We start from the raw sequence: 516350 nt of genomic DNA, 5'->3' as shown, positions 1-516350 counted from the left end.
TTCGTTCAATCATAGTATTAAGTATCATACACAAATGCAGTTTAAAACAATTAGCTGCACCAATTTAAAAACTTTCGCAATTAAAATAACGATGATATTATATTTTTTTTCAATTTTAGAATTTTAATTTTTCTTAAAATATTTTTTTTATTTTAAAAAATTTTTATCATTTAAGTATGTGTTGACTTTATATGCATATATTTGTAAAGGAATTGATTACCTGATTTTTCATGTAGTTATTTTTTTTTAAATTAGATTATGGGAAAGAAACAAAGAAGTGCTTCTACTATAATTATCTACTATAATTAAAAAACATTGTCGAAATATTAATTTGAAAATTAATTAATTAAATTAATTAAATCCCTTTCTTAATTATAGAAACTGTATGCTTACTCTTTTATTACTCATGCTATTATTTTTTTGCTTTATTTTTTTGATATTTATTAATAAGTCGCACAAGTAGAATTTTAAAAAAATATTTGACGGCTTATGGAATCGAAGGTTGTGCATAGTCTGTAAAATAGGAAAAAATAAAATATGAGAAATATATATAAATATAACAGTTTTCTCTCTCACATGCACACTGTAACTGATATAAAGCCCAGAATTTTTATCTGGAGAAAATAAAACAATATCAATGTGTGTCCATTCGTATTTTTTGATGTATTGATCTTTTATATCTGTACGATTTACGGCGCGTATGACTGCCATTATTAAATCGTCGCTAGAATAGAACATTCTCCGATAACTGTAGAGCGTTTTAATGAAAGTTTGGCAAAGAATTGGAAAAGAGAGACTTTTTAATATTAAATGTATTTTATAGTGTATAAGAGGCAACAATTTTTTTGTTTGTGTCTATTAATATGAGAAATATAATTATAATATATTATTATAAATTTACTACTCGTGAGAGATTTTATCAGTTAATTATATCTGATATTACTAATCGAAACTTTAGTAATAATGCTTAAATACAGAATAAATAAACGATAATGCGTGTAATCAAGCTGCCTTATGTATGCGTATAACATTTTTCTTTTCAATTAAATATTGTCTATAAGATATAAATTAAATATCACAAAAAAGCCTTACACGAAAAGGCGAGGTAAATTAAATTTAATCAATATGATAATTAGCTTTTTAGAATAGCATTTTCAATATTAAATAGTAGAATTTATTTAACTGTTAGATTAATAGTAGAACATTTATTTAAGTGTTTAGGACAAAATTCCAGTATGAATATGATAAGGCTGTTTTTGAAATGAATTATATAAGCGTTTATTTCTGTTAATTAACTTTCAAAAAATAATGTACATACACTGATGTAATGCTATTTTTTACCACAAATCTCATAGATTTATCTATAAAGTTTAAGAAATCAAAACTATTGTAAAAAGTATATAAAAATTTCAATTCTCTCATACTATAAGCAAATATTACATCATGATGTATATATACAAGTGAAATATGGAATGCATGGGGAGACTAATTAAACAAACAGTTCTAATTAATCCTGGAATTTCGCCATTGGGAGGGGACCGAAAATAGTATGAGGTAAATTTCTCGAGAATTTATTATAATTTATTACACTGGTGCGTGTCTTCTCTAAATGCGTTGAAATTTAATTTTGCTTTATCCCTAACATTAGTTAGATTTACATCATTTATATCTTGTTTATCCAATTTAGTGTACAATTTAGTAATATAAATAATTTTTAATTAATTTATTGAAAGAAATAAATATTTTAAAAACTAGGTGAGATATATCTAAATTTAAATTATTCTTTTTTTAACTAAAATTTCGTTAAATGTCACCATTTTACAAAGCTTCTAAAAATTTAATTGTATAGGTAACAGAGTAAAAATAATTCTAATATTATAAATGCAATTAAATAAATTTTATTTTCAGTTAAGCAACTAGAAAAGGTTTTCATTAGAAACTAGTGAACCTAATATTATTAGAGACCTAATTTCTACAAGATTTTTAATTGTTTAGAATTCAAAAACAATTCCCTCGATATTGTTTTTAAAGAAAAATTATTAAGAAGAAATAAATATTTATAAAATATACATGAATATTATGAGTATTAATTTGGCTTATAAATCAATTCTAACTACACACACTATATTTAAGTAATGTTGGAAAAGTTAATACGAACTTTTAGGCACTGGTGCACGTGCTATAAACTACCTATCTATTTTTGGCCGAAAAGGATCTGAGTTAAGGTTAAAACTAGTATTTACTGCGGGGATCGGCTTCCAATGAAAAGTGAAAGATATTACGAGAAACGTGCTATAAGAGTACTTTATAGCATGTACGCCAATTTCCAGAAGCTCGTATATCGTATTAGATCGACTTAGAATTTTTTTAAGATCAAGTCAAAAATTATTTTTTATAAATGTATATATTTATACATATATATTCTGTGCAGATGGTTATCAACTGTTTATATACATATCTTCTTTTGTTTATATATTATATTAATTGATTGAAAAAAGACTTGTTAATTTTATCAATAGCTCTTAAAGTCTTAAACTTAATTATCGTAGTTTTCAATTTTCAGATATACTTCTTTAGGATATTACTATGCAACTTCAATGTTGAACAACAACAATTAAAACAACGCATAAAATTTCATCCTCTGAAACTTGCTTTAGCGCAATTTCTCGGTTTGATTAATTCATCGTAAAATTAAATTTTCCAAGTGCTAAATCTCGTATCAAAATAAATAATTTTAGGTGTCGGTCGAAGCTTTAAAAAATGCGGATGATATGACTATTATGAAACAAAGACGGAAAAAATATACTGATGTATTCTGATCACGATAAATAATGCTTCGCAATATTTTGCTCTTCTCGTGCAGTTATATATCACTGCAAAATATGCCCGTGAGCTTGGGTAAGTACAATTCCTGCAGGCTGGCGAATGATTTATAGCCAAATCGTGCAAGTACACAATGGCAGCAGCACTTGCAATAGAGAAAGCTATACCTACATTAAATAAAGCCAGATTGGCTTCACAAGTTTTTATAGAAATAAATTCTATACATAAAAAACAGCTTTTAAAATTTACTTAGTGAATTTTCTTAATAAAATTTTACTTAATAATAGCTATTCAATATTTATTTAATACATTATCCTTAAATTACATTTTAAATTACAAATAAACATTGATATAAATACATGTTAAATATTATAAAAATAATTTAACATACAGAAATATATAGACATAAATTTTTCATCGGTTTTTATGTTATATATATATATATATATATATATATATATATATATATTTATAATTTTTAGTACACTATAAAATAAAAATTTGAGATTTTTCATGCATATATAAAATGCAAATTTTGTAAAATTTATATTTAATATAGTTTCGCATATATGCTTCGCGTTTCATTAAAAATTCAGATATTATGTATTGTAAAGATGATTCAAATTGTAAACCCAATTTATCCATTTTCCTTTTCTGCCGGTTTCTTATGGTAATCGTTGGTATGTGTAAAAGGAAACATTTGTATGTATCCTTGGATCCATACGACATTTCACAATTGCAAAGCTGAGTATATGTAGATTCTTAAGATGGTGCATAAAAGATTGCATATCCAAGACGAATATTTTCGGGAAGAGTTCTTCGAAAAATTCGTATTGAGAAATTCTAATATAAACATTATTTGTGTACTTTTGACACAAAAAGTATTAAAATCTTTAATAATATTGTACAAATTCGAGAATTATGAACAATCTATTTATTTTTGTTAAGAAAAAAATGATCAACATATGTGATTTTCATATAAGGATGTAAAATATAACGCCTTAGAAGTGAAATATCTTGATTTTTTTTTACTTAAATATATAATATTTATGTAAATATCATTGTTTGATAAGGTATTGAATATTCTCTACACATAATTGTAAAAAAAATTAATGTTCGTAATTTCAATTACACTCGTTGTAATTCATTTTAGAGCATATATGCGAAATATGTACGAAATATATCCATATATACGAAAACTATCTCGTTTTGTGAAGTTTCGAATTTGGGAAATGTTTATTACCGCTAACGTTAGTTGTTAAATGAGCCAGTTAGCCGCAACAAAGGGACATGAGAATAAGCTTTACTTTGTGTAACGAATTAAAGGTATGTGTATATCTCAAATGACACACATACACACATACACACGCACAGTTATTTCACAGAACTATCTCTTTGATACATTCGTGGGAAACTGATCATTTCATTATGCTATTACCGATATCGACAAATATCGAAATGCAATTAATCGCCTGTTAATACATATATGCAAATTCTAATAAACGAAGTGCAATCGTGAATACATTACAAATTTTCATAAATAAATTGTAGTTTTTGTTAATACATCATATTCTTAAATTGCAAGATAGATGTAATTAAAAATCGATATAAATAGAATTAATTTATTCTAAAAATGTGATTACATGAGTTTGCGTAAATGTTAATATAAATGTAAGTTTATTCGTGTATTTCGAATATCGCTGCTTTATAATTATTCGTAGTAATATTGTTCAAGTATTTTTAATTAGATTAATCACATACACAAATATTAGTCTTTAATTAAATATTAATCTTCAATTAGTCCTTAATCAAATATTCATTTAATTTCATATTTAATGATAACTGGCTATCATAAACTTAATAATTCAATCACTGTCCAATCAAAATGTCATTAATTTCTGGCAATTCTATCTCTTGATCGTATTTAGATTGTATGGGTTTTTTTGCAATCGATTTTACCGCACTGTACTGAAACAGAAGCAAATATGCTAATGAAGTGAATCCATGTGTAATAAAATGCTGAACATTATGACACTTACAGTTTTATGCATATGATTGTAATCCTTGTTGTAAATTCTCGGTCCGTTTCTACGATAGGCTGGAATTTGCTCGGAGCCATGCAGAATCAGTGTAAATTCTCCAATTGTACCATAATTTTGCATCGGGCCTATCTGCAAACATGCATATATACATCATTAAATACGCGTAACAGATGCAACATGATTGATGCACAATTCACGATTGGCAATATGTAGAAAGGTAATTTGAACCAATCAATATTTACTTAATTAGTTACGTTAAACATGTTTGCAATCTATAGTTCTAAAAATTTGATGGAATTGAGGGAAACACGGTATATACTGTACATATTATATTATGTTTCGAAAAAAGTGGTTTCAAAAATTTGCAATATTTTTATTTATATATATTATTTTTATTTTTATTTATATTATTATATTTTTATTTATTTTATTTATTTATACGAATATATATTGTGGCAGATTATTTATACGAATATATATTATGTCAGATTACTTATGAATTTTTGATGACATAAAAAAGAAATTTTTTTATCTGTATTATCTTTAAATTCAATCTTTCTTGAATTTTTTATTTTTATTACTGTCATTAAAAAAATGCATACACGTGCATATTTTAAGTAACATCTATTTTTTTGTGAAACATTATTATAAAAATAGAAAGTTGTAATGGAAATTTATATATTTTGTGAGAGAAGAGAAAGAGAATAATCAAATATTATATACATATATTGCAATTATATTTATATTTTCATTATTTAATAATATAGTGAGAATATCATTATTTTCTTAAAAGTAATAAAATTAATTTTAAATCGTTAAACAGTTCTTTTACAATATGCATATATATAATAAATCGATAATAGTAGAATTTAATGATAAAATGTTTCCAATGTCTCACTTTGTCAAATATGTACAAGATCCATATTCCTCGCGGGTCTTCGCCCCACGTCGCGACGGACATGAACTTCCACTTTCTAAAACCATCCTTAGATTTATCCCGCTTCCTTGAACTTAAAATCTGGACTAAAGTACCTAAAAAATCAAACACATGGCTTGCATTAATGTGCATGAATGCAAAATAACATGTACAATCTTTTGTTTTTTAATATAATAATATAATAATATAATAATAAATAACATAAAGTAAAATATATATGATACATCGATATATATACATGTGATACACTCTGTTAATATAAAAATGTCAAATTAAATTGATATGTGTAAAGAGTGCATATATACATAGTATATATTTTAGCTTAGATACATAACCAAAACATTATTGGTTCTGCGTAACATGCGTATATTAATCGCAGGTGTGTACGAACATTATCGACTTTTTTCCTGCAAGCATGCGTAGCAAGCATGAAACTTTGAATAATATTATATACATACGACCTAGTTAGTATTAGATTTTGTAAAATAGAACCTTACATTTATCTTTTAAAATAAGTTTTAATATTATATACATACGACCTAGTTAGTATTAGATTTTGTAAAATAAAACTTTACATTTATCTTTTAAAATAAGTTTTATATGCTATAATAAATTACTTTATTGTAATAAATTTTAATGCGAGATTGATAAAAATTTAATGGACATAATTATATAATATTTGTAATATATGTATAACATATAAGAGATATAAAAGTAACATTAGCCAATTTTTCTTTGTAAAAAATTAAAATAGATTTGAAATAAAATTTTCAATAAATTCTCTGACTTTATATATATAAATAGAGAGAGAGAGAAAAAGATCCTCAATGCTTTATTACTTAACAACTACTCTACTACAATGTAGAAAATTCACATAATAAAATAACATAATAAAACTCTAAAATCTTCTCAACATTATTGTATTTCAAATGCATCTGAATAGTTTTGTTTATAGTATTTTATATTTTAATACATTTGGAATTTGTTTTGATATTTTGGTATAAGTAAAAAAAGTATTATCTGTCAATGATAACGTCAATCAACAAACATATACAAAATTAAATAACGCAACCTATTGACTAAAGTAACAATTGCGATCTCCTTGTTCTACTTGACTTTATGTCTGAAATATTTATTTGATATAAAAGCCAAATATTTTCCTATTTCTCTGACATTTATTATATATTAATACCAGAACATTACAAAGCGCGCGCTATGCGTGTATTATTTAGTTCTTTCCTCTATGTAATAAATTCTAAGAAAATATATATAATATATTAAATATAATTAGACATATATATAATATCCTGCTGAATAGATTCAATAGATTATGCGATTTAAAAACAATACTTCAAGTGTTTCACGGATTCTTTTATTATGGATATTTTACATAAAAATATGTGTTATTAAACGCAACAATATTCCATAATTTTTATATTAAATAAATTATGCAATATTAAAATAATAAATATTTTATTTGTTTTCTATCGAATTTTGTCCTTTTCTGAATAAACAGATTACATCGAAGTAGTATCAAATTGAATTTCTATCTATAAATTGGACTAAGAACGTATTCAGGTAGTTAAACGTATTTGCGACAGAAACGTGACTTACAATATTAATGAAGGTATTAATTCTGTTTGAATTATACGTTCATTATTTGCTGTCCTCTCTTAATAGGATTGCATTATCTCAAACTAAGCAATATTTATGATTAATAAGTGAAAAGAACGGAAAAAACACATAAAATTGGATATTTATTTATCAGAAAAAAAGTTTGTAAATTTATTATGAAATATTTTAATCTATCTTTTATATTACTTAGATATTGCACAATTTTCAAAAAAAAATGTATAATACAATTTAATTATTATACTTGATAATATTTATCACATTTTTTACTCCTTTCTTTTCATTTTTTGAATATTATATCTATTCCCTGTTGAGGGCTCTTTTCCCCTTCATAAATTCAAATTCACAGCAGCAAATAGAACTCAATAAATTTGGTTGGCAAGCGGATTTCCATGAATGCAGCTAAACGCATTTGCATTTAGTCTCCGAGAATATTCCCGGAGGCTTCAGCGTCGATATAATTATAGAGTATTTTCCTTGCATGGTATTTTTAAAGATCTCTTAAGTCTCTTAACTAAGGATATAAAATGGCCCATTCCGACCGTTTTCATGGCTATTTCCTTCTCTTTTCGTCTTTTTGTTCCTTTTTGTTCCTTTTACGTCTATAAGATGGATACAAATGAAGATTGGCAGCATTTCCAGGCGTGCATTTAGATGAGACACTAACTGCTCAAGAAACTCTGTGCGACTTTGCACAGCAAAATTTTACTGAAAGTGTTGCTTACATCTTTATTTCTACATTTGCAGAAGATTAGGAACATATACACGAGAAAAATTTTATTTTTTTCGCGTATGTGCGAATCATATTTATCAATAAATACACGTAGGAAGAATTGTGAAAGCTTGATAAATGATTTAAAGGTAAAAATATATATACCAGATGGTGAACGTAGATATATTTCTAGTGCGCCGCGACGAGAGTATTCGAGATTCACCTCAATCTCCACGTGTTCCAAAAAAATAATCTCACTCTCCGATGTCCGACAAACGTTACTGGCATCGAATAGCAGATGCTTCGCATTTCCATAAGCTACTTTGAAGTCATCGGTGCTGCAACGCGAAACACGTATATTCCAACATTTATGCGTGTGCAGAATGTTTATGCGATAAATGAATTTAAAAATAAACGTTCCTCGAAATGTACGAGAATTGTCACATATTTTCAAAATCAATAAGCCACACAAAGTGCATCACTTTGCTTTAATATACTACAATATATAATTGAACTTTACAAAATTTTTCTCTTGCTTGTCAATATGAAATAATTTATTAATTTCTACCTTTATCTCCAAGTACAAATAAATAATAATATTACAAATTGTTTGTTCAACGTTTATATTATAGATTATTATTCATATCCATTCTCTCATGCAATTCATTTGTCCAACAATTCATAAATGTAATTATAAGCGCGCGATTTTGAGTCAACTTACAAATGAGAATAATTATGATAACACTGTAGAGCATGTAAAAAAATAGAAATTAATGAAGCTGCCTTCGTGAGAATTCATAGTCGAATTATGAAAATAATTGCAGACGCGACTCGGAGCGAAGTAAAACACGCAAGGACATAAAACCGGGAGAATCTTCAAAGTGTGTACGCATGCATGTACTTAAATTGCAGCAACTGAAAGGAAATTGTGTAACGAAATTAGCGCGCATTTTCGGTTATTACATACTATGAGCCATTTTCTAGGAAATGATTCTGTACATTCGCATCTTTGGTGATCTAAGTACCAAGAATTTTGCTCTGTTTTCTAGAATGTTGAATAAACTACTCTGTCAAGAACGTACTTTGGAGAAAGTCCTCAACCGTTGAATGCACCGTTTTCTCGCCTTGCCTCGTAACGAGAACTTTTACGACCTTGTTGAATTTAACGATGCATTTCTTATCTCGCGCGTCTTCGAGCATTCGGAAATGCTTCTTTGAAAAAGGAGGTCATAGTGCTCGATTGACATGACGTAGAAAACAGAATCGGGTTAAGCAGAGAGGTTGTGAGTTTTTTAACACGTATGAGACATGTGAGATAAAATATCTAGCATATAAATATGTGTGGATAAATATCATAAATGACAGATGCATGATTGTGTTAATATGTTTAAATAAAAATTTTGTAAACGTATGTGGTTTTGAGCAATTAAAACCTAAAAAAATTATAGATTAGGCATTAATTACTCTAACATGTATAATTGAGTTGAATTGCGCAAGTATATTTTTGTTTTTCTTTTCTGTAAGAAAAAGTATAGATAATTTAAATAATTTTATAATCTACCGTTTATATCTTGATACGATATTTGCATATTGTGCAATTAAACTCCAACGTATTAAATATGCTAATTTACTTACTTGTACATATTAACTACGCAAATAGTCTTCTCCGGTACTGTCTCCCAATTGTAGCTTGCCATTACCAGTGCTTCCCCATTCATAAGGCCAAATCCAAAAGCCGGGTTAAACAAGAATCCAGCTGCATTCTTAAACCATCCTGGATTTTGACTAAAAATTTATGTAACTCCTCTAAAATTTAGAAACTCATCTTGCTCGCGCATAAGAAAGAACTTTTCATAAATATATAAAAACAATAAGGAAGTAACGGTATCAAGGAGGAAGGAAAATTATTCCCTTTACTCTGACATCCTGTCAATTTCTACTTTTTGTCAAAATTTCTAATGGAAATAACATGATATTTGCATTGTTATTGGAATTCTGTAAAATAACAGTCGCGCTAACTGGATTTCTGAAGGAGAATATTATTACATCAAAGATTAAAATTGGTATCTCTCTGTGGAATGAAAATCGATTTTCTCTAAGCTATCAAATGTAATTTATTTGCATGAAATATGATCACAATTAATATTATCGTCAATGCGAACATGATATTTTCTTGTGAAAGCGATTATAATCTCTTCTATAATTTGAGACGATAATAGAAGGTAATTAGTATGGAATATAAATTATGCGGTAAAGTAATAACGAATAGAAGTGACCATCTGTGCGCACGTATTTTAGTACATTTATAATCAAATAACAATTTTTTTCTGCTATAGAAGGAAAGGATAATTTTTTTTCTTTAATAACTATTCAAAAGTTTATTACACACACATTACATATAAATTATATATATATATATATATATATATATATATATATAATTTATATGTATATTATATGTATATTATATATATAATTTATATGTATATTATATATATATATATATATATATATATATATATATATATAATTTTTATTGTGTGTGTGTGTATGTGTAAAGAAAATGATGCCCAGAGATTGAGTAATTGCGTTTTAATTATAACTCAATCGTTTCGTTTCACCGATCTTAATTACTGATATTAATTACAATCGATTGCATTGAGAATTATTTTTAACGGTAAATTGAGAAAAATTGTTTCCTGCGCGTTTCATTCGAATTATAAATTCTACAGCATAAAAAAGTGATGTTGCAATCTATTCTGTTAAAGTGCGAATAAGAATTTAAGCTGACACAATTACAGATACACGTGACCCGAATTGCTATTCGCGAAATACTCACCTGAGAGGACTATACTCCGACGACCAAGCCATCAAATGCTGAACGTCCCTCCACGTTAAATTATTGCTGTAAAAATAAAAGAAGCCGTTAGTACGAACTTTGATTAGAATATCAATAACTTCCTGCTAAAATAACGTCTTTATTTCGAGTCGTGAGTTAATCGAGGCTAAATTGAAACTCAATACACTGTGACCTCTGAAGAGCAAATGTGTATCGAATATTTCACACGCGGTCGTATATTTTAAAATGTAATCAAGGCCAAAAGAAAAATAATGCGAGGAAAAGAATATTTGGGCTTCGAACATATAAGATTTCTAGAAACTATTTTTAGTTTCAAAAATAGATGTCTAAAAAAATTTTTTTCTTAAATAATAAAATTGTAACTTCAGATAAGTTTTTTATTTCGTGATAATATGATCCAATATTCCACAGAATTATATTTTGTTTTGCAAGATTATATTTCTGCAAGATAGTAAGTTATATTTTTACAATAAAAAAGAAAAGAATTATACAAGATGAAAAGATAGCATTAAAGGAATTAACAAGAACGCTAACTTTGATACGAGAAATGCGAAGTTTTAATAAAGATGTTGTAATATAGGTTATTAACAGATACGCGGAAATCTTTCACTAAGTAATTAAGAGAACGCGTTTTTTCTTTTAATGAATATTATTTTAATATATTTTCTTGGCTATATTTTTATTTTCTTATTTATAACTTATATTTATTTTATTTATATTCCTCTCTTGATATTATACCCTAATTATTAAACATTAATTATTATATTACTATTTAACATTAATTATTATATTAATTATTATATTACTTATTATAATTAAGTTTCACACAGTTCAAAGTTAAAGCTTTAATATATTAGAGAGATTATTGTTGCGGAAAAAGGAAAGTTCGAGTTATAGTAAAATAAAGTATCTCTTTTCATCGATTATATAAGTAAAAAATGAATATAAATAGTAGCATAATGGAAGTTAGTGTGTTCTGGTTTCTGAAGGAAAAGTTTCAATAGAAAAAAGTTATTGCTATTTAATGTGTTCGTACTTTACTTGCAGCGCGAGAGCTAGTATTCCGGCGGCTAATGGGGCTGAAGCTGAAGTACCCGTATGGTTGGTCGTACATGTATTCTTTAGATCTGTTGTTACCTGCAAAACGTAAATAAAAGTTATTAAATTATTCGATTTTTTCTTAAGATGAATTCCGTCCTTTCACAGAAGCTAATCGCTCAATTTCAAAAAGACAAAATCAACAATAATTGTGAAATATCGCATTAAATTATACTATAGATTCAAAATTATTTTATTCTGAGCAAAATTTCATAACATTTTAATCATTTATTACACATTTACACACGATTCGAACATTAAAATATTTTTTATTTTTCTAGATAAATTTGATAGAGATACGTGTGCAATTAATTATTTATACAGCGCATATTTTGTAAATATATTACATGTTGAAATTACTAAAACTTTACATAGAATTGTTAAAACTTTTTATTCCATTTCTATTAAATTTAATTAATATAATGCAAAGTATCTAAGGGAACAAGATACAACACTTACTATCTTTTGATCGTAATACGCGCCGCTGCTGTATGTCGTAGCGAGTAGAGCAGGACATCTCTCTCCGTACCAAGGAAGTTTCCCAGTTTGGCTAACTGATCCTACAGCTACGGTGTATATACTTCCAACATATCCGTCGTATCCGCAATCGTCCGAATTGCCACCATTCCCAGAGGCCCATACGTAAATGTTACCTTTGCTGTTACGACCCTGTCAAATATTCGAGCATCAATATTGCCATAAGAAATATCAAGCAAAAAATGATTTATTCACCAGGCAATGAAACTTTCACGTTATATCGGGTTACATAGAAGTGTATATTTGCAAATCATAAAAAATGCATTGTGGGAAGATAAAAGACAGAAAAGAAGGATAAAGAAGAGGAATGTATGAATTATACATATTTAAAAATTCCTACATTTCAGAATGCAAATTATAATTTTGTCAAAAGATGCAACGTTATATGTATATATTATATATGTTATTTTATGTAAAAATTATTCATAATAAAAAATTACTCATAACAATATAAATATGCTATAAAATTAGGTCTTTCTCTCATTTTGAAATTTTTTTTAACTCTTCTCTCTTTCTCTCCCTTCCTTTCTCTCTCTCTCTCTCTCTCTCTCTCTCTCTCTCTCTCTTTCTCTCGCGCGCGCGTTTATATTTAATCTTCGTACGAAATGAGAAAAGAGAACATTTTATAAGAGCGTCTTACTAATATCTCTTTTTACAACCAGAGTCAGTTTTTTTCAACGATAATATTAAAAGTCGACACACTTTTGTGTAATCGTAAAAAATAGATTTACTTCGATAATAAAATCTAAAATCAGGGCGTACAAAGAAAGATTGTGGCATGAATGAATTTCAGTTCAGTTATTTCAGTTACGTTGAGTCATCCTTTATTTTTCTTTCATTCATTTCTTAATTCTCTTTAATTTCGATCAAACTTTCGAGCACAAATTTTACAATCATGAATTTATTAACAAGTAAGAATAAATTTGATCACGAGACATTTGCTTTGCTAAACGTATCTGTGTATTTGTAAATCGTACATAATTTGCAGATAGTTATCGTAAGATATGAAAAAATTTGATAACTGAAATTTTATAGAATATAGTAAATAGAAAAGTCAAAGAAACAAAAAAAGTTTTTATATTGTATGAATTTATTATATGAAAAAGCGATCGTCATGGGCAACATAGTTGAAGTTACATTTTAATTAGGTTTAAATACGCTTAGTCCAGCTAAAGGCTTGTTTAAATATTAAACAGTCTGTTTCATTTTAAAGTCAATTCGCTCAATCCAATTCGATTACAAAGTCTCACAAAGTTCACATTTTCTTTCTCTTTTTTGAAAATTTCTAGAAGGTATCAAAAACTCGGCAAGAATATAATATCGATCTGTGGACTCAATAATATTGATTATAAATCTCATTGTGTATTTGTAAGTTGTTGATTATAAAATGCTGATTATAAGCAATTTATTTTATTTGTTCCAGTTTCCTGAGCTTCAAATCTAAATTATTTTTACAGCTATAAACTCTTTTATTAAGGAGAAGATTTTTATTGAAATATTAAAAGTAAACTTGGTAGCAAACTAACTTTTGTTACACCGCGTTTGAGTGCCTCGACGGCGAGTCTGCGGGGTCCGTCCAAGGTTTCTCCATCGTCAGACGGTCCCCAGGAAGCTGAGTAGATATCGATGAGTTCTTGTTTATAACTTAGAGCTTCGCCTTCTATGCGATCGTTCATTAGGCCGTCGAGGAGCTTGATGCCGCCGATGGATGCCTCGAAGGCAATACCGACACCACATTTTCGGTTATTGGCTTCCATCGCTATCTCGCCAGCACACTTGGTGCCGTGAGCGTTTTTCCCTGAGGAGCAGTTGAATTTCTAATACGTTTGTGAAACAATAATATTCAATCGGGTCAGTAAAGTTCGCCAAGGTTCGCTGGTGCACGAGTAGAAGAATTAAACATGCTCTACAGGGAATACCTGCCAGGAGAGCTCAAGATCTCGCTTACACATTTACTTGGTTTTAAAATTCAGCTTAAATAACTTTCGAACAGTAGTAATATCGATTGATAAAAATACAATTGAACATAGCTATGCAATGAGAAGTCAAGCCACTTAAACATTTACTTTTACTTAGTTAAAACGATATTGTATGTATAATATATATAATACAGGAAGACTGGGGTTGTGTTAAGTAAACGATTATATTTCCTCTCTTTGATTTCGGCGATCATTTAAAACACTAATGTCCAATATTTGAAACCTGTCAATTTTATTTGCCATCGTAAAATTCAGTTCACGAGTAATGAATGCGCTAAGCATTAAAGAAAAAGTGTTTCATATTGAGGGCTTCTGCAGTAGAGGCAAAATCTGTATCTACTAAGGCATATCGTGAATTCTGTAATAAATATGAATCTAAAAAAGTTTCAAGTGAAACTATACTACAGAAGATATGTAAGATTTTCTCCCTGAAATCGTGCCATAATCTAATCTATCCTACACATTATAATCTGAGATTTTTTATTTTTTTATTTTTCAATATTTTTCGCAGGATTATTGATAATTTTCGAATGTAGAGCACTTTGAATTGATCGTACACATGATTTACTCGACCCATCTTATATCGTTCCAACGGATTAAACAATTGATGATGTCAGAGAGTATTTCAAAGAAAATCCAAATTCCTTGATTCGTAAAATTGCTCAGGTCATGAATTTAAGAGAAATTCTCCGAAAGATTGTGAAAATGTCATCAAACTGCATCCTTATAAAATCGTTACACATCAATTGCTAACGACGAAAGCTATGGTAAAACGAATTTAATTTTGCAAAGTGATAAAACTAACATGTTTGAAAATAAGAAACTCGATGAAAAATAGATTATTTTTACACATGAAGCTCATTTTTGGCTCAATGAATATATTAGCAAGTAAAATTATCATTAGTTCATGTGCACAAGCAAATTTTTACCCCTTTTTATAATATATTATTTAAATTATTAAAATATTATATATATAATATTATATAATATTATATAATATTATATAATATTATATTATATTATATAATATTATATAATATTATATAATATTATATATATTATATAATATTATATTATATTATATAATATTATATAATATTATATAATATTATATATATTATATTATATATATTTTTTTCATACATATGGCAATAAAATTGAGAAGTTTCTTCTATAAAATGGCGTTTCATTCATTTTGTTCGACCTACTCATTATGAAGTAATAAACATTTATTTTCGACACATTCCCAATGGTCACCCTGTACATATAGTATAAGAATTAAAAATAAAGGAGTATTAATAAGTTGTTCTCGATCTTTATCATGTTTTTTCGTTTATAAACTTCTTGTAGATAAAAGTTATTTTCATTAAAGAATACTTTTTAAGAATGTTTTAAGTAATAATTGTTAATTTTTATTTTACTTAAACATGTAGCAATCAAAGTGAGGTCATTTACATATTGCATAATTGATCTTAGTTTGTGTACCTATATAAATAACATTTAAATAAAAAAAGATATGGAATAAACATCTGAATGTTTCGATTTTAGAACGAAATAAATGATTATGTTTGATCTGCTTTTATGAGAATTACATTAATATTGACACGTTAACACTTCTCTCTCTCTCTCTCTCTCTCTCTCTCTCTCTCTCTCTCTCTCTCTACGAGTGTATAAATTATTTATTAAATTTTATCGATTGAACTCTTATGTAACTGTTATATTATTCGAATGACCGAGTTACAAATGTCGATCTTATGTTTTAACATTTATGGAATGCAAATGTAAAACAATAGCGATAATAATACAGTCATTGTTATTGTCATTATTTGTTATTATGTCTATATATTAATAAGCTAATAAATATCAATTAATTTAATTTTTTTTCATTTTATTTTTGTTCAGATAATTTTAATTAAAAAATGTATCTGCAATGTAAATGCAGATCTAATTCTTCTGAATTATTGATATTTAAACACTTTAATAAAAAAAATAAAAACATAATATATAATAAAGTAGTATATAAAATATAAAAGCACAAAGTAACATTAAATTGAAAATCAGACATAATAAATTGTTTAAGATTAGAAAAATAAAATAATTTAATTTGCGCAAATTGCATAAAATTTATTTTTCTACATATCAAAGTTATTACGATGGCCTGAAAGTTTCAACGAGAATAAAGTTTTCTGCAGGCGAGTTTTAAACTAATTGTGCGACCCATCGACAGAGTTTATGGTTTAAATGCATTACCAAATGTGCATTTTACTCCTCGATACACCGCAATTTACTCGAGAGTTTAACACGTTTACATCACGTAGTTCCTAGTACCATAGTTTGACCAATATATTGTATCGTAAGTGCCATGTGCGACCGCACAGGAATTATTAAGTCACGTATAAATTATTACGAGCACATTATCGTGAGTTAAAATTATATGTGAATAATTTATATTTATTTTATTAATTGAATGCATAATAAAATATATATAATTAACAAAGAGAATTATTTCTCTAAAGTTATTTCTCTAAATTTCATTATATTATACTAATATTAATACTTTTTTATAGTTTACTATCAATTATTACATTATTATATTATTATAAAAAAGAAAAATTTAATGTAAAGGTATTATCTTACCATTATATCTTGGCAGAGGATCATTGTCGTTTTCATTCACATCGTAACTAATAGCTGCATCCTAAATTTAAATGTTATAATGATAAAATAAATAAAGCTAAGATAAACATATACATATAATGTAATATCTCTTTTTTTTTATTTTGCAGAAGCAACTTACTATTCTCCTCAATGTGTAAATTTTAATAACATTATAAGATTCATATAAACTTCTTCAAAATTTATTTTTATAAATCAAATTTTTTATATATTTGTTTACGTAATACATATAATTGCAATGCAATGCAATGCAATGCAATGCAATGTATATTATATATATTATCATAATATATGTAATATATAGTATAGAATATAATAATAGGTAACACAATACCATAAATATGAAAATGGAATAATGCTCTCTAAAGTCGAAAACAAATCTTTGAGCTACATGGTTCGTCATCTATGAGATGAAAGGAAAACTCGAAGCAAATATTACGTACGTAGTTGCTCCGCAGATCATCATGATTATATTCCAAACCATCGTCGAGAATAGCAAGTCTCACTCCGCGACCAGTTATCCCTAGTCGATAGAGAGGCAGGACGTTTAAGTCGAGCTTCGGCAAAGCCTTTTCGGTCTTCGTACCTTGCTATGGCAATTGATAAAAAAAATTTCAGAATTTTAATAATGTAATGATAACAATAACAACGACGTATCGAAATAATTAATTTTGTTATAATACAAAATAATGTTTTCGAGCTTGATATATTTAAATGTATTGAAATATAATAAATTCGAATTTTTGAAATGTTTATGTGAATTTTGCAATGTAGAATATTTTATGCAAATTATAAATTTTATTTTATAAAATTACATATTTTTGATATAATTAAAATTTTTATATTTGCAGCTTATTTTTATCTTAAAAAGATTTTGTTATCATATTCTGCATAATCTGAGAATAGAACATTATTTAGTGAATAATACTGAGAAAACGTGCAAAGCATTATTACCAGGTACCATTCTTGATCCCAAAGCTCGTCATTAAATATTCTATGGGCAGCATTGTAATTTTCCTCCTGCCTGTTAACGGCATTTGATGCAGCTTCGTATGTGTTTAATTGCAGACGCTTTTCTCTCGTTAAAGGTTTTTCAGAGTCCGGATCGACTAACGAGATGTAATCGCGTTTAAATCGTTTTACAGTTTTTTGTTGATCCGCCCAAATGATCTTTTCTTGACAAAATGGGAATTATGTTAAGAAAATTGCATTTTCTTCGCATATTATTTTGTAATATATGACATGCTATTAATTTTTGTACAGAAATATCTATTAATATCATTTTTATAGGTACAAGAATATATATTGTCATTTTTATGCATGCGCAAGTGATATTTGAAAAAAAGAATTATAAAAATTAATAATTCTGAAGTTCTGCAGTTAGAACGTTATTTAAGATCATAAAATAACGTTCGTGCAAGGTATGAAGGAGTTACCTTGGAATTTGCATTAAGATCCTTCGTTAAGCGAAGATTTCCTCTTTTCTTCTGGCTCGGGTTATCATCCATAAGCCATATATATGTATCATTGAATCCGCGAACCTGAATGAGGAGATCCATTACATGTAAATTTATCAAGAGGACCAGTGATATGCACTGCATATTTAATGAACTTGAGGCCAAATTGAGACTTTATTTAAATTTTTGCTTAAATAAGTATTAAAGCACCAGTCTTCCATTCGTTCTATTATCATTTTATAGCCTTTTCTCTCAATGTTCATCAGCGTAGATTAATATTGAAATATATATTTAGTTTATAAAATTATAAATGTGTCTTGTTTTTCTATTTACATTTTACCAACATTCTTTCATAAATTTTAACTTTTTCTCTCTTTCTTTCTCTCGACATTTTTATTAATTTATACAAGTTGAGAAAGAGATTTATTTAATGCGATATTATATATTGATTATCACAGATAGAATATTATGTATGCTAATCTTTATCTTTCTTTTAGCTAATTAAAATAGAAATAAACATTATATGATAGGTAATAATTGAACAAAATCTACTTATTATTTGAATTAAAAACTATTTATTTTAGATAAAAGACCTATAATAATAAATTAATATAAATTTTAAAATAATATATAATTGTTACATTCAATACTTGAATTAATATATTTGAAATGTTCAGAATGTTGCATCTGAAGAATATGTATCTATTTCATGCACATCGAAGGGTTAAACTACCCTTCATTGACTTAGGGTGAGAGTAAAACTAGACGTCCCGACGTTTGCGCCCTTTGAATGAGTAAAAGGGACGCTGCGATCAGGATAGCATACGAAAGCAGTTGGTGAATCGAGCGATTCTCTTTTAGGGGGAACTATCGAAAGTCTAAATGGGGTATCGCACGTGTGTAACGTTATTATTATCCATGGTGTCACGTGGCCTTCGTTTTTGTATAGCATCCGTACGCGATGTGACGTATCGCATGGCGCAAGCAATATGACAGAGATAGTGCAAGGGGGAATGTAAGAGAGGGGGAGACCACCTGGTAGGAAACTGGGCGTCATTCGTGCAAGGGGACAAACTATATTTTCGTAACATCAGATACATACTGCCTATTTCATGATACTTCCTGTGACTGTCTCTCCTGATAATTATCGATGCATTATTGTTTCTTTTCTGCAACGAGAGACTTTATTAATATATATATACAAATTAATTTTTATAATTAATTTATTGGAGAGAAGTCAAGATTTTAAATATTATAATTTTAATACATGAAATTTATAAAATGTATGTTATTATATACATTTTATATTATTATATACATTTGCAATATAAATACAATTGTGCCTAATTTACTGTTTGTAATTTTTTACTTTAAATAATTTTTGCATTGTATGTTCCATTATTTTTATAATATTATTTATTATGATACAATTTAATATTGAGCTTGTGTTCTACATTTTTCTGAAACATTCCAATATATTTATTATTATTAGACTTTTTGTGGTGACAATTCGAGAGATCAGCTGATCGTCAAATTATTCTCGAACAACATTTTAAATCGTTTAACACATACATATATTTTAATTGCTGATATAAAATAATAGTTTTTTTTATTTCACTTTTCCTGAACTGGATATAACATCAAACACGACCGATATCCACGGCAGAATTCAAAGAAATATTCAGGTCATTGGGATTATAAAACAATAATCGTTTTGTCTGCTATCCTCTTAACCCCATACAACCGTGAGCAAAAATCCTTTAATCCACTATCTATTATATCTGTTGTGCATTCGGTTAGAAGGAATAAATTTGATCGTCAAAATGCTTCGCTGAACGCGCTGATAAACTAGTGAATATCCGGCGGGATACACTTTTCAATACAGCGGCGCATAAATGTTGCACGTTTGCGTATCCGTGATCACGTATGCCATGCACGCTGCGTTAAGCATTTAGGATTCTACATCACGATCCATGGATTGATGGAAAACGTTTCTACTTTTGCAAACTAGGTCTACAAACGCATAGGAATTTGTTATTACATACAAGTAAATAAAATCATTTGTTAGATCTGATGATCTTTTTGTCAAGTAATTAATTAGAAAGAGAAAATGAATAAAATATATTGCAATATATAAAGCTGCATTAATAATAATAATAATATATTAATAATAATATTAATATTTAAAATTATATAATAAGCTTTATCATAATAAGCAATTTATGTTAATTGTGATATTTTTCAATCCCTTTTTCATAATCAATTTGTTCAACTTCGAGTTCATCAAAAAAATTGATTTGAATCTTTTCAATTTGGCTGATTGTCAATGATTTCAGAGATAAAGTAAAGTAACTTCATGTAAGATATATATACGTATGTGTTCTAAGTGGATTTTGAGATAAAAATTTTTATTTTTAAAACAAATAATTAAATTTCAAAGTAACTTCAACTTTGTAGACGTGAAGGGGATTGAAATCTTACGATTTAATGTAATTTTCGCAAACTTCTTCACTAGGATTTTAAAAAAAAAAGAAAAATTTTTAATTGGCACGTTTATGCGAACGCATTTTCAACTCCTTAACAAGTGACAACATCAAGGTCGATGCTTTTAACGCAAACTAGTGCTCGACGGATAGAGCACGTGCTTTTTAAGTGTCACGCGAGTGCTTCTCTTAAATTGCATGTGAAAACGTTTCAAACTCGAATTCGTCGACTACGTGATAATGGTTCTCTTCCCCTTCGGTCGTAATCGGTAAGCACAGCGGTCCAAAAGATGCATACTGGAAGGATTGCACGAACATGTACGTGAGAGAAGCATGAAGAGAAAATCGGAGACCGTCATTACTTTGTAATCAGCGAACGACAGGGCGAATATTACACTTATTGCCGAGTATTACCATGATATTAATCGCAATATTAATCTGATGTACGTGAAATGCAGTAACGTTAGCTAGGAATATGTATACAAGTTTTTATGTGACTTTTTTATATCAAGTAATTCAATATCTCATCCATTTTTGTATGTTTTCATTTATAGAGAATATAATAATTAAAATATGTAAGACATATTTCAGGAATTGTATACGAAATAAATATATGTGTAGTATTCATTTTTAATAAATTTAAAGAGTTGGAATTATTTGTCATAAGGAATAAAAAAAACTTTCTAAAATTTAAAAAGAATCGCGTTAATCAATTTTAATCAGAGATGCAAATAAATAATCGATATTTTTTTATATATTTTGAAGTGAGTTTTATTAATAAAATTTTAATTTAAATTTAATAAAAATTTTATATACTGATATCTTGACATTGATACGATATTTGTCATATGTGTTAATTCTCATCGATATTTTTAAAAAATGATCGAATTTCACAAGAAAAAGTTTTATGTTTTTTATTTGAATAAGTCAATGCTCTATATATATATATAAAAAAAACATTAATATTATTGTTCAAAATCAATTTTTATGCTAATATATTATATTTTATATATACTATATTTTATACTTTAATATATTAATTACATTAGTTCATACAAATATGATTCACACTTGTTTAAATTAAATTTTCAATTTTGCACCGTTGCATTATCACATCCTGTTATCACTCGGCTATTCGCCGAGTAGTAAAGTTTCGCTCAATTGCATCTTGCCCGACTTCCTCGCCATTTAACGATTTCTCGATACAGACTCTCAGAAAAGGATTATGCTATCCTTGCCGCGTTCTGAACATTTCCTATCCAATCGTCTTAAGTTCGCGCCGAGACATTTTGTAACTCGAGCATCATCACCATCAACCGTAATATTTTCCGCGAATGTACGAGTATGCAAAACGTTTCTGCGTAAAAAAAAGGACAGATAGAGATGAGAAATCAGAGCCGGTCATTATTTCGCGATCAACGGGTGATCCGTTTTATCGGTATTCAGATTGCGCCTTCGACTGCTTCGCTTTCGAAGGGACGACGCCTTGTGTTCGGTATAGATACAGGAAAATCTGCGGCAGGTCGCTTATAACCCCCTCCGGGCGAATGGCAAGCGTGGGTGAAGATGAGAGAAGTAGAGAGAGAGAGAGAGGGGGGGGGGGAGAGAGAGAGGGAGAGAGAGAGAGAGAGGCGAAATATTTTCGCAGTCCATTTGTTTTGATCGGATTTCCAACTGTCTCTCGTAATCCCGCACCCGTAAGCTCCCGCAGGCGTCGTCAGTTTCCAATGAAAACCCTAATGTCTCTATCCTTCTCTCCCCTTCATCTGGCAGTGCCCACTATGCAACCCTTGTCGATGTTTCCCGAGCACACCTTCGTTCTCGTCTCTTGGATTCCTGTGAGCATTCTCCGCGTTCTCCATATATTCTATGTATACGTGAGTGTGTGTACGCATTGTGTGTTATGTGCACTTGTACACAATGTCTTGTCTACCGTGTATTCTTTTTAAAATTTTACAAACCATTCCAACGATTCCTACGAAACACATTGAAATTCGTATTTCTTTAACAGAAATATATATTCAAATTCAAATTATTAAAATAAAGAATTTTTAAAAATTGTAATTAAATTTATATATATATATATATAAAGTGAAAAAATATATATACCAATTACCAAAACTTTATTCTACATTTTATTTTGAGTCTAATCTAAGAAATTAATATTTGAACATCATCATATCTTTTATTTATCATAGAATCTTCAGATAAAAAATAACTTTTTACAACAGTTTATACATAAAATTAAATTTATTTTATAAAAATGCAAGCAATCTTGATATCGAGATCAATATCAGTAATTCTTGAATTATAAGATTTAAAGATAAACAAAGAGATACAGGTATAAATAACGAAAAATTTTTTCTTTTTCATTATATTATAAATTATAAATAAATTGTATTTATAGAGAGAATTTTAAGCTTACTTGTCAAGATGTTTAATAGCGAAAATTCAGAAGTTCCGAAAAAAGGTGCGTTCAATCAAAGTTTGTCTAATGAAAAATCGATTACAAGTTCGCTAAAATATCCATACACACATACATACATATGCATATACACACACACACGCACACATACAGTTGAAAGTTTAAAGAAAGTATGAAACTCTGAAAATATGTGAATTTATTATACATATTGTTATGGAGTTCTAAATATATTGTGATAATAAATTTTAAATATCGTTAATTTATGAATATATATTAACATTATTTTAAATAAGACTAGTGATAATTGATATTTTTATCTTTATTTTATATATATATACATATTTATTTATTTATTTATTTAAATTTAATTAAATATATTTCATCTTTGTCAATTATCTTAGTAAATAACAAATTTCATAAATAATGCATTCGAAATATTATATTTAATTAATAATATATATTTGTACTCGTATAATCAAAAAGAGAAAATTTGAAAGATGATCTGTTAATTAATTTTTACAAGATTACTTTAAGGCTTCAAGATTTTAAATTTTGAATCGCATTAGATAATACGTGCAACTTTTTTCTTAATAGCTGAATGTAGTTGTAAGTGGCGGCCCATGACATTCTGGAATATGTGTTACTTGGGATTACACGATGTCTGGTACTTGTGGACTGTAAATTCAATTACATGCATTGAATTCAGCAGATGGTAGAAGTTTCCACCGCTCTGCGTATACAAGTTCACGTGCAAACTAGCAGAACTCACACTTTAGGCAAGTGCTTATGCACGCAACCGTGATGACATATAGCAATAAACGCCTAAACTGACAATAATACTGTAAATTCAGATATACGTTGTGAATAAGCGAGCAGGCCACATTGTTGCCGTAAACTTAATTTTTATATTTGGAAAATAAACTTGCGTGTAACGATTAAATAATTTGTTAAAAGGCGATAAATCTGTAGCTATTAAGATCTTAAATTATTTGAATACATAATACATTTAGATTTCACATGAATTTTTTATTTTTACAAACATATTTCTCTTGATGTAAAATAAACGATTATTTGCGAAACAGTGTTCCAAGTCCCTTTGAACGTGGATTCACCAAATATACAGTAAACGAATGTACACAGTATTAAGACACAGAGTTAGAGTACTTGATATTTACATTTCGAGAAACGCGGTGTCGAAGTTGCATTTCTAGAAACAGTTATTCTCGAGTATATTTATCTATATGTTTTTTTTTAAATAAAAGATATCTTCTTAAGAGTTTTGAATGTTTCGAAGAGTGATGTTAAGAAACTTAAAGAGGCAGGGAAAGTATCAAACATGTAGCAATCTGTATAATAGTTGAATTGCAACGGGCGTGTATAAGCAAGGAGAAATTGCATTAATGCGTTCGACCTTTGAAACTTCATCATCTCGAAGTCGATGTCAAAGTTAAAGTTTTAATTGAAATCAACGCTATAACTAGTATCACGTGAATTTGATCAAAGAGCTCCAACTAGTTTCATACAATCGATCTCATTCGGTTATTTTAAACCAATTAATATTATATTGATTATAGATTCTATCCTCACGTTCGAAACAAATCACATTAGATCTAATAACTATTTATATTGGCAAGAGTAGTTGTGCTATAATAGTATTGAAATAATTATTGACAGATATTCACTTAATAAGCACCTTACGAAAGTTTAGATTTTTTAATTTTTCTAGAAAACTCTTGAAATAAATACATGTATTATATTACGAGCAAAATTGTTATAAATTACTCAGATCTGTAAGAGCCGCTCACGTATCGGAAATTTTATGATTCCAGTTTGGGAGCATTATGAAATTCAATGAGATGCGAACATAAATTTATATGAATCGATTTTGGCAATATTTTTGAAACCTTTAAAATAAACGATTGACATAGTTTTCAGTATTTTCTACATGTATATAACTTTAATGATATTGAAAAGCCATTAAAGTTGTAGAATAATAGGCAAAAAAAATTGAAACGTTATTAAAATGATGTCTAACTAATTATGTCTGAGTGTATCAGATTTTACAACCAAATTGCAACCTGTAACGCGTTGCATAAATTACGTAAAATTAGATTACTGGTGATTTATGGAATGCTATCAAATATTTATTAAGCCCGGAATATCAGCGTGGACGGATTCACCTTGAGATTAAATCTTTTTAGGGAGAAAGAGAGCAAGCTAACAAAGGCAAGCCCTGGATAGCAAATCGCTGTGACATCTGTCAACCGACATAACGGGAAGTTCATTATAGCGTTCAGCAGGGTGCCACGCCATTTATTTCAATTATTGCAAAACGCTGAATCAGCAAAGTACCGTATCGGTAGTTATCGATAATTTACGAACGTCATTAATACCCACGTTGGATAAGTCGTCTAAAAATACCACCATTACATGAACTACGTATATATAGTTCACAAATCGTTTTAACACGGTTTTACTTAACACAGTTCTTTTCTTATTCGAAACATTATGTTGATCGTAATTCTTAGTTTATTAACATTTATATTTTATAGCAGGTAAAGGATATTATAAAAAAAAAATCTTTTAAAGTTTTGGAAAGTATTTATACTGTTATTAGAGACTTACATCAAAATATTGGCAAATTTATAAAATACCAGATAGATACATAAGAATTGTTTTTTTAGAAAATCTATTTCATATAATATATATAATATAAAAGAGAGAAAGAGATTTTTAAGATTAATTACATTTTATTAACAGATAAAATATTTAACGAGTATTTTAATGTATTTTAAATGAAATAGATGTTACTACGACATTTTATTATTCCGATGACGTTATTTCTCTTTCTCTCTTTGTCTCCTTAAACATTCACAGCTGTTATATTTGCCTTCTAAAATAAAGAAACGATTTCTGTCTATCGGCAGGAAAATTAATGTCAGGAAATTCATTCCGTCTATTCCATAACGGATTCTCGATAACCGAATTTCCATTTGCCCTGAAGCCCGAGCTTGATTGAGCAATCTTGGCCCTTTATATAACACAAGATTGTGCGTAAGATGTACGATAATGTGAAGCAAGCGAGGGAAAGGGAAACTTTCAAAATTCCGGTTGATTTATAAGATGATTATTGCCATCTCTGCTCATTGATCGAATGTCACAGAGTTGCGTATGATGTATTCTGACAACTTAATAAATTGCTATATAACTATAATCGCTTTAACACATGAATATAATTACATTGCTAGTTGACGCGATGATATTAACGCTTCTCATAGATATATCTATAAAATGCAATCGATTATATTTAAACAGTAAGTCAGTTCAATATCCTGTCAATAAAGAGCTAATTAAGCGAGGCAATGAGTAAATATACTGCAAACGATATTTACGTAATATAAACAGCACGCATGTAACATTCCATCTTTAATTAAGATTTGCAAAGTAAATTGAAATTCACGCTAGGTCTAAAGGTGTATCAATGAAATATCAGTCGCGATTTATTGTCGTCATCGAAGAACGATGGCCCGATGGGAATTGCCCTTATCTTATTTATGTTCTGCCAAATCGACGATGCCAAGCCTCATACTACACCCCAGGAAACTTGCAATCAGTTCTCTCTGTCACTGTTACGCGCGAAATAGTGAGACTCATGCATTTTACTTTGATAAACGACATCGGATTCGTTTCTCGAGAGATTCAGAATTTTTTTTAATAAGAAATAAATGCAATAAGAGAGAGATGATGTAAATGTCTTATTACACAAATTTGTACGTTATTTTTAATTGTGAGGCACAAATGTAATATTTTCAAAAAATTATTTTTTCAAGAAAAGCTTTATGTGTGATCTTAATTTATGTCGCTATTGTTTTGTATTATAGAATGTGGGCTACGATAAGAGCTGTCTGTGCAGATGCATCAGTTATTATTGCTATAAATTGTATGTTCTTTCGAACGTTCGTTCATATAAATTGAAGTACATCGGATGTTTATAATTAATGTATAATAGTGCAATAAAGTATAATTATAATATACTAATCACAACATCCTGTGTGACTTTCTGCGTATGTAGTTAAGTCTCTTTAAAGTGCACTCGCTTTTCTATTCGGCCTGTTAACATCGCGGCTATTGTAGTCTTGGTTGGTCGTTACGAATGAAGTTAATTATATAAAATAATTGCATGTCATAGAGCTACGACGGTTATACGCGTTTACAAACAGCCTAAGAGCAACCTTACATATCGCGCTCGCTTGCGGATTGCGGTAGACCGCGTGCTCTGCAAAGCAGCTGCAGAACTGCTACACGGATGGTGCTTTCCTCTCGCGTGTACCTTGCAGTTTCTCGGCTGAAAGCATCACGTCTGAAGAGGGAAACGTCGAGATTGAAAAATATGTTTACCGAGAGTATAAACCTCGTGCGCAGAAAACGCACACCGTGATGAAGCGACGCGCGTAATGACAGCTTGACACATCAGAAATCTAATTGTAAGAATATTCATCAGATATCATATTGTAATGAACTTTCTATATTGAAAAAAATTTATATGCTAAATAATAAGTAAATAATAAGTCTCTTATTTTTTTATTTTGTTTCTTTTTTCTTTAAACGTATACTTAGAATTAATTATTATTTTAATATAAATTTAATTGCTTTTTCTCTATAATTATTAAATTAGAAAATAAACAAAGATTACTTAATCTGTAACTGCAACTTTTTGATGAGACTGTAAGTTGATTTATTGCTAGGCTGATTTTGCTTTTACGCTGTTAATCAGAGAAAATATGTGTACAAGTAAACAATCATATCAATCTTCCGTTACAAATGATTTTATTGATTATAGAGTTAATTTAAATGAGTGATCGTTATCTAATTAGATTATATTTGATATAATTATATTATATCTTTTTATAATAGGATAAAGAGACTGTTCTCTAATAATATTAGCAATATTATTAAAAAATGCGTGCTTTTTAAAAAATCTTATTTTTTTCCATTTTGATTGTCGTCGGAAATAATTTTCAAAACGCTATTTTGTGCAGAAGCATCTTTTATCTTTTTTTTTTCTTCAGAAATAGATGACTTGGCGTTTCCGACGCAAACCACGTATCGTGAGACAGATGGAAAGCATCGATTGCACTCGTGCACTCGTGCACTCGTCAAAGCCAAGGGAAAAGATACGATATCGTTCTTTCCGTCGATACTTCCTCCCAAACATGTTGAGGTAAAACTCGTTGTGTAAAGTGCACGATAACTATACATACATATCCACTATTTGTGAATTTAGACGACGTATTTTAGTAACTGCGATTCCGTTTTCGATTTATCGTATACAGAAACGTTAAGATTTATATAAAGATATTTTTAAGACGGTCAAAATTGCAAATGGATTTAATTCGCAAGTTTGAGAATTTTTTATTTCTTTAGCAAGCATTATATTTTGCGAATATTAGATTCTATTTTAAATAAGTATTTATTTGCAACTGTAATTTTTACAAAATTTCTGTAATTTTACGTTTCCAATCATCTTATTGTGTTATAAAATATTATAGTGTGTGATATCATATTAGAACAGGAATTTTTGTTTCTTCTTGCAAAATCTAAAAAATTTTTGATTCGTATGTATCAATTTTAATTGTTATTTTCGGGATCTACGTAAACATTTCGAAATTTAATTATTTGAACTTTGATGGATTATTTCGTATGGACGAAAAAGCAAGATATTTCAAATTATATTATAAATTTGCATGAAAACCATGCTGTGGTATGCTGTTCAGTTAAACGCACGATTAACGAGATACTCCTACGAAAGATTGGGCTTGTATTACTGATTCTCCTCATACGTCTTCCAATATTACGCATCGGAAATTGCGGGGAGCATCCGAAGCGACGGATGAAAATAAGGCGATTGCCTGAGACGGTCTTGTCAAAGGGAAAGAGATACGATATCGGCTCTTATTCGCCGATATATATTTTCTCTGGGGTTCTCACAGCGAGAAAAAGAAAGAGAAAGAAAGGGAAAGAGAGGCGGAAAGAGAAATTCGTTTTGCAAAGCAGCACCGAGCTCTAAGATCCGCGCGAGATGTCTGTGAGCTGCAAAAGCATCGGCGGACGCGAACGGAACGGAATGAACGAACGATCAAATGGTTCGTGTGAGAGGCCTCCGGCTTACAAGGATAATCTCTTTGCAGTCATCCGTATGGCAAAGGAAACGATTTGGTGCAGCCGCCAATCCAACCCTCCCATCAGCTGCTGCCGAAACACGTTTCACGCTTCCCGGTCAGGCTCAGGAGCAAGTTTATATACGTGTACAAAAGTGAATATACCCTTCTTCAAAGACCCTTGGCTGAGACAAAAATTCCTTCACTTCGGCGGCGCGACGGCGAATATCCCTTTTTCTCGAGTTGTATTTGCGAACCGAATGAGACCCACAGGACGAAAACTTTTTGCAGAAATTGGGATACTTTTTACGGCCTTCGCGAAATACCGCCGGTCCACGGGATCGACCTCTTTTCATCCATACGTATTTCCACATCTACGTACATTGCGGTGTGAATATTTATTAACTTTCTTCTGTGGTAAATATTGAAATTATTTGACATAAGAAAACATCCCTCTCGTCATCTTTCTGGTGAACAGAAATGTCTTTGCGAGAAATATTTTTACTGGTAATAAATCTTTACTAGTAAAGATTATCGAATTTATAAAAACTTAGAAAATCTATCTGCAATATAATATGTGTTCATTATGTATTTATTATCACTGTTAATTAAAGAGATTAGTTCTTTTTCATTGAATATTTGCCGAGTTAAGAAATAAGTTTGTGTGCGAAAAATATCGGTATCTTTTTTAACAATATACATAAAGTGAGAGACATTGAGATTGGGATGCAATTAAAAGTTGAATAATTGCTTGATAACTTATTGTTAGGTACTTGTACAACGCCCAATTTTAGTTTAACTTTTTGTTCTCGTCAGAGTATTGTAGTTTAACTTTTATGTTTCTTAGGGAGGAAGGGGCGATAAGAATTTTTTAAAAATAGTTGGACAATCTTTGGAGATAAAAAAAGTTGTTGCTGAATAAAATCATCCACGTGTTTATGCTATATAAGATATTTCGAACATATCTAGGGGCATTTCATGTATAAATTCTTTATATAAATTCTTCTATCTAATTATTCTATTCGATTTTCTTTTAATAAAAATTTAAAGAAATATTTTTTAATATATATATACAATTTCTTAATTTTTAATTTATCATTACAATAATTAAATTTTAAGAGTTTGTAAGACATTCCTTTGAAAGAGATTGAAATAAGATTATTTATTATTAAAGTTAACTAAACTTTAATATCTCTCTTATATAATTGTTTTATATATAAGATAATCAAACAAATTACTAAATATTATATTAAATTAAAAAAGTAATTTATAAAAAAAATTATGTGTGTGTGTGTGTGTATATATAAAATAAATAAATATATGTATATAAATAATATGTATATAAATAAATATATAATATGTATATAAATAAATATGAAAAATAAATGATGAATTAATTATCTACCATTTAAAATTTCGAATCAAATCGAAGGAAATATTTAGCTCCAAGCTGAAAATAATATCTGTAAGGATTTGTATTTATAACTAAATATTTTTTTAATACGTATGTTATAATATAATTTCAAATACTTAGCTTTATTAATGCGACTTAATGCACGCCATATGTCAGGCATCTAACAGAGTATCTTTCTTTCTCGCGAGATAATCTCCGTATAAAATCAATTTATTTTTAAGTGTTCATTAAACAGTGACGCATGCAAAATAATGTATAATTTTTTTCTTCATAAGATGTATACTTATTAGCAAAAGAATATAAAATTAATAACGTCAATTTATAAAGCGAAAATTATTTTGTAATATTGAATAGTTTTTTATTAAATAACTCCATAAATTAATAGTTTAGAGTATCGCAAATATTATGCTTTTAATCGATCTCATATCTCCTTCATGCAAAATAATAATACAGTCCAATATTTTGTTGTAAGATTATATATAAAAATTATATAATAAAATAATTTACCGGGCTATGATATCTGTAACCAGACTGAGCTGCCAATAGCGACGCCACTTGCGGTCCACCATATATCATGACGACCCATTCTTTATGATAATCCCCATCGATATTATCGATCAAATTGGATGCAGTTGTAATGGTGCCAAGGAGTTGCATAATAACTAGTCCGCTCAATCTGTGGAATAAGCAGAGTTTCGAATATTATTACATTTTCTCCCCTTCGTGTTATAACGTGGAGGAAAGAAGATTGCGGTAAACCTTCTTCTGTATAAGCCGATTTCACGAGCAGTTTCGTGAAGACAGATATATTAAAAATATTCGATTGCCGTAGACATAAAAGTATTAAGGACGTACGATTCTTTTATTCTTGCGCGTTTCTTTTATCCTGCCGCGTTTAATTTCCGTTTTTAAAAGAAATTTACTTTCTGGATTAATCATGAAGAGCTTGAAAATGTGATTAATGTGAATTAAAATGTGATTAATGTAAATTAAAAAAGCAATATATTATATGGAATATTTTACTTAAATCTCTCAGTTTTGATAACTTACAGTAAAAATCATCTGTGACACGTGAGAGACATTCACGTTGCACGTTGAGCTGTATCTTATCATTTTTATCACTTGCAATTATTATTGTGTGAGTGCGTGTGTGTGTGTGTTTCGATACAATTTTCAATAAAAAAGATACACTATTTCCACTGGTATTTCACGTGACACGTACCTGACCATCAGGGTAATCTTCTTTTCGTGTGGGGAGGAAAAGCCAATAAATAGCGACGACTTTGCAATTAATTAATACTTTCACCGCACTATACTCTTGAGGGATCGTCGTCCTTTTTCTTATCACTTTCTTCGCGATACTACTCTCACGAGTTCAGACGACTTCGTTCGATTTCTCTGCCGCACGTGTATCGTCTACGCGACTGGAAGAACAACAGGAGCGAAGGTATTCGCCGGCTCTCCGACTATTGGATCGCGAGTGACAAGTGATCGGACAGTGTGCGTGGCAATTAGCCGCGATTGTCTTTTTTGTCTGTCTAAAGGGAGGGAGTTTGTCGTCACCCTGGAGCTCCACACTATGGTAAACGATAATCCGATTGGTGGAGGTTGGAAGGGTAGCGGATTAAACAAACATGACGTAATGGGCACGCGTGGGACGGGGTAAACCGATGATAACGATTTGTAGATGATTCTCGATGATGAAAGCTGCCCAATATGTTTGTACTGATATCGTTTTCCATTGTTGAACGAATAAAATATTATTTTATATCTGGAATACATAAGCGCTTCTGTTTCCTCGATAACGCTTTTCTTTCTATATTTATTTGACTTGGAAAAATTACATGCATATTTAATTTGTTATTTTAACTTAATTTTGTTACACTGCTTAAAATTATCCGTGTGCTGTTTAAGGCATTGTTTTCTATAAAAAATAACTGAAGCAGCGTATGAGAAGATGGATGGATGGATTAGAAAGAAGAGAAGCCGTCTATTACCAAGGCAAGTGTGCGCTGATAATCCGGGCAATAAAGTTCACCGGTCGAGCGACAACAGGTCGTAGCGTAGACGGCAATTAGCCCCATGCTGTTCTCTTTTTATCTGTAGGGAATTTTGCCCTTATTGCTCTGCTCTTATCATTGTTTGACTATGAGGAAAAAAGAGAGAGAGAGAGAGAGAAAGATGAAATTCTTGAATGCACTCTATTAATTAATCTAAATAAAATAATTAAAAAAATTCGATAATAATAATAATTTTTAAAATGCACGACATATTTTAGCATAAAATATCCAAAAAAAAATTATTGCAACGGCCATGTGTCACTCTATTTCATATAAAGCGTATTAAAACTTTAAGTTTTTTTTTCTCTATTTTATTACATATAATATATTTAATATTTTATCACACATAATATTTATATATTATATTACAACAACTATAAATAAAACGCGTTGCACACTCTACTTTTTAGTTTGTAATTTATTTTTCTTGTAAAATTTGGCAATATTGAACTACAATGTGATGCTTGCATAGAATGCATTAATTGTAGTTAATTATTAAATAGCATTGTAATTATCGAAGAGCTTCCGGAGAGCCAATTTTCGACATAACTGGACGTATCTATACGGAATTTAATGAGAATTTGGATCGACACCGTTTGAAACAAGAAGACATTCGTTGTCGAGTCCCTCGAGAGCTCGCGAAGGGAAATGGCGTGCGGCAATTTTGTTGAGGGAATTATTCCGAGCCATTGCCCCACGAAATGGGTTAGTTGCGATGTAATTGAGACGCGAAATAACAGCATCAAACAGATGTTTCACGTCGCGCATGCCGTAATCTGAATCACAATTGTACCGACGTTTATGATGGCAAGAATTAATAGCACTTCGAAATTTAACTTTCGCGCAACTTTTCTTCGATTATTAAATTCAAGATTAATATATTTAATATTCTTGGCGCAAAACTTACTTCCGTACACTCGATTAATTTTTTGCGGCGCTCTTTTAATGAATGGTTGTTTAAGCACAGTATTTAATGCTGATTATTTCCTTTTATCGTTAGATATTTGCGCGGCGATTAGCTTGAATTAATTCTTTGAATTCATATCAGAAGATTATAAGTCAGGCACTTCTGAGTATTTTAAATATTTACCATAAACTTAATATTTAAATGTTTGTGCTACTTTCTATTCGTTATTTTATTATAAAATATAAAATTAAATGTTTAAATGCTTTGTGCTATTTTATATTCGTTATTTTATTATAAATTCTTGCATATAAATTATTTTATTATTTTATTATAAATTCTTTATTTCATTTTATTATAAATTCGTTATTTTATTATAAATTCTTGCAATACTTATACACAAATTCTATTTCAATTAAACGTTATAATTTATTTTCTTTCTCATTTATATTTTAGAAAGTTAAAAAAATTAACTCTGGGAAAGATATATACTATTATTTTTTTCCAAGTTAGAATTTAATTAATAATATAATTAAGGAGAGAAAAAGAAAAACAGCATACAAATTTGATTGAAAATTAAAGTAATAGATTTTTATGTGTATGTTAAAGACAATAACAATGAAAAAATATGAAAAGGCTTTTCTTTTTTCTAGTAATAATATGCGAACCAAAAAATGTGCACTATAATGTACGACCATAATTTCTTAGCAGGAATTAATTAAAATAAGATAGGCATATTTACGATATTACTTGCAATGTAGTTTATTAAAATATTACTTTTCCATCTTCGCGCAAAAAATAAAGGGTTGAGTGTGAAATATGAAGAATTTGTCAAGTGGTAAAAAGCGTCATGAATCGTTTAACGGGAAGCTGTAAATTAATTTGTAAAACAATTTGCCTTTTCAGTAAACGATACTCAGAATCTTACTCAGTTTCGCGCAATCAAGAATTAACATTAAGTCAACGTGAAGTAGGAATACATTTCGCAGACTACGCTCGAAGTAGCGTAACACGTAAGCGCGTTTAGACGCGGATTTACCCTTAAATAAACGGAATTTAACCTTTTGAGAGACGTGTGTCACGTTTAATAGATCTGCGCTTAAACTGGGAACTCGTCGACGACGAGTAACACGTCGGTTCATTGATATCTAAACGCGTTTATTTCCGCTTTCTTGATTTGTTTTATTTTCGCGAAACGATAACTCGACAATTACGAACGACCAGTTAAGTGCCGTTATGCAGTCCCGACTGTACAATTACGTGCATTCTACAGGCGTACCACGAATATGTACTCCCGTATGGATTTAACGTTGATATGGAATTTCACTCGCATATTGCCTGCCCTCGGTTTCTGGAGTTTCTGGTCGTCGCCTCGTGGGAACCTTCCGCATACGATTTAAACTGCACCAAATCCTCGATATAATCCATTTAGGGCCGCCTGCACTAACATCGCTTAGAACTACGTTTCATTAAGTTAATTAGACTATTCTCTTTCTCTGTATTATAGAAAATGCTATTTAAGAAGTGGCGAAATTATTAAGCTGGATTTATCTATTTCACCCAAAATGTCGGTGAAAACAGTCATAAATCGTGTTTAAATAATAAATGTATTAATAAATCTTTCACATATCAAATCAATAATCATTTTCTATAATACATACAAAATAATAAATATATGTGTGTGTATTAATATATTAATAAAATTGTGATTTAATGTGTGTTGAATTGTTATTCACGACTAATTATCAATTAAATTAATTGGTTGAAAAAATCCATGAGAAAATTTAAAATAAAAAATATTATAATATCTTTCACACACTCGAATATGAAACACTAAATATTTTAACATTATACTCTCTGACATTTGCTTCCAATACCGTTCTCTAGCTAATTCCATCGACAATGGCTACCGAGGATTCTCGCGCCTCCGAAATCCCCCTCCCATGAACAAAGCATTTCCTTATTTGAGTAACGAAAACGACCACATTCAAATTCACGTAATTGAAATATAAACGTGGTTGAACAACTGAGAGTCGTTTTACAGTTTTCGGTTGGCGAAGCGACTCCATTTTACCGAAGATAACGCTTATAAATAAATTCGGTCCTTTTTTTCGGTCTTTTTTTTCGATTTCTATCTGTCCCTATCGCAGAGGCAGATGTACACGGGAAAGACAGCCGATAAAAGCCTAAACAGAGAATCGGCGAGCGTCGTAAAATCCATGGGAGAAGGAGACGAGAATATCTGTCGATAAAAGGGACACTCGTTTTGCTTCAGCTCACGTCGAATTTGGCGATAAATCCTTGCTCTTCCCTCTAGTTTTATGCTTCTCTTTCTCTCGTCTCTCACTCTCTTTTTTCTTGCTTCTTACGCAAATTTCCCCTTAAAGAAACAAGAGAATTACGACGGTGTAACTTCTGTTTTTTATTGCAGACTTTTTGGCAAGGACCGCATTTAAAACGGCAACCGGGCCTCTGTTTATACGAAAACTTTGAACGATTGCGGCGAGTAATATATCAGATTAAATCCGTTTCTTTATCAGAAATAATAATCGTTGTTGTATATATATCGGAAATATTTATTTGAATGATTGTTAGAGCAAAATATGATTATTAGAATTGATCTTTTTTCAGTTATATTCTTCTTAATTATCTTTATACATGTTGTAAATATTGGACACGCTGTTGGTTATACCAATAAATTTTACCATTTGTAAATTCAGAATTCCGATATTTCAAATTTTGAATGGATTTGCACCTAATGCATATTTGTATTTAACGTCGACAGTGATCAAAAATAGTTGATACAGCGTTACTATTTGAATTTGTACAATTTATACAGCGCAGTGTATTAACGATACGATCTTACAGATTTGCAATTCAAATCAAAATTTGTTCACACGACAATGACATTTTATCACCCTATATGCGATGTTATAATGTTAATCATGTTGACATTTTGTTATTTTATCATAATATGATAAAATAAAATTTAAACTTTGCACGCTCGACACCTATAGAGGAATTTTGTGATTCGGCAAGCAAAATGTATAACGTGTTCAGTTGCGCATTAGTTTTGTGTTAGTGAGTCCTATACGGAGTCCACGCTCCGACAGTTTTCAGATAATTTCATTACATTAGTTATTGGAAGTTCCTATTTCATTAGGTAACTCTGTATTTTGTGCATTTCCATCCTCATGTCTTCCTCTCCCACTCCGCGTGCGTTTCACTTTTCGTGCATCTATCTATGTATCTTCGATGTATATTGCGAAAGTTTTGCGAGTCATTATTACGAAAGAAACAAAATCGGAATCCATGTTCATGGAACGTGCAGAAGGAAATAAATGTTTTCAAGTATCTTATTGTTAAATTGACACATTTAATGGGGCGCTATAATTCTTCGAGTATACTTTCTGTTTGGAATTTCTCATGACTCTTTACAACTTTGTACAACTTACGCGATAATTTATAAATTGCGAGAAATACAATAATAAAGTTTAAAATCTGATGCTTGTGTTTTTTCTTCGAGTTCTTCATAACGTCATTCATAAATTTTAATTTTCTTTTTACAGAAATACACGTTCTTTTTTTCTCTCTCTTTACGTTGTATCTACTTTTAAAAAGTACTTACAATATTTTTATCGTTTTTTTATACATGTTTGATTGATCATCTATTTTAGAGATTTTCTTTGTGATAATCGTAAATTTAGTTGCAATTTTAGACTGATTATCGTAAATTAGACTAAACAGATAGATATTTAGCTGTTCGAACGACAAACTACTGATGAAACATGCAAAAGATTTTTGATATAGGATCTGCAGATATTGAATTTCAAAAAAAATTCATCTTTAAAGATTTTGAGCTACAAAACCTGTATTCTATTGATACTATAAAAGAATATAGTAATACGAAGCGACGGATTTTGATGCCTGAGAGGCAGCTCCAAATCATCTGTCCTACTTTACTTAGGATTGACGTAGAAACCGTAACTTAGGACACTGTATTATACTCCTTTTGATAAATGTTAACATAAAATTTCAAAGGAATATTTTTGAAATATGAAGATTTTAGAAAATATTTGAAGAAATATCGTTTTTTTTATTTTTTTAGTGCGACATATTTTCTTATGAATAGATATCTTTTGGTTTTCGCAAGCGTTTAATGAACTACATTTGCAAAGCAATTTTATATAATATAAGTTATTTGCAAAAGTAATATCTATTTTGTGTTAAAATTTTACATAATATTATTTTTTTAAGTATGTTGACTCGATCCCTTTAATTCCTTCCCTGTTATTTAATCAATATTAATTATAAAAGATTGCAATTTACAAATATTTTCTATAAATCGATCGACAACCTATCTGAAAAATATTCTAACCATCTTGCAAGTTTGTTTCTGCAAAAATAATGGTAAAAGTAGAAAGAAATATATGTAGGGGAAAGAAGCGAGAGATATGAAGGGAGATAGCGCGAACTAGACGGAAGGAAAGTAGGACCGTTTATTAAGCACTCCGTCGGCTTTCGTCACAAATTCCTCCCGGCCGTCGAAATAGAACGCGAAAGTAAGCGTGGAAAATTGGAAACTTTCCGCGCGATAAAATCGGACTTAATTTTCAATAAATTCACCTTCCACGAAGCGCGGAACGCGCTCGCTCTCGTACGTGGTTCGACGCTAACTGGTTGGTGAGGGGTGCCGGAGGAAAGGTAATTTACTTGGTAATTATAAAGTTACCGGATCCCCCCCTCCCCCCTCTCTCTACCTTCAGCGCGACGCGCGCATAGTTGTGAATATTCAAATGCGATTACATCTATGATCGCATAAATTATTACGGCCGTTTGGCCCTGTCGCCTTCTGCGCGGCACATTTCGGTACTTTCGGTTTAACACTCGTGAAAACTTTAGCGTTTGGACTCTCGCCTTTCTCCTCCTGCGCCTTATAAGCAGCAATAAGACGGCACATGGAAACGTTACCGGGTCGTGATGTGTTTCGTTCCTATCGGAAACTGCACCGCGCGATGAAATTCGCCATCTCTCTCGTAGTTGTTGAGCGTATCGAACGTACGGCCGCCTGTAGCGGAGAAAAAAAAAAGAAGAAATTGGAAAGATCAGTAAGATAAAAACGATATTATATTGATGTGTCAGTCGCCTTTACCGTCACATTTTTATTGCGTGCCTGACGGACGTGAAGTGAGCTGCTGCTGCGAGTCGGATAGGGGTAGGTCGGATAATACCGGAAAAATTTCGGTAGTAAAGAGATGGGCGAGAGGGTGTATCTCAAGTTTCTTGCGCAATAAACCCCCGTGGGTTCCCGGAACGTTTAGTACTTTCGTAAACCCGGCCAAATAGAATTTCTCGACGAAAGTGATGTAGCGTAAACAGAACTAAAATGTACGCATACGCCAGTCGAGAAGCGTAATTGTAAGATTAGCTTTTGAGGAGAGAAGTTTCTTCCCTTCTATTCTTTCCAAAACGTTGCCTTTTTCAAGAATTTTGGATGAAAATATTGAACAAAAATCTTCTCTGCATCTTCTAAGTTCTCCCTGTGTTTTACAAGTTTCTGTTTTTCGGAGCAATAACAGAAGATACGTCGGCGAAATAATAATTTTTATAACTGCGAAACTCTTGTCCGATGTGAAGAATACCTGTCGTGCATTTTGCAGTGCGAGATAAGAATGCGCGCGAAGAGGGAGAGAAGAAAACAAGTAGATATCTACTTGCGTTATCTCTATCGAATAATTAAGAATTGTTTAATTGTTCGCACGGAACTCCTTATCGCGCAGTAGAAAGAAAATTCAACTCATAAATTCTGCGGGCTTGTTTGGCCTTAAGATAAATCCGTACAGTCGCGATCTTATCCCGTATGTTTAATATTTAAAGCTCTTATCTACAATTGGCCTGACGAACAATAATGATATCTAAATGTTTGCTGAACTCGCAGGAAATGTTCCGTCTTTACGTTTCTTACATTTATATGTGAACGAAATTAATATCAATATTAATATTAATCTCTTTCCGCGCTATAGTAGATAAACCTATTCTGTCAAGTTTAAAAGTTTTTATTCATTATTATAAGTATTATAGAATCTACCTTGTAAAATTAAATTTACCAATCATTTTTTTAAATTTATATTAGTAGCGATAAAGTCGTGCTTTTTTTGTCACAATAAATCATTGTAAATTATAATTATTAATAGTCTAGGTTTGTGAGTTATAAAAAATTAATAAATTTATATATTATTTAGAATATTTTTCTTTTGAAGCTAATATGTATTTTTTCTGAATTATGTGACTATCATTATATTTCATAATCATATTGATTTGCCCGTACATTTAATGGATATATTATGACATCGATGGGAACAAGGGTCCTTACTTTCCTCGTCCGATTCTTCATAAAGCAAATTCTTTCTGGATACTATCGAAGAGATTAAACGCCCATAAAGCACACGCGGTCAACGTCGTTGCTTGTATCTAATGGATGGTGTATTTATGATATAGTTTATATAATGTATATTAATATTATGTGTACAAAGTACATATATAAATTACGTATAAAAGAAATTTTTATGAAAATTAAAAAATGCACGATGCAATCAATTTTAGATATTATCATTGTATTTATAATAAAAATAAGAATCAGAATTACTTTAAAATTGCATCTTTCTTATCATTATAAAAGTTATGTCAGTATTTTATCTTTTTAATTGCATTGTATAAATTGCCATTATAGAATAATAAATTCTAAAAATTAATATTAAGATTAGATGATTATATAATTATTAAGAATAAGAAAACTATATTTCTTTTAAAATTAGTTTTTAAAAATGTAAATTATTAAATACAAATTATTGTTCGTTTGAAAAAATTAATCATATAATATAGTTCAATAATCATACAAGATATGTAACGAGAAGCACGTAAATGCCACGATGATTGATTTCGATACGATGGCAAGGTCAGCTTGAGAGGTCGGTGGGTGCTCGCTCCATAAAATGCACCCTTCGCTCGCATTCATGACGGTAAGGGTGGCGGTTCGGTTTCTCTGCGGGCTATTTAGCGCATCTGCCTCCGTCTTCGTGCGGAGCAAAGAGATTACGGGCGAGAGAGAAAGAGAAAAGGAAGGAGAGAGAGAAAGAGAGGGAAAGAGAACTGGTCGAGGAAGCATCGCGAGGGTAGCTCAGTTTCCATCAACTGAGGTAGAAAGCGAAGATTTGTTCTTGCTATGTGAACAACAAGCATACAATTGCCATTGATTGTCCAGTTTTTATTTCCAAGATTTTAATTTGTTTGCTAATTTATCGCCGAATATGCGAAAATTGCTATTGCAAATGTATCTGGAAAAATACATGCATTTATGCAAGAGATAGTTTCTGAATAGGAGAGATTGTTATCAGCAATAATAAAAAGATTTTAATGGAATAAATAATGAAATAAATAATAAAGCAATAAATAAATACAATATATAATAATATATAATAATAATTATATAATATATAACAATATAGATAATAATGAAACAATAAATAAAAACAATAAATAATAAATAGTAAATATCTTAGAGAGATAGAATTTGCTTTCTCGAATGATATGGGGAATATTAATTTTGAATTTTATTTATTTAAATAAAAGTTGCGTTTATAAAACTGAAACGACATCCGGACTAATTATTTTGACTGAATACATACTAATGTTCTCTTCTATCTATTTAATAAAGCTATATATTTCCTAATAATGTTTTTAATAATGTTTAATTACACGTAAGTCCTCATCAAAGTTCTCTGTAACCAACTATTTTTCAGTTACCTCGAGTCAGTTATATTAATGTAAACGGAGAGACATGCGAGTGACCACGAACGCGAATGCGAAACTGGTGTTGCGGTCTGAGTCTGCAGCGATATAATTACCGTATCCGCGAGTCTGTATTCACGTACATATCCTGGAAACGTTCATCTTCCACAAAGCTTAACAGGTCATCAAGTGACTTCGGGTCGCTCTATATCTTCTATAATATGTTATACATGCATAATCTTTATACAGGGTGTCCAGAAACTAACGCTTGATATTTTAAAGGCAGATTCTCTGGCCAATTTAAAAACGATTTTTCCTCAGCGAAAATGTCGAGGGAGATCATTATTTTTTGCATATTCCCAATTTTTGTCATCATGTATCTTTCTAACTAAGCCTTAAATTAAAATTCTATTAAAGTAAACTCTATCTAAAATTAACTAAAGAATGTGATTTTATTAATATTTTATTCCCATAAGCCTTAGCTTGCGAAAAACCCTTTATTTTCAATCGTTTATAACTCGAAAACTATTAGTGCCGCGACATTTTCGCTGAGGAAAAATCGTTTTTAAATTGGCCAGAGAATCTGCCTTTAAAATATCAAGCTAGTTAATTTCGGGACACCCTGTATATACATGTATACTTACGATGAGATTCGTGGATCAAGTTTTATTTCATCAGATTGCGATACGAGAAACATCATTTATAATTCCTCCTCCTATCTCGCATATGCACAAGCACGCGCCTATATCCAGATTTCCCATTCTATGTTCATCAAATGGATATTAAGAGCGATTCCGGAGATGTTCGGAAGCAGGAAATGGAAAAGGAGGTGACCCTTTTAGAGGAGAGATACTATTGTCCCGCGGGCATCGGTGGTAATTGTTCGCTTTTTGCAACCAAGCCTTTTAATAAAGCTACAAATTTATTGAAATACGCCATTGTTGTTGTGTTATACATCGGCATGGTGTTATTGTTATTGTTATGCGAACGTTTCCATGAGTGAAATGCCGTAAGCTCGGATTATCCAGTAATTCACGATCGATGCGCCGCCAAACGAGTGGCAATTTTGCGTAAGTGTGTATATGCGTGCAGTTTGCGAGCAATTTGCATTCGTAATGCTCTCGCTGCTTTTATATCGAGTGTATGCCTGAAATTTATTTTCGAGACGGTGCGCCACGCAGCTGTTTCGATAGTATTCAGATTATCAAATCTCGTTACGAGAAATTACGTCTCTGTAAAATTTGGCTCTTTCGGCTTTAGTTTGCAATATGTTGTTAACTGAATCCAATTGAATATATGGAGAGTCTCATATAATCCTCTCGTATAATCCTAGAACACCTTATAAACTTTAATAAAGAGGAATAAACACTTTCGTATATAAATTATTTCCCAGAATATATATTTGATATTTTATAGTAAATAAAAACGAATAAAATAGATCTGGAAATATTTGGACAATAATTTATACAAATAATTCGTATAAATTAATTGTGAAATAATAAAAGAAATAATTTCAGTGCTTGACTTAGATATGTTTAATCGATTTAACTTCTTGCCCGATATTTTACGTTATATTTTAAATACAATTCACATGCGTATGTTTCAAATGCACGTTTGTTTTATTCATTATTCATTGATTTAATGGACGTTGAGATTGATTTTCCTAGCATCAGTAGGAAGGAGATGCATTTTTTAGGTCCATAGAGAAATAAAAAAATAATATGACTCTTTTCACCGCCTTTCTTTGATGTGGTTCATAAGTTTAATCCTTGTGGGAATTTGAAAACGCGCGTATAAGAGTGAAAAAATGTCGAGAAATATTTGAGAAATGTATAATATATTTTCAAGGCTAATGTTACTGCGTCATCAAATAAAACATTCGGCGTAATAATCGTATGATGATAGCTATAAAACTGTAATAATCCTCCATGTAGAACCGATTAGGTCCCACGTGACTATCTCTCGCGTGTTCCATAAAGGCAAAAAGTGGAATTCAATTCCGGTAGAATGAGATTGAAGAAACGGTTCTGCCACTGGCTACTGCATCAGCTAAAAATCTGCTTTAATTCAGAGATTCGCTCAAGGACTTGTTCAAATTGAGAAGGTAGTTGCTTAAAAAAATAGTCTTTTGATATTCCAGTATCATTATATTTTGCAGTCTTGAAGGTTTTTATAAATTATAAATTCGACTGTTTTTCTATTTCTGTTTTGAACTGCTTATTTTTTGCCTATTATTCATTTTTTATTATTTCTTAAGCTTTCCATTGTTCGTCATGGCAATAAATGTTTGATATAACAGTATAATATTTGTATATGCCTGTTGTTTAATCGACGAATGCCAATTATTGGAGAAAATTTATTTATTGTGCAAAATTCTGATGAATTCTGATGCAGTGAAATTTCTGGCTACCTTTCGGAAACTTTTAGAAAAGTCGCAGAGGTGAGGTTGGACCGGTGATGCTGGTATAAGGTATTAGTGGTACGCCGATTTCCTACGTATTACATTTCAAAATCCCTTAGCATTAGTGTGGTGGTTAGACAAGAGGCTATTTGCGAGAATCCGACTGTAGGATCGACCGGTAGGAAAGGGTTGGCGGGCTTTCAGGGATAGAACGATAGAAGGGCGAATACCCTTGGTAAGCAAAGATGCATTTCGGGTGAACTGAGCGGCAAGAGAGGAACAGGACATGAGAAAGATCGAGGATGGGGCAGCATTTACTTTCGAACACAAGTCTGTTCGGGGATGTTGAAGTGTCCGACGTGGAAATGAAAGCAGATTGCTCGCTCGGAAAGTTTCCTGATAGATGTCACAGTGAGGAGATCTCACAATTATCGGATCGATTAACTTTACTCCTATGCAAAATCCTCTATGCGGATTTTATGTATGCACTTCTTACTCGCAATAATTGAGATCGCATCAAGAGTCATATAAATATTGTTTCTGTTATAACTGACGGGTCCATTAAATTTATACATTTAAAATTAGAAAGAAAAAGGAATTTTATTCATGCATCTGTATATTATTTTACGTACAAAAATATTATTATTTTAAAATTTTCTGTTTTTATTAACGAAATATTGACGTTACATATCGTATATTTTTAGACTGTATAAGAGTCTTTGTAATAATAAAATGCATTAAAAGAAATTTACCATAGATCTAGTTAAAATCCTGTTGAGGTTTTATATGAGTTATAGTATACATTCTGATAAAAAATGATAGTTTATTTCCAGATGGCCTCATTCTCTTCAGAATTGAGGCAGCAAATTTTAAAATCATTACTTCCTACTGTGACGACGTACATTTTTCATCCAAACTACAAAAGAATGGTTTTTTGAGTGAGAAATCAGTTATACTCTGTTATTTATGGAGCGATTTATTTATTAAAAATTACATTTATTTCTTAAATGTAATATGATTATATTGCTTATATATATATATATATATATATATATTAAATTTTTTTAAATATTTTTTTTCACACACAATAGAAGATATAAAATCTTATATTGTGTGTTTATGCTGCGTTCACCTGAAAACATTTTATTTTAAAACATAACGATAACATAACGAATAACACATCGATAACTAAAAGAATTTAATATGAGATTATCTAAAAGAGATAAAATATATATTAAATGCTTTATCTTATCTTTTAATTTTATTCAACGTTAATCTCAAACAATAATTAAAAAATATGAAACTCTTTTTTAATATATTACTATATCTTTTATATATTATTTTGGAATCAATAATGAAAATTTTTATTTTATTTATTTAATTTATTCAGCGATATATATTCTCGATATTCGTGTCATTAAATAAATCGATTGGCGCATTAAGCACAGCTATGATAATTAAAAGGACTGGTATGTAATGTGTAATGTGTCACTCATGCGTATTCATTCATCCGTTGATTATTATATAGTTACACACTAAACGTGAAATTATAACTTGATAAGCTAGCAATATCAGATCCACTATCGATTCATTATTCGTGTTACGTTCGCGCCATACGATTCGTGATCCGAATTCGAGATTCGACAGTTTACAAAATAATATAATTATAATAATCTCACTTTTGATTCAGATGATAATAAATGTTCGTGCGAATAATATAACGTGTAATAATAGTATTATGAAAAAAATCTCGCAAGAAAAAAATATTTACCTTTTAATATATTCCAATGAAAAAATACGATTATTTTAACTTTCTTTCAATCTTTTTCCCCTGATGTACTGCTTGATTTTACGTGTCCTCTGGTGGATTGAATTCGCACTCTCGAGGGAATACAATAGCTAACATAGATTCCTGTCTGATCAATATTTGGAAAAAAACACAATTGTTATTTATATAGAAAAAACTTTTTGCTTCTTTTTATATTTAAGAAATTATATTTAAGAAAAAGGGACGTAATTAATAGAAAAGTATAGTAATATAAAAAAGTAATAAAAGAAGAAATAAGTAGAAAATCTTGATAGTAAGTGTATTGATATAAACTTTGAGAAGATACGAGATAATATTGTGTAATATTTTTTAGAAGAGAAATCTTTCCAATAAAAAAAAAATCAATTTTTTAAATATTATTTTAAAGATTAGTTTTTTTTGCATTATAAATTTTATCACATAATTGCAACGTTGATAAAATAATTCATCAGATTTTTCGTTTACATAATAGCTGTATAAATGCTATTAAACGGTTAATAATTGCCATTAAAACGTTGAAACAAGTCGAAAATATTATTCCTCTTAGGATAAAGTAAGAATGAAGATCGAGTAAGAAGAAATCTTGCCGTTCGACAACAAAATATATGCTGTTTTTTCCCTACAATTGCGGAGATGAAAGCAGTCGCTTGCAGCGTATAATGTAGAACGAAAAGTATCATTTCGTGCCATCTGTGCTGGAGAAAATCGTGAATTCTATGCTGCCGGATCTTTATATCTCCTTCAGACGTCGTCTGCAATGCCTCGCAAAGTTCCACTCCGGGAAACAAACGGTATATCCGTTTAAAGTCCTACCTCATACGTGGAAAATTATTTCTTCAATCTATTTCATTGCGAGACTCTGACATTGTCGCAGACCGCTGAGACATTCGTCGAGATTATTAATATTTCACGAGTCGTATTACGATGGGCAGAAAGAATAAGGATTCTTCTTTCACAGTATTATTTCTCTGAATTAATTGGATTCTGGTATTACATTAACTTTATGAATAATTTTAACGAAGATCCGCGTTAAGCAGTCCTGCTCTCTTGGAACGGATTGTCTAAAATCGCAGCAATTTCTACCAGCGTCTCCGCATTTCAACACGTACCTCCAAGTACATTTTTTACATACTGATTTTTTGAATTTATATTTATAAATTTATAAAATCATATTCTTATAATTCTTATTTATTATAAAATTATATTTTTATATTTTTGACAAATACTGCACGATAAAAAATATCTGCAACATTTCCTGTGTGTATTTGAATGAAAAATATTTTTTATTAAAATATACATATATTTTTTCTTAAAAAAACATGGTAATTTAATATTGTTTGATCATTTTTTAATTAAGAAATAATAATTGAATAATAATTTGAATTAATATTAATAATAACGCTTCTATCTTTTTGCCATAAATTAATATTAATAATTTTTATATTGAATTCGGGCCATATAATTCCTACAAGATTGAATTCATATAATTTCATATTCTTTATTCCTATCATAAAGTCCATTAACGTAAATTTCTTTAAAAAGTAAGTATATTTTAACGTGCATTTTTTTTACTATTTTTTGTTACGTTTTAGCTTATAACGAATACAATCTGATTTTATTGCGGCTACCAATTCGAGACACATTTATAAGTTAAAAAAATGAGTAATAAAAATTTGATACTACATAATAGATATAATAATAGAAATAATTAATGTGTCATAATTTTTAAATTTAATACAAAAATTTGTAAATATCGTTAATTTCGTTGATATAATTTCGTTAATAAAAGATGAAGACTGGAATTGATATACGCGCACATTCAACTACCAGCTGCTAAATTGACTAAATTTGAATACAAATGATAACGGTAATAAAACAATTTCGATAAATGTTGGATTAGTTAAATAATACGGTATTCTAATTTAAATTTCTACTAAACACTTACAACCTCTGCATGTGTCTCGCCCTATTCATTGATATAATTGTCAGTACTTTATTATCCAGTTAAATGAATGCACGCCACACCCTCGCCTCCTCTCCGCGTCTCTTTAAATGTCTCGACATACATCATGGATTTACATTAACTCGGCCTTCGTTACACGCAGTCTTATTTGCGTGAATATTCATCAAGGAGGTTGAAACACGCAGGTTGCGCTCGCGTTAAGAGTAGAGGGTTATAGGACTTGGTTTCTCGACTAAGGGTTACGTGCCTTGAGACGCGCGTTTTCTCTCAGTTCGTGTCCTCAGGAAGAACACGAATAAGAGAACAGGCTTGGAGAGGGATGGGGAAAAGAAAAGAAGAAAACGCAAAAACAAGGCTACACGAATGGTCGTGAATTCAAAAATGAAACAACAGGCACATCCGTCGGCCATTATTTTTCGCGGGGGGGAGGGCGAGTGGGGAAACGGATGCGCGGATCGCTGCAAAATTCTGCCAACAGTCTGTCCCTTTCTGTCTTTTTTCCCTTTTTCGCGCATGTAACGTTCTCTTCTACTCTCATTCCGTTCTCTCTCCCGATTCCTCTTTCGCATCATCTCCCTTGTTCTCTCTTCCTCTCTCTCTTCAATTCACCTCTGTATTTTAAGCTGCCTTCCATTTTCCATTCTACAACCCTCATTTCCATTTTGTTGTCGGGCACAATTTAAATCTCCGTTGAACCGATGACACTCGGCGAGCGGATTCTGCTCGGCACAAGCGTGATCGCGAACGGTTTGGAGCGAGCGAATAATGTTTGCCCGTGCCGAGGAATAATTTAATCAACTTGTGCGTATACCTGATGAGAGAATGAAACGCCGATAATGATAGGATGATATTTATAGCAAAGTTAGAATAATCCGCGAACGCGGTCAGAGTTTCGCAGTGCACGATCATTAAGCTAATTATGTGTTTGGTGGTCAAATATTATTTCCAGAAAACTTGTGTGCTTCGAGTTGACTCTCAGCGAGAAAATCGATTCGCGGTTACAAGTGCGGTTCTTGCCTTTGTAAATCAATCTATTGTCTACGCGCATGTAATTTATAGCAAAACTATATTCGATGATCCATTATTGCCATAATTGGCTATGGAATAATCTATTAACTTGTGATCCATTTCAACTATTACAATATTCTGCATCATTAAAATTAGTCCATTCATTTGTATCAAAAAGAGGTTTTAAATAATAAATATTAAATGCTACATTTTTTTGTGAAACACGATCAATATATATTTATTGGGGCATCAAAAAGCGCGCGCTTTGCACGCGAAATTTAATTCCTTCCTTCTATTATGTAATATATGAAAAAAAAATGTATGAGTATATTATTTATATATACAGATATCTCATGGTACCTCCATATTTTAATAGCGTGTTTTAAAGATAAAATAGAGTAAAAAATTCTAATACAAAAGTATTGCTACAATAGTTTTTGAGTTAATTATAAGAGCAAAATTTGCTAATAATATCGCGTAGAATTCGCGTGCTCAGGGTTGTAATTACATTTGTACGTGTATTGATGTCATCTGTTATTGATTTATTCATGTCAGATGATTTCTACTGTACAGCTCATTTTATTTTATCGTTTCTTATGCACGTGTATATTAATATTAATATTTTGGTGTAATTATTAACATAATTATTATATATTTTACTCTGTTTTAATTATAATATGTAATATAATGTAATGTATAAAAACTATTGTATATACATCATAAATACTACAATATACATACATATACTCCTGTGCGTATATTAACTATAATAATAAATTTTATATTTACTATTAATTATAATAATAATTATAATAATTATTACAAGATACATCTGCCAAGATAAATAAATTGTCAAAATATATGCAATGCGATAGTTACGAAATCAGCGCAGTGAAAGAGCCAATCAACATCACGGAAAAGCGACAACAATGGACTTTAAATGAAATGGAGCCTATTTGTGTATGTGTTTCCAACAAATCCAGACATTTTAATTACGTATAAATTATATATATAAAATATTATATTTATGTTTCACACATAAAAGTATAAACTTAAAAAAAGAAAAAAGTAAATTGTATCATATTGCCTTCACATTCTTCATAAGGTTTTTATATAAGAAGAATAATTCGAAATATTTCGAATTTTGTACAATTTTTCCATCAACGAGAGAGAGAGAGAATGATGTGTTTACCAATTAACAGCGCTCTATTTTTCACATAAATTAAGAAAATCACCTAAAGAAAAGCACCTTTATAGTTGTACTAACTGTCAAATATTAACGCTCTGAAGATTTATAAATACATTAGGTGGAATTCTCTTTCAACTATAGCGCATCTAGAACTTTATCAATTCCAATATCTAACTTAGCAGACATTTTAACCTCGGAGTCATCTTGCGGGTTACCTACCAGCAATCACTAACAAAGTCTTTATGTCCCCTGAAAGGACATTCGAGGTTTGCTAGACTTACGATGTCCCCTCAGAGGGGATATCCGAATGCAAAGGTTAATAACATGTAAAGGTTAATATATTCTTTGTCAAATAACATTTGCAATTGATCTCTTATTTTTTCAGGATTGGCATTTTTTAGATTTACTTTATTGGTTACTAATATTATTATAAGATTTTCTTTTCACACCGAATAATAAATTAGCTATCGTTTGAGCTTGGATATTATCATTTATATCAACCAATAATATGATTCCTTGACCAGCAAGGGGCTAGCAAGTAATGGACCTCTGCTTCAAAGTCCACATGTATAAGTCAATAAGATTTGAAAGCTAATTCTTCCCTCATACGAATAAAACAGTGAAAAATCTGTGTTTTCACAATAATTCCATATTCTTTCTTTCACTTGTAAATTATCTAAAACTTGCTAAAATAAAACGATATACATGATTATGATCATATTTTACCGAATAATTATATTTTTAAAATTTCTTTTTTCTTGTATTAGAAATTCTTTTTTTTCCATCTCTTATCTATATTTCTTTAATTTTCTCTATATTTTTAATATAATTTCTTAGATATTTTTAGATAACTTTAGCTATTTTAGATTTTAATCTTTGATTTTTAAAAATAAATGAAGTACAAAACAAGTAAAGTAATAAAAAAGCGACATCCAAAGGATTGGATCAATTATTTGTTTTTCGTCGTATTGACAAAAAAATAATAAATGATTTTCTTGATTGCGATAATGTATCTCAACTAAATTATCGAGCAGCCAAACTCTTAATCGCATAAATACGTCGCATTATTCTCAACGGTGTTTCATCAAATTAGTGGTATATTCGGCAGATTGAGCTATCTTCTAAGCATTACACAGTTAATAAGATTTATTGGTAGCTTTAAGAAGAAGCAAGAGAGAAAAGGATGGTTCTTATCGTTTCGCCGTGGTTGAAATACTTATTCGATGGAACCGCCTTATCCCGAAGGTTATCGTTAGCGACCCTGTGAGACTTAAACAAAGTTGGCCAAGGTAAGAGGTAGTGAGGGGTTGGTAGAGATTGCAATAGCTGGACGTGGTACTCCTTTATTGAATCATGGATCTAACGATGAGACCAGCCACTAAATCCCAGAACGGATATCGGGTTACTCGTTAGTCGAGCGCTGTTCCGCTAAGATTTATACGATTATCTCTGAATTTCTTGAAAATAATCTCTGAGGCCGACAAAACTGTATTAATGAAAAAATTTGCCAACAATTACGTTCGTGTTTCATATTAATCGCATGAAATAATACGAAAATTAATGTTTATAATTTTATACATCCGGGGAAAAAGGACTTGTTTAGCGAAATTGAAACTATTATATATATTCATTATCTTTCTCTTAAATAAATCTAAAAATAATTTTTCGGTTATTCCGAGTTATTACTGAATAACAGTACAGATTTTTGCAACGGTTGTAAAAGAAAAAGAGATCAAAATTATAGCAGTTTTACGATCAAATTTTATTGAATAATATTATGCAAAAAATACTAAAAAATATTATTAAAAAGATCTCTTTATTTTGAAAATAAATAGTAATCAATTATTTGTAACAAAATTTTAAAGTTTGTGTAAAATTATATTTACATATATGAAGAAGGGAGATAGAGAGAGAGAGGGGGGGGGAGAATGGAATTATATAGATAAAAAGATTAAATATATCTAATAAAAAAATAGATGTAAGTGAGCTTAAATTATTTCATGTTTTCCGACAATTCCGCTGAACTTGAGTTTTATACGCAATGTAATCAAGATTTTCAACTAACTTGCGGAGTGAGCTGAATAATATTTGTTCGACGGAAAATTATGCGCTTGATAGAAATGTAGAATATGATTTTAAAAACTTTATCCATTTTTCTACTATTTTTCGTTCGCATATTTTTGCTATTTGTCTATTTGCTTTTAAAGAGAAAAGAAAATAAACCAGTTAAATAATATTGGAATGAATTTTATAATTGGTAGTTGGTAAGAAGATTTTATTAAATTTTAAACTCTTTTTCTCTGAGAACAGAACGGAAATTATTCTTATGATTCATTTTTAGAAAAACCGAATTGAATAAATATGAACTTTGTCTGTTTGTAATATTTTATATATTTTTCTCTGTCTTCTGTACATGAAGGGTCGATTTTGTGAAAGTTTTATGCATGTAAAACGGTTAAGAATATAAAAATTAAGTTAGCAATTAAAACATTCTGATTAAGCAATTATCTCTCACAATAACGTCTTTTTCTCGCGTTGTGAATTTATTATATATATAATTATGTTTCTCTCTCTCTATAATTTGAAATTAAATCGTAATTTTTAATATCACGAAATATTGCAAATAATTATATAATAATTAAGTGACAATAAAATATTTAGAAAAATAGATTTGGCAAAATTTGCATTTATATTAAATATCAAAGATAATACCAAATTTACATATATTAAGGAATTATGAGGATGGCATTAATATGTTATTAAAAGTTTGGAAGAAAGATTTCTTGAACCATTTATAAACGAGCGAAGAAATAGCTAATAAGTTTTAAAGTTTTTACGTTACAAGCATTCTACTTTATCTATCGTTTCTCACAAAAATAAAATGGCGTATTATATTTTGTGATGCTCTATATGCAAACATTAAGACAGCATTTTGAGTATTAAGTGCACACTTTCAATTTTAAGATAATATATTCTTTGTTGTCGTTTTAATCACAATAAATTGCCACGCGTTGTCAAATGTCATGTGACAAAAAGGATCGATGGAGATTATATATCCTGCATATATTCTTCTTATTACTATTTATTCCATTCAACATGTTAATCCGTGCGCGGTACTTAATTTTGCGAAATGTTCAACGGAATTCAAATAATCACAGGCGCGCTTGAATCCTAAGCAACGCAGCGCATTAAATGGCTTTATATTTTGTACAGTAAATACTCTTCCCAGAGCTAAGCAGCGGGATTAAAAACTACTCACACCGTTGGTTCCACTTTAAAAGTGATTCGGGAAATCACCTTTAAGCGGAGGAAATGAAAAACGTAACGTCTTTCTCTCCACTCAGAGGGGGTAGTATCCCTCTCTTTCTACCGTCACGTTAACCTCCCTTAGAAGGGAACTTTACCGCTATTCACTTTCTCCTCTCTCTGTTCCTCTTTCTCTCTGTCCATTTCATTCCCTCTTACGCCGTCTCTTCACAATCAGGTAGCACGGAGGTAGACGCTCCGAAATGAGGACAATAAAGTCATTCTCATTTACTTCCCGCCATGGTACGCTCCTCTCCATCCCGACCATCCTTGCCGTTCGGTCAATTCCGTCGCGGAAAAACGATACGGCGGGGAAAGCGGCGGGTGGTTGCAAAAAGCGAGAAAAGTGGCGGCGAAGATGGCAGGTGGGGATGGGGCAAGTGTTCGCACTTGGCTTCTTACAGAACTGAAACATAAAGGCGGCGATGTATAGGTGCGTTCGTGAAGAAGGATGGCGGCTCATAAAAATGTAATTAACTTCATATAAGATGAAAGAGGAGCGGTCACGGGCGCGGGAGGGGAAGAGATGGAAGGTGGGTCGGTGGAACTTCGGTCGGGAAGTTTGCACGGCCCAGGAACCACCGGGTGGATGCTGGTGCGGAGGAACAAAGATGGTGGAAGGAATTAAGACGGCCGTGCTCCGACGTTACTTACTGTCCCTCAGGTTCCGCGGACTCTGTCCCGCCATTTCTACGGGAATTATTATTTCCGCTGGAAAATTTTCCCCGGGTGATGAACGAAGTTCCCCGCGCCGTCATCGTCGTCGTATCGCAATCAAACTTTTCGCGATGGGAGAGAAACCGCCTGATCTTCCGCCTTTTTCTTTTTTTTTTCTTTCATTGCTCTTTAGAGTCGCGTGGGAACTTCGGAAATTATTTCGTTCATGCCGCGCAGTTCGCTTTCCGCAACAAAAAAGTACGAACTCACGTATTTGATTAGATTTCTTCTTCTAAATTTTGTCATTGTTTTTTAAAGTAAAATTAATAAAATCGAAATATGTGTAAGAACTCGAGTAATATTGTAATTATAATTAATAATTGGAAAACATATCTAATATCATTTAATTATGCAAAATATCGTTAGTTACAATTATACTTATTACTGCTTATTTTGCAAATTTCCGACGCGTCTTTATAGCGTACGTACGCAAGTGCATGTCGATAATTTCGATCGGTTTCCGACACACAAACGTCAACACTTGGCATCGTTCGCGTCGCCGGAATCCCTTAGGCGGTGGCAAGTCGATCAAATGACGCCTCCGGCTGGTGTTCTCATGCCAGTTGCCATCCACCACCGTGACGAGATTCGATCTTCGTCACGTAGTCGGACCTAGTAACGCGATAACGTCGTGACGGATGAACCTTGTCGTTCCTAACTGTGGCTTCTCGAGAACATATAACTGGCCGACCAACCGTAAGGTACTTGACCTATCCTATGAGGTTACCTTTGAATTTCCTGTTCCGTTAGGTCAAGCACATTTCCAACCCTCTTACGTTATTTGCCGATTGTTTTCTCTGACAGTAGTTTTTATTACATTTTCGACGATAAACGTTTTCTACATTTAAGGGAATACCGCTTTACTAAACAGGAATTTGAGATCAGTTATATGTATATTTTTATCTCTGTACCGCAAATTTCAAAGCTCTGTTATTTTATTAAAAAAAATTGTTATTGTTATATAAACCTTATTTTTTAAATAATAATAATTTTAAATAAGAATAATAAAATTTATATATAAATATATAATAATTTTAAATAATAATAATAAAATAATAATCATTCTTAATTTAGTTAAAGAAACTGATAAACATTCAATAAAAATCAGTTCTATTAATTTTCCTTAATTTTATAGTAATTATATTACACAATTATGTTTTTCTTGTTTCAACTTTGTTCAGAGAATTGTATGTAATTTTACTTTAAATAACGTAAAATAAATTAGCGTATAACTAACCGTATGCATTTCCGTATCGTATAAATGTAGCGCATAACGAATCTTGTCGCATGCAGAATTCACTGGGTGTAAGGGCGAGACAGAACAAGCGAAACAATTCAGTAATCTCAGAGTCGGGCGAAAAAAACTTCTGATTAAGTCGCACATGAGGACGAGGGGGCGTGAAAAAAAACCGGGGATGGCGAGAAGAAATGGCGAGGGTAGAACTGGCGCGATCGCGGAGCGTTACTCTGCTCGGCGGGGGTGTGTTGGAGAACACGGGGGTCAGCGGGGGTGAGTTTCTCGTTTGTTTCGCGCCGGAACAAAGGAATCTCGGATGACAAATGCCAAGTGTGCACGCGGTCAACCGGATCTGTGCGAGCAAAGAACATCGCGGCGCGGGGATAAAAGAGGATGTTGGGAGTCCACCCTACCTTTCATACAAAGAGAAACTGCCCGTGAAAAATAATACTCCCTAGCCCCGCCGACCGCCCCCGATTCCGCGAATTGCAGCTTTTTGCACGACAAAGCGTAGCCGCCGCGAGACTTCGTATAGCGGCACGTATCTAACGGTTAATGAAGCTGGCCACAGCACGCCCTCCATTCAGCAGCTTGCCGCTGATAAGTCTCGGTTAAAGTTGATTGCTTTTAGTGGCGGGTCGCGGAGCGAACAGATTTTAGAACAACCATGTCTGCGACGCGCTCTGTAATCTGCGCTTGACGGTTTCTGCAAGAAATGATGGCTCGAATCGCGGCAAGATAGACGAGCTTTTGTTGAAGGAACCGGTTTATCGCGGTTCCCTTTTATTTTAGAAATAGGTCCTTGAGAGTGATTCAATCGCCGACCTCTTGATTTAATGTAAAATCTAGAATATCGTAGTTTAATATAAAATTTTGAATATAAGAATCGATCGGGAAACAAAGGGAGAAAGTGAGATAATTGATTGCGTGATTAAATTAATTAGTATAAAAGTTCTGATAAGCAATATGACGGTAACAGGATGATCCTGCGCAAAGTTTGAACAATTTATCATTCCTGAGGAGAGATAAGGTCACTCAAGAAGTTCCGCTGATGGAGCGTGTATGCCATTCTTAACTGTCAATGCATAGAAACAGTTACGGTGAAGCGGTGAATAGCGCTGACTTGAGTTACAGTCGGGTATTCGCCATTGACCAGAACAGTCGGGTGTTCCTGATATGTCTCCGTCCGAGCTTGATTACTTTCGGTATAGGGTCACGCTATACCACGAGCCGATTGCGAAGGAGCCCCCGTTCTTGAATGACGCGACAAAGGAAGGAGAGCTGACAAGATTTCAATGCAGCAAAAGATTCAACTTGGCGGACGATTTAATCGGATTGAGGTATTCTCGTGGGATAGTAAAATGATCGGACCGTAATTCAACGAGAGCTCGTCTGCCATTGCATTTCTATCTTATGCTGTTACTTTTACTCTAGAATAATTCTGTTAATAATTGTTGAACCGGAGGTGAGAATCCAAGCACAGTAGTATATTGATTATTATTTATTTATCGATGTACAAGAAATGACATATATTTATTTGATTTCTTTAAATAAATCTTGCAGGAAGCTGCTTTGATATTTTAATTAAAATTGATACCATATATTGATCAGACTAGCGTTGAGCGATAGCTTCAAATTACGGACGATATCCCTGCAATGGCGTCTACGTAACATCCTCTTAACTTCTCGGAACTGGGAGGAACGACTCGCATCAATTCTATGCAGTATTTACATTCCCTCTCGCAGTATTGCTTCCGATACTTATGTCACCTTGAAATTGCGGTCTGGAACCGGGCACTGTTTCAAGAGTGCTGGCCGTGCATGCGGCTTGGAACTGCCGCGATTTGGAACACGCGGCAGCGGACGTAACGACAATATTTTGGTACGATCCAATCTTCTCGAGCACGCTGTAGCGATCAGGTGGATGGAAAATATCACGGTGTATGGAGCGAGACAGTCTACTTTGGCTCTCCTGTACATTTGTGTGTTGGATGGGATGGCAGATATGAAAAAAAAAGACAAAAGGAAATGGAGGACGAAAAATTATTAGTCATTTAGAGAAGTGCATAGAAGAGAGAGCGCCAGAAATATATAAAATGTCATGTAAATACATCAGTGATTGCGAAATGTACTTAAATGAATATATATTTGACGTAAAAGATTGTGATATGCTGGTATTTTTAATAAATTTAGAATAGATCAACCATTTGCATATCATGCAATGTAAGATATAATTATTAATCTGTTAATATTGAAACAATTAATTACATTATATAGCATTTCAATCTTTGTACTTTTGTTATAATAATTATTGAATTATTTAAATTTGTAAATATAACGTAACAACGTTATTTTATAAATTTTAAAATTTTAATATATTTTTCGAAAAATAATGCTATAAATGTATTTCTGTAATTGGCAATTACTGTAATTGAAGATTGAATACGAATCAAATTTATTATATCAATATATATTATTGTTATAAAAATATTATTTATACCAGTGTAAATAATTTTTAGCAGAAAAATGTCGAAAAGACAGACAATAAAAAAGAGAAAGGGGAGTTAAAAATGAAAAGAGAGTATGGGGAGTCCAATTTAAGTACTAACATCTGGTGCAACGGCGGTTTTCCGTTTTACGATGATTTCAGCCGCTTCTTGTGTTTGAAAGTCCAGGTTCAGTTGGCACTTGCCCGGTAAATTCCCTGGGAAAAGTTTGGGGAAAATACTATTCCGTTCACGTTTTACTCACACCCTACGAGCGCCTCATGAAATCCCCTCTCTCCCATCCGACGTCGTACGTTTCATCGATACTTCATTATGATCGCCGCCGCGACATAATATCCGAAACGTGTTGCCTTGTACAAAGAATGCTTTTCTTTCTAACTTTCTCTTCTTGCTATAACTGCGTTGCCAAGGACGCCAAGAAGTCGATAGTTTATCACGTTCAGCTCGGCAATAAGTATCGAAACTCGAAGTTTTTTGAAAAAAATTATCACTGGAATGAGATACAATCTTTCCATCTCATTAAATTTTAATGGCAGATACTTTGAAGAAAATTTTTAAATTAATTTTTCTTCAGTAAAACAATTTTCCTGAATGTATAAAATTAAAATTGTCACGTGAAATTAAATGTGAAATATTTATTTGCTCTTTTGAAACTGATTTGTGAAAAATGTTTTGTCTTTTTTTAATTATCAAATGCATTAATATTTTCATAAATTTTATCGAGGAAATATTGATTTTTTTTTATATATCTACATTTTCAAATATATATTACAACGACAATGTATTAATTAAATTAACAATTGTATAAAAATTTAATCTTGATTTTTACGAAATATTTGGAATAGAGGTAAATTGATACAAAGGATGACTATTTTTTCATCTTACCGTTAGATTGAATGCACTCAATTGCGATTTTCAATCCAATATCCTGTTAAATATTAAAGAATAACATTTGAGGCCAATATTTCAATTTGCATTAATATTACAGACGATTGATCGAGAATGGATTGCGAAAGAATAACGTTTAGAATCCTTAATTGTGCTCTTTAAAGTTTCAACAATTATTATAGATTCAAAAATGCGACTATCTTATGTTAACAGTTATTAAGAAAATATAATGTTGAGAAATCTTTAATTTTATATTTATTATAATTAATATTTTGTTAAAGTTTGAAATGTTTTTACGAAAATTTAACCTTTATTAATATCCAATAGCTCTATGTGTGAAATGATTAGACATATAAACCAAATAATTGTATGACAAGAATAAACTTGAAATAAAAATAACCAAACGAAATAAAATTTAAAAATATATTTTTAAAAATTTCTATGAGAAGAATTAGTCTTACATGTTAAAAACAAAAAATTATTATTATTTTTTATTAATATTAATATAGAATAAAATATTAAATTATAATAATTTAAAATAAAAATAGAATTGTATAATAACAAGTAGAGAAAATTGTTAATGAAAATAAATATTTTTCGATATATAATTTAAAAAGTTATTTCTAAATGTTAATCACAATAAAAAATATTTTATATATATGTATAATTTATTAGAAAATGTTTTATTATAAATATCTTTAATATCTCAAAATAGAATTTCTCTAGAATATTTTATGTGTATTATGTGACACAAATAATGTGAAATGAATTATTATATTATATTGTAAAGAAAGAGAAATAATGTTAAAATTTTAATAAATAATAAATCAAATATTTTTTAATAAATTGCTTATATTATGGTCGATGTTTTGTTGGGTTTTTCTTTTTCTTGTTTACTCTTCGCTGCTATTTTATGACATTCACTCGTAATATTTACTCGCGAAAATAATTAATTACGATTAATTAATTACATGTGCAATAATTAACTACATATACAATTGCGCGGCACTTTGCATATCGTTTCTGATGTTAACAGCACACGATACTATGTAATATTATATGAGAAGGAAAGAGAGAGAGAGAAAGAGAATTGAAATTATAAATTATTCCTTTGTTCCGATTTAGAGTGATAATTATTTTTGGATTAAAAAACAGTGATACACACAAATCGTAAAGTCGAGTGAGTCAAGTGATTCAAATAACGAGGAAAAAGAGGGTGATATATATCAATCTTTTATTAATAATTAATCTAACAATAAGATATAAACTGTAAATATTTCGCATATACATTTATTTTGTAATGTGTTAAATATTCTATGGCGTCAACGATGTTTAGTATTTTCGTGGCATAGAGCGCTGTTGTTTACAATGTGGCTTTAACCTTGTCATTTACAGGGCGAGACTCGAGCGCAAAGGTTATGACGTGAATGCTTCGCGTATTATCGTCATTACGCCTTGAACTATCGTTGGAAGATTATTAGGACATAATAATTGTGATCATTCTTTACAAGTTATAGGTTATTAAACCGTAATTAACGAATTGCCGCGATTAACGATTAGTAAGTGTACCGAAGCGACATTTATTATTAAAGAAAATATTTCGTATATTTCAAATCTTGGGGATTAAAGCGACAGGGAATAGAAATTAAGAATCATTATTTAATTGAAAAAGTGACACATACATATATATTATTTAATTGTAGTGAATTTGATCGTGCAATTTTTGAATGCTGAATGAATAACTCTTTGTGCGGTTGTAGTTTTTGCGTTTGTTTCTCATCGCATAAATATAATAAAATGTGTACGATTAACGGGAGTGCCGTGTAAAGTGTCGCGCGATCGTAATCAACCATGTGTCGCGAATAGGTGTTACAAGAGCTTCATAAAACAACGAAAAAGGATAAACAAAAAAAGAGTAGGAGATCCGGAGCATGAGGCAATGGCAGAGCAACCGTTTGGTAAGCAATTTATAAAGCATTTAATTTATTATTTGTGTTACTTGTGAAATTATTTCTTTATCTCCGCGATCTTCCATTTTATATCATTGATATATACATCTAACATAATGCACTTAAAATATCTTTAAAGGATTTTATTTTAATTATATCCACAAAAAAACTTTTATGGATATGATTTAGCATAAAGTAATTTTTTTATTTTAAATATCTATTTAAAAAATAAATAAAAAAATTTACTGTGCGTGCAATAATTGCACTTTTCATATATTTAAATATTTTTGGGACTGTTTTATACATAATTTGAATATGTTTAGGTGTTACAAATCAACATGTTATGTAATATTGCGCATCTGTGTCGATGAATGCTAACTTATTTTCTTTATTAAACTTAGAAATAATAATTTCATGATTTAACTTTCGAGGCTTGCGAATATTATATATATGAATAAAGAAGGATATATGAAAAATAAATATCATAATAAATATGTATATTACAAAATATATTACAAATTAGAAAAATAAATTTATAAAAATAAAAACAAAATAATACATACACATACATATATTATATAAATTCAATAATTATTTTTTTCTGTTTTGATACAAAATAAAATTCTTTAAAAAATATTTTTTTGCAAAAAAAATAATTACGAATTTTTAAGCGCGCATAAAAATATTTCTTTCCGATAAAAATATGAGTCTGCAATAGGAGTTAATATATATAATATAGATTAAGATATATAGATTAAGAAATAAATAATGTAATGTTTGTGAATTTCACATATCATTCTAAAACAGAACAAAGTAAAGTTTTAATTTAACATGTCCCAAGCTGCGCGAAATTGTACTACGCCGTTTACATGAAGTTACACAGTCATACGTGAAACTATATTATATTATGTGTTGATCGTGTAACATGTTGTACGTTAATATGTAGCAAGTGTTGAACTATATGTGATGAATACAATTGAGACATATTTCCAAGCTAGATTATTATTTATTTTACAAAGTAAGAATATTTAAACACGATTTTGAATCACAAGAGCCTTAATATAGTATAACATACTTTTTTATAATTAATATTAGTTCTCTCTATAATTATCAGTTTTCTATAATCAGTTTTCTCATCGGTTTTCTATAATTAATATTTCCTATAGTATTTGATTACATTTTATTAGCTAATATTAAAACTTATTAATGTTTACTTTTAAATATAGAGGATTATTCCATACAACACTCATATGGGATGATTAAAAATACAATATATGTATTACACATAAATATATTAAATGTATTATTGCTGTATCATCACTTCTTTCACTCGAGATTTTCTTAACAACTTTAAAACTAATCTGTACGAAAATTTGATAGAATTTTCTTGCTTCACATAATTCTATATTATTTAATAGCTAACTTTAAATAAGTTTAATATAAAATAATATAAAAATAATATATAATGTTCAATATATGAAATATAGAGGACATAGTTTCTCAACCTTTCCTGGCATTTTCTGACACTTTGCAAACTATGTCAAAAATTTATAGCAATTCAATGAGGGTCAACGCGAATGCTGTGATCGAGACCACGATTTCCGATTGTGGCGCGGTAATTATTCAGAGTCGACTAATATTTCCAGGCATATCGTATCGTGTGTGTTGCATGGGTGCTATGCTGCGAACGGCACATCGTATCGCGCGACAGCTGCCCTGATAAATTGTTGAAAACGATTTGATTAACTTCTCGCCTATACGTCACGCGTGTCGATCGATGCCTCGCGGTTACGCGGTTTACACATGTCTTTACCTATACATATACGCGTGCACGCTCATGAATATGATCGGTCGATTTACGGTTCGCATCCCCAACGCGAGTATAACCAGGCCGTTGCACGATGGCTGCGTCACGCTTTTACTACATTGTTTAAGAGGCAAACTTATTTTCCATTCTTAAATCTACGCTCGAAATAGCAACTTGGTCATCACGTTTATTGCCGGGATTTGTGATTGGAAACTTGGAGCTTAGCTTGTAGAACGAATACTTAAAATTCGTTAATATTCTTTTTAAATAAGGCTACAGAAATGGTTGGATAAGTCTTCGGAATAAAATGATGAGAATAAAACTATTTGCAAATTGTCTGATTCGTAATCAATTTGTTAAATATTTTTATTTTACACATTAAAATAATTATTTCAATCCAATTATATTCAAATTATTCAGATGTTTGACTACATTAAATTTTTTTAGAGAACAATCAATTTGTCTCTTTTATGTATCGTGTCTTTTTAAAAAAAGTCGCGTGCATTAAAAATAAAAATGGACAAATATTTCGTTACAACAAGGTTTATATTATATGACAATATTATATCAAAAAATATTGCGAAATATAAAAATACCTGGCTTCGTGATATTCCGTGTGAAATGTGTATTTTAAATATTGTTATCGATGTTATTGTTTACATATGTACATTTTGTACAAGTAGGTGCAGAGTCCTATTTATATATAGTTGAGAAAATATATATTATATAATATTCATAGCAAGGTTAATTTATATTAAAAGATTATGGATTAATATATAAATTATATAAACAATATTTTTGAAATTTCCATATTTTTATATTTTCTACAAAATTTTAGAACACGATCTAATTAAAAATTTTAGACAGTAATTAAATATTTTTCATATTAATTTTCAACTCTGTAATAAAGTTACTATGTTAGAGTAATTCTCTAATTACAACGCTCAGCTTATACACACATAACATCAACATCAATCGCATAATAAACAACGTATTCTCTCATTTAATGCACGAAGACCAATTTGCATTCACGATGTCACAAAGTATTGGTCCACGTTGATACCTCCAATGTCGAAAATACAAAAAGTGAAGGAATAATTCACCCCGGCTCGACGTGCACGACACGTCATTGACCGGCATTACGAATTCCGCGTGTCCCGCCTATATTCCGGATGCGTTCCATTTATGAATATATAACGAAGTCTCGAGGAAAACTGAATTGGACGTGTGAAAGCCTTTCGTGCGCGGAGAAAAGGAACGGTTCTCTCTCGTCGAAGCGCACGTGGTATTAGTAGATGCCTGTCAACCGTTTCGCCATCGTTCTTCCTCGCTCTTGGCGCGCACGTTGCGGTTTTGTCATTAGCGCAATTGCGGAATTCACCGGCGAATATTGCGAAATCCCTGGAGCGTTTCTAGTTCAATCATGTCTTTTGAAAAAACGGATGTGCCGATAATATTTTTGCGGATAATCTACTTCAATTTGTGCGTCGTTGTTGATTATTTCGATATAATTATATGTCGAGATGTTAATATAAATCTCGTTTAGTGATGCACGATTGTAACATGAGATTATTGTGAACTTGCTGCAATTTAAAAACAATGGAAATTAATAATTTGATAAAAATGCATTAGAATTTTTTAATTTAGCTTTTTGTATCAGATTTCCGATAGCAATTTTCTATGAAAAGAGAGATATAATTAATATTATTACAGTTGTGTATGATATATTTCTATATTTTATGTTCCTAATGTGATCATGTATTAGCGTTTGGTGAATAACGTTATAGTTTCGTTCAAAGATGTATTTGGACCAATATCAGGCCGGCACTAATTGAAATTCCTCGACAAAATTGTTGAAAGCTATGACCACATCAGAGAGGGAGATGCAATTTTGCTACGTACCCGGTTAAAAGGAACCCACTACATGGAGATGTTGCTGTATCATTAATCATCATATTAATCAAATAAAAATATAAATAAAATTATCGAAATATAGATATCGTACAATTAAAATCTTCACAATAGATGCGCGCGAACGTGTTTCCTTTTTTTATATAAATTTTATTATCACGCAAGTCGTTTTGATTAATTAATAAAAATTAAATCTTATTATTTTCTTTCATCTTCTTTAAAAATTACACTATTAAAATCTAAATAAAACTTGCTATTATATCGATATTTACACTTGCAAGAAGCATAATTTCTAAGGTATATTTTCCACTTAAACTACTTTCCATTTAATTATGATGATTAGTACATAATTGGAACATTTCTCTTAGTCTCTCGCCTTTTGTACTTTATGAGTTTTAGTGACGTCCAATATGCAAGCTCCGGCATAATCTCGCGTGCATAATTACCCGCGTTTTTCGCGTCGAATACCACGGCCGAGCATCTCGTGCTAGGTCGCTTTAATCGCACATATTTTTATAAATTCTGCTTTGATGTCCCGCGAGAGAAGAGGATAGCTTTTTCACGTCACGCTAGAAACCGACCGGGTGGCGAGAAGGTGGCCGGTGGGGTGATCGTCGAGAGGGGAAACACGCGCGCGGAGAAAGGGGGGAGATGGAGGGAAGGGAGAAAAAAAGCGTTTGTGAATACGAGCAGAAAGTGATATAAAATATATCCGTATTTTTTCAAGGGATTCCCGCCGCCGTCACGGCCGGTCCGAATCCTGGATTTCGTTTTGATGAGTTTTCCCGTTCCGCCTACTTCTCCATTTTAGCCCTCCCCGAAAACCCACAGTTCAATCGCAGCCATTGAATACCAATGTAAACGCTTTCGGTTTCTGTGGATTTTTTACTTCTGCGTTTTGCCCTTCCTCGCGACCGCCGTCGCGTCCCTCGGGACGGACTTTCATGGACGCTTTCGAAGCTCCTCTTCGCGAAAGGGACGGAGAGGATGCGATGTGGCTTTTTCGAGGGTGCTTCTTCGATCGCGGGAGAAATTGAGATATTTGTCTCGTACGTTTTCTGTCCCACGGTGCTCTTGAATCGCGCATAAATAGGCAGAAGTCGGCTGCGTTTTAAAGAAAGAAATTTTCGTTCATCTGCCACCCGCAAGTACATCCTTAAAAACATGTGAAATATATGAATATATAAATTATTTATAAACTTAGAGAAAATTAAGATACGAAAAAATAAAAAAAAGAAAATTTTAGTATATACATTAATTTTTTAATTTTTTAATAAACCAACGAAACATCCAATCTTACTATTATAATAAATCACAATATAAAAAGAAAAATTTATATCACAATATAAAATGCCTCTAAAGAATTAAATCTCGTAGTCGCGATGCAGTGAAAGCACAGGTGAAATTTTCAATAGACTATCGCGGCTTGAAATGCAAGTTCTGTCACACGTGTAGAACAACGTGCGTAATAATATTGAGGCAAAATTTCTTCCATTCGCCGCGTAAAGAGACGACCGCTGATTTAATTACCGGCAGTAACATAACGAGAAAGAGCGGTTCAAGGCTACTCGAATCACATTGTTGGCAGATTCATTTGGTTTGAAAGGATTTTATATCGCTCCACGGTTAGGAAGAGGGGAAAAGCGTCGCGCGGAAACGTTTCTACGAAAGAATTACTGAAAGCCGACATTAATATGTAGCAGTGGGAAACGCGGGAGTGACGACTTTTAATGAAAACGCGAGAGACATACGTGCCGCCGCGTAACGGATGCAACCGAGAGATAAAAAATGATGGAAACTGGGAGAGAAGAAAGAAATCCAAATGTTGCGTAATGTGTGTTACACACGAAGGGAGGCGAAGCTGCTCCCATTCAAAAGCGATTCCTCTTTATCTTTTATAAAAGTTTAATTGTTATAGACATGATTTTATTATCATGCAAAAGGTATTTCCGTTTTCTCATTTTTTAAAACTTTTTAAACGATAAAACTGTACTGTGTTCCATTTTTAATCACCCATTTTTTCATTTCGATAAAAAGTTTCACCCCCCTTGAGAACAATTGTTAAACTTTACTTTTTCTGAAAATTTCTATCTATTGGAAATGTATACATTACATATTCTATATCTTTTCCCTCTTCGCATTACAATTATTATTCGCATTTAAGATACAGTTTCACGAGTCGGGTATTGTTAACAACAGACAATAGAAATATTTTTGATGCTTCGATATCTCTCGGCCACGAAAAGGAAAATAATAAATATCCAACCAGCGTCAACGGGTATAGGATATAAAATAGGATATGAATATATTTCACGAGATACAAACGCGGTCGCGTTTCATACCTGGCTCTGAGAAAACTGCGATCCTTCTCAAAATAAACGGATGCAAATGATCGAACCGCACGGTTGCATCTCGCGCGCATAACGTATTCCATTGTTACGCTCGACAAAATAAACATATAGCAGGGGGTTGGTCGCATTTAAGCTCGATATCGTTGCAAGTTGACGCGGTGCAGTTCCTAAGGAAAACACTCGTAGGGACAAGTCACAGAAAGCCACACGAACGTTCGGTTGGAGAGAAGAGCTATCCGTGGATAACAGAGGATACGTGATTTCCACTAAAGAGAGATATAAGATATGACTGGATCGATAGACGGGTAGTTCCGGTCATCCTACCGGAAATCAAGAGCGAGGAGCAAAAAGCGTATGTGCGAAAAAGGGAAGGAGAAACTGCGAAACCTTCTGCAATTCGTGTGAACAGCGTGGTTGACCGATCGATCAATCAGTCGCGGTTCTTCGTGTCGATCGATCAACGAGTGCCAGTCGGTCGACCGCGACGAACGACTCCCTCGCTCGCGGAAATTCGTCGGAATTATAGATTCTCTTCCGTCGCGTTGGCGACCCGCACAGAGGATTATATCGCTCGGATAAGCGCAAAGCGATTTGAAATCAAATATAGAAACGGGCTCTCTAGATCGTCTTTTTCGGTATATCCGTCTTCTATCACCCCCTAGAACGTCATAGCTTTATTCGGGATATAAATAGTAAATATTGTACTAGCGTGATATCACAAAGGAAGATTATACGCGATATGAATTACGGCAGTAATATATGTCATCTCATAATGACTTGTATGAAGCTTATTTATAAATACGACAATTTTTGGAATATTAATTACAAAATATAAGGTATTAAGAATTATTCTAGTTATTTTAGAATCGATCATTAATTATTGAAAATCTTGCAATAGTTATTAATACACAGTAAAAAATTGTGCGTCCATATGTTAAAATTTTCTTTTCTCTTTATCACGTTTTGATTAGTACTTCAATTTAAAATTAATATACAACCTATATGTTATTATTTTTATAACGTTTTCATGTGTTACATTTATGTCAACTTCATAACTTGACACTTTGTATATGTCTCTTAGAAATGGAATATTATTTTGAGTATTTTTAACATAATCATTTTAAACAATCAACATGTCTCAAAATCAGTTTAACATTCTAAGAAAAGTTAAAGTGAATCTTCAAATAATCTTGAACTTTGACGTACAAAAATAATCAAATTTACTAAAATCAAGTTTTTCTATTACAAATAATTTAAGTTAAAATAATTACTATTATATGTTAATGTCCTCAACATTTCTTACGAGCTATTGTAACCATTTTTTCATGTAATTTTTAATTAATTTATGTTATTTTTACATTACACTTAAAGTTACAATAACAAAAATAAATGTAAAGTATTGTGTCAATTATTTAACATTTTTAGTTTGTCAATAAGTAACATACGACGAATGATTTATTCATCTTAAAATTTAGAGTGGACTTTCTGGGACATGTGAAAAATGTTATAATTAACATTTTATTTTTTACTGTGTAACAAGTGTCATCTTAACGAAAAAAAATTGTAAACTGTACAAGTACACTTTTGTGATAACATTTTGCGCTCAGAAGGAAATAGAGGAAGCAGTTCTCTCAAAGAGAGTACATACAAATAGATAACTATAGATGGAGAGAACGTCAATGCCTTTGGAAAAATATGTGACCTATATATCTCGCCGCGCGCATACATATCCCATCGCTCGTAGGTATCAAGCGACATTTGAATAACATCGTAACGTGCCGGGTAGAGCAGCGAGCTTCTAGTTTTGCTATCGCCCTGGTGTCTTACCCTGCCCTCCGTGGCCGCGAATTCGTTCTTTTTCCTCAACCGCTGCGACCCCTTCCGCGATACCCGCGTCCCGATGATGTCGATTTAAAATTCTAATGCCGCAGCACGGGCAACTTTGTTCCTAGCACGGTCATAGACGCGGCTACGGCTACGCGTTGTGGCGTTTCCGAAAATGGGTTACCTTCTCGCATCGCGTTCCCGCTCTCTCTCTCTCTCTCCTTCTCGCCCCCGCAACAAGAGAACATTGAAACCGGAAGTCGCTGACTGGCGCGGAATCAGACTCGGCGGAGTCAAAGGGTTATGAAACACGGCGGAGCCTGGGCTCTTAAATGTCATGCAAACTCGATTTCCCTCGTCCTCGTTTCCGCCGCTGCTGTCTCTCGAAGGTGCTGGCTGAACTTCGTGAGCGGCGAAAGGAAAATTTTAGTCGAGGGCTTTCGCCTTTTTATTACCCGATACCACGCCTCGTTCGAGGTATGGTGTTCCGAGCTGAGACGAAGGAAATTGTCGGTAGAACGGAATAAATATGTATGCTAAGCCCGAAATGGGAGGGTTTCGACCGCGGTTGTCTCTTGGGTGCGATGGTCGGCGCGCGTTGGATTGTCTCGGCGGGTCTATGAGCCTGGAATAGCTATCGATCGACAACTGCTTAGGTTCGACGGCTATTCGCAATTTGTCTCTCGTGAAGGGGGACATGCATACTGTAAGGTATTCGCGCGTCGCGTTGATCGAACTCGAGGTTTATCACGAAAATGTGAATTTCCACGCACGTGCCTTAAACGATCCTTCATCTTTTCCGCTATCATACTCCGTGCCTGAGAAAATCGAGTTGCAGCCCGGCACGACCATAAACTCAATCCCTTTCGCCACTATCTGACTTGACGTCGGCCGGAACTGTAATCTTGATACAATCTTGTAGACGACCATCGCCAAAGGTTACGCGCACGTTCGAGCGGCTGCAACTGCATGCCGAAGTGCATCTCGCCGGTTTCTTTGATCTGAGCTGATACGGTGATCCTTCGGAGCGGGTAACTCTGATTTCATATTCCGTTTGGTTATAGCATAAAAGTATCTCATAGTCGTCGGTAAATATCTTTCTAAGGCATACATTTTTTATCTTAATCAATTAACAATCAATTAAAGAAAGATAAAATAGTTTACAAGAATGTTAAGAAGAATAACAGATATAAATTAAAAAATTAGAAACACGGTTTTACTCTTAATCGCGAATAAAATTGGAAAGCGCTCGTTGCGCAGTTTTAGTAAGTTATTGTAATTTAATGCGCTTTTGATGGAGATATCCCGATGGAATACATAGTCGTGACTAGCCAATTATCGTAATAATAACGGAAGCTATTGAGCACGAGCAACGAAGAGAATCAAGGAAGCCAAAGAGTTAATGGAACAAAAGGAACGCGACCTCTTCTTCTCCCCCTTCATAGACATCCCTTTACTCCCGCAAAGTGAGTTCAACTACCCGAGCATGCCCGAATAACTCGATGATTTAGATGGAAAGATAGCGAAGAGCCCGAGTTTCTTTTTCTACTTTGTTCTAAAACTCGAAGCGACATATCATTCGAGCTGTTTACCGGATCATACCCTATATCGATTGTTCCTGAGAGAACACTCAACTAATCTCGTCTGCATTTCCACATCCTCCGCGTGTTCTATTCGTTCCACATTTTGGGTCGTAAAGGTCGAGAGTGTAACAAGTTCGTTGATGCGAGTTTGCAAGTGCGAAATCACTCCGAATTTCGGGCCCCCTTCGGTCGTGTCGGAACCGAAAAGTGCGGCGATTTCGACACTGGATGTGCGCAGACGTACCGACGAACTGATTATCCAACAATCCACGGGCAAACGGCGAGCAGTTAAGCTCGCACCCTCGTCATTATCTCGCGACGATGGATTCGAACTTGGAAGGATCGCGATGGGAAAAGGTTAAAGCCTCTCCTCCCGGGGATCCCTACTGCCGAGAGATGCGTCCAACTAATTATTCGGACCCCTGACGTCTGCCCTAACTGATGAAATCGCGATAATTAATCATTTACTTTAAGAAGCTGACATCGTCACTTTCTCGTACAAATTCAGTTTGATAATCGTGGCGTTTGAGCGATCTGAGGTGGAAGATCAAATAGATGATAATAACCCGTTGAAAATGCGAATTGAAGAGGAAAGATGAAACAAATAAAAAAATGCGGTAGTAGGCATTTTAAAAATTTCATTATTCGCGCGCGCGCGTTTCAATCAATATAGTTCGATTCAATATCATGATTCGCTCGTCTTACGTTTATTTCGGAATGAGAAATCCGCTACTTTGATAATAGGAAACTTCTGATAAATACGATTCATTCCAAAGTGTTTACCGCGACGAGATTGAAACGCTTCACCGTTGAGCGTATTTACACTCGGGTGATTTTGCCGGATATTTTATATTAAATTCTTCTTCTTGAAACAGCTCCATCTTCAACTATTTACAAAGAACAAATAACTCATTTTCTTATTTGATTTCGTGACTAGATCGTTGGTTTAGGGTTTATCTTTTAATTAATTTTGCGATTGTTTCTATGATTCTTTCAAGCAAGGTGTCAATTATAGTAAATTTCAATTCATATTAAGATATAATCATTTACAATTTAATCATAATCCTAGATTTATAATTTTGTTACTAGTGTCAAAAATATGATAAAATCAAAAGAACTTTTCTCTCTTAATAAATTTTTATCTATATAAATAAGGTATCTTGACTTCAAAATTCGCCCAGTTTCTAAAAGTGTTAAATCTCCCAGTTTTCAAAGTATGTGCTATTTTTCGAATCCGCAAATTGCATTAAAATTATGAGCAGCGAGCCAAAGAGCCGCAAGCTGCATTTAGACGCACATTGGGAATGCGAGGCGAGGACAGCAGTGCGATAAATTTGTTTTCGAGTAGGGGCGATCGACCGGGAAACGGAGCCGCCATAAAAATAAAACAGCGGAAACAAGGAATCATCTTGCGAGATGAAGCTCATATTTTCCGGACGGTGCGCTGGGCTCGATTGTCGCATCTCGTCTTGGATACGTAATGCACTTCGTGAGCTCGAGATGCACGAACTGCGGAGATGCGGCTGTCGATAGCGATGTTGAATTCCGTATTCTTGACACATACGCGCGCGCGCAACAGTAGTAAGAATAACGTCATGACAAACGTAAGACGCGAGCTTGCTTGAATCTCTGTGAAAGTGCACATTCTTCGAGATGCAATATCAACGATATAATCACAATTGCTTGGAACTTATCCCTTTAGATAAAATTATTTATCTATAAAATATTTACATATAAAATTATTTATAAAAATTATTACATTATTTCTGTAGATTAAAATTTAAACATTAAATATATAATAATAATAGTCTAATTACTTAGATTTGTTGAAATGATTTTTGAAATATGTCTGATAATTTTTTATATGATTATTTTCTATATTTAAAATAATATACATGTATTATATATATTTTCTTAATATTTCTTAACCTTTATTACTGAAAATTATAAAGGTGTAACAATTATGAGTTGCATACACAAACCATACTTATATTAAAAATTGGCACCCGAAATTTGTGATTCATCAAACTCCAAAAATAATTAAAAGAAGCCATCTTTTGATACATTTTCTACATCTCCTTAAGAGAGAATCATCTGAAATTAACTTATATTTTAACTTATATATAATTTATACAAAATTCCACATATCATTATTATACAAACATATAATGCGATTATTTCAAGTTAAGTAGTAAGAATTTAAAATAACACCGACAAGAGATAGGCCACGAAAGTACGAGGAGATAGAACAACGCCGGTGGCGAGCGACGAACAAATAAAACAGCAACGTGTGAGGTTTGACGAAAGAAGATGCAAAAAGAAACAGAAAAGGGAGAGAGATCGGCTCGAGGTAAAAAAGAACAGCTCCGACGAAAGCAAGAAGACTGAGCAAGTGAATGTAATTGGCTTGAGCTGGCGCTATCTTGCCAGTCAAGCAGTTTCTCAGCTCGGTCGCTATCAGTGCGAATATAAATTCAGATCCTTTTATTTTACCGCCCATCTCGTTTTCTCTCTTTTCCGCCTCCCGCCCCCGTCCACAGCATCCATTCCGCACCATCGCGCCAACGGACCTGGAATTAACGGCGTTAATTTGTTTTAAGTACGCTCGAGGAAAGTTTTGGCGAAGTCTGGGTATCAATGGTGTTCGTTGACCATCGATATTCTTGAAGACTTATGCCGCTCATGAAAGTCTGATACTACCCTGCGATTTCATTGACGATAAATCGGCATTATGGACTTCATAAAAATTATTTCATTATAAAGTATAAAATATTATACAATGTTAGAGAGGAAAAGAGAGATATTAGAGAGAAGAACAGTGTGAAATAAATCAATCCATAAAAGATTGCAATCTTATTACTATGTATGCTTAATACTTTATATTATGAATATTGCAAGAAAGAATTAAACATGTATATTATTCGCATATTTTGCAGAAAATAAAATGAAAAATATTCATTGAAAAAAATAAAAATTTAGATATTTTCCTGCAGACGATGCAAATTAGAATTTCTTGCATATAAATCTTTTCTTTCCGGATTCAACCTTTTGCTTTTTTTTTTTGTGGATAGCTATCTCGGATTACACTTCATGTCGATTTACATTATTCCAATCTAACAACAATGCCACACGTTGACGAAATTTTGCATACGATAACGAAGTTTGCCGTTCGCGATTTGCCTTGGCATAATATGTAAATACCAAACTCGTTCTGCGACTCGTTCGTTTTATCACGATCCCCATCGCTCCAGGAACTGATGGTCGATCCGAATTGGGATCTTTGCTCGTATTCATTCAGCCTGGCATACGCTTCCACGCGGCGTACATACATTAATGGCATTATCGTGTACGAGGCAAGGAAGTTTGCTCTTTATTCTCGAGTAGTGAATTACCTATCTGGTATTTCAATTGCGGCTAATTGCGCGATGCGTTCGCAGGATGAAGAATGAAGAAGTCGTAATCATTCTCGTCGATATCATACACATGACAAGGTTTCGTTTCTCGCGATAGAAAATTCTATTAAGAACGCAGATTAATTGCTCACCATTCGATCGTATCGCTCGATATTTCGTGAGAACGCGACGAATATAAGCTAACTCACTGCGAGAATCAAATCCGGTTGGCAACCGCGGTTGATGAATACCCCTGCACCCGAAATTCTGTCAGATCGATCAGAGAACCGTCGATTTTGCTCTTCGAGGTTTTACTGCAATATTTTAAGTGAAAACATAAAAATTTCGACAATTTCAAAATTTCGTTGGTTTGTCTATTCTATTCTGTGTGTGTATATCACTTCTAAACTTATTAAATTTATTTTTGCAACATAGTTTTATTTAAGGATATTATTGAGTATTTAAAAAAATGCATTTAGTTGAATAGTTTTATTTAAGAATATTATTGACTGTATTTAAAAAAATGCATTTAGTTGAATTTAGTTAAAATTTAATATTTAGGAAATATTTTATTTAAAAAAATTACTAAAAAGAAATAAATTTATTTTACAGAGACTTGAAAAATCATAATATAATATAATGTTTGTTAAAAGAATTTTATAACCAATCTCGTAATATTAAAAAAATTCTTCTAGATAAAATTTAAATGAAAATAATCATAATAATAACACATTGCAAACAAAAATGTCTTGTTAAAGTATCTGTCTTTTCACTATCGGATATTACATTGCAGCTTAAGTTTATACATATTATTATGCTCAGGTCAGTTTAATTTATTTTTGCCAGTTTATATATTCAAATGCCTTAATTCTTGTACACAACACTAGCAAGAATTTTTAAATATATTTACGTTTAGCAGAACGAAATTTATATAAAATATATTCAACCGAAATCGAAGAGCATACGTTTGGAGCTTGTTTTTAATCGCTGTGTTATACGTGCGTCTCACATTTTCAATTTAAATGTCTGTGATTTTTTCATGAAAAATTTTTATGTGTTTCTCTGGACGTACATGTAATTACGTAAACTGCATATCCGCGACATTAGCGCTCGCACGGACTTTTGCATGTTTCATCGTGGCGCAAAGGTCAGCGTGGTAGCAATAATAGTACCTGGTAATTGCAGTGGGTTCCCGGATTTCACAAAGGTGAACTGGATCTCCGTCTCACTGGAGTGTTCTCTCCAATGTTCCCTTCTCGCGTTGCGCTCCATGGGGGCGCTTCAGCGAGGATATTGCTAAAAATAATATTGTCGCGTTTGTTGTAACAATGTCATAAAAAAACGCAGTGTATATCTCAACTCGGCTCCGATTTTTATAAAGCCTCTATCTAGAGGAATTTGCGAGTTAGCAGTACCCGGGGACAAACTGGCAGTAAAGCCAACCGGCATGATAAAAAAAAAAGAAAAGAAAAGAAGAACGCATTTTGGGTTAAACGCTTCCCCAGGAACAAATTAAGGCGAAGTAGGGTAATCTGCCTAGCGCTGAATATCGAGATTTTTCTAGAATGGGGTAACCATTTAAAGTAAGCTCGCGCGTTACGATACTTTCTGCTTCATCGATCGCGATTTGATCGCGCTAAGAAAGAAGGGTAGCATTTATCGGAAGAATAAAGTTTTCTTATCTTTTTCTCCATTTTCTTAAATGAAGAGGTAATGTATAAGAAGCTTGCACAATAAATTCTCCGAGTAGAATTCTGTTTCACAAATTCAAAATATAATTATTTAGACTTTATTATAACAGACATTTTTCATTAAAAAAGTATGCAATTAAAGTTTCACTCGTACTTAAGGGACGGGAGACTTTTTAGTTTTATTTTGAAGTTAAAATACATGTTATATTAATATTCTTTTAATTTCAGTTGGAGATTAATGTGGAATTTTTGAAAATTAAGCATTTTTTAAAAATTGTAGTGTACATGCGTGAAATTATCCAAAGCTAGTAATTGGTTTTCCTTTCGGAATACTTTTAATAGAGATCACAATTTGTCATTTAAAGATTTATTTGAGATTTGTAGGGCGGAATGAAACTATCTTGACTAGTAATGCAACCAGCAATATCTAATTATTTAGATATCTGGGTACTATTCAGAGCATTACATGGGTAAATCAAATCCGGATGTTCGTCTAATATTCATGCGGTTAGTAAATGGACTGCATTGCGACGACGGATGTAAATTATACGTAGATAGCCAAGAAATTTTTGACTAATGATTTTAAAGTTGAAAAGTTTTTATTAATATTTCTACAAAATTTGTTAATTAAATATTACAAGTCTTTTTTTGCCTCAATACGTATGGATAATTATATTCTTATCTTCATTAGATACTGCGTAATATCCTCGGAGCGTATAATTTGACAATCATTACAATGTAGATGACATACACGGTTTATATCAATGGTATTGTCGGTTCGCGAGTTTAATTTATCCAGGTCCCCTTATGATTGTGGTAAGCTACATATTAGTACACCGAATGTTTACTAACCGCATAGCGGTATTTCATCAGAAAATTTAACGAGCGCATCGAGCCTCGGATGACCTCCTCGAATGAGCGTCCTGCCTGGAAATTCCGTTGCATTCCGCAGTCTCATCTCTTTGATTCGTAAGCGTGCGAAGATAATGCGCGAGACGCCGCCATTAGTTCACGACGCGTAAAACACGCCCGGCTTTTCCGCGTTTACAGTCGATCAATCGCGCACATAAAAGTTTGTCGTCGAGATCGGGTCTGATATCGAGGACGTTGAAATCGCTCGTTAGCCCGCCAAGAAAATGATCGTTTCGACGATATCGACGGCGACGCGCTGGAATAGGAACTCGCGCCAAAGTTTTATACGCGCTGCCACGTCGCCACGAAACGATTTAGCGTCCGTAAATTCGCTTTCCCTTTCTAGGGTATGCCACCCTTCCCCTATGCGGACTACATCGTGGGATAGTAGGATGTGGTGGAGAAAAGTATGGATGAAAAAAGGTCGAGAAAGGAGTATTATCGCGTAAAAACGTTCAATATTCCGCAGACGTATTCGCGTGTTAGGTGACACGTGCGAGGAACGTTGCCGGGACTAGACGGAATTCCGGAGGCGTTGCACCCTCCATCGAGGTAAATTTTAACCAAGATTCCACCGACTTAAAGGGACTTAACGAGCCTGCGGAGATCATATTTTGAATAACGTGGTTTTACGATGAACCGTGAATAGATGAAACTTTAACTATTTTGTTAGATTTAAAATTTGGGAAATTGTTGAATTTCTTCTGTAGCTTAATAAACGCGAAAATGTCAGTAAGAAGTATTTAACCAATATTGGTTTACTACCATTTTTATTATTATTTAATAAAATATATATACGAGACAATGCAAGTATTAAAGAGATAAAATGAAGATCGTAATATTTGGTCAAAAATTGTTAGTGACTTTTTAAATGCATCTCTCTCTTTTTTCTGTAAATATACTTATATGTTTATAAAAAAGTTCAGTTCACTTGATAAGGACCAAAACCCATGGTCGAAACGTTGTGAATTTTTCATCAATAAATATTGCCGGTGTGGTCGATTAAATTACTTTCATTTATAAAAAAGGATAATGAAGTTAAAATAATTATTTTTATATTTATATTTATGATAAATCATTCAAAATTTGTTTTATTTTATTTTATATTATTTACTACTTCAATATTTCGCCGTAAAAAAGAATTTACATATAATATTAATGATCAAGCTATAAATAAGCAGATTGAAAGAAGCGGTTTAGACGTAATTAATATTCTAATCAAGTTATAGTGCTACTATATTTATAATCGTTTAACTATTTCACGAAGCAAGATTTAAAAGGAAATCATGGCATTTTTAATAATATAAGGAATATGAAATGCGGTTCTCTCATGCATACGTAAAATAGATTTGTCCCTCGGAATAACAGACGTCTCGAATACATGGCACGGTTCTAGAATAGCTAACAGACATACCAAGCTGCAACAATATAAATCTCTCTATTTCTTTTCGAGCAATTAATTTAAATATCATAAACGTGACACCGAGATATTATACAAAAAATAACGAGGATATCCAATGCACATTGTTCAATACGATGAATGTTTATGCAGAGCGCGACGCTCGCTCCACACGTCCTTATTTTTCGAAAGCACGTCGCGTATAACGCAGGATATTGCCGTTCTTTATATTTTCAAAAGATGCTGCGCTCTCCGGGATGTACGAGTGTAAAGGGAGAAAACGGTGAACTCTGTATACATACGCGTATTATATTATGCGTAGTCTCTGCAACATGTCGTTTTCGTGCACGTGCATAAGACACCGCTCGTTTCGGTCCTCGCAGGTATTATCGGAGGTTGCAACTTGTGAAAGATTTGTGCGAGAAGAAAATTTATCATCCCTGACGCGGCTCATCGCATTTGCAGCACGCATAATGCGCTCTTCGCATCCGCGTTAAATGTGAACGAAAACTCATAAATTGTTTATACGCGAACTTTCGTCGCGGTAAAAGCTTTGCTTCTGCTTTCAATTCGTTCTTTCTCGCTACTTCATGAACATTCGAGAGGTCGCGAATGAAATGTGTTGTGATAAGATACATACTGTACATAAATGCAATATTTTAAGTACTTTTTAACGTTTTTTAACGTTGTCAAGCTCATTTGGAGAAACATTAATTTTTTTCGGAAACTTCTATGATTTTATTTCTATATAAATCAAACGCAATCGTACATTTATTACATTAAACAATTAATGTAATACTATCGTGGTCAATTATTACATTTAATATTCATGTGCATAAAATAATTTTGATTAATCATAGATATAAATTACAATTTTTAATTGTAATTTATTTATTTATAAGTATTGTTATGGATTAGAATGCCAAAATTTGTGCAAAGAATATTTTAAAATATTTGTAGCTTGCTATACATGTAAAATAGTATAGCAATATAATTGATATAATTGATGTTTTTATGTATCATAATGAGAGAAAGAGAGAGAAATATGTTATTTAATGAGAGTTTGTCAATGAATAGAAATTATTGCTATATTAATTTTATATGATTACTCATAAATGAATTTAATATTAATTATATCTCATGTATACATTTAGTTTAATTCGACGTAAGCTTATTCTAAATAATACATTATAATTAAAACGATACTTTGCATACGCTATTGCATAGTATTCAGTAGCATAAAGGACACATTAGTAAATGAATATGCAAATAAGAAATATATTAAAATAAGCATTTTTTCGAAGTTTGATTGCAAAATATTTTAAATTGGATTATTGTCTTTCGGCATTATTAATTTTTCCCTTTTCTGTTAATCATGAGAGATATTGTATTTTTTATTTTAAATTTTTACTATTGCATCATTTCAATATCAAGCGGTGCATTAAATAAAATAGACAAACGAAATACATAAATAATAATTTTTACACAACTATCGATATTTATTGATATTCGATATTCAGCGACCTTTTTATTGAGATATAAATTGTAAATTAACGAAATTTCAAACAAAATTCCGTTTGCTTTCAAAAATTTATGGTTTTATGCAAATCCCCACTATTCTCCGAAACTGAAAATTTACATATAAACGTAATTCTCGGGAGTATATCTATGTGTTTATAAAGAGAAGATATATTATTCTTCTTGTTCTCTGTAAAGGTGTACTTGAAGCTGTTTATGAAGCAGCAGTAAAATTGAAGCAGCGTAAAACCATCCGAGGCTGCGTTATGATAACGGGAATGAAACATTGACGTTCATCCACTTCGATTCTCTTCTTAATTAAAAGCTAGAAATGGAACTTTTCAATATATAAAACCAGTCGCTATAATTGAATTAAACTAACTCATATTATTGTACGCGTCTCGCAATATTTATTAACTTTACATATTACGATATATTTACCTAGATATTAATTAGATTCTGCAAAACATACATTTTTTATTAATTTCTGATTTACTTTATTTATTTTAAAAGAGTGCATGCAATAAAAGTACATTTATTTGCTTAAAGTACTGTCATACATGCATATGGTTAATAAAGAAATAATGATCCAATTTAAATTTTAGAAAACTACATCGCTTATGCTATATATTTTTATATTATATACTCTTAAATTAATGTTTACAAAAATAAAATGTAATACATATTTTCTCTATAGTATAAATTTTTCTTATAAGAAAATTTAATTGAATTTAATTTTTTTTAATTAAAATTTTTTATTTAATTTATATATAATATATATGATTATATATAAAAAGTTATAAATATCAAAACTGTTTAAGTATAAGTTAGAAAAAGTTTATATTATATTTATATTATATCGCGGTTATATAATATCCCATGTAAAATAATGTGGAATAATTTCGACACGTTATTTTAACAAGAATTTAATTATGATACAAAAGACAAAACTTCGTGCGATCGAAAACTGTCGCGCAGTTTCTCATAATGAGAATTGACATGACCCAGCGAGCTTCGAATTGGGCAAATGCCAGTGTCGGTATTAATTCTTGGCTGTTCTACTCGCATTTGAATTGTCATGTGCTACGATAGTCGAAATGTTGAATCTTGGCGAGTTTCTCAGATAAATTAACACTTTTAAAAACTACGTATGAAAAAGCATGTTGAAAAGAATAAAGATTTAATGTAATTTATTCAATACGTTATTATAGAGCGCACGTTTTAATTTTTAAATTATATATGCTTTGTGCATTTTAAATGTGCATATGAAACATCTTAATGACCTTATTTAGTATTTTCAGACTTTATATATTTTTATAAGTTCTTTAAATCTTATCTGGAACAGATATTTTTATAAAAATAAAGTTCTCATATAAGTAAAAATGTTGAAATGAATTATGAATCGAGTTTTATAAATTGCATATATATACACGTGCGTTTAGTTATATATGTGATATATTTTACATATATCTGTATATAAAATTTAAAAAAATGTGTAATGAAGCAGAATAATGTGTTTGAATTAAATATTATATATGTGTATAATTTATATCAAAATAATAAAAGTGCACTTTTATACTCATATACTTTACTACATCATGATTAAAGATAAATATTCGACCATTTATGTGTGCATCTGTCTTCTCCATTATTAATGAGTAATTTATTGTACAAAATATGAAAGGAAAAAAAGTGTCGTCTCGTATGGAGAGCGATTGCAGAACGTCGCATTGAATTGTATTATACTACGTACCGAGACGCGATTCGTACTCACAAATGGTTTTAATGGCTTACTGTTTGTTTCGTGTGTGACCACAGTTTGTTTGCAACAGAACAATCTGGAAACAATTTACGGGTCGCATATGTACTTTCCGGAAAACTGTCTGCTACGCAGTAATGCACGAACGAATGAACGAATCTCCATTCGCCTCCGGCTTGCCACATTTTGCTCAAGCTATCTGCAAAGTCGATATTAACTATTTCGGCGTATGGGGATAATTTGAGTTTAGTTATTATTAGATACAGTTTTAATAAAGGTACGAGTTTGCAGTGGAAACTATTATCAAAATAATAGTTATTTTTAAATCTACAATTCCATATCATCCAAACAAATATGTAAACTATTTTTTATATAATTTATATTATTTTATATTATGTTATATTATTTTATATAATTTTATATAAATTTTATATAATATTTTATTAGTAAAAAATTTTATTGATGAGATATATAATATGATATTATTATTATATACACGCATATGCACATATGTATATATATATATATATATATATATATATATGTGTGTGTGCCTTTTTCTTTAATATCTTTCTATTTTAATATTTTTCTTAATATTTTATTAATTACATCTCTTTCTCTCTCTCTCTCTCTTTCTCTTCTACATAGTTCCTAAAATCTAATAAATTATTCTAAATTTATTCTAGATTTTTTTATTAATTTGGTTAGGTTAGAAAACTTAACTTGTTAACTTAAAAAACATTTTGCTCTGATTAAACATATCAGCTCTCTGATAAAACATTGGAATTAGACTAAGAGTACATTTAGGCATCGATTACTATTCTCTCACATAGCTGAACGATTTGTATATATACAGATAATCGATTAGTCGGTTTACTGTGCGTGACCCTTCACTGGATTATGTCTGCAATCGATTAACTGGGCAATCGATCGACCACACTCGGTTAACAGATACCGATACATCCTACTACAATTAACCGCTTAGCAGTGTGTTCAAATTACCTAATACTGCTTCGTAGTATCGTATTGACTTCTCCTGCAGTTGAAGTAGCAATCTCACTTCAAGTTGTAGCCTAGGGGGATAATCGATAAAGATCTAAAATAAACTTATGTAACGTAAAGGGGAAGAATTTCGTTCATACTGGAATATAAATGTATAGAGTAGTAAAATGAAAACATTTCGATTATAATAATTTATTTAACGATAATATAATGCATAATATGCGCGGTAAATTAATTTAAAATAAATGTTTGCGATCAGTTATTTTATATTCACAATTGTCCGACCAATATTTACTTGATACAAATTTTTCAAAAGACGAAAAGATCTCGGTTAGTGTATTTCAATGATAAATAAAAGATTAGAAATTTTGTACCTAGTAAATTATTTTTGCTTGTAACGCAACGACAAATCAAATCGAGGATCGCTTAAGAAAAGTTTGAAATAAAATCAATAAAGATTAAATGTTGTTCATGAATAGATAAAATAAAACAAAGATTGCGTAAAAATCTTGCGCGAAAAAATCTTTAATTTATCATAAAAATAAACGCATTTCTTTAAATTTAAATAATGTTTTACTTTATATTATTAATTAATACATTATAAGTATTTAATTTTTTCTTCAGTTTCTTTTTTTGCAGACGAATGATAAATAAAAGATCTAATTTTCGATAGTAGACAATTTTACGAGAAATCTGGACTTGTTTTTTAATCTGGTTAGAAAAGTATAAGAAGACAATACGTTCGCAGTCGAATTCTTGAGAGGCGCTCTCGATTTTCGCTGCCTTGTCGAGGCGAATCAGCGAGCCTGTTTACTCGGATCTCGTCGCACGAACTTTAAACTTCATAGGCAAGACTCGTCGTAAATCAAGCGTTTCAAACCGGCCACCTGTGGCATCGTACTGGCAGGCGATCCTGCAGGCGGTTCTTCGCCTTGACTCGACCTCTTCGCTTTCAAAATAAAAAAGCAGGTCGTGATAAGAAATATTTAAACTGAAAAAAAGCCGCTTCTACTTGTTATTTACTATTTATTTTAAATCTTTTTATATTTTTTAAAAGTGTATTATTATAAAATTGCAATTTAAATTCAATAATTGATGCATTATGTGAAAGAAATTATAAGAAACTTATGAATTTAAATTTTATTCGCATACACATCATTATCTCTTTATATAAATATAGCTAAGTTACATTTATAAGTTACAAAAAATTGTAAAACACGAACTTCTAGAAATGGAACAGATATTATTGTTAATTTAATTAAATTAATTTAATAAAATTAATTTAATAAATTAATTTAATTTAATAAAATTATTATTAATTTAATGAAAATATAAATTTTGGCAGTACAGCAATCATGTCAAGTGGCATTTCGATGCGATATAAATTGTAGCACGTATGTTACACCGTGAAATCTGTGGACTTTAGAGAGGTTCGTGAGATCGGTGAGATTCGACGGAGCGTCACGATGCTTACGAGGTAAGGGACCATCCTTACTGACATCGTCTGACTCGCCATTGGGAACGAATCGGACTCGCCGTTAAGGGATTCCAGTGATGTCCGTCCGTTCGAATGACGACTTCCAGCGATCCGGAAAATAAACTCAGCCCTTCTCCTTTTTTCTTCCGTCTTTCTCCTAGCTTTCTATACCACTCTCACGAAGTTATGAACCTTTACTGACGTTCAGTTGCTTTTGCAACCGCGCAAACGAACTCGTCCGGTTCGATTTTGTCGATTTCTTCGAGCAGTAAAACAGTCATACGATGTCCCGGGGCAAAGTCGATGCTAGGTATCTGATATGGGCTTTCAGCAAAATATTTGCAGTTTCTGGATCGAAGTTATGAGGTATTCATGGCATCGTATGACATAAGATTTTATCAATACTCTCGTCGGCGAATTTTAATACCTCCATTCAATGAAGCGGACTTTGACTAATATAGACATCTTTAAAGTTGCATCGCTAGCCCATTTAATATTTCGCCTATAATTACAATACACTTCTAAGGATGTAAAATGTGAAACAAAATATATTTTTTAATATTACTTGGTACATATATGCATATATAATATGTTAAATAGAGAAAAAAGTAAAAATAATATTATATCTTGTAAATTTTCACAATATCTTTCAAAAGTTATATATATTACATAATCATAAAAGATTATAAAAATAAATATTAAAACTTTGAAGCAATTATATATATAATAAATTTTTAATAAAAGACTTTTTAACTTATATAAAATAAAGGTTCTGTCTCAAAAAAAAAAAAAATTATAATCTGTTTAAATATTCAGTTATATAAATTTTACCTAAAATTTTTATCTACTCAGAAAAATATAAAAATTGCAGAAAGATATAGAGAATTGTATTAAATTTTATAATAGATGTAGCAATCTATAATGATTTACAGTTCTTTTAAAATTGCTCACTATTACATTCCATTTCGTTTAGCGTCTCTTACTATTTTAAATTCCTTACTATAATAAAAGTCGAAAGTCAATAAAATAACACGATTGTAATAAGTTTAAAATCATAATTTTAAAGAATTTTTATGTTCAAATAATAAGTTTTGTCACTGGAGAAATGGATAATATGATTTATTGCTTGTCATGAAAACATGTGTTTCCGTAATTTTCGTAATCCACGACAATCATTTAATGTTTAGTTTGATGACACGTAACTTTCTACACCCTGTTTGCACGTTCGAGTAATAAAAACGTCTTTTACTCCCCGTGTTTCGATTTTGTGTGCCGTTAAAACGGGAATTGTTCTTGAAATAGCAGATGATATATAGCACACAGTAATAAACGCGAAAATGTAAAAAGTCGTTCTCTTTTTGCTTTATGTTTATCTAACTTAAAGAAGTGAGATCAAATCAATGTTTCATATTTACGATCATTTTCTTAATGATCATTCTATTTATCAATTTAATGATCTATTATAATCACTTTTATGGGCAATTGAATTATTCATTTATTTATTGTTAAAGTTATAAGTTTAAAAAACTCCCGTATACGTTTAAAAATTATATTTTATATAGTTTAAAATTTCTGAGAAAATTTATAACAAAATATTTGTTGATAATCTTAAGATATTCATGGATTTATACTAACAGAAAAGTTTTCTCTTCGGTTTTATACTCATATATCATAGAAATAAGAAACGTTCTAATATTTTATTTGTATAAATGTGATTATAAAATATTTTTAGTATTTTGCCTCACGATTATCTCAAATTATAAATTGTATTTAGAATATTTAAATTTTAAATAGTTGCTATTAATCGTTGATGTTTCATTTTAATTCCAGAAAATGGTGCTATATATCGTAACACCGTTAATGGCACAAATTAATTATATGTAAACTGTTCTTCCTTTCATAGCAAGTATAAAGATGAGCGTTTGTTATTATTTGCTCAGTCATCTAACAAAAACAAAAGGTAATGTCCTCATAAAGAAGCTGTTATGCACAGCTGTAATGTTTGATAGAAACTTGCCATGCATTATTTGCATGCTTTTTAAAAGACAAGAATTTTATTGTATTATTTAATTTTGCATTATTTACCGAAGTTAATTATTTGTCTATCGTTAATAATTCAGTAAAAAGACTGCAGTAAAGTTTAAAAGACAAGAATTTCATTGTATTATTTAATTTTGCATTATTTACCGAAGTTAATTATTTGTTATCGTTAATAATTCAGTAAAAAGACTGTAATAAAGTTTTTATATTTTAGGAATTTATTCATTTGTATATATCGATTTTCGCTGTAGGAGATATAGACTTTCTTAGTCAGACATCCTTTTACTATATCAGATAATTATTGTTATAAGGTAATCCATGGAAAATTGTTAAAATTCACTGATCAGTTATCATTTTTAAACGCATATAGGGAGCAGAAAAATAAAATATTTTTTAATACAGAATATTTTTTTGGCTGGAGAAATTTTATTATATATATTATATATATTACGTATGGAAAGATATTTTGTTTGGAAAGATATTTTTGTAGTGCGTGTCAGAATGAAAATAGAAACTAAATCTCTTTCAAAAAGAACTCTTAACATTTCTTTTGAGATGTCTTTACTACAAAAAAGATTTAATTTCTGTTTCAATTATCATTAAGATTAATCAATATTTAAAGGCATGACATTTGTAACGATTGTTATTTTTTCTAAATATTTATTAAATGAAAAATATCTTTGATTGCCTTTAATCCATATGTAAATAAAACTGCTAAATATTCTCCATTAAAAGATATTTTATTTTTTATCGCTTTTTATATGCGTTTAAAAATTGATTAATTTCAACAACTTTCCATGAGACATCATATACAGACAAAAATATATATTTTCTTTACACTTATTATTTATATTGTTTAAGTCTTATTGTCTTGATTTTATATATATATATGTTTACTGCAATTCCGTAATGATAACATTTTATAAATATAAATATTTGGAACATACTTTTTATACATAGATTTTTATGGTCTTTTGTAAATGTTTTTATGTTCTTCTTCTTTTGCTGTTCATTTTTGTAAATTTTATACAAACGTCAGTATTGTACACATATAATACTTTAGCTCCAAGACTAGTCATTGAATATCCAGCTATTATACCTTATACGTGCAGATACAAGAAAACTTGAGCGAAATACTTGAAAGCATATGTTTGCATTATACTCGTATTATGAGAAGCACTATTATAACTCTCAAGCTCTCATTTCCATAGACTCGCAACTTCGAACGAGACTGCTCCAGAATTCGTATTTTAGGACTACATCCCTGAAGCAGACACAATAAGGCTAAGGGCGCAAAGAGAGAAATGTCGGATCTTTTCGCTCGTCGCGATGTCTCCTTCCTCCGGTTTCATTGTTTCAGCCCGTTCTTGAGCGCGCGCGGAGATCCTTTTCTTTTCCTCCTTTTTAACTAATTGATACCCCTTTTGTCGATGAACGGCGACGAGGAGAGCGTTTTACCGTCGCGGAAAGAGCCGTAATTAGGGGCTATTTATCGCTGGCCTTGAGGAAATTTCTTCTGCATCTCTTGGAGCATCTATCTTACTTTCGCTTCCCGTTTCGAAGCAGGTTGTTCTCACCCCCCCGTTTCTACAGCTAACCCCCGCTAGAACGGCTCTCGCGCGAGATTTAGCAGTATTAGCGTCAAATGGAGGACCGGGTCGTTTAAGGCAAATTGCGGAGATATCGTTAAAAGGGTTCGCTCTCTGTGTGTACGGCTTTTAAGCGTATTTACGATCTCTCAACCGCTAATTAAACCACGAAACCTTACACGATGTGCCACGGAAGAACGAAGAATCTCCGACTCTAAATAGTAAGAATTCACCTCTCGAGAAAGTAATAGCCTTCTTGATGAATCAAAGCAATTGAAATCGCCAAGATTTCAACATATAAATCACTTTTAAATATTGAAGACGCAGAATTCGAAACATTGCAAGAGTTTAAGGAGTTATTTTATAAATATTATCAATCTTCAATGATTATCTTGAATAATATTGCTTATTTAATTTTCAAAGTAGAATTACGTTATAAATAAAGTATTAGATTTTGTCTAAAATAAATATTGTCAATATAATGCGATAATTTTAAGTAATTATTAATTAAAATTAAAATTAAAATGTAATTATCTCAAAAATATTTTATAAAGAAGATATATTGTTTTCATTTATTTGTTCTTTTATTCTTTATTATTATTACTTTGCTTGGTTTAACTTTTAAAAATTGGATACCTAAATTTATTCAAAGTTATATGATATATAATATATATTTGAATATTGATATGATTATTATAACACACTTTCTTTCACATATAATGCATCAAAATTCTGGAAACAACTCTCTTTATGAATTTAAAAATTGTTTCCAAATCAATAATTACTGATTAATATCAATTATATATTTACAGCATGTCTAACTAATAAATAGAAACTGTACATGTGCATTTATCGTATTAATTGACAATATATCAATCATGCTCTTTCTTCTTTTTTCCTTTAACGGCATGCAACATAATTTTCTAAGTAAAAATACTTTCTGAAAGCGAGCAACCCTTACATTATGTTGGATATTAAGATTATGCAAAATATAAGCTTCTTGAACGCGAATCTTATTAAAAGCAGATATCAGGTAAAGGATCGAAAGTGAATAAGTGTTTTCGATGGTAAAGATGAAATCGATCGATTAATAATTAAAATAGTGGCAACTTTTGAAATAGCGGTCGACACTAATGTAATTGCCCTTTCGATTGTACGATCCTCTAGTAGCTTTAATGACGTCATTATGTCATGCTAATGGGTGCCTTCTAATAGGCTCTCTAGACTGAAAGTTTCAGGAGAATGTGCTTATCGTCATTGTCGGTTTGCGCACGATAGATATTATCAATCTAAGTGATATATTTAATTATTCCATAACCTTTTCAATATTTGTAGATTTATGGAAATAATGAAATCGGAAATTAAAGCTAGAATTAATGCTAATGAATGATTTGCTACCATTGATTTTATCTTTATGGATTTAGAACGTGGAACATATGTACTTTTTAAATATTCATGAGGCATAATGTTGTGTATAATATTATATATACTTATATGACATAAAACCAAGGAGATTTAAAGTGTCTGAAACAAAAGTTATACTTACAATCTCGCTTTTAAAAAATATGAAGCCTGAGATCTTTTCATGTCACAACGTATATCAAGTCTTCTCGCTATATGTCATATGATTTATAAAGAGAACTTTGTAGACAAACATATTTTTTAAAAAAATATTATGCTGTAAATTATTATATTAGAAGAAAATTATATATCGATTATTTATAAGAGAGCATGATTAGAGCAGCATAATACAACTATTATAAAATTTCTGTTACTTATTGTAATATCTGTGTGAAATGAAGTTTCACAAAATTACAAAGAATGCATGCAAATGGATATATGAACTAATTCTCGCGGCTATAATATTTCGTAATTCTTTTTGCTTGAAAGATACTTTGACAAGAGTCAATAATTATAATTCGAAATTTCATTTCGCGTGGAGAGATTCCGCCACGTATCCTCTGCATCAAAGATGCACTCACGTGCATCGAGAGCACTCCGATGTGTCCAGTGCATTCGATAATACATGTTTGAACTCTCCTCGGCGGGATTGCGTAATCGTTGCCTATGTAAATTGTGGACTCAAGAGGCTTGTCCCTATTACATGACAATGAGTCTTCCAACTCAAGTTTGAGGATACGACGCAATGTATGTTATGTGGAAAGTTTAAGACCCATGAAGGAAATAACTCCCTACAAAGAAACAAGATAAACCGTATGTTATGCAATCTGATTTCTCGAACCTGAAGAAGTTCAAGAGGTTTGTACTCGTTTTTGACATGTGAAGTGACTCTCTCGAGATAACATCATATTTCTACGTTTGTGAATGTTACCAGAAGATTTGACTGCAAGCTTTTTATTAATTCAACTCACTGATACATTATAATCCTGTGTGAATTGGATTATTTTGTTATTTTATTTCGAATTATAGGAGAGACCGGGGACAAAAGTAACAACGTCATGAAAGTAACAAGCCTCGTAATAAACTACACAATATGTTGAATAATTTGTACTATAGTCAAACGCGTACGCCTCGATTCTCTTCCTTTTCAGCTAATTGTTGTAGAACGGTCGCGCCGGTTGCACATGCAGGAGTGAAATTAGTGTATTTGCATTATTCACCTAAGTATTTCTTGTTTTAGTTTTTTTGTATCTATGTCTAATTAAAGTGTATATATTGACGTAATTATTGCCGGTGTATTCTTCTAAAATGTATTCATAAGTTTTTATAGTTGATTTGGCTAAGTCTTGCATCATATTTAGGTTATAATGCTTTTGTTATAAAAAATGTGTTTAGGGACAAAAGTAACACGACACTCTGTGGACGAAAGTAACATGTTTCAATGCTTAAAGTATAAGGGGGCTGATCCCATAATAACTGTACCAAAGGCGATTCTTATTACGTATGCCATAATTGTGATTCGGAATAGATACCAATCTCTTTTGTATAAGTAATTATTATACAATTTTTACATTATTATTTAGAATTAAACTATTATTTAGACTTAAAAAAGTACAAAACTGGTATGATATTAAGTATAATTATTTTATGATATTACTTATAATTATTTTGCTTAACGAAGATTATTTCTTTTAAGTTTTTTAAAGATGATAAAAATAAATATTTATTTTATTTTTTATTTTAATATAATATAATACAAATTTATAATAAAAGTTATCTTGCTTAATAAAAGATTATAATAAAAGTTGCCTTAAATTGAAAAAAGGCATATTTATTTTATTTTCCCGAAAATAAGAACTGTTACTTTCATCCCCAGACTATATTACTTTCGTATATTACTTCCCCGGCCCCCAGGACAAAAGTAACAATCAACATACTTGCGAAAAGCTATAGTAGCTCTTTAAATATCTATCATTTGAGATTGAAACATAGGTATAATAATAGAGCAATAAATGGAGTTTTTTAACATATAATCTTTTTTTTATATCTCTAACGATAATTAATTAGTGACCTATAATACAAAAAGTGTTACCTTTGTCCCCGGTCTCCCCTATTAATAAACGTTCATGGATAGAAAATTTAATACATTATTTGGATTCCAAGATTCTAAGGTCAACATATCTCTCGTTTTCAAAAAGAAAAAAAATTGCAATATTAATTCTTTAAGAGTCTATTTTGCTTTTCGCTTGACTTCCAAAACATCTATCCAACAATAGTAAAGTTTTTTCATCTCGATAACTGTTTTTGCAAATCGTAAAGCTATGAAATAATGAAGATTAAGCATCGCGATGCTGGAATCCTCTTAAATTGTTGCATTGTACGTAGATAGTCTTGTCGCAGATAATGATGCAAACGACCTCGAGATGATGATCATCTTTTTACAGTTTCGTGACTCTTTCGATGTATAAAGCGCATATTCTCCATATCGGCTTTGTAACCCGGGGCTCCTTCTAATCATGCTGCCTTCCTTGTTGTAGCGCCTGGGGGAAGAGCCATGCTTACCTGCGAAGCACAAACAGTGCATCATTATTGCCGAACGCAGATTCACAGCCGATCGCTCGCCGAAGGCTGCCGATGCAAGCTTCATCGAGCGCGTTTAGAAAAGAAGGGAGCTTCATTGTTACTACCTCAAACTGCTCCTCGCTCAATGCTTCTCGTGTTACGCGTACACGCCCGAGCTCCAAGTTTTTTTAGTTTCTTTTTACCTGTGCCTGGAGCTTTACACACCTATCTTCACTGAAGATATCGTAATGATGTAACAATATCTCGCGACTTTCTGCTGACCCAACAAGTGTCCATGAACGACGACTGCTGGTCATTACTTGACGCGAAACGTCGAGGGTATTTTACGTGTGTACTATCGTGGAAACGTGAAGCTAAAGACGCAAAAAGAAAAACTTCTTTGTACGAGGTTGCACAATAAGCGAAGTTGCGAAGGGAACAAGTTGCATCATGGATCGATTAAGGCTTCTATTGTGACTTACTATTGTAGCAAAAAATTTTTTTAAAGATTTTTCAAAAGTATATCGCCAATTACATTATTTTTTAACTTATGATGCTGCACATATATAATATAATATTATTAAATTTGCATTTGCATGCAAACTTATTTAGATTAAAAGCCGAGGAAAAAATACCATTTTTCGCATTTTATTAGATTCTAAGTACAATTTATTAAAAGTTTTATTTGAGAAAGGAAAAATAATCTTAATTTAAGATAGTCTTTTTTAACGAATGTGTACATCACAAAAAGGTCAGAGGATAAAGAGGAAAGAAACAATAGAATGAAAAATGCGTTAGTTTTCTTTCCTCTATTTTCGGGATACGCTTCCAGATCGATATTTGTGATTATTGCTGGGTCTATCTACCTATCCCGGTGAAATGTACTTTTCGATTCATACAGAGATTCAACGAACTTCGCTACTTCCAAGTGAAGTATGCTTCTTTCCAGGGAAGTCTACTTTCTCGCATATACGTGAGCACAGATACCGATGCAACGTTCGCATCATTCTTCGGACTGATTAAACTTCTTTAAGTTTCTTTGTAATTTCCACTTCTGTCTGTTCTATCCAAGTACTCTATTTTCTCGTTTTGCTACTAACTCTTGGTGCATTCTGTCGAAATTGGGATAAATCAATCGTAATGAGTAACGCAAATGACAAACTGTTAGTCCAAACGGAAAAGTCAAATCTTCTCGTCTAAAGAGCTGAATAAGAATCGATTTAGGAGCTCAGCTCTGATAGAGAGATGTGCTTTGCATTCGTTAGTTTGTCGGGAATCGATAATGCAGCTTGTACATTATTCGCCTCGTTTTAAATTCTTTTTCGGATTATGTGCATTCGGATTAATGTGAATAAAATATATTCGAGAGTGTTTTGCCAAAAAATAAATAAATTATAAAATATTTGTAAAGAGAAAAATATAAAAAATTTTAAATATGAGATAAAGAGAAAGAATAGCAGCTGGTCCTTTCTCGAAAAACGGAACGTGACTTTAGATGCACAAACGTTAGTAGTTTGTTTCTTTTTAGTCTACAATTTTTAACAGTTTCTTTTCTTTTTTCTCTCATTGAAATATAAGCGTATGTTTATATCCTTTTAAATGCAGGAAGCACAAAATAAACACAAAAATTCTCTTGCTTTTATACTTTCATGATATACCTTGTCTTGTTATTTTCTTACAAAGCCAAGAAAAAAATGCAAATAACAAGAAGAATTGAAGGAGAATGAATATCGATTACATTTGCCTCATGCGCGGCTTTGTTTCTTCGATGTCGCGATTTCATTTGCGTATTTTCGATTAATTATTTGAATTTGAAGTCGTCGAAAGATCGATATTGGACCAAGTCGATTTTAAATGTATTTACATCTGGCTAACGTGTTCAAAATGTAATTTTTTATGATTGTACTCCAATTTATTTTACGGATTAATTAGTTTACAAGTCTTTTTTCGTGCTTTTTCATTTTATTATTAAAATTTTTCTCTCTGTGATATTTTATCTACTATTTTTTTACAACATTTTGCGATTCTCCGCATTGTGGCGCGTAGATAGATTAAACAGTCCGGACTTGCATGCTCAGGAGAAACTGTAAACCCGGGTACATTATCTCGAGATGACAGAAAAGTTTATTACTATGTAACTTTATCATTTTCAGTTTAATTATACGTCAGTATATTAGATGATTATTTAAATTAAAATATTGCGTACATTTTTTTTTAAGCTGTTTTCTGTGAATTTAGCTTCTCTAAATATAGTTACGGTTCTGTCAATGTTTAAATTAATTATAATAATAGATTATAGACTTACAAAATAATTAGCATCAAATCACAAGTGATATATAAAATTGGAGTAATCTTATCTTATTCACTTTATTTTAGTTCTCTAAAAATCCTGTAACTGTATTCTTTTATCTGCAACTTTTTCCCTCATGTACAAGTTGGAAAGGAATGTAAGTAGAGAAAGTATTGTGTGTGCCTGGCTTATACACTAAAAGATATATACAGTAAAAGAAAAAAGGGAAAAGGAACAATTTCTTTATCTTTTTCTACATTCAAAAACTCGCCATAGTCGTGTTTCATTCTTTCGTTCGTTTGATCAGGCTTTGATTGGTTCTCTTGACCGACAGGTCACTACCTATGTCCTCGTTAAACTGGACAGATCTTCGCGTTAACCATCACGCTTGCGTGTACTTCGCTAATGACGAAACTGCACGAGCGCTAATTGGATACGCTCGAGTTACTTTGCGCCACGATTGGTGCCTTGATTGTCGAGGTTAATTTATATAAAAAATGTAAAACGCGAGATAACAAAGACACGCTTGTTCTTTAATATAATCCCTTACTAATTACATATTTATATTATTTATACATTTTTATATAAATTATTAATTTTAATCAGTTAAAAAATTTCTTCTTATGAGAAATGTCCAAATTTTAATTACAATTTATTTTAAATTATTAAGGGAAATCTCCTACAGGCATATACACACATATATGTTTGTTGTCACTGCAGTTTTTAAATCTTGTTTAATACTTATTTTAAGTAATTATTTTTTTATTCTATAATTGTACATCTTGAAAGGAATTTTGCAGGACAAGCTTAATACAAATATTTCGCTTGCTTCTCTCTCTAACATAGCTCTCGATTAAAGCTCACGATGACACACTAAAATTCGAGTAAAAAGTTGTAGAAAATGAAGTTTAAATTGCAGGAAAAATTACGAACTGTGCCAGTTGTTTTATAAAAAAAAAAAAAAAAATTGTCCATTTGCTGTGGTTGAAGCAATTTATCTTTATGAAAAATTTCTGTAGCAAGTATTAATGTAAATTGTCAAACGGTGCAAAATCCGTTTTGTAAAGAATCATTTTAACAGAGTCATGCTCGCGCATATCGAAAAACCATTTCCGAATTTCAATCAGAGCAATCTCTCCTGGCAGTTTTTTCACATAACAAATGCAATACGCGACTGCACAGTTAAAAGTGCACGAAATGCGCCGATTCGTCGGAGGACACGCCGCATTACGTCTGGGGAATTAAGTAAATTCTCGTTGGAAGTGCGAGCACCTCCTCGACGTGGCGAATGAATTTTCGAAGGCGATCTCGGCGTATCTGATCTACGTGCAACTGCTGGTTGATCGCGGATCCCTTTATCGGGTCCCCACGTTTCGCGGGAGAAGGAGAATGATAAAAATATCTACGTGCTCAGAAAACTTCGTCGACGATCCAAAGCCGATGGCGGGTACCGTCGAAACGCCTTGCACATCTTAATTGCGCCACCCGATATAAGGTAATGACATTACCGCACGCCCCTTTGAACTCGAAATTCAATTATTTTATAGCTCGACATGCCCAGTTACCGGCACTTAAGGGAAACGCGCAAAGTGCTAAGTGTCCAACTTCTTTAGGTGACAGAATATATAACTTCTTATTAGCATTTTGAATTTATAACTCATATATATATATATATATATATATATATATACATATATATATATGCATACACATGTATATATAAAAGTTACTCGTGGATCTGTAAATATCCATACGATGTCGAGCGTCGCGATATCCATTTTAACGTCTCTCAAAGGCGTCGTCGAGACGAGAAGGAGTTTTTACAAGGTGAGCGGCCTCGACGGGATACGAATTAAAAAACGGTACACGGAATTTCAATTGGAATTTCTATTACCTAGGAATACCTAAATGCACCTGTGAGGATACAGAGTTAAAGTATTTAAATAAGAAGCCAAGTCCTTCGATTTATTACGTTCATATTGAAATTCCAGTGTTTTTGTTTCGACGTTGTCTACTGATCACATTCTTGCTTTGGACAGGTATATGCTCTACGATCTCAGAGAAAAAGCACTGCATAATTGCTTATGCTAAATCTGGGAAAAAGCTACAGAAATGACATGGGGATGAATTTTACATATATTAATGTGCATGTGACATCAAAGTAGTTTGGTTGCTAGGATCTTTTGCTCAAAAATGCTTGCAGAAACAAAAAATGTTTTGTATTTTTGTAACGTTCCAATTTGTCCAGTTATTATTTAATTTTTTAAATAATAGTTAAAAAATAAATTTTGTTTATAAAAGATAAAATAAATTAATTAATATTAAAATAAAATAAATTTTATTGATAATTGGGTTATTTTCTTCTTTGTCTAGACTATATATTATTAAATATAAACACTAATATTTTATTTAATATTTGATTTAGAGATTTTTAACAACAATAATTAATGATTCTATAAATTATTGAAAATACATCCTGCGAATAAAGAAATAAATAAAATGATATAATAAAAATGAAATAAATAAAATGATATAATAAAAATGCCATTTTATAATTTATTTAAAAAAAAGAGATGTGAACACAGCCTTAAAAGCGTTACATTTTTTCAATAATATTAAAATTGCAATTGTGCGAATTTTTAAATTATACATATATGATATATTTACTGATAATATTTTTCTTTTTACAAAAGAGAGAATGAGATAGATGGGAGGTTATTTATGCAAATATTTAGAAAAAGCAAGATAATTTTATATGCACTGGCATGTCATTTTTCTCACTGAAAATTAGCTTTCTAGATAAATCTTCCTCGTGAAAATTTATACAAATATTCGCGCCGTTTAAGAAGCGGAGCGGAAAACGTTGCGATTAAAACTGAGAAACTTAACAGAGCTTAATAATGCTCCGCGGAGACAGATAAAGGAGAGGGACTATTTTCTTCGCGCTGGCTGTCTCTTCATATACTTTTATATATTTCATGTATATGAGGCTTAATAGACACTCCTCAGACACCTTTATCTTACGCAGACTCTAAAATCAGCATAACTGGACAAACTGACGTGCAAACTTAGCCGACGTCCGCGCGCCTAACTTTCCTCATTCACTGTTACTGTGGACGTTGCCTGAGTTTAACAGCTAGAAAGAACAATACCGAGCATCGCGAGGTAAATTTGCGACACGGTAAATATCGCTTTCGGAAAGCAAATCGCCAAGTTTTCCCACGGTTCTCGCAATCGAGAAATGTTTTAGAGTCATTAGAAAGAAAATAAGAATAAAAGAAGATTGAAACTCAACTTGGATTGTGGTTTTCTCCAAAAAGTTCTAAATGTTTAAATATTTTTTCTATATAATGAAAAGAATATTAATTAGTAATAAAAATTATAAAATGTTTAAATGTATTATAATTTTTTTTATAATATTTATAATATAGAAATATTAGATATATGATAATTCCTGAAAATCTTAAATTAAAGTAAAATCAGTTTTAATTTCCAAATATTTATATTAACTATTTTTAAATATTATTATATACTCCTATAAGATTTTCTATTAAAAAACTTGAGAAATCTATTTCTTAATTATATTCAAAAAATATTTTTATTTTTTTACAATAAAAGTCGCCTGTGTATTTACATGTCAAATCATTTTCGACAAATAACTCGAGCACTTTGCTTTGAGAATATTTATCATTGTAACAATTCAAGTACACTTTCAAGAATTGTGTGAGAACCGCATCCGGTCAGAGTCGAGCAATGATTGTGCAAGTCAGAGTCTGGTGTTTCCAAAGTTCGAAACATTCGTCTCTGATCCCACGAAGTCGAAGCTCAAGTTTCACGCTTTCGTCGTCCTTAGGAGCGGGTGGAATAAGTAAGGGTGGAATGTCAGAGAAGGGTTGAAGGCAGGAAGAATGGACTAACGCGAGTTCTTAGACAACGAGAGTTTCTAGGCAGAAGCCGGGGAAAGGGGATGTGTCTCAGAGAAAGATCATCGAGATGGCAACGCTATTCGCTACAAAATCGCTATATCCACCTTTCTTCATTGCAAATTCTTTACGAAACTTTTAGCTCAGGTTGCACCAAAAAGTGTTGCTCAAAAATATTAAATTTTTGTTAAAGTAACACCTATCGATGTATTATTAAATCGACTAAATATTACACATATAATTTATTATAATTATTATATACATTATAATTATTTTATTTTAATGCTGTATATTAATGTAAATTGATATAAAATTATTGTGCTGGGTTATTTTTTTAGAATAAATTTAACAATTTTTTAATGATAATATAATAATAATTCTGGATTTTATATTATATGTAAGAAGAGTTTTTTTGTACATACAATATAATATTAAAATCTAAAAAATTATTAAATACAATAATTCTAAATAGTTATTCTGAGTAAAAATTCTAGTTATAAAACGATTCTTATAACTATAACTGAATGAAGGATATGGAACATATCTGACAATATATAGTAAAATGAGATATTTCATCCTTGATGAATTAAATATTGACGAATTAAAGCACTTCTCTCGCTTTAGAAATGTCTAGTTAACGTAATGTCGAGATGTGAATGATAGATTCATATAATTTCCTACGATACAATTATTAATTAATATATGAAAGCATTAGCTAAGTTTTTTTCCCTAAGTTTCTTTTATGAGCTGCCGTCATCGTCTTTTTCGAGTCTTTTACTTTTGCAGAATTATTACGTGTGTCACACGACTGCTTTAAAGGATCTGTATTACATAAAGTATGCTGGAAGAGAGGCCTGGAAACTCTATATCGTCGACTAGTGTTTATAAGCATTTCGAGACGTGATCTGAAAAACAAATTTTGCATTCATTTCGAGATAAATGTGAAATATACTGACGCACCAACCTCGTAAATTCGTTTCTATCCAGTACATTCATTTCTTTTTTTATTATTTCACAATTTTATTGTATTATTTTAATATGAAGTTAACTAGGACTATTCAAGAAGATTATTTAATTTGAGTTTTACGTTCACACTTCTTTTGTGTATACTTCAAAATATTTTTGAGTCAATTTTTTGAATAAACTAGCTATCGGATAGATAAATTTTAGTGCAAAATACATGGGCGTAAACATTGTAGCTAATAACTATTGCTCACAAATATGAAACACGAGATAAGAATATATACAACAGCTATCTCGATAATCAAACAGCCACACTCGAGCTTCTTTAGATGCAAACGGATTACGTATGTGGAGGATCAATCGTAAAAGCTTTACGACGGAAAGCCTTGAGTGCGTCCTGAAAAGCAATTTCGCATAGGCACCTCTGCACATTTCGCGGTTACTCGTGTTACTCGATAATTCGAGAGATCTGAAAACGCGATGGAAGCGGTAATATTTCTTAGCTACGAGGATTGGCGGTGCGTACATCTCTCCGGAGGCGCTGAAATTTTATGATGCCGATGGATACGTACGCGTTTTCGATATGGTTGGTTATTTGACGGCGCGTCAAAATCTGACGGACACAATTGCGTTTGAAGGGTCGTGGGTTCTTATGAAAGATTGGTATTGTAATTGAATTGCCACGATCCGTGGCTGCTGGCCGGACGCACGCGAAGAATGTCTACAATTTATGAGATTCCGCAGGATATCCTCGAGCTAAAGGCGTGCTCGGGATATGAAGAGCGATTCCCCGCGCTGCATGGAATTTTTGCAATAAAACGAGCGCGGGTGCCGGCGATAGTAACAGGTGTTGGAGCCTTTGTACATTCTGACAGATAATTTGAGCACAGTGCCGAGACACACACACACACATATATCACATACACGATGGCATAATAACGTGAATCTTTTTCATGAGAAATGGATAATCGTTCGGAATTACGTGAAAAATGTTAAAATATTCTTGTATAAAAACTTCATTTAATGGCTGAACTTGAAAAATTCCCTGATTCTCTGGGCATTATTCTGCGGCTGAGTAAATAAGAAAAGAAGCTTTAAATAATACCCAGAATGCCGGATAGTTTATTTAATAATTTATGCGAAATTCATTTGTGCCATTTTTCAGTTAAGATATACACATATGTATTCATAAAGATTTGGGCAGCACAGCTTTTTCATATATTTTATTTTTAAGCTTTATTATATAGCTTGTATATTTTTATGCTTGAATATTTATTATAAATAAAAAAAGTAATAATTTTTAAATAAGAAATATTTTATAAATGTTTAAAATAATTTATAAGTGTTTATAAGTGTCAAATATGCTTTGCTGCGAACAAATGTGTTAACTGTTATGAATATCAATCAAATTTATTAAAGCTTAAAATAGAATCCTCTTCTCGTATTTAATCACATTCTCTTTAGATGGATTTGAGTTTAAGCTAAAAGTTTTCATCAGAGATTACGACTATATTCTACAAATGATATTTAATTTAATTTAATTTAATTTAGACACATTTTTAATTTATATATATGTATATTGTATAATTTTTGACAAAAATATAAATTAGAAAAATGTTGAAATAAAAAATTGAAACAAAAAGAATTTAAAAAATTTTATAAATTTATTTGATAATTATATATAATATTTATATATATAAAAAATATATATAATGCACATTTTTTAATGTTATCTTTTTATTTAAAAATTATAAAATAAGAATTATTAATAGTTAAATTATTGAAATTTCATATTCATACTTGTTAGTTTTTTGTGTAAAATGATCCAATAAAGACTCAACAAGACATCTTTAGGAGAAAAGAGGGATACTTTAAAAAACTTGCAGCTCCTCATAAAACCGAGTTGCGCCATAATCTTAAAGTGGTAATTCGAATGCTCATCGTAAGAAGAGCAGGTAGCTGTGTCATCATCTTGATCCTGATTGCCTTTTCGCTCCGGGCTCTGGTCAAGCGTTCATGCCATTCTAATTAGCGTCTGCAGTTAGGGAAAGGGATGGTAGGGGGTGATAGAGGCAAGGACGAGTTGGCAGTTGCGCCCGCGGGAATTGTTGCCGCGTTGAGTGCATCTCGGTGCTACTAACCCGATGAAATTTCTCGGTTATACGACCGATGAATCCGCTGGCAAAATCCGCCTAAGTTTCCAGTTAGAAATAGAAGCTTTGATCGGGCACTTGCTGGATGATTTATGTTTCGGCGCAGCCATAAATAATCGATATTAGAGATAGGATAAAAGATTAAGTAAATTAGCTAATAAGCAAATACGAGAGTAAGCTTTGGAGAAACATTGCAAGAAAATTACAGTGATTACGCGATGGATTATAATAGAATCAAAAAGTTAGGGGCAATTGAGTTTAACGTTTATTTATTAATTATGAGGCGGAAAAAGAAATTGTATCTTAATTACATGTATGTGAGGAATATATATTTACATTTATATTTTTGATTAAGAAAATATATATATATGAGTAATATATTCATATATTTATTTTATTATGTTATATTATATAGTAGAAAAAATTAAATGGCGCATAACGTGCACTTGTAAAATGTTGCAGTTTATTATAAAAGCGCAAATTTGTTAACATTTTTGGAATATTTTCAAAAAATATTTAATTTTAAAGAAAGACAATTATATAAGAACACAAATATATATCGCAACTACTACTTTACAATACAAGAGCAGACTTATGTATTACTGTGGAATATAATTACGTATGTATGTGTGTTTCAAAATAATTAGTTTTACAATTAATAAAACATAACATTTAAAGAAAAGCAGATAATGTCATAATATTTGAAAATTAAACAACATGATCTTTCAGATGATAACAATTCAAATAATATTATACACGTAGAAATTGTTACATCATTACAAAAACTTTTTTCAGATATGACAATCTTGAAAAGTCTTTGTTTGATAAGGAGAACAATCGCATCATCTCGCACCTTAATTGCTCTTCGTAGATCCTTAGTATTCTAGTTACCTTAATTAGCAACTTCATCAGCGGAAATTGTCATCGCACAGTAGTACATGTGAATTATACGAAATTCTCGCGTCACATAATTAACTTGGCTGTTAGACTACTCGAAATTGATCCGACAATTTCTGAGCGAGAACAATAATGTTAACAAAAAAATATTTGGATAAAATATATAAAAATCCATATAAAAATGTGGAAAGAAACAAAAATAAAGAGAGTGTAGTGCAATGAAAATAAGAAGGGAGGCAAATGTAATGTAATAAAAAGAGAGAAAGGAATATAGAAATTACGAAAGTAGAATATTGTCGAAACAACGTAAAGCATGACGTCTTGTTTTTCTCTTGAAGTATGAAGCGAATGATGCGTTCTTTCAAGTTCCCATTTTACTCATAGCATTTTATAAATGTTGTGTAGAAAATAATAGATTAATTCTCTATTATAACAAATATTATACAATTTATTTGTTTAATATATCTTGAATTTTTTTTTGTTTTAAGAATAAAAATATTTTGAACTTTTGCACAATTAATTAAGTACTGAGGATTTTTTTAACAGCAAACACAAAGAGTTAAATAACGATAATTATGTAGTTTTATATATATTCATGTTTTCAAAAAATAAAAAATAATTTGCATAATATAATTTTGTCATTTTATTTTAATTATTTGGCAATCTTGTAGTAATCTGAATTTTAATTGCTATAAACGAGGAGGATATAAAAGATATTATATGTGCTACGCTTAGATAAATATATACTCTCAAAAATATTTTATTTACTTAATTTGTCAAATTTACCACTCTTAACTATATTTTAATGTTTGTACTAATTTTAACTAGTATGTTATATTATTATTATATTGAAAAGCAAATAATATTCATTATTAAATTTAAAATTGAATATTTTTCATCATTAAAATTAAATTTGTATAATACAAATATTTTTTATTCAGTAATTCAAGATGATATAAACAAACTATTATTTCTTAAAACCAGAACAATTATTATAAATTAAATTTAGTGATATACATGTAATAAAAACGAATTTAATCTATAATATAGAGATTTTATAAACAAATCTATTATATTATATTAAATCTATCTAAGATATACTTAATATATCATATATAATACTATTGAATCTTAATATAAATTAAGAACATAATTTTCTATCAACTTTGTACATTTATTTACATTTAATGTCATTGAAAATAGAGTATTTTCTATGGTAATAAATTTTTAACTATCAAATTCATATTCAAAAAGATTGTCGTTGTCATTGTTGTTGTCATCCTAATTAGTGGAGATAGAAGCTCAGCTGCAGCTGAGTCTTCCTGTTAGTTTACTGAATACATAGATGCACCTGCAACGGTTACCCATTTGGTGCTTTCCTGCCTTGTATACTATGAGTGCAGCTCTCTTGATGGATTTGTCAACGTCCATCAATTTGCTTTAAAGCCGAATCAATGGCGCTCCCATTTGCATATTCGTTGAATTTTTTAAATGGCAGAGAGAGACTAAAGTTAAATAATTTGCATACGTCTATCAAGTATTCTTTAGACACGTCAAGTTTTCTTTTTTCTTTAAGTGTAAAAGCTTGTAATCACATAAAAGTTACATTAGCTTTGAATTTACTTTTTCGATATTTCGTCCTAAAAAGGAAAGGTTATATTATCATTATTTATTATCATTATTTTAGAGAATTGTATGTAACTATTATAGGTGTACATTTTTATATATTATTTTCTATTATGTAATAATAAAAATATTTGCTGTAAAATATTATTAATTTGTGTATAATATAGAGATATGTTTTTGTTTAAACGCGTAATCAATCTTTCTAATTATATAACTATAATATTAATTAACATAACACCGAAATACATGAGCGATTGAATTCGTTTTCAATGAACTATTCAATGGACTCTAACTCCGGATTGTAATTAGAAGCTGCATGAGTAGTGTACGAAATGTATACACACGCGTTGGTGGTCCAAAACGCTTCTAATTCTCTTGCCTAAGTAAAGGCAGCATGTAAATATGAGGACAATGCAAAATGGTGAATCTGCATTTCGGTGAAATACAATTTGTAATGATACAGTACACATGAGATGACAAATCGTGCAATGCTATGCAGAAACTTCGTACTATTTTAAGAAAAGCATATTAAATATTCGATTATCTCAAATCTTATTTTTTTCTGCGACGCTAACTGATTTTTTTATTATGCTTATTTTATAAGCACTTTTATCATCGCCAAGATCGCATATTTCTTTGCAATTCAGAGAGAGGAACTTAATAATATTATATCCATTAATGCAAGTTCTTAATATATTGCTTTTGCAGAATGTAAAAAATTGTAATATACTCTTCTCCAGTTTATAGCGAAAAATATATTAAATAATTGTCACTGCCCGAGATAGCATATTTTGACAGCTCGAATGTTTAGGGGCTTAACAGTGAGTAATTCTATATATATATGATTTTATTCATCAGATATTAATTTTCCTATTTATTTTTGAAATATGAAAAAGATTGTCACATACTTGTTTTTTAAATGATTCTTGGATAAATTATATTTGTTAAATAAAAGTTAGATTTTTTATATGTAATGATAGATAAAGATTACCATTTTATGAAAATTAATTTGAAATGCAATGTACAGAGAATAATCAAATCAATATAAAAAATAGCAATAGAAGCAAAATTCTTTATCTTGATTTTATTATTATATTAGAGAATATTTTTGATTATATTATAGAAAAGTCTTTACAATGGTATTGTACAAAAAATAGTAATCTAAATTTAGATTATGAAATGTTGAATATTCGAGATGAAAACAAATTAATTGTTGTTGCGCGATATTGGCCTCTGTGTTTCTCAGTATCTCTCTGTATATATACACATATTGTACGTACGTACGCATAATAACCTTGTTGTCATTCGCGCGACTCGAGCAAGAAGGTCGGTGAGCTGTTTCGTATGTCGTCGTGTTATTATTCTTTGAGACATGATAGTGACAAGTACTAAGAGAAAACGCGATCATTCTCTACGAACAACCGATGAGCAAACAGCCCATGATTAAAGTAAATGTTATTCGTGAATGTATCTAAAAACGGCTATTTATATAATATAATATAATAAACGGCTATTTATATTTATAATATATCTTAATTTATTTTTTAATTAAAAAAGTGAGAATTAATCTATTTGTCTTTTCAAAACATAGTAATTTGAAAACATATCTAAATCGCATCTTTCTTTAATCGAGGAAAGAGAGTGATATAGATAATTGCTCAATTATAAAGTAAATTCCAAATTGTATATTATATTACAATATATAATATAACCTTCCCACAGGTATACTTTAACATAATGGGGGTTTAGTATCTAGATAATACTTTAACAATAATTTTTTGAAATATTAATTTTTTTTTAATGTGATTACAACTTGGATCTTCTTTGTATGTTACAGATCAACGTAGCTGATGATACTTACAACCTGAGAAAAGAAGGAAATCTGGAGAGATATCCTTCAGTTCAAATTCAAGTTCAAGTAACTTCAAGGTGAGTATTTATTATTTATATATTAGTTGTTATAAATCACGTACGTGCAATAATTCAGTCTCATTATTTAAATATTTTAAACAAGTGAAAATTAGAGAAAAATATTTTTATAAAAATCGTATAACAGCTACTTAAAAGATAGTTTTAGAATTTATAAAATTTTCCCATATGTATTTATCTGCTTATTATTTTACACATTGAATGTAAAATTCGGTACAATAATAATTTTTTTATTAATTACTTGACTATTAATTATTTAAATATTAATTATTTACATGCTACTATAATTTGGATCTTTTATTTATATTTTACAGATAACACACAACATGTCTTCAATGTCGTCAATTCCGCTGTTGCGCAGCGTTCGGTGAGTGAAACTTTTCTTTTCTGAGTCAAACTTTTCTTTTAACGGATTTGTAAATGTTGTAGATATAGGTTGTAGATTTATCATGTCATTTATTGTGAATGTGTCTTGATACACCTTTGAAATTAGATTATACATATACAATTATGTGCAATGATACGATTATTGGCAACAAAATACAGGTTTTATGGAATCAAATATGAATAATTAAATACAGATTTTTGATTCGCGCAACATTTTCTTAAAATTTTCATAATTATATATTTATTATATAGTTTAACTCCAGACATTCGCGAAACATAAAGCTTTTTTGAATAGAGAGATTAATTTTCGATATATCGAATTTTTCTGAATTTTTTCCAATTTTTGATGAGCTAGAGTAGATTAAATTTTTAGCAAATTAGACACACTGTTCTCAATTAATTGTGTTATAAAATCTTAGAAATATAAAATAATCATCTTAAAAATAATTTGAATATTATTGATTTATATAAAATGTTAAAATTAAATTTTCACAAGAGAAATCGGAAGATTATAGACAAAATTTATGTATATTTATTTAGTATAGTGTATTAACAGCGTGTAAATTAACAATATTTAGCATGGCAAATGAGATTATGTCATCAATGCTGGAATTTTCGCATCAGAGAATTATAAAGTATATCAATAATTTGCTGACACACATATCGAACTACTAACAGCTATCAACCTAATAAACATTGGCGTATATATATAATTATAAATGATTTCAATTGTAAACACCTATGATTGGAGAGCCTGGTGGTACGCGCCGGACGAATTTTTAACGGGCGATCGGCGACCGCATTCGGTGCAACGCGATTTCACCCTCTCCCTTCCCCTCGCGTGAGTACACGATGCGATGTAACTCGAAGACCGCAATCACACGGTCGCATCAACATAATCCAGCGTAGCCGGTATAATTAAAGCGCGCCGGGCGATCGGTGGACAAACCGCGACGCGGCGACAACTCGTCATACGGTGGCGTATTTCGGGGGTGAATCCGTGGCGGCGCGAGTCGCCGAGGTGGATCGTTGATTAACCGTTAGCATCGGGCCGCAGTTGCATGCTCGACAACCAGGTCGTTTACCAGAAAGCCAGTGCGCTCGCGCCGCGTGCTCGGCCATCCTCCAGGAGGAGAGGGAAGGGGTGGGAGGGGTGGCGAAGGAAGGGGGAATAGATTGTTAATCAACGCAAATATTTAGCGCGACTAAACGTAGCACGTTGAGCGAGAGAGAAGAGAGAGAGAATTGGACGATCTCGTCACTGGTGCGACCCGATCTACATCGGGAAAGAGGGAGGGTAGCAGGGGGGTGGTTGGCGGCTGCTGGCGTAGAAAAGGCCGTGTGCTCGCGTCGGTCCGGACTGACAGCGCTAGGGTATACGGGGATAACGCGGAAGCGTAGAGCGAGGATGGGGATGAATGCGGCTGTTTAGATATTATTTAGCAGTAAATCGCAACGGGGGTTGGCAGGGGTGTAACGCTGACGCGGCAACACGTTAAAGGCGGAACCTAGGCTCACCGTACCAGATGCCCGTCCACCCGTTCGCCTATATCTACCATTTTCCATCCTTCTCGGCTGATCGACCCGTCTCTTTCCGGATTCTGTCGTCGGTTTATCTAGCGTTGGCCGGGTGTTGGAAACTACCGTCGGAAATCATCCGAAAGACGTCCGATGACGTGCGCTTAGTTAAGTTTAACGATCGCTGAAGTGGTATGCGGCGAAGAATCAGAATTTGTGAGATGACAAGATAACGTAATGCAGGATAACAGGATTAGAATTTAAAGAATTTTTGTCCTTTTCTCTTTGCGCCTTAATTTGTAAAAATAGACTGCGTATTCCTCGACAGTTTACTTAAAAAAAAAATTAATAATTATATTCAATTAAAGTACGAATATTTAGAGTAAAATCATAACTTTTCTAGAATATAATGTATTCAAGAAACTTTGTGAAAATAAAAAAATAATGAGAAAAAGAGAGAGAAAGATAGAGAGAGAGATTTATCTTTGGTTTATTGTGTAACACAATTATGTTATTGTTAAATTACCACTAGAATTTCAGAGCGACGATAATTTAATCTTATTACTAGTTACAACAAAGGATTGGACGGTTATGGTGATTTAACGTAGTAATGGTGCTAACTGTGCCACAAGGGTGTCAGTAATAGCTAATTAATGATCTACTCCGGTTCGATGCCACGAATTCAATGAAACTGTGGATATGACGCGGCATCGCTATGCTGCGGTTATCTGTTCATCTCATGTGCTTTAATTACATCGAATTGCAGATTAGAGCGTTGATTTTATAATGTATTGATATGACATCACAAGATTGGTTTGGGAAAGTTTCAACACTGACAGATCACGCCTCAAGGATTAAATTCAACCTACAACATTTAATCATTTTTTATTTTTGCCTCATCTATTTATAAATTAAAAGAAATTTATTCGATAAAATTTTAAGAATAGGACATAAAAAACAAAAGTATTGTATTAATTAAAGAAAAATATAATTATAACAAATAGCTAAATTTTTATTATAAAAATATTTTTTTCTGGGTTTTATTTCGGTGTACATTAGAAAAAATTAATGGTAAAAATAATATTCTAAAGATTTGATTTTAACTTATAATGTGAAAAGAGCTTTTCATAAAGTAAGCAAACAAGACTTTCGTTTCTTTATCTGTTAATTCATTGTGTCTAATTATGATTTTTTGTTTGTAGAAAGAACTTTACAGAAGAAAGAAAACAATAATTATTTCATGTTATATGAAAATATCTTACCGAAACATATAAAAATAAAAATTTAATAATCTTTTTCTTATTGGGTGTCTAATTTAATATAAGATTACATAGATTGATGAAACGCATATAAATATTTAATTAAAATTGCACACACACACATAATAATCATTATATGCAATTATTATTCTAACATAATTAAAATATAATTTCAATTTTAATTTTTTATAGATAATAGTTTCAAATTTACTTGTATTTTTTTATGTAGTAATATATAATTAAAATATCTTTATGTTTCGCTTATATTTGCGCGATAATGTAGCATTAATGTCGAATAGATTTGGAGTAGCAACACGATATGTCAATAGGTAATCAGTGATCTATCTCGATTTGCTATTCACAAATTCGATTATTACGACATGTTAATATGTTATGTCATGTTATTTATACTAATCTCTGCAATATAGTTTACAAACGATATTATCGTTTCTATTATAATCATTAATTGCAAGATTTTATTAGAAAAATTAAAATTACTTGTATATTCGAGTTTAAATTTACACACAATTTATATGAAAGTCTTTATAAAATTATTACAAAGTTACAAATATATGTACATATATGTAATATATATTAATTATATGCACACATGTAATAGATTATTATTTATAATAATTATATATATGTATATATGATAAAGAATATTTATTTAAAAATAATGATTATTTAGAAAATTAATACTATTAAAAAGCAAAAAGATTAAATTTAGTAAAAAATTGTGTGTGAAAAATTATTGGATATTACAATTAACAATTAATTTACAATTAATAATTAACTATTCATTAATTAGCATTTCGTAGCGTTGCTCTTATAAATAAGATTTTTGTTGCGTATGATAAGCGTAATTAAGATATAGGAATTATACTTAAAGCTTCAGAGAAAGACGATTATAATAGCCGCGAAAAAATAGCTCGGGATTTACCTTCCAATGTTTGTTTTTCTGTTCTCTTCTCTATTGTTTCTTTCTTTTCTTTTTCTTTTTTTTTTTGACGCTTATCTGGAAATTTTTACGTCGCGAGCGTCGGCACGCATCGAGAAACAAACGCGGCTGACGGCGGAAGCGGATTTGTCATTGCGAGCGATGCTGTGATGCATCATACCAAAGTGGATGGTAAACGGATTGCGCGACCGCCATGGTGTCAAAGCGTTTTTCTCGGAAATTGTTGCGGAAATTCGTTCTAGCATGAGCAACCTTGCTACGTTCGCCATTCTCGGTCATCGGGTGAAGAAAGATGAAAGATGTAACGAAGATGACAGTTATAATTGTTATAATCCACTGAATTAATTGTGCAAATAATCATCTTTAAATTTGAATCGATAAAATATTATTATCGAATATGGTGCTACTAATATTTCTAAAATAGAACTGAATTTTAATAGTATTGCTCGCAAGCGTATAAACAAACCGGAATTTTATACAAAAATATTATTGAGTTTTATATATATAAAATCAAAGTGTGGGAATTATAATTTAACCATAAACAATATATCACATATATTTTAATTAATGCATTTTCGTATCTTTTAAAAGGGTGGGTGTCTGGAATAGTTCGATAGTATAGAGTTTCTCATCGTTAGTTGAGTAATATCGTTAACCTATCAGAGAGCAGTTGTGCCTGTGCCCCTCTAATGCGTAACTACGATATTCCCCGGTGACCCTAGCCATTTACCACTAGGCCACCCCTTACTGTCACTTTGCGAACCCTCAGCCTCCCGCGGGACGCGGATAGATAATCATGCTATCGTTTCTAATGCACCAACATGGCATTTTGAAATCTAAATATTTCACGTGGTGAACATTTAAAAAAAATTATGTATACAGTATATAATATAATATAATCTATATATACGATAATGGAATATTTATACTATAAAAAAATTAATCATATTGTTTTTCTTATTATAAGTCATGAAATTATTATACATAATAACACATCCAAGAGAAAGAGAAAAATGAAACATTTTCTGTTAGTTAATACATATATAAAAATTTCATACACATAATAAGATATTTTTTTAGCCACATTTATAGTATCTAATAATTTAACGTAAGAAAAGCTTAGATTGTGATTAAGATATTGAGATAAATTCTTGATGTTACTTGTTGCATATATTTCAGTAGTTCTTTAATCTAATAGCATCCCGTTCAGTTTCAGTGATGGGAATGTGTTGAATTTAATGTATCTATCATGCGAAAAAAATAAATGTATCCACGTATACGTTCACATATGTCAATGTATATGTGCAGAAAAAATTTATATGTGCATGTTCAATATATATATAGGGTGTCCGATTTCTGAGTGACCAAACGAAAAGTAGTGGTAGATTGGATCAAATTGAGAAGAAAAGTTCTCTACTATTTTGCAAAATTCGCAATAATTATTAAGAAATAAGCAAAAATGTTTCGGCGCATGAGAAGCGGTAGATCGCTCGCAGTGTCCGATTAATGAGTGATCAAACGAAAAGTGGTGGTAGATTGGGTCAAACTGGAAAGACAAGTCCTCTACCATTTTGCAAAATTCGCAATAATGATTAAGTTATAGGCAAAAATGTCTCAGCGCATGAGAAGCGATCTGTCTACCGCTTCTTATACTCTGAGACATTTTTGCCTATAACTTAATAATTATTGCGAATTTTGCAAAATGGTAGAGGACTTGTCTTTCCAGTTTGACCCAATCTACCACCACTTTTCGTTTGATCACTTAATAATCACACACTACGAGCGGTTTACCGCTTCTCATGTACCGAGACATTTTTGCTTATTTTTTAATAATTATTGCGAATTTTGCAAAGTGGTAGAGGACTTTTCTTCTCAGTTTGACCCAATCTACTATTACTTTTCGTTTGGTCACTCAGGAATCGGACACCCTGTATATATATATATATATATATATACTTGATGTATTGACAATAAAGTAGAGTTGTAAATGAAGCGCTCTAAAGGAGTGGACGGATATATCGAAGTGGCACGCGGTCATACGATGGGTGATAAAATACAGAACGTTCATGTATAAATCATGCTGCGAATGAAGAAAAGGCGGAAACGAAAACGAGAAAGAAACGAGCAGCCTCTTCTATCTTTGACGAGAGATTATTTGCCGTACCGGACAAACGTATTGTTGATCCGTCGTACATCGAAATTCTTATTGACTGCATTTCATGAGCTAGCCGAGTCTGTAGACGACGGAGCAATATTTGACGAGGAGCGGAGGAGACTACTAGAAACTTCAAATATGCTCAGCGGCATAAAATGCGGCCACTTACGATCTCGAATGCCATGGGTAGCGAGCGAGTTGTTGGTATAATATTGTTGAACTTGGACTGCATCGGAAAATTTATCGATGCGATGGTACCACGGAATGATTTATAAGCAGACTGGAGTAGAATTTATTTCATGCTCTAGGATTAAGTCTTTTGAAAACAACTATATATAATAACAATACATAACAAATAGAAAAGGAGAAGACAAATGAATATAACGTGAGAAAATTGAAAGTTATCGGCGTGATTGGTACAGACAGATAATAAATAATTTTCCCAATTATTATAAATAAAAAAAGAAAATTTTATCAATGCGTAGAGCGCGATATATTAATTGCGTCTAATTCTGTAATTCCGTCACAGAAGTCATATAATCATGATTATACAAATGAAACGGAACTTCCGTTTGAGCTTGACACAATGACAAGATAATACGCAGCCATGGCTTTTCCGTGATACATCTATCTGACCACCATTTCCGAAACACTTCACTTACAACCCTGCTTTATTCTCGATCGTCACATACGTATCCTATATACGGAAGTCACGTATAAGTCCGCAGATATGATGTATGTCCCCGATACTATGCCCTCACGGACTGTTCAATTCAATTTATCTTCGTGTCACATAGATACGAATGTAGGTGTACTCATAAACAGAGTTACCACCGTATATACAATTTTCTGAAAATATATTGCTTTAAAGTAGATTCAAGTTAAGAAATTTGCGGTTGACTAGTTCCCGTTGGAAATTTCAGTTTTGCAATCAATGTATAAACAGATTAATTATTTATTATATTTAATTAATTATTATAATATTGATATTATATCTATGAATGGAATGGAATTCTGTCTATGATTAAATGCGATTTAACATACATTTCTTCTTATATATAGGTGTTTCTTAATAAGTTCGAAAAATTTTAGGAGATGATTCTTTGTTAAAAATTAAAGGGGGTTTTTCATATAAACATATACTCCTACATCCCTCCCTGTGGAGTTATACTCCTCCAAAAATGGGGGTAAAAATTAGATTTTTATTCTTTTAGGTTTTATTATAATTTTGTTTTTGTTCCAATTTTCCCAACATTTATTCTAATTTTATTTTTATTTTAAAATTTAACTTCTCGTAATTCGAAACCTATGCTATTTAGCATCGTGCTATGCACAATAACGTATTTTATTTTTTTTCTTGAAAACTACTGATTTTATGAAAGAAATAAAAGAAATAAAAAAGCTTCTAAATAAATCAAACTTTTTAATGCATATTTTTAGATGATCATATTCCGGGTCATTAAAAAGTTCTAATAAATAAATGAATAGGGGTTGCTAGTTTCATCCTCTTATAACGGAAAGCTGAAAAAAATATTAATAAATAACCTTTTTACTAGTAGAAAATATCCACATAAACCCCCCTTAATTTTCGACAAACAATCATCTCCTAAAATTTTTCGCACTTATTAAGAAACACCGTGTATATTAAGCCTAGTCTGCCATTATAGGACATATTTTCGGGTATTTGAATGTGAAATAATTACATACCTAATAATAAATTTATTTTCGAAGATTTTATTCAAAAACATTAATTTATATACAATTAATATTGACAAAGATAACACATTTTTATTCTTTGATTGGCGCAAGTAATTTATAATAAATTATTTATACATTTAAAGTAAAGTTAAGTGCACGGTTAAATTGAAAATTTTTGTATTAAAGCATAATCATATATATTTTAGACACCTAAAAAAAGTAGCTCTCGCTAGAAGAACAAAGTTTTGCAAATGCATTATTTGAATCCTGTGAATCATATTCGAGTTGAAATGCAGTTTCCCTTCGTAAAAGAATCGTTACGCCGCGAGCGAGAGAGAGTGAAACATTCATTTTCAGCTAAGGAAATTTTAATTAAACCTTTCTTTTACACGAAAACGGCTTCTCTATAATTACAAGAAGGGCACTCGAGATCTGGCGTTTCAATGTACGCAGCGCGAAAGGAATGCAATCAACGCGTCGCACGCGGCGTTTCTTGTTATTTCCTAAAGCGTGCTTATCGCGTAACTCTCTTGATTAAGCGGTGCACTCATTATCAGTACAATACGTCTACGTTGACGTGATCGAATTCACAAGGAGACGAAACAATAGATGATCTTGCGGTGAAAGGCAGCGACGACGAAGTCGGGAAAGAGAGTAAAGACTCCCTCAACCGGAGGGCATGTACGAACATTTGGTTCGACATGACGGAAGGGAGTATATCAAAGACGTATGGCGTATATATGCGCGATATACCTATCTATCTATCTTTGTGCATTCGAGCACACACAAGCGTCACCGTCTATATGTGACTTCCTGAGAAACGGATAGGTAGGTAGGTACATGACGATCGGGAGTAAAGCAAGCCGTCTAGTGAAACACGCCGGAAATGATGGTCAAGCAGAGCTACAGCGTGAACAGAGTGACAGGCACGGAAGGAACTTGTCTGTAGAAGTTACGGGATACTATTGCTTTATTAGCAAGTAAATGGAACTTTATAAAGGGTCACCTGCTTTGATGGACAGAGATTACTTAAACGGTGCTTTATTAAGAACTGTGGTAACATTGCATGTTAGAGAAATATCAGCATAACTTCGCGTAAAGGTGGAAGGTCCGTGTGCACAAGCGAACTTTTACGAATTATTCTTTTGAATATTAAATGAATATTAAATTTTAAAGTCTTGTTCTACTTTGATGCGCTAAATTACTCATGCTAGTGCAAAACAGCAAGCTATCTGAAAATAGAATAATAAAGGATAATACATACAAGTAAAAAAGGGGTAGAAAAAAGTAAAAAATTTAAAAATAAAATTGCATAAAATTGACTGTTTCTTAAATAAAATCGATACCAATTTTTTTTGTTTAATTGTATATCTTTTTAAAAAGGAAAGAAAGAAACAGTCAATTTTATGCAATTTTATTTTTAAATTTTTTACTTTTTTCTATCTCTTTTTTACTTGTATGCGTTTATCCTTTATTACTTATTTATTCTATTTATTACTTATTACTTATTCTTTTTATTACTTATTTAGTCTATTTTTTTATATGTTGTATTTTTTTCGAGAAAGATATTAATTATTCAATTAGTAATGTTAAAAAAAAGAAATGTGTGACATACATATATGTGTTTTTTTTATTCTACTTAATTATTATTATTGTATAGATGTATAAATATTTGAGCGTAGAAAACAGTTATTCTTCATACTGAAAATATTCGATAGCACAGGCAATTACTTTAAACTATCTATATTCCTGATAATGTCATCTTTAATTTTCTGTCTGCAGATAATGCACCAATTTCGAATTTTATGAACTGAAACGATTTATTGCTGATATTATCGCGGTGAAATTAGAAGAGCTTGAATCTTTGTCATTTTAACTACTATAATTTTACTTATGGCTATTGTTTTAAATTGGATCGCAAAGAGAATCGCAAACGTTGCTTAAAAATTTTCATAATTTGAAATCTTTGCTTTAAGATACTCCTTCTTTCTTCATTTTCTTTTAATTTTTACTTATACTTTTCCAAATAATTCGATAATCCATTTTTCCAATAATTCTCCAAGTAACAAACTAAGATTGTCATTGTTCGAAAGTCTCAATAAGCTGCCGTTACTTGGTAGTATGTGCCCGAACTATATACGACCACGGAACATACGCGGTATATCTATATATGACATAAAAAAATCGCTAACTAGTTTCACATTATTGGAAAGTTTTGTCGCGATTGAGCGGGCGGTCTCTACGGTCTTGCCTGGATAGGGGACCGAAGTTAAGCTCCAAAGAAAAGTAAGGTATAGCAACCAATCGATGGTGGCTCTCACGGTAAAATTCTCACGACAAAAAGATACTTACATTGCAAGTTACATATTCGCAGGATCTCTTCGCAAAGAAATTAAGCGATTGAAATCATTGCAAGATCTGAAAACTGCAAACTGCTGATAAAGACGTCTTCGTGGTGTACAATGAAAATATACGTTTAAATGCAGAGAAGGGATTTAAAAGTAAATTGAGAAAATTCGGAAGCTGAGAATACTCTACGTATAGTCTACAGCAAGGAGAATTTGAACTAAACTACAAATTGAGAGAGAAAAATGCAACTAAAAGACAACTTATCTGTTTACTGCAATGCTGTTTTCGCAAAATAGTACCCTTTTACTTAAGCGGATATTGAATTTATGCAATAAATGCAAAAATGCAAGATGAAAGAGACAGTAACTTTCAAATTTAGATTTTTACGTTTTCGAGGTAATTTTTGTTATAGCAAAAGAGATTCAAATATATAGGATTTTTGTAATAAAAAATAGCATGTATTTGTAAAAAGCGCACATAAGTTGTTGTACGAACAAGGCACAGCTCGTTTATCATTCCTAGATAAGATAGTGAATGACATCATTTATTTTATTAGAACAGTGACAAATATAATCGAAAAATATCCGATTAAAGAGATTTTATTTTGATAAATATCCGAAAAATTCTCTACTTCTAACATAATGGCACGATCAACCTAACTTACCATCGAGCGGAGCTCTCATCTCAAAAAGCGTTTGAAGTTACACTCTACTGCAACTCGTTTCCTACCACCTGAGAAGTTTCATCCAGGTTAACTCGCTAATCCACTTTGACCACGAAGTAGTTTGCTAAATACTTTCATCAATCCTTCTTCTTTGCTTTGATCACGATTTGATACTCATTGTTCTTGCTAACGCTACAACGTTTCACTAGATTTTTTTCTTTCTTTCTCTTTTTTTTTAGAGTAACATTATAAAGTTATACACAATTTTGCTAATGTATGATAGATTTTTAAAAATTATTATATAATTATATATTATTTTAATTAAATTGCACATTAATTACTGCTGAGATATAAGAACAATTTAAGTTTTGAATATATACACTAAAGGAAAGAAATTTATCTTTAAAATAAAGAAGATTATTTAATTTTGAGTCTGTTGAGAATTTCCTACGTAATCACTGTGCACTGGTTTACTTTTTTACGAATATTATTAAAACTTTTCAACATTTTCTAAGGGTAATTTAACCGACGTCAAAGAAGATAAAGCAACAGGGGAAGTTGGCTTAATGTGAATAAACTGGTGGAATTCTTTATTCCTTGTATAATAATATCTTCTCTTATAAATATATTTTTTTACTTAATTTCACATGTAATTGGATAGAAAAAAAGTCATATATATAGAAAGAGAGAGTTTTATTTTTAACAATAGCAGAGATATTCAGAAATTTAGAAAGTACCTATAAATGAATTTAGTTTTGAAACTTTTCCGAAAATTTTCACTACTATTGACGTACACGGATTTCTGCCTTATTCCTTTGGCGAACATTATTAAAACTTCGTAACCTCTTCTACAACCAATTTCTATTTTTCAACATATAAAGTTCAACTATCGGTTGAAGCGTTGACGACAAAGTAAAAGTAATCCACCGCATACGCCTCCAAGGGGAAAAGAATGAGAGAGAAAGAGGGAAAAAGACAAGAAAAGGTAGGAGCACGTAGTATTTTTTGAAATTTTCGTTCACCCATGAAACTTTAACGAAATATAGTCGTGAGAGAGATATTGATATGGTCTTGAAAATTTAAAAGGTCCACTAGCATAACTGTTTCAAAGCGTACGATGTCACATATTTTCTTTAGGTTAATCAAATATCTTAAAACCATCGAAATATGAAGTTTAAAATCTATTAATTATTTATGTGTTACTTGTCGAAATTTCTTTCCCTGTCATCTTTTACCCACAACAGAGGATAGAGATACGGCTTAAGCGTGTTCGCACCGTTGCATCGTGCTATCCGCTCACAGTACGGTGTTTAATATTGGGCCGTTTCAAGCCAGCTTGCGGTCGCGGAACATCGGCACTGTCGGTCGTTCTCTTTAATGGTTATTGGCTCGCAGTAATTCTCTAATCTCTGCTGTCAGCGGCCTGTGTGTTTCCGTTTCAATATGGCCATTCTACGGATTACGAACGCGGGCCTTGCTACGGTTGCAGGCAACTGCCATCGAGACTTGATTACTTCAAGGCTTATCGAATCATCTGCCGGAAAATCAGAGGGAAATAAGCGCGGATGAAAACTGTATCCTTGTACTTGCCAGTTTTTAAGAATAGCGGTCTTACTTCCTTGAATTGTACATGTGCGAAAAAATGGATTCAGTACAAGACGCCTTTAGATATTTTCGAATTTATTAATGTTTTTTTAAATATTATAAATTTATTAATTTTTTCTGCCATTGCATTTTTAATTTTATTAATTTATTGCTGTCATATTTAGCTATTAAGATTAATAGTAGCTTTTTTAAATTTATTTATAGTTGAATAATTGATTAAAATTATGATTGAAATATAATTACATTATATTTTTCTCTACAAACTAATAAGAGAAATTTATGTATAGATTAATTAGTAAAAACAATAAGGAATATTGTATAAAAAAGAAATATTATTGTAAAAAATTATTTATTTATTTAAAATTAGAGTAACACTCTCAAAGCGATTAATAATTGTAAAAACAGTTTGACCTGATATCGTGTATTTAAATGTATACAGTATCCCCAATGGATCCTTCATTAAACATTATTTCAGCTACCTCTTCTTAAAAGGTTCCAAAACGGTTGAATAAAGCTACCGTAATTTACAATATACAATATATTGTTAATTTACAATATAACAATAGTTTATACGTTGCTTTATGTAGAAATTTGCTAATTAATTAGATACCATATATGTCGTCATAATACGAGCCTTTAATTTTGTATAAATAATTATAATAATATAATAAGTGAAATAAATTAGATTTTTATTATTTTCATATTTCAAATATTAATTTAGAACTATTTATCATCAAGCCCGAAGTTATAAAAACATCAAGTGTCTTTTTTCTTTATATAAAACTTATTGTTAATATACACTTTTAATTATGTAAAATTGTGTACTTAAAAATGTAAAAAATAATTTTAATACATAATTAATATGTGCAAGTTTTATCATTACATTTTATAACATTTTTTCATGAATATGTTTAAATGTCATATTGTAAAAGAGAAATAATATTGAGATTATTCTCCCTGATACTAAGTCTTTAAAAATAAATATATATTATACTTTGCCCTTTTCACGACCTGCTGAAACAAAAAGATGAACGCATTATTTAATATGCGTGAAGATTACTTGCCGTGCTGTAATCCAAGTGGGATATTTTTATGGTGCGGAATATGCGAACGTGATATATTGTGGCATAATCTTAGCATCATATATTAGTATCATATACTTTTACAATCTTGTTATCTCATCTTGTTCACGTTACAATAAAATCAATATAGATATTTCGAGATATATTTTATAAAACAATAAACAAAGACATGTTATATAATAAGTTTTTTAAGTATTTTTTAGCAAATTAGTTTATGTATAAGAATGTTTAAAAAATAAAAAAGGAATAACAAATAATAAAATAACAATATCAAAAATAAATAATAAAATATTTTAGAAAATTCTTAACTGCACCAGTTATTTTGCAAATAAAATAATTTTTCGTGTAGTAATGCATTTGTTCAAGTATGCATTCGATATATAGATTGCAAAAATTATTGTAATTAATTGATAACAATTGCAAATATTTAAATATTATCACTGAAATATTGTAATTGAGAACGTGCTTTTTTATGAAGTTTATATATTTATTTAAATTATATATATATATTATTTATATTAATTATATATATATTATTTATTTAAATTATTTATTTAAATTATAAAAAATGTAGGTTATCTTTTATATAAGAGAAAATAGGTTACCATATTCTGCGCGATATCAACAGATAAAAACTTGAGATGTTGCGCCGTGAACTTTCACGTAGTTCTTGTATAAACAAACGATTTGACAAGACAGACATGCTTTTATCCCGGGTTTCAATTTCATGTTTGTGTCATGGTATCATAGTAGATAACGTGAAGGCGCAGAAATGAAAATTGAGGTAGAATTGAGGTATGTTTTAAATCGAGAATACTTATCACATTTGTGTGGAACATATCAACATTCTTCACGCTTTTTACGTTTGAACGGAGACAGATGTTTGCCTGACATTCCTAAAAAATTTTTCAAATGCCACTTCTGTATCGGCGTAGTAAAGAAAAATGTATGTCGAAACGGTTATCAAATAAACTCAGCGCGATATTGACCCGTAGATGAGGGCGCATGCCCAGTTATACCTGTAACATAAATCACATTTTCGATAAAGCGTTCTACTGTCGTTCGATGATCGATTTAGAGAAAGAATCTCCATCGATTCCATGTGTCTGTGCATCCGCTGAGCTTATCGTAGACAACGATATTGTCGCTCTTTCCCGGTTATCGATCCACGGGAAAAGTCCAACACGGGCGCGAACGACCGTCTTTTATGCTTTGGAAAGTGTCGTCCAATCAGGAACTCCTCCAGGACGTCGTTCCTGATAAAAAGCGTGTATCTTTACCTCTATAAAGTAACGAGAAGCCGCTGGAATCATGGACTCGCGAACTCGTTTACGTCGCAAACTCGTTTGGGGACCGTCACCGATAGGGATTATATCGAATGAAGATTCATTCGCAGAATCATACCGTGTTGAATAGAGTCGGTGCTTGATTGTGTCAAAACATTCTTGTTTTTTAAATTGTTTCCTTTCTTCAAGCTATCAAATTATCTTTCAAAACGTTTGACAAATCAATTAAATCATTTCAAACATATAATAGATGGTTATCCTAAATTTTATAAAACTGAATAAATTAGGCACAGTAAAATATAATAAGAATTTTACAAAACAAATTTTTTTTTGTATTCTTATACGATATGATAAAAGCAATACATGATATTTTTGATCATTCTCATCGAGCTTATTTGGTCTCCGTTCACGGTTTCGGAAAATGGCGCATATCAGAATCTGTGGAATTTATCATGAGACTTCCTCGCTCCTCGAGAAGAGGAGGAACGCGCGATATCTCAAGCGATTCGGATGCGCCGTTCGCGGCATAGTCGAACGAATTTATCACCCGACGAGAGATCTCCGAGAAACGAGACTTTCCGTAATCCGCGTTAAAGAGAAAGAGGTATCCGCGCGCATTGGGGGTGGAAGAGGGGACGAGACGGAGGGAGAGACGGAATGAAGGACGAGGACTCGGGGATGAGGGAGGATTCGAGAGAAATTCGGTCGCGGGTGCGTGAAGTATTGACAAAGGGAAACGGCGATATTTACAGGGGACGAGCCGGATACAAAGGCGGGACTCTTGTATATGGTAATGGTTTTGGGTTTACGAGAGATTATGTGCCTTCTCTCTCGCGTTGGTGGACGTTACGCGACGTTTAATGGACGACGCGAACTTCGGACAGTTTCGACGCGAACGCAATACAAACATTCCACGGATATCGCTGTGTGTAATATCGATTTTGTTATAAATCATTCTCAAATATACCTTTACTGCAGTATCTACTTCTTTGTATGAAATTGAATTCTAGTCTAATAACATTAAAACACAATTATATATTTTTAGATCAACTAGATTTCTTCAAATTCAAATAAATTTAATTAAACGCGATAAAACAATATTGCTATTAATGATATTGTTAATATTAACAATATTATTATTAATAATAATATTAAATATCTAATGTAATATATAATATTAATATCGTGTGCTAATTATATACATGATATAATAATTATACAGGCCTCCGAGGTTCAGTTACAAAAAGCAGAGTAGGTGAATCTGATAGATATTTTGGCGCTGAAAATGAATCTGGCCGCAGAATTTCACTAGCACGTCAGGTTTTCGAGTAATTTGTGGTCAAATAATTCAAAAATGACTATTTCGGTTAATTTCATGAATTTTTTATGAGGGAACTTAATTTTTTGAAATATTTCTGCCAATGGCATCGTATAGTACTAATCTTCACCTTTCAAATCCATTTCCGATTGCCGCTACACTATATTTTCACTGAGATATACAAATATGAAGATATAAGAAAATTTACGTTAAAGAAAAAGAAACATAGGCATCTCAATATGACAAAGCTATATTAAATCCGCCATCTTGAAATTTGAAAAGGCTTACATCTGTCAGGTTCGGTTGTCACAAGAAGTCCTGTAGAAATATATCTAATACAATTGTTATACATTTTATACATTTATACATTTTATACATTTTAATAAATTTTTCTAAATTTTATGCCTTTTATTGTGATTCTGTTCGCCGTAATGGATCCGTCATTTTTAATTTCAAAAGGCGGCGTTCAAAAATTTATGTTATTTTTACCCAAAAATTTTTGATTTATGATAAGATAACAGGTTGACTTGGAGTGGCTTATTGGATACTATGCATTGCCAGTCTTATAACTTGCTTGTTTCTTTTATTTATATCATAGGAGCTCCTTATTGCACTTTCTTACAAATTTTAAAATCCTTTTATTTATTATAATTATTACATCGAAGAGACACAAATAGAATATTATAAATAGAGTAAGTTATATAAAATTATGTTTTTTGTCCCTTTTGTATTCCACTTTTGGGACATTTTTTGTCACATTTCACCAGTAGTCAGCAAGTGTTAGAATTAAATATTTCTTTAAATCTTAAAAGAAATTATATAATGAAAATGAGAGTTAACTAAGAATTTAAATGCCATATTTTTTTAATATCAAATTTATAATAAGAATTGATTTTATAGGCGAAATTATTTTTCAGTGTCCAATATTTGGTTAGAGAACAATTTTGATTCGGCAATTTCGATATGATGCAACGAAGTTTAATAGCTCAGCATATTATACAATTTATATAACTAAATTTGATAATGAATATGTTATTATTATTATATAATTAATTATTAAATTATTGATCAGTTTTTTTAAACTGCTTATTGTATTATCCCACAAAGTTTTAAAGAAAGAGTACGCTTTATAGTTTAGATAGATAAAGAATATTGCATCAAACTTTTACGTATAACAATATATACGCCAAAAGCATAAAAAATATGACATTTGAAGATTATGTTCGATTCGATATCGTTTGATTTAAGCCGTGATATACCGTGATCTTCCTCAACGGTTCACCTTTCAGAAGGATCAGATGAAAACGAATTTCAAGTAACCTAACCAAGATCCTTCGAAGTGTCCACTTACTCTGATGTCCAAGTACCAGAGGAGCTGTCTTCCTGCTAGGGAAGTAAACTCAATAAGAGCGTAAATCCATGAGGATCCACTGCTGTCGCCAACAGAATCTGACCATTCGCCTTGAGAGTGTATATATATATATATATATATATATATATATATATATATATATATATCCAAAGTTGTTTTATTTTAAATAAATAAACACACACAGACAGACACAAGAGTGATCTCAGAGAACCTCTATCAAGAATATCTCACTTTTAAATCGAAAAAGGTGAATACGACGAGTTTACATTTCCATTTCTCTCTTTTGTCGCGTCGTTAGTCGTGATATCGTGACACATGACGAACCCGACCGAGTCATTAATCCTGGTGACGACGACTGGAGATCTTTTGTCCTCTCACGGTATTCGTAAAAATAGCAGCCACGCTGGCATACGCTTAGACTTTGGCGCAGCGTCAGAACGACCTGTCCGTAGAAAACGGTCGAATTTTTATACGGTTGGCATTGAAGAGCGCCGAAGCGGTCGAAACGTATTTCCCGGCTTTCTGGAGAGGCACCATAAGGGACAATAGTTCTTACGTATTTTTGGGGTATTTTCCCGTAGAATATAGAAGACGAGGAGCCGGTGATAAATCGTTAACTGGGGCCTGCATTCATAGGGCTTTTTCTCGAGTCTCAACTTTATCTTCGCCCTGCTGTCGTTGAACTTTGATAAGGATTAAGGGTCAGACCGGATAATAGGAACTCTATAGTACTTTTTTTTTTTATTGAACGTGAAACGTTCAATTATTTTTCCAGACGAGTGCGACCAATCAATCGGCTTCAACGCCTGACGCTTATTAGTTTTATGTTCATTTAACTCGTCGATTGGTATATAAGATATCAAAGATAAAATACATTTTCCCGCTTATGGCAAAAGAGACTTTTACGATGCATAATAATAAATAATCTTATTTTAAATAATAAATAATATATTTTTATACAAATATGATAAATAATTTAGTTTATAATAAATCATATATTATTTTTCAATATTATGTTTTTAAATTAAAGAATTTGAAATATTAGAATGCAATAAAGATTTGTTTATAATGAACAAATTAAAATAAAAAATAAATAAATTTGATGTTTACAAAATAATAAATACGAGATAAGATAATAAATATGAGAGTATGTCAGTTTCGTGTATTTATGTGTATATATTTCAAATTTTAATTTCATTACATTTCGTATTAAGCAATTACTTAGTTTTCATTATTATCGAAGATCAATTTTATTATAATTAAAATAAATTATAAAATTTAATATAAAATTTAAAATCTTTATCGAAATATATATAGTTAACTTGAAATAGAATTATTTACAAATATAACATCGTTAATATATCTTCTTATTCATTTATAAAATATTTTCTCACTTTTAAGGCTCTTGAGACAGCAAAGTTTCTTGGGCACTTTCGACCGAGACTAATTTTCACTTACTCTCACTTGAACGTAGTATTGATTCGTGCTGTGGAGAAAATCGACGTAGTTGCTGTCGTAATAGTAAGTAAATAATTAGCGAACCTTCTCTTGAACGCTACCTGAAGAAATTAATTGATAAGTTAGTTTCTGAAAATGAAGCGAGTGCTTTGTCTGCAAGAAACTGTGAAATACGGGGCAACGGAGGCGAGGAATTGCATCTCGATTAAATTGAATTAAAGAGACCGGAAGTTATTAGCAGTAGCCTAGATATCGCGAGGTAGCTCCACGATCTGGACATCGATAATAAAGGGTCTTACTCTAAAGAAAAATCGGAGAGGAGCTGAGAACGATACTGCCGAAAAGTTTGTTTCTGTAGTGGCTTATCTGATCTCGACCAACGAGGAAGTCTGAAATGGGTCCGTAACGGAGTGACGTAAACTGCTTTCTCGAAAATCCTCGATCGCTCGACACCTGATTTCTTTCTTGTGATACCGTAGTCTGCGTATCGCGTTTCCGATCGTCCGTACTTTAAATCCTCGTATTTCCATGTGAACATCGCCTGCTGGTACATAGATCTTTTGAAAAAGTAATCTGTGCAGCGCGCGTTTAAGTGCTATCCATCCAATCCACTTTAACAACGTGTCTATTGCAAAGATAACCGTGTGATTGGATTTTACATCCGTTAGAAATAATCAAAATAGGAAAGAAAAACTAATATTTATTAATATTTTAATTTGTATAAAATATTTATAAGAAAAAAGAATGCCTCTCTCTCTCTCTCTCTTTCTCTCTAGTAGTATCACGTTCTCTATATCGATTAAGACGATAATTCAGGCACTAATGTATTAATAAATGGTATTTTAATTTCTTATTCCGACTCTTATCGACAAACGAACTTGCTCGCGTTTGCATAATCCGGAAAATCCGGAAAACGCAATCGTCCGTAGACTGATCGACTTCGCGAAGACGGTACCCCGAGGGCGCAATTTCCTGGGGTTTATGCCATTCCCGATCGACGCAGGTGCGCGAGCGTGTGCGCCGTATATTCATCCACGTGTAAAGATTACTTACGGATATTGGCACACAACGAATGAAAATTACCGAGGAACATTGCTATGTTTTACGTGAACAAAAGTTTAAAAATTGCAATTAATTCGGGAACATACAAAGTTACAAATATTTTTATATTTGCAATTTATAATTGTATGCCTTTATAAACACGATTTTGCAATATAAAACTTTAAAATTATGTTAAATATGGAAATTTTGTATTTAATTACGTTAATTTTAGGATCAATATTTCTTTTATTTATTATTTTAATATTTTATCATGATTTAGTAATTAACATAATAATAAAAAATATTTTGTTTTGTATGAAATAAATGATAGATTAAAGCGTGTATAGTCGTTACATAATTTCTCTCTATATATAATTTTCTATTAATTTTAAACAAGAGAGAATATGTAATTGCTGATAATTACAAGATATTATCTATTTAGCTGTGCCCTTCAAAAATTGTTCATATTGCGTTATTCTCTATTCACTAGATTAGGACTTTACAGAAATTTTTTTTTAAATATGCATTATATTTCTGATATGATGTTGTATCTTTTAAATAATGTTTATTACTTAATTACTCTATTTATAATATTTATTAATATAATTAAATATTATGTTTACAATTAAAATTTTTAAAATATGACATTTATGATTATAAATTTAATTAAATTCAGATTATAGTGATAGATATATTCTAAATTGATAAGATTTTTTAAAAGAGAATCTATTATAATTTAGTTTATTGTTAGTGGACAATATTAATGTAATTTGTACATATTATTAGAAAAAATTATATTATATAAACAACAATTTTTAACTTATTAAAAAAAATTATTGATATAATTATGCTACTTGCCGTTCAAAATAATATCAATCTTCGAAACATGTCTCACACACATTATCGATTCTGAATTTAAGATCGTCAGCTAAAATTGACTGGTAGAAGTACATAAAATAGAAAAATTAATCAAAAGATTGACAGGAAATTAAAGAAATAAAACGAGTAACCGTATATTAGGAAATGTTCTAGCAGTCCCATCAAAATGAGAATTGCTTCAATTGGTTTGCATCTCCGGGGATGGTCACGGTGGTGCAACGGCCCGATGTCACGATCGGCCCCTTTAACCCCCCTCTGGAACGTCCCCTTCGTATGGTAACTACGGGTAGCAGCCGACCGCAATCTGCATTCCGCTACCTAATTGTCGTAACACGACGATGTATGTAGATATATGTATACGTATAGCGCATACATCGGGAGCTGCAGGACACCTTCCCGTATACACGGGATATATATGAGGTGTGCCCTGTATATGTATGGGTGAACTGCAAGTATTCCTTATAGAATACCAAATGGAGTTTCTTTTTTTTTTCTAGAGAATGTTGATCGCGCGTCTATTGTGCGGCAAATCGATATTTACGCCCGAGGTTATAGACGGGTTAAAAGCCGTGGTATTTATTACATAAATATCTAAAGAATATCCTACAGAATCTCATCGGCAAAATATTCTTTAAGTTTATGCGTCCGTAAATTTAAGAATTTAAATATCTTAGAGTTTATAGAATGAAAATAATCCATAATTAAGAGCGAAAATTAGCAAGGAATTTAACGTTTGTGGATGCAAGAAGCACACATTACGCTTTTCCATAAAATTATAAAATTAATTCCCCTGAAATTCAAGAGTTGAAAAGTTAAAAAAACGCTCAGATGCAAAAATATAATATGATCGCATATATCTTTGACCGCGAATCTCGAGATTGGAATATAATTCAGCCGGAAGCTCGTGATCGTGATTTCGCAGCCTGGTGCAACAAATGAATTCACTAATCGCCGACAGGCGATTAACGAGAATTCCGTTAATTACCCTTTTTATTGGCCGTTCGGGCATCGCGAAAATGCAATTCTCCGCCCGGAAGTGCAAGGATGCATCACGCAAGTCGCGCGTAATTCGCGCTGGCGTGTGTTTCGGCGCGCGATGCAAGCTGGCGCCTGTAAATCGTCGAATCCGTCTCTAATACCGTAATGGATTCCAGCAAATTGATAGTTGCCGCTGTACAAATAGCAATATACCCGCGGGTTCTGCGAAACGACGATGACCATCGAAGTGTCCGGATAGGCACGCGGAGAGTTAAAGGGGTTAAATTGATAGCGGGAAGGCGGCGACGGAATGGTCTCCAATTCAGGGTGGCGATGTTCCACAATATGTACCGAGCCCCGCGCCCTCGCCGCTTGATTGTTGTTTGAACACTTTAGAAGCTCGCATCCCTGCATCGCCGTTCGTGCGGTTCACGTAATGAACAGCGAATCGGCATCGAAACACGCGAAGTAGACGCGTAGTTGCTGTTTTTGCGCGAAACAGCGTCTTAACAGCCCTTCGTGCATCGCGATATGGATCGAGAGAGCGTTCTAAGCGTGGAACATTGCGAAACTTTTATATGGATATCACACGCCGACGATATCCTCATCAGTCAACTCGAATGTGTGACGTTAGAAGTGAGAAAATATACACGAACGATCGATCGCAACTCACTTCCACACAAATGACTTTTTGTCAGTGAAGTAGCTTTCGTCCAGGTTTATGAAATGTGTCACAGATTCTGCTATCAGTCGATATATCACATTGAAACGTGAAAACTGTAATGTAGGCTTTCCTAGAATTTGCAATATTTTTTTCAATTGCTACCATATTAAATCGTTCATGTCTATGTGATTGATCAGAATTTATGGCATATTTTATACACGATTTTTATCGAAATTATTCCGGAATTATTCCGAAATTAAAACTTCGGAAAATTGCGTGAAATATCGAGGTAAAAAAAAATACTCTCAATTTAATATCAATATCAATAATTTTTCGACGATTAATAAACTGTATGGTGCCTCTGTTACTGCATTTTAGAATACAGAGAATTATCGCGTACCATTTTTTTTCAAGTAGATGATTAATAAGCTTCACTCTGAAAACGCTCACGAGATATTTCTAACGGCAAGTACTGTACAGCGTTCTAAATGTCCTCAGGAAATGATTAAACGTTGCGTTGTAAATCGTGGTAGTAATTTTTTATAGTCAACATGCACAGTCATAATTAATTCGAGATTTGCGGTCTCTAAGCACTACCAAGCAGAGTTTATGTTTTGTACAGTTGCCCGAGTTTCAACTAATTAGATTTTAAATGCCTGAGCCGACTAATTGGTTACTTTGCCTGTTACTGCACGAATGAGAAGTAATCCCCTAGTGTTCCTCCTCAACTTTATTAGTTTTCGTCGCTGTAACATTTATTAAGAGTTAGCTGTAGAAATTACGCATCTTCTTTCCGGGAGTTTATCGTCGCCAATACTTGGCAAGAATATGCAATATCCTTTGCCGGTTTGCTTTAATATTGTTTTAATATATTGTCCGATTAAAAATGATCTTAATATTACTTTATTCGCGTTAATAAACTTTTTTGCGCATAAAGATATGAATAATATTGCTCTTTATTAATATCTTATGCTTAAGAAAATTCCTATTTATTGTGCACTCGGAGAAAATGAAAAGGGAAATCCCGTTCCAGAAAAGGAGTCGGCTTTTAAGTAAGCGTGACTGCCATGGTACGTTGTTAAGTCGCCCAATTAACCAACAAATGCATCGCGAAAGTTACAGTATACTTTTAAAACACTTGGAAAAACAACATGAAACACTCAAGAACGTTATCCTACAAGCGGCTACTTTCACATAATACTCGAGAACAAGATTTGCGCAAAACATTGATGGGCATTGCATGGCTCTCGAAAACTCCGCGAACTATCAACAATAAGGTTCGGTATCGCGTATCCGGAGATAAGGGAAGCACGGCGGATAATGAAGCTATTCTTTGAGATCTTCACACGTCGAATGTTCATGTTTCATGTACAGAAAGGATAAGCATATTCTGCTTAGGTGAAAGCTGTACGGAAAAGGTCAAGGGATGCAAGTTGCCGCAGGCGAGTTGGACGGCAGCGCTACATTGGCTTTTACGAGTGAAGCTACCATCATCGTAAAGCGCCGCTGTTCAACTATTCCGCACCCTTCCCACCATTTCATCCTCGAATTCTCCTTTATTCCTCCGCCCACAAAGTTCCTCTGCTTTCCACCGTCGATGACGATCTCGCGCTCTCTGCTGGACCTCACGGACCGATCTGACCTTCCAACCCGATTGCACTCCTTTAAAGTGAATTCCAATACATTGGGATACGATCAAAATGGTATGGGGACGAGCCGATCAAGCGGAGAGAGATTTGAATGTCTTGCTCGGGAATTGCGAGGGAATGGAAAGGGGTTTGCAATTGTTGAGACCTTACTAGCCAATGTCGTCCTCAGTTTCTCACTCTTATAACCCATTCTCTTTCGTATCTTGTGTATTTTCTCGTTTTGATAAAAAGCATATAGTATTGGAATTTTTCTCAATGTTCTACAAACATATTTTAATATTATTTTGCAGCTTTTTTTCATCGACAATCCTTTTTTTTATTATTTTTTACTGTTGTAAGTTTTTATCTCTAGTGTCGTTGCAGCAAATGAAAGATAATTTGATTATATAATTATTATCTCCCCCGATATAAAGAATCTCGAAACATTTTCCCATTCGTTTATATCTATTACATAAAATTAAATGTAATTATGGATTATAAAGCAAGCATGGTTTTGCAGAAAAATAAAATATACGCTATCTGCTATTGATTAATTAAATTACTATTATTATGAACATTAAATTATTTAGATAATTAATATCTTTGTGTAATTTTACTTATAATAATATGTATGATTAATTTTAGCGTCCACATTTTTTAAATTTTTATTTAAGAAAAGGATATTATCAAAAAAGTCTTATAGATGATGGAGGATTTTTTTCATAAATCTTTATTTGCTTAACTTTTTATAGTTGCGCTTAATCTAGAAAGGTATGATTTATTATCGTGGTTTTGTGAAGATTTTAATTTCAAGATTTTGTTATGCGATGGAAACGTTATTCAAATTTATGTACGTCAGAGATACATAAATCATAAGATATAATATATAGTGAAATCAATGTTGCATTTATTTAGTAATGAAATATGGCATAAGGAATAATTCTAGCTTTGATAAATGGCAATAAATAAACATTTTCCGCGATAGTCTATTGAACATATTTACAATATTTCTTTGCTGTGTTTGAATATCTTTATCGCTTCTTGTCCTTGACTCTGCACACGCAGCGTTATCCCAGCATGCGGTTACAGACGGATTTAATATTTTGCGCCAGCATAAATCTTTCTCTCCACGCGAAATAGAGAGAAATCCGGAGAAAGGGATTGTGAGAAATCGAATAAATGCCTCATGTTTATTAAATGCACGTTGCACATTGCGATTGTAAACAAAAAAGCTTTCTATATTATTCCTGTATTGCATTATTACTACGTTATAACGGGATAAATATTTAAACAGAAGATGCATGCAGAAAGAAATGGTAAGGAAAATCGAATCAATTAGAATGAAATTAATAGAACACATCAGAAGTTACAAAAACATTAAAAATTACAAATAAAAAACGACAAAAAAAACTGGGCAAAATTTATTAGGAATTATAATCACATTATTATTTACATATGTAGAGTTTGATTATAATACTTTCTTAAATAATCCGTTCCGCTATTGAAATACAACGTTGAAGATAAGTTTTCGGAGAGAAAAGTGCGAGTTCACGCTGAAAATGTATAGAAGAAACTTTAGTTCGGTTCCTTCGGGTCGTATAAAACTTCAACCACGCCCTTGAGTCTTTCGCGAGATATAAATATTGCACGGGAAGGACGCGAAGTTTTGATTGTTCGAAAGTAGTGATTTTGAAACTCTCGCGGCACTATATTTGAGATCCGAGGTATTTCACTTTGTCTGTAATTTTTTTTTGAAGAGCATTCTTTGAAAGCCGCTCGGCGTGCGCTATATGTTTTATCGTAACGAAAGTTCTTTCATTTTTGTGCGCAGCGCTTTTCGCTCATATGTATTATAAAACCATTTATTCAGTAAATAAACTCGACGGTGTATGGCTTGCGCGGAAAAATATTTAAATACTGGCACATATTTATTTTATTTACCTAACTTTAAAAAAATGATAAAATGTATCAAATGCGTATATATAATCATTTTATTCTTTTATTTATCAAACATTTTTATTTATTTGCAAAATTTATTTTATCCTCTCCCCTCACTTTAAAATAATTAACAAAATATATATTCTACACCTCACTTTAAAATAGTTGACAAAATATATTAAATATATATATATAATCGTTTTATTCTATTATTTGTTAAAATTTATTTTATTCTCCCAGAAAATTTATTTTATTCTCTCAGTTGGATAGTACATTCCGCACGTGATTTAATAAAAATTTTATTGGTTTTGTAGATAATCTCAATTTATTTCAATTTAAATTTCAATTTACAGATAAAATTTTTCTTCGTTAAATATATATATATATATATATATATATATTTGACGAAGAAAAATTTTAATATATATATATATATATATAAATAATTGATCATTTGACAAGCGATATGTTTTGTAACACTGCGTTCTTTTTTCTTTGTGACGGCAAATCTTATAAGCCCATCTCTTTTATTCCTACCTGTCGCCAGGATCGCAATATCGCGCGCCGTTGAAAAATCCAGTACGGCGAAGATCGAAAGTGTCGCCTTGAGCGAAACTTACTCCCCCGTTACGAGACTTAAGGTATCCAAAGTCCGCTCAGAGAGGGATGAGCCGCCAGGCTCAAGGCTACCGAGTTTACCTGTCGGTATAAATCCCGGCACGTTAGGAGACACAGTAACTTCCGGTTCCAGGCTGGCGCTCCCGCAAAGCAATTTGGACCGGTCTACCATGCATAAGTGATCCAACGATCCGCGAGCAGTACACAAACTTGTCACTTATTCTGTAACTACGCTGTCAGGGACCTTGGGTGCGATTCCTCTTCGTGTTGCCGTGCACGCTTCCCTTCGACCCTCCTTACCCTTATCGCGTCCTCTTTTCACCCCTCTTTCGTCCCCAAAGCAGGAGATGTATCGCGCAGTTACACTCCCGCCTCTAAATCCTTCCGAGTGAGCGGTGCCACCGTGAAGAACATACAGAACCAACTTTGCCCCCGTCCACGATACGGCGCGTTCGCTAAAGGGGATGAAAGCGGTATCTATATATGTGCAGTCGGCAGCCGACTCTGTCGGTGCAGCTTTCGAGATTTATTTATCGCGTTGTACGGGCAGAACTCGTGTCCCATTCGACTATTCCTTATGGACCGTCTCACGAGCTCCTTCTTCTCGTTGGCTCTCGAAAGAGACAGGAAGGGGGAGAGAGGGTGAGATCGCGGAAATACGGGGGTCTGTGACGAATTATCTTAATGATCGCTCTCGAACATCCGATCTTCGTCTAATCTCTGAAGCGTTATTTGATGATCGCACTAGGGCGGAAAGTGGCTGAGACACTCTCGTTTCGCGGTGAGCCGGATTAAAGGAATTGCTCCTTCGTTAGATTTCGAAGGATTAATCCAGGACGATAGTTTGAAACATCAATTTAGATCTCATCAATTGCTTTCGAGAATGTTAGTGAACATTTTTCAGTGAGATTAATGTGGCATTTAAAATACATTTACAAATTAATAAACTCTATAAGGCTATAAAAATTAATTAACCATACGTGCACACACAATAATTAAATTTTATTTTTACATTACAAAATATATTTTCAAGATTACATGGTAAATATAAACACAAAGAAGCGAGTATGTTAATTGTCGTTGATTATCTTGTATTATTCTTGTGATACAACATAATTTATGAAATATTTTTATAAATTATTCGATACTTGCTATAATTCGATCAAATAATTCAATATGGTTGCTCTTCAAATGTGCTTTCAAAATCCTAATTCTTGTAAAATGTTTCATAGTTTCGTATTTTTAGTCGATTTGACCGATGAGTACCTGAATCGATGGAGCATTTTTTTTATTTCCGAAAGAAAACTGCTATAAATTACAAACGGCGTCTGTCTAGAGACGCGAGAAGTAAGATATTTTTCCTTTTTCCCCAAAGCCTCCGAGCGAGAGATCGGAGAGTACAATACGTATGAGTCTGGTATAATACATCGAATCGGGACGAAATGCCTTTTCACAAGTTCTTTTGAGCTTTCAAAGCTCGGAACAATATCTGACTTGAGATTGGGGTCGCGGGAAGTCCCTTGAGTAAGAAGTGTTATCTACGTTTCCCCAAGCCCGAAACGAGACCCCCACCGACGACCATTCAGACTACCTTCAAACCCTTTTTGCAGACCAAGCACTTACTCCCCATTTTAATCACTACTCCTGATAGCCTTCTCGATTGGATCAGGGACCTCTGGATAAGAGGTGTGCACATACTATTAATTTTTATTCGATTTATATTATTACACATACAATTTAAATCCTTTTTTTTTCAAATACATGTAAATTTTTAAAACATTTTATGATTAACATGAAATTAATCCATCCTATATTCGAGTATCTTTTAGATATACATATATCTTTTGAAAGATAATTAATTATTACATTTCCACGTATCGATTAGCATGGTATGCTATTGTTATAAGTCGAGTTACTTATGATAACGCAATGACTGATATGAGATAAAGAATGGCCTTTAACTCGAAACTTAATTATAGTTACATACTTTAAACAATAGGCTTATCATACAGTTATACAACTGTTATATTTCTCTTTGGTGAGCATTCAGCACGTAACAGCATAGCAATGCACGCAGTTACAGTAAGACGTTTCTTAGTCTGTAGAATGTTGTGCTCCCTCTCTCTCTCTCTCTTTCTCATATATATTGCTTCATCTATACAGAAGTTAGAACAATGAGGCAAGTTGCGAATTGCCTTGGCTCTATTATACTCTTATTCATTGTTTCGATATAAAAAAACATGTCGGGTAAATATCGTGTGCTGAATAAATTATATGATGCAAAAGTTTTTGCATGCCATTTTTTGCATGCGAAATCTTGTTTGAACCACTTATAGCCATGATATATTTCGTTCCTTCTATGTAAACATATTTTAAAAAATGTTATATAAAGGCAAATGTCAAAAGTAATAGATAAAATAATTTCAAAAGAGATTTCAACAAGCAAAATATTTATATTTTAACCTTATGTTCCTTAATTATAAAAATTTTACGTTAATATAATGTAAATCCGAAAAAAACAGCCAACATTTTTATATGATTTACGGAGACATTTTTAACTACAGCCAGCCATGTTGCATTTATGAGCAAGTTAAACGGCAATTAACAGGATTAAAAGTTTGTCATTTGCGCAATGGTGCCAAGGGCGCAGCTATCCACGAGAGAGTTCTATAATTCTACCTCGAGTTGTGAAAAGACCATATTCCCGGCTCGCCATTAAACCCTCGATCGTTCGAGTGCTAATTATTCGCGCCGGTCTAATTATGCCAATTAAAATCTTCTACGATCGGGACTTCCCCCGTCGGGAATTTCATCTTACCGAATTTTCTCCTTCGTTTTTCTTTCCTTTGCTTCGCGTCCGCACGTTTTCCGGCTATTTATTCTCGCGCATGGATCAAAAAGGGCTCTTATACATTCACGAATGTAATTACATTCCATCCACGTTATTGTATCGCAATATTTCGTTTATTTTGCAATTACCACTAATAATGCATGTTCAGTAAATTTGCGTAGACCTGATATACTTTAGGCTCGGGAAAGTGGATAAAGCTGCATTAATTATAAGTAATTATACATTATCTATAAATAAGAAATTTAGCATTTTCCCGAGGGAAATGCAACGAGAGCTACTGCATTATAAATTTGGTAATCAGTTTCCAAACTAAACCGTACGGTGTGTGTAAATGGATTGTATAGTGGAATCGAATCTGGAACCGAACATCACCGCGTTTTATAAGGCACAACGATTTGCAATACAAATTTTGTTTATATAGTTTATGTTTATTATATACACATGTACAGTAAAACGGAATATAAAAATAATTTTTAAGTAAAAATAAATTCTAAACGAATATTAAAAATAAATTCTAAACGAATATTAGACTCCTCAGTCTTCTCGTCAAACTAATTACAGTCATAAAGTGAGATAAACAGTGAGAGTTTTATTATCTCATTCCCGGCATTCTCTCTATAAGGTTCCTGAAATTTTAATCTTGTTTTGACATCCTGAAGTTTGGTTTGCCCGTAGGATGTTGTCGGCGCGTGACGAAAATACCCGCGTCCGAGTGAAATAAGTGGAAGCTTTTTCCCCGACAGTGAGATTTGGTCCAATTTCCAAACTTAATTTCAGAGAGAACGAAGATTGTAAGATCTTGAAAAAGACAATGAATACTTGTCTATTAATCTCCATTATTGTCATTGAAATGTGTAGCGATGCTGTGCGTGGATCGGCACACATCTGTAGGAGAAGCGGGAAGAAGCATAAAACGGATATACTGTTTGTAGCATCCGGTACCACGAGGGACCGGTTGACTAGAGGATCGCTAAAGGATACAAGACGGTGCACGGTACGGATTTGGTGATGTAGCAGTCTGAAATGTAGCCACAAGCTATGCATGGAATGCTCCCGTAGGAGACCCGGCGGTTCGGGGTGCGAAAAGGGATGGTTTGATCTAGGACAGTACCATCTTAATTAATTTGCTCTCAATCCAAAATCTCCCTCTTCTCCTTAAGAGCTTTGATACGATAGTCGATCGCGTCGTACAAAATTTGTAATTCCTGGCTTATCATTTATACATAATCATGATGTATAAAAACTACGATTACAATATAAATTACATAAATTATAGTATTTATGAAAATTAATAATTGATAATTTATACGTATAATTTTTTATTAACAGACTTTTTCAATTTTTCTGTTACTATACAATTTATAAATATATCTGTAATATTGCATTTATTTTAATTATTTTAAATAATGTTTTATAAAAGGTATACACAAGAATTAGAAACATTATTTACAATAATAGATTTACAATATTTACTATATTTTATTATATTTAATTGACACAATAAAGCATTATTTACAATAAAATTAGGCTTTTAATAACTTGATAAATAAATAATTGACACAATAAAACATTATTTACAATAATGTTTTATTGTGTCAATTATTTATTTATCAAGTTAAAAGCCTAATTTTTTTAGTTCTTCATAATACGAAAAATATCGAGAAGAATTCTCATGTAACTTCTATTATATGCAGTTTACAAAGTACTAATTGGTACGAAATTATAGAAAAATAGATATATTATAAAATATAAGAAAAAGAAGGTTATTAAAAAGAATATATTATTATATATTTATATGCAAAATGTAAAAACTATTTGTTACATTTTTATTTGTCAAACTGTATATTATAAATCATGAATAATAAAAGGTGAAATGTTTTTCTATTCTTATTTCAAATAAGTAAAACACAAATGCGTATTTGCGAAAAATCAGAGATAATTATAATAATGTATGGCATTAAAGTGATAAAATGAGATGAAGAAATTATAATTATACAATAAATTTATTTCAATTTTCAATTTTCTTTTTCAATTTAATAGGATTTGAAATAAAAAGACAATTAAAGCTCACTATCAAGCTTGTCCCAATTTTTTTACTGCGAGAAAGCAAATCGAGCACTTGTTCTAACGACCGCTTTGTACGAAAATGGTCAGATCGCAGCAGTGGTCAAAGCCGACGTCTAGTCAGCCACAGTCCCTTTCAAGTGGGGCCGCTGATAGCCAGACTTCCAATAGTCACTGACCAGACATTCGCTCGGACATGTTATATTTTTCTCCGGAACTGCCTGACCCTGACAATAAGAATTAATCGACGTCTCAGCACTTTCTTCGAATGTTCCTTTTTCATGTGGATAGAAGAGCGACGGGATAGTAGTAGAGCTCTCACCACAGATAATTTCTGTTCGTCCCGGGAACCGTCATAAAGTTTCCTTAGGAACGTGCCATAACATACAGAAAGTCATAAACCATCGATCGTATGATAGAGTTTTGATTGCTACAAGAGAAGTCCGCACATCTGTTCGTAAGAAAGAGATGCAATATTTTACGCGTTAGTATAACTGGACGTTATCGTCCAGATATCTCGGTAGCGAAAGGGAACTTTAATTATTATCCTGGAAGCTTATAACTTTCGATTGTTCGTTTAAAAATAACGTTATCGTTTTATTACGTTACTCCAGTATTCAGTATATCCAGTATTGTACGAATAAATAGTTGGTGTAACACGCATAGAAAATTGATTAAATTAAATGTTTCTTTACATTATTTTAATTTTGTAATAATAATTTTGTAATAATAAGTGTTAAACGACAATTACAAATATTAGCGCAATTAAAATTTATAATAATAATAAATAATATTAAATTAAGTCTTTAAAAAGACAGTTTTCTACCATTAAATTTCTTGCCAAAAATATTAACTTAAAATTTGTTAAAGAATTTATAATAATTGAAAGAAAGTACGCGAAACTTCAGATATGATATATACAATGCAGAACTTGTTGCATTTTACCTACTTAAGAGAATGAGTTTCGACTGTGGTTTTCAAATATTTATATTTCAAGATATTTAGCTTGATAAATTTCCCAATTTTGAGGATAGAATGTTGTTGATCATCAAAAACATTTTACTAATTAATTTTAATCATATATGAGAGTAAATATTCTTGGTAAAGCGTAAATTGCTGAGCAATCAATTCGGATTTTTGCGAAAAAACGGACAAACGACACGTTGACGTAATAAAAGCTGAAGGCGCGGAAATATGAGGATTAATAACCCTTAACATTATCAGAAGATATAATCCTTCGCTATGAGTAAAAAGGAAGACGGAGATAAATGGATATTGGTACATGTCATGGTTATTGTTAGTGATCGTTTTTATCTAAAAGAATTATAACCACATACGATTGTATGAGCGGCACCTGTTTTATTTCCTCACATAGTTAGAAATTTCAGAATTTAGACGTCAATCGCATTCTTTTTTAATTGTATTTCTAGTCTTCTATTTTTTTTCTATATTTATCTATAATTGATGATCTATTTCTAACTATACGTATGCCAACCACACACACACAACAATAGAAAATAAAATATATAATTTTTTTAAATTATGTTATATAATAAAAAGAAAAAACTACAATTCGTTTTTAATAATATTGATTTAAATAAATTTAAATAAAAATTTATATTAGAATTAGTGTTATATATATAATTATAGAGTTTATTATTAATTAAATATAAATTAAATTATATTATTATAACATTATAATGCTAATTAAAGAATATATATATGCATACTGTACAGTTTTTACAATATTATTTTATTATCAGTTATTATTGTTATTTTTATATGCGATTCATTATATATATTATTATATTACATTTTATATTTTTCTTATGAATTAATAATCTAAATTAATGCATTTCTAAATTTTGAATTTTTGCTACGTTGGCACTTTTAAAATAATTAAAAATATACCTATTATTTATTTTCATAAATATTATACACAAAAAGGTTATAACAAATGAATTTTAGATATTAATAAAATTTATACATTTGATAAATTGATTTTGTTACATCGATTTATATATGTGCAGAATAAAAAATCTAGAAAAATATAAAAATAAAAAAAAAATTCAAGCCAAAAATAAAAATAATATAAGCATGCAATAGTATAAAGTGATGAAATAAGTCTCCCAAAATGGAAGCTTATAATGGACTATTTAATGCACTGAATTAGTAATATATTAATTATATATATATTAATATATATAATTTAGTACATGAATTGATTTCCACAAATATGGCTTTAATTTTTCGATGTGAACATTTTTGAGTGAAATACGTATTGTATACAATTCTATAATTTGTTATTATATTTTTCTTTTTACGTTATATATGAAATTGTGTCTATATACATATGTCTATTTACATTAGTACTTTCGAATTTATCAGTTATATGAATTACTACAACAAATTAGTTTGATTTATTATTATTACTATTATTTATATTATTATTATTATTATTATTATTATTATTATTATTTTGTGATTTATATATCTTGCAGTAATATGAGTAATAATATGAAGAGAAGATCTTTATAATCTTATATAATTTATTTTTAAAATTGAAAATTTATTACTCACAGAGAAAATCAGATAAATTATACTATTTTATAGAAAAAGTATAAGAGGTATTTTTGTTTCCATTTCGATTTGCAATTCTATTGTTGTATAAAACTTTTTACTCGCGAATGAAAACTTGAACAGAAGTTTAACTTTTATATAATAAAATTTATTTTATTATTATTTTATTGAATTACAATGTTTTAATTTTAAATTGATTTAAAACTGCAAGAAAGATGTCTCAAGTTACAAGAATCTTCTCTGATTTTTGATCATGACTTAAGGTCGGGTGATGAGAAATTAAAGAAGACACGAAAGTTTTAAGAGTATTATGCAAGCATCGTGTCAAAATCGAGCTCGAAAGTATCATAGTTATTGAAAATGCTAGCGCTTAAGTCTTTACGTGTGTGCATGCATAGGTGTGTATGTATATGTATGTGTGTATGGAAGATGAGACCTATTGAGTTAACTATCCTCGTTCCCGAGATCAGGGAGCAGCACGTTAGGAAGTTATAAGTCTTTAAACTTTAATTTTAACTTGAACTCGACGGCGCTAAAGTTGGTTTAGTTTTACCTTACTTATACTTCTGCGGTCAGGACCTGGAGTTTTAAGAAGCTTCAAGACTCCACGATAAACCCCGAACGCTTTACATTATAAAACGGTAAACTAGAAGGACTTTTGATGCGCATTTCGTTTTTATCATTTGCAAAAATTGTGTGATAATCTGGTTGATTTTGCGATTTTACGTAAATTTATTGTAATCACGTATAGTTTGATTTTATCACAATCAGTTTAATCCTGTATTTGAAGTAAGAATGGACTGCATTTATTTTCATACAATAGCGTCGTTGTTATGCGTTCAAATAATTCTGTGCCATTGTTTGCATATAATATTATTTATTTATATTTCAATTTGCCAGAATGATTTTATAATATGCTACTTATTTGTACTTCATGTGCTATAAATTAAATTGAGATATTATATAAGACTAAAACTTTTAAAAGGAAAAAGAAAATATGTTAATATTTTCAATTTTAGTTTAAGCTAAAGTACTCTCAAGCTAAATTAAATATATTTGATAAGAAAAAAAATGACTTATTGCTTTTCATATCTCTCTCTTTTGACTTTTAACGTATATTTTATAACTTATCAATATTATATATTTGTTTGCTATAACTTAAAGATATATTATAGCAATATAATATAATTATCCAATTATCTCGATTTAATTATTATTATCTCGATTTAAATTTTTAAAATATTTGTAGAAAACATTGAATTTATATTTGTAAAATTCCATTGGAAAATTTATTACATTCTTCTGAAATTTTATTTTACAGAACTGATTTCGTCGGAAATAAATACGTGTTATTTCGAGAATTTCAATTTAATTGTGCTCGTAATTATACTCACACAAATACACGTGTGATATATTAGATTTTATTTTACATAATATATTTTTGCAAAATAAGCATGTATTTCACATACTAAATACGCCATTTGAATATCTCGAATGTAAATTTTAGTGGCGGCGGCGCAACGCGTGAGAAAAGTGGCTATCATAATTTACTGGAGATGAAAAAATGGGGTTTCATATGACAAGCGTATGCTGCGTTTCACGAAAGGAACGGAAGGATGCCGCTCTCTTCCGTTTTGAACATTGTATGTACAGGAAAGACGTGATGCAAAACGATCGTGCTCTTTTTCCCTCCCCGTTCGCAAGCATATATCTGTTCCCTGCCATGGCATGAGGTCGATTGAATTCTCCGTTTGTTTCGCGCAATTCGAAAATTCGTCTACCGCGGAATAAGCGGAAGTTCCGGTGGCGGGCGCGTCGTTTCTTTTTTTGTATTTTTTTTTTATTTTTCGCAAAATCCAGTTTTCCAGTCATTCGCGCATCAGTCAACGTCGGTTGCCGTTTTTTTGCAAATCGTGGCGCCGCGATATCGAATAGGTAATTTCCGAAATCTCAGCTGCCCGTCGAATGATCTATCGCCGGCGCATCGACCATTCGATACGGCTAACGCATTAGACCGTTCTATGCATTCGACATCACTGAGATCAATAGACACTTCTGACACGTTACATCGCGATGTGTAACAAACGGTGGTAGATCAGGAGTGGACATTACTATCCAGTGAGCTGTATTGTGCGCATTATATCGTATTTAAGTATAATTGACATGTCGAGAGTGAGCCATTACGTCGATACAAATATCATAATCGAAACTGCTCGCTTCATAAGCGCTCAATAACAAGTGTGACAAACGTATTTCTGGCGAGATAACTAGAACATGCAATTTGTAGTCGGTTTTGTAGATAATATCCGCTTAGATAATTATTTTTCTTAGAAACTTCCACATATAATCGTTAATATTGCTTTGAATATTTTTTATAGAAATTATACAAAGGTGAGAATTTTCTATTTATTGATGATATATTTAAGTGTATTGTATCTATCAATTAGACTTGTCTATTTTATACATTGTCTAATAGCATCTTTTCTCCCCTTTGGAGAGCAATTTAACGAAAGTTCTACTTTATATTTACTTGATATATGTCTTTTCAAATGCATTCTTCAGTTACCTAGAAGATTTCAAATCAAATAAAATATTATCGTCATAAAATGAAGCTTGTTTTACGCTAATTTGCAATGGAAGATAAGCAGGATTAATGGATAGCGACAGTTGTATTACAATTTTATTTTTTCAAAAGATCTCATTTTTCTTTTTTCTGCGATTCGCATCTCAAACTCCGGGCGACTTAGCTTTTCCTCCGCCACTGCTGCTACCCTCCTTCTCGGGGGTGGACGTCGCGGCACGGAGGAGGGTGGTTTTGGTTTACCCTTCGCTCGTAGCGACGCTAGCGCCGCGTCGGAGGCTCCAGTTCGACCTCAGCATCACTCGTGGTGGTTTCGCGCGCGCATCCGCCTCTAAGGTGAGATCACTTTTCGAGGAAAAAAAATCGGGATTATGTATTATTTTTGACGAACCTCGCCAACTTCACCCTCGTTGTCGCGATAAATCGTTCGACCGGTGCGATTAAAAATCTCGAACGGTGATCGTCGAGGAACGTCGATCGATCAAAGTTGCCGAGGAGAATTGCGAGAGTGCGTCTTAATGAGAAGAAAACAAGTTATACACGTGAGAATGGATCATGGGCGATCAATGGGCGAGTGAGCGATTAATCGCGGACATATCGATCGCTGACAGATCCTGCGCTCTCAACGAATAATTTGCGTGTGTAAATAATCGAAAAATAAATTTCTCCTTCAAACTCGCTTTGGTTCAGATCTATCAACTCGAGACAAGGACACACGTTATTTATCACTTGTCGAGCAATCTATTTCCTTTCCGCGCTCTTTGCGCGAATCCGAGAGCTTTCGAAAACGAAATGTATTCGCGGGAATGCGGGGATTTTCGGCGAAATCGCAGGTGATCTGATCCACGGACCAGAGAGAGAACGCTTGGATCCCCAATAACTGCAAGCGCATACTGCGTTTCTCTCCGTGAAAAGAAAGAAAAGTCACGCGATTTGCGTAAGAATTGTGAGAATTTTACATAAAATTTGTTTCACTCGGATAACGATTGTCTGGGACGTGCTCGAGATGCTCGAATGATTTAAAATAAATCCTGGGATTCTCTGCGGCAGTGAGATGATACTTGCAGTGAGTGTGTCATAAAACACGTTCAGTAAAATCCGGATTAAAGCGTTCCCGCGTGTTGCGAGTCTCTTGTTTGTATATAAAAAATAGTTACACGGAATACGACAATTGGAACATTGTAGTGTCATTGATACTTAAAAAGTTTGATCAAAACTCAAGTGAGAATATATTTGACATATCTGAAGTAATCGAGTGATTTCGCGTTTCGAATGTGATAAAACTTATGCGATTTTGGAAATAAACACGGTTTGTGGGTGGCTTGTTGTGTTCCAGGGGATCTTGAATTTAAAATCGAATTTTCAAAATCGACAGTGATAAACTATGTTCAATGTAATATCCAGCAGAAATATTTCTATGGCAGTAAAGTGCGTAAATGTATCAGCAAAAATTTACATTAAAGCTTCGGGCTCTCTCTAATAATCATGAGCTTAACACGAGCACAAACCTTTTGATTTTAAGCGGTACTTGAATGCAAAGACTCCCCAGCAAATTTATTTAAAAGAAAAATAGCACTTTATCGCAACTGTATATATAAAATTGGATTTTTATTTTTTTTTGTAATGATACAGTCGCTTGTCGACAAAACTATTGACAAAATTAAGTAAAGTTTTATTAAGAAAGCAAAATGTTATAAATATATACATTGCAGTTTCCCTTATAAGATTTCAATTAATTAAAGGGAGAAAAAAGCGTCAATAATTGTTTTATAAAATTCTCAAGAGTGACACGCAAAGTTTGTCAGAAAAAAATACATAATCAGATAAAATTCGAACCACACATACACATATATTACGCGCACATACACATATATTAGTATATTAATATTTGAATGGTACTCGAGTCAATTCTTATTACAAACATTTCAAAGTAGATAATCAATCTTCCAAAAAATGAAATTCTAAAGAATGAAACTCTTCAGACACCGCCACATTATTCCGCGTGCGAATTCTTGAGGATCTTTCGTCGTTGAAGCAGGCATAATTCGTCCTACGCAAAGTTATAAGAAAGTGCGCTGGAGTGAAAGGAATAAGATCACTCAGAAGACAGAATGCTAATATTTTGCGAGAATAGAAAGAAAATAATTTTCCTCGGATGATACGTAATATCATGATCTCGTGAATGACTGAGCAAATTCTCTCAAATTCGTGAGAAACGTAACGTGCTAAAAACTTAAATTACTTGTAGTCATTACAAGTATCCCTTCGAAATCTTTGAAGTGTTTGGAAAATCTCAAGAATTGTACCGTCATGTGTCGCAAATATATGGTGTGATCCTTATGAAAAAACACACATGAACTGTAAAACCACGTTCGCAATAATAGTAAAGTCGTGCTCCACTTCCTTACGTGACCAGACGAGGTATGCTTTCGAAAACGATTACGCGAAGTGCCGGCGGAAAGTACTAGTACGGATAAAGCTCCGACTAACCATTTGATCGGCCTTCCCCCTGTGCACAACCGCAATTTTCGAGTGGTTAAAGTGTTGTGTGAAACGCGAAAATATATTAACAGTAATAGTGTTGATGCTATTATCTTGCTAGGGAATGCTGTTCAGAGACATGAAATTTCCTCATAAAGTGTACTCGTGATTACCCGTTGTTCGAAATATTCCATCGAATTCCTTTTATCGCGCGTTTTATCAACGTAATTATCCACTTCTTGAGATCGGAATATATATCGAGATAAAATTACGGTGCGTGCTCTACCTAAATCATTATTATACGTGCGAAACTAAATCATTATTATATAAGAAACGTCACGGAGATAGCAATTAGGCGAAGAATATCGCGAATTTAGCAAAATTGGGACAGAGATTGCATCGTCCTTATGTAATTAGTATTAAAATACGAGATAAAAAAATATAAAAAAGTCCTAACGAATCGTTCAAAAGGCCGAATTGCTACGCATCTTGAAATAAAATTGTGCGCGTAATTAATGAAAAGATATGATTGATAATAAATAAATTCACCTTCTTTCGCAATCGACAGTCGTCGAGATAAAATCATAATATACGATATCCGCGACTAAGACTATAATAATATTGATATTGTCGACAAACGAAAACTCTTTCCGTCATCGCAGATTACGCCTTTGGCGTTCGCAAAAAGAAAAAGTGTTGACGGTGCGTTCTATTAATTTTCCATCGGCACAAAGTTCTCCGCGAGAGATTGAGATCGAAATTGGATGAACGTGACAGATGTGCGTTATAATAGAAGATCTTCGCGGAGGAAAATAAAATATGTATGAGAACAAAAGTGCCAACTCGTTCGAAGAAAACTAAATTCCTTTAATAAATCGCTATCGTCGCTTCGCGAAACATCGTATCATATGTTCTCGCGCGAAAAACTGTTAAACATTCTCGAGTGTATCTCGAGGATTGTTGCTATTCGAGATCGTAACCGCTGTCTCAAGGATCGATCGCTCTCGTGAGATCTAAGTGTCGAGGAAAAGCTGTGCCGGAAGTGGTTGGATATTTTGTAGCAAGTGCTTCAAAAGGGTTTGTCTCTTTTTGGTTGCGTCCTCATTCACCCAATTCACTTGATTTTGTGCCATTGTCTTCCGATCGTTCGTGTTCTACGTGAAAGGCGATTTCTTCGATCTTGTGTACCTCGGAAAGAAGAGGAGCTTGCTTGGACGTAAGTTTCACCTTTATACTAGTTTAATAATGATTAGTTTTGTAAAAAAAACAAAAAAAAACAAAGGGGATATTTTAAACCAAATGGAGTATTCTAAATATTTCTAATTAAAACATAGCTAAAATTAAAGTTTCATTTTCATCAAATATACAGACTCATATAAGAACTTAACAATTCTGTAAAAAAGTAAAAAACACTGTTTTAAAAACCTATTGAATTAATTTATATACAATATATGCAATATTTTAAAATGACTTAAAACTAATCCGCAATTTATAAGCTTTAATTTTAAATGAGAAGAAAAAAGGAAATTGTAATACTAAATCATAAACTAAATTAATTATGCCAAAGTTGTAATGAGCATACATGATATTAACGTGAAATTAGGTACGTAAGTATCTTTGGGTATATAAGCTAATAAGGTTTCGGGATTACATTATGTTCTTTGAGGGAATATACTTTTCCGAATAATTACGATTTCCGTAAAATTGCATATTAATAAACTGCAAAGTACATGTATTATCACTTATATTTAATATTTTAAGAATTGTATTAATAATTAATAGGAATAATCATTTTTAAAATAAGAGAGGTAGATCTCTCACAAATTATTATTTCTTTTTTAAATTGTTTGTAACATTGTTTTTTAATATTTTTTTTTGTTTTTAAAAAATTTATTATTATAAGATTTTGTTTAGGGTTCAAAGAGATTTTAAGTATTATTTTTTATATATTTTTATTTAATTATTTGATACAATATTTTATGAGATAAATAAACAATTTAAGTTTTTATTCATTCTCTCTTGTTTTGCGGATAATAATATTCAAAGATACGGAATAGATACTTCTGCACGCAAAAACGCACGCAAAATATATATGTATGTGTATAGCTTATTATATGCACGGATAAAACATTTTATAAATGTTTTTCATATTTTGTATTATTTGAAACACATAAATATATTTATAAAGATTATAATAAAGCTGCTAATTTCTCATATAATCGAGATTTGTCCCATTTTCTGATGATTTATTGGACCTGCATTGTTAGCGCGATAATTAAAAGAGCTGTCATAGTTTTCTAGGCGAACAGTTAGTTCTCATTTATAAATGAGATTATAATGAATCGCGGGCGCAAACTCAATTTCTTCAAAGTCCCTAATGGATTTGTCACAAAAGAATGTTGGCTCCAGGAATGGGAAGAGTTTGGGGATCTCTTAATCTGTCTTTACTGCTTTCTCATTACCTAGAACTCCTGGAGTGAAGTCTCATTGAAATAAACGTGAGGGCTAAATTAAACGAACGAAAATCCGATATTTCCTATTTACGTCGTAAATTTTTCAAGCGAGACTAGAGAGTTTTTCTTGGTTTAATTATATATACTGTAAAGAGTTATCGCAAAAATAACGGTAAACAAAAATGTTTATTAATTTATTATGGTGAGTAACAATATTTAAGCAAAAAAATATAATTAATATTAAAAGTTGTGTTATAACTCTTTCTTTATTATATTTTTTTATTATTTAATTAAATTATTTATTTAAATCTCATAATAAAATAATTAGTTTGAGAAGCAAATTCCAGCCAATTCCATATTGATTCATTCGCAATGTTTATTTTTACGCTGTGTATATATGGCCCACTAACACCCGTCCACCCAAAATATCTCTGCTTTTATTTTAAACCATGACAACAAAATTGAAGATATAAGGGTTTACGGTTTTGAATTACACGTTATATGATGACAATAGTTTTATTGTGGATGGAAATGTAATGGAGATTTAAAGTTCAACTTTATTTTTTTAAACGGAATGACAATTTTTTGTGAAATTCTGTAGGATGGCAAATTCTGAAAAAAAGTTTAGCTTCAATTTTTCCTATTATTTAAAATAACAAACATATTTCCGATCAATAAAGTTACTGGACTTGTATATTATATAAACAATAATTTTATATTTGTAACATGCAATAAATAGTGATAAAATAAAGTTTAAATTAAATTTCCAAAGTTAAGTAAGTTTTCGCGCGTGTTCGATAATTCATAAAGTGCTATCGCAGAGTCAAATTAGATCTAAAAGTTTATTAACCAGTAATTAATGGTTAAATATTCCTTGTTACAAACTTTCTATGACAGAGATATTTATAATAGAAATTTGTTATATATGGGCGTGAAAAGCATAAATCTTAATTGTTAATCCATAATCTTAGTTATACAAGGATATTGATATTTATTTCACTAAACATACTTTCTAGGATTTTTCCTTCGTGTGCGCGAATATCGATGCGATATTTTTTGCAGTTTTCGCGGTCTGGCAAACTGCGATGAAACTCTTTGTGGTTGGTGTATATGTGAATCGCCGTTGCGGACACAATCGCGGTCACAGAAAAAGAACACAGTATTCCATTTTTCATAATACATCGCTAGAAATAATCTCCGCTGCATTAAATTACAGTAACTTTAATACATTGTCGCGAGCTTGCGATAGAGCATTGTTTTTTTAGATATTAGTTTCTTTAATGAAAATATGTTCGCTCGTGTGTAATGCATTACATTTGACAATATATTGATAATTATTGTAGCATTTCTATTTATTGCTGTTGCTTGATAATATATCGACTAATGTCGATCCATCATACAATATTTTGCACGTGTATCTTTTTAATTTGCATATAGATTAATTGCAGTTTTATTTTGTAAAAATATTCCATGATATTTTCATATAATAAAAATGCATACAGTTTCACATAGTAAAAATATTACAAGCATAAATTATGAAAACGAAAAACTTTCTCGTGTCGTTTTAAATGATACAAGAGATTGAAGATATTGAACGTTCAATTTCGCGAGATAGCGGAAAAGATTTGAACGGAAGGTGCAAGCAGTGGAAGAAGATGGAAGAAAGGGATTCGAATAATGGGCGAATCTTGCGCAAAACTGAAATGATTGATGGAAGCGCAGACGGAGGTTGGGTGCCCCGGAAGCGGAAATGCCCCGGAAACAAAAGGAGGGGAGGAAATAGTTAAGCTTGCGACTAGGTCGGCACCTAGAATGCTCGAACGCAGTTAACTCGAATGCTCCCGATAATAATGATACTATAGAGAGTCGCCAATCGACAGGCCCATTTAATGAGTTTTCCAACCCTTTCTCGAGAACTGACATTTGTCATCGTTCGACTTTGACGAAGCAATTTCTATTTGTTTCCTTCGTTGTTCTGTGAATAAAAATCAAGTTTTGTGATTAGAATCATCAACGGCTTTTAATGAGTAAAATAGCATGTCAAATAAGATTAATTTAGTATACCTTAAACTTAAAAAAATGGTTGACTTTAATTTTATATTTTAATTCTTATTATTTTTTTTATTTTAATTATTTATTTTAATTATTTTGAAATGTATTGGTGATATTTTAATTAGAAACATGTATGTAGAATTTCTTGTTATAAATTTTTGCAAAAATATTATTAATAATATCCTTATAGCATAAATCTAATAAAAAAATTGTGAATCAAAAATGATGTTTCTTCACAATCTCTTTAACAAAAAAGTTTTTTAATTATCAATTATAATGAATTAATGTCTTTAGTGAATAAATAATTATTATTAAATTTAATTATAAATTTACACAAGAGGTTCGACTTAATGTTTTTGTATTTTTATTAAATATCCTAGTTTTTATTAAATATCCTAGATTTTTATTAAATATCCTAGTTATGACAGAAAATTTAAGAGAACCATTGCGCAATCTGTTTTCATTATTTCATTTTTTAATTTTCTTTTGGTTTTTGTAGATATCAATATAATGCACTGTGAAACTATTATAGATAAATATTAAAATATTATTTATACATTTACATAAATGTTTGTAGTCTAAATTAATAAAAAATTATCGTATTTTGGAAATGTAACTATAAAATGTGACTAAAAATAGTATAGTTATAAAAAGAGAACAATAATCTAAAACATAAAGCACGTACTAATAAAATGACAGGTGAGTTTATTATTATATCACAGTTCAATATTTTTCAAATAAAAGGATAATGATATTATATAAAAATCTAGTAATCATATTGTGTAAAAAAAGCTAGGAAAAAATTTATTTAAAAATTTAAAAGAGAAATTATAAAACATCTCTCAAGAATGAAGAAATCTAATAAAACTATATAGAATGCATGAAATATTTTTCTCATCGTCCATTTTAATAATCTCTCATGTTTTGTGAACATTGATGAAAACTTCCATTTTTGTCATAATAAAACAGACATAAAAGAGAAATAAATTTTTGCATAATATTTTTTTAATATGCACATGTATTTATAAGAGACATATTTATAAGAAATATTTAATATAGAAATAATCAGAGAGAAATATGTGAACTTTTCTAAAATATTTATCAAATGTAATTGATTCTTTTCATGTTTTTTATAGAATAAAAATATTGCATTTTTACATATTTCTGTAGAGAGTTTAAGGCCATGTAGGTACGTTTGGTGCGAAATTTTCGGAAGAATCGCCCTCAAAACTTTCCCGTATTCTTGAAGCCGAGCTTTAAAAACTTTTTCAAAAGCTACTTTGGCGGCATGGCATATTTCCTCGTTTGATTTAAGCCCAAGGATTTTACTATTCTCTCACACCTCGGATTTTACGATCGGTGTTCCCATATCGCAATCTCGTCGAATAAACTTATCTGTTCTCCCAACGTTTTCCTCCCCCTCCCCTTCCTCTTCAACAGTGATTTAGTAGACCAATAATATCGGTGTCGCAATAATTTTCTCGGTGTGACAAATATGTACTAAAATGTATCCGCGGCAATTTGTATCAATAACCATATTTCATTATACGTATCAGAGCGTAACCAGTCTTGATGCGATTTTGATTCCATATTGGTGCGGTAACGTTACCTAATCACGCTTCCATCTCGCTCGTGGATTGATACCAACGTATACTAATCTACAAGAAACAGGATTATGCGCAAATAGAGCTCGTATGAAGGAAAATTGCACTTTACGAGAGGGAGGAGATTCTAATAAATTTTTAATATCTAGAACTAAACATAAAAGTATGATGGATTAACATAACAAGAGAGACCGAGAGAAAGATAAAAAATGGAAACAGCTGACTACGTAAAAAAAAATTTATATACAAATAGTAAAAGAAAATTGGAGATAAATATCCGCTTTTGCATTATTTATATTGATCTAAAACAGGAAGATTTTCATAAAATTTTTCTTATCAAGAGAAACACAGTAATTCATATATATTTCGTATTTTGTTTCTTATTTTTCAATTAAAACGCAACGAATCGAATACGTATGAAAATCCGAGCTTCAGCCAGGTTCTTACTTTCCCTCATCACTGTAAAATTACGGTAACGTCTACGGAATATGTAATCGGCCTTTCGTTCAATATTCATCGAAGCGGTGCCATCGACGGGTCAAAGTAATCACTCATAGCTTTACGCGAGCATAACGATTCTGTACTGAAGGCCGATTAGTGCATTTGTCATGCAGCCGAGGTATCTGGGGTCTTGCATACCCCCATTAGTGACGTACGGGCCTCAAGCCAGACAATACCTCTATGCGAAGACGGCGAATTTGAATTCTACTAAGTGAACGCTGATCAATGGAAATGCTATATTTCGGGGAAACGGTTCGTCATCCTGTGAAACTCTGCGCGTGACATCGGTCCTTCCATTTCGAAGAAGATTAATGTGCGACTCATATGAGTGATATAGCCATCGCGTTTGTAACAAGCTACATACATACTTTGAGGTGCGCGATTGCATAAATTTATATCACTACTTTATACCTAATAAAAGTCGCGTTAATGAAATCCAAATTTTCAACGTTGCATGATTTTTCCTCGCTAATATTTATTTTCTAGCTTTTGCGTTAATTAAAGTCAATTGTTTTTTTGCGTGAAATACAATGTTTCCAAATTTTTAATGCTTATTTTAATAATACTATAGTTATATAATCATATAAATTTGATATATTTCATGAACAAATATTTTGTCGTAGAGATAATTACAATTTTATTTCTCGAATTGTATGATATTTAATTAATGAAAAAGCATGTATTATTGTACGAGTAAAAGTTAAATATAGAAGAAAAACTAAAAATATGGAAAATCATAATAGTGAATAAATTGAGAAATATCGCATAATAGGAAAAAATGGAGAATACATCCGTGTAGAATGTATTTTGAAAAAAAAACGTTGAATAATTCGCGTATACTCTCATCTCGCAGTCCTCTTTTAGGATATAACGCGTAGATGGATCGTACCGGATGAGTCTTGCGCGCGAGAGTCGGTTTTAACCAAGATTTATTCACGTATGCTTCGTTAAAGATGTACAAACACGTACTCCGCGGCATTCATTAAAATAACAGATACTTGGTGCCGTATGGATAAATGTCGGCAACCAAGTCCGCGGGTCTTCCAAGTCCGCCGCTATTCATTTTAAACGAGCGCGAGATGATGATTCGTGTTGACTATCACGCTCGATGCTCCGCAAAAAATAAAACTGACTTTAATTGAATATCGCGGAAGCTTTGAATGATATGCAGCGCGATGTATAATAATTAAAATGCGCGTATCCCCCGATAAAATTGTTGCTGTAAGAAAATAGAGTGGAAAGATGTTTTGACGCTTTGAGATGTGAAACGAGCCAGGGGAGAGAAGATGATATGGGCGAGCTCTTTGCTTAAGAAGAGACTTGTTCTAGGTCAGATCTCATCGATTTATTTATTTAAAGTATTCCTTCGCCGATAGAAGTTGCGTACGCTTGTGTATAATTAAAAATATTCAAGCTTCAAGACGATAAATATCATATTTTATCCTTATGTATGAGATAAAAAATTTTTAATCTAAAAAATTTTTAATCTGAGATATATAAAAAATTTCTAATCTAATTTAATTTAAAAATTTCTAATCTTATCCGTAAATTCATTATTTTTAACATACATGTGGCAAATATAAAAAAAAATATTTTTCGTCGCGAAGCTTTTATCGTTGTTGTGAAACACATACGATCATTCCTCGGGGAAAGTGGGGCGAATAATTCTTTCTTAACGGCAATATCATGTTGCGAGCATTATTTTATGCGAACGTGACACGGGTAAGAGTGGACAGACTGACAGCTCATTGTCCGGTCAACAACACTTTACAACCGCGCGCGTAATCATACAGGATGGCAGACAAGCAACCGACAACAGATGGATGGATACGCGTGGACGAAACGGCGCATCGTTGCACGTGCCAACAGTGTTGATTTTCAACTCGTGCATCGCGAATCGGTGTGTTTGTTCAACCGCAAGCATGGATGCACGTATCGTCGAGTAGTACGGTATCCTTTGCGTACACTTGCCTCGGATGGGTTTTACATTCGCGGTATAAAGCGAGGAGATAAACAAGGTAGATAGTAGTATAATTTCGCAATAGTATTAAAATAATATTTTGATTACAATCATATGATACAGTATTAATTTTATTAAGCAGTGACCGCGGTTTATTCTCAGGTTTTTCGAACTTAAAACGCGTTTTTTCATAGATTTTACTAGACATTGTTATGTTTAGAATTATTGCATTTATAAAATAGAATCTCCCAAATTATCCTAACATTTAAAGTGCTTTGATTAATTTTTCTCTTGCTCAAAATGTAAGAAATAAAAATAAAAATGGTTGAAAGATGCAAGCATGAAAAAATTGAAGATTATTGTCGATGCTTGAAAGTATTTAAATGTCACTTTATTTATTTTCTTTGGAAGATATAGGCTTCTTTCTATGCAAAATAAATCGGACATATAAAAAATATTTATAAAAATATTTATAAAAAATATTTATATTAAATATTTAATATTTTTAAATATTTTTAATATATTTTATTTGAGTTAATTCGGTTGGACGTAAGTTATACATGTATACCTTTCTTATTCGCGAAATAGCGAAAAATAAAGCATAATTAGATGCGAAATATAATGTTTATTCGTTTCTATGTAACAATAATAATAAATATAATAGCTAATCTTCAACACATATCATGCAGAAAAACAAAGTAATAGCTATTGGATTCTGTTACATGTTATAACGTGGGGAGTTTCGAGAAAATAAATCAAGTATTCATTTATTTTAATATAAAATGCATATGTTCCATGTTATTATTTTCTTCGTCGGAGATACATCAATATTTTGAAATAAGTAACATGCTATCGACTTAAAATCAGAGGAAACAGAAATGAAAATATTACATAAATATTTCATAAATATCATATATGTGTGTAAATGTAGAATACTTGCTCCTTTATTTCTATTAGAAAAATACATTGTTCTCTTACTCCGAAAATTGATATTGATATGACAAGAAAGTTTCGATATCTATTGGACATTTATGCGCAGTAAATCGATTTCCAGCAATAAAATGGAAGAGTTCGTAAATAAAGCAAGTATATCGGGCGACAGACACACTATCAATTTACAAGATTAAGTGGTCTTATGAATTACGTAATTCTTGCTCATATCACGTTCTTTTTTTCGCGAGTAATGTCGCTGTGATTCTCTTTTAACGACATTCTAATGAGCGCTCGTATTCAAATAACGAGGACTATCGGATGGCATAAATTTGCGCTCTTATCATCAAAAAACAATCCGACACATCCTCGACGAATTCTTCGTATCACCGGTTATTTAACGCTCTTCTGCACGAAAATGCATGACGCTAACTGCAGTCGGGAGACGCAGTCGACTTTACGAGAAACACGCCGTCCGAACCACCCTTCCTCCCTGGCTTGCTCTTGATTCTTTTATTCGGTCTGTCCGACAGCGACCCTCGCAGCCGTTTACTGCTGCGTTTTAACGTCATAGGTGACGCGAGAGGTTCCAGGATGTCTGGCGCTTTCCAGGGGTTTAGAGAAGGATTTTGTCTCCCGATCTTCCGCTCCTCCAGTTTCGAAACTACCACCGGTCGGTCGCGCTGTCAGAGGGTGGCACCGAGAACCTGTCCCGTTACCTTCTTGATTTCCGCTGCGCGAGCACCGTAATACGAGGGTGGTTATGGCGGTACGCATAAAATATTTTACAAAAATGCACGTTCTGAAAGACCCCGCACGTTCTGAAACATTCCTTATTCACGAATTGCCCGGCACAACGTGTGTGTTACATGTATGTATATACCTACCGTCCACGTCGACCGCAATTCCACCGCAATTGTGCCGTAGTCCGGAGTGCGTTATGTCCGCATGGTTCGTTTGCGACGGGTTGGTGTCAGCGCGACTGAAAAAAAAAGTGATTGGCGGTGATTTCGCGCGGATTAAACAGAGTGGAAAGTGAATATTGTTTAGGACGAGGGACCGACGCGTGAAATCGTCGGCTATCGTTGAACGTTTCAACGTTTTTAACGCAGAACGAAACCCGCATGTTGTTGGACAAAGACTGAGTCAGCTCTATCAAATATTAAATTTTCTGCTAATTCGCTTTATCAATTTTTCTTAATTTTAATATATGTATATTTTTGATATAGGTACATAAAAATATATGGTTACACAAGTAGGATTGTAGAAAAATTACCGGCAATTTTTGACTCTATCTTAACCCACAACCTCTGTTCTAAGCTAGTCTGATCTTAATCTAAAACAATCTGACCCTAACCTGGTTAGTGTTAGGGACGGCTTATCCGAACCTTAATCTAAACTGCAAAGTAAAACTTCGCAGCGAATGAACAGTCTAGAACAGTTTTCCTGTTCGCAGTGTCATTTCTGTGATATTTATTTTTAATTTAAATTTAGAAACGATCCCAGATTTCATAAAAATCTGGCGTAATATAATTATTAAGTAATTAATTAAATTATTTTTGCAGATTTCTTGTCTTTCCAATCTTGTAAGTCCACTTTCGGAAAGTTGGGAAGAAGATGAGATTGAGAATAAAGTTCACTTCAGACACTTGGATGTGTTCGAAAATATTAAATTTAAAGTTCGATTTGTAAGGAGAGAGCAGTGAATCTACTCTCCGGTTATCTGACACTTTCGTACACACTACCACTCACCATCGATCAAGTAACTTGTAAATGAAGATCGATAAGCGTAACCCATACGAAACAAAAGAAGGTTTTTTTTTTAAAACAGTGATAAAGTTTCCGGACTTTCGGAATTACTAGAAACTTTTTCTCGATATAAACCGATAACGTAGTACTTGGCAAAAGCTATACCGACTTGTGTGCTGTTGGCACGGTTAAACGTTGCCTGGAACTTTCGGTTCAAAATTAAATAAACTAGAACACAAAGATTGTGTTAAATGCTGCCTGAGATTCACTTTATGTATCGCGTTATGAATTCCACGCATGAATGCCAAAAAGTTAGAATCGCTACATCTCACGGTATGGCTTTAGATATTTTGCCAAATCTCAGAAATCTTATAATATATGTTATAGAGCAGGAGAAATAATAAACGCAATTCTAATAACGTAGAGACAAAAGCGAGAGAATTTAAGAAATGAAAAATTATTTTAAAAAATGAGCATATGTGATTACATGTGAAAAATTACTTAAATGAACTGAATATGTAAGTTTTGTAAGATCAATGTTATATAACTTGATTGAAAAGTAATCATTATTCATATATTAGTATAACTCAATACTGTGATAGTTTAAGAAAATATTCTTTATTCACGTTGAAACAGTGAAATGTTTTCGCTTTTGCGAAGTAAGCAGAGAGAAAATGCAAATTTTTCTGTTCGGAGGTGCTCTCCTTTCTGGTAAAACGAAAGTACTTTACCGCATAATTTTTTGCCCATCTTGCTGATTTATAGTCTCGGGACGACTTTATTGCTCGACGATCTTCCACCAGGCTGGTACATACATAAATGAAGCCCGGTTGTACCCATTACTCACAAACCTTTCATCGCCAATCGACTTTCATCTTCTTTAATCTTCAATCGAGATAATAAGGGAAAGTTGAAAAATTACATATATATTACAAAAGAATACATTATATACATTTATATGTATATTTACATTACTTATGATTTTGTTAAAAATAAAAGAAGAATAATAATTTTATAACTATAGTATTTTATATATTATATAAATCTTAGATGTGTATTAGTTCTCTTATCGCAGTATGTCATTTGTCGCATTTCAAACACCCTTTAAGAAACAGCTAATTCGTATTCCAAATGCGAAGAATAGCAAATGCAATCAACACAATTCGGAGCTAATATACTGAAAAGACGTTTGATATGCGAGCGGGGTTTCGTTACTCGATGGCGAGTGAGTGGTAACGCTCGAGGTGATTCCTTGCACTCCTTCTATTTACCGCAGGTGTATACGCTTTCCTACGACAGTATTGGCACGTCTACACACACACATACATACACACGCACACATACAATGGCATGTGCATGAACGCGATAAATCGCCGACACTCGTTCGTCAGCCGTGTGTGAAGCTCCGCCAGGATTGCAAGTCGGAGTAGATCCGTCACGAATGCAAGCGCCCACAGCGATGCACACGAAGTGCCGATTGCACTCGTATTTTACAAAGTTCCCCGGTGCTTCGTCTACGTTATTTTTTTCTCGGGGTTTCGATGCGCCGGAAGTGTGGGAAGTCGTCTTTTTGCGGAATGAGTTCCTGATACGGCCGAGCGCTCGGTAGATTTAGGCGATTTCTAAGGGCGGGGAAAGACGAAAAGGGGAGGATTTGGCTGTGGCTATTTATCGACTTCCTACTACGGGATATGTCACCATTAAAGGTTCAATTTTCCTATCAAGGTAGTGAAATTTCAATGCAATATCTCGGCCAAGTGATAAATCATTCCGCTAATGAAGGATATCGTGAATAATCGATCAGCGAATGAATCTCGAATATATAATTTCGCGGCGTTAATATGCATTTTTAGCGAATTAATATTCGATGTCGTATGAAAGGATTTGATCATGCATGCAAGTGTACATGTAGCACGTAATGTTACTTATCGATATTCTCGTAAATTGAAGAATAATGTATTATATTCGCATAATTTTTTGAAACGTTACATAATTGAGCTGCCAAGTGCACCGCATAAATTGCAATTAAAAATTCTCTAAATTTTCTCAATCAAAATTATTACTTAAAAAATAGGACATTTAGAAATAAGACTAGTTATACATCAAAATATATATATCATACATGTTTGAAAGCGTTTAATTGTCAAGTTGATTGAAAAGCACCTTTAGCGCAGTCGTACACATTCGAGATATGCGAGGTTACATCTCATAGCACATTGATTCACGCTCGAAGTCGCACCAATCGACTTCTGTCGTTTTAAGCCGGGTCGGGCCAACATTACTGAACTGACAGAAACAAGATCGCTACTTATCTGCGATCTATCCATTCTGTGGATCAGCTCGTGCGGATCCAAGTGTCGATGGTATTCGGCGTTTGTGTGTCGGTGTGATTGCTGGAATACAATGCTCGATCCCCCACCCTCCCCCGTTGGTGAGAAGATCCATCGAGCCACCCTTGCCGCGAGTTTCTGCCTCCATCCTCTTAACAACGACCATCAATGTGCTTTAGTCGCTTTTGTACGGCCCATTCCACAAGCTCGTTGTTATCTTAACGGTGATAAGCCCCGGTAGGAGAACAGACGATGACGATGGCGAGTATTTTTTCGCTCGAGCAAATCTATTTTAAATTCTCTTCCTATCCTCGTTCCACGCATTCCATAAACGGCGCCCAGATATTTCTCGCCCCATGCTTCGTAGCATATTAATTTCCGATAAATCTTAGCGCGCTCGCGTTTCACACCCGCTTTCACGTTTACTGCTCGTCACATCCTTATTACGCTGCCGTAGCGACAACACGCAACGATCGAATTGCGGTATCAGAATCTCATTTCGTGATAAGACGATGCTATCGTTGTTTCACTTTTTCTCCCTTACGGCAATATCGTGTGAAAGAAAAAGAGGCGGCGCGATTTCGCGACGGTGTTTCCATTTACTTTTGTGCGAAACGTTATAATGAAATCGATTTGTATCTGGAGTGGGAGTCAATACGGAGGAATAAATACATTATATCTATCTTTGTCTGTAAGAATGATTAAAAAGTTATTTTTAAGATAAACGTAAAATATAATATAGAATTTATGCTATAAGAGACACATACTTTAAAGTCAATTACTCGACATTTATTATTGCTTCTTTTTCGTGGTAAATTAAATTTCAATTTGTTATTGCAGAGATTATATATTTTTTCAAGTGTTGGGACCGCAGCGGTTAGATCCATTCACGGTGTATTACTTTTGCCATTGTTGAAATATGTTAAACATAAAATTTACTCAAAATAAAAGTATTAAAAATATTTTTTAGAAAATTAAGATGTCTTGCATGAAAATAGTATTATAATTAATAATACAAATACAATCAAAAAGATGAAATATATATAATATATAAAATATACATAAAATTATATATATAAAATTATATAATAAATATATAATATATAATACGTAAAATTTATTTGACGTATAGAAGAACTTTGAGGAATAAGAAAAATATTGCTAAGAGGGGGAAATTTAGGAGACAGTTTTTTAGATTTAATTGAAGATCTAAAAATTATTTAAAAAATATTATTTATATAAAGTTGTTATAATAATTGTTAAATAAATTTGTTAATATTTATATATAAATAATAATAAAAAAATTAATATCTAAAATAATCAATGTTAAAACGAATGATTCGTAGCACATGTGCTTTGTGCTGAAAATAACTGTCAAAATATATAAATTAAAGAACAAATATATGAAAAAATAAAATAAAATAATTTGTTGTCGATAATTTATTAAATGACATTATTTTATTTTTAGTTAGAATGGAGTCTTAAATTGCGTCGCAAACATATATGTTTATAAAAATAATTCTTATATATTCTATATATTATATATAAATATTAAATGTGTGTGTGTAATCATATTTCCAATGGAACTAATTATAAAAGACAAATAAGTTATCTATTAACTTTATTATTCTTTAATCCATCTTTTCTCTTATTCATCTTTTTTAATAATATTTATAAGCTTTTCTCTCTTATTCTTTGTATCAATTAACGGCTGTCAGTTATGGGAAATAAAGGAAGTTATTACTTTGTGTGTTTCAGGATTTTGATGAAATAATCAATCACGATGACCAGTATGAAGTTTTTTCGCGTCATTCTGGCGCTCTTAGGAAGCACGCATGTCCTGTGTGCACAACCGTCAGCATCTCCAACTGTGAAAACTGGTGAGTAACTTCTTTGACAATGCAGTTGATTATTATTGCACTGCACAACGTTCATTCATCATAATTTAACGTTATTTCCTGTTGTCGCGATCGGGAATATCATTAATTTTTTGCTACGTACTGAGAGATGAATATATCTATTTATACTTTCATTAGCAGTGTTTTTTTTTTTAACGAAATATCATGTGCGAACAAAGTATTATTGCGCTGGAAATGCTATCGTTACAAAACCGCACATGGTACTGTATCGGAAATTAAATCTTTTTCATCGAATTGTTGTATGTGACATTCGTATATTTCCTCGCTATTTTACATGATTATTAATGGATTCAACTCGTGCAATGTTACGCGCCCCAGCCTTTATCAATTAAAGTTGCTGCATTCAACATCCATGAAATTAATAAACAATTTAACAGGCTGCAACAGCAGTCTCGATATTTTCAAGGTTTTTCATGTCATAAATAATAAATGTGTGAATCATATTATACAAACATACGTAACTATTTTGTTGTGAATCATGAATGCACAAGGATAATAAATCCTCATAAATAATCTTAGTTCTTTTATTATTTTTTTTGTCAGCTTTGTAGCCATTTTCAATAATTATCGTGGAAAAGAATAATTAGGAAAATAAAAGCATATAGTATAATAATATTCCAGTAAATAATGTTTATCTTGATTTATAATAACTATTGTATAAATGCTGGAAATAGCGGTAATGAAATATTCACGAAAACAGCAAATAGAAAATAGACGAATCAGACGACGAGTGAATGAATCTGTCCAAGAGAACAAGTAACGCGTACGCATCGTTCCGAAAGATGGGACGTCCATCTCGTTGGCGCGATTTTTCTCATTGACACGTTAGATTACTTTTCCGATCGACATGGGACAGGAAAGACAGGAAAGAGAAAGAGAGAGAAAATTACAATGTTCGTGAGAAATAGAGTGAATAATTAAAATACTCCGTAATGCGATACATATAATCAGCTTCTCTCTTTTCATTTTAATTTAGCACATCTGTTTCAATTAGAGACGCTTAACTAAATGCAATTAATGGAGAAAATTAGAGCACGTTGAATAACTAATATTTCTTTAATTTAATTCACGAAACTGTACAGTTTTCATAGATTAAATCTATCATTGTGCTATTTTAATTACATATATATATGCACATAATAATAATAACGAGAAAGCAGCTTTCGTCCCATTTCAACCTAGACAGCTTTTCCAATTATTTTCAATTTATTGCTTTAATTATTTGGCACAATTTACACAAAACGCTACTTATAACTGTACGCAATTAATCGGCATTTCGAAATGCGAGATGGTATAGAAGGTTTAATTTTTCATTAAATTTTATATGTTCGTGAAACTAAGCTAAGAGCAGATCAATTCGCAGATAACTCTCGCAGAATTTAATTCGACTATCGAATCCGCAATACGATGCTCTCATATTTTTCCAGATAGTCCGGGGAATGGGAATCGGTGCGCTTTTAAGCGTAATTTTCATTCATTACTTACGAAACCATTAATTTTGCATTGAAAACGGTGCATATTCATCGTATATATGTATGCGCGCGCGCGCATTTCGCATAACATCACGTTTTTATCTCGAGGATTTTACATATCTGTGTCATACAACAATGTTCAACGTTGCATTCTTCGATCACGTACAATGCCCCGGTTGATAAGCGGAGCATTTGTGTATTCCTTGATTTCTATCATGCAATGCTTCAATTTGTGCTCGCAAACTGTGCGTAATCCGATTGATTCATTACCGTGCGAATCTGAGCACTTTATTTTTCCGAGCGGTTCGTATTGGTTTCAATGTGAATGACTTTGCCGTAGAGTTCTTTTTTCATACTGAGAGTTTAATGAAACGATCGATTCTCATTTGCCGTCTCCCAGCGGAGCAATTTTCGAGAAGAAGCTGGCCTAGATTTTGCCTGAACTGTTTAGTGTAACTTAGTAATTGTTGGACGAAGATCTAACATTATCCTGCTAATATATATTACAATATTCTAAAATTTATGCTTCAATTATGTTGCATATTGATTACTTTGATTATTGCTGCTAATATCTTTTATAAATTTAATTATTAAAAAACGCTTGTAAGTAAATAAAACGATTGCGATAAAAAATTAAAAATCAGAATCGAAATTTTATAAGACCGTAGATATTTTTTTACAAATTGCATAATAACTGAATAAAATTTTAAAAAATATGGAACTAATAAAAAATAAATTATTTTAAATTAAACCTATTGCAATTTTGAACAATGAAAGAGTTTACAGAGCAGATTGATAAGAAATTTTTGGAAATAAATGATTATTTTCATTTTTTTTATTAATGTAAAGCATTTAAATCGAAAAGTAAAAAATGACAGTAACATTGGAAGTAAAAGTTAATCATATCGATTTATTCTGCATGTAATACAATTTTCACCGATATCGTTCCTATCAGAAGACTTATGGAAAATCTTGAAACATTAGATATGTCTTAATAACGCCACATAAGTTTGTTACAATGTGCATAAATTTCACGTCATTATGAAACTATTTGCGATAATTACGTTACGTCGCGACCGATACGACTTAAAAGGTCTTTCGGAGTAATTAATTATTGCCGGAGTGTGAAGAGCGAGGAAGGTGATAAATACAACGTCTACAGTTCGCTAACCAACAGGCACACGAACATTAAAGCTCCACATATTGTTCTCGGAGAAATTGAAGAGAGGATCCGTGATGAGGATCAGTAGATCGCACGAGTTATGCTACTGGATTTGCAAAGACATGGCAACATCGTTATACGCCACATCGTTATTAGCACGTCGATGTTCTATTTTCCAACGTGGATGCTTTTCCGATCCAGTAATATTTGGTTATACATATACCATCCGTCCTAGACTATTAATTAAAACAGCGAATCACCGCTGTCGATTAACGTAGTTAGTCGATGCAATCGAATTTTTTTTTAAAGCTTCTCTGTTATCACTTGGACAAGCGATATTTTCCCAATATTTTTATTCCACAAAATATCAATGTAACATTCGCTGAGCTTGTGGCACAAATATAGTCTATTGTTTTGATGTCGATTTCAGAAAGTTAATGTTTGGTGTTGAAGTGGATGATAAATAATTAAATAGATAATTACTTATACCATCCACTTCAACAACAAATAATAATTTAAATTAATGTAAATTATTATTAATAATTTACATAAATTATAATTTTTTTAACAATATTTACAGATAATTTTTTGGCGCTTATATTTATACAAAAATATATTTTATATTATATATTGAAATATTTATTAAATTTAGGTACAAAGAATTTTGATGAATGATCGACATGTAATATATAAGTTGATGACGAGGGGTCGAAATTGTGCACAAATGTGTCTCTCTTGTCGACCGATTCGCGTGTTCTTACTTTTCTCGATTATATATGACGGTGTGCAGTATAATGCAGAGGTCGGCTCAGTATGACCTCGATATCCATTGCGGTAGGGTGCACTATCCACGGCCGACACCTCCACCAATCTCGAGACGCGATAAAAACTAAGATTGCTATGCAATGTAATCAACGGCGTACCCGTGTTCTTTCAGATTAAAAAACACAGTCCGCGGGATTACCGGCCGAAACTATTGTTTTGCCAAGAGCAAACTTCGCGACCGAGATTGTGCCCTCGGTTGCCGGCTGCAAAAACGTGCAGCGACGGTGGAAAATCGAGATCGACTGAGGAAAATCTCGACTTTCTGTCGCGTGTACTTCAACCGTATCTTCACGCTTGCATGCGCGTATGCGCGCCACGTATTCTTTTGAGTATCAAAAATTCAACGTATGCCGAAAACGAAAGCTTCTTCTGCTTTTTCTTTTTTGTATTTACTCTGGTTTTGTGTCAGGGCAAAAGATCTTAAATAAAATTGAAAGAGCGAAATCAAATAAACCCGGTAAACCTGATATGTAGAAATTTATATAAATTTGCATAAATTTGCGTTTAGTATTCATCGTGAACTGGATTATACAGGGTGTCCCGAAATTAACGCTTGATATTTTAAAGACAGATTCTCTGGCCAATTTAAAAACGATTTTTCCTCAGCGAAAATGTCGAGGAAGATCATTATTTTTTGCATATTCCCAATTTTTGTCATCATGTATCTTTCTAACTAAGCCTTAAATTAAAATTCTATTAAAGTAAACTCTACCTAAAATTAACTAAAGAATGTGACTTTATTAATATTTTATTCCCATAAGCCTTAGTTTGCGAAAAACCCTTTATTTTCAATCGTTTATAACTCGAAAACTATTAATGCCGCGACATTTTCGCTGAGGAAAACTCGTTTTTAAATTGGCCAGAGAATCTGTCTTTAAAATATCAAGCGTTAGTTTCGGGACACCCTGTATACGTATATGTATATGTATATATATTATATACATATACATACATATAAAATAAATAATTGGAATATAAATAAATCCCTCTCTCTTTCTCTTTCTCTTTCAATAAGTTTCTTTCATTGAAAATCCACAAAATTATATATATATATGTGATGGGGATAATATATTATTTATTAAAATTTTCCCCTGATTTTGCCTCAGGTGTTTGTAGTTTTACGTTTGAATAGCGAAACATTGCATACAGTTCAATAAACAATGCAAGTCCAACAATTATTGAACAGCGTTTGGTCAAAATTGAATAACGTCAAAATAAAAGAACCGTATTCAATGTGAAAACAAAAACTTATAAATGGCATGAACAAAATCTATATAGCTTGTTTGCGTAATTTTAGTATACTGAAACAGTCTATATATATACAGGATGTCCCATTTTAAATGCTCCAAGTAAATATCTCGAAAACTGAGATTGGTAGATAAAAATGTTTCAAATAAAAATTGTAGAGTTTGGAGGAGGAAAAAGAGACAGAAGAACATTAGTTTGACCTTAGATGTAGGTGCTAAAACAATGTGAAGGACTTAGTTTTTTTAAACTATCCTAATTTGTCCATATAAATCGATTCCTCATAATATTCCATGTAAAGGATTTTATAAGGGTAAAAAAGCCAAAAATTGAATAGTTTACGAGATATTTTATATTTTAAGTTGATATAAATTCAAATAAAGCTATATAATATTTCCCAGAATACTTATTTTTCGATTATCTTACTTCAATACTTTGTATAGAATAATAAAAAGAATTAATTGATGTAAAGAGAAACGTAATTGTTTTTTTAAAAAAATATGAATTTGCAACGAACAGCTACATATTTCTTTTCGTTTCAAACTAATATTTTTATATTTTTTCCAAATCCTACAATTTTTATTTGAAATATTTTTGTCGATCTCAGTTTTCGAGATATTTGTTTGGGGCATTAATAGAACATTCTGTATATTTTTAAATTTTACGTCAATATTTTTAAATACTGAAGTAAAATTAGTAGGTAAAATTAATAGTTAAAAGTAGGTAAAAGACCGACACGTTTTATTTTATTTTTTAACTGTTTTAATAAATAAATTTTCTATTTAAATATTTTTAATATAAATATAAATATTAAATTAATTACTTAGATTATAAAAATGTATTAAAAGGATAATTTCAATGAATAAATAGAAGTCGATAGAATTTCGTATCTCTGTATTTAATAACATAATCTATTAAAATTTATGTTGCCTATTATAAATTATTGTAATTACAATTATTTGTTAAATTTTTTTACAGTGGTTTAATGCTGTGTGTCTATAACATTCATTATAAGCGTTTCGTTTACACAAAGATCGGTATTACATTTTTAATTTTTTAAGATTATTTTTAGAGCTTTATTAGATATAATTATTTCATTGTTTAATGTGAACGTGTTGTACATTTAAACAAACATGAGCGGAATAAAATGGATTAAAACACGTTGCACGGAAAAGTTCATTTATATTCATTGTAATGGGCGATGCATTCAAAGGTAGCTGATATCAAAATATGAAATATATCGCTGTGAGTGTATGCAAAAAGGGGAATTTATATGTACGATCGTGTAAATGTATGCGGCTCGTAACATTGTATGATTTAAAAACAATAGGGTTATTATAATTGCAAAAGTACGTAATAATTTGATGGAGCAATTCCGGATTTTACTCGCGTCGCTCATGATCCGGATTTAAATTCTCGAGTAAATAAGCATGCACAGGCTGTACATGAAAATTAAAGACAGTGTACATATAAAACAAATTATGCTAAAAACTTAACAGTTTAATAAATAGGTTCTACAAAGTAAATAAAGTAAAAAACTTGCTAATCTAAAGCGTAATTTGTATAAGTTTATTTACATAGTTTATGCACGTTAAACAAAGCTGTTATAAAGAAGTAATTGCATCTTTTAGTAAAAATAAATTGTATTGTGTTTTAGATGATATAATGAAAGATTTTTTTTCTATTTTTTGTTTATACATAGAATTAAGGGAAAATAAAATCCTTTATATATTATTTCTTTTTTTTTAAATCTTTTATATATTATTTCTTTTTTTTTTAATCATATTCATTTTTTATATATTATTTCTTTTAATAATATTTATTAAATAATATTAAATTATAACTTAGATCTTTATTTCACTAGTATGATTATATTACGTATTAAATTTCATATTTTTACAATTTATTATGTATTATTTTATTTATATATTTTATATATTTTATATATTTCTTATTTTTGAAGGTTGAAGTTTTGTTATATTTTTAATATAATTGTACTATGAATATATATGAAAAGTATGTTGTGTTGCAAATTTTATACGATAGATTATAGATTCGCGAAAATTAATGGTTATTTTATTCATACCATCTTTCGTTTAGAGATTCCTTTAGTTCCATGGCGCATTTTATATTCGAATTGTCTAGAACAGACGTTCGCCATTAATCATCGTGCCATGCGAACTATCGGGACTTCGATTTAAATCGATGATAGAGGCGCGATTGCATTTCCTATTCGTCTATCGCCACGCTGCTTCCAAATCGAGGAAGCTGAGCCGATTTAACGAGGGATTGCTCTTACGAAGCATGTTAGATGTAATCTGTAACGGCATTATAGCGATTTAGGCAAAGCGGACTTAGTAAACTCTGAGAGAACTTTCATCTCGTATATTTTATATTTCGCATTTTATGTTATTATGTCAATTCTTGGTACACAAACCTACAAAAACCACCCTACTCGAAGCGGCACAGGAATTATCTAAATTTAAGAGGTACCAAAATAAGCCGGTTACAAATTAGAATGAAGAGCTGCTCATAATTTAATGGGAATTCTGCGTACGCGGGAACAATTAGGTGAGAAAGTTTGATGACGCGGAATGTGGGGAAAAGGCAGAATCAACTCAATGGCCAGATCGAGAGGTTGGGCAGGCAGGCTACAGGCTAATGCATAAACAATGCGCCGTTTATCCGCGTTGGGGATGCAACCCCAATGAATAATAAACTACCCTACGTGGATAGATAGAACCCGGTCTGCTACGGAGAACAGTGAATGTGGATGGAGGATTATCGACGAGAAAGTACAACCATCGTCCGTGCACGACGGGTCAGGCGAGGTGTGAATATTATTGCCTCCGGGATTCTTTAAAGCAGGGATTTAGAGCCAAATCGTTGTGACACATATACGAATAGTAAGACAAATGTCTTTTATTAATTCAATTCAATAAAGGTGTAGGATTTCCTTTTCAACTTATTTCTTAAAGCTAAGCAAATATTTTAACATAACGCTTAAAAATTTATTTCGTTTAAAATTGTTAATGTTACGATATGGGAGAAGTAATAACAATTAATAATTTTTTATAATTGCAATATTGTTTTAATGTTATTTTAGGAAATTTGATATTTAGATTAGGTATAAATAAGACAAAAAGAGTGGCATGGATAAGATATTTTTTACTTGTGTGACACATTAAATTAAAAATGGGATTAAAACTATTATATTTTAATCTCTACAATATATGCTAATTTAATTTACAATAACTAATAATAATATATACATGTGTGCGCGTTGTTTAAAATTAAATTGAGCAAGTTTTTTACGTAAATAAATATAAAAATAAATTAAATAGTAAAAGAGAATTAATCTTTTTATAATCCAAAATCAATATCAAAATGAAAGACCTACAATACGCGAGCATTTCTTCGTTTATTCGACGAGTTTTACGAGAAATCGATATGTCGGGCGAATTTGAAAAACTTATTCAGGTTCTCCGTTCATTCAAATCTCAGTATCGGTTTATTTGTATTTGTTTATGCGACAGATGGATCTACTGCAACCCCGATTTATATCCGTCTCGGTATAATACTTCATCCATTGTCACGTCTCTCTACTAAGAGATCGTCATGATATAATACTCTTTCAGTTTATGTTACAGATAATTCCGTGAAATATCGAGTATAACGTTACCGCAAGCGAGCGAGTTATTTTATTCAAAGTTCTGGACGCGTCATTATTTTTATTCGCGGTGCAGGGTTTGATCCAACAACTCTAGATGCGCCCTTCAAAAGAAATAATTCAGCATCGCGAATAAATGCCGCCGCGAGGCATTCCTGGAAAAGCCTCTCATTTCCCGCGTCTTACAGAAGCAACGCTATTTGTGAACTTGTATGGAACTTTAATCCCGCGAAATTGCTTCGTATCCATGTCAGCGAGAAGTTTAATATCATAATTGAGTGTGGCGGCGGAGTGAGCAATAGTGCGCAATGAAAGAAGTTTCATCGAAGGCCGGCTCCTCCGTAACTTACGCTCGTGTACTAAAATGTTATAAACTCTTAAACGATTGAATTTAACTAGACATTCATTAGGATAAGATTACGGATTATCCTTGTCTTGCCCCTCTCTCTTTCTCTCTCTTTCTCGGCAGAGAATAATGGCAAATGCACGAATCCCTCTTTCGTAGAGACAATTTATCTCGTGAGCCAGAAGAATATACGATAAATGTAAATTCTGCCTACTCCATCCAGTACTTCTCGTTAATCCTCGGAATCTCCTTTATAATATTGTGTAACCTTGGCGTATCTTTTATCTGAGCTTTTTTAGGATTTCTCTACAAATTTCATTAACGTAACGAAGGCCACGAGTATCACAATTTTAGACGAAAGTGCTAGGTTAGCAAAAACCTGACGTTTACAAATGAGAGCGAAGCAAGTTCCCTTAGTTGAAGGGTTCTTCTGGATTGTCTATTATCATACATGAACGCGCATGTGTTGTAAACAATGGTTGACCAGAATTATAGAGAGTAAGCGAGTTTTCACGCGACAAAGTGATAATCACCTGTTTCGCATAATTTTCTTCCTCTCTCTCTCTCTCTCTCTCTTCTATTTCTACTTTTTTTTGCTCTCTGGCGATAGGACCCTCAACTTAATCGCAACTGTTCTGATGGAGTGTGCATTACGTGTGCATCCGATGCACGTACACCGGCTTCGCCCGCGGTTGCGACGAAAACGCCAACGGTAAACGAGATAGCAAAGTGCAAAGTGAAATTAAGCGTATATGATTCCGCTGTCTTGCTATTTATAATACTTGCTCGTTCCTCGATGCGAATTGAAATTATCGTGTACTTATTTTAACTAACGCGTGAAGCAAGTTTTATCATTCGTGGAAGGGGAAAGTTTCTGTCAATCTTTGGAATCGAATGCGAGAATATTATATGTGAAGTATTATTCATATGCTAAAAGTGATGTGCGTGCAATGAATAAAATTGCGTAAAATAAAAAAGATCGAAAAAGCGATAGAAGAGTGGGAATTAGGCCGCACAAGAGAGCGGATGAAGCCGAGCGCGCTGTGATCAGGAGCAGAGAGAAATTAATGATTTCGCGGGCGAACGCGCGCGCGTACAAGAGAGAGAGAGAGAGAGAGAGAGAGAGAGAGAGAGAGAGAGAGAGGGAAAATGGAAGGTTTTCCCTTAACACGATAAAATGTGATCCCCGCTTTATCAAGTTAGGATAATCCACTTATTTTCAACCGGTAGCGAGGGGGTGGGGAAAGGAGGGTGGATCGGCATGGAAGTATGCGACGAGATTATGCAGGTGCAAAACCCGGCAGGAAATACTGTCTTTTAAATTAATTATTTCGGAGAACGCTTGCATCGTGCTAGCTCGATCCGCTAGTGAAATCGAGTTGTTTGCGCTCGTCTCGCGCGCGCGTAAATGCATCCCTCTTCTCCGTCACCACCCCTTCACCCCTTTCCTCCTCCCCCTCCTATATCACCTTCTGCCATTGGACCAGTTCCAATCGCGAATTGAACCGTTCGTAACTGTTGAACGTGAATTATGGCGTTTATTTATTTTAGCCTGTTTCCCTGCGCGTCAGCTTCCACTTCCGTTCACGCGCGTAACCATCGGTCCATATATCTGCGCTCTCAAAATCAACAATCGACCAGTTTGTCTAAGTTACATAATGATAATGACTGTCCCTGATTACAAGTGATTTGATCAAAGGAGGTCAATTGAGTGCACTTGTACAAAGATTGTGTAAGAAATTTTGATTTATGTATTTATTCAGATAAGTGCTTGATAAGCCTCATATTTCGTCTACTATTTTATATAACTTTAATTTCTTGATTTCTTGACTTGACTTCTGATCTCTCTTATCGTTAGCTCTATTAATTATACATCGTCTGCTCTGATATATTCAGATATGCTCAAATTAATACGTCTTATTAATTAGGTTCATTATTTATTAGATACTTTTTTTACATATTAGCTCTTTAGAAGAAAATATTTGTTTTTGATCTTCTTATTACTAATAATAATTTTTAGTTATCCAAACGATAAAATTTTATACCGTATTAAATTGCTATTTGATGTCTATTTGATGCTCTGTTATACCCGCAAATTCTCTGTGTAGCGGAGTATAGAGAGAAATCCTTTTATATAGACTCGTAGCACAGGTCAGATTCGTGATCTTCATTACTATGCGGTGGCTATTATTTCGTATCAGAGCATCGCCGGTCCGCGACGTAAAGTTTCCGACATTGTCTGAGTAGTTTATGAATACTGCGACGGTGAGATGATTGCGAGGGAAGACCGTTGGGTTGAGGGCGGGTGGCTGCCGGGAGAGGCGTTTATCAACCCTCTGTCGTCGACACGCGCATATACGCGCAGATATACATGCAGTCCGCTTCATATTCTCGCGACGCTCTTCCTCTCGCACTTTCTCTCGCTCCTCACCCCTTCGGTCCCTCTCCCGACCTTGCTCTCGAGCGCGCTCGCGCGTTTAACCCACCCAGGCCTTATAATTCAAACGTGGGGAACCCCTTTGACTGGTACTCGCATACCAGATATTACTTTTACACATGTGATACTGCATCAGTTTCTGGAGACAAAGGCAACGAATGTATGACGGCGAGAATAGGGGCATCATGTGTGGGTTGGTCGACGAAGTTCGCGCTTCAATTTCGCCGGAACCAGCGAGTAATTTTCTGCTTCTTCCTTTCGTGCCGTTCCCTCTTTTTTGTTAATCTCCCGGCTGGCTAGCTTCAGTGGGCTCTCTATTGTGAATAAGGTTAAATGTGATGAATCGCTATCGGCTCTATCAAGTCCACGTTTCGCTTTGTATGCGGTTTTGATATTCAAAAGGTTCTATTATCTAACTCAATTCTTTTTTCTATTTCTTTATTATTTAATTATTCTATTTTCTAGAGTTGCAAATTTGTATTTTAGCATTATTAAGCAAAATTTCATACAGCGTATTTGTTTTATCAAGTATAAATTAATGGCATTCAATGTAGTATATATATTTAATTTTGGTAAAATAAAAAGTCCTTTTAATAACAAATATAATATTAAATTTTTTAAATAATATTTTAAAAGATTATATATTATATACAATATTAAAAAATATTTTTAAATTTATGCAATATAGAATTTTAATTTCTCGATTATATTTTTTAAATTAGAAATATTTAATTAGGTTCAAATAATTATTAATTATTTAAAAATAATTAAATTTACAATATATATTTATTTTGCAATTATTTTCTAAGGATTTAAATAAATATGGATATAATAAATTGTTTTAATTACAAATTAAAAATATTTAATTAAAAATAATTTTTAATATCGTAATATATATAATCTTTCAAAATATTATTTAAACAATTTAATATTATATTTGCTGTTAAAGTGATTTTTTATTTTACCAAAAACATCTATAGTACATCGAATGCCATATTTATTTTAACGAACATTTTAGTAATTTACTTACCTAATATAATATCGCGTTTATCGCTCAATGAATAGGTTCTTCATTGTACTCTAGTCTCAGGATACTATGGCCAAATACTATATATAGATTGTATTCAAGATGTGAAATATGAGCGGAAAGGGATGTTTTCCTATCTCAACCTGGTATCACGATTGGAGACTTTGAGTAATGATATTGATATATTAGCTTATTTGATACTGAAATTGCCTATTACCTTTTACATTGAGCAATATGTCGATCATCACAATACCGTTATCGATGTTTCTAGGAAACTTTTACTTGCTATCTTATCGATTATCGTGGGTAGTATTTGTCCGCGTGAAGAAAATTGAATACATGTCACGATAAAACAGCCAATAAAAGTCCGCAGCTTGACGGTCTTGAAGTATTGGCGTTTAACTCTGAGTTATTTCATTTCTTGACAAATGTAAATCTCGATAGAAAAATCTCATAAGAGTAGAAAAAAGCATTAATCATTTTGCGAGCGAAACAATATAAATAGCGAAATCTATTTCTAAAGCATAAGCATTTAAACCATTTGGTCAAGAATTTAAAAGCTTTTCTGCGACGAATGGAAAGTGGAAGGAAAAAAAACAATCGGCTCGGAGAACATGAAACGAAACAGACTTTTCCAGATATTCCACTTTACCGAGTTATGAGTGCGCGGTTCGAGAGGGTCGAAAGAAGAGAAAATTGCGTTAGGGTAGTACGAAGAGTCGTTTTATTCCGAGCCATCTCCTATCCTTGACCCGTACACCGCCCAACCTTGCCGCCATATTTCACCCTCTGGTGCTCCTATCGTGTACGTACGTTTGACTTCATTTCCTCTGGCTTTGTCTCTAAGACTGGTTTCTTTGACCTGCATCTCAATGTCGCTCTGAAAAATTATACAATGTTCTTGTATAAGATGCCTCCGTTATATCGTATTTTATTGCATTTATGGTGGATGCGAACGAATGCAGGAAAGCAAGAAATGCCGCGACTACTTGCAAAAGATTGTTCTGAAATCTCTTGAGATTTATTTATTAAAACTTTAATCTATAACGCGGTTGGAAAGTTTTTGCGCTGTAATGATTTTTTAAACTGTAATAATTTTTAATATATTTAAGTGAAAAAAATATATTCTTTTCAGTTTTGTGTACTAACTTTTCAAATTACTATACAAAACTTTTTTACGTTTCTATATATTTTACGTAAAATTAATGCAGAATTATAAATATGTGAAACAAGAATATATACTTTTAAATTTTTAATTGTCTTGAATTGTTTATCAAAATTATTATTGAAACAGAATTTACACAGATATTATCATTGAGAACTATAGTATTTATTATTTTAATATTTGAACGTGATTATGTGTTATTTATACACAGCATTTCTTGTAGTAGAAATATTTTAATTGTGAAACTGTTTCATGGCGATAATTATGCGCCTTTAACAAACTCTAATTACCATAAATTATGTTTTTAGAAGTAGAACTCTGTACCGAGTATGTAAATATGTAATAAAAACATGCTACCTGCGCTAAAATATAAGTCTGTTACATTGTTTTGCGTTGCTCCATGTATTGAATAATCTACGATATAAGAAAGCAATATACCAAAAATTCATCTAGTCAAATCATATATATATATTGATTCCATCAACTGCTTTAGGAAAATATAGAGTAAAAAAATGGGCGATTGAAATTTAAACGTGATAATGCATAGCGAGTTATTTGTCCCGACATCTTACAATTTTTTTTTAAAAATATGATTATTACAATGAGATTATTTAGCACTTATTGCTGATAATATAATTAATAAGAATATAATTGTTGAATTATATTCTTAAAACTACGTAAATAAGTTAAAAAAGTCATAAAATAATTTAAAAAAGATGTAAGTAATAAGAAAATATTATAATTCGAAATTTTATGTTAAACTTTTAATTTTACAATACAGAGGCTAAGGTAATAGACAGATAGTGAAATAAATTCTCAATTACAATGTAACAAAATAGATTCAATTACAATTATAATTTACTCCTTTTTTTAATCTAGAAATTTCTTTCTTTTTTATCTTCAGTTATAATAGTTTGTTTTACAATAGAAATTTAATATATTAGGGAAAAAAAACAAAATAAGTTTAATTGCAAATCCAGATTAAACAAAAGTTTTTATATATTTTTTCTTTTTTTTTTTTAATTTAATAATATATATTTTATACATTTCGTATATTGCTTTTTATATTATTAGTTTAATATGTTTTGAATATTTATATGTAAATTTCATTTATATGTAAATTTCAAAATATTTAAAGCATTTCAAATATTTATAATTTCAAATATTTGTAGCAGTGAAATTAAATTTGTAGAATTAAAGGAGGTTTAGAAGAATAAACAAGTACAGCATTGAAATTAAAATACATTTTTATTAATCTATAGGCCATTAAAGTATATGCAAACAATCTTTAAATTATTTTTATGTTAAAATAATATCCAGAATTATAAATAATTATTATCATGTTTTGTCACAAGAAATATCAGAAATTAGGTACAAATTTAAATCAATACAATTGCCATCTTTTAATTATCTCTTAGAGATATCTCTTATTTTATGTTGCAGTTACTGTTAACATAAATGACATTTGTTTAAAAAAATAATAAATAGAAGCATGATATTGATAGGATTAAATAAGAATGAATTTATCTCGCGGGGCAAGCAAGGCGTAGGCGAACGAAAGGTGTAAGCTCAGATTAATAGAGGTCGATTTCAGTATCGGAGATGGCAAATCGCGGTAATTAATATCGCCATTTGTTCCACGTCACGTGCACGTTTACGCGCATACGTATACACATTTATATGTATACATACATATATATATATATATACATATATATATGTATATATGGCTAAGCCAGTGTGCGAACGTAGACACGCGCGCGTATGTACACGCTAGGAGATAGGCACACGTTCGATCTAATTGAAAGGCGAAATACATATCCCCGACTTCCCAAAGATATTAATTAGCTTTCGCGGTTCATCGGGTCGCTCTCCAGGTTCCCGGAATCGGCGCATTTCACACGCAGCCACGCAATTTCGATGAGCGCGTTATGATTGCTCGCGTTATGGCTCGTTGGGATTAAATTGTCGCATTCGAGAATTTGTATGGCTCATTGACGCGTGCGCTATTTGAAATGAGTATGATGTAAATCCAGCATATGTGAGTGACTTTGAAAGTGGAAGTTGATACATGTAACATGAATATTAATACATAACAAATTTAAGATACTATGTCGTATCGTGCTCGCGAATTAAAAAGAAAGATTAAATACGTTGGTAAATTATCTTGATATTCTGAAAAATTTGTAGAGAACTGAAAATGATAAAATGCTTTAAATTTCTGAAATGGAAAAGTATTCTTATGTATGCTTATTTTACGCCTTAATCGCCTAATAAATACTTATTTTGCGATTATATTTGATCTTAATTGAATCTGCGATTACGCTGGTATATCACTGTTCTTGTGAAATCAAAATCGATATCTCTTGAATCCCTATTGGTGTATTGAAACGCTACAGTTGAATTACGAAACAATACAGTTTGCAAATGCCAATTACCTGTTAGTAGTATAAATGATCAAATATGAGAGACCTCAAGTCTCAATTCCTCATTTATATTTTATCTTCGATTCTTTATTCTTATTATTTAAATACGATCAATTATGCTTTTTATTAATGAAATGTTTATTTCGCAATAATAGACATATTTCAGAATTTGGAATATTTCTCAATTTTTGTACTCTTTTTATAGCATGTAAAATGAGATAGATGTGTGAAATATACATATTTAATAAATTAATAATAATTTATTAATATTTATTTATAATTATCTCGCTCCGGCTCATGTGTCGGTCAGATGCTAATTAATAACGTTATAATTTTCGCATTAATGAGATGGTAATTTTGTAGCACGTATAAGCGATGACAAAAAATATTGAAAATATTTTATAGTTTATCTTTGATAAACAATTTATAAAGTTTGTCAATTCTCTTTACTAAATTCTGATGAAACTATGCTACATTTATATCACATTAGCTATTGCTTTGAAAATTCGTACAATTATGTACACAAAATAATAATTGTCTACCGTTTATTTTATGAAATACTGTAAGTAACTGCAATCATTGTTCAACTATAATAGAGATTAATTATTTAGTAGCAAGCTTAATGCGTGCCATGAATTGAAATTACTTGAAGTAACATGGATTATTTAGCTATAATACATCTAAAATTGAAGAAAATTATACACGAAGCTTCATTAAAATATTGATAAATCAGTCAGTTATAAATTGAATAATTATTCGAATTATATCTAAAATATATTAATAAACGATGTTTGTGTATTATTATTATTGCAAATTTTTATAATGTTGTAATATTTTAATTAAGTTTAATATTATTTTTATTTCATAATATTCATAATTTTTCATAAAATTTTAAAATAATAATAATACCTTTCTTCTTTTTTGCCGGCTTTTTCTTTTGTTAGATGTTATATCTCAAATAATGCAATTTATTCGTAAAATAGGCATGCGCAGGATGTGCTCAACAATTCAATTTTATTTCTTTTTTGCATTTTGTTATTTGTTTCCGTAAATTGACATGTATGCAAAACTGTGGCGCGTAGATTTATTCAAAACATTGGGATTACTTTGTAAAAGATGTTACGAAAGTTTATTTTTTTTATAAATCTCTTTAACTATTCTTAAGATTTATATAAAATAAATTAAATTAAAAAAGCTGAATTATTTAAAACACATTTTACATTTCTAATGCTAATATTTATATTATTATTATTATTATTATTATTATTCTCTCATCTTATTATTTTATTAATATTATCGAAAATATGCTATACTTATTGTGTTATTTTAATTAATTTATTGATTTATAAGAACTATCATAACTTACATATCTTTAATTTAAATTGTAGTTTCTAAATTATATTTATATATTTTTTGTAGGGTTTTAAGGAGAGAAAAATTCATTCAATAATATATATTATTTAGTATATATTGTATGTATATTTATATTATAAACCTCATATTTATATTTCTTATATTATAAATAAAAAATAAACAAACATGAGAAAATAAAAGAAATTAATTTATAAATTAAGCAACAAAAAGTTTTGCAAATAGAAGAATAAAATATCGAACATATGATTCATAAATTTTGTTTATTTTAAAATATAAAAATTAGACTAGATAAATGTAAGAGCAACAGAAATTTATGCTGCTTTAAAATATAGGAAATGTATTGTGTAAAATTAAGTGTTACATACACATGTATGCAGGCAGTTGTTTTAAATTATTTTTATTTTGTCTATATACGTAAAATAAAGGAGAGTAATTAAATTTTTGTGCAATTTTCATACTGGTATTGTTTTTATAATAAACAAATTTTATTTTATTAAGAGAGAGAGAGAAAGAGAGAGAGAGAGACAGAGAGAGAAAGAGAGGGAGAGACAGAGTGAGAAAGTTACGAATATGTAAGAAGCTACAATAAGTCTCGATAATATTAAAATGTAGGATCCTTCATGTTTTTAATATGACCTATAATTAAAATAATTCATGTTAATCTAAGTCAACGAGGTCAAACATTATATAGTCTCTCATTTTGCATCGTAAAAGGAATTATTTTGTAACCCCATACAGCGAAGTGGAGAGTAAAAGTTAACTAAGTCATTAAAGAATTATAAGTTTTCTATATAATGTTGCAATATGAAGATTTTTTAGTTGATAAATAACAAAAATTTTATTATGTATCTTCATTTTGTAAATAAATTTGTAATCATGAAAATTGTTTCAAGATTATTTTCTTTTGATTTGCATAATATTTTTATTTAGCTATTTATAACTTTCGCTTTGCAGCAGAAAATACAATCTTATTAGATTAACAATAGTTTTGTTTTGTACTTACAAGAAAATTTAAAATATAGTCATTATTTAATCAATACATACGCGCTTTTAACTTATTATATTATCTATTATTATTATTATTTATTATTTTGTAATAATTATTTTAATGTATATATAGTTTAAAAAATGTAACTGTTGATATAATATAATTTGTGACTAGTAACTGTAAAAGTACTTAAAGTATGTAAGATTTAAACTATATTATTATTTCACAGTTTTCGCAGCTTTCAAATATTTTATATAGAATGATATTATATAATTTGATGAAAATTTTTTCTTATTTTTCTATTTCTTATTACTAATTAAATTAGTAATTTATCTATCCATCTGACATTGATAATTTTTCGTTAACATTAATTTTGTTAACACGTCAATAATTGAATAATACTTATATATATTATACATATATTATATTATATATATATATATATATATATATATATATATATAATATTTATAAGAAGACAAATTATATTATACATATTATGTATACCTTTATATATATATATATTTATTTATTTATGTATTAAGTTTTTAATATATATATATATATATATATATATATATATATATATACAAACGTTCATAATTTTCACATCATAATCTTTTATTAAAATAATATAGTTTAGAATTGTCTCACATTAGATTCTCCGTGATACTTTTCTATACTTATCATTCATAATAATATCCTATATCATGACAAATTAAGTCAAATATCTAATAAGCCCAATTCATCAAACATAGGTATTCTGTTCATCATAACTTTTTTATAAAGCTCATTCTTATAACCCGGAGTATGACCATCGTTGTTCATAATCTCATCTAAATCTTTTGCTTCATCCTTATCGGACATTATTAGCGGTAATACAGTCATTGATGCTATCATTCCGTAGGAAGCCTTTTGCTTCATGCTGGCCTTCAGTTCCTCCTTAGTGGGTGGCTTCGTTTTGCAATCTAATTGTTTCATAGTCGCCGACAAAGTATCAAGGTACTCGTTATACAGAGTATCACTATTATTTTTAAAGACATCCTGGGAAGGACTTGTGTTAAGGAAATAAAGAAGATCGATTGCCGGCGATGCGTAGAAACATAGTTGAAAGTCCACCTGCAACATCAAACCAAACTCTTTTGATCGATTGACCTCTAAAATACCCAGCAATTGAATTGGAAATGAAATCCGTGCACGGAGAAAAAAGCAAGATTCCTATTTAGGAAGTCGCGGCGAGAATTTGCTCGAGTGACACGGGCAGACAGGTGGCGGATGTACTTGAATTCGATTAACTTTATTATTGCATTATTCATAACATGCTGTATTCTGAAGTATCGTATATTGTCATCAGCTTTTTATTTCGATCGATCGATATCATAGCTTGTGGATAATTGAAATATACGTTGTGTATTAATCGTACTCTCCAGAGAAAATTATTTGTTATATATATATCGTCATATATATAATTTAATATTTAATATTTAATATTTAAATTATTTGTTATATATATATCGTCATATATATAATTTTTTTTCTCTAAATTATACGAAAATATATGTTCAAAGTGATATAAAGATTTACAGCAGTGTCAATGTTAAAAACTATAATTTTATTATATATATATATATATATAATATATATATATAATAAAATTATATATATATATATATAATTTTATATAATAATATATATATATAATAAATATAATATATATAATTTTATATAATAATATATATATATAATAAAATTATATATATATATATATATATATATATATATATATATATATATAATATATATATATATATATATATATATATATATGTATTTCATTATATGAATTAATATATCGAATCTTCTAAATCTGAATATAAAGAATGATAAATAATCAGTGAATTTTTATGTTTAGAGGAAATACGTGATCTTTTATGATATATGATACTTACGAAAATATGATCAATAGGTTTGCCATCATCATTATATTTGAACATCATATTGTTCACCCAACAATCACCGTGATTGATAACATTGAACTCATTCTCGGATAATTTGCACACATCTATTCCTATATTATATATGTGGTCGACCAATTTAGTAATTTTTTCGGCGTATCTAGCAATAAAAGTCATATAATTATGAAATTAACATTTAATATATTTTCTAAGCAATATATTTATAATTATATATGCTTTTTGTTAATGTGTTAAATTTGCTTAATATTTTCTCTCTTTAAATTATTATTTTATTATATTATGTTTAACATATTGGAAAACATTATCTTAGATAACATATAACAAATGTTATTGTATATTTGTGTGTGTTTATATGCAAACTTTACTTTTTCATTCCTGACCAGTTTTCCATTTCCTCTGCTAATTGTTTAATACCCTGAGAAAAAAATCCTCTCATTTCACTCGGGTGTGCGAGGTTAAACATTCCTCTTGTATACATTTGTTTTTGGTTTGGTTCCTAAATCAAAGTATCATTTAAAAAAATTTTTAAATCTATATCTTTTATCTACATCTATAGCCAAAAAACCATAAAATAAAACAAATTTTTATGATACGCAATAATTTTAATAGCAATTGATAAATTTAGAGTTAAATCTGATTAAGACAATTACATAATTATATAATATATAATTGTTGCTTTTTTTATAAAATATCTTATTAATTTGATTATAAATTAAGATTTTTATTCAAAGATAAAAAGTTTCGTAATTTATTTGTCCATGACATATGTCTAATGTTGATATATGTCTAATATGTTAAAAAGGCTTTACTTTTAATTGTTTATAATTTGCAAAGTTTAATGTAGAATACATTGGTTGAAAAAATATCGACTTTTAATTGATTAAAATTTTTTTCATTAATTTGAAAATTGTAGAATATAGCTTTTGAAAAAAAGAATTAAAAAGTTAATATTTTTTTGTTAAAAGCTCATAAAATTTTATAATTTTTATTTATTTTATTTTCTTGACTAAACGCTAAGAGAGAGACACGCGCTGCAATAAAAGTTATAATAGAAGATGTTGAATTTTATCGTTGAACGTTATTTATTCTTTGCTAGAAATTTATCATTAAACTATTTGTTGTATAGTTTCGTATTCCCATCTGCCTACACAAATTCTGTTTAAATTTATAATTAAAAATAATATCCTTCGAATTTTAAAAGTTTTTTGGCAATGCTTATTGTATAAAATATCTGTTTCTATTTGCCACTATAGATCTAGGGAGTTGTGACAAGGACAGATTTGGTTTATCTATACAAAATTCTCGATAAAACAAGGGGATAAAAAAGTGGAACAATATTTTTGTATGCAATATTAAATCTTATTTAATATTGATTAGCAAATATTTCTATAACATATAATATAACTAAATATATTCTAAAGCTGCAATTTTAAATTTTATTTTGTGAATTATATCTTAATAAATGTATAATAATTTATTATTAATAAATTAATAAATATTATTATATGTATATATATATATATATATATATATATATATATTTTGTATATATGCTTTCTTCGGAATTATTAATGTGCATAAAATGCTTATAAAATTTTTAATTATCTCGATTATTGTATGCATTTACCAAGTAACAGAAAGAATCTTACAGCAGCTTTAAAGTATGCGTTATTTATGCAATGAAATGAAAGTGAAGTGATTTTTCATATATCACTTGTATCGTTTTATATCACTTACGGAAATGCTATTAACATGAATTTTATTATATGAAGTGAATTTCTAGTCATCGCAATGAAGTATTACGCATTAATTCGTAATGATTTACCTTCTCACATATGGCTACAGAGGTTGCATGAAATCTGGCTAATCCACGCAACGCTAATATACAATGATCTAAATCAAGGCCAGAATGACGACAGGCCATGCGATAACCGAGAGGCGCAAGATCCTCCATTACCAAAAGAGTTGGATTGTCTTCTTGCACGTACATGCCTTTTCCGCTCAAACGATACTTGGGCTGTATCAATTTGTTCATTTTGTCCAAGGTGTCTGTCATCATCGACATTTCCGTGTTAAAAATACGCGACATTATAATCTGTAAGATATTTTTATTAAAAGTCGGTAGAGCAAATAGAGAAACTTTATTATATATTTACAATATTAATCATAAAGGCCTGGGAACAAAAAAAAGTTTTTTACAAATTAAATGCGCGTGTGTCATTTATATAAATAAATGAGATTTCTTTCTCAAATTAAAATTTTATAAAATTTTGAAGAATGATTTATTTTTTATTTATTTGCTCGCACAATTCGCACTTAATTTTTATAATGCCTGAATATATATAAGATATATGTTCTTCAATATTTTTCCATGAGAATGTCTATGAGAAATCGAATTAAATAATTTCAAACTAAATAATAAAATTTGTATTTTATTTATTTATTTGTTTACTTATGTTTTATATATATGTTATATTTAATTTATTTACTTATATGAATATATATAAATTAAGTGAACTTACAAGATTTTTACGAATGCCTTCAACTGAAGGCATAATTTTGACGACGACAGATTTTTTTTCCGTAATTTTACGGTCGCTTTGGTCACGTGAATATTCAACATTAACCCTGATCATGTCACTAGTGTAATTGTCACCCTTATTCGTGGCCGGTTTCGAGAATATATCGATTACTTGGATGGAATTGTCGTTTTCTGACTTTCGCAGGATCTTCTCCATGAAGCACAGATTCAGCCATGTCGGTGTCTCTAGGGCCATTTCTGAAATTGGAATTGGAATTGGAGAATTTCCCCGACAAATCATTCCCGGCGAGTTCTTCTCGCCATGTCACGAAACGCGAAAACGATTCTTTACGATAACTTATTGTTCGCGGCAAGATTTATCACGTTTTCTTTCTTTCTAGCCAACTCGCTCCCTTCCCTCTCTGTCTCTCTCCCTCTCATTCCAGCTTCTAGTTTCCTTCGTCATCCCTTCTTCGTCGTTTTTCGCTCGCTTTACCGCCGTTTCTTTCTTCCGTGCGTCCGTCGATATTCAAGACGGGCATTCCCCTGCGTTTCAGATCGCTGTTTCAATTAAGAGCGTAATGGGACGCCGCTTTTCTCTTTTCCTTTTTGGCGAACGGCATACGTACGTACCGCGTCGAGATCCCGTCGAACGTGATCGAGTTGCGGTATTTGCGAGAAATTTACGACGCGTCTGGCGCGCCGCGATCGCGTACGTACTTGTGGCCGAACGACGTTGGTCATATTTCACCCTGATGAGTTTTCTCAGGTATGTTTTCCGCGGTTACCTCAGGATCAAATCCGTTTACCACTAAAGACACTTGATGGCTCAGCTTATAGAAGAGACCCATTTGTATAACTTTAGTGGTATATAAATAATTTTTAATAAACTTGAATTAGAAACTACATCTAAAAATATACATTTCTATTGCAAATTAAGTTGTAGAGGTAAATAATCGAATTTTATTCTTCTAGAAGGTATTCTAGCTTACAGCACGAAAAAATGGTCTGTTTTCGAGAATTTTTGTATAAAGAAAAGAATTATTATTCTACTTTATTTTATTTCATATTTTATATACATATTATTTATATTTAAAGAATTTTTATGAATACTTATATAAAAATTTGTAAAAATTAATAAATATAAGACTCGAAATATAAAATTAAACAAAACAGTTATAATGGCAATACGAGTCGAGTGTCGATGTTATAACACATTTATTTATAATACAATCAAATAAATATAAAAAAGAAACACCTTTTCAAATCAAATTCCTTAGTGAATAATACCCAGGTCATAAACACAAATGATCACATTACTTATTTCACGATACCATACGTTCCTTCAATCTCCGGGCGTTTTAAACATATCGTTAAGGATTTGGATGTTCGACTCTCATATTACAGTATCAATAAAATGAAAAACTTCATCAGGGCTCATAAGGATCCTCTTCCTACCTCCAATTCTTTGAACGTCATATACAAATTGAACTGCATGGATTGCGATGCGTCCTACGTTGGACAAACTTGCAGACAACTGCATAGCAGAATCAAGGAACCATCGCAGTCACATTAGACATAACACTAATTCTCAATCAGTCATCACGAATCACAGGGTTGGTTTTAATCATACTTTTGATTGGGATGGCGTTCAGGTTTTGGATCGGGAACCATATTTGAGTAAAAGATTGATCTCCGAAATGCTATATATCAAAAGGCAAAAAAATGGTCTCAATTTGCAAACGGATACTGAACGTTTACCAGAAATTTATTTAAATATTGTCAACAACTTGCCAAAAATTTAACATAGTTTCTATCATAACAAATAGGTCTGCGACTTTGCGTATGTGTACATTTATACATTACTTGACTCTCTTTACCGTTTATATATAAGTCACATTTATCCGTTAAAGAGTCGATCTTTGTCTTCGGAGATGTTAAGTTGTCTCTATTCGTCTCCTCGGCGCGTCATTATCTTCGATGCCTGGAAGTAAGTCTTATTTCCATAGTTTTAACTTCTTATCTTTTTAATTTTTATGTTCAGTTTATTTAGATCATTTTTAATAAATTGACATTAAAATAATTTCAATCTCGTAATTTTCATGTTTAATTCTTAGTACTTTTTTCTTTCTATGTTCATATTAGTTATATTATTTATTTAACTTATTTATAACTTATTTATTTTATTTCTTTGACTTTATGTTCAGTTTATATTTAGATCATTTTTAATAAATGGACATTTCAATCTCGTAATTTCATGTTTAATTTAGTACTTTTTTCTTTCTTTGTTCATATTAGTTACATTATTTATTTAACTTATTTTACTTTTGTCCTTTGTTTTTACGTAGGCATCGTCAAGATAATGAGATACCGAGACATTTATTATCGCTTTAGACAGCACCCTTTGTAACAGACTCCGATATAAAACACTTTGTTATTATATTTTTTTCATTATATTATTCTTTATTATATACTTTCGCGCTGAAGATGACCCAAAAATAGGGTCGAAACGTTCGCTATCCTCTCTTTGTATGCTTTAATATCAATATTTATTTGATTGTATTATAAATAAATGTGTTATAACATCGACACTCGACTCGTATTGCCATTATAACTGTTTTGTTTAATTTTATATTTCGAGTCTTATATTTATTAATTTTTATAAATATTTATATTTCATATTTTGCGTAAAAGCGCGTGTATTTTGCTCAATGGTCGAAGTTAAACTAGATGTCTATACCCGGTTTCTCTTTCATAAGAAACAATTTTAAAACAGATTCTGTCATCTGGCAATGTGGACTTTCTAAATTAGACATTGGTTGAAACTAAAAATAAGGTCTGTTGACGGTGAAGGTCTTTCACGCGCAGCATCTAATTTTGAATTGTGCCGAATTTTAGTTTGCGTAACACATAGTTTATGTTTATAGATGTGTTACTTTTATAGATTTTGAAAATCTATTAGCAATTTGTTAGAAGCTTTTAGAAATCCTGATTAAAAAAAAAAATGAGAGGAAAGAAATTTAATTTAAAATATTCTTTAATTTTAAGTGAATTTTATTTAACTTAATCTTAAATAAATTATATTAACAGACCAACAGAAACATTTATGATTGACAGTTATAAAATGAATTATAGATACAAAAAAGTGCATCAATAATATATACATAAAATAATGATGTTAATATTAAATACACACAAATTTTGTATTCGAGAAGAATATCTTAGTAAATCTAATAACGTCACCTTTTTAATGGTATTGTTTTTGAATCATGTGCTAAAATTATATAAGTATATGTAAAACATTTTATTCACAGCATATATTGTTCTAATCTTTATATAAGAACAAGCATTATATATCTAATATGCATGTGTGTTTGTTATAAAGATAAAAACAATCTATTATAATGTGAATAAAATTTTTTGCTACTCATTCAAGTGTAATAAAATTGCACATCAAGCGTAACATATAATTACTTACACTAACATAACTATTTATCTGACACTGACTTAAAGAATACAAATAACATTTTTTTAGCACGTTAGCATGATATATAAAAAAGGTTTCCTTTTAACATTTTCTGATTAAATACTATAATAATCTGTTATATACAATAAAACAGGTTTTTGTGTTACATCACATTAACACATTAATAGCTAGTAAAGAAGCATTCTGAGAATTATATTTGCCTGAACTGTTCATAAAACTTGCGCGTATGAACAACAAATTTATTTTCTCAAATAAAAAATCTCAAGTATATTATATCCAATTTTGAAGAGCGCAAAAATTTTTGTTACTATGACAAATTTAAACTTTATTAAGAAATAAAAGAGACTGATCGCTTGTGCTGGTACATACTCGATATTTACATTATTAAATTTTAAAGTATAAGATTAAGAAATGAAAAGAATCATTTACGTGACTGTAGATTTGTCTGTAAAATCCACAAGTGTCTCGTAAAAACTTACAGCCGTGTGGCATGCAATTTTTACAACTTAAACTCCTTCTTGCAAGAACGCAATTCACACAGATTACTCGGCGTTAGCTGAGCTTAAGATTCTCTGTTGATACATTTTTTTAACCAAATGTTTTCTCAAATTGCGTCAATTATATTAGATTATATATTACTCACAGAATATACAAAGTATAGAATGAAATGATCAATCCATGATAATATGTTCTCAATAGAAAAAAAGAATATTATGTACAAATCTCCATAATTTAAAAATACTTTACTAAAATGTTATAACAAAAAAAGTTAATTTTTCATTTCAAAATGGATGACGATATATTCCGTCGTCTTCTCATTGCAATTTGAATGTTCATATATTTCAAATATATGTATATCAAATGTATACTTTTTGTTCAAGAATAATCACATTTTAATATAGAGTTGTATTGATATTGATGTAAGTTAATGATATTTATATAAATTACAAAATTGGACACATTTTCGATATAATTTCAAATACTGATTACAAACACGGAATAAATAGATTAGATGAGAACAGAATATAATTAAACAGAATAAAAATAAACAGCATCGATCCGCTTTTATTGCGCTTTTATTGCGCACTAACAAATCTCATTTTCTTTTTCTTCATATTTACATTTTTGTAATAGCTTTTTGATCAAACATTTTTAGTCTGATATATACTTATCATTTTTTCAATTTTTATTTGTAGAATATGCTTTGGCACAATTTGATTGTTTCATTCTCAGATACCTTGTATTTATAGCGACTTTTACATATTATTTAAATTTACACACGCATGTAATTGTATCATAGAATATAAATGTGTACCATTCTTTTCGAAGCACAATAATTATTCAAAGGCTTGGTTGCATAATTCTTTTAAAATTTTAATTGACCAGCAAATAAACAAACAATTATGTCTCTCTGACTGATCATTGATAGAAAGAAAATAAAATAACTGTGCACTTACTTATAAGTTATTCCTCTCAATTTACTTCACTTAATGCTCACACTGCACTGGCCGCTTCACGAAGACCAAACGCGAAATGATATAGCCAGAATAGAAGTGACAGGTTTTATACTGGCAACAGTGTAATCTCATACTCTCGCAAGAAATTGCAAATCACAAGTATTCTATTCATTTAGCGTCGTGATGATGATGATCGCGTTATATATGATGACGAACACTGACATCTAATAACTCGATTCCCGACAGACTTCCTAATTTATTCCAAGTTAGATAAAGTTTGTTAACATTGAACTGATGATAATTTCTCAATAAAACGCAATCGTAATCGTCAGTTGACGATCGTCATTGGACGATGGAGATAACAGAACATGATGAAGATAACAAAAGGCGACGGTGCTTATGTAAGTATAGTAAGTTAATAATAGTTTTAGAGGAAAATGATAACAAATATCTTACATACATTGCAATATGTAGATTTTATATATCTGATACGAAAATATATATTATATACATATCTTATATGAATGAATGATCTTTATTCGATACCCCTTGGAGTTTGAATTAATGTCTTACATATATATGTATCTGTTAAAACTTCTAAAAGAATCCAATATTATACAATCTGTTGGATTCCTTAGATTGCACAACTCATAAAATTAACTTATGCATTATTTGTCTATAATATCGTAATTTTAAAGATAATAGATAAGTTTTTTACTTTTTCTTTTGCAAAAGTACGATAAAATGTTATTTACCTTTATTACGTGTGTTATCTTAGGACATGACATTCATATGTAATGTTTAAGATAAAAAATCTTCTCTTTGTCCGTTGTTTTAATCAATATATTATTCTTATTGTTAAGAAAATTAACGATGCTGAGAAAGCTTTATCAACTGAATATTAATAAATATTTAATGCATAATATTTATATAACATTGAACTATAGAATTTGCACATGTATATCTATGCATATTTAATTCATTATTTATTATAAAATTATATACATTAAAAGTTATAAAAGCAAGATATTAAAACAAATATATATATATATATATATATATATATATATATATATATATATATATATATATATATATTATAATTTTTATAACTTATTTCTCATTTCATTGCTATAAATAGTTTTGCTTTATGTTAAATTTTAGAAAAATTTTAAGGTTTTGATCAATTACAAAAACACCATAATTTTATGAGTTTATGCAATTCAGTAAAAAATATCATATATGTTGAAACATTGCGATACAAAAAGTTCATTAATGTTATCTGTGATAAGAATATTCGATGACTTTCAGTAGAAATCATTTATATTATAAAGAAATATTATGTGTAAACTTGGAATATAATGTAGCGAAAGTAAATTGTATAAGCTTGAAGATGAAAACTATTTTTTTTTACATATCATCCAAAACATTTTTAAAATGATTGAGTTTTCATAATTTTAATATTGACGTATTACATCTACTGATAGCGATAATAATAGATCAAAGAACTGATTTTGATACGATAAAATTATTCGTATCATACGTATATTTATCGAATATTTTCAACTTGTGTACATTATATCATAATTTCTACGTATGATAGATCATAAAAGAAAAGAATGATACAATTCATCTAATTATCTACATGCAAGCGGTAAAAATAAGCAAGTTGTCTGTTTATAATATCTTCACGCAATCTCGAGAATTTTTACGTAACATATGATACTTCGCTCTCTGACATACACAATTTACCCAACTTATTTTTCTTGGTTCAGGAAGTTAATGGATACGATCATAATCACAGAGTAGACGCATAGCGAAAGAGACAGAAAAAGAGAGAGAGAGAGGGGGAAAGAGAGAGAGATGTGTTGATATCCATGCAAGTCATGATATAATTAAGTCTCTATCTTTAGTTGTGTAATTTTGTCTAACGTACTGGTAAATTATAATATGTTAACGTAGCATTTAAACGATAAAGAAATGCTGTCATTATGAAATAATTATTTTTCATCTAGCAATTTCTTGTTAAAGGAAAATATATTCTAGAGAGAATAATATTAAATAAAATAATATTCTAGTATAAGAAATAATATTCTACTATTTGACAATATATATTACTGTTCGTGTAAAACAATACGCATGTCGTCTTATTCTTATAAAAGTAATTTAAGAAGTTGCATTATAATTTTAGAAATATGTACAGAATAATTTTAATATATATATATATTTTTTTTTTCAAATTTTAATATATATATATATATATATATATATATATATAATACATTTTTTTAAATTATACACTAATACCTCTGAGTAAATTTCGCAGTATGGCACTTTGTCAGAAGCTGTTTTAGAGAAAATTTATCGAGCATTTCATGATAGAATGTGCAATTGAACGAAATTCCCAAACGTATTCGTAAGTCGATCGATAGCGATGAATTTTTAACGGTTTAATTAATTCTCGGGGAAAGCCGATAAGTATCGCTATTTGATTGAATCGTTAACGACCACGTGACTAAAATTATACACCCGTATGCAATTCTGAAGTATCGGGGCGCTGTATTCACGCTCCATATGATTTATTTATATGAGCCGATTAAACGAAATACGAATCCGCGCGTCGTTAGTTTTCAATTATATTATTCAGCGATCAGTCGCGTCGGACGATACGCATCGGGCAACGCATAGCTGTCCAAATTCTAATTGCATGCAATATTGCATGTGTTTTGGTGCATGCGAGCATCATAGGAAAATGAATACGAATTATAAGCGTGCTTTAGAGGCTTGCATAACATGCAGCTGTACTTATCAAGCATTTCAGTTTAATTCCACGCGTAAAATAATATCTTCAAAATAACTATGAATTTCATTAATTAATCAATATTCAGTCAATCAAAATTTTTAACTCGAGAATTGCATGTAATTTATAATTGAAATAATGAAATTTAGCTTAAATGACATTTTATATGATTGCATAATATTGAGAAATTTATACGTGCTTTTAGCAAATTTTGAAAAGAGAAAAAGACAAGTAGAATATAATGCTATTTAGCAAACTTACAAGCATTAATAGGGATTAGGTGCAGTTGTAAATTTAGAAAAAGTAATACATAAGTTACAATAAATTGGAATGCAGTAATAAAAAATAATCATGGTATTTGTGAAATAATTGTGACACGTGTTGCAAATAAGTATAAAAACTTGTGTCAGCCAGTACGTTACATAACGATGAAAAATAACAATTTATTACTGACTTCCACGCTGCATTTGCACGACAATTGACTACTAAATGGTGATAAAATGGTAATATTAGTTCATATCAAGGGGATATAAATTGTCTAGGTCATAGCAAAGGGCAATTATATAAACGCACACAAGATAATCCAACGTACTAATCCACATATTTTTCATTGACAATTAAACTGCAACAACAATTGGCGCTATTTTAGCAATTTTATCGTTAACGAGCTTGATGGAAGATAATTAGTTTATATGGATGCGAGTTTGCGTAGCAATAAATAACGACACCCGTTTTGATATAATAATTGGTCCCAGTTATACAAGAGAAAATTAATTTCAAAAACACAATTTTCCTCTTAAAATTGTTTTATCGAATATATGTGCAATATTGTGCAATAAGCGTTTATATATTTAAAATTCTCTAGTAGCAGAAGTATTAATGACTATTAGACTGACTTTTGAGAAATAGAAAGATTTTTTCAAATCAAGTAGAAATTACATGGCATAATTCATGGCATAATGACTAGGCATAATTCAAGCACGTATGTAATGATGGATAAAATTGTGTGTATGTCTATATATTTTACTTGATATAATTATTGATATGTTATCATGAAAGATAAGTATTATGAAAGTAAGTATGTGAAAAGTACGTGTTATCATGAAAAATAAATATCTGATATCTATACTCACGATTTTAAAAATCGTATATGATTATGAAATGATGACAAAAAAAATATAATCGTAGATTAAATCAAACCATGTTAATAATTGCTTTAACATTGAGTGATTATCGTCAGATGATCTAACACCAGATATGTTATTTAGAGAAATTCTTTCAAATTGTAACATCGTCTACACATGATAGAGAAAATCGGTAGTATATCGACATTTGTTGTCTTATTTGATGAATTATAGTTATAGATAGAGATTCGTGAATTATGATTATTAAGATTAGGCAAATTTATAAATTTCGATAAGTTTGAAAACTATGTAATCTATTATGATTAAACATAAGATTAACGAAACATATTTTTTTATTTCCTTGTTTCTACGATTTTCTCTACAAATCTGCTACTTTGAATGCGATTTTCGCTACTTTCTCATCATATCATCTAGAAATTAATGTTTGATAATGCTTCAGCACATCAAAAAATATAAGAAAACGTCCATAAAAATATAAGAAAGGTGCCATCGTTAAAATCAGCCAAAATCGGATTATTTTACCCATCGTCCTTTGATGAATTTAACGATAAATTGCTCTCTGTCTGTAGAGATCTTTACAGACTTTATGAGCAAACTCAAAATTGTTGCACTAGCTCATTCAAAAGAATGTTGCAATTTGCATGCATTTTAATACGTTCTATCACAGCGAGTAAGCTTAAACTCTATAAAAAATTTACATTGCTATGTTCATATGCGGATTTACTCTACTCGCATTACTATGCACATTCGTTTAATAATGTTCTAATCTTTTGCAAATGATATATAAAATTTATTATCCGGATTATGCAATGATATAATGCAATGATACACTATTGAATAATAGCTTGATAAATAAATAAATATATAAATATTTTTACTGACGTAATTTCTAATGTAGGTTTAATTTTAACAGCATTTTAATTTAATTTTTATACAATATATTTCTAATACTGAATACTTAAAACGAGGAAAAATTCTGTACATGAATAAAATTATGTATATGTATAAAATTAAATTCTGTATAAAATTCAATTTTTACGGAAAAAGTATAAAATAGATCTATTCTAATTTAAAATAATTGAAGAAATAAATAAAGAGAAGTACAATCTTTTAATAAAATATATATTTTTCATTTAAACAGAAAATATAACACTCTGCATCTCTTATAAAATTAGATATAAATTATACAATTTAATTTCAAAGATTTTTGATTATTGTTAATCGAAAAAAGTAGAGATTACGTCTTATTGCAAGTTTTTTTTTTTGGATGCATCATGCCATTAATTTTAATAAAACGACCGACACGTAAGATTTTACATTTCATCGCACAATGTTTACAATGTTCATACGTGATGCTCCTGAAAGCTTAATTTGAGAAATGTCGTCCGGCACATTTCAACATTCAAATATAAGTTTTGTTAAGTCCTTGCAAAATACGGATCGTTGCGAGACACTCGAGCTGAATGCAGTCGTTACGTTCCCACCGTGCTCGCTTTATCCATCCCCGATGGTGCGCTCTCTCGCAACCCTTCATGAAGTACTCGTTCACAAGTTCTCCTACCATTCGCTCCTCGTTCAAGACAATTGTACAGCGTAGGAGACGAAGAGAACTGAAAGATAGTCGGACACTAGCCTTCCGTAAAATCCTCCTTTTCGAATATAGTGACAATTTCTAGTGTTGCTTGAATCCCTGGCCTAGAGAGCGACTCTCGGGCGAATCACGGGATAATCCCGAGCAATGCCTTCAGTATCGGTTTTACAAGCGATGGCACTTCTTCTAATGGAGCCCGTGTCTGCAATGCATTTATGTTTACGTGAACGGCTGCAGCTATCTCTTAAATTTATTTCCGCTGAGCGCCGATTGAGGCTGCATGATTAATCTTGTGGCGGATGTTTTTAAAGCGAGAGTAACCGCAATCTTATCTATAACTTTCTAATGTAAGTTTTAAGTTAGTTTGATTAATAAATATTAATGAATAGGAATTAATTTTTCATGCATGATGTTTACAACGTATATAATTTTCTGTTAAATTTTGGTATAGTAAGATTAACATTTTTTGTTTAGTGAAATTAAGAATTATATACAGAAAAAAAATAAGTGTCAAATCAAAACTTATATATTTAAATTAACGCGTTCATTGTTTCGTATATACGCAACAATTTATAATCTTCTTAGAAGAATTTAATAATTTTAAATTTCAATAATATTATAATCTTATTTTAATATTATAATTGTCATTTCAAGAATATATAATTATTTAATTCTACTTTAAGAAAATTATAATCTTTGATTTAAAAATGTTATTTTCTATCTAACATTGTTTTCCATTCAAGAAAATTAAATCTTAAATCATAAGAATATATTTTTCTTGATTAAACTATATAAAATGGCTTCATTCAAGTAAGCAATTATTCAAGCAATTCTATTTTTCTTTAATTAACGCAATATAATCTCGTTTAAAGATTTCCATGTTGAAACTAAATATATTTTCAATACAAGAATGTCCTTATTTTCTGTGTATAAACTATACAATTGATAGAAATATAGTTTCTATTGTAGTAATGAAACGAAGAAGCAAAAAGATTAATAAAAGTAAACATTGCATGCTCGAATTATGAAACTGCGGAGAAATTTATGCGCTGCTGTGTGAAATTTTAAAGTTTCTGATTGATCTGCGATAGGCGCGTGCTTTTTTTTCTCATTAAACTTTATTTAAAAGAACAGTTTAGTGTTCGCTATCGTTGCCGAGTTCTTCTTCTTTAGGAAGTTAATCCGATCAATCTGCGTCATCTTTCTGCGAAATTTCTCGTCAGCGCCAGCGAATAGCCAAGACGAAAATGAGACATCCTTGAAGCAAGTCAATTTCACGACAGTCCTTGCAATTTCCTTGATCTTCCTTATCGGGAAAGTGTATCTCTTCTCGGATTTGTAGCCGACTGATATTCTCGAATCAAAGACACATTTGTATTCTATCAAATAGATCATATAATGCATATAGCGTGTTCGTTGACACAAATGTCTTTTTATGCGGAAAAATAATAATATCGACACAATTTTTTTATCTATTATATCTAAGCTGGGATGATCAATTTGATTCATGATTATATTTCCAATATTAAAAGTTAAATCGATTGAGGAAAATGGCATAATAACTCGAGTATCTTGGAATGTTTTTTGCTCTTGATAATTGACATTGATTTATATGATTAATGATCTTTGATTCAATATAAGTAATGAATGAATTATAATAAACTAATTATCATTAATAATCCATTGCATATTTTATCAATATTTTTCTTCTTTGATAGGACAAAGCGCATGTATCGTAGTTATGTAATAAAAATACATTATTTATTTTCATATCGATAAAATGCAATGATCAGATGTAAAGGAATATTTGTGAAAGAAGTGCATTACATTTCTTTCTTCTTTCTCTCTCGTTCTTTTACAGAAATAATAAATACAGAGTTCATTATAATCGCCAACCATAATAATTGTCTCACTTGCATTTAACGCGGTGATGTCACTCGATAGTTATGCGTATTGCGAGACGCAGCGCGTCTGAATAAATTATAATTAATTAATTATGATTGAATATGAATGTGATCGAATATGATGTATGAATGAATTATAATTAACTAATTATCATTAATAATCCATTGCATATTTTATCAATATTTTCCTTCCTTGATAGGACAAAGCGCATGTATCGTAGTTATATAATAAAAATACATTATTTATTTTCATATCGATAAAATGCAATGATCAGATGTAAAGGAATATTTGTGAAAGAAGTGCATTACATTTCTTTCTTCTTTCTCTCTCGTTCTTTTACAGAAATAATAAATACAGAGTTCATTACAATCGCCAACCATAATAATTGTCTCACTTGCATTTAACGCAGTGATGTCACTCGATAGTTATGCGTATTGCAAGACGCAGCGCGTTGTCGATGCGTCGTCGATTGGAGTTGGAGGACTTGGCTCAACAAGCATTCGCCGTTCCTAAGAGTCTCGTGAGATCGTATTTATAATGACTGCTGGCTCTGGAAGTTGGCAGTAGATGTGTCCCCTGACCCATCTCGGTTATTGGAAGGCGATAATGCAGTGATGCTCGTCCAATTATTATCAATGAATGTCGTTCTCAAGAGCTGCCCGCTGAGTGATTTTTATGCCCTGCTGGAAACGATCGTTAGGCTCTAGATAATCACTTGATAGTCGGTGATTAATTTCTCGTTAATGTCGAGCTTCAAAAAGAATTCGATAAGGGCTTCCATCGATGTTATGAATTTTTGCACTCTGTTATCCTTGCAGGGAAAGTTTAATGATTGGGTCGATTTTTTTCTACGATTAGCTAGTTCGAACAATGTCTTATGATATAAATTTCATATGTTAAATTTAAATTTTTTCTTCTATTTAAAATTTATTTAATTAATTTATCAAGGAGTTTAATTTATCCGCTATTAAGCTGCTATAAAAGAAGATAAATGGGAATAATTTCATTTTCATGATATTCATATAAAATAAAGATTCATACGAATAATATCAAAGTGACCTGAGAAATCCCGAACACGTTCACTTTGTATACGACTAAATTTATCAGAGGGGACCTAAATAAAGCTGATCCCTCTGTGGAGCTGGGAAGTCATATCACGCCCCGACCCTATGACCACGAAATCCCAATTCCCAATTCAGGAAATGGCGTTGTTCCTGGTAGAGTTCGATCTGGAATTAAAGCTTTTTATCGCATGCTCGACAGTAATTCTCATGACTTCCGGAAATGCATTATTGAAAAGCCCTTAACTACGTATAACATATTTCCGGACATGGTCAATAACGACTCGATATGCCGGGATGAAAATGTGAATAATTCAATGGAAATATTGCAGCAACGCGATGCATTAACACATGCATTAACATAAATTAAAAGTTATCGAGAATAAGAGGACATCTCTTTTTTAATAATTTTCTTAATTAATTTTAATAATTATTTATTTCGCTTAAAAATTTGCACAGAGACATAATACATCAATGTAATTCTTTTAAACATTTATACACATTATATATTTATATATAAATAGAATCTTGTACGTGATCTCTTTGTATCAATATTTCCCTATTTCTTTATATTTCGAAAATTTTTGGCTTTATATTGTTAAGTTATTTATTTCAATATTCCTCCTTAAAAAAATCTGTTATTGTTATATAACAGTTATAGTTATAAACAGAAGGAAGAGAACACGTATAAACAGCAGGAAGAACAATTTACAAAAACATCGTTGCAGAAACAAATCTTTTTGCGATAAACTGGAGAATCTCTCACAAGTGTTCTAATTCCATCATCACGCATTATCCGCTACAATTTTGCACCATTAGCGGTCGCGATTCGAGCGAGGTAGCGGAGTTAAAAAGCTCTCGTGCCGAGGGTAAGTTCCAAACTTTCGCGATGAAGAGCATAAAGTTCTAGGAAGCGGGTAGGAAGCGTCGGTGATACCGGGGTACGCGGCAACAATGAAATGCAGTGTAACTAAGCCCTTTTAACCCCCCCCTCCTCCTCATCGTGTCCGACCATCCTTTCCGTTCGCTCTACCTACGACAACGACTGATACGATTGCACTTTCTCGAGCTTTCATTTAGGAAAACAATTGTGAAAGCATTGCGCACACCAAAAGAGCAAAGCGCCACGCGGCTTGAAAAGGGGTGAAACACCCCTTACACTCCCGGCACTCCGTGCACTCGCGCGCGTTGAATACTCTCGCGGTGTAAATTCGCACTCGTAGATTCGTTTCGTTGTAAAGGATACCATCGTCATTGTTTTATTTCGCAGTCGCGAGAACATACTCGCGTTGTGTACGGATTTCCTGTGGCGGATTAAAGTGCTCTTTGTTATAAATTTAGAAATGTGAGACTGTGGCAAGCGCGCCGAGCGAAATATCAACCGCGATTTATTATTTAGAAAGAGTCCCTCAAGAGCAATCGGTAATTTAGAGAAAATAGAGATAAATAGCATTATCGGATAAATGTTATCTCGTTGCAATGTTACATGAGTTGTATGGATTTTTGTAAGTTTAGTATTGCTTTATGTTACATATCGAAATAGCAATGGACGAAACAGGAAACAATTTATATGTTATAATGATATAATTATTGATTTATTATACTAATAATAATAATATTATTATTCATTATTATAATAATATTATTAATATAATTATTATTATAATAATAATATAAATTATATACATCTATCAATGTTTATATATTTTAGATTTTAAATAAGTTTCATATATATTTATATCTCGAATTTCTCTTTTTAATTGGAAGTCTTTATAATAAAAATTGTTGATTTACACGTTTGATCTTTACTCTGGTGCTATATTCACATAATATTCAAAATCATAGCTTTCATTGCGTCTTTCATATTGCTTCGTCATATTGCTTTTACCCTTTTACCGCAGAATCGATATTCTGAGAAGTAATTTGTTCTCACGCTGCCGTTTCATGAAGACTGCGAAAGGTTACTAGAAGTGCGAGGCATTTAAGTTTCTAATTAATTTATCTGAATAAGGCGAATGGTTCTGAATTTGATGATATTTAATAATCTGTAAGGGCGAGGCATTTCTAGAGTGGCAAAACGAAGCGTAATCAAGTCGGTCTAAAGAGAACGTGAAATGCTCCGGCTGTGCTTTGCGTCGCTTTCATTTGGAAACAATTGCAAATATCAAAAAAAAAAAAAGAACATGCATCACTGGAACTGGAAAACAGCAAATATTCCTGCGCGATAAATACTCGTATGTAACGTTAATTCGCGTTTGATAAATCGCTTAGCGCAGAGACGATATTTGCGCGTGATGTCATTCCAATGTCAGATTACATGCAGATCTCTTGGAGGGTAGTCAAAACTACCGTAGTTGTGAAGAGATAGAAACGCGAATGAATTTATTTCATCCTGACAAAAGAAATGTGCACCGAGGATATTTTCAAAACATCGATGTTGTTGCTGCACGAAAACGAATGGACACACATATGTTTTCTATGACGTTTCTTTCGTGAAAGATGATAATGCATTCGAATGTATTTGTGTGTGTGTGTGTGTGTGCTTATGCACTGTGATGAACGATCGATTCTTGCGAATATATAATTATTTGTAATATATAAGATCTTTATCAATTTCTTTTTTTGTATAATTTATGAGAAATCTTTCTTAAAAATGATATTCTCTATTATCTAATACTTCCAATGATGATTATTAATAAATTGCACATAGTTTAAACACATGAAATATAGGTTAATCAATGAAATATTTTCTACACGATACGATTCGAGAAATTCTTCCACGTTGATTTTACGTAAACTCCTGTTTCTGTCAGTTAACTCGAGCTGAAAATTAGAGTTTCATTCGCTGTTGTTGATTAGCGAGACCTATCTTGCTTATTTGAACTGTGTAATTGTGCATTGAACGAGAATATCCTCCAAACTTTGGATTTCTACGAATTATTTTATCATAGTGCTCTGATTATCTATATTATCTATGTTATTCGAAGCTTTCATGTATGTTTAAAATTAACTTACATAATTATTAGTTTAATTAATCAGTCTTCATACACTCAGTTCAGAGAATAAAATAGTAAATTGTCATTTTATCGTATAGATAATACATTCTTTATCTCTCACGTATAAAGGAAGTTTGTCTATATTTCCTACAGTAATTAAAGATAATTTGCAGGTATGCGATAAAAGCAGAACTTTGCTTTGATAACAAGTGAAAACGGCATTATCACAACCCGACTTATGTCTTCGTAGATACGAATTAATTCGATTTAGATGGAATAATCTTCAACTATAAATCCGATTATAAATTATTAAAGTAAATACTCTGACACATATTACAACGAGGTTTAATTACGCACATTTTGAATACGTAATTAAATAATCTCGATATACCGTATAATTCTCGATATACCGTATAATTTCAAATATAATTCCAATATGCATAGAAATAATTGATATGATTTTTGTAATAACGATAATAATAGTAGGACAACAATAGTTTATTTTGAATTTTAATTTATATATGTAGATTTTTTATAGAAATATTTGCATTTAGACACAAAGTTTCTTATCAAAGTATTTGAGTTTTATTTATTAATTAATTATTTTATTTAAATACATTGATATGTGTGTGTGTGTTCATAATATATTTTTATTATAATTTATCGTTATATTATTGATAATTAATTCTATATTATTATAGAAATTATATATTCATTATAATTAGAAATTAATTCCTTGTGTATTAAATGTTGTCAAATATTATATTGATATTATATTTAATATTATATTTTAAAATTCAGAAACAGTTAAATTTATTATTTATTTGATTAATTGAAATGATCAAAAACCTATTATTTATATGTTGAATATATAAATTTTTTATACATACTTTAATAATTAGCTCTATATTTTTGATAAATATATACCTATATGGTTAATATATACTTATAAATATATACTTATTGGTTTATTATTTTAATAATTATATTATTGGTTATTACTCTAATCGCTTATTATAAATCAATAAATTCTTAATTACTCATAAATTATATAAAAATAAATTAGATATTAAATAAAATAATAATAATGTAATAATAAAGCCGCGATAGAAAATAGTTATAACAATATTTCCAAAAAAAATTTAGTACAATATTCAAATATAAGAAATTTTAATGAGAATTTACCAAGGAAGAAAGTAAATACTTATGATTGCAGTGAACTGGAAGTTCAACAAAGCGATACGCTTGCGCCGAAAATCTTAAGAACGCATTCTCTGCGATTCTCCGCAAAGCTGGAATTTAAATTGTGCGCTAAGCTTGCAAGAGAGCTTTTCCTCGCTGAATGTAATTTGCATATTTCGTTTAAAGGATGGGAGGCTCGATAGCGCGTTAAACCGAGCAAAGAGATAACATTTGAGTGTACTTGGGGGGGGAGGGAAAGGGGCAGAGAGGAAGGAAGCATGGGTGAGCCAGGTCTTTTGGGATAATAAGGGGCGTATGGATGAAAACGTCCTTTAAACTATACGACGTTGTCGGACGTTTATCTAACGACAGATTTCGGTACCGATGCGATGTGTCGGCGAACATCCTTTGCATATCGTTTATGAATTCGGCCATCGAGTTCTCCCGATGACGCAAACTTTGTCAAACCAGGTAATTAAGGGACGCTTGACACGTGCGGACGGGGATGAAAATCCCATCGCCTTGTTATTTCGTCGCCTCCTGATATCCGCCTCCGACTATCGTGACGCAGCTTAACGCTTTAATCTGTACCGCGTCGCGCAACTTCTCGCCCACGGATTTTCGACGAGGGAACGATTATGGAGGGTCTAAGCCACTGCGTGTTTGGAATAATAATTATTGTTGTTTAGCGAAGTCGTCGAAACGTGCCGCAGCATATAAAGCTCTTACGACCACGTTTCAGCATTTTCTTCTCGCGTGGAAAATAGGCGTGACATCTTGAACGGCATTCGAATGATCGAGGTTATTGCTAACAGTAATTTTTTTGATTCGAGATAATTGATGTAAAGCGATTCCAAAATATATCACAATATATTTACTATTATATAACAAATTGAATAAATTTCTTTAATTAATTAAAATTTATTTATTAAATTATTATTAAATTATTATTAATTGAATTAATTTTTTGAATTATTTTTTTTAAATGCCTTACCCATCTATTTAATGCATGACGCAAAATGGTTTATAGCATTTAGCATGATTATTTAATGCAAGAAGAGACGACAGTATTTTGATCATTATTACGTCATAAATTTCAATATAATCATATTATAAAAACATTAATATAAGAATCAATTACGTTTTTATTTTTCTCTTTGTGTTCTTTTCCCTTTGTATTTTCTAATATGACAAATATTAAATGTCAAATATAATATCAATGTACAATGTACAATGCATAGTGATTGCATAAAAAAGTTTATGACAAGCTGATGCACATAATATTTCAAGAACGCTTACATTTAGAAAATTTGATAGCTTTAATGAAATTTTATAAAATACATTCTTGAATAGTATCATTAAAACGGAAATTTTATGATTTATTAAAAAATGCATTAGATTTGTATAAATACGAAATTAATATTTTTAACAGGCAAAGATATTTTCTGTTAATATTTTAAATTTAATATTTTAAATTTAAAAAATGCTTAAATTATATATTATATTTTATAAATTATATATTATAAATTTGATATTCTTAAATATATACATATATAATACAATAAGAGAGAAATGGAAAAATCTTTTCTCACAATAATATTTAGAATTAAATGAGGAAATATATATATATATATATATATATATATATATATTTTATATTGTTGCTTTATAAATGCAGATAATATTTTTTTGTAGCAATATGAAACAATAGTGGTTAGAAATTCATTTTTAATATGGAAACGTAATTTAGAAGCAAAGAGTAATAGAGAAGTACACTATTACTACTATTTACACAGTCATACACAAATATTGAAACATACGCGAATATATCATACAACATGCACGTGTTTTCTGGTTAGCAGTGCCGGTACCCATCTACTTAGCTATATCTATGCGAAATTTTGTTTCGCTTCTGTTTGTTATAGCTTTACATAAAAGCCAAGAAAGATGCTTTACCTTCGTTGCTCGCAACAACTTTTATACGTACTACGTGAGGGTATAATAATGCCATTTACCGCGAATCACTCGTCATTTCGCTGCATAAAAGGATTTCGTTTATTGTTAGTTTTGTTTTACACAGTTAAATATACATACAAGTTTGCAAATCCGCTCGACAAACGCCAAGAAACGGCGCCATCACGTTTGCATGCCTTCACTTTCGCGCAATGAATGATTTTCGCGCGCATTCTTGCGTGTTCCTGCTAGAAAAGCGCTGTCTAATAAATATCATTACGAAATAACGAAGTTTTCTTCAAGTCGTCATCTCGTGTCTGCGAGAAATCTCTGCAAATTCTATTATATAATTTCAACATTCTCTTACGAAGAATTATGTAAATGTTAGAATCTAACATAGTTATCATAGCAATAAATATCAGCGCATCATTCTATACTATTCAACTAATTAGATAGCCGCGCGAAACGCAAGTAAAACAAATTTGCGTTGCAATTAAAATTAGAAAAAAATTATCTCGGTCAACAAATAAACGCATCCAATTAACAATATTCGCAAAACGCATCCGTTGTTATGATACCGAGCCTCTTCTTCGTTATAGGGTAACGTTTATGATCGTCGTAAAAAAAAAAAAAAAAAAAAAAAAATTATCAATCGCGAAGAATGAGGGTAGTTTACGAGTGGGCCCTGAACATCGCCCTTATATCAGATAGACTGCTACATATATAAATCGTATATATTTATATGCAAGAAGCGTAAAGGTCCTTTGATTATATTTCATGATCGGTTGTGACGTGCGGGCGCATTTTAAGCTCTTGTTGAGATTTTATTTTAAATCCTCTGTCTTCTCCGTACCATATATGACATGGCTAAAGTCGGTTTTGCCCAGTGGTGCGTACCACCATGGAATATATTTCGCGGAGAAACGGAAAGGATAGGACTTTAGGCAATTTGACGATAATCGGCATCGTGGAAACTATTCGCTGTTCGCTTCGTATATGGCAGATATCAACTATGCGACTCGGAGAATCAGGCTTCATTAAACTAGATATGCTTTGGGTACACACTTCGGCGGGGCTCCGCAACGGTATGCTCGTGTTTCAATTGCGCACGAAACTATGCATGTATTAGCGTCCCGGCTCGATTTTACTTCGTGGGATTTTGTCGCAAATGTGTATTTGCGCGACTTGTTTCGAATCAGAGCGCGTAGATATCTTGACATTTCTTTAGAATGATATTTAGAACACATATTTAGAATAATATAATATTTCCAATAAAAAAGAATATGCGAGTAGTTTGTATAAATCTGGTCTTGCGACACAAAAATAATGAAACTGACAAGAAATGAGCGAAACGTTCAGAGAGAAAATAATCAAAATCAAACGGGTGCATTTTGAATTACGGATTTCTCGCACCGCGCGTGAATGGTTTTCTCTTAGAACGCGAAAATCTCGTTAGCCGAGTTTCCTCGAGAAGACCAAGCTCACCCGACACGTCGATCCTCGAGATTCCTGCGCATCTCCATGGTCTTTCCCTCCGCTTCGAGAGACGCTCTTATGGATCTATGAGGCGCAGATTGCTGTACGCGAGGTTAAGCCTTTAGGCGAAGCGAAATAGTTGAGCATTTTTACGCCGGGCGACTAAGGGCGACGTACCCTTTGAGGAGCGCCCGAAAGAAAATGAGTAAATATAAGCGCCGGTACAAGTCTCTCCCCTCGCTTTTTCTTGCCCGCGGTTTCGCATTTGCCTTGTCTGTGTGTGAAGAGTAAGCGTCTTTAGAAAATACCATCTTCTTCCAAGGCTCTTCCTCTGTGCTTCCATCGCGCCTCTGGCGCTCTCGCCCTTTTTATGAGCGCGTCTTCCTTCTCTCGAAACAGCGCTAAAAAGGGGAATTCGTGGCTAACGTCGTTCGCTTGCTTGGTTGAAAACCCGATTGGCGTTGAAATAGGAATCCCTCGATGCTCGTTCAAGCACCCTAACCCTTTGAGAATCATGCGATTTTCCTTTACACGCGGCATAAAGGAGCGATCTCTGCATTTTACGAAAAGGAAATGATTTTAATTTTTCCGCGGCTTCTTTTAGATACATGTAAAATATTTACAAGAAATGTATTGAATACTTACCTAAGAGACAGAGCATTTACGTTTTTATAATTGATCGATAAATGAATTTCGAGTTGATTTGAAGAAGTACTTATTAATTCGAGTATTTAATTATTTTTTAACACTTTTTGTTATATCTAAAAAATATTAATATCCGAATTAGATCCACAGAATATCTATTTTTGGGATTTGCCACTTTATTTACGATATTTTGTCCTCTTTGTTGAGAAACCTATTTCCTTTCATATCTTTAAAAGCGGAATTTTTCACCGGATCTTTCTCTTCAAGATAAAAATCGTCGCGAGATACTTTTGGGATTCGACGATCTCGACAGTTGAGATAGATACCGCTCCGAGTACCGGAAAAAGATACACCCTGGGCGTGTTCGACGGAAAGAAACCGCTGCGGGAGGTAAACGAGCGATTATCGGAAAGTACGGGAAGAATCCTCGGATGTGTGTGTGTGGTGCGTACGCCGAAGATAAATAAGAAATCACAGCTGTAAGCTGTGCTTACAGAAAGCTGTGGAATTTTTCCGGCTCGTAAATAAGGAAATTCAGCCTTGCGTAATCATCGCACCGCGACGGTGAAATCAGATGATGGTAAATTGTCCTAGTCGTTGTCGTTTCTGCGACTGGAAGAGAAGAAGCGTTAGTTTCAGGGTAGCCTGCGTCCGTCGTAAAATAGGAGGGGTGGTTTATGCGCGGATTCTTTTTTACCTCCTTTCTTCCATCGTGTCGTAAAAAAATAGAGAACGGTTGGAGTTACAAGGATACGCCGCGTGCTTTGGACGCTCGATACGCTCGCTTGTGTCTCCTGCAGCGAGAGCGAAGAAACGCTTCGTGAAATACAGAACAAAGAATTTTTTAGTTTCGCGAGTTACATTTATGCGACTCGCGCTTTAGAGGACTGCGTAGGAAGGACCGACTGATAAAAAGTAGCGTAGCAAGTAGTCTTCTGTGGTTGTTTGTATTTTTAAACGCTATAAGTTTTCAAATAATACGTCCATTTAGCTGCGTAAAAAGAATTATTTTGATTACTATTTTTTAAATTTCTATGTAAATGTTGGTACATTTTACAGTTTTAATAGTCTATAATCCACCTTACTTGATTAGTCTTGTCAATTTTTATTCTATAATGTTATTGAAATTGTCATTATATATTTTAACACAGTTAATAAAATATGATTGAATTTAATTTAAAATTTAATTTACAAAAATTAAAGAAAAAAATGAAAGATAGATATTATATAATAATAAAAAAAAAATACAAAAATGTTCAATGACGACTTTATTAACGATACAAAGGAATGAATATAAGTAGGCTGAAGACAGTATTATAAAATGTGAATTTTTCTCATATCGTATCATTTTGTTGAGAAAGAAAATATCATTTTATTCTCAGTGCTTTTTAGAAACAGCTGAGTGAAACGTCTGAAGGACGAGAATTAGGTCCAGTGGACAGAAGCATGTCGCTCGTGACTGAAAGACAATAAGAGGACGACGACATGGAAGTGTGAAGTTTCTCGCCTGGAAAGGCAAGAAGATTCATCCAAGTTTCACCCTTCTTAAGGTATAATGATGTCATAGGAAGTTCGTCAAGCTCTGTTGCGTTTCTTAAGTCGTTTTCTTGGTCAACGTTCCATTTTGTTCGGATCTTTTGTTTTTGTTCTTCGAAAAACTTTGACTGTAATTCTCTTTAAATTTCGTCTATAATGAAAGAAGCGAGCGAAAGCAACAAATATGACTTGTACCTTGTTCTCTTGTCCAATCTTTTCTATTTTCAAAAAGTCTATATTAGAGTAAAGTAAGACAAGAAGTTGTGGTGTGTTTTACCAAAAGATCTAAGGAATTATTTAAATCTTTCATTTAAACACGTCATCCACTTAAATAAATGGACATTCTGAAATATGAGAAATATATGGAGAAAATATCGTATATAAAAATAATTAACAAACATATAAAAATTGTACCTTTTTTACTATCTGCACACACGATATATTTTCAATTTCTTAATAAACGGTATTTTCCAAAGTGATGAAAAATAGCTATGTTAGACTTCACGTATGAAATATATTTCACATTAACTTGGTAACTACGAACATATCTTGAATGCTAGATATATTTCGATCACGTGCGCGCCAGCGCAGATGTTGATAGTTTATTCCTTTGACTAGCAATGCAGAAACTATGTTAGTGTTTCTTGTAAATATTTATCATAGTTCTCTCTCACTCTCTTTCTCTTTTACGATTCGTGAGTGCTATCAATGCATGGAAAATATAATTTCTTGCATCAATCTCGATTTTTATGAGATGGATAGATGAATAGCAAATGAAAACAAAGCAAGATGATAAGAATATTTTTTTAATCAGAAAATTCATTATAATTCAAGGGATTATTATCTAGATTAATAGTAAACGCATCGTAATATCCCTCAATAGCGCCGCTAGATTTCGCTTTCGCGAATCTTATTTGCGATGTATCTACAGTGAGAAATGAACGTTAGGGATGCGGCATCGCGGGGGAAGAAGTTAATATGAAGAAGCGCGTCAGGCGAAGAAGCCCCGCAAAATGTAATGGCGCAATTCACACGGTCTTTGCGCAAACGACGATCATTCTTCTTCCGAAAGGCGCGCCTTTCATGCGCAACGACGTGTCCCGGCGATAAGAACCGGCATTCGCAGGAATTCATGAGCCGCGCTTCACGATGAACGAGCCTCGAATATGGGAAACGCGGGATCGAGGTATCAGGAAGAGCTCCCGCGGAACCGTTTGGTAAAACGCGGTCCGAGAACATTTCTCATTCGAACGGGAAGTTCTCTCTTCGAGGCGATCGATGTTATCAGGGGGGAGAGAAAAAAATTATGCGGCTAATCAAGAAGCGCGCGAGTGTCGCTCCCAGTTCGATGTATCATGGATCTAATGCGAGGAATATCTTTGCTCATACTAGTAAGATATTTTCAGCCAATGGCGTAACGCCTTCTCAATTCGAACATCTTTTTCGAGATTTTATTGCTTTATCAATTTAATCCGTATAAATTTTTATACGGACAATTTTTTAATTGCTTGCAATTTTCTACGATGGAAAAAAAGTAAAAAAAGGGATATTATTGAAAATAATCAAATAAATTTCGATATAATAAATTTCGAAATCCTACAAACGTGATCAAAGTCAAAGAATATTCAAAAAGACTAGTATTTATTGCGAAATGTTATTTATATCATTTAATACATAGCACTTGAAAATGTTTCATCCTCGATCATGAGGACGAGAATCTACTTCCTGGGAAAATATATTTCACAGAAATTTATATGTAAAGTTTAATATGCTTTGGAAACGTATTCTCCAATCGATTAGTCGATGAATATTCAATGTAGCTTCTATGTGGGAATTCAAGCGACTGCAGCTTCGTTCTATCAGCTTATCCTCAAATCTACGATCATTGTGTAATTCCGATAGTTACGCCGATGCGGTGATTTTGGCAGTGCAGAGAGAGCCGCTTCCGGTTCTCGTATGGAGGTCACACCCTCACTGCATTTACGAGCTACCCTATAGCTCATAGAATCTTCGCCGCGATCTTTGGGGGGTTATCCCTTGGATGCCCCGCACGAGTGAGAGAAATGTCGAGGTTTTGGTGAATCGATGAGCTTGCATTAAACATCTCGGCCCGCAGCACAACCGCAGGCCAACGACTGAGAATGCTCATGCGAATCATTCTTCGGGGATAGCGGTTGATTTCACAGAATCGCGAATTCTCATTGTGAGTCTGAAGAGTATAATCGAGAATTTATGGCAGCCGCGAACCGTCAATGAACCGTAAATAATCCAAAAACTCTTTTCAATCGCAATGCCAATCGCGGTTGTACATAATCGATTTACTGGTGTCAGTCAATATGATAGACGTTGCGACTGTTTGAACTTGCTTGAACTCTCTCTCTCTCTTTCTCTCTTCTCTATTTTACGATCCCATTCTTCTGTTCCTTTCAATATTGTCTTACACAAATATAGAATATTCTATAGACTTTAAAAATGCACTGGCTACGTTAAAAGTATTATTTTTAAATTTCTCTTTTTCTAATTTATGTGATAAATTGAGTCCCAAATAATTTGTTCATAATTATTTTCATTTTTATCTCCATAATTACACCCATGTGTAATATATATAATATACTCTATATTTTTAATGAATAAATTGTTATATATAAATTATTATAATATTATAATGACAGGAGATAGTTGTAGATTTCTCTAATTAATTACGAGAAATCTCTCAAATGACGTCGTATCCAACATATATTCATACATAATCGTAGGCCAGACACGTATTAGTTATATTGTTAATAAAATGTATTTAGATGCTGATGAAAAGTCAGACCTTGTGCTAAAATCGAGTAACGCACCTTCATTAAAAGGGCCGTGTATTATTGATTTTATTTAAAATACTTGTATAATATATATATGCCGAATTGAGTCGACAGTGAATGACAATGACATTTAATTATATCATGAATGGATGAAATAATTTCAATGCATATACGTCGCATTTATTGATATTATTGAAATTTCTAGCGTTGGTGAACAAGCGATATTTTTCGACGATAATAATTCCATAAGTTTCTTTTTCGGTACAAAATTTATTTTCGTTCTTCAATTTTGCGTTACTTCAATATTAACTGCCAGAAGAAAAATGAATGCTGTTCCAATGTATAACTTCATTCGCTCGTTCTTGGCGTATTAATAACGCAATTGCTTCGCTATAGCCGTTTTGCTTGCCGCTTTGCTCACCGCTTCTTCGCACGTTCAATAATACTCACTACAATAGGATTTCATTTCATGTCTATACCGATGTATAAAAGATGCTGCCGTTGCGCTTACTGATGAAGGAAATAACATTCGCTGGTAGATATAACATTGGTATAAATTCTTCGATTGAAATAACGAATCTACCAACACTTTGATTAATTGACATTATTATAAGATTGTTTTAGAAAGCATTTTAAGATAAATACAAGATATAAACTTTGATACTTGACTGTTAAATAAAATAAAAATTGATAAAATTTCTCAGTTACTCATTTCTTATTGTGTAAAATAATGCTTACTTGCGATATGCTGTTAAAAATAATATAACGCGTAAATTAATATGCGAATTTAATTTAGGACCCATCTGCTAAAGTATGTATTAATTTAATGAAATATAATTAACAATCAACCGATCATATATTATATTAGCTATTTAAATTGAACTGATACGTTGAGAGAAATAATTTTATCTAAAATTTACAAAAAATAATTGAATAGAATAAATTAACTATTATAACATTATAAATTACATTAATTAACTATATTGAAAAGATGCATATTTTATATATGAATTTGTATTAATTTTAATAAATATATTTTTTCAATAAAAAATGTTAAACTTAATAATGATACATATTTGCATAATAAATGACTTGATATAACTAAAAAATTTATAATTATTAACTGATAATTACATTTTGCATACGCATAAAATTAAATAAAACGAAATTAACAATTAAACACTTATTAAGCTAACAACATGAAATGTCAATCAAATAAAATAATGAGAGAAATATTTGCTATTTTTAAAAAAAGTTTATAATAAACAACTAAAGTGGCACAGTAAAACTACATATCCTTTCTCATATTTAAATTTATTAATAAAATTTTTTTTATTGTTTTTAAATATTATACCACTTTAATCATAATATTTTTCAAAAATAATTTACAATTCAAAAACATATATTGTTTATGTGAATTGCAATAATTGTTTTTACTTCTTTGTTGTCTGTGCCAAACACTTTTGAAATATTATGAAATTCATGTACTATAAAATTATGTAGAATATTTACTAATTATAACAGATTGAATAAACAAACACATTTTGCATAGAGAAAATATTTTAATAAATAAATAAATTATTTTTCATTTATTTTCTCATGCAGTTATTATTTTATTATTATTACGTTATTATCATACAATTCTTCTGTTTTGCAGTTATAAGATATATTTGTGCAATTAAAGCAACAGACAGATAAAATCTTGAAGAGGCACAAACATCAAATGATTTAAGAGGAGTCCTTTCATGCCAAGATATTTTTCTTTATCCACAAGTTGTTATTTTCGAGAATATTGTCTTAAAGAAAAATTATTCATTCAACGAGAGATGCTTTACTATTCAATAAATATTATACTCAGATCTTGAAATGGCATGCCTTGAAATAATGATATCAAAGAAGAAAAATATTGTCTCATTGACGGTCACAACAATAATAAACAAGACCAGACCTATTATATGGAATGCAACAATGAAAATTGATTGGCGGTAATATTTAATTGAGTGGAGCTGGAAGTGATCTCGAAACAACGTTTATTATTTCCATCGTGAACTTGTATTAAGATTTGCATGCAAATTACAGAGAAAGATACGCTAAATAATGCAAGTGCTGTCGCAAGGTGATTTCGACGAGGCGACTTTTTTCCGGCCGCTACGTGTCCCCTCTATCGAAAAGTAAGCGCAAAGTAAAACGAAAAAGGCAGAACAAAGAAATAAAACGAGGACACCGGGAGGTGCAAGCCGCGCCTAGGACAATAATAATATTAGAAAGGTCGGGCTTATACTGTGGCGAGGTTTTACCGATAGTTCGAACGCGAACTTTCTGCTCAAGTTGCAAAGCTTTAAAGCGAAGGCTTTAACGGGGCTTCGCGCTCGGCGCCAACTCTCTCCCTCTCTCTCTCTCTCTCCGAGATGGAGTTTCCGGGATAGAGAAAAAAAATGATCGCTACGAGAAGAATGTCCGTACAGTGTGGTAACTTTAGGTCTGAATATACTGCTGACCTCTCACATTCCCTTCTCTCTTTCTCTCTCTCTCTCTCTCTCTCTTTCTCTTTCTCTCTCGCCCAATATTCTCACGTTGGAAGTTTATCCCATCCGACGCGATGTGCAGTGTATGTTTCAAAGAAAACTTCTATTATTCGTATACTTTGCTACGAAAAAGAGGTACTTCACGCCATTACCATCCTTTAATTTTTGCAAAGATTGCATCTCGGATCTCGAAGCGATTTCTTTAGCAGAGAAAGAAGTTTTTATACACAACAACATTGTGGAGAGAGAGAGAAAAAATTATAATACCAGTCAAAAATATTGTATCTGTTATAGAAACAGAAAATTTTACTGAAAAAAAATATATATATAAATTATATTTTACAAATTATATTTTATTGTTAATATATTTTATATTTTAATAATTTTATGAATATGAGAGCAAAATAGGCGAAAAAAGATAAAAAAATTTATTCATTTACTTGTGTTTCCTGTATTTTTGGAAGATAATGCGATACTTTTACTATATACGCTATGTATATTTTTTCTAATTGTAAGAGAATATGATATACTTTCGGCGCAATCCGCGATCTCTACTCGAAAGATAATCGGGACAATTCTAGAATTATTGGGTGCCAGATACGGAGAGTCGCACCACACAAAGAAACACAAATAATGTAGACATTAACTAAAGACGGAGAAGCGAATGGAAATTAGAATGATAATTAACACAGTAGCTCAGCAATACGGGTGATTCGGTCGGAACGAAAGTGAGGAGATCGAGAACGACACTAAAAATATAATTATGACTATGCTGTAAATATAAAAATAAATATTATTAATGATAGAAAGAAAGAAAAGCTGACCTGTTTAGGAATATTTTCTTCCGATATATCCATATTATCCATGTTTTTCTGTCAAATCACTATTTCACAATTATCACACTTCACAATTATAACACAATTATTATAACACATTATTATTATTATTATTATTACTATTGACAACAATTTATTGATATTAGTCAACAATAACAATAATTTGACATATAGGGTTATGTCAATTATTATTCCCGCTACTTCGACATGTCTCCAACTCAAGTTACTATATTTCCCTATACGGATGCTTAGAACGAATCTTATTGATGAATCATTTTTGCTTCTTAGTTCCGCTCGCAGCCAATGAGAGAACGAACAGACGGAATAATATTATTTTTCCGCTTTTTATTAATAGAATAAATAATGATAATTATATATTAGAAACCTTCCTTGGTTAAAGAGAAACTAATATGTAAAAGATGGTATCGAACTACATTATAGTTAGTCGAGAATACGTCTGGTAAACAATCCGAGCTCGGTGAAACGCATACTCCCTCCGTCTTTTTGCCAACCGTAGGTTGGCAGCAGTCGGGAGTAAAAATGTAATATCTGAAAAATTAACAATAATTAATTAGTAATTGATGCAATTGTATAATATCGGATTAAAAAGGTTCGCAATTCGATATGGAATTATGCAGATGAGACTATAGTCCACATATTAACGTGCGTCCACATATCAGCGATTGAGCACGAACGAGATGAATCAAATTTTATGGCGAGAGAAAACGAGACAAAATAATAATATATCCTTTGATAAAATTGTGATGTTTTTGGTTTAATATTCCGGATAATTCGTGAGTCTGCGCGACGTTTACAGCAGGGCTAAAGAATGCAATAAAGAAGGTAATAAAAGATCATGAAACAACAATGTTGGCAGTCATTTGCTTCAAGCACGGATTGATCGACCAGTCCATCAATCGCCCGACATGAAACACCAAATAATTTATTGCAATATCAATTCAAGAAAACTTCTCGTAGGCATGATAGCAAAGAGGCTCGGGGTCTGGCATCCTCGTGATTTCGCACGCTTGCCAAAATCTGAAGAGGAGCGAAATGCCCGCAGAAGACACGTCGGAGAGCTACTCTTTTCTTCGCGTGACAAATCCTGATTGGCACAGAGCCACGTCGTGCTCCTCGCGTGTCGCTATCTATAATCATGGTCGTAATTAGATTCTTCAGGCCGCTTGTAAACGAAATTTCGGCAATAGACGCCTCTCACTCCGCCTGGATCTTTTCCGGGCATAAGACATTCGTTCATCGGGCATTCTGCCAGTTGTTAACATATATATAATCCTGGTCCATAATTATTACATAATTATTATCAACAGACTTCTTTCAAATCTAGAGTATTGGAATTTAACTATAATTTGTGTAATTTGTTCGTAATAATTTAAATAATACATTTTATATGTAATATAAGCCCGTAAATTTCAATAGAACGGCAATCTCCACAAATAGAAATTTCAACAAACAAAAATATGAAGAACTTTTGTGGAAACATGCAAATCCTTGTGAAATATTATTCGTTGATCCATCATATTTCTGCTAAAATGAACTATTCATTTCCTATTTATGAGACAATCGAACGGGAAAACGAGAATATCAGCAAGTCTGTAAAGAAATCAGGGCACGTAATAACGAAGCACTGTCGTCATCATCTCCGTCAGAATCCACCGAACATTTCTGTCACGTCGAAGTGTAACGATCAGTAAATAACAAATGACCACGTCTGCCGACTGCCCTCATCCTTCATCGAAGGAATAGCCCAAAGCTATTCAAACTTTTGCGAAGGAAGCGAGGAAACGCCAGACGTCGATTCCTCTTAGAAGCAGCGTACGCGACCGGAAATGTACGCGACACACGACTCCGCACCGGAATACCATTTTCAAGCCTCAGAAATGTGTAACAGTATTGGTCGATGTTCGTTTTCTCTTTACATAAGTTACGTATTTTTCGCGAGCAATTTCCATGAAGTAGACTTTACAATTCTCTTCCGGTCTAAATGTTCTACTTGTCGCGCGCGAATAAAGGTCGGTATCTCACGGGTTACGAAAAAGAAAACCGATGAATTATAAAGTTAATCAATAGTGCGAGAGAGCTGAATTTCTAGATAAAGTTTCTATGTAACTTTTTAATCACCATTTGCATTTATATTTGATTATAATTTTATTTAACAAAAACTCTTTGATATTGGAATAATATGAGACTCTCGGAAGTTTCGTTAATGAATTTTCCATTTTGTGCAAATTTTTTAATTTTAATTTCTTTCTAAAATTATTAAAATTATCATTGAAATTATTTTAAAAATTTATTAAAAAATGGAATTGATCAGTTTGACTTTTAATTATGAAATGCTATTTTTTTTACCTTTGGGCTTTGAAAGTATTTTACAGAGTTACAATACAACCACATCGTATATAAAACCATATATATAACCACATCGTATATAAAATATAAATTTGATATAAAAAAACAATGCTCTTCTTAACCTAGTTAATCGTTATCTAATAAATTGATTTGATAGCTAATTTTGAGAGCTAAATTTCTGTAATAATTGCACAAGATTTTTAAATTACTTTCAGATTATCTTTGAACTTATTTCATTTCCCTAAATTTATTTTCTACATTTTCTTTAATTTATTATTAAATTAAATTTATTTTTTAGATTTTGTTATTTTCTCTTTCTTTTGCCCTTATAATCTTTTTCGATTATATACTTAAGTACATATGATAATGTATATACGACTTGTTATATATATAAATGCAATACATGTGATGCAAAGTTACAATTCAGAAAATAAGAGCACGAGTCTTTCTTCCCTTCTTGAATAGAATATTAAAATAGAATAGAATATAAATAAAGCGATCCAATGCATCTGCTATTGAGTTTCCTTTCGTGATAGTGTAATCTATGTGAAATTACTTCCTTCGTTCGGGGACCAGCTCGCTGGCTGCTGTACAGAGTCGAAAGAGATGACAATGCATAGTCGTTCTGCGTATAATTTGCACATTGTACTTGTGGGAAGAATTATGATACTGCAGATGCGAGATATCTTACTTATGTTCCGCTTCAAAACAGCATGCAAGAATGGAATTTCAAGAAGTTGGGCTTGCATTGCAATGTTGGTCGATGACTTGTTTTCTCTCTACGCAATAAGTTTTGCAATCTTCTCAGTTATGTAACTTCTTGAGTGGCAATTTTCTGGAATAAGAGTGTTCCTGATTCCCTTTTCAATTCTTTACGACGCAATCTTAAATTCTTAGATCAAATCGATTTCAAGTTTTCTTAATTTTCCATGCGTATCTCTCAAACTTTGATGGTTACTCCAATTTCTACTTTCAAGATTGTTTATATTTTACTTTACATTATAAAATATTTAGTATAATATTTAGTATGATATTAGTATAATTATAAATTTAGTATAATTATATTTAGTATAATAATTTAAATAATTATGGTTTTGATTAAAATAATTACTATATTTTCAGTAATAGCTGCTTAATACATTGTAATTAAAAAAAAAACGGATTAACTTGCGGCGAACAAAATTTTTTCACAACTATCTCATATCGCCCTCCCTCTGTACTGCTCTACATTCAAGTTATCTAAGATAGATATTGGACACCCTTTTCGTATGAGGCTCGCGTTGTGGGTCGTAAGAATACAGTATCGCGACTCCGTTCGGCGCCTCGTTTTCTCCCCATACAATAAGTTTTGTAATCCCCTTCAGTTACGTAACTTTCTGAGTGGCAATTTCCTTGAACCAGGCTACGTCGAGTCTCATCCACGTTTCTGCGCCATCCTAGACCAATACTCTTCAACCCGACCGGCTTCCTTTAACCGCGAGAACGCATTTTCGACATACTCTAGTCTTGACTCATCATTATCTCGGATCATACAGCTTTTGCAATTTACTTTCTTGTCATTTTCATTCGAATAATAAACTTTTTATACCTCTGTGCTGTAATATGTTGAACACGCTTGTTCTCGATAGATTATGAAGTTAGTATAAGTTTGTACAAATAGCGAAAGCAAATTGCAAAATCAATCTTTAAAAAAAGAGGTATGAAAATAGCTTAATACATATATATCATAATATGAATTATATAGTCAGAATTAAATATGTTGAAATACTGTTAAAATAGAATTAAAACAATATAATTTGAAATATAAATGTTATGTCTCTCAAAAATATCATAAATTAAAGTCAAAATCTACGGAAAAAGAAGTAGTTGAATAAAAAAATAATTCAATTTTAAATTCAAAGTAAATATATGAAAAGGCAGGAGATTATAAAGCCTGGAAAGAATTTTCTATGATTTTATTTAATATATTTAGAATATAAAATATCTTAATAAATGTTAATATAATAATTATCCTAAGTTATATTTGATGCAATAAATCTTTAGAGAAAAGATGACATTTATTTAAACTTATTTTCAGCTGCTCCTGAAATTATCGAACATCTTCACCATTATTGCCTTAATATTCGGAGTCGTTTACTGCGCAATAAGCATTATCGCGCCCGGATAGAACAGATGTACTAAGCAAGATTACGGCATTGTTCACGCTTAATAGCTAATTCGCGGCGTATTAAATCTACAAACATCAAATTTCAATGTACGCACTTTTTTGTGTTCTCTGATCTTGCTATGTCCAATATTGATCAAGGGTCAAGTGTCATTATTAGAATTTCAAACAGAAAATAGAGTTCATCTAGGGTAAATTTTTTTGATTATTCGGCCCGATTCTTGATGACTGCATACTCTTTAAATCATATGTACGTATATGCTTTAGAATTGGTGCCTTTGCGAGGTTAAACGGTCTCGTGAGATTAAATATCTGCAAATTTAACTGCTGACTTTGCTCGATAGAACATCCCCTAGTTACTCACTAATGGATTTCGTAAAGCTTACTATTGAAAGCTTGCTGTTGAAAGCTTACTACGTATGATATATAAGTGAAATCGTGCTTTATTAGATAAATTGTTAGATTAGAGTTGCTGAAGTATATTTATCTTGCTTAAATGTATTTCTGCCTCAAAAAACTTGGGCATACTTTATAATATATGTAGGTGAATAAATAGAAAAGTTTTTAACTGTAGATTCTTTTATTTCGTACAATATATAAAAAAATCATGTTATAATCCTCGAATAATTTAAGAAATATATTTTGACGAAATAATTATATTAATCTAATATAATAATTCTTTTTTCAATTATATTTGATATAAACATACAAATAAAAATAGATAATATGTTTATAGTAAAATACCGATTATACTTAATAATATGAAGCTAAAAATGGGGCAAATTACAATAGAATCTTTTATACTTATAATTAAAATCGATAATCGAGATTCGAGAGTCGTGCTTTTGCATCTATATTAACAGCATTTTATACTCGTGAAATTTCATAATATCAATAATCTCATACACCATTTTACTTTATCGTCCGATAAAACATTAATTCGATTTTTCAAACTGCGTGTTCAGGCCTTTCTTTTTGCTGTCGAAGAATAGTGTTACTTTTCGCGATTATTACTCCGATTCCCATATTGTATTCTCTTCCTCGATTGTACAGATAAATGGAGCAATTTTGGATTTGACTATGTTTCACATGCGTCCACTATCTCCCCGACACACGCGAGATTATTTATCCCGATGGCTCGTCTTCCCAGCTACGTGCATTTAAATTATCTTTACTCATGGAACAGAAACATATATGCATGTTATGGCACATGTTTTGATTTATGAAAGCCTCACAATACATATAAATTTCTTTTTTAATGGATCGTATTAAAAGGAATTATTTCAGATTCATATCACAGTACGTGATATAATATAATGTTAAAAAATCTTAATCTTAAAAAATAGATATGATTTCGAGCGAGCTTTCACGAAAAGAAGTGGCTGATAAGATATATTGTGTAACCTATATTTTTCACTATACTTATACATTAACTTTATATGACAATCGTCAATGATCCGTACGAAAGAATATTCCATTAACCGGATTCTAACGTTACTAATGTGATATTTGATACAAAATTTTATACAAAATTTTTATAATCATTTTATATCATGTAAAAGTGACACAATCTACGACAAATTATGTATCTGTTATATACATGTGTCCCATTATTATTACGTATAATGGAAAAACGCATTATTCAATTAAACAGTCGTATCGATATTGAAATACATAAAATCCAAGCGCTTTGCGAATATTTTTGTCGCTTGAATGTAAAGATCTATATACAACATTAATATTCCATTTTACCGAGAGCTCCTTTACCCGCTGGCGACAAATCCTTTGGAGACGAATAGATACGCGCGGCTTGCCCGTCAGAATTACTCTACCGCTCATTGTCTGACCCGAAACGCTTATTAATGTCGCGGCGTTCTGAAAGTGATAAATTGCTCCGGCGCGTATCACAGCGCGCGCGAACATTTTTCCGGAAAATGCCGGAAGGTCTTTGTGCTCCCTCGCCTCTCTCCTGCGTCCTCATTTTTCACGGTTTTCAGTTATGCCAGGGCGCTGATGAAATTGCCGAACGGGCGCAAAGCGCGGCAAAGCGCGCCGATGGCTGCGTCAAGCGCCGGGAATCTGTTTGCTCAGTTCTATTTACGAGGTATGCGCGACCGTATAAACCGTCGTGTTAATAGAATATTGTGCCCCATCCCAGAGGAGGCATATGGGATCGTTATCGTTATCGACCATGTCGAGCTACCCACGGGGACGGAAGCTTAACTCCGCTCGCGAAACATGCGCGCCTGCAAATTCGATCTCGCAAGATGTCTGCCATGAGATGATGTCTTAATCTTTTATGACATTTCCTCGAAAGCAAAAGAGAGAGAGCGAGTGAGAGAGAGAGAGAGAGAGAGAGTTTTTATGTTTGGAGTGCAATTGAATTTCCTACTCTTTTTACTCGATATTGTTCCCCTCGAAAATTACTCCTGCCGTTCAAGAAATGGATACCATAAGTATAAATGAATATCTTTTAATTTTAATCGATGTTGTACATTTCGACAATAAATATATTTCGATTTTCTACATTTTCATGATTAAATGTTTTAGAGAAAGAAAATATTCTTTAAAACTCTTGCAAGATATTTTGCAAAAAGACGAACGAATTGGAAATTACAAATATATTGATTTTTAAAATAAAACACAATTTAAAATAAATATATAATAAATATTATATGATAAATATAATAAATATAAAACTATAAAAATATATATAAAATTTATATAAATATATATATATATAATATAATAAATATTATATAATATAATAAATATAATAAATATTATATAATATAATAAATATAATAAATATATAATAAATTTTCTTTATGAAAAAATGAATTTACTACATACGTTCACGTATCTATTGCAATAATCTGCGATCTAGAGATTGCATATATTTCGCAATGCACTTTATTTTATTTTGTTTCACACGCCCACACATAAATTGCAGGGCAGAGAAATGATAAAAACAAATATCATTTCTCGATCTTGACGCAATTGCCGTCGACGTCGTTCGCGAGTCATCGATTTATCTGAATATATATATATATATATGGCAAAATCCAGCTTCTCGAATATAGCTAAAAGGGAATGCTCATATTGCTGCGAGTCGATCGAGCGCATACCGCGACGAATTGCGACGAAGCGGGCAATGGAATAAAATGGCTAGAAAAGAACGGACCCTTCGGCAATGCACTTGATGCCGAAATCGACGATACGATCCATTTCGAAATATCGCCTGTACAGTTTCGAGTGCGACTGGAATAGAAATCGGCCGGAATACTATAGAGTATCGTAACAATGGGACACTTTGTACAGGTATTTGCTCCCCTTTTCGCTATCGTAACGGGAAATAAATATTGCTTCAGTGCCGGCCCCAAGATTCGACGCGTCGGCTTAACGCGGTGAAATACAACAAGATCGTGAGTAAAGCGCAACGTGCTTTGACATTAACTGCATTATCGCGTTCACTTTTCATCGCGTACGGCCATTAGTTTATTATTGACGAGAAAGAGAGAATTTTTGCTTTTCACATAATAATTGTCAAAGGCTAGGAAACATGTCATAACGTATCTTTTTGTGGCACTATCTCCTTCGCATGAAAATTTGAAAGCTGACAAAAGTGATATATGTCTTTAACGAGATTGTTTGCTTACACTTATTCTTTCAAAATATTAAGATTATCTTAAGATATTTTAAATTTTATATTATTATTACATTATAATAATTTTTTTTTCTTGAAATAATTCAGCTTGTGACATTTTTTATTGCAAATTTAAATTATAGGGTAAAAGCTTAGAACATAAGCGGGGATTATACGAAGAATAAAATCAGAAATCAGGACAAACATTGTTCACGTTGCGACTAAATTTAAAGGCGAAGTAGAAAATTTCACTAGCGCGTTGTTTTCCACCGAGTTCAAAGCTACAGATCAAACAACTCGAATTACGTGCCCCGACTAGAAGGCACAAAGTTTGGAAAATCATCCGGCGAGTGGGCAGTGCCTGTATTGTTCTCGTGACCGGTGTTTGCTTAACCCGTCCCGTGACTATAACAAGAAGTTATTGTTGCCGCGGAGTGCGCAGAATGCAGAACCTTATTGAATTCGTGCAAGGTGCAGTGAGGAGGATAGCCTTTGCGTATCGAGCACCGAGCTCGATCGCTTTCATTTCCTAGTGTTCATCGAAAGTTGTGAGAGAATGCTTTAATGGATGGCGAAACAACTCCGAGGAATGTAGAAGTTCGTCTAGGAAATGCAGAAATAGAATATATAAATACATATAAAATATATTTGATATACAGGGTGATTCATATAAAGTGACCGATGTGAATATTAGCTAAAGTTGAAGAACTATGAAAAAATTTTTACACCAAAAGATGTTTGACACAGAGGGGAACATCGTATGGTACAAACGATATTTTTATAGATGAAGGCATTAAGGAGATTTCAAGATCAACTTAATTTTTTTAAATGGAACCTTCTATTTTTTATTACGTATTCTTGTAGCTCATCTCGAGAGCTTTCTAAAACACTATAATTAAGTTAGTTTTCATTAAATACTTTCCGAGTTATGAGGCTTGAAATCATTTCTTAATTTTACCTAAACCGTAAAATATCTTGTAAAATATTCATTTTTTGATTATCTTACCTTAATTATCTTACCTTACTTTTACGTACAAAATAATGAGAGGAATCAATTGGTGTAAAGGAAACATATAGTTGTTTCGAAGAAAAAATATGTAATTTGCAATTAACAATTACATATTTTTTCTTAAAAATAACTATGTGTTTTCTTTACACCAATTGATTCCTCTCATTATTTTGTACGTAAAAGTATTAAGGTAAGATAATCGAAAAAAATGAATATTTTACAAGATATTTTACGGTTTATGTAAAATTAAGAAATGATTTCAAGCCTCATAACTCGGAAAGTACTTAATGAAAACTAATTATAGTGTTTTAGAAAGCTCTCGAGATGAGCTACAAGAATATGTAATAAAAAATAGGGGCTTCCATTTAAAAAAATTAAGTTGATCTTGAAATCTCCTTAATGCCTTCATCTATAAAAATATCGTTTGTACCATACGATGTCCCCCTCTGTGTCAAACATCTTTTGGTATAAAAATTTTTTCATAGCTCTTCAACTTTAGCTAATATTCACATCGGTCACTTTATATGAATCATCCTGTATATGCAATATATGTATATTAAGGTATTATATAAAATATTTCGTGATGTAAATTAATTTACTAAACAGATTATCATTAAAATAAAATTGCATACATTTTGCGCAGACAATGAAACAACTAAATTGGACTTATAATTGTCAATGTATCTCTGCAAAAATAGAATCGCGTGCACAATCCCACATTATATGTTATATAAGATATTATACATCTCTTGTGTCTCTGCCATATTCTATTATGTAATAGTTGTTAGCAATATTGAGGATTTTGTAAATACTTATAAATTTATGCGCACTTTACATAAAATTTTTTCTTTGCTTTTATATTTTCTATAACAAAAGCAAAGAAAAGCGCAAACTGACAATACTTGCGGTGAATTAATTTTAGCAGCTCATTGTTTTCAAAATACCGAACTTTTTAATCTCGTTACATCTTTGTTATATCCTGAGCATGGTCATGCTATTTCCGCAATTTTCGCATGTACCTCGTAACAATTTCAATTTCTACCTGCACCGAAGTCCCATCTTCCCCGGGATACAATGGAGAATTTTATCGGATGCGTCCTATCTCTCCCTTCTTGCATGGTCGTTCCATTGGGATTTCCGATTTCGTCCTTCCCCTTCGACTTGTCTGCGTTCTTTTTCATTATATTCAGTTATTCCTATGAGATTATGATAATGATGATCTTCGCACGATCGAAATCTTCGTTAATCGCAAGTCGAGCGATTAAATCAAATAAAATTGGTGCTGGGATATGTCATATAACGATCGTATAAAGCGTTATTGGAATACTGATTCTTTTTTCTCTCTCTCTCCCTCTCCTAAAAATTATAAAATTAAATAAAATTAAAATAAGTTTATTAGTCCTTTCCTTGAAATTTTCTGAAAATTTTCAAAAATGGATATACTATTAATTTTAACAAATTTTTTTCTTTCTCATATAATATTTTTTAATTAAATATCTCTTAGTGTACGCATCAAATCACAAATAGTTTACAATATGATTACTAATATGTTTTTTCCTTTAAAGAGAACTGATATTATATTGAACTAATATTAAAAGATTTATTAGTTGGCATTTATTAGTTGTGTTATATAAGCTAATGTTTACAATCTAGCTGCACGATAGCAAGATATTAATTAGTATTCTGTAAATTGGACACTGCAGTTAATGTAGTCAGAAATCCATTAAACATGCATTAAATAATACATACATACATTATCTCAATTGGACAAAATATTAATAATGCTAATAATGCTAATTACTAGAGAAAAAGGATTATACAGATAAAAATATTAAATATTGATGTAGAGTTTTATATATATGCGTACGCATATACAATTTATTTTTTAATATTTTAATATTTAAAAAAACCGCCGTAGCATATTATCGCGAATGAGCGCGTGAATAAAATCCATTCGTGTTGTTTTCACTGATGAGTAGCAAGAAATATTAAACAAAAAAATATTAAATAAAGGTTATTTAATATAAAAATATTACACAAAAACCACTTTTAAAAAATGAAAATATTGTTTAAATTGATGTTATATTTCAATCAAACAATTAAAAATAAAATAAAATTTAATAGAAATGTTTATAGTCAAGAAAATTGTCTATAAAGGTAAAAATTTGAAAAATAGATAAAATGCTGTTGAGAAATAATGAAGAATTTTATATATTTAATTAAATAAAGATGGTTTTGAAAAGATGTCATTTATAATATATATATATATATATATATATATATATATATATATATATGTACGTTGTGCATTATTAATATTGCATATATTTTAATACATAATTATACTTAAATTTAAAAAAATCTTAAATTAATAAATTAAATTAAATTTTCTAAATATTTTATCCAATTATATTTTATCCAATTAAAGCGCATTTCCCTTACTGATTTATATATTACTATATTATTTCTCTATTATGTGCAGTGCTAGTGAAGATGACGAAATGTAGGAAATACAGATGTGCGTATATTTATTAATTAATATATTCATTAATTTTGTAAATAATTTGCATCAATACAAGATCAAAGTAGATAGTTATATTCTTGGCAGGAATACCAAGGCGTCATGTTTTATGAATTATAGATACGATTGTAAATCGTAAGCAACGGTGTATTAACATATTAATCTTTATAATTCTCGAAAGTTCGGGTTTAATCAAGTACTTATTACAATTACCTACGGCATGCGCAACTTTCATTCAGGCTGCTGCTTCTGATGTTATAGAGTGAGTTCCGCATCTAATCTCGTTTGAATGTACGATATACTGAGAGTTTCCATATTCACCTAACTTTCGACTTTGACTTTAGCATGAATTATATAGCCCGGTCAACGTTTCGTTAGATAAGATTTGTTCATAGATTTATTTTATTAAACTTCTCGACAGAGAAAAGTACTTCTCGAGGAGAAATTTCTTTTGATATTTTTTCCGATAATTTTTAATAATAAAATGCATATTTACGTGTTGTTGGTATTTTCAAGATAATACAAGATATAAAATATCTATAGATTCTGTTTATAATTATTCTTTTATAAAGAAACTTGTCTTTTATTGAAAAATTTTTCATTAAATAAACAAATTAAATGAAAAAGAATATTTAAGATAAATAAATTGTTATGTTAAATAACACATGGATAAAGAAAAATTTTATTTGCATACAGAACATTCTAATGCTTCTAAAATTCTTCTAATTTAATTACAAATTTTTTTACCCTAAGAATAAAAATTTTAATTGTTTATTTATGTAGTAAATAAATTATTATATTACATAATTCATCATCATATTACTATCACCAGAGCCATTTTTTATATATAAATTGAACAAGCAATAACTTAATTCTTCGTGGATTTAATGAAAAGAGTATTCATATCATAACTTCGAGCTACACAATAACTCTTAATCCTTTACATTATGCGAGATTATTTAAATATGCAATTAATTTACTCCCACAGGGCCAAATTTTACTATAGAAACAATTGTAGAATCTAATACTGTAGAAATAATATGGTTGTAATCAGTCATAAAAAAAATTTAAAAAAACAAATTTAATTTTTTAAATGAAAAAATATTTTCGCAAAATTATTTTATATTTTCGACACACATCACAAAGTGGTATGTTTTGTCTCAGGTGGTTCCAGTATCGCCAGCGTAGTAGCAGGAAGCAAGCCGACGAGATCTTGGGACAAACCTCAATTCGACGATATTGCACCGCGAAATGTCACTGCCATTGTCGGTCAGACGGCAGAGCTGAATTGTTATGTCAAGCATCCGGGCGACCGTGTGGTGAGTGATATTTTCATGCTACATTTACCACATATCCATTGTTTTTTCCCTGTATGTCGGATGGAAAATCTAGGGGAGAATTCTCGCCGACAATGCATCAATTCTTCCGATTTTTTTTAACTATTTGTTGTTTATTCAGCACAAAAATATCATGGTAATTTTGTAGAATAAATAATGGATTATACGATATAAAAGCGTGAAGATATTTGATTCTATAGAATCTAATTAAAATCTTATTTAAAATAAGCTATGAAATATGCGGCGCTCGTGCACTGTATTACTTCGCACATTATCACGTCGAGCTGCTATTCCCTGTTACCGTTGATTTAATCACGTTGATTAATGTTGCGAAATTGCTGGTTTGAAAAACGATAGAACACAATTTCTACGGTACGGCTCTCGTACAATGTTAAGTTGTCGTGTTACTTCAAAATACCTGAAACAGAGATCCGAGATTAAGGTATATGAGCTTGTGGCTTTACGTTCTAACGAGAATTATATAACTGCACGCTACAGAAAAATCGATCAAGAAGATGAAAATTTTTTTTTGTCAAAGTTTGCTCTTGTCGTAAGTAAATCGCATGTAATGCATATTTAATAAGCTTATAGAGGATCTGATGAGTCTGATAAAACGTCCACCGTGTTTTTCTCGAAAACGATAAGAGATAGGTAGAAGACATCCATTATGAAAATTGTAGGATAAATAGGGGCACATACTTTGATGACCTTGAATAACCTTGAATGTCCGCATCAAGAATTAAAAAAAAATTTTTTTTTAATGGGAAGGAGTACTTTGTAGTCACTCTATTGATAGTACTCAATGAGCTTAATAACTTTTGTATCAGAGTTTTTTTCGAAAATTCAACCGTTGTCAAGGTATCGACAAAATAAGTCAGAATGAAAATTTGGAAAAATCCAAACATGTTAAGTCGGGTGATCAACCTCACTTTGGAATAAATACGAGGCAAGAGCTCAACAGAATGTTTCCAAACAAATGGATAGGTAGAGGTGGTACTGTACTATTTCCTGGGAGATCACCCGACTTAACATGTTTGGACTTTTACCTCTGAGGAAGAGTGAAGGAGTTAGCCTATTTTCAACGTCCTACCACTCGAGAAAATATGATAGAAAGAATTAAAATAATTTTTCGCGAAATAACCACACAGGAGTTAGAAGAAGTACAAGCTTTCCGCGAAGACTACAGGCATGTCTGGCTTAACGTGGTGCACATTTTGAACACTTACTACAGTAAGTGTACTACAGTAAGTACAGTTAGGAATAATAAAAAAATTTATTCCAAATTTTCATTCTGACTTATTTTGTCGATACCTTGACAACGGTTGAATTTTCGAAAAAAACTCTGATACAAAAGTTATTAAGCTCATTGAGTACTATCGATAGAGTGACTACAAAGTACCCCTTTCCATTCAAAAAAAAATTTTTTTTAAATTCTTGATGTGAAAAACGGACATTCAAGGTTATTCAAGGTCATCAAAGTATGTGCCCTTACTTATCCTACAATTTTCATAATGGATGTCTTCTACCTATCTCTTACCGTTTTCAAGATAAACACGGTGGACGTTTTATCAGATTCACCCTGTATAATGCCGTGTAATTGAAGTTTAATCGATATGCGATTCGATTTGATTGCTCCATCACTGAGCATATTTACCTTCGGACAACGTAATCGAAAACATAAACATTCCCATTTAACATGCTTGTACTCTACGTTCATAACAACAAATATTTGTTTCCCTATCTACAATTAATGCGGCATAATTGCAAAGTCGCGTCGCGATTGTGCGGAAACTTTGCGCGTATCGCTATGGAAATCTCTCTCAGAAGAACATTTATCGTTAGGGGATGCAAATGGGACAGCGGAACTCTCAAAGTCTCGACAAGTGAACAATAACGCTGTCCTGAGACAGTTCGCCGCTAACTGCAAACAGTTACGGGAAACTCGTGTGATCCAACGTGCTGCGAAACAACGGCAGCATTTTCACGGGGGTCCTCGTGTAGAATAACAGCAGGATAAAAACGCGCGCAGGCATTCTTGCATGGATTGCATTCACAACGACCGGCAAGAAACGCAGCGAGGAGGTTCCGGCCTGATTAAATGCAAATCTCGCCATTATTATGGCATCCGCGCGCAGAATGCAACGCAGTCCCTTAACGTCGCTATTCAATCAACAGGCGTAAAAAAAGATTACATTTCGTTCTTAATTAAATAAAATCGCTCGTACGTTGATTTATATTCTCGTTGAATTTCAGCGTGATCGATCGGTTTTTATGTTTCGCTAACAATAAGATATTAATCTTCGCGGTGGCGGGCTGCAAAAAGCATTTATGACATCGTTACGCTTTATCGATTCACCGCAAATTGTTTTGAGTATTATCTTCGACAGACATTAACGGATCGTTAAACTTTAACGACCCACCAGTGTACTGCAGACACATAGAAAGTCAAATGTTCAATTCTCGCTTCGCGGGAGATTCGAGTTTGAAACACTTGTACAAAATGGAATACCATCATTTAACTTAGTTGCGTGTTTAAGATTATGCTTATTGCAATAATATTCTTAATAACGAATTTTTAATAATTTTAATAACGAACCACAAGTTTGACAAGCATAGATTTTTTTATTATTGTTAAACAGATATAATTGTAAAAAAATGTTAATTTAAAAAAAAATTATATTTTTTTAATAAATATTTGAAATAATATTTTCTGAACACATTATGAGGATATGTTGGATTACTATAAAATATTTAAATAATATATTTAAAATATTTAATCGATCAATTCATTTCTATTTATTTAATTTAATCGAACACTCTTTTGTAGCACCTTTTTTCTTTCTTTCTTTATAATCTGGAATTTCTAGTTACAAACAACAATTTCAATTTCAGTAATTTCAAGCATTACTTTTATGCAATTTAAATGTAAATTTTAATTTTGCAATCAATTTAATAAAGCATTTTAAACAAATATATCGAAGCAGTAATTTCAGATGATGCGTTTAACTAACTTGTTGTTAAATTTAACAAGAAATGTTTCTTCTTCTATGGCTGTTTGCGAATAGACTGTTTACAAACGAATAGAATCAGTTATTACTTGATCGGTTATTATTTGATGATTTCCTGGATACGATGAGACTGTTTGTGTCAATTTGTTTGCATTGTCTGAACCTTGTTACCTGTTTCAAGAAAGGAAATGTGCATCTCTAGGTTCATTAACATTTTGCCAGCATTAGCGATAATGTAATGTCTTGGTAGAATAATTATCTTTGTGTGTAAATGGCGTAGGGATTTGCACATTTGATTACAGTAATTTGTCGTCCCTTTGTATTCGATGTACATTCGTATCAGTTTCCGTTTGTGTATAAATAAATATATGCATATGTAATATTATGAATTTATAAAAACAAACGTGAACGCGTAAAATTTAAAATAATCTATTAATCACGCAAAACTCCCTCGTTTCTCAGTTAATCTGTGTCAATTACATTATCTGACTCGTGTCAAACTGCGTGGTTCCTGGAATATTGTACATTGGGCGGCAAACCGGATTCGATTTATACGTAAATGCTCGCATAATTATGAGTGTTTATTCGAGTTAGCATACATATCGGCCCGATATCAATATGCACATTAAATTCATTAAAGTTGCGTAATGAACAACTGAGGTTTAATGTTTATTTTGCACTGCATATTCGCGTATTACTGCACCCTAGAGCGTATAATATATTCGCATGTATGTGGGACGCGCGTTATACATTATTAATATCATTCGTTCAGTTTTAATCGCGCGCGATCATCCGCGATAGTTTTATAATATTTGAGCAAAATTGTTAACACTCCACTTGGTTAACTATTCTCCACTCGCAGCGGAATATCTTTTATTTATTAATCGATGTATGAATTAATGTTCCCGCTTTCAATAATATATTGAGCATTGTTTTGACGCATTAATATCATTTAGCCGCCATAATATTGTCGATTAATCTGATTCACATGGATACATTGTGCGCGCGTAAAGTTTCAAATAACGAAAATGTCCGATAATGCTGTAAAGAGCTTAAAGAAATTTTAAAAGAATGTTAATTACAGAGTTTTAGCTTCAGCAAGCTTCGCGTATAACGAGCGCGATCAATTGTTTAATGCTTCTTAGATACACGCAACACAATCTCGGTAGGACGACATATAACATCGTTATAAAAGAGTTTTATTATTTTGAAACGGAACAATCGTTCTCTTACTTTAACGCGTCATTGGGCACCCCCGACTGTCGTAACAAGAGAGACGGTCGTTAAACCACTTGTCTTCACTCGCTCCTGAAATTCCCGAGAGTGCACGCGCTACATTCTAGGTTCATTCATCCGCGTCATGTGTGTGTGTGTGTATCTGTATGTATGGATACATATATATGGTGTCTACTTCTTTTCTCTCTACGAAGAATAATTTGGCTCTCTCTGATACTTAAAATATAATACCTCAGAAATAAAAAAATATACATAGGGGAGACCGGGGACAAAAGTAACATTTTTTGTATTATAGGTCACTAATTAATTATTGTTATAGAGATATAAAAAAAAGATTATATGTCAAAAAACTCCATTTATTGCTTTATTATTATACCTATGTTTCAATCTCAAATGATAAATATTTAAAGAGTTATTATAGCTTTTCGCAAGTACGTTGATTGTTACTTTTGTCCTGGGGGCCGGGGACGAAAGTAATATAGTCTGGGGATGAAAGTAACAGTTCTTATTTTCGGGAAAATAAAATAAATATGCCTTTCTTCAATTTAAGGTAACTTTTATTATAATCTTTTATTAAGCAAGATAACTTTTATTATAAATTTGTATTATATTATATTAAAATAAAAAATAAAATAAATATTTATTTTTATCATCTTTAAAAAACTTAAAAGAAATAATCTTCGTTAAGCAAAATAATTATAAGTAATATCATAAAATAATTATACTTAATATCACATCAGTTTTGTACTTTTTTAAGTCTAAATAATAGTTTAATTCTAAATAATAGTGTAAAAATTGTATGATAACTACTTATACAAAGAGAGTGGTATCTATTCTGAATCACAATTATGGCATACGTAATAAGAATCGCCTTTGGTACAGTTATTATGGGACCAGCCCCCTTATACTTTAAGCATTGAAACATGTTCTTTCGTCCACAGAGTGTCGTGTTACTTTCGTCTCCAAACACATTTTTTAGAATAAAAGCCTTATAACCTAAATATGATGCAAGACTTAGCCAAATCAACTATAAAAACTTATGAATACATTTTAGAAGAATACACCGGCAAATAATTACGTCAATATATACACTTTAATTAGGCATAGATACAAAAAAACTAAAACAAGAAATACTTAGGTGAATAATACAAATACATTAATTTCACTCCTGCATGTGCAACCGGCGCGATCGTTCTACAACAATTAGCTGAAAAGGAAGAGAATCGGGACGTACGCGTTTGACTATATAGTACAAATTATTCAACATATTGTGTAGTTTAATAGGAGGCTTGTTACTTTTATGACGCTGTTACTTTTGTCCCCGGTCTCCCCTACATACAAAGCAAAAAACAACACACATAAAACACAGAGAAAATATTGTAGTAAGTTTTGAAAATCGCCCATTTAAATTGTTTTCCTTTATAAAAAAAGTAGCTCGTTTTCATCTTCTTCTTTTAAAATTTCCAAGTGATTTCTAGGCTTTAGAAGATCATGACTCGGGAAATTGAAGTAAAACAGCCGGTATATGTACAATGTATGAGCGTGTGCATGTATTTAATGATCGTCTTGGTTGCACAAGGGGTTGCCTTTAATTGGCAGACGCAAGGTCCTGGGAATAGTAGAAGAAGCAAGAATAGGGATCGCGAGAGTGGTTATCCCTGGCTGAACGTCCTCAGTCGCTGGCAAATGAACCGATCAAGCATACCCGGCCAAGTGGTTGCTGAGAGTATCGGGTCAGACAGCCCGCCACCGTCTATGATATACATGTCGCGTACACAGCATACACGTAACCGGCACAAACCTCTCAAAATACGTATGCACGTTGCTGTTATATTGGCAAGTGTGGATAGCTGGCGAAGATCAAAGGATAAGTGTCGGAAGGCAACTACCAAATTGAATAAAGCGACGAACGTGACTTCAATGCCGTGAACGGTTTACTTTAGCCGGTTGTTACAGTTTACATGTCACAGTGAATTTCGACGATTGTCCTATACATTTTTTTAGATATTACAATTCATTCTTAAAATATGTAAACAATGGAAATATGATATTGTTACAATTGATTTTCCCTTAACTAAATTGCTGAAGTATTTTACATAACTATACTGCTATTATTGAAAAGGCAGTTTTACATCAAATATTAATGTTTCCTGTAACAAAACATGATGGTTAATACAATATATTTGAAACCGATTCCGCGTGATGTTGAAAATTGAGCATTTTCCCTTTAATTAACAAGCGGCGATTTTATAGCGGAAAGAAAGCTAACCAAAGTACGTCGTATTTTTCACCGCAATCGAGCTTGTAAGCGGAACAGCCGGCTTGATTGTAAAATGGATCGGAAGTAATCTGTTTAATCGAGCCCTTCCCATCGCATGTACCATCTGAAATAGTTGGAATGGCTTAGGCTTAATCGTGTATCTACGCCAAAGTGATACGTACTGTTGAAGGAATTCCGATACATGCTACAAGGGTTAACATTTGATTGAGCGAATTGGCTTTGCATTTTCATTAGACGTAGCGAAACGCACCAGGTTCTGTCGTTGCTGATCTCTTTGTGCGACATTATATGTCTGTTTCTGCTAATGAAGAACGGGTAGGTATCTTAAAACATATATAATGCTTTGACGTGATATTGGAGAATCGACGAAAATTTTAATCGTCAAAAATATGACCAACCCAAGCTAACGTTTCATCTATTAACGACGGTATTAAATAATAAATCAACCGCGGGTAGGCTACCATCGTAAACCGATCCGTTTCCCATTTAACAATTTGCCCGTTTTACGTGATACCGTATTCCGCTTCTCCAAATCAATAAAGCAGAAATGAATCATGACGGATGCGTGTAAAATTCAGCGGAATAAACTGCTATTTACAGAGTGCCCCCGCCGATATGCATTGTTTATCTCACTATAAAATGCAACGGTCATAGCTGCACAAATTTTATGTTTGCATTTTTATATTTAAAGCGTTGAATATTGGATATTATGACCGCTGTACGAAAAATATCGACGGTGATAACGCTGAATTTTGTACTAGATTATTATTATAAAGGCAAGAACTTTACTTTGCAAGACAAAACTACATTAGACAATTACAATTTTCTGTCAGTGATACCTCGAGTAATAATAAAGAAAAATGCGAAAATTAAACGTCAAGCTTTATAACGTATATAACATTGATGTTGGTACGTTTTCAGGCTATCAAGCATAATATAAAATTTTCATTCGAACGTTATAGTAATTAATAATCGTTTCAATTGTTCCATTAAACGCACGACCTCGCGCCATCGAGCATTTTGTTCGAAAAACGCGCCCACTCACGCCGCGCAATCTCCGCTATTATCCGCGGCCGCAGTCTTTTTTTTTTTTTTTTTTTTTGTCAATCCGCCGCGGACTATTTCGAACGTCCGTCATTCGAAAATAAAAGCGCAGCGTACAATATGCGAGCCGCCCGAAGGTATTTCCCAGCGACACCCTTTCACATCGCGCCGCTAACTCCGATAATTGATTTAGCGGCGGATCAGGAACGTAATACATATAACTGCTCCGCACGACGGCACCGACGGAGAAGGGAGGTGGAGGGGAGAGGGGGTTCCGTTTAAACTTAGTTTAATTAAACCGTGGATTTATTGGGCACCGCTTGATACGCGCGCACGAAGACATCGGCTATAGTAACAGGCGACAAGAGGGTGTACCCGAGAGAGAGAGAGAGAGACGGAGAGGGGCAAAAGCGAAAGACAAACTGAAAGGGGTGAGGTCGCGACGGCTGAAGAGGCAGATCGGAGGGAGGGAAAATGCTACACGTGTCTACGATCCGTTTTCGTTGTGTGGGTGGCATACATACCATGCAGACGGGACAAAATCTATCAAATGGCCCCGAGAGAGATATCGCGCATCAATTGGAATAATGGCGACTGAGGATCCGCGAAGAAATCGGTTTTGTGCCAGTTTCGACGCGGGGCGATATCTCCGTTCTCGAAAATGTCATAGAATCGGCCGCGATGCATATTCAGCGGAATGAATTGCGCTTTAATGAAGGCCGCTGACGGCTCTCGGGACGGGGTCGACGTGAAATGTACATCGCCGAGGGCGAGCTCGCGATTAATTGGGATCGAGGGGAGACGAGACGAGATGAGACGAGACGAGAAGCATTTGGATGCCGCGCCGGTTTACCTCGCGATGATTACTCGATTATTTTCAATAGTCTAGTTTATGTCCCGAATTGCGTTGCGCCGAGAAATCATGTCAGCGATTAACAGTTATTCCTTTCTTCTGCAAGTTTTTTCAAAGGCGGCGCCGATCGTTTTCTTCGGGAAACTTTAACGCTATACTTTTAATTATATATTTATTATATATTTTAATAATTATATATTTAATAATATATATAATAAATAATAATAAATAATAATTATATATTTTATCGAAATACAAATAATAAAAAAGATGATTTTTTAATTCGTCCGTATGGATTTTTTAAGTTGACTAGTGGAAAATATTTATTTAATAGCTTTATTAAATAGCTTTAACCGTTGCAATAAAATGTTTCATAAAATGTCGGAAATGTTATTAAAAAGAGACGTATTTATGTGTCATAGTAACTCTATATTACTGAGACAGCCAGTGCATTTTGAAAGACGAACCTTCAGACAGAATTGAAATCGCTAATGTATGTATTTAAGGAGTACTGAAATACATACGTAATTGGTTTCTGCTGAAAGGTATTCAATTACTGGCAACTCATTACATGAACTACGAATACTGGTTTCTAATTATTCCATGCTTTTACTTTGCAGATTCAATTAGCATATTTTACTTACAATTTGTAATTGGTGCAATAGTATGATAAGTAATACTATTCAGTGTATCGAAATTTGCTTGATAATTGGAAGAAAATGTTTGAAATATTTAATTGAAAAGAATCTAATTAAGGTAACAAATTATGTCGCTTTAATTCGCTTCATTAGCTTTATTCACTTTATTATCCATATATTCCCCTTTTTTATAAGACAATTCTAATTAATATCCTGTTATGTAAAATAATCTTTAATATAAAGCAAGAAATATCTAAAAATGACATAGCACAGTAACTATCTGAAATTTATACATTTTAAATCTAATTTTTAATTAATCGTTATCTACATCTATAAATATCAATTTTACTTTTATAATTCTTTAAGAATCTTTTTAATGATTCTGTTATGCTCTAATGATTTTTGGGTTTTATTTGCCACCACCTCCCATTTTATTCTCGCTCTCATCTTCGAGAGCTTTCTTCCATTTTATCCCTTGATAAAAGGGATTTGACCCTTCAAGTACTTCTTCAAGTACCATTATCTTTTACAGAAAATCTTCTTAAAGTTATTACCTCTCGTAACCTACAAAATTCGACAAATACCAGAGATATTAATTGACTTTTAATTTGCACCCTTGTTTGCAGTTAACTAATGAACATGCTTATTGTGCTTTTCCGAGAAATATATAAACGAAAAAACAAACCATCGTCTTTTTTTATCGGAGGATTTATTGACATAATTGTGATAAAGTATTTGTATAATAATGATAATATCTACATGGAAAAAAAGCTGAGTAAACTTTTCTCATTTTGCATTTTTTTGAGTGAACGCTGACTTGCATTTTCTTTGTCGTTCACGTTGTATGAAGGCCGCATACGATTTAATATGCCGGAAATTTTCATCGGCACGGATTTTTAGAGCAGGAAGACGTACGTGATAAATTTACATTGAAAGTTACTATCACATATACGTATCACGATTAAATTACGAGAGAATTTGCGAAAATGAGTTCGCAAGTATTAATAAGTGTTTCAAAGAAAAATTAACTTTAGATTCATATTTCGTGCGAGCGTGACATTGTACTGGAAAGGTCAAAGCGAAATATTTTTCTCGCAAAGCCGTAATAAAAGAATAAAAAAATATCCAATCGTCAGTACGGATACGAAACTCACTTTAGTAATCCTCGGCAAGATGGAGTGTTTGTGAACGAGAGTATTCTCTAGGATTTCCGCCAAAAGCGTCTTTCGATTACGAACCTCTGTCCTAAAGTTTGCTCAGTGGACGAAGAGTCCTGTCTATTACCTGACTGAACCATCTACTACTACGCTGCTGATTTCCAATATCCCAAACGAAGTGTCAATCGAACGAAGAATGGAAACTATTGACGCAACTTCGATGCAGGAAATATAAATAGTCACATTGCTATGCAGAATATAGTAAAAAAAAGATACTTGACGAAAATTTGTAATAATTATATCAATAAAAAGAACAAGAAAAATGATTTATTCTGTTTCTGTATATTTACTACAAAGCAAAGCTAAAAGAAACAGTCTGCGATTGTTTCCTTGTTCAATTTCGATCATAATTAACAAGGATAAATCTCTTGTGAGAAAGCCAGGGACGATCTCGCGGAAATATTTTTTATAGAAAAATGTATTTATTGTTTTTATTTTTATGACCAGAACAATTATTTAACAATAATGGCTAGCGAGAACAAGTAGATCGGATTCTTTGTTTCCGATTCAACAGAGGAAAGAACAACAGTTCGTAAGAAACGATTTCTTTCAATTACCTTTATCTGCAGTTATTTGTGACCGACGAGAGGCTGACCGAATATAATTGGCACCGATTTTTTAGGAATTGTCTTCGTCCAGATAAACGCTCAGATGAAATTAGCCTGCTCTTGCGACTGCTTCTAAATCTTCGTTCGTCGCAGAATTTATTGTGACGTTTGTCCCAAATCCAACGAAGCGAAGAAGTTCAAAGTTGGCTAAGTCGTCACAATTTCTTTGCAAGCAGATTAATGACAGGGATCTTTGTTAACATTGGTTGTACAATTTTTGTGTAAAGTCATAATCATTAACCTAGTTTTTTTGTCACGATTATCCTCAGATGGACAAAAATATAGTCCTGAACTTTTATTGTATACATAAAATACAATATGCACATATAAACTTTTTATTAATTTAGCTTTTACACAAAAAGATCTGGGCTTTTTCAAAATGTTACTCTGCACAGATTCGGCGCTTTATAAAAGATTGATTTTATAAAAAGCCCGCAAAATATATATGCTTGATGTTCGTGAACACATGTTGAGAATTATCCATGTATTGATTATATAATATATTGGAGTTTCAAATTTATAGAAATATATGTGTAAAGTTTTTTTCATACTACATGTGTAGTAAATATTAAGGTTTTATTAATTAACTTATTTTGCGTATTAATAACTAATAGAATTTTCAAAAATATACATTTTTAAATGTATATATACGATATTTAAAATTTATCTGTAAATCTCTGTAAAAAATCTCCAACATGTGAGCTGTGTAAAAAATATAAATAAATATAAATAGACTTATTCGTTCGGAAAAAATTATTGAAAAAGAGCATAAATGTATGTTTTGAGGCGCTTGTAGTCGCATGTTATTCATGTGTTATTGAAAACTGCATTAATGAATGACGATCAATCACCTGCCACATCCTTTCAAACTGTGGCAACTATACCAGCATTGCTGACACATGAAGTTCATTATTCACTGACACATTATTCGCGCGTAATCTATCATATTTTTCCAAAATAAAATAACGTAGCAAATAAAACGCAAGGGAAAAAAGCGGCACAATTTCCCATTTACGACGAAATGTCTTGAATTGAATTTGAAGACGCGATTCTGAGGCGCATGTAATTCGCTCGGGCATCGGGAGGTAAATTCGGCGCACAAACAAAACATCAAACGGGTCAGTCAAGGGAACATTCCTAAAGCCAATTCCGAGAGCGACTATTAACCGCAATGGACAGGAACGACGCTTGCCGGCATACAATACGAACGAAACACACGAAGTAAACGGCATTATTGAAAGGCGATGCGCGTCGGTGTAACGGTTGTCTGTTCCACTGAGAGGACGACGCCACTGAGGGAATTATTCTCCTTAATTAGCTTTATTTACGCTTTCGACGACCAATGCGAGGTGAAGTGCCGGAATAATCCTCATAGCTATCCCGTATCGCTTTATCTGCGCAGCGATGTCAAAAGCTCTTATGCGATCGAATGCACTACGCGCCACCAGGCAATCTTGATACTTAGAAATAATATTATAAGCTTTAAAAAATATTTAACGATACAATCAATCTATTTAATAATTTTATGACACAATACAAAAAATTAAAAAGAAAATAAAATAGAAATTAAAAAGAAAATAAATAAGAGCCATTCTTATGCCATTTTCTTTTTTCTTCTTAATTTTTTGATTATTTGAGCCAAATCTTTAATTATTAAATTATATATATATACATACAAATAATTTTTACAATTTCTGAGTAATTGCGCGATTATATAAATCACAAATTTATTTCTATGCCAAATTTCCGATTACAAAATATAACAACTGCTTCGGAAAATAATATTTTATTTTTAGTTAGTTTTCGTAATGTAAAGAATTACAAAAAATTGAAACTCTATAAGAAGAAGTTGGATTTATTATTTACATCTTAAATCTCTTAAAACAAGAGGATACATTTTCACTGTCAGTAGCACTTTGAATAAAACTTTACAACAAGAAATTATTCTCTTCAACCTTTCATCACTCACGTGTCATTAAAACCTTGTCGAGAAATATCTTGTAGATCAATTCAAGGCGGTGTGCGACTCTCGATCTCTTGTTCTTTCTTTCTTCCTTTCTTTTTATTAATTATTTCGTGCCGCACCGTTGTTATTCCAAGCGAAAAGCTCGATCCGTCGCAATGTAATCTATTAAGTCGAGTGCAACGAGCTGCACTTTTCCCGATATTGGAGAAAAGCTGAAGCAAGATAGAAAAAGGCTGTGCCTTGGCGAGAATGGGGGAAAAATGGAGAACAACGAGGAATGCAAAAGGGAGCAAAGCGCCGATGACGGTCGATGGCAAAAATGCCTCTTAGCCTTTTATCAGCCAGGCGCAGGCATAATTTAAGTGAGAGATTATTAAAAGTAAAGTTGTGTGCGCGAAAAAAGATTCCGTGAGAAATTATTAAAAGTGAAACGCCATTAACGAAAATAAGGGTCTCCGGATTCAGGTGAAAATTTAATATGCTAATGATGTCTTTTCATTAATCGGATTCTCTTCTAAAGTTAAAGACGTAGTTATTGGATTATGAGTAAGCAGTTAATTGCTTATTCCATAAGTCCGTTCAATTATTTATCTTTCAATTATTAGTAATTATATTTTTTCGGAATAATTACATTATGACAATAAAATATTTTAATTCGTAAATTGTAATAATTTATTTTTACTTGTTCCTTTTGGAATTCATTAATTCTTGAATGACTTCTTGTATTTCTTTGAAGAAAGATATATGTATATATTGTTATGTGAAACATATATATATTTATAAAGAACTGATCTCTCGCGTGTAATAAGAAATTTTATCTATTTTTTTGCCATTTCGTTTCGTTTTTATTTTTTCCATATGTCAGATGCAAAATGCGTTCGTGCATGCTCTAATAATTGGATGCAATCCAGCGCATTTGAAAGCACATCGCATATTTAGATGTACCGTTAACGATTTTTTTATTGATTCGCAGAGTTATAAATTTAGAAAATTTTACGCTCGCATCGATGGTCTGACAAATATTTTTATTACGCGCAATATACACGCAATATATGTACATATGATTCGTGTTTGTCATAAATTCCGAGAAAATGCGGTTCACATCGAAAAATCGCTAATATTCGCGCAAAATGATAAAGAGAAAAACAATGAATGCGTCATAAAACTCGTCAGAAATCATCGCTAAAGAAAACTAATCAACATGAATATTCTCTATGGCAATGTGAATATATATGAAGCTTGGATTTTATGATTAAAAAATGAAAATTTTACATATAATTTTATATATTTAGTTTAACATATGTATAACTTATATGCGTATTTAAATTATTAAAACCAAATTCTTTTTCTTTATATTACTGACTAATATAAATAATATATTTAGAAAATAAGAAATTCCTCGCTTCTTTATTCTTTCTTTAACATATATATTGCAATTATTATTTAATTAATAGATATATGGAAGCTTTTTATCATATCTTTTTTCTTTTTATCATTTTTCTCTAATCTCGTCTTGTACATTAATAGAAAAACCAAGGCACACGATCTACCAGTTACATAAAGTTTATTGCCGGCCATGGTAAAATACTCAATTATTCTTTAGAATGAGATCTGGTTATTTCTAGAGTGTAGATAAAAAAAAATGGAATTTACGCTCGATCTCTGCTCGAGAGTTTTCTCATTACCGCTTCCCCCAACCGTTTCGTAAACTCGCGCGGTTTCTCTTCCGAGGGCCTCTAATGTACTGTAGCTCTCGTAAAGGGACAGAGAGATGTACCGTTAAACCGGAAGCAGAGAATGGCGGCCATTGTTGTTGAGCATGTACAAAACGTTATGCGATACCGGCTGACGAAGTAAGAAGGGGTGGCATCAACATACCCGGCCTAATAGTATCCACTATCCGTGTCCTTTGTTGCGCACATCTTAGTTTAATGACGCGGCATTATCTGGCATTTTCGGGACGCATCTAGGGCACAAGAATTTATCTCTGATGGAAATTCGATATCAATACGAAACGGAAAATCTCGGCTAATGTATATGAATGCAATATTCATAAGCCAACGCGCAATTTTCTTATGGATGTAACCATATCTCCAATCTGGATACTGGCTAAGATGAATTCCATTATCTTATCTATATTTTATAAAAGGACTCGACGGTTGATTTTTGTTCATTGCATACATTCGTATATTAATCTTTTTATATTTTAATGATTTTGTTGGAGAATAAAGATATTTACTTTCCATTTATTTGATCTTGTAGACCGGATTTAGAGAGAAATGAAAATATATTTACATTACTTTTATTTTTACTTGTTACATTGAATTTATTGCATTTATAGCAAGTTTTTTTATTGTAATCCTCCTGCAATATTTAATAATACTATAAACAAAAGATACGCATTGATATTGATTACAAAATATCTATAAAGCTGATAAATTACATGTTGAAATTTTTAAAATTACATTTAAAATTGTGTACTTTTAAAAAATTTTTATACACACACAACTATCTCTTGTCAAATATGTCCAGCAATCTGTAAAATATTATTAAATAAATTTCTGTGCTTGTTAATTAATGTGTTAATTGTTTTTTCTTCCGCTACTGTGAGAAAGATATATTGCATTTTATGATCTATTATTGCCGTTTATTTAGTAAATCCAAATCACTGTTATAACGCGGGTGTTAAAAGCAAAATAGGACGGTCGTGAATTTCGCTGAAAAAGTTTTTCGACAAGCTCACAATCCGATTATCAGCACAAAACAAATATTTAATAAAAACATTCTGGCGTAGACAGACTTTGTAACATGTACAGACTCCATTTACATTTTGACATGGCGCTTTGCCACAATTTTATTACAACTAATTTAACATTTTGTTATTATAATATAATTTAATATTGCAAGATGCTTATTAATTCGATGAAATTTTGATAATATTTCATTAGAACTTCAATATTAACGAAAAATACCTCTATTCTGTAAATATTTCTACTATTTTAATATGTATGCTACATGATTATAAGAATAATATTTTATGATTTTTACAACTTTGAAAATTTTGCAGAGAGATTTAATGAGTCTGTGTCATTATCGAATATGTTAAATGATATTTATGGAATATTCTGAATAGTTTATGTTCTTGAATAAAGACCAATATTTGGTTCCTGGTCTTCGGTTTGTTTTGCGCGGAAAATAATAATTTATGTCTCGGTAATTTACGAGCACAACACGGTACTCTACAGATTTTCCAGATTAACGGTGGGTCGTCCGGCTATAAATAAAACCTTAAGCTCAGGTTTTCCTGCTTCCCTTTTTCGCTGTAAGGCACCACCGAGAGTCTGTATAATCATCCATTGTGGACATTTCTAAGAGGGAAAAGTGCGACATTCAAAATAAAACGAATTCGCCTCGAGATTTCTAATTGCATCCGCTTATGAAATACTCGGACGCTGTAAACATTTGCCGTGAATTGCACGCGACGTAATCTCGAGAGTATAAGACTTAATGCGTGTCTGTATTAGACTACTAATACATCAGATGCTTGCGATTTATAAAACAATTCTCATCTTTTAATGTTTAATTCCAGATTGATGTTTATTTCATGAGTATAACTCTTTAAAAAATATCGATTTTGATTTCAAATTTTATTTATATAAATCTGATGTATATTTTTTAAATATTTTCATACATTGAGATAAATGATGGTAAAATTTCTTAAATTTTTTAAAAATTTCCTCAAACATTATTATTATTTTTTTTTTTAAGATCTGATATCGAAATTAACACAATGAATTATAATAAAATTGTAATTAATATGAATATCTTTTTTCTTATTGATATAATATCTTTTTTCCAATCTTTGATACTTGATAAATAAATCACGATAGACTCTATATCGTGGACTTAATGATCCTTTTTTAATTCCAATCTCTCCAATATACTCGAGAGCACATTAATCACCAGACATGACTCAATAGACCGGATGCAGCGACAAGTTAAGGTACGATTTACGTGCTATAGCCCACATATTAGACCCAGCGAATTATGCATTAACGTACCACATCCATCCACGACACCTGCCCGCGGAAGACATTAGCGTCACCCGGGATCGTTTCCTCTTAATCGCGTGTCGCGCCTGCAGCCCGAATCGCGTCCACCGAATATTTAGCAGGCGCTGCACGCGATATGAACTAAGACACAACCGTCGAATTAAAATCTAATTTACTACAGTTAATACCACGTGGGTTACGTCGACAGATTTATGAGCTGCTCAATCTAGCTTCCAGAAAGCTGCAAGTAAATGAACACTTGGCTCTTGTAATATCCCGAAGTGATGTAGTTATTAACTTTAAGCTTCAAAATAAAAGCAATGATCAGGAGTCACGTAATGACATTCACTTTGTGAGCAAGAAATAACATAAGAACTACATAAGTTACTTTCCCCAGCTCTCATTAGTACATATATAGCATGTTATAAAAATTGCACGTGAAATGCATGAATCTTGTTTTGTTCTTGATGAATTAAAAATTACACGCTGCAAGTATAATTTGATATCTTACACGGACTAGTTATTACCATGTGAATGTTTCATTGCGTCTAATTTTTTAATCTGGTTACGTCGCTTATAAAAGAAAAAGTATTTTTCCCCGTTATATGATTTCACGTAAATTGTGCGCAAATATAGACGTAACGGCAAGACGAGGATAAATATTTGAACAAGACGCTATGTACAAATATCTGGTGTTATACACACCAAGGATATAGTAAACTTTTTCATGACCGACTTTCGTTTCCGATTTTCTGGCTTCACTGTTTAAAATATCGACATCGTTTTCGATCGTTTTCTGCGCGGCTCATTATACATATATGTGTAATTAGCAGTAAATTAATAAGCGATTAGTTTGTTTCGTGGCTTCATTTAACTTTTGAAGCTCTTGCGACTCGACAGCGGAACGATAAAAGAGAAAAGTCGAGGCTGCATGGGCAACGTTAGTACTTTTCCAACAGACGAGAGGAAAAGTACCACCACAAGCCAATCAATGTTCCAAAGCCATAAGCCGGAATGCTTTTCTCGTTAATTGGACCAATCTGAGGGTCTCTTCGTTTGTCGGAGTCTGAGTTTGTGCGAAAGCAAAAATGTAAGAACCCGGCAAACTTTCGAGACGTTACAATTTCTATAATTGTCGCGCAATTCCAGAGCGCTAGTTGATTATTACACACGTAATTTGAGAAAATTGTTGTTTAATTAGATGTTTAGACTGAAGTGATTTTATGGGGAAGTAGAAAGCTTTTAAAGACGTTGCTGTATTCGTATTATGGCAACAATGTGTTTGAAGGAACTTAACACTAGATTTATGGGACCAGATTCACGAGCAAAATTACAGAAACTATTATTATTATTATTTCCTAATAATTTTTACTGATTTTTATTAATGGAATGATACGAATACATGTCCAACATTAATAGAACTCAGCAAAAATTGCTAGGAAATAATAATAATGGTTTCTGTTCGTAATTTTGTTCGTAAAATCCAAAATTCATCAAATTGACAGATCCTGTAAATCTAGTGTTAAATTTAGAAAACTTAATAGAAATTTAAAGAAACTTTTATACGATATATATGTATAGAAATTTCATTCTTATTATATATTTAATTCTTACATATGTGTGCATGTGAAAATATCAAATTGAAAGAACTATTTGATTTATGAGAGTCCACAAGATTATTTTTATGATTGCTTTTTATTTTTATCTAAAAGCATAATTTTTTTAACACAGTATTTCGTTATTTTTCTTGTTATATGAATGCAAATGCAAATGGTAGACCAACTATAATAAATCCACTTACAACGAAAATGATTTAAATTTTTTCACTCAAGTCGAATGGAAAGTTTTTGATGCGAACAATACGAGTTTTACAAACAAAATTTATTACACCGAGCTTCCTTAACTTTTAGCGCGGAAGAGGAAATGCGTTGTAGGTGGATTTCTAATTTAATATCAATTTTGTATTATGAATTGCGAGTCGCTGTTTCTGCTCGTGATACACCGCCTACTTTCAAGCGAACACAGCGTAGCGTTGCCAGAAAGGCAAAATAAATCAGCCATGCTCGGGGCAGCATGAAATATTGGTTTAGATGACGATCTATGGTTTGTAAATATTAATCTGTGCTACACTAGTGCCATATCAAATATTCGCTTGCTAGGAAAAATGCTCGATAAATCGCGTTGCATTTCAATCATCGCATCTACTTATTTTATTATTGAACTAAATTTGCGTTTTCGCGTATTTAATTTCCAGAAATTTTGTGTTCCATATTTTTTCTTAAAGTATAATCTTCCTATAATTCATTATATAAGATCAATTAATTTTCGATTACAATTAACAATGTCAGGCTTTTTTTGTTTAAAACATTCCTTTTAAAATTATCGATCAATTGTTTGATGCCATTTTTTTATATTTATATTATAACAATTTCTAATATAATGTTTTTTTATAATATTAAGATTAATATATATTTTTGCACGTGCTTGTTTTCGATATTTATTCTTTTACTTCTATGGAATTTTTGAAAAATTTAAAATTTTTAATACAATTTAATATTTTGCTAGTTTTTATTTAATTGTGAATTTCGAGAGATACTGCTTCTCTTTATGTATTGATTTGCTTGACGTCGACGTAACCTAAATCTTTTTCTATTTATCTTGAAAGAAATTTTATGTTTTGCTCAAATGGAATTCACTTGCGGAAGAAAGCGAGAAATAGTTTTGTTCGGATGTCTCTTGTGCACGCCAATCACGGCGGAAAGATTAAACATCTCTCTTTCTTCTTCCTCCCTTTCTCCTTTTCGTGCTTATCGCTGGCATATAATTTACCGTGAAAGAAAAGAAAAATCAGGACTCATGAAGTATCCACTGACCCGCACTCGATCGCCGCTACATTTATCGCCATTCGTCGGATCGTGCGTAAGCTCTTCCGTCGATAGCAGGAAGCATTCTTTCGTCCCGATATCAATACTTCCCGTGTATCGGTTGTTACGCTTCACTGGCGTATCGGTGAAAATAGAAGAAGTGAGCGAGACTGGCGGATGCGACTGAAAATTTGAAGTTCTCGCGTATACCCGATTCGGTTGGTCGCTGCGCCAGCTGTGGTTATATAATACATAAAAAAGAAATCCTTGAGGGGACAAATGGTATCGGAGCATGAGCTGCCAACCTTTAACATGCAACGAAGGCACATCGAGAGAGCAAACTCCAATATTGACCTCTCGTGCTTTTTATCTGCATAAGCAAATACGTATTTTTATAAAACTAGCAAAATATTAAATTCTTTTAAGAATTTAAAATGTTTTTAACATCCCACATACGAGTGTAAAAAAATAAAAATTAAAAATAAGTAAATGTCAAAAACAAGCACAACGCAAGTAAACGTTGCTTATATTTGATACGATATTTTAATTTGCTAATTTCTCGCAATATCCTCAGGAAGCTGTGCATTTAGCAAAAGTATTATCGATTTATCGTCAATTTGCGCGAAACGATTCTTTTTGTTTCTTCGCAAAGATGTATTAATTACTCATAAGTGCGGTTTTTCCAAGAGCTCTCGTCCATGACATAATAAAGCGCATATCCATCATTCCTTCACCTACACTCACCCACTTCTCTCAATCTTCCCTGATCCCCGCATTACTTCCCTGTCCGCCCCTATCTCGTGTCGCTGCATCGACGTCGCTTCCACCGTCGCAGGCGGTAAAGGGAGGAAGGGACCATTGCAACCGAGGGAAATCGGGCGACAAGACGAGAGAGGGAAAAAGCACCGAACGCAATCTCACACGCTGCGGAGAAGCGATACTCTCGCGCGTCAGACTCCCCGGGAAATCTCCTCCGGGAATCTTCGCCGCGGGACACCTGCGCGCGCGGAGATCTCTTCCTCCGAGATCGGGAAAACTGGAAACGTTGCCGATGTGTACGTACGTGCGAACACCACGATCGTTCCTCGTACGTGTACCCGCGTACGTGTGAGAAGTGCCACGGATACGGGGGTGGATACTTCGGCATCGGTATTAGCGAAGGAAGCGAGGGAGATCCCGGGGATCGATTGATCGCCCGGACGATCGTCGGGGCGGATCAGCGAACGAGAGCATCACGGGCGAAAATGCAAGCCATATTCGATATCCGCGGTACGTTTATCGCGGCACTTTTATCGCGCGCACGGAGCCGAGACGTGTTATTGACAAGCGTGTACATTTGTTATCGAGATTGATTAAATTTCGAACGCCGGGGGTGGCTTGAGCGAGACACTAGAAAGAGCGATCGGTTGGATCGACGAGGACAGAGAGGGAGATTTTGCTCTTGTTTATGGACCGCTGCGCTGCGAGGCGCGATAATTTTCCGGACAAATGACATTCTTGAAAAAGAGTTTATCTCTTTATGGAAATAACAACTATATATGACGTCACGTGAAAATATATGCACAATGATTACGGCGAAAGAGAGGAAAAGAGAGGGAATATTAATGCATTTATTATGCGCGAGATATATTTTCTCTTAGTTACTATATATAAATTATAACGTAGCGTGTTAATTAGAAACTTTAAATTATCTTCATTACGATATAAATCAATATTGAACGCGATATCACATATTCGCAATTTGACTTAAATTTATTTCCACAAATTTTCTCGTAATTATCGTATTTTGTTACTCATTATGAAATTGAGGGGAAAATTTAATAATACATTTTACTCTTTCCGCATTCTTAATTAACTAATTAAATCAATAATATGATCATATAACAAATTATTAACAGCAATTACAACATACTTAATGCAAGGTAATTCTACGAATAAATTATCTCAAATATTTTTCGCGATTGTAATATAATTTTAAACTTGTATGCATATGTGAAATTTATTTGAGGAGAAGTACGCGTTTTGCGAGTCATATACTACTAGACATTATCCCATTACCAGGCTTTAATTCGATATTCAATTTTAAAAGTCGAATATCGAATGAGAAGTCAACGGACATATTCGAGGGCGATGAGTTTGTACACGAGATTCTGGCGAATATTGAAGATATTATTCACTTTGCCTGAATGTTGGATACGTTCCAATACCCTAGAAACGCAAATTCTACGTTTCGAATTCCCATGAAATTCGTTTGCGTTTCGAAATTCGTGTGCATTTTATCGATTTCATCATCATTCTCGCTTTTCGATCCTCGATTCCTGTCACCGTTAATAATTGCATTGACAATCCGCCGAGTATAGGTGATACGCGCATCAAAATGTCGATTGATTAGTAGTTCATTGAACGGAATAATTGAAAAAATAAGAATTTATTCCCTGGGATATTTGAATATTCATCACTCTGAATGGTTAATTAAAACTTTACGCCAGTAATTTATCAGAATACAATATGCAAGATCGAAATCGAAAAGAAAAAAAAAGCTTTCCTTTTTTAACAAATATTAAAAATTTAATAACTTCTATTAAAACAATTTCTACAGAGATTTTATATGTTCTTCGAATTTTTACATAAACCCGTGAAAAAGATATTTTATCTTGTTGGGATTAAAAATGCACCGAGAAATGGCGAGTTTTCTGAATGTGGCATAACCTGTTTATTTTTTAAGTTAATTTATTTTTTAAGAACCTCTGAACAAACATAACGAAATATACATTATATTTTGCTATTTTATTTTACGTTTGTTAAATTATTAAATTCCAGAGAAAACAGAAGAAAATAATTTATTTAAATTTTGTCTTTTAAAATATATAAAAATATCCAAAACATTTATAATTTTTATAATAAACATTAACATTTATAATTTCTATTAGTTCTTTTAGTTACATATTTGTGATAAAACGACAGTTTCGGCAAAAACGGTATACTAATGTCCTCTTTTTACTCTTATTGCAATATCACTGGAGAAAAATCACAGTTTAGAATCGAAACATTGATACATCGATTCTATATGGATCAAGGTGCACTAAGGGAATATTCGTTGCATTCTTTTTATATCGTATTTTTCTGGGGCTTGAAGAAATAAAAAAAATATCTTACTTTTTCTTCGACATATCACGAAAATGAGAAAAAGCTGGACCGTCATAAATCGCTTTTTTCCCAAAAGACTAAAAAGAATAGTAGATATCCGGAAGTTTTCCGATAGCTTCATACGTTTTGCTCCTGGCATCCAATTGTCGTAAGTTCACGCCTTCTTAACCTTTAACTTTGCCTGTACCAATCTACTCGCATTTCAACGAAATCGTTATCCGCCAAGTATCGAAAATCCGCGCACCAAAAGTTACCTAGCGCGTTAAACTTTCGAATAATTTTCTCTCTAATTAAAATCACGCTCACAGTAATAAGGGTTCCGTAGCAGTAGCTGTTATTCGATCGCGCGGCTCTTTCTTTCTCTCATAAACAAGAATTGTTTTTCAGGCCGAGGCGCCGCAGCTGTTTAATTTTTATTGTCCCATCGAAACTGCAGATTATTTTGTGTACTTCGGAATCGAATTACTTGTATTCTTTTTATAGTTTACGATAAAGCCATCTAGCAAGTTGCCGTAAAAGTTCATTATACGCTCAGCGAGCGCAACTGAGTTTATCGCAACTAATTAAATGTAAAATTTTCTCATTTCAATCTTTTTACAATATGGCAAGTCTTACGAGTTCTCAGTTGTTATAATCTTTTTACACGTTGATAAGAATAAAGAGATTGTTATTTATCTAAATATTTTATTATCTAAATATTTTATTATATAAATATTTTTTATTATACAATAATATACATATATTTCTCTAAAAATTATATAAATACACTTATATAAATAAGTTATATAAATAATTTATATAAATAACTTATATAAACTTATATAAATATTTTATTATACAATAATACGTATATTTCTCTAAAAATTTTACTGTATGACGCAAAAATTATTTAGACAAGCGAAAGAATATAAGGAAAATTTATGATTCTGTTCCTCGATAGTTACCGTCTAAGAAACGATAAACATGTAATAGCCATGACCGGGATTGTTTCGTCTGAAATATAAGTTTCACGAGCAACGTTTTATCTTGCGAAACACGAATGCATTCGAAGTTTGCAAATTGATTCCACCGTGGGATATACGCTGCACACTAGTTTCCTTCCCCTAAATCCATGGAGAGAACCATAGAGTAAAGGAGTGGGAGGAAATGCGCGGAATGCCAAGAGAGGGAATACATCAGCGTGGAAAATATTTTGCACACGGGTCACGAAACGTAAGGCCAGCCCTAAACCACTTGCGGTTTAAAGACGCCAATGTGGGCAGCGGTTCTCGAAAAGAAGATAAAGCGAATGGGTGCCGCAGCATTATGGTGATTTCCGAAACCCAAATTCAGCTTCCAAAGCAAATGCACTTTATATTTGTCTCAAGCTCAGAGAAAGCCCAACGCGCACGAAGCAAGCAGGAAACAGTCTGTTAATAAATGACCCGTTTTATACATTATAAAAGACTTATGAAGAAAATTTCTTTCTCTCCGAGCAATCACACACGCCCATAAAATTTAAACAAATTAATCGACGATTTCAAAAGGAAAATAAAATATTATTTCGTATATTCGAGCGTACTTAATTAATCAATATATTAAATAATTATATTTATTAAGTTATATATATTGAGTTAAATTAAAAGAAAAACACTCATTACATTATAAATTGCTTGTTTTAATGATATATCATTAATATGATAAAATAGACACATGTGATGAAAATCAATATAAAATTATTAGAATTGAAATTTGATTTAAAGAATTTTATCAATTCGAATGTATTCGTTTTTATTTATATCTATCTAATTAATTTAAAAATATCTATCTAATTAATTTAAAAATATCTAAAAATATATCTAAAATCTGCACATACATTGACATTTTTGAAATTGTGTCGACAAATCAAAATTTGTGATTTTTACGCGACGAACATAAGGGACCATGAAGAGGGCCAGGGAATTCCGGAAGGAAGCAGAGTTTGAAGAATCTAGTAAAGCTCGAAGGCACCGAAAGGAGAAAGCGGAGTAGATAGATTGTCAGGGGAGAGGGGATAAATTCATTGAAGTGGATAACTGCATTGTGCCAGGAACACTGCAGGAACACATCCGATTATTGGGAAGACGGGATTTCGGCATTTCTTTACCGCCTGGCCGACTTCCAAGGGATGTTGTTTCCTGTCGTCGGAGGCCGCTGGCTCGGAAGAATCGGTTCGGTTATTGAAATAATGCACTTTTATCGCTCCTCTAGGGCTTTCTTTTCGTACTGTTGTCCTGCCGAGTCTGGTGCCGGCAGGTGCTGTCACAAGAGATGGTTGAAGCTCTCTGAGTAATCATTAAAATATGTTTTCGTTGATGAAAATGCTCTTCCAGCATCTAAGATTTAATTACAATATGCATAAAATTTACATTAGATTCTTTCTCTTGTTGCACAGGATTTTCATAAAGGGATGGGTGCATAATCGCATGTATAATTTATAACTCGCTCTATCTGTGCATTAATTGCATCATGCTCCTGGAAAATATTTAATAACAACTCCTTGTTTAAAAATTGCTCGAGGCTCGAGGGTCCGTGTTTTTGTATTGAAATTCTCGCGGATGCTTGAGAAATCGTTCGTGAGGCAAGAAGATGAAGAGGAAGGCGGAACGACAGCAGTGGAACGAGAAATCCGAGGAGATAAAGTTGAGCGTACGTAATCCGTCCTCGAGCTTCGATGGAACCACGTTGTAGTGTTATTCTTCACCTTCTACTCGATCATCTTCAAGACTATGCTCTGAAGCTACTACGCGGCATGTCTAGTGCCAGATATGAATAGTTTGCACGAAGAGAAAATGTGTGTGTTGATGAAAGCTCGAATGTATACATTTTATAAACATTTCATTTTTTTTGGCGTGAAAAAGAATGGCATTTGTTTATTTATAGCGACATATTATATAAAAATATATATACAACTATTGATTCTACAGGAAAAGTAATAAAATCTCTAAAAATGTAGGTGAAAAAGGAAAATATTATATATAAAAGTATAACTTTTTCTTTGTAGGAAAATTAGTTTTAGGCAATTTTTAAGATTGATTGATATATATAATTGAAATTGAAATTTATATAATATATATAATTAATATATATATATAATTTAATATATATTTTTTAATATATATTATTATATATTATTTAATATATATAATTGAATTTAAATTTAAGAAACTTTTTTTTAGATATTATTAATTTCTATATTTATACACAATATTTATATTTTATCGTTTTTCTAGGTATCTTTCATGGTTTATATTGCTTTCATATAATAATGAATAAGCTCAAAGGAAAAACGAATTAGCTACTTAGCCTTATTTCCAGAGTTTTTATTTATGCTGTTCTTAACTTCATTCTTATCTTCCTTCTGACACTGACTAGCTTCCACTTTTTTCTGTTGTTTCAGGATGCAATTTCCATTTCTTTAACATACTTCTATTTTCATTCCCTCAACAATTTCTTTAATATATCATACAATTAAAAAAGTTTAAAAAGCATATTTATATGCAAATTGTTGCATGACTGCAATTTATATATAATTAAATTCCCTACAAATACATACGGCCTCTCTATCTTTTGTCCCATTGTTTTGTTTACTTCTGACCTGTTTACTGCATTCTTTTTACGTCTTTAACGTCTCTTTAATGCAGAACGGATTAACTGCGCTCAACTTTATCGCCTCGGATGTCGCAGCGAGCCTTCCTACGTCCTCGAGTACTTCCTGTTATTCTCTTATACATTGAAGACTGCATAAGAATCTCGTTTCCAAGGCTATAGTTTCCAATGTGTAATACCCTGCAGTCATCTCCCCCACACATATACACATGCATATATACAAGTATGCGTGGATATACTCTATAAAGTTACGCTTGAAAAGAGAGATAGCTTGGGGATGAAAGCGTTGCGTGCGATTATCGGCGCGATTGGCCGTGAAGATCCAGCGTGAAAATATAGCTGGCGGAAATGATGAAGAGACCGCGGAATTCTCATGTCCATTTGATGATGCAGCTCATCCTAATTAATGATTAATTTCGAAATTTGTCGATCGCAACACTGGGAAATTAGATCGTTGCTCATGTTAATTTAATTTTTGCGTGTCGATAGTTAGTTAGTTAATTTTATTAATTGCATCGTATTTCACAAATCTGATTGATTTTTTTTGCAAAGATTAGACAAAAATTGTGGTTAATTTCTCTCTCATTTATAAGTAAACATAATTTCATTTATTATAGGAAATTATATATATCGCTACAAAGGTAGACACTAAATATTATCGATATGTGTAGTCACTTTCCATTTTGTCAAACAAATGATTGCTCGTTTGAGGGGTGGCAGTGTCGGATGTTAACTTAATTTAGAAACGGGAAATCGACGTAAAAGGGAATATTGCAAGGCTCGAAATAACCGGTACACGGGTCATCGCTGACGTAATATCTCGCGCCGGTAGATTATACGAACAATGTGGGCTTTGCATTTGGTCGGGCGGATTAAAGAGAAATTAATGAGTAGCCACCGCGCGAAAACGAGTAATAATGGATGTATGCATAATCATGTGAAGCGCGACGAACGACCATTGGTCCTGGACTACTAATATTCGCGATATCGTGATTTTATGCTGTAATAAATGGAACTTTTTTTTTACCTCTGCCGTGTATTTTGTATAAATAATGCACTCTTGTAACACGGAAAATTTTTAATTAGGAGTTTGAGAGACAATGAACAAAGATAACGCGAATTTTTCACAGCTGGCGTAATAAAACGTCCCGTTTTATCGCGGATAATAACGCTCGTAAGTAACTGTAGTGGCGGACGTTTGAAGTATTTTACTTCTTCCTTCGTTAACGACTTCCTCGGCGACGGCTTTTTGTTAAATCACATTAAGCAGATTAAATGTCGTCTCTCGTATACCTTGTTAATGTTACTGCCGAGGTGGCTTCTTTTCACTACGGAGCTCTTTATGTTGCTACAAGTTCCTATTCGCTATTAACTTGCTAATCGTTATCCAAAATCGTTGTCCATGCTCCTTTAGCTTCTTTTATAAAACATCCATTTGTAAGCTATGGTTATATTTCACATTCATTTTGTGATCTAAAATTGTGCTCGAACTCGCAGCAATTTATTTGAAAACGACAAATAAAAATTTCAACTATTATATAATCACTTTAGAATTAAAAATCATATATATTATAGATGCATCTTTATTTTATATTCCATAAATATGCCTGTGATATACGATTAATGTTTTACTATGATAGAATTCGGCTTAAATATCTCTAACGATTTTTCAAAAGTCGATATTCAATCGTGCTGTTTTTCTCGTTTTGACGATGCCCAATCAGAAATCAGAGCAATGCCAGCTCGTACATGAATCTTTCTCAGCAGTCCGCCTATTCATGAAAATCGTGACAGGTCCACTCTTTTTTTTCGGCTGACTGTCCCATGCGCTGCGAAACATCACGGATGAGCTCTTCGTGTTCGTCGTCGGCTCGTCGGCGCTGCAACGACACATAACTACGAAAGAGGAAAAGCATTTCACACTGGCAATAAATAATAACCAGTCCGTCCGGTCAATGTGCCTTGTGACCGATATTCCCTATTTTCTTCTTTTCATTTTTCTCTCACTTTTCCCTCTCTTCTTTTCGCATTTGTTTGTATCCAGCTAGAAGCGGTGATCGATGTTGAACGCGGATAAATTTACGAAGTATCAAGAGCGCGCAGTTGCTATTGAAAAAAAATTCGGCTATACAATGGTTCTTTTTTAATATGCAGATTGATATTAAAATTTAACAATATTTATATACAGTCTTTTGTCAGAAATATTGTTTTTAACAAATAATTATTAGTCGTGCATACTTTTATATCTTATCTCTCGTGATTAGTGTTTTTCAATCGTGATACAATGAATATTGTTTTTTAATTTAATGATTACATTTTACGGGCATATGATGGGTTTTATATTTTTTCTATTTTAATCTTGAAAAAAGCACAATGGCAGCGCGCATGAATATTGCCTGGCAACAAACCATTTTCGCAGAAATGATTTTTTAAATCTCTGCCAAGCTCATCTAAAACTCTTTCTATGGCATGCAGCGACGAGAAAGTGTTATAAATAATAACAAGTTGCAGTAGTAAAATAAATAATAATGGATTTACTCGCTCGATATACTCGGTGACCTATATTTCTTCTCTTTGGTTATCTATTTTCTCCCAACAACGAATCATAAAATGTTCAGGATCAATACTAAATAGTCCTGCGAAATGATCGTCCATCTGATATCCACGTCAAACATTTTCCCACTGTTAATATTCATTTCGTATAAAATAAGGTGGAAATATATTAGATATTTGAAAAAGTCTTGCGTTTACGTTATAATAAATATCTTGCATTTTTCGATACATATTTTTCCTCTGCGAAAGAACAAAGTACCAGTCCAACTACTAAAAGCTTTTAAGTATGCTTCTAAAAACTTTTCTCTGCGAGTTTCGACAAATTTTAGAGGAAGTCGTAACGATCGCAACGAATTTCGTCAAAAACGCTCGCAACACGTCGCCTATATTTTCTCGAGATGAGAAAGAGAGCGAGAGGGAGGAGGAGAAAGCGAGAGAGCTCGCGTTTCGTGCCAGCAATAAATAATAACGCATCCACCACTCGCTCCACCAGTCCGATATTCTCCGCACCCACCGTCATTTTCTTCGCTTCCATTTCTCTCTTTCTCTTTGAGGCACCGTTACATGCAACCAGCGGAACGCAACAACAGCACCAACCCCTGCATTCGAGAGTAAACGAATTCACGGCGCAATTAGCTATTATTCGAACGAAAATGATACATGGCTCCTATTCTGAGTGCAACAAAGGATGCCAGAGAATGGACGCGAACACTCGCTTGCACGCGCATGAATCTTCCTCAGCGCTTTTTCGCCGAAAATGATTTCGTGTTCGCGATGCACCTCTCGTGTTCTCGTGGTCCCATAATAATATCATGGATCTATGCAGCGCAAATATAGAAAGGAACATATAATGCAGAACCATAACAGAAACATAACATTTGACAAATATGCTCTCTTAATCTACATCGATGAAAATGTCCCTGATTAAAGCAATTACAAAATTTTATCAAAGAAATCAGTATTTCAGTAAAAATATTCACACTTTGCTCCTCCACTTTATGTCTCACTGATATTATGGCAGTAAAATTTCTGAAAAATCAGTCACTATTAATTAAATCGGCCACTATAAAAACTCACCCTTTGGGTGAGATTTTACTGCTCGCAAAAAATATTCCCCAAATATCATATCATTGAATATATCAGTTTACAACGTTCGTTGCATGAATTTCAAAGTTGATGCACATTTATAATTCGATTTATACAAGCCATCGCCACGATAATGTCATGAATTTAATTGTTAATATTTTTCTATTATTTACGCACATTTTCAAATATTGGCGTATTAGGAAGTCTTATTTGATATGAAAATTTATTCGATACAAATCCTTAACGATACCTCGTCGACGGCAAAAGAAACATAAAAGACAACGGAACAATCAATGAGGGTAACTGCGACGACTTTTATGAGAATTGCAGGTTTTACATCAAAGGAATATCGTATATTCGCGCCTTAGTATAAATTACCCAAGCGTGAAGAAATTTTCATCTTTAATAAGAAGAAATAAGAAAACGGTGGAATTTTCTACCATTGTTGCACAGTACAAACCGTGGTCGGGGTCTTTCCGGTATTCAAAAAAGTATTAAAGAAAAAAAATGTGAATATACTAGTAAGCATTCTTTGAGATGAAATTTTATGCTATAAAAATATTATAGAAGAAATTAAAACAATTTGAATTTTGTTGATGAAAATTAACTCTGATGTTTAATCCGGGAATTATAAACCAATTAAAATGTCGTAAAAGAGAGCTAAACTACTTCAAAAAATTAACAATTCTTTCTCTTTTTCATTACTCAAACTAGTCACGATAAAATTACAGACAGTAAGATATTAAAAGAATTTATGATAATCAAGCAGTTAAACTTTAACTTTAGTATTTGAATTTTTGTTACTAATTTCAAAGCAAATAATAAATTAATTAAAAGCGCAGGAACTTTCTTAGGGTATTGCAAGGTATTAAGAGGGTAGATCGTTTCTGTTCTTCTGAGGATAAAAATTTTGCAATAAAGCTAAAACGGTAAAACCATAAAAATCGTAACTCTGTGGTCACGGAAAGTTTAAAATTCAGCACCATTCTGCTTTTTAACTTTTTATCTGACACAAGGTCGGACTAAAAACGCCACATCCACGGAACTAGCTCCTACTCTCGCAATAACATTTTTTTTGCAAGGAGAGCTGCGCTCGTTCGCTTTTCCCGAACGTTTCTCGCTGTCGTATCTATTTATGCAACATGGTATGATAAAATGACGAGAAAGGAAAGGCATTTCGTGCCAACAATAAATAATAATGGATCTCGCCGGTCGATACGCTGCGTGAACGAGACTGTCATTCTCTGTCTTTTGCTTCTCTGTCTTCTCTGCAGCTTCTCTCTTTACGAAATAGCTATGTATCGTCAGCAGAACTCTATAATGGCCCCTGAACTTTACCATTTTTCCTATCTTCCTGTAGCGTACTGGCCTTTATCTTTGATTAAGCTCTTGTAATTTTCTCATTGCAAATCCACAGCGAGTATAAAAAGTGTTAGCAACTTTCACACACGTATATATGTGCATAGTTTGAATATATTTCCGAGAATTTTTTGAACGGGTATGTATGCTACTTTTTTTGTATACTTGATTCTACTCCAAATGGAAGTATTTTATTTGATCGTTGCAATCCATTTTTCTTGTTTGCATATCGATGACCGAAGGTTCATAGCATACAATCAGGGAATTCAAATCAGGTATAAATTTAATTCGAACGACGAAATGTTTCGAGATGTTTCAGCAATGCTTTTGTTAATAGGAACCGACATAGAGAGCGAGAATTAGTGAGACTGTTGTATTTTGCATACAATATCGAATTTTCAAAGAAAATGTTATCTCGTTTTACCGCTGATTGTCTTTGTAATCTTGTCGTGCTTGTTATACTATGCAAATCAAACAAGAAATTTCTTTAGCACCGTTAAATTATAGTTCACTACGTAAATGTTTACAGAATCAATTTTGTCCATTTTTAAAAAAAGAAGATTAAAATTTTTAAAAAAAGAAGATTAAAATATTATATGTAGAAAATGATCTTTTATGTCCTTTTGGACAATTCGTATAGGAAAATAAAAATAAATTAACAAATCGATCGGTTTTTTTATCTTTCTATACGACTTCCATGTAATTTTACATTACAGCGAGAGTAATATAATCTCTTTGTCAAGCGCTAGAAAGAATTTACGATATTATGTACCTTACCGAAAATGTTAGAGCATATTTTTTGCGTAACGTATCTCTTTATCCGCGCTAAATCGATGATTCCGGAGAGCATTTTTTTCTGGAATGCAATAAATTCCTGTCTATCCTTCTTTCTCATTATCTCGTTCTGTCGTTCGCTAGTGCACTCGTCGATCAGATAAGGGGATACGTGTCCACTCTTGATCGAAAAATTCGAATCGCGCGACCTCGATCCGCCGTGGATTAAATTTAGAGAGGGGTAACGAGATGCCGTCCATCGCCTCTCATCCGTCTGCTCTTTGGCTCTGCTGCGAAATCCGACGAGGATGTAAATTCGCATCGGTTATGCTGTAAAAGAGATAAAAAATTTATGCTGGAAAATAATGGTCGTATAATGATATTCTTGTGTTTTTAAGACCTATGCATTTTAATATTAATTTACTTTAAAAAAAATACAAGAATCTAATTACATATCATCGCAAAAATAATGCTTACCGTTCGTTATGTTATCTTTTCTCATATAACATTACAATTTTTTATCTTTCATTTTCTCATCTTTTATGATAGAAATGCAATTCGCACGAAATGTAAAAACTTTAATCGACCTAGTAACAAGATATTTGGTAAATAACAAATTATGAGAAAATTGTTATGTAACCTAATCTAAATTTCTCGAAGTAGAAAACATGCAAATACAAAACATGTTTATTTTCACAAGCGGTTTGTATACGAAAGCATTTTGAAAATAATTACAATGAATCTAATAATCAAGCGAGCTTTGCAAATTTGTTTTGCCATAATTTATCAGTAATAAACTGCAACGATGATAAAGTTTAGAATTTCAAACGGGCTATGACAGTGTAGTTAATAACATTAATTTTCCGTCGCGTAAAATCCACGCGTTATTTCCCCGCTTATGCGTATTTACCAACAGTAATTAAGCCATAAGCATATTTCGCGTTCCCATGGAGTCACGCCGCAATAGTTGCGACTATTTTCATGCCGCAGACCACGCAATATAGCTTCAGTCGCTCGCTACAATTGGAGATTAAATGAATTCAATTGCTTTGACCGCAAGAGGAGTGCAATAACTCTCACTTTTCGAGAATGTCACGTAATAAAATATAAAAACTCACCTGCAATACAGATTTTAATTTATTTACGAGATTTCACAATCGAGAAATAAATATCATACCATATTATATATATATAATAAATAATAAATAATAAGTTAGTGTTTAATACATAATTATATTTAGCAATCATGCGTAATTAGACTGTTGTTTCATTATATCGAATATAAATTTTACATAGATGTATTTAATATATATATGATGAGGTAATAATTGATTTTAATCAAATATATTTTTTGTCGGAAAATATAATTTCTGTATAATTTTCATCTTTTTGATTATATGTGATAACTCGAAGAATATCGAATAAAAAAAATATTGTATTTCTATTTAAAGATTATCTGAACATGTCTCGGATTTTATAGGAAACTTAACATTTTTGAGATATCGTAGAATATTAAGACTAATTCTGGCAGATTTAATTAATAATAATTAATTAAAATAAAGAACATGATGATTACAAAAATTTCCGTAAATATATCGAATTATATGAGGATAATACACAATTGAAAAATCCAAGAAGAAGAAGAAAAAAAAGAAATATGCATCGCGTCTAAATAAATATTTAAAGATATAGTTACATTATTAATTAAGAAAATTCAGGCTTATTGTGACAGATGAATATTTGATTGGAAAGGTTCATTCTAGCTCCTTCCGTTTTTTCTCCGTTGGTGACGAACATTAAAAAAGCTCATAAATTCGTGTGATCTTCCGCAAGAAAATGTCCATTTTCGCAATAAGAAATCTTATATATCTTTATAATTATACAACCGTAGCCATCGTAATAGATTAAAAGTTCCGTATTTATTATTTCCTCGGAAGATCGCTCTATAATTCTAAGAAAAGGAACATATTTGAGGAAAATATATGCATATATGTATGTAAAATATGTATGTATATAAAAATTACTCATATAAATTATATTTTGTCAAGAAGGATGTCTGTTCACTTTGTATGTCTTTTCAATGTGTATTATAATTATTCTAATTATGTTCGCAATAACGTTATTTTCTCCAAAAAAAGAAATATATATATATATATATATATATATATATATATATATATGCGGAGGACATAGATATAGCTTTAGAAAAGCACGAAGAGAGAAATTATACGGAGAGCTGTTTCCTTCGCTAAGGTCCTGCTTTATTAAAGATGAAACTTTCAGGAACTTCGAGATTATTTAATTAAGTATTCGTAATGGAAAAGCAGTCATCCGTGAAGCACGGGATATTAGACCTGCATTGTATATGAATTATTATTATAGCTGTAACAGATATTCTTAAATACATAGCTCCCTTTAATTCAATTCCTGCGAAACCACCAAACCGCTTTTGACGTAATTTATTTTCAAAAGATATTGCCAGCTTTTAAGTTTGCGAAATTTATTCGCGTTCGCATTTACTACGAAGCCTCGTAAATTTATTTGAAATTTACTAACAGTTCATTTCTCATTTATTTGCCCATATTGTATTTGTTTTAATGCAATCTATGTGACACAAATTTACGCAACAATATTTTCGGATCTTTTATATAATTGATAGTATTTTTAAATATCTAATTTAATATATTTTACTGCTTTTCAAATTATTGAATTCATCTTTAATGCAAAATTCACAATGAAATATTATAGAGAATACAACTCGCACTTTAATCTTTGATCGCATCTTAATGTCATCAAGAAAAATATTAAACGATAATATAATTATATCCTATAAAAGCGCAATTATTTAGAATCAGCATAAAAGAATCATATATTTCCGAAACATGCACTGCGCGCTCTTTCGTTATTTACGATTACTTATTCACTTTACAATAGCAATATAACGAATTAGAAATAATATTGCCATAACGCAAACATTCAGCGTCGCGGTGCAAGAGAATGCATCATAAACGCGCGCGCAAAATGGGGGCGGGTGGTGGAAGAGGGCATAAAATCGCATTATCTCGAAGGCGCTATTCTGGCTCCCGCGGGGTTATACTCGGTTTCACGAATTTTTCCGCGTCCGTGCGTCCGCGCCCGTTTTCGAAGCGCTCTTCCCGAATCGCAAAATATTCAGGGAGTTATGTGTGTCTTTCGCCTGGTTGGGTAAGACCGGCTATGAAATCCCACCCCGGTAGGAATTCCCTTAACACGTTTCGAGGGTGAAAACTAGGCGCTTTGGGAAGGAGAGACGGTCGGGTAGAGGAAGGAAACTTGCAGAGCGCGCCGTGGAAGCTGCTGCGGCGTGAAGCAATAAACGCCGACACTATCTAGCGTCCCCGGAATGTTATATAAAAGCTCATAAATAAAATTCCCATACGCTCTAAGAGGCAGAGCGGTGGCGCGCGGGATCGGGCGCGTTTTTTTCTTAATTGTCTCTATCCTTCTATATCGGATGGCGCCAGAAACCGACGTCGTGGAAGCTCTGAAATTCACGCGAGATGCCTTTCGTACCGTTTTCGTAAGATTTAAATGACATAACGTTGCGTATATGCGCGATACGTTCGTCGTTACCACGAGACGAGCGAATACGTGCGTAATATGCGTGCATAATATTTTTGCGATCCAAGCACACCTAACATACGCTCCGCTAAGATAACTTCGTCGTTTAATTTACGAGACAATTTTTTTTAGGCGCATTTAACAAGAATTTTGCAGCCGCGGCGAATATATTGTACGTTTTCCGACGATATCGCCGCGAAAAGAGCAGTTTTGCGCCTCTCTCGCGGTTATAGTATGCGTAATCTACGATGTGATTCTCCACATGTGCGAAGTGTGTCATAATGCAAGATATTTCTTAGCATCCTAGTATTCTCCTTTGCACTAGCAAACTTCGTAAAAAAATATAATAGTTGATTTTTCTTTATTTAATTAAGTTATAATAAATAAGTTTAAGTTGAAACATGTTTGAAATTATGAAAAGAGTCAAGAAAAATTGAGAAAATTACAATTAATCACATTCCTTAAATATAAATCGATGCAAAATTGAATCAAAATCGATTGTTTTATTTTGAAAAAATTATATAATATAATTATATTATATTATTAATTATATTACAAGTATATTACAATTATATTACAATTATAATTGCAATATAATTGTAATATAATTGTAATAAATTAACAATAAATTACAATTATATTACAATTAATTATATTACAATTTGTTATATATTAAAAATATTTCAATAATATTTCATTTTCACGCACATTGTTGTCGCGATGTGAATGACTAATGTGGCTGATAATAATATCGATACGTCGACTGTATTTTAATTTAATCAAGCAATACCAAATTTGTTTGATAAATGGGCGGTAATTAATATGTTGACTACCGTAAGGAATACGAAATTGCAAATGAAAAAAGATAAGAATCTCGCGTGTCTCGCCGTTATTCTCGTTTTCTTCTATATAATATCTTAATGACTGACATTTTTGCACGAAGTCGAGTTTATGTGAGTTGCATTCCGCTCACATGACGATAGCGCAATACTAAATACTCGGGCAAAAAATCATTTCTTTTCTACAAATTGCGCACACATTACGTTACATCTTGCTACTAGGGACTTTCTCACTCGTAATCGTTCTCATTACAAAGCAAGGTACACGGGCATTTTTGCATTACTTTGCACACGCTAACGCCTTCCTCGGAATACATAATGCTCGCCCCCTGTTCGTTTTGCAGAAAACCTGAAACAACCTGGTTGGAAATGTCTCGAGTTATGCACGTGCATTTTGTGTAAAAACCGGTACGGACGCTGGTTTTACATTTTTGCTACATTTTTATGAACGCATTTCATTGCGAGGATTGCAAGTTGCGGAACATTTGCCGCTAAATATCCCATCGGCGAGAGATTGCCCATCGCTATATCGATCTCCCGCAGCGAAGGGTCATCTGTTATTCGGTCCCATCTGTGATCTTCCGTTCGTATAAAAATAGAGACTCGAAAATAAGCGTACGAGAGTAGAGAAGGAACGAGAGTGTCGCGGGCTACTCACTAAACGGCGTCTAAAGCTCTGTCCGCAAGCTAAGTAACGAGCTTTCGGCCAAACTTTTTTCCTGAACGGCTGCCAAGTGGCCGAAGGGTGTTTGGAAGGGTGGGCGTTGGTGACGGGTAAAAAGGACGAAAGCAGAAAAAAGAAGAATCCGCCTCTCTTTCGCGAGCATTTTCACCCTCCGGCCAGCTTTTCTGTTCCTAACTTTTTTGTCCGTGACAAGCTCTCATTAAGCTCATTTGCCGTTCAATACTAAGTTTCTCTCCTTAAGGATACGTCTCAAGAGGCAAGATAAATATAATTTTAATGTGTAAAATATTAACGACACATTCCACGAGATTTTAAACAATTTTTGTGCACATTTTGAAAGAAAAATTATAATATATATCGTTCCTTTAGAGAAATTGGATTCTGTGAATGTTTTTATAATTAATTGAAAGGCGATATTTTATAATTAAATAGATCGAGAGTAGATAAATAATTAATAATAATGGATAATATAATTAAGAATAATGGAATGAAAGTATAACTGAAAAAGAAAGATAAATATTATTGCACATTCAACACATACAAAATGTACATATATATATATATTAAAATAGATTATTACAATTATTATTAACATTACAATTATTTGCAACTTTAAAGAAAAATATTAGCAAATTAAATATAAAAGAGGGAAAAAGAATTTCACGGAATCTTCTGAATTAAATTTCAACTTTAAAATGTGCTTAATTACCATCTATAAATTTATTAAATTTTAATAAATGTGCATATAAATGCATATGTGTGCATGAAAAGACACTTATACACGTAATAAGCATATAATAATTAATTTAAAATTGCATGGAAATTGTAACAAAGAAACTTAATTAAAAGTATAATAAATTCAGTTTCAATAAACTTGTAAATTAACATGCGGCAAATTGATAATATATCACGCTTCTTGCGTTTTTCGTTTAAAATTGACAACAAAATCATAGATCTTTTTTCTACGAATTAATTTTTATCCGACATGTTGTATATATTTTGGAAATATCCTTCGTTTTTGAATTGTTCACATTTTAATACACGCTATAGTAATTCTAGACTATATTATTAGCTATATCCCGTATACTTAGGGATGGTCATGCACCAGCAATTTCTGAGCGTATTGCTAATAAAGGGTTAAGTGCTGGAGCATATGCTGATAACTATAACATCCTAGCTCTAGTTTCGCTTAGAGCATTTCGGAGTATTGCAGCGATATGCCATCGCATTGGACTAAGCATCGATATACCAACTCTGTGCCCGCTCGGTACGCATGATTGGTTGGTTTTCGAATCAGCATGGATATACGCAAACCGTGTGCATCCAGTGTGCGCGATGCATCATTGAACTGCATCGATGGAATATTTGGAAAATACATCGCGAAAGTACGCGACTGTAAAAATATCAAACGGATATAATGGATGGAATGGCATTTCTTTCAACGAAAAGATGCGCGATTTCATTCTGCTGCATACTACTTAATAATATTCAATACATTAAGCGTTTCATCCAGCGTTTCTAGATAATCTTTAATAAAATGTAAAAAAATAAGCTTACGAGTAATTATATTATGCATTATAAAAAGGATCATAATTGAATTACAATGAAAGATGTAATGAAATTATATAAAAAATAATGCAACTTAATAAATTGCAACTTTTTCTTCATGACATTTGTCTAGAATTCTCTTCTAAATTCGCGCTTAACAATTCTTGTCCCATTTAAATCGCATCCGACCGCGACTATTATCTAATTTAAATTGCGAAAATTGCAACGAACGATGCGCATGAAAGTGCAATTGTGAGCAATATACAGGGGATGCAAAGCAGCTTTTCATCGGACGTCGCACGGAATTACGTGTCGGTGTAACGAGGCAATAGTCGAATTTCGGTGATATTACCGAGGTAAGTGACGACTAACGAGACACATTCATCAGCCTGCAAAGATACAAGGAACGAGTTTCGTCCTCCGGCAGGGTGCTCCAATTCACCCAGAATAACGCACTTCAGCCCCGCCGGGCAAGCGTGTACACGTTCATGCACAGCCGTACAATTTATACGACATATACCTGCGTCTAGAGGGTGCCCATATAAAGTCCCTACCCCTACTCACTTCGTCGAAATTATGCGGAAACGTGCCTTCGCACGGCACCTGAGAGTCTAATCTTCGAACATGAGCATGCGAACATACGTCGTTACTTCAACTAAATACTTTATATAATGATTGCTTTATATTTTTATCTTAAACTATAAGCACACAGAAAAAAAATAAGTGTCAAATCAAAACTTATATACTTAAACTAACGCATTCATTGTTTCGTATATACGCAACAATTTATAATCTTCTTAGAAGAATTTAATAATTTTAAATTTCAACAATATTATAGTCTTATTTTAATTGTCACCTCAAGAATATATAATTATTTGACTCTACTTTAAGAAAATTATAATCTTTGATTTAAAAATGTTATTTTCTATCTAATATTGTTTCTTTTCCATTCAAGAAAATTAAATCTTAAATCATAAGAATATATTTTTCTTGATTGAACTATATATGGCTTCATTCAAGTAAGCAATTATACAAGCAATTATATTTTTCTTTAATTAACGCAATATAATCTCATTTCAAGATTTTCATGTTAAAACTAAATATATTTTCAAAACAAAAATGTCCTTTTTTTCTGTGCACTATTACCTGTGCTTTTTTATGCATTAATCATATTATCTCTCATAATAATTATTTTATAAAACTTTATAGAAGATGTAAACAAAAGTATCATTATAAGATGGCAAAAATCGATGTAAAGCATGAATAATGTTGAGAATCTAATACTCTTGTGTTACACAGAGATTACTTGGAGACCGGATAAATTAAAAAATTTAATCTTCTAATTATTTACATAAATTTAATTTTAATAATTTTTACGTGCAATTCGTTTCTAAAATATCCTAGTGATATTGATAGAAATTTTGTAGACAACACACACAACGTATAAAATACTCGAACTCGTACAGCTGCACGTAGCAACAGCAGATGATAGCGTCGTTTCGCCGATCGTATCTATGTGTCCATTTTCTCCCTTATTGTTAGCGCTCAATCTCTAGTACTGAGTTTTCCAGCGGCTTTTATGTCCGTTCGGAAATGCACCAGCACGTGTTTGGGTTATTACAGCCATTATTATTCATTCGGTTCATAAACCTGCTGACGTTCGCCCGTTTATTCCGCGAACAATTTAGTCGGCCAGATAAAAGATCGCCGTAACTTCCGGTTCGTACGTGCTCGATGACGGATGATCTCAAGAGTATTATGCAGAAATAGTGCTTTGTAACATTTAATAGATGCTAAATTGATTACTGTGTTTCATGCTTTAACAGATAAATTAATCATACGCATAAACAAATTTATTTTTTGCAACTCAAAATCGAGTTGTATATGTGTGTGTGTGTATGTTTAGGTTAATTAATATGTGGAATAGGCTTGTGATTTTAGTTATCTCATGAAAGCACACTTTAAAGATCGAATATAATTATTAATATAATATCAATATATTTGAATAAATATTGGATAATTCATAATGTGTTATTATTGATAACATTGTGTTGCCCCCCATCAATGTTCATATTAACTCTCTTAAACTGAATCAATGAATGTCTTTGATTAAAGCAGATTTCATTGATCTTTAATGAAAGTTCTCACACTTTACTCCTTCATTTACATTTCACTGATTATGTCATTAATATTTATATAACTATAATTCGAATTTAAGTTATATACGTATATTTTATATTTTTAAGATAATAAATCCACAAAAAAATAAATAAGACTCTTGATCAAATTCTAGTTTTCAACAAAATACATTGTTATTTATCATAGTATATATTATATTAAATATGCATTATAAAATATTATTAATTGAAATATCCACTACCATTAACTGACTCTTTCCAGTGAAATTTCATTATTTGCAATGTTATATTTATAACTGAAACCAAATCACTGCTTATTAATAATAATATACTCTGATTTCACTTAAAAGATAATATTACGAGAGATTATTATTGCGATGTTTTTTTGCTAAAAAATATTCATTACCTCTATTTTCTCCTCTGTTTCTTCATATCACACGTATAAATTGTTTTAAACGGTTTGCGCAATGAAACATACACATTATACTAATATCCGCCAATTACCGCCCTGTGCAGCTACGCATCATATAACATTGTTAATATGCACCCTCTTGACTTACATATGAAGCTGTGATGCAATACAATAGCTATATAACAGTTTAACTCTTATGTACAGTAACAGTTTACTGGCTATATAACAGATTCCCTCATACGTAGTAATTATTTCCTCGTCGCAGCGAGTATCTAAATCGAGCAGTGAGTGTCTTGCAGATTAACAGCATGTCGCTCGCTGCAAAATCCTTGCATCACCAAACGCTTATAAGTTCGTAACCGTCCACAGTAAAAAATAAAATGTTAATTTTAACATTTTTCACATGTCCCAGAAAGTCCACTCTAAATTTTAAGTTAAAATAACTCATTCGTCGTATGTTATTGACAAACTAAAAATGTTAAATAATTGACACAATACTTTACATTTATTTTTGTTATTGTGACTTTAAGTGTAATGTAAAAATAACATACAAATTAATTAAAAATTACATGAAAAAATAGTTACAATAACTCGTAAGAAATGTTAAGGGCATTAACATATATTAGTAATTATATTTTAACTTAAATTATTTGTAATAGAAACATTTGATTTTAGTAAATTTGATTATTTTGTATGTCAAAGTTCAAGATTATTTCAAGATTTACTTTAACTTTTCTTAGAATGTTAAACTGACTTGGAGACATGTTGATTGTTTAAAATGATTATGTTAAAAATACTCAAAATAATATTCCATTTCTAAGAGACATATACAAAGTGTTAAGTTATAAAGTTGACACAAATGTAACACATGAAAACGTTATAAAAATAATAACATATAAGTTGTATGTTAATTTTACATTAAAGTACTAATCAAAACGTGGTAACACAAGAAAATTTTAACATATGGAAGTACAATTTTTTACTGTGTAAACTAGTTTGAGAAAAAAAAGGTCGCGTTTGAAGTCGTCTAAATTTTATTTGATTATGCAGCATTGCGTTTACACTTTTATGCTGCTTTCACAAACTCGTGCAAGTCATTAAATTTTTTTTATTAACAACCTGTATATTTATGTAAATCAACAAATAATATCATATTTGAATTAATTCTTTAATTAAAAAATCAAATATATATTTCTTTTAAAAGACAAAAATTATTTTAAAATATATTAGGATTTTTAATTATCCGTGCATATGTATAAACAAAAAAAAATGTCTATTATATAGTATATAAAATATAATATTCATGTGCAAGTTATACTTTCCAAAATTAGGATACGCAAAAATATGCGTGATAAGTTTAATTCCACTGAAAACTAATTATTTTTTTATTATATCGTCTGTAGCACACTGTGTACAGATTTCCATGCAACTCCCATAGAAATACAATCTAACTTATACAAGTACTACTACCTTCTTATATCGGCAGTCCCTGGGCTTATTAAACGCAACCACGTCGCTCGCTAAAAATCAGAGGTACATTCACTTGGCCGCGGACCCAATTACGTTATGCCGGTCTCGTTCTTCTTCGCCGTCATAAAAAAAAAAGTATCGCGCAACCACCTGCTACGCGGTACCCACAACACGCAATCCGGCCCTTTTTAACTCGTAAACCACTCACCCCCTCCCTCCCCCTCGCGTTATGCACTGGAGTAGAGGTGATTTAGTACGCCCGCGTTCCACGTCTCGATAGGCAGGTGCGTTTTGCGCTCGCAAATTACACGTCTACCTCTATTCAGAAATCTGTGACAATTCTAGGATGGGTGTGCGAACTCCCGCCTCGCGAAAACGTGAGTGGCGGCGGCGGTGGCGGCGACGGTTGCGCGGGTGAGGGCAACCCGAAAATCAATGTAACCGACAAGCGTACGTATGCACCGGTTCGGTCTTTCCACGGCTTTCCGTCGTACTCCGTGTGGATTATTGTGCAATTGTTACACTCGGAAAAAAAGTAATTTCCCCTAAACGCATCGCAATTAAACTATAAATTAGTTTCGCCGCCATTTTATAGCACCGTCTATTCAGGAATTTTATTTCTGACTTGATTTTATTTCCGGTATTTTACTTCTCTTGATTGAATTATGTGAAATAATTAAAAAATGATGAGAATGATTTAATTATATATTATTAATTATATTGGGAATTAATTATATTGCATTCAAGATCGATGATGATATAGGGTAAAACGACATAATATGCATATTTGTTACAAATAATATAAAAGACATTTATAATGAACAGATTTTATTGAAATTTACAAAGATATACTAATATATTACTATTATAAAAATATATTATAATTAATAACTGCGTGTATTTTTGCTTAATTGAAGTATTCTAATTATAATCAACTTTTTGAAAATGTTGAAAAGAGCGTTTTCCCTCGGGGATGTTGGTGAAAAACGCCTCAGATAACTATGATAATGAATAAAAATATTTCTTTTTTAAATTATAAAATTCACACACAACGAAATATAAAGATACAAATTTTAATTCAATAAAAATATTGATTAAATATTTATAAGAATTGTATCTTTTTCTATTTCTTCCAGAAAAAAACATTGACCCAATTTTAATGCCTTAACCTCATTATTTCTAGCGACGCCTCTCTATTTCATTCTATCTTTATAGTTTTTCCTTTAGATTTTTCCATTTTTATCTATCAGAAAAATGATAAATAAAAATAGATAGAATGATAAAAAAATGTTATAATAGAGTTAAAACGTATTATCCCTAAGAGCATTTTTGCATTTTTACAAAGAAAAATATGCATATCAAGTAAAAAAACTTAAAAGGCTGTTACTGTATAATTATTTTATAGATTATATCTTTAGAAATACAGTAAGAATATATTTAAACATAATGACAATTACTTTTATGGAATAAAACATGATTAAATACATTTACCAACCAATTTTATTAAAAATTATTGAATTTTTTAAAACGTAAACTTGTATTCAGAGCAATTCTGTGCGATTTCCTGATTGATTGTGTACTATCGATTATCGATTTCCATCTCAATAATTTATTGATTTTAATATAATAAGCTCATTATGTCTGAATAATGAATGGGGCATGCTGTCGAGGCGCATCATCTGTTTTACTCTATTTTTAAATATGCGCTGATTTATGTTCTTGCAATGATGATCCAAGAGAATTATTATTCGTATTAGGGAATGACATATTAATTGTATGCTTAAAGAAACAAAATTTTAAAATGGAAAATGGCACTGAAAGAAGCAACGATCCCTTTATCTCCTCCTTGGAACACAATGTAAAGTAGCTTTAAAATAATATTAGGAACGCGACAATTCCCACAGCATCTACGCTTTGCCCATAGCGTTTTATCGTTAATTGGCCAATTAACGATAAAATTGCATCGACAAATTAGTAATTCCATTTTGTACGGGCGCGCCGGCAGGCACGCTTAATTATTCACGAAGTTCTTAGAACGGACGAGGTGTGACGGGTGGGTCCCTACGGCACGCTCTATTTTGCCGATAATTAAGCGCTTGCCGGTTGGCGTCTGCGATCTGTGTTAATTCCAAATTAATTCACGACGGATAACGCGGCGGATGTGGCGGACGGATAGAAGCTGCCCGATTTTCCTCGAGTATTTCTTCGCGGCTGAGCCGCGTAAGTCGCGGCACAGTTATAGCGCCATCCAAGAGATTTCAAGAAAATGGATATTGGTACGTAAAACGTGTGTAACTTTGGGCTCAAGCGCGTAAGCTCTGTATCTTGATTGCCGGGCTGGCTTTTAAAGTTAAATCCCATGGGGGAAAGCGAAGGAGGTAATGCAACGCGAGACTTATATACGCGCTCTTCCTTGAATAAAACCGAAGCCCAAGTATGGAGTGCGACGCGCACCATGATTTATACATGATTGATCACGATATTATTATTAAAAATATTGAGTTTAGATTATTATAATGTAAAATAACTGTCGCATATATTCTCTTATTAGAATTTCGCAGAAAATTAGAGATCCCAAATTTAGAGATGTCAAATTTTTCACTTTCTACTTCGGGACACACGCGTTGAAGTGCGTGAAGCGAGAGATACGACGTAAACGTCATTCATTGATTTTCGTCGGTACCGGTTCCCCGGTATACCTGACTTATATCCATTACGAAGACGACGTGGAGATGAAATTAAATTCACGGAGACGGAGAGTAGAAACGGATCTCCCACGGAGATCCATTAGATGTCAATTAGACGCAATATCGGAACGATGCCCGACAATTCTCCGACTGTCGTCGGTTCCTACGTTTTCGATAATCCGCTTAATATTGCGGCTCCTTCGATGGAAAGAGCGGACATTAAACCGATGAGAATTGAATTATTCGATTTCCTGCCGTTCCACGTGAATCCGTCGAAACTTGCGCGAGTGCAGTTACGCATAACTATGACCACGCGAGATTGCGATGCACTATCCGTGCAATACACATACACACACACACACACACACACACACACACACACACACACATACAACATACACGTCTTCGGATTCCTATTGCATTGTTCAGAAATCAGTCAATAATAACTTAGTTGTCTATTGTGAGAATTATGATGGACAATAAACCTGATTCTCTATTGTATAATTTTACGCTGTGCGATAAACATCATGCTCTAGTGTTTAAATGATTGATTACATGGGATCCGAATTTTTCATAAATTTTATGCACCAATCAAATGTACAATAATTGTTACATCACTTTTACAACTGTTTGATTATTCGGTGAAGTAGTGATTTTTTTATATCACGCAATATTATTCTATACATTGGGTTTTATACAGATATGTAGTGTTTAAAATTTATATGTTTCCAACAAAATATATTCCCGGGCGTTTTGTTATTTTACGCTTCTGATACGCGCAACAAAATCGATTTATAATATTAAAGTTAAAACAAATTACCAAATTCACTAATCTATTTTTCGTATTGATCAAATTTGATATCGATATTGTTTATTATTATAATATAATAATGTAAATACCATTTATACGCACATATCACAAACATATAACCCAAAATGTTTAAATCCTATCTACAAATCAAAATATTATCATCGTATATATGAAAAGATTTTTAATATTTAAGAAAAATACGAATATTATTATTAAAAAATAACAATTTTTTCAAAACAAATTAAACTCATTAAATTTTTGTCAGATTAATACTAATATAATTTAATCAAATTAATTGAATATTACAAATTCTTTATGCTGAAATTCTAAAACTTTATGCCTGGAAGTCTTATTGGCTGGGTGCCTATTGTTTGTTGATAATATTTGGAAAGGAAATATCCGTTATTTTACATTTGTTGATCAACTTATATGTATGTGAATTGTGTCGTAAACAATGTTAGTACGATTTCAAAGCGCACGTAGAACTGTGCAGTGGCCGATGCAACGCGAGAGAACGCTCGGTTACATCGGAAAAATCTTTTTCCGAGATATTCCCTGACCATGCCGCGCATTCGACCGGAAGTGCGCGACGGCATTTCGGAATCAGTTTTTCGCAGTCGCGGGAATTATTACCGCGAAAAATATTTTTGAATTGATCGCCACGAGATCCCAAAGTGGGTCGGCAGCTCGCGCTGAAAGGAAACTGCGCTGTGAAGCGAGCATGATGAAGATATACGTGACAAAATGCAGGAAGCAAGTGCGAGCGCGGATATTCCGCTTGGATGTCTGCCGCGGATGCAAGGTAAAATGCAATTGCTTTCACGTAGAATTGCGAGCCGACATTTATGCAACAATTCTACGGGAACTATTTCGATTGTTTTGCTGATTGAGTTGAAAAGAACTTTTATTTAATTAAAAAATCTTTAAGAAGAAAACACATGTCAAATACGTAGAAAAATCATTATAACCGTATCAGATGAAATATAGCACTTTGCGTAGCTTACATCTATTCATCGACTTACTTAATCTTTTGCTTTTCTGGTCATATTTTGGCTCAATTTCTCAAGATTGAAAAAGGAAAGAAACTCTTCTTCTAATGTCAATTGCTTATTATCGCCGGCAGATAAACGCAAAGATTTTACTAATGCTCATTATATACTCTTGAAATAATTTTAAGAAGTTAAAATAATTTCTTAAACATGCACACTGTAAATCATAAAAAGTATATGCTATTTTTTATATGATATTTTTAAATATGATCTGAAAAATTTTCTTAATGTAATTTTTGATTGAAATTATATTAAAAAACATATAAAATATAAATATAAAAAGTTGAATTAAAAATTAAGTTCTAATTTAGTTCTAATCATAAAAGCTTCGATTATGTTTAATATCATAGTTAATATATGCAATATAATATAAATAATAAAATTATAAACATTTAAAAAACAATGCACAAATTTTACTAACATGAGAATCAACATATTTATTTAGTCGTATTTATATAGCTATAAAATTAATATTTTGTTGTTTGTAATTTGTAGCACACAAAATATATGTATAATATCATCTCAAAAATCACGTGGGATATTTATAACTGATGTGAGATTCAGAAGAAATAATTTTTTGCACAATTATGCAAATATTACAATTTCGATCACTTGAAATCTTCAAATATTAATATCAGAATTAACACCGCATTATTCGTATCGAAATTATATATTTTTGATATGAGAATATATATTTCAAAAATTCAAGTAATTTAACATAACTAATGTAATGTAAATTAATTAACTCTGAAATCATCTAAATAAGAAAAAATTGCTCTCCGTGATATAATATCCGTGAAACATTTATAGGATATCATATCAGTTTAATATAACTTTACTTTATAATTAACGTAAGCCAAGTTATAAATCAATATAAGTGGATGAGTTATAAAAAATTAAGATAAAATTAGTGCATTATATACAAAAATAAGATATAATTATTGTATAATTATAATTTGCACAATATATATTAAATATCATAAATGCGTTCATTATCAAATAAATCAAATTAAATCAACTATGTACTATAAAATGTTCTTTTTTTAGAATTAATGTTAAAGAAATATTTCGTCTACTCTATTTTAATCAATTCATTTTAAGAGGCAATGGATTCATCTGTAATCTGCAATCTATGTTAACAATATTTATGAATTTGTTACTCAAAATAAAAGAAAAATATGTCACTCTGCGACCGATGTATAACAGCAGAGTTAACGGCATTGAACGTTGATCTGTAACATACAAGTAAAAGATCCAAATTAGTAGTGCTCAAAATAATTAATATTTCAAAAAATTATTATTATACGTATTTAATATTTTATTTTATTTTATATTATGATCCATACAATAATAAATAGATATATAATGGCATAATTTTATATATTCTATAAATTTCTACAAATTTTATATTATATAAATTCTGAAAAAATACTATTTTTTAAATAGAAATTTATAGAATTAGTAAAAAAGTATTTATAAATATTTTTTTCTATATAATTTTCTCTTATTTATATTATTCAAATAAACGAACTAAATTAATGCGCGTACGCAAGAGAAAGATTTACAACAACTAATGTACAAATAATATTTACTCTAGAGTTGCTCTGCAAGTACCCGACGACTCTCTTAGATTTCCTCTTCTTTTTAGGTTATCAGAATCATCTACGTTGATCTGTAACATACAAATAGAAATTGCAGCAGTGCTCAAAATAACTAATATTTCAAAAAATTATTAGACATTGAATTTTATATTTGATGCATACAATAATAAGTGCACTAATAAAAGTAGACTAATAAATAAACTATTATAATAAAATAAGTTTATATATAAATTTTAAAAAATAATATACATATATACCCACTCCCGAAAAACTCGATCCTACATCTCAAAGGCATACTGCATCCTGCCTTTTTTTATGACACACTGGTCATCTAATACGTGCTATTCACTAAACGAAAATCGTTCCCATATACATACACACACTCTCAATCCTACACACACACACATATATATATATATATATATATATATATAAAATTTGTAATATATTTTATAATTGAGATATTACATCTTTATCGCATTTATCGACGAAAAGAAATACAAGGCAGATATGTTTTAAAAAAGCAAACATCAAGAACTCCTTAACTAATTCGCTCTTTTTTAATTATAGAATAAATTACAGTGTATTATTTATTATATACATTCTGCGTATAAATTTATAAAATATAAATGCCGAATGCTTGAAATGTTAAATCAGAAATTAATTACCAGTCTCTCGATCGACTGTTACTCGCGATGCAAGATTATATTCGGATGCGAGAAATATATGTACAAATCGTTAAGGAAATAATTATTGCTTGTAAATATATTGCAACGGAACACGATAATTTATAATTCTCAATTTCTCTCTCTCTCTCTCTCTCTCTTATTTCGACTTCTATTTCGAATGAATAAATTGGATATTTAATTTGATAAATAGCTTTTAGCGCTTTGATATATACGTTTACGATATTTACTTACTTTAATCATGGCATTAATAATATAAACTGTTTGCTATCAGTAGTTGTTTATAGAAAATGCGTTTTTTCTTGTTACTTAACGTCATCGTGTCTCGAAGCATAATAATATGACATACGGAACACAACTTATCAACTTTCTCGCTCTTTTTTAATTATAGATAAGCGCTTATTATCGAATCGTGCCATACAACAAAATCATCGCGCGCTACGTTTATATATATATATATATATATATATATATATATATATATATATATATATGTATAATTTGACATAAAGGTTATATATCGTATGAAAATTATAATATATATTTAATAATTTATAACATAAATTTAGACGCTGTTTCCTGTATATTACATTTCAAGTTATATAATTTCGATGAATAGAATATAAAATTTATTATCTCTATTTATTTAAAGAACATTATTTTATAATAAAATTGAAAAAACAAGTATCTTATAACCTTTTCCATGCTTCAAAAAAATTTGATATAAATTTGATATCTGACAAATAATATCATATAGAATTATTCATTACTAAAATAAAATTCAAACCTCTAAATATGCAATCTCTGCAATGACTATTGTTACAACATATTATTATACGTATATATTGTATTGTATATTGTAAAATTATATTGAATTTTATTATGCATCATTTTTGCATCACAAAAAATTTTTATTATTAAATATTATTTTTATTATTAAAAATTAAGTTATAATCGTGATCATTTGAAAAGCACATTTGACAAACCACATGAACATTTTGAAATAAATTAATACAATATTTATCAATATTATTTTACAACTAATTCGAGTGCAAAGCTTGATTAGCTAAAAATCTTGTCTTAGAAATGCTTTATTAATCGAAAAAATTTCGATTATGGGACAAAAGGAACGCGCATACTTCTTATAATATTATAGACTAATGACAGTAAATAGTTTACTTGATAATCGGCTATGAGATACCTTCCAGTCGCATCCGCCGTGAGTGTAAAGCGTAAAGCTGTTGACATAAGCTAGTCGCAGGAAGAGACTACCCTATTATACGTGCAATCTGCTTAGTATCATGAGGCTCAGCAGCCACCATAATGGCAACCTGACTCCCCTAGAAATTTGTACGCTACTTCGCACTGCATGTAGCCACCCTCAACCAGTAATAAATTATTATGCTCCATTATTGTTTCCCCTCATTCCTCTCTTTCCTCTTGTCTCTATTATCATTTAATATACTACCAGCTTTCTTTATTAATTCAACAATTATATAAATCATTCTAATAGTATTGTTAAATCTTTTGTACTTGAATTTTTCTCGAATTTTTTTAGAAACTTATACGTTTATATGTTTCTGAAAATTCTTGGATAAATATCCAAATTCTCAAATCTTCAAGTCACCAAATCGAACTCTTTAGTCTAAATTCTTAAGCAGCTGGATTGCAATAATTGCATAGATCAAGTTATTAACCGGCAAAGTAAGAGTATATGTTTAAAAGACAAAGAGAGAGAGATCCGATTTCTTAGTTACAAGAAATATAACTCTCAACGGGGCAAAGCACGAATACAAAAGCTGCCTTCTCCAGGCGACGACGACGACGAAGACAGAGGTCGGAACGAGGAAAGAGAAGTAGAAAGGAGGGGAGGTGAGAGAAGGCCGAGTTGAAACCGGGCACTAACTAGAATTGTCTCTCTAGTGTCCTGACGTGTCTCAGTGCATATATATATATATATATATATATATATATATATATATATATAATATATATATACATATATACGCCCATCTAGAACTACCCCCAATGTTAGCTTTGCCTAAGGCAACTTGACACGTTTGCCTGCGACGAGGGCTCGGTGCCACCGGGCCTCGGAGATCCGGTCTCTCTCTCCAGGGTCCTCTCCTCTCGCTCATCCTTCTCCGGTTTGTGTATGCGCATGTCTATGTGTTCCAGCCACGCATTGCCGCTTACCTTATGAAGGACCGGGTCGCATTAGCAGTAACGCTGGTGTAATTGAAGTCACCCCGAGAACTAAATTTTCAGGAAGCGAAAATTCTGATGTTTCGCTTCCTAAACAGTATGTGTGCTCCGAAAGGGGCGAGCTTGCATAACAAAAATTTACCTGAAAGATACGAACGAAAGGGGTGATTTTATTTTTCCCGAGCACACGCGACCCTAAAATCTTGCAGCTTTAACAAATAAGGCGGAATCGTTAAGTTCGTAGTTCGGTTAACGTTAATTAAATGGAAACTCCGACGCTGGGATGCGCGCCTCTCTCCCTTCAAACTTTCTCGTTGTAAATTTATACGAGTAATTTAACGCGGGGGCGAATTACAATTTATTCACGAGTTTATATTTTAATCCGCTCAATACGCCGAGCTAGGAGTTTCTAGCTTCAAATAGGAGAGCAGCGGCGTCTCGGTGAGCGCGACCGACTAATGAGGGGTGGCATGACGCGTCGGAGCGTGGATGCACGACGCAATGCGTGTGATGTTTAACTCACTTACCACCGTCGTCGACTCCTCCATCGGATAAGCGATAATGCGCTACCGAGACCGCACATTCGTAGCATTTGCGATAATTGCCTCCCACGTGAATTTATAACTCTCAAGATTTATCTATTCATACGAATATTATACCCTTCCAATGAGTTTTGGACTTTAATTCCGTGTTTATCTTATGCACACAGAACCCAGAAACTTAGCTTCTCACTCACGTTTACGACTTATTTAGCTTTCTCTTTATTATTTATCCTCTCGTTATGGAAAGATAACAGACTAAGTGAAACATCTAACAAATAAATGTAGTAAGTTTACAGGAAAAAATGTCAAAATAATAATTCTTGTTGAACATGCATAAATTTAATAAATCTTAAACAGACCAAATATATACTAAGTAGATAATTTAAAATATTATTACTGCCTGCGCGACATGTGTTTTTATATATTTTCTTACTTATATTTTCAGAAGACTCTTGAATGACTAACTAAGCTATCTTCAGGCTAAATAGTTTAGATACCTCGGGTTTTCTATATTCATACTACCGTGAGCCTCTGAGATAAAGCGCTTCAATTAATATTACTTCGATAAACATTATATTATTTATTTGACACTTGTATAATCCTAATTAAAATTCAGCTTTATTAACTTCCGTGCAATCCACGATAAGCTCATGCAAGATCCTTGGCAGCTCGATTTATCTAAATAACTAAATAATCTCGCTTTAGACTTTCATAACACTTGTGGTTCGTAACTGCGCATGGTAGATTACGAGGATTAATATTGTAGATAGTTTAGGCAGAGGGAGAGTATCCAAACAAAAACCTCGATAGAAATTGCAGAACAATGTCGAAGCGGGAGAGTATCTTGGAAACTTCGATTCCGACGTATGATCACGATGTAATAACAGTTAATAATCGAGGTCCACGACCGCTTCGTATAATTTACTCGAGACGCGGCGTCTTCTCTGACGTTCTTGCACCTTCCGGAATACCTCGAACGCGACGCCGGAACGTAATTTCGTGACTAACAACGAGAGAGTTGTCATCGACAGCTGCGGTTTAACACGGGGACGGCGCCGGCGTGTATATGGCACGAGTTACATTATACGCGCAATGTAACGTGAATTACATAGGTACGTCTACACGTGAATGAGCTCGTATCTTTTGGACGGAGCGCATATAATTGACGCCCACGCGTTTAAAGTGTGAACGCTCCATGATGTTTGCATAATCATTCGAATGGCGAATGATGCGATTCATCTTCAGCCGCCTGTGAATCTACATTGTAGATCGTGATATATAAACCACATTTTAATTGGCGTTCTAAATTTAATGTTTGTTTCAGCTACTTTGAATAAACCTCGCTCGCAATCATTTATTAATTTGAACAGCCAATCAATATATACTCCTGGACAAAATTAACGCATAATTTTTTTTCACTTTTTCTTTAAAAGTTGATATTTAAATTTTAACGAAAAATTTCAAAGAAAAAGTGAAAAAATAATTACCATATTTTGTGCACAATTATTAAAAACACATAAAATTAATAACAATTGTTTTGCACAAAGAAAATTTGTGCATAACGAATTAATGCAGTATCTATAGCCACTGTGGGATTAAATGATAACTGTAAAAATGGAGATTAGTTATAAATGTGAATAGATATAAAGGACTCAGTATTTCTTAAATATTAATTATCATATTCATAATAATTATCACTACTATTGTGTACGTTATTCTAATTTATTTCAAAGAGATATAAAGAAGTATTTGTAATAACATTAATTTTTGATAACGAAAAATGTTTGAGATACGTGATGGACTCACTGATTCGTTGAATTATCGTGATTATTCTTGCATGCGTACAAAGTTATCGAATGCAGAATATCTTCTTGACAGAAAAGCTCTCGCGATGTGTTCGCTTTCATCAAGTTGTCAAGCATTCTTATAAAGCCGGCGTCCTCTGTAGTTGAGCGTAATTTGCACAAGAGTCTCTCCAGATATGCAACGTATACAAAGGATCAAAGTATGGAGCGTGTAGCGCCTATAGCCGTGTAATCGAAGCTGCATCTAGCACTCCTGTATATTCACCCAGGTAAATCTATCCTTATCTAGTGTCATAACCTGGGCACGTTAAATTGGTGTTTTCGATTACATCGACACCTCTCGAGATTACGCTTCGCAATCTCGGTATATTGTAGGGACTCAGGATTTTGCGCCCGAGGCTTCTCCTAGATAGGGACAATGTTAATCATTCATTTGCCCTAATGTTGAAGCACTTCAAACGCGCGACTCTTGTCCATTACTTCTTGCGCGTTTAAATCTTGATGTGATCCCTTTACGATAAAAAATACTATTATTATAGGATAACGAATATTTTTGTAAGAAATATATGTAAAAGATAGACAATTTTTAGATTATATAAGAAGAAAGACAAAGAGAGAAAGCAACTCTTATATCGTGACAAAACAAACTCTATTTATTATTTAAATATGAGAAAACCTAGCATTTTTTATTAATCAAAAAATAGATAAATTAATTAAAACAGAAAATTATAGAATTTTTAAATGCATCATTTTGTTATAAAAGAAGCTTCGCATTAGATGCAGTGATGCATGTTGACTGAATGAATAAATTGTGCTGACTTATATGCGTGAAATACGTATGCATGTGTGAAACACAAAAAAAGATTGACCAAAGGCCAAAAAAAGCGAATATAAGAGAATCGAGAAGGGACACTGATCGAATCTGTCAAGTCGTGAAAAAATATTAGTATTCAGATAGTGAAAGATGAATGCGTAGGAACAATGAGTACCATCTGTTGTTTTTTTTCCTTCCAAGTTGACACCTAATTTTCCGCACTTCAACCTTGATCTAACCGATTCTTCTACTACTGTCCGCTTCAGATGTAGACTTTCGCGATGTTTTCTCTATTCTTCTAAAAATCTTTTGGTATGTAATTAATAATTAATAATGCTTAATGCGCAAAAGTTGTCATGCATTTTAATTTTTCGCTTAATTTTTATTTATAATTAACTTTGAGATCTTTATATATGTGTTTATAATAATGAGATATTTAACAAGAAAGATTCTATCGTTAAAATTTATCATTAATTTAATTTTCTATATCATTAAGCTATTAATATTATTATGTTATGGCATATTTTAATAAATTTATAAGTATAAAATAAATAAAATAATTAAAATAAAATAAAGTAAAAAGTATAATAATATTGTTAATTAAATTTACGTGAGATAATTCAAATGTAAGTTTACAATTATTTTATATTTATAAGTATAATTTTTATTAGAACTGATATATCTACTTTCTACGTCCCCCTTCTCTCTCTCTCTCTCTCTCTCTCTCTTTCTTTCTGTCTCTCTCTCTCTCTCTCTGTCTATCTGTTTAAAAGACACGTCAATCTTTCGTGGCTTTCGGCGAGAGGCGACAAGGAATCCGCACTCGACGCTCGCGAAATTATTCAACGTGCGCACATGTCGAATGCACATTCTTCTTTCGTCTTCGGCAAAAGTCTCGAGTTCCGATTGGTAGCACGACTCAATTTCCCGCACCCCAGTAGCCGCAACGCTTCGAGTGGCTAAAGTCTAGAGAGGGGACTTGAAATTTCCAGGAACCAATTTGTCAGAGCTCAAGGCGGTTTTCCGCCTTCTCCTACCCCCTTCGATTCTCTTGCTTTCTCTTTCTTCCTTTTCCGTTTCTTCTTCTTTTTTTTTTATTTACGACTCGCATAAATCGACGTGGATTGCCGGTGATTCGCGAAACTTTCACGATACGGCTTGTAGACGGCGGGTTTTACTAACCCGCCACTGGCCACGGTACTTCAGTAGTCTCTTGAGGGAGAAAGAGATGTGGATGGATAAATAGATGAATAGAGAAAGAAAGAAAAGGGGAGAAAGAGAGAAGGGGTGGGGAACGGAGAAAGCGAAAACCCTCGATAAATCGTCATGAGGCTCTAATTCTCGCCACAGTTTATATGTTATTGCATTTATCACCGGTACGTGACTCGAGTTCGAGTCGAGCGAGTTCGCGCGGACACGCGTTGCACATTCGCGAGATGTGTTATGTGGTACGTGAGGACATATATTACGCCGGAGTACATGTGTACGGGCCGCGACGTCCATGAAAACCTATAATGAAATATCTCCAGCGTGTCGTAAATTTTCGCCGAACACACATGCCGACTATTTGCAAATTGTCTGACCGACGCGGCGACGTTTCGCCTCGTTTCGCTTCGCATCGCGACCGCGGATTGTCTTCGATGTGTTCGCGTCTAATCTGAGCTTTTCTTTCGTCCTTCATCCCGCGATGCCGCGATGAACGACCGTAAAATATGGCTGCAACTGGTGCACATCGGTGTTGGATCTCAACAGGCCAAACCGTTGTTTGTAGAGATTGGCTTGAATTATAGCGCAGATCACGCATCTCTGCGTGCTTTTCGCTCCGGGATGTCCAATTTTCTTTTGCTCGCGCATACCGAAATTTGTCTTCCCTCTGTTTCGTGCCACGGTATGAACATATATTTTAGACTTACCGCGTGAATTACGTAACTGTATTTTGGTTTCATTTCTTTTCGTTTGACTTGAACGAACGTTGATATGTCTGTGAGAATTACATTCTAAGGAGCTTTTATTGCGAAAAGTATAATTGCTTATATTTACATGTACGTAAAATTATAAAATATGCATGTACGTGGCTTTGTGACACATAAATTGTAATTATAATTTAAGTTATTAATTATTATTTAAGTTTATTTCAATTTATTTCTTTATAATATTAATTCATTAATTACTATCTTCAATTTATTTCTTTCATAAAAACCTTGCTACATATTTCTCTCTTGATCGATTAGATCGCATATCTTTTCAGCATGTAACGCATGATTTATGATGTAAAAATAAGATGTAAGGGCAAGATATGAGAATAACATTGATCGCGAATTCTAATGAGCGAAACATTAGTTGCTCTTATAAGAATTTTTCGCACGATTTATGACTAATAAATTCATCTCTCGTTTCTGCAAACTAAATTGCGGGAACGGGAGCGCAGAAAGATTCTACCATTCAAGAGCTTCATTCTGAGCCATTCGGGAGATTCGTTTGGAATGACGAAGTAGCGTCGTAAGTGCTTTCAAAGAATGCTCGAATTCAGGACTGAAATTTACTTAAATTGCCTCCCTAAAGAGACATTTGAACTTTCCGTTATGACATTTTAACGCAATCAAAAATATTTTTACCACATCAAATTTACTTATCGACATTTTGCCTTATTTTGATGAATTTTTTGTGTACATGTCAAGCAAATTATACTATTTAATCGAGCATCGTTATATTTATAAATATAATTGCACTCGTGTAAAGCAAATAAAACGTGGAAAAGTAATATTTCTTTTTTATTAATTGTATCACGCAATGTTATTTATTACATATTTTTCAAAATTTCTAGATACTGCATTTCGGTCGAAACGTGCAATCTATTGTGAGAGTTGCAAGACTGTAAGAGATGTATTTTTTTTAGGTTTACACGCGAATTTCAACCGTGAATTTATCCCTTGTAGCTCACGAATCCAAATAAATTGTGGAAATACCGTGAGGCACGCGGGAATTCTTTCCTCCATTCGTTTTTAGCGCAAAGTTTCCAGCACAGAATAAATAATTTATCCGACTGGCCGCAATGAATAGCTCGCAATAGTGGAAGAAGCGAAAACTTCTGTCGCTTATTATTCGCTGTAGCACGGCATAATCATCAGCCCGGTCAGGAGTGAATCAAAAGCGAAAGCAGAGAAAGAAGCTTGGTATTTTGTGCCGAGTACTTTCTCGATTCTTTAATTCCACTTCTGCCGCACGACTCGGTGGATCAACGTATAATTACAACAATTCGAAACCCGGGAAATGAAAATTAAGATTCCAAATGAATGCAAGAAATAAATTGCGCTCCTGCGAATTTCGTGGATATTACGGCGAAAACTCGGCCAGAGGCGACGGTAAGACATTATTTCAATTAGGGAACATCAATTAGAAGGCACCAGCATTAGTTCACTTTCTCGTTGCATGCTTGAAGTCACTTTGCTGAAGTTACGCCCGCTTATAGGACCGTCTTTGGAGTTTAAGAGTGTGTGAATTAATGTCCGTGGCTCTTTGCGCATCCTTTGAAGGCATAGCAAGATAAGAAACGAATAAACATTCTGACTCGTAAGTTAGAAATGTGTAATAATAATATCAAATATGTTCTCTTTAAAGCGTCGTAGAATTAAATAATAGAAGGGAAGATAATATTAAAATTTCTATAACACATAATCAACTTATTAATTAAAGAAGTTACTAATATACATATATATGATTATTTTATTTTCTAGAAATTATTTAAGAAAGGTAGAAGGGTAGTTTTTGCTCTTTTTTTTCAAATAAAATTCTGTTTTTGTTCATCAGAGAAAGAGAGAGAATTATTTTAAAAAATATTTTTCTTCTGTCTGTCTCTCTCTCTCTCTCTCTCTTTCTCTTTCTCTAATAAACAAAAACAGAATTTTATTGGAAAAAAAGAAGAAAAACTACTCTTCTACTTTTTATCATTGACGATAATAAAACATCTTGAGATTTATATATACAATATGAACCGATTAAAAAATAAAAAATCGGCCTTAACTAGAATAAAATATTCTGACAGTCGCAGAGAAAAAGGATGAGTAAAATTGAAATTGTAATAAATTATTGAAATCCAATAGCGTTCGCGGACACGTCGAATGAATATCTAACAATCGATACTAACCAATTTCAGGCATTTATGTTTGATATCAATTTCCTTTGGTCAATATTTTCAAAGTAACATGAGGTTATTTTAATTCCCAGTTGCCAATTCGCCCTTTAACGTCGGTTATCATAGATCCGCCCGATTATTTTGTATTATATCCTCTCTTACTTTTGCGTCTTTATTTGATTTTAATTATCTCGACAATTCGATATATTATATATAAAAGTCAATGTAAGGAATCATTGAATAGTTTGCATTTCCAATTTTTTTTCAAAGATTTTTGTTTTTTAATAATATATTTTGCTTGTATAAATTTCTAACTTACAAGAATTTTATAAATTAGAAGCGGAAGAAGTCTGCGAAATTGGCAAATGTATTTCTCAAGTTATCTATGCTTACCGTTGTAAAGTTTAATTAGTACGACTGCAATTTCCTTGTAATCATAGTTGTTTCAGTGATGTCTAAACTAAAAAAGGCATTTGATTACAGAAATTATTCTTATTACAATTTAAAAATATATGTTAATCATATTTAAATGTATCTTTTAAATAAAAAATGCAAAATTAATTCTTGCTTAAATAATTTTGTATAAGTTTTGCGGCCTATACAATGCATTTAAAAATATTAATGTATTTTACATTTTTTTAGAAATAATCGTATACGTATCCTATTACGTTTATTTTTTATTTTCTGATATTCTACGTATCGTATTATGTTTTTTTTTATTTTCTGATATTTCCGGTGTGCTTTATTTTATATTTTTCTTGAGCTGTTTGTTTGTATATTACTAGGAATATTTGCATGCGATACTGACTGTGTGCAAAGATCTTTGTCAGCTTCATAGAAAATATGTAAACATCAAATAGAATTCGAGCAAAATTGCAAATATATGCAGAGTACATATGTAGATATTTTTTTATTCCAAATAGCCAGAAACAAAATCAACGTAACAATTTAATTGAATCGAAATCTCTTTATTACATTATTTTTAGTTACAAATTTTTATGTATTTCTTTATATGTATTTATTTAATATAATACAGTGTTAAATATGTGTATGTAATGTGTATATAATTTAAATATTTTTAATATGATATATGAATATAATAAATATATAGAATATGTACTCATGAAATGCTATCTTTTATCATTATTATTATTTTCAAATCTTCAGTGCACAACAATATTAGAGTGAAAAATATGTAAGGAGAAATTGAAACTTTGGGTGTCAGGCACAAACAGAGATTTCTTCCACTTACATATATAATATACACTAGACATTTTTCTCCGACGTCTCTAAGAGAAAGAACCTCAGACGGCCTCATTAAGCCTCCTGGGGATTCCAAACCCCTCGTCAAGGAGGATCTCGCCGAAAAAGAAGCCCGCGGGATTGAAAAATCACCTGACGTGACGTGGCAAATTGCGTCATCGTCGACGAAATAACTCGCCATAATTATCGCCACCTGAATAATTGCGAATGTCTCGTTATCGTACCCGCGTGACTGCTTGCCAGGACTCGGTGGAAACCGGAGTCGACCCGTTAAATGGAAATAATTCTCCTGGGACAGCTTTCCGTGACCCGTTTAATTCTTTCCGCGAATTTTCCGGCCAATGTAAAATGCGCTAATATTCCGATTTCGACCGTTCCTTGTTGAACGTGGAGTCGCCGCTATCTTCCTTGGCTTATGTTAATACAAACCCCAGGTAATTCATGCTGCATAGAACCAGAAGTATAGACGCGAGGCGCGTAATAGCAGTGTGGTTGGAGCGCGCGAGTTTCATAAAGTTGCATTAGCTGCGCTTAGAAATTTAACTCGAGTTCGATCCGCTTTACGGCTTGATATCAAAATGTAGCACGTAGTTCGAATAGTTTCCTTGAGATTGAGGTGCATGCCCCCACGGTTGTTCCTTGGAGTTTGCGATAAGACAAGAACTTGGTGTACAAAATTTTCGAAAATTTCAGGCAGATCTCTTTCGAGAAGAACAAGAAATATTGACGAAACAAGTAATATTCTCTAAAAACTTTTGTTGATTTGAAAAAAATAAAAAATCAATTGACTGGTATATCTTCTTATCGGTAACAAAATTGTTCCATTTTGAGGGATTTTCGAAAATAATGCGATATATGCATTTTTTAAATTGCATCGTTCGTACGTAATTTTTTTTTATAAAATGATGTGGATCATGTTGCCTGAAGAGAAGTGTTTTCTTTTAAATGAGAAAAAAATATTTTTAACGCAGGAGAATTTCTTATAATATCTCGTTGTACCGTTATGCAACGTCGCTCTGAAAACGCCTGTCGATGAACAGCTTCCTGCCTTCGAGAGAGGCAAGTGCGATGGAAGATTTTTACGCTCGAAAAAACTCAATAAATGGATGCGCGGCTCTTAAGGGACATCCAATGGAGATTGAACGTCCGCGCGGCATTGAATAGTCTCGGATGGCAAGTACAAGTGACGATGACCGCGAAAAAGTCGACTGTGTACGCATTATGAAAGAAATACCAAATGGAGCGGAAAACACAGGCGATTCTCCGCTTGCGCTTTTCCTCACTTTCCTCACCCCTTTTCTTGCGCCCGGCAAGAACGATTCCATTGTAACTGGGCTTGGAAGTTTCGCCGCAGCTGTTGGTTCGACACGTTGAGTTACAGTCACTCCATCAAGTTCGCCGAGGATGGAGAAGCGGAATGTGCGGCAATTGGCGGCTTTTACCTCTAACTTGCGAAAAATGCGAGAAAATCCCGGAAAGTCGCTTCGCCAAAATGTGGGTGCCACCGCAAAGAGTACATTCGGAAGAGTACACTTTGATTCTTCGATCCACGAAGAGCTCGAGTCGAACTGATTTCGTCCGATTAAGCTATAGATTTGGATCTCAGTTAGCAACAATGTTTTTTCTTCTATCGTCTAATTTTAGATTTTATTTCCGAAATAAAACAAAGGAGTTAAATAATCTAAATGTATTTATAATTTAAGTACTGTTTTTATAATATATTCGTAAGGAAAAAAATTTATCATAATTAAAAGTAGTGTAAAATTTGTCAAGTTTTTGCAAAATCATGAAAGCAAGTAATGCTGGTATTTTTCGCAGTTTTTCGAGAGAATATTTCAATATTAAAATGTTATTTATTTTTTTATGAAGAGCTTTATTACAGTTCTCCGACCATTAAATATGTATTTATATAATGTAATTTTTGTGATATTAAATTTATTTAAATCAATAAAATCCTCAAATTCTATAATTTACATTTGTTTCTTTAAATTTATAAATGGATTTCCTCGGATTTTTTTCTGTGTACAAAGTTGCAAATTTAAAATAATAAGCTTTATTATATATTTTATTGTGGTTTTATATAAATTTTGAAATATATAAAAATATTTATTTAGATAAAAATTCTACATAATATTTTCTACGATCGACTTCTATTAGAGGAACGCTGTAATGTAGAGAAATGATTAAATTAAATCGAATGAAAAAACTTGCGGAACAAAACGTGTTATATTCTATTTTCTGCATCAGTCCGAGCGAGCTGGTCGAAAGCAGTTCGGCGTCCGAAACGTATGTGTAAAATCAGTGATTCGTATCGCCTGGGAGCAACATATTCCATAGTAACGCAAATATGGGATTCAGCATATTGCGTCAGTAAACACCGCATTCGTGTGTATTCATGTTGAAACGTGGGAATACACACGATGAAGCAATAGAGATGAAACGCTCATCTAGATACATACTTATCCGTGTAGACGCTATAGGCTTTTTTAAACTGGGATATCCTAAGATTTTAGCAGGCAAGAAATAATAAATAACTATTCTCAAAATATTGTCAAACACTTTGGATAATTTCCGAATAACTTGGAAACGCAAAATTAATATTTGGTATTGTTTTATCAAATTTTTTTTAACAATTTAATATGTTACGCGAGAAATAATACTTGCTGGCGGAAAGTACACGATGCCTGTGCAATACGACGACCTAAACAAATAACTGATGTATTAGTGATACGCTAACACACGAGATTGCTTTTTTCGAGTTGGATGAATTGCAGCCGACCAGCCCAAGCGTGATTAATATGAATACTAACAACACGGAAATTCGTCCCGTCGTGGCGACGGATTTCGCGCGAGTGCCGTGGCGGTGGTGCACAACGATTTAATTAGTTCCCAGGCCCGTGATTGCCCCTGTCATCTTATGAATATGCGCTACGGGCATTTATTTCAAAGTTCGTTAATTCGAAATTTCTAGCTTAAAGCGATAGTAGACGCGATACTCTACGAACTGAAAGAACTTTTCGCACGGTAATATCACGTCGAGCTTATTAATGTCATCGCATTAATGACATATGAATATGATCGAACGTGTGACGCAAGTCATAATTTATTTTAATTATAATATTTTATTATAGAAGATAAAACAATTTTCGAATCTAATTATCCGAATGATGATTAAAGAACGATTAAAATGAAATAAAAAGCTTCCAAAAATAATCTAGGATATATTCACAAACGCGCGTTTGTGTGAGCTTACTTTATTCAAGTATTTTCCATGCTAACGTGCGGATATCAGAGATTCTTTCTGGATGCGTTTTAAAGCTTCCTCCACTTATTAAAGTTCGTATTTTCGGCACGAAGTTGTAATGAAGCGGTCACACGCGCTACGCGATACAACGTTCCTAACATTGCGGTCGAACGAAAGCGACTTTTCTCCCGCTGATATCGCAGTGACTGCATGTTTCAGCAATGCGGTCGCGCAAACAAGCAGCAAGGGGTAGAATGTTTGCGGCGAGTTCTATAATATGGGCAGAAAGCCGTGGGAAACCTCACCGCTCGCGGAGTCAGTAGATATAACGTCGTATATACGGGGCGCACAATGCAAGAGCTTACGAATTTTGCGGAAAACTCATCCATGCGTGCGTCGTACGTGACCGTGCATTGCGTTATACAACTCTCGGAGAGTAATTGTGGTCGCTCCGAGTGTGAATAGCGATTACCGAATATAGTTACAGAATTCACGCAACGCGCTCCGTCGCCTCGCACCACAATTTATACCTCCCCTGAGTAACATACGTTATTGAACCTATATCTGTCTCGGCAATAAAATACAAATCATTTGCATAATGATAATCGTGGACTAATAAATTTTCTCTGCAACGTTAGGATCAATTTAAATTGCCATTTTTATTTTAGTTATGGATATTAACTTAGGATATTAATTTTTTCCGACGTTTATTTCTCAATTGAAGAAGAAGGGCTCTTGCAATATATTCTTTTAATCTCATTTTAAAAAAAGACTGATGTAGATTTTACACAAAATTGCTATTAAAAAAGAAAGGAAAAAAAAATATGAAAAATTTATTTATAATTAACTTGAAAAACAAATTATTTTAATTAGAGAATTATCATAATTAATAAATATCTTAATAATTATTATATCTCAATAATAATATCTTAATTAATAAATATCTCTGAAAGGAAAGACTTGTTTTAATTTTACTTATACATATATATAAAATCAAGTACACACATTCGACTATATTTCAATCATATTTTAATTAATTATATATGATATAAATTCATGCAATTTTGAGAATTCTCTGCTTCCCTACAATTGCGGTTAATTACGAAATTCAAAGTACACAGAAGCAATATAACTACTACATCTTAGTTCGTAGGAAGATAGTCATTGCATCTCTCGATGGACTAATAAATCTTGAGCGGCTGGAGCGCCGTTCAAGCTCCGAGCAAAACCGATTCGATCAGCGAACTTCTCGAGTTTGTTCCGTAACGTGTGGTTTAATCGACTGAAACCACGCTTGTAGTTCAAAACTTTTTAGCATTATTCGATGATATTCCTTGTAATCGCAAGCGGGTCAAGTGAGATGCGCGGTCATTGCCATGGGAAAGTAGTTTAAGTCAGTATATACGACGCCGTGACGTGAGATGGGACGATACAGCTAGCCTCGAATTAGTTCCGATGCCTGACTTTAACGCCGTCGCTACTTCCGGCCGGATATAACATCACCCATCGGTCCTTTCATCTCCCTTATCGCCCCTTATCCTTGTTCATAGGCCCACCTTGCCACCAAAATACAATCTGCACTGCAATACAAAGTAGGACACGGGCTTAGCCACACGAGCGCAAAAGTAGAAGTGAGTTTAATCCTGGGGAATTACTAGAAAAAGCAAAACTAGCGCGTTCACTAAAGCGAATTATTGTAGATGTGTATTTCTGCGTAAAACAAATATATTCGATAGTTATACGAATTGGTATTATTTTATTTTACATCTAGACCGATAAATTCTGTCGTGTCGAATGTTATCAGATGAAGCGAAATATCGCGATATCGCAGCTGAATCGATTTTTTTTAATCTGATTCTTTTCAATCATCAAATAGATATCGCGATATCCGTTCCGATCCGTCATTTATCGAAATATATAATTTAATTTTAAGCGATCGTTAATTTATCGCGACGTCTCGATCACTCATCGCGGAACAAACAGTATCGAATTCAAAGGGAATATTAATTCGAATCGACGTTTGCGCAATGGGATAAATCGGATATATACCGGTTGTCGGTCCAGACCACTTTGCTTCCGGTTTGCCACATAAGCGCGGCTGCCAACTGTTTGCCCTCGAGTTGTTTACAAACATTGTTTCACATTTGCGTGACCCTCTAACGCACGGCTGGGAATTATCGATAGCTTTGCCTACCGCATATAACCGCGTGCAAGGGTATGTTTTGAATATATCAGGATACCCCTTAAGGATATACATCCTCGACATACAAGAGCGCGTTCAACATCCTGAGTGCTGGTAAAATATTGTCGGTGCTCTGGAAAGCGTGTCAGCGCGATGGGAATTTTTTAAAACTACATCGCGAAGACAGTTATTTTCATCATCGCGCTTTCATCATTTTATTGCATCGCTTATAGTTTCGCGATGTAATCTCAAATATTAAAAATTTTTAATGAATAACGCAAAAATAGTATTGATATAAAAATATTTAATATGAAAATAAATTAACGTAAATTGTCCTCCGACAAAATACATATGAGAAATGTCTATGTTATTTAATTTTCAATTTTTGCAGCTGCACGTTTTATATTGACTTTAACAAAATGAAAACATAAAATGGATGCTATATTTTTGGAATATTAATTTTTTATATTAAAAATTTATACACATTTATATCTATCTAAAGGTTATCGAAAATATAAATTTAATCTAATCCTAGCATATCATATATTATGTGCATTTTGAATAATATATACAAAATGTTATGCGTGTACCCGCTACTGCGGAATGCTGATTGACAGCCGCGATATTTCCCCTCATATACATGCTGGTTGAACCATTAACCAAACGTATCCCACAGAACGTATAATGATTTCATGCTCCACGCAATTAATTATGTTTAACGAGGTTAATGACAGAGGTATGGAAGAAGGGATTTCACGATGCAAAGAGAATTCGCGGAGTACAATACTGTATCGATTGTGCGAATCTGAAGCGCAATTGAGAAAATCGATCGAAAGTATCTCATATTAATCTCGGATACGCGAACTTTTGAAAATTTTGATGTAATGCCCCGAAGGTAATTGGCAACTCCGGTGGATTCATGCAGTTGTAATCGCAAACCTTGTAATCTGCGAATTGTCGCACATTTTGTGACCTAGTTTTCTGATGAAAATATAGATTACTCGGAAAATAATATATTTTCTACCTACGTAATTTAAGTTTAAAACTAGATATCGCGAAATATAATAAATTGCTGTTTCTTCATTGCTTAGTATCAAATTTTGCAAATTAGATCACATTTTTAACAAGAAGAAGAAAAAGAAGAAATTAAGATCAGTTTCAAATATATCGTATCTTCGATGAAATTTTTAACTTCTGACAAACTCTCAAGTACGAATTGCTTGAGATTCGAATTTATTCCTATCACGGGACACGACGCTTACTAGGAAAAATTGTGAAAAGAGAAGTGAGGAAAAGATTGGGGGTGGAAAGAGAAGACAGAAGCGTCGGACGGTTACTTTGGTTGTCCGGAAATTAAGGGTAAAAAAACTTGGACATTCGCCAGATCGTGTTACGGGAGCAAATTCGGACAACTAATAATGAAACGAGCTATATAATAACGCGGCCGACCGAGCGACTACGGACGTGTCTATAAATTTACTACAATTTACTATAACGGCAGGCGGTCATGAGACTTGCGCGGCGGTAGCGGAAAAGCTAAATTAAAATTTCGACCCAGCGTATCGGACCGGAAAGAAAAAACGGCAACGATTGAAATGACGACCGAAATTGTAAGCGAAACGAACAATCGCATGCAAGTTTGCTGCAAGTACATATTTGTAATCGAAGAAACTTTTTGCAATTGCTTGCACTGAGATTTTTACAAAAGTTTTATTATTTCGTTTTGTCAATATCCGTAGCATTTTTTTTTTCGACAACAAAAAAATTTCTCAAATTTAAAATATTAATATTTATTTATTAAATTATTACATATTAAATTATTGCATATTATTTATTAAATTATTATATATTAAATTTTACAATTATTTCCAAAAAATCTCTTTAAAACATATAATATTAAATATATTAGAAGAATAAAAGTTGCATAAGATTGTATAGATATAGATAAAAGAGCAATATTAAAAATTTTAAGATGATATTTTTATAAAAATGCTTTTTTATTTACAACATAACTACTGACAGAAGAAATATTATTCTATACAATACAATATAACTTGTAAAAGGAGAAAAAATAGATAAAATTTGATTTTTCGTGACGTGATAGATTTAATCAATTTTTTTTGTCATTTCAATATATAAAAACCAATTCGATTCAAAATTTTTCTTGTATGAGTGATTGCTGGAAATTTGATACCAACCATGTCAAAAATTTGAAATTGAGTGAAAAATATTTATTAACGTTTGTTTCGACAACGTATTGAAAGGATCGTATATAAATTATATTATTACTACTACTATTAATGTACGTCATAAATGATCACATTTCTCTTTACATATTTTTTTTCACTAGAAAATTTTGTTACATAATATTCTTGTTTGTATATTGAAATAAATTGAAGTAAGAATAAATTCTATTTAAAGATATATGTTACATTTCTTCTTTTTTACTACGTCACATATATCCGATCAATAAATCTCATCACTACTTTAAATGGTCGAGATTCACTTTTACCGCACTGTCGGGATCGGACAATCAGATCTTTGCGATTGTCAATATAGAGATCTTCTGTCTTATTTCTTTTTTATTTCAGCTGTCCACAGGAAAATGGACGGCATTTATTTTTCTGTTCCTTTTGAAATTTAAGCAAAAGCGATCGAAAAGCTGGAGTTTGACTTTGCGTCGCTATTGGATGCTGCGAAGAAAATAAAGAGAAGCTCCGAAGCTCCGATATATTGGAAATATCTCAGTATAAAGATTCCACAAAGAATAATGCAGAGGGAGTTTATAGGTCTTTTATGCATTTCATTGGAATGTGGTGGCAGTTATGTATAAAGTTGTCGGCAATGGCATAGTCAAATTTTAAATGTCTAATAAGAAGTTGTGTGCTCTAATGTAAGTTTATGTTTATTACATCTACATTTTCTTACTTATTCCATTTAAATTTAATTTTATAATGGAAAGAAAATTTTAATTTGTTGAATTTTCCACATTTTCTGATATTCTGTTGCAAAACCACAATTCTCTTAATTCTACAATAAAAACCATAAGTTATCTTCTGCTACGATTCAATAGTTAGGTTATTCATATGCACGATATGGAAATTTCATTATTTTCTGCATCTCGACGTTGCAGCGGTCATCTTTTAGAGATAGAAATTCTGTTCTCTTCAATTTGTTCTCTTTAATTTGTTGTTCACAGTATTAAATCGCACGAATATAATATATATTTATTTTTTCATGCTATTTTAAATTGTTTTCATAGATGACACATTAAATGTAAATTGATTAAATTTTTTTGCCAATATAATCTAAAAAATAATACTTTTTAATACTAACATATAAACTACATACACTAAATACATTTTATAAAAATTAGCTTATCATTCCGTGATAGACGTTCGATAAGTTTTCGGCACATGTATATCAATAAATAAGCTGCAATTAAACAGTTAATATTATAATCCAGCAAAATAAAATTATGACACAGATAGAAAGAGATTTATTTTGAATGGATTTTATATCATTAAATTTACACATATTTATCTTTATAAATTTATTAATGATATAATTTGCCAATATAAAATAATGTTGCTCTTTAATATATTTGTAAATGCAGCATCATGAAATAAATAAAAGTAATGTAGATCAAAATTAACATATATTGATCTTAATATATTGAATATCGACGATGACATATTGAATAAAATAATTTTTACAATTCAAGCATATTAAAATTATGCTTACTTTGATATTATTGTTTTCCTTTGAATGGGATAATAATTTTAATTGCTTTTCTGATTGCCATATTTATAATTTGTTTCAATAAAATCACGTGCGAAAAAAGTTAAAACTGTTTTTACGTCATTGACGAATTTTTCGAAATATCATGGAATTTCTATAAATCTTTTCGGAGTAGATTTTTGCGAACAAAGTGACGCGAATCGACATTATTGTCACAAATCCTCACATTCCACAGGGACCCTAGTCGCTTTCATCAGCGGGAAAAGCATTCATCGAGCACATGCATTCGTTATTTCTACCATGCGCGACGTTTCTTTAGCATTCAGCTCGTCAACGTTCTAAAAGACGGCGGGGTAAAAGAGAGAAAGCGAGCCAATTCCAACCCTAAAACGAGCAGCGCAATCGTAGCGGGACCAACAAATGACCACCGAGTGCGAGAAACGCGTAAAAACAAGGTGCTGAGAACAAAAGACAATCGGTGATGATTCGCACCACCTTTTCACCCCTTTCGCTCCCTCGCATCCACTTCCCTCCCTGCGTATCTACGCGTATCTCGCGACGCCGATGCTGCTGAAAGACGCGAACATTTCTCTCTCTTTTGTCGCGTTCGTGCGGTATCTCTCGCTCTCTTCTCCTCAGACTCCATGGCGTTTCTCGTGTCTTATCTCTCGACTCGCCCTGCGAAATACGCATTGCCGGTTTTGTTCGAACCGCGCGCCCGTGATTTACGACGATCCTTGTCTCAACCGAGTCTTTGTGTCGCGTTTCCGCGTTGATAATGCGCCGCTTCCGGCGGGGAGACGCTATTTGAAATAATTGCGCTCTTTCATATCGGTGCGTGTTTTCGACTGAGAAAAATCCCGCTTGTTTCGGCCTGTGGCAGAGATGAAACACGCTTAACGCGCACGTAATCCATAATCGTGCGCTACCAAAGAGGACCGCTGCTGACGTACGCAATCGTATCCAGCGATGGGGTTGTTTGTTCACGCGTGAAAAATATTTCCTGTGATATAGACGATTTGCTGATGCTGAAAAGTTTGCTTTTGAGTTTGCGAATTTTCCTTTGCGAATCCGCACTCGTATTTGGAATAGGTAATATCCTCTGTCGGAGAGAGATTCTCCCGTGATTTCATCCCTTTTCCAATATTTTCATATCTGCGCGCTCTAATATTTGTTTAATTCGCGGACCACGACAAAGCGCTACAATTTTACGACGAAAATCGAAATGGCGTTTCGCGCGGCAAATATATACCGAATGACGATGCGAAAATAGCGGCATCCGCATAACAAGCTTTACGCGCGTGCAATTTTCACACGGCGCGTTAAAGTCAACAAAATAATTTAGGCGCGCAAAGCGGGTAGCCCGCGGTCAGGAGATTAAATATTGATTTATTCCGGGAAGTGACACAATATAGCGCAGAAAAATTTAAATGAAATATCTCCCGGTATATATACTACATATATTTCGATTTTGCATCACAAGTTCTCCGACAATAGGTTGATGGCGAATATCGATTTGCTTTTGAAACATAAAGTGGCTCTGCTTTGCAGTTTCAAAAACAATTTGAAACATAGTACGTGTAATGTAATAAAGTACTGTCAGTAAATTTTCCAAAAAATTGAAATATAGTACGTGTAATGTACTAAAGTACTGCCAATAAATCGGCAGCATTAACTTTTCATATTACGGTAAAATAATGAAGTATTTAATGATTAAAAAAGCATTTTCTCTCTCTTTTTCTCTTAAATATTTTATTCAAATGTGCTCATTTATGGGACGATGTATTTTATGAATTATGCTATTTTTATGGTTTTATCGCGATATGTCTCAATCACAGAGTTTAATAAGTATAATGAGATGTAGTATAATATTATGAAGTGAGATATAGTATAATATTATACTTTGTTGCGTACAGCTATAATACTGTGCGTTAAGGAATAACAGAGAATTTTATAGCTCGACCAAGTTTCATATAAAGTAGTAACTTAAAACGGAGAGTATTAGAGATCATTAGCGATGCTTTTATGCGTTCAACGTATGCACTTAATGTCGTAAAACTCTTTAATAAACTACGTCTTAATTTGTATATTTCGAGCTCAATATTATTTATTACGCAACGATAAAAGATATATAAATGATAATAAATGATCAAATTTGTGTGTGAGCTATTATCGCAAGTAGTAAATATTTTCTGTCATAAATTATTCTCGATAATAAAATGTGAAACTCGTTAAATCATTATGAATTATTATGACATTTATAAACGATAAAATAAATTACTTATAACGCATTTAACGCATATGTTATTTCTTCTAATATACAGTGTTTCTATATAAAGTGTTTCTAATAAGTGCGAAAAATTTTAGGAGATGATTCTTTGTCGAAAATTAAGGAGGGTTTTTTATATAAACATTAAAAAGTTCTAATAAAAAATTGAATAGGGATTGCTAGTTTCACCCCCTTATAACAATACGGGAGGCTGAAAAAAATATTATTAAATAACTTTTTTACCAATAGAAAATATCCACCTAATTTCATTTCTTTAACTTGTTCCAAATTTGAGAAAAAAATAAAAATCTAATTTTTACCCCCATTTTTCGAGGAGTGTAACTCTACAGGAAGGGATGTAGGAGTATATGTTTGAATGAAAAACCTCCCTTAATTTTCGACAAAGAATCATCTCCTAAAATTTTTCGCACTATTAAGAAATACTCTGTATATCATTATTTCTTCTAATATATTTAAAAATATAAATAGTTTTGCAAAACCGTTACACAGTAAAATATAGAGATTACGTTGATCAATTTAATTAGAATTGAGTTTAATTAGAATTGGATCTTATAACAAATGATCGTAGCAGGCAATGCCGAGAAACAATAGAAAGCAAACACAATTGCTCCATAACTTCCACGTAACATTCACTACCGTTCGATCCAATAGCGATCGGTCAAAATCTCCGGCGTAACCGTAAACGGGAAAGGAACCGTTCGGTCGAGAGCGGAGGAACTCGAGAATCGCTCGACAGGAAGTCCGAACAGCAATGCGCTCGACCTCGTTTATCCGTCGACGACGAGAGGCGCCCGCCGTCGAACCACGAGAATTTAATAGAGGGACTTCCAGGGAGAGACAATTTTCTTGGTATCTCTCGTGAAGCGGCGGATAACTCGTCGGGAGAGAGATGAACGGAGGGGCGAATCTGGAGGGCACCGTAGATTGGAACGCTTCAACTTTGATTCTGCAAGTTACTCGTTAGTTTCCGGAAACGATGTCGCGTTTGTTACAATTGTAATGCTTGCTGCAGCGAGATATCGAATAAATCCATTACTATCGCAGAAAGATGACATTGGCATTTGTTTCGGATAAATTTGTCGTCAACAGTGTATTAAATATGAAACGTAATAAAATTCAATCATATGTGACGTATATATCAAAGATTGACAGAGTTGGATTTAAGAAGAGAGAGTGGAAAGATATAAATTCATATCAATCTATCCCCAACACTATTAGATATACAGGGTGTCCCAGACTTAACGAATCAGCCGTTAATGCTAGATTCCTGAGATCATTTGGAAACGAAAATCTTAATACCAAAATGTTGAGGAAGATGTAGTTTCGGCGCTACAAGAGATTAAAGATTACCAATCGGCGCGTTACGTTCTCCTATGCTCAGGGACATAGCACATCAGGGGCTCGCGCTCAGCGCAATAATATCGATATCGATAGAGGGATGAATATAAAATAAAAAATAGGATTTTGCAGTGATTGCGTTTTCCAAGCGACAGTAGTCAGTAATTTGGACATTTTTAAGAAGTCTTCCTCAACATTTTGGTATTAGAATTTTCGTCTCCAAATGATCAGGAATCTACTATTAACGGCTGATTCGTTAAGTCTGGGTCATCCTGTATATCATATATTATTCTTTTATCAATTTACGCTCTTGCTTTTTATTCATAAAATCCTATAAAATATTTTGACGTCAAGTTGTTACGTTTTGTTAGCCGTGCGGTAATGAAAACACACTCACCCTTTAACTCTGCAGACGTTACCGTGCGAACAGACGGCTTTACAATATTTCAAATTTATTTCACGGTTATTTTACGAATGCGATGTGATCGCGGGCTTCTCGTAACAGAATGGAACGTATGTGAGGAGAAGCTTGAGTTCTCGGGCTCATAACCGACGGGATGACATTAAGAGCTGCTCTCATATATATATGCAATAATTCCTGCGATATGAAGCTTATCGGAGATCCAGCTAGGTTTATGATGTTTCAATTACGCATGCAATCATGCCGATATTACATTGTCCTAATGCTCGATCTATATCTTTCAAATGCTCCAGAGAAGCATAGTCTCGAACAAAGAGAGAGACAGAGAGAAAGAGAGAGAGAGAATCAAGTGCCAATGAGAGATAGTACGAGAGAGAAATGGGGGATTGAGAGAGGGCGAACTAGGATGAGCTACAGGGTTGTCTCAAACCGCACGTCTCCACCGCTATTGGTACCAATTCGACCACCGTACCCGGAGCGTAGTTCCGCTGGATTCGTCGCTATTGCCGGTGGCATTGTAATTGGCTGCCAAATGAGAGCCCAATCTCTCCTAAATCTTCCAAAGTTACGCCATGTGGAATCGGTTACGGTGTCTGCTTCAGTTTGAGAAAACGAAGATGTTCGGGACGTCCTCAGTGAAGAGGAAAATAATTGATGATTGAATGTAATTCAATCGCCACAGCCATAACGATGACGATGATCAAAATATACATGTATCAAATGCGTTAATGCTAAAGTTGTGACTATATATTAATATTCTTCTAGTGTTTTTATAGCTGTGTATACACGTTTCTCGACGTTTTATTTACTTTCTATAAATTTTCAAAAGATGCTTTATGCGCGCAGTCTGCGGAAGTCCATGATTACAAAGGCTTCGAACGGCGTCCTTTTAGCGGCGGAGAAACCGGTATGGCCATCGAGAGGAATATAATGAAGTGCTTTCAAGAAAGGAGTCTGTCTGTTGGGGTCTGTCGGGGTCTGTCGGGGGTTTGACAGAGTTTTGTAGATCATTCTCGGTTCTCGTCTTTCGTTTAATCCAAAACAATGGTTGGGACAACAAGAAAAAAGGATGAAACGAATTCGTAAAGAGTTGAAAATTTGCCGGGGGTGACGCGACAATAAAACTGTTTCTCGACGTTTTATTTACTTTCTATAAATTTTCAAAAGATGCTTTATGCGCGCAGTAGGAAGTCCATGATTACAAAGGCTTCGAACGGCGTCCTTTTAGCGGCGGAGAAACCGGTATGGCCAAACGAGAGGAATATAATGAAGTGCTTTCAAGAAAGGAGTCTGTCTGTCGGGATCTGTCGGGGTCTGTCGGGGGTTTGACAGAGTTTTGTAGATCATTCTCGGTTCTCGTCTTTCGTTTAATCCAAAACAATGGTTGGGACAACAAGAAAAAAGGATGAAACGAATTCGTAAAGCGTTGAAAATTTGCCGGGGGTGACGCGACAATAAAAGGGAAATGCGAGGAGAAGACACACAAAATCGATTAAAGGCTCCCCTAAAAGGGAACTCTTTTCACGCATACACATCCTCTACACTCATTTTGCAGGCGCGACAGTCATTACGAAAGATGATGGTTAGGCAGCACTGTTTGCGACGTGAAAAGGATTTTCACGGCACATACATAGCAAGATTGCGAGAATTACTGGCGGACTGTGTCCTTTTTCTATCGTGCATTCTAGTGTATAACACTTTCTATTATTTCTTGTAATTATTGTTACATTTATTTTATATAAAAATTGTATTTTATCTATCTTTCTAAGCATTCATGTATGTAAGTATTTCTAAATTTCCTGCAAGTTTAAATGTATTACTTTACATGACATGCATACTTTTGATAATTTCTTTCCTGAATATTCATTTGCTTTCGTTTTTATAACAATACTTGAAGCGAATATGTCGATTGTTGATTCAAGCTTTGTGCATCAGCAATATAGAAAGTCTATTACGGTGAAAAGATTGAAAGCGCGAAGTCTAATATTGATTCATTTTTGTCCAAGCGACTGAGAGAATATATTAATCGTCTGCAATTTCTGAATGAGAAGAAAATTTTTGGATTTTATTTATCAATTCGATTGTAAAATAAAGGTACGTATTCAAATATATATATATAATTTTTAAAAAATTGCATAAATGCTTTTTAATTTTAATAGTTTATATTTGTTTTAATTTCTTCTTTCACATAATTTTTTTTTCATTTTGAATTTTTAGCTAATCAGATTATAATCTTTTTAGCTAATTTTTTAGTTAATTTAATTACAATCTAATCGTACTTTATATATAACGAAGTTTTTAATTCTTTTCTAGAATAGATGTCAGTATCTTTATTATAATCTGAAAAAATTGCTAATTAAAGTATCAATATTCTATTTTAGTTAATATATTCCACAAAATTTATAATATAAAAATAGTATAATATATTTACAAATAAAAGAATATCCGGAAAAAGTAATTATTATATAAATAACTTTCTTTCATTATTTACAGAGAAGAGAGAATCTCTTGATCTCGTTTCTTTTTACGTCATAAGTCACTTCCTCGTTAATCAATCATATCCGAGATTGTTGTTCAAACCTTCCTGATTCTGTTTCAACGTGGAGATCGTAAAACAACTTTATTTCCTGCAAAGAAAGAGAGATCGCACATTCGTGACATGCACAAGTGATCAGACCTCAACACTTCTCCATAATCCTTTATTGAACTGTCGTGATAGCATTCAACTTCTGGAACTAATAGTCCTTTCATCGTACATCAAAAGCAAAAGAAAGCCGAGTATTTAAAAAAATCGTGGTTATACATACGAAAGTGTCAAAAATCTTATCAAAAAAGTGAATTATGTAAAACACTTATTTTTAACGTTATTACCATCATTAAAATTAATAGAGATATTTGTTGCCTGATTCATACTAAATTAATTAGATTAAATTCTTATAAAATGCACTCGTCATATGCGCAAAAAACTTTTATCCAGAAAAACAATCAGCGTTGATTGCTGGATAATGCTAAATCAAATCGGACTTCGATTAATTCATCAACCTACATGACCCAATTGTTTTATAATCGACGATTTCCCGACTAAACATTCCCTGAATATAACAGTCGTACATAGAACAGGGGATACACAGGGATTGTATCAAGCGCGACATCTAATATTTTCCAATATTCCTCCCTTTCGCTTTGATCTTTGAGATTCATCGCAATCGAACACTCGATTCAATCGCTCGGAGAGGAAATGCAAGAAGTACGACGTTATAAAAGTCACGATGAAACGTGGATATTATCGACTGGTATTGAATAAACGCTGCATCATATGTGTATTTATTACATGTCCTAGTATTTATTTGTTTAAGAAGCACGCGCACGTTATTGTCGAATAGAAGTATGCATCATATTGAAAGCTTGAAAATAATAATAATGAAGAAACTCTTTCTTTCTCTCTTGTGGATATAATTACCTTTTTTTATTTTTAAATATTTTTACATTTTTTAAATCTTTTTCAAGCTTCTAATTTAAAATTTTTCGGACGAGATATTGCGAAATTAAGATCCTCGGTGTTTATCACGCATAAAATTCGATATTGCTTATATAACTGTGTGATAAAGACCGGTGCATTTAATAAATTATGACTTTATCGCGCGAGAAAAGGTGGAAGTTTACTTACTGAAGTTGTAAATTGAGAAAACAGAATTTTCTAGGATGTATACTGAGGGAAAAAGTTACGCCGAGTTTGCAATACTGTTGTAATATTTTGAACATGAGAGATATAAGTAGATACATATTTCTGTTCGCTTTACTATGTGAGAATAATTTTATAATCTGACTTTTCACGTGCGACTTGCCTGTTTAGTCTTTAATATTTTTGTGAAATAAAATTATTCCTTTTTAATTTTGCATACTTTCTTATTCCAACATATATTTCTACGTCTAATTAGAATAGAAATTCCGATTTTACGTGTTATATTAATTCCGAGACGAAATTTTTTAAAAATAAATTTTTTAAATATATTGTAGAAATTATTTTCCCTATATATAAATTTATTTCAATATTGCATTATATATGTAGAATATGTAGAGTATACATTACATGTAGAATAGCATAGAGTGCATAGAGTTAATAATAAATAGAATTAATAATACAGTTAATAATATATTAATATATATTATAATAAGTAATAGATAATTTATTAAAGAGATGAGCGATATAACGATATCGTAAATACAAGTATAAAAAATTTATTGGAAAATTATGATTATAAACGATGACTCGCTCTATAAAATACAAATTTTTTTACTGGAACTTATATAAATTATTCGTGACTCTAATACTTTTTTTATATAATGCGATAAGTGTTTTATTTCCGTATTAAATAGAAATGATTCTGCGATGTCCTGAAAACTAGTAGGAAGAAGAAAGTGGAATGTGCAAAATTCCATCGAAAATCATTCCGACGACGTCGCACCCTTCGACATGAGATACCCTCATGCATAACAATCGTGACGAGCGCTGCGCGATGGTAGTTGTTTTCAATAGGAGCGCCGTAATTGCGGGCAGACAAAAGAGGAAACCATGACGAGAACCCTGCCCGTCTTTCCATAAGCTTTGCGGAATGCGAGACGTCGACTGCGACTTCGGCGGATGTATATCTCGTCAGCGGTGGTGTCGTCGCCGTCGTCGCTGTCGTCGTCTCGGCTGACTGAAAGGGGTTGAAAGCCGCGCCAGGGGTTGCCCGTTACATAAAGGGCGCATTCGCACAATAATGCGCGTCATACCGTGTGCGTATCCGTGTGTGCGGTTACGTGCGGAAATTACACGCTCCGGTAGACGTCTACTCCGAGTCGCGCGGTCGGATTATTGAGAAGACGAGTCCACAAACTACCCTGACTTTGGCTTTTACGCGATCTTGAGTAGGAGAAACTGGGAAGGGTCGCGAATAGCAGGAGAGGACGCAGATTAAGAAGCGTAAAGTATCGCAAATTCAGAAATCGCGAAAGAATAATTTGCGTAAGATCTAAAAATTGGGGACATTGATATAATTACGTGGGACATGCTCGGGAGCTTACAAAAACCGGTTCTTACGAATAATCCCGGCTCCGAGTTCAAAGAGAGGGTCTTTGTACTAACGAGAAGTCGGATTAATTTCAATTTCGCGGTCATTTTTTTACAGTCTCCGCGCGTAAGGGGTTAAATTAATTTCTTTCATCGTCGGCGTTTTCCACCGCCATTCGCCGCTTCTCAACGCGGTCGTCGTGAGAAATTATTCGAAATTTACGGTACGTCTGTGATTCTTAACCCAGATCAATGCTGATGTCATCAAGGGCCAATTAGATTTTTTGCGCGAATATCGTTTCAGCCACTGCCTTTCTCGCCTTGGCTCTAACTCAACAATCTCAAACAGATTATGCCAGATTTCTTATGGAATTTGCAATAACAAATTAGTAAATTATGTTTGATTTGATTGGAAATTCAATTAAATATTACCTATATCGTTAAGAAAAATTAGAATTAAATATTTTATATATGTAATCCTAATTTTTCTTAACGATACAAATTAGAATTAAATATTTTAAATATTTTTTAATTTTTAAATGTTTTTTGGTCTATTTAATATATAACTTGTGCAAGAATTTACAAATTGTATTGTTATACAAATGATAAATGATTATAAATCTAATAAAAATTTTCTGTCTTATATTAATATGCATTATTTTTCGATTTTGAAAAATATTTCTTTTCTATCAATTATAATTATCTATTGTTAAAAAGTTATTTTATTTTCTTTTTTTTATTAATTTTATTTTATTAACTTATCAATTTTGTTTTATTAATTTTTATCAATTTCTCTCGCTTATTATTATTTTTATACAAGTTCAATAAAGTATTCTTTCATCTCATCTTTCTTAATTATTTTTATTTTGTATTATGTGTATTTTTTTAATAAAAATTATTGAAATATGTTCTTATATAGATTTTTATCATTAACAGCGTTACACATAATCCTATTCGCTCAATTAATATCGTTATTAATCCCATTAAAATAGGATCGATGTCTTTGGTAAAATCTTCTGCATGATTAGAGGAGTGGCAGATTGCTAAAATCCTCATTTCGTCAATTGCGTGCAGTTCAGAGAAGATATATTCGGGGATCCTGGAAATCCGGAATAAAGGTGACGAAGTACAGAGGACGAAGGATAAATCGGGTTCGCTGTTAGAGCTTTCTAGGATCGCGTTCCTGCTCTTGAAGGCCTATTAGTGAATCCCTGTCTTCTGACCATTCGGGCGTAGTACAGCCGGGCACAAAGCTTTTCAAAGTGAAGCTCGAGTAAACGTGCTGACCTGGAACTATTATTATCTGACCGGATAATTATACGTGACCCTCTATTATTACTATAATCATGTTTGGCGACGTTGTTCCCATTCATCGTAGAACTCTGCGAATATTACAGTTCCAATTGCTTGATTGCATTCGCTTTTGTATCAAATTTCAATCAGCGTTTCGTAAGTCAAAATTGGCGATTATTATTTCTCCTTTTTTCATCGTATAACATCAATTTAACACTAATTAAAATACCAATAAAATGAATATTAATAATTATAGAAAGTAAGAGTCGTATATTTTTTTACTTGCAATATTTTTTACTTGCAGTATAAGATAGGAATCGATTTCTTTCTAAAAGATGTCAATCACTGCTGTTTCTTCTGACCTCATTTCCTTCATGGCGACCCCACGCTCCGAGTTTTTCATTTGTTACTTACAGATCGATGATTTCTACAAGAAAGCCGCCACAATAATTATTATGGGCAATCTTAGACTCGCAAAGAAGTCATTTCTCCGTTAGGACAAAAAGCTCTGTAGCTCGTGAGGTTGATGACCGAGATGGCGATGTAAAGAAGTAATTCAAAAGATGACCAAAGAATGAGAGAAACCTTACCATTTCTATGGTATTTGTATTTTCGTCATTATTGTCGTTCGTCTTTCTTATAATGTACTTTTTATTAGCTCTGATTTTTCATTATGAGACTATTATGTTATCGGTACAATGCTAAGAAATAAAATAGTAGGAGTGATCGGCAAATCACTGAAGAGAAATTATTCTATTTTTATATCTTTATATATTCTTTATATCTTTATACAAAGTTTAACGTATATATCCATTTGAAAACTATTTATCACGTAATTTATAAATAAAATTAGCCATATGTTATAGCAATGATGTGGGATAATATAATATCGTTTCTTTATTATGTTTGTATATTTAAAAATTTTTGTTTTAATCAAATAAAAAACATCAAATGTGTAAAAGCAAATGAGTAAAAATTCATGAAGAATTCCGAAAACTTTTAAATTTTAACATTGTTAGCAAAGTACGATATTCTTTATGCATTAATATTCGTGAATGGAAAAAGGTAAATTATATGAACCTTGACCTCTTGTTAATTTTTCTTTATCACAACTTGTGTCTTACGTGAAAAAGTACAAAAGAACGTATCGGATCTAACGTCTATAGTATATATATATCGATAACAGTAATGTCGCCATCTACACTTTATATTGACTACATCTTAACGATCTTTTATCATTCTATCATTGCAGGGTGCATCAAACATCTATCAAATCCCCCACTTTGATCACTCTGCAATTTGTCGCAATCCTAACTTTTCAACATGCTTATTCATTATAATATGAGATAATTGTTTTGTAAATATATCCGCTACATTTTCATTAGATGAAATATATTTTATATTAATTAAACCATTCTCATGCATCTCTCTAGTAATATGATATGCAATATCGATATGCTTAGTGCGCGATCTTTCTATTTTATTTCTCGTAAAATTAATCGCTGATTTGTTATCACATCTAATAATATATGGCTTACAAGGCATATCTATACCTATTTCCTGTGTTAATTCATTAAACATCATGTTTAACCATATGATTTCCTTTACAGCTATTTCTAACGCAACATATTCAGCCTCCATAGTTGATGTTGAAATTGATCTTTGTTTATTAGATTTCCATATTATTGGATTTCCGTTTAGAAATACTACCATACCACTATAAGAATGTCTATCATCTGTATCTGACGCCCAATCTGCGTCACTAAAAACCTCTAACTCATTCGTATCGCAACTATACACTAAGCTAACATCTTTCGTTGCAGCTAAATATCTCAATACTCTCTTAGCTTGTAACCAATGTGTTCTCCCGGGATTAGAACTAAATTGTGACAATTTTGTTACCGCATACAATATATCTGGCCGCGTTGCCAACGCTACATACATTAGTGATCCAATTAACTGTTTGTATGGTACACTATTCATTTCGTCCTTTTCAACATCGCTCTGTGGACCGTCATATTTTGATAACTTTATCCCTGGTTCGATCGGTGTTTTACACGTTTTACAATTATTCATTCCGTATTCGTTTAATAATTTATTTAAATATAGTGTTTGTGATAATTTTACTTTATTTTCTTCATATTCAATAGTTATACCTAATAAATATGATACTCTACCCAAATCTCTTATTTCGTATTCTGACGCAAGTAATGACTTAGCTTCGTTTATTTTGTCAATTGATGGAGCAAACAATATGATATCATCTACATATAATGTAAGAATAAGATTATTATCGTAAATATAAACACAATTACTTGCTTGCAATCTTCTAAATCCATGTTTTATTAAAAATTTATCAATCGTATTATTCCAGTTATGCCCTGATTGCTTTAAACCGTATATTGGTTTTAAAAGTTTTGCTACTTTTATATCATAGTCTTTATGTCCTGGCGGTAATCTCATGTAAATTTCTTCCTTAAGGTTTCCGTAGAGGTATGCACATTTCACATCTAAATGATGTATCTTCCAATTATTAGATATTGATATAACTATTAACAATCTAATTAACGAAATATTTGTAACGGGTGCGTATGATTCTGAATAATCTATATCCTTCTTTTGAGAAAAACCTTGTGCAACTACTCTAGCTTTATATCTTTCTATTTTCCCTGTCGAATCTGTTTTAACTTTATACACCCATTTACTTCCGATACAATTAACATTATCCGGTTTATTTAATATTTCCCACGTATTTCTATTATTCAAACTTGTTAATTCTTCATTCATTGCTATTTTCCATTTCTCGGATTGTGGTGAATTTACCGCTTCTTCATATGTTGTTGGTTCAACTATTTCCGTTAAATTAAATTCTATATTTTTGGGTTTACCTGCACGACCCCACGGATTTTTAATTATTTTCTTCGGTCTACCTACTTTACGTTTTTCTTCTGATATAATTTTATGTGATTTTTTCGATTCTACATTATCATCCGCGTGCTCTTCATGCGTTTGACTATTTTCTAATTCCTCATCTTCATCTACAGTATCTATATCTTCTACTTCATCTATATTATCGGCATTAGTAAAAGGAGTTTCAAGTATCTTTTTGCTATAAATATACTCATATCCATAAACATCTTCAACAAACTCTACATGTTTTGTTTGTATTATATCGCGTTTAATCGGATCCCATAATCTATACCCTTCTGTCTGATTGGAATATCCAACAAATATACATTCTTTCCCTCTAGAATCAAGTTTGTGCCTACCCTGTTTAGTAATATGTGCATATGCTAGACAACCGTAAACCTTTAAATGTTTTACGCTCGGTTTATTTCCCGTCCAAATGCTTTCTGGAATGTCATTGACGAACAAATGTATGACTCTATTTTTAATGTAACATGCTGTTACGATTGCTTCAGCCCAAAATCTTTCAGGTAATTCGGCATTTTTAAGCATTGCGCGTACTAGATCTAACAATGTCCTATTAATTCGTTCTGCAATTCCGTTCATTTGTGGTGTATCTACGTTTGTTCGTTCATGCTTTATTCCCATTTCATCAAACATTTGTTTAAGAACTTTATTACAATACTCTAATCCATTATCACTTCTAAATCTTTTTACTTTTCTATCTGTCTCTCTTTCTACCCTAGCTATATATTTTTGGACATATTTAGTTACTTCATCTTTACTGTGTAAACAATATACTGTTACTTTTCTGGAATAATCGTCAGTAAATGTTAAAAAATATTTTGCTCCACCAATTGATTTAATTGGCATAGGGCCACACAAATCAGAATGAATTAACTCTAAGACATTTTTCGTTTGTCTACTGCCTAATTCTTTACAAGGTGCTTTGGTAGATTTACTAACGCTACAACTATTACAATGCATGTCATTTATATTTATATTATCTAAGCCTCTGACTAAGTTTCCTTTTGATAATTCTTGTATAGTCTTCATGTTTACATGGCAGAATCTTTGGTGCCATTTTTCGCAATCTGTTAACTTATTAATATATGTAATGTATGTCTCGCTTTGATCTATACTATTTATATTCTTTACAACTTTCGCTTTAACAATATATAAACCATTTTTACATAAAGCTTCCCCCACTATCATCTTATTCTCTTTGTCTTGAATTTTAAGTTTTCCGTTATCTATCAAGAGTCTTTTGCGTTTCTTCTCTATTTGCGAAACTGACAATAAATTACGTCTTACATTGGGAACGTGATATACATTAAGTAACGTTAAGTTGAATCTTTTATTACCGACAAAAGTTCGTATTCTTATATTACCTACACCTACAGCCTTTAAAGTGTCGCTTGATTTACTATCTGCTGAATAAATTGTTTCATTAGCTATTGGTTTATATTTTTCGAACCACTCCCTATGTTTACAAACGTGATGAGTCGCACCGCTATCTATAAACCACGAATCATCTAACTGAGTATTATTTAATTCTAATAACAGCACACTATTGTTCTTACGTGTATTAGACGTCCAACGCTTCTTATTTCCCTTCGCATTAAATGATTTTGAATTGCAACTGTTCGCTAAATGCCCTATCTTATTACATTTAAAGCATTTTCTTTTTTCTTCCTTATTGTGTTCCTTACTGTGTATTTGATATGCCTTCTTTGGTTGTTCTTCAGTCTGTCCTCCTTCCTTCAGGGTTCGACGTTCATATTCGTTCATGAGTATCTCTTTGATTTCGGTTGATTTGAACTTTTCATCATCCAGATTTGCAAGCGCCATTACTATTCCATCATATCCATCCGGAAGACCTGATAACATAGCGTATGCTAAATCATCATCTCTAAATTCATATCCTACCTCTTTAAGACTGTCACTGCATGTCTTCAGTCTTGCCAAATATGAATTCATCGTTTCGTTAGATTCTAATTTTATGGACAACATCTGCTTCTTTAATTGTAAAATTCTTGCTCGCGATTTTGGTTCAAAAATCCTCTGTAATGCCTCCCATGCATCAGATGCCTTTTCGCAATCCAGGATATGTATTTGATGTTCAGGTTCGACGCCGAGAGCAATTGTTGCCAGAGCTTTATTCTCCTTGATCTTAAAACGTTCTTCTTCCTCTCGTGTGTGATTTTCCGACAAAACAGCTTCGCCGGTTACGTGCTGCCATAATTCTCTTTGAACCAGTGTCATTTTCATGTTAAATTTCCATGATCGATAATTCGCACCGTTTAATTTGTCAATGCGGTCAACAATTTGTAGGGACGACGAGGCCATTTTTATATGTATATGTGTGTACTTTTACCTCAGATCGAAATTTTAATGCTTCGAGAACCTTCCAAAATGTTAGGTTATCCGCTCTCTTTTTCTCGATCAAATTAACTATCTACGTATTCACCCGACCTGGGCCCATAACCTTGTTAGCAAAGTACGATATTCTTTATGCATTAATATTCGTGAATGGAAAAAGGTAAATTATATGAACCTTGACCTCTTGTTAATTTTTCTTTATCACAACTTGTGTCTTACGTGAAAAAGTACAAAAGAACGTATCGGATCTAACGTCTATAGTATATATATATCGATAACAGTAATGTCGCCATCTACACTTTATATTGACTACATCTTAACGATCTTTTATCATTCTATCATTGCAGGGTGCATCAAACATCTATCACATTTATATTTTAAATTTAAGATATATTTATTTTATATTATATATCTTATGTGTATACACACACCATAATCTTATAATTATCAGATGACTATTCTAAAAGAACTATCTATCGATTCATTTTTATTATCAACAATTTTTATTATCAACATCATTTTAAAAAATTATTAGTATTATTACACAGTAAAAAATTGCGCGTCCATATGTTAAAATTTTCTCGTGTTACCACGTTTTGATTAGTACTTCAATGTAACATTAATATACAACCTATATGTTATTATTTTTATAACGTTTTCATGTGTTACATTTATGTCAACTTCATAACTCGATACATTGTATATGTCTCTTAGAAATGGAATATTATTTTGAGTATTTTTAACATAATCATTTTAAACAATCAACATGTTTCAAAGTCAGTTTAACATTCTAAGAAAGGTTAAAGTGAATCTTCAAATAATCTTGAACTTTGACATACAAAAATAATCAAATTTACTAAAATCAAATGTTTCTATTACAAATAATTTAAGTTAAAATAATTTCTATTATATGTTAATGTGCTCAACATTTCTTACGAGTTATTGTAACTATTTTTTCATGTAATTTTTAAATAATTTGTATGTTATTTTTACATTACACTTAAAGTCACAATAACAAAAATAAATGTACAGTATCGTGTCAATTATTTAACATTTTTAGTTTGTCAATAAGTAACATACGACGAATGAGTTATTTTAACTTAAAATTTAGAGTGGACTTTCTGGGACATGTGAAAAATGTTATGATTAACATTTTATTTTTTACTGTGTATTATGTAGGGACGATTATCTCCTACTCTGTTGTACATACATACGTACACATATACACACACATACATATTCACACACCTATAAATTACATTACACGCCATAAACTGTATACCATAAATATTATATATCCTTCAAATGTTTTAGAAAATTCAACTTTCCATTTCCTGTATGCATGTATCCGATATTCGTTTTCACTGCCTTAGAAATTTACAATCCTCGCATGGGTACAATAGTACAATCGTATTGGGCCTTCTATTGATCCCTTAGAACAATCAACACTGCAGGCACATGGCAGTTATCTACGCGACGGTTACCGTCCTTTCAAGATTTTTTCTACCATAAAACTTTCTCTCGGTTCGTTGCGTGCCGAATCCTGATTTCCAAAAAGTACAGTCTACATCACGTCTACAGACAGTTCACATCGAGCCTTCACACAGTACACACAAGACTTCACATAGTATACAAGACGCTCAAAATTATAGATTAAAATAAATTCGGAGTTATTAAACCGAGAAACGTTAATTTCTTATATCCTGAGATCACCCACAAATTGGTGACTCCGACGTGATCTTTTGCGAACCGTGAGTGATCTGTTCAGTTCGTCATAGTGATAGACGCTCCGATTATTATTTGTTACTTTTTATTCTCTTTTCCTCGAGACTATTGATATGGCGTTCAACAACGGTGACAACATCATTAACCGCGATACGGAGAACCTTTCTATTAAAGTGCCAGCTTTTATACCTACGGATCCTGAATTATGGTTCCTGATGCTGGAGAGTATCTTCGACATCGCGGGAATAACACAGGACAGCATCAAATTTTGCCACTCTCTCGATGCCCTCGACCAAAGGTACATCCTAGAGGTTCGCGATGTACTCGTCCGGCCTCGGGAAGAGCAATCATACGAGTTGCTAAAGACCGAGTTGATCAAGCGCCTTGGCGAACAAAATACGCGTCGCCGGTTAGAAAACGAACCTCTCGGAGATCGGAAACCGTCCCAGTTTCTGCGACATCTCCGCGGCCTCGCAGGTATAGGGTATCCAGAGGACGTTTTGCAGACGGTCTGGCTAGAACGCCTGCCTCAAAATATGCAGGCAGTCCTCGCGGCTCATCGAGACCTCACGCTCGACAAGAGAGCCGAGATCGCGGATTCGATTGCGGAGATCTACGACCTGTCCGAAAACATCGCCGAGACGGAGATCACCACATCTATCCTGGATCAGTTAGACAACCTGGTCCGCATGATGATCGCGATATTGCAGAAACTCGCGGCCATCGAAAATAACGTTCAAGGGGCGCATCGCTCTACCTGCTGCGGAACATCTCGCTCGAGCTCACAATCGCGCTCGCATTTACGGTCACGAAGCCGCCATTCTGGCACGAGCAGTAAGATATGTTGGTATCACTGGCGATTCGGCGATCAAGCAAAGAATTGCGAGAGACCTTGCAAATACAACGCGGGCTCTTCGGGAAATAATCAGGGCAGTCGCTAATGGCCGACGACATCAGCCGCATATCACCTTTCAACCAAAGGCATGGCCGAACGCCTTCACCGTCAATTAAAGGCGGTGATCATGTGCCAGCAGCAACATCGTTGGACACAGCCTTTTTCCTATTGTGTTGCTAAGGTGTGTTGCTAGGTATTCGCTCAGCCTGGAAAGAAGACCTGCAATCGACATGGCGAGTTCTTGGGCTCTCTACACTGCGACGACAACACAGCTGACAGTGCAACAGACTTCGTCAAGAAGCTACACCAACATCTACGGAATTTGAGGCCGACGAACGCGTCTCGCCACGGCGCGGGTAAGATGTTTGTCTTCAAGAACCTCGCTACCTCGGAGGAAGTACGACATGATAGTCAAACAACCGCTACAACAACCGTATGATGATCCATATAAGGTTATTAGACGAGAGAAGACGTTTGTTGTTCGCATAAATGGCCGTGATGTAACAGTTTCCATCGACTGCCTTAAACTAGCGTATCAGGGTTGGGGATCTAGCCACTTCTCAGAGAAACAACAACGACGAAGACGCTCCAGGCTCTACCGATGAGGACGCATCAACCATAGATCCACCGAACACACAAAAATATACTCAACAAACATCAGTTACACAAGGATACACGACCAAGCACACGACCAAATCTGGTAGACGTGTCCGCTTCCCGGATCGGCTATAAGGAAGATTTTCATAATCTGATATCGTTAAACACTAGCAGGGTACTATAGGGACGATTGTCTCCTACTCCACCTCTGTTGTACATACATACGCACACATATACACACCCATACATATTCACACATGTATAAATTACATTACACGTATAAATTAAATAAATTATATAAATATTACATATCCTTCACATATTTTAGAAAAATCAACTTTCCATTTCCTGCATGCATGCATCCGTTTTCACTGTCTTAGAAATTTACAACCCTTGCCTGGTACTTGGCTTTCTATCGATCTCTTAGAACAATCAACATATAGAAAGCACACGGCATTTACCTACGCGACGATTACCGTCCCTTCGAGATTTTTTCCTATCATAAAACTTTCTCTCGGATCGTTGCATGCCGAATCCTGATTTGACAAAAAGTACAGTCTACACACAGTATACAGGATGTATATTAATATAATTATATTATATTAATATTATTTTATAATATTATTATATTATTAATTAGTTCATGTTTAAATAAATTTAAAGAAATATTCAGTAGTTTAAATATAATATATATTTATCTTAACTTTCATACGTGAATTATATTGACGGTGCATATTTGCGATGAAATATACTATTACCGAACATAATTCGCACAAAATACCAGCCAGCGGGAGCGTAGTTGGCGAAACTATTCAAGATAGAAAAATATAATCAGCGGTTACATGGCTCTGCACAAAGACTGAGAGGAATTTTACCGGCGATTGATTTGTTTGGGTTGTAGGATGATTATAAAAGCCACCGTTTATAATAGACGATTGTTTGTTGGTCAAAGAATCTCTTTTCCGCAATTGTCCAGCATTCATAAAAAGAAATTCAATTTTTATCGAGTAATTGTGAATAAGCAATTTTCTCGTTCCCTTGAAAAGAATTTTCCGTAATGAATTCTATTGTTCAGAAAATATGAGTAATAAGGAACAGAATTAAGGTATATACGGGAAAATAATTTCCGCGTGTTGCGTGGTGTATATATAATTATGAACCAACCAGGAAACAAGATATTTTCTGAAGAAAAAAATCAATATTCTACTTCATTATATTTCTGAAATAAAAAATAAACTATTATATAACTAATATAATATTCAACATATATATATATATTTGCATATAGTATTAAGATGTATAAATAACAATATTATTATTTTATTTCATGTAAACTTTAATATTTTATAAGAAAATGTGCACATTAGAAAATTCATATTTATATTAAATTTTTCTACATTATTTTATATAATAAATTAACTTTACTTTTGATAAAACAAAATAAATAAAAATTGAAAAATAATTAAAACAGAAAAGCTTTTGAAATTTTTAGCAATTTGTTTAAAAAAGATTAATAAATTTAATTAATTTTGAGAAGAAACAAACTGATTATTATTACCATCAGAGACAACCATCATCATAAAATCACCTCTACCTTCTAATGTGGGAATCTAGAAAGTAATCTCTGTCCCAAAGAACAACCTTCCGTCACCCTTTCAGCTCAAAATTACCTCATTTTAACTTTACTATGTAAGGTAGAGCAACAGAGAGATTTTCAAGCCACCGTCGCGAGAAAAGTGAGCGCAACATCCGGTTGGTCGTTGACGACGGCATGTTTGCGGAGTGGTGTTTATTTTTAGAAGATACTTTTGCGGCGTACTTTTGCGAGACACTCGCTCGGCCATGGCGGCCAAGTATCATATCATACGACACTCGACCCTGCTGGCTGTGCTGCGTTAACCAAACCCAACATCCCTGAACCAAATCCAACCCCCGGAACCGCCACCTTCTCCGCCACCAGGCAAGGGTAGGTATACTTTGTTTGTCTTGTGCCCGACCATTACTAACCCCGCCATAGCCGAGAAACCGTGTAACGTACAGCGGCGCGGATGAGCTACAAGCTACTTCCACCGTTGCTGTGGAGATCGTGTATTTGCTTACTGTATTTCGGCCGTTTCCGGTGGCATTGCATCCGGAATGCATCCGCGCGGAAGAACGTGGCGTTTGTTCGCAGCGAGTGTGCATTTCCAAACGTCCGAGAAATATGCAACTCTTTAAATATTTCTACGCGACTGTGATAACGAAATACCATCTTATTCTAACCCGTTATCTTAAGATATATATGTAATATAACATAATCATTTAGAAAATTATAGGAATAAAATTGCAAGAATGCGAAATTTCTAGAATCGATGTTAACCCTTTTTCCGTCGCTCTTTCTCTCTTTCTCTCTCCCTCTCTCTCTCTTTTCTCTCTGAAAAGATTAATTTAATTTCGTAAAAGCCCATTTTTTATTTATCGGCGAAATAAACATATTTTATTAAAGTTTGCATAAACTAATTCAATTTATGTAATGTTTGTTCAAATTGATAAACAAAAATGTGTAAGCTTTAATAAAAATATTAAGTAATTTATGTATCTGTAAATAACATCAATAAAGTAGTTTTAGAAATATAGTAAATTGATATAGAATTTTAGAAATAAATATTTCATAAATTTATCAGAAATAAATATTTTACATTTCAATTTTATATATTGTACCTAATACGTAATAATAATCTGTCTTTTTTTATTATCAATCGTCACAATCTCAAACGAGTGGTCTTATCGCGCATCTGTTTAAAAATTCATAGCGCATTATGATTATGAATATTTTCTCTCTTTTGAAATCCCATGAATACGTGAGCCGCTTTTCTATCCCTTATAAAAGAGGACACGATGATAACATCTGGTCATTGCATCTGAAATGCTCGCTTTATATGAAGTCCAGTCTATTCCTCTAAAACTTCATAATCCTCTACTCTATTAAATATTAATGCACATATGCGCCGTTAAAGGTCTTGAGAAATAGGCAGGAAGAAGGAGATTAGTGTATGTCTAATTAATTATGAATAATTTATCTTTCTTTCTCTCTCTTTCTCTTCTGAAATGCCGTTCATACGCAAATATGGTGTATTTACTGACGAGAGAAAATGTAACAAATATGTCGTCTCGTATAATATTTTCTTTGCAATGCAAACAAAAATTCCAATAAATTGAATAAAGATACAATTTTATCACAGAATAACGTAATTATATAGAAATATGTAGTTTGTATTACTAAAAAAACATTTTATAAATTAATTAATAAAAAAATTTTATAAATTATTAATATTAAACATTTATATTATAAATTATAAATTATTAAACATTTTATAAATTAATTAATAAAAAAATACATGCCAAGTACATAAAATAATACGTACATATATTTAGTGTATTTTTTATCTTTTTCTAAAAAGATGTTTTTTCAAGATTTTTTACAAAAAAATTTTTCTTTGTGATAAAACATCTAAAAGATAAAAATCTTGATCGTATTCATTTTAATTCTAGTAATAAATCAAGGAAAGAGAAGAGAAATTTTTCCAATATTAACTGATTATTATGGACGTCAGATGAATGTGGAGATTTTACGCTCATTTCGTACAATATTACGGTCGTTTGTTAAAGGAACGCGCACGTCATTCAGCTTGCGAAAAATTATATATACTATATATATAAGTTATAATATTGTAACTCATATTTTAATCTTTTGCCAACGGACACCACTCATGATCTGTATCATAAAACTTTTTATAAAACTGTTTTATATAATAAAACTCACGATATGAAACCAATATTTCATATATACATACAAAATAATTGTAATAATTGTAATGTTATTTATTTTAATCTTGAAAATATTTTGCTTATAATATTTTTACGCCCCATAAGGGTTTTGCATAATTCATTAACATTATTATGTCGAGACTCTTGACGGCCAAGAATACATTATAACGTTTCTTGGCCGTCAAACCCATCCAGCATATTTACTATATGTCTCTAAATCTTGAGCATATATACAGCACAATCTTAGTGGCCTCTCCGTATGACGCTCGAATATACACCGAGTGTGTCCTCGAGAATTTACAACCGTTCATCTCACGAGGGACTAATATCTATACAACAGCTAGGCGTCTAGAGATCTTGGAAATGGCGGAACTGAAGCAGGAAGTTAGTGTATCTCGAGTAACATTTTCTCGTCCGACGTTCCACACACACACACACACACACACAGATTCCTTTTATTTCTGCTCCCTGTCTTTCTTCGCTCTTGAGCGCGCCTCTTGCTAAGGCTTATGGGGTAGACTCATCCTCTTGACTTTACGGCCCGCTCTAGATTAGGATTTATTTTAATCCTAAAGGAGCGTCGCCGCGTCTTCATGTCGGCTTTTCTTTCCACGATTCGCTTAGAAATCACACTAACTCTATCTAAAGCGTTAGCCGACCATCGTTTCTCTACACACTACCCTAATACGTTTTCCCTTCTCGTAAATCAATTGAAACTCTCGATACTTGATGACCGGATAACTGAAGAAAAATTAGGGATATAAAGTTACTACTGAGATTTATAACGGATCTTCAGAAAATAAAAGAAAAAAGAATTAGATTTATATAATTTGATAAAAATTTTTTTCCAAGTTTTATTATATATTATATGTAATAAAAATATCTCAGTTTTATAAAATCATAAAAGTTTGATTAAAATAAAATTTTAAAATTAGTATTTTAATAAAAAATAAGGGAATTTTTAAATTAAAATATTTTATTACTAACACAAAGATGGCCAGTTCGTGTAAGCAATGTCTCAGCTACTAGCTTCACACGTACTTCTAAATGAGATCGATTATTCTAGACAGTTTAAAGCTTAATTAACCGCTTGCCATTATTGAAGCCTACACGTCTACTTATACTACACAACATACTCGTAGTATACGATGTACAACTACTCACCCTTAATCCCACAAGCGTTTGTACACGACCGTATAAGGTAAGCTGTAGCATTTCTCATTCCTTTCTAGTGTCTCTTTAACTATCTAGAGTATCGCATACACACAAGGCTATCGTTAAAAATTTATTACATACATATACACATACATAAATATATATATTTATATAGAAAATATAAACGTAGATGGCCATGAAACAATACTTTTATCAGAATTAAAATATCCAGAACGATCCAATTTTTATTCATTCATCTCGTATATTTCACGCTACGCCGACTTTTATCTTGACGTAATATGAAATTCACGAATAATAAAATAATCTTATCTTTTTGCATGCACACGCCATGCCCTCTAATTTATTCTATCTAGACAATCCGACAATACGTTCATTAATTACGTTAAACAAATATGTGCGGATCTTCGTTGCACGAACATGATTAGTTTCATTTTACATCCTAGCATTATGTTTGATACGCGACGCGGAAAGCTCTGATCTATACACATTTACCTGTTTCATTAATAGATATGTGCAAATACGCTCAGACAGTTTGCTAACGTACAAATAATTTCTATGCGTGTAAGTTGACTAATTATAAATCAAGTAAGCATTATACGAATTCATCACTTGTAATACGAGATCTAAATATTAATAAAGCTATTTAGAGTTTTATTAAAATAAAAATTTTCGTTCCTTTTAGGGATCGATATTAAAATGTGTAAATGTTTACGTCGCAATTTGAAAAATATACGAGACATCTTTTTAAACTATTCTAAACTACATATCATAAATAACGTGTATTCAATAATTCTTCCTTAAATTAAATAGCTTTTACATAAAAAAACCTGACAACCACGAATACGAGACAACCGCAGAGATACCAAAAATTTATATCAAATAGAGAATCGTTGGTACAAAGTTACTAACTACTCCATAAATCCGTACAGATGCATATTTATTTTGACCAACGTTGGTATACACTCCTGCGGTCAGACACATAACTTTTCTCTCTACCGTATTTTTACTTTTGTGCCGTAACAGAGTGAGCTGATTGATCGAGTATCGCCGAAAATAGTAACATGAAAAAGTCACATGATCGATTTATCAAGAAATACAGATTTTCAAAAATTAAAATAAAAATTTAGAGATGAATATAATAATATTTATGCGTAATCGTTTATATCAATAATTATTTGTTACGAGTTTTTAATTTAAAATTTTATTTATAAAATTTTTGTATTTGTTATTTAATTTATATATTAATTTATATATAAATTTATATTATATTTAATTTATACATAAATTATATTTATATAATTTATATTTAATTTATATATAATTTATATTATATTTAATTTATTATTTTTATATATTTTCCTATATATATAACATTAACATACCGATATATTTTAAATTCTCATCTTTTTATCTGAATATTTATGGATGAAAAGAATTATTTCAAATGATAAAAAAAATATGCTCTATTATATTTTCTTGTTCTTTTTATCTTCGCTTTTCATCAAAGTCTCGTTATGCCAACGAGAAAAGTCAAAATTGCATTCGAAATATATGAGAAATAGTCTGACATTTCTCTTTCTATTACAGATGTCTTTGTATTCCTCCTATTCCGTGCATTCCGACTATGCTATCGTTTCGATCATCTTTTAGTGGAAAGTCCTTTAATGGGAAAAAGAGCGATGCCGTCGAGCGAGGACGTATCGTCTTCGGATTTCGATTTAGCTACGATGCGCTCGCGATATAAATTTATAATGTCAAGATTGAGAATGGAATAATAAATCCACCCTCTCGACTGAACGGAGGATAGCCTATATCTGGCAAGCTTCACCAAGATTTCTCTTGGACAAGTCTCACGATATATTCCTCTTAGCACGAGGAATTTTTCAAGCTACGCTCAGAAGCGTTTATCATGATGATGTGATTCTATGCGCATTAAAATAATTCAAGAAATTGGATACCCTGCCAGTTTTGCACGATTTATTTATGATACGTATATATGTGTAGATGCATATATAAATTCATGTTTATGGAACCACAATAATTTTTAGATTTTCGAAATAATAATCTCAGAAACTTGATAGTTTCAATTAACATAAAAATGAGAACAAATAACCAAGGCAATCGAAAAATACAAACTCACTTTCCGTTTTAAATAAAACGTCTAAGTGTCAGCTTCTTAATCTGTTGTGTACATCTCGCCTACAAGCTTTATTGTAATTTTGCAATTTGTGTTAAAATTTATGAATTTTTTAAATTAATATTTTTATTTTGGTTTTATGTAAATTGTTATTTTCTTCTTTGATGTTCCTTTTTCTATTTCCATCACTTACGAAACGAATGAAAAATAAGACGAAACTCTTTTATTGTACAATACTTTAAGAATACATTAATCCTCTATTTAGAAAGCAATTGTCAGCTAAGTATAATAATCTCACAGTGACAAACGTATTAATGAAAATGGGATTGTAGTATCCTCCCTTTTATACCCTACTTTAATTGAAATACAATATTTGCATGAATAAGAAAAGAGAGAGAGATTCTCTTTTTCTCTTTTGCATTTAAATTTCCACTTTTCTTCTCCTTTTTTACACCTAAATTTCCATTAAACTTTTAAATCATAAAGAGTCTCAGCAAAGTAATTACATTTATTGATTATAAATTATTATTATAAATAAATAAATAAATAAATATATGTATAATATATAAAATAAAAATAAAAATAATAAATTAATTTTAATAAATTAATTTAATTTAATTTATATATAAATTATATATTATATTATATATAAATTAATAAATTAATTTTTATTAATTTTAATAAATTAATAAAAATAATAAATTATATACATTACAATTTATTAATTATAAATTAATCCATGTTTGTTAAATTTATTTCAAATACTACTACTATTAATTGCATGTGTGTTGTAAATACATATTAAAGAGAGGAAATATATGGAAATGTCAGTCTCAAAAAAGAATCTATGTCGCAACCTATTATTACGCGACGAATAATTCCACGCATGGTCGATCGCGTCTTCGCCTGTTAAAGGGCCCAATAAATAATGCATCACGTAATGTTACATAAATCATCGGAGAATGTAGATGTCACGTACAAGGTGGACGTGAAATTCAATGTAATCGGACCGCGGATGAAATCTCACATCGCACCCGAATACGACGCGCGTTTCGCTCCGCAATTACGTCATGGATTCGATACGTATCTCTGTCGCATGATGTATTAATTTCGATCAATTTGTTCTGTACAAGGAACGCGAAGGAAGAGTTTCTTCGACGGATTCTTCTCGTATTTACCGGTGCGATCGAGCGACGGAAAGCCCAACACGCGTTACTCTTCATCCCCGGGATGAGAAATCGCACGGTCTCGACTTCCGTTGCGAAATGCGCGGAAGAAAGAGCAATTTACGTGAGATCGCGGTCGACTGCCTGGGATGAGAAGAGCGCTCAGGGAGCCTTTTGAATAACCGTATTACAGAGATGCCCTCTATTTATACTCTGGTCAACCGGATATTATAAGAGACGGAAGAGGTGCGCACATGAAAAATTAAATCGTTGAGTTTAAATACGGAAGAAATATATGCGTACGCTTTTTATTGATTTGCAATGAAATATGATATCGGCGTATAAATATTTAAATTTCAATGTATGGATTTTATTTGCGCATATACTATAAGCAAATAACTCTAATAATGCATTATTTATACAATATCAATTTGATGTATATTTAGAGAGTTTGAAGAGATAAGTTTGAGCTTAACGAGATAAATCTATCTAGAAATTTAAAATTTCGAAAAGTTCGAGCTTCGTTTTCTCAAGATCTCTTTCTCCCTTTGTCGTAAAATATCCGATATCGGAAGAAAAATACGAAACATAAATTGATACAAATTGTATAGCATAGCACATCACAGTTTCAGAAAAGAATAGTAATAGACCCGTTTACAGAACAAACGCGATCATGGTATACGAACAATACCGGTCAAGTAGACAATTCGATACACTTTGTCAATACGATATAGTGGGTGCGCTTTACGCGAGGTAAACAAATCACGAAGAATTACATAGCACGGATATTTCTATCGTTGGCGGTGCTGTACCGCAAGCAACAAACATCGCCGATCGTCGAGAATCACGATAGAAAGCGAATGCACATCAAAAGGCAGGAAGGCAAAAAGGCATACGCGACATTGCCCGGTTCGTTCAGTTGTCAATATCGAAAATTAAAAATTCGGAGCAGCCAGCGAGTTCTCTGTTCTCTTCCTCTCTCTCTCTCTCTCTCTCTCTCTCCCTCACCCTCTCTTTTTCTCTCGATGCGTATCAGTGTGTCGACCACACCGACGCAAATTCTCCCCCGTGAACCTCGACTATCGCTCACGGATGCAAGCTCTGAAAATACTTCGTGATCGTACAATGACCGTTGGCGCTCTTGCTGCACATAAATCAAACAATATCGATCACGTGTTTACTTTGCCGTCTCTCCACAGGCATCGTTACTGTGTCACCGCGCAGCGATATATCCCGAAAGAATGTGTACGTATGCATGTATGCACGTACGTATAGCTACGCACGCTTGTCCGTAATGGTCAGAACGGGGAAAATTCGCGGGGAATGCGCGATTTATAGAGTAACGTGTGCGCGAACAACCCTCTCTCGCACAATCTATCGAGCCACTGCCGCCGCTAGCGCAGCAATACCAAACTGAAAAATTAGGTTACTCGTATAACGATGAGGGGAGGCGGAGGGGAGCGTACATTAAATTCACGACAGTTAATTCGATTTCTCTTGATAAATTATTAAACGGTTTTCAACGTTCCGAAATGCTCGCTCGCGTGGAAATGCCGCAGGTCCGGAAGATCCGTTGCCCTAGGCCATCGATAAAATCACTATATATATCTTTTTAACTTTAACATAAAATAATTGGTTAATTTCATCTGTGAGTAACGAGTTTTGCAACTTAAATAGCGAAAGAAAAGAGAACAAATATTAATACAATATTCACAACATCAATTACCATGACACTCGATATTCGTAGCGATTTTTTGTTGCGTATTTTTATGCAATCTGCCGTTTATTGACTGAGTATATCCGCTAGATTTATATAAAGCGTACACCATGTACGTGCGAATGCGTGAACGTGATTTTGCGAAATTTTGTTCGCGAATATGAAGATGTCGACGGTAGTCGGTAAGTTTTGCTGCGAATGCCTGCGAGCGTATTTCACGTATAACGCAATACATGTTTTTCAAAAACTCCAGAAAGTTTTTCGCATGCTGCGCGTGTTGATTGCATCGCGAGAGCGAAAAATCGCATGCACGCTGAAAATCTCGAGTTTCCATTAAATTCTGCAATTCCACACTTGCCATAATTTTTATAACAATCATGTAATAATTAACATTGTGTGATCAAAAACTTAATCAAATATATATAATTGTAATATATATAATTGTAATTAATATGTATAATTTATATGTATAATTAATTAATATATAATTTATATATTTAATTAATTTATATATATAATTAATATATAATTAATATATATAATTATATATATAATTAATTATATATATAAAATACAGTCAACTATATAACTATATTGTTAAAAATCTTGCCAGAGTTAATTACACATTAGATTTTAAATAGAATATTTTCGGAATAATATTGATAATGTATTAATTTAACATATATATGATTGCATATCATAAATTAGATATAATAGCATTCTTGTATTAAATAAAATAAATCTTTGTATTCCAATTAAATTATTATTCATTTTTAGACGTTAAGACAATATGTTCTAGTAATATTTAAATAATATATGGCTAGTCTTCTGTAAAATATTTCAATTATTTTCATTTTATTTGATCTCGTTTGTCTTTATCATAAAATTATTACACCATTTTTACATTGCTCAGAATTTTTTATCCACCGCATTGACCTCGTGGCAGCGCAAATATTCGTTCGATTCTCGGAAAGATGAGCGCTATAAAGTACGAGAGATGATCTAGTGCGGTAAAGGGATAGTGGAAGTGCAATGGTGAGAGAATGCACCAGGTCGGTTGGTAAGAGCCGCGCCTCTCGACAGGATATATAGCCACGAAGGAAAAAGGCGTCGTTATCGGAGGCTCATTAACGAGAACTACCCCCAAGACACCCCTAGCAACACCTTCGAATCCGTCGTGCCATCAGTGGGTGGGTTTGCAGCCCTTGCGCTGCAAAGAGGCGTACCGAACTCCAATACTAATTAGCTGCCGTCTCTTCGAGTCGACTGTTCGCCTGCGCTACCCTATTTCACCCCTTTTCACTATCCAATATCTCCGTCTGCTCTTACGTTTTTTTTCTACTTTCTCGACTACTTAGATCTGAAGCCACCCTTTTCCAAGATATTTCTCGATCTTCTTCTCGTTTTACCTTTTATCTCCTTTCTTTGTGTAAACATAATTCCACAGTGTATTTTTCAAATATACTTATGAAATATATCTAGAAATATATCTCCAGATATTCACGGATATAATAATCAGTTTTGAAGATTAGCTAAACATCAAATATAACGTCACAAATAGAACCAAAAAGTTATCTCTAATTTTATACATATATAATAGATTATATATGAAACATATAATTTTGCTTTGTACTATTATTAATTCTAAATTTTTATGGCAATTTTATTAAAAATGTACTTTCTCTTCTAAAAAAGAATTACTGTTCTTTTACAAAATTTTTATATTTTGTTTTGATCTTAAATCTATTTTATGTAACTTAAGATTTGAAAATTTCTTTTGCCATAAAATTATTTATAGGTTTTTTTATAATTATTGTTTTATTTCTTCAACCATACTTATACATGTCAATATTTCCTTCGGCTTATTGTTAGTATAATCGATTTTTAAAAAATATTCAAACATAATTTGGCTTTCTACAGGAACTGTCATTTCTCTGTTCTGTTCGCTAATTCAATTTGTTCTTATTTCTTGTCTGTTGTTCAAGTTTTATTACGTCTAACATTTCTATCTCAAACCTATCTCAACAATCTCTCTTAAACACAGCTTCGTTAAAGTTGTCCCTCTCGCTCTTGTGTTCATGTTTTACCAAAACCGCGCTTTTCAACTCCTCGTATATCTTCTTTCATGGTCATCGCGATTCCTTTTTCACATCTAATCTAAGATTTCTTCGTTTTAGTTTTTTCTTTTTATTTGCGTCTCTCTTGCGTTTTTTTTATTTCAGTGTTGATAATCGAATGGTACAGTAGATAGCGAGCGAACAAGCCGCCTGGAGCCACTTCGTTAAATGAGAAACGCCGTTTGCCTCGGCATCAGCCATTCTCTGCCTCCTTTTAGTGAGATTTTGCGAGAATTTGGATTCATGCCACACCTAAGTGTCTTCCGACAGTTCTCTGAAAATCCATCCAATTGTCCGGCATTAGTCTCGCCTCGTCTTGACGGCCCGTTTGAATGACGCTTTTTTACTCGAGATCTCTACAAAAAAATTTCGCGTTTATGAAAATACTAATATCATGACATTAAATTTTTAAACATTTTAATAATCATTTTCTACACGATAGAAGCTTGAGCAGTATTTCTCTTCCCACATATAATGCCTCTGTTAAACTGTATAATTTATCTCGACTCCCATGTCAAATAATAACATGACTGAAATTGTCTATCAGCTGATCGACCATGCCTTCACAAAATGTCAATTACAAACCCCATTTTGTAAAATTAACATGCTGTCGGTCATGCATTCTGTTCAACAACCCGCGAAAATATACAAATTCTTGTTGAAAATTCAACATTAAAATCATTGATAAAATTAGTTACAAGACATTACGCAAACAAGATGTCATAATAATGCGTCAATTTATTTGCACATAAAATGCAGTTAATTTATTATCATGAGTTAATATTATTCGCATGCTCTTCTCATCGATTAACGAGAAAGAGAAAGGGAAAAAGAGAGAGAGAGAGACAGCTGTCAAAATCGGACAGATATGCGAGAGAAAGAGAACGGATCGAGGGAAATGAGAGAGGAGCAAGCGGGGGTTGAAGCGGCCGATAGGGTATTCAAGTAATGACGACGATAACGACGGCGACGATAATCAACCCATGTCGGACGCATTTCACCGCAGTAACAGCAATGACGAACGATGCCGAGCGGCCATTAAATTGATACCTCTTGCTAATTGGTACCTCCAATTTCTATCGCTCACCGTATCGACTATCGCGCGATAAAATAATCGTGCTGCGTGTCTCTCGCCGATGTTGCTACGCGTGTGAAATGATTCGCGCAGTGCGGACTGTCTGACAATTTTGCGAGTGCGTCGTAATGGCGATCAATGTGGGTTTGCAGTTTTGGTCGGATGGATTTTGCTAATGTTCTAGAGCTTCTCGATATATTTACGTGCAGTTGATACGCGTTTGCAATTTGGATCTGTCGAATAAAGAGATGCAATATTATTAACGATGATCTACAATCTATATTATAACGTAATATCAAGTATTAATATTAATTAGAAGCATTCCCGCATTTCAGCAGATTACTATAAACATAATATGTGTATAAATATTCATTGATTTTTTAAATAACTTTTTAAGAAAATAAAATAATATTTTTTTCTCTATTTCTTTCATATTAATATATTTTTGTGTATATCTTTATTGCGTATATTTAAATATAACATGTTGATAAGATAGTATATAAATTTCTATATTAAAAAAATAAATGCTGATATATATATATATATATATATATATATATATATATATATATATATATATATTTAAAAGATTATATATTTAATATTTATTTTTTATACGTATGTCATTTCGGTTTAAGAGAATTGTAAGATTTATCTCTACATTATTTTCTCGATGTTATATATGAAATAACATGTATAAAAGAATTTTTGACAACGAAAGTGTCAGCACCGTATTAAAAATTGACGAGTAAATGGATCGTGTCAAAGCTCTCAAGCAGCTAAATTTTTGTTTTCGCCTCTTTTATTTCACTCGCATCAGTCGATATTGTCTGTTAGTTCACGCTTGAGACAAAACCGACCGGATACAAACTGTCTTGGTTAAATTGATCGACATGTCTGACTGCGTCCCGAGATCCCACGAAAACTCGAAAAAAAAAAAACTAGAAAAAGAAATAAGAACCCGAGCTGTGACACAACATGTCGACTGACTTGTGCAAAAGTGCGACTACTTGTATATCAAGACTCAAGACGTAAATAGAATTTATCTGGAATTCGTACGATACATTGAAATTGTCACGCGACATATCCACACGGAAAACCTTTTATATCATCAGATTACAGTGAATGGTTGCGAAAACTTGAGCTTGAATTGATGGAATTTTCACAGTGTAAAAGTGTCAGAATTTATGTAACATTTATATATTAAAAAGGATAAAAAATGGAAAAGAATCATAAGCTTTCTGGGGAAACTTCTTCGCATAATAATGATGAACGTTATTTATAAATTGCAATCCACACTTGGAATGTCGTTTTCAGCAAACATCAGTCATTTTATTATTGACGAAGTGATATAAATAAATAGATCAACTTTTATTCAAAATGAAGTGATATTTCTAAGAAATGGCTAGTTTCCATCTTACGCTAAATTGCAGTGTAATTTTCACCCAATTTCACGCGCTCTCCCCAGTAATTGTATGTATTTAGAATTCATTCTATCTGTTCTGATCACGAATTAAATTAAAAGGAAATGGAGATCGCTGAATGACACGTCTCATCATATAACCACACAAAGAGCTTTTCCAGTCTGTTTTCGGGTTGACCTAAGCAGAAAATACTAAATCTTCGGACAGGCAAAAGGCATTGAAAGCTCGCTTACCGCCTGGCAAATTGTGCTTAGAAATGTTTTATGTACCATTCGGTTCGTCGTAAACCTACATACATACACATACACACACATACATACATATTCTCTATTTCTATGTTTCTCTCTTCTCTCGGATATTCCTGCGGGATGCAAGACGAGACGAGCAAAAGCCAAGGGAAGAGCAGTCCGAGAAGGATGCTGCTCTTTCGTTTCATTTCACTATTCGTACGTCAGAGACGCGTTGATTTCTAAGAGTGGCGCCACATTACGATCCTTTGTTCCCTCGTAATTTCTCGTTGTTGGCAGAAAGAGCGTATTTCTTGTGCTTGGAAACTATGCAACAAATTTAGCTATCTTGTTATATATTGTATTGATTATTTTTAGAAATATATATGTCACAAAGATTTTAATACAATCTCAAATAGTTCAATTTCAACGATAAAATGATTAGAAATAAGATGTTTGTTTCAAAGTTACATTTACAGAATATTATAATTAAATTTTGATCAAATTATGATAAAATGGATATAATATAAATTTATACATATATTTCAAAAGACATGTGTTTAACCATTTTAATTTAGTTTTATTAAATTAATTATTTATTATTATTCTTAAATTAAATTTATCCAAGAGTTGTCGTCAAGAAGAATGAGTTTTTATACACTTATTTAAACATCATTACAAATAACACTACGATTGTAAGTAACGCGAGCAATGCATCAAATGTAACCCATTTATTTATCTTACTATCGCTGTAATAAAGTGACACGATAACGCGTCGAGCACGTAACATTCCTGTTCTCGTAATCTCAGTGGCTAGTTAAGAGTTCGGAACTATAAAATTTTCGTGGCTAAATTATGAAGGTTTCTGACCCAAGAGGCAAAACGTAGAAGCTAAAGGATATTTAATTTTCTCCGGTGGGAGTGTGCTATATACATATATAAAAGACGCGAAACTATAATCGCGGATGAAGAAGAGAGATACATAAATGATAAAAGGAAGGAAGCAACCGTATTTATAATTTATATTAAATTTCTATTTCTTCTTCTCCGAGCTCCTAATCTTCCGGAAAAATTAGCTTCCGCAATTACTATCAATCTTTGATAATTTTGCCACATTTAGACATTGTTTAAGTTTGGAAATGTCAGAATTTGATGCACCAATTAAGCAAGATGTAGTTTGTAATTTCTAATTTAATATTTTCTAAAAATTGTCAATTATTCTCGTATTGATTTTTATTATAATTTTAACATATTGATTTTTTTTATTATAATTTTAACAATAAATATTGAATACACCAAAAATATTATTCAATTATCGAAAATATTAATAAACAAATAAAAGGAGGATGCTCAAAATCGCATGGAAACGCCTACAGCGTTACCATAAAAAATAAATATGTTAGAGCGTAACGAGTATGTCAAACATTTCATGGACGCAACTTTGAAAAACCGCTATTGTCACGAGTTACAGACCACTTTTAAAAAACAGTTTTCAGACTATAACTGTCACGAGCTACAGAATTTAAAAAAAAAGTTGAGCCCTCTGCTTCTTTACATTGTGAAGTAATTATTCAAGGCTCAGCAGAATGAAAATAATGAGTGAATGAAAACAAAAAATGTTCCAATGATTTAACAGAACAAGAAAATGAATTAAATTCGATAAATATAACTTTTCGGATTAGAAAATCAACGTTATCAATCCGTTTAATATCTAGAACTTCGTCCATCGAGCGTTCCATACGAAAGGATCATGTCATTCTAGATCCGAGGTGGTTGCGGGAAGGATGCGATGGCGAATAATTAATGAGAGGGGTGAGAGCGTCCTCTTCCCGGGAAGAACATACGTTTAACGATCCCCCCGTTGCTAGGGTTAGACGTACCACCTCCGATAGCGAGTCGGAAGGGACGCCGAGGATGCCTTGTAGGTGCACCCATCGGAGGCACGTACTTCTATAATTGTTGGGGTGGCTCGGAGACAACCTTTAACGGCCATCTCGTACGCCACCCTTGTGAGTGCGGGGAGACTTAATGCGTTTTTCCAATCCGGTCGTTATACGTGCGCCATCGTCATCGATTAAATGATACCGATGTCGTATCGGCTCGAGGCATTCGAGAAATTCGAGCAATTCGAGCAATTCGAGAGAATGCTTCACCGCGATCACCTAGAGAGATTTCCCTCGAGTAGGTGAATTTCTTGCTTTATTTCCAACTTATATAGAGCACCTCTTTAAGAGAAACATTGCGCAATTTGCGATTGAAGAAAATGAAAATTGAAGCAAGCCTGCAATCTATATAATAATTCTTTTCTATTTGATACGAAGAAAAAGAAAAGATCAAAGAAAGACAAATCGCCAGGAGACATCGGGAATAAGGAAAATTGAGACAAATAGATGAAAAGTTTAGAAGATCAGACTTTTGAAACGAGATAAATTTATGGCGTCTGGCCAGAATTAATGCACGAAATGGCAATGACTCAATTTCGAAAGAAACCCAATTTTTATCGAAAAAGTAGTCTAAATATTAAAATATGTAAGCTAGTATTAAATCGTCAAATTTAAAAAAATGAATATATATTATATTATTTTTATCGCAACTCTAAAAATCGTGGAAATATCTAATAATATGAAAAATAGTTATTGAATTATGATAAAATCTTACTTTTTTGGAAATATAACGTAAAAAACAGTTATTAAATTATTATTAAAGATTATTTTTTTGCATACTTCTGTTATAAATCTCTATTATAATTTATTACATTAGAATAATTCTAAGAAAATAGTAGAGTTTTTAGCAGGACGGATAATATGCGCAAAAGATTTGCATGCATGAAAATGTGTCTTTTGACACAGCCGCGATTATGACGTGTCAATTGCAAATCGAAAATAATCAGAAAAGTTAAAATCATACTTAACAGCTGAAGCTGTATACCACATAATGCAATATCTTGCTTGTAACGTTAAAATTACAAACGTGTATGTGGCAAGTTGCGACGTTTTCAGATTACAAATTTTGATGTATGCCGAAACGATAATTCACTTATCACAACGTGTTTATTCGATCAACAATTGATGACGACATCGATAAAACGTAATATTTATTTGCAACGTGAAGTGACAATATTTAACTTTTATGTGGACAAAACGTTACATATTACGTTTGTTTGTGCAGGAAGCGTTGTAACAATGGCCGACTGAACTGATCGTCGATGCATTACACGCTTGCGCGACCACGGAAGTTATTGTTGAATTCGAAATATTTCCGCCGACAATAGAGAATGACAGCTGAAACGACCAAAAGCGAGCATTGCTTTTTAAAGCAAATGAGGCGGCAGTATTCGGGGTTAATGACGGCTGACATAATTGATCAAATAAATGGATAGTCGGATACCGATTAATCTGGAGTCGATTAATTGCGCTATCGGCTGATTGCTATTATTTGATGAATTAAGGTCGATCAGATCCGATTGTTCCTGTGTAATCACTGTATTTTGATCTAAAAACATATGTTTCGGAAATATCTAGTAGAGCAATATTCTGGTTTAAAATTGAATGGCAGCAAAAGCTCGAGGCAACAAAACGTTAGGTCGCTTTTATTATGAAAGCAAATAAATAACTGCATATTGGCGCGTTCATTTTTTCCTCAATTCTATTTTTCAATAAATATTTCAGTTGGCAGAAAAATCGGATTAATAATGTAAATTACTATTTAGGTCAGCGGAGCTTAGCTCGTTCGTTGTCGGAACCATACGTCGATGATAAATAAATCAAAGTACGACTCAAATTGCTCGTTATCGAAGGATTAACATTTATTTATGCAGCTTTTGAATTTATTTTTCATCGAACTTGTAAATATGCTAATAATATTTCACTAATAATTTTTCTTGAATATTTTGAAGCTCTTCACCGATGTGTAAATATAATTCATTGCGATCGTTAATGTTTTGCACTTTTGCAATACGAATAATATTCCCTCAGGAAAACAGACGTGCAACATTTGGATAATCATATCAATTATTCGGATCAGCAAATCGATGGTCGGATTTCGGGAGGATGGAGTCTAATCGGGCATTCACTTTGGTTGCAGGTCTCCTGGATACGTAAGAGGGATTTGCATATTCTGACGTCATCGATCCACGCTTACACAGGAGACGCAAGATTTTCCGTTAAGCACCCCGAACCATCCGACGAATGGACGCTGAAGATCAATTACGTCCAACCGCGAGACGCCGGGGTTTACGAATGCCAGGTTAACACCGAGCCCAAAATGAACTTAGCCTTCATGTTAAAAGTGGAAGGTAAAATCAAGGTCGTAAAGTTTCTAGACATCTATCAGATAACCCTTTCATGGATCGTTTAATTAATAAAAGAAATAAACTAAAATAATAAATATAAACATGTATGAATTTTCAAATTTTCGAAGTTTTATGACGAAAAAAATGATACACACACGCACATACTTTCTCTCTTTCTCTTTTCTCTCTCTCTTTTCTCTCTCTCTCTCTCTTTCTCTCTGTAAAATAGATAATAATCAATTTTAAAAATATTAATGTATTCTAAATGTATATAAATTTTAATATGTATTTTAATATTTCAATTATCATACACACATATGCGCATATATATTATATTACACATTATATACATTTTATAATTCTGAATACATATTTTTGAAACAAATATATTATTGCAGTGTATTAAAATATTTTAAATCTCACGTTAAATTTTACAATATTTGCTTCGATTAAATCAAGCGAGAAACTATGAAAGGGTTAAATTAGATTCCGTAATGACTTTCTGCCGCTGTAAATATTTTGCGTAATTTACGATAGATGAAGGAATACCTGAACGCTTTCGTAAGTGTCCATCACCTGATTGATCAGGAAAGACACTGCTGGATATTCGATTACGCACCAGCATGACTAAAGTGATTAATGCTTTCGCTTGCATGTCTGTTACGTGAAAAATATCCTAAAGTATCGATTAGTTTTGTTGCATCTTCTCTAATCGAGTAATCGCATAACATTGCAGTCACTTTGATTACCAGCGCACCGCATCGATTTCGTCTTTTAATACATAAATACATATCTATATATATGTATATATACGATACTTGCATAAATAAGGAAATATCTCGACGATTAGAATTCTTTTCATTAAAAAAGAACTTAATGCGTTTTCAACGCAAAATCTATAAATAAAAAGTAGGATCTGTTATATAAATATCTGTGAATTTAAAGCAGATATTTACTCATCAATCCCAATCTAATATCAATTTGGTTATCATTTAAATTCTTCAAAAGACCTTAAACAGGATTAATTAAAATTGTAGGATTAATGAAAATTATAATTATTTATTAAAATTATAAATTAAATTCCATTATACTAGACAGAAGTCTTCGAAACATTAAACTGGAAATCGCCAAAACTTCGTAATAACGACACACGTACGTAGAAAAAAGAGAAAAGAAAATAGGTAATAAAAAAGAAAAGAAAATAGAATGCAATAAATTGCAATTTCGTTAGCAACGAAACTTTTTTTCTGTTCGAAACTTCGCAGGTATACGCGGTTCATATATATCGGTAGTGCTTTCGACGTTAGTTCAATTCTCAGCCCCGAAACAATAGATCTCGACGAAATCGATTAACTCGATATCTTTTCTGTCCTCCCATTCCAGAAAGTGCCCCTGTCCCTGCCACCACCACACCGAACGCCATTCACCGGACGTTCAACTCAGGTTAGACTCACGCAAGAGCAGACTCCTTTTCCAAGCTGTTAAATTTGCTAGCAGCTAGAAATTTTATATTTGCAATATTTAGTTGCGTGTGATAACAGTGCATGGATCTTTTTCTGTATATAGCACAAAAAAAAACCGGTTAAACCCGATAGGTTTTGTTCGGCAATGAGTTGAGGTCGTAGCATGAGAAGGGACAAATGGAGAGTACTTTTTGTTTAGACATTGTTACGTGAAACGTCCGAAACTGTCAATAAATACCTTCTTTTTTGGAGGATATGGCTGAGAGAGAGACGTTAACACGTGCTAATTATCCTCTGCAATATTGCAAGTCGTAAATATACCACGCGTGAAACGTTTGGCGAGCCGTTCGACAACCGAGTGTTTCTGAAAAGGTAAAAACTCGAACATAAAATCTCTCTTGAGTAATAATTGAATGGCCTCAACTTATTTATAGCTGTTAATGATAGAGTTTATCGATGCGAAATGTTATATTTCGAATAAATAAAATTGCATTCTTCCATAATTTAGAAAATTTATAGTTATTCTTAGATAAATTTTTCGAGACTTTGCATGCCATTAATATGTGTTTTTCTTATATTTTCTAAAATAATTGCTGAGAAAAGATTTGAGTAGGAAGTAAGTATTGTTAGCATAATCACAAACAGTCTTGTTAGCCTACAGTCGTTATTGACAAATTTCAATATGATTTTAATAATGCATTTAAAAAGAAATTGACGCTTCTATATTCTAGATTTTAGAATCTAGAATATTACAATCCTATTATAATCCTATATTGCTATATTAAATTAGTTTATATGTGTATATATTTTTAGAAATTAATTTATATTATAATTTTTTCTAGAAATATATTAATTTATTAAAGTCAAAAAATTTAATTTTGCTTATTCCATAAGTTTAAATAGACATGTTATCGACTATACCTTAAAGAAACAAAATTTTTAAAGTTAAAAATTTATTATGTGAAAACGCGTCGTTTAATTGGCAATATTTTCAAACTCGCAATATATGGTAACTTTAATACTTCAAAGATGGAAATAATATATTAATATTTATTAACAGAATACTTTTTTTATCCAAATATAATAATCTAGTCAAATTGATGTCAATGCAGAATTATATTATTTTCTTTCCGCTATAATATATATTGAGATAGTGTGTTAATCATGTTAATATGTATGTATGTATTTGCATCTTTCTGTTCAATATTTATATCTTTATACATATAAAGTGGAAAAGAAGAGAGATTATACTATAAAATATTAGATTAGATTATCTTATAAAATATAATAAATTTATAAATGCATAAATTTCTTTGGTAATAATATAGACTTAATAATAAAGTTTTTGTAATATATACAAATGACATTGTATTTTCGTGTCAAAAATATAAATCTGCAAGCGAGAAACGAGAAATTACTGTAGAAAAATTTTCAGCCTTTTATATAACAACATGGCAAACAATAAATTTTTCAATAAACTCTAGTAATATAGAAAATATGATATTAATTTTATCGCCATTTTGATAGTCTCATTCATATTGAGCATGAGTTATCGTTATTACACTCACGCACATTGCCTAAAGAAACACCAAGCACATAGTGAAACAAACCGAAAAATAGTTCCCACACAATTTTATTATAAATTGTGCCAGCAATGAATTTGATATCAATAAAGACAAAGAGTTCGTTCCCAATTCCGAACCATCAATTAGCGCGGATACACGTGGATACGGATGCGGAATATTTAAGCGTACGGTTTCCAACGTATGTTGCAGCTGCTCAGGCAACAATCCTGGGACCGGAAGACGTCTACGTGAAGAAGGGTAGCACGATAAGCCTCACGTGTGAAGTTAATGTACGAAGTACGCCTCCCAGCAGCGTTTCGTGGCATCACGGAGGTGCCGTGGTGGATTTCGACAGTCCCAGGTACAAGCCGCGAGACTCGAGTTCTCAGTTTCGCTCCTCCGCAACCCTCCTCTTTCTTTACACACACACATATTCGCATTTATACACATACATGTTCCTGTTCGATCGTGGATGTTACCGCTACTATCACACAATCAGACGAGATTTTAGTGATGTTTCGCGCGTTTTCTCACTTCAACAAACAAGAGGGAAAGCTTCGGTTGATTTTTCGCTACTTTACGGTATATCGTCGATCAAACTGAAAGCGTTGGAGTATCTCATCTTTAATCCTTTTCAAGCCCATCAATTTCAAAACAAGTATCGTGGAAAATCGAAGAAGCAAACAATTTTTATCCGGCAATTTTGTTCGGATTAATCTACAGATGATGCTCTAAAAGAGAAATTATCCTCTGCCATTTTTTTCTCTCTGCAGCGATAATGAGATGTGTCACTTGTACTGTCAAAAAGTGTCACGATATTACTCAATGAAATTATCATAGACATTTGACAGATTTTACTTTTCGCGATGCGTTTGTAATCGCATTTTTAACGTACATCAGTTTTATACATCAGTTTAACAGAGAAGACATCTGATGCGAATAAACTTTTCATTTCTGTCACGCTCTCGTCGGATCAAACGTTGACGAACGTTTAACTGCGCGCAATCACGTTACTATTTGTGTTACGATCTCACTTGTTGTTGACATTTCGCGCTGTAAGCTGCGTCTTCTCTCTGCAGAGAGAACTAATCACAAAGTAGCGATGTGTGTGAGATGAGAACGACGTCAAAGTATCTGCGATAATTCAGTGTTCACCGCAGGGGCGGTGTTTCCCTGGAGACGGAGAAAACGGACACCGGTACGACGAGCAGACTACTGGTGACACAGGCCAGATTGACCGACAGCGGAAATTACACCTGCATCCCCAGCAACGCAAACCCAGCGAGCGTAATGGTCCACGTGCTGAATGGTAAGCGATTTTTTTTTATGATGCGGACTTATCCGGCAGTCCATCATCCCTCGCCTCGCGACGTACCCGGCGGTAGGATATCCGGATATTCGGATACTCAGGGCTGCTTAATGACATATCGCGATGGAAACGTCTGACTATTCGCGGTTAAAATATTCAGATAACCCGACACTGGAGAGAACCTTCATATATCATGAGAATTATCTACCAAGCCGCTTCCCACACGATGCGATAAGTTGCTAAATTTTCAACAAATGCAAATGCGTTGCATTTATATGACGAATTTTATCGTGACAAATAAATATAATTTTATATTCATGCTTAGACATATCTCATGAAGTCAGTTCCTTTTTATTCATTGGTTTCGTACATTTATTCATTTATTTCACAAATTCTGAATGAGAGAGAGACAGAGAGAGAGATAGAGAGAGAGGGAGAAAGAGAGAGAGAGCGACAAGATAATACGACGCAAATTAAATTACATGTACATCGAATTGCATGACATTTAAACTGAGAGTTTACTACTTTATAAAGATCAATTAGTTTCTATTCAGCAAACACGATATGCTGCTTGCAAACCATTCGAGACTCTCGCTCGATAAACAAAGTCAGAGGCAAGTTCTCGACAATTTGCACGCACCATACTACAATATAATTCACTTATGCAAGCGAATTATCTAAACTGTAGAAATATTAAATTGCAACATTTTATCTAGCTTTTTGGTAATCTTTAATGCATCGCAAAATTAATCTACAATATTTAATGGAATAAATCATTTGATCATCAATGAAATCATTTTTATTTTCTTTTTTTATTGAATTAAATTATGAACGTAAAATCTTTCTTGCGTCATGCGATTCGATATATCATCTCGATATGGTCGAATTTTTCTCTCCTTCTCTCCGTGGCTCCATTTTTTCTTTGCGACTCGGCGGAGAAGCGAGTCAAGTCGAGTCAAGTTGAGTTGCTGCATCATGTGCACGCTTTTCGATAAACGTCGCGTGCATACGCACACTCAAGAGCCATCGCATGCGAAAAAAATCTCCAAGCATTGGCGTATAAACATTTCCATGTCGGTATTCTTGTAATGCCGTATTTTCCACGTCCACTATATCACGCAATTCGATCAGAGCTCGCGGCTGACCGCTTATTTTCGATTAACTGCAACCGATTTGCATGATATTCGTTTTAGAGGTATCTGGAAAAAATTCGTGGTGTCTAGTTTCTCGTACGAGTTTATTCGATTAAATATACAACTACCTATATTGAGTCTCGTATTTCGCTGAATCCAACATTTTCATTTTAGTAATGATTGATTTTCAAACAGATATATAATGTTGAAGTATATAATATATTATTTAGAAACATAAAACATCATTAAGAAAAAAAAACTAAAAGTTATATAATTTATTAACATATAATCATTAAATTTATCTCAAAGTTTTGTTTTAATAAGAATCTCAAAAAATAATGTTGATTTTTCTTTTTTAAATTGATATCAAAATATTTTTAAATTGAAAAAAACACAGATATATTTATAAATAATTGCATATTAATTTCATAAACATATGGAACGATAAGTAAAGTTTTCTTTTTATAACACATACAATCAATAATATTTTTCATATTTAAATTTAAGATTTTTTTTTTAGATTCTAGACCTAATCCAAAATAACTTAAATAAATGATATATATTATATTTATAAAGATATTGGTATCTCATATAAGTGATAAGTCATAGTAATAAATTACAACATTTGATGAAATGCTGTAATATTAGTTTCTGTCTGTCAAGCTTAAAATAAAACTCTGCTCAATATAAATCTGCAAACCATTACTTTGATAGATGCACATTTATACGTCAATGATTTAATAAATTTACTCGCATATGCATTCAGTTTTTGTATTTTGCAAGCGAAATATTATAAATGGACATTATATAATGGTTGATAATCCATTTCAATGTCACTATCTATCGCATGCATAAAGGTACATATTTGAAATATATTACAATCCTTTTAATTAGAGTATAATTATCTGATACATTATTATGATTACTTAGCTTTTTCATTTATTTATTATGATAATTAACTATTTATTTATTATATTAAATTAATGTACAAGATACTCTCTCTCTTTCTCTTTCTCTCTAATCTCCCACGGTAAAAAACATTTTGTATTTCTGTTAAAATTTTCTCGTGTAAAAATTTTTGTGTTAAATTTTTAACATACTCTTATGTTAATGTAACATATTATCGTTGCGTTATTTTGACATTTCTGCGTTGAGTTAATATTCACCGTTTCTAAGAGTTAAAACAACACAATTAATATGTAAATGCACGAATTTTTGATGAAATATGTTATATGTTAAAATGAACAGATAAGTTGTGTTATTTTTCTCTCTATAACAGTTTCCATATGTTAAATCGACATATCTCTTCTGTTATTTATCATAAAAATGTAAGAATAACATTTTCTTTTAATTAAAGTTAACATTATAAATATGTTAATTTAACATAAACTTTATTTCCAGATAACGTTTAAATGTTACACTTTTGTGTTAATTTTTAAACATATTACTTGTGTTATTTATCTACATACTTGCCTTCTGTTAAATTAACATTAAAATTAGAGTGGATAAATTGGGACATGTGAAATATGTTAAATTTAACACAAAATTTTTTACTGTGCCCTGTATTTTACTTGTAAAGTAAATAAATTATTTCTGCTACAGAAATGTAAATTTCTATATGTTATATATACCTACGTGTTATTTAAGGATATACATATCTTGTTTAAGACTTAAACTTTATTTATACATTTAGTTGAGTACCTCATATTTACTTTAAACCTCATTTTCTTATTTTATATTTCAAATTTCTCCTTTTTAACATTTTGCATCTATTATTACGAAGAACAGAAATTGGATTTGACAAATCTCTAGGTTTTTACAGACATAGAATTAAAAAATTCCGCGCATTATCTTTTTCATTCTATTGTGTCATTTTTGAAAAAAAAATCTATTTAATAAAAAGACTTAGGAATAGCAAAATTTGCCGGGGCAACTTCTAAATTGTGTTTGCACGACCAACAAATTTCACATTAATAAACGCTCACGTATTCGCGACGCAAGTTGACAGAAAGCCAGGCTCCTGAAATGTGACATTCGAAAGAGACGATGTGCGTTCATTCATCAAGTATCGAAATCCCCCGTCATAAAGTTTGACAGGTTCGTATATTGGAGTCGCAAGTACTCGGCACCGCACGCATATACTCCCGTTTTTGATCTATTGTCAGCCGACACAGTGCGCTTGCGATAACACATGTAATATCTTGTTCGGCAAGTTCACCAATCCAAGCTGTCAATCATTGCGAGCTTGCTGTCCCGGCACGCGCATCTCGCGAAATTCGTTGCAGCTGTTCGAAATTGACAACTTTCGCACATCCTGCCGTGTACCCAAAGTAGAGAGATTTATATACTATAATAAATATTTATAGATTTTCATAAAATGTCTCAATTATTGGGGATTTTCTCACGAAAATGAAATGTGTACATGTAGTTGTGAAATATATACCAAATGATGGAATTACAAAATAACGTTCAAATTTACGTAATAATATTTGCGGTATATAATTACAATTAACTTTTTTTTCATTTACACTTTAATGTTCTCAATGTGTAACAAAATTTTATCCTTTGTTAAATTTTAAGAAAATTTTACTGAAACAGAATTTTAATTTTATACGTAATTAACAGAGAATATTCAGACTGAAATATTAAGAAATTATAAAAAATGATACCTCGGAGTGAAATAATTATAAGAATAATTACAATTATTATATGAATGTACTGCCATCGTTTTATTCATATAGTGTAATTTTTGTTTCCGCACAATATTTTTCAGTGAAAAAAAACTGCATCAATATTTCGCAACTTTCATTTTGCTCCATTCTATCCCTGACGCAGTGTGCATCCTGGTCAACAGCGCAATAAATTTACAATACCGCTGGACTATCCTCTCAACCCTTGATTAAATTAATGTTTTCGAATCGAAGCGCCCCATGTTGGAGTGCTACAAAAATCAACAAACCCCTTCGGCAACTAGGCAACTAGATCTCTCGCCAGGTATACACCGCGCGTTTGTACTGCAATCGAATTGCAGAACTTAACAAGCTTTCTTCGACGTTTTCACGGTTTCCACGCTCGGCCCTCGCTCCGTCCGCCCCCGCGCGACCACGGCGCACTTTCCTCCCTCGAAACCATCGATCGCATCCACTTTTGTCCGGAAACGCCCGGCTGAGCACGCGCCTCGCTCCGCGGATCGGCCGCTTCCGGTGCCGGATGAAAATTAATGCGGCGCAGTTCGTCTGCATAATTAATTTACGGGGCGCACCCGGTCGCGGTGGTCGGCGCATCGGCCATCGACGTTATTTCAAACACAGCTGATTACTCTGCAAAATTGACCGCAAATTTCAATTATTTCCCGATAAACCCGTACGGGGCGACCCCGGGGCTATCCGTTCCACGTACTATCTGCGCATTAACGCAATTACGCATGTCGACTGTGCCCGCCGATGTGCTGCCGTCAACGTTTCGAGTGTCGCGGACCGGTGTCATTTTTCGATAACGGGTCAGGTAAACGCGGTATAACGGTTATATAACTCCGTCAAATGAGATTTTCAATTTGCTCGTAAATTGCGGCCTTTCCGGCGGGACCGGCAAGCGACTGGTTACCACGATGCGGGACCGCCGTTATGTTCCTACCGCCGGACCCGTGATTATCTTTATTGCCATTGAATGTGTGTGCGTGTACGTGTGAGTGTGCGTACGTGTGCGTGTGTGTTTTGTGCGCAACGGCGATATCGCAGGCCGTCGCCATGAAGCGAGAAATTGCTGTTTCGCCCCCGAATGCGGTGCCTGCCGTAGTTGCAGTTATTGCCGAACAGAGCGATATTTCGTTTGCAATTCGTGCTATGGCACGTTTTACACCCTGCTAGAACGCACATTGGGCAAACATTGCGTCAAACGCATTATTCCTTTTTTTTTCCCCGAACCTTATAATGAAACGTATAAAAGTTGGTCAACTTTATAAATTTAATTAGAAATCTACATGTGCAGGTAAAAGTAACAATGAAAAATGTATAATAAAATACATTTCAATTTATATTAAAGATTAAATATTTGGAAATTGCAAGAAACATTTATAAAGAATAATTAAAACTAACAATTACCATCTTGTTAAGAAATTTTGTAACAATATGTATGAAAAGATAATATGTAGCCAATGTAATTGAATCATTAATCAATCAACGCATTCCTTATTGTAATGTACATGTTATTTGTTATTGTATGTTATTTGCAATCATTTCTGAGGAAAAATAAAGAATTTATTTTATTGCATTTCCCATTTTCCTGATTTTCCGGTTATTTCACGCAGAACCTAGGTTGTGAGATTGTCATTAGGCTGGAAAGTTTCTGCTTAGCGTTTAACGTGTTATACGAACGATTAACCTACATTGCGAATCTAATTAGAGCTGCGCAATTAAACTCTTGCGTTATGCACCTACCTGAGATAATATTCAATGTAACGAGTCTGTGACGTAGTTTATTTAAAATTAGTTATTGGGATAATAAGAGAAATTTGCTTTAACTTTTGCCAATTTTCTATATATACTGCTCCCACAATGAACAACTATCAAACTATCCATTATTAGGTGCAGGTAAATGTGACAAATAACAGTACATTAATAAAGTTTGCGCTAAGATTCACGTTTATTGATTTCTTCTCTATTAAATATTATATCTCGATTATTATCTTTTAATGAAACATTTAATAAATTGCGTCATTCCATCTATAAAATCAAATAAATAATTAAATAGATAAATATAAATAGATAAATCAAATAGATAAATAAAATCAAAATAGATAAATATACGAATCAAAAAATCAAGATTTAAAAAAAATAGAAATACAGAAAAGTGCAAATATCCCTTTTCAATAACGTAAATTAAAACAAAATAATTAATGTAGGGAAATTGAAGGCAGAGCTGGTCTAAAGATACGGTTTGCACATTTCTGTTGTAGGTGAACATCCAGCGGCGATGCAACATGGCGGTAGCTGCGGCGTGGCCCCGACTATTTTGCTCGCTAGCATCACTCTCATAGTCGCGAATCTGCTAAGGTGAGCAGCCGTGTCGTGAATCGCGCATCTTAAACGAGAGAGAAAAAGAAAAGAAGTGTCAAACGCGTCGGGACGGTCGCGACAATATCGAAAGTAAACGAGTGGCGGTCGTGAAAAAAACGAAAAAACGACGGTCGTGAAACGGAAAAATCGGATAAATCGCTTTTAATTCACTCGTCGCTATTACGTGCTACCCGTATCCGATTCGTCGAGTGCTCGGAAGTGACGAATGAAAGAACAATACGGACAATGTGCAGCGGACCAGAGTTCTGTGTAAGGGGCGCATTGGCGGACAATCTACGTTTTTAACACGTACGTTTTTAATACGAAAACCTATCTTAGACTGTCCCTTCTTTTGTATGAAATCGTCGTGTTAAATGCGAAAAGTGTGCACAGAAGACCATCCTCGATTGCATATTAATGGCGCTGCGATTGATCTTACGCCAGAAGAAGTCTCTCGCACTTGTGCTTTTTATTAAATCGACATGTGGCTCAACGAATATGCGTGGATTCCCTATAGTGATGAAAAAAACTACTCATCTCGTGCGAGAGCAGTTAGAATTTGTATTTTAATTAATTTAATAAGGGCCTCGTAGAGAATATTCCACATCGATCGATAAAGTCGTAATGTGCTCGACACAGAATAAGATCTGTCGCGATTTCCAACGTTTTCAAATCGAGTATCGATGGCTGGATCCGTTCGATGGCTATGAGATAATTATTACATAAATTAAAGTTTATAATCTAACGATTGTCAACTACTTGCGTAATAATTATCAGATAGTTAAAGCTCTCTTGTACATAAAATAATTAATGAACGTATAGGATTTACCGCGACCTTGTTGTATAGTACAATGCACGTGCGAGAGTCGTCACGTGACCAACCATCATTTTCCGTCGCGCGTTTGATCTGGGCATATTGTATATATATTTTTTATTAATTCTAGTACATAATGTAAAAATTTTTAAGGAACTTTTAACTTATCTTCTAACTTATCTTCTTAGGCACAATTCAATCTCGATTCATGCTAGAAATGGCTTTTTGATTTATACATGCTTATGTATTTTTGCCCAGATTCAATTTACTTACATTTATGTTAAATTAATATAATATTACTAAAAAACAATATTAAGATCGTGTTTGATTTGCAAATATGATGCCATTTCTAATGTTATTACTTTAAATATAACGGTAAGAATAATTTATCGCAAAATTAAATTTGAATTTACGGTAACATTATATGAGAAATTGAAAATTTGTATAAGAAAATATTTTATTCTCGTGGTAAAATTTTAATTAATTAATGCAATTAAAATTGTTTATGGAAATTAAAGTTTATTAAAATTAAAGTTTTTATGGAATTTACGTTTCAAATAGATATTTAACATTATGAAAAATTTGTGACAACCTAATCTTTGCTTCAAAATATATTTAAGAAAAAGTAATATGCGAAGATATAATATACGAAAAAATTTTTATCTTAAAAAAATGAGAGAGAGAGGATTAATGCGCGCGCGCATTACGTTTTAAAACAATTAGTTCCAACATTTTTAGTCGAAGACGTAAGACGTCGTCGCAAGCAAAAATTAATTCTTAAAAATTTATGAAATATTATTACAAAGAATTTATAAAAATATGATTGTTGTCAAATAATAATTGTTTCAACATTAAGAGAATGTTAACAGTATACGCGGTTATCTCATAAAAGAATGAGCGAATTACGAAAACTGATCGTCTTAGTAATGGTAGTAGATAGGTTCACTCTCGATATGTTTCTGTTTGTTTATTGTAGCAGAAATTTTAAATATTAATAAATGACTCGTATGATTGATGCGTATCTTATTTTGTCGCGCAATAATTAAAATACCACAGTTTATTCTTGATGTGTTTATTCATCGATCATATATTATTTCATTTGCAATAATTTTTTCGAGTTCCGAGAATATCAAAGTAATTTTTTTGAAAATCAAAACGCGTCAAAAAATAAATTCTCCGATCAATCAAAATATAATCAAATTGATATCGATCGAATATCAATGGATAATGGACATTACATTTTTAAAGCATATTAAAAAACACGGAGCTCGTGTATAGATAAGAGAGTATGAAGTACATACATATATTTAAATAGATCAGTAATAAGTATTCGCATTATGTATCATGATAATATTACGTCGATATACGGAAAGTATAATTCGAGAGATCAAAATGTAAGTATAAAAGAAACAATTTCTTTTGCACAACTAATAAAATTTTTTAATAAAATTTCTCTTGCAAAAATAATAAAAAGTTGCCTTTATGAGCTCATTTAAGTTTTTCAAAATATTGTTACATTATATTTGCGCGGAATTAATTTATTATATGTTAACATCTATTAAAATCTATTCAAAGCATTTGGATTAAAAAATATAAAACTCTTTAGATGTTTTTATACAATTTATTTATATATTTACCGTATGAGGAAATTTATTAATTTGTTAAGTGTCTAAATTTTTCTTTTTAAGAAAATTATACTGGTGATTTACTAGTTGTTGCATTTTAAGTAAATTATAAGTCTGCATATAATTGACATAATTCCATACTGTTAAAACTTCACTTTTCATTAACTTGATCATAACTTTGTTCATTAATATGAAATTATATAGTAATCGGTCTTTTTTTATTTTTTTTAAATGTCAACCTGATTGCATATTTCCGTTAAATTGCTAAAAATAAATGCTTAATTATTCATTCCTCCATTTATTTTACTAAATCAATTAAATTTTGATTATCTAAGCTATAATAGTTAAGTATCTTTTAATGACTTGCTCAATTAATTTCTTCCAATTCAAACCATCTTCTCCGAGAAGAAAAAAATACGAGAGAGAAAGCAAGACCCTAGATCTGATCATTAAATAATCCCGTGTACGTAATATAGGATATAGCGATAAATCAATAGATAGTAGATTTATTACAAAATATTGTAACACGAGTAAAGAAATATATCATAATAATTAACATGTTAAGATGCGATTTTTAGAATAGATTTTTTATAACGTCATAGCTCGAAAAAATACAAGATAAGATCTACCAATCATTGGAAATTATCCATCACTTCTGAAACTTCAGAAAAACTGGAGAAAAAATATCGCGGTGCTATCATTTTTTATATAATTTATATCAAAATTTATATTGATATATTAACTAAATAAACAAATTCAATTACCAAATTGATATGTACTCTGAACAAAAACTGCGTATCATACTATAGTGCGAAGAGACTAATTTGGAGTGCAATCATATAAAAAGTGATCAAGTGAAAAGTGAAAAATTTCATTTTTTTATAAATTGAAAGGTCGAATTTCATGAATAAAAAAAAGTATCTTCACACATCGAGCGATTGCTGTGTGTAAAGCACATATTTAATAAAACTTAATTCAATAAAAAAAATTTTATTTGCGATATTTCGATCGTTTTTCGAAAGATTTGCGTTGTAACTTTTCGTAGCGAAAAAATATGCGGCTCAATTGTAAGGTTTAATGATAATATTCCTGCGCGTAAAAAATGATCAAACAGAAAAATATCGAGAGATACCTATTTGTGAACTAGATAATCGACATCCGCGATTCGCATACTTACGGAGAGTGTTGCACATTATATAGATAAGAAATTAGACTGCATTGTACATACAATTCATAATCGATAATATATTACGTTATAGAAGAACTTAAGCATGAATCAAAAAAGGACAAGATGAAAAACGCACGAAAATGCGATATAGAATATTATATTGTAAAAATACCCATCGACGTGGATACTGTTTCAATAAATGTAATAATGATATAAGAAACAGACTTTTTCTACTTGCTCCTCCTATTAGATATTTTTTTGTCAAGCGTATATATTTTTCTTTATACATAAATAACAGTAATATTGCTAATTTTTAAAGTTTCGTCCGATTTTGCTACATTTTTTTAATAGTTGATATGATTTTAATATTTTAGAAACCATGATGTTTAAATCTTCTATTGACTACGAAAGAGACATAAAGACTAGAGAACAATTTAAATTTCACGCTTGAATAAAAGGAATAAAGCACGAAAAAGACATATAGTTGGAAATAATAGACTTGTCAACCACAGATAAATTTTCCAAAATTTAATTTCTCTTTGCAGAAATTGTTAATTTAAATTGTGGAATTCTTATATTTAGTTTAACTTTTACCTTATTAGATTATGTATTATATAAAATATTGTGCAGTGTTGATGATATACAGAAGTATTTATTTAAAGAATACGTCGTTTTTTAATTAGACACGAATACGGTTGATTTCAATTGATACGCGAATCATATATTTTCTTTTTATATATCGCATGTATGCAGTGCGTTCCAGTTTTATGCATGAAAAATAGTAGGTGGGAAAATACGCACATGCTATTAACGTGAAACATGCGTGGTAAGCGTCCCTTATTTATACGTACGCTGCTGCTTTTCGAAATTCAGAAATTAAACAGAAATTTAAAAATGTACAGAAATATTTATAATAAAGCTGCAGCTTTTTCTCTTAATTTTATTAATAATTTTAATGGTGCGTGTGAAGTTGACGTGTTAGCTCATTTTGTAAAAATTCATAATTAAATAATTAAGAATATTGGTTTAATTTTAAATAGATTCATAGTTCTTGATAGTTAAACAAATGACCATTAGAACAAAAAAAAATTCGTCAGACGAAACTGAAACATCAAGTATTCCAAGCATCACTTTGTTCTGCGAAATTTTTCTTATCATTTTTCATCAGATCCTCAAAGATTTCTAGTTCCATGTAAGTTAGAAAAAGTTCTATCTTTTTAGAAGTAAAAAAACATTCATTAAAATATAATAATTACGAACAAAGGCAAATATGTGTCTAAGTGAGATGATAATTGATTTTGAAGAATTCTACCCTTTACAAAACAATTTTCTTATATTTCAGAATGATTCATATTTATGAATTTTTTGGCAAGTTTCATTCATTAGCAATGATTGAAAAAAAATCTTTAAAAAATATGCAAAAATATGTTTAATATTACACGAAAACTGATAGAGAATAAATAGAATTCTTCAAAATTAATTAACGTTTTGTCTTCGTTACATGTAATACAGCGGTAATTATATTATTTTTTAATTAATATTTTTTAATTATCAAGAATTATAAAATTATTAAAAATATAGAAAATATACCAAATCTCTTAATAATTTATAATTTATAATTTATTATATTTTTATAAAATAATGCGCCATAGTTTCACACATACTTTAATGAATTAATTTTTTAAACCAAATTATGATTCTAATGTAATATCAGAAATTAAATTAAGACAAATTAAAATAAAAACGATGAACTATTTCAATTCTCTTCAAATTATATTAAAACATTGTATTTAAACATTAATTTTTCTTGCTGCTCAATATCATTAATATAACAATTTATATAAATAACACAAAAAATTACTATTAAATATTTTATTTAAAACATAAATAAATTAGATTATTTATATTTTTATATTGTTAGATGCATGCATGTGCATTATAACTTTATATAATTCTATTTTATACAATTAATATAATTAATATATTATATATAATTGATATATTAATTCTTTCTAGATATTTAAAAAATAAATTATATTTTTATTATTTTTTAATCAATTCATTTTATGTTTCATAATTCATTTTCTATTTTTATTTATTTTTTAATCATATAATATATAATTGTTACTACATTAAAAAATATATCATTGCGTTATATTTAATGGATATTATTTTTTAATGGATGCGGCCGGAACGCGAAATTGCAAGTATCGAACAGCCATCGAGCGACTTCCGGACGTTCGAAGGCAGTGAATTCGTGTATTGTCCCGCAATTTTTCTTATCCGTCGCACGTGTGCAATGTTTTGCACTGGATAGTGGCAGGCGAACAGAACGCGCAGGAAAACTGCAGCACAATTAAACGCGATACGCGCGGTAAGCTCCGGCCATCTACTACGTGTACCCGGCTGTTTCCAACTTCGCTACCGCGACAATTAACGAACGAACGCAACGGATCAGGCGAGCTGTCGCGCAATTCGTGCTGCGATTGCTTCGGTCAGCGTCAGAACAAAATGAGAATATGAGAATTTTCGAAATCGAATCAACGAGACACAATGGCAGTCACATGCATGAATAAAAATCGAAATCGGTGAAGAAGGAAAATGATGCTTGATAAAAGAACTATTTTTGAGAAAAGAACTTAAGAGAACATTCGATGTGCGGTCATTGCCTTCTTTTTTGCAAGTTATATATGTATGATTCTATATATATGTATATAGAAACGATTCTATAGATACATAAATAATATATATAAACGATTCTATAGATATGGAATATCTTAAAATTTGCTAAATAAAATATTATAAAAAATTAAAATTAAAATATTATTTCTTTTAAGCAATATATATATGTACGTATATATGTATAATTTTTTATAAAATAAGTTCTTATAAAAATGCAGTAAATAGAAATCTCATTTTTGCATAAATCAAATAAAATAAATAAGTATAATTTTTAAATGTTTAAAAATATTTTACGGACATCTCTAAAAATATTAATTAATATAAATATTTTATTATAAATATTTTGAATATTTCAAGATAAAAATCTATATACATATATACTATACATATGGAATAATTTAAATTAAACCACTATATATCGTGGAGGTAAAAATAAATATGGAATTTTACAAGTAAAAAATAATAAATTAAATTAATTATAAGTCACTCACCTTGCATTTGCTCCATCATCGCCTTAAGGCCTTCCTTTCTTTTTTTTCATTGATTTTCTGCTGCTCCTTTAGCACTCACTCACGAGAACATTATCACAATTGTCCGATATTTTACATAACGGTCGAATCCGAATTAATCATATGTAATACATATTATATTGATATGAGAAAAAATCCGCTCAGCACTCGAGAATTATTCAGCTATATGAACGTGCCACTCACGATATTATTGTTAACAAAATTAATAATGGTCTTATTTATTTACTAATAAAACGATGTAACGATGTTATGACGTCACTTGATTTAAAATTGATCTGTATCATATCTGTGATATTAAATGACAGCAAACTACGAAAAAAATAATATTGGCTACGTCTTAATATCGCGAAATAATATGTGAATTGAGTTAATGAGTAGTTAAGATGCAATAGAGATCGCCAGATAATTGAAAATTGATATATTGTAAGTACATATATACACATAATATATATATTTCCAACCTGTAAATGTTGCGAAATATATATACATATTATTAAAGAATAGTTAAAGATATTATATTACTTTAGCTATCGTCGTGATTATTACATTTATCGCAGAAGTTAACCAATTCTATAAACTATTGAAATGAGGATTGATCGCGTTTCAAATGGTAACAATACGACGTACGCGAAACGACTGACGCCGCTACCTGAATACTCGAATCTCGAAACTCACCGCGCGAATGACAACAAGGTTACGAATATAAACAACAGCGTGCGCGATACACTACGAAATTCGGCGTTCGTATATTTTGTTAAATATTATTATCTTACAGTTTGAAAGTGTGTATATGTGTGTAATATGTTTACAAAAATTTAATTAATCTCTTGATTATGAAAGAGTTAAATCAATTGAAATATATATATAATTAAAGATATTATGCTTTTTTATTGTTTCAATTAGTCATTGATATTTATTTATCACCGGAGTTAATCAATTCTATGAACTTATAATAGCTTCTTTGGCTTCTAATATTTATAAATTGAAAAAATTAAAGATTGAACGCATTTCGAACGATAACATTTATGTCATACTTAAGTCTCACTGCACGAAAAGATCGACTGTACTTATAAAAAGTTATCTTGTAAACTGAATATAATGTATTTAAAAATTAGAATTAATCACACATCAATCACACATAAATTAATTTCACACATATGTACACATATTATATATGTATATATATTAAGACTATGTATATTTTTTTTCAGAAACTATGCAGTTTTATTAACTCTCAGTCTATTTCAATAATGTGCTTGTAAAAAAAAACTTTTATGAAACATAAAAGTCGTGTGAAATTTTTTTCCTGAAGCTATTTTAGCTAGTTTACAGCTAAAATTTTAGCATATTTGCTTTTGATACAAAAACAGTATTTTTCACCATGTGTTTTTATTTCCCGCATTTATAGTGTCCCATAAAGGTGTACAAAGGCATGCATCATCATAACCCACACATGCAAGAATAAACGGTTTTTCCTGACAAAGACAAACTATCCGGGTGCATTACCGCGGAAAGAACAAGGACACGTAACGGCGGATTCGCGTTTCTTCTTTGGCAATGCACCATTGCAGTTCGTCTATGTCGGGGCGAGCTTTTACGTCGGCATTGACACGAGATTGCGCGGCGGCAGCTAATTTCCGGGGTGCAACGTGTGCAAAAAAATTATTCTGCCAATAAAAACTTTACCATCTTGCATCGGTTAACGTGCAATTCAATTTCATTGTAACGAATAACCCGGGCCTTCCACGTCTGGCTGACCTCTCGCAATCGTGCGCAAAAAGCCGGATCGGGACTCTCGACTATCGAAAAACAATTAAACGGATAAAATATCGACAAACACAGTTCGATAGACGGTTGATATTTTATCAGCTGTTCGGCCAACTCGTCGGCATCTTGTTGGGCGTAAATGTATATATACTACGAGGATTGTGCTCTGAGGGTGAACCCGATCAAATCAAGAAGTCATTATTTTCTCGTGATTGTCGTCACATACTCTTAATCATGACGACTGAATCGGCTTCATTTATTTCAAAGAACTAGACTGCAATATAATACACAATCTTTGTAATTATGAATAGATTAATATGATGAATTAATTGAATCTCACAGAAAGATATCAATAATAAAATATGATATATCAAAGAGTTTGATTTAGTTGTTAACTAGAAGTACACATAAACTTTATTAAGTATAATATTGTAATTGTTTTACAATACAATATATTATTTTTACAAAAAGTTAACGATGTAAAGAAAAGTGTCATAAGCAAATTCAAGAAATGAAACTAAAACTCTGGTTTTTTAAATAACTTATAACTTACTTTCTTATTGCTTTGTAAAAAATATTTGTCAAATTATTTTTAAAAAAGGAAAAAATTAAATAATATATATATTTTACAAATATAAATTATTAATCAACGATAATTATTTCTATTATCACATTGATTGAGATTCTTTGATAAAATTGAGATACTTGTAAACATTAGTGTACACATCAGATATGCTCAAAGCGGCAAGGCCGAAGAGACAACTCCAACCATTTCACCATCGACAACAAGTGAACCATCGCTGTTACTTTAAAGTACATGGGATTACTTTAAATTACATGTATGACAGAGCGTATAAATGATAAAATAGCGCATCATAATAATTAGAATATTTAATGTCGCAATGATTTTACACAACTGCTTTTCTAAAATAAAAAAATTAAGAGATACTCACTCAGTAAGCACCTTTTCCGATCTTTTCCAGCGTACACATTTGATTTACATTGCTTGGATTTTTGTAATCCTGCAAACAACACTCTTAGCTCAAGACATTCAAGCTAAACCATCCAAGTATCTCTGAGAATAATATTTATTTTTGTTCTTCCCCATCCACTCACGATGCCGCGATTGATACTAATGTAATTTTTATTTGCTAAAGAAATCGGACTTTGGACATCGTTTGATTCGATCGGTTTTTTCAACTATATAAAAAAACACTCGGAAAATTGAAATATAGAATAATGAAAAAAATAAACGCAAAATTTTATTTTTTATAAGTTTTTCTTATGTTACACTTAACGAGTTTGATAAATTTACGGTAATTACAGCGATATTATCCCTTCAGTCATTTTTTCACCGATACATTCTAGATGTTTTTGTCATTTGATGTCATGTTTCTTGCTACCTATTCTCGTATTATTCTCGTATTATTGGTTCCACTTATTGTTAGAATCAATAATCTGTAAATTAAATAATTTAATGAGCTGAGAGAAAGGATTAAAATGAAAAAATATTAACATAAAAGTAAATATAATTGAGAAAAACAATATATATGAATGAATAAGAGGCAGATGGTAAAAATAATACCTATTATATAAATGTATATCAAATATGATCATATCATGTGCCATAATATAATGCTTTATTGTCTGCTTTTAGTCGAAAAATATGCTGTATATTCAATTAATTCATTAATTAAATATAGCCTTGGGTATATTTGATATAATTAGAAAAACTAAACAACTAAAAAATCAGGTATCGAATATCAGAATAATAGTCGGAACATCAGAATATCCAAATATCAGAATAATAACTATTGAAAATCTATTTGCATAAATACTGTAGTAAGTAAACATATAATACAGATATAATTTTCCGAATAAAAGGAATAAAAGTTTGCAAATACAAAAATTCAAATAGAATTAAAAATTAAAAATTTATTAAATTAATTATAGAATTTATAAAATTTTTCTCTCTGCATTATTTCTATTTAACGAAATTGATAAAATATTAAAATTCTGGGACAGAGAATTACTTTTTAAAAAAATAATCAAAGAAACATTTTTAGTAATAAAAAAAGTTTTAATCTAATTCTGAGAAAGGAATTTCGAACAAACAGAGTAGATTTGATTTTTTTACTAAAATTGCAGCCCATAGTAAGATTAGATATATCGGAAATTCGATTAAATAAAGTCACTCAATAGAAAGTTGATTTCAATTAATTGAAAACCTTCTCAAGATATTGATTTTGAAAAAAATAATGAGATATTATATACAAAATTAGACAAACTAATATTCGCATATATAATACAAAAAATGCTTAACTTATATTAACAATACTAGTAATAACTAAAAAAGAATCTTTAGAAGTTAAAATGTTAAACCTGCATAAAAGGGGACCCTGCTCGTATACCCTGACATGTGTTGTCAAGGTCATCCTCCTGAGTAACATTTCAAAGGTTTTAGCCGTCGGTCGTTGTTTATTAAAAAGTTATAGACAAAAAAGTTTTATGAATTTCACATAATTTTCGGACACCATACACAATAATGGATCTAGATTTTAATAAAATAAAGTGTTATAGATACAACATACATTGTACACCACCCCTGAGTCCACCCCTTTCAAGGATCCTCCATGGCAATCAGCATTGCATCCATCGAGCAAGATACCAACATCACTCTGGAGTCGCATATTACTGTGTTGAAAAGCAGCATTAGGTGTGATAGCTCAGTGGTTTAAAGCAATTGCCCGGAAAGCGAAAGACTCGGGTTCGATTCTCGATCCAGCCACTTGCACCTCACATATTTTTCTAGTTCACGAATATTGTTTTCTAACAATTATTCGTTGGGCTGTGTGAATGTTCTCTCCACAAGATATGCGTCGATGCCGTTGCCACGGATGACGTATAGACACGTCTGACCTCTAAATTTAGGACGTTAAATTATTTATTAGTATTTCTATTATTGAATATATGATTAGGTTTTTATTTAATGTTTGCTTCACGCTTTCTGTTTCTTTTTTTTCTAAAACATAGAAAAAAATACATAGAATATAATCTTCTATGAATAAACTGTAGATAATAATAATGTGTAGCTAATAATTTGTAAAAATATTTTTGTGCACATTAATAATTTATATATATCTTCTCTACATATTATTAATTAATCATAATAAAAATATATAGTAATGCCCAATTCTCGAATTATAATCTTTATTATTAATGAAACTATATATATACTTCTTAATATAAAATTGTTATATACCATATCATTCGTAAAAATTGTCTACGCAACGAGTAGCAGTGAGACTGTGCAATATTACTAATGGTGCAAATATGCTCGCCTTAAGATTAAAGGAATATTTGATACTTAAATTGATTAATTATAGTTATGTTATCGCCGACGATTCGTTTAGCCTCATTGCAGCAAAATTCTATAAGTAAAAATTAAGATCAAAATTATTTATTATTTTAAAAAGTCTGAAAAAATGTTTTATTCGATGAGAGAAATAAATAAAAAATATTTAAAAAGTACGGCACATGAATCTATATTATTATAAAATATATATTAAACTTTGTTGGAGAGATTTTATTTTACTAAACTTGACACAAAGATATATTCACAAATTTCTTTCACAAATATATGATTTGTGTGTTTGTCAATGATTGAATTTTGTATACTTACGTTGGACGATGACGCTGACAGTGACGAGAATAGCTAACTTGATCAACTTCACCGTCACAAATCAAATCCAGATCGAATTATGAACTGGATAGTGGAGAAATCACTCAACCGTTTTCTTTTATGTTCAATTTCGTATCTGCGTTCAGCCTCGTATAATAGCCGTTCTTGTTTGTACATTATATTGGACTGCAAGCGTATTATGCATTTTATTCATCCAATTGTTAATGAAACACATCTGCAGCTTTCAGAAATCTCAAAGCAAATATAAAAAAGAGTAAAGTGATAAATTATAATATAATATTATTCATAAGTATTTTCACCAATTTACAACAAAGCGTTTTTTATATTTATTTAAAAAATAATTGTATAACGCAATTATTTTATAGAAAAAAGTAAAAAGAAGCAATAATTAGAAAATTAGAATTATAAATATATCGCTTATGTGCACGACCAATGTGATTCTATCAAAGTGTTACTTCTTGTAATAAGAAACATGACACACATACACACATCAATATAAATTATCTCATTTATATTTATATTATCTAATTTTAAAAATATATATTATCATTATATATATATATACACACACACACACACACACACACACACACAAATGTATTTTTTGTTATTTCAGCTTTATAGCAGAAAAATACGACATGCATTGACAACGATTCATTATTAATATATATAAACGAAACAAATTAAATTGATATTTGTCTTTGATATGAGTCTAGATATTTCAACTATAAAATGATGCAATAGCGATTGTATTGCATTATTTATGAGATTTGTCGCAAGAAAAATAACATTTCTATTTTTATAAATTTATAAAAGTGACAAACAATTAGATGGATTCGTTATTCAAATAAAATGCATTATTCAAACAAAATTAATTTCAATTGATTGTAATAAATATCATCGATGTATATTAGTCTATGTATATATCAAATTAGAATCTCTCTATCTAACATATAGGTCAAAGTGCTTCCAACAAAATGCAAATTTAAGCAAATTCTAATGTAAATTTGTTGCAACCGTATACTATTAAAATATGCATATATTTTAATCAAATTTCTACCGATAGTCGTGATTGATCAATTTATTTATAATCGCCAAATCATTTTGATGGATTCAATTGCACAAACAGCGTGTGTTATACTAATGTATTTTTTGTAACAAAAATAAAATTACAGGTTTTAACTAAAGATATTTTATGTATAATACTTATCTACATACATAATTTTTATTCGTAACAATATTTGTAATAGTTAATAGTAATCAATTAACTATAACAATTATTACAAATGATAAATAGTATATATTGATAAATAATCGATACACAAAGTAAATATCGATACGATATTTTGAAATATTGAAATATCGATATAATATTTTAATGGAAGATTTTGTATAAAAATATTTTAATTGTCTTAAATGAAGCTTCTTAAAATTGAAAGACAAAGATTTTGAAGTAATTAATAATGCATTCACGTATTGCAATGCAATAATGAAAAATACGTGAATACATAAAATATTTCTCTGGCACCACAGGTGAATATGACTACCACACTCTACTGCCGATGTCTTTATATTATCACGTCCTAATTTGACGGGATCGATATCCGGCTTAATTGCATGGTATAGAATTGCGAACCACGCTGTTTCGTAATGATAAATTTGCGCAATATTCATTAAATAATTGCTTATCGATTTTTTAACATTCATAAATACAAATTTCTTAAATTTCACGTTACAAAAGATAATATTTTCACGAAATAATATAAAAATTATGCAAATACCTGGATCATAAAATCTTAGTGCTTTTATCTTTGGTTTGACATATTAATCTTTTATTCACATTAATGTAGATCATTTTTTGTAATGCACACGTTTTGAATAAATAATTTATTTCGTTTATAACTTATTCATCTGAAAAAGCATTCCAAATCTTATTAATATAATTCTATACTGTAAAAATAAATATGAAATGTCTACATTCTCATAAAATTAATGACATTAATTTTATAATATACACATACATGTTTATGATAGAAATCTACCATGCAATATGAATTATTATATGCGTATTATATATGAATTTTATATTCCATTTAACAATGTTGGCTGCTTAATTTTATCGCGCTGGATAGTGAAACAGAAAACTTATCTTCATTTAACCTTTGGCATATATCTCGTAAATGCACTCAGTAGCTTGGTAAAGTGATCGTTGGTGTATGAAGAACGTGTAATCTGTAAAAATTTCCCCATTAACCCATTAATGTCGCCGTTAGCAATTTAATTTGTTGCAGCACTTTACGTACAAGATTATATGTATATATGTACGTGTATAATACTTAATGGTAATATAGCACAGCATTATAAAAGTGCTTAACTCTACGCAAATATTAATAAATTTAAATTTACTCAAGTCGAAAATCTTTAATAAAACTAACATTAAATCTCACTACGTATTAATTATTGCAAATTCAACTCTTAATTAAATTAATTAAATTATTTCATTTAAAGTAAAAATTCAAAGATGCATTATAACGTAGCAAAACTCACATCATATTGCCGTAATTTGTGAAAATTCGTGTTTCCAGTTCAACTGTATCTCTCGCGATAAACTTGACATTCGTAAACATTTTAACTGGTTCAGCTCTTTCCGTGGCAATTTGCGTGAAAAGGCACGTTGAAAGCGAGGTTGCGCGCCCTATTGGGAAGGTACATTCGTTTGGCTGGCCGTTGTTTATTTGAAGCAACAAAGTTGAATTGCCCGTTAACAAAGCAAGATCGCAAACACTTTTTACAGTAAAGCGGCCCCTTTTTTGTTTGAGTCACGCGCAGAGGCGGATCTGCGAAAATTAGCCGCCGTTTGTCTATCCGGCTATCGAGATCTCTCGACAACGTACGCGTATCTATCCACATGGAAATGAAGCAAATTTTGAAAAAAAAAGAAGAGAAAATAGCAATTCACTTGTATACATATCTCTCAAATCATCTCTTGTATCCAAAAAGATAAATTGCATTAAATCAGCGTGAAAAAATATATAAAGCCAAGCGGAATAAAACTGTCATGTGCAAAATTCTATACGCGTTTTGCCATATTGAGAGAGTGTTCAATTTAACATGTTTCACTCTGAAATTCCGCATTATTATGCGTTTCAGTATGATATTGTGAATTTAGCGTCAGCGCTCGCAGGAATTGAACGTATCAATATGTTTTGTGGTTAGTAGTTCTTCATGCAATCTGATTAATTTGTGTATGTGTGTATGTATACGTGTGTGTATGTTAATGCATGAGCAGAAAATATAGTATCTCGTTCTAATTTTGGCCTTATAAATATTCAATCTTTTTAGCATCTTCACTATTTTATTAGAACTATATTTTGTATTTTTATCTGCAATATATAAAATTTGTTTATTATTAAAATTATAATTTATATATTTAATCTGTTATTTATAATATATATTTATATATATTTAATATGTTATTTAGATCTGTTATTATTAATTTAATCTGTTATTTGTTGCACATTTAATTAATTATTTTCTCGTTAAAATAAGCTTCATTTTATATTTTTTATTTTATATTTTACTTTATATTTTTATATGTTACAATTATCGTTCAAGGCTATATTTGCAATTGTTACTTGAATCTTATTTTTAGAAACTCATGAAGCAAGATGCTTGATAAACTTGTCCTGATACGCAGACGGTTCAATAGTTCGAACATAGTTCAATTGAAATTGAGTTCACGAGGTAGACGAAATAGTAACGCGCAATAGCTGCTCGTGCGAAACCTCAAAAGTCACGTATTGAATCATGTGTGATTCAAGGCTATGTCACTCAAGATTGGCTTCACCCGAGTTTCTCTGCTGTATCGTGGTTGCAAATATGACGTCATGAGAATTCTAAATTGTGTGTATGTGTGACTCTCAAGTTATATTGAATCATATCACGTTTCAAGACTAGCCTCAGCTAAATTTATAAGCAAGAACGCGGTAATAAATACGGCTTTAGGCAATTACTTTATAAGAGATAAATAATTATATTTTATAATAAGATAATAATTATATATATTTTATAATAAGATAATAATTATATCTTATAATAAGATAATAATTATATATATTTTATCAATAATTATATTTCATAAAAGATAAATAATTATATTTTATAATAAGATGTATATATTATACATACATGTATATATAATAATCTGCTAATGATTCAATATTTTTCGAAATATTTAATAAAAAACGATCAAGTCACAAGAGTCGCACACATGGAGAACAATCACGATCGAGCTGATCTTTAATTTGAGCGCAGGTGAAAGACGGGAAAGTGGAAGATACGTGAAATTTATCGTTGGTGAACGGTGCCCACTAACGAATGTGTCCCAGAGGGATAGAACGGGTGGACAATGCAGTTTTCCAATTTTCATCCCCCCACTCTTAACGGGCATTCGAGTCCGTGTTCGACCTGGCCAGCTAGTTCCCCGCGCGTGCTCTCATCCTTTATCATCCGCTACCCGAACAATCATAAAGCATGTTGATTCACGGTCCGCCGTAAATTTAGTGTTATTTTATTCTTGCTTTAACGTCGCTTAAGCGGCACTTTTAACGATTCCCGACGCGTCGCTCGAATTGCATCGTTAGACGGAGAGAAATCGTCGCACTATTTTTCTGCAATTGTCCATCGTGTAACCAGAAATAAACGTTGATATTCGCTAATTTAATTGCACATCAAACAAATTATTTAATTTAACGATTTCGGATTTTAAGGGAATCTGGACGCAGATTACGCAGTTTGAGAATCTTTTAAGGAGACAATTACGTAAATCATCACTGCAAAATGTCAGAATTTTTATGACACGTAAATGCTATAATTTGAACCTAAATACACAGCTGTCGGACGTTATGTTGAGTCGACCGAGTTTTACACTTCGTATCATTTCTACTGCGGAGTGACAGTTATATATGATTACACCAGGAGAAAAGCTGAACTGGTATTCGTTCCGGCGACGGTGAGCAAGTAGGAGGGATGGTTGAGACAGGACGACAGGAGCCTCGCGTCCGGGAAGAGTTACCACCATTGCTACTAGTGCTCCTGTCCGAACTTGAAAAATAATTCAACACGAAGTAATGTCCTGAATATAAAATGCGCATAGGGCGCGTCAATTTCAACACAGGTATATAAGTCTGGACGGGAAACACGGTTATCGCATTTTTATTTATGTAGGTTCGATACAGTTTGTAAATTTGAGTTTACAATTATGTTTATATGACGTTTATAGCACTTAAGAGAAACAAACTAAAACTAAAAATAAATTCAAATTTTGAGAAAATATATAATAAAAGATATTAAAAAAAGTATGTTGTTATTTAATTCATTTACATTAATTAGATTATTTTTCTTATATTTCTTGAATTTTGTAATATATTCAAATTAGACGACGTACAATTTTAAGAATATTTTACAGTTATAATAAAATTAAATATTATTTTTGTTAATTACCAAATTTGCAATATACATAAGAGAGTAATATTCAGTAGCAAAAAGCACGCTATCACATTCAGTAGTAAAAGAAGCGTTAGGTGCGGCGTGAAATTCAGTAGTATGTAAATGGCGCGTTCTTCTTTTATAGCATTCATAGATACTATTTAATTAAATAATAAAATTGTTAGACACTAGTATCAGATTAAGCATAAAATGTAACTGACTTTTCAACTTTTTCCACAATAAATATTTATAAAATTTATAACGATTTTTGTCATATATAAAATAAAACATTTAGAAAATATATATATAAAATTGCACACATCGAATTTCGATCACGATTAGTCGTCGCGTATAAAAGATAGTGCAACTCTATATGTTTTATATATGTCGTAACAAGCACTAAAAAAGTTATATGGTTAATGTATTCGTCGTCCCGTTACTTCAATCGATCCTATTCCTCCCGATGATTCATTTTTATGATCAAATATATAATCTCTCGCAAGCCTGTCACTGATTTTTTGTCCATCTTATTTATAATTAATAACATATCAAATTATACATATCGTGCCGCAAGAAGACTAACGGCGTAGTAGAATTGCGAATTTAGAGAGAATTATGTCTTCAGAATTCGCGATGCGTGACAAGAGAAATTGCCATTCGTTATACATATATGTTCCTGAATTTGACAAATTCGAGTACGCGATATGATTTTCTTTTACATATCGGAATAAGCATGAATAAGTAAACGACTTATTTGGTATTTATAGGGAAGACTGACGCATAATTCAACAGCGATTATGTAATTTGAATTTAGTCCATGCAATACAAGCCAAATAAAAATTGATTATATGTAATATATGTATTATTCGCATCAAAATCTTATATAAAAGATTCCATATTAAAAAAGTAATTTCACAATAATATTAGAAATATTTATAAATAAAATCATCAGTATATTAAATCATATTTTGAATCATAGAATGTTTTTAGCAGAAAAAATGTATATTATCTAATTTCTTTTTATAATAAATTTTTACCATGTATTAAATGTGTATTGCACATTCACTCATGCAGTATTTTCGAAAAAGATTATTTTTATCTCTTGTATATAATTTTCTTTCTGAAAAAAATAAAGATTAAAATAATATTAATAAATTAAAATAATAAAAATAAAGATTAAAATAGTAATAAAAAAATTAACATATTAAAATCAATACATACCTTTTCTGCCATCATGATAATCTGAGGAGAGTCTCCCTGTGATGTTAAATATTTATACATTAAGAGACATTAACACGGAATAAGAGTGTAACACACATTGTTGACATGCTTATTCATTAAAATTTCATGAAATTCATGACATATTCTCCGTGTCCCTTTGAACGAAAGGATGTAGCACGATATCAAATTACCTTCGCATCCTTTGGCGTTGCGCGGTCGCTGTAATCCCATTGACTTTAAGAAACATGCTCTCAAAGAAACGCCGTGAATTGCGAGGGCGAAAAGAACGTTCCAGAACATTGAGATCAAATGGAGTATATCGCAAGTCATTTAATGAATTATTTGCGCGCAAACCTAAATTTATGGGACAGTACACGAGGAATTTTGTGCAAGGATATTTTTTTTCTTTATTTCCATCACCATTCGTATTAAATTCCCACAAATTTTTCGTCGTCGCTTTAAATGCAATCGAAGAATAGATATAAATTGATTGTATTTTTATTAAGCATAGAGAAGTTGAGGTCTTAAAACACAATCTACGAGGAAGACTGTGATGCGTTTATTTATTTTTTTTACACTATTTCAATTCTTCGATCGCATTATGCTAACAAGTTATGTTATTTAATTGCTAATCTACGATTAATTATTAACTTACGATTATAATATAACTTATCAATTTAACCATAAATTTTTGCTGTTATCGTATGTGTGAGTTCACGATTCTCTCCGATATGATTTATGTAACATTTTTATGAAATTTCCCGAATCAAGCTTTATAATTATCCGCGATTATGTAGAATATATAAGTAACTTTTATCATAATTTTTGGATCGCATCCATCTCTTTTTGCGCCAATCTCTATTTCATGAATTAATAATTACTTTCACGGAGCACATTATCATGTCATACATTTTTAAAATCTACAAATATATCTTACGATTTGAATCGGCTCACATTTTAGGTACATTTTAGCATTGGAAACAGCAAGAAATAAGCGTGAAATACTGTCGAGTGTGTGCTAGAGCAAGAAAGTTTGGCTGTTGCGCGCGAGTATTAGAAGCCACGAAAACGGAAGCAGAAGTCCGGGCCAGTGCCTGACGTTACTTCCGGAAGAGACGTATCCGGCGTCACGTTGCATGGCTTCCGTGCGTTCTCCTGTAACAGAAAAGTAAAAAAAAAGGAGAGCCGAGTCTGTGTCAGCGCTACACTCGTCAGCGATTCTCGTATCGCTCTCGTAATCATGATATGAATATTTACGACTACAATATCGAATTAACGCGGTTTCACGCGACATCATCTAATGAGTGTCATGTCAGTAAGAACGCTTCACACGAGCGGACATTGAAAAATTGCTGTATTAGGATATTGAATCTGTATATCGCGCTCACGCTGGAAATCTTGATACTTTTTGAGAATAATGACACTACCCACACTCGTAAATCAATGTCACTCCAAGATTACAGGATTATAGGTTTCCCCGTGTTACAAGGCATCCATTAATTATCGCGTTGTTTGAGGGATGTCGATACGCATTTTTCCGTGTTATTTCTTCATTCTCCGCTAGTTAAACTTGACATAATATTGCGAAGATCGATTCAACAGCGTTATGTACTAATTACATGTACAATATGTAGATGTAATTTAAAAATGTAATTAACACAAAATTTTTATAAAACATATTTTAATCGATAAAGATTTTTATATTTTATATTTTTCACATATTTTAATCTCTCATATGTTGAATTGCAAAAATAACGATATTGTGATTTATTATTGATATATTATTATGATATATTATTTATTTTCGTTTCGAAATAAACTAAATCGCACTTGAAATTTGTACATCCACATTTAAAGCAGTCAGTCCAAATTGTATGTGACAGTTTTACTCCAAAACACTTGCAAATAGTCTGATATCTGACATCTGCATATTACCTCAAAAATATCGACGACGTGTTCACAAACTCCCCGCATATTGTACGATGTAAATGATACATAGCCGATGCTAAAGAACATGCTTCGCACATATGGCGCCTAGCACGTGTAGACGCATTCAGCTGTGCTTACACGAGGGCGGTTAGTTTTGCCAAGATTCAATCCGCAATATTTCCAGCAAGACGCCAACGGCAATGACCGTACATCCCGGGAAGTTTAAAAGAGTCGTAAATATTTCAATCGAGCTGCCATCGCGAACATAAATTACTCTGGCATTGGCAAAGCGGCGCGAATAAAGGGAAACGTTTCGCGCTTTGATCTCGCGTGGATCCATTTTCGAATTCGTTTTTTCATTTACACATCGAAGCCGATGTCTATACCCGATCGTGTCGCCGGCCGATGTAGAAAGTAGTTAAAGTCTTAATGAGACGAGGAAACCTTAATTCCCAACCATTGCTGGCCCTTTGAAGCTTAGATTCCAATCGTGCCTTCATCCCTACAGTTCTTTACGACCATTAACGTGCGCGAAAACGAGAGCTGAACTTTACAGAGAAGCTGCTAACAGGGGTACTTTATTTTCTGAAATTACGCTTTTAACGACTTCTTCTCCGATTACGCAGCGTTGATCCTTTAATGGTAAGAACATCTTGCGGTGCACGAATAAGCTCACTGTGTTGCTTTCTGATCTTCAAGAGAAGGAAAATATTTATAATTTTAAGCGTATCGTATAATAAGAAATTATTACAAATTATTAAATGATATCAAATTTTATAAAGACAATTTAAAAACATTTTGTTTAAAAAATACTCTTTCATCAATATTATTGTAGGATAACTTGATTAGAATGATGATAATAATAATGGACCGTACGAGGAAGTCATACAAAAGCGTGATCTCTTCTCGATGAATCGCGCCCCTTCAGTAGACATGAAATTATCGATCGATCGTATAAACATGTGATCAATATTACATCAATATTCCAACCAATATTTGAATTCATGCACGTGTGCCGACTAATTTCAAATTAATTATTAGTTTCGCGATATACGTGTGCGAAGTAACAATATATTACAAGATGTAAATTCAATTCTTGATTGCCAAATCAACTCATTACTATGAATTTATTTATTTCTGCGAAGAATATGATTTCTCTTGTACAATATATTATTGAAATCTGAACTCTTGTACAATATATTATTGAAATATACCGTCCACATGCCAAATTAGTTTAATATTGTCTCGCATGAATATTTTATTAAATCTGTATATCTACATGTATTTTCAAAATTCAACGTGTCAACATTTGCTACTGGCAACCTGTTGAAAATCTCGTGTCTCGTCTCTTGCGTCATTATGTTAAAATGCCCGTAGTTTGCGCGATAAAGGGATAATTATCGATACGCGTGGCGTAGAATTCGATGAGGATCGATAACGATCGGCTGCACTGTATCTCTAGAATCCAGGCGACAATATGCTGCTCAAGCATGCCTGCGTACTGCCGGGTATGCGCCCGATCAGGTATTTGTACGAAAGCAGCGGCGTCATTAACCGTATATGAATTGCACGTTCAATAGAGGCGTGCTTGCGATCACCACCATGAACGTCGTGCATCCGTGTTAGTGCAACGAGGAATGCGACACGCGTGGTACGCGGCACGCGGCACGCATACGCGTCGTAACTCCACGCGTCGATTAAAGCGGAAGCAAAATCCTTGCACGTGTGATGAATCCATATCCGGTGGTGCGACGAGGATCTATCACGAGCAGTTTGCGATATATCGCGGGTACGGTAACATTTGACAGTCGATATCTACTTAGCACCTCCTGCATGGACAGTGTAGAATGTAAATGACGCGCAAATGCGTATTGTATACTTGATTATATTACTGTTCCGAGTGTCGCGGCTCCGACACCATAATTTCAATTGTGCACGAGAAAATTTATATTCCGTTTTAATACTCTTTCTCTAGATATATATATTTTTATTTCAATATTTTTTATTCTTGTATAAAATAATATTATTTTAATTCAGCATTTCATTTTAATTTGCAAACAATTATATGTTCTAAACCATCCTTGGTTAATAAAAAACTGATATGCAAAAGATGACACCGAACTATGTTATTGTTATCGAGAATACCCGTTACAATTAATCCGAGCTCGGTGAAACTCATACTCCCTCCATTTTTATGCCTTTGGTTGGCAACAGTCGGGAGTAAAAAGGTAAAAAATTACAAGTAAAATGATATCTTAAAACTATAATTATAATTTATCTTTTTCGAAAATAATACGAAAACAAAAAAAGCGGTACCTTTAATTATTTGTAACTATATTCAATAATTAAAGATTGAGATTGTATAATGTTTTTGCCTTCTATAAATCATTAAAATTTTAAACACGATGCGCCTAAAATATTACAGTTAATTCATGATAAATAAGAGAATTTTTTCATTATTATTTCTTTATTAAAAAAATCTATCCCGTAATTTTCCATTAATCTCTAACTATTTCAACCTTTTTTCATTTTTCCAAACATTGCAATCTTTTATTATTCAGCGCCATTTTTCACGCCCAGAGTATTTATAAGCTCCACTCTAAAAATTGACTGCGATATATTATAAAATAACACACGCTTTTAATTATGAAAGCATTGATTAGCGGACTGTGAGAGCGAGAACGGAATTAAAAATTAATTTTCAATCTGCGATAGCGGTTCAGAATACGGATAGCAAAGTATCACATAATTTTTCTTGTGAATCAATAATTTTTTCAGTACAAATTTGAGACGAGGAAGAGGCAGTACGCGAGCCATACTTAAGTATAGCGAATTAAAAAATGTACAATACAATAAAGTTAATTTACAAAGTTAATTTGCTTGCACCGTTACATACACTGCCTATTAATTACGGTCTCGATTTTTTTATGGAGTTTGTATTAGCATTTAATAAGTATGCGAACATGATAACCGCGCGAAATTATAATGATCTACGAGAGTTAAAGTTCACAAGTAAGTTGCACTTTAGCTCATCCGTCCGCTTTTAGCAACTCCTTTAGACACTGTCTCGGAAAACTGTCCGTTGGCTTTACAGAGTTATACCTGAAGCAAGATAAAAGAGTACAAAGTTGTTTAAAAATGAAAATCTTTTAGTTAATGGATACGCAATTTGCCGCTTTACGCTCTACCTGCGTACTCAAAAAATAATTATCTTGTTTAGTTAATGATAAATTTTGGATAGATGATTATTACAAAATAATTTAAGATCTCTTCGCATAATAAAGATGAAAGATGAAAGATAAAAATCTAGTTTAAATCCATCTGAGCTACGATCCGTACTAATACGAGCACTTTAACTGGCTCAGAAGCTCATTCATTATAGTACGCATTAATTTATCAAATTAAATAAATGGATTTCGTGAAATTGCAAAATCCTTATTGTATGGATATGAAAGAATTAGTATAACGGATCTGGAGCACGTGAATTTCACTTTGTTAGTATTTTGGATACGAAATTTAATAATAATATCGTACGTTAAGAGGACACAAGACACCGCTAGAGAAACAGAGAGCGAGATAAGAAGCGAGAGGAGAGATCTAGAAGAGCGGAGAGTTTGAAGCCGGTATAAATGACAGTCTAGGGAGCCGTTAGGTATTAAACTCGCTGCAAACTTCCGCAGTCCGTCGTGCTCGATATATATTTAAAATATCCTGGAAGTATCCATGAATCGTCTAGACTGAGCCGGCGACATACCGAGGCACTAGGGATTCGTAGGATGTCGGAAAGTGATATCATAACTCGCTACAAAAGGGAACGTCCCGATTTACGGAGTTATTTAACGCCTATTTTCGTCTGTAATTTCTTAAACTGTTTTAATTGATTTCCTCGATGTTGCGGAGACATCTACAATGTAAATATTATTTCCTTTCGTAAATGAATTTCCTTCCTTTAATATACTTTTATGAATGGAAAGAATACGAATTTTTCAATGAATCGTGGTAAAAAAATTTGCAAACATCAAGAATCCTATTAAATATGTTTTACCAGCATCTTTCTTGAGGTATCATCGAAAGTTCGCAGCGAGTTGCAAGGTGGTGCATCGAGCTCGAAGACAAGCGAAAAAAGAGAAACAAGAGGAAAGAAGGACCGCGTTTGAATTCAGATAGTGAGATTAAAAGAGGTCAAGAGGGAGAGAGAGAGAGACAGAAACTTTCGACGGAACCCTTTCCCCGCCTGCTATTCTGGACGAAGCTGGATAGCAAACGAACAGATCCCGACAAGATCTCGCCTCTGCCCTGGGTGTACAAGCAGCGCGAAAACTCGGCGATGTGCAATTAAGAAAATTGAATCCTGGCATAATTAACTTTCTTAATTAATAAAATCGCAAAATTGTATCTTTAATCCGGCCGCAACCATAAGTGCCGTTGACAGATGCTACGCTCGAGCGGCAAATGACGGGAAAAACAAAGAAGAAAAAAAAGATATTGGAGATGGGTCAACGTGGTTCGGGACTTTCGGGAGAAAGATGCGCGACGAGGACAGGATACAGGCTGCAGGTGAAACAAAGATGGTAAGATACCGCCGCAGGGGATGGTAACGTCGACTGCGACGCCGGAATGGGGAGTCGCTGTAAGTTTTGATATATGCGCGACATTATTTACGATCGCATAAGAATTAGCTCAGACGGCCGCCAAAGCCCATTCCCCGGCAAGAGCCGTCGCAAAAACCCGGCATCAGACGCGGACTGGCGCTGCACTCGAGACGTTTTTGCGCGCGGTGCATTGGCTTCCTCAAAAGTCGTTAAATCCCGCGCCGCTTTCGACAAATCGCGCGCAAATGGCGCTTCTTGCCGCGCGAATGTTCATGGGTAGAAACGTTCGTGGATACTTGAGGACATGAGGCATGCGAGGACGAAGGGCTGTGTTGTATGCCTCTTGTAATTTAGTGTAAGACATCTGGAATCTGATGGACTACAATTATATCGAAAGAAAAATGATTAAATATAATTAAATTACAAATGATTATATATGAAATATTTGATGAAAAAAAGATACGAGTATAATATTTTTGATAAAAAAATTTAGCAAATAATAAATAATTTTCTCTAAATAATAAATGGCTATTTTCTGCATTAATTAAAATATCGACATTAGATGGATTAGGGGTGAATTATTAGTGAAAATCGATTAGTACAAAAATTGGGGGGGATGCAAAGCTTTTATCGAAACTTCTAAGTAAAAAAAATCTAAATAAAAATATAAGCTGTCTTATCAAACTTAATCTTTTCCCTTTCCTCTCTCTCTCCCTCTCCTTCTTATCCCTCAAAATAATTTAATACTTATTTGTTATATTATAAAATAAAATTAATAGTAAGTTCTCTCCAGAAAAGTAATTTTATCGTAATGCAATATCTCATACTTTCAGCTATCATTAATTATCCACCGCCAATTTATGCCGTAATTCTATTCAACATCGTTTACTACTTCGACGAATCAATACAAATTTATATCAATGAATTGAATCCTGAGTCAAAAATTCATGCGAAAACAATCGGATGCACTTTATTTTAATCCGCCTCCTATGAATCCCACGAGACGTTTTCATATTTTGGAACGCGTTCATCAAATTGCTATCGAATCAACAACGTCCGTCCCAATAAAATTCAATAAAATACTTTCCCCGTCGCAGTTTCATCGTGCGGACTTTAATGATCGACGGTGGTTTTTAATGATCTTAATTCAAAGTCTCTAATCTCGATAATAACAACGATTATCAGTTTAATTCCAATTATCGGTATAAATGCCAATAATTAATCGTAAGATGATCAATTATTGGCTATCCCTGCGGCAATCTCGAGACAGCAGAAAAGAAAAGTTTCTCTCCCTCCGCCATCGGTTTTTCGATAAGATTTAACATAAAGTTTCGATATAATATCTCAGTAGACACTGTTATACAGGAAAATCGTGCGCTGCTGTTAAAACAGTTTTTAAAAAACAAATGAGAAAATATTGAAAATATTTACGATAATGTTACATACGTGCAATTGGAGTAAAAACCTAGGATAAACATTTGATTGAATTTTTCAATTTTACTGCAATTCAATTATTAATCTTAATTATTAAGAAAATTTGACAATTTTAATACCATTTCTCGGTACATGATATTCGCGCGTCATCCAGCAGAAATATTTTCATGCAGGCGCGCTCATAAAAATGCCCGCTGTCGCGTTTAATCCCAATGCAATGGCACTTTCTTCGGACTCAGCTCGTTCGTACCGATAAAAACTGCGCGAATTCGCAATCTGCAAAACTAGAAAACGAGTGGCCGGACTTCTGATTTATCGTCGGGCTCTCGCGCGGTCGCGTATCGTGCCTGCGGTTGATGTATCGTACACATATACACATGTGAGTGAAGTGCTGTTGCAAAGTGACTCACAATCAGACGAAAATTCAGTTTTGCGATACGTACGAGTGAATTAAACGCGATTCCTTCCATGCGTCGTGCGCTATTTTCCCGTGTTTCTTCAAAAAGGACAGCACGGTTCAATAAATTCACGCATTATATATGTATAAATTATGTATTACAACAATTATTCTTAGATATTACACATTTGTACGATGGATATTTAAATCAAGTTGCGAGATGACAAGTTTTTAATTACTGGTTCCTTTTTTTTCTATCGTGATTTACACACGTTAAGTGTAGCGTAACGAGTAAATGTATAATTTATACGTGTGTTGCTTCAATCCTGTGTGTGCGAAACGTATTAATATTATATTCACTCGGAGATTTACTCCGACATGCATGAGAATCCTACACGGAGTTATAATACAGTATTTACGCTGTGTTTACGATCGTATAAATAATAATAAGAAATTTCGTAAGCTCTATCAAGTATGATATGCTTTCATAATTGCATGTTACCTCTATGCTTTATTAAAATATAATGAATCTTCATTAGCGTCAAATTACTAAGAGTTTTTGTTAGAAAATAGTCTTCTCTCTCTTCTTCATATTTTTATTCTTTTAAAAAATATAATGACATTATTTATAAGGTTACATAAATTTTCTCGTAATTATGTGTGTGTTAAATTTATCAAGTATTAATTTTTAGAAAATGATTACGCAGGACCAATAAATCGGAAAATAAATGGCATTGTTTGATATTTCGCAGCGTTTGGCTCTCGCAAAGTTTGGCCCGATTCTCCATTATTGTCGTTATTCGCGCGATATTCATTTTCACGTATCTCGCGATATTTTTATGTCGATATACGCTCGTAAAAATCGGGCAATGCACTTCGCTTAGCTACGCGGGGGTGGTAGTTTTCTTCGCTCGCACGACATAAACCGCGTAAATCCGCAATCTACGAGGCCGCGAGTCGCCTAAGTTCTGATTTATAGTCGCGCGGGGCACGTTTCGCGTGCGGATAGACACACAGGAGGGACAGATAGCGTACATACGCGTTTTCGCTCGGGAAAAATGCGACACCACGCGCCACGGGCGCTTCCTCGCAATAACCTCCGAAGGGAAATTCACGATAATAGAGACTACCCATGTGAATTTCGCATGCAAGTGTCCCTGCGATCCTCCCGTGTCTGCTTCTCAGTTACGTTCCTTCGTCGGTTTTCATCCCCTTCCGTGCCATTCGTTCCATTTCAACCAGCAGATTCTTATATACCTTTCGGTTTCTGCTGATATCTTCATAATTTTCCTCCTTCCCCTTTATTACGATATTTTTCTCTTCATTCTTTAGTTTGGCATCGTATGCAAAGAAAGATGGGAAGGAAAAAATCAATATTTAGCTCTACAAAATGTATTAGAAATGTAAGAACGAGAGAAGCAGCAAATAATCTCTTTGTTCTTCTCCCCTTGGCCTTATCGATTGTGCTTAAAACTATTTACTTTCATTTTCCTTCTTCCAGTTTCATATTTACTCTTTCAATTTAACGGAGAGGGAGAGAGAAAGAGAAAAACAAAATAATACGTGTAACGAGAAACTTAAACGGGGAAAGGAAAACGAAAAGAATCCCCGCTTATACCGCACCGCTTCCTTTCCTTCCGCAAGTTTCTTCCTTTCTCTCAAACTCTACTCCTTCTTCGTCACCGTCCTTCTACCTGTGAACCGCAATTTCTCTCCTTCCGCGATTCCTCATTCCTCGTTCCTCGGACATTCCCGCTTCTCGTCTCTCGCGCAGGAGTACACACTCTCAGGAGCGAGCGGTCTTCCGTCTTTTCCATCCCCCTTCCGTTCCCTTTCATCCCCGTCGTGGCGACCGAGGGGCTGAGCTAGACAAATAGCTCCGGCGTGAAATACCGCCGCCTCTTTAAAACTTTAAAGTGTTTCGAGTAATCCTAAGGCACGACTTTACATCATGGTTGTACCCCGCCGAGGATACACGCAAGCGTAGAAGGAAATGGAATATCGGTGCGCCCGCGGTGGGCTTCCGGCTACGCTTGTGGCACATCCGGCGACAGCGAGATTTCCCGGAAGATTGCGAGGCGCGCGTAAGTATACCGTTATTACATCATTATGTCCCGTAAAATATATATAAATTTATATACTTTCTGTTGCTTTACACATTCTCCAATACTTTCTTGTCTATTATTGTTTTCAATTAATACTTTTATATAAAAAACCGCGCATATAATCGATAATTGTGCGTGGGAAGAGAAGAAAGAAATGATACTGATAATTATAATCAAATTATTTATGGGCATCAAGTGAGTGAAAAAAGATAGTGACTAACCTTCCTCAACGATTAAGGTGACAGTAGCTGATCGACCCTCCGTTGGCCTGCACGAATAGTTTCCAACGTCATTTTGCGTCACCGCCGCCAAAGTCAACACAGATACTGTGCGTGCCGCACCCCGTTCGGTCTCCACATTTATTCCCCCGCGCGCTGCCTGGATGAGGAATATATAAGCGAACTCAACGAGGAAGTAAGTAATGAGAAATTTTTGGAATATTTGAAAGATATAGAAATACAAAACTCATATTTCTCCTTTTCCAAAACTTATGGCAAGATTCGAATTACTCATACATGTGGATATTGATTAAGTGCCAAAACTTTTTTATTTTAAAAGTACATAGAACTATTCTTCTAGATATATTAAAATTTTGTCATATAATTCATGTATTTAAGAAAACAACAAGAGGAATATATGAGTTTTTGTCATTTTTCTTGCATATATTGTGTGAGATCTCATTATTTTAATTCAAATTCTATCTTTTTTATTCATGCATCAATGAATATAAAAGCGTTCATTATCATTAAATCAATAGAACAAGTATAAATTTATTCTAGATTTCTAAAAATCAATAAATAAAAGTGTTTAAAATAATTAATGTAATAAAAATTTCCTCTCTCTCTGGAATGCATCAAGTTACGAGTCACGCATTCAAAGGAATAATGAAATTTAGTACGCGTCCAAGATAAAATTGCAATATCAGATTTATCGATGTTCTCAGAAATCTCTTTATCTCGTGGTACTTTAAATATATAAATAAATTAGTAGCCTTAAAATTTAACAAACATGTTTCAAAAATTTATTAAAAATTCACATATATATATATTATAATTTTCCACACACATACTTATATATTTATATATGTTTATAAAAATTTTCTTAATAAAACAATAAATAAATAATGAAAAGGAAGACATCAGCTAAAGAAAATCAATCTCAACTCCAAAGTCGCGACCAACGGGCGTAATCGCGACAAAACCGTGTTGACTGTCAAATCGATCAACCTTTCTACCCATCACGTAACGCGCCGAAAGAAACAGCCGACGCAGGCTACTACGCAAACAAAAATGTAGAAAACACGATGGGGGCTACATGACCCATATTCCTTCGCGTCGGTCGTTGATGATATACGATCACTCCTTTTTTCCCCCTCCTCCCCTTCCGATTCCCGATCCTCAAACAGAAATTTCATTAGTACGACCCCGCATATCCAGCTGAGGCTGCATTACCTGGAATGTTAGGAGTTTGTTATCCCGAAGCCATTGTACACCCCTGATGGGACGGGTCTGATACGGCGACAATATGACGCACCTCAGGGTGATCGTTGAGCCCGACGGCACCCTTTGCTCCCGGGGTCCCATTATGTCCGCCACCGGAGCTGTACTCTCATAACCTGAAAGTCATGTTTGAACAAATATCATGCGGTAGCTGTGAGAAGCAGTTGAATGATCGCGTCGTGACGGGATTACTCGCACATCCGATGCTTAAGGATAATGCTCGCTGCAGCGAGCTAGCAAATTTCCTAATCGAATCCGAAGTACTCGGTGGAATCTTGACTTAAAGGGGAAATGCAATTAGATTTCTTAGCCCACATTCTGCTTTAAAAAAAAGCTTGATCACATCTTACGAAAACTATGCATACGTATCAACTTTTGTGTAAAAATTATATGATTATCTGTATAAAGCATAATATTAATTTTAATGTGCCTATAAAAATATTTTTTAATGTGCCTATTTTTATTTACTTCATGTAAATACATTAAATCATAATATTTCAACAAATTATATTTGATTATGGGATAGTTAATTTTGTTCGCTATTAAAATAATTAATTGTAGCTTATGTTGAATGTAATTGTTAAAACATTAATATTAAACAAATAATCCTAAACTTTTTCCATTAAAAAATTGTTATCTGAAAAAGAAAAAGCAATGCGTAGATTATTTACTTTAATTAAGCATGACAAGCAGTAGAAACATTCATCGTATGAATCCGACATGAATATAATCAATGTTCTATTATTTACATTTTTGCTGTGTATCACAAAACTAGTATAAGCACACAAAGGGAATATTTTTAAAGTACTTGCGCATCTGTATATTACTTTAATCCATAAAGAGATTTCTATTAAATCTCAGAAACACATTCGTTCGAAACGGTGGACAAACGGCGGCACATGCAAAAGGAATTGCAACTTTTTAATTGACAGCGTCATAGCGAGCGTGATGTATCGCGAATACCCTCTAATTGACGCAATTCGTCCTCGATTTTAATATCTCGACAAGCGGGATTAATGCATTCTAGATCTATCTCCCTCCTCCCTTCCCGACGAAAAGAAACACCCAACGATGCGAGGATGGACGCTTTTGCCGGGTTCCATCAAGAACACTTGACGAATGTTATGCAATGATTTTAATTAATGCCAGAGTTATATCCACTTTCGTTGGGTCGGTGTTTCGCTAACGCGGCACAAAGTAGAGTACGCTGAAATAGCAAGAAATATGTAACACGCTCACACACGTAGAGACGTATCGTTAAGCTGGTATATTTTAATTTAGAAAGCAGGGACAAGCACTCGTTTAATGCGCGCGAGCTATCACGCATCGCTATGTGCATTGGCTTTTATAAAGTGTACTGTAAATTACCTCGCTCCTTGAAAACTCTTCGGTTCCCCATTACATATGTAATAAATTATGAAAAAGCTTCGAGTTGCAAACTTTGATCGCATGACGAAACAAAGTCTCATTATCCTTTTATTATGCATCGTATCTACGCGGTTAACCGCTCGTTTTGATCTAGAAATATTGCGACTCTCTTCTTTTGGGAAAGAATGTACATAGAAATGGGGTATTTATATCGTCGAAGATGATAACGTAAATGAAAAATTAATATGAAGAGAGTTGCTTGACGTAGACTAATTATAATGAAATACAATTTCACATGCATGAAAATGGCATACAACGACGTTGTCTATATTTTTCGTGGCTAATTTTGATCACTAATGTAAGTTCTCTTCAAACAGATTTATAATTCATTATTATCTTTGCGAAGAAAAAAAAAGGAGGCCGAAAATGAGATTGTCTGTATGAGTTCCGTATAAAAATATATCGAGGCACGTATACATTATTCAACACGAGGACTGCGGTCGAGACTCATTTAGCGAGCCGTTCCTATCCCTTAGAACTCTGAACTCTCGGTGGCCGACGAAGAAAAGGATACCAAGAATCCACGGCGGGACCGCGAGATTAAGGATAATCCTATTAGACTTAAATGAATCCGGCGACGACTGCGTTCCCTCTAGCGAAATATTATGTTATGCTGTTATTACTGTAAACTCGCTCGCCAACGTTTCTTTCCTGAATGCGGTCCCGCTTGTCTTTTTCTTGCCGGAAACTTTGTGGATAAATTCTCTCGTGATCCGCCAACACTCTTTCTCTCTCTCTGAGTAGCAATTCTTAAATGTGGATTCGTCATGTCGATATGTCAAATATGTGTATGTGTATAATTTCGGGCTCCTAGATTATTCGATTATGTACACTATTTTTCTAACAATCCATTTATAAATAATATTCAAAATTTAATATTTAAATTATAAAATTAAGTAGCATAACAAAATTCAATAATATTATAATTGTAATAGAATAATTGTTAATTAATTATTTATAATTAGAATAATTCTTAATTAGTTATAAATTGACAAATTATATTTTATTATCGCAATGATATGTGGCGTCATTGCATGTGTGTATATAGTGCAATATTGATATATACACTCAGATATATAGGGTGTTTCTTAATAAGTGCGAAAAATTTTAGGAAATGATTCTTTGTCGAAAATTAAGGGGGATTTTTCATATAAACATATACTCCTACATCTCTCCCTGTAAAGTTACACTCCTCCAAAAATGAAGGTAAAAATTAGGTTTTTATTATAAGGTTTTTATTAGGTTTTTTAGGTTTTTATTATAATTTTGTTTTTGTTCCAATTTTCCCAACATTTACTCTAATTTTATTTTTATTTTAAAATTTAACTTATCGTAATTCGAAACCTATGCTATTTAGCTGTGCACGATAACGTATTTTTTTTTTTCTTGAAAACTACTGGTTTTATGAAAAAAATAAAAGAAATAACAAAGTTTCTAAATAAATCAAACTTTTTAATGCATATTTTTAGATGGTCATGTTCCGGCCCATTCAAAAGTTCTAATACAAAATTGAATAGGGGTTGCGTTTCATCCCCTTATAATAATATGGGAGGCTAAAAAAAATATTAATAAATAACCTTTTAACTAGTAGAAAATATCCACCTAATTTTATTTCTTTAACTTGTTCCAAACTTGAGAAAAAAATAAAAACCTAATTTTTGGAGTATTAATTAATTAATAAATTAACCTTAATTTTCGACAAAGAATCATCTCCTACAATTTTTCGCACTTATTAAGAACTACCCTGTATATTAATATTGCATCATAGTACAATAATACATGTATCTTAAACATCATTTCGTGGAGAAAAAATTTACTGTGCCATTGTATCATATCATTCGCGTGCGCGTAGAGCGTTGCATTTTCCTTCGCTTTGTTTTCCTTTTATTTATCTGTCGCGAAACTTCGCCAATATAGCTGGCAGCGATCTGTGACCATCTTTAAGTCTTGCATATATTGCGAACAAAAGCGAGGAGAAACTTGGCGCGAGTATATTTATTAGTCGAGTGAAACTGCGTAGAGTGTTCTAAGCGGAAACACGTCGTAGTACGAAAAGAAATATCCTTGGCCGTAACTTTGCCATTAAGTCAATGCAACTACATTTCAGAGTATAATGTTTGAAAAAATATAATAATTAAATTTCTAAAGTATGTTCAAATTTTTGTGTATGTTTAAATGAGAGAATTGAAAAGAAGTCGATAAATGTATTATCAAATATGTATATCGTGTTTCCGCAACATTTGCAAATTTTCGTCGACGTTTCTAATTTTCATCGATGATATCAAGAGCATGGTTTAACGAGAGGACGCGACTTTCCGTAATCTGTCGTTTTGGCACGAGCGAAAAAGCGTAAATTCAAGGACGTCGAAGACGTCGGGAGAGAGAGGATATGTCTGAAATAAAACGACGTTACTTAAAAAGAATTATGAAGCGGCTGAAGAAAGTTTGCAAGAAGAATCGACGACGACGGATCAGGAGCGTCAAAGCCAGAACGGTGTCGTACTTATCCTTAAGTGATTGATGCTGCTCGATTCTGCGGGAAAAATAAAAAGTAGCTTCTAATGATTTTTTAAAGGGTATTCGATGTACTACGATGAGAGCATATCGGAGGTTATTAATATATTTATAAAAAAATGTGACACTTCATTAATGTCGGCTTTCGAGTTATTATATTTCTCTTGACGATATTTGATGCTTATGAAATATAAATAATTTTTGTTTAAAAACATAAAGTATTTATTTATCTTTCTGTTTGCCATTATTTATATTTCACGGGAAAATATATACAAGATTATAAGCAACCTTTTACCAATAATTTTCCCTTTATTATACATCAAACTATTGCATTTAAATCACTAAACGTTGACAATATTATTAAATTAATTAGACTTAAGACGCGTTCAAGCATTTTGTCGTTTATGCACATATAACATGCGCAAATATGATAATAAACTTTCATATAATATACCCATATACTACAGAGTTTCATGGAGTATTATAGCGAACAACAGAAATAACGCTGGTTTCCCGTTCAAAAGTTCGCCAGCGACCATCTAAAGCAGTAAACAGGTATCGCGCAAGTTTTAAACATACATTGTAACACTACTCGTGAAAGTTCAAGTTAATCTCTCGTTTATAGTATTGACTATTCTATACAGAGGTTACGGGTTTTATTATATATTTCCAATATGGTTGTGACATAAGGACACGTAGCTTTAAGCAAAATTTCCAATACGATCAATTTTATAGATATGCTTCTGAATTTCCATAAACCTAAAAATAGCGTAATATTTAAAAAATGTAAAACAATATCAAAGTAAATATAAAAGATTCGAATGTATACGCTAATAAAAATTTAAAAAAATATATATATATCGATTGTAATTTAACAAAAATAATGCAAAGATAAATAATGGAATAAGCATTCCATAAATAAATTATATACATATTAAAATAAATAATATAAAAAAGAATATTCTCAAAGTTCATTATAATTTATATTTATAAAATATCTAAGACAAATGTGTGTGTGTGTGTGTGTGTGTGACATGATAATTAAAATAAATATGATTTCTTTAAAAATCTGCAGCGTTTAGCCATGTTACCTATATCGCGTTGGTGAAATCCATAAAAACAGAATTAATGGCGACAGTGATACCTTACATTTGTAACGATTGTATTACAAGAAAGCGCGTTTTCTTCGCTCGATAATTATCAGTAAGCTTAGTGCTGTACCTCGCGGCTGATTAATCGCGCTTTTTCCAACTGATGCAATCTTAACGACGATTCAACCAGTGCTTTTGGTTCCGCTACTTTCCAAGTGGTAAAACAAAGCGGAAATTGCCAGTCGCTTGCGCGATGAAAGTTATATTTTCAAATCCCTCGGTAACTGGGTCACTCTTTGTTCCAGAGGGCATTTTATAGATTTATAGTAGTGAAAATTTTTATTACGAAATAATGTTCATCGCGCACATTTTTTTTACGTTCGTCCATAGAGCACATACTGAAATGCAGATGGATTTTCAAAAAAAAAAAGAAAGAAAAAAATAATACTTCTTAACCGACCGCGTTATCGCGATCCGCGCATAACTTTCAACTAAGTTTTGATTGCATAATTGTACGCTCGTCCGACTTTCCGTGCCGATCAAGAAATTCATAAAATAATTTGCATGATATAATTTCCGACTATACGATACAGGGACGTTCCATTTTATATATAACGCGCACACTCGATTCAGCTAATGCTGATTACGCGGGGAAATTAATTATGCAAGTCTGCGCAAAATATTATCGCTGATATCACAGACGGTAAAATAAGTCCGGCGTCAGTGAAATTAGAGCCACAACAAAATGCAAATATGCGTATGATCATTTAAATTTCAGTAATTAATTTCAATTGTCACATATATATACGTATAATATAAAATTTAATAACAAAAATTTTTCCGGATAAAATTTACTCATTACTGAAAATATAGTGAACACAATTAAAGCAAAAATTAATAAACTTTAAAAATAAAAAAAGACAATATTACTACAAGTGTAGTACATTTATAGTTTTTGATTTACATTGTTAATTGTAATCAAGTAATATGTGCTCGTAAAAGTCAAATAAATTTAAATTTCTTCTTGAATTAAACAGATATATTTTTATCGATGCATTTGCTGCAGGGATGCATAAAATCAAAGTTGTATAAGGCTATTATGCGAAATTGCTATATGAAGTTTTTATAATTGACAGGATTTAATTTATCCATTTAAAACTTTTATCGTTATTAACCGACAGTCTGCTTAGCGTTAATGGGAACACGCTTTTCAGTCGGGTCTTTAAATATACAACCGATTCGATCGGCGTAGAGACTGGAACTAAAGAAACGTCACGCTTCGTACGTGTCACGCACAAGCTAGAAATATCTCACGTTCACGGTATATACTTACTTATACGCGTCTGCTGAGAATGTGGTTCGTCGTATCCCTCCGGTTTATCCGGATCTAGAAATATAAATACTTTCAACGACAAAATATAGTTGCATCAAAAGCAAAAAAAAATACAATGACTCATAATTATAAATTGTGTGACGGATGACTATTATTATTTTATTTAAGATTAATCTAGAAAATATATTTTTTTAATACAATCCCAATTTTGTATGTGCTTGGATATTATTTTAATAATTAAAAATTTTAATAAGCAAATTAAAATATTCAATTATTTTCGTAAGTTTTAATAAAAAAGTTGCGATTTCTATAAAAACAAAAAAATGTCGAATTGCTATCGTAAATTGTCGTACAAGGAGCAAACGTAAAGCACGAAATGTGAAGTGGAACGACAATCACCTCGTACAGAGAGCTGCACTGCATACATGATCTTAGGTTCCGTATTGACCTGGCACTCGTACTTGCCAGAATCCGTCTTTCTGGCGTTATCCAGCCTGAGAGTCCAGGCATCGCTGCCTGGCGTATGCTGGGCTCCGAATCGCGCATCCGAGCTGAACGAGAAATTTCCCGAAGTGAGAATATGGAGGTCCCTGCTCCTCATCCAGGAAACCTAAAATCAGAAATGCAATTTACTGGAATAGGGAATAGGGAAACATTCAATCATCTTGAAAATTTTGGCTTAAAAATTCATCTTTTACATTTAATCTTTTAGACTTTTATCTTACTTATTGTTAAAGACATTAAAAACTACATGGACCAATAAAATATGCGATAAAATAAATGTTTTTCCTTTGAAAGTTTGGAATTATAATAAAACGTTTAAAATCAAATTTTTAATTAAAGTGCGGTATGAATCTCGTTCAAATCTTGAGAATAAATCAATAAAATCACGTACTAATTAAGCACAATTATTTTATGACAAAATCAAATCATATTCTTCTATCATTTAATACTTGTTAATTAATCACAATCTACACAATCTATACAAATTCCTAGCTTAAGTAAAAAAAATACGAGGACAATCTTTTTGAACGCTTTAAAAATGAAGAAATTAAATAAAAATCCTCGGCATTTCCGACGTTACCGCGTGATATTCTTTACCCAAGTGTGAAAACATCTCGAGTAAATAAAAGTTCGTGGTGAACGTGGTAGTTCGGGACTGCATCTTCTACAGATCCCTCGCTGTAAGGATACAAACTAGGGGTAGTGGTTGGACGCGGGCTCGATAATAGCGGCACTCGGGAAACGTAAAGTTGCCAGACACCGTTGATGACGTGCATTTGTCAGAGTGGCGTCATTTAACCGATACGTGAGACCGCAAACGCCGGTCGTATCGGTGCGAGGACCGTTCCTCCTTAAAATCCGAGAAGGCTCGCGCAGAACGTGCACTTGCCTCGCGTAAATCAACATCCCCTCTTCCACCCCTATGACTTATTTCCCTCGTTCGGCGCGCGACGACCGAACACGTAATACGTCGTAATACATAATAATACATTACGACGCGATGATAATAAAGTTAATGGAGCAGAAGCGAGAGAACATGTGGCGCGATGGTAACACAACGATGGGCGTAATGGCGCTAATGGATGCTCGATTACTCGAGCGGCACGCAATTATTATTAATTATCATCGATACTGTGTCACTGATAGCGTATTAACTGTAATCAGTATTCTCTTTCCCTCGTTTAGAAACATTTCCCCACTGCGAGCTCGATTAGAATAAAAATTAATGATAAATGATAAATTTATACTTTTTTTACGAAATAACCAAATGCTGTTAATTGCAAAGAAATAACTTTCCCAATTCTTTGATAAAATTTTATTATATAAAGCATATACGTTATCTAAGAGATCCTTCAATTTTCTATTTTAGATACTAAATTAAATTTATGTTTTAATAAATAAAACACAAGTATTAAACGCTCATTGATTGTTTTAGCCTTAATTTTATTCATTATATTCTGCTATTAAATAATTAAGATTAAACACGCAATCTGTTTGATATATAAAAAATATGTATCACATGTTATATATCATATATTACACATATAACATTTTTAGAAGCATTAATTTTTTATAAATAAATATTTAATGTGTTCCCAAATCCTTTAAATAATCCTTTAAATAAAATTTTTGCACTTTGATATATATCACGTAATATAACTGACATTTTTGACAGAGATTTTCTTAAGCCCATAATTTATGAATATTATAATATAGCAGTTCTCTTCCTCCTTTGTTTTAATAGAATTTTTAAATAAAACGCGACGAGTTCGGAGACTCAAAGAACATATCCGTTTTAAGCCAGCCGAGTATTACGTAATTCTCTGTGATTACTCATTCTCTTTCTCGTATTTGCCTCTGCGTTGTTCCTTAACGCTAAAGTCCCGCGCAACCTACTTTGGAAACACATTACTAATACTAATAAATTTCAGGAAAGTTTAGCCAATCTTGTTTCACCAATTAATACTCGCGCAGTATCGATATGTGTATAGCATTAACAAATAATTAAAATCACTATAAAATTTGATTAATATTTAGATACTATGTAAAATGATATACAGAATATCGCATAAGATATGATTAATCATTTTTATTTATTAATTAATTCTCAATAAATGACATATATGACAATTCTTCATTTAAGAATACATGCATTTATCTCAAGTACATAAAATTTATAATATTAATAAAATTATAATTAAATAAAATTATAGTAAAATTATTCTTATTAATTAATCTTATTTAATTATAAATTAATTATAATAAAATTTATAATTAAATAAGATTTAACGAAAGATAAAAATTTCAGAAAGAATAATATAATCAAAATTTTCACATTTTTTTAGAAAATCTTACCGGATATCTAATTATTTTCTACAATTTTATAATTATTTTGTATTTCAATAAAATTGTATATTGCCTTTTTTAAGTGAATTTTTGTCAATTGGGTTATTCTTATTTATTGAGCCTCTTTAATGTTCGTGAAATCGCTCTAATAGAACATTCAGTTTCAGCGGACGTTTGATGAAACAGGTGAAATTTTTGCGAATGCAACGTTGCCAGCAAAAGCTGTAATCCGATGAATATGGTTACCGGACATTGTGCCGTGGCTTATCCGATCCTCATATTTTTCGGCACTCGGCCGGTCAAACGGTCGGATATTAGATATCCGGTTATCGGCTGGTAGTCATTTCCGGTTTATACCCAGTTACCATTTTCCCATTGGCTATGCCATGAGACGTTTCACCGTGTATTAGCTTCGTCGAGGAACGCCTGGGAATACATGATACTCTTGATGATTTGTTGCCACGACGGCGTATCGAAAAAAGTTATTGATTCGCGGCCGCAAAAACGTGAGACATCCGCTGCCACGGCGGCTTAGAATGGGTTTTAATAATGTCATAAGTAGTGATGAGAATTCCAAGCGTTGCGCCAATTTTCAATTTAATATTGCTCCAAAATTCTCAAGACTTACAGATCAAAGGATGCTTATAATGATGTAGATTCATTACGGCTGAATCATTATGTAAATATATTATTATTAATATAACATTGCTTGTAATTATATCGCATATTATTAAGAGCGATTGTATTATTTCAAAGGATAATGATTCGAGAGTGATAACAATTTGACAATTTTCTAATCTCGGTTCAAGTTGATCTTGCTCTACAAGAAATGCATTTAAATATTTAAAGATAAATTCAAGACACAATCTTTTAAAATTTAGGTTGTATATTCGAGAGATTAAATCATACGAATTTCTTTGATTCATCACCGTCAGATACAACCGAGAACGTCCCATCGACGTGACATCGAGACTGCGAGGAGTCCAATAATCTGGTTGACAAAAAAAAAAGGGGCAACGGAGTCTCGAATATTTCGTCGGCATAGCAGTGGAACTCGAGATTTATCGTCGTTATTAAAACAAGCGCGGTGATACACGAGCGATCTCTGGTCGGGCAAACGTAGACATTATTCAAAGGGAACAAAAGAAGTCTAGATTAATCGGTAATTAAATCGACGGCGGAATACCGCAGTGTACTGATACACGCTCTCCCACCCCCTCACTCTCTCTCTCACTCCCTCTCCTTCTAGCAACTTGCTTTTCCCGATTTTATCGGCCTGATTCGGAGTTATATGATATATTTGATTATCGGGTGTCGTTCGGTTTTAATAAAACATCTCGTTTTATTCGTAATCCGATAAATCCTTTGGCGCATCATTATAAATCTTCGCATTGCTAATCTGAAAGAACAGAAGACCGCTATTTGGTACGCGAAGAAAAACACAGAGAAGTGGAAAAATCAAATTTGTTAACACGTATATGTTGCTCTAAAGATATAATCAGTAGAAAAAATTTCGTATCGAGTAATCTCTTCGACTAACGCTTCGCTTCTATAAATTGCTTTCGTTCGTAAAGAAGCACGTTCTAGCTAAATTGCAACCGTTCTAGTGAATACAAAGCAAGCAGCGAATTGTACGACATGTGTTTGCAATATAATGTGCTTATGCATAAGCGACGTTGTAAGGAGAGCGAGCGCATCTATAATTAACTAAAGGTTTCTCACGTTGAATACGCAAACGTGTAATGATTCTGGCAAGGCAGAATCGGCGAAAGGTGAAACGAGCAGGATTTACATATGCGGCATGCACAACCTGCTATCGTATGACGTATATTATTACGGAAATTGTTACTAAGAATTTAATTACGCGCGAATGCATCAGTTTGAACAATTATTTTAATAAAAAAGAGATTTGCTCGCATGATATGCAAACATGCCACATATGTGTACAATATATATAAAAAAAGAGGAAAGAGAAAATCATATGTTTAAATTACCTCTATAATAGCGTAAAAATTAATTACCATCCTCTTTCATGTATTGCAACTGCTGGTTGATTACAGTCAGACGCACAATGAAAGCTAATTTGGGGATTTTTGCGTCAACATCAATAAATATACATTGTATTTATCTTATTAACGATATAAATTTCAGGCTTTCAGAGAAATATAGACACTGCGCAATTTCGCATTTGTCACTGCTCGTGATTAAATGTGCAGAATTATGTTATATGACAAATTACTAATCCAGTTTGGATATGTCAATTTTATAACAATATTAATAAAATGTCATATTAAGAGCATCAAGAATATTAAGAGTGATCGTTCCATTATTCAGAGGCAAGAAAAACCGATTCAACATTCTAACACACGTACATAATGGAACATAATTCTCTCTATTTATATTCCCAACAAATTTCATCAAACTTTGAGAAGCATAAAAATCTAAGGGATCATATTGATTTTCTTATATGAAAATCAATATGAAAACACCGTAATTTATAACAATAATAATCATGATAATCCCATTTAATTCCGATTGAGAGTTCTCTCCGAGGGAAAATATCCTCGAGGAATCTGCCTTTAGTGGAATGCAGCGCCGCATAATGCAGCCTTTGCGAGGAAAAGGATGGTGGTTGCTTCGGCAATAACATTAGAATGGGAGAGGGATTCACCATGCGGCACAACACGTTATACGGCGTGTTGCAGCGGGGGTGGTGTATCACGGCGTTTGGTCGTACGCCAGTGTGCCCGAATATACCATCCTCGGATGGTCCAAAATAGAACTGGCTTTGAGGTCGCGAAAGAGGAAGAAGCGGAAAAGATGACTGCGTCGGAGTGGATGAGGGAAAGATGGTCGGGGAAACGGAGTCGCCGCGCGGCTGTTAAGGAACGTCTCCTGGATACGGTGGGGGAGACAAAGGACGGCAATAGAGAGCCGACATAACCGCTTTCATCTGCTGCGTCGGCACCATCCGGGATAAAAATGCAACGGCTCCTAGTCGTTCCAACATTTCGCCGTACCTTACGAGCATCCCGCCACCGCGGTTCGACTAGAATTTTCCGCAGGATGGCACCTTATGCACGCCGTTCCACCACCTTTCCGTAGAGAAAACCCGCCACCGCGTGAACTTTGCTCGTTGTTCTATACATTACGTGTTGTACGCCATCAGCAAAGGCCGAAATGTTCCTCCATTGAAATCCGACATCGGAGAGGAAGAAGTTGTTTCTCTCATTTATTTATTATGTAACGACATGCATTGATAAATTATATAGATTTTATAGATTCTATATAAATTAATTGACATTTTGTTATGTAAAAGATATTTTCTTTCGCGTGTATTCAGATTAATTTAGCAAGGATTTTATACCAAAAAATATTTTCTCTCTTAACAAACTTTTCATTTTCAATCATTTAAAAAATTTATGAATCTAAATTGAAATTGCTTTATTTCCAAATCATGCCATTTTTATGTATAAAAAGATATAACTAAATATTTAAAATACAGAAATACAGAAATTTTTATTTTTATTTATATTAAAATACAGAAATTTTTATTCAATTACATCTAATAGCTTAAAAAATTTTGCTCATAGTCTATTTTATTCTGTTACTATTATTGCTTCCTAATTTTATTTTTACAAACATTAAAAGTGCTATAAAATTAAATTGTTTATATATTTAAATTTCTTTCAATGTTATATTTTCTTCAATTCTCCTTCTGTACACATATATATTTACTCTATGAATAATTTTTACTTGCAAATTGCAGTCAATAATTCAACGGGAGTAATTAATAAGGGAATCTATCTAAATAAAAATCTCTCTACGCCTGCTCTCCCTAAAAATTCGTCGTCTGACCATTGAAAGTTAAAGCAGCTCTCACACATCCGGATCTTTCGACATCATTTACTTTCCCGTTTACCCGACGGATCACGATGCGACAATCCTGGATGGTGCTTTTGCTCTTCAGACGGCGGCCTGCGAGGGAGGAAAGGGAGGCGAAAGTTCGTCGATGGAGGTACAATGAATTAAAGGAGTTCCTAGCTCGCTTGAATCGAGAAAGTCACGAGTAGTCGAGCGAAAAGAACAGCGAGGATAGAATCGGGAGAAAGCTTGCACTAAAAGAAAATCCTCGATGGCGCCATCGAATCAGTGTGTTCCCCAGGTAAATTATTTACTTCTACTTTTGCATCGACGATAAGAATCGCGGCCGTCGTCTTTCCATCGCGAACAACGGCGTGTTCGTCCTTTGGGATTCGATAAAATCGACTTAACGCTCTCGGATTTACATTCGGTTAAAGTTGTTCGTCGAGCGACCGAGATTGGCAGCCTTTGTGATCTCTGTGTTGTTACTTTCTAGTTAAATTAATCATTGCGAACTCAGAAATTGCATAATTAATAATGATGAGATTTTTTTCTGACAACCATTAATATTTATCTTGTAATAAAGTATTTTCCATTTTGTTCACAGGACAGATAATCCAATTAAACTAAGAATATATGTAGACATTTATTCGTGCAATAAAAAAATACAAATAATTCATTTTTATAAATCGTAAAATTGTTTCCGAAAAAGACACATACAAAATAAATCTTCGTTTATAATTTATTACATATTAGTCACTTTTGGAGTCTAAAAGTTTGTCGAAGATTATATGATAATCCACCAACGTATTTGTGTTTCAATAAACTTTCTCACAGTTCTCCTCAATGATCGAAAAGGTGAAAAATTTACGAATCCTCGCGCAACCATGCATTGCGTAATCCTCTTCAATACTCGGACCGTGTGCCATTTCCGCTCGGCGGAACAATTTTTACACTGGCCGGCCAACAGTTTCTACTTTTTCCGATAAACGAAATCGGATTAAAAAATCGGACGGTGCGTATTTTTCCTATCTCTACGCGGATAAAAAAATGTCGCTACGTAGGTAATATTTGCCGAAAGGCTTGTCTAGGTCCAAGTTCCTGGAATAAAATTTTACATAAGAATGTAGCGCTTTTCTTTGAAAAATGATGATGCCTATTGGAAATATCGGTTCCCCTAAAAGCAAATTTTAATGTTACGTTAATTTTTTAAATTCATATGTAATTTTAATAAAAAATACAGAAATTATATTATTTATTTTAAAATCATTGTTTACACGTTCTTCAACTAATTTGTAGTGTTCAACGCTTACTTTTCAAATATCGTAGTATTTCTTTTACAATTTTGAAAAATTGGATAAACAAACGTAACGTAATCGTACAAGAAATATGGATATACAAAAAAGAGAGAGAGATAAAATACAAAAAAATTTCATTCATTAAACTTCAATTTATCAATGCGATCCATTTTAAAATATAATAGATTTAAAATCTCTATCTTATCGTTTATCTATCATTTATAAATCTTTTTACATTCTTCATTTCAATACGGACAAATTTTAAAGTCTATAAAATGTTATAGAACTTAATTACTGTACATTAATATGCAATTAACTTTAAAAAGATTAGATACTTTGCTTTCCGAGCATAAAGAAAGTTTGACTTGAGAGATAAATTCAATAGTAATTACGTAATAAAATATTAATTTCGAAGTAAAAGGGAAAATGTTACTTCCTATTAAAACACAAAAACATAAAAATTTATACGCGTGACTTTGTTAATCAATCTTCATACAAAATTTTTTTACACATTTATCTAGTTATATATGTAAGTACTTATATTAAGAATTTGTAAAATAAAATTGTCTTATATCTTTATTAAATGTTATTACATGATTTTACACTCTACTCAAACGTGATTTTATGTATATAATATAATTAATAAATATAATACAACATAATATATATAATAATTAAATATCTAATTCTCAGATATTTTATTTTAAAAGTTTTCATGTGTATGTGTTTGTGTGTGTTTGTACATTAATTTTTAAGTACATTGTTTTTTCGTGAAGGCATAGATTCCACAAACGTACGATTCTAGTCTCGACTAATCTAAACTAATCGACAACCAACAGTAGTCTCGGGTCACCGGGCTTTCATCGATTACCTTTATTGCGTTACACGTTGCACCAACCATGGCAGTAATAGCATTCGATTATCCGCGTGCTTCTGACACTCCGCGTAAATTAAAATCCGGTGTATTCTAGCCCATCCGCTCCGACAATTTGAAGATGTAAAAGAAAACTAGGTCAGAGAGGAAAACAAAAACCCGGTATGTTCTGTCTTCTTCACATCTACGAGAAATGCGATCAATGCTGAACGCACGAAACCGACTAATTGATGTGGAAATATTTTTTTTTTATTGATACTAACTTTTATTTGAAATTCGCAGTATTCAACTACTGCAGAACTATGGAATCTAGACTTTTAAGAGTACTTCAGCCATGTACAGCCATAAAGATTACAAAAATCAATTCTATAAATTTAATAAATAAAATCGTATTTTTTCTCTTACTTTGCTCTCCTTTGCAGATTACTAAAGATATTTGATTGATATATATTTAATAAAAATATTAAAATTCTTCATGATCAAGATTATATCAAGATATGCAATAAATAATTGCAATGTGATAATAATATTTATTACAACGAAAAGTTTTTATCACATAATTATATCATCAATATTGTACAAATATATTATATAAGATACATATTATATAAGAAATTAAAAAAATATATATATATTTAATTAGAATATCTACAAATGTGAGAATTTTAAGCAAAATATTTGACACTTGTGCCCACAAAAATATTTTCAATTTTCAATATAAGTCAACGAAATTTTTTTTCCTTTTCTGCTCAACAGGATTTCCTGCGGGATTTTTGAAAGTATCTACACCGGATCCAATTATTTTTTGCTATTATCCATATACTACCTCTTTTCGCGGATGTCCAACGTCCTTAGAGAGTTTGCTTGCATCCTTATATAACTGCAGAAAAAGAGTCGACTGAACGGACTGAAATTCGTCAGGCGGCTTTGTCGCGTTTTCTATTGTATCATATAAAAGGATAGCCGATTAACTGGATGTATCGGGACCGCGCTCGTCTGAGGTTTCTGAGAGTGCAAGACACAATTTATTATGCATAATTTAGTTTATCGCGATCGGTTATGTTTAACAATGCCGAAGACAAATGGACGAGATACTGTAAGAATAATAATGCATAATATTGCAACAAATTAACACATGCTTCGTCTGATCGCTGATTCTTTTCAGAATTATGTGCAGACAAAAAATAATCTTAAAATGCTGAAACTTCGAGAGCAAGAAATATTCTCAAAAATTATTAAATGTAAGAAACAGCTGATTGTATCGCATATAATACACAATTGTGCGATTAGAAATTAAACCGAAATTTGTGCGTTTACGAGAGAGCGACGACAGCTCGCGTTTAAAAGCTCTATCTTCTTAATGAAAAGAGTTTATCATGAACTGTGCAAAGCTCGCTCTATCTCCATTCTTGCAATGCGAGAACACGAGAATGAGATACGAGACGGCGGGGTTCTCCAGGCGACAAGAGCGGAAGCAGCAACTTGTCCAGAGAGAAGGAAGAAGATACGAAAACCGCTTTGGTGGATAATATGTAACGATACAACCCTCTCTCTTTGCCGCACACGTAGACAGGAATCTCCGGTCAACGTTGTTTCTTAGCAAACTAACTTCATTAGAACATCAAAGATGTTTGGGCAGAGTACCAGAGATATGGTACTCTGCCCAAGCTGCGGCTACGGGAGATGGGATCAAAACAAGAAGAAAGGGATTCGTCGGACGCGCGCGTTTCTACTGCGCGCTGCGGACCGCAAAGTAATCAAAGTAGGAGAAAATAGGGGAAGAAAAGCGTAAACCGGATTTCCACATAAAAATTCAATCGCGGGACGATTTAAATTTTGCCTCCCGCGCTGCGGCCCATTTACCCGTCGTGCTGTTGAAACGCTTGTAATTCAATCAAGACTTGGCGAGGCGCGCAACTTACAAAGGAAGCGCGCAACTCGCAAGAAACAAATTGCCAGAGATCGGGACGGGACATTCGCGAAGAAGCGAGATAAAATCGCTAACGGAAAGTAGTCTTGGAAAGTACCGAAGCGCGAACAAGTTTCGAGACGTCTCTTACGAGACGTAAAGAGGACGACGTTTGCGAAAGACGAAAGAAACGGAAACAGAGAGAGAGAGAGAGAGAGAGAGAGAAAGAGCAACACGATGAGCGGTGGAACGTCGTGCACGAGGATAATTACGCTACGTGCGGTGGAGGCGACGCAGGGTGCAGGGTGTAGACACTTCGAGAGCACGCATGTCACGACGGGGGACACGCGGGGACACGCGTGCTTGGCGTACGATAACGCTTCGCTATCGCATCTGCGATGCGACTCGCGCACAAAGAGGCGTAAAGCGAAGCGAAGAGTTCGCTACCGCGGCAGCGGGAAGCGATGGGGCAAGTAGGGTGGTTTCAGTTCAACAGGAACCGCGTCGCCGCGCCATATACGATTCCCAGCCGGGTAAATGGAGGACACAAGGGTGCACCCACGCGCCCACCCTGAGCGAGTCCTGCATTTTGCATACTGATGAGAGGCACTTGCGCGCGGCCGCGCGCACGATACGCGTTTCCTCTTTCTCGGTCGTTTCTCCTTGTCATTTTCCGAGTTCCGCTTTGACTTGGCTCTAACGTCGTGGCTTGTGCTCGCTCCGTCATTTTCCGGAAGACGTGCCCGGGACCTGACAACGCCAGTAATGCCAATTTTCTCAGGACGATTGTGTCCTCGTTTAGCAAAATGATAAGCAATTTGGTTAAATAATATGTGAATGATACATACCTAGCAAATGTAATAATTACGTAAATGACGTTTACTGAAATAGTAGACACAAAGAAATCTAGATATTTATCATCGAGAAAATATTGTTTTTTTTCCTTAAATAGAAATAGAAATAGAATTTTGAATAAAAATTCAATTAATACGTCAAATTAATTAATTATTTAACTTTCTTTTCAGATATATTTTGTAATTTTTCTCTATTTTAAAATGCACATATATAACTGTCTTATATTTTACAGTAGTACTATATATGATAATCGAACAATTACTTATAGAATTTATTACAGTTAATCGATATATTTAAAAATTGTTCGTTAATTTACTAAGATTGGCATTTATAAAATGTAACTGGTATAAGGTTGGAAGCATTTTGATTCCATTTCGGAAAATATATTATCAGTTTCGCGAAAAGAAATAAGATATTCAGAAAACATTAGTATAGGAACTTCGATTTATTGCGAGCTCAAGTCATTCTATCACGTCGTCTCCTCCTTCGTACGCAGAAACAAGTCCGCGGGAAATCGTGTGCACTGTTTACGTAATCTCTGCGCGAAGCTACGACTGTAAAAATATCGAAGTGGATCGTCGTTGAAAATAAAGGTAAAAATGTCGGGAGTATAAAACGTTGCACGCGCTATGTTGGAACGCTTCCAATCGCTCGTGAACAGCCGCGTGTAAATCCGAATTTGCCAGGGGCCATTATCTCACGGGAAAAAGAAGGACTCGCCAGTTCGTAAGCGATGAAGCGTGCATTAGGTCAAAGATCCTCGGCTTTTGGATATATTTCTTCCCGCGCTCTACCTTCCTGTCAACGCTCCGCGGGAACGTCCTGACTAAAACGCCATAAATTGTTGTCCAACGGAAGTACTTATGCTTTCGAGAATCGCTGCTTTCAGCTTCGGTGAATGATATATAGACAGGTCAACTTAAAAAAAATAAAATTTTCTGAAAAGACTCAAACACGTGGGAGAGAAAAAAAAATTGTATAAAATAGATTTAATAGATTTTTAAGAATATAAAAGATTTTGTAAAAAAAAATATAGCTCTACTTATATTTTAAAACAAAACTATGTATATTAAATAAAAATCACACTCGGTAAATTTTAAAATCGTGAATTATCTTAATTATGAGATTAAAAAGTTTTATGAATTATAAAATCAATCAATTATAATATCATAGGGAAGTCTAAAATGTCTTCCTCTTTTAATAAATATTTATTTAGACATTATATTGCATATCAGATAAAACAGATATCAAAACATTAAACTTTTCACAAATTAATATATCGAACAAATTAATCCAATCTGCATAATTCGATATATATAAACAATTTTTCCTCTACCTAAATTTAAATATTTATTAAAAACTGAATATCACTTCATTATTAAATCTCACTTATTTTATTAATTACTTTTATATTTTATTATTGCATTACAGTCGTATTACAAATATCGTAAAATTCAATAATGTTTATTTTGTGGTGATTTACTTTTATAAAGGCAACATTTTTATTGAGTTTGTGCTAATCTATTCTCATTAAAATCGTTTTCCTCTTGTATCGATTTAACGTCAGAGTTTTTCTCTTTGATACCGAATGCATCATGTAAAATGTTTCTATCAAAGTATTTAAATTAATACTAGCGAATTTATGTAATTGGCATGGACTTCAGTTAAATTAAGCTGTCTTATTTTATTTGCCTCAAAATTACATCTTTCCATATTATCACGCAATGAAGATTAACTCTCTCTCTCTCTTTCTCTTTCTCTCTTTTTTTCTCTCCCTTTCTTTCTCGTTACAAACACTTCATTTTTGTGCATTCCTTATATTATATTGCCCATATACTTTTCTATGTATATTTATTGATTTAAATGATTATAATTAAAGTCTGAATTTTAAACAGTTTTGTTAAAATACTTTAATATCGACTTTCGTGATGTGACATAACGCGGATTGATACAAATCTCTATCAAAAACGCTCTGACGCCGTTGAGCTTACACGTTTGTCGGTAGTTTAAAAGAGGTTGTAGATTAAAACAAAAAAAGGGGAAAAAAAACTTTTTTCTGGTTCGAAAAACGGATATCGACCGCTCGGTGGTTCCAACGACCCATAAATGCTTTTAATGTCAGATATCCGATTGAACGACAAAACTATGCGAGGCCGAAAAATTTTGCGTGCTCCAAATAATTGAAGAACGAGCGGGCGTTTCATATCGTTGATGCGTGACACCGTGTTAAAAAAAAAATCGCGCACAATGTGCAACTCCTGGCGCGATGCGATAGCAATTACGTTTGGAAAAACAACGATCATAAAAAAAAGAATAGAAAGGGAAAGAAGCGTTCGTGCGCTTTGGCGCTAATACTTTTAGCGTAATCAAAATTAAATATCGCGAAAAAATCTCGACTGCAAATATTTATTTGTTGTATCCCGAATATTTACGATAGAATAAATCAAAATTTTGTTTTAGATAGCTGTGATGTTTATTTTGTAGTCAAATAGCTACATCAATTTTGTTAAAATTCGTAAAAAAGAAATGCAGATATTAATATTTCTGAAATAAATATACTTATACTATAAAATAATATAATAAATAGTAGCTTGAAAAATACACATTAGTTTTAAATTCTAATAAAAATATAAAAGATATTATGATAATTCGCTTCGATAACAGTTATGTATAAATACTGTCAGAATTTTAATTGAAAAGAAGTGGAGCTAATTTCAATACCTATTAAAATTTTAATTATTGTATATTATAGTAAAAATATTGAATAAGATTGTGATGATAAAAAAAGCAATAAACAATAAATATTTCGAATTTTTTCAGAAATAATTTGAAAATTACGAATTAATTAATATCGAAATCTTTTAATTAACACAGTTAATCAATTATAATGTGCTTTAAATTACACGCTGTTACATCGCTTCTCTATCTATAACAATGCTCAACAGAATATATTAATTCTTGTTCACTCTGGAATAATTTATACGATTTTTCTTGCTATATATTCTCTCTCTTTCACTATCATTCCTATTGTTTCAAAGATATATTTCCTTGACTCTTAATAAATGTTCGCGCGGATTGTACTTTGTCTTTCTTGCCGTCGTGATATGCTTAAGCGTGTCAGCCAAGATCCGCAGAGCGACGTTAATTATTTGGGTCTAAATTCCCGGACTAAGTCCAGTAAACCTTACTTAGGGTAACTTTGCTCGGCATTTAAAATTTAAACAAAGCTAAGCTTGAAACCCAACTTAGTCTGTTTGGTAATTTGGTAGTAGCTCAACCATTTTAACGCTTAACATGCTATCAACTCCAAGAAATACATGATTAAAGAATTTTACAGATGTTGATAATTATCATTTACGTAATGTATGAAATATCTGGATTGGGATTATTTCAAGATTTACGGCTTTTTTCAATGTTATAAAAAGATTTCATTCAATATAAATTTATTGAAAAGATTTTGCAAAATATTTTACAGTATAAAATAAGTTCATATCTTTTTTATTAATTCTGTAATAATTTTAATTAAAAATAGAAGTATTTAGAAAAATAAAAATTTTATGCTTTCTTTATGTACACTATCTTTTTGTGATGAATGAGCGGTGTTCTAATATTACGAGGGGAAATATTTCATTTTAAAATACAATATCGTTTCTTGAAGATTTCGTATGAAAACCGTATCAACAAAACTTAGCGTGTCCAGCCCTTTTATTTACTACGGAGTGCGCTGGCGGATACCTCATCTTTGTCCAAGGATGATACACACAGATGGTGCATTCCTGCGAGGTGCATTTTTCCGCGGCTTGATGCGCTTACTCTCTTTTCTTAGAGTTGTCGAAAGCGCGTGCTTTTGAAGCAACGTCCGTCCGACGTGGCGGTAGAAACGAGGGCGGCGACCTTTTACATCGCCGGTCACGGCAGAAGAATTTTGCCCACGTGCAACGTGCTATGCGCGGGATATTTGATGTAAAAGTACTTTTCCCGAGGCTCGTTTGCTCGGCGTCGAAGTTCCAAACGAGTTGCCTTTGAAATCTAACTCGCGCATCGCTCGCTAAGGCAACAACTCGCGTGCGTTACGTATTTCGCTTCCGCGGAATTGCGGATGCATGCATCGGCAAATTTAATGAACAAAAAAGTTTGTTAGAGGTGTTCGGCATTCGTTGGTAGTTAACAAACAATTGATTATATAGTAGACAGTGCGTGAATCAACGTATTCATGATTTTGCAAGCGTAAATAATAAGTAAATTTAATTACGTAAATTAATATTCAATAATACATTTCATTAATTAAAGATTTTCATCGTCACATGTAAAATAACTTTGCATATTTTATACAGTGATCTTTATAGCCACGTTTATATAGATCCAAGATTACGTGTCATAAATTTTATTAAACGATATATATGTATGCTTCGAAATATATGTTTACGTATACGTCTGAAAATTCTCTGAGATACGCTAAAACGTCAAGAAATTGTGACGCAAAAAGCTTAAACTAAAAAGATGCGGACGTAAAAAAGGGATAACCGGCAAAAGACAAAGAAAGGTTTCGCCGGAGAGAGAAATTCATTTCACTTTCCCCGGCTGCTTCCTTTTTTATTCACCCCCGAGAAATCCAGGATCATTTGAAATCAACCCACGGCCCTCTCTCTCTCTCTCTCTCTCTCTCTTCCCTTCCACGTCCTTCGTAATATATAGCGAGGAAAGAAATCTCGGTAGTGGACAACCGTATCCCGGTCTAGTATCGAGCTCATCGTCCGCACCCTTTTCCACTGTCATGTCATCTCTTCTCTATCTCGACGTGCAACAACCTCCGACGTTGCTGATCGAGTTTTCATCCCCGACTTCTTGCTTCTTCCATCGCGATGGCGAGGAGGCCGCCAGTCGCCACCCTTAGAAGTTCTAGCGACTCCTGCTGATTTTTATTCGAGCCACACCGGCTTCGTTTATAACTTCGTTCGTCGCAATACGCTATCGATCGGGCCGATGTACCTGAGGCATTCTACTTAAGTTCTCGCGTGGAAACTAATAAAATGAGTTCGGTCATTTTCTATTTTTTCCCCAGACCAATCTCCAAAACAATTTTATCACAAAAATGATAGAACAACATATGTACCCACATTTATTATTAGAAACATGAAATACTTATATTGTTTTACGAATATTAAGCTCTTCTTTCTATCTCTGTATCAATCAGTTTACAATTCTTTTCGTTTGCGATAGAAAATATTGTATTAATTTAATAGCACATACTGTCTAATCCATTTACCTAAGAATCATTTTCTCCTCGTTTTCCCTTCTCGTAGAAGTACTTCGTGCTTTGCGCAACAAAAGGATCATCATATTCCATAGTTTCCTGCCGTTACATTATCCCACCGGTAGCAGCGATAGCGTCGCGGTAGTTATACGCGATTCATTGTTATATACCGTCACTTGGCAAGCAAGAAAGGGTTGCCTGGAGATTCTAGACAGTCGATGTGAAACGTCGTCCTACAATTCGACGCGCATGCGAGCGTCGTCAAGGATCGGAATTACCATAACGATATACATATATGTAGGAGAATCGTTGGGATCCCGGGAAGATCCTTTTACTGCCTGGAATCGTGAATTTCGCGTGACCTTGAGGGGATCGAGAGAAAGCATCAGATTTGGTGGCTGTATACAAGGTGGTTTTTATATTGTAAGCTATTGCACACTTGTGCAAGTAACTTGAAGATTTAGAAAATGTTTAAATGTAGTTTCTTTCTCGTTGTCCTTCAGTTATATTAATATCAGAAATCTCTGTAATATAATTTAAAAAATCTAATATATATTTAAACAGATATCTAATATAAATAATGTCTAATATATATATAATATAAAATCTAAAAAATATATACATCTTTAATCATTATATCTAATATATTTTTAATAAAATCTGCCGTTTCTCAACATATAAAATATGTAAATATTCTCATATCAATTGTACTTGTATAATTAGGAATAAAGAATTGAATATTTTAATTATTTATATAGTTTGAATTCAAATTTTTTTATTAGTTTTCTTTTTCAACAATTCTTTAAATATATTATTTCCGTTATAATGTCTACACAAAATCCTTTCTCTGTACAATATATAAACTTTAGATTAATTAAAATTTAATTTTAAAAAAATATTTTTATCTTAAATTAACTTTTCTCAGAAAAATTTCAAGAGTTGATACATGGCAATTTTTACATTTATCTTACACAGCAGATAGAAAGGTAAATGTCTGACCAAGATAGTCTGTAACTACTGTACGTGCGGATAATCGAAATGTCAAAGAAATGATATATGCATAAGTAATTTTCTTTCAATATACAAAATAAGTGAAAATGGAAAATGCTTACAAATTATTACAAAATGGAGAAATTGTATTACCACGTTATCATTGAAAGTGTTTAGACAAAATTGGCATATCTGTGAAAATAATTTTCAAAAATCGACGAGAATCAATTTAGAATATTTAATGATACAACGGTATTCGTGTCTTTTTTTATAATGTTAATATTTTAGTTATAAATTTTATTATTATAATATTTTAAGGAAAAATTAAATCAACAATGGTTACTTATTTACACGGAAGGTTACGTAAAAAAAAAAATTAGTAGAAAGACAGTGCGCGGTTAGAAGGAATACTGGCCAATTTCTCTTTTTGACCTGCAATTTTTCACTTCACTACCATCATCCACGTTGATAAGTTTTCCCGGGAAGATCGTAAAATAAAATGGATGGAACCAAGAGCTCTGGCGTTACTGTACGGTTTTTTTCTTGCTCTTGGAAGTCGGAGAAACAAGAGAAAAATGAAAAAAATGCACGACGGTTTGTCAAAGACAATTAAAAGTTCCGAATTCCACTAACATGAAGCATTTGTAACAAAATATACGATGTGTTCGGAAAGCGGGTTTAATTCCTCGTTTCCTTTATTCGTTTCATCTTCGGACGAAAGGAAGACAAAGTTTTATAGAATTAAATGGACAATAAATACCGATTAAAATGCTGGTGGAAGAAATTTGATACGAATGTCGGTCGTAGGAAAAACGATGGAGAATGGGGAAAGGAAGAAAGAAAGCTTGTGCGATTTATATGGCCGATTTTTACGCCGTATTACGCGCGGTCCATTTTCGAATAGATCTACACGGTCGGTAGACCGCCGAAGATTGCAAGAAATTCTCGATTCCAAGCAGGATCTTCCAGGAATTGTAACGTTGCTCGTACATATATGCATGCGTCGCGGCGTTTCTGGTTTTTAAATGGGCACACGATGTTGTCGCGTTTTATTTTTCAAAAATCAAGACCTAGAAAGGATTATTATACAATAATAATTTTGTACAAAAGAATAGATAATTTTTGCATTGACTTTTTAAATTTAAGAACGAAATAATATATATATCGTAATGAATCATCTTCTCTTAATTCACACAAAAGAATAGTAGGTAATTCTTAATAATATTAAAATGATGACAATCAATATGTGTGTATATAAAATTCTTTTTCTTCTATTATTACATCATAAAATAACATTTTTCTTGTTTCAAGATATATATTGGTGCAATAGTGGCAGTTTATGATTCGGTCGAAAAAATATTCAATATTTTAAAGCGAAAGAGAAAAAAAACTAAATTTTATTTACCCATAGTATAGGTATTATATATCTGCAGCAAAATCGATATGCAATTTTACAGTAAATATAATGTCATAATATTGATGTATTATTTATATTTTTCCTAACTGTAATAAAAAAAGGAGTGTAAATTTATGTTGAAAAAATTTAAGGAATAAATAAATGAATTATTTAGTTAAAATATTAAATGGATTATCTGAAATTAAAATATTAATATATTTTACAATAAAAGATATTTTTTAAAGAAAATAATTTCTTAGCATTATTTTCCTATCAAATAATGTGTGTGTGTGTGTGTGTGTGTGTGTGTGTGTGTGTATTAAGAAATTATTATATACAATTGAAAAATATATATATATATATATTTTTTTTTTTTCAATCGTATATAATGAATACAAAGACTTTTATAAAATATATCCTCTTACAAAATATCACAATTATAAAATAACTATAACATATTTTTCGTATAACTTATCTTTTCGTTTCAATCTTCTGATTTATTCCTTTTATTGCTCATGAAGCTTGGAACATCAAATTAGAGATTGTATCTAACTTCCACTTATTTAATTTTTGATTAACGAATCCTAATATTTTTTCTACCGGCGATACGTCCATTTAAGATATTCTATTCATATTCTATTGATAAGATAATCTAATTGATGAGAAGTTCAGCTAATGCGCTGATATTTAGCTCGAGAACTAAAAAGAGATACTGGATCATCCCCGTGTTCAATTTTTTAATGCTGAAGTTTGTACCATCGATATCTGTGCTTGCTTGCGCGGAAATTTACGTCTATATTGCTGTTTACGACTTGCTTTAATCTCAAAGTCAAACTAATAAGGCACAAAGCAAATTCTACTATATTAATCCATTTACATTTAATCCATTTCACGTATAAAAAAATGGAAAATTGCCATTTTTCAGTTAATAACACAGCCATATCATTTAATAATCACATTTATGATATTTTGAAAATTTCTTTAAATTATCTACAAGCTTAATTCCTTCAACAAATATATCTATAAAACAGTTTCATGTTTTATTTAATAATCCCTTGGAAATGTAGGTGGTTCTCAATGAATATCAGATTAGAATTTTTTATCGATCGTTGAAAAACTTAAACGCATTCATGAGTAACGTGCATAGCAACGTCCAGGCGTCTTTTGGATCGAGATGATATTCATGAACTTCAAGATCGACTTAGCGGTTTCTAGGAACGCGAATATCAGCAAGTTTAGCCCGGTCGTGTTTATTAGCCGCGAAATTCAAGATGAGCGGCTCATTCTCGCACCCTTCCCGCGAACGTCGGATACGACATAACCCGAGATGCTTGAGGCATTCGACGAATACTAAGCCGTACTCGAGAAACTATACCTCTCTTTACGAGATTAGAAGTACAGCTAGTCGTATAGTCAATCTTGGAGACGCAGTTCCTAAGACACCAGCAATGGCGCTAAACCTTGTATGTTACGAATTATATTACTGTATAAAATATTATACAACATTTCTTTTGACATAATTATCAAATATCTCATAATAAGCAGCCAGAATAGTTAATTTTCTTTTTTAAATTTTTCACATCAAGGATTTTGACTGGCTGGCAGTGTAAAAACTTCGATAGCAAAATTCGATTTTAAATACATAATTGGATATGAATATTTAAGCTGGCTCACAATGCTAAGCATAAAATATAAATGTTATCAGAATGCACACTCCATTATTCTCAACTGTTTATCGCAATATAAATTTGAATGGGATTCATGTTATGCCAGAGTTTTGAATAGAAGCATTGTAGACAGGAAATCTGATCCATTCGGGCTACACCGTATCTATTTTGATGTTCATCTATACTATGCGAGTCATTTGTACTTGAAACGTATCGAAAATTGCGAATCGATAATTGGATCGTGCCCATCACTATACTATGCGATACATACATATATATATGTATGTATATATATATCGCACGTATATATATATATATATATATATATATATATATATATATATATATATATATATATATATATATACACAGGGTGTGTCTGAAATGATGCACTAAACTTTAGGAGCGTATTCTAGAAGTCAAAATAAGACTTTTTTTTCTATAAACATGGGTCCGCAAATGAACCCCCCTCTGAGCTAGAGGCCCCTAAAGTTTAGGGAAAAAATTAAAAATTGGCTGTATTTCAGAAAAAAAAAAGGTTTTAACGTTACCTATCACCCTCTCTTGAGAGATAAATAAATTTGCGTTGCGGGTGTTTGGTGAATTTCACACATTTTCGAATTTTAGCTCGGAGGGGGATTCATTTGCGGACCCATGTTCATAAGAAAAAAGTCTTATTTTGACCTCTAGAATACGTTCCTAAAGTTTAGTGCATCATTTCAGATACACCCTGTATATATACACACACACATATATATACATGTATGTATGTATTTACATATATATACACACACACATACATACATACAATTGTATTTGAATGCGTCGATTCGCATCGTAATTTCCAGTTATGAATTCTATGCTATCTGCATTGTCATCGTGATAAGGAAAAAAAAAGTCAATTGGATGTATATCGATGCGTCTTTTAACGTTGTTCTCGACAAGCAGTATATTTCCAGCGCTTCAATGTGCTGTGAGTATTGTGTATAATTTGTGACTATTATAATATAATATAATTTTATACGTAACATATGTGTAACAGCATTTTTTTCACTTAATGTTATGCTTTTAAAATATTATTATGCCTTTAAAAATACTCATGGTTGTATTTTACGCGTGTCTACTTTTTTATCTTAATTCTGTTGCGTTCAACATAAACTACAATATAAAATTGTTCTTTTTTTTATTTGTTAACATTATTTTGAAGTTATCATTAAATAACTTACCTTTTGTGTGTGTGGATGCATAATTACTAAATATAACGTATATATATAAAAGAGTAATGTAATATTAAATACAATATATAGAGAATAGTAATATGTAACTTTATTAATAATTAATATATGATAATAAAATAATAAAAGATATACTCTCTCTCTATATATATAAATTTTAAATAAAATCAGACATCTGGAATTACTATTCCACATTATTTCATATTTTAAATAAATCTCCCGTGTGATTTGTAAGCGCGAAAGCAATGGAAAAAATACAAACTACACGAGAAAAGCGGTAAATAATTTGTGCCACGATTGTGCTGCGGCATGAATTCAGCCTTCGTCACACAATGATGGCAGCAGGAACTAAAAGTTGGCACCGCGAGGTATATCGACGCATTCTTTCGGTGACCTCTCTCCAACCGCGAGAGCACGTTCCGGATGAACTTTGAGATTTCTACGTACGAGGAGGGGAAGAGTAGGTCGAAGGAAGTTTTAATCGAGCCATCAGACAGGCGTGCCTTCGAAAGAGACATCCGACACAATTGATCGCCGATGGAGTGCGCGGATGGAATGCAGTATGCGCACCGATCTGCGAACGTATAAGTTAGATGCTATTGTGATTTAGTTCTGACACATTGGCGATTGCAAAATTCTATCGCGACAAAGCATTCTCCGTTGCCAAAACCAATATAATTCGCAGTGACTTTTATCTTTATAACGTATCGATTTACAGAGTTCCTCCCTCTTATATTTGATACAAAGGGATATAGTTGCGTCCAAAGTAAAAATTATGATAATCCTCTTAGCTGAATTTTAATGTTAAAAGTATCAAACTTAATAATTATATGCGTAAAGCGTTACTTTGCGAAAAAAGAAAAATTATAATATCTGAAATACGGATATACATGTTATTAGATGATAACAATTTGCCAATATATTTAAATTTACTTCTAAATATTGAGCTTTTTCTCAAAATATGCATTTTTTGAATAATGTGATACATATTTTACCACTTGATAATTATTAATCATAATTTAATTGGATATGACAATTTTCAGTAAGAAATTATCTTTGAAATCTCAAATTCAATGTATGATATACATTATTTATTTTAATAAAAATTTTCTTTTCGCAAAAATTATTATTATTTTTGTGAAACTACGAAACGATAAAAAAGTATACGAAATTCGATTCGAGGATGTCGCTTAAAAATCGAAAATAACAGAAAACCGTCATGATTGCAAACCCATTTCTGACAGATTAAATGCATCACAAAATGTAAAGATAGTTGGTATTACGTAGGCTAAGAAAATAAAAAATAATTTTATAAAATTTTAAATATATATATATTAAAGTACTACTATATAGTACTAAAAAGAATATAAATGTGTGTGTGCCATTACAAAGAAAAGCGAATAATTAAATGTCCATACGAAATAATGTGAGTAATCAAAGCATTTCGTTAGCGAATGAACAGATATGTTTGGAATTATATGTTAAAATATATGTGAATATATTAAGAAAAAAAAACAAGCGCTTGTTTTTTTCTCTTAATATTCACATATATCTTAATACATAATTTTTTGTAAAAAATAAAATTATATTTTTATCACTCAACATTTAGTAAAATAAATGATCTACAGATAACTTGATATTTTTGTGACGGTATATTTTTGAAAAATTTATTTGTGGAAAGATATCGGCAAGTCGCGAAAACGCCGCCCTTACTTTTATGATTTCTGAAAGTGAATCAGCAGCAAGTTTTCCGAGACAGCGACGAGGATCGAGCCTCGTATCACCGAAATCCGGATAATCCGACTGTATGATATCCGCCTATTTTCTCGATGATAAACTGCATAGTAGTCCAAATCTGGCAAAAGGTACCTTGACAACTTAGCTGTGATTTCGTCGCGATTCGCCTCTAATGTAATATTGATCCGCAATAAAAATGTCATCTTTATTGGATACTTGTGTATAAGCATCACTTTTATACGTTTCGAGATAAGATACGCAAAATAAATTACTAGAAAAAAAAACAATCTAAAAAACAAAACTTATATATTAACGATCTTTCATACATAAAAAGCCAAAGAGAAAGAATAAAATTTGTTTTTTTACAATTTATATCTGTTACTTCGAATTGCATCAATAAAAAATGATACACATATATGCGATATAAAATATTGACACTAATGTACTTATTTATTCTAGAAATTATTTATTTTTAGACAAACGTACCTGCCATTTCCCTCTTAAAACTTTTCGAAATGAAAATTAAAAGAAACTCGTATCAGTGATTAATTAAATTCTTAAATAAATAAAAATCCAAGGCAAATCGTGCAACAAATATTTCACAGATAATTCATTGATTCTTTTTACTGACTTTCATTACTAACTTCATTCGAACCGTAATGCGCAATAACGTAGAATCCGAGTAATTTTGCGAACAAGTAAGTAGTCGATATGCTCTCCACGGTCCGTCAATTACCGAAAGTTCGAGTATTGCTAAATCGGAGGGAGACTCGGAAATACGATATAACTTTATCCTAGTCCTTTCGACAATCTCGCAGCGGAAATGGCGCGGTGGCCGTCGAGAATCGAACACGGGGGGTAGTTCCGCGGGGCTGTCGGAGACGGCTAAGGATGGGGAGGAACGCGCGTCCGGAACGTATATTCCGATAGAACAATACAATACAATACGCGAACGAAGCGAACCCGAGCCCGTTTTCTCCGTTCGATGAACAGGTTCCCCCTACTTGCGATTCGATTCATGTACTCGAATCGCATACGCGGAGGCTCGAAATAGGAGGAAGGGAGATATCGGGTTGTCGTTGTTGCACTTTCAATACCCTCTTTACCGAATGAATTCTACGAGCCGGACCGGTTGATCGAAACACGGAATTTGATTAAACCAATGTGAAATTTATCGAATACGATCTAGATTTAATTCACACTTCGATGTTTTTTCGCTACACAATGTTACTGCGTGTTAAGAAAAGCAAAAAGTTATCTTAAGGAAAACATAAGATCAATTTAATGTCATAAAATATTAAAATTTTATTCGCGATCTGTCAACCTCGATAATTTTATTTTTTATTATTCTTTCGTAATGAGATGTCATTTGGATATATAAATTATAAAATAAATGTTAATGGACTTTTGTATATAATAATTAAAGGTTGTTGCAATATTTCGCCGATCAAATCGCACAATCGATAAAGTCTCGATATTGTGTGCAGTCTCCTAATAATTTATTCGTACCCAAAGTCACTCTCATAATCGATTAATCGATCGGAACGTAATAAACGCTTCGCTACGAGCTTCTTGTTTCGTGGACGTTTTCTTCATTAAGCGGTGAACACTTGTAAATGTTGGAATGTCGTTTGCCACGGCTTGTTCACTTGGTGAAACCGCGAATAGCTGAAAATTTGAAACGATCGTGCAGCCTGCGGCTGATAGAGCAGCTTCCCATCGAAGTTCTTCGATCATCGCAATTATGTTTAAATACCGCCCGTGGAGACGACAAATTGCTACGTGCGTTCTCCTAGTTCGATGTTTCGAACTCGTTTCCCATCCCAATTAGTCCATAGCTTGATCGAATGCAATTCGATTTCTATGGAATCTATGAAGACTCTCTTTGATAACTTTAATTAAATCTTCGTAAAAAGCTCAGTAAAAAAAAATAAAAACAAAATAACATTCGAAGAAAGGTCTTTACAGCACATATTTTTGCTGCACTGGTGCGCTTAAATATGTGATTTCCCGTACTTTATCGGATACGAAAGTAAAATAACTGCAAAAAGAAGAGAAAATCATGAAACAACGGCGCGCTCGCGGTTTCCCTCGGGCAAACGAAAATTTATAAAGCACAACCCTCAGCAATTCATCATCCAGTCATAATATTGAATTTACACAGACATGCGCCCGTTCTACAAAATTGCAAGTAAATCACCGTATAAAAATAGCGTGTCTCTCTTTCGCTTATACGACACTCTGCTCTGCCATAATATTTTGCGTAACATCGGGCTATAAGATATGTCGGAAAATACTATATTTTTTCGCAAGAAACCTCTGGAAAGCTTTAAAAAACAAATTTGAATTTCTTTTATTAAAAAATAAATTTTATATTTATATTGATAATAGATTTGGAGAGTAACAATTTATTCTAGTAAACAAGAAATATCGGCAAACAATAATACATTGTATTATTTTATAGAAAATTCTAACAAGTTGTGCAGGTGTATTAAAGAAAAAAGTCGTCGTAACCAGAGCGCACGTTACATATCACGACTTCGTACACTTCAGCAAATTACAAGCAGAGCTCTTGCAGATTAAAAGTACGATTAAAGATGACGTGTATAAAAAGAAGGCGGAAAGCGAATATCTCCATTTTGTTTACAGAATAATCCGCGGCGTTAAAGAGAGAGAAAACGAGATAAAAAGACACTAAATCGACTAATAAATTTAATGTTAAGTACACAAGAGCCTCCACAGATCCGTGGAAACGTCTATTTCGTCTATTGTTTGAGAAGGTATATAAACTCGTCGACGTATTATAACGAAAGGTATAATACATGACTTTCAAGAACTCTTCTGAAGAGTTTATCTTTCGACGGAAGATAATTACTCTTAGAGTCTGGCAGTCGCGGATTTACATGTGATTACTCTCCACCGTTATTGCAGGTCGTCGAGAAATCTACGGAGGAACCGAGCGTTTCTCTTTATGAATAAGTATACTTGAACGATATGCCATTATTTCTACAACGCCTTTCCACTCAATTCCATCACGTTTCCATTACACGAAATTATCCAGAACCGAGTAGTTGGAAAGGAAAATCGCTAGTAAAGTACGATATATTAAGATAAGTAACGTAATGAGATTTCGAGGGGAATGGCGAAGGTCAGAGTGGATGAGCAAGGAACGATAAAGAGAGCGCGGAAAAGTTTCGCCGAAGACGAAAAACGCACCGTTGTCTTTGAATGAGAAAAATTTCTGCTCCCTATATTGTTGGTTCCTTCCGTCTACGGAAATTTTCTCAGTGCAGCGAGTTTGCTGAATTTTGCATCTTGAGATTGAGAAGAAATGTTGTTTTAAAAAGAGCGGAAATGAAGTACTGTCACATGACATATTCAATCATTTTGCTGAAAAATGAAAAAAGGATCAACAACAAAGATTTAACTCGTCGCTGAAATTGAATTGTTAAATATTAATTAATTTTTTAATTTTAATAGGTTTGTTTTAAACCTATTAAAATTAAATTAAATTGTTAAATATTAATTTAATTTTTTAATTTTAATAGATTTGTTTTAAACAATAAACATATATATAACAGCATCTTTAAAATAGCTTCCTAATCTAGCAAACTGTAATTTAGTACATACATTTTGAAAGTCAATTTTTAATGCCTTTCACGTCTACCTAATATTCCACTATTTTTTACTATTCCTGATCTTCCCGTCCAACATGTAGTCCGTTGAAAAACGAGTTTCTGAACTTCAGACAAGAAAAGTACGAAAAGAAATGATCAACATGGTAAGAAGGACTTTCTTGGACAAGCCATTGGTCTTTGAATGAAGAAAATTTCTGTCGCGAAGATCTTTAGAAGGTAAAGTTCTTTTCGACAGTTATTTTCCTCGAGTGTCGTCTTTCGAACGCTTCTACATAAGCGGAAGGAAGTGTCGGGCAAGGAAAATATCGACCTGATACTTCCGGGAAGAGATTAAAAGACTTTAGTAGAATTTTTTCTGTAAAAGGGTTTCCCCTTTTACAGAACGACGAAGTGGGAAACTAATCTAAGACAAGTAACGCAGTAATGCGATTCTTCGGAGCAGAAGTCAGAAAGATGCAGAGGCAATAAAGATAGCGCGGGGAACTTTTCTGAGGAAGACTGAAAACGTGCTTTTGCCTTCGAATGAGAAAAATTTCAGTTAGAAACGCTTTAACTCTCCGGCTACCATTTCTTCTCGACGTGTAACGATCGCTCGGCGCTTTCGCAAATTTGCCTTTTTTGCATCTCACCGTGATTTATTTTACAACTTTTGCACACTGTTGTCTTATTATTTTATCCATACTTTAAATAATTTATTTTTAATCTGTTTAGTTATAATAATGAGAAAGAAAAAAAATAGCTACCTCTTTTCTTACTAAAATATTTTCACAAAAGATTTAATAATCTATTAAAACCTGTACAAGTAATATTACATATTTATATAGTATTATATTTTTCTTCAACACATCTCATAATGATTAGTATGATATCGCTAATATTTGAAACAACCAGAATTTATAATTACAATTAATATTTATTATTATTATTATTTCTAATTATATTTTTCTAATTATATTTCTCATTATATTTTTCTGAATTATTTACATTTTAAGAGAGAATTTATAAAAATATTTTATTTTTGCAACTAAAGTATATCATGTAATGCTTTTGAATTCAAGAATTATGAAGGAAGTAATATTTTACTTATAAGGATGCTGTTTTATAAAAAACGACAATTGTACGTACTCGTATCGCAACAGAAATATTCATAATATATTGTTGGAAAATAATATTATTCATAACGCTGGAAAAATAATAGAATTACATATAGAAGTTGTTACAACTCTCGTAATTAGTCAATGCGAGGTCTTATTTCTCATAATTAGACAAAAGACTTTTATGATTAAACTAATAAAATAATAAAATCAATTAATAGAATTACTAAAGAATTAATAAATACCATATTTTTTTTTATAATATCTATTTTTATAACATTTTTTTCTATCACATTTATTTTTACAAATGTTAACCAAATATGTAATTGATGTATGATTATTATGATATCGCTAATATTTGAAACAACCAGAATTTATAATTACAATTAATATTTATTATTATTATTATTATTTCTAATTATATTTTTTTAATCATATTTCTCATTATATTTTTCTGAATTATTTACATTTTAAGAGAGATAATTTATAAAAATATTTTATAATTGATAGTAAGATATCATGTAGTTTTCGATTTTATCAACTTTTCCCAAAAACTTTCGTACAGTCAGTCACAAAATCGAGTAACAGTGCGATACGATTTATTTATGTCATGAAAGTCACTGGCATATCGAAGTTCAAGGATCGATGAGGCGTGAAGGCGCGCAGGAGCGCGCTTGCGAAGACGAAGAGAGGAGAGGAAACAAAAGGGAACACGGTGAAACTAAAAGGGTAGGATTTATCCTGCATTTAAGGACATCTGGGACATTCGATGTCACGCTATGCTGATGGATAATGGTGAAAGTGATGCTTTTTGTTAATGGAAGATTGATAAGAGCTATAGCGACTAAAATACGAAGTCTCATCTCTCAGATAAATCAATCGTGTCGACTGCCACGTCAATATCTATAATCATATTTTAATAAAATCGGTCACAACGTCTTGCGTTCGTAAAAATTTCTTTTCTATTATAAAAGATTAGTGTTTTAATAAAGAGAAAAAACCTGACAGTGCATTTGGAAAATCGAAAAAGTTTGTAACTGCGATTTTTTTAAATTAATACACTTTACTTTCTATCAATACTATTTTTTAACAAAATAATTATTTTTTTAGATATTATAACATATTATTAAAACATGTAGTTACAACAAGATGAATGGCAATCATACATATATACGATATAACTTCTGGTTTTCTTTCGCGATAAATTGTTTTTTTCTTACAGAAAATATATATATATGAATAAAAGAAACGATATATCACGAAAAAGACAGAAAATTGATGAAAAAATTATAAAAAATTGTATTTATCAATAAATACTGTTTAATCTTTTAACGAGCTTATAAAATTATATCCAAGCAAAGAAAATAATAATTGAATAAGAGAAAGAACAAACTTTTATGGAAAACATGAAAATCTATTTTCTATTACCTAAAAAAAAAGCTTTAATTATAATTATAATTATATAAAAGAAGATTAATCGGATTTTAATATTTAATTTAATTTTATAACTTGCTGGATCTCCCACTTTTACAGTTTTTATTTAACGTATACAGAAATAAAAAGCTATGAAGATTATCTACTAGATAAAAAAATAGCTTAACTATCCTACGTGTATGATATCAACCATGTAAATTACGGAAAATGCGGGCGTTATCATGTTGCATACAAGCGAAATTTCGCGCTCCGACAACGAAAGAACAAAGCATTGAAAAAGTGTTTTTCGACTGAAACATAAAATCACATCGCAAATAAATCGGTTAGCGGACTCGATCACGTTAATTCTCAAAGTTGCATTCTAATAAAAGTAATCGAGAAGTTAGTGGTGCGAGGAAAATAATATCATAAAGGCATTCAGTCAGCCAGTTAGCGTCTTGGCTTTGCATAGGAAGGAGCTCAACCTCGTAGTTTAGAAAAGAACGAAGGATCACCGAGCCACTGAACTTTTGTGGGAAGGAAATAAGATGAAAACGGGAATCTACAATTGAAGGCGGTAGGTTAGCTTTGAAAATCCCGAGCGTCCTTATTCTTTTTTTCTTTCTTTCCCTTTTTCTTTTCTCTTTTCTTATTCTTCGTCATCGAATACGCCCAGAACGTGTTGTTCTACATTATACTCAAGTTTCAATTGAACGCTCGAACGAATTCACGTTATGTTTTATTGCATTTATTGCTTTGACTTTTCAACAAACAAAATCAGATCGAGCATATGTGAAACTAAAACAATTTATTTGTGTTAAAATAATAATCATTTGTAAAAGATAGCAAAAATAATTTCACTGACAGCTCATAAATATAAGAAAAATTGGATTTTTACGTAGGAAGTATTACATACGTATGTGTTTATTAAAAGTATCCTCCATAACATATATACAATATAATATATTATATTGTATAATTTTTTATAATTAATTTGTGTAATTTTTTATCATTTGTATCGATATGCTTTATAAAATTGATCAATCAAATCAATTAAATTTAATGATGAACTATGTAATAAACTGATTCTTTTTCAACATTCTTAAATTTGATCTCTTTGAAGAAATCGAATTGCATTTCGCACAATGACTGTGAGAAACGTGCGAGGAATCTTCTTAAGGAGATGTATTATATACTGCACTAAGAGCTTCACGCTCTTGGCTTCACGTAAAATATTAAAAGCAACCGTCGGAATTTACAAACTTCTAATAATACTCGTGTATTAGTCGACTTCTAATAATACTCGTAATATTAGTCGACATAAGTATTTTAATTAACAATTAAAATAAAAGAGGAAATAAAATATATAATATAAAGCACAAAAAATGAAATGTCACAAGTTTTATATATCACAATTATCAATTAAATATTTATGCCAGTTTATATGGCAAAATAGTAACATGTTGGATTAAAATAAAGTTTGCTAGGATACATTCAAAGTCTGTCAAAATATGACAGAATTCGCTAGAACCCAATAGAATAGAAAATACGATAACATATAGCGATAATAAAGTCGGAATACGCCAGAATACGTGCCACATTATGCAATATAACACGTTTCCACGTCGCCATCTCTTGTAAGTAAATTCATGTTTCCTTCACCAGTAATATAGTCGAAGTTTTCAACAAATGTGTGCGCTAATTACGGGAAACAGAACAATCGCCGCAGATTAAAGAAACAATAAATCTCCAATCTTGTCTTCCTCGCGATACAGCGAATTCGAGGCCAATTTCTTCTTCGGTCATTATTGCCAGAGTTAATTACACTCTGCGAGATTTACAACGATCGAGATTGCCTTCTTCCCTAATAATACGTCACGCGCGTTGTCCTTGTTTCTCTTTGCCTGACCGGAAAGCGGCATGCTGGAATTTTTGCTTTTTTTTCAGAATTTTAATCCCAAAAGAAAAGCGGAAAATCACCGAGAAAAACGAAGAATAAGTTTAAAGCTTTATCGATAACTCTTTCAAATATTGAGCATCTAGAAAAAACTTATAAGAAAACATTATTAAATCTAATTCCTGATCAAGAGAGCAAGAAATATGTGAGAATCTGATGTTAGAAGAGAAAAAATAGAGTAAAAGATGATAATTGAAAAAATCCGAGAAAGGATAATAAAATATCTTGAAAAGAAAAATACTAAATTGATTAATTTCATGCAGATATATCATTTTTAAGGATATTAAAATAGAAATATCTCTATCTAAATACCACAAACTCTTTACTTCAAAAAATCAGGTTATGCAATTTTTAAATCAATCCATAACGAGTTTGAATTATTTTTATTAACGTGGTACTTTTTCTTTCTTTCTCTCTCGGACAAAATATTTGTCATTTTGTCAATCTCTAATATTTTGATAAATAAATATATTACACACGTGTGGTTTGTCACACGTTTGAAATCACGAATTCAAATTTCAAATCAGTACAAATTTTATAACAACATAATTCACGCAATTCATTAAACTATCTGTCAAGTAAAACAAATCATTATTCGTATTAAATAAAAATATTTCGATATGTGATTTAAATATTATAGCGAAATATGTACTAATTTTACTTGTCATCGTCGTAAAAAACCGCAATTTCACAATTCGTTTTCTACGGAGCGAAATATAAGCGGTGTTATTGACACCAAAAATTCTGACGATAAAAATTTATTTTTCTCGGCAGCCTTCTGGCTGCAGATAATTAGATTTATTAAGTCAGTCCTGTTTACATGAGGCTCGAGGCGCGTGATTTATTGGAGTGGGCTCTTCACGAATACGACAGCGCCTTGTTACGAAGATTATGATGTGAATTCCACTTCTTCTTTCATCTCTCAATTGCATCGAGTGGATGCGCCCTTCTCCATCAAACACCTTATCGTCATTCCTTTAATCAACTTCAACAAGCCTACTACTGTAAGTAGACTAATCTCAGTTTTAAGGGAAGAAGGGAGAGATGCCAAGAGAGTGTTTTATTGCCGAAATTTCAGGTAAGATCCGAGACTGAAATACGCTGGAGGCCAACAGCCTCAGATCGTAGGATGGAAGGATGTTCTTCCTTAATTAATATTGTAACATGCAAATTAACAGACATTGAATGTTCTGTGACTTGCAAAGTGCATAGCGAAACTTGGATTATTATTCAGTTAATTTTGAGTGATATTGAATTGCTGGCTTGTGTTGTTATATTATAATTTTAGTGTTTTTTCCAGAAAATCTCTAGCCATTGTATTTCAATAATCATTAATATATGGTATCAATTAATTAGGTAATTGCAATGCGTAATGCTGTTATTGCTCTAAATCTCTCTCTGCACTCTCTATGCATATTTTTATTATAAATCAATTGTGATTAATTTATATTGTTATTATTATATTGGCTATATATTATTATTATCCCATGAATTGGTTCCATTTTAATTTTTAATAGTTTATTTGTACCGCTTAAATGTTGAAGTGCATTTAGATATTAAAACAATCTACATATTTTATGATATTCTTAGCATGCTTTGCATTTTTAAAGAATCTCAAAATATCAGTTTTGATAATATATTAAAACATTATCTCAATTTATATTTAATAATTTAATAAACTTGTAGATTAAATATTGAATATTTTAACGTAATTATCTGATATTAAATAATTAATTTCAAAAGAAATCTAAAAAATTAGTATTAGTTTAAAAAATTATTTTTATATTTTAGAACAAAGTTCAAATCTATTGTCTATTATCATCGGCGCTGCAAACAATGGATTTAAATAAATCCGACACATCAACTATATCGATTATTTTGCTTCACGGCTGCCAACAATTCTATCGAGCTTATCGAAGTCTTAACGGTCTTCGCGCAAAACGTATTATCCCGAATTTCTTGTGCGAGTTTCTTTGCGCTTAATCGCGTAATTTAACCGAAAGTCTACAACACCGAATTTGTGAGTATTTATGTTCTTAATTGCGCACCACTTTCGCCGAGATTGGAAAATCGTTATTTTCACTAACGCTTTTATAGCGTGCATCAATATCAATTTGATGAAATTTTTACGCATTTACGGAGGACGATTCATCGAAACGGGGCGAACATACGGTTCGCGTTAAAGTTAATCGGGGATGAGAACAGTTCGATGGCCAGAGTCACGTTTTCGGACACGCGTTTTCGGCCCAAAATATCGCGATCGGTAGTCGATTGACCGAGGGGGGTTAAATGAAACTAACTCTTACCCTCCTCCCCTCGCGCCCCCCTTCGGCGTCAACGACCGTTCCTGTTAGTTGCCCGCGGATTCGCTCCGATATTCCGAAAGAAAAAAAAGCCCCGCAATGTACTTTCATCGCTTAAAATATCCAAAATGCCAATGAATAAATTAAAGTCGTCGCGTGGCTCGATTATTATGGAATTCGGAAGCGATCGACGATAACAATTTGGACGATTATAAAATTTCGGGCGCAATAATGCGCACACGCGGATTTCGGTTTGTTCAGACGGCCCGCGGCATACGCCGTGTGGAATCGTCGTTAAATACATTTGCATATTATTATAAGAGAAACGCGCATGTTTCTCCAAACTGTTGGCGTTGTTTTTTCACGGTGATCGATGGTACGGTTGGCCCGAGTGTGGAGAATACGCAAATTTGCAAAAGACTACCGCGCTGACTTTATTAATTCGTTATTCGCTGGAAAATGTTCTGCTGTCAATTAAAATACGAGACGAATTAATTATTGATATCCCTGCGAAATGACCCAGACAAGGACACGCACGATTAAAAGCAAGAGAAAAGTGTAGTCTTGAATAGAGACAATCATAATCACGAGCAAACTTCATACGCAATAATCTCATTATCTATAAACGCCAAATGAACAGGACATGAAAGACCTTTGATTTGACGGTTAATTCAAAAATTCTACGAACACCGGAATTAAAACAATTCGAAAATACTCCGGGGATGCGAGTAAATTCAAATGCTAAATTCACATTGGATTTCACAGTGTCGCGTAAAGTAAAATTTTTGGCAGGAAAATTCGACTGTCGATTGTCGCGTAAACGCAACTGGGGCACAAAACGAGGTATAAAATCGGTATAAGCTACTTACGACAACAACTTGAGCTCGTTTCTCGAATTTCATTCTCGAAGCCCGGATGTTATACTGTGTCGCTAAAAAATTTCGATCTAGTCCCATGTGACATCGGTAATAATAACGAGCTTTATAATGCCGGACTAAAATCCGTATTAGATTTCGGAATCGAGAGTGTCATTTTCACGAGGTCCGGTTAAAAGTTCCACGACTACTGCGATTGCGCGGCATTGCATTCAAAAGCGGATTAAGCTCGTTTTCAACGCGGCTTACATCAGTTCAACATTTCACGGTTTACCGGTCTCTGAGAGAGATGTGTTATAAGCCGCGAAAAGATATGTATGTATATATCTGTAGGTAATATCTCCTAATACACTATAACGCCAGTTTTCTGTTTACATGTAAATATTAGTTCTTATGCGCAAAATGATTCTACGAATACAAACGTTCTTTCAGTAGTACATTCAATTTATACCGATTTTGATACAAATCTTCCGTACGAAGCTTTTTACAAGCGTGATGATAGTATAAATATTAGTTATAATTCTTAATGGTGAATTAATTTCTTTTTTTTGATTGCAAAATTATATATTTTTTATAATTTATTTAAAAAATTTACAAGATAGATTATGACTATTATACTAATCCAGAATCACTTATTGCAGAGCCAGAGCAGGGCATTCTTATAGCGTCGTAAACTAAGAAATGTCCCGCAACTCTGTGTTCCTGACTCATAAAAATGTCCTACGCGGCTAAAAACCGCTTTTGTTCGTCCTGAGATCGCTTGATACCAAGGACGCGAAAAAATAAGGCTTAAAGTTGTGTGTGTGTGTGTGTGTGTATGTGTTTGTGGTAAAGGCGGTCGTGATTAAGCGACGAGCGCAGCGGAGTTATCTGCCTGACTAAGCCCGAAATCTCTCTCATAAAAGTGGTAAGAACCGCTGTTTTGGAAACAATGGTGGCATCACCAGAGACTATCATGGATTGGCAAAAGTTCGCTCCGACGGTGGAAAGAGGCTTCGTGAACGACGCAAGAGACCCGAAAAGTATACGCGAGAGGGTTGAGGCGAAATGCGAAGGGCGGCTTTCGGTTCTAACTCCCGCAAAAGCCGTCCAATAAATATCACTGCTCGTTATTAGCGTTTTAATTCAGCTCACCGACGGTAACTTAATCCACGCTTCTAGCAGCACAGAATCGGAAAAACGTCGGCCAGCGCCGCGCCGGTCGCGGCAAAATTCGTACCATAAATAATGAAATAATACCGCGTCATCATTTGTAACGTCGTTTCCTCTTGCACGCCTTCTACTGCACTCGCTCATCAATTATCAGTTGCTGGAACGGCGATTTTAGCCGTGTCATTATTATCACACCTTTTTTTTGGACGCCAGGTGTCCGACTTCTTAATTAAGCCCGGTTGATACTAGATTTCTGCATCAATAATTACAAAAATAATTTTGAAGAATTAAATTAATAAAATTATTTCTCTTTTTGCCAATTTGTTAAATGCGCCCTAAATTATCCTTCCATAAAATCGCAGTGCCTTAGCGTTATATAAAAGCAAAATTCTCCCATAAATGTCAATTAAATGTCACGATATTGACTGAGATTAAATCAATTCCACGGAAAGTTGCGACGCCTATGCTCGCGATAGAACGTCGTCGTCCGGACATACGTCCATCGAGAGGAATCGCGCGTCATTTTCTCCGCTCGTGATCGCAGGCGCTTTTTGCGAAGAGAAAAGGGCGAAGAGGGTAAAGGCGTCGTTTGTCACGATGAGAGACATCTCCGGTAAAACTTCCGGAAGAAAACAATTAGATGACCTCTCGACGCCGGTGCCGGGCTGCGACGAATGATTTTATCGACATCTCCCACAGAAAAATGCCGGACCGAAGCGAGATACGAGACAGATGGTATGGACGCGTAAGATCGAAAGTTATGTTTCTAGGCTGTAATTAGTCGCGAAATTATGTACATTAATTTATATATACATTATCTCATGAATATATCTTGATATGTTGTATATACGAATCAAATACATCAAAATCAATACATCAAAAAGAGAAAAAAATACATATATGTTCGTGAAAATAATTGCAATAATAATAATAATAACTAAAAAACATATACTTTACGTTTAGCAGTAAATCAATATGAAATTTTCGCTGCAGACGTTACCAGAAAGAATATTTTGTTATAGTAAATCATATTGATACAATACTACATCCTATAGAAAAGAGAGTACCTTGCATATTAATCGACAAAAATTAAAATATGTGAGAAACAGAATATCTTTCTCTCTCTCTCTCTCTCTCTCTCTCTCTCTCTCTCTCTCTCTCTCTCTCTCTCTCTTTGTCTTTCTCTTCTTACTTCTGCGTTTATGCAAATTGACTCTCTAACAATGTTCGCAGATAAAATGCAAACCACCTCGAGAACGTACATCATGTCCAATTCCCTCTCATATTATCTCCCATTTTTCTACACCATTTTACTCTTTCTACTCTTTACGCCTTTCGCCTCGTTCTTCCTACACGCATTCTCTTCTCTTTATCTCTCATTGAACCAGTTGTTGGAATCAGTCTTCGTCCCATTGAACACTATCGAAAAAAGCATCGAGATTCATTCGACAATTTTCTACTCCGAAAAAGGTTTTCTCGAACTTACCAAAAAAAAAAGAATTGCGAAATACTCCATTCCTGCTACCTTTCATATGTCAAATATGAATATCCTATAGATAACGATACGAAGTATCGATGTGATTCCTCTCAATATTGTACGAAATATTGATTAAATATATTGTTGGATTTATTATTTTATCACAATCATGTAATTATTTCAACTCTTTTTTACATCAATATATCTCTAAAAAAAATATTATTTTTCATATTCAATATTACACAGATATATAATCTGATTCAATATTATGAATAAAGATTCTGATTTCACCGCATATAAGTAGTACAATTCACGCTTTTAATTTGGCAAATTTATTTTATTATAGATTAATGCTTTTATGACAGTTTTATAATATACGCTTAAAATTCTATATGATATGCTTTTATATTTGATCTCTCTAATAGACAATAAATAAAGAATTTTATGTCAAATATTTCAATGCATACATATAATATTAAAATTGTGTAATAATATATTTTAAAGATACAAATGTCCATTTACATGATTGTATCATAAAAGCTAATATTTGATTACTTTAATTAATTTCGTTTGCACATTATTTCACTCGGGGCACAAATTTTCAAGCATAATAGCAATACGCTTATTTAGTATGCATTTATGTAATAGAACCAGTAATGATAGAGAACGAAGCTTTTATCTTAAATAATTAATTTTCATGTTAGCATCGATGTTGATTTAAAACCAATTGCCAAACGATAGATGTATGTTTATGTTAAAATATGGAAAATATTGCAAAGTCGTAGCCATTAAAATCGCTGTGAAAATGCATTTAAATGAGATAAATTTAATTATTCTCAATTGTAATGTGTATCATTCGTGATGGACAAACTCAATGCAAATACATGTATATCGACAGGATTCAAATATATATGGTGTAATTTTATTAAAAAGAGTATAAAACAATTGAATATCGTTACTATAGTAAAATAAATTATTATATTAATGCAAATACACACATATCGCGATAAAAATTGATTCTATATTATGTACATTCGCAACACTTTGTCATATAAGATATTCTTCTATAGTATCTACATAAACTATTTATTTATTTATTCACATTGAATCTACAATAACACCCATAAAGATAAATATATGCAGAAAAATATTTCATCGTATAAATCAACCTTAAAAGTGATCAATATTTATATAATATATATTAAGTATTTTTTAAATATTACATACATTAAAATATTATATACGCGAATATATAACGGATGCCGATTTTTAATTATGTCAGATAAAAATAAAATATATCTCAGAGTTTTGCGTACGCGACAAAAATTACATAAAACGTAAATTTCAGTTGCTCTAGAATTATATAAACATAGTTAAGTGGATTCACTAAATCTCCGCGTATGGTAGTGCAAACTTACCGCACAATTCGAGGCTTGTTAACACGCATATAACGCGATGTCGTTTGCGCGAAGTGAAGGATCGCGTTTTCATTCCACCCAACTAACTCGCGATAGATGTTTTTAATTTTAAACGTAACGCGTTGTTGTCCGCAACCGTTATTTTCATAAGCGACTTTTAAAACGTATGCCGCGCGCGCCGGCCACAGTTGTCATATTTTTATTCGTAATCCGACACTGCGTCTGTTTTTCGGACGTTAATTACAGTAGGAAGCAGACTGTCTGTCGGTGACGCTGTTGTGCGTAATGACCGCTCATAAAAAAAAGAAATAAACAAAAAAATCCGCGGCCACATGCTTTTTTCTGGATCCCAACGTATTATTTTGCTTTCATAATTTCGGTATTTTTTACTATATTTTTTTTCCTACCAAGAGTTGATGTTTATAATACTCAGTGATATACATAAATTTTCCATTTTAAGCCCGGAGAGACCCGATAACAAATTGATATTATATGTCTTTTCTTTTATTGGACATTTTCGACAAACCTTCGCCAATTTTCACCTTGATGTTAATTAATTATAATTGGATACATTTTCGAAATACAGATAAAATTTTTGCTCTTTTTCTGAAATTAATTACATCATAAAACCAAGTTTTCCATTAATAAAAATCCAATAAATTAAATTCTGAAATTTTTGATAAAAATGAGAATTTTATTACATAATATTTTATAGAAATATATCGACTAGGATATATATATATATATATATATATATATATATACACACACATATAAAGTTAAACCCGATCAAAATAAATTACCAATTATTTAAGAAACTCTATTTAATTAAATACAACATTTTTTAAAACTTTGATGCATTTTTCCTGAGCTTATAATTTTATACTTTCATATTATCCAACACCAGATGAAATAATTGGAATGTTAATTGTTCGAGGGATATATTAATGATGTTTACTAGCAATTTAATAATATAACTTGCTAAGAATTTATAATTATTTGATATCCTGTTTCTATATATAATTAATATTTTCCAACAAACACATAAAATACAATTTTTTATATATTGCCTTTTCCTGTAAGTTAATTTGAGATTTATTTCTTCCATTTTTATTGTTTCTAACTTCGCTGTGTAAACTTTCTTTTATTGTCAATGTGTAAAATAATATAAATCATATTATATAAATGTATGTTGTAAATAAATATGATATTGTTGCTGCCAATTACATTAATAATATCATTCGTTAAAATTCTCTAATATTGAAGCACATTTTCTGATAAAAAGCGCTGAGAGATATTACTTTCCAAAATATTATTTATTATAGATATTACTTTTCAAAATATTATTTTTCGAAATCGAATAGTAATCTGAAGCTTGTTTCTATTATTAAATAATAATAAACATTGTGTGTATACGCGTATGTGTGATTATAAAAATGTATTAATATTTGCGATCATTATGTTACATCACCACGAATGAGTATCAGTTATATTTGCTCCGACAAACTATCTAAAATTATTTCTATTTTAATTAATTTTATTCAACTGTCATCATCATACACTCGTCCATTCGCATGAATTATCTTGCCATTTTTAAGATTTATTTACCATTTATACAGTGAGTTTAAAATGGATCGTTTCTGAAAGGTGAGAATCTCTTTTCAGAAGCACCAGTAACCGGACAGTTTCACATTCGCGATAAAAGTTTCGTAAACGACGATGACGTAGCCGTCCGATGTCAGCAAATGGAAAGGAACTTCTCATTTCTACCGCGTTCCGTTTCCACCAGTTTCGGTGTCGACTTTAGTGTACCAGGGAGTTGTTATAAGTGTTAGTTTGCGAGTAATGCTTTCTCTAGCAAAGGAAACAACCTGCTATTGTGTATCTTTCAAAGCAATATTGCATTTTATATTTAAATGAAGATATGAGAATAATAAATTATGTATATAATTTTTCAGAATTTTTGTATTATATCTATTGTTAGCCTTATTTACAAGGAAAAAGGAAATCAAAAGTAAAAGAAATAAATGAAGAAATGAAAATTAATATTACATATATTCAATTATATAATGAGTATATATAAATATATACTATATAAATATACCTCTTAATTAGGTAAATTCTGACTTTTTGATACAAATGCAAAATAAAATTTTTTAACAAATATTTTGCATAAAATATAAGCAAACCAGTTACTAGTTTTTAAACATAGCGTATAAGCATCTCTACGAACATTTTAAGTTAAATGAAACTCTTTCGGACTTAACTTTTAATTAATTTTTTTTGTAATATGAAATTTCAAAGAATGCCACAGTACTTACTTTCATTTAAGATACAAAATGCCAGGACAACATTAGAAATTCTTAACCGTGTATATGCAAATATTGCAGATTATAACGATCTCCCCTCGACTCTTAACCCATTATTACTTTTTCATGACGGATTTTTGTTTCAAATAACATGCAGATAAATTATTTGTAGATATAAATATATATATGTACCTTATTTTATACATACTATATAAAATATTGCAAATATGTTAAAAACTAAAACATGAAAATCTGATATAATAATCATAAATTCATTATTTCGAACAAAATAAAAACAAAATAAAATAAAAAATATTTTTACACTCACCAATGATGCGCAACAGTAGAATTGTAGCACACAATATTGATCTGGAAAAAAATAAGTATATACAAATTATATAAAACAATACATATAATCAATATTTTTTTAAAAATAATAATGGCAAGTAATTCAGTTCTTCAGGTCTGTTGTTTTTAAATAAATATTTAATAAAAAGAATTACATAATTATTCTCGAAAAATTTTTTAGAGAAATAAATTTTCGTAAAATATAAATAAAAATCGAATTTTCATATAAATAACTTAAATAATTAAAATATTTTAAATGTTTTAAATTAAGATGTTTTTTTTTTATATATCTGTTAAAATATTTATAAAAATATTATTATAAATATTTTATTAAATGTATAGTTTACAATAAAATTTTGAAATATTTTAAATTTATTAGTATAAAAAAAAATATGCTGTAAAGATCAACGAATAACTAAATTCATGAATAAAAAAATAGAGAAAATAAGTCAATAATATAAATTATTTTTACTCACGATTATTCCATTATCGCCAGATAATGTTCTGGGACATTTTCTTCTCTCTTGTTAATTCATTTTCATTTCTTCATGGTACTCACTCATGAAAACACTGTTAATTACGATCGCGCGACACTTTGCACGGCACTCCCGACGTTAATCATATGCGATACACATTTTGTTACATTATGACGAGAAACGCGAAAATGTTCTTATGATCACAAAAAACTACTATCCACTCCGTATTTGAATCGTATACGTGGGTAATATTATCTCCATTATTAACGAATAATATATGCGCTTTTGCTCTCTCTTTAAAACAATATAATATAATATATAAAATGTGTGTATGAGCGGTGTAATTAAAATTAAAGCATTCGAAGAATGTAATATCCGAAAATATATCATCGCTTTATCTCGTGCCACATGATAGATTTTAATCAAAACAATTACAAATAAAATATGTGCGTTTTAGTATTTATTAGTCGTATATCATAAAACGCGGATGAATGAACGCTGAATACACGATTGATAAATATTAAATATAAAATTAACAACGACTGTACTAATTAAAACGCGATGCCATTCGATCAAAGTTTATTCGTATATGTAAAACGTTTCGTTAATGATAAAAAAATATAAAAATGATGATCAATAATTCAATTTCGATACGCAATAATTGTGAGAATTAACTTATCTCGTGAATTAATGATAATTATAATTGTAATACTCGCAAAGAATGATCGCAGAAATACGGAGCGGCTTGTATCATTACTATCCTGCTCGAGTCTCACCTCATAAATGAAGAAGTCACCGTGCAAAGTTACACTTATAAACACGCCATAATATTAACGCCGCAAACAACAAACGCTGAGTGCCGTAAGACATTTAATTGATGTCACATAAAATATAATATTTAACGTATTATAAAGTAAATGTATGCAAAATATATTACGTATGTTTCTTAAATTTTTAATTAATTATTAATGAGTATTTGATGTCACAGCTTTATTTAAATTATTCGACTTCAGATATTATTATAATATAGAATTGAATAATCCAAAGAATGAAAAGTTGTCATACATACAAATCATTTAACAATAATTAATTTGAAACATCAACAAAGAATAGAATGTAATGAATAAATTTATTTTATAATACGTTAAATATTATGTGACAACACAATGTAACTACCGGTAAGGTGTTCGGTGTTTGTTTATACGGCATTCGTAGTCGTGTGTTGTCATACGTGGTTACTTTGTATTGTTATTTACACGGTTAGATTCGAAAGAGATGGTAGTGATATGAGAATCGCTTCGTATGTCGTTTACTTTTACAATCATTCTTTATTAGTATTACAATTATAGTAATCATTTTAATCTGCACATAATTAATTCTCACGATTATTGCACATCGAAATGAACTTGCCGATCATCATTTTCATATTTTTCAATAATTAATGAAAAATGTTTCGAATAAATTCCGATCGAGTCGCATCGCGATACATTTTAATTATTATATTAATCATTAGTAACTTTCATAATAATAATAATTATTATTATTAATTATTAATCGCGTATTATCATATGTTCGATACTTATTCATCCATTATTTTTTAAAACTTAATATATTCTAATCTTTTCGATTAAAACTTATTATATGGATCGGCAAAGCGATGATATATTTTCAAGTAACCTGCTAGCTTTAATTTTATTCTGAAATTCTACTTTAATCTTTAATTTTAATTTGGATACAATACACTCATGCTTTCGTTAACAAGATGGAGATAATGTTTCACGGCGCATGAATTTGGCTATGTGATTTAAATGTGAAATATATAATGATTTTATATGATTATTTTCTCACAATATATATATTCACAATATATTAAAGTGCGTACTGCGCTTGTGATTAACGTCGTTCAAAGTGTCGTGCGATTGTTATAATTTGATAATTAGACGTGCAATCGTAATAGTGTTTTCACGAGTGACTACCACGAGAGAGCAGCAAGTAATTAACAAAAAAGAACCCGGAGAAGTATCAGGTGGAACTTTGAGGTGAGTAATTTATAGTTTATTTACTTTATGATTTGTTATTTATGAAATTATCACTTATTTATTCTCCTATGATATCAAATTTACATCATTTCGTATGTGTGTGTAATATAATACAAACTTTAAATATTCTAAATTTTATTTAAATTTAATTTTATTTAAATTTAAATATTGAAAGAATATTTATAATATAATTAATATTTATTATATAAATTGGTATAAAATATATCAATATATATTGCTAATTTTACAATATTTACTTAATCAATTAATATTTAAATTATAATATTCAATATTAATATTAAATTAATATTTTATTAATATCTAATTAATATTTAAATTATTTTTATAAGAATTAATATTTTTATTTGTCATATTTTATAAAAATTTACGTGTAAAGAAGTTCTTTTTTAAAAATTATATATTTTTTTCTTAAATATTTATCTAGGACAATTGAAAAATTATTCGCCATTATTATTTTTTTAAATATTAATTATGTTGGGTTGCTTTATACAATTAGGATACATTCGTTTTTTACAAATCACTGTTGTATACTCTACAATTGCGTTTTTACGCATCGTACCTGTAAGAAATTAGACTATAAGAAATTATTTTAATCTTGAAATAATAAATTCATGAATATTATATTAGAATAATAAAGAATATTTTGGTACAAAATTTTGTTTTTATGTATAAAACTAACATTGACTTGTGTTTCATAAAACACAATCACTAAACTAAAAATAATCATATTTTTAAAAACGTTATATTTATAATTGAAAAAATCGAGGCAGGAGGAACAATTAAAAATAAAATTATTCCAATATATCTAATATTTATTGTACTGTATTAAAGTAAATTAACACAAGAAACACAACACGCTGTAAAATGAGGTATGATGAATCGATTGGTTATGCTATTTGGAAATGTGCAAACAGTGCCTATTTTTGACGATAAATTCGATTGCCTCGTATTAAGGATAAATCACTCATCCATGTAATTACCATAAATACCAAATTATGATTGATTGTTAATTCAATTGCGTAATTTCGCGGTGATATGGCTTATACATTATAATACCATAGATGCCATTGTCACAGAATCGTCACTTATTCTGAATAGCAAAATTCATCATATCTATATTTCTATACAAACTTTAACATCTCAATTTATTCCCGCGTTTCTTTTCTTCGAACGTATTTAACAACACGCGAAAGTTTCTTATAAACGCAAAATGGTCTCACCTTTGAAATACCTGGAAGCATTTCACCCACCTACAGTTGTTTCACTTTCTCCCTCCTGCGTTTTTCACCCCTTTGTGCCATTCTTCTTTTTTTTTCTCCGCTACGGTGATACAATGGAAAAGGGAACATTTGTTTAGAAAACGCCTTGGTAGTCGACTGTAATCTTAATGAAAAAAGCTCTCTTTCTTGTGAAACGCTTGAAAGGCTTCTTATAATTAAAATCCCCGCTGAATTTCTTAAAACAACTTAAGAATTAGTTATTCAGATGTGGCATAATAAACATGCTCTCCTACAAAATTTCAAGGTTTTCTCTCTTTAAAACCGACATAAGTCATCCGTGAGATAACGTTACGAATTAAAGTTAATATCATTTATTAATATTGTGCTGAAATGCAAAATAATTACTTTCTAAATATCCAACACAATTTTAAAACATGTTAGATATATATCCTATCGAACACATAATTATAGAATACAAATTATATATATATTACATTTAGCAGCATATATATAAAATTTGTTATTTTAACAGTTCTATCCATGCGTAAATATCATTGAATGACAATTTGACTATCAATCATTATTACATTATTTTTGTATCACGTTATCAAAGATGACGATTCATTGCAATAATCATCTATAGAATTATGTCAGCATTATTTTTGATTTATCGTACATTTTTGCTTATCGTGACCTTAAATTATACATCAATACGCGAATATTATTAATATCATGCTATAAAAATGTATTCATATCTACGGTACGTAGATTGTAAATATTGCTTCCACAAACTCACACAACAGTTCTTATTGACGAGTACTCGAATAAGTACAAACAATTATTCAAACACGATGTTTTATTTTCATAACATTTTCACGTCGAAATATTTTCAATTTTATTCATATGTTATATAATCTCAGGGGAGGACAAACATTAAATACAATACCTCGCACAAATGTAGATTTATTGAACTTCTGTATATAACGATATTTGTGTTACGTATTTTACTCTAATTTATACAGTTAATTTCAATGTTTGTGTATTTCATTATTGTCCTTTTCGCAATTTCCTTTTTATAATAATTGTCGCGATTAATTGATAGCGATGCAAATAATTTATCCAGTCTGTATTAAATCATTTACAATCGATAACATGATATCATACAAAAATCTCTTAAAAAGACGTTGCATAAAATTTTATATAAATTTTTTCAATTTTACAAAATTTAAACTAACTTATGAATATTCTAAAAGCTATTATATTATGGAAAAGTGCACGAAGATAATCTCTTTAAAAATTTTCCCTCTTTATTATCTTTTCCTTCTTTCTTGCAATGTCGAAAAGAATCTACTTTCATGGCAATTTGAAAAAATCAGAATAGAACGAAATGGCCACCATATGCCAGCTGCTTTGTTCTTTTTTCTGATTACATTCACATATATACACGCATCTAGTTTTTCTCGAAATGGTCGCATTCTCTTATCTCGAAATCATGAATAATGCACGTCCGGAATTCGCAATTGTCCAATTTATGCGGTGGAAATGTTGCACTGGGAATTCGAGTCTTACACATAGAAAATCGATCTTACTAGAACGAATTCGCCCTTTTCTTTTCGATCTATCATGCTACATAATGGCGTATGCGTAATCTTTATAAAAAACATCATTATTATGCAGCCAATTATCTTATTCTATTATAAAGTTAAAAAATACACCATACACCACAATACACCACAAAAAAGTCTTATCTTCTTTCAAATATTTATTGCCGACCAAGTACTTTTTCCATTTGTAGCATATAAATCGAAAAAGCTTTCATTAAAACTTCTCATGGAAAAGATAATGCATATGTCACAGAAAACAAGAATTTCAATAATATTCTGCATTCTTTTTATTGCGAGAATTTGGTAAATATTAAGCAAAGAAACGCGGGCGCGCGCAAATATCGAATTTTATGAGCAGCATAAATACAGAGGAATCCCCTTCCGGCCATCCATCATGTCGCGGATGTTTTGGTCGAGGAGATGAACGAGTTACGGGACACTTTTGGGAGATTCTATGCCAGAATGTGCTGGTGAGCATTAACATTGGAAACATTAATTCAAACGATTTGTGGTGAGAGAGGCAATGCTCATAAAATGCTTAAAGTCAAAACGGTTATATGCATCTTTAATAAAGGAGATATTACAGAAAGATATGAATATTTCACTTGTTGAATTTTGTTTGATTTTTATAATGCTTCTGTATAATATATTAATATTTACCATAGAAATAATAAAAAATTTGAAGCGAGAAAAACTTTCTAAACAGTAGCATAAAATATAAGAGTACTTTTTAAAACTATTAAAAAGAATATTAATATAACTTTAAAAAACTAACATATTAATAGAATCTACAATATTTGTCTTTTCGCAATATTCGATTATACAAATATTGTAGATATACATTGTGCATCTAAGAAAAAATATTAGAAATTTATATATTATGATGACCGATGATATTTAAATTTCAGTAATTTTCATAAAAATTATAATTAATTAAATGATATTTAAAAATACATGATACTTAAAAAAATCCGATAGTATAAAAATATTTCAAATCTCAGAATAAATAGAAAATAAATTTTTGTCTTTTTCTATAAAATGTTGTCAATTATATTTGAGATTATTCTTATTTCTATTTTTTATGATATATATATATATATATATATATATATATATATATATATAAAAGAATCTCTATCTCTTTATAATAAATCTGTTTCTCATAGCTCTCTTATTAAAAAAAAATATATATTTTCTCGTTTAAAGTCATATTATAAGAAAACGGAATTTTAATAGGAAGAAAGTTAATTTATCTTTCAAACAATGATAATTAACTTACTTCTCGATAGAAAATACACAAAAGATTTTATTCTAAATTGAGTAATGTTTAACAAGGAGTGGCATAAAGACAAGGTTTATTGCATTTGGGCGGCACTTTACGTTGCATTATCTCAACGTTCCTTGGATTTCCTTCACGTAGAAGAATCGCGAGCCGTAGCTTTCATAACTCATCTTCACTGAAATAAATAAGATTCTTGGAAACCGTTATAGAAGAAGAATACAATAGACACAGTCATTCGCTGCTAACTTGACTTACATTCGCGTTCGACCCTTTTGATATTCCTGCCCGAAGGAATCGTAAACTGATATTTCGTAGGGATCAAGTCCTGATTTCTTCTCTTACAAAAAGGAAACGGGAACAGATATGCATTGACCCTTTAAAATTGAATATCAGGCTATGCATTTTCGTTGCACTCACAATCAGAACGAAGAGACGCGTACAGAACGACCACAATCTCACCATTCCTATACATATAACTTTCTTCCATAGTATTGCATCTTTTTTCAATGATTCGTTTTTGATTAAATATCGATAATGATAAAGATTGAAAAATAATAAAAAAATCAAAAAATGAGCATTCAATCTGATGCCAGGTTCTTATGTACCATTGGAATAGTTGTGTACGATTTTGCAGAAAGTCTTAATTCAAGCAAGAAATACATCACTAGAAATTGAGTATCGATAAGCGAAAATTTATAACAGATTATACGATATACAATAATATTAAGTTAAAATAAGCGATAAAATATTTTATAATTTATTATCGATAAAGAGTATATTAATATTTACATGATAATTATTTAATTGTAAGCGATTTTTTAAATCAATTTAATTAATTTTCTATTTAACTGCAGATATTGTGCATAAATTTATCCATGACTTAATTTAAAACCAACTAAAATACCATTTATTAAATGATAATCGATTTATTTCCTCTCGCATTCTCTTCTGAATGCTCATTTTTAATGCTCGCAATTCGCGGAATTGATGAGACTTGGAAAATAATGACTTTGTTCGTGCGGATTCGTTCATTTATAATTTCTTATAAGAATGTTACTTGATAATCCGATGTTAACTGATAATCCGATGTAAGAGACATTACAAATTTCATTACAATTTTATTCCTGTTTAATATGCAATCCAAGTTTTACTAAAATGCGACTAATCTTTCGCAATTATTTTCACCTTAAACTCTATTTGATTTTCCGACTTAACTCGAGAAAACTTGCCGTAATCGACGCGTCGTCGCTGACCATTCGCGCGTAGATCGATATTTAATTAAAGAGGGATCGCTCGAAAAAAAAGAAAACAGATAAGTGGAAGGAAGAAAAATGTGGAAAAGATTGGAAAAACCTGGTGAACGTGAACTAAAAATGCATCCGGCCGTGCTCTTGGAGAAAACGCGCGCCGAGCAATTTTGTATCCCAGCTATTAAAGAAATCTATATATATTCGTTCGTTTCCAATAAAATCTATGTTAGACATAAATACGCTTTTGAAATATTGGACATTGAATAATGTTTGTTCGTACGATCAATCTTCTGTTTAAATTTTTTTTAGATAACAACATTGAAATCAAATTCTCTTTTAATAAAAAGAATGCGGTTTATATATTGCTAAGAAAAAGTTAGGAAAATTTAAATAAAGTATTTTTATTGAAAATTTTAATCACACACACACAACTGTACTTATTTCCAAGAAAGAAAATAATATAATTATTATTAAAATATTACATGACATTAATGAAAAATATTGAATGTGACAAATTAATAATTGATTAGTAGAAGAATTAAAATAAAAACAAAGCTATAGTTCACATAATGCATATAAAATACGAACGGAATAGCTAAGTGAATTGTAGGAAATGCTGAAAAAAATAAATAATTCAGTAAACTCAGAATAATTCAATGTTAGCGTCTACAACTTACAATTAGATATACATATTCATCTACAACGAGTTTTAATTATATTATTATAAATGACAATATTATTTTCTAACATGAAATCTCTTCTGCATTTTTCTTAAGAAAAAATAAAAGAGAAAAATCATCGTGGATCATGCGTTTCAATGTCAGTTTTATCGAAAAACAAATTGAATTGCAAAAGTGTCAAGAGTGTACATACATATATCAATTCCGATTAATTTTTTCCTCGAGATGGACGTAAAAATTAGTAGCCCGCTACAAAAACCGCATTCATCCACTAGTTGCATACGCTTTTTACTGCCGGTCGTTTGATAACAATAAAAGTCGTTGCAGAAGCTCGAAAATCTGTCTAAAGCAAGAGAGAAAATTCAAAAAAGCGGAAAAGTAGGTCGCGAAAATTGGACGGGCGTGTCGAAAAATTGCGTTCGTAGGGAAAAATACATAGCGAGGAACATGACGTTTGCTTCCCAGGAATGATTCCCGGTTGGCGCCAAGTGCCCTTTAATCTATTGGGTGTCTGCGAGCGAACTGGTCTCGCAACCGTCAAAAATACGTGAATGTGCAGCGCGACGAGAAAGAATCGCGTTCTTGGCAAAATGATTACAACCACCGTTTACGTGAATCGCAGCTGAATCGTCCACAAATTCGCACGCACGCTTCAGTCGTTCCACCGATCTTCCTCTGGCGCTCTTATTACCGCGAAACCGTGTTTTCGGCACTTCGGCAAGTATAGAGACTACAGCTCCAGGCGCAAGAATTTCCGGAAGATTCTATTTGCGCGTGTTACTCGGAGCGAAGAATTTAGATAGATAAGTTATAGAGTTCGTACTTTGATGTAAACATTTTAGGAATTTCCGGTTTTCCTTCTACATTCTTTATACGCTACAAATTTACAAGTTTTTGCTCTTGCCCTTAACTTCGGTTATATTATTTAAGAGTTGTATGAAAATGTAAGAACATCTTTCTGACATTAACATTACACATCATGTCTTAAGAAAAGCGATTAAGAATTAAACCTTACCACCCTATTATTCACATCATTCTATATCCATAAAGTCTCATCAACGTTGATGAGCTTCAATCAACAGTTCGTTATAAATTCGCGCAGAGCATTGAATACTTTGACAAATCTCCGGAATAGGACGAGAGCTAAGAGCGAGGCATACATATCTGTAAAGGAAAGCTTCCGTTAAGGTGCTCATACATCTTCGTTAAATCTATGTCGCGCTTAGTCAACGCCCCGAGATACGCACCGGAGAGATTTCGCTTTCAAAGGAAACACAACGATATCTGTGTCCTTGCGATTCCTCATGACAGATCGTCACAGACATGCCATTTCCTATGCTCCACGATACCATTTCCATATCTACATTTACGTGTGGGGAGTCCCCTAATCGCGGCCGCGATATTTATTGGCGGCCCGCTATTACAGAAGCGACAATTTGTCATTCCGCTGTATTAATTACATAGGCTCTCTTGTGTAGATAAGGGTACTGGAAGCAACCTGTTTGAATCGAAGCTGTCTCCGGTAAATTTTCAGATTAATTGCTGCCGGGCCAATCAGTTCTTGTTTGCAATTAATAATGATATACACACGTACGCGATCTTTGTCAATTGTCCAGGATCATTTATACACTGACTATCATCCAATAAACGAAATTCATGCAATATAATAATATATATGCGTATACAATTTTTATTGAAATGCGAAATATCGTATGCGAATTATTTTTTATATAAATTTAATTGAAACAATTCAGAAAGAACTCGTGTTTGATTGGCAGTTGCTGTTGTCTGAAGAAATAAGTAAAATAAAAAAAGACTTACTACTTTGTCGCCCAAATTTCGCACGCGGCATGGTAGATATGCGGTATGTCCTACAAATGCACTGACGTTCGCTGCTGTCGGCTCGAAAATGGTCAAATCTTCCATCAAATCATTAGTGGCATCGTTTACATGCCGCTGCGCACCTTCCTTGAATGTTTCGCGTACATGTGCTGCCGCTGAAAAGAGAATAATGCTCTGACAAATGACATGATCTACGCTTAATCTGTTTTTCAATCTTATTAAAATTGTAAACAAGAAATAATTGTTGCTAAGCAAAATATTATTAAATAAAAAAATAATAAAATTACAGGAGGGTTATTAAATCTCTGACATGATCTACGCTTAATCTATTTTTCAATCTTATTAAAATTGTAAACAAGAAATAATTGTTGCTAAGCAAAATATTATTAAAAATAAATAATAAAATTACAGGAGGGTTATTAAATCACAGATTTAAGAAATTTTGTTTTCGTGTTCACGACTTAATCACACGTGTTGCATATGTCGAGCATCGCGGGGAGGCATGAGGAATGTTCTATCTTTCGTGAAACTTGTATGCGAATTCTGGACAGGAAACCAATGCTCGCCGACGTCTCCCGCGAGAACGCAACTCCAAGTCTGCTGCGAGCAACTGCTGGATGTACTACTTACAAGATACCAGAATCCAAGTGCATTATAACTGGCAAGTAGCGAACTGGCGCCGAGCGAGCAAACTCAGCTCATTTCTTAAGCGTAATACGCTCTTCGACGTTTCGGTAGAATATCTTATGGAACATAGCTGTGCACTTTGCTTCATTGTACATGCTCGTTTGTATCTCTATAGAATTCTGCCTATCTTCTTCTCGCTTCCCCCTCCCACTCGGCGTCTCTTTCGTCATATACTACGAAGAATAATCTAGCGTACTTTAGTGACAATGTATATACTCGTTCTCATGATAGTGAAAGGCATTACATGTATACACGATTTGCAGCAAACGACGTGTATTTTGCCGAGAATGCGTTCGCTAGCAATTTTATTTGCAAAATTTTCTCAACAAAGGATATTGCTAGTAATAAGAAAAAAAGAGAACGAGAAATGTTTTATGTTTAATCAATAACATGTTTTTATTGGCTCACCCGTGGAATTGATCTGAGTGAGTTTGCGGTAAAAGTGATTGTTTGGATGTTTTTGTAAAAACTTGTTTTTTAATAAATTAGATTACAAGTTTATACGCTTTTATCATGATCACTCGTATTCGTGCGTACACGGTTTTATAATCAGAGTTCTCCTGACTACCTCTACATTTCAACTATGACACACAAAAAAATACGTATATCCATGAATACAGAAAAAGTTGTTTTATAATATACTCTTTTTTACGTATTTTATATTTTATTCCTTCACGCATTACAAATTTATAAATTTATATTTTTGCGAGAATTTGTGCACAAAATAGTGTACATATTGTATAAAAATATATACACGTTGATTTCGAAATTAAAGCTTCGAAATTAAACTGTGACGCAATTTATGAGATGATGATGTGTAAGTTAAGAAGAATGAGTATTTTTTAAGTCTGCTTCGCGCGTTCGTATAAATTTGCTTCACGTAGCAGCAGAATAGACTCGATTCGCATATATTCTTCTCTGCAAGTCATAGAATTTATTTCAAACATGCATGTCACGTAAAACAAAGACGTAGTATAGGAGCAAAAGTTAAAGTTTCGAACGATTTCAATCTTAAAATATTATATAGTGCACGTTATTCAAATTGTGTGTGCATACAAGGTAACCGCAAACATCATTTCAATCACAAAAAGAAATAACTTAGTTAATTTAAAATTCAATTAAAAATAATATAAAGGAAATTGTTCTTATTATCATATTAATATTATTATTATTATATTAATATTATTATTATTATTATATTATTATTATTATTATATTAATATTATTATTATTATTATATTATTATTATTATTATTATATTAATATCTTTGTGTTTTTAATCTATTAATGGAAATTATACTATCATACTTCAATATTTAATAAATTTTCTATCTAGCATTATGTAAAATAATCACGTGTTTTTAATTCAATATTAAATTTCAAATTGGAGATCTTTTTCTCTCTTATTTAATACAAAATCTTTATTAAATGGTATATTTGCATAATCTCGAAAAACGTTATCTTTACATTTTACCTTATTTCTAGCTGATTCATTATTTTTATTCTCAATGCTTATTATATCTTTCTAGCTTTTTGACATTTTTATCTACTACTTAAACACGTCTTGTAAAACTTTAAACTTTTAAAAAACTCTTCGAAATAAGCATCATTCAAATAGCTGTACGGATTGTTCTCTACTTAATATACTTTCGGAACGCTTAGTATATTCTCCATCATCATCAATCATCATCAGATTGAACGACGATACTCATTGGTGGTTGACAGGGATTGATCCGAAAGGAAAGTTCGTAATAGAAACTACGAGTTGACTGTACGAATCCGCTAATGTGCAGAAAAAAAATCAAGAATCCTAGAACTCTTTGGGGGACATTTGAAACTCTAATAATTTAAAAAATAGGAAGCCAATTTCACAGAGGTTATTGCATCAGAGACATAAAACTTACAAGAAATAATTTCCGTGAATAATATAAATCGCGAAATAAGACATCTTGCTTTAAGATAAATTACCAAATCTTTAAGATAAATCACCCTTGAAGCATCTAAACATTTATTTCAATCTATTGTTACATTATGTCACCGTTGTCCATTTTGTATCGCAATGTCCGAACTATGAATAAAAAGATATCTTTTATTGCGACCCAAAAAGACAAACACTTGCCAATCATTGTCCTCTTTTTGACCCTCGAGCGCGTGCAATCTGATAAATTTAATTGGATGAACCTGCATGCGGCATGAGAGTAAATCCACGGTGAATGCGGCGAGGATTGCGAGGGGCTTGAAACGCGGACGGCTATCGAATTATCAAACGAATCTGCCCAGAACAACCCGCTGACATCGTAACTCGTTGAGTTAACCGTTTCGCATAAACAATGCTCTCTCCAAAAGTCTGCGATTTTCTCTTTCAATCTCGACAAACATGATAATTTATTCATTATTGTCACGCATAATCTTTATCTGCCATTATTTAACGTTTTTGCATAAAAGTAATTTTTTATAATGCAATTTAAAAAAGCACTTTATATTATGTAAATAAATATATATATGACAAAAAATAAATTGTAAATTTGTTTAATACTTGTAAGTCCATTTTAAGTTAAACATATAATTTTATAAATTTTTTATATATATAATATTATAACTTATTAAAAAACAAAATTATAATCATTTTTATGCATTCCACAAGTGTTCCGACATCCTACAAATTATATTTTAAACACGAAACGCCCACAACGTATCAAGTATTAGAAACATATCAGTGAAATTTACAATTCGGAAGTTAATATTAACTTAGTTTATATGAACATCTTCGTTTGCTTGGCTCGAGAATCGGGAGTAAATATTAGTTTGGTTCCATCACTACCTCCCACCATCCCTCTTGTGGTGCGATAACGCCCGTATACATACTCATTCCACTGACGTTATACAAATGACCAACACTCTACCCCTTTACGCCTTCACCCTAGTAACATGGAGTAAAGTCCTACCACCCTTCCTGATAACTTCAGATTAATTGACAAAAAGCTACCGTCACAAATAAGAATGTACATTACCTGAAAATGACTCTGCAACGTCATTATCCCCGTCTCTACATCACTTTCAATGGTTTTTCCGGTATATAAATTAGACGGAGGCATTAAAGTAATTTTTAAGCCTCAATTGTTTAAAAAATATATTTTTTAAATATAAGGCAACGTCTCTCTCTTTTTTAAAATTATTTCTAAAACTACTATACATAACGTTGCACGTTGAAATAAATAATAGTTCCAGTATATTACATTCTTTAACATAAATTATATAATCTCTTACGAAATCTCTTTTTCCTTTACATATGCATCTTGTATATATTAAATAAATCAAAGCCGGTGCCAACACATTTAAAAGCAAATGCATGATATGAATCACGCCAGGAAATTTGCGGAACAATTTCGACCACTCTCTCTTCCACAAATATATTTCTGTTAGATACAGTAATACTTTCGCGTCCGACTACAGCCATCCGTTTCTACTCGTCGCGAATCCTCGACAGGCGCCACCTCTGCAAGAGTCTTTACAACCCCTATGTGAATAGTCACTCGCCACTTTTTTATCCCGAGGGCTTTTTCCTCCCGTAATATTATAAACTGTGCGCGTAAATGTGCCGTAAACTAAGATTGCTGCTCCCCGTCATCATCATTGTCATTTCTGTGACCGGAGACATTTTTCTTCTTAAAAACACCGAAAGGCAGACCCTTTAAAAGGATCCTTTAAAAAGATCGAGAAAGAAAATCCACACGTGTAAACCCTAGTTTCGTTTTTATCGGCGATAAAAGTGCCTGGTTATGCCAGAAAAATAATATCACACCGATGGCTGTAGTTTCAGATAAACGTGCTTAAATGAAACGCTTTAAACGCGTTCGCGTTTATTACGCGTGTCGCCTGTTTATGAATATTATTCTGACTACAGCTATGTGATAATTTAATGATTAGTACCGCTAAATTTGCAACAAATAAAAGAGATGCGAAAACGTATTGTGGCCGAATATTTTTTACGCTGCTTAATAAACGAAAATATTAAAGCATATCTTCTCTCTTTGTTTTTTTGTTTAATATGAACAGTTAATTCTTTTGCAGCATAAAGCGTTGACATAAAACTGTTCTTTTTTTTATATGTAAAATGTATACACATACATGCTCAGAATTTTTACAAAAATTACTATCAAGATTCTTAAACGTATCTGTAATAAAATTGATTTATGTTTATGCATAAATAAAAAAATCAATGTAATTTCTTATTACTTTTATACTTATCTAAGGGATAAGTGTGAGATAGGAAATAGCTATCTCTAGAGACATTTTCGTAAATTCTCATGTGAAGTCACAATTACTATAGAAGAGTAACATAACGTCCCACAAATTGCCTACGCACTAAATCTTCTTGGACTACTTCCTTCCAGATCCCACCTTTCTTACGAAGTTCCTAATTCGCGTGTTCGAGCGACCGACATTTTTATTTCTTGGAAGCATTATCTAGGTTTTCCCCTGGCATATTTCTTCCCAACGCGCTTTTCTGGACCGCTAAGTCTCTTAACACGGCTGACGTGCAGCGTTTTAAAATTTATGCGTACAAACAAAAATAAATTTTGATTCGATTAACAATTACGTCCACAGAATTTATGTGTATATACACAGTAAAAAATTGTGCGTCCATATGTTGAAATTTTCTTGTGTTATCACGTTTTGATTAGTACTTCAATGTAAAATTAACATACAACCTATATGTTATTATTTTTATAACGTTTTCATGTGTTACATTTATGTCAACTTCATAACTTAACACTTTGTATATGTCTCTTAGAAATGGAATATTATTTTGAGTATTTTTAACATAATCATTTTAAACAATCAACATGTCTCAAAGTCAGTTTAACATTCTAAGAAAAATTAAAGTGAATCTTGAAATAATCTTAAACTTTGACATACAAAATAATCAAATTTACTAAAATCAAATGTTTCTATTACAAATAATTTAAGTTAAAATAATTACTATTATATGTTAATGTCCTCAACATTCCTTACGAGTTATTGTAACTATTTTTTCATGTAATTTTTAATTAATTTGTATGTTATTTTTACATTATACTTAAAGTCACAATAACAAAAATAAATGTAAAGTATTGTGTCAATTATTTAACATTTTTAGTTTGTCAATAAGTAACATACGACGAATGAGTTATTTTAATTTAAAATTTAAAGTGGACTTTCTGGGACATGTGAAAAATGTTATAATTAACATTTTATTTTTTACTGTGTATATATATATATTTAGAAGTAAATTTGAATATTTTAAATATAATAAAATCAACTTCAAATTAAAAACTAATTTTGCAAAATTCAACATTTATAAATCTAAATATTTTCAAAGAAATACACATACATCAATGTAAATGTTTAATAGCGAAGAACTTTCCAATGCAGAAAATTGATAAAACTGTCATTTTTTGACAGTTGTACTGAATCTTGATTAGTGTATTCCATTTGTCTCATTTCAAATCATATGATTCGCATATATTGCTTTTATTGTCTTACGAACATTTGCGACATACCAAGGAGTACTATACGATATTTCAACCATATCATAATGCGCGTACCCAGACGAACGCAAGTGCGAGCAGTAAGCGGGACGACCTTCCCATGTTTCATCCAAAATACACTTAGATAAACACGTACGCAAACGGCGCACTCGGGCGGGGAACAAATCTCACGGCGGAAAAAAAAAAGAGAGAAAAAGGACAGGAGAAAACAAGAGAACTGCGTAACTCCGAAATTATCCAGTGACACGTTGACACAGTGGCGCACTGCCACGCAAGCCCTTCTATCCGCGTGCACCCCAACATCGCCACTCGAAGGTCCGCCTACGATGTGGCGACTGGCAGCATGACCGCAGTTTACGAGCATTGCGGCGAAAATATATGATCCTCGCGGTGGTCTAGCGCGACCGTAAACTTTCGTCCTCATTGTTTCGAGCAGGAAAACCAGAAAAGGCCGCGGTCCGGAGCAGCCTCCGGTTCAAGGGTTGTGCAGCGCTTCTCCCTTAGCCTTCCTCCTCCCTTTCCCTTCCTCCGATGCGACGCGCGAGATTAACGACGAGATTATTTCATTGGTTCTCGCTGAAATGATGTTGGACCGCTCTGCGACAGTGTTCGATTTCGGTGAAATTTATGACGTCGTGCAACAAAGGCAAAATCCGGCGAGGAATAAAATTTTACTGTGCTTAAGAGATGACACAATCGAAAAAGAAAAATTAATTTTAAAATATACTTAATTAAATATATTGAAACATTGAAATATACTTAAATATATTGAAATATATTTAATTTAAACATATATGTCACGCTCATATATAATAAAAGATATATTATTAATTTAACGCTGAATCTCTTTTAAAATATATTTTGAAATATGCCATTTAGATGGCAGGAAATATAAGAACAATTATGCGTATGTGTGGTCACCAATCAATGTAAAACTTTTCGCATATATTATTTTTTTCCTCTCTAAATAAAATCTTCAATTATTATGTATAATCCTAGAAGTATAAGAATTACTTAAATTGTATCCACTGTCATGATAAAAATTAATTATTGTATTAATAAAATTAAGAAGAAAATTATTTTAAATTAAGATATATTATTAGGTAGAGAAAACATTAAATGACCGTATTAAATAATTTATCGCCCAAATTATAAATTTAACTTTTATAATCCTGGAATTGTCTATGCAAATAATTGATATGTATAGAAACTGCTAAAATATGCGTATTTCTAAAAAAAACGACCTAATTTTATGATTATTATAAAGTGACTTCAAAAGATGTTGCATGAACTGCATTTGCGTAACTGCACACATGTACGTTCAATATACAGACACACCTATTTAGACACTTCAAACAGGCGTGGAGGTAATGGAAGCACTTCGCGTAGTGCTCACTATCAGGTACCATTTCGGCAGAAGTGCTATAACGATGCTTAAAGCGGAAGTATACTCGACGTTCAGCGCGATATAAATTAAAGTGTGACTTTTCATTAGAAAAATGATATAATATACCTTAAATTTATCAAAAAATTTATTGCGTTTCGCGGTTTACACATGTACATCTCTAAGTAGAAAATTCTATTAAAAAAAAAAACAGAAATTTCTCTGTAAAAATAAAATAGTCACGTAATTATTCGAGTAAAGCAATTAACTGATTTATACAATTTCTAAAATTCAATTTTCAATTGATCGAAAATTAAAATACAGTTTATTTTTTATTTTTTTCTTCATTATTTTTTACGCATATGGTAAAAGCAAAAGGATTGAAATAATCTGCAAAAGTGTGAAACTAACCAGATGGTCGTTGCAGCATAAGGAAAGTTAATTTCAACCAATAAGAAGATGACGATTTTCATATAAAAGTTTTGCGACGCTTTCGCAATAACCTCAGTCGGATTTTTCGAAATCTTCGAGTACTCAACACACCCCTAAGTCTGTCCCGCTTCCATTGCGGAGGCGTTGACGGCTCAAGACTGTTTCCAATTTGATGTCGCGGGCGAATATAATTTTTCTTGCCTTGCCGGCACGCCAGCAACTTCAGAAAACCGTTTACGAGCTTAAGCCGCCCCAGTTAGAGATAGAGTTCTTTCGCACAGGCGGTAACTTCCGGTTGCCGTCGACTTTGCTTGAATTTACTCCTCGCTCTATGTATGACGTGTATAAAAGAAATTTATTCTATAAAAGCAAACACACGAATAAATAGCAAAATTTTATTTTTTGTTTAATTTAAAACAAATTTTAAGATTTATATTATAAAAATTAATTGATTGCTGATTTACAGGTAATAACCTTTTGAGAAAATATTAATTTTAAATTTATCTAAAACCACATCATTAAAGGCTAATGCGCGCAAGATTGACAAGACTTGTAATATATAACTTGTAAATATATAATATGACATATCATATAGTATATTTCCAATTGGATGGTATTGTATAACAAAAAGATTGCTATACAATGCCATTCAATTGGAAATAATTTTGAAATGCCAACGTGTCGGCATTGAAAGAAAATTCGCGTTTTCATAGACACCACTATTGAGCATCGAGTTGCTGGGAGAAAAAGGATTACATTTCTGCGAATTGAGAATGGCAGGATTGTGCGATATCTGCATTCACTAAATTCTCGCGCGTAATAAGTACACCACACGTGCTCCACATATGCGATCTATTTGATCTCTTTCATTTCTGATTATCTGTGGCAATTTGACAGATATGGCTCATTTTTTAATATGATTTTACCTCCAATTTTTAATATTATGGGACTATTTAAACTCTCATTTTACCCTAATATAATTTGTTAAATATTATTTGTAAAAAAAATTATATTTTTATAGCTAAATATTAATAAAATATGATAATACAAAATGCTAACAGTTGACAAAAGTTTTATGGGTCAAATTAAAGTTGTTACAAGAAATGGAACGCGCTGTTGCAAGACAAATATTTTTTATTTTAATATTTAAATTTATATACTTATATATCTAAATATTTTTTATATTTTATACAAAGTCACATATTATTATAATAATTCGCGTATATATATACTACTATATTCTAATATATTTCTTATATTTTATTCATTCCAAGATTTATATCTTATTACATTTAAAAAATTTTAATGTTTATTTAGTATATCTATTTTTACACGCTAGTATATTAAAGGTGAAACAGTGACAATCACAATCTCGCAATAATGTCATGAAGCAAAATCCTTCTCGTATCGGTATCTTTAAATGGATTCGGCTGTCAGTTTTATATGAGATATAACGCCATAAAAACTTACGACAAATATTCTGAGAACCATGGGTGACTGCGCGAGAGACGCACGAAAAAGGATATGCGTGACCCCATTTGTCGAGATCATAATGCGTAAATCCACTTTTTTCCGCATATAGTGCTATCATCTTTGAATTGGCTCCCTGTGAAAAATGTAAAGAATTTTCCGCCCTTCCGCGTGCGATTGAGGAGAAATATTCTTGGAGTAAACCCATATGTATAAATAACATACTCAAAGGTAGCTAGAACTAACTTCTCATCATATGCCACAGTAATTGATTAATTTTTGTAAGAATTATTATAACACTTGGGCTACATATATTGTCTGAAAATTACCAAAATACATCTAACTCAATAATTTAATAATAATAATAATAATAATAATAATAATAATTTAATAATAATCAATATCATAAATGTTTTAACATCAAGAATTTGTAGTTTAGAATTTTAGAAAATAATGATAAATAAATATCGGATTAATAATTATGTTTGCTATAATATAATTGGCTGTAAGTCGATTACACAGGCCCACAAAAAAAAGTACCCTGTGCTGGCGATCTGACTAGGCTAGTCTTATGTATTTTGGCCCGCTGAATTCGAATCTAACGTCAGAATTGCTCCATCACGTCACAGTTTTTTTTAAACCTCAAAAATAGACGAAAATTTCGTAAAAATCGACATTCTAGAGTAATAAGACTGCACTTCTTGAAGAAAAAGTTACCGAAATCATATTTTAATGTATTTTCAGACATTATAAATCCAAATCCGACCTAGAATATAAACGTTGTGCTCAATTTTTTTTTGTGCTCATTTTTTCTTTTTTTTTTTCAGGTTGTAACACCTAAAATTTACTGCAAACAGATTCTATTTATCAAGATGCGAAGATATTAAGATAGGTTTTTACCTCCAGATAGCACAATCTTTTTTTTTCATGTACCTCTAGCGCTTTAAAGACATGAAAAGAGGTTTGTGACCTACATATATAAAGAAATTTCTGCATCTTATACAAACTCAACAGCTAGAAGCTGTAAGTTTCGAAAAAATTTTTCTCAAAATTTGGACTTGGAGAATATAAGATTAATTCTTTCCAATATAAGATTTATGAATGAATTAAAATCAAATATGGAATACGGAAGATTGCTACTTTTTCATGACAAATGTTAATGGAATCGATGGTATGATTGGTGTGACAAATCGGATTTGGATTTATAATGCATGAAAATACATGGAAATATGATTTCGGTAACTTTTTCCTCAAGAAGCACAGTCTTACTACCCTAGAATGTCGATTTTTACGAAATTTTCGTCTTTCTCTTTTGAGATTTAAAAAAAAACTGTGACGTAATGGAGCAATTCTGACGTCAGATTCGAATTCAGCGGGCCAAAATACATAAGACTAGCTTAGTCAGATCGCCAGCACAGGGTACTTTTTTTTTTGTGGGCCTGTGTTATTAAAGAAGAACGAAAGAAGCGAGAATTCTAGGAATTTACCACAGTCAAGTAGAGAAACGATCCGGAAGGAGGGCTGAAACCCAAATTATCCTGCCAAGAACAATCTTGTACTCGTGCAAACGCGAAGTAATGTGGCGAAACTGGCGAATTTCGTCGGACGCGAGAAATTTCATTTCATCAAGCAGAAACACAGAGGTTGCCTGAATTACGCGGTGTTTATAATCCGTAACACAAGCCAGTGCAATGAGAGATACCGCGCGGGTGTACCGTTGGTAATATGCCTGCAAACACACATGCCAAACACGTGGTATTCCTCGCTAAGCATGACCATTTCTTGGAAACGTTCCTCCCATTTGATTCATCGAGATGGACGATTTCGTGACAGCTCTTAAGAGTTGCTTAATGTCCTTTTAAATTTCGCGGGGAAAATAAATTTTCACAGAAAATCGACCTCTTAAAATAGTACGTTACGCTTTCTTTTGTCATGCACGTGTGTTTACTAGATTTAAACCTGAATATAAACCTGTAGGTATATTAATGGAAAGAAAGAGCTTTTGTAACGGATACCACATTTCAAGAAGTGATGCATGAAGATTAAAATAAATGGACTTTAAATAGATGGAAAAAGCTCTTGTATTCACTACCGTGTCTGCCAAATTTACCAACCCGAGATAGATAAGAAAAAAGATATACAGGGTAAAGAGTAGAAAAGAGAATAAGATTGACGTGTCGCTTTAAAGTCACGAAACGAGATCTTGGACTCTAGAAAATGTATGGGAGAAAAGAAGCTGCAAAGAGGACATCCAACCTGCTAATAAAACTGAGCTGCAGCCGATCTCCCAACTTTCCAGGTGCAACGTATAGTACAGGGAAAGAAACGGAAGTGGTAAAAGAAGGAACGAAAGCTTCCAAGAAGAGACGGAAAAACAAGAAGAGAAATTCCACTGCACGATTTGCTCTTTCTTGGTTCGTGAGACTCGTGCGACATTTACGCACGTGTGGGAGCACATGACATATGTCGTGCGAAAAGCATATGCATTAACGATTTAATCAAAAGAGTATGTTTGTAAAACTCATGCATCAAAATATTCCCTAATTTATGTTAAAGGTTACAAACAATATATTTTATATATTAATTTTTAATTTTTACATGATAAAAATTGTTTCGTTCTTTGTTAATATTGATTAAACATAAAGTCTAAGATTTATGTCTCTCAAATTGTAAATTAAAGTAATAATAGCGAATTATAAATAGACGTAAAATTAAAAAATATGTAATAAATAATCTATATAATAAATAATTCTGTTGACATTTTTATTATCGAATTACTTATATATTTAAAAAAACATAATAAGCAACTTAAGAAGCTTTTTCAAAAAAAAAAAAACTAAAAATTATATCGTTCTTTCGCACACAAAAGTTTAAAATAAAAATGTAATTTCACAGATAAGTTATAACGCTTCGCTCGGCATAAAAAGCAAGCAATAAAATATGTTTATATGTTTATGGTTAACTATGACTTCTTACATTTCCCGTATTGCCCAGCGGGTCCTACAAAACGCGCAGTTCGCCCGCAAAAACGTGCTTTGTACTAAATCTCTGAATTACATCGCGCGCGATAAAATCAAGCGTATCACCCTGTATACGTACGTAAGTTTGTGTCCGTGAGCACATTTCGCGCATGGTCGCCAGGAAGTTACGATAATGTTTGCCTGAGCATTAAAAACGAAGGAGAAAAGAACACGACGAGGTGGAGAGAAAGAAAACAAGATAAAGATAGGAAAAAGGACGATACCGTCAGGAGAGGGCGCGATGAGAAAAGTGAAGTAGATCGCCAAGAAACTTGAAAAATGCGACGAAGGCGAGGGATATCTTTCAGATTGATACGTCCAATACGTGATTCACGGTCGTGTTTCCAGGGAGAAGAACTCACTCGTGCACGCATTAATCGTAATCCAAATTTTTATTAAACAGATCGGATACCGCGATACCTCGATAGCTGTCTGCGACGAGTTAAAATGTGATAAAAAGATTTTTCTTCATTGGTAGTGAAGTTAAATCGTTTGATTGCGCCATGATTACGCTTCTCGCACGTTAATTGAACAATTTTCAACAACTCTTTATCAATCTCGAGAGAGAGAGAGATACTATTTTTCCATTTCCATTGTAACTTTTAATTACTTTTGCTACTAATTAAGTAGCCTTTGTAACCCTTTGTCATTTTTCATGTTCTTTATTAGTCATGCGATAAAATTGCAAAAGCGACATGTTCTTCTCAATTATTCGTGCAGATTTTAATGTAATAACAATTTATTTCGATATTTTATTAAAACAGTGGAATATTGAATAAAAGAGATCTTAAACGCGTTATTGCCTCTAAAATGTCATAAAGTTCAACTTTCGCGCACGTTGCGATTGCAGAATGTCAAAATGATTTCCCGACAATGAGTCCGGGAACTCTTTTTCAACGCTTTTTGACGCATCAATTTTCGAAGTTACGTGCAAATCGAACTTCTGCGGAAACACGCCGGAATTTCGAATTGCGCGAAGCGACGCGACGGATAATGGTCGAAGAAAGTATTACATCTCGCCGGAGTCGTCGCTCTCCGACCTCAATTTTCTCTCATCCGCGGTTTCGGCGGTTTATTGAAAAAGCTCAGCGAGTATGGCGTCAAAGTTCACAATCCGTTCGGAGTGCGGCGTCTAACCGAAGCGACAAATCGAAAACTGAATTTCATCTCGGTCCCGCTCGCGTTTCATAAAAAATCTTGGTGATCTCGTCTTTATCATTCTTAATATTAAGCAAAAACAAGTAGGATCTTAATTCGTGATATTTTTACAATATGATTACAGTCTAAAACAACGCCTGAAAATTTATTATATGTAACCTTAATCATTTATATATCTTTCCTTTAATTTAACAAATTTTACTTTTAATATGATTATTAAATACAATATTATATATATTATAGATTATTAAATGATACTTCACTTGATTGTTTGTCTCATTATTAAAATTAACCAATACATTTTAGACTAACAACATTTATTTTATAAACACATACAGCAGAGAATGTATTATGAATGCATGCATATTTATAATTAGATATTTATAATTATAATCAAAATGAGATATATTATAATTTGTGTTTGTTTTATGCATTATTATTATACTATATTAAGAATATATTATTTGGAACACTTAATTATAAGCAATAAATTAATAAACTTGTATTTGGTAATATCTATTTGCATATATAATATGATAAATAATCATATATTTGCATAATATTAATATTTAGTGTAAAAACGGTATGTTATAGTAGACTTGTATTTCTTTTAATTATAATTTTTTATGATTTGATTAAATACGTTTGATTGCAATAACATATTTGATGTTGAAAGTAAAATACATGCGATATATCGAGCGAATCCAATTGACGGATATAGGGGAGAGACCCCCTATTGCTGTCTCTCATTGATACATTGTATGCATAATACGCAAAGAACTATTAACGACAATTGTTCTCTTAAAGTGAAGTGCGAATTTTAAGGCCGTGATGATCTGTGATCAAATAAAAATCCGACAACAACATCAATGTCTTTATTTCTTTATTATTATGCATACACTTAAAAATTAATTAAATACAAAAGAAATAAGGACCTTACTTTTTTTTAGCAATGATAAAGAATTAAAATCGATGAATTAGAAAATAAAAATTTGAATATTATTCGAATTTCCCAGAAGCGAAATTTTGTAGAGCTCAATGTAAACGATAAATAAAAATCCTGCACATGAAAAAATTAACCTTTTAAAGATAGAATGATAAATAAATATTCCGACGGATATCGCGACAGAAATGTAAATGTCAATCGTTGTCTTAGAAAAATATACGCGTAACACGAACGCAGAGATACCGCGTCGTGCAACTTACGATGCAGAAACACACCATAATATGTCAAATTAGTCGTAAAGCGAAACGCGTCGACGGGGTTTATTTGTGAGTCTTTGTGGGATTAGTATGTGAGTCCAGAAAGCGGAAGTCGCAAAACGAAAAAAGAGCTCCACGTGGCGCCGAGTTCAGCGTGCTAGCGAAAGCTCTGTGACAAATTCACATGCAGAATAAATTATATCCGACTTTGTATATACGTGCGGCGCCGTGTTATATTCAACAGTAGTCTTTGCATTCATTTCTCCTTATATGTCGGGCACTTTTTGACAAGCGAGAATATTTTATTAGTAGTATGTTCATAAATCAAAGCTTTTAAAATTAAAATTTAAAGTTAAAATTTTTCAATAATTATCGTTATAAAAAATCACTTTTTTATTAAAAATCACTTAACTTGTTAAATTATTCATATCAACGATGTTTGTTAAACACGAAAAAAAATCAAGTTTCAGTTAATATTTATTAATTGAAATTTGAAAGAATTCGATAAGAACATCCATCGAAGCTTTATTTTCCCATCGAGCATTTTTATAACGCATCCATTCATAATTACGCGTCATTAAATATAAATAATGACGCGGGGATCTCAGCAAATACTTCGTTGAAAAACGCGCTCTAGGCCCTATGCCTGGAATGTCGCTTACTGAGTCATTTTTCACGTTCGTACGAACGCCACGGCAGCGCGAATGCATAAAACGACAACAAGAAACGTACACGTCCGACTCTACCAGCCAGGCCGATGGAAGAAACCATGGCAAATGCTTTCCGGAAATCCATTGGCCCGTCAGCGGGCGCGTATCGGGGCTGAAATTGTCGAAGGAACGAAAATAAAGACAGAACTCTCGCGCGCGGTCAGAACGAAGACATAGATAGATCGATGGAAGGATTTTTATTGCCTGCACGGAGAGATTTTTAAGAAATTTTCTAAGAAATGTAGGATAATTTGCACCAGATAGCGTTAATTTTGAAATCGCCATTGGATAATATCGTCGAGTAATGAACTATTAAACACATTCATACATCTACAAGCTTTTTTTAAAAATTATAAGTTATAATCTTCTATAAATTTATTATTTTTTATATAATGTGCAATTGAAATAAACATTTAGGTCCCAGCAAACTGAGCATCTGATCTATTTCTCATTATTTCGTGCATTGTTCTGCAAATTCCCGCAAATTTAAAGAGTCAATTTTTTAAATCCTTTAAATTGATTATAGATATATGTTACAGATATTTATTTTTATTCCGTTATCGTAGTATTTGTATTAGTTACATGCAAACAACGTACTCTGCAATTTTACAAATAATTGAATCAGAGGTTTAATCATTTCCACAATTCCAACAGCGATACACATAGTTCAATGGTACACGCGCTTGAAACACTACATATTCTATGAACAATGCTCGGAAAATTATGGCACAATACAGTACAGACTACACAATATACGCTTGGCACACACACACACACAATCCAGTATTCATATGAGTAGTAATAGAAGGCTGTGACGGTATTCTCTAATAAATAATAGAATTTTGATAAGAAGCATAATGAGTAATACGATTCTGATTAAGATGAATTATATTGCAATATTCTGCAATTAGTGATCGATCTAGATACTGAAGAGAGGATAGAGCTAATTTTTTTTTAATTTTAAAAGAGAGCTAATTTCATTTAATTTTAAAAGAGAGAGAGAGAGAGAGAGAGAGAGACAACAACATAAAATTTTATCGAGATCGAATTATGCTCGCAATGTCGAATTTTAAAATGTATCCCATAGAGAATTTTAGATATTCTTTACTAAAACATTGTTCGACTTAAAATATCGATTTAAAAAAAAAATCTTAGAACAATGTATTCTTCTTTGAAAAATGTATTCTTCTTTATTTTTTTTGAAAGAGAACGCGAGATTTTATTTATTTCCTTCGTTCTATTAACGGATCGTGACAAGCCAGTATTTATAGACTGTCTCAATTCATCCAGCGACAATTCGTTATCGTTCGCACTATAATTTTACCACAATACCAAAGTTTCCCCTAACTAAGCGTCCCTAAAATGTCCATCACACGTCCTTTCCAGCATGCAGAATTCGCGAGTCCCATCATCTATGTCAATCGAATTCCAGTCACGCGCATAGACATCGATCTAACGTACCGTAATTAATCTATAAATAGCATGGAACGGTGGTGTCACAAGGACGAAATGGGGATTCGAGCGAACTTCGTCGACGAGCCTGGGAAAGGGCTTGCCAAGCCCTCGCTGGCAAGCACTAGACCGATACACGGATTGTAACCCGTTAACTCGACTGTGCTACTGTGATTTAGAGGCATCTCGCGTGAATGTGTCGCGCGCGAATACGGATCTGCTGCGACAAACGAATGTTTTCCTGTTTATGTGAAGTCGCATCCCCGATGAATCGACTGCGGGACTCCACTCTTTTTCACTTAACCACTCTTTTTCCCCGCGTTGTATCGATGTCTAGTGCGCCCAATTCGTTCCAGTTTCATCGACACTTCCACAGGATTTCATGGCACGATTAACACAGTAACATCAGAGTTAAGTCTCTTTTAAGTTTATTTGAATGCATCTTTGGAGAAAAGATAGATTTCAAGCAAATGATTTTGCTTCAATCGATCAAAGAGTGAGCATTTCGGAAAATACAGGGTGTCCCGAAATTAACGCTTGATATTTTAAAGGCAAATTCTCTGGCCAATTTAAAAACGATTTTTCCTCAGCGAAAATGTCGCGGCACTAATAGTTTTCGAGTTATAAACGATTGAAAATAAAGGGTTTTTCGCAAACTAAGGCTTATGGGAATAAAATATTAATAAAGTCACATTCTTTAGTTAATTTTAGGTAGAGTTTACTTTAATAGAATTTTAATTTAAGGCTTAATTAGAAAGATACATGATGACAAAAATTGGGAATATGCAAAAAATAATGATCTCCCTCGACATTTTCGCTGAGGAAAAATCGTTTTTAAATTGGCCAGAGAATCTGCCTTTAAAATATCAAGCGTTAGTTTCGGGACACCCTGTATAACTAGAGGAAATATTTGTTTATACTTGAAGACAAAATATTCGTTTCTATTATTAAAATATTATTATTAGAAATACTATTCATTTCCATTATTAAAATATTATTAGAAATATTATTAGAAATACTGAATGAAAAGATATATGATAAAAATTATATGTTACGTATTTGTTTAATTAATTGTGAGTTAATATCTGTTAGCTTATTTAATATTTTTTTTAACAGCGATGATTTTAATATTTCAAAATTTATAGTATATTTGTGCTTTATGTTTTTAATTTAACACAAATTTTTATGTTAATATCTTGTGTTAATATTAAATTAAATTTCGCTTCATATAATCTATTTCATGTAGATTTATTATGCTGTGCTTAGATGTTTGCCTTTTTTATGAACTTAATTATTAATAAAATTTCTTCTTTTTTCTCTCTCTCTCTTTCTCTCATATCATGGACTATATCATTGATTTAAATTAATATCAGTGCATTGATATACAGGGTGAGCCATTTTAATTAACGCACGCAATTATTTCGGAAAGAAAGCATTTTAGAGAAAAATGTTTCAGACAAAAGTTTTATGGTTTCGAGGGGGCCATAAGATGGTATCATTGGTTTGACACTGAAGAGTCATTTGAAGGTCACGTGAAGGTCACTTCAATTTTTTTAAATGGAACACCCTATATATTTTTGCACACTCTTGTAGCTTATCTCGAGAGCTTTCCAAAACACTATAATTAAGTACCTTTTCGTTAAGTACTTTTTGAGTTATGAGGCTTGAAATAATTTCTTAATTTTACATAAACCGTAAAATATCTTGTAAAATATTCATTTTTCGATTATCTTACCTTAATACTTTTACGTACAAAATAATGAGAGGAATCAACTGGTGTAAAGAAAACACATAGTTGTTTTGAAGAAAAAATATATAATTTGCAATTAACAATTCCATATTTTTTCTTAAAAACAACTATGTGTTTTCTTTACATCAGTTGATTCCTCTCATTATTTTGTACGTAAAAGTATTAAGGTAAGATAATCGAAAAATGAATATTTTACAAGATATTTTACGGTTTATGTAAAATTAAGAAATTATTTCAAGCCTCATAACTCAAAAAGTACTTAACGAAAAGGTACTTAATTATAATGTTTTGGAAAGCTCTCGAGATAAGCTACAAGAATATGCAATGACAAATAGTAGGTTCCATTTAAGAAATTGAAGGTGACCTTCATGTGACCTTCAAATAACTCTTCAAGGTCAAACCAATGATACCATCTTATGGCCCCCTCGAAACCATAAAACTTTTGTCTGAAACATTTTTCTCTAAAATGCTTTGTTTCCGAAATAATTGCGTGCGTTAATTAAAATGGCTCACCCTGTATATCGAAAAACATGTATAAGTTCTAATGCAAGTGTATGTAAGTGTATAAGTCTATAGCATATATGTACGTCTCTATCTGACTTTGTGAATAAAATCAGTGGATTAGAAAAAATCTCCAATTTGTCTTTGCTGTTCCTCGCGCATATATTTGCGGATACACGCAACAGCCCAAACTGTTTGAGTATCCAGGAATGTATCTATAAAATTTGCTTCGCGAGATTGGCTCGAGATAAAATAACAAGAAGCGAGAAAGTGCAACAATGTTGCTTTACCTTGTTTAATTTAACGTGTAAATCTGCGGAAATAATATTGCCTAGTGCCCGACGTGGCATTTATCTCATTGTTATCGAAAGGTATTACGTGTAATGCGTGAAATTCGTTTTGTATAGAAGAACAAATGTTTTCACATCATTATAAATCGCTTATGCAATTATAATCATTTGTCATACAAATAGGTGTAGAATGTTTCTCCGGTGAAGCTCATATGAAATGACAGTCTTTCGAGAAAATGTCGTTATATTTATTTTTAATTGTATTTAATTGGAAAATTATATCTAATGGATCAAGTATATTAATTTGAATAAAATATTGCGATATTTCGAGCGCAGTTTCTGCTGTTTCAGGAGAAAAAAAAGGCGAAATTTCCTCCGAGATATCAACGAGACGCTTTCGCGAGACACGTGTCGCGTCGTAACATCGTTCCCTGATGCTGGACGTGTCCGCGCGAATTTTTGACCGCGATTCGAAACGTTCTGACTTCTAATTAGCGCGGCTCATCCGTCAAACGGAGCGCGACGGGGGCCGAATTTCGCCGGGGTTGCTGTCGACGCCCGAGTAAGAAGGAGGTTAAACCGCAATCCGCCCAGAAGTGGCGGTGAATCATTCTATGAGCATAAATTAGCGCCCCGTCACAACGCCGGTTAATTAATTAAGGTAAATCGTCCTAAGCGTAAGTAACTGCCGGCGCCCGGGCTACTCCTCGCTCGCTTCCACCGCGATCCTCTTTATGGCTAACCGCGCGATGCGTTTCCGACACAGGAACCGAGAACGCTGCGAGTTTTGTTTTCGGTTGTCTCGATGTCGAGTAACTGCGTTTCGCGACGCTTTGCAACCCGACCGCTCGATAGTCCCTGCCGGGGACAGCAGTTACCAAACTTTTGCAAGTCGTCTGTCCTTTTTGAGATCATGTGTCTCGCGAAACCGCAAATTTTCGAGCAAAATACAGAGTCGTGTTCTTCCTCCATTTTGCAATGAAATTTTAATTTTTTTGTACACCCCGAACATTACTTCATGATAATTCATTGATTAATCTTGTTTATTACTGTCAGTGTATTTTCTTCAGAGCGAGCTAGAGAGCATAACACAAGAAATGAGAAAAAGCAATACTTTTATTTCGAATTAATGTTGCATTCAACTGTTTGTGTATTTGCTCTCACTGCGAGCAAGACAAATCGAGTTGCAGCTCGTTCTATTGATAGACACGCGGTTCGTTTCCGCCAGACGAATACAGTAGAGGATAGTTTGTTTTTGGTTCTCCCTTTCGGCGATACGTTGCTAGCATTGTCTCGGGGAAAATCGAGCAGTAGTGAATCGAATTTTCTGCCCCACCGTTACGGTAAATGTAAAACAGCTTCTCCCCTTTGAAGAGGCTGCTATCCTGCTATTTCTGGTAGCTTTATATTCGTGCGATTATCTAATAGACTGTATCGCTCACAAATTGCTTTGAGCTTTCAGTTTCATAGAAAATCGGATTGGTAAATGATCAGAATTATATACATGTGTATATATATGAAAAGATATTTATAATGTTATTCTATGAAAAGAGAGACAAATTTATATATTCGTATATTTGAATTTTTCATAAAAATTGTTTTTTGTCGAATTAAAATATGTTAAATAAAAATACAAGTAAATTGTATTTTATCTAAAAGATAAAAATTATATTTTTCATAAAGCGAATAAATTCACTTCGAGCTTAGGGGGCATCAGATTTAAATATCAGTTAAATATTATCCCGGTTTAGATGTTCTCCCCACGTGTGGAAATCAACACGGGACCCGAATAGTTTAGATCGCTAAAACCAGATGTTTAGTTTGCAGGGAACTTCAAATGTGACACTCGGTTCAAGAAACCAATTAATGCACCTCTCTTGTTCCCTCAGAGGTAAGTAAACTTCGCACAAGCACTTGACCAAGACTAACAATAAGACTATCTGCTATGTTTTTCAGCGCAATACCTCATCTGAGAATTCAGGTATTTAAACTTTGAAAAACTTGTTTAATATTTTAAATAAGATTTATAATACATAAGATTGAAAAAGTTATAATGTAGTAGAAAAGAAAAACACCGGTAATTTCTCAAGGGTAAAATTAAATTTCTATTTTGACATGCGTGAAATTGTTATAAACAATACGCATTAAAGAATTTCATTTATAATATATAACATTCCATTTATAACACTAAAGAATTTAATTTATAACATGTTATATTACCTGAAAACTAATTTATTTAAGCTTTAATGTACAAATGTACGAACAATATTTGATATTGAAGAGGATCAAGCTGAGCGCAGCACATAAAAGCGTAAGCTATCACCCGTATTTCCTTTGACACAATTTTACACAGTCGCGTGCATTTAGAAACGTTGGAATTTCACGAATGCACAAACACATGTGTACGTGTGCTTTTATAGTAGCATATGGTCGTCATAAAGCCAATGCTCCATAAAAACATACGTTACAGAAAAAAGGCGTTGGCGTCGCAAATCCCAATATCTTACTTTCTTGCGCATCGTTATTTTGGCTGCAAAAATAACATGGCATCATTTGAAAAATATTTTTCACAAAGCATTAAAATTTCTATCACACATCATTATAATTATAAAAGAAAGCTTTTTATTGTAAAAAGCTTTCTTTCATAATTATAATGATGTGTGATAGAAATTTTAATGCTTTGCGAAAAATATTTTTCAAATGATGCCATGTTATTTTTGCAGCCAAAATAACGATGCGCAAGAAAGTAAGATATTGAGATTTGCGACGCCAACGCTTTTTCTCATTTATAAAATTTTAATTTAATTATATATAATATAATATTTTAACATATCTTTCTGCATATAAAATTATTATTATATAATAACTATAATATAATAGCTATTTTATTATAATATAGCTATAATACACATATAATAGCTACTGTTATATTATATTATAACATATATATTTATTTATATTCAAGAACGCGAAAAATAATTTAATATTTGATACACATACGCGTGTTTATTTACACGTGAATATAATATGTTTTTGAAGGTGTACAATAAATAATATTCTATTATTGTGTAATAAAAAAAATATTTGCATGATTTTCACACGTGTGTAAAATTGCTATATTTTATTTCTGAAAAGAGAATTGCGGAATTCACTTTTCTCCTTACCTTTGAGTGAAATGTCAAAGGGAGAAATATAATAGTAAAGATTTGAGTGAAAATAGACTGGGAAATATGCACTCAGAAAGAAACACGCGGAATCGAGACACGAAGTGCCAGCCAGCGTTACTTGCGAATTTAATTCTAGCTTTACAAATCCTGAGCGTACTGTAGACAATTACGAGATAATTGTTAATACGACTTGCAATTTGCACTACGGCTGGTGCCGCGCCTCGTTTAAACTCTCGTGTGCTTAATTAGTTCCTATTTTGCCTGTGAAGCGTTACGGGTTGCATATCTCGACGCATAGAGTCGTGTTCGCGTTCGAGTGCGTCTGAGGACATCCTCTAATACTACCCTCACGTTTTACAAGAGCCGTTTCTCTTAATTTATATTTCTAGTCACGCTCTTCCGACGTTAAAATGAAAGAATGCATAAACTTATATTTTTTTTAAATTTATAGTAAATCTGAAACGAGATTAAGGGAAAAGTTTTAGGTACAAAAATTAAATATATTCAAATTTACTATCACATATATAAAAAAATGTAAGAATAATTGTATATAATAAAATTATAAGACATTTTAATTAAAAAATCATAAAATACTATAAATGAAAAAAAGATCAAAAGATCGGCCTAAAAGTCATGCAGTATTGACATAATTTTATATATCTAAGAATGGAAATAATTTAGCGAAAAAAGTTATAATTATCAGTCACGATATATTGGTTTTATTATGATATTATAGTGACCGAATTAACGACGTATTTCTATTATAGCTCTGTCGGATCTGGTAAGTCTATTTTTAATGGCACCAGTGCTCGAATTGTCTCAGAAGTCTAAATGTATTTTAGTTAGCCTCTCACAAATATGCATGTTGCAGATTTTGTCATCAAATTGTTTGTAATATATTATTACGCGAATCTCTTGTAAAATTAAATGACTTAAATAAAATCATATATAAAATCATAAATTTAATTACATCAAGAATTTATGTGAAAAAACTATAAGTTTTAAACATTGCAATTATTAATTTATTACACATTAATTACAAATTAAATTAAAGTGAGTCAATAATATTTACACCTCTTTTTTATATATGTTTAATTTAGTAAAATTTGCTCTTTAAATAAAATATTATTATCACTACATCACACATTATTAAATAACTTTAAATTATTATTAGACAAAATAACATGTATGAACTTTTAAAAATAAATTCAATGTGATGCTCTGTATTTTCATTATGTACACCAAGTGTTATTGCTTATTTCATCCCATCTTAGTGACTTTCTCATTATAAAGTTGAAGTACGGCAAGCATCACGAACGACATTAAACTAATCTTTAAAAGATGGAGATGACAGCGCCCAAGGCGGGCGGCAAAGATTTGTGGGAAAAGTTTTGCAAAATTGAGACCACGCGAGGCTTGATGAGCACCATGATTTATGCTCTTCATTTCTCAGGTGAGACCGCGAGACCTTATATTAAAGAACGACTGCAGAAAAGTTCCACTTCCGCATTCTGCATCAGCGACGTAGAAATCATATCGTCATTATGCTCGGCATTGCTGACGGTGGTAGTGTCATTTGTGAGTTATTTTCTAGCGAACAACAACAGATTTTTATGATGAAATTGTACTATACTAAGATTGATAGAAATAAAGTATTTGCATAATATTTGCTAAAAGTCAAAAACTCTGCTATAGCATATCTTAAAGCCAATAAAAAAACTTATTAGTAAGTTTTATTTAATTTAATTTTTATTTAATTTTATTTATTTAATTTTATTTAATTTTATTTAATTAATTTTATTAATTAAATATAATTTAATTTATATAAATTAATTTAATTTAATTAATTTATTTAATTTTATTTATTTAATTTTATTTTTATTTATAATTAAATGAATTTATAATTTATAATTTTTGTTATTAAATAAATTTATAGTTAAATAAATAAGAAATAAATTAAAATGTTACCTATAAAGAAATAATATTAGAAATACACTACCGAATGGAATCAAAGATACCCGATAGAAAAATGAGCACATGTTATGCGTTAAAAAATTGATGTTATATTCACGCATGTAAGATTCGGAAAACTATAATTTTACAAATGACCGATAACTGCATGAATTATGCAATTGCTCTGACAAGGAAAGCTCGTGTCGCTGAAATATAGAAATTGGAAGACGACGAAATATCGCGCGGTCATAAAAAGAATCATCGATACTAACCGGTGAAAATAGCACCCGGCAGCGAAGCGCAGATAGTCAAGTACACCAGCAATATTCCTCGAGCTTGACACACCTTCTGGCAGTAATCCAACTTTTTCCCGTTCGGTAGGCCACCACCGATTCTCCTTAGCCCCTTCATCGTGCCGCATAGTTTTCGTTCCAACCACGTAAACTGCGCGCGTTACACCCGGATTAGAGCGCGAGAAGTTTAATAATGCTTAACGCGCGTGCTTTCTCTCTTCCTTCCTTTCTTACTTACTTACTTCCTTCCTTCCTTCCTTCCTTCCTTCCTTCCTTCCTTCCTTCCTTCCTTCCGCCTGGCTTTCGATTCTCGCACACGTGACGCAAGATTTCGTAACGATCTTAACGCGCGTGCCGCAGATGCGAGCTGCATTCATTAATAGGATGCGATTGCATCGGGCATGGCGAATAGTTACACTGCACACGCAGCCAGCTTACGAACGATACACACGAAGCGATCTTTCTTTCTCACAATACGGTTTGTTATTGTAGCACTTTTCTCTCGTGTTGCACGGAGAAATTACACTCGTAAATGAATCCACTGAACTTTTGGCACAATCCAAATTCACTGAAACTAATTCCCCCACTTTGCGCATAAAAAACGTTTAATTTCTGTTTTATGATTTCTCTAGAATAGTATTTTTTATGTTGGCATGAGATGTATAATAATTAGAAATAATTGTAAAAACAAAATTTATGTATTAAATGTGTGAAATTTCTCTCAACGATGAAGGATGCACAGGTGACTTTGTTCAATATATATGTATATATAATTATTTTTAGAGATTATATGGAAACAAGCAATTTTAAATTCTTTTATTTTTCTATTACGTTGCAGAATATCTTATTTATCTAAGGATGCACTTCAAGATAGGTATTTTGGAACACTGCCAGCAAAATTCTATATTTTCTTTTGATAACATTTATGATGTATAGATATGTAACTTTTTCGGGGATAATAATTTCGAATTGGATATTTATCCTTACACAATTTTATATTTGCAATTATCTGTCAAATTTTTATAATATAGATAATATAAAATAAAGATATCTACGTATATATAAAACAACAGTAAGCCAAAATAAAGTAATATAACTTAATTACACATATTTCAAGTTATTTATATTTTCTTTCAATTAATTTACAAATAAACATCATCAAAAAAACCTAAAACTTTTAATTAAAATATTATTATTTTCATCTATATTATAAAAAATATATATTAAAATATATACTTTTCACAGATATTGATTTATCTATGACAATAATCGATCGGAAAAGTACGCGGCGCATTTAAGACATAAGAATGTGAATCGAGATTGAATTCTAATTGCATCTTTTATCATAGCAGAGAATTGAAATTCATCGCGATGGAGACAACGTGATGTGTGGAACGTGGTATAAGTTGTCGTACACTTTTCGCCACGATAACTAATTAACGAACTTCCGTTTCGCGATAGCGATACCTCGAACCGCATCATTAATGCTAAATTTAACGCGCTGTCACTCATCCAACATAGTAAGATCTGGCAGCATGATAAATGACATCCGTTTATGCGATTTCAGCATGTCTCTGGCATGCGATACCAACAATAAGATTCGGATATGCGATGTATTATACCTGTTCGCTCATATGAATGCATTACGTTTGTCATAAATTTTGGCAGTTAATTTTCGCGATTATTCACGTTGCTCACAATAAAATGGATCAGCACGGAGTTAAATGGCGGCGAAACGGCCATCTAAATTTCTACATCATACCATCATTACGAATGGATAACAGTAATTTACACAACGCTTGCCAGAGTAATTTTCTAATTATTCCGTTTATATGATTATGTAGATAATAAAGACCGTATATTAGCTATGTAATTCCTAAAGAAACTGAACTCATTATGAATATTTAAGACAGAATTCCATTTGCCACGATAAAATCTACCATTTTAAATGGTTAAATTAATTTATGATGACTAAATTATTACTTTAATTTATATGATTAAATGATTAATTTATATGACTAAAAATTGGTTGAAGCGAAAAGAGCGATCTCTGTTTCGTTAATAATTCTTACGCGATTTATATTCTTTATTTAGAACAAAGACATGTTTTAATTTGTGAGGGAAATTAGCTATTGTAAATTTAAGTTAGATTAAATCAATGAATCAACTTAATACCGGCTGTGTCCATTAAATATCGTACATTTATTTTTACTATAATATTCATAACGCGACTTTTTCATATACTTGCTAAAATGATATTACTTGTTTAATAGGAACTTTTAATTCCACGACGATTCCTCAGAAATAATTAATTATACAATAACATATATTTGATATATTATATTTCAAAGATATATTATATTTTTTTATATATTATATTTCAAAGATAAATTGTTAGTGGTCGCATAACGAAACAGACAAACGTATTGCAAAAGATGTTTAGATATTTTTTATACAATAATTATAACTTTGCGACATATGTAATCTTTCCGTAATTAATAATGTCGAGCTTAAAACAGGATCAATTGTCAATCACTGTAATCCTAACGTAATAATAAATTGCTATATATTAAATTTTGTTCGATTTTAATTAAAATGTGTAGCTATTTCTGTATTCAGTAACAACGTTACTGAATTTTATCCGCATGTAGGTTAATTGGGGGCGGATGGATCGTGGAAGCAGCGCGTTTCACCTCTAACTATGCTTCAAAACAACCTCGTTAATTTCCATCTAAAAGTCTCGATTTTCCGCTAATGAACACATTTCTGGTCAAAGACTTATTGATCCCTGGCATACAAAAAGCAACACAGTTGCGCTATATGGAAGTAAATTGATCCTGTTCAAATTAAACCGCAGTTAGATATAATGACAGTTCTCCATTAATTAATTCGTCAGATGGCTTTATAACGGCACATTGTCGTCATTATCATTGTTTTCGAGATCTCTATATGTCAGAAAATTTGGGGAATTACTTTATGGGCATGAAAAGAAATACTTTCTTTATGACCCAAGTTAAAATAAATGTGTGGAACAGCTCAATGAAAAAATATATTACGATAGAATTTATTTTTTAATATAAAATATGACCATTCTCATATTTGCAATTCGAACGCATTTAAATTTCTCGAAACAAAATTTTCATTTTACAAAATCATTATTACAAAAAAAAAAGAAATTATTCTTTCAAAACTATTCATCAATAAAATATTCAATAAATGATAACGAGAAATTTAGAGATAAAATAATATCACTTTTAATTGAAAATAGTGGTCAGCTTCGCGAAAAATCTAAATTTTGGTATTGATTTTTGGTTCGATAGGATAACTATTTTTTTTTATCAATAAAGATGTGATCAATAAAAACGTTATTCTGCGAGTGTGAGTTGCAATATCTAAAATGTTTAATTTTACTGTTTCGATCGAAAACTCGGAAACACGCGGTCACAAAAAGTATACCGACTTGAAAATATTATGATGTAATTTAATGAAAAATGTGTCAAATTACATAAAATAAAACGGTAAACCCAAAATATAGCGATATCTACATCAAAAATAAAATAAATTTTGTTTTTAACATCGATTAATTTATACAATAATGAAAATCATACAGATAAATTTCAATAAATAAAATGCGTATATAATATATATATATATAAGCAATTGTGACAAAATGTATAACTCCTCCAGGGCTTACAGGAGTACGCGTTTAGCAAACCTGAAGTACCCAAGCGACCTAATGCCGGAAGGTTTTTTAAGACCAGACCATTCAAATCTACTAAAATTTAAATAAGAAAAAATAATAATATACGACTTGAGCAATGTCAATCTTTAAAATATTAGTATTAAAATTATGAAATGTTCCAAATCAAATTTTCTTATTCACGATCCATTATTTTTTTAAATTGATTTTACTAGTCTTGAATTGTCTAATAAAGCTTCTATAATATTATTATATATTAAAATCATAAACGTTTATTTAATAATTACAAGTATAAACTGAAAATCTCTCGATAATAAAAATATCTTATGAAAATTTCTCTCTCCCCAAAGAATAAAACAATAATAATGTTAATAAAAACTGAATTAATATTGGGACAAACATATAAATACATTTGAAAAAAATCATAGATAAAAGAAAATTCTTTTTTTCCTATGGAAGAAAAATTTGTATTTTATATAAAATTCTATTTTTTTTATATTCTGTGTACTACATATCTTATTTTTATCTAGAAATATTATTGTAAATAATGTATTTGTACTCATAGTGGAATTGTGCTTTCAAAAAATAACATACTAAAAATAGAATTCATAAACCACTGCGCATTTTACATACTCATATAACTTGGAAGTTTACGTCGCAAATTAGTGAAACGACTACAACACCGAGCTATTCATAATATTTTTCGTTGCAAGTATGCATAACTGCATCTAATCTTGTTCTAGTATCTCGCACTGTAATAAAATCTGTAATAAAAAAATTTCATATATTTATCAAGAATTTACAGTTTTATAAAATCAAAATGTTTTTCAAAATCAGATACATTTCTCACAAAAGTATATCAACTTGAGGAAAATAATTTTTTTTAGATTGTATTCTTATCCTATCTTGAATATTTTTCATAAACTTCTAAGACCGCGTCTGGAAAACCATCATTTGTCCTCAGAGTATATGTGTGTGTGTGTGTCTGTTGAGTATGGAGATGGCGCCGGGTCAATTTTAAGATGCACCGCGATGCAGACACAAAGGGTAGACGCCGACCTCGTGGACAATAGCAATGCTGATGCAAGACAGCAGGCGCAAATTATCCCTGGGAGGTATTATTAATTAATGCCCTTGTTAAGCTACGGAGCTTGATGGGGAATGAGCGAAGGAGTGAGATGCGGGCTGGAGATAGTGAGCGAGTGTGTTGCACAGGTGTAGAGTGTGGGACATAAAACTGAGGGCGCATAAAACGTCTATGTGTAGCGTATGTACCTACGTGTGCGCACACGATAACATGGCGTGAATGTACGACATGCAGCGTACAAGCACGCTGGGAATAACGAAATTTTCAGGACGAGACAAATTAAAATTCAAATACTTATATGACATCATCAAGCGAGAGAAGGCTCACGCAAATAAAACGAGAGCAAAAAATAACATTGAGTAATTTTTGTGAAAAAGCGACGCGAATACATAAAAATGAATTTTCTCAAGGACTAGGAATAAATTTTGAGTCAGAAAAAAATGAAGATATATGTACAGAATGTGAAGCATACTTCGTAGTAAAAATGGAACGATATATTGTGTTTAAATAAATCGAAAAATTTCTCTCATTCAAAACTTGGTTCTTGATTCGAAGAAAGGTATAATTATAAAGATTGAAAAATTGATAATATCTTGCTTGCTTTTTCTCTCTCTTTCTCTCATAGACTCTCTTGGATTAAATTAAATATCTTATCATCTTTTTTCTCAAAATAAAAAAAAATATTATTTATGTCCAACAATTCATTTAATCTTATCTTAGAAACAAGTAAATCTTTCTTCGATCTTCTAAGTTTCACAAGACTATTTAAAAGCGGATGGAACTGCGAGATCTTGCGACCTTTACATCCACATGTTATTTATATCGAATACATTCCCAAGAACACGCGTATACAGGACGCCGACAACGGCGTTTTTCTCCTTTCTCTTTCCTTGTCGCCGTCCTACATAATTACCGAACTTAATTAAAATTTTAGAGATGAGAGAGAGAAGGCGAAAGAGGTAATGATGTCAAAATCGTGGCTGGGGGAGATGGGACTGTCGACACATTTGAACATGTATTAGTTCCAGGAGAATGAAGCTTGAAACGACGCACGTTAAAACGCGTCGCGGGTCGCCCGTGATGACGAAAAAGGACTCAGAGATTTGCGGACGGTTCTAGTGGAGTAATTTTAGCAACGGCAGTTCAGGTGACTTCTCCACGAAAGGACGAAACTTTTTCGACATCCGCTTGCCTTTTTATTCTTCTTGATGGCAGGGCGGCGGTATAGGGCGCGGCTTTGTGGTTCGAAGGGTCGATGTTGTCGACAGTATTGGTTTGCCTATTTCACTTTACAGTATCGAAATTTCCGCCGAATGTCAAGCTTTATGTTTGCACACTTCCTCTTGTGGACGTTTTGAGTTTTTGCTTAAATAAACTGTATGGCATGGTCTTGCAAATTTAATGCTTCTATTCAAAAGCATTGACATTCTTGTTCGCGTGTAAAATAAAATGATATATGAAATAAAATAAAAGAGACTATTCACTTTTCTCCAATATTTTGACACTGCATATTTAACAAAAGGAAAATCAATGCATCGCTTACAGATCGAAAAATCCGAGATAGGAAACAGAAATATCTAATAGTTTGAAAAAACTATTAATTACTATTAATTAATACGTATATCAACTTTATATATATTTAAACTTTTACTGCCTTTAGTTAACTCCGATATATTTTATTTTTTGTGTAATATAATTCGTATTAAATTTATCTTATACTAATTATTTAATCTTATAAAAACAAAACTATTTTATCTTTTAGATTTGTTGAGATATTTATCAAGTATTGTTTAGCAATATTTTAAACTCATATTTAACAATATTTGTGGAACAAATTTATAATAACACTATTTCTAAAGTAAACAATGTGTCTTTCGTCACCACTCTCGGACCCTCATCAAGCTATCGCATTTTCCACCAACCCCTCGAGTTCTCGTGCAATTGGTTTTTCGTGTTCCAAGCACTTTGCTGTCCTCGAAATCCTAATTTCTCGTTTTTCATTCCCTCACCACCGCTACCCGGAGCGAGTGAGCGTTTCTCCGATAGTGCGATGCCCACGGAATCTCGCTATTGCGTTCCGCTTGATTTCCAGGTTTGTGACGAAAAGTACGGAAAATGGTAGAGAATTGTGGAATCTGTGTAAACAGGTCGGAGCTGTGCGTACTGTGACAACTTTTATTTGCTTTTGGTATTCTGGTCCGGCTCCATCTCCTTCTCTGTGTATTTAAAATTAGTCGTTTGTCATTCTGTTATTTTGGTTTTAATTACCGTCATGGAAATATCCTTCTCTGTATTTTTATCTATTTTTCCTTTTTATTTTTTATCGCATTCATCGTTATCTTTATCATTATTAACTTAAATTATTTCAATTTCATTAGTAATTTAAATTCTCATATTAATAATATATCGAGTTCGTTGCATATATATGTATGAAATTTTTTAAAAACATTTATAGAAAAAGATTATAAAATGGATATTTATGATTCGAAAATAATTCATAAAAATAAAATGTCGATTTTTTTATCTACTAAATTACTTAATTAAATTATTAAACATAAATATCTTTTAATATTTCATCGTTATATTTTTATAAGATTAGTTTGAGATTAATTATATTGTCAAACGAATTATAATAGTTCCATTTCCACTTATTCATGATTCCATCAGAGATTAAACAATGCAATGTATAATGATAAAAAATAAATTAATTTCCATTCATGACTTCATAAAATACTTTCTAGTCTATCTAAATGTGCACTAAATTAACACATATTTCCACGAATTATCACTGAGACGTCTTTCATATCCATATAACACCGAAGAACGATCGAGATAGATCAGAGCCGGCACATGTGATACCCGGAGCAGCATGCGAGACGCACTAAATCTCCTCAAGCTCCGTCTACAGTGCGGTACGCGGTCCCTCTAACAATAAACTTAGGTAAGCCGACGAATACGACGACGACGTATAACGTGCACACACGCGTGTCGACCGCACGCGTGACAAAACAGCCGTACGCACTGTGGGTGCGTGAGGCAAACTAGCCCCGCGTGGTGCCACGCACCGAGTACTAGAGACGATCCACTCGAGACGATACTGGTGTGCGTAGCCCACAATGATGACCGGTGTGAATTGTCGTCTCGTGGAGGAGGACGCGTGTAACACGTGTGGGTGAGTGAAATCGGTGCGGGTGGAAGGCCAATTGCCTTCCTCGTTGAAGCGCATGATATTGTAGTAGTGCGAGCACTTGTCTCTCATGAATTTGGAGCTCGTACGAAGATACGTTGAGTGTACACAGAACTCGATAATCTGTGTGTGTGTGAGAGAAGCCCGCATTTTGTAGGCACCGTGGCGCCGAAATGTGATACAGCGAATCGTGTTAATATTGTAAAGGGTATACGCGGGAAGTAAAGGGTCAAGTTATAGATGCGACACGTTACATGGATTAACACGATTATTATGTACATATTATATTCACTGTATTATCACTATATTTCCAAAACGACTATGCCCTTGGAAATGTTTACGTGAAATTGAATAAAAAATCAAAAAGATAAAACAAAGAATTAAAATAGAAAAAATTTTAGAAAAATAAGAATACTAACAGGAAAAATATTGAAATAGTTTTTGATGCAATTTATTTGCGTTTAAAAATAAAATTCCTTTTTTCATGTTATTGCAACGTTTGAAGAAAGGAATTTTGCGTGGCCCAATTTAGAGAAGAGAAATCAGATTAAATCTGTGCCACTTGAAGCGTATAAATGTTATACATTTTACAGTTGGATTCAAAAAACGCTAATGCAATCAGTATATTAATCAGTAACACATTTGACATTGTTTATGTAATAAATATAATCTTATCATCCCAAAAATATGTGTTTGTACCAAAATTCTATATTTCCTCCAAAATATTTTCTAGAATTATACATAAAATTACTAAAATAAATTACTAAAATTACTAAAATAAATTACCAAAATAAAATTATTAATATAATTTCATCGTTATTAATTCAAGTTACCAAGTAGCGCATTGTTATAGACATATAAATAATTTGACCACCTTGTTACGACAATAATACAACGATAACGAGAATGGTCGAAATTCGGCAGAAAGGCAAAAATATTTTGTTGGCTACGATGAATATGCGGCAATCACACAACGATGAATCTGGCGTTGCGTCCCGCTTAATCATATAAATCACTCGTAACGGACGGCTCGTCAATTCGAGGCAAGCAGCGTTAAAGGGTTAAGGGCTGAAATCTGCACACAGCGAACTCTGCTTATCGGGCAACACGTAGTAACGTATCAAGCGCGCGCGGGGGATTCGCGGCCTGTTCATCGACTCGATCCGCGTGCAAAAGCGCAGCATCCGAGCGTGCATATCTCGCGCGATCGATCGTTCCGGCGTTGCACGCCGCTAACCACGAATGCATACAGAATTTGCGAGCCATTGCGTCGAACGTGTGCTCCCCTTCTAATACGGGCAATCATAGCAACGCGCTCGTGTCCCGCTCGCGGCGAACGGGACAGAGATTTTACGTCTCTCGGCTCTCGGCGCTCTTGAGAGCTGTACCTGTACGTGAACACGAGAGGAGGCGCGCGTGGAATTTTTGTATGTAGGAAAATTTTATTAAGCGGCCCACTGAGCTTTGTGAAGTTTTCCGTACGTGGGTAAATTTAAATTTCCGCCACAGTCCTCTCTGACCGCAGAAAAGGAGTTTTAGTCTTCATCCTGCATCTCGACATTTTGTATACCAACTTGCTAAGTGCATTTTTTAATAGCACGTCGTGGCAGGCAAATTAATTAATTAAATTTCTATCGTCGGTATTTGCTTTGTGCAATGTTATTCACGTTACATTACTTATGTATTTTGTTGCAGCGAAAAGAAAAAAATCTCTCTGTCTTTCTATTCTAGTGATTAACGCTCTTTGTGCTGATAATTGCAACATTTAACAGACAGGAAATATCGCCACGTAGAGTCTCGCCATTAATATCCCGACACACCGACAATCACGCAACGTATACGATATGACATTAAATTCGCGTATAAAATCGTAGCGCGACATACGACGACAGCGAAACGCGAGGCGTCTATTAACAATGTTTCATGGCAAACAACATTACTTTCGGCACGCAACATTACCCATCGCACGCATCATAACGACGTCCTGACTTTACATTCGGCCCATTTCGCGGCGGTCCATGAAGCTTGTTATCACCGCGATTCGCGTCCGATCCGCGATGTTCGTATCCCCTGAGCGCGCGCGAAATCGCACATACCGCCCCATTCCAGCTCGTGCGAAAATCGCGGATGTGAGTGTGAGATTTGCGATTCACACTGGACACACGTTTACATCGACACATCGGCGCCGCCGTGCATACGATACGAGTCTGCAGTGCGACGTACGTTATAGCCATCGTCTCTGGATATGTAATGTCTAACAAGACATGAGATGGAAAGAAAGAGCGAGAGAGAGATAGAATCGACATATGTGCACGAGTGTGATGAAACGCGCGGTTGAACGTGTGTGTTAGAAATATTATGCAGATAAAATATTCATGGTTATCGGAACTCGGCGATCGAGACCGGCTTTATTTTCCGCGATGAATAGAAATGGTGCCATGCCGCGTAATCCGTGGAACGCGATTCTTTCTTATCCCCTCGCTGACGATAAAAAAGAAAAGGCGTCGAATGGATTTCATGTGCTACCGTGTATGCGGGAATAATTATCGGAGCATTTATCGCGCTTCTGAGGTAAGGAATTATTGATAACTTTAAAATGCCTTGACAAATAATTGACTGTAGGGACAATTGAATAAGCAATAAAGCGTCGAAATTCATAAATTATAATTAATTCTCAATCATTTTTCTTTTTCATGGGAAATGTAAGATTGCGTAAATGATTTGTGGAACTTAATAACGGCATGTCGGATTTAATTGCCATTTTTGTGCGTGGCCACGGCCGAAATGACTGCCGAGATTTGATTAAATTCCTAATTTGCGTCGGTGAAATTAACTCGGTTGCAGAAATATAAGTTTGCGGAATTAATTATCAAGGGCTCAAAACTCATTAAAGGAACTATTGAAATTTTCATTAGAGTACAACTTCTATGTTTTACGGCAAATTAATCCTACCTGAATTTGAATAAAATTAAAAGTAATATTCTCTTACAATATAGGTATGCCGAAATAGCAACAAAGGCAAAATATAAATATAGATTTAGCAGATAGATAAAGGAAAAAAAGAAAATATGACATTTGTGTATATGTATATATATACATATAATCCGGAACATTTATATGTATATTGAATATTTTTATTCTTTAAAACCATTATTTTTAATAGTTTTGGTAGAATTATTGTTTAATAAATTATTTTTGATAGAAGGGAGAGAAAAGCTAACAAAGGATCTAGATTTGCAAGTATTAGTGCGTATTTACGTCAATATATGTTATTGCTTCCGTAACGATCGCGAAACATTTCAATTCGCTTTGAATTCTCATTAATAGCAAACTATATCGTCGTTGTATATCACGATATAATGCTCGTATTGAATGGAACAAAATATGCAGATTTACGAATTATTTAGGAAGCAATTGCAATATATATAAAAATATAGCAGACATAAAGGGCTATTTTAAAAAATACCAATCGTAAAATCAATTGAATTCTCTGGGACATCTCCGTTTTTATAATTGGTCGAAAATGAAATATATGATTAAATTGCGCCTACGTTACGCGCGGACTATGATGTAAGCCGGATGTGCTCGCAAAATAATTGGAAATATAATTGGACAAAGATATCGTGCAGATATAATAGCGGCGGTGATGGCACGCGTTTCCCTTTTCTACTTTTATAAATCAGCTCCATCTCTCGTTATCGTAAAATCCAAAAATATTCCGAGGATTAAAATTCAATCACTCGAATGTTTAATAACGCAGTTATAAAATAGATTCTAACTTCTTGCGCGATTGATTGCTGTTGAGGCATCAAATTAAATTCAATTAAATTCGTATAAGTTTACCACGAATCGCAAGCTTTAAATCACCGCTCTCCATAAATAACTCGACTGTTCTCTTTTAAAATAATTGAGTATAATTGAACCAAATGTCTGGATATATGTATTCATGGCAATTACGTGACCGAAAATAATGGAAAATATATTAATTTTCAGATTTCACTTTAATTAATTATCTTTTAATTATCTGTTTTGACTGATAGAAAAAATTTAGTTACAAAGATTGTAGTTAGAAATTTACTACATTTTTATACTGTCTGATATGCAAAATCCTATATGTCACATACAATGTCTTTTGTCCAGTGTTAATTTACGCACTTCTATGAGATAAGATGACGAAAAATAATAGACGACAATGAATAATCACTGTCTTACAATGTCTTGATATTCTCTTTCTCTTCTTCTTTTAAATAATATATCGCGTACAAGGGTTCCTAAGTTAATTATGTAATGGCAGATGGCAATTTGGTTTTGTAAAAATCGCCAGTAACATGCAAATTAGTATAATAATAGAAATCGACCGAAATGAAACACAGTCTGTACCTCTTAATGTATTCTCCCTATTTCTATTTATAATCGTATTCTCTTTATAAGCGCACAAATGCGAGACCGTCAGGCTGAACCCAAATTATCTCGTTATCACGTTATATAATTAGTTTCTCTTTGCGCTAGCCAGAAATGTAGCCAGACGCGGTATAATACTTTAAGGATCGGAACGATATGTTTTGCGCACTTGGTGTGCTCATTAAGGGCGGGCCGTTTATGTGAAACTATATCTGTTTAATGTTAATTTAAGTGGTAATTAGATTTTAAAGATAAAGCGAAGTAAAGCAAAAAAGAAACAATTATATCTACTTATAATAGTATCTCATACATGTACAAGTTCCAATGCACGTTTAGTGATGCACATTTTGTAGCGTTATTACACAATATATACATATATACGGGGTGAGTCATTTTAAGTTATCCATCCCAATAACTTTCTTATTTTTTATTCTAGAAAAAAATGTTTTAGACAAAAGTTGTTTGACTCGAAGGGGGACATAAGATGATGTCATTGGTGGCAAAACACTATAATAAGGTATTTTTTCATTCAACATAGTTGTTTTTAAGAAAAAATGTAATTGTATTAATTACAAATTACATATTTTTTCTTAGAAACAATTATGTGTTTTCTTTACATCAATTGATTCCTCTCATTATTTTTTACATAAAAGTATTAAGGTAAGATAATCGAAAAATGAATATTTTACTAGATATTTTATGATTTATGTAAAATTAAGAAATTATTTCAAGCCTCATAACTCGAAAAGTACTCAATGAAAAAATACTTTATTATAGTGTTTTGGAAAGTTCTTGAGATAAGCTATAAGAATAAGTAATAAAAAATAGGGAGTTCCGTTTAAAAAATTAAAGGTGACCTTCGTGTGATCTTCAAATAATTATCCAAGATCAAACTAATGGCATCATCTTATGTCCCCCTTCGAGTCAAATAACTTTTGTCTGAAACATTTGTTTCTATAATCAAAAATAAGAAAGTTATTGGGGTGGGTAACTTAAAATGACACCCTATATATATATCATCCATTAAATTTCTGTCGATATAAGTACTATCATGCATGAACATTCCATTCCACTGCACAATTTAATGAAATAGGCTACTATTGCCTAGTGACCTAGCAAAAATCGCTGGCAAAGAGGCTACAAACAGTATAATATCTAGCTTCGATCAGTGTTCAAGGAGAGGGTTTATTACAACGGATGAAATACAAATACATATACAGTATGCATGATTGTATATATATGAATGTATACATATTGCTGTTAATACTGGAAACTGTATACCAAAGCCACTTATGGGGTATCCGAGAGCCGTATAGTGATTAAATAGCACACCGGGGTGTGCGGTCGCGTTGAAGCAGCGACTGACTTATAGAGGTGTGCGCGCGCTATAAGCCTTTGATTATGACCCGTCTGAGGAGAGTTTGAATCACGGAGGAAGCGCGTAAGATGATATTCCTGAATGGAATGACCGGAAGTCGGAGCTGCGCGTTACACCCGCATGAAGGGGGAGCGTTATCCTCCTGCGCTCCTGAGAGAGCCGCGTGCGGGCTCATCTCGCGCTCCAGGATAATACGCCGCTGCAGCCGGCGTATCCGCTCCTCGCCCCTGGTAATGAAATACAGTAACACAATATCCGCGATATACGTTTGCGGTGTGCAGTTACACGCGATGAGTTACCCGGTCTTGCGGACGCGACGCACGGCTAAGGATATCGTGTGACATCTGGATTAATTCGGCTCCGCGCGACCATGCGACGGTGTGTCGCGGGTTTCTTCGTGGGAATCGCCGGGAAAATTAATCATCGTTCCCGCCGCGACGGAAATTGCTCGGTTGCGGTCCGAGCGGCTTTTTCGTTCCGGCTAAATCGATCCCGTTAGCGTCCGGATTTGGCGACCTGTTTCCTCCTTGACGGTTCTCACCGTATGCTTTAATAAGTAGCCTACCTTCTTTGCGCGATTCATTAAGTTTACTGCGACTTTTTGCCTCTCGCTCTACCATATCATTCTTTTCTCGCTTCTGCGAGTGATTTTTTTTTGTAGAGATACGTTTTTCATGCGTTATTTTCATAACTCTTGGATATTAATTAAATAATGCATGCGTATTTCCTTTTATTTCACTGCCGTCACGCGATTTCACGGTGTATTTGAGCAATATTCACTTGTACGCAAACGGCTGGCCATACGGAAGCGCCATAAAGCTAATGATCCCTAAGTGATCCGTACCACGACGACATGATGACTGTTGTGCTAGGGAGGATGAGACTACAAGCGAATGGAATGGGATGGAACATCCCATCATTATTCAATGATCTACATCTCTTTACCAACTACGCAAAATACACCTCTGTATGAACGTGCATAAAAAGTTTCACAGGACATTAAATCTCCCAGACTTTATATCATTTTTTTTATTATTCGTCACATTTTTTGTTATATCATACTTTTACGCAAATAACATATTACTTTACTAGCAATAAAAAATTGTGTATCACGTACAATCTTTTTAATTCATTGATGTAAAATGAAAATTAATTTTCGAATGAATTTTTTTCTTGATTATTATAAAGTTAATAAATTAAATATATTCTTTGATCAAATAAATCAATCATTAAGTTTTAAATATTTTTCTAAAAAGTTTATATATTTATATTTATATTTATATTTAATTCTCAAACTATTTGTCGATTTAATTAGAAGTTGAAGATAAAAGTAACGTGGGAAAGAATGTAGTTGACAAAAAAGTGGAAAAAAGAGAACACACAGTTAAAGTGATCTATATAAAATCATATGCATTCAAAAATGCGGAGAAAAAACGCGCGGTACACTTTGTATCTCACAAATCATAGTGTGACGGCGAAAAAAAATTGATGACTTGAGGCTTAATGGTTCTACAACATCAACAGAATTAATCAAAGGGAGACAGAAAAAAGAGATTTATGCTGCCTAATATATTATAATTTAAAGATTTTAAAAAATATTTATAAGATTTGAAATATAAAATTATTTTTTCTATCCACATACAAATGCGTGTATTACAATATATTTTTTATAGATTCTTAAATAAATTTATTGATTTTTTAGCAAAAAAATTGAGCGGAGAAAACATCCTTTCGCAAGTTGTATAGTGAGCATGGATATTTTTAGTGAACATGGATTTATAAATTCTTAGGATATTATCTCATAAGAATTTTTTAAATAATTCTTTTTTAATATGTCACAACTGAATAAAACAAACTAATCCTTCTGCGAGTATGCACATGCGCGGCGAGATCAAATGTCAAACACATGGGATCTCGCAACGAGAATGCGCCGATGCATCTCCATAAAACGAGCACGGGGCTCGTGAGTCCGTCAAAGCTTTGTTAAACTACACCGAACGCCCCACCGTGTTAACGTATCAGTATGTTTGGCGTCTAAACCACGAGGCACCGCAAGATCGGTACCGGCCATCCATCAAGCTCTATTCCCGCTCTGTACGGGATGACCACCTGTATCTCGCTAAACAAGATTTACTCCGCTATAGATCATCCCGCGTGATCGAGTGGCCCGTCCGTGTGCTCGACGAAAGAAACAATTAGTCGTCGGATGATGATGGGCCGGCGTGTAACCCAAGGAAAGAAATGGATCACGTAGGGTATCGCGATGGTCTTGCCGGCTTAACACCACTTTTCGAGCTTCGACGCCGATTTATATATATAAATCTTAGAGAACTGCAGTTGAAAATAGCTAGTGGAATCTGATCGATCAATTTTGGATAAATCTATACCATAAACGGTTCTCGCACATTACCCTTTAAGGATTTGAAAGAAGAAATAATCAATGATTTTGATGAGACAACATTCGTTTTACGTTTTAAAGAAAAAAATACTCGGAAAAGTTGGATAAATTTTTAGTGGTCTGTAAAAGTTTTATAACGTATCTAAACTTTAATATGTATATTGATATGGCAGTGTATTGCATATCGCAATAGCGTGAAACTATAATTTTATTAACTTTTTAAATATATTTCATGTTTACATTAAAAGTACGAAAAATATGTATTTATATTAAAATATTTTTTACATGTATATACATATATAAAATATAAAATTAATATTTTATTTAATAATATGTATATTTTGTATAACTTTAACATATATATATATATATATATATATATATATATATATATTTGTTTGCATCTCATCTTCTAAAAATATGTAGATTTGTAATTGTATTTACTTGCACAGCCGTGCTCCGGTTTATATAGAATTAATATCAACAGCCTTACTATCAAGCGTCAACTCACGCCAATGTACATAATCAATTTATTACATACCAACGTCATAAATTTTCACCAAAGTAGCATTAAATCTTCTCTCAAAATCCCTGCATAACTTCATCAATTTCGAGAGCTTTGCTGCTCAAACAAGTCGCGATCTTAACGCTACGCCTACTCGAGCATTTATACAAATCATATTCGACGTGAAACTATTCCTCGATTCGTGATATACACCATAATGTTGCGCGTTTAAAATAGTGGAGCCGAGCATAACACTTTCCTATGCTTCAAATATAAATGTCAAGGCCTAGAAACGACGAGGAATCGATCACCAACCGAATTGCAGAGTCACCGCGCTCTCATAATTCAAAACTCTAGACGACTCCAGTCATCCGAAGTCATGTGCCCAAAGTAGGACCCTGTGCTCGACTCCCGCTGATATAATTTATGAGGTGCAACCCCAAAGCTAGCTGTTCAATTTTTGAACGGACGTGTGGTCATGTGTAATATCGAGAAGATTATATCGTGTTCGTCCACGCGAAAATTACTGACTAAGAAAATATCAATCCTTAAGTAATACATCTTGCAGTTACACATGAAGGACTACGTTCTTTCATTCTGTATAGTCGATAAAAAAATTATTTAGCACTTTCTATCTCTTGTATACAATACAATAATTGTGATAATAAATATAATAAGTTCAAATTCCTTATACTCGATTATAATGAATGCTTCTTTGGAATGCTCAGACATGCATAATATAAATAAGACAAAAGAGAACTCATGAAAACGGATGTTTTGTTTTCACTTCTGCATCTCAGGAATTTTTTTAAAACAATGATTGTACCGTGCGCGCATATAACGTAATATAGCCAAAGGCAATGCGTTTTTATTATATCCGACCATATTTCCCTATCCATAGACCGAAAGTAAATAAAATACTACACCGGAGTATTTTTCTCAGGCATCAAAGCCTGACTCTTAGCTTTAATACCACCCAGTCCTTTTGTTTTACATTTTAATAATAAAGGACTATGTGAAATAATGACGCATAGACAATATTATTATACTAAAGAGAAATTATCTTTGTGATAAAGCTTGAAAATATTCAATTATTAAGAAAATGACAATTTATTGTTGGTGATTAAAATCACGATCTTTTAAATTAATTTAATTTTAAAAATTAATGGATTTAAATTTTAATGAAGTTAATAAAATTAATAGTTGTTATATATTTTCTACCAAAACTATTAAATGCTAAGTAATTAATATATTTTCTATTTATTTGTCAATATTAACTTTACTTTTGCATAGTCAATAACATTATTTCATCTATCTGAAATTATTCTCTTTAATTCTCTTTTAATAATCAGTTGAAATTAGCGCTTAACCGACGCAGATTGCAGAATATGTTTGATTGTTGTATTCTTAGTTAATAAGTAATTATTGTCTCATAACTCTTTCCGCATGATGTCAACCTCGCGCAATGCATTCTTAAGGCGTACCGCAATTTTTTAACTTTAAAGCATCTAAGCGCAGCGTGAAGAAGGCAGAGGAAGATGGATGAAAATGAAGTTCTTTTCTCTGAACTTATAGCCACAAGAAATGGTTCTAAAGCACCGTTACACGACACAGCATGACACACACCGCGAAAGAAAGACAATACTTCTTTATTATGCGTGTCCACATGTTTTTAAGCTTGAGATAAGAATAACTATATCTCCGCTTTTTCCTTGTCTATAATTTTAATATTAAATAATACGACCTAAATTTCAAGAAATTAAATAAATTGGCAATTTTATGTAACGTACAAAATATGCAAAAAATATTTCAACTGCTGCAAAATATTTTTTGAAATGAATATTTAATGAATAAATTCAGTTCGACGTTGATATGATATTCAAAGTATGCAATATATATATATATACGCAAATGTTGCTGAATAAATATTATTCACATAAAGAAAGAAAATTTCTAATATATTCAGTTATTATATAATATATAAAAAAAATACATCTACAGAAAGATTATTACAAATTTATAGTGATTTTTAAAATCAAATCAGTCATAATAGAAGGAAAGAAGAAATATTGGAGAAAACGAATGTGTCCGTCCACTGAAAGAAATTAGTCGAGTTAACGTGGCCCGCTTGAATCTACGAAATTGAAAGATGATTTATGGATTGACTTAATGTCTTTCTTCGAAAACTGTTAGAGATAGTTTTCGGAAATCGTTCGAAGTACAATCTCGAGAAATAGCTATAAAATATTTATTCCACAAATAAAACTTTAATATATTGTGTAATATAATATCCATAAGAAATATCAAATTTCTTTTTCCATGATAATGTAACATTTCAATAATCAGTTTTAGGTAAGTAAACTTATTCTTTTTCAACCGATATAATTTTCCTTTATAAAAATATCTATAACTATTTCAAGTTAATCTTTTTAACGTTTCAACCTTTCTATTAATGAAAAAAAAATACTCGAATATCTAAAGCAACTTGAATATTAAAATTTTTTATGTTAACGTTTTTCGCTCGAGAAATAAAGAGCTTTTGTATTCTTTGAAGCCCTTTAAAATGTAACAGGAAAGAATATTCGATGCCCAGCAGCTGTATAAAAAAATTATCGCGGTGCAATATTGCAATCAAAAATACGCAGAAAATACCTGTGTATTCATACATTGATGAAAATATGAAAATTTATGATTTAACAAAAGGATTAAGTTTTATTCAATAATAATAATATTTTAATAGCGCAATAATTTTAAATAAAATAGCTACAATATCGCAAGTTTTGATGGATGTGTTTGTATATGCTAATGATTGTTACTAACGATTTTCTGAGCTAACTATAAAAAACGTTACTTTATATCTTTATTATTCCATTCCAGAAATCTCTACAACGCACACATTCAATAAGTTATGTGAATATTTCGATAATTTATATGAGAGACGAAGTGCGCAAACACACACATACAGATCCAACAAAGACTGCAATGAAGAGCATAAAGCACGAATGTCGCACGAAATAAACGGATTGTTAAACTCCATAATATTTTCACATATAGATATTATTGTGAATTATTTATGTCCTATCCTATTTTGTCTTACTAATATCTCTTTATATTTATAACATGTTAGAAAAGTATTAATGTCTTTTGACAAGAAATGAAAACGAATAATGTTCTACAGATTTAAAGATGACATTTTGTATTATTTTTATTGTATTATATGACAAGATTTTGATATAATATTTTATCATATATATATTTAATGAAAGACTAATATTTTTCTCTCAATCTTTCTCCTTTTTTCTCTTTGTCTATCTATCTGTTTGTTTATCTGTAATGAAATCTATATAATTTTAATTTTAACATTACATTTTTTCATAAATACATTATTATAATTATAATTTTAAAATGCATCATAAATACATGTGAAATATGAATAACATATGTATATCAAAATGAAATCTTCTCTTAAAACTTTTTTATATGAACTTGTTTTTTTGTTTTTAAAGCTAATATATTTTGTTTTTATAGAGTTAAATATATGTTGCCTGTTATTTTAATAACAATAATATTATTAAAAATATAATATAATATCTTAATCTTCTGTAGAGTATCATTCTCTTTGAAAATTGAATGAATTTATTTGATATAGCGTCATTCACAATTAAGGAAAACAATTTTTATTTCTATATTTCCTTTTTACCATTCAAAATTGAACGTGATTAATCAATGTGAACTTTTAATCTAATCTTTTATCTATACTTTATTTCCGGATTACTGTCAAATTATGTCTCAAATTGTTGGGAATGCTTTTGTCCATCGAAATTGCTGGCATTGCCGTCACGAACATCGTCTTGATTCGGTTCGCAACAACAGATTCTACTCCCACGAGTGTCACACAAAGATCGAAAAGAACATGCTTGAGCGAACGTCATCAGTACGAATACCGGTAATAACGAAGACTTCTTCGTCGAGTAAGTAGATCGTCCCCTTCGGATCAATATAATCAATATCTACGTGACCATGGGACGTCTCTTAAGGATCTCTATCGCTCTAAAAATGAGAACGAAACTCTTCAAGATTCGAAGCTTTAAAGTTATATTATTGTAAAAGAGACAAAACTTTGTTTCAGTCAGAAATAAAATCCATTCTTTTTAAATTTTTCATAAAACTAACAGTATATACATGTCTTTATGATTATTGCTATTGCACATTTCACATACTTTTTAATTAATTATTAAATTAATTTTAGATTATTATTAAATTACTAAATAAATTCATCAAAAATATGCAAGAAATAATTTTAACAATATATACGTTTATCGATTTATGTAAAAATAATTCCACGCTGTTCCATATTGGATACTTGAAAAAATATTAAAAGATGTAATAATAAAAGGAGAAAAAGAAAGAGAGAGAAACTTATTAAGAAAATTATTTGTCACACAAGATTAACAAGTATTAAATAATCGAGATATATTTGCTTTCTCAATTTCTTTTATTTTCATGTATTTTCACGTGACTGTATATCCATTTTTATCCTGATTCGTTATATTTAGAATATAAATCGTTACAATGACAGGGATATTCTATTGATTGAATATTATATGTAAGTGCCCGAATCGGTCCCATTGCTATTCGCGGAAGTAGAGGACCACTCGGCCGCTCCATATATGAAGGAATCCGAATTGGGAGGCTATTGAGTGTGGCTGAGTGGACGAATGTAATGTACAGCCCACACATGCCTTTCACGAGTGCCTATAGCAGAAGGGTCGTTCACGAATACCCAACCCTTTATCGTTATTGCACGTTCAGGATGGTGCACGGGAATCTCTTGTAGGTGGCACATTTGCCGCGTGTTTCCCGATCGTTCATCATTTTTAGTGGTCGTCCCTAGGTCGGTGAAGTATTAAATTATATTTCATCGATGTGATTAACGGCCTTGAAATGTATTATTAAAGCGTAGGACCCAGCAGGACATGGAATCCTTGCTGGACAAGACGCGACCACCACTCCTCTTTTACCAGTGCTTGTTCACGAGATATTTCTTTCGAATCGCAATACCTCCTACCTTTCGATAAAATGGTAAATGGGTGATAAAATGTCTCGCATACTGAAGATGAATGAAAATATTGCCTATATCTTTAAATAGATCATTTCTCTAAGATAAATACGTATATGAAGTAAACCACATATGTGTGTAGGTAAATCACATATAAGTTACATATTTTAGTTGCATATATATGCATTCCTATATTAAAGAATCTCTCTGAGATACTTTATAATAATAATATATATATATATATATGATAAGATTTATTTATTTCAAGAATTTCAAATAAATCAGATAATTTCTTTGTTAAAAATTTAAATAGTAATTGTGTTATTAATATAAATTATTAAATAGAATCATCGAGCAAATTCTATAGTTCTATATATAAATAATTTCGATAGAACGTAAATTATACAAAAAAAGAATGGTCTCAAAATAGTTTTTTTTTAATTGCTTTCAAAATATATAAATGCCTTTGAAATGTATAAATAAAAATATTTCATATTTACTTTCGTGATGTATAATAATTAACCAACAGCGACAAGTGGTTTTTAAATGCATGGTCTCGTTAAAAACAAAAAAATAGATAAATATTTTATAAAAATATAATTATTGTGTACAGGAAGAAAATTTAATTACTTCATAGTATTTATAGTATTGCAGATGATTTATAATAATATGAAACACAAATTCTAAATATAAGGAAATATATTTTCCTTTTAGAAACATCTCGAGAATAATACAAATTAAATTTATTAATAGAGAACTTAGTATATTTAAATTTATTAATATTTAAAGATACATAATATGTAAGATTTTTAATCAAAAAAGATTATAAAATAATTTTACAGTTACATGATAAAATTTAATTAAATCAGCCCCATTTATTCGATTGAAAACTTTATTTGATGTAACATAAAGAAGTGTAAAAGAAAAAGAAAAAATACATTGAAAGTCCATCTCTCGCGGATAATGCATTTCTCAATTTGAAAATATTTCAAAAAACATGTAAAAATTAAGTTTCAGAAACAAAAATTTGATAAATATATAAAATAATATATAATAAATACATTATTTTATATGAATAAATACATGAAATTAATTTTTGAAATTTTATATATGTTATTTTTATCGTAATCTTATTCGACAGAACAAATCTCCTATTTCTTAAATAAAAAATTGACGTTATTTCTGTTATTCGAAAAAATCTATTGTCGCATATTTAATTAATTTATCATTTAATTTGTATATTTTAGGAGAAAGCTACGTTTTGCTCAAAATCATTATTCTATATTTATGTGGAAAAATCAATAAAATTAATATAGAATCATATCCGTATAAATAACAAATATCCGTACAATTTACAAATAAGTTAAATATTTCAATAATATCAATAAATTAAATCATATTTCCGTCTAAAAGCGGATATTTCAAAATATTTAAAATTTGTTTAGCAACATATATTTCTTATAACAGGTAAATGTTATTTTTCAAAAGTGACACGTATAAAGACACTTGAAATCACATATAAAATTGTATATACGTTTACAAATAATTGTTCATATCATGTACAGATTTAAAGCCGAAATTATGTGAAGAGCAAATTTGAAAATAAAATTAAAAACAATATCAATATGAAGTTGAATGCTATCTGGCCAACTAAAAGTTATTAGCACTTATTTGCATCGTTTTTTAATATATTAACTATATAAACAAGATAAAACGTAAAAAGATAAACAAAATATATGTAAAATTAAACCCGATCAAAATAATTTATCAATTATTTCATTATATGCAGCATTTTTCAAAACTTTGATCCATTTCTCCTGAGCTTATAATTTTATACGTTTTTGTGTTATCCAACACCAGTAGATGCAGCAATGGACAAATAAACGTGATGTTAATGGTTCGAGAGAGAACGCGATATTTCTGGACATTCCGATGACATTCAACTTTCTGTAATTTCATCCGGAAAGCTCCAGCTATGCAGCCTGCGACTGACAACTTGTATAGAATTGTACTTACAGGAAATGCAGTGTACGTGTGACTTGAACTCCAACGATTCATCCTGCTACCGCTCGATGGAATAGGCGAAAATTTGCGTTTCGTGGAATTTCAAGTACAAGAATAGACGTCCACTGAGCGAACGATCCCGTAGATATTGTTGGCACAAGGTCGTGGAATTTCAATGGAAAACGATTTGTATCTCGTTACGAGCTCATCGTTTATTTTTATCTGGATGGCGTTTCTCGATGAATCGTTAATACTGAAAAATCAAATAGAATAAATATATCCTGTTTATTTTTACGAAGATATAATGTTAAGATAGTTAAGAATGTATACTACTTATATGATATTATATTTATTAATTCAATATATTATACATAAATATCATATTGATTGTACGAATTTATTATTTTTATATATTTTGTGAATTTTTTAAGCATAATTTTGTAAAATATTTTTTATCATGTAACTGCAATAAATTTACTCAAAATAGAGTTTTCTATGATAAAAAAAATGTATTGCAAACTTTACGCAAGAAAAATTATATAATTTGTCTTTATCATTTCACAATTTTATGTCAAAAGATTTTGAAATACATTATTTCAGATACAATAAACTGTATATTTCTTTACTGTTATTTCTTACTTAGAAATGACATATATTATAGATATGATACTATTTTTTCGATTCTTTAAAACGACATATATTCAATAATATATTCAATAATATATATTCAATAACATATTCAATAATATATATTATATTATAAATATAATAATATATTTTATTATATTATAAATATAATAAAATAAGCAATATAATTATATTATTATAATAATAAAATATAAAACTAATTATATAATTTCTATCAAAATATATTTTTATCATATATTATTTCTACAATATTTATATATTTTCATAGTCATATGCATTTAAAAAAATATGAGCCTAATGTGACATTAGAATTATCTAATGTTTGTAAATATAATGTATGTAAATGGACTGCAAAAAATATATTTAAACACAAAGCTGCTTTGAAGAGATTCACGAGATCAGAAGACTTATGCTCGCGACGTTAAAGTACAAAACGGATGAGGCAAGTTTTGATCGTGTGCAGACCAATTATACATTCGCATATATATCTAGTGCGCACAGTAACGCTAATTATACTGTTTCTCTCCACCAACGTGTGTCCAACCAGTAATTTATAACTCAGAAACAGGTTATAAAGGGAATCGTTACTAATGACATCGTAAAACCAATACAGATGTCATATATTTAATGTACATTATCCCCACTTGAAAATGTCATCGTACTCCAATTTAAATCAAACCCCTCCGGGTATCAAGCTCGGAGAAGAAATAGTGCCGGATGAGAATCGACAAATAAAAAGATGAGTTACGCCGCGCTACGTATCCCAAATCGGATATCGTTAAAACGTTGATTAACGGACGCTTTGTCCCCAGGACACAAGACTCAGGTTTACAGTTTTTTTTGCGCTTAATATAAAGCATTTTATTCGTCAAAGAGACGAATACATAAGTAATTTGATTTATAAGTAGAGATACGAGAAAATGATGTCTATATAAATAAAATAATTTACTTTATAAAAAGCAAAATAAAAGTTTTAAAATATATATCATCTCTTGCATTGCTTTTTAAATAATTTTAATTTATATAATGTGTATTATTAAATTGAATATTAACATTAATACAAGCGATAAATATTTGCATTGCGTTTTCTTAGACGCGAGAAAAACTTTCGTGCAATAAATATTGAGGAAATCTATCTGTATCTTCCTCTACAAATAATTACCTTGATATATATATATATATATATAAGCAGTAAAAACCCGCAGCGTGAAAAATTGCATAAAAATCGAGCGAAATACTCTCGTTCTACTCGGATAGTATTATCATTGCTGTGTGTATTTCCACCGATTTCCGTTTGCTTCATCGCTGTTTGAACGAGCGAAAAATTCGATTTTATCGTAAGTCAAATATTCGAAAGCTCGGAATATCCATTCGGCCGCGCACATTTATTTCCCCAAATGTTCTCATTGAAATTCACCCCGCGCGAATCACCCTCGCGCCGACGAAAATTAAGAGCAGAAAAGGTTTCCGTTGTTGCGGAAGAAGTTTCGCCGCAGAATTCCGCGCAAAACCGCGACGCAGAATTATGGGACAGATAGACGCCGGGATACAGGGATCGATTAATGGAAGCCAGCCGTCAATGCGGTTTGGCGAAAAGTAACCGAAACTGCGACCAATCCTCAGAGCGTGATGCGAGAATGGTTTCCGGTTCAAATGGAATTTCGAGCGTTTAACTGACAGCTGAGGAATTTGCGCTATTAATGGTGTTTTAGCAAATAATCTTTGTCGCGTGCTAAGTGCGACATTTTTATCGAAATGGGTAAAAAAATGTGTCAGAAATTCAAACCATGTAGCCAAGAAATTAAGTCAAGAGAAGTAAAAAATAAAAAATATATGTATAATGAATAATAATATAATAGCATGTATAATAATATGTATAACAAATTTTATATTAATAACAATTTAATTAATAAAAATATATGTACCTTTGCCAGTAGTGATGATTCAAAGGGATATCGCACACAATTAGGAGAACGCACATAATGCCAATTTATCTTTTAATTTATCCCCACTATTGATCGCACTATTAATTCTCTAGGGTCTTATTGTATTTAATTAAAGGTGCGCTCCACTTGACGCTGCTTTGAAGCTGCAAGGTCCTTCGCTCTGATTGGTCCATTAAACGTTGCGAAGTGAAAATAGCGTCAAACGGAGTGCACTCTGGATCAATGGCTGCGTTCAGCAGGAAAAGCTGCTTTGCAACTGTTGTAAAATTCGTGAATCTGATTGGTGTATGCTCTTAGATCTAGTCAAAATTAAGAGCATACACCAATCAGGCTCACGAATTTTACAACAGTTGCAAAGCAGCTTTTTCTGCTGAACGCAGCCAATGGTTTGCTAGACCACTAAATACAGAAATTTGAATAGGGAGGAAAGTCTGTAACGAGAAAGTGATCGTGCGTAATGTTTAGATAGTAGTGGTTAGTAAACAGTTCCACGTGTCTAGAAAAAAAATAATCACGTGCTATTTAGACTGGCATTTTAAAAGTATATATATATCTTATTCTAAATTAAAATTATTAAGCTCTCAATAATAGTATTTTCTGTAATCAATATGCTTCAAGATTATTTCTTAAAACATCACACAAAAGATTTGGAAGAAATATTAAATGCTACACAAGATCATGTGTTCTATTCAATACAAGTAAAGTAAGTTGATTTGTTTTTATCCTTGAATTTACTAGGTTAACAAAAATATATGTATAAATCAAGATTATCCGTTTTAAACTCTAAATATACCAATAAAAAGATTAATAAGTTTTGTGATAAATCCTCTTTTCTCTTTTTTTTAATAATTTTTTATTATATGATCTTGCATAATGTTTTAGTTTTGTATCGTTATTTGAAGCTGATGTGGAGAATGCACAGAAAATCTTACGCAATCCTAGACATTATTTACCATTGTGCGATGAAGCAGCGGTAAAAGCTCAGGAACAATTATGTAAAACAGATCAAACAGTAAAGACCAGAGTATGAATTTTTAATTTTTCTACTAATTACTTGTATATGAATTATGCATTATTTAATAAAAAAACAGGAATTATTTTTTAATATTTATATTCTATATTCTAATATTTATATTATTAATCTCTTGCTTTATTATAATATATCAAAATAGGTTCATGTTAGAATTGCTGCAGTACCAATAAAAATCGACACAGGCCAAATTGGTCAACTAGTTTCAACCTCTGGAATAGTGGTCCGCATGTCTCAACCTACAATTATGAAGATAAAAAAACGTTTCGTCTGTAAAAAGTGTGAACATATCAGTGTAGTTAAGGTATGTAAATATCATATTCAGCATAAAGTATACCTACAACATAAAAATAAATTGTAATTTGAAGCTTACACTCTTTTCTCTAATATGCATATAAATATATGTAAATTATATTTCTAATATTTTCTTATAGTTAGAGTGGGAAAGACAATTGTTTAGAAATATCAAATGTTGTAAAGCATGTAATTCGCCAAATATAACAGCTTTAACATCTTTAGAACAAGATGATTGTTCAGATTACCAAGAAATAAAAATTCAGGTACAAAAAGCTTTATATTGTTATTACCATTAGATATATTATATTTCCCATATTAATAATATTTATATATATGTATACAGGACAAATGTAAAACAGATACAAGAAGCTTCTATTCAGTGGGTCTACAAGTAATTCTGTTAGATGATTTGACTGACAAATGTAGACCTGGTGATAATGTAGACATCAAGTTAGTAGCTTATATTTGATTGTGAAAAATAGCAAATGAAATATTACCATTTTTAAAATGTAATGTTAAATCTAGTCCTAAAATTATATGTTTATGAAAATATTTTTAGTGGAGTAGTTATCCGAAAATGGAGTACATTAAAAGTTGGCCATCGCGCAGAAGCCACAACATTTTTAATGGCCAACAACATCTCGATACGCAGAAAAATCTCAGAAGCAACGTTTTCTACTGCTGAAATAAAAGATACTTTTACAGCATATTGGGAACATTATAAAGATAATGCATTAATTGGCAGAGACAATATTCTTGCCTCTATTTGTCCTCAGGTATATTTAATATTTTTATATATTACGAAATATAATATAAAATGTATAACATAGGTATAATTAGATATAATTTCCTATTGTCCTTTATTATTTACAGCTATATGGAATGTATATTGCAAAATTAGCATTGGCTGTTATTTTGTGTGGTGGAGTAGCAAAAACCAATGAAACGGGAACACGTATAAGAGGTGAACCACATCTCCTTCTGGTTGGAGATCCTGGAACTGGTAAATCACAATTGCTTCATACTGCGTCTCGATTAATTACACGATCTGTCTTTACAACTGGTATTGGTACTACTGCTGCTGGACTTACAGCAGGTGCTGTCAAAGTTAGTATATTAAATGATTTATATCTATTTATCTTATTTCTCAATTTAAATAATTATTTAGTAAATAATCTACCATGAAAGATGTATTGCAGGATTCGGATGGTTGGCACTTAGAAGCTGGAGCTTTGGTCCTTGCAGATGGAGGTGTATGTTGCGTGGACGAGTTCACGACAATGAGTTCACATGATAGAACCTCTGTGCATGAAGCAATGGAACAACAAACCATCTCCATAGCTAAAGCCGGCATGCTGACCACTTTAAACAGCCGTTGCTCTGTCATTGCAGCGATTAATCCAGATGGTGGATGTTTTATTGGTGAAGAATGGAAAAGCTGTTTGGGAAATCCTCTTTTATCACGTTTCGATTTGATCCTCCTTCTAAAAGATACTAGAAATCCCGAATGGGACAGAATGACATCGAGTCATATTTTGAAAGCTGCTTGTGAAGATGAAGAAAATAATTCGTAATATTTGTATTTTATAACATCATATAATTTGAAGCAACAAAATATATGTAAAATACTATTTTACAGATATTCTGAAACATATATGGGTCCTTTGAACTTAACAGGTTTGTGGATGGAAGAGACTCTCTGTGAATATTTCGCGCACGTGCGTACATGGAAACCAGTGTTAACCGAAGAGGCAAAAAAAATACTTAGTGCATCTTATCTTTATCACAGATCAGATCCACATAGGAGGCCTGAGAGAACAACAGTACGACTTTTAGATAGCCTTATCAGGTATAACAAAAAATTAATCAATGTAATTAGTTACACCAGAATACTTTCTTGCATGCTATTATTCTAAATCAATTTTGCACGCGCGCGACGCGATTATTTTATTATTAACGATGATTTATAAATTGATAACATTAGTGAACTTTTTTAATTATTTCAGATTAGCAGAGGGCCATGCAAAACTTATGTATCGAACTAAAGTAGAAATTATTGATGCTATAACTGCAGCAGAATTGATTGGAACCACCATGTTAAATTCTGATGTTGGTTGTCCATTTCCTACAGATCCAATTGCAACATATTATTCCAAAGGTATGCATATCAAACAATGTACAAAGTTATATAAATACATATTTTAATATTTTTTTAACACAATACTGAAGTTTTAATATTTTCTTATAGCAAAAGACTTACTTAAAAGACTTGAGTTACAAGAATTAGAATCATGTATATAAATATCAATTGCTAATGAAATATTTTTATAACAAATATCTATTAATCTTTTAAAACAAATACAAGAAGTTTTTATTCAATGGGTCTACAAGATGATCTGATCGACATATGTAGATCTGGTGATAGATTTTATAAAAATACGCGCTCACTGTGATTTTACATAAAAATGTACATTTAATATTTTTAATAATTATTTGTAAACGATTAGTTTTAACATTTTCAATTGTATTTATATAATATTTATTACCATTGTAATACGTGAAGAAATACAAATAAACATAAGTATATTTCCAACAAATAACAGCATTTTTTAGTACTTTGATTAGAAAAATCATAAATAAATCCTTATAACAATTATAAGTCATTGTTTTTTTTTTTTTTTTTTTGACACATTTGTATAAGCTAAAATACAATATAAATATTCATAAACTTCATAATATTATGAATATATATTTACAAATATATATTAATATATTTATAATATATATTCATAAACTTCTTTCTGTTACATAATCTACAGAAAGCAAAAATTTAATTTAAGAAAAAACAATCAGAATAAAAAATAATTTAAATTATATATAAATTTTATATGTATAAAGGAATGTATACAGGATTTTATAAGGTTTACAAAAAGGCTGCATATCAACATTCATAAGTAAATTAGCATTTATATTAATATTTAACAAATTTGAATGAAATTATGTTCCATACTCAAATTATCTGATTATCTAGACTTAAAAAGATTTAATTACCATTTTTCTTTTATCATAGTAATTAATCTTATAGCTTATACATAATCATATTGTTATGAAACTATGCCATTAAAATATGAAAGCTAGTAAATAGAAGCAATTATAATATAATAAAATTATAGATATAATTATCAATAACTCACTCATATCATTGTAATTTAATTTCTAGATCTCATAAATATAAACGGAAATGAAATACAATAATGAATAGACAGAAAATTAAATACACATTAATTTTGAAAGATTTCTTTAGAATATCCATTAATACTTTAAATATTTGCTATAACTGTACAATTAATGTTAATACAACATACATCAGAGAATAAATTTAATCGTGAAGCAATTTTCGTATATTACAGTGATTCATTGTAAGAATAAGTTTTGTAAATACACTGCATTTCTAAGGTTATTTTGCATAATCTGTAAACAGTGGAACTAATGAGATCTATCCACTTATTTGAATGATAAAGCCAGAATATAGTGTATATCTGAAGAACAAATAAATGATAGTTATTTAATTAATAACGTGGTTGGCTAGCATTAGCCATTTGTGAACGAACTGCACTTGCCGCAACATTGCTCGCAGCGTTTTGCACATGCTCGTTTCGCAAGAATGTTGTAGCAAACTCTTGCTGTGCCTTTGTAACACTCGCATCAGAATTACGATAAATACGATGAATCTATAAATATATAATTTCATTTGTGCTTCATTGAAATCAATGAATTAGTTTTCATTTTTTCAATAAATGTACTATACCTTAGTGAGCAGTAAGAGATCACCACCTGCAGCAAGAAGAAAGCAAATAGCAATGAAGAGCATGAGGAGACCAATAAAAATACCTTTGGCCGTCGAGTCCAACATCCTAATTGCTGTTATTATACCACTACAATATAAAAGATGCAATTTATATTAGCATACAAATATTTACATATGTACAAAACTGAAATGTAATAAAAAAAATATATATTACCAAGTTCCAGCACCGGGAATACCTATAGCCTGTATACTTGTCACAATAAGTTGAAAGAAGAAGACGAAGAAAAAGACCATAAAGTTGAAAGAGCTGTCATTCCTGAAAAATTAAAGTGACGATTTATTTTTCTAATTCTTATATTTTGTTTGATTCTTGTGATATCAAATAAATTTTACTTGAAAGCCCTGTACGCTGGTCGAAACCAACACATGAAGGAAAATGGAGTAAAGAGTATAAGATACAAGATTGCTAGACCAAATACTGAGAAACCCTCGTCACACAGCATCAAAACAAATCCTCCAATTACATTCATTAGCAGGACCCATCCATGAACTATAAACAATATTATTAAATATTCAATACACATATGATATTAATAACTAAACATATTAATATTGTTTACAAATTAAACTTACACATCCAGAGATAATATAATTGTCTCACTATTTTTTGAAAATCAGTGTGAATTTCTACATCAATATCTTGATAAAAGCATGGTTGGAAACAACATTTGTCTGGTAGTGGTGGCCAATTATTTCGCCTTGCTGTGATATCAAGAATTTCAATAAATATCTTTACTTATATAAAAAATGATGTTATTTAAACTAAGAATTGTAATTATAATATAGATAATAAACTAACGGTAGTAAGGAGTATTTCTTAATTCTTCTTCTGCTCTGGCTTTCCATTCTGGTTCAGCTCGTTGCTAAAATATATTAATATATTCTCTATCTTGTCATAAAACACTTTAAAAGTTTTATAAAAAAAATTGCATAGAAACATTAAATTTCAGTGTAAATTTACATCTGACGAAGGTGACAAAGAACTTCCAAGTGCTGTATTGACTGTTTGCTGGGGAGTGCGAGCATATGCAGGAGGAGGTGCTTCTTGATTAGTAGGTTGAAGTGTGGCTGGTTGTTGCGTTGCACCAACTCCACCATAGATCGGTGGATTCACCGCTCCTCTGACTTGTGTAGTCCCTTGAGTACCTTGCTCAGCAAAAGGATTATAGTCCTCAAGACCTCTACTAGCAGGTGTAGAAGTTACTGCTCTTCGTATTGCTGGATCCTATTATTCATGTTAACACATATCTATTAATTATATTTCTTATCTCTTGTTTTATCTTATCGTATTCTTTTTTGTATTACATTTAAATGTGAAATTATGTTTTACATATTTTCCAGAATACACAATAGGATATGTTATAATAGATTATTATTAGAAGGCACAATTTTATAGATCGCACTTAAAATTTTCAAAGGAAAATAATAGGATAGTATATCTTATTACAAAATTGCATGTAAAATAATACAGTCATCATGTACAATATAAAGTAGAAACATAATGACACAATTAGATTTTGCGATAAAAAAATTATCAATTGTCTGATAACGGAAAAAAAAAGATTATTAATGTAAAGGCGCAGAAAGATATTTTTGCCAACATTAGAATGACAATCAATAATTATAAATCGAATGTTAGGTAGGTGTCACGTATCGTCCGATAGATTGTGATTAACCTTTCCTGAGATAGACGGTGAAAAAAAATATCGGCGAGACGGGTCGACAAATTTTGACAGATACGCAAGCAATATTGGAGCATGGAGTTGCGTGTTCCGTCATTCTATTTGACACGCACAGGCTACTTACCGAGAAGGGATCGTTGATCGTGGGCTCCCCGAAGGGATTCTCGTCGAAGCCGGACATCCTTTGTCCTTGTTCCTGCGATATACGGTCGAAACGCACAGAATTCGTACGATTTCAATATGCTGATTAATCTTATCTAAATCTACCTAAAACCGACGGGCCATGGTCAATCGTTATGTACGATAACACCGACTGCACTCATTCATCTCGAAATGACATCTATTGCTACCAACCTACTTACCTATTACTAGAGACACCGACGAGGTACTATTAAAGACGGCCAATCTTATGGAAGTTAGCGGCCAAAAATAAATTGGCTTTGGAAATGGCACAAAGTTTTTAATGAACAATAGTTCAAATGTAATTACTCTTTAATTGCTCTGTCAGAATCAACAATTGTTCTGTTTTCAAAATTAATATATTTTTGTAATATTTACAAAAAACGTAAAAGTAATAATTTTCATTGAAAAATATATTTCTAATAATTTTTTGCAATTATGTCCAATATAAAACAGTTATTCCTTAATTGCTCTCTATTGTTACGTCATGAATTTAATGATTTATTGCATTTTTTATTAAAAATTAATAAATTAATCATTTTATAAGTGACGACGTCTTCACCTATTGGCTGCCTGTTAAAACTAGTAGGTCAACGCCAATGGCGGGAATATTTGAATATAATATAACAACTCTATTACTTACAATTTTGTATTAAAGAGTTCAACCAACATTTTCTAATGATTTTTTTGGTAGAATAATTGCTCTTTGTTTACTTTATTTAATATATTCAATTACTATATTTAATTGCTCTATTTTTAAAATTATTAAAGTAGTCATCGTTAGATAAAACTCCTAAAATAATATCAATAATTTATTTTGATTGAATATAAAAAATGTAATTTACTTTTTTATTATTCCTAATTTTTTAATTAATATATCATAATATTAATTAAATTAATTAATATATCTATCATTAATTTAATTAATATATCATATATTTGAAAACTTTGATAAATATGTAAAATAAGCGAATCAGTTATATTGTTATTTTGGCGAAAACTTTGATAAATATGTAAAATATTTGAAAACTTTGATAAATATGTTAAGTAAGCGAAGCAGTTATATTGATATATTTTAAAAAGAGAAATTATTAGATCAAATATTGTATTAATTAATGCATCAATAAATAAGTTATTACATTTAACAATCTCGAATACAACATTTTTTAATATAATAATATTATTTTTCACATACCCAATACAATAAAACTGGTAAGTCACAAAAGGATGAGTGCACAAATTGACACTAGCGACAATAGCCACGTCGCAAATTCCAGATCGAATCAAATTGTAAGCTTCCACCATAGCAAAATGGCTCGAGCTACATACAGTATCGATATTATACGATGGTCCAGTAACGTTGAGCCAGTAAAAAATTCTATTTGCCAACATGTTTTTACTGTAACCAAGCATAGGTAATCCAGCAACCTAATTACGATAGATTTTATATTAAAAATATTTTTTTACAATATCCTTATATATGCATATTAATATAGTTTATATAGTTTTAAGAGTACATGTTTTTCTTATCGAATTTGAATAGTTAAATTATTGACATACATGAGTCTGGAATAGTAAAATTATTAACATACGTGAGTCTTTTCGTATATTACATCGAAAGATGTATCAGAAATTGCCATTGCTGTGATAACTCCCGTCCTTGTTCCCTGTAATTCTGTGGGATTGATATCTGCGTCAATAATTGCTGCATAGGTGTTTTCGAGTAATATTCTAGCTCTAGGATCAAGCAAATGAGCTTCTTCGGTCGATATATTAAAAAATTCTACATCAAATTTTTCTATATTGTTCATTTTTCCTATTCGAGGAGGCATTTCATAGATATCTGTCAAAATTTAAAACGATTTATATGAAAATAACATATATTTAAATCATAAATAAGAATTGTATTCTTCAAGATGGGCAAGATATTTTTAAGGATAGACGACATTTCGATTATTTTTCATTATAACCGTATAGATATTGTAAATTCCTGAGTATGATGAATATATGTTTTACGAGATATAAGTATTATCTTTTTAAATATAAAGAACACAATGATATTCTTATCCGGAAAAAAGTTTACATATACATGTAATTATATAAAATTATATACAAAATATACCGATACATATGTAATAATTAGAGATTTGGCTCAAGTAATCAAAAAATTAAAAAGAAAATGGCATAAGAACCAACACGCGATAGTTGGAGCGCAGAGAAGCAACAACACTTCTTTCTTTTTTCAATATTAGTTTATTAAAAAAGCGCTTTTTGTTATTGTAATATGAATATTTTAATAAACTAATATTGAAAAAAGAAAGAAGTGTTGTTGCTTCTCTGTGCTCCAACTACCGCGTGTTGGTTTTTATGCCATTTTCTTTTTAATTTTTCAATACATATGTTTTTTTACTCTTGTGTATAATCTCTGTCTGTATATATACAGAAAAAAATAATAAAAAAATAATCGATGAATAATAAAAAAAATAATTTTTTCATTGTTTCTTTTAAAAAAAGTAAAATTTAAAGAAATAAGAAAGAAGTCCCCCCATATAGTCAACTTTTTATTTTTATATAATTATAGATCATTTTTTCTCAATTCTTTCAATTTTATTTGCTTTTTATGAAAAAATTTTAATTATTTTCTAAATTATTTTTTTATTTTTGTATATAAAAATAAAGATTTAAAAGAAAATCATAGATCGATATATTTCATATATACTTTTACTTATTTTATTTATTTTATTTATCATATATTATTGCGTAGACTTTTTTCCCGAGATAAAGGAAAAAAATTTGAGAAAAAATATTATTACAGTTGGTCCAGCGTTGATGATCCTTCGAACCAAGATCCATTTTATTGAAAAGATCCTGAAATTCTTTTATATTATCAGAATCAGGAAATTGTCCAGCGATACCAGAGATAACTATTTCTTTCTCAGCATCAACGCGGATATATGGATTGAACCGTTTATTATTATTCATTTTCTACAAATTCTAATAAATCTGAAAAAAGATATTAGAATTTTATTTTATAATTATATATGTATAATTAGAAAGACAGAGAATGAAATTTATAATTGGCATATAGAAATAATCTTTGAAATAATTTACTCAAAAATTGAAAAAAATGTATATACAGAAAAGAGCAAGAAAAATTCGTACTCACCACATTCAATTTTAAAAAATTTTTTTATAAAACTAGTAGCGCGCGGCGACTCTAATGAAAACACAACTTTATAAAACTATCACGATGACTATCTCAGATCATAGAGCAAAATATGTCTCTATTTGTTAAATCAGATATAAACTGCGTGACATTCACTCAATATATATATAACAGCTTTATAATCTTAATAACGTGACTGGAAAATATGTAAGTTGTATAATCAGTAGAATTTTACATTCAAAATGAACTTAATGGGAAAAAAGTTTGCACAATAACTTACGCACATTGTGTCACAAAGTTCAACGGATGCGTAATCAAAAAGTAGAAATGTATGGTTTAAAGTAGACATGCTAGTGCGATTATTGCGATGTACTAATTTGCGATTTTTAGAAAGTATTTTCAAATGCGAGATAAATTTTTTATTCAAATTCATATGTACAGTTGTAAAGTATCAAAAATGTAAAGTATCAAAAATGTAAAGTATCAAAAAATATGTAAACATATCTATAAATAATAATAGAATTTTAAATAGTGATTTTATAAAGTGAAACACTCTTTTGAAATTCGCAGCAGTCATAATTAATTTTCTGTATTAAATATTGCATTATTGTTTAAATAATATTTTTGATAAAAATTTTATTGTATATTTAACGTTTTTAGTAGCTATGTGTGTACAGTTTTAAAAGAATATTATTTAAATTTTATTCTTTTTTATTATTAAAAAGAAATTTGAAAAATAAAATTTATTCATTTTTTTATTATTTTCGAATAAAAATATAAAAACTTAAAGTATTTAATGCAAAAGATAGATCTATTTATACACATACAGGTCTGATAATAATTAAATCACCTTTCGTGTGCATACAGAGTGGATTAAATCAAATGTGGTAGTTCTCTACCGTTTTGTGCGATTTTTATATAAAAATAATTAATGGGAAATTAATTAACAAAAATCCACGCGAGAATAGATGCGCGACGAAAAGAGATATTCCAAGAGATGTCACGCAATTGCTAAATGCAATACATAATTAAACTTAATTATTAATTGAGTAGTGAGATGGTTTGATTATTAATCCCAATGTTTAATGGTGCGGAAATTATTTCTGTTCAGGCCAAACCACTCTACCTGCAGATGAGAAGTGGTTATTACCAGACACCATATATACATATAAATATATATATATATATATATATATATATATATTAATGATTAATAGTCTTATTAGAGAAGTATTTTATTTATAATTTATTTTTATTAATATATGAATTTATTTATATATAATAATATAAGTAATAAATTTTAAATACAATTATAAATTAAAGAAAATTTGAAATTTGACTCAAATAATTAAAAATTAAATTGAAATTGGCAAATAAGAGCCATAGCGCGGTAGTTGGAGCGCAAGGAAGAAATAACATTTCCTTCTTCTGATTACTCATTTATTTCAAAATAAAAATAATTATGGGAATTCCCGATTCAGCGACTTTCAGCCCGATATTTTTCTCGCCTACAACACTATAGGGGGGGGGGGGGGGGGAAAGAGGGATAATAATTTCTCGAATTAAGAATTATTTAAATTTGCTTGGTATCGTATCAAGAAAACTTTTTGCCCTGTGCACACAAATAAGTTTCAACGAAAAACTTAATTCTCGTTGAACTTACGCACTACCATCCGCGTTTGGCTCTGACGGCCCGTTTAAATTTAAATTTAAGTTTATATTTTCAATATACAGAGCCTAATTTCTTATAGTTATTTAATTATATTAATACAAAACGAACGTTTCGGATCATATTTGATTCCTCTTCAGCGCAATGTTAAAAAAGAATTATTAGTGTTAAACACGACGCATTAAAGTATGTAAACCCAGGTAACATGTAAAGATCTTTTGGCCTTTTTGTACTGCCTGGGAAAAATATCTATTATTGGCGCGCGGATGACATCAATTGTATCACGCGGGTATCCGGGAAGCATTGTTTCCAGTATGTATTAATGTATTAATGTATTATAACTAATTTGCATTATTAGACTGATAATAAAACTGACAATGAGTTTGATCTATGAATATGTTAACAATTGCTTTGAGGTGTAATTTTCCTGCTACATTATATTAACAAATTTGCTTAGTTATAAATATTAAATTTATACAGCAAAACTACAGTTTGCTCATAACGTTACTTTAAGCGTGTTCTAAAATAAACTAGAGTAAGAAATTCTAATATAATATAGAGGCTACAATAGATACACCTAATTTTATTTTGTTATTTCTTATATACATATGTATTACCTATATCATACATTATGGCGATTAATTAATATTAATAAATTATAAATAGTATCGAAAATATTTAATTCTCTTATAAGTAAAAATTTAAATAAAAATTCTTTTCGAGGAGTAATCGAAGAGAAGCAGAAGGAAGAGGAAGAGGATACTATTAAGAGAACACTTGATGATTTTAAGATAATTTGCACATATATAGAAAAGAAGCATGAGCGTTAAATGTTAAATGTCTATAAAAGACATCTTTTCGCTTTGTCGAAAAAGATAACATAAAAAAGACATAACAGTATGTGGCACGTGTTTCTTCGCTTGATACAAGCGGCGAGCCATTCTTAACTTAACTCGTATTCAATATTTATCATAAAATGTATCTAAAAAAAGAACTAGTAATTAACATATAAGATTTAAAGTATATTTTTTTCCTCTTACGAGCAGTAGTGCTAGAAAGAGGACACTGTTCACACGTATACAATCAGAGAGAGCCACATACATGTGCTACGCAGAGTGATTGTATGTGTGTGAGTCGAGTCCTCTTCCTAATCATACTATTTATCAGTTTAATTTCTGACAAACTGAATTTAAAATAATTTATTTAATAATCTGGATTCCTTGTTAAAATTCAGAATATTAAATGAATGATTTGAAATTAGACGGATAAATGGGAGAAATAGTTCATTTATTGCGTGTATTAAAGTATTTCTATTGCCAAGTGTCGATAATCTATATAATGAAGATAATCTATAGAATGAATCAAGTCATCTTTTGATCATCATATGGACAAAACTAAAAAGTCACTCAATTCGGGTCATAAGATAGCTTTTAGTCATCTTTCCGTCGACTTAATAATGTCAATAAAAGATGTCTGCGATCAAAATATGTCCAGTTTTAGTAATACCTTTTTTTGGACGATTTGATGCCATGTGTGGGTGGAAATAAGTTAGCGCTGGAAGTTCATATTTTTTAATAAACAGTGTCTCAAACGAATGCTCCTTAATTGTTTCCTTTTTAAAATTAATATTTTTTTAAATATTTACAAAAAATATAAAATTTATAATTTTCCAAAACATATTTCTAACAGTTTTCCGCAATTATATCCAGTATAAAACAATTGCTCCTTATTGCTCCATCATTAGTTTAATGATTATTCCATTCTTTAACGAAAATTAACAAATAAATCATTTTACAAGTGTCTATACAGCACAGAACATTGCAGCAATATTGCGGTAATATTGCAATATTGCTGCAATGTTACAACAATAACAATAATATCAGAGAGAAGACTGAGAGATGTCATGGCCTGCTTTTAGGTGATCCCTGAAAGCGATATTCCCTCTATGGACATTGAAAACGTGGACATGAACTACAAAGCCAATGTCCATGAATGTTCTCAGAGGGTCCCAGGTAGCAAGCACACGTCATTTTGACGTTCCAAACTGGTCATTTTTAGTCATATGTCGTCAAAATGACTGATTTGTTACATGACTTTATATTGACGTCTTGATATATCATTATTTTGACGTCATTTTTCAGTCATGAAGTGACGATTATTTTATTATTAATGTCATTAATACATCGATTCCATAAAAAAATCTTTTAAAATTTTTTATATAACATGACTTTCGCGATCAGACTTTAACAATTTTTCTTTCGACACATGCGTTTATCTGTGCACGATTCATGTTGCATAGTTAAAATATTAGCTATATCAATCGAGTGTAATTAAAGTGCCGAAAAATATACACATTTTTTTAATAAATAATACAATTGATTGACGAAATATATTTTTATAAAACGCAGACAACGAAAGACATTATTTGTTAAAATTTTATATGATATTAGATGTAATATTATATGATATTAGATGTGTTTTTATTTACATTTAAATAAAATAATAATAACAAATATAAAACTTTTGACCTATTTTCTTATCATATTTGCGTTTTCCAACGTTTTCGAATAAAGCAGTTCAATCGATCCGAGATTTCTCTGAAGAATAGAATAGCTACATTTGTTCAATGATGCTCTCGAATCAGTTAATCTGCTTTATTCGACAACGCTATTAAATACATTATTATGTTAAGAAAAAGACGTCAAAATATGGTACATTTTATGACGTCAAAATGCGGTACATGTCATGACGTCAAGAATTTGTGACATTAGACCGTCACTTTTACGTCATAAAAACGTCAACTCGTGACGTCAAGAATAAACAGTGAATGATCAATTTGAAACGTCAAAATGACGTGTGCTTACTACCTGGGGTAATATATAATGTGCACAATTTCTGGTTTTGTTCCGTGCTATGTGCACGAAATGCCGGTAGCACCAGTGCTGTATAACAAGATACTTATGTATGTATGTAAATTTATAGTAAATAAATTATTCAATCGCGAAAGATACTGTAATATTCAAAGATGAAATAAATATTTTTCTATATTCATTGTCATATTTATATCTTTTTATTTACAAAACACAAAATGCCTGCTGTGGGATAAAGACATTTTTAACCGTATTTCTATCAATCTTCTTAATTAGCAGTAAACTGATTTCTGATATTTATCAATCATTTGTTTAATTATTTAAAAATTTAATTATTAATACATGTATAGAATTTGTCAAATTAATCACTGATTCTTCTGAAGTTTTTATAATTAAGACTTGAAAAATATAGATCTTGCAATATATTTTAAGTCTCTTCCTTTATATAAAATATAAAGAATTCATATGTTCCACTTTAATATAGCTAACATTATTTTTATATATTTTTATTATAATTTTCATACCAGCATAATACTTTTATGCTTAATACTTTATATAATACAATGTACTAAATTATAAAATTTAATATAATTACAAAATAGTATTACTATTAATAAATAGGTTGTAGGCATACTATCTTTTAGTTTCTAATCATTTCCAATCACTATGCATTTCTATCCAATATATTCTCTTCTTCGAGTTCTTGGATTATTATGGTTTATTGTATTCCTTTGTGTTAACATCATAAAAATTACCATCACTTGTCATGCTTATTCCTTCCTACGGAGTCCATCGGAATACTTTCTATGGACATTTGTTCTCAGGTATAGATATTCAAATCACTTGCCTTTTTCTATTTCCTCGATTATTGTCTCTTTTTCTTCCATTTTATTTAAAAATATTAATATAATTAATATAACAAATATTTATATAATTTTGGTATCTCTCTTAGTCTGACACTTCCTCTTCGACCTGTCCGGCATGGGTGACCCTATCAATAACTACGGTCGGTATTCATAATTCACTTTTATATTTAAGATCATACTTAAAATTATCTTAAAATATAAGAAAAGTCTGTACGAATATCGGCGTATGTTACCGCTGGCATAGCTCTCAGGTTCATTAGAGTACTCAAACCTCCTCACCCGGCAAATGCCTTCGTTAAGATGGAGATACCATCGAGAAGGAAAAATTTTTTATTTTCTTTCAATACAGAATTTAATAGAAAAGTTAATGTAAAATATAATATAATTTGAAATGTAATACAAAATAATTTATAACATGGAATAATTTATTACACGAAAATGTCCAAAATATATGTATATTTTATAATATAAAATTTACTAAAAATTTTTACATAGTCCAGACAAGATTAGCGATGATTAATCCCTAAGATTATTGGAATTTTAATATATTTTCCTTAGCATTAAAGGAATATTAAAGAAATTTTAATAATCACCTAATAGCCCTAACAATCCTTTTTTTTTTTTTTTTTTACATGGGGAAAATGCTCCTTATGCACACCCCGGCGGGATCTAACCATTCTAACGGCGGGGCCTACCAACTAAAAACCCCACGCGTCTTTCCTTAAATTTCAAACGCTCGGGCCCCCGGAACCGTGTGTATAAGGAGCATTATATGGGGTAGCCCTAACAAATTATTATTCTACTTCTTAAAAGGAATATTAAAAAAATTTTAATGATTTATTTCATTTTACTTCTTTAATTTATACAGTTTAATAATAAAACATTATATTTTCATTATAAAAATAATATATAATACATATAATTAAATTTCTATTCATATATAATGATATTATATAAATTATATAAATTAATAATATTATATAAATTATATAAATTATATAAATAAAATACCTATAAAAAAAAACAAAAAAATATTGACCCCTTAAAAATTCTTAATATTAATAATATAATTATTGAAATATTTATTAATCTGTTTTCCCTAATATTATTTAAATCTACATTTCCTGATTTTTTAAAAGATACTTAATATATTAATCACCTAAATTAATCACATAATAGCCCTAACAATCCTCTACTTCTTAAAAGGAAAATTAAAAAATCTTAATGATCACCTAATAGCCCTAACAATCCTATTTCTCGATTAAGTGAAAATATTCGAGGAAAGCATAACTCTAATCACGTATATTTTAATTACGTGCCCTAATTACATTCTCTAACCGCGTGCCCTAACCGCGTGAATAAATGTCCGACATTACGTACTATTGTACGTAAAGCTTTTCTTCAGGCCAGTTGAACTTACTTTTCGTTGATCCTGGCCACTTTCTCGCTCGATCTCTAATCAGAGATCGAAAAAGGAGATAAACACTCCTTCTTTTGCCGATTAATTACCGGCAAATGAGCGTAAATATTTCACGCTCATCGTAACAATCGCTCGATTTTACGATCGTTCGTTAAATATTTGAATATAACTTTATTTTAACTCAAATAAAGCCAAATTACTATAAATTTCTATATATTATATTTTCTAATAAAATATAAAATTCATGAGTGTGTATAACTTTTATCATATTACAAATTATTTAATTAATTAATCATTTGGCTTTATATTAAGTTAAAGTAAAGCTTAAAAACAATATCTACAAACAAATTCTACGATGAATGAGCTATAAGAAATTAGAATAAAATAAGTGCGCGTTATAAGAATAAAGTAGCATCAAAAATTCATAAAATTATTAATGCGTGCTCTTTATTTAATAAATTAGAAAATCTTTACAAAAAAATTTTTCTTTTCTTGATTCTCTTTTTTTAATTAATACTTCAATATATTTTCGCAATAGATGCAAAGCATTTCGAAAGAATTTATTAAAAGTTATTTAATTTAATCTATCCTAGCTCATCCATTTTAAGGCAACGGACTTACTACAATTCACAATCTACAATCTACAATCCACAATCCACAATCTACAATCTACAATCTACAATCTACAATCTACAATCTACATCTACATCTACATCTACATCTACAATCTCTACGAATCCGTTACCTTAAAGTTAAATAAAAGTTTTTCTCACTCACCGGCACTGATGCGCAACAGCGGAGTTATAGTTCGAAGCTACGTTGTCTGTAACATACAAATATAAAATTCATTTATATTAATGCTCACAAAATGCAATCAATATTTCAAAAAATTTTTATCGCGCGGAATTTTATATCCGATGTGTAAAATAATAAGCAGAGACACGTGTGGAAAAATTTTATAAATTTTTAAAACTGTTTTTTAAGAAAGTTTTTAAGAAAGTTTTATATAACTTTTATAAAAATCTTTCTCTCTAATTTTCTCTTTAATTCATTTAAATAATAAGATCGAATTATTATGCGTACGATTTATAACAATTGATATACAAATAATAAATATTCACCATCAGGTTGCTCCGCCGATGCAAGATGCCTCTCCCAGGCCTCCTCCTCCTCTCATGTTGTTGACGCGCGATACTTTCAACGGCACTCCCGCACTCACAAGCGATATTTTTATATCGCTATTTTCGTTATTTTACGCGCGATACTGAACGGCACTCCCGCACTATTTCGATACGATTAAAAATTTGGTCGCGCGATGTATATATTTAATATATATATACTTTCAACGACACTCCCGGTTTCGGTACGAGCGAAAATCCCATTTCATTTACGAGAATCAACTTCGAGCCAACAGGTCGGGAATGCAACGATACAACGAGCAAAGATTAGGCCCGAACCGGAAAGAAGACGAAACGATTGACGGAATAGAGGAAAATGAAGTTCACCAACTCTTTTTCGCGCATAATTATCCTATCTCGTATCGAACCTGGACCCGCTAAGCACGATTTCAGGTGCTTCGCCCGGAACACGAAGTTTCCCGCGATTGCAGGACATGGCTACACCAGGCTGGTAGACGGCAAAAGAAGAAGATACCCACATTTTTTAAATGCTAACATTCAGCAATTTAAAAAATGGGGAGGCAACCCCTTTTACCGAGCGAAAATCGTGCCTAAGGGAATCCACTCGACTCCTCGACAGGGTTAACACACGCAGTGCGTGTGGCTGTAGACGAGCAAAGAGAAGGGACTCATTGACGACCATTCCGAACAATCGATCGAGTTCTAACTAATTCGGGCCGAATCACTTGACGAAGCACGAAGCACGAAGCGCGAGTGTACGTTGCATAGCAACGTGTGCAAACTCGAAACATCCCAGTTAGTTGGCATCGGAAGTAGAGACTCGTGACAATAAATGAAATTGAGATTTTATATGAAAAAGTCCAAAAGTTCCGCGAAAACGCGACGACGCGAGAATACTACAACGCGAAAACGCGGTAACGAAGCGCTTGCCGTACGCGGCACGTTGACGGCACCGACGACGCGAAAGGGTACTTAGTTTCCCTTTCAGGCACCTTAAGATTTATCATAAATAGAAAAATTTAAGATAAACCTCAAGGCACCATCCAAGTACTAAGCCCTCCCACCGCGACAAGGTGTACCCCATGGGAGGGTTATATTATATATAATTTTATATATAATATAATATATATAATATAGCATTTATTTTCCAATATAGTATATAAATTTAAATTTGCATAACAAGACCGTCAAACAAAATCATTAGCGCGGTACTGTTTATGTCGGATTCTATGTTGTTGTTAATTCATTGTTGAAATATTTTAACATATTAATGTATCTCATATATCCAAGGTATTAATGTATCGTAAGATTAAAAGATTAAAATAATTACACGTCGTGATACATAGCTATTGTTTAATTAACAAGGATTTAATTAACAAGGAGAATATTTAAGCATTGGTAGAAATATATTTAATTCTAATATTGTTAAAGAAATATTATAATAAGCATCAATGATCGAAAGATCATAACATAATTAAATCTATGCCCTTTTACGTATTCCCTGTTTTAATTTTTATTCGCAGTAATGAATGATTGCGATTCGATAAAGATTTATCGTTGCAATATAGTTTCATATCGTTAATTAATTTTTAATTAATTAATTTTTATTTATATTTATAGCAAATTATGTTTTGATACTAATCATAATCGTGTTTAATAAAAGAATTACAATATACGAAGCGTTTCTCACCACTACTTTATTACTCCAGAGTCACCGTGCGAATGATGACAAAGCGGTAACGTATAGAGCGCTACTGTTTATATTTTATATTGCCAAAGTCGAACGCCGTGTTATCGATAATTCGTTGCCAAAATATTTTATATATTATAAAATATACATTAACGTGGAATATTAAATTATGAAAGTATTTTAATTTATTGATTAAATACTATACTAAATTAAATACTAATTCGTTACAAATATTGTTTTCATTATTGAAAGATATATGCAGTACATGTATATTAATACGAATTATAGGATTGAAAGTTTAATATAATTGAAAATCATGATACAATAATTGTTTAATTAATAATTAATTTAAGAATATACGATGTATTTCGCACTACTATCTCTATTGCTCGAGTGTCGCCTTGTGAATGATATCAAGACCCTATGACTAGCGCGCTATTGTTTACATCGTCAAGGCCGAACACCGTGTTATTGTTCGTTCGTCGTATCGAAATATATTGTATTATATTATATTATATTTTATATTGTAATATAATGTAATATAAATATGTTAAAGTACGTAAAATATTTCGATGATGAACAGACAATAATACCGACCTTGGCGTAAACAATACATATTTATATTATATTACATTATATTTTACGTATTTTAATACAGCAAATAATTTTTCGATATTGATCGCGATCGCGTTTAGAAAAGGATTTAACGGAGCGTCTTGTATACCACTACTTTACTCTTCGAGTGTCGTCGCGCGAATAATAATAGAGCCGAAAAAATTAGTCCGAAAGACCGTGTTATTATCATTTTTTTATCGAAACATTTTTCAAGACTATGGCATATAAACATTAGCGCGCTATTATTTACGCCGCCAAGGTCGGTGTTATTGTTTGTTCGTCATCGAAATATTTTACGTACTTTAACATATGTATATATATATATATGGAATATATTAAAGTATATATAGAAGTACTTTAAATTATATAGATTTTTTAATTATATGATTATTTATTGAAATATTGTATGATGTATCATGGAGCCTTACATTATGTTAATTGTTTAGATCCACGATTCAATTATTTTACTGCGCGTCCTCATAATCCGAATTATATTTCAATGATTGAAAAATAAAACAATAAAACGTTGCAGACATATTATATTCGACTCTATAAATATCCATAAATATTAAAGAAATAATTTCTGCTCATAAAAATCGATTTCATATCGAAATAATAATTTATTATTTTAGATTTTTGTTACTATGATTCTTATTATAATTGATTAAATGAATAAATTACGAAATATGCGATTCGAGAATTTTCGTCGCGATATGTATATAGATATTAATTATGTGTTATTTATAAAAGTTAATTAATCATATTGTTATATAATAAATAATTTTCCGATGTTGATCGCGATCGTATCTAGAAAAGAAATTTAACGGCGTATTACTATATTACTCATTAGAAAATATTAGACAATAACATATGAAATTATATAAATCGTTTCACAATCGACACGCAGATATTACAATGCTATCTGTATCTCATTTATATAATTTCATATGTTATTGTCTAATATTTTCTCTAACGTGTAATATTAATGTCACGTTGAAGGTAGATTAAAAAGATGACCAAAACGTTCATGTTTATTGCATGTATTGTGACGAATAATTAGAAATATACTAATAATTAAATATGAAATATATTTATATTGAAATATATTAATAATTAAAAGAAAGAGGAAGGTTTTTTCTCGTGCTTTAATTACTGCGCCTTTTACTGACTCTTAGTTGTAAATTGTCTAATTTTTAATTATTATTATTTGAACCAATGTTTTATTTTAATTTTAATATTTATAGTATTTAATATTTAGAAATAAACTAGAATATTTTTTCTGATAAAGAGGTGAGCGTTGGCCTTCTTTCGGAAAATTTAGCTTACGGACAGACATTATTAATTTCTTAGTTTTTTAGTTTGCTAACTGTTTATGCGCTTTCGTCACATCTATTGTTAGCGTTTTTAAATTTTGCGACCGTTATTATTGTACACAATGTCTATTTGTTTCCTACCGCGCTTGTCTAATCCTTGTTTAATCGCGCTCTGTTTATTATTTAAAATTTAATTTTGTTTATTTTCTAACGACTTCTTGAACATTGAAAAGGATCTTGAAAAGATCGAAACGTACGTATATATTTTTTATCTCTAACTGATTATTAATATATTATGTCTCTTACTTAGAGTCTTTTATTATTACTTTTACTTTTTACGCTCTAACATCTTGCGCCACGGTCTTTCAACCTTTCATTTTTTATTGCGTAGAATACTTCTTGTGTTATAATTTATTTGCAATGATAAATCGTGAATTGTAATAAAAATGTGATAAAAATTATAAATTACGTAGTAATGGCGATGGTGAGGACGGATGATGTGTGATTAATATATAATAAAATCGGGTAATATATTTTAATAACTAATTATACTTAATAGATAGAGAGAGAGAGAGAGAGAGAGAGAGAGAGAGAGAGACCACCCAAAACTTATTTACATTAGAAGTTTATTTAATATATACAAACGTTTTGCATTAGAACATTTGTGCTGTCGACATTTCGTGCACGTAGCATGGAACACAACCCGAAACTGTATGTTACCCACTAAAAACATTCGTAGATATTAATTCATGTTCACGTTTTTATGTTTATAGAGGATGCATCGCTTTTAGGGATCACCTAAATGCGGACCATGACATCTCTCGTTCTTCTCTCTGGTATAGCTCTCAAGTTCATTAGAGTACTCAAACCTCCTCACCCGGCAAATGCCTTTGTTAAGATAGAGAAACATCGAGGAGGAAAATTTTTTTTTATTTTATTTTTATTTTCTTTGAATACAGGATTTAATACAAAAGTTAATGTAAAATATAAGTAATAAATATAATTCGAAATTTAATACAAAATAATTTATTACATTGAATAACTTATTACACGAAAATGTCTCTAAAATATACGTATAATATAAAATTTACTAAAAATTTTTACATAATCCAGACGAGACTGATTAGTTACGTTAATGAATATTAATTACGCGACATTTATTATTAATAATAGATATGCAATAATAGAATTTAATAAGTTTTATATAACGTAAATAATCGTGAAAGAAGAAAAAGAGTCATTAATAAAATTATTGATTGTTTCTTCGATTGTAAAAGAAAGTATTTGCATTACTGGCGCATTTTATGTAGATTATCAAAGGAAATATTCAAAATGAAAAGATAGAATAAACTTCGAAATCAACAATTAAATTACTAAATATATTGCGATTTAAAATTCGCGAGAAAACGCGACGAATAAATAAATCGACAATAATCGGAATATTCGATTGCGAGATACGCATAATTTTTATAATATGATAATTGAAACCATCAATAGACACGCGTGCGATATAATTATTATCACACAAATGATGACAGACGAAGATATTTTAGCAAACATTTGTGATCCGTATTGTTTATGAACATAAATTCACTGTCCGATTTATTTGCGATTAATACGCGATTTTATACGAATTTCACGATTGAGAATAAAATACATATCCTATTTCGCGCATGATTAGTTGAATAAGAAGAAATGAGCTCTATAAGCTTTAAAATATAATTAAAAATCGCGTTGTGGCCACGTTTAATAGAAAATAACGTAACGAATGATTTTCATTAATATAGTTATCGATCATCTTTTAAATTATAAAAAGAAAATATTTGCACTACCAGCATTTTGCATGAACTATTAAAAACAATATTCAAAGACGTGGAAAGATAAACAAAGCTTCAATGTATAAGTCAACGATTAAATTAGAAGATAAATCGCGATTTAAAATTCCCGAGAAAACGCGACGAATAAATAAATCGATAATATGCGAAATATTTGATCGCGATACGTATAATTTTTATAATATAATAATCGAAGCCCTCAATAGACACGTGCGCGATATAATTATTATCACGTAAATACAGAAAATCGAAAATATTTCAACAATCATTTCAGGTCTGTAATGTTTGTGAATATGCAATTCAGCGACCGAATTACTGCGAATTTTTATAAGATATATCGCGATTTAAAATTCGCGATAAAACGCGACGATAAATAAATCGATAATATTCAAAATATTCAATTGCAGATACGCGAGTGACATATCAGTAATCCGATAAAAAGAGGAGCGACCTTAAAAATGGAGAACGATTAACATCTTGTTTCTACATCAGATTTCGCAAGATCAATTTGCGAAGAAAAGTTAAGTGATCCATTGAACGTCGGGCATTTCATCGTAAGAGGGAACGAATCCTGGATCTTCCGGACTATTCCCGATAGCAATGATTTCAGTATTAAATCAAAGACAATTATCCCTCGTCATTATTTTCAATTCACGAAATTGATATTCACGTCAGAAAACATGTTCTTCCATTACTAAGAAATATATTTCTTTATTGAAAATTAAATGGATATAGACTTTGTTATTGAAATGTAATTACGAACGATTATATTTATAAATAATAAAATACATGCATTATTGGAGTTTGTGTTAAATGTGCGAACACATAATTTGGGGTCTGCGCGCGCGAGACGAATCGAACCCGATAACAGCAAGATTTAAAAAATTTCAATTCGAATAGTTTTCAAAATAAAATAAATGAAATAATTTTAAATATATAATTAATTCTAGATTAATTATCTAGATTCTTATTCTTGTACGTTTAAATTAATAATTTTTTTTTTCTTTTAATCAATATCTTACTGATATAAGGGTACCCATTCGATTCGTCTCTAAATTCTTAAGTATTCGCACATTTTATGTAACATTCATGTATAATTTCGCGTATATATAATATATCATATTAACAAAAATTATAAAAATATTTTGGATACGTTAATTTGTTCATGTATTTTATTATACATATATATAAAATGATATATATCTAAATACTAATATTCTAAAATGGCGATGGATGTCCAATACTCGCAAATAGTTTCTTAAAAGAAACTAAAAACTACTATTAATATTTCCAGTACCTAGAAATAATTTATCAAATAAGATAATTAATTAATAATTAATAAAATATATTCGTTCGTAAGCGTTTTTATCAAGAAATTAATAAAAATTAATTACAATATGAAATTTCTTGAAAAATTAAAGTTTATACACAACGCTATATCTATATTTAATCTACTATTAAATTTTTCTGGCATTATACATATAGACAATAATAATACCAATCCTAATAATGATAGAACATTTTTAAGGAAGAAAAAAAGATACATTTCTCTCATCTAAATATATATTATTTAAATTAATTCGACGTTAAAGAAGCGTATCGTCGTTAAATTACTACCGAAATCATTGCTTTCGGAAATTGCCAGGAAAACCTGGGATTAGTTCCAATCTTACAATAAAAATTCCCAATTTTTGAACAGGGCACCGAACGCGACGAATAGACGTCGCGAATACATAGATCTCACAAGAACCGGTAAGAAATAATTCTCCATGATGAAAATCGTTTCGACTCCTCGGCGGTACAAGCAACTTTCATTAACGTTTATTTAACGGAAGGAACAACGATAACTCTTTTATTAAAACGACAATCTTGTCTAAGAACGCGAAAAGAACGCGGGAAAAACACGGTGATTTCGCAATCGTAATTTATTAATTTATTTATGAATATTTTCCGATACGAAATTCGTAAGTACAAATGTAACTGAAAAACAAATTATTAAATTCATAATAATTAACTCGCGATTCTATAATATCGAAGGTGATCATTAAATTTTGTGATGCTAATATTTAATCGTTGACTTATCACATCGAATCTTCACACTCTTATTCGATAATTCTGTATATTTAATTAGCAATATTTAGGCAATATTATTTGACGAGAGGGACAGGGATAAAAATCTTTTGTTAAAACGATAATTTTGTATAAGAACTTGTATTAAAAATTTTATATTTGATCGCGCGATGTATATACTTTATATGTATACCTATACATAGACGGCACTCCCGGTTTCGGTACGAGCGAAAATCCCATTTCACTTACGAGAATCAACTTCGAGCCAACCGATCGGGATTGCAACGATACAACGAGCAAGGACTAAGCCCAAACCGGAAAGAAGACGAAACAATTGACGGAAATAGAGGAAAATGAAGTTCATCAACTCTTTTTCGCGCATAATTATCCTATCTCGTATCGAACCTGGACCCGCTAAGCACGATTTCAGGTGCTCCGCCCGGACATATTATGCCTCCCGCGGTTGCTATATGCTACACCAGGCTAGTAGACGGCAAAAGAAGAGGATACCCACATTTTTTAAATGCTAACATTCAGCAATTTAAAAAATGGGGAGGCAACCCCTTTTACCGAGCGAAAATCGTGCCTAGGGGAATCCACTCGACTCCTCGACAGGGTTAACACACGCAGTGCGTGTGGCTGTAGACGAACAAAGAGAAGGGACCCATTGACGACCATTCCGAGCAATCGATCGAGTTTTAACTAATTCGGGCCGAATCACTTGACGAAGCACGAAGCAAGAGTGTACGTTGCATAGCAACGTGTGCAAACTCGAAACATCCCAGTTAGTTGGCATCGGAAGTAGAGACTCGTGACAATAAGGAAATTGGGATTTTTATACGAAAAGTCCAACGCGGAAGTGCGAAAACGCGACGACGCGAGAATACTACAACGCGGAAATGCGGTAACGAAATGCCGCCGTCCGCGACACGTTGACGGCACCGACGATGGAAAGTCGATGATGTAATGTAACTTTTTTATTAAAACGACAATCTCGTCTAAGAACGCCAAAAAGAACGCGGGAAAAACATGGTGTTTTCGCAACCGTAATTTATTAATTTATTTATGAATATTTTCCGATACGAAATTCGTAAATACAAATATAACTGAAAAGCAAATTATTAAATTCGTAATAATTAACTCGCGATCCTATAATAGCGAAGGTGTCGCAAAGAGAACGCGGAAAGAACACGGTATTTTCGCAATCATAATTTAATAATTTATTTTAAGAATCTTCAGTTCCGCGCGATATGGAATTCATAAATAGATAAATCTAACGGAAAGCATATCATTAAATTTATAATAATTGACTCGCGATTCTACATCTTATATAAAAATTTTCCGAATTTATTAATGACTCTTTGATATGAAAATATAAACAGTTATTCTTTTACGAATATTTCAAAAATATATACTATAGAAACAAATATGTTAATTTAACGAATTAATATTATACGTATACTTACGTATAATCATATATATACATATAATATATACGTATAATCATTATACGTATACTTTCGATAATTTTTCGTGTAATTTACATAAGAATGTATTCACGTAATTTACAATCGTAAATACAATTTCATGTAATATAATTATAGTTATAATTGTATTTTATACAACTATGTCAATAATTAAAAATATCAATATTAGATTATAATTAATATACAATTATAACTATTTACAATTTACATCGTAAATAAACACAATACGATTTACAATCGTAAATACAATTTCATGTAATATAATTATAGTTATAATTGTATTTTATACAACTATGTCAATAATTAAAAATATCAATATTAGATTATAATTAATATACAATTATAACTATTTACAATATACAAAACACAATTTATTAATTACAAAGTACAATTTACAAAATATAATTTATGATGTTATCAATATCAAATAAATGTACTCGATTTATTCAAATGTTTAATAACATAAATAATTTGATATTGATAACATTAACATTTGGACTTAATATTATAGCTATATATTAATTTACACATTTATATGATATGTTTTTAATTTTTAAAATCAAATATAACATACTAAAATGTATCTTGAACATTTATAATTATGCAATTTGTTTAATCTTCTTGATAATAATTGATAATAATTCTTCTTGATAATAATTTTGATAATTTAAATTTCATTTTTAAAACATTTTTAAAAATAAATTCAATTTAATTTTTTAAGAATAATTTTAAATTATTACAAAGAATTACAAAAGTATCCAAAATATACGTATAATATAAAATTTATTAAAAATTTCTACATATTCCAAACAAGGCTGATTAGCGATGATGAATTACGCGATATTTATTATTAATAATCGACATACAATAATAGAATTTAAGAATAGAAATTAGTTTTATATAAATAACGCTTAAACATAAATAATCGTGATCAAAAGGGTCATTAATAAAATTATTGATAGTTTTTACGATTGTAAAAGAAAGTATTTGCATTACTGGCGCATTTTATGTAGATTATTAATATTCAAAACGCGAAAAGATAGATCAAGCTTCGATGTAAATCAATGATTAAAGTACACGATAAGTAACAATTTAAAATTCGAGAGAGCGATAACGAATAAATAAATCGATTATTAAAAATAGTTGATTATGATATGCATAATTTTTGTAATATAATAATTGAAACCGCTAATAGACAGCGCGCGACATAATTATTATCAAACAAATGCGAAGATATTTCGAGACATTTGAGATTTATAATATTTGCGAATATAGAATTTATTACAAATTTTTAGAAGATAAATCGTGATTTACAATTCGCGAGAAGACGCGACAAATAAATAAATCGACAATATTCGGAATATTTGATTGCGATATGTATAATTTTTATAATATAATCGAAACCCCTAATAGACACGCGTGATATAATTAATAGAGAATAACGGGTTTAATAGAGAATAACGGAACGAATAATTTTATCAAAGTCTCTCTCTAATAATTTAACTATCTAACTATATCTCTAATTATCGATGTATTAGTAAAGTTTAATAAGATTTATATAATGATTTAAATAATCGCGATTTTAATCATTAATAAAATTATCGATCATCTTCTTAAATAGTAAAAAAAATATTTGTACTATTAGCGCAGACTATAAAAGACAATATTCAAAGACGTGGAAAGGTAGACAAAGTTTCGACGTATAAGTCAACGATTAAATTATAAGATAATATTAAGTTATAAGATAAATCGCGATTTACAATTTGCGAGAAGACGCGACAAATAAATAAATCGACAATATTAAAAATATTTGATTGCGATATGTATAATTTTAATAATATAATCGGAGCACCTAATAGACACGCGCGATATAATTACTATCACGCACAAGTGCAAAGATATTTCGACAGATGTTTAAGGTCTGTAATATTTGCGAATTTATTTGCGATTAATACGCTATTTTATAGAAATATCGCGATTGAAAAATACATATTGAAAATACATACATCTCGCGCATGATTAGTTAAATGAAATAAAATGAATCTTAAGACTTTACAATTTTAAATATAATTAACATATAATTAAAAAATCGCGTTGTTCGCCACGTTTAATAGAGAATAACGGAACAAATAATTTTATCAAAATCCCTCTCTAATAATTCAACTATCTAATTATATCTTTAACTATCGATGTATTAGTAGAGTTTAATAAGATTTATATAATGATTTAAATAATCGCGATGAATCGTTAATAAAATTATCGGTCATCTTCTTAAATAATAAAAAAAAATATTTGCACTACTAGCGAAAACTATAAAAGACAATATTCAAAGACGTGGAAAGATAGACAAAGTTTCGACGTATAAGTCAACGATTAAGTTATAAGATAAATCGCGATTTAAAATTCCCGAGAAAACGCGACGAATAAATATAATGATCGAAGCTCTCAATAGACACGAGTGCTATAATTATTATCACGTAAGTATAAAAAATTAAAAATATTTCAACAATCATTTGAGGTCTGTAATGTTGGTGAATATACAATTCACCGACCGATTTACTTGCGAATATAAGATAAATCGCGATTTAAAATTCGCGATAAAACGCGACGAATAAATAAATCGATAATATTCAAAATATTCAATTGCAGATACGATTGCGAGTGACATACCGGTAATATCCGATAAAAAGAAGAGCGATCTTAAAATGGAAAACGATTAACATCTTGTTTCTACATCAGATTTCGCAAGATCAATCTGCAAAGAAAAGTTAAGTGATCCATTGAACGTCGGGAATTTCATCGTAGGAGGAAACGAATCCTGGATCTTCCGGACTATTCCCGATAGCAATGATTTCAGTATTAAATCAAAGACAATTATCCCTCGTCATTATTTTCAATTCACGAAATTGATATTCACGTCAGAAAACATGTTCTTCCATTACTAAGAAATATATTTCTTTATTGAAAATTAAATGGATATAACCTTTGTTATTGAAATGTGATTACGAACGATTATATTTATAAATAATAAAATACATGCATTATTAGAATTTGTGTTAAATGTGCGAACACATAATTTGGGGTACCGTCTGCGCGCGCGAAACGAATCGAACCCGATAACAGCAAGATTTAAAAAATTTCAATTCGAATAGTTTTCAAAATAAAATAAATGAAATAATTTTAAATATATAATATAATATAAATATTAATTCTAGATTAATTATCTAGATTCTTATTCTTGTAACGTTTAAATTAATAATTTTTTTTTCTTTTAATCAATATCTTACTGATATAAGGGTACCCATTCGATTCGTCTCTAAATTTTTAAGTATTCGCACATTTTATGTAAAATTCATGTATAATTTCGCGTATATATAATATATCATATTAACAAAAATTATAAAAATATTTTGGATACGTTAATTTGTTCATGTATTTTATTTATTATACATATATATAAAATGATATATATCTAAATACTAATATTCTAAAATGGCGATGGATGTCCAATACTCGCAAATAGTTTCTCAAAAGAAACTAAAAACTACTATTAATATCCCCAGTACCTAGAAATAATTTTTCAAATGAGATAATTAATTAATAATTAATAAAATATATTCGTTCGTAAGCATTTTTATCAAGACATTAATAAAAATTAATTACAATATGAAATTTCTTGAAAAATTAAAGTTTATACACATCGCTATATCCATATTAAATCTACTATTAAATTTTTCTGGCATTATACATATAGACAATAATAATACCAATCCTAATAATGATAGAACATTTTTAAGGAAGAAAAAAAAGATACATTTCTCTCATCTAAATATATATTATTTAAATTAATTCGACGTTAAAGAAGCGTATCGTCGTTGAATTACTACCGAAATCATTGCTTTCGGAAATTGCCAGGAAAACCTGGGATTAGTTCCAATCTTACAATAAAAATTCCCAATTTTTAACAGGGCACCGAACGTCGCGAATAGATCTCACAAGAACCGGTGAGAAATAATTCTCCATGAAAATTGTAATTCTGATGAAAATTGTTTCGACTCCTCGGCTGTACGAGCAACTTTCATTAACGTTTATTTAACGGAAGGAACAACGATAACTCTTTTATTAAAACGACAATCTTGTCTAAGAACGCGAAAAGAACGCGGGAAAAACACGGTGATTTCGCAATCGTAATTTATTAATTTATTTATGAATATTTTCCGATACGAAATTCGTAAGTACAAATGTAACTGAAAAACAAATTATTAAATTCATAATAATTAACTCGCGATTCTATAATATCGAAGATGATCGTTAAATTTTGTGAAGCTAATATTTAATCGTTGACTTATCACATCGAATCTTCACACTCTTATTCGATAATTCTGTATATTTAATTAGCAATATTTAGGAATATTATCTGACGAGAGGGACAGGGATAAAAATCTTTTGTTAAAACGATAATTTTGTATAAGAACTTGTATTAAAAATTTTATATTTGATCGCGCGATGTAAATACTTTATATGTATACCTATACATAGACGGTACTCCCGGTTTCGGTACGAGCGAAATCCCATTTCACTTACGAGAATCAACTTCGAGTCAACCGGTCGGGAATGCAACGATACAACGAGCAAGGACTAAGCCCAAACTGGAAAGAAGACGAAACGATTGACGGAAATAGAGCAAAATGAAGTTCACCAGCTCCTTTTCGCGCATAATTATCTTATCTCGTATCGAACCTGGACCCGCTAAGCACGATTTCAGGTGCTCCGCCCGGACATATTATGCCTCTCGCGGTTGCTATATGCTACACCAGGCTAGTAGACGGCAAAAGAAGAGGATACCCACATTTTTTAAATGCTAACATTCAGCAATTTAGAAAATGGGGAAGCAACTCCTTTTATCGAGCGAAAA

The 516350-nt window shown here is 31.9% G+C and overlaps 6 protein-coding genes, 2 long non-coding RNA genes and 1 pseudogene across 27 annotated transcripts; 2 read left to right on the top strand and 7 right to left on the bottom strand.

The window, feature by feature from the left end:
- Positions 1 to 4529: 4529 nt before the first annotated feature.
- Positions 4530 to 32728, bottom strand: LOC145969842 (neuroendocrine convertase 1). The gene is made up of 15 exons (XM_083096120.1): positions 32456 to 32728; positions 31741 to 31909; positions 18733 to 18837; positions 18251 to 18466; positions 17740 to 17886; positions 17258 to 17318; positions 14168 to 14439; positions 12564 to 12773; positions 12043 to 12143; positions 10986 to 11051; positions 9782 to 9931; positions 8312 to 8484; positions 5764 to 5897; positions 4863 to 4994; positions 4530 to 4791 (listed from the first exon to the last, which is right to left on the bottom strand). Exons 1-15 carry the CDS (start codon positions 32461 to 32463, stop codon positions 4693 to 4695), a joined length of 2043 nt encoding a protein of 680 aa, XP_082952246.1. The 5' UTR covers positions 32464 to 32728; the 3' UTR covers positions 4530 to 4692.
- A 109461-nt stretch (positions 32729 to 142189) lies between these two features.
- On the top strand, positions 142190 to 360792 carry LOC145969911 (protein borderless). 5 transcript variants are annotated; one of them, XM_083096242.1, is made up of 8 exons: positions 142190 to 145587; positions 159709 to 159830; positions 224777 to 224931; positions 332547 to 332757; positions 334138 to 334197; positions 335993 to 336143; positions 336931 to 337091; positions 360545 to 360792. In XM_083096242.1, exons 2-8 carry the CDS (start codon positions 159734 to 159736, stop codon positions 360580 to 360582), a joined length of 873 nt encoding a protein of 290 aa, XP_082952368.1. In that variant the 5' UTR covers positions 142190 to 145587; positions 159709 to 159733; the 3' UTR covers positions 360583 to 360792. The 5 variants fall into 5 exon arrangements, with proteins under 5 accessions (XP_082952368.1, XP_082952366.1, XP_082952365.1 ...); XM_083096240.1 differs by lacking the exon at positions 360545 to 360792 and adding an exon at positions 343179 to 347074 and having other exon boundaries at positions 336943 to 337091; XM_083096239.1 differs by lacking the exon at positions 360545 to 360792 and adding an exon at positions 343179 to 347074.
- LOC145969912 (uncharacterized) lies at positions 170741 to 172927 on the bottom strand. The gene is made up of 3 exons (XR_014438265.1): positions 172271 to 172927; positions 172057 to 172196; positions 170741 to 171340 (listed from the first exon to the last, which is right to left on the bottom strand). It is a non-coding gene; the product is annotated as an uncharacterized LOC145969912 (long non-coding RNA).
- LOC145970111 (uncharacterized) lies at positions 178571 to 187631 on the bottom strand. The gene is made up of 6 exons (XM_083096586.1): positions 187448 to 187631; positions 182505 to 182761; positions 181808 to 182077; positions 180348 to 180478; positions 179956 to 180121; positions 178571 to 179125 (listed from the first exon to the last, which is right to left on the bottom strand). Exons 2-6 carry the CDS (start codon positions 182757 to 182759, stop codon positions 178730 to 178732), a joined length of 1218 nt encoding a protein of 405 aa, XP_082952712.1. The 5' UTR covers positions 182760 to 182761; positions 187448 to 187631; the 3' UTR covers positions 178571 to 178729.
- Positions 360793 to 362587: 1795 nt separating the features above from the next.
- LOC145969851 (zwei Ig domain protein zig-8) lies at positions 362588 to 472409 on the bottom strand. 15 transcript variants are annotated; one of them, XM_083096132.1, is made up of 10 exons: positions 465447 to 465776; positions 464981 to 465066; positions 458168 to 458553; positions 457905 to 458076; positions 432904 to 433079; positions 380997 to 381207; positions 380598 to 380651; positions 374184 to 374356; positions 372954 to 373110; positions 362588 to 363430 (listed from the first exon to the last, which is right to left on the bottom strand). In XM_083096132.1, exons 3-10 carry the CDS (start codon positions 458300 to 458302, stop codon positions 363294 to 363296), a joined length of 1215 nt encoding a protein of 404 aa, XP_082952258.1. In that variant the 5' UTR covers positions 458303 to 458553; positions 464981 to 465066; positions 465447 to 465776; the 3' UTR covers positions 362588 to 363293. The 15 variants fall into 15 exon arrangements, with proteins under 15 accessions (XP_082952258.1, XP_082952262.1, XP_082952267.1 ...); XM_083096136.1 differs by having other exon boundaries at positions 458168 to 458511; XM_083096141.1 differs by having other exon boundaries at positions 458168 to 458499.
- Positions 472410 to 478133: 5724 nt separating this feature from the next.
- LOC145969853 (uncharacterized) lies at positions 478134 to 484559 on the bottom strand. Of its 2 annotated transcripts, none has more exons than XR_014438259.1 (3): positions 484218 to 484556; positions 481657 to 481897; positions 478134 to 478631 (listed from the first exon to the last, which is right to left on the bottom strand). It is a non-coding gene; the product is annotated as an uncharacterized LOC145969853 (long non-coding RNA). The 2 variants fall into 2 exon arrangements; XR_014438260.1 differs by lacking the exon at positions 478134 to 478631 and adding an exon at positions 479093 to 479471 and having other exon boundaries at positions 484218 to 484559.
- A 160-nt stretch (positions 484560 to 484719) lies between these two features.
- On the top strand, positions 484720 to 488159 carry LOC145969850 (DNA helicase MCM9). The gene is made up of 11 exons (XM_083096129.1): positions 484720 to 484941; positions 485121 to 485262; positions 485411 to 485572; positions 485703 to 485828; positions 485909 to 486015; positions 486125 to 486341; positions 486439 to 486672; positions 486765 to 487135; positions 487205 to 487414; positions 487572 to 487723; positions 487814 to 488159. Exons 1-11 carry the CDS (start codon positions 484847 to 484849, stop codon positions 487864 to 487866), a joined length of 1869 nt encoding a protein of 622 aa, XP_082952255.1. The 5' UTR covers positions 484720 to 484846; the 3' UTR covers positions 487867 to 488159.
- A 681-nt stretch (positions 488160 to 488840) lies between these two features.
- Positions 488841 to 491464, bottom strand: Scamp (secretory carrier membrane protein). The gene is made up of 8 exons (XM_083096149.1): positions 491240 to 491464; positions 490395 to 490658; positions 490233 to 490296; positions 490007 to 490135; positions 489767 to 489923; positions 489588 to 489689; positions 489374 to 489500; positions 488841 to 489296 (listed from the first exon to the last, which is right to left on the bottom strand). Exons 1-8 carry the CDS (start codon positions 491294 to 491296, stop codon positions 489135 to 489137), a joined length of 1062 nt encoding a protein of 353 aa, XP_082952275.1. The 5' UTR covers positions 491297 to 491464; the 3' UTR covers positions 488841 to 489134.
- Positions 491465 to 492075: 611 nt separating this feature from the next.
- On the bottom strand, positions 492076 to 494277 carry LOC145969919 (fatty acid synthase-like; annotated as a pseudogene).
- Between the last annotated feature and the right edge of the window lie 22073 nt (positions 494278 to 516350).

The sequence above is a fragment of the Camponotus vicinus genome, unplaced genomic scaffold (assembly GCF_025532165.1).
Source record: "Camponotus vicinus isolate PSW18456_S1 unplaced genomic scaffold, iyCamVici1.0 SCAF_4, whole genome shotgun sequence".
Lineage (NCBI taxonomy): Eukaryota > Metazoa > Arthropoda > Insecta > Hymenoptera > Formicidae > Camponotus > Camponotus vicinus.
Note: the sequence above shows the minus strand (reverse complement) of the source record. Positions and strands in the feature narration are given on the sequence as shown.

Coding starts and splice junctions, on each gene's coding strand:
- LOC145969842 (XM_083096120.1), bottom strand. Junction 18,838..31,740: donor GTTACAGATATCATAGCCCG/GTAAATTATTTT, acceptor CTCCTCATTCAG/GTTCGCGGATTCAATGATAC. Junction 12,144..12,563: donor CGTATTACGATCAAAAGATA/GTAAGTGTTGTA, acceptor TACGTTTTGCAG/GTAACAACAGATCTAAAGAA.
- LOC145969911 (XM_083096239.1), top strand. CDS start 159,734: ATGACCAGTATGAAGTTTTTTCGCGTCATTCTGGCGCTCTTAGGAAGC. Junction 332,758..334,137: donor CTTCATGTTAAAAGTGGAAG/GTAAAATCAAGG, acceptor CTCCCATTCCAG/AAAGTGCCCCTGTCCCTGCC. Junction 334,198..335,992: donor TCACCGGACGTTCAACTCAG/GTTAGACTCACG, acceptor CGTATGTTGCAG/CTGCTCAGGCAACAATCCTG.
- LOC145970111 (XM_083096586.1), bottom strand. CDS start 182,759: ATGGCCCTAGAGACACCGACATGGCTGAATCTGTGCTTCATGGAGAAG. Junction 182,078..182,504: donor AAGGCATTCGTAAAAATCTT/GTAAGTTCACTT, acceptor AATATCTTACAG/ATTATAATGTCGCGTATTTT. Junction 180,122..180,347: donor AACTGGTCAGGAATGAAAAA/GTAAAGTTTGCA, acceptor TTTTATTGCTAG/ATACGCCGAAAAAATTACTA.
- LOC145969851 (XM_083096143.1), bottom strand. CDS start 458,302: ATGAATGCAGCTCGCATCTGCGGCACGCGCGTTAAGATCGTTACGAAA. Junction 381,208..432,903: donor GAAATTTGGGCGACAAAGTA/GTAAGTCTTTTT, acceptor TTCTGATTTTAG/GTTTCCTGGATGAGGAGCAG. Junction 374,357..380,597: donor TTCTCAGCAGACGCGTATAA/GTAAGTATATAC, acceptor TTGTTCAAACAT/GACTTTCAGGTTATGAGAGT.
- LOC145969850 (XM_083096129.1), top strand. CDS start 484,847: ATGCTTCAAGATTATTTCTTAAAACATCACACAAAAGATTTGGAAGAA. Junction 484,942..485,120: donor TTCTATTCAATACAAGTAAA/GTAAGTTGATTT, acceptor ATAATGTTTTAG/TTTTGTATCGTTATTTGAAG. Junction 485,263..485,410: donor ATCAAACAGTAAAGACCAGA/GTATGAATTTTT, acceptor ATATCAAAATAG/GTTCATGTTAGAATTGCTGC.
- Scamp (XM_083096149.1), bottom strand. CDS start 491,296: ATGTCCGGCTTCGACGAGAATCCCTTCGGGGAGCCCACGATCAACGAT. Junction 489,924..490,006: donor ATTATATTATCTCTGGATGT/GTAAGTTTAATT, acceptor TATTGTTTATAG/TTCATGGATGGGTCCTGCTA. Junction 489,297..489,373: donor ATCTCTTACTGCTCACTAAG/GTATAGTACATT, acceptor ATATATTTATAG/ATTCATCGTATTTATCGTAA.